This window comes from Musca autumnalis, unplaced genomic scaffold (assembly GCF_047663935.1).
Source record: "Musca autumnalis isolate F117 unplaced genomic scaffold, ASM4766393v1 scaffold_4, whole genome shotgun sequence".
NCBI lineage: Eukaryota > Metazoa > Arthropoda > Insecta > Diptera > Muscidae > Musca > Musca autumnalis.
Window position 1 is genome coordinate 70766584 of NW_027411977.1, and position 437786 is coordinate 71204369.

Consider the following 437786-nt stretch of genomic DNA (forward strand, 5'->3'; position numbering starts at 1 on the left):
ATCGGTCCACTCCTTCTGGTACCTCCCCCACAAAAGTTCGAAAATGTTCGGATTTCGAAATTTGTACGCACGATAACTCTTTAAGGGAGCGACCAATTTGGTCAGTACTTTACACATTGTAAAATTTGTACCAGACTTAGATTAGGCTCCAATATGGACTACATCAGTACACTCCTTCGGGTACCTCCCACACAAAATTTTGGAAAAGTTCAGTTTAGGACCTGCTTTCGAAACGCTTTGATTTTTGTTGTAACAACTTATATTCACTGCCCGCAATATGACGGTAAAAGCTTCATCAGGGGCAAGTCCATACTTCCTGAGAAAATAGCCTGAAAGTTGCAAAAATCCCTATGACACCGTGTGTAGTGGTTGGAGCGCAAGATAACTCTCGAACGGATCTGCCGATTCGGTCCAAACTTTGGCCTTCGTAATATTTTGTCCAAACTTATTTTAAGTTCCAAGAAAAGCTATATCGATCCACTCTTTCAGGTACCTCCCTCACAAAAGTTCAAAAATGTTCGGAAAATTGTGCGCGCGGTAACTCTTGGAGGGAGTGATCGATCTACCAGATATAGATCAGGTTCGAATATTGACTATATTTGTCCACTCCTTCGGGTACCTCACACACAAAATTTTGGATAAGTTCACTTTAAGGCCTGCTCTCGAATTACTTCGATTTTTATTTAAGTGACTTGCATCCGCTGCCTCAATTACGACGGTAAAAGTTTTTTTTAAGGGCAAGTCCATACTTCTTAAGAAAACAGCCCGAAAGGTGCAAAAAACACCTATAACACCATATGTAGTAGCTGGAGAGCACGATAACTTCCGAACTGATCCACCGATTTGGTGAAAAATTTGGCCTTTGTCATATTCTACCCAAACATAGTTTTAGTTCAAAGATGGGTAATACCGGTCTACAACTTCCGGTACTTCCCCCAATATTTAAAAATGTCACTAAAATGGTGTGCACGGACAACCATTTTGATCAACACTTAAGATCTCCTTATAGTTTGTCCAAATTTAGTTTAACATCTAAAATGGTCCATATCGGTCCTCTCCTTAGGGACACATGTTGAACTAATTTGTGTCTAAGTGCAGTTTAGGGTCTGTTCGAAGATTCTGTGGAAATGTATACCGATACTTTTCGTTGTGGTCCTGTTTACAGCGATTTTATGTTTTTCGTGGGCAAGTCCATGCTTCCTGGCATACTGGTCCAAAAGTTATACGAAACTACTAGTGGGCGCGATGTCTACCGAAATGATATGACTCCCAAAATAAGATTCACTTCCATAGCGGACTATGTCGGAACTTTAAGCCTAATACGATTTTTTGTCGGCAAGTTCAAATGTCCAAAAAGGGCCACAAAATTCTGAAAATTCCCTAAATACATTCGATCGGTCTGTAGATGAAAGTTTCAATTCACATAGGCTGAGGGTATATCTCTTTCGGCATAGCCGACTGATACTTTTTAACTTGTTTTCCTCAAATTTACGAATCGAGATTACTGTAATTTGGTAATGCGTGTTGTCAGAGGTTACATAAGCTCAATTCGGAAAATTGTCAATATTGGTCCATGTTTTGGAAAGAACAACAATGTCAATCCATGTGAGCTATTTAACTCGGTATTTCGGACTCTCAATGTAAAGAAAACCTCACGCAGAAATTTGTCAATAAAAATACACTTTCAAGGAATGAACCTTAACGTGGAGGAATAACATATTACTTTCGTAAACGAAATCGTGGTGGAGGGTATCAAAATCCGAACTTAACGTCGTTCTTACTAGATGTAACTATATTTTGTTCGTTCGTCTATATTCGTAATAATTTAGGCATCAATTTCTCAGCCTCTAAATGAAATAGAGATCAGATTCGATATTGTTGTTGTTGTAGCAGCATCTAATGCAGGCCGAAAAACTTTTGGTTTCTGGTCAATCCGGTATGTAGAACCCGCTTCCGTGGGATTGTCGCTGTTGTTGTTGTAACAGTGTTTATTATTATGTTTGTATGTTCGTTCTTCTGTTCAATCTGGCTGGGGGTCTATCTCCAGTTCCAGGGAAGTGGCTGCTTCGATGGGATGCAACCATAGATCCACTGGAGTTAGATGAGTAGGTTTGGCGGGGCAGTTGAAAAGGCATTTTATGTCGTGCGGGTCCTTGCCGCATACTGGCCAGATGTCTTGCACGGCGTTGTCGATTTCCGCCCTATAAGAATTTAGGTAACTGCAATATCCCGAGCGTACTTGAGCCAAAACTACTCTAGTTTGTCGTGGCAGCTGATGCTCCTCAGCTGCGATAGATGAGGGATGTACTTCTAGGACTTTATTCACACTATATTTGCTTATGGCCTTAGCAACTGCTTACGTGTGGATACTTTTTAAACCTGCTTGATATGCCTGTTGATCTACGGGTTCTCTCCTATATTGTTGGACCTCCCTCTCTGATATGCCTGAATGTGTCGGGCCTAGCCACCAGATGGTGATTGGGATGGCTCTCACTGTAACACCCAAGCAAGTACTGCAACGAAAGCATCAAATTGTGTTGCTTTACTGGAAGAATTTTTGCCTCCTCATGTAGATGGTCCACTAAAGACTTGAGGAGGCACCCTATTGCTGTTCTCAGGGCGGCATTCTGGCAGGTTTGAATCATTTTCCAATTCGTATAACAAACTGACGACGCAAAGCTTACCACAGATCGACCTATCGCGTTATATGTAATCAACTAGGTTTCTTTATCTGCACCCCAAGTGCTGCCGGCTAGGGACTTGAGGACCTTGTTCCTACTTTTCAGTTTGTCGCAGATAGACGTGGCTTGCGCGCACGACTTGAAAGTAGTGTCGAATGTGACCCCTGAAAGTTTGGGGCAGTTTGTGGTGGGAATTCTGCTACCGTCGACCACGACATTCAATTCTCTCCCAAACTGCGCTGTCCATGTGGTGAACAGAGTGGCTGTAGACTTTGTGTCGGAAATCTGCATATTCCTCACGTGGAGAAATGTGGTAAGATCGGTTAAATATGAGTTTAGCCTCTCACAGATGTCATCAGAGAAGGTACCTGACGCCAGGATCGTAGGTAGAGGTAGAACAGTTCCGAAGATATCATCATACCTTGGGGAACACCCTGTTTCACTCTACGGGGTTTGAACTTCTTGTTCCTGAATTCCACGTACGACTGGCGTCCAAACATATAGTTGACTATCCAACGTTTCAAGCTTGGCCGGAGGGTTGTCTGCTCAATGTTCTCAAACAGCGAGGAGTGCCTGATAAGTCAGGCGCCACCACCACTGTTCTATCACACGGCTGTCTCTGGTTGAGTCCTTGACAAATATATGTGGAGATGGCGTGCTGTGCTGCTTACGGAATCCATGCTGATGATCAGCAACTTGATAGCTATTCCTGATACTGGGGAGGACTAAGGCCTCAAGGGTCTTTGCTACGGGCGACAAAAGCGAAATCGGCCTGTCCGATTAACTTTTGCTGGCATCCCTGCCTGGCTTCCGTAGCGGGACCACCCTGTCCATTTTCAAGACTTCGGAAACAATGAGAGTGGCTGTTGAGAACTTTAGGATTTAGCGTTCCTGATGACATTCGCAACATCATCCATTGTAAACTGTGGTGGTTCATCCTCGGCAGGTAGAGATCTAATGCAACGTAATACTCTTCCCTTCGCCCTGTCACTCTCGGGGTGCTCGACAAACTGTCGATTGAGATAACTTGCGCAACTCTTTGGGTCAGTCAACGTAACGTCGCCAAACGTGACTGAGGTCCTATCTTCCCTTCTTCCAGGGTTCGAAAGTGACTTTACCGTTGCCCATAATTCACCTATACCGGCTCCAATGTTGCAACTCTTCAGATGATTTAACCACTTGTTCCGCTTATGCTCGCCGACCAGCCTGTTAACTTCCAGTGTCAGCTCCCTGACTCTGGGGTCATTGGCGTTGGCTCGACGAAGCTCATCACGCTCATTTGCTAATCCCGTCACCTCTGCTGGGAAGCTTGGTCTTACTTCGGCCATTCGACCAGCAGGGATATGGCGAGCGTCTGCAGCAGTAATGATGTCTCGGAACCTCCTTTCCGCTACCCGAACATCAGAAGGATTGGACAGTTTTCTGAAGAGGTGATTCGGAGTTCTCTGAAAATCCGGCCAATCAGCTTTCCTATGATTGACGAACTTGCGGCGTTCAGAGGTGATGAAATCGGGTGGTCTGCTAATGGAGACAATTAAGGGGAGATGGTCTGATCCAAGAGAAATGACGGGTTGCCAGGTGACGTCATTTGTCAGAACAGCTTATACAATGGTTATGTCTGGCGAACTGTGACACTCTCCTCTAATTTTGGTAGGGGCGTCCTCTTTGACCGTGCAAAACGTAGAGCTATCAATCTGCTCAGCCAGCGCTGTACCCCTCTGTTCGTTTCCGAGGGCCGAATGCCACTTCTCATGATGCGCATTGAAGTCCCCCAGGACCAGACGATTATGACCTTCCAAGAGTGGGCTAATGATTCTTCGTAGATACGTTCAAGACATAACTAAGGAAAAAAACAATATTGTTTTTTAATAACTAAAATATTTTTATTATTAATCATATTGTATTTGTTTGTTTGTTTGTTTAATAAAAAAGAAATCAATGCAACCTACAAAACTACATTCTTTAATATTAATATTAGTATTATTACCGTGGTAGTATGTGTGTATGCATGAGTGTGCTTTCGTGGATTTGTAAGTATTTTCACACCTATGCATTTTCCTTGTATTTATTTTTCTTTTTTTTGTTATTGTATCTAAGAACTAATATCACAATTTGTAAGAGTGAATCTGTATATATGTATATGTGTGTGTGTGGGTTTTTAGGGAGAAGTGGGAGGTATGGGCGTATGGGGTCACAATGTAACTAATTAAGTAAGAAAATCGTGTTTACATTTGCCATGTAACAGAAATTGTTATTGCTTTTGTGGAAAACTTCGGGTTTTTTGTTAAAAATTCGTATAGAAAAATGTGTGTGTATGTGGGTTTTGAGAACGTTTTAATGTTGTTTAGTTTTTTCTTGTTGCTGTTCCTGTGAAGACTCATTTGCGGAATCCAAAATTTCAAAATCACATATTAGGGAGAAATGATCTGAGGGATATTGGAAGCTGGGTGTACGATTCAAGCCGATTTCATCGCCTTGGGGAAATTCCAAACAGTTTTTAACCTAAATAAAAAATAGGGTTAATAAAAGTCGCTTCCGAAATAACATGTTTGACTTTCTTACCTTCAACTGATCCTTGGTATAGAACACATAATCAATTGTATGACACTCCTCACCATCCTCACGTATCTTCCATGTCGTGTATGGCGGTTCGTTTTGTATGGATTTTTGCACTTTATCGCAACCATTCGTCTGTGTTGGTTGATCCTTCTTTGTACTTTCATTATTGCATTCATCACTCTCGGCCCGCATCTCAGCATAGGCACTGGCCAGCTTCATAAATTCACAATTCAATATTGTCGAATAGACCGGTTCTGTGGGTTCAGCATTAAAATCACCGCATAATATCAGAGCTCTGTCACCGGCAAATTGTTTAACAAATCGTATCAAATCTCTTCCCTGTTCATTGCGCAATTTCGAGAGTAGTGAACCATGGCGAGCCTTAAGGTGGGTCGTACAAACACACAACTCACGACCTGTTTGCTTAACAATTAGATTTACAGCAATTGCAACCTGATTACTTTGTACACGCCAAACTTCCAGGATACGAGTATCGAAGTTACGTAATTCGAATTTATCACGTTTAAAGAAGATCGCACATCCATCTGGACCATTGTTCTCTTCGATATACAAGCATGGTGAATCAGGTTTGGGGAAGAAGATGCCTTCGTAATTTTGTGTACCCAAAATTGTTTGAAGGAATTTGAAATGATCGACTTCCTGAAATATTTAAAAAATGAAATAATGAGTTTTTTGGGGAAATTTTGAAAATGCTGTTGTTGTATTTACCTGTAAACATAAAATATCGGGATTGTGTTGCAAGATTTCTTGTACTATAAGGTATTTGCGATTTTCCCATGTCAAAGCCTCTACCGGACAACGAACAAAACCATCATTATTTTGGCCAAGAGCTGGATTGGGGAAAAAGAGATAATATACAGTTTGAAATTAGAGATGGTTTTGGGAAATAATTTTAGACTTAATATTATATTTTGATAAGATTTGTCTTTAATCCCAGGTCGGTCATACGGGACTTGACGAATTAGGTGGTGTATCTAGCCAACTCATCAAAGATTACTGCCCGAGTCAATGTTCAATATCTAGCTTGTTGTGGGCACACAAAATTCAAATTAGTGGCAGGAGCTTTTGAAGCATTCGGACCAATATCTCAAGAAGTGCGGACTTCCTCACAAATTATATTGTTATGATTAGCACAAGAACTACTTTTAATACATATTTCAAAACAATTCTCAAACAGCCCTTAAACGGGACATAAACGAAATTTTTGACTTTTGTTGTTGTTGTAACATAGATTATTATTATTGTATGTTTGTGTGTTCGTTCTTCTGCTCAATCTGGCTCTGGTTCTATCTCCAGTTCCTGGAATGTGACTGCTTCGATGGAATGTAACCATAGATCCACTGAAGTTAGTTGAGTAGGTTTGGCAGGACAATTGAAAAGATGCAGTGTGCTGCGCGGAACCGTGCCGCATGCTGGGCAGCTGACGCTTCTCAGCTGCGATAGATGGGGGATGTACTCCGATGACTTTATTCACACTATAGTTGCTTATGGCCTTAGCAACTACGTCCGTGTGAATGCTATTCAAACCTGCTTGATGTGTTTGTTGATCTAGGTGTTTTCTCCTGTATCGTTGCACCTCCCTCTCTGAAACGTAAAGATCCTTCTTGATGTGCCTACGTCTGTCGGGCCTATCCAAATGATGGTGATTGAGATGTCAGCCAATCAAGTACGGCAACAAAAGCATCCCTCATTGTGTTGCTGTACTGGAAGAATCTTTGCCTTTTCCTTATGTAGATGGTCCACTGAATACTTGAGGAGGCAACCTGTTACTGTTCTTAGGGCGGCATTCTGACAAGTTTAAATCTTTCCCCATTGCGTATCATATAAACTCGCGGACCAAGCTGGTCAGACTGGTTTCTTTATCTGCATCCCAAGTGCTGCCGGTTAGGGACTTGAGGAACTTGTTCCTACTTTTCAGTTTGTCGCAGATAACTGTGGCATGCGCAGACGTCGTCAACGTGGTGTCATATGTGTCTCCTAGAATTTTGGGGCAGTTTGTGGTCGGAATTTTTCTACCATCGACCACGACATTCATGTTTAGTGGCGCATATCTGCATATTCCTCGAGTGGAAAAATTGGTAAGACCGGTTAAATAGGAGTTCAGTTTTTCAAAGATGTCATTAGGGAAGTTACCTGACGCCAGGATCGTACAATCATCCGCATACTTTATGATCTCGATGCCGTCTGGAGGGCCCGGAATACAGGAGAGGTAGAGAGTAAACAGTTCCGGAGATATCACCCCACATTGGGGAACTCCCTGTTTCCCTCTACGGGATTCGATCTTCTTGTTCCTGAATTCCACGTACGACTGGAATATAATTGATTATCCAACGTTTCAGACTTGGCCGGAGGGTTGTCTGCTCAATGTCCTCAAACAGCGTGGAGTGATTGACGCTATCAACGTCTTTTGACTTTCACTGTTCTATCACATGGCTTATCCTGGTTGAGTCCTCGACAAATATATGTGGAGATGGCGTGCAGTGCTGTTGTCGTGCTGTACTGCTTACGGAATCCATGTTGATGATCGGCAATTGGATAGCTATTTCTGACGCTTGAGAGAACTAGCGCCTCAAGGGTCTTTGCTACAGGCGACAATAGCGAAATCGGCCTGTACGATTCACTTTTGCTGGCATCCTTGCATGGCTTCAGTAGCGAGACCACCCTGCCCATTTTCCAGACTTCGAAACAATGAGGGGGGCTGGAGACAGGTTGAGAACTTTAGTGAGATACCCGACTGCCGGCACATCCAGCTGTTTCAGCACTACCATGGAAATTCCGTCAGGGCCCAACGTTTTGGATGATAAAGTACCTGATAATATTCGGAACGTCAGCCATTATAAATTGTGGTGGCTCATACACTGCAGGAAGAGATCTAATGCCACGTAGTATTCTTCTTTTCGCCATGTCACTCCCGGGGTGCTCGGCACACTGTTGGTTAAAATAACTTGCGCAACTCTTCCGGTCAGTCAACGTAATGTCGCCAAACGTGACTTAGGTCCTATCTTCTTTCTTCGTGTGGCTCGTCGCCTGTGTTAGGAAGTTAGGTCTCAGTTTGGGTAATAGACTAGCAGGTGTAGCAGTGGTGATGTCTAGGAACTTCCTTCTCGCTACCCGAACATCAGAAGGATTGGGGAGATCTCTGAAGCGGCGATTAGTGAACTCTCTGAAACTCGGACGAATGTTCGGCGATCAGAGGTGATTAAATCGGTCTGTCTGCTAATGGAGACAATTATTGGGAGATAGTCTGATCTGAGAGAAATGGCGGGTTGCAAACGTCATTTGTCAGACTAGGTGACACGATGGTTATGTCTGGCCTACAGTGAGACTCTCCTCTAATTCTGGTGGGGCGTCCTCATTGACCGTGGAGCTATCGATCTGCTCGGCCAGCGTTGCACCCCGCTGGTAGTTTTCGAGGACCGAATGGCAAAACTCATGATGTGCAATAAAGTTCCAAAAGACCAGACGATTTGACCTACCAAAACCGGTCTAATGCTGGGGTTGTAACCTGAAATACAGCTATGTATATGTTCAGATAATCTACCTCGGCAATTCCACACCTAACTGCTACCCCTATACATTCCATGTACAGGTCAATAGGGTCGGGCTCAAGCGAGATAGGTCTGTATTGAACAGATTGGTGCAATAGGAAATCTAATCCCCACCTCCAATTCTGGTGCGACCCTTCCTTAGAACGTTGTAACCATCACAACGTTGTAAGCAACAGATGTTGTTGAGCTTTGCTTCTTGCACCGCCGCGACCTTGATATTTTTTTCGACTCATGAAATCTACTATTTCCTTGATCTTACCACGGAGTTCATTGCAATTAAATTGCAAAAAGGATGTACTTTCTTGGATTGGAACAACAACAACGTAGTCTGACGACGTCGACTCGCTGGGAGCTGTGTTCACGCAGCATGCAGCAACGTAGTCCCTGTCGTAGTCACCCACATGGACAAGTCCAGAGCAACACTTTAGATGCATCCACTCCTAACATCTATTGCATCTCACCGAATATTGGACGCGATTGAAGATGCGGATATGACAAATTGAGCACAAATACATTGGTCCTGGGTTTTCCTCCGTCCCAGCACGGACCAAAAGAATCGGGAGCAGGCATTCCGGGATATGCTGCTTCCAATACAGAAAAACGATACAGATACAAACATATGTACACTGAGGTGGCAGCCGCTGGCCGGAACACGGATGTTCTGTGGTTCCGGGTCAATCCAGTACGAGAGAACCTTTTGCCGTGGGATTAAGTTTTTAACTTTTGTGGGGGAGTATCCTAAGGAGATAACCGATTAGGTCTTTTCCCAAACTTGATCTAAGTTGGAAAGAAATATTACGAAGTCTAAGTAGAAAATTGAAATATGGATGTACATATGTATGTTTATATCCCTATTATAAACCGAATATCTCACAGTCCTCTTTGAATTCTACTAAATTTCGCTTATTGTTCCATTAAGTTTTGAAAAATTATTCTTTATGTATTTATTTACATAACCTAACAACAACAATAAATCGAACATTTTTTATGCCCCCTTAGACATTTTGGCAGACAAACAAGCAATTATTCTTCAAATGTAACTCAACTTTTGTTTTTGTTATTCAAATTTTGCAATAGCATCCGTTTGACACAAAAATAACGAAAAAGAGTCAATAATCGCCAGACCTCAAAGGCCATCCCATCCATCGTTTAGAGATGTTGAATGAAAAATGAAACTTACTTTGAGACAAAAGATTCCACTGCAATAAACGTATATGATTTGGATCCGAAATTGGGGCACTGCAGACTGTAAAGAAAACAACAAGAAAAAAAAACTTAAATTAAAATTCAATACGAATGTTAATTTAATTCAAAATAAAACAAAAATTGCAATACAAATTACTTTTATGTAAAAATAATTTGCATGATTTTGAAACAAAAGAAAGTGAAAATTGTACGCATAAATCTGTATAGTTTAAGATAGACATTTATTTATTGCCTCAGTCGTATGGCCACAGAGGGTATATACATACATTTCGAAAGGATCAGATAACTAATTAATTTAGATAAGACATATTTTAAGATCAAATCCGTTTCAGACAATAATTGATTACTTATTATAATTAATATTCCATCGGTCCCCTATTTCGGGTACTCTTCCCACAAAAGTTCAAACATATATGATTATGTTTAGTTTAAGAGCACTTCGAGAATCGTTTTGGAATTTTTTCCTAAGGCAGTCCTTGTGCTTCTCATTACAATAAAATATTTTTCCAGGGACAAAACCATGGTTTCTGAGATAACGGCTCTAAAACCCTGTCGTCATCAACTAACAAGACCAATTTTGTCGAAACTTTTCATGTTCGATGGAGGAATAGATCATATCAAATAACTCCTTCTGGTACCTCCCACATAAACGTTTAACTTTTATCTCAAGTGTAGTTTAATAACTTTTGGAGTAAAGTTTTGTAATTTTTACCTTGTATTCCTGTTTACAACGATATAATGTTTTTCATTGGGAAGTCCATAATTCCTGACATAAATGCTCGAACACTATAAACCAGCCAAGATCATCCATATACGTTAACGTGACTACAAAAACAACACACGTTCTCTTTTTTTCTCATCTGCTGTGGTTTAGCAACGGAAAGACACTCTCAGAGAGACTAATGAACAAAATATTTTGAGCATCAATGCTATAAACAATGTTTACGAGAGAAGTGGTGAAAAGTAACGGTAATGTTTCTCTCAAACTTAAATCAGTCCAAAGATTAACTATATCGGACAACTCATATCAGTATCGTCTTCTCTTGTTCGTTTTTCGAATTTCTAATGAGACTTCAGACAAACTAATTGTAGTGTACCACTCAAAATCAACCGTAATACATTTCTCAAGCCGTAAAGTTACCATAGTCAGTTCTGCCGAAGAAATAGGCGACCAAATGCTTCGAAGTGCTTCCCTCACGAAATTCGTTTTTTGGCGAGTGTCGGTCTCGATTGAAATCATTAAACCAGTTTTTCATAGTGCTATAGGATAGACCTTTATCGACATACAAATATGTAATTTTATCGTTGCACTCTTGCCGTGATTATACACGTCGAAAGTTGTGAAAAATGATCGGAGGAAAATGTTCACAAGTAAATTCCATTTTTTGCAAACTGATTTTTTCAAGTCACTGTAAACAACGCATGGTCGTAAGACGGGTTAGTAACCCTCCCCTAGAAAAACAGCCTACTATGAAAAAACGAAAGAAAAGAAAAACAAACCCCTCTAAAGTTGACGAACCCCCGAATCTGCACCTGGAATGTTCGCACTCTTTATAGAGAAGGTGCAGTCTTCGCATTGGCAGACGTACTTGAAAAGTACAAGGCCGATATTACTGCCATACAGGAAATACGATGGATTGGGAAAGGCGTCAAAACAACACCTAAAATTGACGCACTGTATTATAGCTGCCATGACGTAAAGCATGAGTTTGGTTGCGGATTCGTAGTTAGTCGGAGACTAAAACATCTGGTATCCAACTTCACCCCAGTGAATGAAAGACTTGCTGCAATTCGAATAAAAGCTAAATTCTTCAACATCAGCTTTATTTGCGCTCATGCTTCCACTGAAGAAAACGACGAACATACCAAAGATATATTTTACGAGCGCTTAGAAGAAACATATGACCGTTGCCCTGCCCATAACAATAAAATCATTCTAGGCGATTTTAATGCCAAAATTGGAAAGGAGAATATCTTTGGCCCAACAGTCGGGAAATTTAGTCTCCACAGTGAAACATCTGACAATGGTATGAGTCTGATAGACTTTGCACCTGCAAAAAATATGGTAGTTAGCAGTACCAGATTTAATCATCTCGATATTCATAAGGGCACCTGGCTGCCTCCAGATCAAAGAACAAGTAATCAAATTGATCATGTTGTGATAGATGGAAGACATTCATCCAGCCTGTTGGATGTACGATCGTTCCGAGGCGCAAACATTGATTCGGACCACTACCTTGTTGCAGCAAAGGTACGTACCCGTCTAAACGTTGCACATAAAACACGAACAGACACAACGCGGAAGTTGGACATCGATAGGCTGCAAACACAACAGATATCCACAGCATATTCCACTCAACTAGCCCAATTGCTTAACGCGAGCACTCCCTGCCCCGATAACATAACAACACAATGGCAAAATATTGCCCACTCCATGCAAACAGCCGCAAAATCCATACTTGGATTCCTGAGACCTCCACAAAGGAATTCATGGTATGACCAGGAGTGTCGTGCTGCTACCGAAGAGAAAAATGCGGCATATAGAGCTACTTTACAATCAGTAGCAACGCGTAGCGCACGAGAGAGATATCGGGAGAAAGGGAGAGAAGAGAAACGTCTTTTCCGCAAGAAAAAGAGAGAAATGGAAAAGCGGGAGTGTCAAAAAATCGAGATGTACAGAAGCCAGAATGAAGTCCGAAAATTCTACCAAAGAGTGAAACATCAAGCAGATGGCTTTGGTACAGGCACATCCTCCTGTAGAGACCAGCAATGTAATCTGGTAACAGATACAGATAGCGTGCTCAGGATATGGAAGGAACATTTCTCCAATCTGCTGGTATCCAATAGTAGCGAAGACGATGATACCACATATCCAATCCCAGAAGATGGTATAGAATGTATACCGCCCGGCCAAGATGAGGTAAAAACAGCAATTAACCGGCTGAAGAATAATAAAGCAGCAGGAGCCGATGGCTTACCAGCCGAGCTGTTTAAAACCGGAGGCGACGCGCTGATAAGGTGTATGCATCAGCTAGTTAGCTCCATATGGCAGGAAGAACGCGTACCCGACGATTGGAACCTGAGCATCCTATGTCCCGTCCACAAGAAAGGAGATAAGACTGTATGCTCCAACTGTAGGGGGCAAAAGTCTTCTCCCTATTGCCTATAAGATAGTGTCAGGGATATTGTGCGAACGACTAAAGCCAATGGTCAACGAAATAATTGGACCATACCAATGTGGCTTTAGACCTGGCATGTCCACCATTGACCAGATATTTACCCTGCGGCAAATCCTAGAGAAGACCCAAGAGATGCAGATCGATACGTATCACCTTTTTGTCGATTATAAAGCAGCATTCGACAGTCCCCTCCGATCAAAGGTATTCCATGCAATGTCTGAATTTGGTATTCCCGCAAAGTTGATCCGGCTTTGTTAGATGAGTTTAACTGATACTAGGTCCTCAGTTAAAATTGGAAAGAACCTCTCCGAAGAATTTTGTACCAAAAGAGGTTTCAGACAAGGAGTCAGCCTTTCGTGTGACCTATTCAACATTTTGCAGGAAAAGGTAATACGAGATGCAAATGTCAAAAGAAATGGCACAATTTACACCAATAGCCACATGTTACTTGCTTATGCTGATGACATAGACATCATGGGACGATCAGTAAAGTAACTGATACCTTTAGGAAGGTCGAAGCAGAATCTGCGAAAGTGGGTCTGGCGGTAAACGGCGAATAGACCAAATTGATGGTGTCAACGCGCAAAGCGTCCATAGTGCTCGGATCAACTGTGGAAGTTGGTACCTACAATTTTGACGTAGTTAAAGACTTCGTCTACCTTGGCACTGCCATAAACACAACAAACAACATCAGTTGTGAATTAAGAAGAATTGTATTGGCCAACAGATGCTACTATGGTGTAAATAAGCAATTTAAAAACAAAGCCACATCTCGTCAAACAAAAATAGCACTATATAAAACGACTGCCCGTGCTATGTATGGCTCCGAAGCATGGGTACTTGCGCAAGCAGATAAGGCAGTGCTTGGTGTGTTTGAGAGGAAATTTCTTCGAAAGATCTACGGGCCGATTTGCAATGACGGTGAATATCGACATCGTATGAACCACGAGCTATATCAGCTATACAAAGACATGTATATAGTTAAACGTATCGAGATGCAACGATTGCGTTGGCTAGGCCATATCATGAGAATGAGCGATGATGAACCCGCTAAAAAGGCGTGGATACATGCCAAATGGCGGTGCACGCAGAATCGGCAGGCCTAAGCTTCGATGAAGCATACAAGTGGATGAAGAAATGAAAATGCGCGGTATTCCAAAAAGTCGAGCGAAAAACAGAGACGAATGGAGATTTTTCTTAGTTCGTCTATGGAACAAATGTTCTGTAATGGGCCAACTAAGTAAGTAAGTATACTGTTATACAGATGTATTAAAACTATAAAATCATGTTTCGATACAAATGCTTCTGGGATGTTTTTATAAAAAAAATGCTCCTAATTAATACTGGAACTATATACGATCATTTGCGAAGTAGCGCATTAGAATTCTACATTCATAACTGTTATACAGGACATTTACTTAAAACCCAAATTTTTTCTGAATGAAAAACATAAGTAGAAATGTTGTTTGTTTTTTGGTCAAATTATTTTGTTATTATTTTTATTGGTTTTTTAGTAGAAATGTTCACTGTATATTTAAAATGGCTGTAGGACACTTTTTTAAAACTGTTATACAAAACTGTTATACTGCGCAAATTCTACTTAAATCTCTTTGGAAGGCCTAAATATGTCATTTCACCTAATAATTTCAAAATGATCACTATCACAATTGTAACTCTGTTATAGCCGCTCTTATGTAACTGTTATACTCAAAGAGAATTGTTAGTGTTGGTTAAAAGTACATAAAATTTTCCGAAAATAATTACATTAGGCAATAGGGCAATTAATTGAAACAGTGATACTGTTATACAAAACTGTTATACTGCATAAAATCCAATTATTTGGTTTGGAAGATCTAAACACGTAATTTCAAGTAAATAGTAGGAATTTTCCGCTATAAGCATTTAAAATTGTTCGTGGACATTTTTTTAAGATTCCTCGTATTTTTGATGCACATTCGCACAAGTTACAACGTTTGCGACAATGAACGTCTATCTTGTGTCTGTCAACAGCTTGAAGTAGTGGAATTGGAAATTGTATATGCGAATTACGTAGGAACATCCGATTTCAAAATTCTTTTTACTTTGGGGTTGTGTTTGATTTTGGTTACGTAAAATAGATCTTAGTTTTTGCCATGTTAAAGAACATCAGGACTGCCCAATTATCCCCATTTCGAAATAAAATGATTTTTTGATATTTCATAACCTACAAAATGATCTACATACATACATATGTATGTACTATTGTATGTTTAACTATATTTTCTTTGTACTTACCACGAGATACCGAATTTAATTTCAAACAACGCAGACCATCTGTTATATCCGATGAGATAATCGAAGACAATGGCTTCAAGAAGTAACGGCTCAAGAGAGGCGGTTGATTTATGCCACGCAAATGTTTAACATGTTGCAACAATTCCGATGTGCTGAGACCTTTTGGTACATCTAGGCCATCGTCCTGTGAATCGACATTATTGATTTTGGGCGCCGAATTGAATGAGCCCATTCTGTAAAATGCAAAAAAAAAAAATGATATTTTAGAAAATGGACAAAATATTTTAAATGATAAAAAATAACAACGAAAATAGTGCTGAAATTGGCTTGCAACAACAAAACATTAGCATTCCATTAACCTGATTGGATTGGAGCAACAAACAAATGTGACACAACAGGCATTGCAATAGAACAAAACTAGAAATTAACAAACAAAAGCTTAGAACGAAGCTTAAAATCAAAACAACTCCCAATTGTGGGATACTCACAGTGTTGGATTTTTAAAGAAAATCTTACGAATATATACGGTTATTATAAACAGAGTGTGACTGTGACGACTGGAACCCAAATTAGCTGTAGATGACATTTCACTGAAATTACACAGACACACGCACACAACTTTAAATAAAATACTTTTTTTACAGAGAGCAAAAATGATAAGAAACACCTTTTCAGAGCATCTGTTTGGCTTGGGGTTGTTATGAATGGAAATGTTCCAACTAATGTGGCAGTTGATCAAAGCTATGCAAATGTTTTTATTCGCTGTTATCAAATGTAAATCGGGCGAATATTTGTATGTGTGTATATTGCCGATGCTGTTGTAATTTCCGAAGTGTTTTAGCACAGTTTTGACATGATGTTGATGTTGTAAAGATTATTTTAAACTGGATGATTGTTCGCCAGAGTATAAATATTTTAGTTAGTCTGTCTGTTTTAAAAGTAACAATCATTAAAGAATAAGTACCATAACTCCAAAAATGCCTTCTCATTTTAGAAATATTATTAAATTTAAATTTAGTACATTTAATAAATTATTAAAATTAAATCAAATCATGGCCTTGGGAGTTGTGTAAAAAAACGTATATAAACATTAGACTGTTTTGACCTTTTTTCTCAAAAATGATTTCCTGTAGCAAAAAAGGATGAACTTTAGCCTATTAATGATTAAATAAACCTTTTTTACGTATTACGCTTTGAATTTTTTTCGATAAAATGGTAAGAAATTAAGAAAAAATTCCAAAAAAATATTTCCTATTCACGAATGAATTATCATTTTCCTATTATTGACTATAATAACTTTTATTCCATTTAAATATTGAAAGATGCACCGCAAAAAACACATTTAATTGATATTATGTTTAAAATAAATATTATATGACGATAAATTTAGTGAAAAAAAAAGGTTATGCCACTTTGGTTATATCGTGCGGCTTATATTCAGATATAAAAGTTTAACAAAAACCTCAAAATATGATAGAGGGTTACGAGGTTGTAAAAAATCATAACCCTAATGAACATGTTCTTCATTTTAAAAGTATGTATGTACACAGCATTTTCGTAACTCTGTCTTTGCCGGTCCCTAGCCCGGATGAGAAAGCAGGAGGATTTAAGCTATGTGTTGCTAACCCTCCGGCATACTATCCTAAAAAAAAACAAGTAAAAAGTCGTTAAGTTCGGCCGGGCCGAACTTTTTATACCCTCCACCATAAAATAGTCTTAATTAAAATGAAATAATTAGGGTCCTTTTACAATTTTAGGTGGAACAACTTTTCGACAATGGTTAGACTCCTTCTGCCTCCCACTATTGCTTAAATTACACTGTGAACACAAATGTTGGGGCAGAGATAATTCCTTTTGGAGATGAAAGCCCTTGGTGTGTGTATATTAAAAACCTCGAAGGACAGAAGCGCCGTGTGTCGAACTTCCGCGTTATGGCGTGATGAAGTTTTTGCAAGATCGTGACCACTGAAAATTCCCGAAAATCGGGAGGTACTGTTATATGGCGGGATATACCAAAACATGGACTTATATTGACGATTATTTTTGAATAGACAAAATTGTAGCTAAAATTCTCAAAATACCGATCATTACAGTTAGTTCGGTTAAAAATTGCAGGTAAAATTCTCAAAATACCGAAAATCGGGAGATACCGTTATATGGGGGCTATACCAAAACATGGACCTATGTTGACGATGTTTCGTTGGAGATGATTTATGACCACTGAGAACTTTAAATGTCAAATTACAGCTATTTCGGTTAAAAACTGTAGCTAAAATTCTCAAAATACCAAAAATTGGGAGGTGCCGTTATATGGGGGCTATACCAAAACATGGACCTATGTTCACGATGTTTGGTGGAGATATTTCATGATGACTGAGAACCTCAAATGTAAAATTGCAGATAGTTCGGTTACAAATTGTGGCTAAAATTCTCAAAATACCGAAAATCCGGAGGTACCGTTATATGGGGGCTATACCAAAACATGGACCTATGTTGACGATGCTTAGCGGAGATATTTCATGACGGAGATATTTCATGAGAACCTCAAATAGCAAATTACAGCTAGTTCGGTTAAAAATTGCAGCTAAAATTCTCAAAATACCGAAAATCGGGAGATACCGTTATATGGGGGCTATACCAAAACATGGACCTATGTTGACGATGCTTGGTGGAGATATTTCATGGCGACTGAGAACCTCAAATGTCAAATTGCAGATAGTTCGGTTACAAATTGTGGCTAAAATTCTCAAAATACCTCAAATCCGGAGGTACCGTTATATGGGGGCTATACCAAAACATGGACCTATGCCCATATTCTTTGGGATATAAGTTTTGGAACCCTAAGTGCCAAATTATAGCTAATTCGGTCTGCAAATGTGGCGAAGAACGTCAAAATACCTCAAATCCGGAGGTACCGTTATATGGGGGCTATACCAAAAAGTTGACCGATATAGCCCATCTTCGAACTTGACCTGCCTATGGAAAAAAGACGCTCTGGTGCAAAATTTCAGCACTCTATCTCAATCGGACAGACGGACATGGCTAGATCGTCTTAGAATTTTATCCTGATCAAGAATATATATAATTTATAGGGTCGCAAATGATAAGTTCGATGTGTTACAAACAGAATGACAAACTTAATATACCCTCCATACTATGGTGGAGGGTATAACAAAGAAACATAAAATCAAACTCCCCTAAAGTTGGTGCCCCCCCAAACTTTTTTAAGCACCATGACCTGTGAATCTGCAACTGGAATGTCCGGATTCTTTAAAGAGTAGGCGCAATTTGCGCACTGGAGAGGGGCTTGCTACAATTCGGATAAAATCAAAATTTTTATACATCAGTTTTATTTGCGTCCATGTCCCAACTGAAGACAAGAAAAAAACGTATGACCGGTGACCTGCCCATCATGATATTAAAATTATTCTTGGGAATTTTAATGTCAAAACGGGAAAGGAGAATAAATATCTTTGGCACAATAGTCGGGAAATTCTGTCTCCACAATGAAACATCTCACAATGGAATGAAGCTGATAGATTTCGCAGCGACAAAAGATATGGTATTTAGCCACAACAGATTTATGCATGTGGGCACCTGGCTGCCATCGAGCGTGTTGGATGTACGATTGTTCCGAGAAACAAACATCGGCTTGGATCACTAACTTTTCGCAGCAATGCTGCGTACCACTATGTTGCGATTTCACATAAACTATGGCCAAAAATAAAATAAGTTGGCGTATGTGGATAAATTTTGGTATATGTACTTATTGTTGGCTGACAATGACGAGAGCAAAAAAATTGGCAAGGTCAGTCCACCTTTTGGTATAGCCGCCATATAACGGTATTTTAAAGATTTTACCTAAACTTCTCGACCAAATTGGTTGAATTTTAGCATTGAGGGTTCAAAATTTACAAAAAAACAAGTAAGAAAGAATCAGTCAGCAGTGCCGACAGAGATATACCCTCAGCCACGTACCCGAAGAAAAAAAGTTAACACAATACTTCTGCAGGTTTTTTAGCTGTTGGGAAAATTTTCCAGGATGGAAAGGGCCGCAAAAAACTACATGTTGCAACAAAATTCAGAATGATCCAAGACGAGTGCATTTTTCCAAACTTTGGGTAGGGTGTACCCATAGGAGTCATCCGATGTAGTACATATTCGGACCTAATACAAATCTGTAGGAAATGTTTTTTTTTTTCTTTATTAGTCTATGGATATTTTCCTTACAGACTATATAATTAAATATGTTGTACTTAATTTTCTGAATTTAAATATATTACAATTTTATTTTTCAATTTACAAAGTTTCAGCTAAATCGATTTCTCTCTTAAAGGGTTATTTTACACATTAGCCAGTTTTGGTGGAGCCGGTAGGATTTTCTGGACCTTTTTGGGTCATTATCTCAAGAAGTAAGGACATTCCCACGAAAAAAAAAATTACAACGTCGTAACAGGGGCCGCAAGTGCAACCTGCTGCGTCACAAATTAATAAGATCAGAGAGGAGTTCTTAAACTATACTTTTCCAAATTTTGTGTGGGAGGTACTCAAATGAGTGGACCGATATAGTCCATATTAGAACTCGATCTATGCATGAAAGTAATATTACCAATAGCAAAGTTTGGCTCACTTCGGTTATTCCCTCCTAGAGTTATCATGCCCACAATCTTGGCGAAAAATTCTGAACGTTTGTGGGGGAGGTACCGGAAGGAGTGGACCGATATGGTCTATCTTCGAATTTAAACTAAGTTTGGACAAAATATTGAAAGACCCAAAATTTTAACCAAATATGTTGATCCGTTCGAGAGTTATCGTGCACTCCAACTACGACACAAGGTATTATATGGGTTGTTTGCAGTTATCGTGCTGATCTCTGATGATATATGGACTTGCTCCTGAAAAAATTATATCGTCGTAATGGGGGTAGTGAATACAAGTGGCTGCAACAAAAATCAAAGCGATTCGAGAGCAGGCCTTAAACTGCACTTAAGCAAAATTTTGTGTGGGAGGTACCCGAAAGAGTGAACCAATAGGGTCCATTTTGGAACCTCATCTATGTCTGGTAGAAATGTAACGATGTGCAAAGTATGGACCAATTTTTCCGAACATTTTTGAACTTTTGTGGGGGAGGTACCTGAAGGTACCTCGAACTTAAGTCGAATCTGGACAAAATATTTCGATACCCAAAATTTGAACCGAATCAATTGATCCGTTCGAGAGTTATCGTGCGCACCAGCCAGCCAGACAGACAGACGGACGGACGGACATTGCTAGATCCACTCAAAATTGTCTGAAACGGATATCGTACAAACATACTTGGGGTCTAAAACCATTATTTCGATGAGGCACATTTTTGGCCGTATCAAAGTGTAAATACCCTCTTTAGCCTAAAGGCTGAGGGTATAAAAACTTTTCTGATAAAAATAATGAGCATAGGACACCGTAGGACCGCCCCCATATAACGGCCCCCATATAACTGAGCGTTCCCAGTGGGCAAAATACTTGTCTGATAAAAATTGTGAACATAGGTCCACGCTTTGATATAGTAAAGGGTGTTTTTTTTTTAAGCTAGATAGAACTTTAAATGGTATAAAGTAACACAAAAAACAAGTAAGAAAAGTCTATAGTCGGACGGAGCCGACCATGGGATACCCTATACCACTATCCCTGGACAATCGCTATCCACGGAACATCTTTTCAATGATTGTGAAAATTTAATTATCAAATATCAGAGATGTAATGTATAATACTTATGACAGAAACCAAAAAGTTATCTAGCATGACAAAGACATTTTTGTAGCAGGAAAGGAAAATTTAGTTCACACAAACTAAAATGTAATGAAACCCACTTATGTAGTACTACTACTTCCGTTGTTTAACCGCTACGTTATTGAAATTTTTACCAATTTCACACAAAAGTTTCAGTCTATTTAACCCGCTAAGTATTATCTGATCTTTACGTTGGTTTGTACGTTTCTTCTTCATCATAAACACAAACTTTGTTCAAAATTTTGCGGGTTACTATTTTGACCTACAGAGCCGCTACAAAATTGATTAAAATTTTGTTGTTGGTCCATTTCATCCCCTGAACATTTCACGATCATCACCAAAAACTAATCATTTCTATTCTGGCCCGAACCCAACCTCCTTAAAAAATTCGTTACAATCGGTTCATAATTGCGGCCTTAAGTTTGTTTACAATTTTTAATGGACAGACACACATCGCTAAATCGCTTTATCTCGTCGAGATAAAACGTCTAGGACGAATATTTCGTGATGTTACATAAACTTTTGTATAGACAATATGTAGCATGGGATAAAAATGTGGTTCTCTACACAGAACCCATTATATATTAGGCAGTAGGCCCGTTATCTAGCACACACTTTATTGCAATTTACATCAGAGGAAAGGTCAGCAGTTTTTTTCCATATGTAGGCTACTTTGCGAAATATATATGTCCTCAAGGAATTAAAATATTGACCAAAAATAAAATTTTTATATTTGTCATACAAAAGTAATGGTCCATTTTACCCGCTAAAGAATATCAGATCATCACTCAAAATTATAGGTATCTTTTTCGACCTATACTCTTACCCGGTGCAAAATTTCGTGACTATTGATGTATAATTGCGACTTCTAGCTAGTTTATTATTACACTACAAACAAATAACGGAATATATTAGGCTGTAACTCTGTTATCTGATCATGCACACCAAAATAATTGGCATCAATTGAAAGGTCAAGCGTTCCACTTTCAAGTATATCTCACTTGTCCGGAATGTCACTTCCAGGAATTAAGATATAAGCTGTATATTAAAAATTTTCACAATTTTCACACAAAAGATTTGGTCCCTTTAACCCTCTAAATATTATCCGATCGCCATCTCAAATTGCAAGCTTCTCCTTTGTGATATACTCTTACCTTATTTAAATTTACGGGTTGATCGGACTATTATTGATACCTACAGAGCCGCTAGAAAATTGGATAAATATTATGTTTTTGGTCCATTTCACCCGCTAAATATTTCACGATCATCACCAATAAGAATAGGGATCCGACCTCCATTCAAAATTTCGTGACGATCGGTCCATAATTGCGGCCTGGAGCGTGTTTACAATTTATAATGGACAGACGGACGGACGGACTGACGGACGGACACACATCTCAAAATCGCTTTATCTCGTCGAGATATGAAGATTGGTATACCACATTGGGGGTCTCCGACGAATATTTCGCGGTGTTACATGAATTTTTACCAAAACAAACTTATAATACCCTTTTCCACATTGTGGTATAGGGTATAATTAAATTTTGATGAAACTTTTTTTTTTGTTTCAGTATACTCTGACAAATGATCGTGAATAGACTCACGCTTGAACAACGCTACAAAAATATCCAAATTTACTTTGAAAATCAGTCGTCGATTCGACCCGTTGTTTTATCGCAAAATTGTGTTAAGCGATGAGGTGCATTTTTGGCTTAACGGGTTTGTTAATAAGCAAAATTGCCGCATATGGAGTGAGAACAATCCACAAGAGACCCTCCATTACATCCAGAAAAATGCACCGTATGGTGCGGTTTTCACGCTGGTGGCATCATCGGACCTTATTTCTTCAAAAATGAGGCCGGAGCTCGCGTTACGGTCAATGGAGATCGTTACCGCACCATGATCAATGATTTTTTTGTTTGAAAATGTGGATGACATTGATCCGAAGGAGATGTGGTTTCAACAGGATGGCGCTACGTGCCATACGGCTAACGCAATCATCGACTTATTGAAATCAAAATTTGGCGATAAATTGATTTCGAGAAGTGGGCCTGTCATTGGCCTCCAAGGTCGTGCGATTTGACACCTTTCGATTATTTCCTGTGGGGCTACGTGAAGTCACTGGTTTATGCTGATAAACCAGCAACAATTGATGCCTTGGAGGCCAGCATTGTTCGTGTTATTCGTGACATACGGCCAGCAGTGCTCGAAAAAGTGGCCAAAATTGGACGTCCAGAATGCACTTCGTCAAGAACAGCCGCGGTGCCCATATGCCCGAAATCATTTTCAAATGTTAATGTCACGTATTGATCTTTCGAATAAAAAACCAAATTGATTACAATTTAATTTTTTGTGTTATTTTTTACAATTTCAAATTCTATCGGGCTTAAAAAAAACACCCTTTAGAACCGAAGTAGATGATATTTGTTATTTAATTTTTTGTCCACGTTTTGATACAGTCCCCATGGAACGGTTTCGGATGACTTTCGATGTTTTGAAGGGTTTAGATACATTATCCACCCGAAATAACAGAAATTTTGTGTTCAGTCTTTATATATTTTTTGTGTGCTTACTAAATGCTTCAATCTGTTATCTTTAAAAAAGAGAATTTTCCTTAAAGAAGTTATTCGACCGATTATTTATTGTCAAAAAACGGTTAATTTTTTGTTAAAAATCGAAATTTCGACTTTGACTGTCTACCACTTTTTATACCCTCCACCATATGGAGGGTATAATTAAATTTGTCATTCCGCTAGTAACACATCGAAATATTCGTGGGAGACCCTAAAAAGTATATATATTATTGATCAGCATAAAATTCTATGTCGATTTGACCATGTCCGTCCGTCCGTCTGTCTGTCTGTTGAAATCAAGATACAGCTCGCAATTTTGAAGATAGAGAGTCAAAATTTGGTACAGCAGTTTTTATTACTTGCAGGATGGTAGGTATTGAAAATATATCGGTCCACGTTTTGATATAGCCCCCATAGAACGGTACCTCCCGATTTCCGGTATTGTTAAGGTTTTAGCTTCATTATCCTACCAAAATGACTGAAATTTGGTACATAGTCTTCTTTAGGGGTATAAAACTTTCCCCTTAGAATTTTGTTGGTATCGGTCCACACCTTCATATAGCCCCCATAGAACGGTACCTCCCGATTTTCGGTATTTTGAACGGTGTGGACTGAATATTCCACCGAAATGGCTGAAATTTGGTATTTAAACTTCGTTGGGGGTACTCAAGCTTCCCCTTTAAATTTGTCGGTATTGGTCGACGTTTCGATATAGCTCCCATAGAACGGTACCTCCCGATTTTCGTAATACTGAAGATGTTGACGTCAATATCCAACCGAAATGGCTGAAATTCGTTATTTCGTCTTCCAAGAGTTATAAAATATTCCAGATGAGTATTATCAGTATAGGCCACGTCTTCCTATATCTCCATAGAAGTGTACTTCTTGATTTTCGGTATTTTTTTTTAAGTTTTAGCCACATTCTCTTACCGAAATATAGGAAATTTGGTATTTAGTCTTCTTTGAGCCTAAAAACTTTCCGTCAGAAATTTGTCGGTATAGATCGACGTTTTGAAATAGCCCCCATAGAATGGTGCCTCACATTGTATTACCGAAATTGCTGAAATTTAGTATTAAGTCTTCTTCATACACGAATGGAAACTAATTATTCCATTTTACTTCAATACAACTTGTGGTGGAGGGTATAACAAGTTCGGCCCGCCGTTCTTACTTGTTTTAATTGATAATTTTTAAATTCCCTCGTTTAAAAACAAGATTATTAGGTACCTAACAAGCCCACAAAAATATATGATGATCGGTCCATTCGTTTTCGTGCTTTAGTCGACACCGCCAAACGCTTTGTTAAAAAGAGAGTAACCCTTAATGATGTGGCAACTGAAAAAGGTAAATAACATGTTCGCATGGAAGCCTCTGCAGCTGGCAGCTTTATACATTTGAAGAACTCCCTATCAACAACTCAATCAGAAAATTATATCTATATACACCTTTATACAATTTTTTCCCACTACACTAATTTTAAAATTTGCTTCATAAAATTGATGAACTAAGAACTACAGGCCTAGGTAACTGTAAACACCATATGAACATTATTTGCTTTCAAACAAATGTTAAGCCAATTTGTTATTACCACAGTTATTACGAAGTATTCGATAGCCCTATACATGTGGAGATATTTCAAACCATGCCTGAATGTGACATTAAAGCAAAGCTCATTTCCCTTTGTAGGATGACATTGAAGGTAGAGACACAATGAAATACGCCGCTTTATCACGCTCAGTTTCATGTAAAAGACTAAAGGCAAAGTACTACCTTATTTAAATAAATTATACAGCATTTTAATAAGGCAGTACTTGGCCTTTAATCTTTGACACGAATTTCATTCTGTTCACACCTTAACTGACGGGGAATGCCGGTATGCTATAAATCACTAGTCAACCGACATATGTATATATTAAAACATTTTCAAAATTTGGCCTTTAGAACAATTTCGTAAAAATTCGCCTTTGGCCCCATACAAATTACTATGGAAACTTTGAGGCCCCAGTGGCACGTGTTAACATATTCCGATTGTACTCAAACTTTGGCAATCTTAAAATCGAACAAAAATAAACTCTTAAGGGGAGTGCCGCACAAACAAATCAGACATCGATTTTTTAAAACCACTATACTTTATACATTAGTGGCCCAAAAAACGAAAAAGATTTTTTTTTTGAATTTTTTTCCATTTGACCCAAAACCTTATCAATGAAATTTTATGCCGATTGGTTAACGTTAACCCGTGGGTTCGAATCTTTAACTTTCCTTTTTTACTTACAAAAAACTTCTATCATTCAGCTCAACTCCAACGAGAAAATTAATATCACAGTAATATTTATAAATTTATTAAATAAAGTTTATCGCAATTTACAAGTTCAAGGGCGATCACTGAACTGCAGGAATTATACTTATGTATGTTTTTTTAATTCATGTTATTTTATTTATTTTTTATCTAAATCGGAAGTTATGCCAATCAGAGGTTTTGATTTATAGGATTTTTTTATATATTTTAAATAACATCAAGCCGTTGTACTCACTCGTTCTCTCTTAAGAACATATGCACATATGTAGGTAAGTATATAATTTAAAATTGTAAAATTATAATTATTGTGTAGCACTTATCAGGGAAAAACACGCTAATAACAAAATAATCAGATGTGGTTAGCAAATGCAACTTCTCGTTTGTTTTAATATTTTGCTTTATCTTCAGCACTGCTAGACAGACGACATTGGTTGCTCGCTTAAAACTAAATAATTCTCTGAGATATAATGACATCGACTAGTCTAGCATGATCATTCCCTTTTGTTGTTGTATTTTTTCTTTTCAATGTTCGTTTATATGAATGAATGAATCATTTTGGAATCGAATATCATACAACAAAAAGAGTAACAAATCGTGCCTAAATCAAAAATTTACCATTTATTTCATGGGGAATCTACTCGGCTCATGGCGATGACAAGCGGAATATTAGATTTTTTACTTTAATGTAGGATGTTTAGAATTTCGGTTATTCGAAATTTGTTTGACGACATTTGCAATGTAAACGTGTTTACATGAGAGTTTTGTCTTTACGCCTTGTATTGTTTACGACATGTGATCAAATGTAAAACGTCATTAATGCACCGCCATGCTCCATATAATAATATTCAAGTCATGATATGACGCTGACGAGATAAGTTGCATTGTTTATTTTCGTATTTAAAATTATTTTAAAATCAGAACTGTAGAAGGGAAATTATAAAATATTGAAATAAACCATTTCGGAAGGTGGTACAGAAAAAAAATTTATAATATATACAGTTTATAAAAAAACATTTACCAGACAAATAAAATTATATCGAACCAGGGACGTACGCAGGGGGGACATGGCGGTCAAAATTTCAATTTTTAAAAAAACTGAAGTTTTTTGGTCATAAATCTGGCAATTTTTTTTTTAATAAAATCGATCGATGTGGGAACAGATTTTGATGTCCTTGATAACCCCACAAAATTGTGTAACAATCGGTTCATTAGTTAGTAGATCGAGCTAGAGTTGGCACCGATTTCAAAATGTCATTTCGAGAAAAACACGTTTTTATTTTCTATGTTGAATACAAAACACAATCAATTTTTTACTTCTAAAGCTCATATCTCAGGCAATACTGTACCGATCGACTTGACCACGTATTCTTTGCTACTTCTACTTTAAAATACGCCAATACATTTTTTTCGATATTCTGAAATTTACAAGTGGGGTTCACCCCTTAAGGGCCGACTGTGTCGTCCTTCCACCTTCTTATTTGTCTTATATACCTAATGAAGCTATAGCTATATATATGTTGCCTTCTAATCTAAACACTTGCTTTTCAATAAGACCAAAGCTTCGTTATGCATAACATCTAGTATTTCCATTAACCCGACCATTCCGGGTCTTATGGTAAAAATATGTACCCAGGGTCGGGGAAACGGTCACGATCGTAAGTTTTAAAAAATAGGGCACAGAAAGTCTCCGAAAGTCAAAAAAATATATAGCCTATTTCCACCAAGAGTTTTGGAGATATAATATATTTAAAAAGTGGGCGTGGTCGGATCTTAAGTCCATAAATAAGTGCCTCGGGTCGGAGATACAACCACCATTGTCTATTGAATTAATTTTCAAACCCCGCTCCGTCGAAATTCAACAAAATGTATAGCTTATTTTCACCAGGGTACATCCCTGTACATCATCTGAAAATTACATGAAATCGGCCCAGAAGTTTTGAAGATAAAACATATTTAAAACAGGCATGGTCGGACCTTACAAAAATAGCGTTTTTAAAAAATATGGCCGTCACCTACGAAATTCAACAAAATATATAGCCTATTTTCACCTGAAGCGATGTTCTCGAAAATTTTCGGAAAAATGGATTCAGCAGTTTCAGAGATATAAGTTATTTAAAAAAAGCATGGTCGGGTTTTTATGCTCTAAATAAGTACCTAGGGTCGGAGTTTCAACCACCGTTGGCTCACAAAATTTATTTTCCAAACGATACGTTCGTAAGATTTTCAAAAGTTGACAGTGAAGACAGTTAGTTGTCTTTGCATTTGTTTTTCCCCTCACGTACACTGTGCGTGAACAAAAACAAACAAAAACATCATTTGGTTGTTGCTTTTTTCACTCATACATTCACACATGCGTTTGTTTTGTTTGTATTTCTCTGATCGGCGCTGGATTATACCTTCAGAAAGGGTATATACAGTTCGATACGACCAAAAATGTGCCTCATCGAAATAACGGTTTTAGACCTCAAGTATGTTTGGACGCTATAGTCTCAGACAATTTGGAGTCGATTTAGCCATGTCCGTCCGTCTGGCTGGCTGGTGCGCACGATAACTCTCAAACGGATCAACCGATTCGAACCAAAATTTGGGTATCGTAATATTTTGTCCAAACTTAGATGAAGTTCGAAGATGGGCCATATTGGTCCACTCCTTCGGGTACCTCCCCCACAAAAGTTCAAAATTTTTCTGTAAAATTGTGTAAACGATAACTCTCGAAGGGAGCAATCGATTTGGTCCAAACTTTGTACATCGTATTATTCCTTCCAGATATAGTTTGGGTTCGAATATCGGCCCACTCCTTCGGGTACCTCCCACACCTTCGGATAAAGTGAAGTTCAAGAGCTCCTCTCTGATCTTTTTGATTTTTTTTCAGTATGTTGTCCTTGCGGCTTCCTTTGCGACGGTACAATTTTTTTCTTGCGCAAGTCCATACATCCTGAGATATTGGCCTTAAAATTCCAAGAAACCCAGATGTCACCAACCAAATTGGCAAATCCGCAAGATAATTCTTGCAAGAAATATCTGATTGGTACAGACTTAGCACATCGTATTTTTTCATCCGGTCATGTATCACATTGGAATATGGGCTATATCGGTCCACTCCTTCGGGTACCTCCTACAAAATTCGAAAAAGTGAAGTTTAAGAGCTCATCTCGCATCGTTTTGATTCATTTTTCAGTAGGTTGTTCTAGCGGTCTCATTTACGACGGTACAAAACCCCCTCTACAAGTGGTGTCATAAGACTCGCCGCTCGGACACGATGATAATTGAGCCAATATGAATAGGCTTACACTCATTGATATGAGAGAAGTCTCCCCTGTCCCTTCTGCTATGTTGTGGGAACATATGTATGTAATTCTCACTCCGATAAGATATCAGCACAATGGCAAAGTATTATCCACCCCTTGAAACCATCAATGAGCAAGATTGTCGTGCTGCTACCAAAAAGAAAAATGCGGTATATAGGGCTACTCTATAATCAGTTGCCCCACCGACGTATTCCAAATTTTGTTCATTGGGCCCCATAAAGTGATGTCGGAAGGCATTTCTGGCGACGTTTCTGTCTTATCCGATGTTTTAAATGTGAGCATTCTATGTGCCATCCACAAGAAAGGAGATACGAGCCAGTGCCAGACTTTTACTTTGCGGCAAATCCTGGACCGAGGACATGATTATAGGGCTGCTTTCAACAGCCACATACGTTCCAATGTATTCCAAGCCATTTCTGATATGACATTAACAGACCGCAGTAGTGAAATTTTCTAATTAATTTTTTGCTTATCCATAGGCAATTAGCCAAATTTTGTCGGAATGTTTGCAACCAAAATAATTGTGAGTTTTATGTTAACGATATTTGTCGGTAATCGAAAAATTAGTTAAAGATTTCCCCTACAGGTCCTCAGTTCGAGTTGAGCTGAATGATCGCAAATTTTTTGCATGTGAAAAAGGAAAGCCGATGAGATTCCCACACAGTAACTAAATTATGCGACCGGTTTCGCTGCTCATCAATGATATCGCCTGTGGAAGCGGATCACGGTGAGCCTAAACTAATTTTTAATGAAAGGTGCTTATACCTGGGACGTTTTTTCTGAAACTACAATGTTTATAAATGAGAAAAATCAGAAGACAAAAAGAAACAAGTAAAACGGTATCAGTCGGCTTTGCCGACAGATATATACCCTCAGCCTGTGTATATTGAAACAAGTTTTTCCCAAAAAACTTATGTATGTATTTAGGGGTTTTTAAACATTTTGGGCGTTTGAACCAACACAAATGTTGATTAGGATTAAAGATCAAAAGTTTTGCGGAGGAGATACTAAAAGGAATGGATCTACATTGACCATTATGGTTTTCCACCCTTCGGGCTGTTTGCTCAAGAGGTATGGACTTGCCCCTGAAAAACTTTTACCAAATCAAAGTGATTCGATAGCAGGTCTTAAAGTGAACTTATCCGAAATTTTGTGTGGGAGGTACCGGATGGAGTGGACAATTATAGTCCATATTTGAACCTGATCTATATCTAGTAAATATATTAGGATGTGCAAAGTATGGACCAATTCGACCACTCCATTCAAGAGTTACCGTACGAACAAATTTTCCGAACATTTTTGAACTTTTGTGAGGGAGGTACCTGAAGGAGTGGACCGATATGGCTTATCTTCGAACTTGAACTATGTTTGGACAAAATATTACTAAGGCCAAATTTTGGACCGAATCGGCAGATCCGTTCAAGAGTTATCTAGCGCCCCAACCACCTCACACGGTGTCATAGGGGGTTTTTGCAACTTTCATGCTATTTTCTCAGGAAGTATGGACTTATCCCTGATGAAACTTGTACCGTTGTATGGGGGGCAGTGAATATAAGTTGATCAAACAAAAATCAAAGCAATTCGAGAGATGATCCTAAACTGAACTTTTCCGAAATTTTGTGTGGGAGGGAGGTACCCGATGGAGTGGACCGATTGAGTCCATATTGAAACCTTATTTAAGTCTGGTACACATTTTACGATGGACAAAGTATGGACTAAATCGGTTACTCCCTTCAAGAGTTATTGTGCGCACAAATTTTCCGAACATTTTCGAACTTTTGTTGGGGAGGTACCGGAAGGAGTGGACCAATATAGCCCATCTTCGAACTTAAACTAAGTTTGGGCAAAATATTACGAAAGCCAAAATTTGAACCGAATCGGTTCATCCGTTTGAGAGTTATCGTGCGCTCCAGCCAGCCAGACAGACAGACAGACAGACGGACGGACATTGCTCAATCGACTCCAAATTGTCTGAAACACATTTCGTCCAAACATACTTGGGGTCTAAAACCATTATTTCGATGAGGCACATTTTGCCCGTATGAAAGTGTAGCATAAATGCTGAGGGTATAAACACTAAAAATGTGAATCTTTCTGCGATTTATTTAAAAAGCCCTCCAGCGATTTTTTAGTTTTTGTGCCCTCCACCATATTATGGAGGGCATAATTAAATTTGCCATTCCGTTTGTAACACATCAAAATCTTCATCGGAGACACTATAAAGTATGTATATTCTTGATCAGGGTAACATTATAAGTCGATATAACCATGTCCGTCTGTCCGTCCGTCTGTTGAAATCAAGATACAGCTCGCAATTTTTACGGTAGAGCTTTGTAATTTGGTATAGAGGTTTCTATTACCCCTAGGATGTTTAGTATTGCAAATGGGCTATATCGGTCCACGTTTTGATATAGCCCCCATAGAACGGTACCACCCGATTTTCGGTATTTTGAAGGTTTTAGCTTCATTATCACACCAAAATGGCTAAAATTTGGTACTTAGTCTTCGTTGGGGGTATACACCTTTCCCACAGAATTTTGTCGGTATAGGTTTGTGGAATCAATATTCCACCAAAATTGTAAAAGTTTTGTGTTTAGTCTTCATTTGGGGTATACAACTTTCCATATGACATTTATCGGTATAGGTCCACGTCTTCATATAGCCCCCATAGAACGTTACCTCCCGATTTTTGGTATTTCGAAGTTTGTGGCCTCAATATTCCTCCGAAATGGCTAAAATGTGTTACCTAGTCTTCGTTGGGGGTATAAAACTTTCCCCCAGAATTTTGTCGGTATAGGTTCACGCCTTCATATAGCCACATAGGACGGTAACTCCCGATTTTCGGTATTTTGAAATTTGTGGCATCAATATTTCACCAAAGTTGTTGCAATTTTGTATTTAGTCTTCATTTGGGGTATACAACTTTCCATATGACATTCATCGGTATAGGTCCACATCTTCATATAGCTCCCATAGAACGGTACCTCCCGATTTTCTGTATTTTGAAGGTTCGTGGCAACAAAAAAATCAGCTGAAATTTGGTTTTAGTCTACGTTGGAGGTAAAAATTGTCCCCGTATAACGGAACCTTCCGATTTTTCTTATTCTGAGGGTTGTGAAGCCAATATCACGCCTAATGACTGACATTTGTTATTTAGTCTTCCATGGGGTTATAAAATATCCAGAAGAAAATTATCAGTTTATGTCTACGTCTTCCTATATCCCCCATAGAAGCATACCTCTTGATTTTCGGTATTTTGAAGGTTTAGTCACATTATCTTACCGAAATATCGGAAGTTTGGTTTTTTTTCTTCATTGAGTCTAGTATAGATTTGTCGGCATAGATCGAAGTTTTGATATAGCCCCCATTGAACGGTAACCCCGAATTTCGGTATTTCGAAATTGCTGAAATTTGGTATTTAGTCTTCTTCGTTCTTACTTGTTTTTTTTTATTTTTCTCATCTATGAACATTGTAGTTGCCGAATCCGCAAAAACTTCCCAGGTGTAAGCTCCTTTAATTTAAAGTTGGTTAAGGCGCACCGTGGGCTTCTCTGGCGATTCTTCGGAACTTATACTTATATCAACTGCGCGTAAGAGTTAAAACATTTGGGAGATTGTTTAGATCGCAGTATCAAGGCCCATTTCATATTGGCCGGTCACTCTTCTTCGAGTAGTCTGTATTCAGTCGGTATGATAAATAATTGATAGATAAATAATCGTTCAAAATAAACGACTTCTGCCCTAAAACTCCGAAACATTTGGAAAAACGCATATTACATTCCTTACTACCTTTCCGATAAGTAACAGATTTCAAATCAAATTTACCTGGTCAACATAACTCTTTGTAAATAACCTTTGCGATCATTTTTGCAAGGAGGCTTTGTAGAACGTGGAGGTATTTCGAACGTAGGCTCCATGGTCCTCAATTCAATACGTTTATCCTTTCTTTTTATTGTGTTTCACTTTTACTTTTCACTTCTAAACTCCTCAAATGCACAACTTAATTTTCTTTTCAACAAAATATTGATGTTTTTGTTTTTATTTATTTAACACTTTATTTATTGATTTGGTTTTTATCTGTTTATGACTTGGTGACAGCTGAAGCAGAGCACATAAAAACTGAACCTTTCTTGTAAAAGGTTTGTGTAAAACTGATTTTGTTTGAATGTTCAAAATATTAGAACGGGAATGGATCGATCGATCTTTTAACCGAATATAAACAGACAAGCAGATTGGTGTATTGAAGTTATGTGCGGCATAAGTCGTCTGTCTGTCTTTCTTCCTTCTTTCTTTTCTTTCGTATGATGTTATTATTGTCAGCGTTGATCTACTAACCGGCAATTGTCTTTGACATTGTTGTGTACAACAACACCCTATATAAGGCGAATGCAGCTATGCTGATCGGGTCACAAGTATATGGCGTAGCAGCAAATTTGTTATATGTTTCGTTTAAGTAAAAAAAACAAAATTAATTTAAATTTCAAATTTATTCATTGTTTTTGTGCTACAAAGAATGAAATGCTCTGTATTTTATCATACAATGAGAGAGAATAATGTTTTGAAGTATAGGAATTGGGGTGCTTAATGTTGTTGGTTTTAAGAGATTGGTATAGTTTAAATATTGCACTTCATTTGAAATCTGTATAAACTTTTAAAATATCTGTGTATATTAATATTAATTATTAAAAATATTAATATATAAATTATTATATTTTAATATTAATTATTATAAACATAATACACTTAGTAAGATCCACGTCTTATATACAGAGCTCCGAATACTCGCTCTAATTCGCTCGAATTCCACTCGCGAGTGAAACTCTTCTTGAATTCGTTAAATTTGAGGGGGGCAAATTGCCCCCTTCCCCCACACAAAAAAAAACTTACCCACTCTCAAAAAAATGTGACCCACCTCCACAAAAAAAAAAAATTGCACCCAAATAAAATTACAACCTTCCCCCAAATTTTCACTCGAGAGTAAATCGGAGATCTGCTTATATATCAGCCTAAGGTCACAAAAGAATGGTTTCGTGAAACAAATTGCGTTAATTTAAGCGTTCTTAGATCGGCTTCCATGCAAGTGTAAAATCATGAAATTGTTTTAAAATGCAGTGAAATTACGTCTCCACATTGCCTGCGTGGGTACGAATATTTTTATTTCGTGTCACATGACATTGATAGCTAGTGTAAACTACATCTAAGCTATACGCCTCATCTATAAAATAGTTTTATTATTAAAACTATACACTGTGCTCTTGACAACTTTGAATGGAAGGAGCTTACACCTGGGTAGTTTTTGCGTATTCTGAAACTACAATGTTCATAGATAAGAAAAATCAAAAAAAAAATCGCCGGCGCGCCTTTTAAATAAATCGCGATTCAAGTTGACATTTTCAAGGTTTTTTTAGGTTTTCATGATTTTGCTTGGAAACGGAAAGTCCTATCGTAATGGGACTAAAGAAAATATTGTTATTGAGATATGGAAGTTCAAATAGGGACAATGCACTGATTGTATCGCTTCCTTATAAAACATATTCATACATTGTGCGTCTTAACTAACTTTAAGAGAAAACCAGTTTTAGCGGACTTTGAAACTCCATAGATCAAAAAATCCAAAAAAGAAACAAATCGCTGGAGGGATTTTTAATAAATCGCGGTCAAATTTCACATTTTTAGGTTTATTTTAGGTTTTCGCGATGGAAACCGCAAGTCCTATGGAAATGGAGCTAAAGAAAATGTTGTAGCTGTGAAAATTCTCTACAGGATAGAACGTTTATGATTTGTTCCTAGGTTTTACCATTATTGAGATATAGAAGTTCGGTCACATTTTTAGGTTTTTTTTTTTTTGTTATGTTTTCACGATTTGCTTGAAAACGGTATGTCTTATCGAATTGGGACTACAGAAGATATTGTAGTTATGTATGCTGAGGGCATAAAATCTAAAATTACAAACTAGGCGAAATATGCCGGTACCATATAGTGACTATTCCAAAATCTATCTATATATATAAAAGAGTAGTGAGGTGAGTAACTGATTGACTGACTGATTCATCAGCGCCCAGACGAAACCGCTGAAGATAGAAAGTTGAAATTTTGGGTGTAGGTTGCTGTGGGTGTGTAGGGGTGAGATAAGGCTGGGTTTTTGGAAATTCGACCTAGAAGTGTACGAAAAGTACTAAAAGGTACTAAATATGGTACCCTTTGTATTAGGCAAACGGTAATAGCTAGAATTCTGAAATTTGGAATGAGGGTAACTGATGGAGAGCTAGAAAGATGTACCAAAGGGTTTTTGGAAATTCGAACTATAAGTGTACGAAAAGTACAAAAGGGTACTAAATTTAGTAAAATTGATATTTGGGTGAACAGATAGATGGATGCCACCGTGGTGCAATGGTATGCACGCCCGCCTTGCACGCAGAAGGTCGGGGGTTCGATTCCCCGGCCAGGCAACATCAAACATTTTTCAACGGTGACAAAATACCCCTCAGTAATGTTGGCGACATTTTCTGAGTATTTCAGCCTTGAAAAACTTCTCCATAAGTGGTGTCTTAAGACACGCCGTTCGGACTCGGCGATAAACAGTAGGTCCCATATCATTGAGCTAAATATGAATCGGGGTGCACTCATTGATATGAGAGAAGTCTCCCTTGTCCCGTATGGGATGTTGTGGAACAATGTTTTTTTTTGTTGTGAACAGATAGAGCAGGAATCCTGAAATTTGGAATAAAGGTCACTGATGAAGAGTAACGATGAAAGGTTTTTGGAAATTCCAACTATAAGGGTACGAAAAGTACTAAATGGTACTAAATTTAGTGCAATTTGGATTTGGGTGAACGGATAGTGCTGGAATCCCGAACTTTGAAAAGGGGGTTACTAATGGAGAGTAACAAAGAAAGGTTTTTGGAAACTCTACCTATTAGTGTACGAAAAGTACTAAATGGTACTTAATTTAGTACAATTTGGATTTCGGTGAACGGATTGAGCTGGAATCCTGAAATTTTAAACGAGGGCCACTAATGGAGAGTAACAAAGAAAAGTTTTTGAAAATTCGAACTGTATGTGCACGAAAAGTACTAAATTTAGTACAATTTGGATTTGGGTGAATGGATAGAGGTGGAATCCTGAAATTTGAAATGAGAGTCGCTGATGAAGAATAACGATGAAAGGTTTTTGGAAATTCGAACTATAAGGGTACGAAAAGTACTAAATGGTACTAAATTTAGCACAATTTGGATTTCGGTGAACGGATTGAGCTGGAATCCTGAAATTTTAAATGAGGGCCACTGATGGAGAGTAACAAAGAAAAGTTTTTGAAAATTCCAACTGTATGTGCACGATTTAGTACAATTTGGATGATTTAGTACGATTTAGTACAATTTGGATTTGGGTGAATGGATAGAGGTGGAATCCTGAAATTTGAAATAAGAGTCGCTGATGAAGGTAAGGGTACGAAAAGTAATAAATGGTACTAAATTTAGTACAATTTGGATTTCGGTAAACGAATAGAGATGGAATCCTGAAATTTGAAATGAGAGTCGCTGACGAAGAATAACAATGAAAGGTTTTTGGAAATTCGACCTATTAGTGTACGAAAAGTACTAAATGGTACTAAATTTAGTACAATTTGGATTTGGGTGAACGGATAGAGCTGGAATCCTGAAATTTGGAATGAGGGTCACTGGTGGAGAGTAACAAAAGTACTAAATGGTACTAAATTTAGTACAATTTTGATTCGGGTGAACGGATAGAGCTGGAATCCTGAAATTTGGAATGAGGGGTCACTGATGGAGAGTAACAAAGAAAGGTTTTTGGAAATTTGAACTATAAGCGTACGAAAAGTACTAAGTTTAGTACAATTTGGATTTGGGTGAACGGATTGAGCTGGAATCCTGAAATTTGGAATGAGGGGTCACTGATGGAGATTAACAAATGTACTAAATGGTACTAAATTTAGTACTATTTGGATTCGGGTGAACGTATAGAGCTGGAATCCTGAAATTTGGAATGAGGGGTCACTGATGGAGAGTAACAAAGACAGGTTTTTGGAAATTCGAACTAAAAGAGTACGAAAAGTACTAAATATAGTATAATTTGAATTTGAATTAACGAATAGTGCTGAAATTTGGAATAAGGCTCACTGATAAAGAGTAAGAAAGGTGTACCAAAGGTCGAAAATTCCTAAATGGTAGTGAGTTTAGTATGATTTGGATTTGGGTGAAGATAGGGCTGGAATCGTGAAACTTGAAATTAAGATTACTATTAGAATGTAGAATTGAGATATGGAGGTAAGTTTAGAAAATCATACTAATGTGCACGAAGCAGTACTAAATGGTACTAAATTCGATACAATTTGTATTTGCGTGAACAGATTACTGCTGGAGTGTATGATTGCGGGTACTTTGGAAATTCGTACTTATGAAAAATTGCTAAATGAAAGTACATTGGCTATGATTTGGATTTAGGTGAACGAAAGAACTGAGTTATGCAAGTAGTTTTTGGAAAGTCGTGTACGATAAGTGGTAAATGGTACAAAATTTGGTACCTTTTGGTATTTGCTTTATGGTACAGGATTTTGTACAATTTGTGATTTTGTAAAGGGGTAGAACTGGCATTTTTAAATTTGAAATTCGGTATTAGATTAGCAATTGTTGTTTAGAGTGGAGGTAGGGATGAAGTTTTGAAAATTCACACTTATTTATACAAAAAGTATTAAATAGTAATATAATTGCTTGCAGCGGAACATATAAAGCTGGAAAAGTGAATTGCGGTCGGGATATATGTTGAGTATAAGGAAGTAAGTAAACGTTTAATTATGTATACGAAAAGTTTAGTAACATGTTGGTACCAAAACCATTTTGGTATTGTGTAAACGGTTAAAGTGAGAAATACCTACTATAGGTGAACGAAAAGTACTTAATGGTACTAAATTCGGTGTTGGGTGTAGGAACAAAGCTTGGATTATATAATTTGGACAAAAAATACGAAATGGAAAAATATTTGTTATGAAGATCACTCTGAACTTTGAGATAAAGTTCGGAGTTCGGTTGGAAAATGTGCATAAAATCTTCAAAATACTCTAAGTCTTCAAAATACCTCAATTCAATTTCAATTTCAATTTGCATTTATTTACATTCAATACAAAGGAAGCCATTTAAGGCCAATTATACATGTATTGGAAGATTAACTTATTATAGTGCTAAACTATGATAGAATAGACAGATTTAAAAACTTACAATAATTAGGAAAATATCAATCACATTTTTGGTGTTACCGACAAAAATCGGTAAAAATAAAATGCTTATAATTTTGGTAATTAACGATATTATTCGGGAAGTTAGCAATCAATAAAAAGTAGTCGTACAGTTCTACTGATAGCAACAGTGTTGTCATATTTTATTTGAACTTTTCATTCATAATTTTGCGTTTTAATGTAACCGATTTTTGTTGGTAACTCAAAAAATGAGTTAGAAAATTGCACTACAGGTCGTTAACTAAATTTTTGAACTGATCCCTTTGTGTGGAAGAAATATTACGATGTGCGCACTATTATAGGGATTTTTTTTAACTTTTGTTGTTAAGTTGACTCCAAAATGTCTGAAACAGGTTTCGCCCAAATATACTTGCTGTACACAATACCATTATTTCTGAGGTTTTAAATATTTCTAAGTCTAAATTAACCCTCCCATTCCATTTGTCGAATATATTCGACATTTAGCAATGTTTTTACATGGGCAGAAATTTTTTTTGACACTGAAAGGGTTAAAAGAAAGAAATTTAAATTGCTATATTTGTAATGACATAAAACTATGTCAAAACAGGGTGTATTAACAAAGCTATTCGGATGAGATGACCATATTATTTGTATTGACATAACCTGAAGTATTTTGGAACCCAGTATTCTGTGTTCATATTACTATCATATTACATGTATTATTAGTACTGAAGTTATTTGGAAAATGTCTATGAGAATTATATACAACAAATGTAAAAACTTTACCACTTTTTGTAAACGTTTTTGAGTTGTAAAAGTTTGATGCTTATGGTTAGAGTAAAGATACTATTTTCAGATTCGAGACTGCAATAATTGAACAATACAAATAAAAGTTCTGGAAAAAGATGTTATTCTGCATTTTACGATAGCGTATAGGGTATAAACAATTCGTTGTGAACAAACTTTCCCAAAAGATATGTAAACAAATTGTATTGTTATTTTTTTTCTTGTCGTATCTTTAATCTCACGTGTTTCGTCAATGGCAAAGTTTGTTTTTGTTTGTTATAGCAGGGATATCTATAACATATCTTTAGTAAATACAACAAAAGTCTGATTATAAAAGACAAAGAAAGAAAAAAGGTTACAAATATTATTTTCAATGGTAATAAGCGATTGTCAACATTGATGATCTCTGCTCGTTATAGTAAATACACAATGGGATCTGTTTGTATGTTTTCAATATTTTCTTTATTTATTAATTTTTATTCATTCAATATTAAATATTCATTGGCAAGGCACTTTATGGAGATGCAAAAAAAAAATAGTTTTAAAATGTTTGTAGGATTCGTTTTTTTAGCAGCAACAAACAAAGAATTGGTACAATTTTTTCATCTATTGGCCTGCGAATCCCTGAAAATTACTATCGAAAAAAAGATCGCTCAGGTGGCACGAATTAACATTTGGGATTAAATGGAAAAAATTAGGGGGTAGGCCTCTCATATTTTTCGCGTCACCCTAATGTACATGTACATATATATGCAATTATGCGCTCGTAGAAAAAATTTGAATACAAATGGAGATTGATTATAAAACTGTTAGTGGGATAATTACTCGTAAGTGAAACCATATTTTGGTACTCCTTTTAGTTAAATTTGGCTTATTGATGGGGGCACATAGAGACAGAGTTTTTAATACTGTAGAAATTGTTGTTGTTTCTGAAAATAAGAAACATGATTTAATATAGGATGTTCGTGCATAACAGTTTTTATTCTAAAAAAGAAACGAGTTTTTCATTTTTGCATGACAAAAAATGCAAACATGATTCAAATGACTGACCATCTGAAATACGATCCAAACGACAATATAGTAATAAGAGTTTTGACATATTTACATACATGTATGTACATCAGGGATATAACTTTTTTATAAATATTAAACCGTGGGTGCCACCGTGGTGCAATGGTAAGCACACCCCCCTTGCACGTTAAAGGTCTGCGGTTCGATTCCCAGGCCAGGCAACATCTAATTTTCGACTGTGGCAAAAACCCATCAGTAATGTTGGCGACATTTCCTGAGTATATAAAAGCCATGAAAAACTTCTCTACAAGTGGTGTCTTAAGACACGCCATTCGGACTCGGCAATAAAAAGTAGGTCCCATATCATTGTTCTAATATGAATCGGGGTGCACTCATTGATATGAGAGAAGTTTCCCTCGTCCTTTTAGGGATGTTTGTGGAACAATTATAAATTATATATAAATATTAAACATACAGGTGCATATTAGTAACTCCCGTAAACAGGGTGATCCCTTGGAGTTAAAACTTCGAAACAACTCGAAATTGGCATTTCAACTGTAACTCAGGGAAAGATATTTAAGAAATTTTAAGCCATTTTAGTTGTTGGCAATTTCACTACTTTAGCGACAATTTTTAAAATTAGACTTTGTCGATAATGCCCATCTCGAATTTTGGATAAATATAACATGACAAAACTTCTCTACAAAGTGGTGTCTTAAGACACACCGTTCGGACTCGGCGAGAAACAGAAGGTCCGATATCACTGAGCTTATATGAATCGGGGTGCACTCATTGATATGAGAGAAGTGTCCGTTGTCCCTTCAGAGATGTTTTTGGAACAATTATATAACATGGTTTCATCAATCACAGGACTTCGTGGACTTTTACCGAAGCAGGGGTGTGCGTTATAAAAATTGCTGACATACCTGATGAGACCTATAGGTCAACGGAAGTATTTTCAAATGCAGGGGGAATATGGGAAATATGTTATCTAAAAGTCTCCACATTAGGCCTAAAACTTTGTTTACAAGCATTTGCATTGGATTCTTTAGGTTTCAGATACAAGTCCAGTCGGCTTTGCCTATGTGAATTGAAACTTTCATCTCAGATCGAATGTATTTAAGGTCTTTTCAGAATTTTGAGACCCTTTTTGAACATTTGAACTTATAGACAAAATGTGGATTAGGATTAAAGTTCAAAAGTGTTGCGAAGGAGGTACTTGAAGGAATGGACCGACATAGTCCATTATGGAAGTGGATCTTATTTTGGGAGTCGTATCTTTTTGACAGATATCGCACTCACTAGTCATTTCAGTGGGTCATCGTATAACATTTGGACCAGTATGAACTTGTGCACGGAAAACATAATATCGCTGTAAACAGGACCACAACGATTATCATCGGTATATATTTCCAAAGGATCTTCGAACAGACCTTAAACTGCACTTAAACAAAAATGTTGAACTTTAGCAAGGAAGGTACCTTAAGGAGAGGACCAAAATGGACAATTTTTGGAAGTTAAACTAAATTTAGACAAAATATTAGAAGATCCAAAGTTTGGACCAAATATGTACCATTTTAGTAAAATTTTTTAAATTTTAGGGAGAAGTACTGGAAGTTGTCGAACGGTATTGCCCATCTTCGAACTAAGTCGAAGGCAAAATTTCCGCCCAACTCGGTTGACCAGTTCGAGTGCTATAGTGCGCTCCAGCCACCACACATAGTGCCATAGGGCTTTTTACAACTTTTGGGCTATTTTCTCATGAACTATTTCCTCGCCCCTAAAAAAACATGTACCATCGTAAAGTTGCTTCAACAAAAATAAAAGTAGCTTGAGAGCAGGTCTTAAAGTGAACTCACCCGAAATTTTGTGTGGGTGGTATCCGAAGGAGTGGATAAATGTAGTCCATATTCGAACCTGATCTATACCTGGTAGATATATAAGGATGCGTAAAATATGGACTTTTGTGGAGATGTACCTGAAGGAGTGGACATATATGGCTTATCTTCGAACTTAAACTTAGTTTGGACAAAATATTAGGAAGTCCAAATGTCGCACCGAATCGGCAGATCCGTTTTGTTATATATAGAAAGGCACCTCCCGTTTTTTTATACCTTGAAGGTTGTGGCCTCTATTCCCCACCAAAATATCTGAAATTTGGTATTTAGTCTTCGTTGGAGGTGTAGAAATTTTCACCTGACATTTGCCGGTATAGGTCCATGCCTTCATATAGCCCCCTTGGACCGGTACCTCCCGATTTTAGGAACTTGGAAGGTTGTGGACTTATTACTTTACCGAAATGTCCTTGTTGGAGGTGTAGAAATATTCACCTGAAATTTGTTGGTATAGGACCATGTCTTCATATAGCCCCGATAAAACGGTGCCTCCTGATTTTTGGTATTTTGAAGTTTGTGGCCTCAATATCGCACTGGAACGTATGAAATTTCGTATTTAGTCTTTAGTTTAGTTTCCGCCTGAAAATTGTACGTATAGTTTCACGTTATCATACAGGCCCCATCCTCCCGGTTTCAGGCATTTTGAAGGTTGTTGACTCAATATCCCACCGAAATGGCTGAAATTTTTGATTTAGTCTTCGTTAGAGGTATTAAAATTTCCACCTGAAAATTTGTCGGTATAGGTCCACGTCGTGGCCTCAATATCCCACCGAAATGTCTGAAATTTGGTATTTAGTCTTCGTCGGAGGTATAGATATTTTCACCTGACATTTGTTGGTATAAGTCCATGTCTTCATATATCCCCCATAGAACGGTTAAGCCTGATTTTCGTTATTTTCAAGGTTGTGGCCTCAATATGCAACCGAAATGGCTGAAATGTGGTATGTAGTCTTCGTTAGCGATATATAACTTTCCACCTGAAATTTGTCGTTATAGGTCCATGCCTTAGTATAGCGCCCATAGTACGAAACCTCCTGATTTTCGGAACTTTGAGGGTTGTGTCCTCAATATCCCTTTGGCAGAAATTGTGTATTTTTCTTCGTTTGAGGTATAAAATCTTCCACCTGAAATTTGTGGGTATAGGTCCATTTCTTCGTACCTTCCGATTAAATATTTTGAAAGTTGGTGGCCTCAATACCCTCCGAAATGGCTGAAGCTTTTTATTTAGTATAACCACCAGAAATTTAAGGGTATAGGCGCACGTCTTCATTTAGTCCACGAACGGAACGGTGTCCCCTTATGCTCATTATTTTGATAGTTTTAACCACATTATTCAAAAGTATGAGGAAGATTTTTTGAAGACTTTAGCGAATTTTTTCTACCGAATTGGTTGTTAATTAGAGTTTTGTATTCCCAGAAAATAGAAAACTTTGTCACAAAAAACAAATAAAGGCAGCTCAGTGTTGGTATACATCAAAATACTCGTTTGCCTGCGGTGTGCGTTAAACACACAACTCTCGGTTTTGTAGTCGTGTACCCGACCCACGTTCTGTACCACCGTAGTTGGTAGCCTAGTACTGAGTACAAAAAGATGTAGTTTTGACTTTTGCAGTTAGTAATTGTGAAAGTGACATCCCTAACGTACGTATGTTTGTGTGTAAATAAATTTGCATTGCATAGAAATTATTTGCTTACTGAATTGTTTTAATTTGTTATGGCCACATTTCCATACAAAGATGCATGAGAGGGCAAAAAATTTTGCATGAAACCCCCACCCAGATGTGAGGATGCAGAAGAGATTTTTTTTCAATTTCACTTTTATTTTCAATTCTCATTAAGTCAGTATTTTTGTTACTGATTGGAGTATTTATGAATTATGTATGTTCAAATCGTCTAATACCAGCAAGAAAATCTTAAATAAAAATAAATAAATCTGAATGTATTAACCCATAAACTTCACGGTGTCATATTTCGTTGATGAATGTATCAAATTTCATATCCAAGAACAGAGTTTTCAAGGTGTTATAGGGACTAGTGGATTCGTTCATAGTAACAGACTTACTTCGGAAAAAATGTGTACCGATGTAAATAAGGCCGCCAGAACAACCTACTGAAAAAAGAATCAAAACAATACGAGAGGACCTCTTAAACTTCACTTTTTCAGAATCTTGTGTGGGAGGTATCCGAAAAATAATGGAGAATTATCTACCGAATTGCCATTTTGGTTGCTGCCGTCAGGGATTCTTGGAGCTTTTAGGCCAATATCTCAAGAAGTATGGAAAAAAGTTATACCGTTGAAAGGCAGCCGCAAGGACAACATACTGAAGAAAATTTTAGAACGATCCGAGAGGTGCTCTTAAACTTCACTTTATCCGAATTTTGTGTGGGAGGTACCCGAAGGAGTGCACCGATATAGTACATATTCGAACCCTATATATATCTGGAAGGAATAATACGATGTGCGAAGTTTGAACCAAATCAATTGCTCCCTTCGAGAGTTATCGTTCACACAATTTTACAGGGAGGTACCGGAAGGAAGTACCAGCCAGATAGACAGACGGACGGACATGGCTAAATCGACTCCAAATTGTCTAAAACAAATTTGGTCCAAACATACTTGTGGTCTAAAAACGTTATTTCGATGAGGAACATTTTTGGTCGTATAAAAGTATATATACTAGGGTGGGGCGATTTGTGTGGAAGGAAAAAAACCTTAATGAGCCCTTCGCGTTTCTGATTCCTGGGATTGAACTGAGCAAAAAAGTCCTCTGGACCATATATCTACCGTGAAAATCGAGCCTCCCGATTTTAACTTTAAGTTTTTTATTGACGTTTTTGGAAATATAAGAAACTCAGATTTTCACTACTTTTACTGTTATAAAAAAATAAAACGAAGTTACCCAAACGACGTAAAGGCATTTTCGTTCTCCATGGATCCCAACACGATTGAATTTTGCATCAGAACGCTTGAACAATTTTCTGGTCAAATTTTGTAGCACAATGCCATTTATCGACATTTTCCGAAAAGTTTGCATATTCTTAAGGCTAAAACTGCCTGAAGGAGCGTTCCAATGCTTTTGCGATGTATTAGAGAGTTTTCAACAACTGTCTTGGCTACAATTTTTGTCTTTGTGTTGGATCGAAAATCTCAATGGTTTGGCTGTTATATGCCAAAATATCCAGAAAACGTCAATAAAAAACTTAAAGTTAAAATCGGGAGGCTCGATTTTCACGGTAGATATATGGTCCAGAGGACTTTTTTTGCTCAGTTCAATCCCAGGAATCAGAAACGCGAAGGTCTCATTAAGGTTTTCAAATCGCCCCGGCCTAATATATACCCCTTTCTTGCTTAAAGGGTGAGGGTATAAAAAACAATTAGAGTGAGTATCTTTCATAATGTCCACAGACAGACGGACATGCCAAAATCAAAGTATAACCTATTTATGTTAATAATGTAGTGGGTACCGGCCATACTTTCAATAAAATATGTTGCCTGTTTTCGGGGGCCATCCCTGTACATTCCCTGACAATTTCAGGAAAATCTGTTCAATAGTTTTTTATTGAAAAGATTAAAATTGAAAATTGAAAAATGTGGGCGTAAAAGTGGACGCTGTCAAATGTTCTTTGGGTTATGGCAAGCCGTTCTCAACTGATGCCATTACCAACGAACGTCATTTGATTTTTATTTATATAGATTTTTAAAGAAATATGGTTCATGGGAAGTTCCCCGCCCTTTCCGAAATTCAACAAAATATGTAGCCTATTTTCACCGGGGTTCATGCCAATACATTCATTCCATGACAATTTCAGGAAAATCAGTTCAGTAGTTTTTGTAGAAAAGATTAAATTGAAAATTGCAAAAAGTGGGCGTAAAAAGTGGGCGTGGTCAAATTTTCCTTGCATAAGCACCTAAGTTGGGTTATGACGAACATTTCTATAAAAAAAAAATTATCCAAATCGGTCCAGCTGTTCTTAACTGATGACATTACCAACGAACGACATTTGATTTTGATTTATATAGATTTAATATTGATTTTGGGTTTTTAAGGGGTTAAGAATGCTAAATTCAGTTTGAGAAAAATTAAAACGCAATTGCATTTGTATACATTGGCCGGATGTTCATCTAATTGAAAGTGTGACAAAATACAGTGCAGGGCAGTTTGGCTAAAGTAAAATCTCTAAATCTCTTACAGAGAGATTTCCGAGGTGCTAAAATTCAGCGGTGTGTGGAACTCCCGGTAAGAAAAGTCTAAGTACTTCAGTAATGAAAATGAAATTTTCTTTATTCTTTACTCTTATGTTACACATTGAAACTTTCATAAAAGACTTTCTTGAATTTATGGGTAAGAAGCGAAAAAGCGAGCGGCTTTAACTCCGTTCTCAACCAAAAATTGTGAAAGTTGCATGTGAAAGTTTCAAGGTGTATCTTAAGAGTCAGATCTCATACTAAAGAAATAAAATATAATTTTTCCATCCACATATATTGGAAATTCTTGAACATTCCATTAAAAATATATATTTGATACAATAAAATCTTTACCTTGGTATGGGCACAGCAACACGACGTGTTATCGTTCTCGATTGCACAATCAGACGCGATGATTTCAATAGGAAATCCATGATTTCGAAAATATTTTTTGTCGTTTTGTTGCGTTTGCACGAAGAAATGATTGATTTTTAAAATATTTTTTTTTAATAAATTAATATTAATTTCGTTAATTAGATAAATAAGTTAGTGTGTATTTATTATTTGTTATCAGTTAAACTTGTAATACTATCGGTGCTATTTATGTTTTTTTTTGATTTGTTTAAATTTGATTACAACCAAGAGAAAATAGTTTGCTGTTGTTGTTGCACCATCAATGGTTGCGATATAGACATTGACAAGATCATAATGTCAAACAAGCGAGTCTGTGTTAAATGTTCCTAAAATGAAAGAAAAAAATAAAAGAGAAAAAAGAAAACATTGTTGAAAAAAGAGTCTTTCAGATTGGTATGGACAGACACAATACATTTAACAGTCACACACAATTACCATTGTAATGTCAGCAGCAGCATTGAAAATCGAGGCTTATCAACATTGTAATTATTTTTTATTATTTACGTATTATTATATTGTGGTATTTGCTCTGTAATACGGCCGACCGCCACACAAACTATAAACATTAATTTATATTTTATAGTTGTGATAAGATTTTTTTATTTGTCGAGTATTTAATAAAGATTTGTTCATAAATTTATTATTAAGGAATATTGATTGTAAACTCCCACCAATTAAGCGGAAGAATTATAGTTGTTATAAGCGGATTAATAGTTTATTTAGGGTAACGTAGAGAGCTGAAGTAGCCAGTCGTTATCTACTTTAAGATCGCCAAGTCCAGGACTAATCTTGATTTCTTATCATTATCGAGTGAACACCTACCTCCTTGAGGTGTCACCCATTACAGAAATAAAACAACCCATAGATACATAACTTCTGGATAGCTGGATACCCACCATGCTGCCGAGTAGAGCCATTAATGCCACACGAGAAAAATTATGATGTCAAAGCACGTGAATCAAGACGCTTTCTGAAACAAAAGGGTGCTTCTACAGTGCCTTTCTGAAAGAAAAGGTGCTTCTATAGACCCTTTCTAAAAGAAGGAGTGCTTTTAAAGACCCTTTTTGAAAGAAAGGTTGATTCTATAGACCATTTCTGAAAGAAAGGGTGCTTCTATAGACACTTTCTGAAAGAGAGGGTGCTTTTATAGACCCTTTCTGAAAGAAAAGGTGATTCTATAGATACTTTCTGAAAGAAAGGGTGATTCTATAGACACTTTCTGAATGAAAGGGTGATTCTATAGACCCTTTCTGAAGGAAAGGGTGCTTCTTAGGATCCTTCCTGAAAGAAAGGGTTCTTGTATAGACTCTTTCTTAAAGAAAGGGTGCTTCTATAGAACCTATCTGAAAGAAAGGGTGCTTCTATAGACCCTTTCGGAAAGAAGTGGTACTTCTATAGACCCTTTCGGAAAGAAAGGGTGTTTCTGTAGACCCTTTTTGAAATAAAGGGTGTTTCTGTAGACCCTTTTTGAAAGAAAGGGTTCTTCTATAGACACTTTCTGAAATAAAGGGTTCTTCTATAGACCCTTTCTGAAATAAAGGGTTCTTCTACAGTGCCTTTCTGAAAGAGAGGGTGCTTCTATAGACCCTTTCTAAAGGAAGGAGTGCTTTTAAAGACCCTTTTTGAAAGAATGGTTGATTCTATAGACCATTTCTGAAAGAAAGGGTGCTTCTATAGACACTTTCGGAAAGAAGTGGTACTTCTATAGACCCTTTCGGAAAGAAAGGGTGCTTCTATAGAACCTATCTGAAAGAAAGGGTGCTTCTATAGACCCTTTCGGAAAGAAGTGGTACTTCTATAGACCCTTTCGGAAAGAAAGGGTGTTTCTGTAGACCCTTTTTGAAATAAAGGGTGTTTTTGAAATAAAGGGTGTTTTTGAAAGAAAGGGTTCTTCTATAGACACTTTCTGAAATATGGGGTTCTTCTATAGACCCTTTCTGAAATAAAGGGTTCTTCTATAGACCCTTTCGGAAAGAAGTGGTACTTCTATAGACCCTTTCGGAAAGAAAGGGTACTTCTATAGAACCTATCTAAAGGAAAGGTTCCTAATGGAGACCCTTTCTGAAAGAAAGATAGCTTCTGTAGACCCCTTTCCGGAAGAAAGGGTGCTTCTATAGACCCTTTCCGGAAGAAAGGGCGCTTCTATAGATCCTTTCTGAAATAAAGGGTGCTTCTATAGACCCTTTCTAAAATAAAGGGTGCTTCTATAGACCCTTTCTGAAATAAAGGGTACTTCTATAGACCCTTTCTGAAATAAAGGGTGCTTCTATAGACCCTTTCTGAAATAAAGGTGCTTCTATAGACCCTTTCTGAAATAAAGGGTGCTTCTATAGACCCTTTCTGAAATAAAGGGTGCTTCTATAGACCCTTTCTGAAATAAAGGTGCTTCTATAGACCCTTTCTGAAATAAAAGGTGCTTCTATAGACCTTTCTGAAATAAAGGTGCTTCTATAGACCCTTTCTGAAATAAAAGGTGCTTCTATAGACCCTTTCTGAAATAAAGGTGCTTCTGTAGACCCCTTTCCGGAAGAAAGGGTGCTTCTATACACCCTTTCTGAAATAAAGGTGCTTCTATAGACCCTTTGTGAAATAAAGGTGCTTCCATAGACCCTTTCTGAAATAAAGGGTGCTTCTATAGACCCTTTCTTAAATAAAGGGTGCTTCTATAGACCCTTTCTTAAATAAAGGGTGCTTCTATAGACCCTTTCTTAAATAAAGGGTGCTTCCATAGACCCATTCTGAAATAAAGGGTGCTTCTATAGACCCATTCTGAAATAAAGGGTGCTTCTATAGACCCATTCTGAAATAAAGGGTGCTTCTATAGACCCATTCTGAAATAAAGGGTGCTTCTATAGACCCTTTCTGAAATAAGGGTGCTTCTATAGACCCTTTCTGAAATAAAGGTGCTTCTATAGACCCTTTCTGAAATAAAGGTGCTTCTATAGACCATTTTTGAAATAAAGGTGCTTCTATAGACCCTTTTTGAAATAAAGGGTGCTTCTATAGAACCTTTCTGAAATAAAGGGTGCTTCTACAGACCCTTTCTGAAATAAAGGGTGCTTCTATAGACCCTTTCTGAAATAAAGGGTGCTTCTATAGACCCTTTCTGAAATAAAGGGTGCTTCTATAGACCCTTTCTGAAATAAAGAATGCTTCTATAGACCTTTTCTGAAATAAAGAATGCTTCTATAGACCCTTTCTGAAATAAATAATGCTTCTATAGACCCTTTCTGAAAGAAAGGTTGCTTCTATAGACCCTTTCTTAAAGAAAGGGTGCTTCTATAGACCCTTTCTTAAAGAAAGGGTGCTTCTATAGACCCTTTCGTAAAGAAAGGGTGCTTCTATAGACCCTTTCTTAAAGAAAGGGTGGTTCTATAGACCCTTTCTTAAAGAAAGGGTGCTTCTATAGACCCCTTCCTTAAAGAAAGGGTGCTTCTATAGACCCTTTCTTAAAGAAAGGGTGCGTCTATAGAACCTTTCTTAAAGAAAGGGTGCTTCTATAGACCCTTTCTTAAAGAAAGGGTGCTTCTATAGACCCTTTCTTAAAAAAAGGGTGCTTCTATAGACCCTTTCTTAAAAAAAGGGTGCTTCTATAGACCGTTCCTGAAAGAGAGGGTGCTTCTATAGACCCTTTCTTAAAGAGAGGGTGCTTCTATAGACCCTTTCTTAAAGAAAGGGTGATTCTATAGACCCTTCCTGAAAGAAAGGGTGATTCTATAGACCCTTCCTGAAAGAAAGGGTGCTTCTATAGGCCCTTTCTGAAAGAAACAACTTTCGAGGTGGCAGATATCAGCATGCAATGCCACCCTGATCAGCTTTAACATACAAAGTCCAGGACTTATCTTGATTCCTCACTATTTATTTATGATAGGTACATTGTAAGTGTCCTAATAAAGATAGTCAGTCCATTTATTAGCTATGTATTATAATAGTGACCATTCACAACTTGAATAAATACAACCTTGACTTATTACACTAACAATGACTGATAACAGGGTTTATATTTACACACTTAAGTTCTGTAATTATTTTACATTGAATGAAAAAGATTACATGTACATACATACATATGTCATCAGGCATCTGGTACATTTTATTAGCTAATAAAAAATTAGACAAAATATGCCGTGTTATATTGCAATAGTGCAAAACTGATATCAGACATTAACTGTCTGTGATTACAGATGATTCCCCAGACAGTAGATTGTCTGTCTTATCTCATTGTCACATTTTTTATAACGTGCTGTAAAATTACAACGAACTTTGTAGAGTATTACAAAAGTAATAGACCCTAATAAAATGTAGTGCAATGGGAAAATTTGTATTTACATTCAGCGGAAAGTGTGCAAGTATTATTTGTTAAGTATACAATGGAAAATTATTATGCGGAAGAGAATCTGTTTATATGTATGTACGTATAAGTATTTTTTTAAGTCATCCTATATTTAATGATGAAGTTCTCATTGCTTGTAGAATATGCAGGTATTGATAGCCTTTTCAGTAAGCTTACTTTTAACAATATGACTGAAATCCAAAACCCACCGAGACAGCGGTATATTTTTTTGGTTCTGTAAGTCCCGGTACACACTAGAGTAATTTCATTGAAAAAATTTGAAGAAATTATGCGTTCTTAGATCGAGTTCCATACTAAGGTAATTTTAGGAAATTTCTGTAGGTAGAAACTCGATCTAAGAACACCTAATTTTATGAAATTATTTCATTGAAATCACTCTAGTGTGTACCGGGGCTAAGGTATTTTAAAAGTATGTATGTACATACATTGCAACAATGATTTGCCCTTGCATCATATTTCCATCTACTTCTTGTATAACTGCTTTATCGTATACAACACATAGTTTTTATCAAGTGTCATTTTTGAGAGCCAGAGCCATTATTGAAAATCAGTTGCCTACAAAAAAAGATTTGTGTTTTTTTATTTGCAATAAAGGTAACCTTTAAGTTTGGCAACAAACTTCCTTGAACCACAACCACAATGACCAACAAATCAAACCACAGCAACAAAATAAAAAATAAACAATGAATTAATTCAATTGAAATCAAGTCATTTGAGATACAGTACTTTGTACATACATACATATGTACATATATCAAACAATATATCAAATCAAACAATTATCCATCACTTTTGGCAATCAAATCAAATAAAAACATACAATAATAAAAATATAGTATACACAAACAAGCGTTATAATTTTAGCCAGTAGCCGTCGTCATTATCTCGTTCACTTGATAACGCTGGACCACTAACATACATACATACACGGAAATTGACGTAAAATCGTTGGGCTAAGAAATATGACGCAGATATCGCAAAACAAGAGTCGCATTTGCGGGTATTAATTACTCATATTGAGCAGCATTTGTAACAAATTAATAAAGTTTGGTTACACAGTTTAACAAAGAAATCATTTCGCAGAGCCCAGCAAACAATTTTCAAGAAATTGAATGTAGAATATATTGTCATGACCTAAAGTTGCGCATGTTTCGAACATATTTCAGTAATAACTAAAGTAACATCAGTCGACATTACACAACAGAGATATGTGACAGATTTTCGGCAAAAATTTTAATTTTTTGAGAATTTCGTAAATATGTTGTACAATTATTCAGGGAGTTTTAGAATTTTGTGAACTTTCAGAAAAAATATAGGAATTTTTTGTATAGGACATTTATCCTGACAATTGTGGATGTTCCGAATAAATATAAATTAATCACGTCGCTATAGATGAAAGACATTCACCGAGAGTGTTTGATGTACGATCGATCGGAGGCAAACAGGCGAAAAACCATATTTGGATACCAAAGGCTGACATAAAGGAACCCATGATATGACCAATAGTGTTGTTCAAAATACTTTGAACATATTTTTACATTTTCCATTGATTTGATAATGGAAGTGTTTTAAGATAAGAATTGAAGATCCCACATGCAGTGGTAGCTGGTATCGCTAGTTGTTTGTGTGTGCGCTATGCACTTAAGAGTTTTTGGCACATGCATTGTGGGGAAATTCTTCAATTATAAAATGTTTGTATTTTTTGAACATAGAGTTTAGTGATAAGAATTGTAATGAAAGGATAGTCTAAGAAATATTTTGTATTGATACAGTTAAGCGAAATATTATTGAAATAAATCAGTGACTTATGACCACTCATTGTGTTAAGACGTTCTGCGTTCTTATTTTTTACAGACGAGCTGCGGCTGTCTCTTGGATGCTGCGGCATCAAATTTATATTTATTCATGTTGGTCCTTCGAAAAATTGAGTTTTCCCCACCCGTGGTAAGAGTCTCAATGGAACTAGCGAAGGGATTTTTAAGTAGTTGACTTAGAAATCGAAACTAAAAAAAATACTCTAGCAATTGTGGCAATTGGCTCAGGAATTGCTAGGAGTGATTTTTAATTAACCGATTTATTGTTCGGTAATGCGTTTGTCGTGGCTTGGACAACGACATAAAGTAAAACATATTACAATGGTCTCAAAACTGGAGTTAAGCATTGAAGGTTTTGAGAAGAGGCTCCAGGAGCTGGAGTTAAAAGAACAAAGTTGGCGATTTGCTCGAAATGCCGAGGAGCTCATCGCAACTTGTTCTCATGTATGTGAAAGGGTATCCGTCTACAGGGTAACCCAACTGAAGGAATGGGTTGACATCATAGAAGATAAATTAAATCAACTGGAGCAGTTCGCGACCAGAATTAGTGCTGAAGTTTTCATACCTAGGATGGAAAAGTTAAAAGAAACTTGTGACCCGCTAATAGAGAAGATGTATAAAATCATTGTGCGTTCGATAAAATGGGACTTCCCATATTTCAACACTGTGTCTAAAACGTGGGTATTTGCTGAAACAGTAAAAGAAAAAAGTAGAATCTGAAAAAGTTTTTTCGGAAAGCTGACAATTTGTTAGACCAGTGTGACTATGTGTCAAATAAATTGGAAAATATGGCAACGTATGTACAGTATGCAAAGTTCATATTCGTACACCCCTAAAAATGAATAAAATCGTTATTAATTCCAAATTTTATGTGCAAATATGCAATAATTGATGGGAATTACCATAACGAAGAAAGATTTAAGAATAACAAAACAAATTTTTAATGTATTCCGTCATTTAGGTATAGACGGCGCCTGTGTGGGTGGCAAAGTTCGTATTCGTACACCTATAAGCACTATATATTTGGAGTTTTTAAGGATTTTCAAAGCAAAATACCGCAGATTTTTGTTCTTTTCTTCTTTTGGAATGCCTCTCCTATAGAAATATGTACAAGTAACGGTAATTTTATTAAAAATTTTGCATGAATAAAAAGTCGGACGAATATTTGAAATAATTAAAAAAAATGTGCTAGATATGATTAACTATTGCATTTAATTCCCGAATTTTGTAACAATATTTGAGGTCTAATATGAAAATAAATGTTGTCAGCGTTACATATTTCTATAGCAGAGGCATTCCAAAAGAAGAAAATAACAAAAATGTGCGGTATTTTGCTTTGAAAATCCTTAAAAACTCCAAATATATAGTGTTTATAGGTGTACGAATACTAACTTTGCCACCCAGGCTGGCGCCATCTATACCTAAATGCCGGAATAAATTAAAAATTTATTTTGTTATTCTTAAATCTTTCTTCGTTATGGTAATTCATATCAATTATTTCATATTTGCACATAAAATATGGAATTAATAACGATTTTATTCATTTTTTAGGGGTGTACGAATATGAATTTTGCATACTATAGATTGTCACATTGAAGGAAATATATATGGAGCTAAATCAGTTGTTTCCAAATGTGACCGAGAATAAGTATTTGGGAGATTTGTTTTTCAAGTTAAATCGTGTTGAGATTATCTACAAGAAAACAATGGATGAGATAGATAATATGCTCACATCTCCCAGCAAAATGTTTGTGCCCCCGGCAAGCCCGCACTGCGGAGGGAATTCATTGTGGGACAGTGCACTTGAAAATGATGTAAATGCTGTCGAAGAAGAGATAGTATATAAAGATGAGAAAGAAGTTGCGCTGGAACACCTGCGTACGTCAGGATTTAGAAGAACAACAGCAGGATTTAGAAGAACAAAATATACCGAATTCCGATGAAGAAGCCGTTGTTGATTTATTGTTTTATCCTATGGAGAAAATCAACGTTGAAGAAATAGATGAAACTACTTTGGACGAAGATGAAAAGGCTGGACAACAATTTGTATTAGAGCAGAAGCTGTTACAGGCCGACCAATTTATTGACCTAGTAAAGCAAGATGACTTTAACTTAACCAAGCAATACAGTCCACTAAAAGAGAGAGAATATACAGTATCGGCCAAAACTAAAGCACCCCCTCAGTAAATTTTTTTGAAATGATAATTTTTTTATGAAAACTAAATTATAAATTTATTTTTTATTTTTCTTTTTATTTATTTATATCTTTATAATTGAAAAATACAAAAATAAGGAGATCAGAATTTAATAAACAAAAGTTAAAATTCAAAAAACATTTTAGGTCGCAAATATAAGCGGACAAAACTAAAGCACCCCCCAATTTGAGGTACAACAAAAACTATTGAAATCAATATTTCGTTGCGTATCCTCTATTCTGAATGACACAATCACATCTTTTTGGTATAGAAGATACTAAATTGTTAATTACTGCAGGCGAAATAATTGATTTTCGGAAAATTTAGCTTAAATCCTCAAAATACTGAAAATCGGAAGGTACCGTTATATGGAGGCTATACCCAAACGTGGACCCAGGTCCACGATTTTTGGTGGATATGTTTTGTGACCACTAAGAACCCTAAGTACCAAATTACAGCTAATTTAGTAGGAAAATGTGGCTTAAATATCCGAAATACCGAAGATCGGAAGGTACCGCTATAAGGGGGCTATACCAAAACATTAGCCGATATTGTTCATATTCATCCAAAAATGATGCTACAGCATCCACTAGTCAAATACAATACGCTAACGTTTAAAAATTAGCAAAAGAACGAATTGCAGAAGAACGATAGACGCCGGCTTATTCAGTCGACGACAAGCAAAAAAAAAACATTTCATATCGACTAAAAATGAAGGAGCCAGACTGGCATTCGCCAAGACCCATTTGAACTGTTTTCCGATGAATCTATGTTTAATTTAAAGTATTCAGATGGTAAAAGGCTTGGACCAAATGGGCAACCGTTAAATCCAAAATATTGCAAAGACGCTGTAAAACATGGAGGCGGAATGTTTTTTGCTGATCGTCGACTGAATAAGCCGTCGTCTACCGTTCTTTTGCATTTCGTTCTTTTGCTAATTTTTAAACCTAAGGGATTTAGTATTTGACCAGAGAATGCTGTAGCATCATTTTTGGATGAATATGAACAATATCGGCTAATGTTTTGGTATAGCCCCATTATAGCGGTACCTTCCGATCTTCGGTATTTCGGATATTTAAGCCACATTTTCCTACTAAATTAGCTGTAATTTGGTACTTAGGGTTCCTAGTGGTCACAAAACATATTCACCAAAAATCGTGGACCTGGGTTCACGTTTGGATGTAGCCCCCATATAACGGTAACTTCCGATTTTCAGTATTTTGAGGATTTAAGCTAAATTTTCCGAAAACCGATTATTTCGCCTGCAATAATTAATAATTTATTATCTTTTATGCCTAAAAGATGTGATTGTGTCATCCAGAATAGAGGATAAGCAACGAAATATTGATTTCAATAGTTTTTGCTGTACCTCAAATGGGGGGGTGCTTTAGTTTTGTCCGCTTATATTTGCGACCTAAAATGTTTTTTGAATTTTAACTTTTGTTTATTAAATTCTGATCTCCTTATTTTTGTATTTTTCAATTATAAAGATTTAAATAAATAAAAAGAAAAATAAAAAATAAAATTATAATTTAGTTTTCATAAAAAAATTATCATTTAAAAAAAATTTACTGAGGGGGTGCTTTAGTTTTGGCCGATACTGTATATGCAAGAAAGAGGTACAGCACAAAATACAGTACGAAAGATCCAAGAAAAAGGCAGTAGAGAAAACCAAATATAATAATATGACCAAAAGAAACCCAGGACGAACTCCGGCAAAAGGAAGCAGCAATGGTAAAATTAAGTCTTTTGCATTTTATAAATTCTCTAATTTTAGAAGACATTTGGAGCGTCCTTATACGTGTTCGAATTCGAAGATGAGAACTGATGGTTCAATAAGCAAGGAGTCACCTGGCAATTGGAGCATTTTTGGTGGTGGCATGACTGCCGGTGATGCTGACGCTACAAACGAGTTGAGAACTGATGTATCTGAACAAATTCAAGTGTTTAAAGATCCTGACAAGCAACATTCAATAACCGAAAAGAAAGTGAAACATCGATGGAAGAGAGGCCCGATGGTTGAATGGCACCAAAAGGTGCTGGGTGCCATCACATAGAGTTTGCTGCAAAGATGTCACATTTATTCTTTATTCATATTTTAAATTTTAGACTATGTTGTTTTTGTATGTATTTCACTACTGGTTAATTTTTGTTTAGTATTAACATAATATAGACCTCACATTGCTTAGATTTGTATAATAATGTAAGAGTGTTTAAGAATGCTTCGTAAGGGATAGATCTTTTTTTAAGGTTAAATAAAAATTGTATTTGTCATCCCTTGGCGAGTGGTCTGCATGTTCAAAATACTTTGAACAGAATTTTGTTGTTGCCATCTCTTTGCGAGTGGGCAGCATGTTCAAAATTCTTTGAACATATCTTCGCATTTTCCATTGATTGGAAGTGTTTTAAGATAAGAATTGAAGATCCCACATGCAGTTAGCTGGTATCGCTAGTTGTTTGAGTGTGCGCTATGCACTTAAGATTTTATGGCACATGCATTGTGGGAAAATTCTTCAATTATAAAATGTTTGTATTTTTTGAACATAGAGTTTAGTGATAAGAATTGCAGGTAGCCTAAGAAATATTTTGTATTGATACAGTTAAGCGAAATATTATTGAAATAAATCAGTGACTTACAACCACTCATTGTGCTAAGACGTTCTGCGTCCTTAAGTTTTTACAGACGAGCTGCGGCTGTCTGTTGGATGCTGCGGCATCAAATTTATATTTATTCAAGTGTCGTGCTACTATTTAAGAGAATAATGTGGTATGTGTAGCTGACGAGCAACATCTTTATCCAGGAAAAAGAGAGAAAAGGGAGAAATGTATGGGGTAGCTGTATATCAGATTACGAGCCTGACATTAGCCCGCTTTTGGAAGGCCATAATCGTCTGGCCCTGGGGGACTTTAATGCGCATCATGAGATGTGGCATTCCGCCCTCGGAAACGACCAGAGGGGCACAGCGCTGGCTGAGCAGATTAATACCTCTACGTTTTGCACGGTCATCACTGCTGCAGCCGCTCGCCATATCCCTGGTCGAATACCCGAAGTAAGACCAAACTTCCTAGCAAGGGCGACGGGATTAGAAAATGAACGTAATGAGCTTCGTCGAGCCAACCCCAATGACCCCAGAGTCAGGGCGCTGACACTAGAAGTTAACAGGTTGGTCGGCGAGCATAAGCGGAACATGTGGTTAAATCATCTGAAGAGTTGCAACATTGGAGCCGGTATAAGTGAATTGGGGCAACGCTTAAGTCACTCTCGAACCCTGGAAGGAGGGAAGATAGGACCTCAGTCACGTTTGGCTACGTTACGTTGACTGATCCGAAGAGGTGCGCAAGTTTTTTCAATCAACAGTTTGCCGACATTGACTTCGAGAGTGACAGGGCGAAGAGAAGAGAATTACGTCGCATCAGATCTCTTCCTGCCGAGGATGAAGCACCACAGTTTACAATGGATGGTGTTGCAAATGCCGTCAGGAACGCTAAATAAACCAAAGCGTTGGGCCCTGACGGAATCTCCATGGTAGTGCTGAAGCAGCTGGATGAGCCGGGAGTGGAGTATCTCACTAAAGTTCTCAACTTGTACCTAGCCACCCTCATTGTTCCCGAAGTCTGGGAAGTGGGCGAGGTGGTCCCGATACTGAAGCCATGCAAGGATGCCAGAAAAAGTCAATCGTACAGGCCGGATTCGCCCGTAACAAAGACCCTTGAGGCCTTAGTCCTCCCCAGTATCAGAAATATCTATCAAGTTGCCGATCATCAGTATGGATTCTGTAAGCAGCGTAGCACGACAACAGCGCTGCACGCAATCCCAACATATAATTGTCAAGGACTCAACCAGAGACCGCCGGTTAATAGAACAGTGATGGTAGCGCTTGACTTATCAAAAGCCTTTGATAAGTCAGGCAGTCCACGCTGTTTGATGACATTGAACAGACAACCCTCCGGCCAAGCTTTAAACATTGGATAGTTAATAATATGTGTGGACGCCAGTGGTACGTGGAATTCAGGAACAAGAAGTCCACACCCCGTAGACGGAAACAGGGAGTTCCCCACGGTGCACACTGGTCGAAACCACTGATCTAGCGGCGCAAGAGTCAAAAAATCGAACTATAAAATTGCGAAATATTTTCCATTGTATCGATTACAGACACTTCGCAGACAAAGATTTTGTTTGTTAATTTTTGTTGTTGTAAATATTCACTCAGTTATTCACTATCAAATGCAAGAGTTTTTGTTGCATCAGATTTTAAAAAATGTTTGCAAAAAAATTAACTTTATATTTGTTTAAATGCTAAATAAATTCGAAATGAAACTGGACAAGATTTTTTTTAAGTAATAGCAGAGGGTGAGATTTAAATTATAAAAATTAGTTTGGGGTCTTGAGGTACATAGTTATATAGCAATAAATTTTCAAAAAATTCAATTTTTTTTTGTGTTTTTATGGGTTGTACGCGTTTGTCCATAGAGTGCATCGTGTAAACTTAGCCGAACTTAGGTTCGATTATTTTTTGTGGAATGAAATTGGACTCTCTGGATACGGAATAACCACATTTGGGCTGCAAATATTTGCAAATCTTTTGATGACTGCACTTTTAAAAAAAAGGGATTTTGCATGAAATTCATAGAAATTTAGCTGTGCATTTGTATGCGAGCTAAATCAAAATATGGACCTATCTTGAGAAATGTTTGCAAGGAGGATTTCTACCCCCGGAGACACTATAATACCATATTATAGCTAAATATGTTATTAAATATGGGATAACAAGTACAAATTCAACGAATCGGGGGTACCATAAATGGGGCTACATCGAAACATAAATCTGTGTTGAAAATGTTTTGTAAGAAGATTTTATACGCAGTGAGAACACGGAGTGCAAAATTACAGCCAGTTGGTTTAAAAATGTGGTCATGATATTCAAAATACCTTAAATTGGGAGGTACGGTTACATGGGGGCTATATCAAAACGTGTACCTACGTCCATAATTTTACCACTAGGAACCCTAAGTACCAAATTACAGGTAATTTGCTACGAAATTGTGGCTTAAATCCTCAAAATACCGAAAATCTTAAGGTACCGTTATATGGGGGCTATACCAAAACATCAGCCGATATTGTTCATAATTGGTCCATTATTACCCACAGGTACAAGCTGAGTTTGTGCCAAATTTCAGTGACGTATCTCAATACGTTTGCATGTTATTAATTTCGCGCCGCTAGATCAGTGCTTTCGACCACCGTGCGGTGGTGTGATATCTCCGAAACTGTTTAACCTCTACCTCTCCTGTATTACGCCCCCTCCATATGGCATCGAGATCGTAACGTATGCGGATGATTGCACGATCCTGGCTTCAGGTACCTTATCTTACCACCTTTTTCCACTCGAGGAATATGCAGACTTCCGCCACAAAATCTGCAGCCACAAACTGCCCCAAAAATTTCAGGGGTCACATTCGACACTTTAGGTGCAGATAAAGAAACCTTGTTGACCACATATAACGCGATAGGTCGGTGTGTGGTAAGTTATGCGGCTCCAGTTTTATCCCCGGGATTATGTGATACGAATTAGAAAAAGATTCAAACCTGTCAAAATGCCGCGATAGGAATAGCAACAGGTCGCCTCCTTAAGAGTCGAAGATTCTTCCAGTACAGCAACACAATGATATGCTTTCGTTGCAGTACTTGCTTGGGTGTTACCGTGAAAGCCATTCCAATCACCATCTGGTGGGCAGGCCCGACACATTTAGGCACATCAGGAAGGAAATCCACTCTCTATAAGGGGAGGTCCAACGATACAGGAAAGAACCCCAATATCGACAAGCATATCAAGCAGGTTTAAATAACATTCACACGGATGCAGTTGCTAAGGCCATAAGCAAAAATATAGTGTGAATAAAGTCCTCGGAGTACATCCCCCATTTATCGCAGCTGAGGAGCGTCAGCTGCCACGACAAACCAGAGTAGTTTTGGCTCAAATACGCTCGGGATATCGCAGTCGCCTAAATTCTTATTGCGCGGAAATCGATTGCGGCGTGCAAGCCAAACCTACTCTAACTCCAGTGGATCTGTACTACATCCCATCCAAGTAGCCACTTTCCTGAACTGGAAATAGACCAAGAGCCAGATTGATCAGGAGAACGAACACACAAAAATAATACACACTGTTTCAACAACAACATCCATCTGCTCTAAAAAATTTCAAAAATGTTGTGAGAGCTGGTCTTGAACTCCACTTTGGCTAAAAATTTTGAAATCTGGAATAAATATGACGATTTGTAAATTATGGATCAAATCTGTCGCTATCCAAAGGAGTGGACCAAAATGGCCCCTTTTCGAACTTGATTAAATTGAGCTGATTCCTTCCTACATACAGACGGACAGCACTGAATCGACTCTAAATGGCCTGAAACGGGTTTCGTCCAAACGTACATGGTGTTTAAAACAATTATTTCACATTTTTGATTGTATCAAACTGCACATACCTAGTTAGGCTAAAATCTGACGGTATAAACTTGTAAAAAGTATGAATATTTTATGAGTGAAAGAAAAATTAATCATTTTTATACCCTCAGCATTTATGCTAACTTTCATACGGGCAAAATCGAAATAATGATTTTAGACACCAAGTATGTTTGGACGAATTTGTTGGAATTTGTTTGGAGTTGATTTAGCTATATCCGTCCGTCTGTCTCTCTGGCTGGAGCGCCCGATAATTCTCGAACGGATCAACTGATACGGTCCAAAATTTTGCCTTACGTAATAATTTGTTCAAACTTAGTTTAAGTTCGAAGATGGGTTATATCGGTTCACTTTTCCGGTACCTCCCCCACAAAATGTCGGAAATGTTCGGAAAATTTGTGCGCACGATAACTGTTGATGGGAGTGACCGATTTGATCCATACTTTGCAAATCGTGAAATTTCTACCAGCGTTAGCTGAGGTTCCAATATGAACTCAATCGGTCTACTCCTTCGGGTACCTCCCACACAAAATTTGGGAAAAGTTCAGTTTAGGACCTGCTTTCGAATCGCTTTGATTTTTGTTGTAGCAACTTGTGTTCACTGCCTCCCATACGACGCTATAAGTTTCACAATACTCCTAGAGAAAACAGAACGAAAGTTGTAAAAAACCCCTATGGCACCATATGAGTGGCTGGAGAGCTCGAACTCCACAGTTTAGATATTATAATATTTCTTCGAATATTAGATCCACTCCTTCTGGTACCTCCCCCACAAAAGTTCGAAAATATTCGCTAAAATGGTACAAGCGATTTCTCATAAACGTAGCAACCGATTTGGTCCAAACTTTGGATCTCAAAATATTGCTGAAACTTTGTTTATGTTAAAATTTGGGCCCTATCGCTCCAATCCTTGTGGTACCAACCAAACAATTGTTCAACATTTTTGTGTGGTTAAGGGTCTGTTCGAGGATCCTTAGGACATTTTTACCGAAGGTTTTCCTAGTGGCCCTGCCCTGTTTACAGCGCTATTATATTTTTCGTAGGCTAGTGTGATAAAAAAAGCCCTATCTACCGTTATTGTCGCAAATTTTTGAACTTTAATCCTATCCAGAGTTTTGTCGGTTCATACGCCCAACATTTTGAAAACCCCCTAAATACATAAGTTTTTTTTTGGGAAAAATTTGAAAATACCATTGTGAAAAACCTTACTTTAAATAAGTACCAGACTATTTTTGCAATGTAATAAAACTATGCTAAAAGCAACCACAATGTGAATATTGGCCCACAACTACCATACAACTAATGCCAGATGATCATATTTTTTCAATAGGATAGGTTCTCTACAATATTATATTGTAAAACCTAACCACATAAATATTTATAATGCATATACGTAATTCTTTACAAATATTGTCACAGCAATCATATTTTATGTGCCTACAGTAACCATATGTATATATTTTTTCTTTCTAATTTTCCCGTTTTCCCCCATTTGTATATTTCTTTGTCTCATTCTACTCTTTCCCAGATTTTGTTAAATTATTGTTTTCGTCAAATTTGCCAAAAATCAAAACTTTTTATCTGATTTTGTTGAATCGTGTTATCGAATATTGATATGTATGTATAAAACCAATAAAAGTTTCTTATCAGTCCACGCAATTAATTTATGTACATAAAATATTTAACTAAAACTACGATCGCTTTTTGTTCCTAATTGTTGTTATTGTTTTTTTTTTTCAATGGATTGTTTTTGTGGTGGGCATGTTTGCCTATCAAGTAATTACCTTACAAGATATATCAGCAATTCGCGTGGAGGTTCATAGTCTTCTTGATAGACACCAGCAGAGGTAGACCCAGTGTCTGCGTTTCTCTGAGTCAGGTTGTTATTGACGTTCGAATTGTTGTTGTTGCTGTTTGATTTTTGTGTGTGTAAAGCTGTAACGGCATCATTGACGTCGTCGGGCGCACCTTGCTGTCGGCTGTATTGTTGTTGTTGTTGCCGTTGTGACGATTGTATGCCTCCAACACAAAAACCGGTAGATGCAGGTTTGTTGCGAATTGTATCACCACCACTGTTGGCGTCGTCATGCTGTTCAGCATCGCCAGACATGATGGCATTACCGTTCTCCAATTCAATTTCCCGTTTTCGAGCGGCCAGACGTTGTTTAATTTGTGTTGTAGAGGTCATTGCCGAGGTCTTTGCAAGAGCTTCCGCTATTTCGAATTTCTCACGAAAATCCTTGAGCATAGCCATTTCATGTGGATCAATAAGAGTGTTATTATGGTCTGTGGTAGAAGCAGCAGCGGCAGCATTGCCCTCCTCCTCCGCGGCATGTGTAGATGACGCTAGTGCTGTGGATTCTTGCTTGACTTCTTGTTGTACTTGAGGCAAGGGTGAGACAGATGGAGTTGGTGGTGGTGCCACCATAATATGCGAAACAATGTCCAACAACTCTTTGGGTGGGCGACTCAATGCTGTTAGGCCTTTTGCCATATCAACTTCATGATCACTGTTGCCAAATGAATCATTGTCATCATCATCATCTTGGTTATTGTTCTTCCCCAAAATGTTGCTCAAAAATTGTTTCCTTTGTATGGCAATTGTGCCAGGCATTGGCCTCTTGGGCATAGCTGGTATTGTTTCGTTTTGTTGCTTTTGCTGCCGTTTTGGCCGGGGAGGTAATTTTGGTGGTTTCTCCAGTATTGCATGTTGTACATAATTTTCCAAAGCATCTCGATTCTTTTCCAGCGTTTCTGATGTTGGCACCAAACCGGCTAAACTTAAACGTAAACGACACTCCTCGGTACACAAACGACGACACATTTCATTAATGGCCAAAGGCCGGGCAGCCATGTCACTGGGTGCCGAACCCACACATGTCTGACAGGGTGTATAAAATTTCGAATTACCTATTAATGAAATATATTCATCAGAATTTGATTTCCTCCGATCACCACCCTCATCGTGGTGACTGCTGGCATAGCTACTGCTACATTCGGATATAAGTATTTCATAATCTTGTTCTATGGCATCCAAATCGTCATCTGTATCTGCTGCTGCCGAGGATATGGTGGCGGCCTCTGGCCCGGGTGAAACATCATGTATGGGAAAGAATAGTGGTGGCAATTCACGACGTGTAGGTGAGGAGGAGTCATTCGGTCGAGTTCGGCCACCAGCATCACTGCGTATATTCTCGGAATTTTGTAACGCTGAGGATGATGTATAATTTAGCAGCAATGATGTTATGGGCATAGCTTTGCCCAAGGTTTCGGAACGACGATGACCACGATTTTTCAAGGTATCTGAACCAAAAGAATCTTGATGTGATTGCATTTTGAATGGGGATGGGTTGGGATTTTTCACTATTCCTGAATACTGGTGGTGTTGATGTGTAGGTGGTCTTGGATGTGTTGCGTTGTAGTTATGAGTTGTGTATCGGCAGTGTTTGTTGTTGCATTTGTGGCATAATTGTTTAGGCGATTTTTTAGGGAATTTTTGAATATTTTCGGCTCATGTTTGATTTATTTATTTTTGTTTTATAAAATTGCTTTTTTAATTTTTTATTAAAGTAGGTTTATTATTCATATCGCTGATTGATTTATTTTATATTTCATGTATTTAAAATGTCAATAATGCATTTGACATGAAAGCATACGAATATCGTCTGACTACCGAAATGCATATATTTTATGGAGTATTGCAAATGGAATGACAAAAATGATGATAAGGATTATTATGGATTCTATAAATATGGAACATATCAGGTCTAATATAAATCTAATGTTCTTAGCCGCTAAAACAAAACAAGGCTTTGGAATCACAATGGATTTTTTGTTAACGGAGAAGACTCAGAGTCAGAACCTATGCACAAAACAACCACGAAAACGCGACAAAATCGATTAGTTGTCAATGAGAGCCGTACTTAAAATTTTCTGAGCCACATTTTTGCAGAACATTTCGAAGCTGAAAAACGTCATCTTGCGGTACTTTTGCAGCGGCTCTTAAAATAAAGGACGAAAAGGACATTGAAGGAAGCGAGTTAGAAGGTCGAAGTGCTCTAAGAAAATAATGCTCATTCGATTTGACTAACGACATGTCATCTCAAAATAAGCTAAAACAACAGTGAACAAAGATATAATGCTAATTCCTGATGACTTACAGGGTCTCTAGAAAAAATTTCATCACGCCATAACGCGGAAGTTCGACTTACGGCGGATCTGTCCTTTGGGATTCTTAATATACTCACCAAGGACTTTCATCTCCAAAAGGAATTATCTCTGCCCCAAAATTTGTGTTCACAGTGTAACTAAAGCAAAATTCTCCAATATAGAGTCTTACCTAAGCCTATACCCGATCAAAAATATATTACACAAGATTTAAGATGAACCTTTATAATTCGAAATATAATCTTCTATTACTCCTGGGATGTTTGGTGTTGAAAATGAGCTACATATATCGGTCCACGTTTTGATATAGACCCCATAGAATGGTACCTTCCGATATTCGGCATTTTGAAAGGTATGGCCTGAGTATCCCACCGAAATGGCAGAAATTTGGCATTTAGTGTTCGTTGGGGGGTATACAACTGTCTACCAGAAATTTGTGGGTATAGGTCCACGTCGTCATATAACGCCCATAGAACGGTTCTTCCGCATTTTGGGAATTTTTAAGGTTTCAGCGTTATTGTCAAGCCGAAATGGATGATTTTTGGTAGTTAGTCTTCAATGGGATATAAACTATTCCAGAAGAGAATTACCAGTATTAGACCACTTTTCTATATAGCCCCCAAAGGGTACCGCCCTATTATCGGAATATTGAAGGTTGTGACCTCAATATCCCACCAAAATGTCTATAATTTGGTACTTAGTCATAATTGGGGATATAAAACTGTCCACCTGATAAGGCCCACGTCTTCATGTAGCCCTCATAAAACGGTACCACCTGATTGTCGGTCTTCATTGGAGTTACTAAACGTTCCTCCAGATATTTCTAAGTACAGTTCGACGTATTTATGCAGTCCTCATAGAACGGTAATCCCGATTTTCGGTATTTTGAAATTTTCTCAAGATGTATGGACCTGTCCAGGGAAAAAAGTCGATCATTATAAGTAAGACCAAAAGCACTAGCTTCTGTAAAAAAATTAAAAATCTGGAGTAGCCCTTAAATCCCACTTAATAAAAAATGTTTGAATTTTTGTGGGGAAGTTATCCTAAGGAGTGAATCGATATAGTCCTTCTTCGAACTTGATATGTGTACATTTGCAAAACAAAGTTTGGACTAAATCTGTTATTCCCTTAGAGAGTTATCGTGCTAACCAAACCCAAAAAGCAATAAGGAAAGGATCGAAATATTAAAAAACAAGTAAAAAAGTGTCAGTCGGGTTTGCCGACAGATATATACCCTCAGCCAATGTGAAGTGAAACTTTCACCTACAGACAGATCGAATGTATTTATGGTGTCTTCAGAATTTTGTGGCCCTTTTTGGACATTTGAACTTGCCGACAAAAATGTGGATTGGGAATTGACTGCACTGAGACAAAAATTTTGAACTTTTGTGGGGGAGGTACCCTTAGGGAGGACCGATACAGCCATTTTAGAAGTTGGACCAAATCGGTTGAACCGTTCGCCACATATGGTGACATAGGGTTTTTTTACACCTTTCGGGCTGTTTTCCCAAGAAATATGGACTTGCCCCTGAAAAAACTTTTACCGTCGATTGCAAATCGCTTCAACAAAAATCAAAGTGTTTCGAGAGCAGGTCTTAAAGTGAACTTATCCGAAATTTTGTGTGAGAGGTACTAGAAGGAGTAGACAAAAATAGTCCATATTCGATCCTGATCTATATCTGGTAGAAATATTAGGATGTGCAAAGTATGGATTACATCGGTCACTCCCTTCAAGGGTTATCGTGCGCACAATTTTTCCGAACATTTTTGAACTTTTGGGGGGAGGTACCTGAAGGAGTGGACCGATATGGCTTATCTTCGAATTTAAACTATGTTTGGATAAAATATTATGAAAGCCACATTTTGGACCGAATCGGCAGATCCGTTCGAGAGTTGTCTTGCGCTCCAACCACTACACACGGTGTCATAGGGGCTGTTTGCAACTTTCAGGCTATTTTCTCAGGAAGTATGGACTTGCCCCTGATGAAACTTGCACCGTTGTATGGGGGGCAGAGAATACAAGTTGTTGCAATAAAAATCAAATCGATTCGAGAGCAGGTCCTTATCTGAACTTATCCCAAATTTTGTGTGGGAGGTACCCGAATGAGTAGACCGATTGAGTCCATATTGGAACCTCATCTAAGCTTGGCGGAAATTTCACGATGTGCAAAGTATGGATCAAATCGGTTACTTTCTTCAAGAGTTGTCGTGCGAACAAATTGTCCGAACTTTTTTGGGGGAGGTACCGGAAGGAGTGGACCGATATAGCCCATCTTCGAACTTAAACTAAGTTTGGGCAAAATATTACGAAAGCTAAATTTTGAGAGTTATCGTGTGCTCCAGCCATCCAGACAGACGGACGGACATTGCTAAATCAACTCCAAATTGTCAGAAACGGATTTCGTCCAAACATACATGGGGTCTAAAACCATTATTTCGATGAGGCACATGTTGCCCGTATGAAAGTGTATATACCCTCATTAGCATAAATGCTGAGGGTATAAAAATCACCGGAGCGATTCAAGTCGGCAATTTTGAGGGGTTTTTAGGTTTTCACGACTTAGCTTGGAAACCGCATGGCCTATCGAAGTAGTGCAAGGTAGTGTAGGTATGAAAATCCTCTACAAGACTGACCTTCATGGTATGTTTGTAGGTTTTGCCGTTTTTGAGATATAGAAGTTTAAATTGGGACAATTGTATCGTCTCCTTATAAAACAGTGTCATGACTGCAATTTCCCTACCTAAACTTATATATCTCCATAATGGTACAACTTAGGAAAAAGCTACGAAAGCCAATCTTGCAGAGAATTTCCACAGCTACACTATTTTCTTTAGTCCCATTCCGATAGGGCGTGCATTTTTCAAGCAAAATCTTGAAGACCTGAGAAAAAAATATGAATGAGTGATCTGCACTTCTATATCTCAAAAACGGTAAAACCTACGAAAATATTACGCAAGACAATCTGCTACAGAATTTTCACTGCTACAACATTTTCTTTAGTCCCATTTCGATAGGACTTGCGGTTTCCAAACAACATCGTGAAAACCTAAAACAGAACCTAAAAATGTGAACTTTGACCGCGATTTATTTAAAAATTATTGACCCATTTTGAACTTATATTTCTCGATAACGGTAAAACCTACGATATTATCATAAAGGTCAATCTTGTAGAGAATTATCATAGCCGCAACATTTTCTTTAGTCCCATTTCGAGAGGACATGCGGTTTCCTCAAAAACTTCCCAGGTGTTAGCACCTTCCATTTAAAGTTGCTTCAAGAGCACGTTTATAGGTTCATTCCGAAAAAATGGTATTCATTGAATTTTTATACTCTGTTGGGAATAACTATTTTCAGTAAAGAAATTCCAAACTAATCCGAGCTGTTACCACAAGATTGTTTCATATTGAAGATTTAATAACTTAAATTTGAAATGAGAATTTGTTTCTATGCTGATTGATTGGTCTTGCATGAAATTTCCTTCGCTTTCCACTCGCAATGCAAAATTCTTCGATCAACTCTGGTTGGATTTGTTAAAATTTCAGTCCTTGTGAACATACCTTAAAGGACAAGGGCAGGCTTTCTTTATATCAATGAGTAGCACTCCTAATCTTTATTTAGCCTAACGATATTATATCTCCTTATTTTACGAGGGGTACTAAAAACCTTCTGGCCTAGGCAACACGCAGTGTCGCCAGGCGTCATTTCACATTTTTTGGAAAGTTTGACAGTTTTTAGCCTAAACGTACTCAGGACAGTTTGGCATACGACCATGTGTTGTGTTGTTTACAGTGACTTGAAAAAATCACTTTGCAAAAAAATGGAATATACTTGTAAACATTTTCGTCCTATAATTTTTCATAACTTTCGACATGGATTATCACGGTAAGAGTGCATCGAACAAAATAAATCTTTGTATGTCGATAAAGGGTCATCCTATAGCACTATGAAAAACGGGTTTAATGAATTCAATCGTGGCCGACACTCGCAAAAAAACGAAGGTCATGAGGGTCGCCAAAAATCGGCCGTTGTGCCAGAAAAAAATTTAGCCGTGCGTGAACGGATAATGCTAGATGGCCTTACATACATTGAGATAGAGGCATCCTTGGAAATTTCTTCCACTAACTAACATTTGATATTGCATGAACACCTGACCGCAAAAATGGATTTTTGTCGTTAGATCCAGCAAAATCGCTCAAAAAAGGCTCTTGTGGATTTGTGCAAAGAAATTGTGGACAAAAACATTCGCGATGCTTCAAACGACATTTGTAACATCGTCACAGACGTCGAATCTTGGATCTATGCTTAGGAGCCCGAAACAAAACAGGAACCGACCGTTTGGGTCTTCGAAAGCAAGCCAAATCCAACGAAAGTTGTTCATGGAAGTAGACCTTCGAAGCAAATGGTCGCCTGTTTCTTCGGCAAAACTGACCGTGTGGCGACTATACAGCTTGAGAAATGTAGGAGGTTAATTCTGAGCATTACACTACAATTCGTTTGCCCGAAGTCTCCTGAGAAATACGACAAACGGACAAGAGAAAACGAATCGTTCTGCATCCTGACAATGCGAGCTCTCACACATCGATTCAAACCAGCTCCTGTTTGACCAGACAAAACGTGGAATTGATGGGTCATGTGCCGTACAGCCCCGACTGGGGATCCAATGACTTCATTTGATTTCAGCATATCAAGAAAAAAGGGCATGGTCAACAATTTTCGTTTCCAGAAGATGCTGTAAATGCGATCAAAAACCATGTTTTGTAGCTGCCTCAATCAAGCCACTGAAAACAACCCAACACATGGTCGCATGTCAAACTGTCCTGAGTACGCATTAGGGTTATGACTTTTTGACATTTTTCCTCAAAAATGATTTCCTGTAGCAGGGATGAATGAACTTTTGCCTATTAATCACTATGCTATCGTTTATTCTATTGAAATATAAAAAAAGTTCACGCACAAATCGATTTTAAAAAAATAATTTTTTGAAAAAATATATGAAATGAAAAAAAAAGTTTTTCTTACAGGAATAAACCTACTTATAACTATAATAACGTTTATTTCATTCAAATATTAAAAAAGTGCGAAAAAAGTCACTTTGAAAAAATTTTAAATTTTTTGTTTTTTGTTAAAAAATTATATTTTTGAATAAAAGCGTTTACGACATTTTTACGATTCTCAGAATTGAAGAAAAATAGTGAGAAATAAATTGTATGTCATTTTAATTATCTCATGTGGCTCTAAAGTTTATTTTCAATTATATATTTGCTTTCAGTGACTTCAAAAAAATTGTCCATAATTTTGATAAATTCAAATTTTAAAATCATTTTGTGCGTGAGGTTTTTTCACCGAATCACCTTATAATTAAGATTTTATGTAATCTTATGGCAAAACTCATCATGCTATGATACAGGGATATGAGGTTGTAAAAAAGTCATAACCCTAGTACGCTTAGGCTAAAAACTGTCGCACTTTCCAAAACAAATTTCAAATTACGCCTGGCGACACTGCGTGCTGTCGAGGCCAGAAGGTTTTTTAGTGCCACTCGTATCTTGTGTTGTCTGAACGCGTCCAAGACACCTATTTTATAGAAGCTTTTCTTGACTAAAAATAGTCCGGAAATGTTAGCCAACAACATTACGCTGAGGGGTTTTTTGGCACCGATGATATTTTTGCATGTTGTCCACCAAATGGGCACAGGCATTTCAGCGTACAAGGCGTTCATGTACCGCTATGAAATTCAACTTTGTCAGGCTAAGAAGATTTATATCGGATGTGGTGCCGCTTATATGAAATCTTGAATCCATTGTCATCAGCACGTTAGGCTGGTATTTTAACCTATGCACTTCGATGACATTCCATTGGTTAAATTCGAAATGCCTTTTTTGTGAAGAACACTGCTAAGAATTTAAAATATTAAGCCACACAATTGGTATCCATTAAGTGGCATATCAGGAGGAGTCAGAAAATTCGTACAATTTTAAAAGCATTATTGACACATTTTAAATACTGATATGAAATGTAAATATTTATTTCGTACCACAATGAAATTTCCATATAATATATTTTGCACAGCTTTTACATTTTTACAAACTTTTAATTATTTTTTTAAATGTAAATTGAGGTTCCGCCGTTAGGTGTTTAAAGATTTAAAAACGGTAGACGTTGTTACATTTGTTCCATTAAAACAGTTTTCTTCTTCAACACAATTTCATTTGTTTTTTGTTTTTCTTGATTTTATTTGAATTTATAAATTTAATTTTTTCATTTTAAAATAATCATAATTTTTATTTATTTTTTAATTTTTTTTATTAACTCAATCTATTTCCGTGACTTTATTTTAATTTTTCATTAAAACGTGTGCGTAAAAAGTTTGTGAAACCGTTTTTTTCATAACTAAAGTAATTAAACTACACTAAGATTTGAGACCGTTCAGTACGTACGACTGATGTTTAGAACATGAAACTAGTAAATCCGAGAGACACTAAGTGTTCCTTATTTATATGTGGCTAAAAGCGAGGCTATTCACTCAACGGAACAACACACACATTCATAAACATTGGAGATCTATATTATGACAGACATATAGATGGATAAACAACATCAACAACTGTTTATGTTGTTGTTGTTTTTATCGTTTGTTGCATACTATAGTATAGTAATAAGTTGTTGAGTATTATGTTCGTATGTATGTTTGTAGATTTTTGATACCTTAATGTTTGTCAGCTACTAGAAAAGAACTTGCAAAAACAGCAGCAACAACAACAATAAGCTTAAAAAAAAACAAACAATCGATCGTTTACTCGATCGATTGATAGTTTGACCAATCAAGTTGGCTAAAAGTTGACAGTTGACGTTTTTATGTGTGTTTAACACAGTGGTCCCATAAATAGATATGTTCACATAATCGAATTTTAGAGGGGGCATTAATGTCAGGAAACGTTGTCTACTAGGCAGAACCAAAAGTAGCTTACATGAGACAGATGACCACACTTTTTTGGTCAAAAGTTATTCGCTGCTATCTTGCGACTACCTGATTGGAACAGAATTGAGTTACCACCAGCCAAAGGGGAAAAAACCAAAGTCCTCCATTTTCTTGGACTTCAAAATCCTGGAGACTACTGAATAGGATGATTTCAACAGAGCCACGAATTTTTGCAAACGTTGGCAGAGACAATATTGTCTATGCAACCATGCCCGAAGGCATTAAGAAGACTTGTCTCATATCAATGAGCGCACTTCGATTCATATAAGCTCAATGATATGGGATCTATTTTTTATCGCCAAGTCCGAACGGCTTGCCTTAAGACACCACCTGAGTGAGGAATATTTTCGCCACCGTTGAATATGTAATGTTTGTTGTCTGTTCTAAGAATCGAACCCGTAACTTCAGTGTGCAAAGAACTACTTTTTGGGGCTACAGAGCAGAGTTGAGAGCGTGCCTAAAATTAGGCAAGAAAAGATCCCACATTAGATTTAGACCAGACCAATATTAAGTTCAAATGAGTTCCGGACAGTTTGAAGTCGATATAATCATGTTCGGGCGTATGGTTAACACAATTATTGCCGAAAGGAGTAACAAATTTGACCAAAAATTTGCTCTTCGTGATGTTTTTATACCCTCAACATTTATGCTAACGAGGGCATATACACCTTCATACGGGCAAAATGTGCCTCATCGAAATAATGGTTTTAGACCCCAAGAATGTTGGGACGAAATGTGTTTCAGACAATTTGGAGTTGATTTAGCCATGTCCGTCCGTCTGTCTGGCTGGCTGGTGCGCACGATAACTCTCGAACGGAGCAACCGATTCGGTTCAAAATTTGGCTTTCGTAATATTTTGCCCAAACTTAGTTTAAGTTCGAAGACGGGTTATATAGGTCCACTCCTTCCGGTACCTCCCCGACAAAAGTTCGAAAATGTTCGGAAAATTTGTGCGCACGATAATTCTTGAAGGGAGTAACCGCCTTGGCCCACACTTTGTACATCGTGAAAGTTCTACCAGACTTAGATGAAGTTTAAATATGGACTCAATCGGTCCACTCCTTCGGCTACCTCTCACAAAAAATTTCGGAAAAGTTCAGTTTAGGACCTGCTCTCGAATAGCTTTGATTTTTGTTGTAGCAACTTGTATTCGCTGTCCCCCATAAGACGGTACAAGTTGCATAAGGGGCAAGTCCATACTTCCTGAGAAAATAGCCTGAAAGGTGCAAAAAAAACCTAAACCCCTATGACACAGTGTGTAGTGGTTGGAGCGCAAGATAAATCTCGAACGAATCTCCAATTCGGTCCAAAATTTGGCCTTCGTAATATTTTGTCCAAACACAGTTTAAGTTCGAAGATAAACCATGTCGGTCCACTCCTTCAGGTACCTTCCTCACAAAAATTCAAAATTCTTCGGAAAAAATATGCGTACGACAACTCTTGAGGGGAGCGACTGATGTAATCCATACTCTGCACATCGTAATATATCTACCGGATATAGATCAGTTTCGAATATGGACTATATTTGTGCACTCTTTTGGGTACCTTCCACACAAAATTTCGGATAAGTTCACTTTATGACCTGCTCTCGAATCACTTTGATTTTTGTTGAAGCGATTTGCATTCGCTACCTCCATTACGACGGTAAGAGTTTTTTTCAGGAGCAGGTCCATATTTTTTGGGAAAACATCCCGAACGGTGTGAAAAGCCCTATGTTACCATATGTGGCTCTCGAACTGTTCTACCGATTTGGTGCAACATTTGGTCTTCGTCATATTTCATCCAAACTTAGTTTCATGGGACAATACCGGTCCCCTACTTCCGGTACTTCTCCCCAATATTTAGAAAATGTCACTAAAATGTTAGGACGATATCACTTGAATGGTGCAACCAATTTGGTCCAAACTTTGGATCTCCTAATATTTTGTCAACATTTAGTTTAACTTCTAAAATGGCCTATATTGGTCTTCCCTAAGAGTACCTGCCCTACAAAAGATCAAGTTCAACATTTGTGTTAATTCCTAATCCACATTTTTATCGGCAAGTTCAAATGTTGAAAAAGGGCCACAAAATTCTGAAGACACGCTAAATACATTCTATCTGTCCGTAGATGAAAGTTTCAATTCACATTGGCTGAGGGTATACCTCTGTCGGCAAAACCGACTGACTCTTTTTTACTTGTTTTTCCAAATGTGTATCAAGTTCCTAGGGCCACCTCCATGATACAATGTTTACATCGGACAACTCCTTCGGGTAACTCCCTCACAAAAGTTCTAAATTTTCACTTATGACCAGTTTAAAGGCTGTTCAAGGATCATTGTGAATTTTTTACCGAAGATAGTCCTGGCGATTCTTATTAAAAAGATATGATTTTTCATGGGCCAGTTCAACCTTCGTGAGCTAATAACTCTGATGCTTTAATTACCATTTGGGCATCAAATAAAATGATTGATGGGCACGACAGGTTTCAAATCAGTAATCCGATTTGGCGGAAAATTTGCAAATGTGTAGAGCACACGATAACTCTAGAACGGATCAGAAGAATCGGTACAAAATTTGGCGTTCGTAATATTTTGTGAAAACTTAGTTTAAGTTCGAAGATGGACAATATCGGTTCACTTATTCCATACATCCCCTCAAAAGTGCACAAAATTACACTAAAATGGTACGCACGATTATCTTGAAGGAGCAGACAATTTGGTGTAAACTTTCGATCTTCAAATATTTTTTTCTTCAAAAATGGTTTATATCGGTCTTCTTCTTAGTTTACCTCCTCCAAGTATCTCCCTGAAAACTGCAACTTTCGCTCACTTAAATCTTTCGCTCACTTAATAATCCCGTCAAAACAGACATTGAAATAGCAAAAAGTTAAAAAGTATTTGCAGACAGAGATATATCCTCAGCCTGTGTGGATTAAAATACTTTTTTTTTCAAAAAAATGTAGAGGCGTAAGAACCAACAGAAATATGGATTGGATTAAAGCTCAACAATTTGCGGGTGATATCGATAGATAGGGCTTTTGTAACATACTAGCCTATGAAAAGCTTAATATCAGGCCACTAGGAAAACCTGCGGTAAAAATGTCCAAATGATCCTCGAACAGACCCTTAACTACACAAATATGTTAAACATTTGTATGGGTAGTACAACAAGAATTGGACCGATAAGGCCCAAATTTGAACATAAACTAAGTTTGGACAAAATACTTCGAGATCGAAAATTTGGACCAAATCGAATTTAATCTAAAATTCGAAGAAATATTGCGATATCCCAAGTGTGGGCGAATGCAGTAATCGGTTCGAGCTCCACAGCCACTACATATGGTGCCATAGGGGTTTTTTACTCCTTTCGGGCTGTTTTCTCAAGAAGTATGGACTTGTCCCCGAAAAAAACTTTTACTGTCGTAATTGAGGCAGAGAATGCAAGATGCTTCAACAAAAGTCAAAGTGATTCGAGAGCAGGTCTTAAAGGTAATTTATCCAAAATTTGGTGTGAAGTACCCGAAGGATTGAACATAGTCCATATTCGAACCTGATCTATATCTGGTAAATATATTAGGACGTGTAAAGTATGTACCAAATCGGTATGGTACATATGGCTTATCTTCAAATTTTAATTAAGTTTGCACAAAATATAACGAAGGCCACGTTTTGGACCGACTCGGTAGATCCGTTCGAGAGTTATCTTGCGCTCCAACCACTACACACGGTGTTATAGGGACTTTTTTGCACCTTTGAGGCTATTTTCACAGGAAGTATGGACTTGCCCCTGATGAAACTTGTACCGTCCTATGGGGGGGGCAGTGAATACAAGTTGCTACAATAAAAACCAAAGCGATTCAAGAGCAGGTCCTAAACTGAACTTGTCATTAGAAGCTATCTCCTAAAAGTCCCCATCAATTACATGTGTGTAAAAGCACTTATTCTGGGTCAATGGTCAAAATTTAGGGATTTTTAGGTTTTCGGATTTTTATAATTTTTTCCTAGAAGGAACCATTCTTGAGATATAGCGGTTCTCACAAACATATCATTTATATGCACTTATAAGGGAAATACGCTCGTATTCAGGTGAAACGACTAAAATAACCGCAGTGACCGGGTCTGCCCCCCAAAAATTATATATTTCCTTGAAGACCGAAATGACACCTATCTAGCGTTTTTAACTCACATGAGCAATCGAAAGCCCAACGGGAACGACCCCAACGAAAACTTTCCCATTTTTTTGAAATTTTGTCAAAAGGTAAGGTTTGTTGCGCTGACTACGGAAATGTAAAATTTTCATGGTCGACGGATCCGGTTCGTCGGTTATTTGAACCGGAAGCCAGATTTAAAACCGGGTTAGACCCTGTTCTACTGAACCGATTACTATAAAGTGGGTATCGTTTAAAGCTTATGGAAATACCTAACACATGACGTTGTCATTTTAACCGTCCCTCCTTATGACTTTCTTATGAATAAATTTGTTTGCATACATGGGAGCATGGGATCGTTGGGGACTTTTAGGACGTTACTTCTAATGGCAAACCCTAGTTTTCCACCAAAATTCAGCTATGTGGGAATTATTGCTATTTCCCCCTTATACGCATGTCTATTTTGATTGGACTATAAACTACTGTACATACATAGGTGAAATGTTTATGCGATTGCGCTTGTGCGCGCAGGCTTTTAGTAGTAACAAAGTAGTTGTAGTTCCCCCAAAACAAAAGCCAGACAAACAGACAACAACCTGCCTGGCATGAGGTGCCACATTGAAACAAAACAAACAAAAAAAAATCAACACTCTTCCGCCTTAGGCTGGCTGGTCGGATATCAAGTGGCTGGGATAGTGTTGAGCAGAAAGAAAAAAAGCGATATCACTTTTTGAGTGTGGGAATAGATTGAATAGTTAGTTGCATTTGTAGTGGTGTAATAAATGATTGTTTATTTTTGTTTCAATAATTGTTTGGGTTTTTGTTTTCATTATTATTTAAAAAAAAACTTTTCTACAAAGATGTATGTTGTGCGTCCAGCTTAACTAAAGGTAAACAACAATTACTTTACACTCGCGTTGTTCTAATGCTTTCGGGAGAATCACATAAACCTGCTGGCATGGCTAACTAACAAACGAACGAAATGATCAAGTGTTTTGTGTTGAGAATAAATTTCTAAAAACAATTGTTAATCAATTCAAAAATATTATTTCATGTTCAGAGAAAATATATGTATATTATGTGTGTATGTTTGTAATACGAGTATAAGTTAAATTTGTTCGATTATTTCCACTTTCTATTATGTCTTTATTAACACGATGACCTGTAATATTTTTAAAAATTATAAAAAAATGATTTGTAATTTGCACATACAAGTAAAAAATGGTTTATGACCAAATCCGTTACAGGCAATTTGGTATCGATATTGTTATGGACGTTCGTCCGATAATTCTGGAGCATTTCTTCTGGGAACATAAAACAACAAATGTAGAAGAATGGAAATATGTTTTTATTTCGGGTTATAGGAAAAATGTTCTATAGTGGTAAGTAAGATTTCTTTTAAACATAGATCAAGTTCAGATACTCCGTAAATCCCTTCAAACACACCTCTCACAAAAGTACAAATATTTTATATTAAGTGCAGTTAAATGGCTGTTCGAGAAGAATTTTGGATTTTTGTCCGAAGGCCGATCTTGTGGCCCTAATTACAATGGTATACGTTTTCTTCATGAACAAGCCCATACTTCCTCAAATAATGTCCCAAAGGACAGCCAGCTGTGCTAACGGAGATATACCCACAGCCTCCGACCAAATAGAAGCAAACAATAATTACACTGTGCTACTGTGAAAATTACAGCGGGGGTTCTGATGCATACATTCGGTATCGTGGGAGTCCATGGAGGACGAAAATAGCTTTGGTTTCTTTGATTTTAGAACGGCAACCGTAGTGAAAAACTGGGTTTCTGGGTTTTTCAACTTTAAACGGGTTAGTAACCCTCCACTAGAAAAAACATTCTACTATGAAAAAACGAAAGAAAAGAAAAACAAACCCCTCTAAAGTTGACGAACCCCGCAAACGTTTTAAGGACCATGATCTGCGAATCTGCTCCTGGAATGTTCGCACTCTTTATAGAGAAGGTGCAGTCTTCGCATTGGCAGACGTACTTGAAAAGTACAAGGCCGATATTACTGCCATACAGGAAATACGATGTATTGGGAAAGGTGTCATAACAACACCTAAAGGTGACGCACTGTATTATAGCTGCCATGACGTAAAGCATGAGTTTGGCTGCGGATTCGTAGTTAGTTGGAGGCTAAAACATCTGGTATCAAGTTTCACCCTAGTGAATGAAAGACTTGCTGCAATTCGAATAAAAGCTAAATTCTTCAACATCAGCTTTATTTGCGCTCATGCTCCCAGTGAAGAAAAGGACGAACAGACCAAAGATATATTTTACGAGCGCCTAGAAGAGACATATGACAGTCGCCCTGCCCATGACATTAAAATCATTCTAGGCGATTTTAATGCCAAAATTGGAAAGGAGAATATCTTTGGCCCAACAGTCGGAAAATTCAGTCTCCACAGTGAAACATCTGACAATGGTATGAGGCTGATAGACTTTGAAGCTGCAAAAAACATGATAGTTAGCAGTGCCAGATTTAATCATCTCGATATTCATAAGGGCACCTGGCTGTCTCCAGATCAGAAAACAAGAAATCAAATTGATCATGTTGTGATAGATGGAAAACATTCATCGAGCGTTCCGAGGCGCAAACATTGATTAAACGTAGCAAACAAAGTACAAACAGACACAACACGAAAGTTAGACATCGGTAAGCTGCAATCACAACAGATAGCCACAGCATATTCCACTCAACTAGCCCAATTGCTTAATCAAAGCACTCCTCATCCCGATAACATATCAGCGCAATGGCAAATCATTGTCCACTCCATGCAAACAGCCGCAAAATCCATACTTGGATACCAGAGACCTCCACCAAGGAATCCATGGTATGATCAGGAGTGTCGTGCTGCCACCGAAGAGAAAAATGCGGCATATAGGGCTACTTTACAATCCGTAGCATCGCGTAGCGCACGAGAGAGATACAGGGAGAAAAGGAGAGAGGAGAAACGTCTTTTCCGCAGGAAAAAGAGAGAGATGGAAAAGCGGGAGTGTGAAAAAATCGAGATGTACAGGAGCCAGAATGAAGTCCGAAAATTCTACCAAAGAGTCAAGCATCAAACCGATGGCTTTGGTACAGGCACATCCTCCTGTAGAGACCAGCAAGGTAATTTGGTAACTGATACAGATAGTGTACTCAGGATATGGAAAGAACATTTTTCAAAACTGTTGGTATCCAATATCAGCGAAGACGACGAAGATACCACAATCCCAATCCCAGAAGATGGTATTGAATGTATACCGCCCAGCCAAGATGAGGTAAAGACAGCTATAAACCGACTGAAGAATAATAAGGCAGCAGGAGCTGATGGCCTACCAGCCGAGCTGTTTAAAACCGGAGGCGACAAGCTGATAAGGTGTATGCATCAGCTAGTTAGCTCCATCTGGCAGGAAGAACGCGTACCCGACGATTGGAACCTGAGTATCCTGTGACCCGTCCACAAGAAGGGAGATAAGACTGTATGCTCTAACTATAGGGACATAAGTCTACTCCCTATTGCCTACAAGATCGTGTCAGGGATATTGTGCGAACGACTAAAGCCTATGGTCAACGAGATAATTGGACCATACCAATGCGGCTTTAGACCTGGCAAGTCCACCATTGACCAGATATTTACCCTGCGGCAAATCCTGGAGAAGACCCAAGAGATGTAGATCAACACCTACCACCTTTTTGTCGATTATAAAGCAGCCTTCGACAGCCCGCTGTGTTAAAAGGTGTTTCAAGCCATGTCTGAATTTGGTATCCCCGCAAAGCTCACCCGGCTTTGTAAAATGACATTAAATGACGCGAAGGTCCTCAGTTAAAATAGGAAAGAACCTCTCCGAAGAGTTTGGTACCAAAAGAGGTTTCAGACAATGAGACAGACTTTCGTGTGATCTCTTCAACATCCTGCTGGAAAAGGTTATACGAGAGGCCAACGTCAAAAGAAGTGGCACAATCTACACCAATAGCCACATGTTACGTGCTTATGCTGATGATATAGACATGGGACGAAGTAACTGATACCTTTATGAAGGTCGATTCGCCGCTAAAGTGGATCTGGCGGTAAAGGGTGAGAAGACCAAGTTGATGGTGTCGACGCGCAATGCGTCCATTGAGCTCGGACCAACTGTGGAAGTTTGTTCCTAGTAAAAGACTTCGTCTACCTCGGCACCTCCGTAAACACAACAAACGACATCAGTTGTGAAACAAAAAGAAGAATTGTATTGGCCAACAGATGGTACTTTGGTTTAAGTAAGCAGTTCAAAAACAAAGCCACATCTCGTCAAACAAAAATAACGCTCTACAAAATACTGATACTACCCGTGCTGATGTATGGCTCTGAAGCCTGGGTACTTGCGCAAGTAGACATGGCAGTGCTTGGTGTGTTTGAGAGAAAAATTCTTCGAAAGATCTACGGACCAATCTGCGTTGACGGCGAATATCGACGTCGCATGAACCACGAGCTGTATCTGCTCTACAACGACATCAATATTGTTAAACGTATCGAGATGCAGCGATTGCGTTGGCTAGGCCATATCATAATAATAGGCGATGATGAACCCGCTAAAAAGGCGTATAAATACGGACCGCTTGGCGGTGTACGCAGAATTGGCAGGCCAAGGAATAGATGGCGCAAACAAGTGGATGATGAGATGAAAAGGCGCTGTATTCCACAGAGAGATTTGAAGATCTTTTCTTAGTTCGGTCTATGGAACAAATGTTCTGTAATGGGCCAGCTAAGTAGTAAGTAAGTACATTTTTCACAACGGATTTCTAAAATTTTTTTTCCTTAACACGTTCGCGGACGCAAGCATATTCAGAGAGGTGAAAACAATGACACCCAATTATTTTCGAAATTAGTTTTTTTGTTTTTATTTATTAATTATTGATTATTATTATTATTTTTATTTATTATAGAATGTATCTTGTTGAAATAAATCGTATTATGTATATTAATCACCAAAACTTAAGATTGTATACAAGTAAATGAACAAAAACTAACTGACAATGTGAATGCTATAGCATTCACGTCATTTTGAATCGGAATGCTATAGCATTCACGTCCGCGAACGTGTTAAAAGGGAAGAACAATGTCTTTCGAAAAAGCCATAACTTTTTAAAATCGGTTAACAAATGGCTATTTTATATTGGCGTAAGTGTTAAAAAACGCATTAAAAACAGGAAAATGCTTTTCCTTGTGCTCTAGGCCGCGTAGAAGACTTTTTACCTGAAGACTGGTAACCCTGCCAAGCTGTTGGAAGTCATAGAGAATGCTTCCCTCCAGCCGTTTCTGAAACGCTGGATTATAAACTATATGTGTGGGAGTCGGTCTTTTATGGAATTCTGAAATAAGAAATCGAAGATCCGTAGAGTCTATCTCTTGGCGTAGGGTCCTTTTATCGATGACATATGTGATAGGTTCAATATCTACACAACTGACTCAGTGAAATTCTTCCATCTGAGGAATATAAAAATATCCACACTGTTCACCACATTTGTGGCTGAAATCAGGCTGCCCATGAATATATTGATCGATAGTGTCCTAGTTCTCCAAAGGATACTGGGTGTGACTTTCGATAACATGTTTAAGTCGTCCGCGCAATCCACAGCGACAGGATCAGAAGAAGAAGAATATGCAATGCCGGAATAGAATGCCGCCCTGAGAACTGCAACATGAGGAGACGAAGATGTACATCAGCGAATGTAGTAGCTGTTTGAGTGTTACATTGAGGCTAGGGACGTTTGAAGAGATCTTCATGATCTAGAGATCGAGGTCTAAAGGTACAAACGAGCCTATCAGACATGCCTGGATAGCATTCACAATAATGCAGTAGCACTGGTACTAACGGCCAAGCTAATCCCATCCACCTGGGAATTTTTGAATCTTTACACAGAGAAAGTAGAACCAGATAACTGAAAAAACTGTATTAAGCGTTTTTCTTCACCGATATTTTCTATTCTCTGGCAGCAGAAACTGCTAATATACCAACATTTGAAACCATATGACCTATTCTCAATATCAATTTCACCACACTCCACATTTTTATTTTGTCTTCTTTTTAGTCTCTCTGAGCGAGACTTTCCTTTGCTAAACCACGACAAATGAGAATGAAGAGAACATATGTGGTTGTTGCAGTCACGTTAACGTATATGGATGATCTTGGCTGATATAAACTGTCTATACACTGTGCCACGCTTACATTGAGATTGTTTCTTTAACAAAATGTTTGCCGATTGTTAGCCTCGAGCTCACAACACTTGGTTTTGACTTTGGACACATAAACTCTCATTACTATGTAATGTGTAAAAGAAGTAGTTTTGCTTTGTAATTTTTTTTAAAGAAATAATACATTATTATTCAGCCTACTAGTAATGCAGAAAGTAGCTTGTTTACATTATGGGGTTATAATTTACTCGGAAAAATAATTTTCAAGCCTTGTTGAAGAATTTCCCAAACTTGGTAACTCATTTAGTATGGTGCTATAGTCCCTTACCTTTTTCTTTCCTATAGATTTGCAGTACTTTTATGATCGTTTTTACTAAATATGCCTTATTGGCATGTTCCTACTAAGAAAATCTAAAGTGGCTTAACATCATACATAAATCATATGAATGTACATATACATATGTTACAATAATTGTAAGTATGTACTAACAACAGCCAATCTCACCAATTCTCTACTTGGGCCAATCAATTCTGATTCATTTGAAATCATTTGGCAGGGTAATTAGCATATTTATTATATAAATACTCTAAACATCAATTTCAAGTGCACTTTCATTTTGTGCACTTATTTGTTGTCATTTGTTACAGCTAGATATCGACGCAATACACTTCCGGAATATATAAACATTTCTAAATGTACACACAGATTTATTACATTCTAATGCAAAAACAAAAAAACAACGAATCATTTGTTTTTAAAACATTTACATGGATGGTGTCACTCACAACCACCCATTCACAAACGACAAATGGATTATGTTCGATTGGATAAAACAAAATAACAGTCATTTGTTCAATCCGGACAAATCGCTAAAGCCTCAAAGTATGCAAAATTTTGTGAAAATAAACAATTATCGTTGTGAATGAACTTTAGACATGGAACAAAAACAAATAATTTACGCGATAATACGCACGTACGTATTTATTTTGCAGTACAATATTGTTTTAGACGAGTTTGTACATACATATGTATTTATGTATATACTGGTATTATACACCGATATAGATTTGTTTGTTTATCCCCTATCTATCTTTCTGCAATACCACTCGTACGCCAGACATTCTGAGTACTTGACTGCAAAGAAGTGCAACTGATAAATTTGCTATTGGATTTAAACTACTCAGGAATGGATTTTGTCATATGTGCACAAATTTTCGTAGATGGAGAATATCTGAGATGTATGAACTGTACGACGGTAATGATATAGATAAGAGAGCCAAGTTACAAAGAATACATTGGCTATGTCATGTGGTGAGAATAGATGAAGGTGTTCCAGCTAAAAATTGGTTTGAAAAAGAGCCTTGAATTGTTTCCGAATTTGTGTGCATCATATGGATGAGTCTATGTTAAGATGTGCAAAGAAGAAACATTTTAAAGGACGGGAATAAGTTGCAATACCTTTTTAATGATTTTTCAAATTAATGGATAGGTATGGCCCAATACCAGAACATGGTATTGTTGCAGAAATCTAATCTAATCAATTTGTAAATTTCTATATTTTTCTAGATTTAAATAAATGAAATAATTTTGAGTTCAAATTGTGTAAGCCTATTGTTTGTTTATTTTTTTTTAACATGTATATATTAGGGTTATGACTTTTTGACATTTTTCCTTAAAAATGATCTTCTGTCGTGAGAATGAATGAAATTTTGCCTATTAATGCCTAAAATAACATTCATTCCATTTATTTTCAACAACATTCAACATTTATTATAAAAAAGGTTCCACACAAACAACTTTGAAAAACAATCTTTTTTGAAAAAAAAAAATCTATGAAATGAAAGAAAAACTCAATAAATTATTTCCTGTTACACGAATGGATGGTATTTTACCTATAAATGGCTAATATAACTTTTATTCCAATTAAATAACTCCAATAACTCTAACCAATAACTCTTTTCGTTTGAAATTCCTTAGATACATGCAAAGGCTACGTGAGCAACAATCCATATATTTTTAAAGTCATGTATAATATGTTACTCTTTGAATAATCAGCACATGTTGAGTTGCTACTCTTTGGACTTTTTTTTGTTATTGTTTTTCTTCTTTAACTGTTTTTATGGCTGGGGAGCCGAAGAAAGAAAGAAATATATATGCATTTAAATAATAATTTATTGTTATATATTAATGTATTTAAGTAAATTGAATTGTATTTATTATTTTATAACTCAGGTATTTTTTTGTCTTGAGATACGTTTATTTGGCCATTGAGGCTTTGTATCATGTATGAATTTTAAAATAAAAATAAAATAAAATAAATAAATAAATTTTAAAAAAGGTCCCGCACAAACCACTTTTAATTTTTATGATATATGTATGAAATAAAGTTATATATAATATTAAATAATATATATGGTATAATACGATGATAAAACTAGTGAGAAACAAACGGTTATGCCATTTTAGATATGTCGTGTTTTCATTTAAATAACAGCAGTGACTTCGAAAAATTTTCAAAATTCTGAAAAATAAAAACGTTAAAAACTTTTTGTGCGGAAGCTTTTTTTGTCGAATCACTTTATAATTAAGATTTTATGTAATCTTAGGTAAAAACTCATCAAAATATCATACAGGTATATGAGGTTGTAAAAAAAGCATAACCCTAGTATATATGGATCCAGCAAATATTTTAGAGCCTCATGAGCGGAATAGCTCATTACAAAATAATCTTATAAAGCTACCTTTGCATTACTATTAGTCTAAAAAATATCGGATTATTACTTCAACATTTTACAATACAAAACTACTTGTAAAAATTACGGTGGCACTCCCATTACCAAATAATGGGTTTATATTGTATATTTTCGCAGTCGTAACTACTTACAAATCTACCTAGTAACTCATTACATTTTAACAAGGGCAATAGTAGATTTTATTAGTCGGTGTTGAAGAAAACCTAGCTCAACGACAACTACAGCTTACAGCGACGTTCCGAGACATAATCACTGCTGCATCCTCTACTTATATTCCTGCTAGTCTATTACCAGAAGGGAGACTAAATTTCCCGACAGTGACAGCGGGATTAGCAACTAAGCGAGATGGGCTCATGATCGGCGAGCATAAGTGGGACAAGTGGCTAAATCATCTGAAAAGTTGAAGCATTGAGCCGAAATAAGTGAATTGTGGCCAATGGTTAAGTCACTCTCGAAACATGAGAAGAAGAAACACAGGGCCTCAGTAACGTTTGACGACGTTACGCAGACTAATCCGAAGAGATGCGAGTAGATCTCTCCCTGCGGAGGAAGACCAACACAATTTACAATGGTCGATGTTGCAAATGTCGGGACGATAATTGATTCAAAGTTTTGGGCCTTGATGGAATCTTCATGGTAATGCTGAAATAGCTGGATGAGCCAGCAGTTGGGTACCTTACCAAAGTATTTGAATTTCATAAAATGGGCAGGGTGGTTCCGCTACTGAAGACAGGCAAGGGTGCCAGCAAGGGTGAATCACCAGGGGCAACGACGCTTGAAGCTTTACTCCTCCCCAGCATCAAAAACAGCTATTCTGTTGGTGATCATAAGCACAGCACGACAACAGCGCTGCACGCCATCTGCGCACGTAATAGTCGATGACTTCAACAGAAAAAGCCGTGCGATAGGATAGTGTTGGTGGTGCTAGTCCTATCAAAAGCCTTTGATACTGCCAGGTACTCCACGCTGTTTGAGAATATTACGTAGAATTTAATTATGAATTAGAGTATGTCTTGCGTGGAATTCCGGAACAAGTAGACCAAGCCCAAGGTGGGATGGCATCTCCCACTCCAGATCGCATTGAGATCGTAACGTATTCGGATGATTGTAGGGTCATGGCGTCAGGTGCCTTCTCGTATGTCATTTGTAAAAGGCTGAACTTCTGTTTGATTTGATCCTATTCCACGCAAGAAATATGCAAATATCCGCCACTAAATGTACGACCACTATGTTCAGCACATGGACTTCAGAGGTGAGTGTTGAGTTGAATGTCATGGTTAATGGTAGCACAATTCCGACCACTAACTACCCCGAGATTGTTGGGGCAACATTCGACAGCATGTTTACGTTTCCGCGCATGCCACAGTTATCTGCGAACTGTATGAACAAGGTCCTTAAGTCCCTAACCGGCAGCACTTGGGGTGCAGACAAATATGTAAACCTTTTTGGCCACATATAACCCCAACAAACCAAATTCGGATATCCGACACATCCTAACAATTTCGGAAGCAAAATCGTTTAGACTTCGTTTCGATTTCTATACGATTTTTCGTAGGGGAATTCGTTCGGATTTCGTTTTGATTTTAGAGATAATGTCGGAAGTAAATTTCTCTTCGAATATACCATTGTTTTCTTCCGATTTCATTACGAAATTGGAGCGAAATATCGGAAACAAATTTCCCTCCGCACAACAACCACCTTGTGCATGTATCAAACAGCAAAGGATTGATTTCATTTTAGAGTGTTATCGAAAAACAAAGTGGTTGGTTATAAAATTTGCATATACAAGTTTTAAATATTTTAAATATAAATGCAACCTATAACAAGTAAAAAAGTATCAGTAGGCTTTGCCGACAGAGATATACCCTCAGCATATGTGAATTGAATCTCTCAGATCGAAAGTATTTAGTTTTGTAGCTCTTTTTGAACATTTGGAAATGGATCATATTTTGGGAGTCATATCTTTTCGATAGATATAGCGCCCACTAGTTATTTCAGTGGGTCAACGTATAACTGTTGGACCATTTTAGAAGTTAAACTATCGGTTGTTCGGTTCGATAGTTATCGTGCTCTTCAGCCACTACATATAGTGCCATAGGGGTTTTTTACAATTTTCTGGCTGTTTTCCCTAAAAATATGGACTTGCCCCTGAAAAAACTTTTACCGTCGTAATGGAGGTAAAGAATGCAAATCGCTTCAACAAAAATCAAAGTGATTCGAGAGCAGGTCTTAAAGTTAACTTATCCGAAATTTTGTGTGAGAGGTACCAGAAGGAGTAGAAAAATATAGTCCATATTCGAACCTGATCTATATCTGGTAGATATATTAGGATGTGCAAAGTATAGACTACATCTGTCACTCCCTTCAAGAGTTATCGCGCGCAAAATTTTTCCGAACATTTTTGAAGTTTTGTGGGGGAGATACCTGAAGAAGTGGACCGATATAGCCCATCTTCGAATTTAAACTATGTTTTGATAAAATATTACGAAGGCCAAATTTTGGACAGAATCGACAGATCCGTTCGAGAGTTATCTTGCGCTCCAACCACTACACAAGGTATCATAGGGGCTTTTTGCCCCTTTCCGGCCATTTTCTCAGGAAGTATGGGCTTGCCACTGATTAAACTTGTAACGTCGTATGGGGGGAAGTGAATACAAGTTGTTGCAACAAAAATCAAAGCGATTCGAGAGCAGATCCTAAACTGAACTTATCCCAAATTTTGTGTGGGAGGTACCCGAAGGAGTGGACCGATTGAGTCTACATTGACACCTCATCTAAGTCTGCTAGACATTTCACGATTTGCAAAGAGTTATCGTATGTACAAATTTTCCGAACATTTTCGAACTTTTGTGGTGGGGGTACCGGAAGGAGTGGATCGATATTACCCATATTCGAACTTAAACTAAGTTTGGACAAAATATTACGAAAGCCAAATTTTGGACCGAATCAGTTGATCCGTTCGAGAGTTATCGTGCGCTCCAGCCAGCCAGACAGACAGACTGACGGACATTGCTCAGTCGACTCCAAATTGTCTGAAACACATTTCGTTTAAACATACTTGGGGTCTAAAACCATTATTTCGATGAGGCACATTTTGCCCGTATGAAAGTGTATATACCCTCGTTAGCATAAATGCTGAGGGTATAAAATATACTGATAATACTCTTCTGGAATATTGCTCAGTCGACTCCATGATTTCAGCCATTTCGGTGGGATATTGACGTCACAATCTTCAGTATTACGAAAATAAGGAGGTACCATTCTAAGGGGGCTATATCGAAACGTGGACCTATACCGACGAATTTTAGTCGGAAATGGGGCAATATGAAAGCGTGGACCTGTATAGACAAAGTTCTGGCATTGAAAGACTAAATACCAAATTTCAGCCATTTTGGTGGAATATTGAAGCCACAACCTTCAAAATACGGAAAATCGGGAGGTACCTTTCCATGGGAGCTATATGAAGGCGTGAACCTATACCGACAAATTTAAAGGGGAAGTTTGAGTACCCCCAACGAAGTCTAAATACCAAATTTCAGTCATTTCGGTGGAATATTGAGGCCACAACATTCAAAATACCGAAAATCGGGATGTACCGTTCTATGTGGGCTATATGAAAGCATGGACCGATTCCGACAAAGTTCTGGGGGAAAGTTTTGTACCACCAACGTAGACTAAGTACCAAATTATAGCCATTTTGGTAGGGTAATAAAGCTAAAACCTTAAAAATACCGAAAAACGGGAGGTACCGTTCTATGGGGGCTATATCAAAACGTGGACCGATATATCCCATTTTCAATACCAACCTCCTGCAAGTAATAAAAACTTCTGTACCAAATATTGACTCTCTATCTTTAAAATTGCGAGCTGTATCTTTATTTCAACAGACAGACAGACGGACATGGTTAAATCGACATAGAATTTTATGCTGACCAATAATATATGTATATACTTTATAGGGTCTCCGGCGAATATTTCGATGTGTTACAAACGGAATGACAAACTTAATTATACCCTCCATATGATGGAGGGTATAAAAACTATCGCTGTGCTTCAAACGACGTTTATAAGATCGTCACAGACGACGAATCATGGATCTATGCTTAGGAGACCGAAAGAAAACAGGAATCGACCGTTTAGGTCCAACGAGAGTTGTTCATTTAAGAAGCACTTCGAAGCTAATGGCGTGTGGCGACTATACGGCTTCAGAAATGTAGGACGGTTAATTCTGAGTGGTACGCTACAATTTGTTTGCCAAAAGACTCCTAAGAAGTTCGAAAAACGAACAAGAGAAGACGAATCATTCGGCATCATGACAATTCGAGCTCTCACACATCGATTCAAACCAGCAACTTTTTGGCAGGACAAAACGTGGAATTGATGGGTCATTCGCTGTATAGTCCTGACTGGGGATCTAATGCCTTTATTTGATTCCAGCATATCATATCGTAACCAGAAGATGCTGTAAAAGCGTTAAAAAACCAAGTTTTGGAGGTGTCTAAATCGGAGTGGGAAAAGAGATTCTACAATAGGTTTGAACGCATTATTTACATGCTGGAGACTACTTAAGACAACAATAAAACTATTTTTGATGGTAAATATTCGAGTCATTGTTAGGCCAGATAGTTTTCGTTCAGCCCTCGCATATGGACCCAACAAACATTTGAGAGCCTCATGGGCCGAATAACCCATTACAAAATAATGTAATAAAGTCACCGTTTGCATTATCAGTAGGCCAAAAAATATCGGGTCATTACTTTAAAATTTTGCAATACATAACTACTTGTAATAAGTATGGTGGCACAGGGCACAACAAAAATTCTCATTACATAATAATGATGGGTTTATATTGTTTTCGCAGTGGTAACTACTTATAAATCTACCTAGGATTTTATGAGTCGGTGGTGGAGAAAAGCTAGCTCAGCGACAACTACAACTTACAGCGACGTTCCGAGACATCATCACTGCTGCATTCTCTCGTTATATTCCTGTTGGTCGATTACCAGAAGTGAGACTAAATTTTCCACAGAGACAGCGGGATTAGCAAATGAGCGATGATGATGGGCTTCGTCGAGCCAACCCTAGAGGCAGGGTACTGACACTGGAAGGTAACAGGATGATCAGTGAGCATAAGCGCGACAAGTGGCTAAAGCAATATGAAAAATAAGTGTATTTTGGCCAACTGTTGAGTCACTCTCGAACCATGAGAAGAAGAAAGATATAGCTTGAGTAACGTTTGACGACATTACCCAGACTAATCCGAAGAGATGCGAGTGGATCTATCCCTGCGGAGGAAGAACCGCCACAATTTACATTGGTCAATGTTGCAAATGTTACCCGGAACGGTAATTTATCCAAAGTTTTGGTCTCTAATGGAATCTTCATCTTCAGTTTATTTTTTATCTGATCTGTTGAAAATTATGTTGTTTTGCTAGACTTTCAACAATGAATTATTTTTGTATGTAAAATTTGTACGCATAATTTTTCTATTTTTTTTTTATTCGATGTAGAAAAAAAAAACATAAACATTTTTTTGGCAAGAGCACATGTAAACATAAACAAATAGACTTTTGTCGTCAGCATGGTGGTACAAAAAAAACTATTTTGGCAACAAAGAACGGAACTATCGCCATGTGGCAATGAATATTTTTACTGCGTATTAAACAATGACGACCACATTGATAAAAATGTAACGATTTGAACTAAAAGATATTTGAAAAAGTTGAAAATTATGCCAAATATTTATCTTAATGAGATACGTATATGAATGTGTTCATAAAGTAAATAATATCTTAATATTAATTCCAATACCTCTTAAGCTGTAGGATATTGAACCATACCGACTGTATTCACTTGTTTGTCATCTGCTCTTTTATAAATAAACAAACCAACAAATATCGTCATGAAATTCTATTACCGCATAAAAAGAAGCTAGTGTCGTCGTCAGATTCGACGTCAAAATAATACAGTAAACATGAAAATAGAAAATACATATAAATAAATACACTGAACAAAAATCGTCTACACTAGCCTTAAGAGGAATGTTATCATTATAAGATTCGTTGATAAGATTCTACAGGTGGTCTTAGTTGTTCAAACTGATTTTCTATTTAATTTTTGACTATTTATTTGTTGTTTTCAAGGACTTAATTTAATTATATGTTTGTTGTTTTTGTTTTTGCTTATCACTAAAAATGGGTGTTCTGTCTAAATAACATGAGGTGGTTTGGTCTGGATCGGTAATTGTGTTGCCATAGACCATAAAATATAATTATCAAAAATTCTAATAATAAGTCTTTATTTTTTGTTTTCAATTTATTATAAAAGTTCTGATAAAGATTACTCAGCTACCAGAGGGCGTACATGGCCCTAGTTTTTTTATTTTTTGGTAACTGGTGCTTGCTTCCAAAGAAGACAGCATATGTAGGTCACGAAGTCTGCAAACAAAGAACCTTTCATCGAGCTAAAATAAGACCTTTATATGAAATTTACATGACAGTTTAACCTGCGAGGCCAGAACCCATTTGGGGTTGCTCTATTAATCTAATACTATCACCACCACTGGGAGTATGTAACCCCCTTACTAATTCCTTTGGGAAGGTAAGGTTATACGAGGAATTAATCATAAAATGAAAAATTGGGCTGAGATATAGAAACTTTTTAATCCTGTACTCGGGAGGTACCTTCATATGGGGACTTTATCATAAAATTAAAAATTGGCCTGAGAATTCTGACCAAATACCATCACCCACATTTGTATTTGAACACACTCCATACCAAATCGATACGGAACCTGGACCTGGGTGGCCTGAGAATTCAAAACCCCTTTAGGGTTTGCCCTATTGACGTAAAACCATCACTTCCATTTGAAATTTACCACACCCCATACCAAATCGGTTCGGAACCTGGACTTGGGAGGTAAATTTATATTGGAACTTTATCATTAAATTGAAAATTGGCTTTAGAATTGAAAACATTTTTGGAGTTTTGCTCTTCTGGCCTAATACCATCACCTCCATTTGGAGTTGAACACACCCCATATCAAATCGATTGGGAAACTGGACTCGGAAGGCACCTTTGTGTGGGGACTTTATCATAAAATGAAAAATTGGCCAGAGAACTCAAAACCCTGTTGTCGTTTGCTCTTCTGACGTAACACCATCATCTCCATTTGAAATGTACCACACCCCATACCAAATCGCGGAACCTGGACTTGGGAGGTACCATTATATGAGGACTTTATCATTAAATTGAAAATTGACCTGAGAATTCAAAGCCCTTTTGGGGGTTTATTCTTCTAACCTAATACCATCACCTCCATTTGGAATTTACCACACCCCATACTAAATCGGTTCGGAACCTCGACTTGGGAGGTACCTTTATATGGGGACTTTATCATTAAATTGAAAACTGGCCTTAGAATTCAAAACATTTTTGGAGTTTTGCTTTTCTGACCCTCACAACACCTTTTGGAGTTGAACACACCCCATACCAAATGGATTCGGAACCTGGACTCGGGAGGCACCTTTGTGTGCGGACTTTATCATAAAATGAAAAATTTGCCAGAGAATTCAAAACCCTCTTGGCGGTGTGCTCTTCTGACGTAACACCATCATTTGGAATTTACCACACCCCATACCAAATCGGTTTGGAACCTGGACTTGGGAGGTACCTTTATATGGGGACTTTATCATTAAATTGAAAATTGGCCTTAGAATTTAAAACATTTTTGGAGTTTTGCTCTTCTGATCTAATACCATCACCTCCATTTGGAGTTGAACACACCTCATATCAAACCGATTCGGAACCTGGGCTCGGGAGGTACTTTTGTGTGGGGACTTTATCATAAAATGAAAAATTGGCCTGAGAATTCAAAGCCCTTTTGGGGATTTGTTCTTCTGGCCTAATACAATCACCTCCATTTGGAATTTATCACACCCCATACCAAATCGCGGAACCTGGAATTGGGAGCCACCTTTATATTGGGGCTATACCAAAATCTATACCTATATTAAAAGTCTTTTGCAGGAATTTTTTTAAAACCCAAAGAGACCAAAATACAAATGCTCTGCCAAATCGTTTGGGACATGTTGGCAAGACCATCGAAATAGGTAAAATCACGTGGTATCTTTATATGGGCGCTACTCCGAAACACGGACACGGACACGGACATTGAACATTTTCTTCGAAAAGGTGTGCTATCTTCTGAAAAACGAACATGCCAAATTACAGCTTCATCAATTGGAAAATATGGGCAAGACCCTCGGAATAGCTAAAAACAGGGGGTGTCTATTTATAAGGGCTACCGCAAAACGTGGACCTACATTTATGATTTTTTGCATATATGTTTTATATTTACTAAGAACTTAAAATACCAACATTTTCCAACGCAATTCGTTGTAAAATATGGGTAAAACGTAAGAAGTACTAGAAATCGGGGTATACCCTTATATGGGGGCTGTATCAAAAAGTGGACCGACATGACCCATTTTTCGTACCAATGAATCTATAGATAATCCAAAGAACTCTCTCAATTTTTAAAGCATTATTAAATCTTTCGAAGTACAGCGCATATTTTGACGGATATATGAAACCGCGGACCTATACTGAAGACTAAATAACAAATGTCAGTCTTTCGGTGGGATATTGATGTTGTAACGTGACAAATTGATCACGTACATAAAACCAACAACAGCGACGCCCACTACCAGAACAACAATACAACGGGCCAACAGAGAACAGCAAGGCCCCATTACACAGCAGCGTCACAACCTGTCAATCCATACACACTGTTGGGTTCGCTTGAATTTCTGTGGGATGTGTGTGTTACAGTGCAATTTAAGGCAAGCGCCATCATAACAACTGCAGAGTAATTCTCAATTGCTCTGTGCGACTGTACACATTAATATTCCAGTTTCGTTGGGGAAAGACAGGCTTGCTACTGCAGGGAGCCAGCCATACGGGCTGGAGTACAGTTGTGTGTTCGTGGTCTGCCAACCGACACGGGAGTGTAGAGAGGTTGGGAAGTATTTTTGAGAGCTACCCCTTTGCGCGGTGGCTAATACATTCACTCCACCTCCGGGTGTTGTTCCACTCCACCTTCGTAGAGTTAGGTAATCTAGTTCCTAGTTCCTTGTAAAGGGTGTTTTTTTAAGGTAGATAGAACTTTAAATTGTAAAAAGTAACATAACAAATTAAATTTTGATGAAACTTTTTTTTTTATTTGTTTCAGTATACTCTGACAAATCATCATGAATAGACTCACGCTTGAACAACGCTACGAAATTATCCAAATTTACTTTGAAAATCAGTCGTCGATTCGCGCAACTTATGGCATTTGTATGGCGTTCAGCGTTGAGGCGCATTTTTGGCTTAACGGGTTTGTTAGTAAGCAAAATTGCCGCATATGGAGTGAGACCAATCCACAAGAGACCCTACAGATTCCATTATATCCAGAAAAATGTACCGTATGGTGCGGTTTTCACGCTGGTGGCATCATCGGACCTTATTTCTTCAAAAATGAGGCCGGAGCTCGCGTTACAGTCAATGGAGATCGTTACCGCACCATGATCAATGATTTTTTGTTTGAAAATATGGATGACATTGATCCGGAGGAGATGTGGTTTCAACAGGATGGCGCTACGTGCCATACGGCGAACGCAACCATCGACTTATTGAAATCAAAATTTGGCGATAAGTTGATTTCGAGAAGTGGACCTGTCAATTGGCCTCCAAGGTCGTGCGATTTGACACCTCTCGATTATTTCCTGTGGGGCTACGTGAAGTCACTGGTTTATGCTGATAAACCAGCAACAATTGATGCCTTGGAGGCCAGCATTGTTCGTGTTATTCGTGACATACGGCCAGCAGTGCTCGAAAAAGTGGACAAAAATTGGACGTCCAGAATGCACTTCGTCAAGAACAGCCGCGGTGCCCATATGCCCGAAATCATTTTCAAATGTTAATGTCACGTATTGATCTTTCGAATAAAAAAAAATGTTGATTACAATTTAATTTTTTGTGTTTTTACAATTTCAAGTTCTATCGGGCTTAAAAAAACACCCTATACGAATCCCGAAGCCGGTCGTTCTTTCGTCAATTACTGAACACCGAGTCAGCAGCTCCAGGGCAACTGCGAATCGCCGCATCCGAACCTAATACCAGCCACATACCTCGTACGAAGCTTCCAACCGTAAATACTGAATCGAAGTTGCCGATCCCCAGTCAGTTACCCGATCTTCTTATCGTATTTAAACATCAGCAGATTATAAATAAGTTTTACATCCATAAATATCCGATTTAACCCCCAGGAATGGGAGAATACTCGTCTTATTATTCCGTAAGGTTTAGTGGGCCCTTATGGCGACCCTGGACACGACTAAGTCTACCCCAGCCTACGACAAAACCACGTTACAACGTCATTACGTTCAGAATTACGAAAATCGGGAGGTACCGTTCTATGAGGGCTATATTGAAACGTGGGTCTATACCGACAAATTTCTGGGATAAAGTTTTATACCCCCAATAAAGACTAGTACCAAATTTAAGCCATTCCTGTGCGATAATGAGGCTAAAACCTTAAAAGCTACAACCTTAAAAGCAGAATCGGGTGTGACCGTTCTCTGGAGGCTATATGTAGACGTGGTCCTATACAGATAAATTTAATATGAACAAGTAAAAAAGTATCAGTCGGCTTTGCCGACTGTGTAAATTGAAACACTTTTTTTCACAAAAATCTTATGTTTATAGGGGGTTTCAAAATTTTGGTCGTATGAACCTACAAAAATGTTGAGTAGGATTAAAGTTCAAAAATTTTGCGGAAAAGGTACTTAAAGGAATGGACCGACATAGACCCTGGGGGTGCCATAGGAGGTTATTTCACCCTTCGGGCTGTTTTCTCAAGAAGTATGGACTTGCCCCTGAAACAACTTTTACCATCGTAATTAAGGCGGCGAATGTAAGTTGCTTCAACAAAAATCAAAGTGATTCAATAGCAGGTCTTAAATTGAACTTATCCAAAATTTTATGTGGGAGATACGGGATGGATTGGACAAATATAGTCCATATTCGAACCTGATCTATATCTGGTAGATATTATGAGAATGTGTACAGTATGGACCAAATCGGTCACTCCCATCAAGAGTTATAGTGCGAAAAAATGTTCCGAACATTTTTGAACTTTTGTGGGGGAGGTACCTGAAGGAGTGGACCGGTAGGGCTTATTTTCAAACTTAAACTAAGTTTGCACAAAATATTACGAAGGTCACACGGTGTCATAGGGCTTTTTTGTACCTTTCAGGCTATTTTCTCAGGAAGTATGGACTTGCTCCTGAGGAAACTTGTACCTTCGTATAGGGGACAGTGAATACAAGATGTTACAACAAAAACCAAGGGGATTCGAGAGCAGGTCCAAAACTGAACTTTTCCGAAATTTTGTGTAGGAGGTAGTCGAAGGATTTTACCGATTGGTAGAAATTTCATAATGTGCAAAGTATGAACCAAATCGGTTGCTCCCTTCAAGAGTTATCGTGCGCACAAATTTTCCGAACATTTTCGAACTTTTGTGGGTGAGGTACCGGAAGGAGTGGACCGATATGGCTTATCATCAAACTTAAACTATGTTTGGACAAATATTACTAAGGCCATATTTTGGACCGGATCGGCAGATCCGTTCGAGAGTTATCTTGCGCTCCAACCACTTCACACGGTGTCATAGGGGTTTTTTGCAACTTTCATGCTATTTCCCAGGAAGTATGGACTTGCCCCTGATGAATCTTGTACCGTCGTATGGAGGGCAGTGAATACAAGTTGCTGAAGCAAAAATCAAAGCGATTCGAGAGATGGCCCTAAACTGAACTTTTCCGAAATTTTGTGTGGGAGGTGCCCGAAGGAGTGGACCGATTGAGACCATATTGAAATCTCATATTACTCTGGTAGAAAGTTTACGCTATACAAAGTATGGACCAAATCGGTCACTCCCTTCAAGAGTTATCGTGCGCACAAGCTTTCCGACCATTTTCGAACTTTTGTGGGGGAGGTACCGGAAGGAGTGGACCGATGTAGCTCATCTTCGAACTTAAACTAAGTTTGGGCAAAATATTACAAAAGCCAAAATTTGAACCGAATAGGTTCATCCGTTCAAGAGTTATCGTGCGCTCCAGCCAGCAGGACAGACAGACAGGCGGACGGACATGGCTAGATCGACTCCAAATTGTCTGAAACACATTTCGTCCAAACATACTTGGGGTCTAAAACCATTATTTGGATGAGTCACATTTTCATCGTATCAAAGTGTATATAACCTCCTTAGCCTAAAGGCTGAGGGTATGAAAATGAAGACCAAATACAAAATTTCAGCCATTTCGGTGGAATATTGAGGCCACAACCTTCGAATAGGAACGTTTAATACCCCAAATGAAGACCAAATACCAAATTTCAGCCATTTCGGTGGATTATTGTGGCCACAACCTTCAACATAGAGAAAATAGGGAGGCACCGTTCTATGGGGGCAATATGAAGGCGTGGACCTATACCGACAAATTTGGGAAGGGAAAGGAGTTTTATACCACCAACGAAGAATAAATACCAAATTTCAGTCATTTCGGTTTGCTAAATGTTTCAAAATACCGAACAACGTGTGGTACTCTTCCATGGGACCTATATTAAGGCGTGGACTGATATAGCCCATTTGTAATACCAAACATCCTGGGAGTAATAGAAACTTCTATACCAAATTACAAAGCTCTATCTTGACTTCAACAGACGAACGGACGGACATGTTTATATCGACTTAGAATTTTATCCTGATCAAAAACATATATAATTTATAGAGTCTCCGATGAATATTTCGAAGTGTTACAAATGGAATGACAAATTTAATTATCCCCTTCATATTGTGGTGGATAGTATAAAAACGCCACCAATGTACTATTTAAACTCTGGCACAGTTGTATGTGTGGTTGTTGCTGTAATAAGCAGATCAACAAAGTTTTGTTTAGCTACCTTCGTTATAATTCAACGACACATACCGCTGGAGAGAGTTTGTCTTGCTATGCAAAGACATTGAAGTTTTTTTCTGTGGTCACTCTTATATTTCGAGCCGAAGATTGACGTTTGGATAGAAAAAATTTTTTGTTGAAGAAGTTATTGAAAAATAACTTCGGGTGAGAATATCCACAAACAGGAAAGAAGGGAAACTGATGAGATCCTGTGGCGAGGATCGAAACTAAATATCAATAAATTAGTTGTTTTAAACTATTAAAAAATTAACAATAGTATTAAGCCCGACTATTTTGAAAAAACAAAATTGCAACTGATATCCCATTAAAAACGTCACTAATGTTATGGGCTATGGTCCATTATTATATGTTTTCTTTTACTATTGGATGGATTTTAAAACGCAAAATAGGTATACCAATTTGGAGGAATTAAAAACATAATTTTTAGATCAAAGGTTAATGCCAAGAGGGTCCTTCATGAAATTTTATTATCGCTTTTAACATTATGTTAACCGGAACGCTATAAATCTCTTCGGAAAATCCAAACTATAACAAAAGAAGACTTGTTTCTTCATCATATTCAACATCATAATTTTCACACGTTTATACAACAACATCACTTACAATTACAATTTGAAGTGTTCATTTTCCACTTTTGTTGCACAGTGTTCTATTATCACAATAACTGCAGTAAAGTCCAAAAACGGAACAAAAACAACAATAAAATGAGCATAGCAACAATTCAAGCAAAGATTGGATGATTATTTGGTTCTGTCGTATGACCGCAAAGAAAACCGACCGCCAGCAACAACAATAACAATAAAAAATGTACCAATTCAATGGCAAAATTTTATCTGACATTACAATGATGGGTGACTGACTTTGTTTTGATTTTATTTCAAGAGAGAGGTTCGTTCACTTATTATGAAATTGACGACAACAACAAAAACAATTGACTTACCATTTCTTGGTGTAAAATCCAAAGGCATTTGTTGTATTCCATACACTTGTTGGGGCTACGATTTTTACAGATTATTTTTTTTTTCGAAACTTATTTTATTACTAATATTATTATACAAATTCGAACTAATATTTTCACAAATATTTTGTGTTATATATTTCAATTTTCTTTTAACTTGTCGCCAGCCAGCGGGCTCATTGAATTATAATTTATATTTTAAAACATTATTTTTTCACATTTCAAGGATTAAAGGATCATTTCTACGCCTTTTTCAATTTTTTTTTCTTGGAGCTTTTAACAATGCAATTTTCCACGAGTTTGTTTGTCACTGTTAAACCATTCGAAAATGCACTAGTCGTGTGAAGAAGTTATTCACCGATCTTTATATTAAATCCACTTGTTCACTGGGCTGGCTAAATACGAGTCCACGATCACATTTGTTTACAATGTGATCGCAGCACATTGATTGCCCGCCGTCGTGGTGGGGTGTTTGCTTTTTTTGATACTAAAGTTGGGTGGCGCAGATGGTGATGATGGTCGCCGAGGGTGTCTGCTTGCTGGTGGTTCGTTAGTGAACGCGCTATCGCAATCGTGGTGAATTACTCAGTGGGTCCACTCGCCACTCTCACTTTGCGCGAGCACACTTGTGGAATACACTTCAATTGAAATCAGTTCAAACCAGTATGAGGCGACAACAAATTCAAAACAAAAACGAAAAAGAGCATAAGCGTGAGAGAACGAACATACCATACGAACATGGTGGTGCAACAATAAGTGATAAGGATAAATGCAGAGCAAAACAGGGCCATAATCTAGATTTCGAAAAGTAAAGAAAACTACACGAAACAATCAGACGACAGCGTTCTTAATAATTTCGCTGACCATGGAATGTTGAAATTGTGATGAAATCCTTTGCTGTCATTCCAAACTACGATAACAGGTGTACGCCCACTATTTCGAATTATAGGTCATATTTAATCAATTGTAAGAAAACGAAACGATCACTTCAAGTTTTTAGTAGACAGAGGGGTCCAACATCCAAATCGATTTTAGGACAAATAACTTACTATCCGTCTGCATTTTGTCAAGTTAATAACCAATCGCCTATAGCTGATCGGGCTACACCAATGTGGCTTCAGACCAGCGTCAGGCACCATAGTTTTCTATTGCATACCTTACGGAGTGTGAGTGTGAGCTTGCGTGAGTGCATGCTTTTTCAATGGGTTGAATTGTGTGTGTGGAAAGAGCAACGTTAAATGAGCGCACGTGGGCGCTCTATCGCCTGACGCTGCTTCAGACCAGTGTCGACCAAAAGGTAGTACATATTGTATGTGCATTAGGCTGATCCAAAAAACAAAAAACATTTTTTTGGAATTCCTACCCCCTAAATTTTTGATTCAAAAACCTTATATATGAAATTTGATAGCGATCGGTTAACGTTAACCCCTGCCACCCGAGCCATCTTTGTTTTCATAGTAATTTGTATGGGGCAAAGGTGCATTTTCATGAAAATTCTCTAAAAGCCGCAATTATAGCCAAATCAATGAAAAACTTTATCAGTTCATTGTTGTGGCTAAAAAACGATTTCTACAAAAATTTATGATGATCGGTTAAAGATAACCCGTGCCCCTGACCGATATTCACTTCCATAGTACATTGTATGGGGGCCACAGGCGAATTTTCAGAAAATCGCTCCACAGGCCACAATTATTTTCCAATCGATAAAAGATTTGACCTATGGTAAAAATTTCAAAACTATCCTCGAACAATTGTGAGGAAGGTACCGGATGGGGGCTGCGCGGACAACATAGAACACGTCCCTATTAAATTGCCCTGATTTTATATAGTTTGAAATATTGTGTGAGAGGCACCCACAGAACCTGATCCATGTTTATACCCACAGCATTTATGCTAACGAGGGTATATGCACTTTCATACGGGCAAAATGTGCCTCATCGAAATAATGGTTTTAGACCCCAAGTATGTTTGGACGAAATGTGTTTCAGACAATTTGGAGTCGATTTAGCCATGTCCGTCTGTCTGCCTGGCTGGCCGGGTGGCTGGAGCGCCCGATAACTCTCAAACGGATCAACCGATTCAGTCCAAAATTTGGCTTTCGTAATATTTTGTCCAAACTTAGTTTAAGTTCGTAGATGGGTTATATCGGTCCACTCCTTCCGGTACCTCCGCCACAAAATGTTCGGAAATTTTTACGTACGATAACTTATGAAGGGAGTAACCGATTTGGTCCATACTTTGCACGTCGTGAAATTTCTACCAGACATAAATGAGGCTCCAATATGGACTCAATCGGTCAACTCCTTCGGGTACCTCCCACACAAAATATAGGATAAGTTCAGATTAGGACCTACTCTCGAATCGCTTTCATTTTTATTGCAACATCTTGTTCTCACTGTCCCCATACGACGGTACAAGTGTCATCAGGGGCAAGTCCATACTTCCTGAGAAAATAGCCTGAAAGTTGTAAAAAGCCGCTATGACACCGTGTGTAGTGGTTGAAGCGCAAGATAACTCTCAAACGGATCTGCCGATTCGGCCCAAAATTTGGACTTCGTAATATTTTGTCCAAACATAGTATAAATTCGAAGATAAGCCATATCGGTCTACTCCTTCAGGTACCTCCCCCACAAAAGTTCGAAAATGTTCGGAAAATTTGTGCCAACCATAACTCTTGAAGGGAGTGACCGATGTAATCCATACTTTGCACATCCTAATATATCTCCCAGATATAGACCAGGTTCGAATATGAACTATATTTGTCTACTCCTTCGGGTACCTCCCACACAAAATTTCGGATAAGTTCACTTTAAGACCTGCTCTCGAATCACTTTGATTTTTGTTGAAGCGATTTGCATTCGCTACCTCCATTACGACGGTAAAAGTTTTTTCAGGGGCAAGTCCATATTTTTTGGGAAAACAGCCCGAAAGGTGTAAAAACCGCCTATGTCCGCATATGTGGCGGTCGGATAGCACGATAAATCTCAAACTGTTTAACCGATTTGGCCCAACATTTGGTTTTTGTCATATTATATCCAAACTTAGTTTCATGGGCAATACCGGTCCACAACTTTCGCTACTTCTCCCCAATATTTAAAAAAAATGCTAGGACGATATCACTTGAATTGGGCAACCAATTTGGTCCAAATTTTGGATCTCCTAATATTTTATCAACATTTTGTTTAACTTCTAAAATGGCCTAAAAGTTTTTTCAGGGGCAAGTCCATATTTTTTGGGAAAACAGCCCGAAAGGTGTAAAAACCGCCTATGTCCGCATATGTGGCGGTCGGATAGCACGATAAATCTCAAACTGTTTAACCGATTTGGCCCAACATTTGGTTTTTGTCATATTATATCCAAACTTAGTTTCATGGGCAATACCGGTCCACAACTTTCGCTACTTCTCCCCAATATTTAAAAAAAATGCTAGGACGATATCACTTGAATTGGGCAACCAATTTGGTCCAAATTTTGGATCTCCTAATATTTTATCAACATTTTGTTTAACTTCTAAAATGGCCTATATCGGTCCTCCCTAAGGGTACCTGCCCTACAAAAGTTCAACATTTGAATCTTAGTGCAGTTAATGCCTAATCCACATTTTTGTCGGCAAGTTCAAATGTCCAAAAAGTGCCACAAAATTCTGAAGAGACCTTAAATACCTTCGATCTGTCCGGAGGTGAAAGTTTCGCTTCACATTGGCTGAGGGTATATATCTGTCGGCAAAGCCGACTGACACTTTTTTACTTGTCTTAAATCTCTTTTGCACCAACTTTCTCTCTGCACATAACTCCTCCTTAATTTGCCACTAATAGTTTGCTGTAGATGTACCCAGGAACAAGCATGCGTTATAATAGAAAGTGCTGCATCCCCAAATTCATATTTGTGTTTTTTTATTTTTGTAACTTCAACCCTAGGAATTTATGAAATTGTGTCGTTGTTGTAGTTTCATATGTGCATTAACCAGCAAACACACATTTAAAGGTGGAGTTATGCGCACAGTTCAGATGAGTAGTCGATGCAAAGGATATTTCAAACAGTGGAATGTTAAATAAAGTAGGGAAGTGTATCAAGTGTATGTATCCCGTGTCCCTTTGATCGAAAAAAAACACAATTTTATGGAGACTACGACGATACGAGAAGAAAACCTGGGTGGTTTCTGAAAAAGCAAAGTGTCAAAATATAATTTCTTAGGTTGGAAAATGTGTTCTAATACCCTGCTTTTGTCTATCTAGTACAAACCTATCATGATTGAGCTTGACTTTAGTGACCCATACATATAATAGATCGCTAATTTACTCAAAAACGGGGCTTTAGCAATTTTTTCTACGACTTCTACTTTATCCTGAGTCAAATTTTCACGTTGATATCTCTAAAACTTAACGAGTTACAGTTAATTTACTGGGAGTTTGGCCTAAATCAACAAAAAAAGTTTTTTTGAGTTTATGAAACATGCTTGATCTTGCACAGACGTTTAGCATATCGGTGCTGGCTAGCTCTTTAAAAAATATGGTCCAAGCAGTTATTTTATTTTTTGTGTACTAATTTTTTTAAGTTGAGAAGTCAAAAATTTCAATCAGCAACTTAAAACGTGTTATTCTCGAAATTTGATTGTTTGACACAGCCGTACAGTTTGAGAATTATGAAGATTCTATCACGATTTTCTAATATTTGACTAGGTTTTTAAGGACTTCACGAGTATAACCCACTGTTCTATTGTAAAAACATCTATTGGTCTCTTGTTAGAAGAACTACTGGTCACCTATTGCCTATCGTCAAGAAGACCTTCTAATTTTCTTTAGGGGAAGAACCCATGAGACGAGCTTTTGGTCTTCCATGATAAGTCCATTTGTTCTTCTATTGCAATGACTAGCAGAGCAAATTAAAGCTGTAAATACATCCAATGTTTGGGTAAAATTTTGCGTTTGGCATTGATGTCCGAACATTTCTCTTGTTCTATTTCTCTTTGTGTTGCACACAACAACGCTCAGTTCTGTGCTTCAAAGTTAAAAATTGTTGAAATTGACGTTTAACGCGGCCGCTGTTTTTGACATTTCGATAGTTTGCGGATATTTTGTTCGAGAACGACACACCAGAATGAATTGAAAACGATTCATTCGTCGCTCAGTTTGTGGCAGGAAAACCTTCGATTTCGAATATCGGCAATAATATTATTAGCGAATGAATGACGATAGTTTCTACGATAGTGGTGAAAAACATTTTGTTTGTGGAGTTTCTTGATGTTTCTGTTATGTACCTTTTCCGTTTTTATTTCTTTGTTATGGTGCGACTTAACTAAATTTAAATGAAAGGTGCTTACTCTTGGGAATTTTTTTTGCAGTTTATGAAACTACAATTCTCATATTATTAAATTATTAAAAAACAAGTAAGAAAAGTCTATAGTCGGACGGAGCCGACCATGGGATACCCTATACCACTATCCCTGGACAATCGCTCTCCACGGAACTTCTTTTAAATTATTGTGAAAATTTAATTATCAAATATCAGAGATGTAATGTATAATACTTGTGACCAAAACCAAAAAGTTACCTAGCATGACAAAGACATTTTTGTAGCAGGAAAGGAAAAATTAGGTCACACAAACTAAAATGTAATGAAACCCACTTATGTAGTACTACTACTTCCGTTGTTTAACCGCTACGTTATTGAAAAGCTTCAGTCCACTTAACCCGCTAAGTATTATCTGATCTTCACGTTGGTTTGTATGCTTCTTCATCATAAACTCAAACTTTGTGTAAAATTTTGCGGGTTATTATTTTGACCTACAGAGCCGCTACAAAATTGGTTTAAATTTTGTTTTTGATCCATTTCATCCCCTGAACATTTCACGATCATCACCAAAAACTAATCATTTCTAATCTGGCCCGAACCCAACCTCCTTAAAAAATTCGTTACAATCGGTCCATAATTGCGGCATTAAGCTTGTTTACAATTTTTAATGGACGGACACACATCGCTAAATCGCTTTATATGAATTTTGGCATACCAAATAAGGGGTCTAGGACGAATATTTCGTGGTGTTACATAAACTTTTGGAGAGACAATATGTAGCATGGGATAAAAATGTGATTCTCTACACAGAACCCATTATATATTAGGCAGTAGGCCCGTTATCTAGCAAACACTTTATTGCAATTTACATCAGAGGAAATGTCAGTAGTTGTAGGCTATGTAGGCTACTTTGCGAAATATATATGCCATCAAGGAATTAAAAGATCGACTAAAAATAAAATTTTTATATTTTTCATACAAAAGTAATGGTCCATTTCACCCGCTAAAGAATATCAGATCCTCATTCAAAATTGTAGGCATCTTTTCCGACCTATACTCTTACCCGGTGCAAAATTTCGTGACTATTGATGTATAAATGCGACTTCTAGCGAGTTTATTATTACACTACAAACAAATAACGGAATATATTAGGCTGTAACTCTGTTATCTGATCATGCACACCAACATAATTGGCTTCAATTGAAAGGTCAAGCGTTCCACTTTCAAGTATATCTCACTTGTCCGGAATATCACTTTCAGGAATTAAGATATAAGCTGTATATTGAACATTTTCACAATTTTCACACAAAAGTTTTGGTCCATTTAACCCTCTAAATATTATCCGATTGCCATCTCAAATTGCAAGTTTCTCCTTTGTGATATACTCTTACCTTATTTAAAATTACGCGTTGATCGGACTATTATTGAGACCTACAGAGCCACGACTATGTTTAGAATTCCAAGTTTTTTGGAATTCCAAGTTTTTTTTTTAAATTGATGCAATATACGATGCTGTACGGGGTTTTGTAGTTTTTATGCTTCCTTTGACTAGAAGTAATGTAATACCTCTAAATATTGATCTCTTTCATTGATCGAATCGGATAAAGTCACCAAAAGCTATTTTCTAGTGCCCAGGGGAAGTGGTTAAGTATATAGTATACAGTTAATTTGTTAAGTATATAGTATACAGTTAACTACAAAAATTTACCTAAGATTTCAATAAAAAACTTTCTACAACATATGAATATTCTAGGAACGGTTAATTAAGCTCAAAATTCGATTATTTTAAATCATTATTTCCTGTTCAGGGGCTGGATTCTTGTTCTATAAAAATTTGAAATGAAAAATATTTCCTTTTTAATTTTTATACCCTATACCACAATGTGGAAAAGGGTATTATAAGTTTGTTTTGGTAAAAATTCATGTAACACCGCGAAATATTCGTCGGAGACCCCCAATGTGGTATACCAATCTTCATATCTCGACGAGATAAAGCGATTTTGAGATGTGTGTCTGTCCGTCCGTCTGTCCATTATAAATTGTAAACACGCTCCAGACCGCAATTATGGACCGATCGTCACGAAATTGTGTACGGAGGTCGGTTTCAGATCAGAATAGATCCCTATTCTTATTGGTGATGATCGTGAAATATTTAAATATTTAGGTGAAATGGACCAAAAACATAATATTTATCCAATTTTCTAGCGGCTCTGTAGGTCTCAATAAAAGTCCGATCAACGCGTAATTTTAAATAAGGTAACAGTATATCACAAAGGAGAAACTTGCAATTTGAGATGGCGATCGGATAATATTTAGAGGGTTAAATGGACCAAAACTTTTGTGTGAAAATTGTGAAAATTTTTAATATACAGCTTATATCTTAATTCCTGGAAGTGACATTCCGGACAAGTGAGATATACTTGAAAGTGGGACGCTTGACCTTTCAATTGATGCCAATTATGTTGGTGTGCATGATCAGATAACAGAGTTACAGCCTAATATATTCCGCTATTTGTTTGTAGTGTAATAATAAACTCGCTAGAAGTCGCAATTATACATCAATAGTCACGAAATTTTGCACCGGGTAAGAGTATAGGTCGGAAAAGATGCCTACAATTTTGAATGAGGATCTGATATTCTTTAGCGGGTGAAATGGACCATTACTTTTGTATGAAAAATATAAAAAAATTATTTTTAGTCGATCTTTTAATTCCTTGATGGCATATATATTTCCCAAAGTAGCCTACATAGCCTACAACTACTGACCTTTCCTCTGATGTAAATTGCAATAAAGTGTTTTCTGGATAACGGGCCTACTGCCTAATAAATAATGGGTTCTGTGTAGAGAACCACATTTTTATCCCATGCTACATATTGTCTCTCTAAAAGTGTATGTAACACCACGAAATATTCGTCCTAGACCCCTTATTTGATATGCCAAAATTCATATCTCGACGAGATAAAGCGATTTAGCGATGTGTGTCCGTCCATTAAAAATTGTAAACAAGCTTAAGGCCGCAATTATGAACCGATTGTAACGAATTTTTTAAGGAGGTTGGGTTCCAAACACAAAATTTTAACCAATTTTGTAGCGGCTCTGCAGGTCAAAATAATAACCCGAAAAATTTTAAACAAAGTTTGAGTTTATGATGAAGAAGAAGCGTACAAACCAACGTGAAGATCAGATAATACTTAGCGGGTTAAATGGACTGAAACTTTTGTGTGAAATTGGTAAAAATTTCAATAACGTAGCGGTTAAACAACGGAAGTAGTAGTACTACATAAGTGGGTTTCATTACATTTTAGTTTGTGTGAACTAAATTTTCCTTTCTTGCTACAAAACTGTCTTTGTCATGCTATATAACTTTTTGGTTTTGGTCATAACTATTATACATTACATCTCTCATATTTGATAATTAAATTTTCACAATCATTGAAAAGAAGTTCCGTGGAGAGCGATTGCCCAGGGATAGTGGTATAGGGTATCCCATGGTCGGCTCCGTCCGACTATAGAGTTTTCTTACTTGTTTTCATTTGACATTTATTTCCTTTATAAAAGTTTTCATTTCACATTTTCATAGAAACAGAATTGAGCCCCAGGTCCGTAAATAACAAACATGTCAAGTTTTCTTGAGTTTTGAACAGTTTGAGTAGGTGGAAACAATAAAAATAATTTTATTGTTTGCAAATTTCAGCATAAAGAAACATTCTTAGAATCTTTTTATGTTCTAGAAAGTTGTTTATTGAAATCTTAGCTACATTTTTGTAGTTAACTATATCGTTCATTTTTGGGCGGTTTGGTATCTGTGGACCAGAATCGGAGAAAAAAAGTATAAAGATGTAACATTTCAAAAGATTTTGGATATTTGTACCATTAAGAACCGTACATAGACATTTCGCATGTTCCAGAAAGTTGTTTATTGATGCCTTTGCTACGTTATTGTAGTTGGTTGTTTTCTTGAATATTGAACGGTTTAGTATCTGTGGACCAGAACCAGAGAAAACAGGATACAAGTCGCATTTGCTTTGCTATTTTGACCTTTAAGAACCACCTATACAGAGTTCGTATAATCTAGAAAGATGTTTACTGAGATCTGAGGTACATTTTTGTAGTTGCTTGTTTGCTTCAAATATGATCGGGTTTTGTTCTACAGCTGTCAAGTAGACCAAAACCCGAGAAAAAATTTTTAAAAGAAATTTGACTTTGGCGATTTTGACCTTGAAGATGAAGTTTGATTCATTATATGTGTTCACAATTTTTGTTCTTTTAGACAAGAGGTACAACTTTGCCTCTGAGATAAATTCAAATTTCCTAACGGTTTGGAAGATATAGTCCTGACTAAATGACCCTGTTTACATCAACGCATCAAACCTTTGGAGACCTATAACCGCGAAAGTTGATGAGGTAAGAAAAAACGGCGAGACACGTGTCATCTCTTTTTTGGTCTTCTATCACGCTGCGGTGTCAGAATATGGTTAATAATTTTCGTGTTGCACAGTGTTTTTGTGGTTATTGCAAAAGCTTTTTGTGATGCGAAAACGAATGGGCCGATAAATTTTTGTGGGCGTTTTAAGAACTTAATGATATTGTCCTTAAGCGAAACAAAATTTTAAAATATCCATTTTTTTGAATTGCGATCTGTCAAAGTCAACATTTCGATTTTAACGAAAAAGTGGACTTTATTTAGTCCAAAAATTCTTTTGGATATCTATTCTGAATAAATATCTCCCAAAAACAAAAGTCTCAATTATTATCGGAGCATCGTTCAACGAGTCGATCCCATGTTGCGCTTTATGTTTTAAAAAGAAAGCAATTGTTTGAGTTTGTTGAATTCACTTCTCTTCACCACATCAAATACATGTACAAAAATACCTATATGAGAAGACTTATACATGTATGCGTATAAGAAATCTTGCTGTCTGCGATATCAAGGCTATGACTAAGATTATTGGATAAAGGAGGTCTATTTACAAAATGCCTGACTGATAGTCGATCCAGCAATTAAACTTATGACTGCTACCGCTACTGCTATCGATAGTGAAAACAGTGGAGGATGGGTTAAGTCGAGTACGAAATGCTTTACTCATATACATATGTATGTAGTTACGTACATACTTACATACATATTACATTGGGACCCATGAAATTTTTAGATAATGTTGTGACCTTCATGGGAAAGAATTGTTGTGGATATAATTTCTACTGACACTATGGAGAAGAATCCGAACGAAATGTGGGAAATAATGTTCATAAATTTTAGATATGAATGCAAATATTATATATGCATCTATGTATGTACGTGATACAGGGTCATTTCCAAATGATTTATGATTTCATTTAATGATAAGAATAATCTGGTATTATTGTTTTATGGAGCCAATAAAATTTTTATAGTTTTTAACTTAAGCATAGTTAGGGTAATAAGTAAAAAATTTAACTGATATTATCCAGAAAAGTGTTGTTTTCACTGGACATTTTATATAAATTTCATGTAGTGTTAAAATGGATCTTAATAAAGCTCCTGTGAAACAAAATGTCTTGTGGAACAACAACTCGAAAATACGATGGAACAATAACAATATATATTTGATGCCACACAGTTATTGGTAGCCTTCCACAGGGAATTTCTAACAGCAATAATTCCAAAGAGTAAGTTGGCGTCCTTTGTAAACTAAGCTGTGCAGCAATCTCGCCTTTGTGATTTAGGGGTGAAATACTTATGTCACCAGTGGCTCAATGTGGTTGAGAATTAAATATGTTGATAAACTTAAATCAACTCCTATGACGCCCGATGCAAAATCGAAATTGATAAAGATGTGATAGAAAGAATTTATAAGTGCTAATAAAAGAGGTTTCTACATATTTAAGCACCTGTTATGCTTGCACATGTTATATATTTCACTAATTATAATCTTAAAATAGACTGCAAATTTCCATTTAGATAAGAACTAATGTCAGCGCCTCGTGTTTTAGTACTGCAGATTTCACTATGCAAAAATTATCACATTTTCATAATGACAATGCATTTTTGGCGGGATCACGGCACCACTTTATAATAATAATTTTATTCGCTTCAGTTTTTTTGAGAGTTTTGATTACATTTTTGTTTAGTTTTAGTGGACTTTGGGAAGGCCGCCATGTCTGAGGTATACACATATTTTGTCCACTTACTCAAATATTATTTATTTGAAAATTTGTTGATCTTTATCGTTGACCACACGTCATGAAGGTGAAGAAGAAAAAAACAATTATAAAAAATATATACAATGAGAACGTTATCATAACTGCTTAAATCTGAATCAAACCAACTTCGACTGATGTGATCCAAACGATACTCAATGTCAGACGTCTCTCGTGCATACACACATGCAATGTATACATATTTATGGGTCTTGTAGAAAAATAAACATTTGTTTTGACATAGTTTTCCCCGGAGGCATGAGTTGCTTTTGTTTTTCAACAGAATTTTTCGCTCAGACATATTATTTTGATCCTCGAATAAGTGTGACGGATTATTGTAAAAATAAGTTCATAGACTTTATACGACAATAAATTTTTTCGCAGGTATTTATTTGCTTACGTACATATTTGACAAAAGCAATTTTATTCACCTGCATTTGTTGTTGTTTATAGATTAAATGAAGTGTTTCCAGAAATATCGAGTTTTGTAAGAAAGTTCTAATAAAATATAATCTATACGGATAGAATCATTATATTAATGGAAGTCCATTCTTTTCTCTCTCGAATATTTGAGGATGCACGGAACATAACGAATATAGCATTGAAATGTGAAATCGGCCATACAGTCAGAAGGAGAGAGAAACAACAAAAACTGAATCTATCGCCCAAGTTTACACGAATTTACTGTAATTTAATTATCAACAGAGATAACGGGATTCGGAGAATTCGATAAATTCACCTGGGTTCCAAGAAGTTATATGAGGATATTTGTTGGATAAAAATAAATATTTTTTTTTAATATGGTGGTGTTTTTAACATATCTGCGGCAACAATGAGGTCAATACACGTACCCATCATTGCAATTGCTTGCCATTGTGAGAAGATGTTCCCAGTTGACCAACCACAACATACGCACAAACACGTCATATCGACATACACTGACTGTCGCTGAAAATGATGCAACCTGAAATAAAAATGCAAACGTTGATAACTTGGAAACGAGTTGAGATTTTTTAACAATTCAAAAAATAGTTTTGTAAGCGATATTTCTGGAAAATAAATCTATCCGCATTGGGACTAAGAACCAGAAACTTCTTTTAATCTATAAACAACAAATGCAGGTGAATAAAATTGTTTTTGTCAAATATGTACGTAAGCAAATAAATACCTGCGAAACAATTTATTGTCGTATAAAGTCTATGAACTTATTTTTATAATAATCCGTCACACTTATTCGAGGTTCAAAATAATTGGCCTGTTCCCGTACTTTATAAAGTGGTAAAAGTCGTAAAAAATGTGTAAAAGTGGTAAAAATTGTAAAAACTTTTTAGTTGTGGAACAGAGCTAATATGTCTGAGCGAAAAAATCTGTTGAAAACAAAAGCAACTCATGCCCGGGTGAAAACAAATTTTTCTACAAGACCCATAAATATACATTGCATGTGTGTATGGACGAGAGACGTCTGACATTGAGTATCGTTTGGATCACATCAGTCGATGTTGGTTTGATTCAGATTTAAACAGTTATGATAACGTCCTCATTCTATATATTTTTTTATATTTGTTTTGATCATCAAAATTGCAAATAATAGTTGTGTTCCAGAACCTGCAAAGTAGTACTATTTAGTACTATTTTTACAATTTTCTGAAAAAATGCGTTCCCGTACAACAAAAACTTGCAAAATTAGCTTTTCTCTTTAAATAACAAGTAAAAAAGTATCAGTCGGCTTTGCCGACAGAGATATACCCTCAGCCTGTGTATATTGAAACACTATTTTCCCAAAATACGTATGTATTTAGGGGGTTTTAAAAATTTTGGGCGTTTGAACCGACAAAAATGTCGATTAGGATTAAATATCAAAAGTTTTGCGGAGGAGATACTAAAAGGAATGGATCGACATTGACCGTTATGGAAGTGGATCTCCAGCCACAGCATATGGTGCCATAGGGGGTTTTCACACTCTTCGGACTGTGTGCTCAAGAAGTATGGACTTGCCCCTAAAAAAACTTTTACCATCGTAATTGTTGCTTCAACAAAAATTAAAGTGATTCGATATTAGGTCTTAAAGTGAACTTATCCGAAATTTTGTGTGGGAGGTACCCGAAGGAGTGGACCTATTGAGACCATATTGAAACCTTATATTACTCTGGTAGAAAGTTTACGCTATACAAAGTATGGACCAAATCAGTCACTCCCTTCAAGAGTTATCGTGCGCACAAACTTTCCGAACATATTCGAACTTTTGTGGGGGAGGTACAGGAAGGAGTGGACCGATGTAGCTCATCTTCGAACTTAAACTAAGTTTGGACAAAATATTACGAAAGCCAAAATTTGAACCGAATCAGTACATCCGTTCAAGAGTTATCGTGCGCTTCAGCCAGCAGGACAGACAGACAGACGGACGGACATGGCTAGATCGACTCCAAATTGTCTGAAACACATTTCGTCCAAACATACTTGGGGTCTAAAACCATTATTTCGATGAGGCACATTTTCATCGTAACAAAGTGTATATACCATCCTTAGCCTAAAGGCTGAAGGCCTGCGTACATAAGCTGTCTTGCCTGCTTACCTTGCTTAGTCCCAATTTACATTAGGCGAGTTTACTTGCGGCAATTGTCAGTTTGTAGGTGAGAGAGGGTGCTGAGAGGCAAAGGGTTACCATATGCCTCACCTCTCTCTCCTACAAAATGACAATTGCCGCAAGTAAACTCGCCCAATGTAAATTGGGACTTACTTTTGATAAAAGAATAAAAAAGAAAAGGGCAACCCAGTTCGAAATTTGCTCGGCCTTCTTTATTCTTTTATTTTTATTATGTCAGAAATGAAGCAGGAAAGCAAGGCAACCAGGCAAGGCAGCTTATGTACGCAGGCCTTGAGGGTATAAAAATGGCTCTGAAAGGCTTTCTCTTCTGCTATTTTCTACCACACAAATTTGGTTGTGTAAAAATTTGTAAATTTGTCAAAGGGAATATTTGACATTTTTTGAAAAAACAAAATATAAAAAGGTCAGAAACAAAACATCAATACAAAATAATTTTAAAACGAATTAAATTGAAATGAAGCAATCAACATTAAATTGAGATATTTCGGTAATATTTGTTGAATCCTTCAGTAAAAATACGCGGTAATGAACTACAAAATGTCATCAAAGCTCATAATTACTTAACAATTTCATCCCTGCAGTTCAACTACGGCAATTATGACCAAAGCTTTACACATTTCCATGTAAGAGACCATGATCAAAGTAAGCCAAATATATGTCCTCAAGTACGTGGAATTATCTTCTTTACAAATCCGCTAAAAGAACTTGATTTATGATGTTCAAGTCCTTCAACGTTTTTAGCTTCCGCTACAACAATATGTTCCACCAAGGAACAAATGGTTGACATACAAAAGCCTAAAGCTTTCTTCCCAGATGCCAAATGTTACCTTTCTCCCAACCTCAAAAAATGGAAAGGACGACCGAAGGAGTATTCCAACTTCAATTTTTTATTAAAATGCTATTTCAATAAATCATTAGAGGAATTATTAACATGATTTTTATTTTTTTCATAGTAAAAGTCAACATAATACATATACGGGTCTACGCCAAATTGGTTGGAGGGAATTGGCGTTTTTATTAACATATGATTTCTTAAGTTTGTTGTTCAAAATATGTATTTCTTCTTGGATGAATTTGATATAACTGTTCCTCGGGACTATCACCTGCCTTTTGTGAACAGTTTGATCATCGACTCTCGTTCATTAATTTCTAAATGAACAGCAAAAACTTGCATCAGATGTTGTTCTGGGCACATAACGATATAAAAAAGGAAAAAAACATTTAAAATCGCAAGTCGTTGTATGTATATATTTTTTTATTTTTGTATGACGTCTGCCATTTTTTATTTTTGACATATTAATAAACTTTACTATATTTTCCATTCCTGTACTTTTTGAACAAATATGTGTTCTGAGAATAAATTTTATAGTTTTCTCTTTTGCTATTTTTGCCATTAAAAAAGTACAGGAACGAAGCTAATATTTGAGTAAGTGGACAAAATATGTGTATACCGCAGACATGGCGGCCTTCCCAAAGTCCACTAAAACTAAATCAACAATTTAATCAAAACTCTTAAAAAACTGAAGCGAATAAAAGTATTCTTATAAAGTGGTGCCGTGATCCCGCCAAAAATGCATTGTCATTATGATAATGTGATAATTTTTGCATAGTGACATCTGCAGTACTACAACACGAGGCGCTGACATTAGTTCTTATCTAAAATGGAAATTTCCTATTTGCAGTCTATTTTAAGATTATAATTAGTGAAATATATAACATGTGCAAGCATAACAGGTGCTTAAAATATGTAGACACCTCTTTTATTAGCACTTATAAATTCTTTCTATCACATCTTTATCAATTTCGATTTTGCATCGGCGACAGAGGAGTAGGTTTTAGTTCAGGAGTTGGTTTATAATTCTTAACCACACGCAGAGAAAAAATATGATTAATGCCACCATATTTTGAAAGAAAATATATATTATAGATATATGGTAACATCTATCATATTCTAATGATGCAAATTTTGAAATATTTTAAAATGGTGTGGTAGCCGCCGAAAACATGCTGTAGTTGCCTCTAATATGTAATACGAGGGTCACTAAAAAACCTTCTGGCCTAGGCATCACACAGTGTCGCCAGGCGTCATTTAACATTTTTTGGAAAGTTTGACAGGTTTTAGCCTAAGCGTATTCAGGACAGTTTAACATACGACCACGTGTTGTTTACATTGGCCTCAAAAAATCACTTTGCTTAATTTTTCACAACTTTCGACGTGAATAATCACGGCAAGAGTGAAATCAAATTAAATCGTTGTATGTCGATAAAGGACCATCCTAAAGCACTATGAAAAACTGGTTTAATGAATTCAATCGTGGCCGACACTCGCCAAAAAAACGAAGTTCGTGAGGGTCTTCCAAAAACGGTCGTTGTGCCAGACAAAATTAAGCCGTGCTTGAAAGGATAATGTAAGATCGCCATGTTATGTACCATGAGATAGAGGCATCCTTGGGCATTTATTCCACCAACTAACGTTTGATATTGCATGAACGCTTGGCGCCAAAAATGGGGGTTTTCTCGTCGGATCCCGTGTTGGTCGGTGCAAGAAATTTCGAAAAAATACGCGGTGCTTCAAAGACTGTGCTTCAAAAGACGTTTATAAGGTGGATCCAGGTGACGAATCATAAAACTATGCGTATGAGCCCGCAAAATCACCACTAGATGCTGTAAAAGCGTTCAAAAACCATGTTTTGGAGGTGTCTCAATCAAGCAACTGTAAACAGCCCCACACATGGTCGTATGTCAAACTGTCCTGAGGACACTTAGGCTAAAAACTGTTAAACTTTCCAAAAAACTGACGCCTGGCAACTCTTCGTGTTGCCTAGGTCAGAAGGTTTTTTAATGAACCTAGTATTTTTATTGGAATTATACTCCACCTTTGTGAATAATTCCCCCATTAAAAGATTTATCAATATATTTTAAATAAAAGTTGTATTTATTTAAGATCAATTTGGATAAAAGTCCCAATTTACATTAGGCGAGTTTACTTGGGGCAAGTCCAAGTTTGTAGAAGAGACACGTAAGGGGAATGGAAATGGAAAGAAATTGCTCGTACCGGCAATTCATTTTATATTTTCGTATTTGACATTATTTTCATTGTTTTGAAAACAAAACTTGTCGGAACAGAATTGCCTTTTAAAAACGCAAGAGGCAAGTTTAAAAAGGAACGAGAAAAATTGCGGCAAGTAAACTCGCCTAATGTAAATTGGGACTAATAGAATAAATAAGTATAATATAGAATACATAGACAAATAAAAGAATAGACAAAGAACTTCTCCCACTCAATGAGAATTGAGCAATTTTACGAGATACTCAATTTTTAAAATGGCAAGAACTATAAATTTTTAACTATTTTTAATGATAAAAGACAATATGTGGGTAGTATTTGGCCGGATCTACGCCTTCATATAAAAAATCAAAAAAATCTTGCAATTTACCCATGGTAGAATAAGAAAAGGTAACAGCAATACACAGCTGACTGAACTGGGTTGTAACGTTAGTGTCAAATTTCATATGACATTTTATACATTTATTTCTATTTCGATGTAAATTAGGTGCATATATTTCTTGAGAAAAAAATATATCATTCGAAAAAAACCATTTCCCAGAAAGACTTCTTCATATCAATGATATGTAACCTCCTCCAAGTTCGAACGATAAGCATCGCAGTAAATCCCCGCTTGTAGAGGCGATACAACGTTTGTAAATATGTGAGGTATTTTGTTAAAATTAAAAAAAATAAAGCCCTAATAAACATCAGCTTCTTTGATTTCTAAAACAAAACATTGAAACAGCTTCTCCTTTTTCTATGAATTTCCAGCGACCCCAAACTTTTCTGCAAGAATTCTACCTTCTGCGAGAATTTATGCATTTAGTGGAATGATGTGGAAACATAAAAATTGAAAATGTAAAGAATTTTCATTCATGTTTTCCAAAATATTCAACCAAATGTGAAAAATTATTAGTTTTTTAAATTCCAATAATTTATAGACATTTCCTTGTTTTGTTTACAAATACAACTGGCAGTAACGTTGCAAACAAAAACAAATTCCTTTGTGGTTGTTGTTCGAGTTGTATTTGTTGTAGTATTAACTTTCCCCCCATACCATTGCTATCGCAAACGATTCGTTTTCGAATGTTTTTCGATAGTTTTGCGGATATTTTGTTCGAAAACGACACACGAGAACGAATTGAAAACGATTCATTCGTCGCTCAGTTTGTGGCAGGAAAACCTTCGAATTCGAATATCGTTTATAATATTATTAGCGAATGAAAGATGATAGTTTTTACGATAGTGGCTAAAAACAATTTTTGTGGAGTTTCTTGATGTTTCTGTTATATACCTTTTCCGTTTTTATTTCTTTATGTTTTCCACTCGATATGTAACTGTTGATAAACATTGTTGTCTTGTGTTTGACAACCTACCCATATGTTGTCTTTATCAACACTTATTGTCTATATTATACGTAGCATTTATATCGAAATTATTTGAAAAAAGCAAATGGGAATTTTTTACAAACAATATAAATTTGAAGCATTGTTTTTTTTTTGAAACGAAAAAATTTTCAAAGTAGAAAATGTTTCTCCAAACAATTTTTCTTGTGAAGAAAAAACATTCGCCAAATGTTCGAAAACGATATCGTTTTTAAACTTTTGACGAACAAAATAACAACGTGTTTGTGTACACCCGAAAAACATTTGCCAATTCTTCGAATGTGATATCGGTTTCGAAAGTTGTGCCGAACATTCGAATAATATCCGCAATTGGTATGAGGGGTTACCTTATATTTGTTCTACCATGTATGAAATCTAAAAATGTATGTATTAATTTAAATTGTATAAAAATATTTCTTTGCAGATTTCGACAGAGATTAGGCTGACGAAGGAGGCTTTCAATTATGTCCTTTCGTGTTTGCAATTTCAGGGAACAATTTCATCATCTGTCCCACCAACATTGCAGCTGGCAGCAACGCTGTCTCTTTTTGGGAAGTGGCGGTTTCCAACACACCGTAGGCAATGATTTCCTCTTAGGTTTGAGCAAGAGTACCACGTCAAAAATTGTGAAGCATGTTGTGAATCAAATGGGGCAAAAGCTATGCCCACAACACATCCAATTTTCTCCGGAACAATCGAGTGCTTCCAAGGAGGTTCGTATATTCTCATTTAATATATCATTCGATAACGTAACATTATACTAGTAATTGGATGTGTTGACGGAACCCATTTTGGTCTGCAGAAACCAACAGAAAATGAACATATGTTCTTCAATAGAAAAGGATATAACAGCCTTAACTCAATTATAGTAAGTTTTGTTTTTGTTACACATTTACATAGATCTGCGACCACGAACATAAAATTTTGGCTATATGCTCCAATATGGGGGAGCTGTTCACGATTGTTTGTTTGGAAACATTCAGAACCAAGACGATTGTTTGGAAGAGTTATACACCAACAATAATTCTAGAAATGGTTGTCTGTTAGGTAGGTTTTATTTTATAAAATTTTTAATTCAGATGTTCTTTATCGGATTCTATTTTTTGCAGGAGATTCCGGTTACCCTCTTGAGCCATGGTGCATAAATCCTTATAGGAATGCTGCGGAAGGATCAGATGAGTCAAAATTCAATGAAGTGCACTCATCTGCGAGATGCATCATTGAAAAAACAATAGGAATTCTGAAGGCCTGATGTGAAATTCTATGTCATGAAAAAGGAAGTCGGTATACCCCAGAAAAATGTGGCCCACTTTGGCAATGTATGTACCGCATTGCACAACATATGCATATGCATATTATTCAAGGTACAAGGTTATACCGACTGCAACTTTAATGAAGAAGTTTTTTATTATTCTTAAAAACGACTGCAAACAACTTTTTTCCTTTGGTTGTAATTTTGTTTACAAAATTTTAACGTTTTGCTTTGTATAAAGAAACACATGATTTTTGTTCAAGTTTTATTATTTTTATTTTTAATTCATTTCATTTAATTTTTTCTCTTTCACATTTATTTGCCTACGAGTAAGGTCGATATCGAATGCTATCATATCAAATTCGAGTACTCGGTTCGAAACAACTCGATGTCGAATCTCATAATTAGGCCCAAGACATTTCCCAAGCATCACAAAAACACCGCACATTTTGTCAGTATCAGAGGTTGTTTACACTAGCTTTGTTCCAGAACAATTTTTACCACTTTTACACATTTTACATCGTTCACGTAAAAAATTTCGTTCAAGTTGTAAAAATTTCGCTTTCCTTTAAACAAAAATGGCGCTGAATGGCGCTCTCCAAAAACTTTTTACACCATGAATTTGGCGATTCTTTTCATTTTCCTGTAGTTTTTGAACAAAATTTTATGTGTATCTCATTTTTCACAGTTCGCTCTTTTACTACTTTTACCATTAAAAACACACATACTATCTAACAATGTCATATGTGCTGGAATTTTCCATCGTTATACAGTCGCTAATGTGTGCAATATTGGGGATTTTCCTTACGTCATAATGCAGTGCAATTACGTCTCCACATTGCCTGCGTGGGTAGATATGGAATGTTTTTATTTCGGGTCATATCGTCAGTGTCATGCTTAAGTGTTCCATACGCCATTTTTGAGTTTTTGAGATATAGGTGGTTTCTAGGGTTTTCCGGTATGCTCTTTCTGAATTTCTAGTCGGCTTTCTCCTATCTGCTCTAGTTTCCGTGATATCCACTCATCGACGGGAAAGCATCAACTTTTTTCAGTTATGAAATTCTTCTTCTTCTTCATTATTGCTTATTCGATTTTCGAATGCTAGCGATCATATTACAATTGTCAAAAAAATTACATATTTATGTTTTTATAAATTATTAACATTAATATAGAAAAATATATCTCTATTTCTCGCTATGCTTATTAAATTGTCGGCGTTCTGGAATTCTGTCCATTGTTGGATATTTTGAATCCATGACATCTCTTTTCTTCCTCTGGTACATCTTCCTTCTATGTTTGCTTGCAGTATTTCCTGGAGAAAGATGTATTTACGGTTTCGCATAATGTGCCCTAGATATGCCGTTTTCCGTTTCTTTATGTTGTTTAATAATTCTCTTGTTGTATTCATTCTTCGCAATACTTCAATATTTGATACATGCAGGACCCACGGTATTTTAAGTGCTCGACGGTACACCCACATCTCAAATGCTTCGAGTAGTTTGATATCTGCCACACTTCGACTGAATATAACAAGACTGGCCATATATACGCTTTCATGAAACGAGATTTTGTTGCAACATTTATATCATGGCTTATTAGGACTTTTTTATATTTATGGAATGCATCTCTTGCCATTTCTATGCGACATTTGATTTCTTTTGAGTAGTCCCATTGATCATTTAGCAAAACTCCCAGATATTTGAAACTTTGTACCCTCTCAATATGGAAATTTTGTATTTTTAAAATCAACTCGTTGTGAGCGTTGTTCTTACTTATTATCATAAATTTTGTTTTGAGGGTGTTTATTTTTAGCCCATACAACTCACTACTTGATGTTAGTCTATCAACAAGATTTTGTAGGCCTGATATGATGTCGGATATTAATGTAGCGTCATCATCATATCTGAAATTATTTAGGTAATTGTTCTTTATCAATATACCTTCTTGGATGCCATCTACTGCTTCGTGAAACAATTTTTGGGAGTAAATATTGAAGAGTAGTGGGGATAAAATGCATCCTTGTCGAACTCATTTAGATATTGCTACATCTTCAGTTAAATCTCCATTTATGTTGACTTGGGCAGTCTGGTGCCAGTACAAGCTTTTAATACACCTTATCTCTTTCTCATCGATGCCAATTGCAGTGAGAATTTCCATGAGCTTATCATGCTGCACAGTGTCGAATGCTTTTTCGTAATCTATAAAGCATAAAAATACGCCTTTGTGGACATTTCTAAATTTTTGAACAAGTATTTGTATGCAGAATAAAGCCTCACGGGTTCCCTTTCCCAAATTGAGTTTCTCCCATTTCCTTTTCACATTTCTCATATATTCTCTTCTGGATAATTTTAAGAAAAATTTTAAGAGCGTGACTCATTAAACTAATGAGACGATAGTCATTGCATTTTTTGGCATGACATTTTTGTGGTATTGTTATGAAAGTGGATTTTAGCCAATCCTGTGGGTTTATACCAGTATCGTAGATGTTGTTAAACAGTTTTGTCAGTAGCTCAATGTTTCTGTTATTTAGCATTTTTAATAATTCAACTGGAATTTCATCAGGCCCTGTAGCTTTTCCATCTCGAAGGGATTCTACTTTATTATTTGTGATGTTGTTTCCTGTCATATAATCTGGTGCATTGTTAACGTAGCTTGATCTGTTATCATCCTTAAATAGTGTTTGGATATATTCTTTCCAGATATGTTTCTTTTCTGCAATTTCAAAGACCGGTTCATTGTTGTTATTGAAAAGGATAGATGGATTTGTATTCCTATATTGTCCAGATGCTTCTTTCAATTTCTTATGCAGGTTGAAATCGTCATGTAGGCTCATAAGTCTTTCAATTTCCTAACATTGAGTATTTAGGTGATTATTTTTTGCGTTACGTATCTTCCTTTGAATTTCTCTATTTAGTTCCCAGTACTTTTCGTAATCTTTATTTTTAAATGCTCTTCTTATGAAATTAATATTTTAAAAATTTACAAGTTTAAAAACACATTTCAAAAATCAGAATTTTAATTTTCGATTTAGAAGTATTTAATTTATTGAGGCAAAGATGGAAAATTTTTTTGTCACTTTGTTCCATGTGATTTACAATATTTCAAATTTGTGTCATAAGGCGGATATGGAACAAATCGACAAAAATTCTTTTTTTTAAAAAAATCTCTATAACTTTTATATTCCAATACATATTCCCCTAAATTTTTGCAAATATGTTCTATATACTATTATTAATATTTCAAGTCAAAAATATAAATATTTGCTTTAGCAAATGGCGTATGGAACACTTAGGCATGACACCGACGATATGACATTGATAGCTAGTGTAAACTACCTCTTACGTCGTCAATTGTTTCATACAGGTGTCAAGATGTTTCCCCATTACTAAATCAGCAACGATGGGAGAAGCTGGTGAAGCTATTGCTAGTTCTTCTTTTGTTTGTAAACCTTAGCATTATATTTGAAGTAACGGTCACCCTGATATTGAAAAATTATTTATTTGTCATATTAGTGTAAACATCGATTTCATTCCATTTATCGTCTGTAATTCATATTCCTAAATCAATGTACTCGGAAAGAGAGACACAACGACAATTCAAACGATACCATATTATCGATTTCTTCAATTGACAGATGTTGTATTTTGTTGTTAAATTGAGTTTTTAACATTTGGATTTTGGCCGTTAATAAACAATTTGTCGTTTGTAAAATTAAACATGATAGACTATTTGTCGAATCACTTTGTTTTTTTTTACCAAAAATTGTGAACATCCATCTCTGGCAATGCTATGAATGGAATGTCATATACAAGAGAGGCAAAGGTTGGATGCAAGGCAATAATTCCCAGCAAAATGTTCGATGCCAAAGATGACATTCAATCATGGGTGCAAGTGATCTAGCATGTCATCTTTTTAGCATCTTCATCGATGAATTTTATATGAGCGTGGACCCCAAAAGATGACGTTCTTTTCTGGATCCTAAGCATGTCATTTTAACCAATGCGTTGACATGTCATTTTCACCAATGCTTTGACATGTCATTTCCACCAATGATTTGACATGTCATTTTAACCAATGCTTTGGTATGTCATATTCACCAACACCTTGGCATGAAATTTTCATGTCTTGTTTGGAAAATGGAAATGCTGTATTGAAATATGGTTTTCATGAAAAACAAAACTCTTTATTAATTCAAACGAATTCATGAAATAGCTACAATTAATTTATCAGTTTAGTTTTTCAAAAGTTTACATCCAAAATTGCAATGTAATCACCACCGCTGCAACGCAAAAGATTACTTCCTCCGTTCTCCGCAACTGATAGTCTTTCATCTTACAAAAGGTTTTTTCAATTATCTTCCCATCACCAGTTCAGATTTCAACATGGACTCCAAATGCACTCCTTTAAGTATTTTTATTTCGTAAATTACTTTTATTTTATAATTTTGTTATTTTATAACAACATTTTGGTAATTTATGCTCTTTTGTTTAGTGACGGAAATATGTAGGGATCTACAACCCGGCTTGCTTTAGGGATCTCTAAGAACAAAATGTAACGAACGGGGAGGAGAGACTTTTTATGGAAAATACCATTTATGCTTAATTAATTTATTTTTAATTGGTTCTTTCCAAAAGTAGTTTCTTCTTTATTTTCAGATTCTTGTTCCTTTTCGTTTCGGACTTTTTTCAAATTCCAAGAAGCGAGATTTGATTGATTTCATTCTATGTCAGATTTAGAACAGACAAGGGAACTTTTAAAATAGCAATGTGTGCAGTCCGATTCTATTTTTAGCTCGATGTTTGGGACTTCATATAATACCAATTGTTTAGAAGTTTTAGTTGTTTGATATGGAGGAAATGTAAGACAACATGACGACGACAGTTCTAACAACTTTGGTCTGTTCCAGAAACTGCAAGAATCTACTTATTTTTACTACGATAACAATTTTTCCTTTATGTTATCGGAAAAAATAGTAAAAATTAGTAGATTTTTGCAGTACTGGAACATACCAAAATGAAAATAAACAGGTGTGTAAATAAAAACACAAACATCATCTCTATTGGATCGATGGAATGGGTACAAATGCTGATGAAAAGATCGGATCTTTCACGACTTCCTTTCCATTGGTTCAAATCCTAATGAAAAGATCGGATCTTTCACGACTTCCTTTGAACCAATGCAAAAGATGACATGAAATCACGTCATCGCAAAGAACCCCTTCCGTCAAATTTTGCTGGGTTGTATTAATACAACCAATAAAATTTTACGCTATAAAAATGATACACCCTTACATACCTACATACATATGTTTGTTGTTACAATGCCAACTTATATTTGTGGGAGGTAAGTGTTTTTGTGGTATTCATTGTTAAAGAAAAAGAAATTATAAAATTGCATTACTTACAAGAATTTTTTATATGCCTTATACAAAGCAACGATGTAGTGTATTATAGTTGATATTAAAAACATTTTAATTATGATGTTTGTTCTCTTAAACAATGTTAATTCGAATATTCTATTTTTATAATTGTTGACTTTTGTACTTGACCAAAGAGAAAGACTTTCTTCCTCTTGACGTTGTTGACACGCTTGGAAAAAAACAATGTCACTATACACTTTGGTCACTAGCTATGGAAGTTTTTTTTAAGTTGTTTTCTTTGTTTTTGTTGTAATAAACTATTAAAATACCGCACAGACACCGAACTACTTCTGGATATCACCCCACACCAGCAGGTGACAATATAAACAAAATGTTTTACTAGAAGAAGAAAATAACAAGAACTAAAGAATCATAGACGGCGAAGACATAAGAAAAAAAACTTGTTCGTCCCAATTCACATTGTCTGGAATGAAGCGTTTTGGTGGGTTGATTGCCAACTAGCGTGAAAAAATGTAAACAAACAAGTATGTCATGACAGCAGAAGAGTTCCACAAGAGAGAAGCGGTGTAAGAAATTGAGAAAATAAATACATAAATGACAGCTACAAGGTATGTTGCCATATTGGTTTGAAATTGAATGGTGTGTTCACATTATAGTAGTATTTTCACATAAAATGTTTTAAAATACGTATTTAATGTTTCCAAGTCTATAGCATGAATTTATATTTTTTTAGCCGTTACATGTGGTAATGGTGAGAAAGTTTCAATTACATTAAATAAAACTGTCCACGTATTGTCAACCCAGTGGGAAAATTGGGAACATATTACGTTGCAAATATATTTATTAATGCATTATAAGCAATACGTTACAAAACGTATTAGGAAGAATCGAGAAAAAAAAGTAAAATTATTTAATACATTAGAAAACACACAACACGGCCTGTTAGAACAAAGACTTCAAGACTAAGAATCAACGACACACAATAGGCTAAAAGAAATGATTAAAAGATTGATCTACTTTCAAACTATTTTCAAACTACATATTTGCATCCTACATTTACAGAGAATTACAATGTTAAATCACAATTTATTGAACGAAGTTATGTCCCATAGGTGAAGTTCTCAATGAAATAAACAAAAACATGAAACTTAATATGTCTAGACTTTGATCTGATAACGGAGAAAACGTACATAAAACTGTCTTACAAAAATTACCCAATTATTTAATGTATGTTTCGAACAAAGGTATGTCCCAAATTTTGGAAAACACACGAAGTCTAATGATCCCAAAACCTGATTCGGCCGATAGCTCTTTTACTTTTAAAGTATTTTTAAGCCGACTGTACACCATACTGCAATTCTAGATACAGCAAGCGCTTAAGAATATAAATTCATGGAAAAGATAGTGGCGAATAAAACTAAACCACAACAAATCAGTACATACAAACAAATAGTCAAATTTGGTCCGATCATTTCCCTCTTATTCTGTCTTTATTTATGCCTTGTGCACCTTTGGAAACTTCAAACAAACCCAACCTCTTGCCAAAATTTATGTGGAGAGAAACAAACTTACCTGTATACCAAACCACATTAAATAGAAACTTATATAAGTTATCACATAGCTCCAAGCTTAATGAGTTATCCAGTTTAATATACGAGTCATACCCTAATAATGAAAACAATACAAAGAAAAGATTCAAAAATAAATGGTTTGATATAGATTGCTCAAATGTCAAAAAGAATGCGATGAGAAAGCTTAATAAATTTCGTAGATCAGGTAAAGCAAACGACAGACAGTTATATCTTCAAGAAAAAAAAGAAATATAATAATTTATGTAAGAGCAAAAAGCAGGAATATTATCAAAAAATTTAACAAAAGTTGGAGTCTGTATCAGATAGCAAAGCCTGGTGGAGGTTAGCAAAGGAAATTCGACAAGTGGATGTTGAGACTAATTGTAACATTCCTGCAGAAGAGATAAGGTTATATTTTGAAAGGCTCCTAAGCCCCAAGTGCAACACGGAACCAATTTATTATGTCCCTAATAACACAGAAGATGGTCTTTTGGACCGAGTTTTCACACTTGCAGAAGTCAAGAACCAATTAAAAATTGTCAAGACAAATAAAGCCCCAGGGGAAGATCGAATACCATATGAGTTCTTTCTCAACGCTACCGATGAATTCTTAAGAAAACTTTGCAATTCCAAAGTATTGAATGGCGATGACGATCTTGAATTATTTCGCACCGCTATAATCTTCCCAATTCACAAAAAGGGTGATGTAACAGATGTATCCAACTTTAGAGGATTTTTTTTGAATTGCATTGCATTGGAATGCTGAATACTAGGATCACCTAATAGGCAAACCGATAATACTCAATGAATACCAAGCAGGTTTCAGGAAAGCTTACTCTACAATAGATAATATATTTAATCTGGTTGCAGTAGTCAATATTAAATTAAACGAAAAAAATAAGAAAGTATATGCCTTCTTCGTGGATTTTAAGGCTGCTTTTGATAGAGTGCCATGAGATTTGTAAATCTTTAAGCTAGCGATTGGGCTGTCAACGAATACAGTTCGTTTTATTGAGAACATTTATCAACACACAAAGTCTGCTGTTTGGTCCGGTACCGAGATATCAGAATACTGGAGTAAAGCAAGGATGCTTGTTGTCTCCTATTCTGTTCGCAATATACTTAAATGATTTGAACAACTTGGTGGGGGACTATACATAGAAGAAATAAACATACGACTTTTAATGTATGCGGATGACATTGTGTTAATGGCTGACAACCCTTTAATCCTGTAGTGAATGATCGATAAACTTGAAGCTTACTCTCTGAAATGGGGGATGTAAGTAAACCAGATGAACTTAAGCATATAAGCATAATTAATGGTGGTGAAGATTTGTGCTGGCTCAATTTATATCAATTTTTAAAAGAGTCATTAAAATACAGAACAATGTTAATTGCAGAATTTAATTACTAAACAGATAAATACTTAAACTAAATAACAACTCAACATCCCAGTTGACGGTTCTCTATATAACCATGCTGGAATATTCGTTATAATTTGTATAATCTATTAGAAAATTATTATTTTATAACGTTATATGAAAATAAAGAACAATTGAATTGAATAAAAACAAATACATAGACGGATTGCAAATACCGTATGATAACTTAGGGTCATAATTGGAAAACATACTGTTAATACTAATGAGCATATGTATGTATAATTATATAGTATGGCCTATTATTATATCCTTTCTGTAGTTAAATGTTGGTCGGTATCGGACACATAACCCTTTTTGTGCTTACAAGTGTGCTTTGAAAATAAGTGTCAGATAATCCAAAATTAACTTTGTGTTCCTTTTAAAATTTAGAGTGCGCCCAAGAGTATGCTGCACCAAAAACAAGCAACATCAAAATCAACCCATCAGATTTGAGTAAATTTTATGTATGTATACAGACTTTTTTGCTTAATATTGTCATATGTTTACAAAATATAATATTTATTCTAAATGGAAGATGTAATAACAAATCCCTACTAATGCGAACTTTATTCCTTGAGGTATAACAAAAACGGAGTTTAAAGACAAGATGTAAGAACGGGCCTATAACTATGTAGAATGCGATAAAAATTTCCTCTTACAGATACCAATTATTGAAAAATATTACCTCGTGAATTATCAAACATTTTTCTACAGATATTCGCGAAGTACTGCCCAGCAAAAAGTTTGCATCAGCGGATGCAGTTAAATCACTAGAACAATTGCCGCTGGAGTACATCTTTTCCTATGAATTCACCTATGAATTTTACAAGAGAGGCGCAGCTAGGATGCACTCCATTTTCGATCCAAATCACAGCCTTTGATGTAATGTTTTGGATTGAATTTAAATGCAGTCTAAAGACTCTATAAAATGCAAGTCATTGCAAATAACCCAAAATAAATAAAATACATTGGTTATTCGAGTAAACAAGAATATTAACTTTATTACACTAATACAAATTATAAAAACTCTCCATTAAATTTGATCATAACTGAGTTTACTTCCACTGTTCTTCTTTTTGTGACACCGCAACTGAAATTGCTTCCTCATCCAAATGGTTTTTCACTTTTCCTCCAACTCCAGTTCAGATTTCCAAAAAAACTCTAACTCCACTTCAAAAATAATTTGCGTCTCGTGAATTACAGCAATGTTCGTATCTTTAGTTTGTATTTCTTTATTTTTTAAAACAAATTCTTATAATTTTAGACACTCTTGCTTGTGTTAAGAAAAAAAGACTGCGACTGTAGGGATCAAAAAATTGGTTTGCTTGGCTAGGGCTCTCTAAGAGAGTGCTTCTTAAATGTATCGAGCGGAGTGCATTTTTCATAACTCCGTGTGGACTGCATCGAAAGATGTATTGAAATCATAACTCTGCATTGCACTACTTCCAAACTTTTTTGCTGGGTGGTGTTGCAATAGAATTATGATGGAATAAAAGGAAAGCTTCCATTAGAATTAGAGTCCTTCGAAAATTTAAACAGTGTTATGTTTGGTTGGCGCAAATTATCACAAGTTCATTTATACTATTGAATTATAGAAGTACTAACAGTGTATAAATTATATTACATATTACTAAAGAACTATAAAAGAATATAGCCATAGATTACACGATGCTTTGTCTGTAAACTATGAAGGAATATATTATTTTCGTACGGCATGCACCGTGTTACCAATAATGTATTCGGTAATCAAGAAACATAGTGGCTCTGTATTACCCGTTCGATTTACATCGATTAAATTAGAATAAATTACTAGGATTTTTTGGACTTGACAAAAGCTTGCGCACACAACCCAATAGTGTCAGAAAACGTTGACAGAAGAACAAAAAAAAAAAAAAAAAAAAAAAAACGCCGACAACGCAGCAATACGAGGACACACGAATCTTTTAAAATGCGAATAAAAAAGTAGCGTATTAAATATTAAAGTCAACGACTGCTGATCAGCTACAACGATGGAAAGAATTCAACGAACGGTCTAGCCAAACCGTCCCAAATATTCCCCCTGGATATGGATATCGCCCTACTGGTCAGAGGCTTTAACTGAGACCGTAGTAAAAAAGGAGATCTTAGCGAATGCCAGGACTGGAGGGCATAACACTATTAAACACGATTCAAAAATTTTGCATTTTATTTTTTAGAACGCATTTCACCAGCCAAGTATAGGAAAATAACAGACGAGGGAAATCAGACAAAAACAGCCCCCGTGATGTCCACATAAGTACTCTAAAAAGCATTTTACATTTAACATGTTTTATAAAACATGCATCATTTAAGTTGTCAATTCCATAGAATATCTGCCAAATAAATGACGTAAATTCGCAAAACACCTGTTTTAAATGCAAGTGTAAAATGCGTTTAAGAATGGTCGTAGAACAATCGTTTGAATGAAATAGTCCTCTGTACTTAATTTTCGTCAATTTTGAAATAGGTTTCAAACGTTGGAATGTCCGCCAAAGTCGTGGAAATTTTCCCTATGCTCTATTAAAATGCGTAATGCATAGTGCCATTTACAGGTCTAGAAAGTGAACCTCTATGTATAAAAAAAATTGTGTGTGGAAGGGATGTAACGCCCTAATTGTCCTAGACAGGGTCTATATAAAAACGAATGCGGAAGCGACAGAGGGTGTTTAATTACGAATAATTTCATTCTCTTTTCAAATTATGATGTTTCATTTCTTCCGTTAGAATGTCATGTGCGTTGTAACTGACAATAGAGCGGCATCTAGTAGTTAGTAGCTGAATACGATCAGCTGAGATTTTGCCTTTCGGAGTTGTTTATTTACCTCCTGTCAATGTCAATTGAATACTTCCTTGTAGAGTTGCTGACGTGAATGACAAGAGGAAAACTGAGATGGAATGTGCCCGATGGAAAATCTTTCTTTTCCTTGGTCGATCAGCTTAGCAGCCGGAGGTGAGAAAGAGGAACACACGAAAAAGATTTTTAAGCCGAATCCCCGAAAAGAATTGAACACGCATACAAACCTTTGTATCGTACATTGATACAAAGTAATATCCTAAGATTTTGATTAAAAGCGAACAAAATACAAATTGGATTTTTATTAGTATTTAAAGTTTATTCATTTTAAATGAAAATAATTATTTGGTCCAAAAATAATAAACCTGAATTCTTTTAAAATTATTTTGGATCCATCAGAAAAACAAACCAAACAAAAAACTAAAGAAAAAAAAAGCTAAAAAGTAATATATGCAAAATACGATACCAGCAGCTCACCTCCTCTGCTACAACGTGGGATATCTTACAAGCATCTGCATCGGCGGTGCACAGGTGACTTGCTTCAACACTAATACAAAAAAAATACCTTCCAAAACTTGGACTGACTGACGAAAAGACCAACATTTTAATCTAAAAAAAAGAGGAGGAAAATAGTTAATATTGTGTTACACAAGGGTAGGCATTTGTTTAATACTTTCCGTTTGGATCAAATTTAGAATCCAGTCCCCCACCAGTTAGATTGAGCTCATTCTAGGAGGTAGGGTTTTGTGAGACACGGGGCGTTTGTTCTCTAGTGAAAAGATGCCGTCCCTTTCGGCGAGCCAAATGTCCTAAATATTGAAAAAGAAAATCAAATCCTTAGTTTTTTTAGATTAACAATAAAAACACACATATACTTAACTTTACATAAAACTAACGTAACGGCTAGAAGCAAAAAGTCCTCCAACGAACCTGGTGCCTCATCATCCCCATAAACAGCAAGATACCTGCAACGAAATAAGGAGAGATTATAAATTACTGATTACTTGTTGGGATTGGCTGAAATCCGATCGAAAGTTGCAATATGTCCAATATTAGTAGTTATTATTTGACAAAAAGGCATATTCATATTTATTTACGATGTTTTGCTTAAATATTTACCTTTGTTCTTCATTACTTCCTTTTTTGTCTGTAATTTTTTTATTTAATTTTATCAAATTCACTGAGATGTAACCTGAATACCACAATAAATATTTGAAATGATGCTTATAACGTCGAAATTAATTTGGTTATTTCTTTGTAAGACCATGTAGATCTTACTAAACGAAAGGAGATAGGAAAGAGGGGGTAAGTAAAATGAAGAAGTACGATAGGGGCAACGGAAACAATCGTCTGATGTTGCTACGGTGGAAATCTAGTTCCAGAGGGTGGGCTACTGTCTCGTCATAACAGCAGATGAGACTTTCTCTGTTATCTAAGGTATGTGTGGTGCTAAATTCAATTTGGGTTGTTGTTGTTTTCATACAGAATTGTGGGTTTTCTCTTGGGCCAATTTATTTAGTTGATTTTATCTTTGAACTTAGACTGGCATGATGATTTTCTTGTGTCTGTCTCATTGGGTAGGAGTCGCAAAGAACCCCACCGTCCGACGAGCTTTTGCCGTGCCATACGCGACCATGCCAGCACAGCGACACCTAACCACAAATAGCCTCCAGTGTTTGTAATCTCGACCAGGACAGGACAGAATGGCGCCCAGAACGTGGGGCCCAAGAAGAGAACCTTTTTATTAGTTAGGGTCATTGTCATTTCTAGTTAGTTGGTCACGAGAGGTTATCTCGGTATTCCTTGTTGGATGCCAGTAATTAGTTTTGACAGTGGCTGCAAAAGCGCCTAATTCGTACTAATCTAGGACTCATTCGAAAGTTTGTGTATAGATAGAGAATGATGACCATAGGGTAGAACGGAATTAGGGAAGCTTTATACAGTAGTTACAGATAATAGTAGTTAAAGGATTCAGAAAGGGTTTCTTGGAAATGTTTAAGAGACCTTTGGACCCGGTATGGTTTCATATGAAATTTTGCCGTGTAGCCAGGAATCTCTTTGATATTGAACAAGGAACTGCGAGTTATCAATATTCTTCCAACGGTTAAGCCTACATCTAGTCTTGTTGGTTCGTAACAGGCAGAACCCAATCGCTAGTTTAGGGTTATCTGTAGAGGGACATACCGTACAATAGTTAGTTTAAATAGCCTAATATTAACCCACCTAAGTTCCAAAGAGATATGTTCTAGGATTCATAGCAATTGGTCTCAGGCCTAGCTAAAGATTATCGAATATTCTTGGGAAGACTTTAGGTGAGGTTTTTACCATTAATCAAACAGTGTTAGCAGCACCCACAACCTGTAATTAAAAGAGTCTAGCATTTAATAGAGCGCCTTTAGGTGTCTTTATTAGTTATTTATTATGTACCCTTCATTTTTATTATTCCCTCTTGGAAAACCTATCTCCTACAAGGCCAAATTTTAGTAGTTTTTACACATCTCAGATTGTTTTAAAGTTAATAAAACTTGCTTTTTCAGAATATCGTTGAGATTTTTACATTTACGCTTGGATATACCATATTATCATTTCCTGTGTAGTGCGATTTCATAGAAGTTGAATTTTGGTGTGAGTGTGTGTGAGTTTTTGCTTAGTCGTTAGGGTTTTAAAGCGTTAATCTATTCTAGACAAAGATATGGAAACCAGGTCTAAGAGTAAGGAACGAGCAGAAACGGCAGCCAATACTTTCCAAGCGGCTGCTGGTCCCGTCGTGAGCGGTGTAGTATTAAACCCCAACAATGCAGGTTCGACAGCTGTACCCGCATCATCATTAGCTCCACCGGTTGCCAGCGATGTGTCACTGAGTTCTGAGGCATTCAACGACTCCATACAGTCGCCAGAGTTTGCCAGTCAAACAGCTCGAGATATAAGAATTGACTGCCGGAAAGAGAAGCCTGGATTGACTCTGGGATCTGTGCAAGATCCCGAATTACAGTATGTAATTGCTTCAGTGGAAAGAGCACAGGAACAGTTGTTGAGGAGTGTTGAAGATATACGTCGGTTACATAGTGATTGGCAGCGGAGGCTGAGTGTGACACCCGTACAGGGTACAGTGGCAGCTCAAAACAAGGATTCTGGTCCGATGACAAATAGCCAACCGACTCGCAACAATCGGTACCAGGTAACGGTAGGCCTATACCACCACCGACGGGTCCTCCACCAAGAGTCAATAGCCGTGCTCAGGATCAGCATTCCAACCAAGCGACAGGAACGGGCAATTGGCAACCGTCCCCGAACTTCAGCTACCCGTCAATGTCACCTCCCGGTCCTCGTTTTAATTTGAAGAAGTGGATTTGACGGAAGTAACAGAACGGTAGACGCCGAAGACTTTATTTTCCGCGTCGAGTCTCTAAGGCACGACTATGCATACCCATTCGAGGAGCTGATCAAGGATTTTCCGCAGCTATTGGACGGGCAGGCTCTCGATTGGTATTGGCAACAGAGGAGAATCGCCCCGTTTCAGAGTTGGAGTGACCTTAGAAGTGCCTTTTTGTCGCAGTTCCGGCGATTCGAGTCTGAGTTTCAGATACAGAAAAAGATTATGGACCGCAGGCAGCAACCACAGGAATCTTTTGAAGATTTCTTTAATGCCGTACTGAAGCTCAGGAACCAGCAAAGGGTGCCATATTCTGAGAACGACTTGGTAGAGATCATGAAGGGGAATCCTAGATCTTCGTTGGCAGCGTTAATCTTTCCCATAAGGATACACGGCCTAAACCACTTCCAACAGGAAGTTAAAAGAGCTGAGAATATGCTTTCCAACCAAAGACAAACATTCCAGCAACGTTCCTACCCGATGCAAAGAGTCCACGAGCTCTACTATGAGGAGCCGCACATGGAAGAGAGCAGGGAGGAAGTCAAAATGGAAGTTGATGCGATTAGGGATACAACAAAGTATACCTGTTGGAACTGCAAAAAGCCAGGCCACAGCTACATCGAGTGCTCTATTCCTATAAGCAGAGTTTTCTGCTTTCGGTGCGGACGAGAGGGGGTATTAGCACCGAAATGCCCGAAGTGTCAGGGAAACGGATCACGGAGCGTGCCTCGGACTGCAGAAGCTCGCTCGACACAGACGGAGACCCCGCAGCAGTAAAACCTGATTTTTCGACAGCCGACCTTTCCCCCTTATCGACGACGAAAATTCTAACCAACCCCATTAAACAAGCTATGAATGTAGAACCGAAGCTGAGAGAACTCAAACCCTTACACATACGCAAGAGAGAATATGAAGAAGCTAGGGCAAGGATCTTTGGTCAGGTTTCTTCGAAAGTTAGGAGGGCTCGAGAACGCTATCAGCGAAGAAAGCAGCTTCGGCGAGAGATTGCCTCGGCGGCGCTATACGAAGGTAAAGACACTCGCTTCTACTCCCGAATTGAGATTCAAGGTGTTGAGATTGAGGGACTTTTGGATAGTGGGGCCACTGTAAGTTGCCTAGGTAAGAATTGTCTAGAGTTCGTGGAGAAAGTTGGCATTAAGTTTACAAATTTCTATTCTTTTATAAAGACGGCGGATGGAAGTCCCCATCGCATTGTTGGCCGAATAACAGTTCCCATTACATTCAGCGGCAAAACCAAGGACATAACGTTTTTTTTGGTCCCCACTCTCAATCGAGAGTTGTTTCTGGGGGTGGACTTTTTGAGAGCCTTTGGGTTCTTTACCTCAGTGGATAGTCTCACCACCAACAGTGTAAGCTTGTGTGACGAAGCAACCGCGGGAACCAGTGATGACAAACCCGTCCATATACTGTCTGATTTCCAGCGGCAACGTTTGGAAATGATTGTGGCAAAATTCCCATGCTACACTAAGAAAGGTCTGGGAAGGACGAAGTCTGAGGTCCATACCATTGATACTGGTAATGCAGTTCCGGTGAAGAGCAAGCATTACCCAGTATCTCCGGCTGTGCAGAAACTCATGTACGCGGAGTTGGACCGGATGTTAACCATGGGAGTAATTGAGCCGAGTGAGAGTCCGTGGAGTCACCCAGTGACTCTGGTTCGCAAGGGTGAAAAGAACCGACTTTGTTTGGACGCTCGAAAGCTCAATGCTCTCACGGTTAAGGATGCCTATCCGCTCCCGCACATTGAGGGTTTGCTCAGTCGGCTGGGTGATACTTTCTTCATTTCAAGTGTCGACCTGAAGGATGCGTTCTGGCAGATACCTTTAGATCGGCCAAGTAGAGAAAAGACTGCGTTTACGGTGCCGGGGAGACCACTGTACCATTTTACGGTCATGCCCTTTGGGCTGTGTAATGCAGCTCAAAGGTTGTGTCGTTTAATGGACAAGGTGATCCCCTCAGCCATCCGAGATCGCGTCTTTGTCTACTTGGATGATTTACTGATTGTATCTCCAGACTTCGACACCCACATGGAACTGTTAGAGCGAGTAGCGAAACTCTTAGATGAGGCAGGGTTGACGATCAACGTTGCCAAATCTAAGTTTTGCTTTAAGGAGCTTCGTTACCTGGGTTACATTGTTGGGGGAGGAGAGTTGAAACCTGATCCAGGCAAAGTGGAAACCATAACCAAGTTTTGCTACCCTAAAACCGCGAAACAGGTTCGAAGTTTCACAGGCGCTACCGGCTGGTATAGGAGGTTTATACCGAACTATGCCACTATCGCTGCGCCAATATTCGAAACCTTGAAAAAGGGCAAGCAATTCAGTTTTACGGAAGAGGCAAAAGTGGCATTTGACAGGTTGAAGAATGCCCTTGTAACCAGCCCAGTTTTAACACATCCGAACTTTGAGAAGCACTTTTTCGTTCAATGTGATGCTTCCGACCTCGGCATTGGAGGAGTCCTTTTCCAGAAGGATGACGAGGGCGGAGAGCATCCCATTGCTTATTTTTCACAGAAACTGACGGCAGCACAGAAGAATTACTCCGTAACAGAACGGGAGTGCCTGGCCGTGGTAATGGCAGTAAAGAAGTTCCGTCCGTATATTGAACTGATGCCCTTCACTATAATTACTGATCATAGTAGTCTGAAGTGGCTTATGTCCCACAAAGATCTTAGTGGACGACTTGCTCGATGGAGCCTACACTTACAAGCCTTTTCTTTCGATATTGAGCATAGGCAAGGTACTAAGAACGTCGTGCCCGACACTCTTTCCCGTTATGATATGGAAGAGTTGTCCGCAGATTTAAATGAACTTATAGATCTAAACTCAGAGTCGTTCACGTCTGAATCTTATAGAGAGCTGATCGATACAGTTCGTAAGAGTAGTGAGAGTTTGCCAGATATCCGAGTTATAGATGAATATGTTTATAAGCGCACACAGCACTACGATGGCATACCGACTAATGAAGATTTCTCCTGGAAACTATGGGTTCCCCAAGAATTGACAACAGGTATTATAGAGAAAGCCCACTGTCCTCCTCAAATGGCACACGGGGGTTTCCACAAGACATTGAAGAGAATAAGAGAATATTTTTATTGGCCGAATATGACCATTCAGGTTAGGGCGTTTGTACAAAGCTGCGAAACATGCAAATGTACTAAATCTGCAAACACCACCCTTCGTCCTCCAATGGGTAAGGAGACTATCGTTGAAAGACCGTTTCAACGGATCTATATCGACTTTTTAGGGCCTTATCCCCGCTCAAAGGACGGAAACTCATACATTTTCATTGTACTTGACCATCTAAGCAAGTATGTTTTACTTAAAGCCATGGCTAAAGCCAGTGCCAAACAAGTTATAAAGTTTTTAATAGCAGAGGTTTTCCATAAGTTCGGTACCCCCGAGACAATCGTGTCTGATAATGGGCAGCAGTTTGTAAGCAAGGAATTCCAGGAGCTAGTGAAGACATTCGGAGTCCAACACCTTAGAACAGCAACCCACTCTCCCCAAGCTAACGCTTCGGAGAGAGTAAACCAGTCCATACTGTCCGCTATTCGCTCCTATTTGAATGGAAACCATCAAGAATGGGATAAATACTTATCAGAAATAGAGTGCTCGCTGCGATCATCAGTACACTCTGCGATCGGGGTAACCCCATACTTTGCTTTATTCGGGATGAATATGATCGGACATGGGAGTGTGTATGCACTAGCGAGAAGGTTGAATACGTTAAATGATCCCGAAAGTAATATACTGCCTAAATCTGCCAAGTTAGAAATTGTAAGAAAACAGATACAAGATAGCTTGCATAAGGCCTATTTAAGTAACGAAAAGAAGTACAACACGCGAAGTAGGGTTGTTAAATTTATACCTGGCCAGGAAGTATACAGAAGAAGCTTTCAGCAGAGTGATTTCAAGGCTCAATTTAATGCGAAGTTAGGACATAAATTCATAAAGTGCCGAATAGTGAAACCTGTGGGGAATTGCCTTTACGAGGTCGAGGATCTAAAAGGGAAGTCTTTGGGTGTTTACCACGCCAAGGATCTTAAGCAATAGGTATGAGACTTGGTGGAAAATTTAGGAAGAATTCCTCTCTTACTCAGTTTTCAAGGAGATTGGTATTCGATAGAGGGATATGACAGAACTTACGACCTTAGGACGCAAAGATAGGAAATAGAGTCCACCAATGGTCTAACATAACATACCTTTCTTTATATGATATTAACTCAATAATGTCCCAATCGATTTGCCTCTAATCTCAGTTCATCATCCTTTACGACCCTAGGAGACCAGCGTTCTAAACACTACAAGCTGTAGCCAGAAGTACGAGGTTAGAGTACGATGAGAAGCTTCCCGTTTTGCCGACTCTAACAATATGTCTACGACTTCCAAACAGTCAACTTGTGACTGTCCTTGACCATGAGTGCACTTCCCCTTTCGCTACAGTAGTAGCAGTACCCGTTTGAATCCATGGCACGGGGCAGGGAAATGTTGTACACGAGGTCGCGGAGCTGTTGGTCGTCGATTCATGACGTTAGAGTCTGAAAGTGGGGAGACAAGATCAAATACACCTAGATGTATTTGAAATGCCAACGTATCTAACACTCTGACTAAGGCGTAGGTCTACTCACTGATACCCCCAAAGCCAGGAAAAGGAACAGTTTTTTTAAGCATTGCGTCGTAGGTACGATAAAAGTAAGGTTTGTAGGGTGGGATGTAAAACCCAAAGTTTGATTTGGGGCAGAGAATTTAAACACATTGCTAGCTGACCTAGCGAACTTTCGCGTTCAAAAGAAAAAGTAATTTTCTCGTTTGTCATTTTTTTTTGTCTTTGTGAGTGACTATATTTCCTATTCTCATGAAGCAATACCCGAGCCCCAGGTATCCAAATTGGAAGAAACAAAAAAATGCTATGTATATATAGCGATCTCAGGAGTGTATAGGAGAAATATCAATAAGTATGGCCTCGCAATTGTACGTCATCAAAATGGTCTTACATGCATTCTTAGCAGGGTTCCTTGGATTAGTTTGAAGGATACAAGGGCCCAGAGCAACTAACTCTTTAATATAAGTGTTTGCAAACACCCCTCTAAATTATGCATTGTTGCTCTTTGATTTCGTCTCAGACTCTTACAGCTTTATGGAATAAATATGAAACTTGAGGATTTAATCTACAGTTCTCTAGGAACCTGCTTATCCCAACAAATAAACAAATTTATTTGTTAGTATTCGCTCACCGGCTGGGAAATAATAATCAGGCAAGACCTACCAAGAAGAGGAGATTCCGTGCTTAAATTGAATATATGACCATGTAGTTTCGTATATACCGATATTAGCAAACCCCAAAAATAGGAAAAACTTGAGCAAGATATTAAGAACAAATTTGAATTCGCATTGTGTGGTTGGAACAGTAGGTGCCTGCTACTTCTCTGGCACAAATGGAAACCGGATTTTTATCTACCCCGTTTGTCTTCACCACATTTAGAATTTATTAACTCAAAAATTAAAAACGTTGTTCAAATATAAGAGTTCGGTTCCTAATCTTTGCAATGTTGTGCTAAGATAGTACTTTGCGTACACATAGAACATTTTAGATTTCACGATCCATATTTTATGGTAATCTAGTACACTCGGCCTTCACCCAATGATTCATACTTCTCCATATTATCCACCCTGTAGTACTTCTCTTGCGATCTCAGTTCGAATTTCCAAAAACACGGTCTGGTCTGCCGCATACGAACCAAGAGTGTCCCTCATCCCAAAAGTTACGATTCTAGGTTGAAAGGATCATTCACTTTTCAGCCATCATATACAATAGTGATAGAATGATGTGGTTCATGTGCCATTATAACTTTGTTACAAATGGTCCAATAAACACTTATTTGAAAAATTGAATTAAAACAAATTAAAAATACACTCTGAAGCAAGTTTGCTTACGAATTCAAAATTATTAATAACTAATGTGACAAGTGTTATCTATTTGAAATACTTTCAAAATTTGTTTTATTTACTTTTTAGATATTCCTTGTTTTTTTTTTTAAAAGGACAAAAATTTCCGTCAGCCTTTTAAACATAAGATAGAACTCGCAATATTTAAGATAGAGTCATATAATTTGGTACATGAATTCATATTACCCTCAATACCCCAACGGAATGGGTGAAATCCTTCCCCAAGAATTTGCTGGTGCCAGACCATGCTTTGATATAGCTTTTCGCTATCTTTGGAGGCTTTAGCCACATTATTCAGCCACGATGTGATTTTCATACAATTACTTTTATAATAATATTATATTATGTACCTATATAACATATTTTAATATACTGGTTGTACCACATCCAAAACAAGATATACATTATGGAACCACTTCAAAATGTAATCATTCATTCTGCCTGCTTCCACATTCCTTGGTGATTCCTTATTCAAATATTCTCTAACGCACTTGTGTATAGTTCCAAAATATTCCTTTCCAGCTCAGGGTCGCAATGTCTATGCGCTGTTTATTTTTTTTGATGCAACGGATCCATAGAAACGTATTGGAGCCATGGCAACTTCATGTGCTGCCAAGTGTTTTTTTTTTTGGTCCCTGAAACCCTGGGTTCCATTTCCTTCAAATTCTTATCGGCTGATTTATTGACCTATTCAAGCATTCGCTCTGCATCATCGGGGGCAGGATACAGTTTATCTTTAACATCAATTGAATATGAATGAACTAACATAGGCACTGGAGAGATGAACCAGTGACTTCAGATTCTTAATGGTGAGCCCAGCTAAATAACACGAGGTCTGTCGAACAAATGATTCATATCGCTCCTCTCAGAAATCCAATGATTATTAATTAACAACTTGTGATCAGTATCTGAAAGTTCTAAATTCTCTTGGCTCACACCACCTGGAAATTTTTGGCTGAACGACTTTCCAATTTCATATCTGTAACTTTATGGAAAACTGAACTCTATATCTAGTAATGTGTTTTAAATATATTTGTATTGATTCATTTGTCAATCTTGATAAATGTGTACAAACAACAAAACGTTTTGACACAATAGGAGCACCAAAAGAACAAATTGTAGCCATATGTTTGTTCTGACCTGCCTTGCAGTGATGGCACCATGTTGTTACAGGTCATATTCCGTATAAATTTGTAATGCACTATATACGACGTGGGGGCAAGAGTATAAGCTATATTGCCTTAGGAGTGTACAATTCCTCAATCGTTTCCTCTATTGGATAATCGCATCCATTGGCGCTTTCCCGTCCCAGCATCAGGAAGACTGATGAAATATGTTTTCGCGGTAGTACTTCAGTACATCACACAGTAATATAAATATAATACAGGTCAGGTCCAAGAACCCAATAGCCTTCAGAAGAAAAAACCTATACAATACTCCGAAGAGTAAACGCCGAAGTATCGGAGACCTTTACAGGTGGTAATTGTTCTCACATTGTATACTCCCACCATATACTCCTTGATTTTGGGCCATCAGTGGAAGGAATGAAAGAAAAACTATAGAATCATTCATTTCTATTACGCCCTAGAGTTTCTAAAAATTATTTTGCTCTTAACCGGGAAGTAAATCTTTATGCAAATATATTACCACTAGACAAAAAACACTGTAATTGCTTAATAGAAGTAACATTTGTCTGTACTCACCCGATAATATAGCGTTGATGACGACGAAGAAAAAGTAGACTTTTTGGGTGTCTGGACGTAGAGAGGTTTGCAACAGGGGCATGTATAACAAAAGAGGATTCACTGCCAACATCCTTTAGGGGTATTCCATGCCAAGCAGATGAACCTAAAAGGGAAAGATTGGTTTAATATACGCATGTCTAAAGTGCATATATGGTTTTTACTCAGTTCCAGAATAAAGCACTAGCTTGCTTTCTGGAAATATTTGGGGCGAATGTCTTTGTTAACTGATACCGGTTAAATTCTCATTTTTAGAAACAACATAACATTTTTGATGGAGAAGGTACACTGTCACCACTGAAGGGGCGTAACCTTTTCCACCTTCGTACAACAAAATTAGGCCCAATTATAACTACCTGAAGCGATATTCTCCATGTCCAACTGGTATCGTTCCGAGATTGCAATCATTTAATTATTTGAGTGTGGAAGGGAAATAACGAGCCTCTCAAGCATAGTATATCGGATGGCACCAAACTCAAAGCATAGATAGTAGTGGCCCAAACCTGGCAAAGAAAAATTATTAAAGACGATTATGGAAAAAGTTTTCAACGACTCACCTTCAAAATAAAAACCTTTAGAAAATGTCTTTAGTTCCGTAAGCATTTAGAGGCAGGATCTCTAATAACGTTGACCACTATTTTCTGCTGCAATTTAGTCCAAGAACGGGAAGACAATTCATGTTATTGTTTTAGGCTCTTTCTGAATGACGAGAAAAAAAATACTATTAGTTCCTGTTATTATCATTAACACATGAATGATTTCTGTAGAAACATACACTCGTATTTTTTTCTCACACATATTTTTTTTAGTATTGGTAAATTCCTAACGGATAGTTTTTTTTTGTTATAACAACCCCCCCCCCCCCCCCCCCCCACACACAAACGCTTCTTTAGTGACCTTCAATAGTAATGATTTTTTTTCAATTCTTTCTGTCATCATAATAGTGTATATACATACCGTTTGGAAATTATGCTATTGATCTGAACGACAATCGGCCTACAATAAGCTGCCGAAAGCAAAGACTCACTACGATCAATTTTGGAGTAGTGACTTTTTTGTCTTACTTTCCTAACGATGTTCTTTAATGAACCATTGATTGTAACAACGAAATATGTGCGTACACACACGTACATATAAATTCCGCTTTAGCTTCTTTTAGCTCGCAATCCAAGTCTTTTTCCGGAATTATCTTTTAGTTAATCTTGATATTCACTTTTAAATTTCGTGTTAATTATAGCTGCCTAATATTAATAAATTTTGAGTAAGAAAATAGTTGTTAGATAGCCCAGACGTTTAGGCGTTTTCAATTCCTCTTTTGTTTTATTACGTCCTCCTACTACTAACAATTGATATGAATGATTTTTTTTTTAGTAGGTAGTGATGTTAATTTAGGTAAGATACCGGTTATTGGAGTATACCTTGAATAACCTTCCGCAACAGGGTGATTCGTGAAAGAGTATTTTTAGCCACTGACACCAAATTGAAACGCGCTCGCACAGTGTTCGGAGAAAGAAAATGTTTCCAATAACTTGGACGCACTTTTTCCCTCCCATCCTTTGGCAAGGATGTCCCAAAGGATGGTTGGGTTTGTCATGTGCGTTGTAACTGACAATAGAGCGGCATCTAGTAGTTAGTAGCTGAATACGATCAGCTGAGATTTTGCCTTTCGGAGTTGTTTATTTACCTCCTGTCAATGTCAATTGAATACTTCCTTGTAGAGTTGCTGACGTGAATGACAAGAGGAAAACTGAGATGGAATGTGCCCGATGGAAAATCTTTCTTTTCCTTGGTCGATCAACTTAGCAGCCGGAGGTGAGAAAGAGGAACACACGAAAAAGATTTTTAAGCCGAATCCCCGAAAAGAATTGAACACGCATACAAACCTTTGTATCGTACATTGATACAAAGTAATATCCTAAGATTTTGATTAAAAGCGAACAAAATACAAATTGGATTTTTATTAGTATTTAAAGTTTATTCATTTTAAATGAAAATAATTATTTGGTCCAAAAATAATAAACCTGAATTCTTTTAAAATTATTTTGGATCCATCAGAAAAACAAACCAAACAAAAAACTAAAGAAAAAAAAAGCTAAAAAGTAATATATGCAAAATACGATACCAGCAGCTCACCTCCTCTGCTACAACGTGGGATATCTTACAAGCATCTGCATCGGCGGTGCACAGGTGACTTGCTTCAACACTAATACAAAAAAAATACCTTCCAAAACTTGGACTGACTGACGAAAAGACCAACATTTTAATCTAAAAAAAAGAGGAGGAAAATAGTTAATATTGTGTTACACAAGGGTAGGCATTTGTTTAATACTTTCCGTTTGGATCAAATTTAGAATCCAGTCCCCCACCAGTTAGATTGAGCTCATTCTAGGAGGTAGGGTTTTGTGAGACACGGGGCGTTTGTTCTCTAGTGAAAAGATGCCGTCCCTTTCGGCGAGCCAAATGTCCTAAATATTGAAAAAGAAAATCAAATCCTTAGTTTTTTTAGATTAACAATAAAAACACACATATACTTAACTTTACATAAAACTAACGTAACGGCTAGAAGCAAAAAGTCCTCCAACGAACCTGGTGCCTCATCATCCCCATAAACAGCAAGATACCTGCAACGAAATAAGGAGAGATTATAAATTACTGATTACTTGTTGGGATTGGCTGAAATCCGATCGAAAGTTGCAATATGTCCAATATTAGTAGTTATTATTTGACAAAAAGGCATATTCATATTTATTTACGATGTTTTGCTTAAATATTTACCTTTGTTCTTCATTACTTCCTTTTTTGTCTGTAATTTTTTTATTTAATTTTATCAAATTCACTGAGATGTAACCTGAATACCACAATAAATATTTGAAATGATGCTTATAACGTCGAAATTAATTTGGTTATTTCTTTGTAAGACCATGTAGATCTTACTAAACGAAAGGAGATAGGAAAGAGGGGGTAAGTAAAATGAAGAAGTACGATAGGGGCAACGGAAACAATCGTCTGATGTTGCTACGGTGGAAATCTAGTTCCAGAGGGTGGGCTACTGTCTCGTCATAACAGCAGATGAGACTTTCTCTGTTATCTAAGGTATGTGTGGTGCTAAATTCAATTTGGGTTGTTGTTGTTTTCATACAGAATTGTGGGTTTTCTCTTGGGCCAATTTATTTAGTTGATTTTATCTTTGAACTTAGACTGGCATGATGATTTTCTTGTGTCTGTCTCATTGGGTAGGAGTCGCAAAGAACCCCACCGTCCGATGAGCTTTTGCCGTGCCATACGCGACCATGCCAGCACAGCGACACCTAACCACAAATAGCCTCCAGTGTTTGTAATCTCGACCAGGACAGGACAAGAACTTGACCATTTAGCAGAAGTGCAACGTTGTGTTTTCGCACAAAGTGAAAGATGTCAAATTCTAATGAGAATGTACTAAAAATTGGCGCCACTTTGCAGTGTCCATCGTTTGTTTTTATTCTCTCTTTGGCTAAATAAAAAGTTGTCATTCGATTTTCGTGGATTGTAGTAATATCTTGGATTTTCGTCCACCTACTATTGGATATTCGTCCACAACAACTTTGTAAACAAAAGGTACAGATATTGCTTATAGGAACAATATTTCTTAAATAAAGGATTAATTATTTTTATTAGAACGAAATTGATACTGCTGTTGTTTTCCTTTTTGGTTTTTTCTTTTTATTGCTCCGCAAACAGAGGGTATACAATGGAATCTAAGATATCACCTTGACCAAAAATTATGAAATTAAAAATGTTGTGTAGCGTTACATAAAGCTATTTTAAAGGATTTTTTTGTTGATTTTATATGAAATATTGACAAAAAGTATATAATTTCAATAGAGAGAGTTTACAATATTTTAGATATAACTTTGAAATTTGGAACAGATTATAATAAATTTGTCTTTGGAAGTTTAGAATTGAAATGAACCATATCAGAACACGTTCAGTATAGTCCCCATACAAAAATTCCGCCTGGTATTCTCAAGAGAATTGACGCAATAACAAAAAAAAAAAATCGTTCAAATGAATATTACCCATGTAGGTTTACGTTTTAATGTATCCCAAACTTTTTAACCACAGTAGCTCTTATTTGGCATTTTCGATTCTATTTCAAAGATTTTCAGTATATCTTCTTCTTTAAAGTACATATCCATATATCACACATTAACTTCAGTCCCATTAAACAAGTTTTGTCTTATTTTTGCTTTATTCAATTGATAAATTGAACACATTTTTAACGCGAGGACTGATTCTGATAAGAAGATCTATCTAAAAACCCTATTAATGTTATTTGTATACCAATAACTAATTGAAATAAATAACTCCACAAAAAGAATAACTCGAATCCGCGAGTGCAGATTGGACTTGTACCGAACTATTGTAAGAAAATAATATTCTTTTTTGTTATAAAAACACCAAAACTTTACTATTTTACCAGAAGTGATAGAGTCCATGCAAGACAACTAAAAAATTCAGAAAATTACATTTATGGTCTGTTCCAGTACTGCAAGAATCTACACATTTTTGGTAGTAAAAATGTGTAGATTCTTGCAGGTTCTGGAACAGCCATTTAGGAAAAAACAGGAGTCGGGCGGTACCAACTACGACCCATAGACTCCGAATTCTACTCGCAGCACTGTTTGAGACTACGAAATCCACATTAGGTCTCGGCAAAATTTTAGCTAAGTCCTGACAAAATGGGTTAAGCCGAAAAACTGCATCAACTGATATTCCAATGGTTGTTGTTCCGCCTTTTTTCAATCTTAATTGTACGATTAGATGCTCGATGATGACTATGAATTCTGTCGGAACAGCGGAGGCAAACATATGAACATGCATATCTTTTGTTTTCTCGAAAACGAGTTAAAAAAGTATCAGTCGGGTTTGCCGACGTAAGTATACCCTCAGCCTGTGTGAGTTGAGACTTTAATCTATAGACAGATCGAATACGGGCCTCATAACCAAAATCTTTGTCCTAAAAATTGTGTAGTCAGGGTGTTTCAGAATTTCATGGCCTTTTTTGGACGTATACACTTTCCGACAAAAATATCGAAACATTTGGGTATAAAACTTCACGATTGTGGGCGTTGCGAATAAATGCTTATGTTGAGCTCATAAAATTGACTTCAATAAGAGCGCAAAAGTTTTGCACTTTTGTGGAGAAGTTACCTGAAATAATGTCCCATTTTTTAAGTGGACCTACTTTTGGAAGTAATTCCTTTTGATAATTATGGTGTCAAGCCGTCATTTTAGTTGGTCATGGTAAGATTTAGAGCTTTTGAACCGTTATGTCAGGAAGCATGGACTTACCCACGAAAAATAGAATATCGCTGTAAACAAGACCGCAAGCAGTAGCGTTGGTCAAAATGTCCAATGGATTCTCAAACAGCCCTTATATTGTACTTATGTTGAAATTTTTTTAGGGAGGTATCCGAAGATGTTGTCGCGTCCGGAAGTAATTTTAGGATGTTCTAAGTTTCGGTGAAATCGGATTGACATTTTGAGTGGGAGGTACCTGAAGAAGTGAACCGATATAATCCATATCCGTACCTAATCTATGTCTCGAAGAAATCGATTTGGACCTTTGAGAGTTATTGTGCTCACCATTTTAGCGAAACATTTTGTAGTCTTGTGGGAAAAAGGAGTGGACCGATATGTCTTAAAGTTCGGTTGATCCGTTTTAGAGTTGTTATGCGCTCGAGCCAGACCGACGGCCGAACTGGGCTAAATCGACGCCAATTATTTGATGAGGTACATTTTTATCGTTAGCCTAAAGACCGGAATTACAGCAGATTTTAATAAAATTTAACTAATGTTTGAGCATTAATTTCGCTTCAACTACAACTTTGTTAATGATAGAAAAAAAATTCTGGTGGGTATGCTACTTATAGCAGATATTAGAACTTTATAAAGCACAATAATAAATTTTTCTCCATTAAATAAATAATAAACAAGTAAAAAAGTATCAGTCGGCTTTGCCGACAGAGATATACCCTCAGCCTGTGTATATTGAAACAATTTTTTTCCAAAAAACGCATGTATTTAGGGAGTTTTAAAAATGTTGGGCGTTTGAACTGACAAAAATGTTGATTAGGATTTAATATCAAAAGTTTTGCGGAGAAGATACTAAAAAGAATGGATCTCCAGCCACTACATATGGTACCATTGGGGTTTTTTAGAACTTCAGGGATGTTTGCTCAAGAAGTATGAACTTGCCCCTGAATCGACTTTTACCATCGCAATTGATGCAGCAATGCAAGTTGCTTCAACAAAAATCAAAGTAATTCGAAAGCAGGTCTTAAAGTGAACATGTATCCGAAATTTTGAGTGGGAGGTACCGGATGGAGTGGACAAATATATTCCATATTTGAACCTGATCTATATCTGGTAGATATATTAGGATGTGTAAAGTATGGACCAATTCGGCCACTCTCTTCAAGAGTTATCGTACGCACAATTTTTCCGAACATTTTTGAACTTTTGTGGGGGAGGTACCTGAAGGAGTGGACCGATATGGTTTATCTTCGAACTTAAACTATGTTTGGACAAAATATTATAATTGTTCCACAAACATCCCAGATGGGACAAGGGAGACTTCTCTCATATCAATGAGTGCACGCCGATTCATATTGGCTCAATGATATGGGACCTACTTTTTATTGCCGAGTCCGAACGGCGTGCCTTACGACACCACTTGTAGAGAAGTTTTTCATGGCTTAAATACTCAGGAAATGTCGCCGGCATTACTGAGGGGGAATTTTGCCACCGTTGAAAATTTGATGTTGCTTGGCCTGGGATTCGAACCGCAGACCTTCTGAGTGCAAGGCGGACGTGCTAACCATTGCACCACGGTGGCCCCAATGGACAAAATATTACTAAGGCCAAACTTTGGACCGAATCGGCAGACCTGTTCGAGAGTTATTTTGCCCTCCAACCTCCTCACACGGTGTCATAGGGGTTTTTTTTGCAACTTTCAGGCTATTTTCTCAGGAAGTATGGACTTGCCCCTGATGAAACTTATACCGTCGTATGGAGGGCGGTGAATACAAGTTGCTAAAGCAAAAATCAAAGCGATTCGAGAGATGTTCCTAAACTGAACTTTTCCAAAATTTTGTGTGGGAGGTACCCGACGGAGTGGACCGATTGAGTCCATATTAAAACCTGATCTAAGTCTGGTACACGCTCCACAATGGGCAAAGTATGGACCAAATCGGTTACACCCTTCAAGAGTTATCGTGCGTACAAATTTTCCGAACATTTTCGAACTTTTGTGGGGGAGGTACTGGAAGGAGTGGACCGATATAGCTCATCTTCGAACTTAAACTAAGTTTGGACAAAATATTACGAAAGCCAAAATTTGAACCAAATCGGTTCATCCCTTCGAGAGTTATCGTGCGCTCCAGCCAGCCAGACAGACAGACAGACAGACGGACGGACATTGCTCAATCGACTCCAAATTGTCTGAAACACATTTCGTCCAAACATACTTGGGGTCTAAAACCATTATTTCGATGAGGCACATTTTGCCCGTATGAAAGTGTATATACCCTTCATAGCCTAAAGGCTGAGGGTATAAAAATTAAGGTAGTAGTAAGGCCACCAATGCCCCCCCCCCCCTGCGTACGTCCCTGTACAGAGCCGCTACAAAATTGGTTAACATTTTGTTTTTGGTCCATTTCATTCCCTGAACATTTCACGATCATCAGCAAAAACTAATCATTTCTATTCTGGCCCGAACCCAACCTCCTTAAAAAATTCGTTACAATCGGTCCATAATTGCGGCCTTAAACTTGTTTACATTTTTTAATGGACGGACACACATCGCTAAATCGCTTTATCTCGTCGAGATATGAATTTAGGCATACCAAATAAGGTGTCTAGGGCGAATATTTCGTGGTGTTACATAAACTTTTGGAGAGACAATATGTAGCATGGGATAAAAATGCGGTTCTCTACACAGAACCCATTATATATTAGGCATAGGATATATATGTCCTCAAGGAATTAAAATATCGACGAAAAATAAAATTTTTATATTTTTCATACAAAAGTAATGGCCCATTTCACCCGCTAAAGAATATCAGATCATCATTTAAAATTGTAGGCATCTTTTTCGACCTATACTCTTACCCGGTGCAAAATTTCGTGACTATTGATGTATAACTGCGACTTCTAGCGAGTTTATTATTACACTACAAACAAATAACGGAATATATTAGGTTGTAACTCTGTTATCTGATCATGCACACCAACATAATTGGCATCAATTAAAAGGCCAAGCGTTCCACTTTCAAGTATATCTCACTTGTCCGGAATGTCACTTCCAAGAATTAAGATATAAGCTGTATATTAAAAATTTTCACAATTTTCACACAAAAGTTTTGGTCTATTTAAACCTCTAAATTTTATCCGATCGCCATCTCAAATTGCAAGCTTTTCCTTTGTGATATACTCTTACCTTATTTAAAATTACGCGTTGATCGGACTATTATTGAGACCTACAGAGCAGCTAGAAAATTGGATAAATATTATGTTTTTGGTCCATTTCACCCGCTAAATATTTCACGATCATCACCAATAAGAATAGCGATCTATTCTGATCTGAACCCGACCTCCATACAAAATTTCGTGACGATCGGCCCATAATTGCGGCCTGGAGCGTGTTTACAATTTATAATGGACAGACGGACGGACGGACAGACACACATCTCAAAATCGCTTTATCTCGTCGAGATATGAAGATTGGTATACCACATTGGGGGTCTCCCACGAATATTTCGCGGTGTTACATGAATTTTTACCAAAACAAACTTATAATACCCTTTTCCACATTGTGGTATAGGGTATACAAATGGAAAATTGGGATGTACGCCAACCATCAATAGGCTTCTTTCTCTGTGAGACCCCCAAAAACCCCCAAAATTTCGTGAGGCATTTCTTTTGATATACCCCTTACAGAAGAGAGATATTCGCTTTGAAATAAATCGTTGGCCTTTTCTCGAAATAAGTTTTTTTTTTCAAATTCCGACCACTGAATAATATCCGACCATTACCAAAATCAATAGTTTTTTTCTCTGTGGGTCCCCCTTAAAAATAACCAAAATTGCGACTATTGCGATATCTTCGTTATTTGGCCAACTACGCCATCCTGCTTTACACCATTGTAAAGATGTGATATTCTACTTTCATAGTCAGACATTGTTTTTGGAAGGTCCCCAACTAAAGCTGTGATATTCGTCATTATTTTTAAAATCTCAAAAATGATAAGTCGGGTACTATTAGCGGCTATTGCGATATCTTCGTTGTTTGACCACCTACGATACATCCTTGCAAAGGTGATATTTTCTACTTTCATTCATGAAACTTGTATCGTCGTATAGGGCACAGCGAATACAAGTTGCCACAACAAAAATCAAAGCGATTCGAGAGCAGGTCCTAAACTGAACTTTTCCGAAATTTTGTGTGGGAGGTACCCGAAGTAGTGGACCGAACTTTCACGATGTACAAAGTGTGGGCCAAATCGGTTACTCCTTTCAAGAGTTATCGTGCCCACAAATTTTGCGAACATTTTCGAACTTTTGTGGGATAGGTACCGGAAGGAGTGGACCGATATAACCCATCTTCGAACTTAAACTAAGTTTGTGCAAAATATTACGAAAGCCAAATTTTGAACCGAATCGGTTGCTCCGTTCGAGAGTTATCGCGCGCACCAGCCAGCCAGACAGACGGACGGACATAACTATATCAACTCCAAATTGTCTGAAACACATTTCGTCCAAACATACTTGGGGTCTAAAATCATTATTTCGATGAGGTACATTTTGCCCGTATGAAAGTGTATATACCCTCGTTAGCATAAATGCTGAGGGTATAAAAAGTCTAGACTTCAAAGCATAGTAAATATCCTGTGAATCGTCCTCTAACTACCGTTCGTTTATATTTTTTCTGTACTTTCTTATAGATTTCTTTTCAAATAAACAAGTAAAAAAGTATCAGTCAGCTTTGCTGACAGAGATATACCCTCAGCCTGTGTATATTGAAAAAAATTTTCCCAAAACACGTATGTATTTAGGGAGTTTTAAAAATTTTGGATGTATGAACCGACAAAAATTTTGATTAGGATTAAAGATAAAAAGTTTTGCGAAGGAGATACTTAAAGGAATGGATCGACATTGACCATTATGGAAGTGGATCTCCAGCCACTACATATGGTGCCAAACCCTTCGGACTGTTTGCTCAAGAAGTATGGACTTCCCCTGAAAAAAATTTTACCATCGTAATTGAGGCACCGAATGCAAGTTGCTTCAACAAAAATGATTCGATATCGGGTCTTAAAGTGAACTTATCCGAAATTTTGTGTGGGAGGTACCGGATAGAGTGGAGAAATATATTCCATAATCGAACCTGATCTATATCTGGTAGATATATTAGGATGTGTAAAGTATGGACCAATTCGGCCAGTCCCTTCAAAAGTTACCGTACGAACAATTTTTCCGAACATTTTTGAAATTTTGTGGGGTATGGGGTACCCGAAGGAGTGGACCGATATGGCTTATCTTCGAACTTAAACTATGTTTGGACAAAATATTACTAAGGCCAAATTTTGGACCGAATCGGCAGATCCATTCGGGAGTTATCTTGCGCTCCAACCACCTCACACGGTGTCATAGGGTTTTTTTGCAACTTTGGGCCTATTTTCTCAGGAAGTGTGGACTTGCCCCTGATGAAACTTGTACCGTCGTATAGGGGGCAGTGAATACAAGTTGCTAAAACAAAAATCAAAGCGATTCCAGAGTAGGTCCTAAACTGAACTTATCCCAAATTGTGTGTGGGAGGTACCCGAAGGAGTGGACATATTGAGCCCATATTGGAAACTCATCTAAGTCTTCTAAAGATTTCACGATTTTCAAAGTATGGACCAAATCGGTTACTTCCTTCAAGAGTTATCGTACGTACAAATTTTCCGAACATTTTCGAACTTTTGTGGGGGAGGTACCGGAAGGAGTGGACCGCTATAACCCATTTTCGAACTTAAACTAAGTTTGGAAAAAATATTACGAAAGCCAAATTTTGGATCGAATCGATTGATCCGTTCGAGAGTTATCGTGCGCTCCAGCCAGCCAGACAGACAGACGGACGGACATTGCTCAATCGACTCCAAATTGTCTGAAACATATTTTGTCCAAACATACTTGGGGTCTAAAACCATTATTTTGATGAGGCACATTTTGTCCGTATGAAAGTGTATATACCCTCGTTAGCATAAATGCTGAGGGTATAATAATGTTTTTTGAAAAAATTTGCTGTGCCGGATTTAGCGTTATATTTCTATAATGTAGAAAAAAGATTGCCCGGAGTCGAGTTATTTTTTTCGACTCAGACCCCAACAAAATTGCTCGACTCCGACTTCGAAACCCTGGTTATTACCATTTGTCAAGCCACTGTATATGTAATGACTGGCGTGTACGGTGATCCATCTGAAATAGGTGTTGGTGTTTGCTTGTTGATCATCATCCAATTGCATGCCACCGGTTTGATTGGGTGGCTTTTGGATGATTTGTTGCAAAAGGGGTTGGCTTGGCTTCCCATATTTCTCTTTACATCGCCACCAACATTTGTGAAACTTTTGTGCAGAAGGCGTTCTCACCCACCACCGTTACTTTTGAGCGTGGTACTGAATACGAAGGTGACGTTATCGCCTTGCTCTACTTGATGGCCACCCAAAACTTGCCCGATTTTATGGCCACTTTTCTCGTTTTTTGCCGTTGTCATATACTTCCAAGGTTTCCGTGTTGATTAAAACTGCCATTAAAACTGCCCGTTATTGCGTTCAATACCATCAAATTGTTCTACACCTCAAACAAATGCATGCGCAAATGTTGCCTTAAATTTCAAGGTAAATTCTTCATCAACATTCTTGGTATTTGGGCTGATGTTGGTGGTGGCAGCCCAGCTCGCTCCTATCTCACCATAAGCCCCATAGCCACCTGAATGTGTTGGTGACATCTTCACCGATCCCATACACATACAAGCTTGTAGGTTAGGTTAGGTTAGGTTAGGTTGAGAAGAGGGGTGATTCAAGATCACCACATGTCCATAAAAAGAAAGGGCATACACTTAAGCCAGAAGAGGCCTGTTGTGCGCTCTAATTTTATGTGTCCTGGAAGTTGTTGTTGTTAGTTTAGGAGTTCCGTCCCATTGACGTAGTCCCTCAAGTTTTTGAACCCGATGTCCTTGATATGGTCGAGTCCTGTAATGATGTCGTTTCCCATTAGTTGAGTTCTCAAGTTTGTGAAAGCCTGGCAGTGGCAGAGATAGTGTTCCAACGTTTCGTTGTCCTAGCCACATGCCCTGCATTCACTATTCTCTGCCCAGCCTATCCTGTGCAGATGCGCTTGTAGTCCTAGATGCCCTGTGAGGACACCGATCAGTCTACTGATATCCTTTTTACTCATCACTAGGAGGTCACTTGTTTTGTCCTGGTCTGGGTTTCCCTATAGGTAGTTTTTCCCTTTTCCTGGTTATTCCATAGGGATACATGAGCATTCTTTGCCCAAGCTTTTAGTTCTATACGCGCCGCCTTTAAAGGTTTGGCATTGTCTAGACTTACTGTAGGTAGCTCCCTGGCTTGTTTTGCTAAGGAGTTTGCTACTTCGTTTCCCGTAATCCCTATGTGTCCTGGTACCCATATAATGTTTACCGAGCCATAATGGGAATAGTCGTTAATTGAATTTTTACACTCTAAGACAGTTTTCGATATTGTTGCCTTACTTGTTATAGCTCTAATTGCCGCTTTACTATCCGTAAGGATGTTAACTGTGAGTGGCCTTGTATTTGTTTTAAACCATTTCCGACATTCTGTGATCGCTCGAATTTCGGCCTGGAGGATCGTGTTATGATCCGCCAGTCAAAGGGAGATCCTCGTTTCCGTGTCTACGATATAAAGACCCAGTCCCGTTCTCCCCCCTAACACTGCCCCGTCCGTAAACCCGCAGCTTCCAGCGAGAATCTGTGCAAGGGTTCCATCGATCCACATATCTCTGTCCGGTATTAGAACTTCACAGAGCTACTTCACTTGATTCTGGTATCCGGTCCGATACTATTTGATTTATAGATTCACCCGTTGTGAACCGTAATATGCATTGGTGGTATGTTTGGTGGTCTCTTTCGATCCACTCGCTCATCGCTTTCAGTCTTATAGCCGCGATGGCTGCTTACCTTACCTGTATTTCTATCGGGTGGACAAATAGAATTGTCTCTAAAGCCCTAGTTGGTGTAGTCCTCATCGCCCCGTTAATGCCTAGGCAGCACATTCTTTGGACTCTTTGCAATGTTTCCACATTGTACTTTATGTCCATAGCTGTCCACCATACAACAGATGCGTAAGTAAGAATCGGTCTTATTACGCTACTGTATATCCAGTGTATCATTCTAGGATTCAAACCCCATTTTGAGCTTATAGCCCTTCTACAAGTTGACCAACATCTGTTTGCTTTGGCAGCCCTTTCCTGAATATGCTCTTTCCATTTGAGTTTCCTATCTAGAATTACCCCAGATATTTAACTGTTGGAGATATAGTTAATGTCTTATTCAGGAAAACTGGTTCCTCGACGGAGCCCAATTTCGTTTTCCTAGTGAAAAGACATAACTCGGTTTTTTCCGGGTTAACATTAAGACCTCTTGGTCTAGCCCAGTTGTAAGCTATATTTAGAGCCTCTTCGGCTTTCCTGCAAAGTAGATTTGGATTCTTTTCCCTTAGAAGTATTAAGGACAAAGGTATTAAGGAAAAATTGTATTGACAAATTTTAAAAAATTTAGAAAAAATAGTAATCGTCCGAATCCCATTACCACATAGGGCTTAAAATTTTTGTAATTGAACGTAGTTTAACATAATTTTTTTTTGAAAAAATCGAAGGGTGCAATTATGTTTAAAAATTGATTTTAAATATTAAATCCCGAAAATTGCATTGAAGCCCACTGTGCACTTTTCTTTTAAATATTTCATTCGATAGCTGATGAAAAAACAAACAAATAAAAAAAGATGGTCTCATTTGGATCAATATTAAAGAAGTTATCAGTATTTATTTGAACATGTTCTTTAAAAATGCGATAATTTCAATAGGCGATATCTCTGTACCGTTGGTCAAAAAATAATTTTAAAATATACTAAAATGTTCTGTTGGCTAGGAGCATAAATTGAACCAAAAACATTTGAAATCAAAAATTACTTTTCTCCGAACTGTCCGATTTCACTTGGAATTCCCCATATATATATAACCTTTGTTCATTTTCTCCATCAGCGCATGAGTTGTCGTTCGCTCCGATGGAGGTTGATCTGGATGACCTCAATCATTTGTCGTCCAGTAGACGGTTTTCTTGGGAGGCGCTGATGGGTTCGTCTCCCGCTGTGTCTTCGCTCGGTAGGTTTTTCTCCCGGCTAGGTGGTTGGGCATCTTCCTCCTCTACGACTCTTGCCCTTCCAGTCTTGAAGGTGACTGCGTTGCAGATATAGAACGCCCTGCCCTTCGTCTTTGAGAGACTGGCTAGTGAGAGGCCGTCAATTCCCACCACAAGGAGAGTGCCATCTTCTTTCTTCTCCCTGTGGAAGACTTCCCACCTCTTCACTTCCAAAGTCTCATTTTGTTTTTCAAAGACTTCGAGCATGCGCTCTGTCTCCAACTTGCAGCCATAACCTTTTACGAAGACTGCCGCTTTAGTCAGGTGAGGTACGTTCTCCTCGAGAGCGGTCGGTTTTGCTTTTGGGCACAAGTAGAACCACAGGAAGTCCCCCTTGAGCTCGCTGCTAATTATGTTTATTGGGCCACTTCTCAGGATGTGATCCAATATTTTGTCGCCGATCGTTTTTTCGATGGCCTCCTGGTGTTCTTTTGGCAATCTGCCGGACCCTCTACTGGCGTCGATCACTGCATAGCACTGTTCGTCCCTGTAGTACTTCCTGGCTACCTTTACCTCTCTTTTCTGCGACCATTTTCCTCTTCTGGAAGGTCTTGGACTTCTTAATTGAGTCACCGGGTCTTCCAGAAGATTCTGCAGTCGCACTCACACCCTTCATGTCTGAGCTCACTTCTTCGCCCTCCTTCGAAGGGTTCTTTGGGCAGTCTCCTTCGTGTGGGTTTTGAATTGGTTTGCTCGGGGCATTCGAGTGTGGGAAGCTCTTTTTCTTCTTACTCGGCTTAGCGGTATTCTGTCCCTCGGGAGACCTTATCCTCTTTGCCGCTTCCGAGGAAGTGGAGGGAGTATCATTGGTCTCTTTTGGAGCATCCCGTTGTTTTTTGTTAAACCGCGCCTGGTTCTTCTTATACCTTCGTCTTTGAGCCCCAGTCCACCGCACTTTATTTGTTGTAAGTTTTGCGATGTTATTGCTTATTTCTTCTACCATCTTTTGGACCTCCTCTTTATTTGGGTTTTCCACGACGGTAGTATTGTTTTTGCTGTTGCTGTCGGATTCGGGTCGCTTCCATACTCTGATGGTTGGGTCAAGTTTAATCTATCCCTAGGCTTCCCTGTCTCCTCCTCCATTTTACCTTTAGGCTTGTAAAAAGCTTTATGAAATCTGTTTATTTGCTTACCCAAAAGCTTATGTAATTGATCGCAGTTGTTAAGTCCCGTTCCACACTAGAGTGACTTTATTCTAAAATCTTCATGAAATTAAGTGTCTCCAGATTGACTTCCCTACTAAAGTAATTTTAAGTTGCTGTAATGGGGAACAAGAATTAGGAAAGACTAATTTCATGAATTTTTTTCAATGAAGTGACTCTAGTATGGACCTGGGCTAACAACATGCTTTAAAAATTGCGGTCATTGCTTCTACGGCTTTTCTTTGGTGATATCAACATTTTCGATAATATCGATATAAAAAAACTATTTATCGATATTGGCGTAAAGAAATAAGTATCGATAATATCGATATTGCCATCGCTGGTTTTCCAGCTCTATACTATGTTGGTGTTCAGTAAAAATATAGGCGACATATGGGTCCTATAAATATCATGATGGCTGTAATAGAAATAAAAGCTGTATTTGTACATAAATAACTTTATTTTTGATATATGTATTTCTAGTTTCTTAAACATTTATTTTTTTGGTTTTATATATCACCGTACTTACTTTTGTATTTATTATTTAATGATATAGCTCAGTATATAGAAAATACAAATATACAATATAACTATTTTGATTTTTTTTTGTTTTGTTTTGATCTTATACATTAGACATTACACAGATATTTAACCATAATATTATCTTACTACGTACATCAGTATGTTTAAAATATTTATGCACATATTTATGTGTATTTGGATTATACAAAAAACGTGTTTATTCCTTCGCTGCCATTATAGGTATTTGATATTTCAAAGGTACAAAGTAAGCTCTCGTTTTTTTTTGGATATTTATAAAAATACATTAACAACTATTACAGAAGCACAAGGTTGCTTACAAATAATGTATAGTGGAGTAAAAAATGTTATCAGTGTGGCGTATAAGTGTCATCCAGTTTCATACGCACTAATGTAATCTATTCTAGGTACAAGTGAAAAAGTATCAGTCAGCTTTGTCGACAGAGATATACCCTCAGCCTGTATGTATTTGACAATCATCATCTATTGACAATATCGAGTCGAAAAACGGCTACGCAACCGAAATCGTTTTCCCCAAAAATTATGTAAGTTAGAGGGTTTTCAGATTTTATGGCTCTTTTTGGACGTATGCATCGGCATAGCCAATTATGGAAGTGGATCTTTTTTTAGTTGGTCACCGTATAACTTAGAGGTTTTGGGCCACGATGTCAGGAAGCATGGACTTGCCCACGAAAAACATAAAATCGCTTAAACAGGACCACAAAGAATAGCATCGGTATAATTTTCCACATGTTCTTCGAACAGATCCTTTGTGAGGGAGGTACCTTAAGGAGAAGACCGATTTCTGAAGTAAAACTACATTTGAACAAAATATTAATAGAGGTACCTGAAGGAGTGGACCGTTAGAGTCCATATTGGAACCTCATATATTCCTGGTAGAACTTTCACAATGTGCAAAGTATGGACCAAATCGGTTGCCCCCTTCAAGAGTTATCTTGCGATCAAATGTTTCGAACTTTCGTTGGGGAGGTACTTGAAGGAGTGGACCGATATGGCCCATCTTCGAACTTAAACTAAGTTTGGAGAATTATTACGAAAGCCAAATTTTTTTACCAAATCGGCTTATCCGTTCGAGAGTTATCGTGCGCACCAGCCATACAGACTGACTGACGGACATTGCTAAATCGGCTCCAAATTGCCTGAAACGGATTTCGTCCAAACATACTTGGGGTCTACAGCCGTTATTTCGATGAGGCACATTTTGCCCGTATGAAAGTGTATATACCCTCGTTAGCATAAATTCTGAGGGTATAAACACTTCAAATTAAACGAAAATAATTAGTTTTTTAAATACCGTTAGTTGCCGTTCTTTGGCGCAGTAACAAAGTTGACACTTCTTGGATAACGCTTCTAGGAAAAGCGTTAAGTTCGGTCGGGCCGAACTTTTTATACCCTCCACCACAAATTTCAGCCATTTCGGTGGATTAATGTGGCCACAACCTTCAAAATACCGAAAATCGGAAGGTACCGTTCTATGGGGGCTATATGATGGCGTGGACCTATACCTAAAAATTTATGGGGGGAAGTTTTATACCCCCTACGAAGACTAAATACCAAATTTCAGACATCTCGGTGTGATAATGAGGCTAAAACCTTCAAAATACCGAAAATCGGGAGATATCGTCCTATGGGGGCTATATCAAAACGTGGACCTATATAAACACTTTACGGTGGAAATGCTTTTTAGCCTCTGGAAACTCAAAATACAAAGTTACAACCAATTCTGTGGCCAAATAGGTCTAATACATTCAAAATATATTAAAATGACGCGTACTTTATATGGGGCGTCATATGGGTGCTATACCAAAACGTGGACCTATATAAACCAACTTTGGTAGGAATGTTTTTTGGCCTCTGGAGACACAAAATACGAATTTACAACCAATTCGGTAAAATGGGACAAATATCTTAAAAATTCCTTAAAACGACGACGCGTCACTCGTCATTTTGTATGGGGGCTACACGAAAGCGTGGACCTACATAGCCCGCTTTCAATACCAAAAGTCCTACGTACATATAATAGATTTTCCCAAAATGTCATCCACCTACGTCAATCCGTTCGGACGCTAGAGTGATTTCCACAGACGGACAGACGGACGGACATGGCTATATCGATGTAGAATTGCACGCTGATCAAGAATATATATACTTTGTGGGGTCTACAATGATTGTTTCGAGTAGTTACAAACGTAGTGACAGACTTAATATACCCCCATCCTATGGTGGAGGGTATAAAAAAGCGTTTCGAAGTTTAATAATTCTTAGAATTAAAGAGACAAATGAATGTTATGTGAGTTTGGTTATCTCATGTGGCTCTAAAATTTATTTTCAGTTATATATCTGCTTAGAGCGACCTCAAAAAATAGCCCATAATTCTAATAAATTGAAATTTTAAAATCATTTTGTGCGTGAGGTTTTTCACCGAATCACCTTATAATTAAGATTTTATGTAATCTTATGTAGAAACTAATCACGCTATGATACAGGGATATGAGGTTGTAAAAAAGTCATAACCCTAGTGGACCCATATTGTCCATCCTCGAACCTTAATTAAGTTTGCACAAAAAATTATGCATTTTGGTCCGAATCAGCATATCCGTTGGAGTTTTTTTACATCGTTTCGGTCATTATCTCAGGAAGTATGGACTTGCCACTGTGGCAGGTACCTGAAGGAGTAGATGAATGTAGTCTATATTCGAACCTAATCTATGTCTCACCGAAAAATTACGATGTTCAAAGTATGGGTTACATCAATTACTGCCTTCGAGAGTTATAGCATAGGAATTGGGAACCACCGTGGTGCAGTGGTATGCACGCCCGCCTTGCACTCAGATTGTCTGCGGATCAATCCCTGACCAAAATGTCAACATTTTCATCTGTAACAAATCCCCTCAGTGTACTGTCTTCTTGCATTTCCGCAGTATTTCAACTCCACTAAAGAGTGGTGTCGTAAGACACGCCGTTCTGGCTCGGCGATAGTGGCCCCGGCATATACGGTCCCTTGTGCGTTGCGTCACGCGTTAAAAACAACAACCACATGAAAAATGTGAAAGTGATGACAAGTTTGTTCTTGAATTTTTCATGTGGTTGTTGTAACGCAACGCTCAACGCGCCGTATGTGCAGCGGCCTTAAGAACTATGTCCTACATTATTGAGCCAATATTAATTGGCGGGCACTCATTGATGTTTGTATGTATTCCACTTTTATTCGTTCACTCAATGCCAAATAGTACTTAATTTAGTACCATTTAGTACTTTTCGTATATATTTGTATATATTTCCAAATCACCTCCTTACATAAACAAAATATCTCAACCGATATTAGGATAACAATTTTGAAGGTTTTAACTGTATTCGTTCACAAAATACCAAATTGTACACTTTTAATAAATTTTAGTAATTGTCGTAAACTTATTGTTCTAATTTCCCTTTAATACAACTATTTCGCACTTCGTACCAACCCACATTGGGCCCAATGGCAGGTTTCTGAGGCAAAAAGTCTAGTTTTGAAGTCATATATTTGTATAAATTAGTAACGGGATTAGATTCTTAACACTTTGAGCCACTTAGAAACAAAATCATTTCAACCTGGCAACGCTTCGTGGTCACATACCGAGCTGTCAAAGATATTGCATGTTACTTTGTAAAATTTTATAAAAATTTATCCAACGAAGAACAAATTTGTTTCGCTCGGCAATTAAAAACCGCTGATTTAATAAACAGTTTTTTTAATGGATTAAACGTGTAAAGGTATATAAATTAATATTCTGATTAAGAAATAAAAGAAGTTAGATTTGGTAAGGAATATTTTAAGTAGACTTGTGGTGTATTTTTTGTGTAGTTCGTATTGTAGTTTAAATAGTTTTTGGAATAAAACTCGCGGTATTGCGACGTATTGTCGAAACTATATATATCTGATATAAGGTAATAGTGAGTACTATATGTGTAAATAAATTTCATGTCCGTATGGATCCGAATACTTATAGAAAATTACTTACAGATAGCGTGACACTTAAAAATGTGGATATTTTAATTTATTAGATTGGGTTGGGACTGGACGATGCTCAATATGACACAAGTCGCCAAATTTTATAGTAATCTTATCCGAGTTACACCAAGCATTGAAATCTTCAATATTCTAGATCTTTAAATTTAATAACTGGTACTACAAACACCTACTAAATTTCAAGATCTTAACCTGTAATTATAAAGTTTTCAAATAACGGACGCGATCGCGGTTTTCTACTTCCAAAACATAAATTAATGATAGAGGTCACAATTACTATTGTTTTGTATACCAATGCGTCTAATAATCTCTGAGATTTCGCGTTTGGCTAAAACTTGTTGTGGGGGAGGTCCCCCACCCCCTCCATTTTTCGGTATAAAAAGTACCTTACGATCTATTCTCAGACCTTATGAATCTACAAACAAAATTTTATCAAATTCGGTCCAGCCATTTCAGAAGATTTATATTTCGAACATCATTGTATACCTGAAAAGGTTTCTATATATATGTAGATATATATCTGAACCGATCAGAGCCAAATTTTCAGGACCTGATTCTAACCTGAACAGGATTTACCATATCAAATTTTGAGGCGATCGGATGCAAATTGTGACCTTTGTGGGGCTTAAATATAAAATCGGATTAAATCGGATGAAACATATACATGAAAACTATATCTATATCTGAACCGATTCTTACCAAATTTTGCTGAAGTACTTTTATGCCCATTAAAAACATTGGAACGAAATTTGGTAGCTCTAGCTGCTTCCAGTGACTTGTTGCCTCAAAAACCTGTCATTGGGCCCAATGTGCAACCGTTTGATACAAAAAAGTCAAAATTGCCTTTAGATGGTAAAAATCAAAAATGTTTTACAATCGATGTATCTGAATTTCACTCTTACAGAATTCGCGAACTATTAACATATTTTATATAGTATGACTTAATTCTTTAAAATGAAGTGTTTTAGGAGTGATCCCATAATGTCGACCATTATTCACTCATTTTCGTGGAAGGTGTGTTGGCATCAATGTACAAAAATTGGTGGAAGCCGACAAGTTTTTTATGTTTCTTCCGATTAATAGCTTAACCTTACATTTCATAGACCTACGCCCAAAGAAAGACTAAAGGCCCCCACTCTTTTATCAGTATGTGCCGTCAATCAGATGAACCCTTTCTGTATGTGTGACTGACAAGTGCGTAGCGCCAACCATCAGTCAAGTCTAAAAATCTTGAATTTCTCCTCCACAAATGAATGATTTCTACGTTTTTTGTGTTCCTACACTAACATTAATTTCTGTTTTTCAAAATTGTTTATTGACAATTTGAAAATAAACACAATTGAAAAAGTCACACATACATTCTAATGAGTGGGAGCCTTTAAAGAATACACCATGGGCTGCATGACACTAGTGTATTATTTTTCGATATATCCACTGCATCCACCTAAAATTGATGCTGACATATTGAAGCCGGAATTTCGGGGTTTTTTGAATTTTTTTAATAATCCGGACGCGCAACAAGATAATATTCAAAGCTCATAATAGGATTATAGAACTCGTGATTTTATATCGTTTAATTTATACACAGAAAAAAAATTGTAGCCATTTGATAAAGAAATTCAAAGATTCAATCAAAAATTCAATATGTGACAAAAACGCATTAAAAAGCAGTAAAATGTTTTTCCTTGTGCTCTAGGCTGCGTAAACGACACGTAACAGTACAATTATTCACTGTTAGCAAGTAGGAAATTTAGTTGGCTTTCCAAAATGGGGAAAACCAACGAAATCGGTTGAAAAATGAATACGTTATGGCATTTTTTGTGTTTCAACTTTTTGTTATTTTTCATATTTTCCTTTATAAAAGATGGATATCTTAGCATATATGATTCTAATTGTGATTATCCTGCTTAACAATTACGCACAAGGTATCAATGTTTTATAAAGGAAAATATGAAAAAAGCCAAAAAGTTGAAACACAAAAAATGCCATAACGTATTCATTTTTCAACCGATTTCGTTGGTTTTCCCCATTTTGGAAAGCCAACTAAATTTCCCACTTGTTAACAGTGAATAATTGTACTGTTACGTGTCGTTTACGCAGCCTAGAGCACAAGGAAAAACATTTTACTGCTTTTTAATGCGTTTTTGTCACACTTAAACCACTTACTTAGCCATTTGTTAACCGATTTTAAAAATCTATGGCTTGTTCGAAAGGCATTACTCTCCCCTTTATAATGGAAAATAGTGTGTGCAAATCGGTGGTGGAAAAAGAAGTAATGTCCGTTTAAAGTTGAAAATCCAAGAAAGTCCATTTTTCACTACATTTACCGTTATAAAATGAAAAACCGAAGTGACCCAAAGAAACCAAAGGTATTTTCGTCTTATATGGACTCCCACAAAACCGAATTTGTGCATCAGAAATCCTGCAAAAAAATTTTGTCCACTTTTGTATCACAGTGTTATTAAGTGCCACACTTCAATTTTAATAAAAAAAAAAAACAAAAAATCACTTTTAAATATAAAATGCAGGGAACATCGTTGAACGCTTTTCGTTAGTTGTGAAATAAAACACATTCTTCTGCCACATTGAAAATCGTCAGCGGAAAATGGATATTTCAAATATATAAAATGTATTGATGTTATTACCAATATCACATGCGGTTGCTTTTTTGTCCAATAAAATATTCTTATTCTCCTTCTTCAGATACGTGAATTCAATTATAAAATGTATTGGCATTTAATTTACTTGAAAGGCACCTTTACTTTAAGAAAACACACAAACATTGATTTATTTCTGCACTACCGATCCACACACAACGACTGATTTAAAGAGACTGCCAAAAATACCAAACTGACGGTTAAAATATGTTATCTGCCCTTCTTAACCACAAACAGAACAAAACATGAGAACTCGTACCATTTTTTCCTTCCCTCTTTGTTTGTTAGGTCATAAAAAAACAGTAAGAAACTTATTGTATACATACAAACATTCACCCGAGCACAAGTAGATAAACAACCCAAATGCCAAACAAACGCATCATCGCTCCATGCCAAAAATGCCCATAAACATAGCAACGACACTCACATCTCAAGAAAAAACATAGCACATTGTTGTAGCGCGCTCTCTCTCTCTCTATGCCTTACTTACTTACTTAGTTGCCCCATTACAGAACATTTCTTCCATAGACCGAACTAAGAAAAGATCTCCATTCCTCTCTGTTTTTCGCTTGACTTTTTGGAATACCGCGCCTTTCCATTTCTTCATCCACTTGTTTGCTCCATCGAAGCTTAGGCCTGCCGATTCTGCGTGCACCGCCATGTGGCATGTATTCTTACGCCTTTTTAGCGGGTTCATCATCGCTCATTCTCATGATATGGCCTAGCCAACGCAATCGTTGCATCTCGATACGTTTAACTATATTCATGTCTTTGTATAGCTTATATAGCTCGTGGTTCATACGACGTCGATATTCACCGTCAACGCAAATCGGCCCGTAGATCTTTCGAAGAATTTCCCTCTCAAACACACCAAGCACTGCCTTATCTGCTTGCGCAAGTACCCATGCTTCGGAGCCATACATTAGCATTTGTATAGTGTTATTTTTGTTTGACGAGATGTGGCTTTGTTTTTAAATTGCTTACTTGGACCATAGTAGCATCTGTTGGCCAATACAATTCTTCTTCTTATTTCACAACTGATGTTGTTTGTTGTGTTTATGGCAGTGCCGAGGTAGACGAAGTCTTTAACTACCTCAAAATTGTAGGTACCAACTTCCACAGTTGGTCCGAGCTCTATGGACGCTTTGCGCGTCGACACAATCAATTTGGTCTTTTCGCCGTTTACCGCCAGACCCACTTTCGCAGATTCTGCTTCAAACTTCCTAAAGGTATCAGTTACTTCCTTTACTGATCGTCCCATGATGTCTATGTCATCAGCATAGGTAAGTAACATGTGGCTATTGGTGTAAATTGTGCCATTTCTTTTGACATTTGCATCTCGTATTACCTTTTCCAGCAAAATGTTGAATAGGTCACACGAAAGGCTGTCTCCTTGTCTGAAACCTCTTTTGGTACGAAATTCTTCGGAGAGGTTATTTCCAATTTTAATGATGACCTAGTATCAGTTAAAGTCATCTTACAAAGCCGGATGAGCTTTGCGGGGATACCAAATTCAGACATTGCGTGGAATACCTTTGATCGGAGGGGACTGTCGAATGCTGCTTTATAATCGACAAAAAGGTGAAATATGTCGATCTGCATCTCTTGGGTCTTCTCTAGGATTTGCCGCAGGGTAAATATCTGGTCAATGGTGGACTTGCCAGGTCTAAAGCCACATCATCGTCTTCGCTACTATTGGATACCAGCAGATTGGAGAAATGTTCCTTCCATATCCTGAGCACGCTATCTGTATCTGTTACCAGATTACCTTGCTGGTCTCTACAGGAGGATGTGCCTGTACCAAAGCCATCTGTTTGATGTTTCACTCTTTGGTAGAATTTTCGGACTTCATTCTGGCTCCTGTACATCTCGATTTTTTTACACTCCCGCTTTTCCATTTCTCTCTTTTTCTTGCGGAAAAGACGTTTCTCTTCTCTCCTTTTCTCCCGATATCTCTCTCACGCGCTACGCGTTGCTACTGATTGCAAAGTAGCTCTATATGCCGTTTTTTTCTCTTCGGTAGCAGCACGACACTCCTGGTCATACCATGAATTCCTTTGTGGAGGTCTCTGGAATCCAAGTATGGATTTTGCGGCTGTTTGCATGGAGTGGGCAATATGTTGCCATTGTGTTGTTATGTTATCGGGACAAGGAGTGCTCGCGTTAAGCAATTGGGCTAGTTGAGTGGAATATGCAGTGGCTATCTGTTGTGTTTGCAGCCTATTGATGTCCAACTTCCGCGTTGAGTCTGTTCGTGCTTTATTTGCAACGTTTAGACGGGTACGTACCTTTGCTTCAACAAGGTAGTGGTCCGAATCAATGTTTGCGCCTCGGAACGATCGTACATCCAACACGCTGGATTAATGTCTTCCATCTATCACAACATGATCAATTTGATTACTTGTTCTTTGATTTGGAGACAGACAGGTGCCCTTATGAATATCGAGATGATTAAATGTGGTACTGCTAACTACCATGTTTTTTGCAGCTGCAAAGTCTATCAGCCTCATACCATTGTCAGATGTTTCACTGTGGAGACTGAATTTCCCGACTTTTGGGCCAAAGATATTCTCCTTTCCAATTTTGGCATTAAAATCGCCTAGAATGATTTTAATGTCATGGGCAGGGCAAAAAAGTTTTTTCTCTCGCTCTTGAGAGCGAGAACATGCGACAAACGTTGAAAACCATTTGTTTGAAATCGTTTATCGATCGCTTTCTAGTAACATTTTCATGTTTGATAAATATTTTCCCAAATATTCGTAATATTTTTTCGCCATTCGATAAAAATATGGTGATAAAGCTTTTAATCAAAATTTTCTGGGTGGCTTTTTTTTCTGTGTATCTCATGAGTGTGCTCCATACAGCATCCTAGCAATTGGGGTCTAAAGACCAAAGTTCGGCACCGCCGTAAGCACAGCAAACGACATCAGTTGTGAAATAAAAAGAAGAATTGTATTGGCCAACAGATGCTACTTTGGTTTAAGTAAGCAGTTTCAAAACAAAGCCACATCTCGTCAAACAAAAATAACGCTCTACAAAACACTGATACTACCCGTGCTGATGTATGGCTCCGAAGCCTGGGTGCTTGCGCAAGCAGATAAGGCAATGTTTGGCGTGTTTGAGAGAAAAATTCTTCGAAAGATCTACGTACCGATCTGCGATGACGGTGAATATCGACGTCGTATGAACCATGAGCTGTATCTGCTATACAACGACATCAGTATAGATAAACGTATCGAGATGCAGCGATTGCGTTGGCAAAGCCATATAATAAGAATGAGCGACGATGAACCCGCTAAAAAGGCGTATATATTCGAGTCACATGGCGGTGCACGCAGAATTGGCAGGCCAAAGAATAGATGGCGCAAACAAGTGGATGAAGAGATGACAAGGTGCGGTATTCCAGAAGGCGAAGCACTAAACAGAGAGAATTGGAGATCTTTTCTTAGTTCGGTCTATGGAACAAATGTTCTGTAATGGACCAGCTAAGTAAGTAAGTGTACGAAAAGTACTAACATGTACCAAATTTGGTACCATTAGGTATTGTGTAAACGAATAGAGCTAATAGCTTGAAATTTGACAATCAAGGTTGAGAAGTAGAGTCGATACAAAGAGGTGGTGTACACATGTATACGAAAAGTACTAAATTGTACCAAATATCGTTTGAATTTGGGTGAATAGATAGGGTACACAAAGTGATAAATAGTACCAGATTTGGTACAATTTTGATTTGGTACAATTTTGATTTGGTTGTCGAATAAAGCTAGAATCCCGAAATTTGGAATTAAGATGTCTGTTGGAGTGTAGGATTGAGGTAACTTTAGAAATTCGTATTTATGGGTATCAAAAGTACTAAACAGTACTTAATATGGTACAATTGGAATTTGGGTAGTCGGATATAGCTAAAAGCTTACAATTTGGCATTAAGATTATTTTTGGGGTGTGGGATTGACGTCGTTTTATAAATCCCTACTTATGAGTACGAAAAGTACTTAATAGTACAAAATTTTGTAAAATTTGGAAGCCATATCCAAATAGGATAGAGCAGGGATCTTGAGATTTGGAATTAAGATTACTGTTGGGGTGATGGATTGAAGTAGTGTTGGAAATCCGCACACATGGGTACGAAAAGTACTAAAAAGTACGAAAATTGGTACAGTTTGGATTTTGGTGGTCGGGTTACTTTTGATTGAGGTAATTTTGGAAATTTTTACTTATGCGTTTAAAGAATACTAAATGCTTTAAAATTTGATAAAATTTGGGTTTTTGGAGAGAAGGAAGCTGGAATCTTGAAATTTGAAATTGAGATTACCGTTGGAGTGTTGGATTGATATAAGGAGATAGTTTTGGAAATTTTTGTTGTATGTGTAAGAAAGACTGCACTGTTGGTGTGTAGGGTAGAGATATGGAGGTGTTTTTAGAAAGACGTATACGAAAAGTAGTAAATGGTACTAACTAGGCGTTTACACCAGACAGTTTGTCGTCAAATACAACTCTGATTTACTAACACATACATACATTTGTCGAGTGTCTTCCAGCTGTCCATCAGTTTTTCACAGACAGTAGCATTAACAAATAATTTACATTTTTTGTGAAAAAGAAGTGAGATGATAATTCAAATATGCTGAAAACAAAAGAATATGTACAAAAACAAAATATGTGAACGGAAAACGAAAAGGAATCGATAATTTTCATTCATAATATTACGACTGTTTTTGCAGTTGTCTGGACGCCTACGTCACACAGGCAAGTTTTGGGTTTTTGACAATCAATACATGAACTCAACTGTCCTGTCATTTGTAAACGCAGGGTTAATTGGTGTTGGTGTAGAGGGTTGAGAAATTAATGTTATTTTAGAAATACGTACTATGAAAATTACTAAATGGGATAGAATTTGGTACAAATTGTCAATGAGTAAAGTGGTTACTGGAATTTGGAAAATCGGTGGGGGTATTTAACGAACGGCTAAAGCAATAAATTTGAAACTTAAAATGTGGGTCGCTGTTGATGTGCAGCAGTGAGATACGGCCGATTTTTTGCAAATTCTAACAAATGGGGTATGAACAGAATTTAAATGAAATTAAATATCAATTAAAATAAGTATCAGTATAAAAAAATTTTATGTACTCGCCATTTCCATTTTAAATATTGTTTATTTGTATTTATACCCTTTCCGCATACGAAGTTGTGGACACTTTGCTAGTTTCGTATAAAAACCAGATTGTGGAAAAAACATTTATATATCCCTGAAAGAAATGTTTACGAGTGAAAAACTTATGCACAGGGGTAGTGGTGTAGGTTATCACATCACTCCGTCACGACTATTGCTATTGCTCACATGTTTTGTAACATAAAGTATGTTGATTCAAATTTTTTTGCCACTTTGCATTCTATACATATTTTGAAAATTGGAGATGTAGACCCAGCAAAATAAATTGGAAGTAGTGCAATGTTGACTAGTTCTTTCACGGTATGTTTTTATGCAGTTCAAACGGAGTCGTGAAAAAGGCACTCCATTCCTCACATTTGAACCGCATTTGGATGCAATCAAAAGAATCACATACATTTGTCACATTTTAACAACATCCGGAGGCAGTTCAACGGAGTCGTGAAAAAGGCACTCCAATTCCTCACAATTTAACAGCATCCGGATGCAGTGCAAACGGAGTCGTGAAAAAGGCACTCCAATTCCTCACAATTTACCAGCATCCGGAGGTAGTTCAACGGAGTCGTGAAAAAGACACTCCCTTCACTACATTTTATTAGCAGTTGTTTGAGATCCCTACATGTACATAAATCAGTTTGTACATCTCTACAGGTAGCGAAATACATTTCCATAAAGAGATAATCGTGTTAACATTTCCAAACATTTGTTAATACAAACTAAATAATATTTAATTTGTGAACATTTTTCCGGTAACTCATGAGAAGAAAATTTCCCAATGGAGTGCTGTTGGAGTACATGTCGAAATCTTAACTGGTGAAGGGAAGACAATACCAAACCCATTTAGCAGATGAAGCAAAAGCACTTAAGCTTGGATTAAATGAAGAGCGGTGGAAACACACATGTTTGCGATTGAATTCAATAGAGAATTTTCATAATTTGTGTAATACCCCGTTTATATATAACCGGATTTAACAAAGCGACTGGGTTTTAAATGTCTATTCCATTGCTTATATTTCAAACAAATCCTTATAAAGAAGGTTAACAAAAAGCTCTAATATAAACAGCATATTAATTTAATAAAGTTATTAATATTTTTGTTTTACACAAATAATAAATACATTTTATTTTGTTATTCAAAACACGTGCTCTGGACTGCCTCCTATCCTACCCCAAAGGGTCAGTTAAAATGCAATGCCAAAGTGTCAGTTAAAATGCAGTGCCAAAGGTTCAGTTAAAATGCAATGCCAAAGGGTCAGTTAAAATGCGGTGCAATGGAGTGCCTCTTTCCGGGGTCACTCCCTTGTAAAAATCATGAGTGAAAATGCATAATTTGATGCACTTCCAAATCACTTGTACATATCATTTAACTGCCTCTTTGGAGGCAAACTTTTCGCTGGGGAGTTGTTAAATTTAGTGCACTAGTTCAGTACCATAGTACGTTTGCGTATGAGTTATTTCACAAAAAAAGATAATATAACTCATTCGCAGTTCGTTCATAGAAACGACTGGTGTCCACAGAACTAACTCGTTCAAACGAACTAGATTTTAACAACCCTACGTAGATGGACAAGAAAGGGGGGTTTGCTCAGTAAAATCAGATGTTATTTTACTACGTATACATGCTGTCAACACTTATACGCACTAGAGTACTAAAAAATAAAACTTATTTTCAATACAGTAGCAACAATATTTAATATTTATTCCTAAAATTTTCTACTTAACAGAATTTGGATTTTAAATTTTTTGTTTGTCACAATTCTAAGATTTACGATTAATTTATATAATCTTCGTTTTGCTTGTATATGAATCTTATGGTTTCGGTTGTAAAATAGACAAATTGATACATAAATACAATACATATGTATGTATGTGTACAGCATTTACTTATAAAATACGTGTATAATACAGACAAATAAATGTTTTATCTTCTTTGGTTCCTAGTAAATTCATATGTATTTGAACATTCTTTTCCAAAAAAAAAAAAAAACTACAAGTCCATCAAAGCCTTTTGTTTTCTTCGTAATCGATTTGTATTTGTTTCTTTTTTATTTTGTACGTATTTTCCGTAATCTCCTTTTTATCATAATATTGACAAATTGTCATTTTTTTATAAATAAGGACCAAACCTATAACTCTGCGTGTTGCGTGTGCGTCCAAATTTCAAATACATGTATTTTGTTTTTGTATTTTCGAAAGCACGCGCAACACGCAGAGTTATAGGTTTGGCCTTAATACACATACAGTGCAAACAAATTGTCTCATAAAAAATGATTCTCTTTTGATTCCTAATAAATTCACAATTTATCGTTTTATTTCTATGCCTTAAAAACTAGTCTCCAAAGCTTTCGGTGGCGGTGAGTTAACTATTCGTTGAGATAAATTTACATTCCCAGTATCGGTTCCAATTACAAAAACTTGTGTGGCAAGAGATTCCTGCACTGAGGAACGACCACCACTTACTATAAATATGACATCTTCTTCGGAACCTCCACCTCCTCCTACGGAGGGATTTTTGTCGACAACAAATACTCCACTGCCCTCGTGGCCGGTCACAATGGAATTTGCCAATGTTATACTGGAATCGCTGTAATGTGAAATGCTTCTTTCGGCCACCATGGAACAACGATCTATTGGCCTGCCGAATTTGCCATTATTTACTCTATTCTGCCTTAACAGATCATCACCCATGGCTGAGGCTGATCTAATATTCCGTTTAAAGGTAGTATGCCTTTGCTGATATAAACTTCCGCCTCCTATGTCACGGCAACGAAGACTGGCACCTGCTGTTGTTACCAAGTGATGGTTTCTTTTCGATGATTTTGTCATATACGAAGAGCGGGTCAGCGAGTACCGCAAGCTAGGTTTACGTTTGCAGAACAATTTCAGCAGCTCTTGGCGAAAACGTTTATGTGATATGGTGTACAAAAACGGATTCAGACATGATGCAGTTTTACAAAATATTGCCGGTATCCCAGCTCTGGTTGGTGTCAGATATTCTTCTTGTTCGAATATGCCGCAAATCGCCACAATTGAATATGGCGTCCAAGCTACAAACCACAGCAATATTACCAGCAGCACCACAATAGCTAAACGCATTTCAATTTTTTGTTTATTTTTATTAGTTGGTAATGTATCGCGAGCTGTAAAAACGACTTTGAGAATATGGAAATAGCAATAACAGATCACAGACAGTGGTATCAGCCAGGCACATACGAAAAATACAAACATGAATACTCGTGCTCGCATCGATGTATCCAAGTAATCAAAGGAACAGGTGGTGAAATATCCCTCGGGGACATAACGCGACATACCAATATCGAACATGGGCATGGAAGAGAATATCAGCGCATAAATCCACACAAAGGTTACAGAGAATGCGTAGTATTGGGTTTGATAATTGATCCGATTGGCATTGAGGGGATTTACCACAACGCTGTATCGATCCAGGGCAATAAATGTCAACATGCCAATCGATGCTGTTCCGCTTAGACCACCAATGAATCCATACATTCGACAACCTGTAAAGAGATGTAAAACATCATTTAAGTCGTTTGGTATTTTCGACAAGTTTGGAAAACTAACAAAAGTGAGATTAAGTAAAGAAAACCGGAAAACGTCAACAAAGAAACGGAGATATTATTAAAGTCATTCAAAGATAGGTGTCGCCATCGGCAGAAAAAATCTGTCTGCGAAATATTTGAAACGAAAATAATTAAAAATACATCAATTACAATTAGGCGTTCATTAATTTCAATTTATTTATAGTATTTTTCATGAATGTGTCGCTAAGTGGACCCACACCGTTTGCAGCACATCAAAATATTCGTCGATGTGTTGCATCGATCAGTATAAAATTCTTAGTCGATATAACGATGTAAGTCTGTCCATCTATCTGTTGAAATCAAGATAGAGCTCAGAATATTTAAGATAGAGTTTTATAATTTAGTGTTGAAGATTATATTACTCGTATGATTTTTGTTATTGACAAGTAAAAAAGTAACAGTCGACATTGCCAACAGAGATAAACCCTCAGCCTGTGTGGATTGAAATACTTTTTGTTTTCAAAAAACTTACGTATTTAAGGGGGGTTTCAAAACAATATGGATAGGATTAAAGGGCAAAAAATTGCGGGGATATCGATAGATAGGGCGTTTTTTAAACTGAGTTTCGACAATATTTAGAGTACAATTTTAGCAAATATTTTTGAACTTTTGTGGGGGAGGTATCGGAAGATCCACTCCTTCCACCTTCGAATTTTATCTAATATTCGAAGAAATATTACGATATCCAAAGAGCTCTCCAGTCACTACATGGTACCATAGGAGGTTTTTACAACTTTCGGGCTTTTTTTCTCAAGAAGTATGGACTTGCCGTTGAAAAAACTTTTACTGTCGTAATTGAGGCAGCGAATGCAAGTTGCTTCAACTAAAATCAAAGTGATACGAGAGCAGGTCTTAAAGTGAATTTATTCAAAAATGTGTGTGGGAGGTAGCCGACGGAGTGGACAAATATAGTCCATATTCGAACCTGACCTATACCTGCTAGATATATTAGGATGTGTAAAATATGGACCAAATCTGTCACTCCAATCAAGAGTTATCGTACGCACAATTTTCCCGAACATTTTGAACTTTTGTGGGGGAGGTACCTGAAGGAGTGGACCGATATGGCTTATCTTCGAACTTAAATTAAGTTTGCACAAAATATTACGAAAGCCACATTTTGGACCGAAACGGCACACGGTGTCATAGAGGTTTTTTGCGCCTTTCAGGCTATTTCCTCGGGAAGTATGGACTTGCCCCTGATGAAACTTGTACCGTCGTATGGGGGCAGTGAATATAAGTTGCTACAACAAAAATCAAAGCGATTCGGGAGCAGGCCCTAAACTGAACTTTTCCGAAATTTTGTGTGGGAGGTACCCGAAGGAGTGGACCGGTTGAGTCCATATTGAAACCTTATCTAAGTCTGGTACACATTTCACGATGTGCAAAGTATGGACCAAATCGGTTACTCCCTTCAACAGTTATCGTGTGCACAAATTTTCCGAATATTTTCGAACTTTTGTGGGGGAGGTACCTGAAGGAGTAGACCGACTCCAAATTTTCTGAAACACATTTCGTCCAAACATACTTGGTGTCTAAAACCATTATTTCGATGAGGCACATTTTGCCCATATGAAAGTGTATATACCCTTTCTAGCCTAAAGGCTGAGGGTATAAAAATGGGTTATATCGGTCCACGTTTCATACAGCCCCAATAGAAAGGTGACTTCTGATTTACGGTATTTTGTTGTAGTTGTAGAAACGCAAATATGTTCGATTATGTATTATTTCAATTCTCAGGTTCTGGTTCCTCCGTATTCAGACTCAAAAATTCTGCAACTTGGTCTGGTTGCTTCCATAAAGAATCAGGAGACAGGTGAATGGGGTTAGCAGGGCAACTAAACAAATGCAACGTGCCATGTGGCCACAGACCATATGACAGGCATGTGTTGCATCAATTCGAGCCCGATACAATTTGGGGCGGTCATATCGTTCGGATCTGAATTGGGCTAAAACCACTTGTGTTTCCCTTGACATTATATAATTGTTCCACAAACATCCCATAAGGGACAAGGGAGACTTCTCTCATATCAATGAGAGCACCCCGATTCGTATTAGCTCAATGCATTTTAAAATACTTGTAAATCGCGTAATTATCAAAATCATTTTGTCCGCATGTGATTTTCGTGTACAGTAAGACCATATCTTTTAATTTGTATATATATACAATCAAGTACTAGGAATTCGAATGACAATTGTAAAAATTAGACCCGAAAAATATGATTTTTAGAAAAATGTTCGCACAAAATTTCCGTTTTTGGATGCAGATTTCTATGAAGCTGTGTAGACTACTTTCACGACACGTATATGAAATAACTCAGAATCGCGAGTTCTACAATTCTATATACAATTTTTTGAAAAACCTGTTTGCGGAAAGATATTAGAAGAAAATGTCAAAAAACACTGTAAATCTGGCTTCAAAATGTCAGCATCATTTAATGGTAGAAGCAGATCAAATTTTGAAGAGTAATACATTAGTGAGATGATCCTTATTTAGTTTGCTTCTACTTTCACTTTGACAGGGAAATCGGGAAAAGTTTGGTTTATTCACAAATCAATAGAAAACAAAAAAAAAAGACACGTTGGCTTCAACCCATTTCTACCTATTTTTTAACATAAATATAGCCACAGCTTCCACGCAAATTAACTTTTGATGTCAATATTTTTTGCCACGTCCAAAAACATCTCATTTTAGCCAAAAACATTTAATTTCTATAATATACAATCACAAGTCGCGTGTTCTAAAAGGATAAACCTTGGCTTCAGCTATGTTAAATTTTCAAAAATATTGGTAATATATATAATGGTTTTAGACCCTAAGTATGTTTGGACGAAATGTGTTTTAGACAATTTGGAGTCGATTGAGCAATGTCCGTCCGTCTGTCTGTCTGTCTGGCTGGCTGGAGCGCACGATAACTCTCGAACGAAAATCGATTCGATCCAAAATTTGGATTTCGTAATATTTTGTCCAAACTTAGTTTAAGTTCGAAGATGGGTTACATCGGTCCACTCCTTCCGGTACCTCCCCCACAATAGTTCGAAAATGTTCGGAATATTTGTACGTACGATAACTCTTGAAGGGAATAACCGATTTGGTCCATACTTTGCAAATCGTGAAATGTCTACCGCACCTAGATGAATTTCCAATATTGACTCAATCGGTCTACTCCTTCGGGTACCTCCCACACAAAATTGGGGATAAGTTCAGTTTAGGACCTGTGACACCGTGTGAGGTGGTTGGAGCGCAAGATAACTCTCGAACGGATCTGCCGATTCGGTCCAAAATTTGTTCTTAGTAATATTTTGTCCAAACATAGTTTTAGTTCGCAGATAAGCCATATCGGTCCACTCCTTCAGGTACCTCCCCCACAAAAGTTCAAAAATGTTCGGTAAAATTGTTCGTACGGTAACTCTTGAAGGGAGTGGCCGAATTGGTCCATACTTTACACATCCTAATATATCAACCAGATATATATCTGGTTCAAATATGGACTATATTTGTCCACTCCATCCGGTACCTCCACCACAAAATTTCGGATAAGTTCACTTTAAGACCTCCAATCGAATCACTTTGATTATTGTTGAAGCTACTTGCATTCGCTGCTTCAATTACGATGGTAAAATTTTTTTCAGGGGAAAGTCCATACTTCTTGAGCAAACAGCCCGAAGGGTGTAAAAACCCCCTATGGCACCATATGTAGCGGCTGGAGATCCACTTCCATAATGGTCAATGTCGATCCATTCCTTTAAGTATCTCCTCCGCAACACTTTTGATCTTTAATCCTAATCAACATTTTTGTCGGTTCATACATCCAAAATTTTAAAAACCCCCTAAACACATACGGAACAATTTTTCTCAATATACACAGGCTGAGGGTATATCTCTGTCAGCAAAGCTGACTGATACTTTTTCACTTGTTGATTCGACATATTCCACAGAGCATTGTTGGTTATGGTGTTGGGCCAGTAAATACCATATATGCGACGCAGGACCTATTCGTAAATGCTTGCATGGAGTGCATTAGGTTTTTTGGAATCATTCAGGTTTCACAGCCATATAACATAACAGATTTTACATTGCTGTTAAATACTTCTAGTTTGGTTCCCGAGAATATAGTCCTATCTCTCCATAATTTATTAAGCATTCCAAATGCAGTTTTAGATTTGTTGAGTCTACATTGTATGTCTTTTTCGCTACCGCCATTTCTAGTTATAATGCTGCCGAGATAATTGAATGAGGATACATCTTTAATTGGCTGATTCATTACTTGGAAGTGATTGGTGTTTCCGCTATGTATTCTCATTGATTTGGTTTTTGCTAACAGCTCTGTCCGTAAGATTTTTAAGTTTTGAAGACATGTCGGAGACAGGAGGCAAATGTCATCTGCGTAGTCAAGATCATTTAAATTTCCATGTAGGCCTATTGTTACTCCACATTGTTCTGCCATAACTCTTCTTATAATAACATCAAGAACAATGCTAAATAGAAGCGGCAATAGGACGCAAACTTGTCTTACTCCAACATTAACCTTTATTTCTTCACTTACAAGGCCTTCGTGAGATATACGGCAATGTGCATCTTTATATAGCTCTTTGACCAGGTTAATTATTTTACGGGGTAAACCTTTTCATTCCAATGCATTCCAAATAACGTTGTGGTGGATTGTGTCGAACGCTCGTTTAAAGTCCACAAATATTAAATACAGTGGAGAACGCCATTCAGCAGACTGTTCCACGATCACTCGGATGCTGTTAATGTGGTCTACACATGACTTGTTTGGTCTGAAACCTGCTTGCTCTCGTCTTAGTTGGGGTTCAATAATGGTTGATATGCGCTTATGAAGAATAAGTGAAATAATTTTATTTAACATATTTGAAGCATTGTGGCGTTTTTTTATTGGGATAGCGTTTGCAATTTTTAGCGTGGAAGAGGTTTGAATTGTTTTCGCAGACACTTTCGTCGGAGTTGTATGAGGTTGCCAAGGAAAAACTTCTCATTGAACTTTTTTCTTTGCTTACCTTTATACTTCGAGCTGACGATTGATGTTTGGGTATAAAAAGTTTCTTGTTGAAGAAGTTATTGAAAAATAACTTCGGTGGAGAATATCCACAAACAAGAAACAAGGGAACTGATGAGATCCAGTGGCGTGGATCGAAACTATAGTATTCCCTGCCTTACCCCTTGGCGAACAATGCCAAATCTTTTCCACTAATAAAATAGTTGTTTTAAAATATTAAAACAACAACAATGGGATTAAGCCAGACTATTTTGAAAAAACAAAATTTATTTAACATATTTATGCCCGTAATTTCAACGTCTGGGTAATCGGGTAGGTAGCTAGCTACCTATTAGTTATTTTTACCTACGCGTTTGGTAATTTCTACATGCCATTTACCGAGGCGTGTAAATTTTGAAATCATGTGGTAATATTGGTGATTTTCATTCATGATTTCTCAAAATCATTGCCACTTAGAAGTGATTTACAACTTTTAACACATTGGCAAAGATTAAGCAGGTAAAATCCTTGGTGTAAGTAACACGGCCGTTTTTGGCTCGTTAACGTTACCTATGCGTTGAAATTATAAAATGTTGCTTACACGGGAGATATCTGTGAACTCATAGATAGCTACGTGTTGAAATTACGGGCATTAGCAACTTTATTCCTCTCCAGCTAACGTTTTGAAGATCGCCTTTTTTGGGTAACTTTATGACTAATCCCTCTTTTAGTTGTTTCGGAAAGTGGTCGTTTGTCAAAAATTGATTAATAAGTGGATTTATTAATCTTGTCGTTAGCTGAATATCATTTTTTAAGATTACAGGAGGTATGCCGTCAAGCCCTGCCGCTTTGCCACTTTTAAGTTGCTGGACTGCTTCCGATATTTCGTCCGGTGTTGGAGTTAAAACATTAATATCTTCTGTGATGTTGTTTGCGTGCTGCATTTGATCACATTCACATATATTTATATTTTCATTGTTGCCCGTTGTCAATAGTCTTTTTAGTACTTTTCCCAGATTTTCAACTGCATGTCCTTATCGCATGTAAGGATTCCATCTTCATTTTTGAGGGGTTTTGCGCTGCATTTGTTGTTTCCTGTAATTTGATTTGTTATTTTGTATATGTTTCAATCTTCCTGTCTCGCTATCTTTTTCTGCTTCTTCTGCAAGACTTTGTATCCAGTTTCTCTTATCTTTCCTGGCACTTCTTTTTACTTTCTTATCTTCAAGCTGTATTGCCTTAACTTTTCTCCTTTTTGGTTGGGAGAATTGGCCTTGTTGATTTCGGCTTTCAACTGCTTCCTCCTTTCAATGTGTTCCCATGTTGTGTCTGAAATCCATGGTTTATTATCTTTTTTGGTGTAGCCAATTTCATTTATTGCTGTTTCAGTGAACGCAGATATTATCTTTTTGCAATATTCTTCAATTACTTCATTCTCTGAGAGGTTGTTGACTTTTTCCTTCAGTCTGTTCGTGAAGTTGTATCAGGTGTCATGGTTTTTGAGTTTTGTGATGTCCAATGATCTTCTAATCCAATGTCCAATCATCTTCGTATATCAGCTACAATCAGGTGATGGTCGCTCGCTCCTCTCTTGTTTCTCACATCAAGCGGGGATCTTCTCCACATCTTGCTGATGGCAATATGAACTATCTGATTCTCAGTTAGCCTATCAGGGGAAACCCATGATACTTTGTGAATTTGTTTGTGCGGGAAAAGTGTTCCGCCTAATACAAGGTTGAAGTTGTCACATACTTCTAGTAGCAGCTCTCCATTTTCAGACAGGTGACGAAGTCCATGTTAGCCCATAACATTTTCACGGTTGCGGTTGTCACTCCCAACCTGTGCATTGAAATCACCCGTTAGAATTTTGATGTCGCCATGATTAATGTTGTTAAGCACATTCGAGAGTTCGCTATAAAAACGTGATTTGCATTCCATGTCGGCGAGTTCGGTGGGTGCATAACATTGAATGCATGATATGGGCCTTGCTTTTGTTTTAAGTCGGACCACAATTATTCTATATGTGTGTGGTTTCCACTCAATTAGAGCTTTTTGGGCTTCTAAAGAAAGGAGGACTCCAACTCCGCTAGCTCGGGGTTGGTCGGGAGGTTTTCCCGAGTACACAACTTTTGATCCACCGATAGTGTTGATTTCCCCACTATCCGGCCATCTCACTTCGCTTAAACCAAGTATCAGCATTTTGTAGTTGATGAATTCTTTTTCTACCTGAGCAAGCTTCGATGGTTCCAACATAGTACGTACATTCCATGAGCCTATTCGTATCCTTTGTTTCATTCCAATGGTCGTCATCGAGAGGGTTGGTGTTTGATTTTCATTTGTAACGGTTTCAGTAATCAATGTGTATTCGGATGGGTAGATGATTGGTCTAAGGCATTCTAGACTGGTGCTGGGGTTGCCAGCTTTGCCACCAGCCTGGCAAAACGCCGCTCGTATTAGCTTCCACTACATAACTATGAAGTGGTCCCCAGGGAGTACCACACGGAGGCCATTGCTTCTGCAATGAGACCAAGATATTGATCTACGAGCCGACTTGACTTGTCTTATTAAGGATTGTGGGAACACTTTATCTTCTGCTTATTTGGATTGTAAGTCTTATGCAGCCCTTACTCCCCATGCGGTATGGAGGGTGTGTAATTTTCGAAAGGTAGTGGTTATAGTGTTCTGGATATATCACACCGCATTGTAGTGTAGAACTCTCTATTTCACTCTACGGGTTTTGGACTTCTTGTTTGTGAATTCCACAAACGACTGGCATCCGCACATATAGTTGATTATTCAACGTTTCAAACACGGTTGGAGAGTGGTCTTCTCTGTAACCTCGAACAGCTTGGCATGGTCGACGGTATCGAGGGCCTTGGTCCTGTACAGATATGGCGTGTAATGTTGTTGTAGTACTATGAATTTTCCGGAAACCATGTTGATGTTGGGCAACTGAAAAACTGCTTCTCATCGTGGGTCCACTCCTTCAGTTACATCCCCAACAAAAGTTCGGAAATTTTCGGAAAAATTGTGGGCACGACCAATCTGGAAGGGAGTAACCGATTTGGTTCGTACTTTGCACATGAAGTAATTTCTTCTAGGAATAGGCGAGGTTTCAATGTTGACTCCATCGGTCGACACCCTCGGCTACCTCCCACACAAAATCTTTGAAAAATGCAGTTTAAGGTCTGTTCTCGAATCGCTCTGATATTCGTAGTAGGAACTTGAGTTCGCCGCCCCTATTACGACAGTAATAAGTTTTTCAGGGGCGGTACAAGTTTGCTGAGAAAATAGTCGGAAGCTGTAAAAACACCGATTCGTTCCAAAATTTGGCTTGCGTAATATTTTGTCCAAACTTAGTTTAAGTTCGAAAATTGGAAATACCGGTGCGCACCTGCAATTCACACAGGCTGAGGGTATATCTCTGTCGGCAAAGCCCACTGATATTTTCTAATTGTTTGAAGCTTGTGGCCTCAACATCCCTCCGAAATAGCCCAAGCTTGGTATTTGTTTACTTGTCGTCTTTAGCATACAAGGACATACATATTATATTTTTTAAAATTCTTATTTATCTTTTCTGAAGAGATTTGTAGTCCACCTACCTTTTTCAAGGTAATGAAATACCCCAATTACAGCTTTTGTCAATAGCAAACATATGAGACCTCCTAACTACAAAGCAAAGTAAACATGGACCATACAAGTTCCTTCCTACCCACCATCCTACATTGCAAATTGATTATAAAATACCTAATTTTCTTATTAAAAAAAAAAAAAAAATGAAAACTTACCCCAATCACCAAGTACCGGACCATTCATGTAATTATTCAGAGCTGCCAGCGGACATTTAAAAACAATTATAAAATCACTAATGGCCAAATTCAGGACAAGCATGTATGGTGATGTCCTTAGAGATTTACATCTGTAACGGGAAAATACACACACACACAAAGGAAAGTTATCACATCAATCAATTATCAAATCGAAAAAAAGATGTTAACAGGCCATACCGGACAATACTTACTTGAAAAACATGAAAATGACCAAACCATTACCAAATGTTCCCACAAAAAAGATAACCATGTAAAGAATTGCCATTGTCCGATAATAGGTTTCAGAGGGTGGATCGAATTTAAGCCAAAATGGATTAATGCGGGCAATTAGACGATAATCGTAATTGTGATGGAAGCCCTTTAGGGCGGGATATAAACTGAAAAAGAAAACGAATTCATTAATGTAGTAAAATTCAATTGATGTGATTTAAGGATTTAAACGACTGCAATTTGTGCCTTTATTACATCGATATAAAGACATTTACCTTGCCAGCAACTTGGCTGGACAAACATACATATTTGATGTCTATATACAGATGATAATTGATTATTCGAAAGATAAAATACAAAAACATTTGTTGTTAGAATTTTATGTTATTCTTCGTAGTATTCTTGGTAATGTTAGAATCAGTCAACAAGTCAGTGGCCGACCAAACATGCAATCAATGAAAACGATGAATGACGACTGACAGACCATCAAGCCCTTACACAACGGTAGATACTAGAATAATGATGTTTTGTATAAAATCCATTAGTGGTGGAGGGAGATATGATGAGCATTAAAGTATTAAATATCATAACAAAATAAAAAAATGTGACTAAATAAAAATTTGTTTTTTTGAGAAAAGTTCATCTCATCTGTAGCTAAATGTTGTAAAACTGCTACAAACTGCCACTGAAATTTACATTATGTATTTGTTTAAACCATCAGACTCTTGCCTTAGCTGTCTTCGAAACAATTAAACTGTTTTATATGTCGTTACATGCAGAAAAATATATGTTAGAAATATGTTTGGATCCAACCAAATATTTGTTTGGGACTGATTGCAAACAAATATATGTTTGCAAAATTTTGTAACATATCTTAATTTTATATGTTTGGGTACCAACATATTTTTTATGTTAGAACTTATTTTTTATGGGTGGAGATGATTTTTGTCAGAGAGTAACAACAGGGCTCTCGCAGCTGCGGAATGCTGGTTTATAATAAAGAGCTGTGTACATGGTGTAATAGGAGACGCAGACGTTTTGTGATGTGTATGCGTAAAACACGTGTGTTTTGTTGTTGTTAACCAACGTAGCAAGCGAAGAGGAAAAAAAATTGTATTAATTATGTTGGACTTTTTTCATCAGTTTTCTAAGGGACATCGTTGAGTAAAGACGGTAAAGTGTGTAAATAAATCAGTTTTTTGTCTTTTCTTAAAGAAATTGCGCTTTTTAGTAAATTAAATATACAATACATTTTATAATTTAATCAAAAAGGTGAATGGAAATATTTTATTATTAGGATGACAATTAGGATGACAATACATGAATATGAAGCCAAAACCAATATGGGTCCATTTTTTCATATAGCCCCCATATAGCGGTACTACCCGATTTAGTTCAAATCTAGTAACTCATTTTTAACACAGTTACAGTGGACCAATCGAACTGAAACTATGAACACGTTTCAGATTTGGATGACAATACATGCATAAGAAACCAACACCAATGTGGGTCCATTTTTTCCTATAGCCCCCATATAGCGGTAGCACCCGATTTAGTTCAAATCTAGTAACTCATTTTAACGCAGTTGCAGTTGACCAACCGAACTGAAACTTTGCACACATTTCAGATTTGGATGACAATATATGAATATGAAACCAAAACCAATGTGGGCCTATTTTTTCATATAGCCCCCATATTGAGGTGTTTTAAAGATTTTATCTTCTTTTTTGGGCGAATTGGCTGTAACTTGGCATTTGAAGTTCCAAATGGTACAGAAACATCTCCACCAAAAATTGTGGACATAGGTCCAGGTTTTGGTATAGCCCCCATATAGCGGTACGACCCGATTTCAAGTGTTTTAAGGATTCTGCCTTAATTTTTAGGCCGAATTGGCTGTAACTTGGCATTTGGGGGTCCCAATGCTACAGAAACTTCCCAACTAAAAATTGTGGACCTAGGTCCAGGTTTTCGGGCATTTTAAAGTGTGTATCTACATTTTCGGCTTAAATTGACTGTAATTTGGTTAAGTTACAAATAAAAAATAATGTAGAAAATGAAGTTAAAGTGTTTTATTTATAAATTCACTGAAAACTAGAAAATAATTTTTCGCTTAGCTTCAATATGTATATTCTTCTTCATGATGGAATCTCTCAATAAAACGCTTGCGTTTAAATTAAAAATGGTGACAAAATTAAACGGCAAGCGTTTTATTTGGGAGATTCCATCATGAAGAAGAATATACATATTGAAGCTAAGCGAAAAATTATTTTCTAGTTTTCAGTGCATTTATAAATAAAACACTGTAACTTAATTGTTTTTAAATTATTTTTCCCCTTTTAAAAGTGTGATTTTTTTGGAGATTTTATGTACCTATGTGTATGTTGTGTTGCTTTTGTGTTTTGTATTTCTATGCCTTTCAATAAACCACCACCGTTTATAAATGTGTGTATATGTTAATGATAGCCAGTGAACGCTTACTGAGAGCAAGTGAGGAAATATTTGAATGTGTTTTACATTCAGCCAAGATCACCCACATACGTTAACGTGACTGGAACAACAACATATGTTCTCTTTGTTCTCATCTGTCGTCGTTTAACAAAGGAAAGACTCGCTCAGAGAGACTAATGCACAAAATATTTTGAGCACCACCATTTTACATTGTAGTTTACGCTCCCTCGCTCTCAGTAAGCACCAACTGGTGCATGTGTTTGTTTTTTTTTCTGTGGCTTTTGGGTTTGTAATTATGTTATATCTAAACGAGAGTAAGGCAGAGAACATTTTTGGGTATCCCTTGTGCTCTCTCAATGAGCGTAAATTTGTTGATGCTAACAACGTGTTAGCATCTACACAGGCTGTGAGCGATAACCAATTTACGCTCACTTAGAGCACATGGGCTCTCTTGTGAGTCACAATGCCTTCCGTTGAACTAAACAAAAATTTTTTTTTCACTAGGGAACATAGGGCTTCTACAAGAGTTTTATACAGAGATTTATTGTTGCACAATGATTTTAAGTAATGGAATGATTTATTTTGTTTTTCAAGTTCCTTCATCGTTGTTCTTCGCCATGTATTGCTTGGACGGCCTGGACGTCGGCTGCCCCGTGGGTTCCATTCTAGGGCTGTCATTGGGATGCTGTGTTGAGGCTTCCGCAGAGTGTGGCCTATCCAACTCCATTTCTTTCTTAATAATTGCCGCAATGTAGGCTCTTCATTTGTCAAGGACCATAGCTCTGTATTTCTGATTGTGTTGGGCCAAAATATACGGCATATTATTCGTAGGCATTTGTTGATGAAGGATTGTAATAATTGAGCCTTTTGTTTCGTCGTCATCCAGGTTTTACTGCCATACAATGCATTAAATATTCTTAATTTAGTTGTCAGTGATAGTTGGGTTGACCGCCAGGTACTATATAGCCTTCCAAATGCTGAACGGGCTTTGCTAAGTCTGTTTAATATATCCTTTCCAATATCGCCATCATTTGATATGATCGATCCAAGGTAACAGAAAGATTGCACATATGTTATTTCCTGGCCTTTTATTTTTATTTTGTTCGATGAAGTGTTGTTTATGCACATCGCATTTGTTTTTTTTTATATTTATTTCTAGGTCCATTGACTCTGCTATATCCACCAAGTCATTTATTTTTGTTTGCATGTCGCTGAATTTGTGTGATATTAGGCAGATATTGCCCGCGAAGTCAAGGTCCTCTAAATGATCATGTAGCTTCCATACTATTCCTCTTTTCTTTTGGCATAGAGAGGCCTCTTTTCCTCCGTGTAGAGTGCAAGATAACTCTCAAACCTTTTTCCAAAATTTCTTCCAAATTTGGTTTAAAGTAAATTAATATTTTGTATTCTTTATAAATCAGAAGATTGCTTACTAAAATCTTTTGCACTATATATCTATGAGTACGGTACCTATATGTAGATTTCAACTATTTTTAACCGAACTCGTGGTCAGAGGCTGAGGGTATATCTCTGTCAGCACAGCTGACTGATACTTTCTTAGAGCAGTTTAAGGGCAGTCCGAGGATCGTTTTGAAATGTTTACCTAAGGCAGTCCGTGTGATCCTGTTTACAATGTTATAATGTTCTTCGTGGGCAAGTCCATACTTCGTGACCGCATTTTTTTGTAGTTTTAGACAAAGCCGACTTTTTATACCCTACACAACCCTGTGGTAAGGGTATTATGTGTTAGTGCATTTGTATTTAACATACCAATGAAAGAGATAGACGCATAGTTCCTTCTATGGATATGCATAGAATCAGTTTCTGAGTCGATTTATGCATGTCCGTCCGTTCGCAACGTACAGGTCGCATTTGTTCGATTTGGCTGAAAATTGGGGAAGATCTTTTTTTTGCCTAATAAAGAACGCTATTGCTTTTGGTGAAAATCGGTTCAGATTTGGATATAGCTCCCATATATATTTTTGGCCGATTTTTGGTATTTGGTGCACGAAAAACGTTATATATGTCCGATCTCAATGAAATATGGAATGTGTGACGGAATTTGGTCTAGAAATAAGTGTGCCAAACTTTATCGAAATCGGTTCGGTTTTGGATATAGCTCCCATATATATTTTCGTCCGATTTAAGGTATTTGATCCAAAAAAGACGCTATGTATGTCTAATTTTGATAAATTTGGTATGTGTGACGGTGATTGGCCTAGAAATATATGTGCCAAATTATATCGTAATCTGTTCACATTTGGATTTAGCTCCCATAGATATTTTATCAATTCACAGTGGTGTAGGGTATCATATAGTCGGCCCCACCCGACTTTGACCCTTTCCTTACTGGTTATTATTGACTTATATTATTTAAACATTTTACTTACCTATCATTCAATTCGATAAGGCCATTCGTTGTTGAATTTACATATTTAATGCAATCTGTTGAGTTGTGCGGCAGGCATACAATTAAATCTGAACTTTCAAACTGTTCAGAATTCTCCATGTCATTCGTCGCATTAGGTGTAGGACTAATGGTCGTGTAAACGCTAACCACCATGGTAATGGTTTGGAAAATTCCCATAGCAACCGTGTAAAATTTCCATTCCTGTAGATAACATATCACTGATGTCAAATGACGTATAAATATGGAAGTTATGCGTATAATTATGCCGCTTCCCTTTGTCCGTCGCGCACACTGCAAATGAGCAGTGGTGGTGGTGCTACTGCTGCAGATATTAAGGGGACGCGACAGGTGACGACGACGACATTGAAAAGTTTCTTTCTTATTTTTCTTCCGGCTTCGATGATGTCCATTATTTGAAAACTTTGTTTTGTTACCAACAGATCTAAGGCCAAAGCGTTTGTTCATGATGCTCCCGTCTCTTTCTGCCGGTACGGCAGGGACAAACACGGAAATTCCTAATTTGTATCCATAGCAATTGAAGCTGCAGATAACTTGGCATTGGTTTAGTTATTGAAACTTTTTGATTCGCCTTTTTTCTCTGTTTAAAGTTGTTTTGAGAAGCTCGCCAAAAAAGGTTGACTGGGGGTAAACGAAGTGGAAGCAACTCAATTTGAATTGTATTCAATGTTCAATGAGGCTATTGTCAGTAGAGCAGTTCACTGTTTGATTTCCAAGAAGTTGAACTTTATGAGTTTTCAAAGTTCTGAAAAGATACATTTAACAAGAAGAGAGAAAGAATTTAATGTGAGATTTTAAATAAAAAAGAATTTTTAGGAAGAAATAAATTATGAAAATTTAAAACACCAATACATACATTCTAGCAACGTGTGTGTGTATGTCAAAATCCTTTGTGTAAACATGTATAGAATATTGGTAGAACTTTGTGATTCTACAGTTTGTTTTTAGACTTATTATAATCTATGTGTGGGTGTATAAGGGGGATTGTTAAAAGTATCCCCGCTTTATGGAGCGACCAAAGTGCCATGTTTGTGTGTTTGAAACCTGAAACCTTTAAAATAAAACTAATAACTCTGTTCAGTGAAAATTGTTGGTATGCCATGAAAAAGGCAACAAGTTTATCGATAGAATTACAATATAAATATCCGTATTTATGCATACAAAATTGATAGCGTTTGCATCTACTGAAGCTTTCTCAACCCATACATTTAATTTGATGAATAGCAACTTTGTTTGGACTTCTCAACCTACATACGAATTATTTTTAATGGGGTTTAGTTTATGAAATTGTTTTGCACCTCAATTCTCAATTATGATTTTGACATTCCAATTAAGTTGTCAGCTATGTATTTAAGTCAGATACTCCGACACAATTTCCCTTCTTTAATGGCATTTTTTGATCGCATTAAAAAAATCTGTTTGCAACATTCGACCACAAATAGTTTTGCTCTTTGATAAAATATCTTGGAATATTTTCATTGGTTTGTAGTTTGTGGTTTTGGAATTGAAAATTAATTTAATAAAGTAACTAGCTGATTTGCATAGGGAAATTACACAAGTTCTTAGTTAATTACTCTGCTGGTCAGAACCATTAGACGAACTATTAATAAATTTGCAATGCCTTCAATCAAAAGGCTGTTTGAGGCCCTCGTTGCTAGTTCACATAACATGGCTTATGTATAACTATGTACATACCCTGTCGGACTTTTATTAACCAGTTGATAAAATGATTGATAATAGATCGATAATTTTTAAACTGACTAACAAGTAAAAAAGTATCAGTCGGCTTTGCCGACAGAGATATACCCTCAGCCTGTGTACATTGAAACAATTTTTTCACAAAAAAACGCATGTATTTAGGGAGTTTTAAAAATTTTGGGCGTTTGAACTTACAAAAATTTTGATTAGGATTAAAGATCAAAAGCTTTGCGGAGGAGATACTAAAAAGAATGGATCTTCAGCCACTACATATGGTACGATAGGGGTTTTTTACAACTTCAGGGATGTTTGCTCAAGAAGTATTGACTTGCCCCTGAAACAACTTTTACCATCGCAATTGAGGCAGCGAATGCAAGATGCTTCAACAAAAATCCAAGTGATTCGAAAGCAGGTCTTAAAGTGAACATGTATCCGAAATTTTGTGTGGGAGGTACCGGATGGAGTGGACAAATATAGTCCATATTTGAACCTGATCTATATCTGGTACAGGATGGTAGGGATGTGTAAAATATGGACCAATTCGGCCACTCCCTTCAAGAGTTACCGTACGAACAATTTTTCCGAACATTTTCGAACTTTTGTGGGGGAGGTACCGGAAGAAGTGGACCGATGTAGCTCATCTTCGAACTTGAACTAAGTTTGGGCAAAATATTACGAAGACCGAAATTTGAACCGTAATGGTTCATCCGTTCAAGAGTTATCGTGCGCTCCAGCCAGCAGGGCAGACACACAGAAGGACGGACATGGCTAGATCGACTCCAAATTGTCTGAAACACATTTCGTCCAAACATACTTGGGGTCTAAAACCATTATTTCGATGAGGCAAATTTTCATCGTATCAAAGTGTATATACCCTCCTTAGCCTAAAGGCTGAAGGTATAAAAACTGGCTGAAAAGTTATCTAGAGATGAACCACTTTGAACAGAAAAAAATTTCGGCAATTGTCCATGTCTAGATAACTTTTCGACCAATATAAAGTTAGTCGAAAAGTTATCTAGAGATTAATCACTCTGAAAACAGAAACATGTACCGTCTGCAAAGTATTTGTGTTTGTCGAAGAAATAAGGCACAAATGTATAAATAATTCGCACTTGCTTTTTCTTAATATTCTTCGTATAAATGCAGCATCCAGTTATAGAATACAGTGTTGATGGACTGAACATATTCGTACATATTACTCATATTATTCTGGAATTAAAAAGGAACACAAAGGAAATATACAAATTTGCCCCTCCTTCTCTCTAACAAAAAAGAGAGAGAGAGAAAGAGAGGGGGAGAGAATATGAAAAGTCAAAAATAAAAAACAAACAGAAACAAAAATTGTTTTTTTTCACATTATGTTTTAAACTGACTAAAAATAGGCAAAAAAAAGTTAGTTTATTATCAGTCGAAAAGTTATCTGGCGTTGGACAATACTGACTACTCAGGCGCTCATCGCCTTGTAAAATTAGTCAGTTGGCATAAGGCAAAATTATCGATAAAATGCCACTTATGTTTAAAAAAAAGCTAGCTTTATGTGAGCTTTAAATCGGCCACAGTCCCTACAGGGTATGTCGATGTTGCTATGTCGATGAAGCCTGTCCTCAATAGAGATGGGCGCGTGCCTTAAAAATTAGGCACGAACATGCACAAACACGGACCATATATTTATCCACTTCACGCACAAACACTGCGTTTTTCTAGAAGGCACAAACACGCACACTCACGCACGAAAACTTATTTTATTAAAAAAGAAATATTGGTATAATTTTATATTTATGTATTCAACAATGTACATACATACAGTCATAGGCATAATCAGGGTTTCAGAGTCGAGGTATTTTTGGCTCGACTCCGACTCCAGACGAGTTTTTTCACGACTCCGACTCCGACTCCGGGTCGACTCCGAGAGTGAATTCCGAGAGTGAATTCCTATGTGTTAGTTTTTCCTTACATATTCATTAGAAAGGGCATTCATTCGAATACATTCGAAAATATCAATATTATTTCTGCCGCATCTTACATTGAAAAATAGCAAAGTTAGAAAGTTTTCCTTTTTTGCACGAGTATATTGTGGACGGAATTCTTCCGCGTGAAAAAATCTTTAATCTTTCAAAATATGTGAAAATGAAGGGGCAATACAAATCATAAGGTCTACAGGCAATAAAAATTATAAGCAATTCATGACCAAGTTTCAAACTGGATGTTAGCCAACATTTTAGTGTGCTTAGCCTTAATTGTTACTCAATTTTTTCGCAGATTTTTTTTCTTCATCTGAAAGAGAACAAGTAAAGAAGTATCAGTCGGCTTTGCCGACAGAGATATACCCTCAGCCTGTGCAAATTGAAACACTTTTTTCACAAAAAAACTTACGTATTTAGGGGCTTTCAAAATTTTGGTTGTATGAACCGACAAAAATTTTGATTAGGATAAAAGTTCAAAAATTTTGCGGAAAAGTTACTTAAAGGAATGGACCGACATAGACCAATGGGTTTTTAAACCCTTCAGGCTGCCCCTGAAACAACTTTTACCATCGTAATTGAGGCAGCTAATCCAAGTTGCTTCAACAAAAATCAAAGTGATTCAATAGCAGGTCTTAAAGTGAACTTATCCAAAATTTTGTGTGGGAGGTACGGGATGGAGTGGACAAATATAGTCCATATTCGAACCTGATCTATATCTGGTAGATATTATGAGAATGTGTAAAGTATGGACCAAACCGGTCACTCCCATCAAGAGTTATCGTGCGCACAATTTTTCCGAATATTTTTGAACTTTTGTGGGGTAGGTACCTGAAGGAGTGCACCGATATGGCTTATCTACGAACTTAAAGTAAGTTTGGAAACAATATTACGAAGGCCAAATTTTGGCCGGAATCAGCATTTCCGTTCGAGAATTATCTTGCGCTTCCACCCATAAACATGGTGTCATAGGGGTTGTTTTTCAACTTTCAGGCATTTTTTCTGTACTTGTACCTTCGTACAGGAGACAGCGGATACAAGATGTTACAACAAAAGCCAAGGCGATTCGAGAGCAGGTCCCAAACTGAACTTTTCCGAAATTTTGTGTGGGAGGTACTCGAAGGAGTTTACCGATTGAGTCCATATTGGAACCTCATCTAAGTCTGGTAGAAATTTCATAATGTGTAAAGTATGGACCAAATCGGTCACTCCCTTCAAGAGTTATCGTACGCACAAATTTTCCGAAAATTTTCGAACTTTTGTGGGGGAGGTACCGGAAGGTGTGGACCGATATAATCCATCTTTGAACTTGAACTAAGTTTGGAGAAAATATTACGAAAGCCAAATTTTGGACCGAATCGGCAGATCCATTCGAGAGTTATCTTGCGCTCCAACCACTAAACACGGTGTCATAGGGTTTTATGTAACTTTCAGGCTATTTTCTCAGGAAGTATGGACTTGCCCCTAATGAAACTTACAGCGTCGTATAGAGGACAGCGAATACAACTTGCGTAAACAAAAATCAAAGCGATTCGAGACCAGGTCCTAAACTGAACATTTCCGAAATTTTGTGTGGGAGGTACCCGAAGGAGTGGACCGATTGAGTCCATATTGGAACCTCATCTAAGTTTGGTAGAAATTACACGATGTGCAAAGTATGGACCAAATCGGTTGTTCCCTACAAGAGTTATCGTGCGCACAAGTTTTGCGACAATTTTTGAACATTTGTGGGGGAGGTACCTGAAGGAGTGGACCAATATGGCCCATCTTCGAACTTAAATCGAATATGGACAAAATATTTCGATACCCAAAATTTAAACCGAATCGATTTATCCGTTCGAGAGTTATCGTGCGCACCAGCCAGCCAGACAGACAGACAGACAGACGGACAGACAGACAGACAGACAGACAGACAGACGGACGGACATTGCTAGATCTACTCAAAATTGTCTGAAACGGATATCGTACAAACATACTTGGGGTCTGAAACCATTATTTCGATGAGGCACATTTTTGGTCGTATCAAAGTGTAAATACCCTCTTTAGCCTAAAGGCTGAGGGTATAAAAATGTTACGAAGCTTTGAGGCCGTCTGCGAAACCCTGTTTTTATTAAAGCATTTTGCGGTGCCAACTCTAGCTCGACAACTAATAAACCAATTGTCATATATTTTTGTAGCCGATTTCGAGAAAAACGCAGTTTATATGCTGCATAAATTGTTCCCATCCAACGCTCATACTAAGGCAATAATGTTCCGATCAACTTAAAAATTTCTAAATTTTTCTGAAATTTATAAGTAGGGATCACCCTTTACAATAAAATTCTGCGCTCACATTTTGAACTTTGCACGAAATCTCATCGTCCGCTAATTTTTCAGTTCCAGAAAACATTCATCTGCCTACGTGCTGAGTGGTGTACACAATACATCTCAAATATTTCACTAAAATTAATTGAATAATTTTAGTGAAATATTTGAGATATATTGTGTACACCACTCAGCACGTAGGCAGATGAATGTTTTCTGGAACTGAAAAATTAGCGGACGATGAGATTTCGTGCATGAAAATATTCTGCAAAAAATTTGCTAGGAACTTTTTATGTAGGATCGGTCTTCTAGGACAAGAAATCGATATTGTCATGTCCTTTATCACTTTTACCCTATCCTTCCTCATGAAAACTTTATGATTATTTATTTCATTGAATTTCGTACATATATGCTCTTGATTGTGTAGAAAACTCGGATACACATGAACTATATCTGTTACTGGCGGACACATTCGGTTATTTGAATGTCTACATCTAAAGCCCTCATTGAGTTAATAATGAATCCTAGAAGAAAGTTTCGCCGTTTGTCAGACTTCTGAGTTATGACGAGATGAATCTGTCGTTGACCAACAAGGAATTTATGATGCCCTAATTCAGAAGCGTAACCATCCGATTTTTACCGAAATACATAAACATACGGTTTTTTGAGAAAGTAACGAGTAAAACTGATAAAGGACAATGAAAACTTGACAATATCGATTTCCTGGATATAGGAAACCTACATATAATTTTCGGTGGAACATTTTTGTAGAAAATTTCTTTTTGTTTCACTTTTTGAGTTCAAGAACAAAGAGGACATGTAAGGAACTGAGCTAGAAGGACAGCATATTCGACAGAAAGGTTCCTCATTCTATTTAACTGAAAACATGTCATCTAAAAATGTTGAAACAATATCTCCAAACAGAGATATAAAGCTATTTTCTTAATGATTGATGGGGGTCAATCAAAAAATTCATTATGTCATAACTCAGAAATTTCAGCCATGGGATCCTTTGGGGTTCTCAATTGGGGCTTTCATTCCGAAAAGGAATTTTTCCTACCACAGATAAGATTTCCCATAGAGACCACAATGTCTTTAATAGAAAACAAGAATGACTTCTCATAAAAACAAGATAAGAATACCAATAGTCCTTTGTGAGAGGACCAGTAAGACTTCTGACGGAAGAGGTTAAAGGTCCAATCTTAATTCGATTGTCATATAACTTTACTTTTGTTTGCAATAATGTAAAGAATCAATTGGATCAACAAAATAAGGATGAACATACTACACTTCAGAGGATAGTAAATATCCTGTGAATTATCCTTTAACATAGTATAATATACCGTTTGCATATATCGTCGCCTGAAATGCCCAAAGACGTAACCCTCAACGTAACCCTTTGAGGGTTACGTCTTTCGGCATTTCAGGTGACGATATGTTTTCATATACCTTTCTTTTAAAATAAATAATGATTTTTAAAAAATGTTCTTGTTCCAAATTTAATGTTGTATTCACAGTTTATACAGTTGGACACTAAGCCCACCTGGTTGTTATGTTTGTTGTCAAAAACATTATTGTGATTTAAACTACAAAGAAACTCAAATCACAATAATAAAAAATCTATTATGTTTGTTGTCAAAAGTTGTTAACAGAACTCTGAATGGCCGACCTTCTATAGGCCTTGGTTGTATTTCTACAACGTGGAAAAAATTTCGCCCGGAGTCGGAGTCGAGTTATTTTTTTCGACTCAGACTCCGACTCCAGCAAAATTGATCGACTCCGACTCCGAAACCCTGGGCATAATTACACTGTGTGTAATTTTTGAGCCATGTTTTATTAACCATATTCTGACTCCACAGTGTGATAGAACACACGCATCAACATTCGCGGTTATAGGCCTCCAAAAGTTTGAGGCTTTGATGTAAAAAAGGGTAATTTAGTCAAGACTATATCTTCCAAACCGTTAGGAAATTTGAATTTATCTCAGAGGCAAAGACACATATAATCCATCAAACTTCATTTACAAGGACAAAATCGCCAAGTTAAAATTTCTTTTAAAATTTTTTCTCGGGTTTTGGTCTACAGCTATTAAAGCGGTCAAATTTGAAGCAAACAACCAACTACAAAAATGTACCTCAGGCCATGCTCATAGCCTTAGTAACCCTCCCCTAGAAGAAAGCAGCTTACTATGAAACAAGTAAAAAGTATCAGTCGGCTTTGCCGACAGAGATATATCCTCAGCCTGTGCAAATTGAATATATATTGGGGGAAGTACCGGAAGTTGGGAACCGGTATTGTGCATCTTCGAACTGAAACTAAGTTTCAACAAAATATGTCGAAGGCCGAATTTTGGACCAAATCGGTTGATCAGTTCGTGCTCTCCTGCCACTACATATGGTGACATAGGGGGTTTCTACACCTTTCGGTCTGTTTTCTCAAGAAGTATGGACTTATCCCTGAAAAAAAACTTTTACCGTCGTATTTGGAACAGCGAATGCAAGTTGCTTCAACAAAAATCAAAATGATCCCAGAGCAGGTCTTATTGTGAACATATCCAAAACTTTGTGTGGGAGTTATGCGAAGGAGTGGGCAAATATAGTCCATATTCGAACCTGATCTATATCTAGTAGAAATATTAGGATGTGTGAAGTATGGACCAAATCGGTAACTCCCTTCAAGAGTTATCATGCGCAGAATTTTTCCGAACATTTTTGAACTTTTGTGTGGGAGGTACTTGAAGGAGTGGACCGATATGGTCCATCTTCGAACTTAAAATAAGTTTGCACAAAATATTACGAAGGCCAAATTGTGGACCGAATCGGCAGATCCGTTCGAGAGTTATCTTGCGCTCCAACCACTACACACGGTGTCATAGGGGTTTTTTGTACCTTTCAGGCTATTCGCCCAGGAAGTATGGACTTGTCCCTGATAAAACTTATACAGTCGTATGGGGGGCAGTGAATAAAATTTGCTACAACAAAAATCAAAGCGAACTTTTCCGAAATTTTGTGTAAGAGGTACCCGAAGGAGTGGACCGTTTGATTCCATATTAGAATATCATCTAAGTCTGGTGGAAATTTCACGATGTGCAAAGCGTGGACCAAATCGGTTAATTCCTTCAATAGTTGTCGTGCGCAACAATTTTCCGAACATTTCCAAACTTTTGTGGGGGAGGTACCGGAAGTAGTGGGTCGATGTAACCCATCTTCGAACTTAAACTAAGTTTGGACAAAATATTACGAAAGCCAACTTTTGAACCGTTCGAGAGTTATCGTGCGCACCAGCCGGACAGACAGACGGACGGACATGGCTAAGTCAACTCCAAATTGTCTGAAACACATTTCGTCCAAACATACTTGGGGTCTAAAACCATTATTTCGATGAGGCACATTTTGCCCGTATGAAAGTGTATATACCCTCTTTAGCCTAAAGGCTGAGGGTATAATTATAAAGCTCTATCATAAATATTACGAGCTGTATCTTGATTTCAACAGACGGACGGACAGACATGGTTATGTCGACCTAGAATTTTATGCTGATCAAGAATATATGTATACTTTATAGGGTCTCCGACGATATCACGGTATCACTTAGATGAAAATATAAACGGACTGCACACACAGGTAGTTCGATTGAAATAAGTTTTTATTTAATACTTAAATTATAACCCTTCATAACCTTTTTTTTCGTGTATTAGTTGATTGAACAGCTCCTACATCTACACCACCACAGTATGGACATACATATAATTCAACAACCCTCAAAATGTTTTTTTATATTGATAAATCTTTTGTCAAAATGTCATGGAATTTGAAAAGAATCGGTTCACCTGTCTGCACCACCAATGTGCATAGTAATTTAACCAACAGACCACAGGATTTATATAACTTTTCATAAAGTTTGCCTGTCGCACGCTTTGTGGTCAGGTGTTTTGTGTAATCTGTCGCAAAAATCCTGTAACAAAGAATACAAAAACATACACGGCATCTTGTACTAAACTGACAGACAACCTCCTTAATTGACTGATAACATCAGATGCCAGGATAGAGGACGGATATTAGATAGATTGACTGGATTTCATATTTGCTACTTACTTACGCACATAAGCTCATGCATAATTGGACGGAATAGAGGTAATTTTGCATTAAAATTGAGTTGAGGTGTAAAATTGAATTTAATACCTTGAATACACCCACACAAATGCACACTTACTCATTTAAATTTTGAGTTGGCAAAATTGACTTGTTAACAAATTCAATTTTAGGCAATAATGCTTAGACAACCTGAAATGAGACAGACACGCGTACTTATGTATGTATGTATGTGTACTTAATATTAAATGTTTAATAACACTCTATGTGCACCACATGGTGCATTCAATTCATCCAAATAATCGACGTACCAACACCATGAAATTTTATTGAATATTTCGTCAAGCGAAAATCAAATCTGACGATTTAAGAATGCTATGGAATCGACTAAATTTCGATTTGAATTCAATTTTGGGCAATTACAATGGCGAATTTCATATATTTTGATCTAATATGATCACACTTTAGGGAAGTTTTTGAACGACCATAAGGGAGTTTTTGAACGACAACCAAAAAGTCCCCTTTGATGACCGGTCTGAGAGTTAATATTTTTACCAACAAGTAAAAAAGTATCAGTCGGCTTTTATAAAAATGTAGATTATGATTAAAGCTCAAAAGTGTTGCGAAGGAGGTACGTAATGGAATGTATCGACATAGTCCATTTTGGAAGTGGATCTCATTTTGCGAATTATTTTTTTTTTCGATAGATATCGCGCCCACCAGTCATTTCAGTTGGACACCGTATAACTTAGAGCTTTTGGACCACTAATCAGGAAGCGTGGACTTGCCCACGAAAAGCATAATATCAGGACCTCAAGGAGTAGCACCGGTATACACTTCCAAAGAATTTTCGAACAGAAACTAAACTGTACTTAAACAAAAATATTGAACTTTTGTGGAGAACAAGGAGAAGACCGATATGGACCAGAAGTTAAACTAAATTTCAACAAAATATTGGAAAAATTTTGGACAAAATCGATTTCTCCGTTCAACAGATATAGCTTGGTATGCACTCATTTTTTTTTAGCGAAGAGTATCGATCTTTTGTGGGGGAGGTAAACGAAGCAGTGGACGGATAAAGCTCATCTTCGAACTTATACTAAGCTTAACCAAAATATTACGAAGGCCAAATTTTTGACAGAATCGGCTGATACATTAGAGAGTTAACATAAGCTCCAGCCACTACACATGGTGCCATAGAGGTTTTTTACACTTTTCGGGTCATTTTCTCAGGAAGTATGTACTTGCCCCTGTAGTAGTGGGGATAACGAACACAAGGGGCTAAAAACAAATAAAAGCGATTTGAGAGCAGCTCTTAAACTACACTTTTCCGACATTTTGCGTTTAATGTACCCGAAGGAATGGACGGATATAGTTTATCGGGTATGTTCTGAGACACACTTCACGCCTCAAGCATTTTGTTTACCCCATATACACTTATTTTTCGAGCATTTATAGATGGACTAGGCTGTACTCTTCTTTTTAAATACCCTAATGTATCTTAGCCTCAAGAAAGTCGCAAAAAATGTGAGTAAATGGGGTGAACAAAATGCTTGAGATGTGAAGTGAGAGGTGAAGTGTGTCTCAGAACATACCCGTATATTTGAACTCTATCTAAGATTCGAAAAAATATGACGATGAGCAAACTACGGATCAACTCGGTTACGGCCTTCGAGAGTTGTTGTGCGCAAAATTTTAGCGAACTTTTGTGGGGGAGGTATCGGAAGGTGCACTTTTATTTTCTCTATACTTTTTATACCCTCAACATTTATGCTAACCATACACTTTAATACGGGCACAATGTGCTCATCGAAATAATGGTATGTTTGAACGAAATCCATTTCAGACAAATTAGAGAGCACGATAACTCTCGCACGGATGAAGCGATTTGGTCCAAAATTTGGCTTTCCTAATATTTTGTCCAAACTTAGTTTGAGTTCTATAATGAGCCATATCGGTTCACTCCTTCAGGAACTTTCCCCAAAAAAGTTTAAAAATGTTCGGAACAATTATACGCACGATAAAAAGAGTAACCGAAATGGTGCATACATTGCACATCGTGAAATTTTTACCAAGCATAGGTGAAGTTCCAATATGGGCTCTATCGGTCCACTCCTCAAGCTTAGTAGTGAATTTATTCTATTGGTTGATAGAGTTAGCCAAATGGTGTTTCACCGATGTCCAAAATTCGTTGGCTCTTTCATCAAAGAAAGTTTCAAGGTTGCACCAGGTGACACCCTTTGGTTTGATAGATTCAGTGGTTGCTAGTGGATCACTATCAACAAGATCCACGCCTAGCTAGTTCATCTGCATTCTCGTTACCCCTAATGTCGCAGTGTCCTAGTACCCAGCATAATCGGAAACTATTTGTTACGTTTTCTTATGCTCTTGCGTACTCAAGGGCGGCTTCAGATCTGATGCTAAAGGATTTGATGGCCTTAAGATCCGCTTAGCTAACTAAAAAGATAGTGACCGGTTCAAAGATCTTAGCATCTAGACGTTTTATAAATTCTGCAGCTTTTCTGATGGCGAAGATTTCAGCTTAGAATACACTACCGTCGTACAGTCTCACTTGTATGAGTACTCAAGACCTAGCCTTTCATAGTAGCACCGGTATCTTCTTCCATCTTGTAACCGTCTGTATAGAAGGACACACCATCCAGACGAGGTTTACTTATGTTCCAGTCATCTACACTAAAGATAACGACATCTACATCTTAAAATCTTAAGACTGGTGATACTTAGTCTCTTAGTTTTCCTCGATGGTCAACTTTGAACATTTCATGCCGATCCGAAAAGAGATCCTAAACTGTACTTGTGCGACGCACAATGGTTCAGGAATCGATTTTCCTGGCCAAAAATCAAAATTTTGTTTTGTCAAAGATATTTAATTTGTATATGGGATTCGATAGTAAACATATTGAAACTAAGGAAACCAAAAAATTAGGCCCAAATATTGGAAGGTGTGGGCGTGGCGTGCCCCTAAAGACGAGTATTTTCCCCATTTTTGGGAAATACGTAATTTTTGCAAATTTCTGGAGAAAGACGAAGCTATTTCTCTGAAACTATAACAGTTATTGTGTTCATTGTTTTTTTGTAAGGTAAGAAGGATTGTAGCCTTTAAAAATCGTTTTAGTAAATTACCGTAACGTTTACACAACATGATCTATTTTATTTTTCCTCAGGCACTAAATTTTATGAAATTCCAAATTTAGTGGACTAGAACTTTTGTGGAACAACATGGAACAAAGTTCTGTTTTCACAGAAAGATGCCCGAAAGTCTCCTCTTCCAGTCTATATATACTTTTGTACCCGTCCCGTTCCGTCCGTTTAACACTTTTTTCAATTTATTGAAATTACATGGGTAAAAATGTGTGTTTTTCTATACTGTTTCCATATGAATTACAGTTTTTTGACACAAATTACAACTTTTTTGACTATATGAGTTTTTATACGAGTTATATAAGTTTTATTAAAACCCAAGGAGAATTTTTTTAATTTTTGAAAAAATTTAAATTTTTTTTTGTAAATGTTTTTTTACAAATTTTTGAAAAAAAAATTTTCGACATTTTGTCGAATTTTTCTTTTTAGTTTTTTTGGTAATTATTTTGTTTATTTGTTGGTGTTTGACCATCTTTAATACATAGGAAGATATAAAAACCACAAAAACACTCATATTTTGATGAAAAATAGTTAAAAAACTCAAAAGTTTAACTTTGACCTTGAATTTCTCTGTAACTACCGGAACGAACTTTACCGCTTATAATTCGTCTGAAAGCTGATTGTGTTATCTGTCTAACAAAAAAAGAATTATGATTATATCTCTATCCGTTCAAAAGTTACAGAATTTTGACCAGGAAAAAACGATTCTGAACCACTGTGCGACGTGGAGGATGGATGTATTACGACGTGAAAAGTTTGGCTACTACTTTCGAGAGTTACCGTGCGCACCATTTTAGCGAAAAAATTTGTGGGGGAGGCACTCGTAAGGATTGGACCGATATGGATAATTTTCGAACTTGATCTATGTTTGGATTATAAACCTAATTGATGGAACCGTTCGAGACTTATCCTGCGCTCCAGCTAGCCGGACGGACAAAAAGACGGACGGACATGGTTAAATCGACCCCTTAACCCTGAGCACAGTGCGCCTGAACCAACTTCAAATGGAAGGGGCTTACACCTGGGATGTTTTTGCGGATTCTGGAACTACAATGTTCATAAATGAGAAAAATGAAGAAAAAATAGCCGGAGGGCTTTTTAAATATATCACGGTCAAACTTCACATTTTTAGGTTTTCAGGATTTTGCTTGGAAACCGCAATTCCTATCGAAATGGGATTAGAAAAAATGTTGTACTGTGAAAATTCTCTACAAGATTGACCTTAATTGAAAAGATCATGTATCTTTTCCTAGGTTTTACCATTGCTATACCCTCAACATTAATGCTAACGACGGTATATACACTTTCAAACGGGCAAAATGGGCCTCATCGAAATAATGGTTTTAGACCCCAAGTATGTTTGGACGAAATCCGTTTCAGATAATTTGGAGTTTTTTTTTTATTTTTTTTTTTTATTTATTTGATTTGAGTTGATTTAGCCATGTCCGTTCGTCTGTCTGGCTGGCTGGAGCGCAGGATAACTCTCGAACGGATCAACCGATTCGGTCCAAAATTTGGCTTTCTTCATATTTTGTCTAAAGTGTTCGGAAAATTTGTGCGCACGATAACTCTTGAAGAGAGTAACCGATTTGGTCTATACTCTGCACATCTTGAAATTTCTACCATACTTAGATGAGGTTCTAATATGAACTAACTCGGTCCACTCCTTTGGGTACCTCCCACACAAAATTTCGGAAAAGTTCAGTTGAAGATCTGCTGTCGATTTGCTTTGACAACTTGTATTCACTGCCCCCCATACGACGGTACATGTTTCATCATGAGCAAGTCCATACTTCCTGAGAAAATAGCCTGAAAGGTACCGAAAACCCATATGACTCCGTGTGCAGTGGTTGGAGCGCATGATAACTCTCGAGCGGATAAACCGATTTAGTAATCGCAGTCGGTGCCGAAACTTTTTTCACCGAATCGAACTAAAACAAGCGTTTTCATTGTTAGGACAATATTCCGCACATGGTACTGGCGTGGTATTTTTTTGGTGACAGCTCTAGTGTTCAATATTTCACATTTGTGTCACAAGTGTGGATATGGAACAAATCGACAAAAATTCTATTTTTAAAAATTTTCCATAACTTTTTTATTACAATAAATATTCCCCTATATTTTTGCCCTATTATTAATAATTCAAGTCAAAAGATAAATATTTTCTTAAGTCAGCTCCACGTAGTTGTGACGCAAAACGTTAATGGAACATGGAACGCTTAAGCAGGACACCGACGATATGTAGTGGCTGGAGAACACGATAACTCACGAACTAATCAACAAATTTGGTCCAAAATTTGATCTTCGTCATATTTTGTCCAAACTTAGTTTCAGTTCGAAGATGGGCAATACCTTCCGGGCAGTACTTCCGGTACAACCCCCCAATATTTAAACAAATGTCACTAAAATGGTATGCACGATATCTCTTGAACGGGCAATCAATTTGCTCCAAACTTTGGTTCTCCTAATACTTTGTTCAAATTTAGTTTAACTTCTAAAATTGCCCATATCGGTCCTCTCCTTAGGGTACCTCTCCCACAAAAGTTCAAAAATGTTCGGAAAAGTTGTGCACACGATAACTCTTGATGCGAATGATCTATTTGGTCCATACTTTACACTTCCTAGTATATCTACCAGATATACCAGGTTGGAATATGGACTATATTTGTCAACTCCTTCGGGTACCTCCCACACAAAATTTCGGATAAGTTTTCTTTATGACCTGCTCTCGAATCACTTTGATTTTTATTGAAGCAACTTGCTTTCGCTAACTCCATTACGATGGTAAAAGATTTTTTCAAGGACAAGTCCATACATCTTGAAAAGTCCAAAAGGTGTAAAAATCCCTATGGTTCCACATGTAGTGGCTCGAGAGCACGATAACTCTCGATCTGATCAACCGATTTGGTCCCAAATTTGATCATCGTCATATTTTGACCAAAGTAAGTTTCAGTTCGAAGATGGACAATACCGGCCCACTACTACCCCCAATATTTAAAAAATGCAGAGCACCGATTTACTCGCGAGTGAAATTGGGGTGAGTTGGTAATTTTTTTTTGGGTGCATTTTTTTTTTTTGGTGGTGGGGAGGGGGCAAGTAACCCCCTCAATTGGCTCGCGAGTGGAATTCGAGCGAGTATTCGGAGCTATAAAAAAATGTCACAAAAAATGTTTTCACGATATCTCTTGAACGGGGCAACCTATTTGGTCCAAACATTGGATCTCCTAATATGTTGTCCAAATTTAGTTTAACTTCTAAAATGGCCCTTTCCGAAGATCCTTTGGAAATGCATACCTATGCTGTTCGTTGTGATCCTGTTTAAAGCGATATTATGTTTTCCGTGGTCGAGTCTATGCTTGCTGGCATACTGGTCCAAAAGTTATACCATGAACCACTGAAGTTACTAGTGGGCGCGATATCTATCGCAAAGATATGATTCCCAAAATAAGATCCACTTCCATATGGACTATGTCGGTTCATTCCCTTAAGTACCTCCTCCGCAACACTTTTGAACTTTAATCCTAATCCACATTTTTGTCCGTTCATACGCCCACAATTTTGAAACCCCCTAAATTCATAAGTTTTTATGGGGAAAAGTGTTTCAATATACACATGCTGAGTAGGGATATAACTTTTTGCACTTTTTTGCAAATATCAAAAATACCACCACATAGCCGTGTAGAGCATGAAAAACTATTATGAAATGTGGTGTCAATTTTTCTCTACCGCGAAAAAAGTTTCCGCACCAAATGCATTGAAGTTCTGTAATGCATTTTTTAATTTTATCTGTGATAACAACATATTTGCTTTTCATTAAAATTTTTATTTTTTTGTAGTCTAATTTAAAATCATTATCAAAGCGTTCTGGACCAATTTGTTCTAAAATCGCGCCATTTCGGCCCATATTAAAATTTTTTGACACTATTGCAATTTTTGGTTTTTCTTTATAAACTCGTGAATTTTATGTTTATATTTTTTTAACCTATCGGACAAGAGAATATGGAGTCATTTGCAACTAATTCGCGAAAGTTACAGGCTGTTTTTGTTGACTTTGCCTGTGAGAATTGTATTTTTTTTTCTATAAATATTTATTCAAACAAAGCAAATTTAAAATTATAAGTAGAAAAAGCATCAAAAGGGTTTTAGTAATCAAAGTTGGTGCGGAGACTTTTTTCACCGAATCGATCTTAGAAACGCGTTTTCATTATTAGGACAAAATTCCCCACATGGTACTGGTGTTGTATTTTTGTAGAAAACAAATACGATTCTCACAAGCAAAGTCAACAAAAACAGCCTGTAACTTTCGCGAATTCGTTGCAAATGACCCCATATTCCCTGGTCCGATAGGTGAAAAAATAGCAACATAAAATTCACGAGTTTATAAAGAAAAACCAAAAATTGCAATAGTGTCAAAAAATTTTAATATGGTCCGAAATGGCGCGATTTTAGAACAAATTGGTCCAGAACGCTTTGATAATGATTTTAAATTAGACTACAAAAAAATAAAAATTTTAATGAAAAGCAAATATGTTGTTATGACAGATAAAATTAAAAAATGCATTACAGAACTTCAATGCATTTGGTGCGGAAACTTTTTTCGCGGTAGAGAAAAATTGACACCACATTTCATAATAGTTTTTCATGCTCTACACGGCTATGTGGTGGTATTTTTTTGGTTATAGCCCTAATGCTGAGGATATATCACCGTCGGCAAAGCCGACTGATACTTTTTTACTTGTTTATTATATAACGGCTATTATCTTTATAACAATTTTTTCAAGGGTTATGTTACAAAATCCTGGTCCTGCATAATTTTTTATGTTCTCTCCACATAGTGGTGTAGGCTACAAAGGTCAAAAAAAAAAAAATACACATATAATTTACTAATAAAACACATTGAAAGCAATTTTAAAAATTTGCTTCTTTGTAATAAATTTGTCATAAACATGATGTCGTCAATAAAGATTTACTGACATGTAATTGAATGTTTTTTTTTTCGTTTATCTCTATTGATTTTGAATAAAAACGGCACATTTTATGCTGACATTATAGACTTGCCTGTGTCAGTAGATCAATGAAATAAGGATAAAATCCTGTCGTTTCCTTTTTGTTTTACCACTTGTAGCTGTCTTCGCATTGAGTTTTCTTTAGACGGTTACGATGTAATCGTTTGCCAAACACAATCCATAAAGCATTATGGAGCGAAGAGAACACACACAAAGCGATACATAAAAACAAGCACGTTTTTCTTATTTTCATTTTCACATAATACTGACACAGTCAGCAGAATATTCGTTTCCTTTTTATACTGATAATGGTTGTGTTTCCTATGTTCAATGTTTGTGTTTTTTTGGTTATTAGTGTCAATCCGGCCCAACAGCACCAAGAACAAAAACAAATTGTCATTGAAGCCCCAAAAAAATCCCCTCTTGTGGGGGCGGGGATGAGCAAAGAAGCGAAAACTTCCTCCTTTCAAATTATCTGGAAACCATAAGCACGTGATAAAACCATAAAAGGGCTTAACTTTTCTGGTGTTAATAAACAAGTACGAACGAGTATTTATTGAATCCGCATGCTAAAACAAGAACGGGATTTCCCAAAAGTAAGAAACTTATGGTAGATATGGGATAGATGAACATGCAATTTCCTAATAAGCTAAATAAGATAACATGCGCGTCAATTTCTGTAATGAATTTTTGTTATAATTCCAGTATAAAGGATTCAACAGGCGAAGAAGGATTATCGGTAAGAAGAGGAAGTAAATAATGTTAATTAATTAAATGGGTCTTGCCAAGCAGATGGTGTTATTTTGTGTAATTACTAAACATACACATTTTGTGTGGTGTTGTTAATCTGGCTCTGGTTTATTACAAAGGTGTAAAAATGTGGCTGCTTCCATTGTTGTTGTCACAAAACTTCTGAAGTTAGTTGTGTAGGCCTGGCTGGGCAGTTAAAAAGGTCCGTATTGTATCTGTCGAGACAGCTGTTCGTATCTGTCGAGACAGCTGACACTACAGCAGCGATAGATGTGAGATGGAAAAATCTGGGCTGAACTCAAGTAAAAGCAAGTAAGTAAACAAGTAAAAAGTATCAGTCGGCTTTGCCTATGTGAACTAAAACTTTCATCTACGGACAGATCGAATGCATTTAGGGCAGACTTGTCCACGGAAAACATAATTTCGCTTTAAACAGGACGACAATGAACAGCATCGGTATACATTTTCAAAGGATCTTCGAACAGACCATAAACTACATTTAGACACAAATGTTGAACTTTTATGGGGGAGACTCCCGAAGGAGAGGACCGATATGGGCATACCATTTTAGTGAATTTTTTTTATATATTGGGAGGAACAAACCATGGGTTTTTTACACTCTTCGCGCTGTTTTCTGAAAGAAATATGGACTTGCCCCGGAAAAAAAATTACCATCGTAATTGAGGCAGCGAATGCAAGTTGCTTCAACAACAAGTAAAAAAGTATTAGTCGGCTTAGCCGACATAGATATACCCTAAGCCTATGTGAATTGAAACTTTCGTTTACGGCTAGATCGAATGAATTTAGGGTCTTTTCAGAATTTTGTGGCCATTTTTGGACATTTGAACTTACCGACAAAAATGTGGATTATTAGTCCATTTTGGAAGTGGATCTTGTTTTGGGAGTCATATTTTTTCTAATATATATATCGCGCCCATTAGTCGTTTCAGTGGGTCATCGTATTACTTTTGGACCGGTATGCCAGGAAGCATGGACTTGTCCACGGAAAACATAATATCGATGTAAACAGGACCGCAACGAACACCATCGGTAAACATTTCCAAAGGATCTTCGAACAAACCCTAAACTGCACTAAGACACAAATGTTGAACTTTTATTAGGGACGTTCCCTAAGGAGAGGACCGATATGGGCTATTTGGAAGTTAAACTAATTTGGACAAAATTTTAGGAGATCCAAAGTTTGGACCAAATTGGTTGCTCCATTCAAGAGATATCATGCATACCACTTTAGTGACACTTTTTAAATAATGGGGGGAAAGTACCGAAATTTATGAATCGGTATTGCCCATTTTCGAACTGAAACTATGTTTGGATCGGTTGATCAGTTCGAGAGTTCTCGTGCTCTCCAGTCATAGGGGTTTTTTAGACCTTTCGGGGTGTTTTTTATTTATTTTATTTATTTACTTCCATTTATGTAATAAAAGGCCTATAAGACCATATAAAATATTACACAGCTTACAAATCCAATCCTGAGCGTATACAATTTTCTATTACAAATAAAATTTAATTCATTAAAAAAAATATTACATACGAATGTAATTGAACATTCAAAATTAGTTATCCTGGCCCCTCAACCATAAAACTATTTTAAAAATACATAAGTAGATGTCCTAGCAAACAATAACTTAAATACAATGTTCAAAATAGTTTGAAGGAATCAATTCTTAACGTGCTGCAACGTATTGAATGAGTTTTTTCTTAAATACATTATTAGTATAGGAAAATATTCTGAGTTCGTGGGGCAACACATTCCAACTCCGTGCAACCCGTACTAAGAAAGATCTTGCATAAACATCCTTCTTGGTATAATAGCCTGTGGGTTTCTGGAAGAATGGAAAAACGAAAAAATTCTAGCTAAAGACGTAGGCTTGTTAGTCTTTATTACATTATAAAATACAAAAAAAATGGTAAGAAACGAAGTTATTAAATGAACAACCCAAAAAACGCTTAAAATGTTCAGAAATGTGAGATCTCATTGGGACGTTATATACGAAACGTACAACAACTGCATTAATAATTTTCCGTAACCTAGAAAAGTGAATACCGATACAACCAGATACAACTTCAATACCATATAGAATATTAGACATCAACAAGGCATGAGCGAATTGTTTTTTTTTGTATAAAGCGGCATATACAAGTTTAATGCATAGATTTTTCTTAATGAAGCCCAAATTTTCCAGATAAAGTATCAATATGATGTATAAATAAGAGTTCATTGTCAAGAACAACACCCAAGACTTTATGGTGCGTAACAAACTCAATATTACTATCAAGTAATACAATTTTTAAATAAGGAAAAATATTTTTGACCATGCCAAACAACATTGCTTTAGTCTTTGTCGAGTTCACTGTGAGACAGTTAATTGAAGCCCAACATAAAAATTGACGAAGACGTGTATTAATGGTACTTTCAAGAAAGGATAAATTGTCATTGTAACCAGTAAATATTAAAAATATATCGTCAGCAAACTGGAACGTAGTGCAACATTCAGATTCGGTGTAATCCACTAAATCATTTCCGTAGAGAATAAATAAAGGTGGCCCTAATACTGACCCTTGCGGAATGCCACTGTAAAGACGTATAATATCGGACTGATAGCCATTTGCAACAACATACTGAAATCTATCATTCAGATATGAAAGTATCAATCTGCATGCAGTCAATGAAAAATTAAATTTATCCCTTAGTTTTGTAACCATAAGGGCAAAATTGACAGAATTAAACGCTTTTGAAATGTCAAGAGATACTAAAACATTTATTTTATTATCATTCAGATTATGGCGGATAAAATCTGTTGCTTTCAGAAGTAAATGAGTGGTGTTGTGGCCTTGCCTAAAGGCATATTGGGTATGAGATAACAAAGTAGATGTATGCTCTAAAATTTGGTTTTTTAAGATCACTTACACAATCTTGGAGATGGTTCATGAACATTCTTGGACTTCGGAATAGGCACAACCCGAGCCGTTTTCCATGTTTGTGGATATGTAGAACTAGTCAAAATAAAGTTAACGAGCTGTAGAATAAGGTCTGAAATATACGGATACACCAATTTAATGAAGTGTATGGGTATTTCATCAATACCAACCGATCTGGATTTTATCTTGTTCAAAGCCTCAGAAATCTCAGCATCCCTAACACACCGAAAAGAAAAAGAATTGTTTTCAGTGAATTGAGTAAAATCAATATCAATATCGGAAGAGAAATTACTATGTGCAAAGAAATTATTAATGTCATTGACATCAATATTAAATTCTGAATTATCCTGACCTGTACACCCGGAATTTTTTAGTATTTTCCACATTCCGGCTAAATTGGTGTTAGCAAATATGCGGGAGTAGTATTTTCTTTTAGGTCTGCGCGTTACCGTCCTGGCCTTATTCCTGTACTTGCAGTACGTAGACCAATTTTCTTGACATCGGCTTGACTCGAAGGCTGAAAAAGCCAAATCTCTAACCGACCTGGCAAATACAACATCCCTAACCTCAATCCAACGATTTGATGTAGTATGAATTTTCTTACGAGTAACTGGCACACACGAAAAAAGGTCGACTAAGAGATTGGAAAATAAGGAACACTTTATGTTTACATCAACCGCACCAGAAAAATAATTCAAATCAAAGTCTCTTAGGAAAGAAAATAAAAGCTCCCAATCAATACGATTATAATCAAGATACTCTATAAATTCAGACGGGCAGCGTACATCAAAATTTAGAGACGAAAATTTAAGAGCGTGGTCAGAAACAGACGGACATTGAACTTGATTAGAGTACTTTATAAACGAAGCATCACTAACAAGTATGACATCAATAAGCGATGCAGACCTTCTACTTAAATCAAAGTGCGTTGGTCTGGAGTTATGAATTATTGACATATTGTGTCTGGTACAAAAAGATCGAAAAATACTTGATTAAGAAACATCGAAAAGATTCAAGTTAAAGTCACCTAAGACTACAATATTTGAATATTTAGAAAATAGGTCAAGATGATTATGTTCAAATTGGGATAAATTGCCAGTAGGCAAGTAGACCACACCAACTAAGACTTTCACATGGTCAAACATCAACTCTATAAATAGTGATTCACATCCTGCCTTGGAAATTTGAAAAACAATTTTATACGAAAGTCCATTCTGCACAAATATTCCAACACCTCACCCTCTGCCTAGAATTTGTCGATGATTACGACACAATCTGTATCCAGGGATTGAAACAGCATTGCTAGAAACTTCAGGTGATAGCCAAGTTTCCGTTACAGCAAAAATATGAAATATATTATCTTTAATTATATGCCTTATTTCATGAAGCTTAAGTTGGGGTTTAATGCTACGGCAATTTAAATGTGCCACATCGAAATCATGTCTATAAGAGTCAAGAACAGACTTGATATAAAAGTTATTGTTTACCACAGGACCGAGGTTATCATTAAAAGACATCATAAGAAGAAAAATACGTTGGTGAGGGGAACCAAGAAAACATGTATACTAAAATTTTTATCAAATATAAATGCATAAAATAAATTCAATCATAATCATATTCACACAGCTGATCATGAAATAGCATATAAGAGCAATTATACATTAAAATTGCAAAAGAAAGATAACACTGGTCAACACGACTTTGGTTTCAACCGAAGTTGTTGTTGTTTCTAAATGAAATCGGCGAGCTATTTTCAAATCTGGTCACGGTTTTTCTCCATCAGCTCTTGTTCTTGAGATATAGCTCAAAATCGGGTTTTACTAGTTTTACCCAGAATTTCGTTATTTTCGGATACAAACAAATATTTTTTTGTCGGTTTTTCGACACTAATATTTTAAGAAGATGTTATACGCTCGATACAAAACGTTTCTTGAAATAATTATGGCGAATATATATCAAAAAATATAGAAAATATACCATGAATTTTGTAAAAATTGCATATTTTGAGTACTTTAAGCTGTAATTACGTCATCGGGGGAAGTCATAGGAACTTCATATGGCATTCCTGGTATGCTCAGGGTGTCTATTATATAGTCCTGTATTCAAATATATAATATAAAGTTCATAGCGCCCACGATTCGCCCATAACCTAAAAATCGTCATGAAGACTGCCATTGAAAAGTAAATGGCATATTTGGTAATGATATCACAGGTAAATGATTTCCCTTTAGCAGTCTTCATGACGATTTGTAGGTTATGGGCGAATCGTGGGCGCTATGAACTTTATATTATATATTTGAATACAGGACTATATAGTAGACACCCTGAGCATATCCGGAATGCCATATGAAGTTCCTATGACTTCCCCCGATGACGTAATTACAGCTTAAAGTACTCAAAATATGCAATTTTTACAAAATTTATCGTATGTTTTCTATATTTTTTGATATATATTCGCCATAATTATTTCAAAAAACGTTTTGTATCGAGCGTATAACATCTTCTTAATATATTAGTGTCGAAAACCCCGCAAAAAAATATTTGTTTGTATCCGAAAATAACGAAATTCTGGGTAAAACTAGTATAAACCGATTTTGAGCTATATCTCAAGAACAAGAGCTGATGGAGAAAAACCGTGACCGTGAAAATAGCTCGCCGATTTCATTTAGAAACAACAACAACTTCGGTTGAAACATTCAACTTTTTCAATTTTGTTGAGCAGTGTAATTAGATACAATTATGAAATGTAGTGGTAAGAATCCGTTAAGATGACGACTGCTCAGCACCAGTTAATAGCGATGTGCATTTGTTGGAATCTGCATAGATATCGGTTCCATTAGGAAATATTAGTTTTGCCATCAGTTTATTCGAGTTTAGAATTCGAAATTTTGAAATGATATTCTGCCTTCGCAGCTTTCTACATATTGAATTGAGGTGCGCTGCACCAGGAGAGAAATGCTCATTTAAATACACACGGCTAGCCAAGTCACCACCATCACCAGTCATCAAATCACTCACTTTGAGAGCCCTCATTTTGAAATACTCCCTCATAATAGAGTCTCGAACGGATACATTGTTGAATTTAACAAGTATTTGTTTTTGTTTGTTTATGTATGAAACGTGATTTATATCTGGACTTGATAAGGACACATTAAAAAGCGTACCTAAAGCCAGAACAGGTGCAATCAAATCAGGCAATCCAGCAGGTAGCCCGCAAATTAAGATGTCGGCGCGATTTAGCCTACGGTGCAACACATTAATCTCAGTCTCAAGCTCAGATATTTTTGATGACGTATTAGTTTCAATATGTTTGATTTGTTCTCTCAGTTCTAAGTTCTGAAAGACATGAACACATCTCATTTTTAATATCTGTCAAAGATGTTTTAATGGTGTTGAGTGCTGTTTCTTGGGTCAAAATGAGGCCATCAAATTTCGCACTAAGGTTTCTTATATTCCTAGCCACTCCACTACTGCTAGTATCTTTACCATTAGTCTCACATTTGGCACATATGAAATGGTTAAATTTCATTGCTTGCAATGTTGCCAAATCCTTCTCACTCAATTTTGCACAAGGACCATGCAGCCAGTTTGAGCAAAGTCGACACTTAATGCATCCTTTTGTTTTGGTAATCGCGCCACTACAATCACCACACTTCAGTGGTTTCGGCATTTTTAGTTGAATCAACAAGAATTAGCAACAAAAGAAAAAACAGCGAACAGCAACAACAACAGCAGTATCCAAATCGGGAATTAGTAAACAACAATAAGCAGCTACAACAATAATAGTACCCAGAACAGGAATAAGTGAACAGCAAAAATTATGCAATAACTCAGGTTTCTTAAATAATTGCGTGCAGTAAAAAGTTTGGTAATAAATTATATTCCATGCAATACTTCACAATTGCCAAGTAAACATTTAAAATCACAAGTTGTGGAAAGATGCAAGGAAATTTTAAATAGAAAATATCACTTTAAGTAAATGATCAGCTGCTGATGATGACTTCCAACCTTCGAACAACCCCCTCCGAACCACCCCACAAATCACTTATTTTTATTTTTAATTTTACTTTTATTTTTTATGTTATTTTATTTTTTTTTAATTTTTATTTTTATTTTTTTTTAATTTTATTTTTACTTTATTATTATTTTATTTTTATTTATTTTTATACCCTCAGCCTTTAGGCTAAAGAGGGTATTTACACTTTGATACGACCAAAAATGTGCCTCATCGAAATAATGGTTTTAGACCCCAAGTATGTTTGTACGATATCCGTTTCAGACAATTTTGAGTAGATCTACCAATGTCCGTCCGTCTGTCTGTCTGTCTGTCCGTCTGTCTGGCTGGTGCGCACGATAACTCTCGAACGGATCAATAGATTCGGTTCAAATTTTGGGTATCGAAATATTTTGTCCAGATTCGATTTAAGTTCGAAGATGGGCCATATAGGTCCACTCCTTCAGGTACCTCCCCCACAAATGTTCAAAAATTGTCGTAAAACTTGTGCTCACGATAACTCTTGTAGGGAATAACCGATTTGGTCCATACTTTGCACATCGTGTAATTTCTACCAAACTTAGATGAGGTTCCAATATGGACTCAATCGGTCCACTCCTTCGGGTACCTCCCACACAAAATTTCGGAAAAGTTCAGTTTAGGACCTGGTCTCGAATCGCTTTGATTTTTGTTTACTCAAGTTGTATTCGCTGTCCTCTATACGACGCTGTAAGTTTCATTAGGGGCAAGTCCATACTTCCTCAGAAAATAGCCTGAAAGTTACAAAAAACCCTATGACACCGTGTGTAGTGGTTGGAGCGCATGATAACTCTCGAACGGACCTGCCGATTCGGTCCAAAATTTGGCTTTCGTAATATTTTGTCCAAAATTAGTTCACGTTCAAAGATGGATTATATCGGTCCACTCCTTCCGGTACCTCCCCCACAAAAGTTCGAAAATGTTCGGAAAATTTGTGTGTGCTATAACTCTTGAAGGAAGTAACCGATTTGGTCCATACATTGCACATTATGAAATTTCTACCAGGCTTAGATGAGGTTCCAATATGGACTCAATCGGTAAACTCCTTCGAGTACCTCCCACACAAAATTTCGGAAAAGTTCAGTTTAGGACCTGCTCTCGAATCGCCTTGGTTTTTGTTGTAACATTTTGTATTCACTGTCCCCTATACCAAGGTACACGTTTCCTCAGGGGCAAGTCCATACTTCCTGAAAAAATAGCCTGAAAGTTGAAAAACAAACCCTATGACACCATGTTTATGGGTGGAAGCGCAAGATAATTCTCGAACGGAAATGCCGATTCCGGCCAAAATTTGGCATTCGTAATATTGTTTCCAAACTTAGTTTAAGTTCGTAGATAAGCCATATCGGTCCACTCCTTCAGGTACCTACCCCACAAAAGTTCAAAAATATTCGGAAAAATTGTGCGCACGATAACTCTTGATGGGAGTGACCGATTTGGTCCATACTTTACACATTCTCATAATATCTACCAGATATAGATCAGGTTCGAATATGGAATATGGAGTGGACAAATATCCACTCCATCCCGTACCTCCCACACAAAATTTTGGATAAGTTCACTTTAAGACCTGCTATTAAATAATTTGATTTTTGCTGAAGCAACTTACATTCGCTGCCTCAATTACGATGGTAAAAGTTGTTTCAGGGGCAAGTCCATACTTCTTGAGAAAACTGCCCGAAGGGTATAAAAACCTTTTATGGCACCCCCATGGTCTATGTCGGTCCATTCCTTTAAGTACCTTTTCAGCAAATTTTTTGAACTTTAATCCTAATCAACATTTTTGTCGGTTCATACGAGACCAAAAATTTTAAACCCCCTAAATACATAAGTTTTTTGTGAAAAAAGTGTTTCAATTTGCACAGGCTGAGGGTATATCTCTGTCGGCAAAGCCGACTGATAATTTTTTAACTTGTTTTATATTTATTTTATTTTTATTTTATTTATTTGTTCATTACTCACTTTTTCTCTTCATTTTTGTTCTCGCGTCCCATTTGTACATGTATTATTTATCATTGCCAAGTAGCAAATAATGCAAGGATAATAAAATGTTCTGTGGAATAGCATCCACATTTTGCAAGAGAACGGATGAACTTAGCAAGATGGCGGAAAAATTAAGCAAGAAAGCACAACCACTGTGATAGTCAAATTTGCTAAGTACAAAGAGAAACTGAAAAGTAATTTTGTGGAACAAAAAAAAAATATAACTTTTCAAAAGGGCTACTTTTTGATAAGTGCAAAGTGAAAAGCGATAAATTGTTTCGTGCAATAGGGCCCTGTTCTTAAAATGAACTTATCTGACATTTTGTGTGGGAGGTACCCGAAGGAGTGGACAAATATAGTCCATATACGAACTTGATCTATACCTGGTAGATATATTAGGATGGGTAAAGTATGGACCAAATCGGTCACTCCCATCAAGAGCTGTCGAGAGATATTTTGCGATCCAACCAATACACACGGTGTCATAAGGGTCTTTTGTAACTTTAAAGCTATTTACTCAGGAAGTATTGACTTGCCCCTATTAAAAATTGTACCGTCGTATATGGGACAGTATATAAAAGTTGTTGTAAAAAAAATCTAAGCGATTTGAGAGCATGTCCTAAACTGAACTTTTTCGAAATTTTGTGTGGAAGGTACCCGAAGGAGTGGAACAATTGAGTCCATATTGGAACTTCATCTAAGCCTGGTAGAAATTTCACGATGTGTAAAGTATGGACCAAATCGGTTACTCCCTTCAAGAGTTATCGTGCGCATAAATTTTCCGAACAATTTCGATCTTTTCTGGAAGAGGTACCGGAAATAGTGGACCGACATAACCCATCTTCAAACTTAAACTGAGTTTGGACAAAATATTACGAAAGCCAAATTTTGGACTGAATCGGTTAATCCGTTCGAGAGTTATCGTGTGCTCCAGCCAGACAGACGGACGGACATGGCTAAATCAACTCCAAATTGTCTGAAACGGATTTTGTCCAAACATACCACGGTGCTCTTGAAGCAACTTTAAATGGAAGGTGCTTGCACCTGGGAAGTTTTTGCGGATTCTGAAACTACAAGGTTCATTGATGAGAAAAATCAAAAACCAAAAAAAAAAAAAATCGCCTCAGAGCTTTTTAAATAAATCGCGATTCAAGTTGAAATTTTTAGGGGTTTTTTAGGTTTTCACGATTTTGCTTGGAAACCGCAAGTCCTATCAAAATGGGTATAAAGAAAATGTTGTAGCCATGAAAATTTTCTACAAGATTGACCTTTATGGTAATTTCACAGGTTTTACCGTTATTAAGATATAGAAGTTCAAATTGGAACAATGAATTGACTGTATCGCTACCTTATAAAGCAAGTTCATACATAGGGCGCCTTAACTAACATTTAGTGAAAACCGCTTACACCTGGAAAGTTATTGCGGATTTTTAAACAGCAATGTTCATAGGTGAGAAAAATCCAAAAACAAGAAAAAATCACTGAAGGGATTACGAAGGGATCGCGGTAAAAATACACATTTTTATGTTTATTTTAGGTTTTCGCGATTTTGCTTGGAAACCGCAAGTCCTATCGAAATGGGGCTTAAGAAAATGTTGTAGCTGTGAAAATTCTCTAGAGGATTGGCCGTTATGATTTGTTCATAGGTTTTACCATTTTTGAGATATATACATATATGTTAAAGTTAGGTGTTCACGATTTGCTTGAAACCGATAAGTCTTATCGAAATGGGACTAGAGAGAATCTTTTAGCTGTAAAAATTCTCTACAGTGTGGCTTTTGTAATTTTTTCCTAGGTTGTACCATTTTCGAGATGTATAATTTTAAGTTGGGAAATTGCAGTCATGACATTTTTATACCCTCAGCCTTTAGGCTAAAGAGGGTATTTACACTTTGATACGACCAAAAATGTGCCTCATCGAAATAATGGTTTTAGACCCCAATTATGTTTGTACGATATCCGTTTCAGACAATTTTGAGTAGATCTAGCAATGTCCGTCCGTCTGTCTGTCCGTCTGTCTGGCTGGCTGGTGCGCACGATAACTCTCGAACGGATGAATGGATTCGGTTCAAATTTTGGGTATCGAAATATTTGTCCAGATTCGATTTAAGTTCGAAGATGGGCCATATAGGTCTACTCCTTCAGGTACCTCCCCCACAAATGTTCAAAAATGTTCGGAAAAATTGTCCGCACGATAACTCTTGTAGGGAATAACCGATGTGGTCCATGCTTTGCACATCGTGTAATTTCTAGCAAACTTAGATGAGGTTCCAATATGGACTCAATCGGCCCACTCCTTCGGGTACCTCCCACACAAAATTTCCGAAAAGTTCAGTTTAGGACCTGGTCTCGAATCTCTTTGATTTTTGCTTACGCAAGTTGCATTCGCTGTCCTCTATACGACGCTGTAAGTTTCATTAGGGGCAAGTCAATACTTCCTGAGAAAATAGCCTGAAAGTTACAAAAAACCCTATGACACCGTGTGTAGTGGTTGGAGCGCAATATAACTCTCGAACGGATCTGCCGATTCGGTCCAAAATTTGGCTTTCGTAACATTTGTCCAAACTTAGTTCAAGTTCGAAGATGGATTATATCGGTGCACTCCTTCCGGTACCTCCCCCACAAATGTTCAAAAATTGTCGCAAAACTTTTGCGCACGATAACTCTTGTAGGGAATAACCGATTTGGTCCATACTTTGCACATCGTGTAATTTCTAGCAAACTTAGATGAGGTTGCAATATGGACTCAATCGGTCCACTCCTTCGGGTACTTCCCACACAAAATTTCGGAAAAGTTCAGTTTAGGACCTGCTCTCGAATCGCATTGGTTATTGTTGTAACATCTTGTATTCACTGTCCCCTATACGAAGGTACAAGTTGCTCACCCTATGACACCATGTTTATGGGTAGAAACGCAAGATAATTCTCGAACGGAAATTCCGATTCCGGCCAAAATTTGGCCTTCGTAATATTGTTTCTAAACTTAGTTTAAGTTCGTAGATAAGCCATATCGGTCCACTCCTTCAGGTACCTACCCCACAAAAGTTCAAAAATATTCGGAAAAATTGTGCGCACGATCACTCTTGATGGGAGTGACCGATTTGGTCCATACTTTACACATTCTCGTAATATCTACCAGATATAGATAAGGTTCGAATATGGACTATATTTGTCCACTCCATCCCGTTCCTCCCACACAAAATTTTGGATATGTTCACTTTAAGACCTGCTATTGAATCACTTTGATTTTTGTTGAAGCAACTTACATTCGCTGCCTCAATTACGATAGTAAAAGTTGTTTCAGAGGCAAGTCCATAGTTCTTGAGAAAACAGCACGAATGGTGTAAAAACGCCCTATGGCACCCCCATGGTCTATGACGGTCCATTCCTTTAAGTACCTTTTCCGCAAAATTTTTGAACTTTAATCCTAATCAACATTTTTGTCGGTTCATACCAGAGGTCCGCAAAATGCCACTCGCTTTTAATGCGTATTCGCGATTTCGTGCTTTTTTCATTGCTTGCTATTGCCATCTCTGTTTAATGCTATTGCTTGTTTTGCCTTTACTTTCATGAGTGTGTGCCAATTGCACACACACAACACACTACAAGAGCTCGTTGCCTTTTTTGCATTACAAAAAGCAGTAGATATTTCTGGTCAAATTTACATGTTAATAAACATAAAAAAATTAATGTTGAAACAATAAAAACAATTACTAGTTTAGTTTATCCTCTTATTAAAGAAACTCAAAGAAAAGGCGAAATTTGGCAAATGTATTCATTTATTCAAACAGAAGATGGTACGATACTGTGTGGTGGTATGCAGTATTGTGCATACTGCATTTGCGAATCGTGTGAATACAAATGTAAAAGCAAGCAAGCATGCACTAAAGCAGTGAATCATTTTTTGGGGTGAATCTGCTTTTTGCATATTCATATTTTTTATATGCAAGGCACTGCACTATTCGCTTTTGGGAAAAGGCAATAGAGTGTGCCTTTTATATGCATTTTGCGGACCTCTGGTTCATACGACCAAAATTTTGAAACTCCCTAAATACATAAGTTTTTTGTGAAAAAGTGTTTCAATTTGCACAGGTTGAGGGTATATCTCTGTCGGCAAAGCCGACTGATACTTTTTTACTTGTTTATAAGGAGGCGATGCAGTCAATGCATTGTCCCAATTTGAACTTCTATATCTCAATAACGGTAGAACCTACGAAATTACCATTCAAGAGCACCGTAATACTTGAGGTCTAAAGCCATTATTTTGATGAGGCACGTTTTGCCCGTATGATAGTGTATATGCCCTCGTTAGCATAAATATTTGTTGTGTCGCCCTAATGTACATATATTGCGATTTATCTTATCGTATTTGCACTTACAAAATTATCCACAGGAAACGCTGAACCACAAATGATTAAATGTATATAATTAATTGTATGCGAACTGCTTAAAAAGTCTATTTTCTAAATACGTACGTACATACATACATATATACATAGTTACTAGATTTGAACAGCAACTTAAATAAAACACTGTTAAAAGTTAAAAATACTGTTTTTGATGTCATTCGACCGATTCTACCTGATTTCATTATTTTACATATTTAAATTTATAAATATGTATATTTGTTGACAAAACACGAGTTTTTAAAATTTAAAATTTTTGCCACGAGTTAGCCGCACGTAATCTTTAACTTAGTGCTTAAACTTCTTTTTTCTTTTCACTTTTGCGCCATTAGAGCGATACCAAATTCCAAGTAAACTTTGCGATTTGAGTTTTTGTTCAATACTAAAAATACATTTCCATCTTGGAAACTTCAAAAAAGAAAAAAATGTGCCCAATAATTCTTCATCACAACAAGGTCACGCCATACCCTCCACATGGCTCCACATGGCTATTTTCGGCCATTAAAAAACTCTAAATAATGAATCAAGCAACAGGATGGAAAAAATTAGCTTACACACACATATATTAATTTTTATGTATTTATGTTCGCTGTGGGATTTTTTGTTATAATATCTCTCACAACAAAAACATTTTTTTCATTTATTTCTGCAGCTACCGTGACCACGAAACTAATTTGAATACTAACCAGCCGATCGGATATGTTTATTAGAAAGAACTTTCTATCATAACAAACTCGGCATATTATAAAACAGAACAATTATATAATTAACCACCATATTTTACCGAGGCATAAATGCGTACATGTGTATGCGAATTAATTATTCATTTGACGTTTTGCATAAATTTTGTTAGTTAGCGTTCTCTGCTTGTCATCCATATAAAACAGTAAAATGACCTATCCTTTCCCAAAAATAGTGACCAATTGAATTATTTAATTCAAATAATACATATCTACCACCACAAATAAGGTTACGGTTGAATTATGTAGATTTTTCCGTGACACGTACGTGTAAATCAATAAGTTAATGCTAATGAAATTTAAATGATGTATGTATGTATTCTCTTTGTTAACACATAGATTTTGTCGAGTCAATCATGTGCTGAGTATTTTACAAATCATTGCTATTGTTTAAAATTCGATGGTAGCATGGCGGACATGGTGCTCTCCACAAAGGCAGGGGGTCATCAATAACAAGGGACAAAGAACTCTGGGCTACAAAAATTGACCAAACAAGTAAAAATGTATCAGGCGGTTGTTTTTCCAAAACATTGCTATTGTAATTAGTACTGCGAGAACTATTCGAATAATTTTTCTAAGCCTAATAGTTCTTGAGGCTAATAGTTTGAACTTTTTGTGGGGGAGGTACCGGAAAAAGAGGACCGAGAACGATTACGATGTGTCAAGACTGGACCAAATAAGTACTCCATTTAAGAACCAATCTGTATGGACTTACCGACGATTAAAATTGTACTGTCGTAATATGAGCCCTTAGGACCACCTGCTGTAAATATTTCAAAACAATCCTAGACATGTCTTTAAATTGCACATTAGCGAGAAATGTTTAAATATTGAAATGGAGTGTACGGATTAGGGTTATGAGTTTTTGAAATTTTTTCTCAAAACTGATTTACTGTAGTGAGAATGAATGAACTTTTACTATTAATGACTAAAATAACATTCATTTCATTTTATTATAAAAGAAGGTTCGGCACAAACCACCTTGAACATTTTTATGCCCTCCACCATAGCACAGTGGATGCGCCCAACGACAAAAATCAAAAAAATCATGTCACCGTTTTAAAAATTTAAAGATGCAAATCGCTTCAAAACATTCCAAATTTTTCGAAACTCAACTCATTTTTCCATTTTTCGCGGTTCTTAAGAAGAAAAAGCTTCACAAACATGACTAATTTTGAAGAAAAAATGGATTTAAAAATGAGAAAAAATAGTTATATTCTAAGCGAATTTATGAAACAAAGGACTATCATTAACTGTATAGACTTTTTGCGGAAATTTGCGGTTTTGGTAGTTATGACCAAAAGTTTAACTCCCTTTTTTAGTTGCTGAATTTATATTCTTTGCATTTTTTAAATTATTTTTATTATCCTTTCTTATATTTATGTTCAATATAATGTTTTTGTACTATTAGAGATTTCTATTGTCGTGGTAACTTAGAGCCGCATTGAAAACTCGTGAAAGAAAAAGACAAAGTTTTGGGCGTGTTCGCTTCAACAAATGATGGTAACTTAGAGCCGCATTGAAAACTTGTGAAAGAAAAAGACAAAGTTTTGGGCGTGTTCGCTTCAACAAATGATTTGTCTTTTTTGGGGCACCTTAATGTTGGGCCACGCCAAAACATGGAGATTTTCCCTGCGCTGGGGACTAAAAATACATTATTACAAGTAATTCTGCAGAAAAAGGTGATTAAAGCTTATAAAGTGCCGAAAAAGTATGGCAACCCTATATGGAGGCTGTAGTCAAAAGTGGACCGATATAAAATTTTTTTATAAGTTGGTGTTCAGAACTCTGAGTTCATTATTAAAACCTATTCGGTTAGAATATTTGGATGGCATATGCCTAAATAAATCGATATATAAATCATATGGGGAGTAAACTAAATCATGGACCAATACTGAAAATTTTTCTTGGGGATCCTTACTATGCAATAATAACTCCTGGTACCGGATTACAGCAAATTTGGTTGAACAATGTCTTGGTAGCAGTAAAATACTTAAATTTAAGATGATTCGTTACACGGGGACCACGCGAAATCTTGGACGTAGGACTGTAATATTTTTTTAGAGTGTTTTTTGACCACGAGGACCCATTGATAAAAATTTCAGTTCGATATGTTATCTAGAAATATTTTTGTTACACCTTCCCATGTAAGTGCCACCACTGTGCATAGGGAGGGTATAATTAAATTTGTCATTCCGTTTGTAACACATCGAAATATTCGTCGGAGACCCTATAAAGTATATATTATTGATCAGCATAAAATTCTATGTCGATTTGACCATTTCCGTCTGTCCGGACGTCCGTCTGTCTGTTGAAATCAAGATACAGCTCGCAATTTTAAAGATAGAGAGTCAAAATTTGGTACAGAAGTTTTTATTACTTGCAGGATGGTTGGTATTGAAAATGGGATATATCGGTCCACGTTTTGATATAGCACCCATAGAACGGTACCTCCCGATTTTCGGTATTTTTAAGGTTTTAGCTTCATTATCCTACCAAAATGGCTGAAATTTTGTACGTAGTCTTTTTAGGGGTATAAAACTTTCCCAGAATTTTGTCGGTATCCGTCCATGCCTTCATATAGCCCCCATACAACGGTACCTCCCGATTTTCGGTATTTTTAAGGTTTTAGCTTCATTATCCTACCAAAATGGCTGAAATTTGGTACGTAGTCTTCTTTAGGGGTATAAAACTTTCCCCAGAATTTTGTCGGTATCGGTCCATGCCTTCATATAGCCCCCATACAACGGTACCTCCCGATTTTCGGTATTTTGAACGTTGTGGCCTCAATATTCCACCGAAATGGCTGAAATTTGGTATTTAGACTTCGTTGGGGGTACTCAAACTTCCAACTTAAATTTGTCGGTATAGGTCCACGCCTTCATATAGCCCCCATGGAAAGGTACACCCCGATTTTTCGTATTTTGAAGGTTGTGTCTTCAATATTCCACCAAAATTTGGTATTCAGTCTTCAATGTGATATAAAACTGTTCGCCAGAAATATGTCTGTACAGGTCCACACTTTCATATTGCCCCATTTCTGACTAAAATTCGTCGTTATAGGTCCACGTTTCGATATAGCCCCCATAGAACGGTACCTCCCGATTTTCGTAATACTGAAGATTGTGACGTCAATATCCAACCGAAATGGCTGAAATTCGTTATTTCGTCATCCAAGAGTTATAAAATATTCCAGAAGAGTATTATCAGTATAGGTCCACGTCTTCCTATATCCCCATAAAAGCGTACTTCTTAATTTTCGGCATTTTTTAAGTTTTAGCCACATTCTTTTACCGAAATATAGAAAATTTGGTATTTAGTCTTCTTTGGGCCTAAAAACTTTCCGTCAGAAATTTGTCGCTATAGATCGACGTTTTGAAATAGCCCCCATAGAATGGTGCCTGACATTGTTTTACCGAAATTGCTGAAATTTAGTATTAAGTCTTCTTCATACACGAAAGGAAACTAATTATTCCATTTTACTTCAATACAACTTGCGGTGGAGGGTATAACAAGTTCGGCCCGGCCGAACTTAACGCCGTTCTTACTTGTTTTTTTTTTTCAAAAAATTCTACGAAATGAAAAAAAAAATCTCAGAAAATTATTTCCTCTTACACAAATGAATGGCCTTTTGCCTATTATTGACTAAAATAACTTTATTATTGGGTACCACTGTGGTGCAATGGTATGCACATCCGCCTTGCACACATAAGGTCGTGGGTTCGATTCCCCGGCCAGGCAACATCAAAACACTTTTCAATGGTGGCAAAATACCCCACAGTAATGTTGACGACATTTCCTGAGTATTTCAGCCATGTAAAACTTCTCTACAAAAGTGGTGTCTTAGACACGCCGTTCGGACTCGGCGATAAACTGTAGGTCCCATATCATTGAGCTAATATGAATCGGGGTGCGCTCATTGATATGAAATAAGTCTCTATTGTCCTTTATGGGATGTTTGTGGAACAATTATTATTATAACTTTTAACAAACGGTTATGTCATTTTGGTTATGTCGTGTGCACCTATATTTTGTTTTCAGTTAAATAACTGCTTACAGTTACTTCAAAAAATGTTCAAAAGTTTTGAAAAATAAATACTTTAAAAATACTTTATAATTAAGATTTTATGTAATCTTAGGTAAAAACTCATCAAAATATCATAAAGGGATACGAGGATGTAAAAATAGTCATAACCCTAGTACCGATATAGTCCATATTCGAAACTTATTTAGGTCTAAAAGAAATATTACGATGTGCAATGTTTGGACCAAATCGAGTTCTCATATGGCCCTTCCTTGAACTTAAACTAAGTCTGGACAAAATATTACGAGAACCAATTTGTACGCTCTAGTCAGACAGACAGGCATGGCTAAATAAAGATGCTAAAAGGGGCGTACCATCCGAGATTTTGGCGAGGGTCTTGACAATTTCATTATAAATTCTAGACATGGGTTGACAAATTTTACATAATTTGTCCTAGAAACCCACGTATATGGCAAAATGCTCTCTTTTTTTGTTGTGATCATTTACGAAATAGTCCGTAACTTCGATTTCTTGTGTAAATTGTGTAAAACTTTTCAACGCTTACATCGATCGCTCGTCATCTTCTTAACAAAATAATGTTTAAACAAGTAAGACTGGCATTAAGTTCGGCCAGGCCGAACTTGTTATACCCTCCACCACAAGTTGTATTGAAATAATATGGAACAATTAATTTCCTTTCGTTTATGAATGGCTAACCTTCAAACTACCGAAATTACGGAGGTACCGTTCCATGGGGGCTATATCAAAATTTCGATCTATTCCTACAAATTTTTGGCGGAAAGTTTTTAGACTCAAAGAAGACCACATACCAAATTTCCGATATTTTGGTAAAACCTTCAAAATACCGAAAATCAAGAGGTACGATTCAATGGGGATACTGATAATTATAATGTTTTATAACCACATGGAAGACTAAATAACAAATTTCAGCCCTTCGGTGGGAACCTTCAGAATTACGAAAATCGGGAGGTATCGTTCTATGGGGGCTATATCGAAACGTGTACCTATACCGAAGAATTTCAGTCAGAAAGGGTTTTACCTCCAACAAAGACTAAATACCAAATTTCAGCCATTTCGCTTAAAAATACCGAAAATCGGGAGGTACCGTTCTATGGGGGCTATATACAGATGCGTGGACCTAGACCAAAAAATTTTTGGGCGAAAGTTTTATACCCCCAACGAAAACTAAGTACCAAATTTCAGCTATTTCGGTGTGATAATTAGGCTAAAACCTTTGGGGTATTAAACGTTTCATATGAAATTTGTCGGTATAGGTCCAAGCCTTCATATATACCCCATAGAACGTACCTCCCGATTTTTGGTGTATTGAAGATTGTGTCATCAATATTCCTCAGAAATGGCTGAAATTTTGTAATTGGTCTTCGTTGGGCGTATAACACTTTCCCCCAGAAATATGCCGGTACAGTTCCACGCCTTAGTATAGCCCCCATATTTCTGGTATTTTGAAGGTTGTGGCCTCAATATTCAACCGAAATGGCTGAAATTTGGTATTTGGTATTCATTTGGGGTATTAAACGTTCCATATGAAATTTGTCGGAATAAGTTCACGCTTTCATATAGCCCCCATAGAACGGTACCACCCGATTTTCGCTATTGTGAAGGTTTTAGCCTCATTATTACACCGAAATGGCTAAAAGTTGATACTTAGTCTTTGTTGTGGTATAAAACTTTCTCCCAGAAATTTGTCGGTATAGGTCCACGCCTTAATATAGCTTACATAGAATGGTAGCTCCCGATTTTCGGTATTTTGAAGGCCACAGCAACCCACTAAAATTACTGAAATTTGACGGTACCAACCGATTTTCGTAATTCTAAGGTTGGGATACTGACCCAACGAAAGACTTAAAATTTGTTATTTAGTCTTCAATGAGGTTATAAAGTATTCCAGAAGAGAATTATCAGTATAGCTCCGCGCGTACCTTTTGATTTTCTGTATTTTGAAGGTTTACCGTAATATCGGAAATTTGGTATTTAGTTTTCTTTGAGTCTACAAACTTTTCGCCAGAAATTTGTAAGTATAGATCGACGTTTTGATATAGCCCCCATGGAACGATACCTCTCGAATTTCGGTATTTTGAAGCTTAGCCACATTGTTTTACCGAACTTACTGAAATTTGGTATTTAGTCTTCTTTATAAACGAAAGGAAACAAGTTGTTCCATTTTACTTCAATACAACTCATGGTGGAGGGTATAACAAGTTCGGCTTTGCCGAACTTAACGCCGGTCTTACTTGTTTCTGTTATATTGGTACACATGCCTGTTATATATGTTTGTAATATCAGCCATTTTGAATTGACATTTTGTTTTTGACAGATAAAAAGGTTAGTCGTGTTTTGGTGTACTCTTCGATTTTTTAATATGCATGTTTTGCTAAATTTTGGGCAAAAACAATGTCGCATGGACATCTCTCAGGGGCATGGGCATCGCTCAGGTCATAGCTGGTGACGAATCATCACAGTCTGAAAGCGCAGAACACTGAAAAAAGCACGCGAAGTTCTGTCAAATGTGAAGATTTGTTCACCGTTTTCTTCTTCTACAATGGCGTGGTGCATCATGAATTCTTGCCACTAGGATGTACGGTCAATGAGGAATACTACCTCGAAGTTATGCGCCGTTTGCGAAGCAATTCGTCATAAACGAAAAAATCGAAACAGGAGCTGTTGGCTATATCAAAAAGCGCATTTCAGAAGTGTTTCGAGGATTGGGAAAAACGCTGGCATAGGTGTATTATATCTGAGAAAAATAAAATAACGGTTGTTTTAAGGCTGCTTAAAGCGTTATTCTGTGTTTCGTGGGCAAGTCCATGCTTCCTAAAATAGTGGCCCAAAAGCTCTATGGCCTATGGATACCGACTAAAATGGCTGGTAGACTATCGAAAGAACTGGCTCCCAAAATAAGGTCAAATTCCAAAATGTACTATGTGTACTAAGTTTAGCACTTTTGCTCATTAATCTAAAATAAGTTTATTTGCAAATCGGAATATATATATATATATATAGTTTCAGATCTCGCCACAGATTTTCATCAGTTCCCTTATTTCTTGTTTTTCAACAAGAAACTTTTTATACCCAAGTTCGTCGACGAACGCATAGCAGTGCGAAGGATTTGGTTTTGTTTGCAAGTGAAGTTGCTAGAGTTTAGGTAGTGCCAAAGAAATTCTCGATCAGAGTGTTTCTTTGCGCACGTATCTATTTGAGCTAGCAATTGACACTTGGGTATAAAAAGTTTCTTGTTGAAAAACAAGAAATAAGGGAACTGATGAAGATCTGTGGCGAGATCTGAAACTATAGTATTCCCTGCCTTACCCCTTGGTAAACATCGCCAATTTTTTCCCACTAATAAATTAAAGTTGTTTTAATAAAATATTAAAACAACGACTATGGGATTAAGCCTGACTATTTTGAAAAACAAAATAGAAGTCATCATCCCAAACATAAAACGCCAACCCTCCTTATTATATTTATACTAGCAAAGTGCCCGCTACTTCGTATGCGTTAAATATACAAAACAAATAAACAATACATAATATATAGACTGCGGAATCCTATGCAAATGCATATATGGTTAGGATGGTCGTAGAGAAAATCTGATTAGACAGAAACTCGTTTTATTACAAAATAAAACGAATTATGCCCAGAAATTTTTACATATTTTGCATATTCTGCATATCGTGCATATTTTGACATATTTGCACATATCTGCATAAAATGAGCATATGCAAAACCATATGCAAAAATATATTCAAGGATTTATGGTCTAAATATCCCACCGAAATATCTGAAATTTGGTATTAAGTCTTCGTTAGGGGTATGCAACTCTACAACTGAAATCTGTCCGCATAGGTCCACGTCTTCACATAGCCCCCATAGAACGGTACCTACCGATATTCGGTATTTTTAAAGTTGTAGCTTCAATATCCCACTGAAATGACTGAAAATTGGTATTTAGTATTCGTTGGGGGTATAAAACACTTCACCTGAAATTTGTCGGGATAGGTCCACGTCTTCATATAGCCCCCATAGAACGGTACCTCCCAAATTCCGAAATTTTGAAGGTTGTGACCTCAATATTCCACCGAAATGACTGAAATTTGGTATTTAGTTTTCGTTGGGGGTAAAAAACTTCCCACCTGAAATTTCTCGGCACAGGTTCACGCCTTCATATAGCCCCCATAGAACGGTACCTCCGGATTTCTGGTATTTTGAAGGTTGTGGCCTCAATATTCTTCCGAAATGGCTGAAATTTGGTATTAAGTCTTCCTTGGAGGTATAAACCATTCCACCTGAAATTTCTCGATATAGGTCCACGTCTTCATATAGCCCCTATAGAATGGTACCTCCCGATTTTCCGTATTTTGAAGGTTGTGGCCTCAATATCCCACCGAAATGACTGAAATTTGGCATTTTGTCTTCACTATGGGTATAAAGCTTTCCACCTGAAATTTGTCGGTATAGGTTCACGTCTTCATATAGCCCCCATAGAACGGTACCTACCGATATTCGGTATTTTGAAGGTTGTGCCCTCAATATCCCTCCGAAATGGCTGAAACTTGGTATTAAGTCTTCGATGTGGGTACACGCAGAGAAAAAAATATGTTTGATCCAACAATATTCCAAGAGCAAAATATGTATTGTTAACATATTGTTGGATTCGTCATGTAGTATTGTAAATCCAAAAATAGTTTGTGTCAACTGAACAATATTTCTCTCTTTTCTTCGAAAATTTGTTTCTCTTCTCTCGCTATTCGATGCCGTGTTGAAAAAACAATTTTGGTGAGTTGTGGTGTGTTTGTATGACATGCTGCCTTTACCTTTGTTTTTGTGTGTATGTACTTGTGAGACTCTTGTTTTTATTTGTTTCTGTTTTGTTTCATTCTTCTTTCCTTTTCATGTTTGTTATGGTGTTTAATTATTCCTTATGTTGTGGTGGGTTCTTGTGGCTTTTTGTTTGTCTTTGTTGTCAGCCAATGCAGCAAACCATGTATTGTGTTCATCAATGATTGCAATATTATACGCGACATTTATATCCAAGTTATGCGAAAAGTGTATATGAGAAGTATATGCACTCAAATCAAAAATTTCTGGGCTGGTTTTCTGTATTGACAATACTTTTTGTAAACAAAATTAGATTATGATAGTTCCTAAAATCGGTATTGTTAACGATTTTAACAATATTGCGGAAATTCGAAAGTTGTTTTTGTTTTCTATGTTTGGAACAAAAGATGGTATTTTTGGATTTGGATTACAATGTTTGAACAAAACAAATACATTTTTGGAACCAAAACATATATTTTTGTTCCAACAAAAGCGAAAAATATTTTTTCTCTGCGTGTATAAAACTTTCCACCTGAAATTTGTCGGTATAGGTCCACGTCTTCATATAGCCCACATAGAACGGTACCTCCCGATTTTCGGTATTTTGAAGGTTGTGGCCTCAATATCCCTCCGAAATGGCTGAAATTTGGTATTAAGTCTTCCCTGGGGGTAAAAAACTTTCCACCTAAAATTTGTCAGTTTGGGTGCAGGCCTTCATATAGCCCCCATAGACCGATACCTCCCGATTTTCGGTATTTTGAAGGTTGTTGCTGTGGTTATACATTTCTCTATTTTATTGACTTGTCTGAAGAGAATTTTAAACAGAAAAGTTGTACACACAAACATTTTTGTACCTATTATTGAAATATTTGTTGCATAAGAAAATATGTAAAATGCATAAATTTTGCATATGCAAAAATTTATGCATTTTGCATAATTTTGCATATGTCATATGTTTCGATTGCAATGTAATCAGAAGCCAAAAATATGCCCAGTCTCAAAATTTGACATGAATCGGACCAAATATAGGAGTTGCATAAAATTCCGCTGTCTAATAATATAGAATGGTGGAAACATTTTGTGTACTAATACGTACCACTTTAGTCCGATTTTCGTCACGCCTACACATCAAGAGCAGTCCACATTTTTTGAGATATTTTAATTGAGGTTCTCAGCGCAAATACGGCCTAACCCAACAACCGCCATCCTCATTTCCAGCTCTATCTGTTCCCCCAAAACCAATTATAGAACTATTTAGTACTTTACATGTAAATGCATAAATACGAACCTCCTCCTAAATTCGCTTCACACAATAACAAATTGTACCAAATCCTGTGTAAATCGGACGTTATAAGCAAATGATAACAGTAATCTTAATTCCAAATCTCACGAATCCAGATCTATCCGTTCAACCAATACAAAATTGTACCACACATGGAACCATTTCGTACCCCTAAGTGTACCTAATTCCACATTTTAGGATTCGAGCGCTATAATTTCACCCAAATCCTAATTGTACAAAATGTGGTTCTTTTCGTACTCATAAGTACGAATTTAAAAAACTACTTCCATATCTCAATCCTACACTCCAACAGTAATCTTAATTCCAAATTTCTTGATTCCAACTCTATCCGTTCGCTCAAATCCAAATTGTACCAAATTTAGTACTATTTAGTACTTTTCCTACCCACAACTAAAAATTTTCAAAATTTTATCAATACTACAATTCAACAGGTATTTTAATTCCAAACTTGAGTATGGCAGCTACATCAGATCACCGAAATCCAAATTGTACCAAATTTAGTACCATTTAGTACTTTTCGCACCCATAAGTACAAATTTTCAAAACTACCTCAGTGCTATGTTCAAACAATAAGCTTAATTCCGAATTTCAGGATTCTAGATATATCCGATAACTCAAATCCAAATTTGGTACCATTTAGTACTATTCGTATCCATAGCACGAATTTCTAAACCTACATCTATCAACACTCCAACATCACATAAAGTAAAATAAAATATCTGTTCACCCAAATGCAATCTGTATCAAATTTGGTACCATTTAGTACTTTTGTACCCATGAGTACGAATTTCTACAACTACCTCAATCCTACACGCCAACAGTAATCTTAATTCAAAATTTCAGGATTACAGCTGCATCCGATCACCGTAATCCAAATTGTATCAAATTTGATACCATTTAGTACTTTTCGTATCCAAAGTACGAATTTTCAAACCTTCCTCTTTCAACACTCCAACAATAATTCCGAATTTCAGGATTCCAAATGTGTCCGATCACATAAATTAAAATTTGGTACCATTTAGTACTTTTCGTACCCATAACTAAAAATTTCAAAAACTTCATAAATCCTACTTACCAACAGTAATCCTTATTCCGAATCTCGGGATTCCAGCTATATCCGTTCACCCAAATCCAAATTGTACCAGATTTGGTACCATTTAGTACTTTTCGTACACATAAGTACCAATTTTCAAAACTACCTCAGTGCTATGTTCAAACAATAACCTTAATTCCGAATTTCAGAATTCCAGATACATCCGATAACTCAAATCCAAATTTGGTACCATTTAGTACTATTCGTATCCAAAGTACGAATTTCCAAACCTACCTCTATCAACACTCCAACAGCAATTTTAATTCCGAATTTCACGATTCCAAATGTATCCCAACATTGAAATCTAAATTGTACCAAATTTAGTACTATTTAGTACTTTTCCTACCCATAACTAAAAATTTCCAAAACTTTATCAATCCTACAATCCAATAGTACTCCTTATTCCAAATCTCGGAATTTCAGCTATATCCGTTCACCTAAACCCAAATTGTACCAAATTTGGTACTATTTAGTACTATTCGTACCCAAGAGTACGAATATCCACAACTACCTCAAGCCTACACGCCAACAGTAATCTTAATTCCAAATTTCAGAATTACAGCTGCATCAGATCACCATAATCCAGATTGTACCAAGTTTAGTACCATTTAGTGCTTTTTGTTCCCATAGGTCCGAATTTCCAAACCTACCTCTATCCAACACTCCAAAAGTAATCTTAATTTCGAATTTCAGGATTCCAAATGTATCTGATCACCCAAATCCAAATTGTACCAAATTTGGTACCATTTAGTACTTTTCGTTGCCATAAGTACGAATTTCCAAAAGTATACCAATCCCACACTCCAATAGTAATCTTAATTCCAAATTTCACTATTCCAGCTCTATCCGATCACTTAAATTCATATTGTACCAAATTTGGTACCATTTAGTACTTTTCGTACCCAAAAGTACGAATTTCCAAAATACCTCTATCCTACACTCCGACAGTAATCCTAATTCTAAATTTCAGGATTCCAGGTCCATCCGTTCCCCCAAATCCAAATTGTACCTTATTTGGTACTATTTAGTACCTTCCGTACCCATATGTACGAATTTCGAAAACTACCTCCATATCTCAAACCTACACTCCAACAGTAATAGTAATTCCAAACAATTCCAAGAATTCCAACTTTATCGGTTCGCCCAAATTCACATTTTACCAAATTTAGTACTATTTAGTACTATTCGTACAAATGAGTACACATTTTCAAAACCACCTCCTAATATCAACTTATCTTCTAAACCTTGATTTTCATTCCAAATTTCAAGATTTTAGCTCTGACCGTTCACGTTATACCAAATGGTACTAAATTTAGTAACTTTTATTTGTTTTCGTACACTTATAGTTCGAATTTCCAAAAACCCTTTGGTACACCTTTCTAACTCTCCATCAGTGAACCTCATTCCAAATTTCAGAATTCTAGCTCTTCGCGTTTGCCTAATACTAAGGGTACCATATTTAGTACCTTTTAGTACTTTTCGTACTGTTCTAGTTCGAATTTCCAAAAACCGAGCCTTATCTGACCTATTCGGACCATGAGTGACCCTCACCCAAAATTTCAAGATTCTAGCTCCATCCGTTTAGTCTGGGCGTTGATTATCAGTCAGTCAGTGAGTCAGTGAATCAGTGAGTCAGTGAGTCATCATTACTGAACTCTTTTATAAGTATAGATATTAATTTATTTCCACCGTGGTGCAATGGTGTGCACACCCGCCTTGCACGCTGTAGGTCGTGGGTTCGATTCCCCGGCCAGGCAACATCAAAACACTTTTCAACGGTGGCAAAATAGCCCTCAGTAATGTTGGCGACATTTTCTGAGTATTTCAGCCTTGTTCAACTTCTCTACAAGTGGTGTCTTAGACACGCCGTTCGGACTCGGCGATAAAAAGTAGGTTCCATATCATTGAGCTAATATGAATCGGGGTGCACTCATTGATATGAGAGAAGTCTCCCTTGTCCCGCCTGGGATGTTTGTGGAACAATTATTATTATTTCCAAATCTCTTATCATATCCTGGGGCTGAATTCTTGTTCTATGAAAATTTGAAATGAAAAATATTTCCTTTATATTTTTTTTCATTTGACAGTTTTTTTCCTTTATAAAAGTTTTCATAGAAGCAGAATTGAGCCCCTGATTATGTAAAATCTAATCGAATTCTGATTACACTATGCAAGCATATTTTGAAAGTACATATTGAGACTACAAAAACGATTGTAGGGTTTTTTCCTGTCAGATCCAGTTCGGATTTTATGGCCTCATCTAAACCAGGCTATAACTACAGTTTTTGCATTTATCGGACCTTTATCTCAGAAACGATTAGGAATTTGGCCATGCTGCCTTTGGCAATATTGTAGCCCTAAACTAGTAGAACTTATCATTTGAACAGACCATATAAGAAAACTCCATCTATGGCATCAACATCTATAAAATATAGAAAATTTTTCATAATTGCTGAAATTCTGGTCAGTATCAGCTAAACTATTGGGAGTTGAACCAAGTAACCTTTTGCAAAAATCTTCCAAATAAAGTTCTCAGCAATTCTTCATAACATACTGAAACTCTAAAATGCTTACTTCATGTTGTTTCCGCGGTATTTTATCATATATGTACGAGTATTTCACAACACGTATTTCAAACACAGTTCACACCAAGAGTTTATTCTCTCATTTTGGATTTTACCACATTATTCACATTTTTATTAAATCGTCGTTGAAAAATATACTGAAAACGGCGTAATGGAGGCATTTTACAACAATGGCATGTTCTGAAGAGTAGTGTATTACATTCCATTCTTACAAAAGAAAAAATTAACGATTTTGGAGATATGGTGAAAAATGTATACAAATTATGGAAATTTTCGACATTTTATAAAAATATCTAAATTCTGTATGTATTTTTAATTTACTGTTTAGAGGTTTATACGGACTCTGAGATAGTATAACATAGATTGCTCCCAGATGTTTTTAATTTGAACAGATATGAAACCCGAATTTTTTCCTTAAGCTCTATACCAAAAATCGTAGATGTGCTCGCAAAAAATTGTTTTTAATTTTTTTCAAATGGTATTGTAAAAGAAATTTGAAATCTACCATATAGCATAAATGCTGAGGGTATAAAAACTCGTTTCCAGAAACGTACTTTTCCTATTTTTTACATTAATACGACCACAGCTTCCGCTCAAATTATTATTTTAAAAAAAATCCTCGGTGAATCGTGCAAACCAGTTGATTTTACAGAAATGCGTTCAAAAATTATGGTATACATAGTACAATTGTTCTCGAGTTCCAATACCACATACCTCTGTTTCAACATATGTTCATTTTCTACATTAAGGCCCATACATCTAAGTCCCAGTCCACACTAGAGTGATTTCTATGAAATATTTTCATGAAATTAGGCGTTCTTAGATCGAGTTTCCTTCCCACTACAGCAAATTCATAAAATTGCTAGATCTAAGAAGCCATATTTTCATGAATTTTTTTAAATGAAATCACTCTAGTGTGGACAGGGACTAACTGAGTGATACTATTTTATTTTCATAGAAATTATACTTACTAATGATAATTATACCCTACACCACTATGTGGGGAGGGTATTATAAGTTGGTTTTGGCCAAAAAGTTTGTAACGCATCGAAATAATGGTCGTAGACCCATACTTATATATACCAAAATGAATGTCTCGACGAGTTGAGTCGATCTGGCTATGTGTGTCCGTCCGTCAGTCCGTCCGTCCGTCTGTCCGTCTGTCCATCTAAACCTTGTAATCACGCTACAGGTCGCAATTTTGATCGGATCGTCACGAAATTTTGGATGTTGATGGGGGTCCCGGAGGGGAAGAAGCCTATTGATTTTGGTGATGGTCGGATAATATTTAGGGGTCGGAAAGGGCAAAAAACTTAGGTGGATAAAAAGACAAGGTTTTTTTCCAAAGCGAATATCTCAGCTTCTATACGGGGTATACCAAAAGCAAAACCTGACAATGAAAGTAGAAAATATCACCTTTCTAATGATGTAAAGTTAGTGCTCGTAGGTAATCAAACAACGAAGATATCACAATACTAGCAAATAAACCCCCAATTTTCAGTTTTGCGATTTTAGTTATAATGACGAATATCACAGCTTTGGTTGAAAACTTTCCAAAAACAAAGCCTGACTATGAAAGTATAAGATCCCGTCTTTACAATGATGCAAACTAGGTCGGCGTAAGTAACCAAATAACGGAGATATCGCAATAGTCGGTAATACATCCCATTTATCCATTTTTTTGAAAATCACGCTACAGGTCCCAATTTTGATCGAATCGTCACGAAATTTTGAGGGTTAATGGGGGTCTCACAGAGGAAAAAGCCTATTGATTTTTATGATGGTCGGATAATATTTAGGGGTCGGAATGGGCAAAAAACTTATTTGGAGAAAAGTCAACATTTTATTTCAAATCCAATATCTCTCTTTCTTTAAGAGGTATATTAAAAGCAAAACCTGGCAAGCAAAGTAAAAAATATCACCTTAACAACGATGTAAAGTAGGTTGTAGTAGGTGGTAAAATAGCAAAGATATGGCAATAGTCGATAATGCATCCCATTTTCCGATTTTTTTGTAATCACGGTACAGATCGCAATTTTGATCGGATCGTCACGAAATTTTGGGGGTTAATGGAGGTCCCACAGAGGAAGAACCCTACTGACTTTAATGATGGTCGGATAATATTCAGGGGTCGGAATTGGCAAAAACTTATTTGGAGAGTGGTCAACGTTTTATTTCAAAGCCAATGTATCTGTTTCTTTAAGAGGTGTATCAAAAGCAAAACCTGGCAAGGAAAGTAGAAAATATCACCTTTACAATGATGTAAAGTAGGTTGTCGTAGGTGATCAAACAACAGAGATATCGCAATAGTCGGTAATGCATCCAATTTTCCGATTTTTTTGTAATCACGCTACAGGTCGCATGTTTGATCGGATCGTCACGAAATTTTGGGGGTTAATGGGGGTCCCATAGAGAAAGAAGCCTATTGATTTTGATGATGGTCGGATAATGTTCAGGGGTCGGAATGGGCAAAAACTTATTTGGAGAGTGGTCAACGTTTTATTTCAAAGCCAATATATCTGCTTCTTTAAGAGGTGTTTTAAAAGCAAAACCTGGCAAGGAAAGTAGAAAATATCACCTTTACAATGATGTAAAGTAGGTTGTCGTAGCTGCTCAAACAACAGAGATATCGCAATAGTCGGTAATGCATCCCATTTTCCGAAATTTTTGTAATCACGCTACAGGTCGCAATTTTGATCGAATCGTCACGAATTTTTTGGGAGTTGATGCGGGTCCCACAGATGCGGGTCCCACAGAAGCCTATTTAGTTTGGTGATGGTCGGATAATATTCAGGAGTCGGAATAAGCGAAAAGCTTATGTGGAGAAAAGTCAACGTTTTTTTCTTATGCGAATATCTCCGCTTCTAGTAGGAATATTCCAAAAGGAAAGCCCGCCAACGGAAGAAGAAAAGGTGTCCTTTATATTGACGCAAAGTATGTTGGCATAAATGGGCAAACAACCGAGATATCGCAAAATATTATAAAATATAATATATCCAATTTTTCCATTTTTTTGTAATCACGCTACAGGTTGGAATTTTGATCGGATAGTCACGAATTTTTGGGGGTTGATGGGGGCTTCACAGAGGAAGATGCCTATTGATTTTGGTGATATTTAAGGGTCGGAATGGTACATTTGTGAATGTATCGATTTCTACTAGGGTTATTCAACGGCAAAGCCTGTCAATGGAAGAAAAAATATTAACTGTACATTGGTGTAAAGTAGGTTGGCGAAGGTGGTCAAACAAGGGATATACCACAATAGTCGGTAATGCATCCAATTCTTCCATTCTACAGGTCAAAATTTTGATCGGATGGTCACGAAATTTTGGTTACTTATGGGGTTTTTAATTAAAAACCAAAATATGTTTGTTGGTAGTCGGATTATGTTCCCTAAAATAAATGTTTACCAGTGAAAAGCTTATGCACAGGGGTAGTGGTGTAGGGTATCACATGGTCGGCCCCGTCCCGACTATAGCCTTTGCTCACTTGTTTTAATTAAAATGTATTTTTCTTTTTCTTTTGTTCTCCTTATTAAGAAATTAGCTGAAAATAATCATCGAAACTATTTCTTTTTGTCAATTAATTAATGACCCTTCAAAGCAAAACCGTGCAGCATGACGTTTGTGGACATTGATAGATGAATCAATCGTTATAATTGAATTAGAAGGAAAGAACCAAACCATTATTGATAATAATTTGCCATTTTGACTTAATTTTTCTTCCTTTGTGCTATTAATTGGTAATATTTGTTTGATTTCTTCATCTTCTTTGCACAGATGAAAAATTCAATCAGAATGTCCGGCAAACACATTGACAGAAAATTAAGCCACAGTTACTAAGTATGGCAAATATTGATTTAATACCCCAACAAGCCACCAGCATCAGTGTCAATTAATAACAGATTCATGCAATAATATTTTCGTTTTCATGCAGGAACGTAGTTCCTCTGGGGCCTCTGGGACAAAATGAAAACTTATTTAAGACATCTTTGCCTCACTCACACTACAACTGTGCCTTATTTATTTCATTCCTTTGACCACATAACAACTACAAAACGAGCCAATATTCATTAAATTATTAAATCATTATCAACGTCGTCGTCATCATCATAATTATGATGATTATCATTCCCATAATTGTTGACAGGTACATCAACATTTTATGAATGGCAAAATTACAAGTATTCTTCATTCATTTGCTGCGAAATCACCTAAGTCTGGCCGGGCTCTCCTTCTCTCAGCATGTTCAGTGTTCCACAAAAATAAAAATGGAAAACAAAAGCACGGAAAAAGTGAAAAGGAAGAAAATTAACGTGCACAAAAAAGAAATAAACTGCGAGGAAAACCATTAGAAATGAAAATCAATAGAATTGCAAGTGACTGTAAAAAAACCTACACAATAGTCTGTTTACAAAAACACACAAATATGCATAGCTGGAATAGGCGGCCACTGCACTGCAATGACATTCAAACTCATAGAAATTTCCACTTAAATATCCTTGAAATAAGAACAAAAAATGCGGAATAAAACTGCATCAAATTGATGTGAAATAAAGTGAAAATATTCTTTACGGTATCTGAGTAGCATAAATCGGTGATACTGAGGCCGTGGGCTAACACTTTCAACAATTATTTGCCCATATCTTCTAAGTTCTAAGCTCTAACATCCTTTTAAATTTCGTGCTGAATGGAATGTAATAGTGTTCTGTAGATCGAGGTTAAACATTGTCCAAAAATATTCTACGATTATCATATATTCTGGTTGAAAGCCGACCTCCATGCACAAACTTAAAATAGCCTCTGCACTTTGTGGTGTAGGGTATAAAAATAACTTTAGTTTTTATACCCTCAGCCTTTAGGCTAGAAAGGGTGTATACACTTTCATAGGTGCAAAATGTGCCTCATCGAAGTAATGGTTTTAGACCCCAAGTATGTTTGGACGAAATGTGTTTCAGACAATTTAGAGTCGATTTAGCAATGTCCGTCTGCCTGTTTGTCTGTCTGTCCGTCTGTCTGTCTGGCTGGTGCGCCCCATAACTCTCAAGCGGATGAGCCGATTTGGTCCAAAATTTGGCTATCGTAATATTTTGTCCAAACTTAGTTTAAGTTCGAAGATGGGCCATATCGGTCCACTCCTTCAGGTACCTCCCCCACAAAAGTTCGAAAATGCTCGGAAAATGTATGTGCACGATAACTCTTGATGGGAGTAACCGATTTGGTCCATTTCAATATGCACTCAATCCGTACCCTCCTTCGGGTACCTCCCACACAAAATTTCGGAAAAATTCAGTTTAGGGCCTGCTCTCGAATCGCTTTGATTTTTGTTGTAGAAACTTATATTCACAACAACCCTTATGGCACCATATGTAGTGGCTGGAGGCCTCGAACCGAATACTGCGTTCGTCCACACTTTGGATATTGTAATATTTCTTCGAATATTACTCCTCCACTCCTTCCGGTAGTGCATGCGATTTCCCATAGACGTAGCAACCGATTTAGTCCAAACTTTGGATCTCTAAATATTTTCGAAACTTAGTTTATGTTCAACTTTGGGTCATATCTGTGCAATCCTTGTGGTACCACCCACACAAATGTTCAACATTTTTGTGTGGTTCGAGGATCCTTCGGACATTTTTACCGAAGGTTTTTCTAGTGGCCCTGTTCACAGCATACGCCCAAAATTTTGAAAACACCCCTAAATATATACGTTTTCTTTTGGGACAAAAAATTATTTCAATCCACACAGGCTGAGGGTTTATCTCCGTCGGAAATGCCAACTGATACTGTTTTACTTGTTTTCCTTAAAGTGAATTTTATCAACGTAAAACAAGTAAAGAAAGGATCAAAGTCGGGCGGGGCCGACTACTAGAATATGTAAAATATATAATTTGGCACATTTATTTTTAGACCGAATTCAGTCACACATTCCAAATTTCATCGAAATCGGACGAATATAGCGTGTTTGGTGCATCAAATACGTGAAGTCGGGCGAAAATATATATGGGAGCTATATCCAAATCTGAACCGATTTCGATATAACTTGGCACATTTACTTCTAGATCGAATTCAGTCACACGTACCAAATTTCATCGAAATCGGACACATATAGTGTGTGTTGTGTAGAAAATACGTGAAATCGGTCGAAAATATATATGGGAGCTATATCTAAATCTGAACCGATTTCGATATAATTTGGCACACTTATTTGTAGGCCGAATTCAGTAACTCATTTAAAATTGCATCAAAATTGGACGTATATAGCGTGTTTGGTGCAGCAAATCCGTGAAATCGGGCGAAAATATATATGGGAGCTATATCCAAATCTGAACCGATTTTCACCAAAAGCAATAGCTTTCTTCCTATGGCTAAACAAATTGTAGTCCCCAATTTTCAGCTGAATCGGACAAAAAATGCGACCGGTACCTTGCGAACAAAAATACATGGACAGACGGACGGACATGCATAAATAGACTCAGAAAGCGATTATATGTATATCCCCAAAATCGACTATGGGTCTATTTCGTTGATAAATAAATAAAAAAGTATCAGTCGGCTTTGCCGACAGAGATATACCCAACTTGGTTTCCCCGTTCAAGAGATATCGTGCATACCATTTTAGTGACAAATTTTTAATATTGGGGGGAAGTAACGGAAGTTTTGGACCGGTATTGCCCATCTTCGAAATGAAACTAAATTTGGACAAAATATGATGAAGGCAAAATTTTGGACCAAATCCGTCGAACAGTTCGAGAGTTATTGTGCTTTGCGGCCGCTACAATGGTGACATAGGGATTTTTTACAGATTTCTGGCGTTTTCTGAATAAGTATGGACTTGCCCCTGAAAAAACTTTTACCGTCGTAATTGCGACAGCGAATGCGAGTTGCTTCAACAAAAATCAAAGTGATTCGAAAGCAGGTCTTAACGTGAATTTATCCGAAATTTTGTGTGAGAGGTACCCGAAGGAGTGGACAAATATAGTCCATATTGGAACCTGATCTATATCTGGTAGATATATTAGGATGTGCAAAATATGAACCACAACCACATCCCTTCAAGAGTTATCGTGCGCACAATTTTTCCGACCATTTTTGAACTTTTGTGAGGGAGGTACCTGAAGAAGTGGACCGATTGAGTCCATATTAGAACCTCATCTAAAACTGGTAGAAAATTCACGATGTGCAAAGTAATGGACGAAATCGGTTACTACCTTCAAGAGTTGTCGTGCGCACAAATTTCCCGAACATTTTCGAACTTTTGTGGGGGAGGTACCGAATGAAGTGGTGAACCCATCTTCGAACTTAAACTAAGTTTGGAAAAAATATTACGAATGCCAAATTTTGGACCGAATCGGTTGATCCGTTCGAGGGTTATCGTGCGCTCCAGCCAGACTGACATGGCTAAATCAATTACAAATTGTCTGAAACACATTTCGTCCAAACATACTTGGGGTCTAAAACCATTATTTCGATGAGGCACACTTTGCCCGTATGAATGTGTATATGACGAAAAGTCAAAAAAAAAATTAACATTGATGAAGCCAAGGTTTGCACTGTTATATTTCGGGAAATATTGCGGTGTACCACGAAATATGACCATAGTTGGATCAAACGAGATGTTTTGAATCAAAGCTAAAAAATGTGGCTAAAAAAGTTAATTTGCGCGGAAGTTATGACCGCGTAAATGAATAAAAATAGGTAAAAACACGTTGAAGCAAACGAGTTTTTTACGTTGTTATTCGATTGGCGGTTAAACCATTTAAATTACGGATATATGTCCAAAGTAAAAATAGATGAATACAAAATGAGCATCACACTTCTAATGTATCACATTTCAAAATATCCTCTTGATTGTGCTGGGACCCCAAGATATTTTATTTTTTTTTTTTACGGTCCGGATCATATAAATCATAGATCGTGAAAATCCATCCACTGAAACGGCGAAAACAGCAACTGCGAAAACCGAAAAATGTGCGTAAAATGTTTTTGAAATTATCGCGTATTAAATCGCGTGTTCCGTGGATCGTTTCCTTTTCAATGAAGAAACTTACACATCACTTGCGTTTTTGAGAAAACGGCGGTTTAAAAAATTTAGTGGCATGGGAGCTTTATCCGATTAATTCCAAAAATAGTGTGTGATGCTACATCCACTGTCCTTGATGGATTTTATCGAAATAGGTTTAGATCGATGTATTTTTTCATGGATGATAGAGAAATTGGATGCGCATAAAAAGTGTATGCACTTTGTGCAAATTATAAGCGTTATACAGTTTGTTGCACACTAAACTCAAGACGATGCTACATCTTAGCCGCCAAAGTAAATCCTGGCAAATGTGTACAAATTAAAAGAGAAGAATTCGCTGTATTGGTAAACCGCATGAGCATCAAGTTATTTTTGAAGATTTCGCGATTTACACGCATTTCAAAATTAACATTACCCAATACAGTTTTATTGCAAGAGTATACCCCATTTAAAGGAACCCAGCATTCATTTCAACAATACCCATATCTACCGCTAAATGTTAGCGTGTATTCGAGAAGTGATTAGAATAAAAAATGTGATTTTTTGCGTGAAATTTAACTAAAATAGAAAAATAATTCCGAACAATTTTTATAAATTTTTTTCAACTAACTCACAAAATAAATTTTAATAAATATTTTCGCTTACAAAAATTTTATAAATTTCCTCAACATATTTTTTTTTTGTTTTTGCTATAATATGCAATAATATTAAAACAAGTTGCGAACTACCAATTTGTTGAATTCTTTCCTAATTTCCGCGAAAATGTACAACCTTTCCACTAAAGTTGTGGGACCTCAGTAAACATATAGTATGTAGGAAGCCATAAATTAACAATGTTTCTCGATATAATGAATAGCGTTTTTATAAGATTTTTTTCTAATAATCAGAATTGAAACCGCCATAACCATAACAGATTTGAGAATGGGAATTTTTTCTCTATCCATGTACCAAAAATCGTTCATGTAGCGTCAAAATAAAATTTTTATTTTTTTCAAATGGAATATTAAAAAATTCTGACTTTTCCTCATATACCCTCGTTAGCATTAATGCTGAGGACATAAAAATGTGCCACATTGAAATACCGTTTCCGACCACTTGATGTCGATCTAGCCCTATCCATCCGTCTGCATAATGTGCATGATAGCTCTTGAAAAGAATCAGCCGATTTGATCCAAACTTGACGGAAAGTATAAGTCCACTTCTTCGGGTATAAATTCCACTCTCAAATACCCCTCCACATAATTTGTAAACTTTTCGCAAAATTGCATCTTAAGTACAATTTGAAATACACTCCGGTGAATAATTATTATTTTGATGCCGCAGCATCCAACAGACAGCCGCAGCTCGTCTGTAGAAAATAAGGAAAGACGCAGACGTCTTAACACAAAGAGTGGTTGTAAGTCACTGATATATTTCAATAATATTTTGCTTAACTCTATCAATACAAAATATTTCTTAGGCTACTCTTACAATACAATTCTTATCACTAAACTCTATGTTCTAAAAATACAAACATTTCATAGTTGAAGAATTTTCCCACAATGCATGTGCCAACAACAACAACAACAACAACATTGTTCCACAACATCCCATACGGGACAAGGGAGACTTCTCTCATATCAATGAGTGCACCCCGATTCATATTATCTCAATGATATGGGACCTACTGTTTATCGCCGAGTCCGAACGGCGTGTCTAAAGACACCACTTGTAGAGAAGTTTTACAAGGCTGAAATACTCAGGAAATGTCGCCACCATTACTGAGGGGTATTTTGCCACCGTTGAAAAATGTTTGATGTTGCCTGGCCGGGGAATCGAACCACCGACCTTCTGTGTGCAAGGCGGGCGTGCATACCATTGCACCACGGTGGCACCCACAATGCATGTGCCATTAAATCTTAATAGTCCGGTCAAAATAGACATTGAAATAACAAAAATTCCCACAAAGTTGAATTTTGGTGGAGAGCTAGAGTTTGCCATTAGAAGCAACGTTCTAAAAGCCCCATCGATCCCATGTGTGCAAAAAAAAATTATTCGGGGTCAAAGGTCAAAATTTAAGGGTTTTTAGGGTTTCGGATTTATTTTTGGAAAACGGTTGATCTAATCAAAAAGTGACTAAAGTAAATATTGTAGGTAGAAAAATTACCTACAAGTTTGACCCTTATAATTTTTTTCTTAGGAGGAACCATTCTTGAGATATAGTTGTTCTAAAAAACACATGATTTTTATGCACTTATAAGGGAAATATGCACATATTCAGACGAACCGGCTAAAATAAGCGAAGTAATCGTGTCTGTCCCCCCAAAAAATATATATTTTCTTAAAGAGCGAAATTAAAGCTATCTTTTAAAAAAAATTCCAACAAAATCGGAGTGTGTTTAGTAGAGTTATTCAATGATAGAGGCATTTTATGCAAAAATAGCCCATTTAACCCACATGTATAATCGAAAGCCCAACGGGAACGTCCCCAACGAAAACTCTCCGATTTTTTTCATGTTTTGTCCGAAGGTAGGGTTTGTTGCGCTGATTACGGAAATGTATAATTTTCAACGGTTGCGGATCCGGTTCGCCGGTTATTAGACCCGAAAGGCCAAATTTAAAAACCGGGTTAGACCCGGTTCTACTGAACCGATTACTGCAAAGTGGATATCGTTTGAAAGCTTACGGAAGTATCTAACACATAGTGTCGTTACTTTAACCGGTTCGCCTCATAATGTACTTACGCGGCTAATTTTTTTATTTGACCTTTAGATCGAGATATCTCGAAAATAGTAAGTCTATTTTAAGAATCATTAAGACCAATCTTGTAGACAATTATTGAATGTACATCTTTTACTTTAGCGAGTTTTTGCTTACTATTACCGTTTTTGTGAAAAATTAAAAAAAAAACTGAATAATGCCTCCAAAAATGACCTTTGACCCCGTATAACTTGTTTTGCACACATGGGATCGATGGGGACTTTTAGGACGTTGCTTCTAATGGCCAACCCTAGCTCTCCACCATAATTCAGCTTTGTGGGAATTTTTGCTATTTCCCCCTTATACGCATGTCTATTTTGACCGGACTATAAGTGCATAGCTCACACTCATACCACAATCGATACCAGCTACCACTGCATGGGGGATCTTCAACTCTTATCTTAAAACACTTCCATTATCAAATCAATGGAAAATTTGAAAATCTGTTCAAAGTATTTTGAACATGCTGCCCACTCGCAAAGAGATGGCAACAACAAAATTCTGTTCAAAGTATTTTGAACACCCGCTCATTTGAATAGGTTTGAAAATTTTCCTTTGTATATGTTAAGGTGTCTTCAGCTGTGTTTGGTTTGCAGGTTTGCCAACATTCTAAAGAAAAATCATAACGATGTTGCCATATTATCGGAAAATGACATTACAGCATTATAAAAGCTGTGGATATCCCTTTATGTTAAATCTGAATTACAGTTTTCTTCGTTATTTATCGTCGAAGAGGCATTCTTCAGGCCGATTATCGAGCATTTGCGATACATGTGGTCAACTGTGGTGGAGTTATGAGCATGCTAGTACTCAAATTTATAGTGCAAGGTTAGTCAAATAATGAAACATAAGCCAAAATACCAAATATTTTCAATGACCTTTGTACCTTATTGACCCTGATATTATGGCTAACACTTGGTATTTGCTCTCAGATAATTTTAGAAGCTCAGAAAGTGTCTTACGAAATCAAATAAGTCATTTAAAGCGGGGTTTTAAAACCTTTTTTTGAAATATTTCTTGATGTTTTATGAAAGTTCTTGGTAACTTTTCCAGGTTAAGATTTGGACCCACGCACCTAATAAAGTGGTTAAAAACTTTTGGTAGGATTTAAGGGAATATTACATTTACTAAATAAAAACAAAATTTTATTTGATTAAACACCTACATGTTATTATAACAGGGATATTTTCCGAAAATATGGCAACATCGTTATGATTTTTCTTTCGAATGTATAAGGCCATGTTTATATTATGGCCTTTTGCAGGGTTAACCTTCTTAACGAGGATTTATTTGACGTCTACGCAAAGGAATTGGCATTTCAAACCCAGTGGGTTTTGTTAAATCCGGTTATATATAAACGTACTATAAGACTCCCAAAAACTATATAGTATGGACCTGTAATCCAAACACAGCTGAAGAGAACTTAACATATATGTACAAAGAAAAAAATTCAAACCTATTCAGATGAGCGGGAGTATAGTTTTTTTTTTTTGAGATAAGTACAACAAATTACGAATTGAGTATTGGGATTTTTTACCGCAGGTGATCAACGGTCAACGCCGGTCGGGTGCTTTTTGTTAAACACAACAAAGAACAGTTGGTGGTGCACATGAAAGCGTTAAAACAACTCTAAATGTTCGTACGCGTGTCCTAGTGTGTTTGGCTACTAAAAACTAAAAAGTTCTCAAGATCAAATCCAGCAGACAGCGGAATAAAATATAATAAAAATATGAAGTGTCTTGAAATTGAAAACAAATTACACCTTAAATATTCTAAAAATAGAACATATGTTTTTAGCTCATTTTTCAACTTCTAGTGGCCATAGAATAACTAGTTATTCTAGTGGTGGTAGAATAACTAGTTATTCAGTGCGACATGCCCTTGTTAAAATAATGTGTTAGTAGGGGGTTTTGTAAGTATGTAGTTCCGACTACCAAAAAGTACTATAAAAACCCTTTATTTTGGGAGAATTTTTTTTTTGCTTGGATGTGTGTATCTTCAAATAATAATTGGCCCAATATAACATTCTGTCATTGCCCTAAATTCATATTTACACCCCATAGTTATGGATTCCAATTCATATCCATGTGTATGTATGTAACATATGACTTCGATACACTTGTGTTGATTTTGTGATAATGAATGTTCGTTTTGCAAGTCTACATATCGCACCTGTTCAACAAAAGGGTAGTAACTCAAAACATTGAAATGTTCACTTCTTGTTAAAAAACGATAAATAATGATCATCTCCACTAACTGTAAAAATATCCCATTATTTTGTTTAATCTTTCGGCAAAAAATGCCGCTATGTCACTCTTCATGTCTTCAGAATCATCACTTGTGTATCAATAGTGTTTTGTCTCTACTGAACAATACACAATTTTGAGTTACTACCCTTTTGTTGAACAAGTGCGATAAAATAAATCTTAAGTAGGCATATTTACTTTTCCTTTCTTCCACCATGTGAGAAAAGAGAAATCATCGTGAACCTTTAACTGCTCAGATGCGGCGAAGGCACTAAGTGGATTTAAGAGATTATTTTTCCATGATTTGAATTTTTTATTTCCATCCATTAACGGTTACTCAATAGGCAAACATCAAGATATCGACAGTCGCTGTGGGTGTTTTTTTATTGTTTGTCTTCGTGCATCCTCTACAATGGAGGTCAATGGCAGAGATTTCATTGGTGTCATCAAGAGGTATGGGAACACTTATTGCTGACTAATCGATAGCATATATAAGTAGGTATATAATATGTGTGTACAGACATGTAGAAGTAGACATACATAGTTACATTGTTTTGTATAGAAATCGAAAAAATATGATGTTGTACATTTGAAAATAAGACCATTAATCCATTTTGTAGGGAGAACAAATTACGCGTGCTTTACTAAAAAATATTGCGAACTAAGATAATAATTCGTATTCTCAATTCGACAACTGGCATATGTTTAATAAGGGACTAACATCAGTTATATGAATAAAGGTGCTTCGACGGGTTGTAACCACAAAGCTACTGGAGTTTCGCCATGTTTATGTTATAGTCTTTTGCAGGGTTAACCTTCTTTATGAGGATTTGTTTGACGTATATGTAATGGAATTGATAGTTAAATCCGGTTAGATATAAACGAACTATGTTTTGACTTGAAAAGGTGTAGTGCGTCTTACGGGCCTGTACCGCATGCGGGCAGATGTTTTGCAGAGGGTCATCAATCCTTTCCCTATAGGAATTTTGAAGGCTGCACCATCTTCAGCGTAGTTGAGCCAGAACTACTCTGGTTTGTTGTGCCAGCTGAAGATCATTAGCTGCAATAGATGGGCGAAATTCTCCGAGGGCAGCGTTCACATGATATTTGTTTATGGCATCTGCCAGTGCATCTGTGTGAATGCCATTCAAAATAGAAGTGACAAACTATAGATATTTGCAACATTTGATAGTTTCGATATTTTCATTCTAACTATCGATACTATCGCCAGTATATGTATAACAGTTTTTAATTATAATGTCACTTGCAGAACTTTCTGAGAACATTTCTCATATTGTGTTGCTGATCTATGGGTTCACTCTTGCAATATTGGACTTCTCTTTCTAGGTAGATCTCACGGCAAAACCGGACAAGTATTGTAACGAGTGTATGCCATTGTGTTCCTGTTGTGGAAAAACAGTACCTAGTTGTAGTTTCTACGCCGGTATTCTGTGGTAATTTGTGGTCGAAATTCTGCTACCATCGACCATGGCATTTAACGCAGTGCTGACCTCTGCGGTCCATGTGATGAACAGATTCGTAGATTTTGTGGGGTGTATATTTGCATATTCCTCACGTGGAAAAAGGAGGTAAAATCAGTTAAATAGAACTGTAGCTATTCACAACTGACATCAGGCAAAGTACCTGACGCCAAGATCGTAAAATCATCCGCATACGTTACAATCCTAAAGTCGTGGGGGAGAAAAAATACAGGGGAGGTAGAGTTGAAACATCAAGAAATTCAAAGCAGAGTTTAGACCAATCAAAAATCCCTGCGAGAGCTATCTTTCGGCATTACCATTTTAATTGGTACCGCTAGGGTTTGTTCGAGCTATTAGGCCATTAGGACGTAAAAACAATCTGCGGAAAAGTTCAAAACAATCCGTGAGGAGCTCTTAAACTTCACTTTTCCCGAGTTTTTTTTGGGATGTACCCGAACGAGTTTACCAATATAGTCCATATCCCAGCTAAAAAAAATCCACCCAAAATAATGGGTTTTTATACTACTTTTTGGTAGTCGTAACTACTTACAAGACCCCCTACTAACTCATTATTTTAACGGGGGCATGTCGCACTGAATAACTAGTTATTCTACGACAACTAGAATAGCTAGTTATTCTATGGTCACTCGAAGTTGAACAAGTAAAGAAGAATCAGTCGACATTGCCGACAGAGAAATACCCTCAGCCTGTGTGGATTGAAATAGTTTTTTTTTCAAAAACACTTACGTATTTAGGGGGTTTTCAAAACAATATGGATAGGATAAAAGCGCAAAAATTTACGAGGATATCGATAGATAGGGCTTTTTTAAACTGAGTTTCGACAATGTTTAGAGTACCATTGTAGCGAATATTTTCGAACTTTTGTGGGGGCGGTATCGAAAGGTCCACTTTTTCCACCTTCGAATTTTATATAATATTCGAAGAAATATTACGATATCCAAAGTGTGGACGAACGCAGTATTCGGTTCGAGCTCTCCAATCACTACATATGGTGTCATAGGGGGTTTTTACAAGGTTTTTTTTTCAAGAAGTATGGACTTGCCCTTGAAAAAACTTTCACTGTCGTATATGAGACAGCGAATGCAAGTTGCTTCAACAAAAATCAAAGTGATCCGAGAGCATGTCTTAAAGTGAATTTACCCAAATTTTTGTGTGAGAGGTACCCGAAGGAGTGCGCAAATATAGTCCATATTCCAACCCGATCTAGTTATAGATATATTAGGATGTTTAAAATATCGACCAAATCTGTCACTTCCATCAATAGTTATCGTAAGCACAACTTTTCCGAACATTTTTGAACTTTTGTGGGGGAGGTACCTGAGGGAGTGGACCGATATGGCTTATCTTCGAACTTAAACTAAGTTTGCAAAAAATACTACGAAGGCCACATTTTGGACCGAAACGGCAAATCCGTTCGAGAGTTGTCTTACGCTCCAACCACTACACACGGTGTCATAGGGGTTTTTTGCTACTTTCAGCCTATTTTATCAGGAATTATGGACTTGCTCCTGATGAAGCTTCTACCGTCGTATGGGGGGCAGTAAATATAAGTTGCTACAACAAAAATCAAAGCGATTCTAGAACAGTCCCTAAACTGGACTTTTCCGAAATTTTGTGTGGGAGGTACCCGAAGTAGTGGACCGATTGAGTCCACATGGAAACCTTATCTAAGTCCGGTACACAATACACGATGTGCAAAGTATGGACCAAATTGGTTACTCCCTTCAAATTTACCGAACATTTTCGAACTTTTGTGGGGGAGGTACCTGAAGAAGTGGGCCAATATAACCCATCTTTGAACTTAAACTTAATTTTGACAATTTTTTTTTTAATTCCGAAAGATAAATTTTGGACCAAATTGTTTCATCCGTTCGAGAGTTATCGTGCGCACCAGCCAGACAGACAGACGGATGGACATTGCTAAATCGACTCCAAATTGTCTGAAACACATTTCGTCCAAACATACTTGGGGTCTAAAACCATAATTTCGATGATACACATTTTGCTCGTATGAAAGTGTATATACCCTCGTTAGCATAAATGCTGAAGGTATAAAAATAAGCTAAAAACATATGTTCTACTTATAGAATATTTGAGGTGGAAATTGTTTTCAATTTCAATACACTTCATATTAATACCCTCCACAATAATATGGAGCGTATACTCGTAATTAAATTTGTCATTCCGTTTGTAGTACTTGGAAATATTTATCGGTCGATATAACTAACCGATTTCCGGCACGTTGAAGGTTTTAGCCTTATTATGACACCGAAATGGCTGAAAGTTGGTACTTAGTCTTTATTGGGGCATAAAACTTTCCCCCAGAAATTTGTCGGTATAGGTCCACGCCTTCATATAGCCCCCATAGAACGATTTTCATAATTTTAAAAGTTGTGGTCTCAATAATTCACCGAAATGGCTGAAATGTGGTAGTTGGGCTTCTTTTGGGGTATTAAACGTTCCATATGAAATTTGTCGGTATAGGTCCACGGCTTCATATAGCCCCCATAGGACGTACCTGCCGATTTTCGGTGTTATGAATGTTGTGGCCGCAATATTACTCACAAATGTCTAAAATTTGGTATTTAGTCTTCGTTGTGGGTATAAAACTTTCCCCCAGAAACTTGTCAGTACAGGTCCACGCCTTAGTATAGCACCCATAAAACGGTACCTCCTTATTTCCGGTATTTTCCACCGAAATAGCTGAAATTTGGTATTTGGTCTTGATTTGGGGTACAAAACGTTTCATATGAAATTTGTGGGTATAGGTTCACGCCTTAGTATAGCCCCCGTAGAACGCTACCTCCTTTCCCCCAGAAATTGGTCGGTATAGGTCCACGCCTTCATATAATCCCATAGAATGGTACCTCCCGATTTTCGGTATTTTGAGGGTTGGCCACAACCAAACCACCGAAATGTCTGAAATTTGGTATTTAGTCTTTGTTGGAGGTAAAAAACTTTTTGACTGAAATTCGTCGGCATAGTTCCACGTTTAGATATAGCTCCCATAGAACGGTACCTCCCGATTTTCGTAATTCTGTAGGTTGCGATGTCAATATCCGAAGGACTGAAATTTGTTAGTTAGTCTCCCATGGGGTTATAACATATTCCATAATAAAATTATCAGTATAGGTCCGTGTTTTTCGTATTTTTTATGGTTTTACCGAAATAACGGAAATTTGGTATTTAGTCTTCCACCAGAAATTTGTAGGTATAGATCGACGTTTAGATATAGCCGCCATGGAACGATACCTCCCGAATTTCGGTATTTTTACTTTTACTGACCTTGCTGAAATTTGGTATTTAGTCTTCTTCATAAACGGAAGGAAACTAATGATTCCATTTTTCTTCAATCCAATACGTAGTGGAGGATATAAAAAGATCGACCTGGCCGAACTTAACGCCTTTCTAACTTGTTTTATTATATTTTATTCCGCTGTCTGACGGATTTGATCTTGCGAACTTCTGATTTGTAGCCGGACACACTACAAACTAGGCCACACGTGCGAACATTATCGGTTGTTTAAATGCTTACATGTGCTTGCATACGCACCTCCAACTGTTCTTTGTTTTGTTTAGCGTTGAACACACAACCCTCCGATTTGCCAAATGCAAATACATAAACACTTTTTTTTGAAAAAAAAAACGGCTATTTTTTATCATACCTCGTACATATCGCTCATTTACTGAAAGAATGACACATCTCAAAAAATCATGTTTCGAGAAAAAAACGCGTTCTAAGTTGGCGGTTGAAATTTGACTTCCCAACTTAAAAATAATAATACAAAAAAAAAAACAAGAGAGCAAAGGCTATAGTCGGGACGGGGCCGACTATGTGAAACCCTACACTACTGAAAAATGGAGAAATGGGATGTATTACCGGCTATTGCGATATCTCCATTATTTGGCCACCTGCACCAACGTACTTTGCATCATTGTAAAGATGAGATCTTCTGCTTTCATAGCAAGACTTTGCTTTTGGAAGGTTACCAACCAAAGGTGTGATATTCATCATTATAATTAAAATGAAAAGTTGGATTTAATTATCGACTATTGCGACATTTTCGTTGTTTAACCACCTACGACAACCTACTTTACATCGTTAGAAAGGTAATATTTTCTTCTTTCATTTTCAGATTTTGCTTTTGGTATACCCCTTATAGACGCTGAGATTTTTTGCTTTGGAATATAACGTCAACTTTTTCTCCAAATAAGTTTTTTACTCATTCCGACCCCTGAATTTTATCCGGCAATCACCAAAATCAGTAGTCTTCTTCCCCTCCGGGACCCCCAACAACTCCCAACATTTGATGACGATCCGATCAAAATTGCGACCTGTAGCGTTATTTAAAAAAAATGGACAAATGGGATGTATTACCGACTATGGCAATATCTTCATTTTTTGACCACTTACGCCAAACTGCTTTACATAGTTAGAAAGGTGATATTTTCTACTTTTATTGTAAGGTTTTGCTTTTGATATACCCCCTATAGAAGCTGAGATATTTGCTTTGGGAAAAAACCTTGACTTTTTCTCCAAATAAGTTTTTTGCCCATTCCTACCCCTAAATATTATCTATTATCCGACCATCACCAAAATCAATAGGCTTCTTCCCCTCCGGGACCCCCAACAACACCCAACATTTGGTGACGATCCGATCAAATTGCGACCTGTAGCGTACTACACGGTTTAGACGAACAGACGGACGGACGGTCACACATAGCCAGATCGACCATTATTTGGATGCGTTACAAACTTTTTGGCCAAAACCAACAACACTCCCCACATAGTGGTGTAGGGTATAATAAAATAACTACTGGGACCATATTTGGTAAGCAGTTCTAATTTTTTTGCGCAAGATTAAGCATGATTTGAAGTGTTTAGTGCTTCCTAAACTCAAAAAAACTATCTTTTTGCATTAAACCAAACCCGTAGTAAATGAGCTGTAACTCGTTGAGTTTAAGAGATATGCGCAAGAAAATTGGATGCAAGATAAAGTTGAAGCCGTAGAAAAATTCACATTACTAACTTAGAAAAAGCCTTTTTTGAGCTATGTCTTGGAGTAAATGAGCCATATGTTCTGTTTTTAGAAGAGCTGAGGAAAATACATATATGTTGATTACCTAGTAATGAGTAAAACAGTGTTTTTTATACCCTCAGCCTTTAGGCTAAAGAGGGTATTTACACTTTGATACGACCAAAAATGTGCCTCATCGAAATAATGAAACGGATATCTTACAAACATACTTGGGGTCTAGTATGTTTGTACTATATCCGTTTCAGACAATTTTAAGTAGATCTAGCAATGTCCGTCCGTCTGTCTGTCTGTCCGTCTATCTGGCTGGCTGGTGCGCACGATAACTCTCGAATGGATCAATCGATTCGGTTCAAATTTTGGGTATCGAAATATTTTGTGGAGATTTGATTTAAGATCGAAGATGGGCCATATAGGTCCACTCCTTCAGGTACCTCCCCCACAAATGTTCAAATATTGTCGCAAAACTTGTGCGCAAGATAACTCTCGAAGGGAGTAACCGAATTGAACTAAACTTTGCATATAGTAATACTACCTCTAGGCATACATCAGGTTCGAATATGGATTATATTGGTCCACTCCTTCAGATACCTCCCACACAAAATTTGAAATAAGTGCAGTTTAGTGACACCTCACGAATCGTTATGAAATTTTTTGTAGAAGGATTTTCGTGCGGCCCCCGTTACGCTATTGTAATTTTTTTTCGAGGGCAAGTCCATAGTTCCCGAGATAATGGCGCATAACCAAAAAAAAAAAACGCTGCAATATGTCGCGAGTTCAAATAAACGGTGGCCAAATAAAAAAGGCGTTGGCGTTGGCAGATGAATTTTTAGTATAAATACTTATAGTTCACGGACAATGTCGAGAGCAAAAAATTGGGAAGGTCGGTCCACGTTTTGGGATAGTCCCTATGCAACGGTACTTCTTAATGTTTCGGTATTTTGAATATTTTAGCTAATCAACCAACCAAGCTTATCAACCAAATTGGTTGAATTTTGTGATGTGGCGTTTTCACTTTACAAAAAACTTTTCGGATAATAATTATGGACATAGGTCCACGTTTTGATATAGACCCCATATAACGATACCTCCCGATTTTTCGGAATTTTGAAGATTTTACATATGTTTCACGCCCAAATACGCCGAAATTTTGCATTGAGGGTTCCTAATGGACCAAAAAACTTTTCTGATAAAAATTATGTACATAGGTCCACGTTTTGATATAGCTCCAATAGAACGGTATCGCCCGATTTTCTGTATTTTCAAGGTTTTAGCCACATTAAACAACGAACGGATGAACCGATTTGGTCCAAAATTGGGCTTTCGCAATATTTTGCCAAACTTAGTTTATGTTCGAAGATGGGTTATATCGGTACACTCCTTCCGGTACCTCTCCCACAAAAGTTCGAAAATGTTCGGACAATTTGTGCGCTCGATAACTAGGGAGTAACCGATTTGGTCCATACCTTTCTTATTCTTTATTTACTCATCCGTTATCCGGATATAAGTGATCGTACAATTCATTTTGTTTTTTAATATTTATCGCATTAGATTTATGTTATAGTATAGTGGTTGTCAGCTCTCTGTGTCTTGCAGCATTCAGTAGATCAGTTTCGTCGGTATAACCTGTCCAGTCCATGATGTTTTTGAGCCAAGATGTTTCTTTTCTTCCTCTAGCACGCCTTCCATCAATTTTTCCTTTTAAAATTGCTTGTAAAATGTTGTATTTGTTGTTCCTTAATACGTGTCCAAGATATGCTATTTTGCGACTTTTTATTGTTGTTATTAACTGCGGGCTTACATTCATCCTTCTTAGTACTTCGTCATTAGAAATTTTCGCAGTCCATAGTATTTTCAGTACTCGCCGGTAAATCCACACTTCGACGGCTTCCAATTTTCTTTCATCAGAGGATTTAAGCGTCCATACCTTGCACATCGTGAATTTTCTACCAAACTTAGATGAAGTTCTAGTATGGACTAGTCCACTTCTTCGGGTACCTCCCACATAAAATTTCGGAAAAGTTCAGTTCAGGACCTACTCTGGAATCGCTTTGATTTTTGTTGTAACAACTTGTATTTACTATCCCCTATACGACTGTATATGTGTCATCAGGGGCGAGTCCATACTTCCTGAGAAAATGCGTCCACTCTTTCTGGTACCTTCCCTCATAAAAGTTCTAAGCTTTTCGCTAAAATGGTGTGCACGGTAACTCTCGATGTTAGTAACCGAGTTGGTCTATACTGTGCACATCGTAATATTTCTACGAGACATAGATTAGGTTCGAATACGGACTATATATGTCAACTCCTTCGTGTACCTCCCACACAAAAAATTCCGAAAAGTGCAGTTTAAGAGCTGCTCTCGAATCCCTTTGATATCTGTTGCAGCAATTTGTATTCGTTGTGCCCATTGCGCCGATTCGGTTCAAAGTTTTGCCTTCGTAATATTTTGTCCAAACTTGGTTTATGTTCGAAGGTGAGCCATATCGGTCCACTCCTTAGGGTACCTCCCCCACAAAAGTTTAAAAAAATGTCACTAAAATGGTACGCACTATATCTCTAAAACGGGCATGCCGATTTGGTCCAAGGGGATCCAAAGATCTCCTTATATTGTATCCAAATGTAGCTTAACTTCGAAAATGGTCCATATCGGTCTTCTCTTTAGGGTACCTTCACACTGCTGAGGGTATATCTCGGTCGGCAAAGCCGTCTGACACTTTTTTACTTGTTCAGTCATAACTTAGCATTGGGGTTTTCAGATCATGTGGCTTCCAAACTTTATTCGGTCAGATTAAGTTCCACGTCTCTACAGGAGGATATATCTGCCTCAATGTCATTAGATTAATGTTTCATTATTTGGGTTTCCGGAATTCATGTCGTTCTCTCAATATTTTTACACTTATTATTTTATTATTTGACTTAAAGCAATATTTTCCTTTTTTTATAAAACTTCCTATCATTCCTATTAGCCTCTTTATATATTAGTTCAATTACCTTTGTACTTAAATACTTGTACACAATATGTACGATATGTAAGCATGTCAATTTCAATCACAATTCTGTCTGTTCCTTATTGTTAAGGTCATAAAAGATGTTGTCCTGTTAACCTCAACGATAACAAGGACACTTTTATGTCGTAGAATTTCGAATACTTGAAATATATTTCGTACACAAATACCTACATACTTACATATGTATGTATGCATTAAGCATTATGATTATATTATAGCTAAAAATCTATATCACGATTATACATGACATTGTCAGTAGCAATTGCTTTGATCATATTGTGTTGTTATTATTTTTGTTTTTCTCTTTTTCTTTCATTGTGGCGCCCAATAAGACATGTCCAAATCTGAGTTGAAATAAAAGTCAATTGAATATCATAATAAATCTCTTGAAATACGACAAACGACATTGTCTGCACCCTGTTATCACCATTAACGTAAAATTATGACGAAGAACAGCGTTGTTGAATGAAAACCGCTTAGGCATGGAGAGTTGTCAACAATAATCAGCATTATTTATGCTTCCAGACTCATCTCATCTCGATTGGCGGCAACTGTGTATTAGGCAGGACGAAGTTCAGTAACAATTGTAATATTGTTTTGTTGTTCCACATTTCTTGGAATCTCGACAACATTGTTTTTATGATCGAAAGACATAAATACATATATAAAAAATAAATAATAGGTACTTGTCATTGGAATTAGATAAACTATTGGATATCTTTAAATTTTATTATTTGTGGTTAATATAATTATTCATACCTCACACCGCTACCTTATACACGCGGAGGCAATACATTTTTGAAATGTTTGAAAATAGGAAAAATCAAACGAAATAGACCACAGCAAAATAAAATAATAAGGAAATGTGTTGTCACTTTAACTCCAGCGTAAATAAGTTCCAGCAATAAATCCATTAGAATGTCATAAAAATGTTACCAAACATATACAAAAATATTTGAGGGTATGGGTATGGTGTGAGAAAGATATGTATTTTATATTACTTGAAAAAAATATAACCTGTTTCTCCAATACATACTCACTTATTTACTTAGTTACTTAGCTGGCCCATTACACAACATTTGTTGCATAAGCCCAACTACGAAATGAACTCGATTTCTCTTTTTTTGTTGCTTCGGTTTTTGGAATACCGCGTCTTTGCATCTCTTTTTCCACTGTTTGCTCCATCGAAGCCTTGGCCTGCCAGTTCTGCGTGTACCGCCATGTGGCCCGTATTTAGCGGGTTCATCATCGCTCATTCTTATTATATGGCCGAGCCATCGCAGTCGTTGCACCTAGATACGTTTATCCATACTGATGTCCTTGTATAGCCTTTACAACTCGTGGTTCATACGACGTCGATATTAACCATCAAAGCAGTATTTTTTCTCTCAACATACACTGCCTTATCTGCTTGCGCAAGTACCCAGGCTTCGGAACCATACATTAGCAGGGTAGTATCAGCTTTTATACCCTACACCACTATGTGGGGAGGGTATTATAAGTTGGTTTTGGCCAAAAAGTTTGTAACGCATCGAAATAATGGTCGTAGACCCATACTTATATATACCAAAATGAATGTCTCGACGTGCTGAGTCGATCTGGCTATGTGCGTCCGTCCGTCCGTCTGTCCATCTAAACCTTGTAATCACGCTACAGGTCGCAATTTTGATCGGATCGTCACGAAATTTTGGATGTTGATGGGGGTCCCGGAGGGGAAGAAGCCTATTGATTTTGGTGATGGTCGGATAATATTTAGGGGTCGGAATGGGCAAAAAACGTATATGGATAAAAAGACAACGTTTTTTTCCAAAGCGAATATCTCAGCTTCTATACGGGGTATACCAAAAGCAAAACCTGACAATAAAATAAGAAATTATCACCTTTCTAATGATGTAAAGTAGGTTCTCGTAGGTGATCAAACAACGAAGATATCACAATAGTCGCAAATAAAACCCAACATTTCATTTTTGCGATTTTAATTATAATGACGATTATCACAGCTTTGGTTGGAGACTTTCCAAAAGCAAAGCCTAGCTATGAAAGTAGAAGATCCCATCTTTACAACGATGTAAACTAGGTCGGCGTAGGTGATCAAATAACGGAGATTTCGCAATAGTCGGTAATACATCCCATTTTTTCACTTTTTTTGGAAATCACGCTACAGGTCGCAATTTTGATCGGATCGTCACGAAATTTTGAGGGTTATTGGGGGTCACACAGATGAAGAAGCCTATTGATTTTGGTGATGGTCGGATAATATTTGGGGGTAGTAATGGGCAAAAAACTTATTTGGAGAAAAATACAACGTTTATTTCCTAAGCGAATATCTCAGCTTCAATATGGGGTATACCAAAAGCAGAACCAGGCCATGAAAGTAGAAAATATTTTTCTATATCTTTCTAATGATGTAAAGTAGGTTCTCGTAGGTGATCAAACAACGAATATATCGCAATAGCCGTTAATAGAACCCAACTTTTTATTTTTGCGATTTTAATAACAACGACGAATATCACAGCTTCGGTTGTGATCTTCCAAAAACAAAGTCCGACTATGAAAGTAAAAAATCCCATCATTACAATTATGTAAAGCAGGTTGGCGTAGGTATCCAAATAACGGAGATATCGCAATAGTCGGTAATACATCCATTTTTCCACTTTTTTGGAAATCACGCTACAGGTCGCAATTTTAATTGAATCGTCACGAAATTTTGGGTGTTATTGGGGGTCCCACAGAGGAAAAAACCCTTTGATTTTTGATAATGGGCGGATATTATTCAGGGGTCGGAATGTGAAAAAAAATATTTGGAAAAAAGATCAACGTTTTATTTCAAAGTTAATATCTCCCTTCTGTAGGAGGTATAATAATTGTTCCACAAACATCCCATGCGGGACAGGGGAGACTTCTCTCATATCAATGAGTGCACCCCGATTCATATTAGCTCAATGATATGGGACCTACTGTTTATCGCCGAGTCCGAACGGCGTGTCTAAGACACCACTTGTAGAGAAGTTGTACAAGGCTGAAATACTCAGAAAATGTCGCCAACATTACCGAGGGGTATTTTGCCACCGTTGAAAAGTATTTGATGTTGACTGGCCGGGGAATCGAACCCACGACCTTCAGCGTGCAAGGCGGGTGTGCATACCATTGCACCACGGTGGCACCCGTAGGAGGTATATCGAAAGCAAAACCTGGCAAGGAAAGTAGAAAATAAAAAAAAAATTGACCTGTGTTAATGAAGACATTCAGAGCAAAGGCGCTAAGCTATCCCAATTTTAATATTTTGAATTTTATTAATAAAAAGCTTATGAACGGGGGTAGTGGTGTAGGGTATCACATGGTCGGCCCTGTCCCGACTATAGCCTTGGCTCACTTATTTGTAATGCGTTGTTTTTGTTTGACGAGCCACATCTCGTTTTTAAACTGCTTACTTAAACCAAAGTAGCATCTGTTGGCCAATACAATTCTTCTTTTTATTTCACAACTGATGTTGCCTGTTGTGTTTATGGCGGTGCCAAGGCAGACGAAGTCTTTTACTACCTCAAAATTATAGGAACCAACTTCAACAGTTGGTCCGATCTCAATGGACGCATTGCGCGTCGACACCATCAGCTTGGTCTTCTCGCCGTTTACCGCCAGACCCACTTTAGCAGATTCTCCTTCGACCTTCATAAAGGTATCAGTTACTTCTTTTACTGATCGTCCCATGATGTCTATATCATCAGCATAAGCAAGTAACATGTGCCTATTTGTGTAGATTGTGCCACTTCTTTTGACGTTTGCCTCTCGTATAACCTTTTCTAGCAGGATGTTGAAAAGGTCACACGAAAGGATGTCTCCTTGCCTGAAGCCTCTTTTGGTACAAAACTCTTCGGAGAGGTTCTTTCCTATTTTAACTGAAGATCTTGTGTCAGTTAGAGTCATTTTACAAAGCCGAATAAGCTATGCGGGGATACCAAATTCAGACATGGCTTGGAATATCTTTGGGCGTAGGGCGTCCTCAAAGGCTGCCTTATAATCAACAAAAAGGTGGTAAGTGCCGATCTGCATATCTTGGGTCTTCTTCAGGATTTGCCGCAGGGTAAATATCTGTTCAATAGTGGACTTGCCAGGTCTAAAGCCGCATTGGTATGGCCCAATTATCTCGTTGACCATAGGCTTTAGTCGCTCGCACAATATCCCTGACACGATCTTGTAGGCAGTAGCATCTGTTGGTCAAAACAAATCTTCTTTTTATTTAACAACTGGTGTTGTTTGTTGTGTTTATGGCGGTGCCGAGGTAGACGAAGTCTTTTACTACCTCAAAATTATAGGAACCAATTTCCACTGTAGGTCCAAGCTCTATGGACGCATTGCGCGTCGACACCATCAACTTTGTCTTTTCGTCGTTTACCGCCAGACCGACTTTAGCAGATTCTCCTTCGGCCTTCATAATGGTGTCAGTTACATCTTTGACTGATCGTCCACTGATGTCAATGTCATCAGCACAAGAAAGTAACATGTGGCTGTTGCTGTCTCCTTGTCTGAAACCTCTTTTGGTACTGAATTGTTCGGAGAGGGTCTTTCCTATTTTAACTGAGGACCTAGTATCAGTTAAAGTCATCTTACAAAGCCGAATGAGCTTTGTGGCGATAACAAATTCAGACATGGCTTGGAATACCTTTGGGCGTAGGGCGTCCTCAAAGGCTGCCTTATAATCAACAAAAAGGTGGTAAGTGCCGATCTGCATATCTTGGGTCTTCTTCAGGATTTGCCGCAGGGAAAATATCTGTTCAATGGTGGACTTGCCAGGTCGAAAGCCGCATTGGTATGGTCCAATTATTCCATTGACCATAGGCTTTAGTCGTTCGCACGATATCCCTGACACTATATTGTAGGCAATAGCGAGAAGACTTATGCCCCTATAGTTAGAGCATACAGTCTTATCTCTTTTCTGGTGGACGGGACGCAGGATACTCAGGTTCCAATCGTCGGGTACGCGTTCTTCCTGCCACTTGGAGCTAACTAGCTGATGCATACACCTTATCAGCGTGTCGCCTCCGGTTTTAAACAGCTCGGCTGGTAGGCCATCAGTTCCTGCTGCCTTATTATTCTTTAGCCGGTCTATTGCTGTCTTTACCTCATCTTGGCCGGGTGGTATACATTCAATACCATCTTCTTGGATTGGATCTGTGGTATCTTCGTCGACTTCGCTACTATAGGATACCAACAGTTTGGAAAAATGCTCTTTCCATATCCTTAGCACCCTATCTGTATCAGTTACCAGATTACCTTGCTGGTCTCTACAGGAGGATGTGCCAGTTCCAAAGCCATCAGTTTGATGTTTCACTCTTTGGTAGAATTTTCGGACTTTATTCTGTCTCCTGTACATCTCGATTTGTTCACACTCCCGCTTTTCCATCTCTCTCTTTTTCCTGCGGAAAAGACTTTTCTCCTCTCTCCTTTTCCCCCGATACCTCTCTCGTGGGCTACGCGTTGCTACTGATTGTAAAGTAGCCCTATATGCCGCATTTTTCTCTTCGGTAGCAGCACGACACTCCTGGTCATACCATGGATTCCTTGGTGGAGATCTCTGGTATCCAAGTACTGATTTTGCGGCTGTTTGCATGGAGTGTGCAATGTTTTGCCATTGTCCTGATATGTTATCGGGAAGGAGAGTGCTTTGATTAAGCAGTTGGGCCAGTTGAGTGAAATATGCTGTGGCTATCTGTTGTGTTTGCAGCTTACCGATGTCCAACTTCCGTGTGGTGTCTGTTCGCACTTTGTTTGCTACGTTTAATCTGGTACGTACCTTTGCCGCAGCAAGGTAGTGGTCCGAGTCTATGTTTGCACCTCGGAACGATCGTACATCCAACATGCTTGATGAGTGTCTTCCATCTATCACAACGTGATCAATTTGATTTCTTGTTCTTTGATCTGACGACAGCCGGGTGCCCTTATGAATATCGAGATGCTTAAATCTGGTACTGCTAACTACCATATTTCTTGCAGCTGCAAAGTCTATCAGCCTCATACCATTGACAGATGTTTCACTGTGGAGACTGAATTTCCCGACTGTTATGCCAAAGATATTCTCCTTTCCAATTTTGGCATTAAAATCGCCTAGTATAATTTTAATGTCATGGGCAGGGCAACGGTCATAAGTTTCTTCTAAGCGCTCGTAAGAAATGTCTTTGGTCTGTTCGTCCTTGTCTTCAGCGGGAGCATGAGCGCAAATAAAGCTGATGTTGAAGAATTTTGCTTTTAATTGAATTGCAGCGAGTTTTTCATTCACTGGGGTGAAGCTGGAGACCAGATGTTTTAACCTCCGACCAACTACAAATCCGCAACCAAACTCATGCTTTGTGTCATGGCAGCTATACTACAGTGCGACACCATTAGGTGTTGTTGTGACGCCTTTCCCGTTCCATCGTATTTCCTGTATGGTAGTAATGTCGTACATCTGCCAATGCGTAAACTGCACCTTCTCTATAGAGAGTGCGAACATTCAAGGTGCAGATTCGCAGATCATGGTCCTTAAACGTTTGCGGGGGTCGTCAACTTTTGAGGGATTTGTTTTTCTTTTCTTTCCTTTTTTCATAGTAGGCTGTTTTTCTAGGGGAGGTTACTAACCCGACCCACAAACCCAAGTTTTTAACGTTCTTATGGATGAACGCGCGGCACATGTTAGCTCACTACCTTTAACGGGTGTTAAAGGCAGTTCCCCAGGTGATACCACGGGGTAATTATAAGTACGAAAAGTACTAGTGTGTACTAAATGGTACTAAATTTATTAAAATGTGGATTTGAGCGAATGGATAGAACTGGAATTCTGAAATTTGGAATGAGGGCCACTGAAGAGGAATAACAAAGATCTACCATAGCGTTTTTGGAAATTCGAACTATAAGTGTACAAAATGTAGTAAATGGTACTGAATTTAGTACAATTTGGATTTGAGTGAACGGATAGAGCTGGAATCCTGAAATTTGGAATAAGGGTCACTGACGCATTGTAACAAAGATGGACCAATTGTCGAAAAGTACTAAATGGTACTAAATTTAGTACAATTTGGATTTGAGTGAACGGATAGAGCTGGAATTCTGAAATTTGGAATGAGGGTCACTGACGAAGACTAACAAAGATGGACAAAAGGTCGAACAGTACTAAATTTAGTACAATTAGAATTTGGATGAATGGATAGAACTGGAATCCTGAAATGATGAAGAATAACAAAGATGTATCATAGAGTTTTTGTAAATTCGAACTGTAAGTGTACAAAAAGTACTAAATGGTACTAAATTCCGTACAATTTGGATTTGTGTAAACGGATAGAGCTGGAATCCTGAAAGTTGGAATGAGGGCAACAGACGCAGAGTAACAAAGATGGACCAATGATCGAAAAGTACTAAATGGTACTAAATTTAGTACAATTTGGATTGGGGTGAAAGGACAGAGCTGGAATCCTGAAATTTGGAATGAGGGTAACTGATGAAAACAAACAAAGATGCACGAAAGTGTTTTTGTAAATTCGAACTATTAGTGTACGAAAAGTACTAAATTGTACCAAATTTCGTACAATTTGGATTTGGGTGAACGGATCCTGCAATTTGAAATGAGTGGCACTGATGAAGAGTAACAAAGATGAACCAAAGGTCGAAAAGTACTAAATTTAGTACATTTTAGGTTTGGGTGAACGAAAATTTGGAATGAGATAAAGTCCGGAGTTTGAGAAATATATATTGATTCATTCAGTTTATGTTTACCGAAGGCGGTTTCTAAATAATGTACTGAAATCAAGTAGTCTAATGTGAAGTACCTTTTCAGCAAAAAGTTTTTTAACGTTTTTGTAAGGGAACTAGAAAACGTGGGCCTATGCGACAATTTTTTGTTCCAAAAGTGGGGACCAAAGAAGCCTGATTTAAAATGTCTACAAAAATTTACCTTTATTTAGGGTTCTAAGAATTCAAGGTCCAAATTTAAACAAATGGACAATATAGGTTTGTTATATTTTTAAAATACCCAAAGTCGATATGGAGATATTGAAAACAATTTTACGGACCTACTCGGGTTCTCTGCGAAACCGCTGAATCTAGAACCTTGCATTTTGAATATGTGCTATTGTAGTGAAAGGGTAGGATGGACATTCATCTTTCCATATTAAATATTTTTCATTTATATTTAATTCCCTTTCCGAATACGTAGTAGCGGGTATTTGCTAGTTGTTCTATAACGACCACCGGTATAGCTACGTCCTTCTGACTGTTGACATCAAGGAACAACTCTCAGCATTTAAGATATATCTTTAGAATTTGGTACAGAAGTTTCTATTACTTTGGTGTTTTGTCTTCGTTGAGGGCACAAAACTTTCCACGTGAAATTTGTCAGTATAGGTCCACGTCTTCATATAGCCCCCATAGAACGATACCTTCCGATTTTCGGTATTTTGAAGGTCGTGGCCTCAATATCCCACCGAAATGGCCGAAATTTGGTACATAGCCTTCGTTGGGGTATAAAACTTTCCACATCAAATTAGCCAGTATAAGTCCACATTTTCATATAGCCCGCATAGAACGCATTATCCAACCGAATTAACTACAATTTGGTATCTAGTTTTCGTTGTGGGTAAAAAACATTTCTGCAGATAATTGTAGGTACACTGAAAGAAAAATGCTTCGTTGTATTAATGAGCGGGTTTCATTGATTATTTTTCATTGATGGTATGGAATGTTCCATAATTATAATGAAATGTTTCATTCATGCAATGAAACTTTACGTTATTTAAAATTCAACGATTTTTGGTTTCATTGTATAAACGAAACGGATTTCTTTAAGAAAAATATGTATGTGTGGAATTCAAACTAAATAGAATGGGCTAAAAACACTAGTACGCAAACATCTTTTAAAAAAAAATGGCGAAAAATTCATATATTCGATGTGTTTGGTTTGCTTTGAATGAAACAATTTCATTAAATAAATGAAACAGTTTCATTAAATAAATGAAACAGTTTCATTAAATAAATGAAAGAGTTTCATTACATAAATGAAACATTTTTGTATTCTTTGTAAATCTGTTAAGTTATAAAATTTGTCTTCTAATTATTTTGTCTTTATTAAACAAATTAAATTTTTGGCAATCATAAAAGGAACACATTTATATATTGGCTACATGCATATGTATAGAATCACATACATAAATATGTATGCATGAATATTTGCCAAAACTAGCAGAAACGTCATCAACTGTACAAAAATTCGCTACTGTCGCCGATTGGCGTTGGTATACATAAATATTCATCCACATTAAAAATAATGCTATTCTCAGTTCTTTGTTATTGCTTCTATTGTTGTTCATTGAATTCCAGCTGTTGTTGTGTGTGTGTATTTAACAAGCAGAAAAAAGCACGTGTTGGCAGAACAACCACCGCTTTCTTAGCTACATCAAACGATGTTCAACAACATTGTTTTAGTTTGCGCTAAACCAGAGTCAAGTGTGTATGAAAAACAAGTTATTTTACGTCTGGTGTTTTCAACTTTAAAAACTGTGATGTGTTTAACATGAAAAGAAAATGTAAATATTATTTTTTAGGTGTTCAGTTGTTCTTTTAAGTGAATTTTCATTTATATTTTTTCTTGTAATGGAAGCATTCAATAGAAAATCTAAAGATGAGTGGAATGGCGGAGAAACTGTTACCATTGGCCAACGAAGCATCTCTCACTTACAAAAAGGAAATGTATTGTTGTATAGTTTTCTGTCCAACGGCGAAAGTTAAAGGTAAGTTAAGTTAAAAGCAGATTAATTGCTAAAAATTGTTTTATGGTTTTCACTTTTGCTTACAGATGACAACGCTCAAAAGGAAATGTGAAATGAAAATTCAAATATTGATTAAACTATTTTTTGTAGTTTTTATGTGTTCGTTTTTTTGACAATTTTCATTTATATTTGCAATGGAGATAAAAATAGAAAATCCAATGATCAGTGGAATTACGGAGACTGTCCGTGGCCAATGAAGCACTACTCCCTTAAGAAACAAAATGCTGTATCCCAACATCATGGACATTCACAGGGGACGACACAGCGACAAAAATTGGAGGCAAGTTATTGTTTAGAAAACCAGTTAATTTGTTAGCAATTTGTTTATTGTTTCAATTTTGCTTACAGTTGACAACGCCCAATACTACTCGTATCATTAAGATGCTTAATACCTGAGGTATTAAATATGACTTGTTGTATTAATGGTCAAAACTAATTGCAATAAAATGAAATAAACATATTTAGCATTGACTTCATTTTTGTTCATTACGTGAGTATGAAATGAAAGGAAAACTATAAACCCTTTAGAAGGCAACGGGAAACCACTAAAGTAACATCCCTAGAAAAATCATACAAATGCAATGAATACAGTAGATAATATACGGCCCTCAGTCTCCGGCAAAACGAGGGTGCTAAGAATCCCCGGAGGTAAAAATAAAACAAAAATAAATATCGGAACATGGAATGTAAGAAGTCTGTACGAACCTGGAAAACTAAACAACACCATAGATGAAATGAAAAGACTGAATATGGATATACTAGGAATCAGTGAAACATGGTGGACCGAAAGTAGCGAATTTAGGTCACAGAATACTAAAATATATCACTCGGGAAACTACGATGACGTTCACAGGAGAGGTGTTGCAATCATTGTGGAAAATAAGATAGCAGACTGCATAAATGGATTTGTCCCACTATCCGATAGAGTAATGATGATAAAAATATGTGCAAAACCACTTAATATGAATATTATCCAAGTCTATGCACCAACGTGTGACTCAAATAACGAGGAAATAGAAAAATTTTACAGCGATGTTGAACAACTCATGAAAATGACAAAACCACATGAAATCACGATTGTTCAAGGAGATTTCAACGCTAAGGTAGGAAATATAGAAACAGCGGATATGACGGGAAAATTTGGACTAGGCACCAGAAATGAAAGAGGGGACTCATACAATTTTGCCAAGAACACAACATGAAAATAGTAAATACTCTATTTTGCCATCACCCAAGACGTCTGTATACATGGCGATCGCCACAAGATAGTACAGAAAATCCAGTTAGAAATCAAATTGACTATATACTAATAAATCGACGCTACTGTTCTTGTGTTGTAACATGCTCCACATATCCCGGAGCGGACGTCCCTTCCGACCATAATCTTTTATTATGCAAAATGCGAATAAGACTTGGAATGCCAAGAAAAAAGGCTGCAAAAACTAAACTTAATCTAGAAAAACTAGAAGACCCATCAACAAAAGAAAGAGTAAAAGAATTTATAAACACCAATCTTAATAACGTCAACAGACAAGGCACTGAGGAGATGTGGAATGAAATGAAAACTGTCTTTAAAACAACCTCAACTATATTAGGGACAAAAACCACCCGAAAAGAATAACCTTGGATAACAACAGAAATCCTCGAACTTCGCGAAAAGCGAAAAATACACAAAAATACCAACTATGAAATTTATTGGGAAATAAACCAAGAGATTAGAAATGCCACACGAGCTGCAAAGAACGCTCAACTTAACAAACAATGTGAAGAAATCGAAAGGCTACACCGACTACACGACGATTTCAACCTACACAAGAAATTAAAAGAAGCATCCGGAATATACCGCAAAACTCATCCGGCTCTACTTGTCGACGAAAACAGTAAAGCTGTCTTCGAGACCAAAGAAAGAAAAAGTGTTTGTGATGATGAAAGGCCAGAAAATAACACTAATACTGAATCAGACATAACAGGAAACCCGATCACGGAAGATGAAGTCAAATCGGCAATTCAGTCAATGAAAGATAAGAAGACCGTCGGCCCTGATGAAATACCCGCAGAGATTTTGAAATTAATAGAGGGAAACAATATACAACTACTGCTGAAACTCTTCAATCACGTTTACGATACAGGACAGTCGACTACGAAAAAGCTTTCGATACGGTCAGGCATGAAAAAATGATGGATGTCTTGATGGATACCGGAATAACAGAAAAGGAAATAAGATGCATAAAAAACCTTTATTGGCAACAAACTGCAAACATTCAAGTTGATGGAGAACTCACTGACAATATCCCAATATCCAAAGGCGTTAGACAAGGGTGTATCCTATCACCTCTATTATTTAATTTATACTCCAACAAAATATTTCAAGAAGCAGTTGAAAACGAGCAAATTGGCGTAAGGGTGAATTACTCTGAATTAATAAACAATATACGATACGCCGACGACACAACATTAATTGCCACTAGCCTATATGGTCTACAGAAACTGGTTAACTCGCTTACTCAAAAAAGCGAATTGTACGGTCTTAAGATTAACATTAAGAAAACGAAATATATGGTAATAAGTAGAAAAACTTACCAAAACAACACATCATTGAAAATAAAAAATTACGAAATAGAACGGGTAAGGAATTTTAAATATCTTGGGGTCCTTATAAATGACCAATGGGATGCCTCGAGAGAGATAAAATGCCGAATAGAAGTAGCTAGGCAATCCTTTTTTAACCATCGCAAAATATTAACAAGTCATGAAGTCAACATCACAACAAAAATGCGCTTCATAAAATGTTATGTATGGTCCACTCTACTATATGCTGCCGAGACATGGACAATAAAGTCAATAGACGAACAAAAATTGAACGCATTTGAAATGTGGATTTATCGCAGAACACTGAAAATTCCTTGGACTGACCGAGTACCAAATGAAGAAGTCCTGAGAAGAATGAACACTAAACGACAACTTCTTGATATCATAAAAAGTAGGAAGATATCCTATATGGGACACATAATGAGAAACGAAAAGTATTCTGTCATCCAGAGCATAATTAAATGTCAAATTGAGGGAAAAAGGCCAAGAGGAAGAAGAGAAATATCCTGGATAAAAAACATTTTGGAGTGGACAAATCAACCAAATGAAAGAAGCCTTATCAACGCTGCGAGGAATAGAGAGATCACCATTGCTGAATAGTTTACCACAACATATTCATAAACATATATCTATATATACAGCTAAAAATACTTAATTTGTTATTGTATGATCGCCAAAATCCGAATGCGGATCGGCAAATAAAGAAGAAGAAATGACTTCATAACATGAATGAAATCCTACGTTGTATCAATGAAATTTGTCATTGATTTTGAACCAACGTAAGGCTTCATTGCATAAATGAATATGTGTCATTACAACAATGAAAGTATTTCATTGCATTAATGAAAAGTTTCATTGCATTATTGAAAAGTTTCATTGCATTAATGAAAAAGTTTCATTGCATTAATGAAAAAGTTTCATTGCATTAACGAAAAAGTTTCAGTGCATAAATGAAGGAGTTTCATTGCATTAATGAACAATTTTGCTAATTTTACTTCAATGAAACTCAATGACACTTTTTTCATTTATTCAATGAAGCTCTACGTTGGCTTAAAATCAATGACAAATTTCATTGATACAACGTAGGATTTCATTCATATTACGTAGCCTTTTCTTTCAGTGTACAGGTACCATTATCAGTACCTCTCGATTTAAGGATTTTTGAGGATTTTAGTTACATTTTCTGACCGAACTAGCTAAAATTTGACATTTGAGGGTCCCAATGGCCAATAAATTTCTCCACTAAAAATTCCCAAGATAGATCCACATTTTGGCATAGCCCCCATATAACGGTAACTCCGGATTTAAGGTATTTTGGGGATTTTATTTCCCGCTCAAATTGTCTCCAATTTACCCCCAATGGCTAAGACATTTCTCCACTAAAAATTGTCAAAATAGGCCCACATTTTGTTATAATATGATGGTACCTTCCGATTTAAACTATTTTGAGGCTACATTTTCTGACCGAATTACCTGAAATTTGACGTTTGAGGCTCCCAATGACCAAACAACTTCTCCACTAAAACTTACCAAGATAGATAATCGTTTTGGTATAGCCCTCATATAACAATACCTTCCGGTTTAAGGTATTTTGGGAATTTTAACTAATTTCATATACCAAACCAGCTGTAATTTGACATTTGAGGTTTTCAGTGGTCCTGAAACTTTTCCATCAAAAATCGTCAATATAGATCTATATTTTGAAATAGCCACCATATATCAGTACCTCCGATTTTAGGTATTTTAAATTTTTTAATTTAAAATTTTTTAAATTTTAGCTAAAATTTGTAACCGAACTAGCTGTAATTTGACATTTGAGGTTTTCAGTGGTGACGAAACGTCTCCACCAAAGTATATGTCCATGTTTTGGAATAGCCTCCATATAACGGTACCCCCGATTTTCAGTATTTTGAGGACTTTGGGTACAACTTCAGAAGTCCCGAAACTCCTCCACCAAAAATCGCCCACATAGGTCAATATAAAGCTCCTAACAGATTTAAGAAATTTTTAGATAATTTAGGCATTTTGGGCATTTTGGGTATCCGTGGTCGAACAATTTTTTGCGAAGAATATGTTATCACACATATGTACGTACTTCAGTGCATTGTTTTAGAATTTCTGTAAACGATTTATTAGGCCATTCTTGGTGGAATCACTGTCAACAAAAGCAAAACAGAAACAAAACAAAAACAACTAGACGAATTATATGTATGTACGTTAAGGCGGGGCGATTTGTATGGAAGGAAAAAACCTTAATGGGCTCTTCGCGTTTCTGTTTCCTGGGATTGAACTGAGCAAAAAAGTCCACTAGACCATAGGTCTACCGCGAAAATCGAGCCTCCCGTTTTTGACTTTAAGTTTTTTATCCACTTTTTTTGGACATGTTAGCATATAACGGCCAAACCATTGAGATTTTCGATCCAGTACAAAGATAAAAATTGTAGCCAAGACAGTGATTAAGAACACTCTAATACATCGCAAAAGCATTGGAACACTTCTTCAGGCAGTTTTGGCCTTGAGAAGGTGCAAACTTTTCGGAAAATGTCGATAAATGGCATTGTGCTACAAAAGTTGACCAGAAAAATAGCGTTCTGATGCAAAATTCTATCGTGTTGCGTTCTGATGCAAAATTCTATCGTGTTGCGATCCATGGACAACGAAAATGACTTTAGTTCGTTTGGGTCACTTCGTTTTATTTGTTTATAACGGTAAAAGTAGTGAAAATCTGGGTTTCTTACATTTTCAAATTTAAACGGGCATATCTTATTTTTTCACAACGGATTTCTATTGATCCTTCTTCCTTTTAAAGGGTTGAATAATATATTTCGAACAAGTTATTATTTTTTTATCGGTTCATAAATGGCTAATTTAAAGTGGTTTCTGTCTGAAAACCCCCACAAAAAACTATAACTGAATATTGGATCGAAAATCTCAATGGTTTGGCCGTTATATGCTAACATGTCCAAAAAACGTGGATAAAAAACTTAAAGTGAAAATCAGGAGGCTCGATTTTCGCGGTAGACCTATAGTCTGGTGGACTTTTTTGCAGTTCAATCCCAGGAATCAGAAACGCGAAGGGCTCATTAAGGTTTTCAAATCGCCCCGGCCTAATGTACTTATTTCTATTTTTCTTCTTATCAAATCAAATCTTTATTTTGTTCAAAACAAAAAAGTAATAAACCAGTCTAAAAGTTTAAAAAGTAAAATTGTGTTCTTTTTTTCTAGCTCCCTTCTGGGAAGTTGCCAAAGTTTTGTTGTGGTTTCATTGAACTTTCAACATCTAAGACGACACATTTGTATATTTCAGCCAGAAATTCATAAGGCATGAAATGTTTTTTTGGGCCTGTGGAAGTTTGAAAATGTATTGCTTTCTCACCCCCCCTGTGATTTGTATCTAATCTGTCTCTCAGGATTCAGGTACAACATATCACCATCAAATTATCAAATGATGGAATCTTGTTGTAAGCATTGTTGTAGCTTACAAATTGTTATTCTCAGATTGTAAATAAAAGTGTCGACAAAGTTTTTTGTTCTTACCTTTGGTATTAGCTAGACAGGTAGGCTTCTCTTCTAAATCTAAAAAGAAACAAAACATGGAAATCATAGCAACATTTTAATTAGTTCCAACAGCAGCATGTCGTATACAAAAACAATGCACAATGAAAGTTCTTGGGAAGATAAAGAAAAACACAAATTATAGGAAAGATGAACGGAGATAAGTTGATCTGATTTTTTTAATTTCTTACCTAGGTGGCTATAATGGAATATTTTTTCATGAAATGAATGGATATTTGTTCTTGGTTGTGAGCCATATAATAGCTGATTACAATTTGTTTCATATTACTGCGTGATCAGCCTATGTGCCTGTTCTCCTGAAGGACAGATCGAATACCGGCTACACAACCAGGGACGTAGTCAGAAATACATCTCGACACCAAATGTCTAAAAAATTTCCGTTTCTCGGTCGGTGTACACAACTGAAACCCTTTTCCCCCAAATTTTCTCTTTAGCGGATTTTCATAATTTTGTGGCCTTTTTAGGGATGAAAGGGTGAAGATGCCGACTAATATATAAAGCTTTTTCGAACTTTTGTTGTTTGGAGTTATCTTAACGATTGTAAACGCTTTAAGGGGTTATGGCCACTTATTGAGTACGAAAAAAAAATCCATTTTTCATGAATTTTTTACAAGAAATGTACCAAACTTTTTTTTTAGAACATTTTGTTTTTATCTGAAAGGTCAAACACTTTTGGAAATTTTTTTATTGAAAAATATTGCACAGTTTTCTGACAAATGGACCCCTACAAAACAATGTTTTTACTAAAGCAGTTTGCTGCGCCCGCTGTAGCTCGAAAATTAATAAACCGATCAACATAAGTTTTTATACCCTCAGCCTTTAGGCTAGAAAGGGTATATATACACTTTGATACGACCAAAAATGTGTCTCATCGAAATAACGGTTTTAGACCCCAAGTATGTTTGGACGAAATTCGTTTCAGACAATTTGAAGGCGATTTAGCCATGTCCGTCTGTCTGTCTGACTGGTGCGCACGATAACTCTCGAACGGATCAGCCGATTCGAACCAAACTTTGGGTATCGTAATATTTTGTTCAAACTTACTCGGCAAAATAAATTGGAAGTAGTGCAATGTAGACTAGTTCTTACACGGCATGTTTTTATGCAGTTCAAACGGAGTCGTGAGAAAGGCACCCCATTCCCTACATTTTAACCTCATTCGGATGCAATCCAACGAATTACATCCTTTTCTCACATTTTAACAGCATCTGGATGCAGTTCAATCGGAGTCGTAATAAAGGCACTCCAATTCTTTACATTTTAACAACATTTGGATGCGATCCAACGATTGACATCCATTTTTCACATTTAAATTGCATCCGGATGCAGTTCAAGGGAGTCGTGAAAAAGGCGCTCTGTTCGATACATTTTACAAGCATGTGCATCAAAAAACGTGCTTTGGATGAAAATTGGATTGCATCCTATTTTACCCTAAAGGGTTAGTTAAAAAGCGATTCCAAAGTGATAGTTAAAATGCAGTGCCAAAGGATTAGTTAAAATGCAGTGCTAATGGAGTGCATCATTCAGTAGTCACGCTCTTGTAAAAATCATGAGTGAAAATGCATAATTTGATGCACTTCCAAATCACTAGTACATATGATTTAACTGCATGTTTGGAGGCAAACTTTTTGCTTGGTAGTTTAAGTTCGAAGATGGACCATATCGTTCCACTCCTTCGGGCACCTCCCCCACAAAAGTTCAAAATTTTTCTGTAAAATGGTGTGAACGATAACTCTCGAGGTAACAAGATTTTCTTGCGGGCCCAGATACGACGGCGCAATTCCATTGTACAAACAAATGTTGTACACACTTTTGGGTGAGATTTGACCTCTGGAAAATCCACTTTTTATACCCTCCACCATAATATGGAGGTTATTATTAAATTTGTCATTCTGTTTGTAACACTTCGAAATATTCATCGGAGACCCTATAAAGTAAATATATTCATGATCAGGGTAAAATTCTAAGTAGATATAACCATGTCCGTCTGTTGAAACAAAAAAATACAGCCCGCAATTTTTTTTAATAGAGCTTTGTAATTTGGTATAGAAGTTTATATTACCCCTAGGATGTTGGGTATTGCAAATGGGCTATATCGGTCCACGTTTTGATATGGCCCCCATAGAACGGTATCACCCGATTTTCGGTATTTTGAAGGTTTTAGCTTCATTATCACACCGAAATGGCTGAAATTTGGTTCTTAACTTTTCCCCTGAATGTGGTCCATATATGCCCAGGCTTTCATATAGCCCCCATAGAACGGTACCTCCCAATTTTCGATATTTTGAAGGTTGTGGCCTAAATATTCCTCCGAAATGGCTGAAATTTGGAATTTGGTCTTCATTTGGGGTATAAAACTTTCCATAAGAAATTTGTCGGTATAGGTCTACGATTTCATATAGCCCCCATAGAACGGTACCTCCCGATTTTCGGTATTTTGAAGGTTGCGGCCTCAATATTCCTCCGAAATGGATGAAATTTGGTATTTAGTCTTTATTTGGGGTATAAAACATTCCATATGAATTTTTTCGGGGTAGACCCACGCCTTCATATAGACCCCATAAAACGGTACCTCCCGATCTGCGGTATTTTCAAGGTTGTGACCTGGATATTCCACCGAAATAGCTGAAACTTGGTATTTGGTCCCCATTTGGGGTATAAAACTTTCCATAAGAATTTTGGCGGGGTAGGCCCATGCCTTCATATAGTCCCCGGTATTTTCAAGGTTGTGACCCAAATATTCCTCCGAAATGGCTGAAATTTGGTATTTTGTCTTTATTTGGGGTACACAACTTTCCATATGAAATTTGTCGGTATAGATCCACGCCTTCATATAGCCCCCATAGAACGGTACCTCTTGATTTTCGGTATTTGGAAGCTTGTGACCTCAATATTCCTTCGAAATTTGTCCGTACAGGTCCACGGCTTCATAAAGCGCCCGTAGAACGGTACCTCCGGATTTTCGGTGTTATGAAGGTTGCGGCCGCAATATTACTCAAAAATGTCTAAAATTTGGTATTTAGTCTTCGTTGTGGGTATAAAACTTTCATCCAGAAACTTGTCAGTACAGGTCCACGCCTTAGTATAAACACCATAAAACAGTATCTCTCGATTTTCGGTATTTTCAAAGTTATGGCCATAATAATCCATTGAAATGGCTGACATTTGTTATTTAGTCGGTATTCAACTTTCTCCTCTAAATTTGTCGGTATAGTCCACGCCTTCATATTGCCCGATAGAAGTGTACCTCTCAATTTTCGGTATTTTAAAAGATGTGGCTTCAATATTCCAGCTACATGGCTGAAATTTGGTATTTATAAAACTTGGTTATATAAAACTTTCCTTCCGAAATTTGTCCGTACAGGTCTACGGCTTCATATAGCGCCCATAGAAAGGTACCTTCCGAATTTCGGTATTTTGAATGTTAGCCACATTGTTTTACCGAAATTGCTGGAATTGGTATTTACCCCCTGTTTTTGTAAATGTTTTTATTCTTCTCACACGAATTGTCAAATTTTGCAGATCGATTTACTTACTCGTCTCAGCGCAAATTTAGAGGTCTGATTTTTAAGAGATGAATTATTAACGCGTCTACGAAAAATTAGGTCCGTATGTCATCTGGGGGCTGAGCTATGGATGCCTGAACTATTACGAATATAGACGAACGAACAAAAAATAGTTACAGTCGGCTTTGTCGACAGAGATATACCCTCAGACTGTGTGGATTAAAATACTTTTTTCCAAAAAACTTTCAGGGGCGTTTTCAAAATTTTGGGCGTATGAAACGAAAAAAGTATAGATAGGATTAAAGCTCAAAAATTTCCGGGGATAACGAAAGATAGGGCTTTTTTTATCACACTAGCCTACGAAAAACATAATATAGCTGTAAACAGGGCCACTAGGAAAACCTTGGTTAAAAATGTCCAAAGGATCCTCGAACACACCTTTAACCACACAAAAATTTTGAACATTTGTGTAGGTGGTACCAAAAGGATTGGACAGATAGGGCCCAAATTTGAACATAAACTAAGTTTCGACAATATTTAGAGATCCAAAGTTTGGACTTAATCGGTTGCTACGTCTATGAAAAATCGAGGTACCGGAAGTGGACCTATAAGCACCACATTCGAATTTCATCTAATATTCGAAGAAATATTACAATATCCTAAATGTGGACGAACGCAATAGCTCTCCAGCCACTACATATGCTGTCATAGTGGATTTTACAACTTTCGGGCTGTTTTTTAAGAAGTAAAAAAACTTTTATTGCCATAATTGAGGCAGCGAATGCAAGTTGCTTCAACAAAATTCAAAGTGATTCGAGAGCAGGTCTTAAAGTGAATTTATCCAAAATTTTGTGTGGGAGGTACCCGAAGGAGTGTACAAATATAGTCCATATTCGAACCTGATCTTTATCAGGTAGATATATTGGGACGTGTAAAGTATGGACCAAATCGGTCACTCCCTTCAAGAGTTATCGTGCGAACAATTTTTCCGAACTTTTGTGGGGGAGGTACCCGAAGGAGTGGACCGATATGGCTTATCTTCGAACTTAAACTAAGTTTGGTCAAAATATTACGAAGGCCAAGTTTTGGACCGAATCGGCAGATCCGTTCGGGAGTTATCTTGCGCTCCAACCACTACACACGGTGCCATACCGTTTTTTTTTTTTGTATCTTTCAGACTGTTTTCTCAGGATGTGTGGACTTGCCCCTGATAAAACTTATACCGTCGTATGGAAGGCCATGAATACAAGTTGCTACAACAAAAATCAAAGCGATTCGAGAGCAGGTCCTAAACTTAACTTTTCCAAAATTTTGTGTGGGAGGTACCCGAGGAGTTGGATCGATTGAGTCCATATTGGAACCTCATCTATGTCTGGTAGAAATTTCACGATATGCAAAGTGTGAACGAAATCGGTTACTTCCTTTAAGAGTTATCGTGCGCACAATTTTCCGAACATTTCCGAACTTTTGTGGGGGAGGTACCGGAAGGAGTGGGCCGATATAACCCATGCTCGAACTTAAACTAAGTTTGGACAAAACATTACGAAAGCCAAATTTTGGACCGAATGGGTTGATCCGTTCAAGAGTTATCGTGCGCTCCAGCCAGACAGACAGACAGACGGACGGACATGGATAAATTAACTCCAAATTGTCTGAAACACATTTCGTCCAAACATACTTGGGGTCTAAAACCATTATTTCGATGAGGCACATTTTGCCCGTATGAAAGTGTATATACCCTCGTTAGGGTATAAATACAGGGTTAGTCTTCTTCATAAACGAAAGGAGGATGGTATAACAAGTTAGGCCGGGCCGAACATAACGCCGTTCTTACTTGTTAAAAACACATTTTGTAAATTATAAGCTCTCCAGCAGGCACAGAATGTATTGATCTTGTATTCTTGCGCATACGACTGTGTATCACAATAAAGGTCATGACCACACACACAAAGGCAACTTGAATGATAGGACAAATAGCATTTCAATGTTCTCTATTTATTATTAGAATAGATAATAATTATTGTTGTGTTGCATTAGGTTAAGTTACATTTTCACTTTTACATCCATACTTCCTGAGTAATTGTCCCAAAAACTCAAAGAACCCCTATCGACGTCAGAAATACTATGTTTAATTCTTTTCTTTAGGTCCAAGGCTGAGGGTATGTCTCTCTGTCGGCACAGCTGATTGATACTTCCTTACTTGTTCAGCATATGCTTAATCTGTTTAACGGAAAAAACGACTTGCATATTACAAAAGTTAACTTTCCACGTTAAAATACATAAATTAAAATTTTTAGACCGCATTGAACTTATTCTTAGTCTTTAAAAGTATGGAAAAAATTATCAATTTGCCTAGCTAAGAGTTGGTATTGTTTTTGTTCATTCCAAATGAGAAAATTTTTTTTGCAGAATGTCTTCGCCGTCTTTGATTGTACAAAGATACTGATGAGGAGAACATATTTTTCTTTAATAACTGCGTCATGTTGGTAAATTGCTTTCACCCTTAAGTCGAAGTATTTTGCACCTGAATAAGTTTGCATAATAATTTTTGGATAATTCCTTTCAACTCCTCGCCACACAGTTGGCTTGAGGGCTAACTGTTCATGCTTGGCTTAGAGTAAGGTTGCTATGTCCGCTTCTTATCCGCCATTTATATGCGTCTATTTTTAAATGAAAATTACCACTTTGGTTTGATTTGATGTGGGTCATGAACAGCAAACGGTTCTTTTGTTTTTATTCTTTGAAATGTATCCATCAGTGATATCATTCTGACATCTTTATGTTTGAATCTCTTCGTTTGGTGGGTGACATCTTCATGTTTAAATTTGTCGGCAGAGTTATGAAAAAATGTTGTGAAACTTTAAAATTGCCGTTGTTAAACTTTTCATTCTGTCGTGGGCAAATGGTTGGTATTCACTTTATTATCCTTATTAGGATATTTAGAGCCAAGTGTTGTCAGATTTGTCTTGAAGGCATTATTTCGCCAAACCTAGATGCCATTATAATTATTTAGAAAGATATTATTAAATTAATTATGGAAACTTGTTCGGCATTTGTGGCGAGAATTCAAGGAAAAAAATTACAAACGACTTTGACAAAGGAAAAAATCCGTTTACCCTTTTGGTTTGTCTTAAAAAACGTCACTAAGTTTTGTTGTTGTGATCATTTTGGGTAACCATTAGGGAAATGACTGTACAAGCAATGTGGCATATTGACCGAACATGGCGAAAAGTAAAAGTGAGTATTAGCCATAATGTTGGGGAAAAATTGTAGATTGTACAAAGAAATGTTTTGTCAACGGATTCAGTAACTTACTTAGCTGGCCGATTACAGAACATTTGTTCCATAAGCTGAACTAAGGAAAGATCTCCAATTCTCTCTTTCCACTTGTTTGCTTCATCGAAGTCTTGGCCTGGCAGTTCTGCGTGTACCGCCATGTGGCCCGTATTTATACGCCTTTTTAGCGGGTTCGTCATCACTCATTCTTGTAACATGGCCTAGCCTGCGCAATCGCTGCATCTCGATACGTTTATCTATACTGATGTCGTTGTATAGCAGATACAGCTCGTGGTTCATACGACGTCGATATTCACCGTCAACGCAGATTGGCCCATAGATTTTCCGAAGAAATTTTTTCTCGAACACACCAAGCACTGCCTAATCTGCTTGCGTAAGTACCTAGGCTTCGGAACCATACATTAGCACGGGTAGTATCAGTGTTTTGTAAAGCGTTATTTTTGTTTGGCGAGATGTGGCTTTGATTTTAAACTGCTAACTTACACAACTGATGTTGTTTTTTGTGTTTATGGCGGTGCCAAGGTAGACGAAATCTTTGACTACCTCAAAATTGTAGGAACCAACTTCCACTGTTGGTCCGAGCTTTATGGACGCATTGCGCGTCGACAGCATCAACTTTGCCTTTTCGCGGTTTACCGCCAGACCCACTTTCTTAAAGGTATCAGTTACTTCCTTTACTGATCTTCCCATGATGCCAATGTCATCAGCATAAGCAAGTAACATGTGGCTGTTGCTGTAGATTGTGTCATTTCTTTGACATTTGCATCTCATATAACCGTTTCCAGCAGGATGTTAAACAGGTCACACGAAAGGCTGTCTCCTTGTCTGAAACCTCTTTTTGCACTGAATTGCTCGGAGAGGTTATTTCCTTTTTTAACTGAGAACCTAGTATCAGTTAAAGTCATCTTACAAAACCGAATAAGCTTTGCGGGGATACCAAATTCAGACATTGCTTGGAATACGATTGAATGTAGGGGGCTGTCGAAGGCTGCCTTTTAATCGACAAAAATGTGGTAGGTGTCAATCTGCATCTTTAGGGCAGTGATGGCCACCAACAACAACTTCCCTATGCCCGCGGGCATACGGCACACACGTACACTGTAAACACATTCGTTCGGTTAACGCATTGTTTTCGTTTCCACTCACACTAGCGCAAGTTATAATCTGCAAATGTGTGATTTTGGCCATCACTGATTTAGGGTCTTCTCCAGGATTTGCCGCAGGGTAAATACCTGATCAATGGTGGACTTGCCAGGTCTAAAGCCACATTGGAATGGTCCAATTATTTCATTGACCATAGGCTTTAGTCGTTCGCTTAATATCCCTTGTAGTCAATTGGGAGAAGAAGTCTTATCTCCTTTCTTGTAGACGGGACACAGGATACTCAGGTTCCAATCGTTCTTCCTGCCATATGGAGATAACTAGCTAATGCATACACCTTATCAGCATGTCCTCTCCGGTTTTGAACAGCTCGTCTGGTAAACATTCGGCCCCTGATGCCTTATATGTAATTCTTAAGCCGGTTTATTGACTTGGCTGGGCGGTATGCATTCAATACCATCTTCTGGAATTAGATCTGTGGTATCTTCGTTGTATTCGCTACTACTGGATACCAACAGTTTGGAAAAATGCCCTTTCCATATCCTGAGCACACTATCTGTATAAGTTACCAAATTACCTTGGATGGAGGATGTACCTGTACCAAAGCCATCAGTTTGAATTTTACTCTTTGGTAGAACTTTCGGAATTTATTGTGTCTTCTGTACATCTAGATTTTTTCACACTCCCGATCTTCCATTTCTCTCTTTTTCCTGCGGAAAAGAAGCTTCTCCTCCCTTCTTTTCACCCGATACCTCTCTCGTGTGCTACGCGTTGCTACTGATTGTAGAGTAGCCCTATATGCCGCATTTTTCCCTTCGGTAGCAGCACGACACTCCTGGTCATACCATGGGTTTCTTGGTGGAGGTCTCTGGTATCCAAGTATGGAATTTGCGGCTGTTTGCATGTAGTGGGCAGTATTTTGCCATTGTGCATTGTGCGAGATGCTTAAATCTGGTACTGCTGACTATCATGTTTTTTGCCGCTGCATTCTATCAGCCTCCTTCCATTGACAGATGTTTCAGTATGGAGACTGAATTTCCCGACTGTTGGGCCAAAGATATTCTCCATTCCACTTTTGGCATTAAAATCGCGTAGAATAATTTTAATGTCATGGGCAGGACAACCGTCGCATGTTTCTTCAAAGCACTCGTAGAATATATCTTTGTTCTGTTCGTCCTTGCCTTCGGTTAGAGCATGAACGCAGATAAAGCCAATGTTGAAGAAAATTTCTTTTATCCGTATTGTAGCAAGTCTTTAATTCACTGGAGTGAAGCTGGAGTCCAGATGTTTTAACTTCCGACTAACTACAAATCCGCAGCCAAACTCATGCTTTGTGTCATGGCAGGTATAATACAGTTCGTCACCTTTAGGTGTTGTTGTGACATTTTTCCCAATCCACAATATTTCCTGTACGGCAGTAATATCGGCCTTATATTTTTCAAGTGCGTCTGCCAATGCGTAAACTGCACCTTCCCTATAAAGAGTGTGATAATTCCTGGTGTAGACTTCAGGGGATTGTTTTTCTTTTCTTTTTTCATAGTAGGATGCTTTTTTTAAGGGAGGGTACTAACCCGACCCCCAATCCCATGTTTTTAACGTTCTTATGGGTGAATGCGCGCACATGTTAGCTCACTACCTTTAACGGTTTAAGCCGTCCAGGACCGTTCCTTGGTATCTTTCATCCCTTACGTCACCAGGATTCAGTAACTACCCTTTTAATATCTAATATTTCGACCCAATACGACCACAGTCGTACGTGCTTTCAAAGCAGATATGGCTCATAAATAATATTTTTGCGGACAATTCTCTTGTAAAGCCCTGAGGGAAGTCCACAAATGTGAAAAACATTGTCTATGACCTAATTATCGAATTTAGACTCAACTACATTTACATTTGAAGAATTTTAAAAACCAAAACAGGATCAAAGAAATCGACTTAAAAATGTTTTAAGAAAAAAAAAAAACAAGTAAGAAAGTATTAGTTAGCTGTGCCGACAGAGATAAACCCTCAGCCTCGAACCTAAAGAAATGAAGCAAACACAATACTTCTGACGTCAACAGAGATTTTTTTGAGTTTTTGGGCCAGTTTCTAGGTAGTATGGATTTACCTCGAAAAAATTGTAATTGTATCCTTTTAACTAGGGCCGCATACAAAACATGTTGCGAAAAATTTAAAAACAATCCCAGACGAGTCTTTAAACTGCACGCTTTCTAAAATTTGTATGGGACATAGTTCGAGGCTGTAAGGATCATAACGATGTACTACGTTTGGACCAAATCGGTTTCTCCCTTCGAGGGTTATCTTAAGTACTACCCATTTTAGTTGGCAACGGCAGGCTTTTTTGGATCATTTGGGCCATTATCTCAAGAAGTATGGATAAACCCCGGAAAAAATGGACCGTCACAAGAAGAACTTTTTGGAAACAATTTCAAAAAGATCCGAGATGGGTTGTTAAACTGCACTTTTCCCAAAATTTGTATAGGAGATATCCAAAAGACGGGACTGATATAGTCCATATTCCAACCTAATACCTGACTAGATGAAATAATACGAAGTTCAAAGTTTGGACCAATCAGAAACTCCCTGCCAAAATTATTCTGTTTGATTTGCCATTTTAGTTGGTGCCGTCAATGTTTCTTTGAGCTTTTAGGTCATTATCTCAGGAAGTATGTAATTGCCCCCGAAAAAAATGTGCCATCGTAAAGGGGGCTGCAAAGACAATATGCTGAAAAGAAATCCAAAACGATCCGGGAGGAGATCTCAAACTTCGCTTTTTCCGATTTTTTTGTGGAAGGTACCCAAAGAAGTGGATCGTATTTTCTATATCCCTTGTATTGACCACGTTTGATAACGCAATTGGGACCAATTTAGAGCTCAGAAGGTTCAATATTGGTCACCAGGGTTAGGAGAATGAATGAATGAATGAACTTTTGCCTATTAATGCCTAAAATAAGATTCATTCCATTTTGTTATAAAAAAGGTTACACACAAACATATTGGAACTTTTTTTAATGCTATAAAATGAAATTTTTTTCTCAAAAAATTATTTCCTATTGCATGAAAGAATGACTTTTTGCCTATTAATGGCTTAAATAACTTTTATTCCATTTAAATTTTGATAAAGGTCCCGCACAAACCATTTTTATGATATATGAAATAACCCCAGCAAAATTTGAAAGAAGGGGTTCCATGCGATGACGTGATTTCATGACATCTTTTGCATTGTTTCAAACGATGTCGTGAAAGATCCGACCTTTTCATTAGCATTTGAACCAATGCAAAGGAAGTCGTGAAAGATCCGATCTTTTCATCAGCATTTCAACCCATGCAAAGGAAGTCGTGAAAGTTCCGATCTTTTCATCAGAATTTGAAACCATTCCATCGATCCAATAGAGATGAATTTTGTGTTTTTATTTATACACAATTTCTAAATATACGATTAATTATTTACAATAGACTTGATGTTGTCGGAGACTGAAACCAGATCACTTTCACCCATGATTGAATGGCATCTTTGGCATCAAACATTTTGCTGGGAAGTTATATAATATAAAATGATACATATGTAATAATACGATGATAAAATTAGTGAGAAACAAACGGTTATGTAATTTTGGTTATGTCGTATGCCCATATACCTTCCCAGCAAAATGTTCGATGCCAAAGATGCTAATCAAGAATGGGTGCACGTGAAACGGAATGTAATTTTTTAGCATCTTCACTCATTCTTTTTACAAGATCGTGAACCTCAAATTATGCAATTCATTTTTAGATCCTAAGCATGTCATCTTCACTAACTCGGAGGAATGGCATCTTCAACAATTCTTTGGCATGTCATCTTAAACGATTCCCTAGAATAGCATTTTCACTAATCTTTGGCATGTCATTTTCACCAACCTTTAGACATGAAATTTTCACGTCTTGTTCGGACAATGGAAAATGCTGTATTGAAATATGATTATCATGAATTATTTAAGAAATTTATGAAATAACTCTAATTTAATTATCATCAAAAAGTTTAAATGTCAAAATATGGTCCCGTAAAAACCATTCTCTGCCGGAATAGTTTATACCACCAACGAAACATAAATACCAAATATTAACCATTTCAATATGACAATGAGACGAAATACAAAAAACCGGGTTATACTCTTCTACGGTGACTATGTCAAACAGGGACCGGAATGGCCCATTTTATACCCTACACCATAATATGGAGGGTATAATTAAATTTGTCATTCCGTTTGTAACACATCGAAATATTCATCAGAGACCCTATAAATGATATATATAACCATGTCCGTCTGTACTGTACAGCTTGCAATTTTTAAGATAGAGCTTTGAAATTTGGTATAAAAGTAATACTCCTAGGATGTTTGGTATTGAAAATGGGCTATATCGGTCCATGTTTTGATATAGCCCCCATAGAAGGTTATGACCTCAATAATCCATCGAAATGGCTGGCATTTGATATTAAGTCTTCGTTGGTGGCGGAGAATTTTTTTGAAAATTTGTACTTTGTCTTCGTCGGAGGTATACAATTTTTCCTCAGAATTTTGTCGGTATAGACCCACGTCTTTGTATAGCCCCCATAGAACGATACCTCCAGATTTTCGGTATTTTGAAGGTTGTGGCCTCAATATCCCTCAGAAATGGCTGAAAATTGGTATTTACTCTTCATTTCCATATGAAATTTGTCGGTATAGGTCCACGACTTCATATAGCTCCCATAGAACGGTACCTCCCGATTTGCGGTATTTTGAAGGTTGTGACCTCAATATTCCTCCGAAATGACTGAAATAGAAGTGTATTTGGTATTTAGTCTTCATTGGGGGTATTTAACTTTCCCCTCTAAATTTGTTGGTATAGTCCACGCATATAGCCCCCATAAGACAGTACCTCTCGATTTTCGGTATTTTGAAGGTTTTAGCAATATTATCCTACCTAAATAACTGAAATTTGGTATTTTGTCTTCTTTGGGACAGCAAAACTTTCCCCCAGAAATTTTTCAGTGTAGCTCCACGTTTTGGTATAACCCCTGTGCTTCCCGATTTTCTGTATTTTGAAGCGTTTGGCTTCACCGAAACGGCTGAAATTTGGTATTTAGTCTTTTTTGGAATTACAAAATTATCCCCTAGAAATTTGTAGCTATCGGTTCACATTTTGATAGAACGGTATCTCCGAATGTTCGTTATTTTAAAGGTTCCCCCGGAAATCTTTCATTATAGGTCCACGTTGTGAATGACTGAAATTTGGTATTTATCCTTCTTTGGGACTACAAAACTTTTCCACAGAGATTTTTCAGTACATGTCCATGTTTTGGTATAGCCCCCATAGAACTGTGACTGCCGATTTTCAGTATTTTGGAGGTTTAAATTTGGTATTTGGTATGGTTTGGGTAGAACGGTATCTCCGGATGTTCGGTATTTTAAAGATTTTATCCACATTACCTTTCCGAAATGGTTGAAATTTGGTGTTTATTCTTATAAAACATGCCTACAGAGAATTGGGAGTATAGATGCGCGTTTTGATATAGCCCCCAAAAAAAAGTAGAGCGGGGTCTTAAATTGGAGGGCACTACAATGCCGTTAGCTGCGAGGTCTTTTAAAGGATTAGTCTATTATAGTGACTTTAACTTAGTAATTCGGATTCTCAATGCGTAGAAATAGTCCAAATAGAAGGACTGTAACGTGATATTTTGGATTCTGAAGAGTGCAACGTGCAACCGCAAAACCGCCCCTCTGATATTACATCCAGTATCAATACAAAACTATCTTATCAGTGCATGCATAATCCCAACTTCATGCATAATTACAACTCCATTCATACATTATTTAAACTTTAGTGTATTTCCTGGTTGTCTCGCCTTACAAATAATTCTCATTCACTCCGTAAACCCAGATGGATAAGATGTTTAGTTTTCGTCGCTGAATTTGTCGAGTGCTGGCGTTAACCGACGTTAAAGAGAAGACGTGTGGCATTGTCCGCAGTCCTATTCGATTCAACCGAAGACTACATCAGCCATCGACCTTGCGATACGTTCGCTCCTGCCGATTCGTTCGCTTCTGTCGATTCGTTCGCTCCTGTCGATTCGTTCGCTCCTGTCGATTCGTTCGCTCCTGTCGATTCGTTCGCTCCTGTCGATTCGTTCGCTCCTGTTGATTCGTTCGCTCCTGTCGATTCGTTCGCTCCTGTCGATTTGTTCGTTCCTGTCGATTCGTTCGCTCCTGCCGATTCGTTCGCTCCTTGCGACTCGTTCGCTCTCTGCGATTCGTTCGCTCCGTTGTCTAACTATATCCGACACTTTTCTTTACAGAACAGCAATCCGAATAGGAACGAACCGAACCCAACACCCGAAGACTACCGAGACGAACTCAACACCCGAAGACTACAGAGCCAAGCCCAACACCCGAAGACTACCGAGCCGAACTCAACACCCGAAGACTATTGAGCCGATCTCAACACCCGAAGACTGTCGAACCGAACTCAACAACCAAAGACTACCGAGCCGAACTCAACACCCGAAGACTATTGAGCCGAACTCAACACCCGAAGACTGTCGAACCGAACTCAACAACCAAAGACTACCGAGCCGACAGCAATCCGGATAACGCCGAGCCGTACGATACCCCAACAACGGGAGCTACCGACCCATTGCCAATCCGAGTATTGCCGAGCGAGGGCTGATGATCAGAAGATTGCCGATTTTACTATTGGCGAGCTGAGTGTTATCGACCGACTGTCAACGACCAACCCCATCTTGTATCCGCCGATTACCACCTACTTTATACCGACCAATTCGAAGCGATTCCACCCGAGGCTGTTCCCCAACTTTACCAACATATACTACAACATCAACTAATCTCCATACTATCTGAAACTTATGTTTACGAAATTATATAAATAAAACTCAGAAGCACAGTTCCATCGTGTCTCATCTTACTTAAGGTTTGTGGGTCCTTGAGTCGACCCTGGCTGAGCGGCTGAGCTAACCTCAGCCTTTGGTAAAACCATTCGTTATAAGAGGTAAAAATATCAATATCTCATTGTTAATAAATATTGGTTAAAAGAAAGTGATATCCTTCAGTTAGTGTGGCCGAAGAGTTTAGTACTTTTATAAACGAAAGGAAACTAATTGTTCCATTTTACTTCATTACGAGAGCTGAACGATAACTATCTGGCCTAACAATGAAAACGCGAATATTTACCATCAAAAATAGTTTTATTGTTTTCTTAAGTAGTCTCTACGCTCTCTCATGCGCTCAAACCAATTGTTGAATCCCTTTTCCCACTCCGATTTAGACACCTCAAAAACATGCTTTTTGAACGCTTTTAAAGCATCTTCTGGCTAAGAAAATTGTTTACCACGTATTTTTTTCTTGATATGCTGGAATCAAATAAAGTCATTGGATCCCCAGTCAGGGATGTAAGGCGGATGACCCATCAGATCCACGTTTTGTCCGCTCAAACAGATGCTGGTTTGAATCGATGTGTGAGAGCTCGAATTGTCATGATGCAGAATGATTCTCCGTCTCTTGTTCGTTTTTTAGAAATTCTCAGAAGACTTCTGGCAAACAAATTGTAGTGTACCACTCAGAATTAACCGTCCTACATTTCTGAAGCCGTATAGTCGCCACACGGTCAGTTTTGCCGTAGAAACGACTATTGTTTCAAAGGTCTTCTTCCATGAACAACTTTTGTTGGATTTGGCTCGCCTTCGAAGACCCAAACGGTCGATTCCTGTTTTGTTTCTGGCTCCTAAGCACAGATCCAAGATTCATCGTCTGTGATGAAATTATAAATGTCATTTGAAGCACCGCGATCGTTTTTATACACAATTTCTTTGCACCAATCCACAAGAGCCAGCGAGAAAAATCCATTTTTGCGGCCAGGTGTTTATGCAATATCAAATGTTAGTTAGTGGAAGAAATGCCCAAGGGTCCCTCTATCTTACGGTATATAATATGACGATTTTGCATTATCCGTTCATGTACGGCTTTAGTTTTTTCTGGCACGATCGATTTTGGGCGACCCTCACGACATTCATTTTTTGGCGAGTGTCGGCCACGATTGAATTCATTAAACCAGTTTTTCATAGTGTTATAGGGTGGTCCTTTATCGAAATACATAGATTTAATTTGATCGATGCACTCTTGCCATGATTATCCACGGCGAAAGTTGTGAAAAATTATCGGACGAAAGTGTTTACAAGTAAATTCCAATTTTTTGCAAAGTAATTTTTTCAAATCACTGTAAACAACCTCATACATGGTAGTATGTCAAACTATCCTGAGTGCGCTTAGGCAAAAACTGTCAAAATTTCCAAAAAAAAATGGTCAAATGACGCCTGGCGACACTGCGTGTTGTCTAGGCCAGATGGTTTACTAATTTCCCTAGTAGAACGGTACCTCCGGGTTTTCGGTTTTTTGAAAGTTGTGGCCTCAATATCCCACCGAAAAGGCTGATATTTAGTACTTTGTCTCCGCTGAGGGTATAAAACTTTCCAATTGAAATTTTTTGGAATAGGTCCACGTCTTTAGAAAGGTACCTCTCGATTTTCGGTATATTGAAGGTTGTAGCCTCAAATTTCCACTGAAATGGCTGAAATTTGGTACTTAGTCTTCCTTGGTTTGGAGTACACAACTTTCAACCTTAAATTTGTCGGAAGAGGTCCACGTGTTCATATAGCCCCCCTAGAACAGTACCTCCCGATTTCAGGTATTTAGAAGATTGCGGCCTCCAAGTCCCACCAAAATGGCTGAAATTTGGTATCTAGCTTTTATTGGGGTTTGACACTTTCCAACTGAAATTTGTCCGTATAAGTTCACGTTTTCATATAGCCACCATAGAACGGTACATCCCGATTTTCGGTATTTTCAAGGTTTTGGCAACAATATCCCACCGAAGTAGCGGAAATTTGGTATTTAGTCTTCGTTAAGGGAATAAACCTTTCCTCCTGAAATGTTTCGGTATAAGTCCAAGTCTGCCGATAGCCCTCACAGAACGGTACCTCCTGATTTTCGATATTTTGAGGTTGTGGCCTCAATATCCTAACGAAATGTCTGAAATTTGTTATTTAATCTTTATTGAGGGTACACAACTTTCCATCTGAAATTTATCGGTATAAGTCCAAGTCTTCAGATAGCCCACATGGAACGATACCTTCCGATTTTCAATATTTTTAGGTTGTGGTCTCAATATTTTGTATATAGTCTTCGTTGATGGTACACACTTTTCCACCAGAAATTTATGGGTATAGGTCTTCATACTCGTATAGCCCCCATAGAACCGCACTCATGGTGGGTAGAAAACTCCACACAGAAAATTTTCAGTATAAAGGGATTATCATCAGTTAAAATATTATTCTCCTACAAGGAATTAGACCTAACCTAGATAAAGAGCTTAGTAGCCAGCAAAAATAGTCATTACAAATTCCCCTACTAACCCATTATTTTAACAAGGCCATGTCGCGAGATGTAAGTAGTTTTTTTGGCCACTTATATAAGTAGTTAAATAACTAGTTACTAGAAGTCATCGCTACTTTCCTAACTACATATTTAAGTGGTCAAAAAATTACTACTTTTTTCTGGCGACACACAGTGTTGCCGCTTCCATACAAAAGTGTACAAAAAATAGAAGGAATTGACCTAGGTTGATGAATTTTTGCACAAGTACTTATAAGGGCATAGGAATGAAAAATTTCAACTTTGGTCCATATCGGTTCAGATTTGGATATAGCCCCCATATATATTTCCCCGATTTTGCTATAACTCAGTCAATTTTAATCGAATAGGCTTCAATTTTTATATGTGATATTTTCTTATGCCCCCGAGTAGTTTCACCGATTTGGGCAGAAGTTTTTACACATTTCGCTTCGGAAGAGATGTCCAATTAACGGAAATCAAGGGCCAAGGTGGCAATAGGTGGCACTCAAAAGATATACTCTACCAGTGTGCAGTTGATGTCAACTTTTTGTACTAAAATTTTATATATAGCCCACCCATCAAATCCCCATCCAAAACTTTTAATATTATCAACAAACTTTTCAGAAAATGTTATTTTAAATGTCGTCTAATTTTCATATAATTATCGCTTTAGATTACCTGGGAAATATTTCTCATATTTAAAGAACTATAACTTCATTATGGGCGCACATATCGACAAAATTCTGTCAGATTCGTTGTATCGGATGTGTTTACTGTAAGGAAAAAACATAAACATATGTAAAAGTTAACATCACATTTTTTTGATTTTTGTCCACGCGGCAACACTGTGCGACTTGCCCTTGTTAAAATAATGGGTTGGTAGGGGGTTTTGTAATGAGTGTTTTTGCTGGGTAATTACTAACTGTTCATATTTACTTCAATGTTCGTGGTGGAGGGTATAAAAAGTTCGGACCGGTATAAAAGACGTACACCAATATCGACAAGTTTCAGGTGGTAAATTTACCTCCAATGAAGACAATATACGAAATTTCAGTCATTTCGTAGAAATATTGAGACCACAACCTTGAAAATACCGAAAATCCGGAGGAACCCTTCTATGGGGGCTATATGAAAACGTGGACTTATACCGAAAAATTTTCGTTGGGAAGTTTTATACCCCCAGCGAAGACTAAATACCTAATTTCAGTCATTTTGGTGGGATATTGAGACCACAAACCTTGAAAATACCGAAAATTCGCAGGTGCTTCTTCCTAAGAACCTTTCAAAAGAAAAAGGCGCTTCCTCCTAAGAACCTTTTCAAAGAAAAAGGGTGCTTCTTCCTAAGAAGAAAAAGTTAACATCACATTTTTTGATTTGTGTAAACGCGGCAACACTGTGCGACATGCCCTTGTTAAAAATAATGGGTTGGTAGGGGGTTTTGTAATGAGTGTTTTTGCTGGGTAATTACTAACTGTTCATATTACTTCAATGTAGTGCGTTGTGGAGGGTATAAAAAGTTCAAACCTGCCAAACTTAACGCCTTTGTTACTTGTTTTGTATAGTCTTCGTATTTATTTTTCTTGAATTTCTCTTTTAATTTGTACTAATAGAAAAAAATGAAGATAGTTTCAAATTTGTCATTTCCGTTTTCCGTTTATGAAAATACCACAATTATCACTACTTTATGTAACCACTTACATTGTATGTATATCGGAATGAATTAATATCCTTTTGAAAAAACGCTTTCAAGCCATTACACATTCTGTTGTTGTACCTTTCCCATTCATTGTAATTCGAAGTGTTAGGTAACTCTTTTAGAAATAATCCCAAATGCCAACAAGTGAATTGAGTTGCAATCTCCTTAGTGTTGTGTTTGAAATTTGCACTTATGTACGATGTTGATTTGATTTTCTGCACGGGTGCTCCTTTCAATTCTTCCTTTATATAGCAATCCAGATTATTGGGAAATGGTGATTGGGCAATACCATCACCAAATGCATTGAAAAACTTTCTTTTGTTTGTAGTGTGTTGTTGATTTCTTTGTTTACTTTGTTTTCCTTGTATTCATTCATTTACCAACAAAAATCTAAAGGATGCATTGTATGCATTGCACTGCCAAGTTTTAAGACGGGATTCGATTCTAGTGCACTTTTAGATTTTTTTTAATTATTTTAGATTTTTTTTCTTACGATGTAACACACTTTTTTTGTTTTTGGCCAAAAACACATCACACGAATTTAAGAACATTTCAACGCACACTTTTCCGTTAAAAAACTTAATTTATTGTTTCAAATTTGAACTTTAGTCGAAATGCCGCCACTTTGTCTCCGCAATGTGTTGCACACATTCCAATTGCCGACACTTACATTCCACGCTTGCGAACCGACTAAAAAGCACGTGCATTATTATTATTTTACAAGTTTTACTTCGGTCGACGGTCGATTGTACGAAACAGCCGCTACAACGGCATTTTGTAATTCATTCATTCAATGTCAAGTTCGAAATGAGATTTTCAGTGACAAGGTCAGCCTTTTTATGCCGGCCACAAAAATATTTCCTTTCTAATGTTACTCTCACGAAAGGATGCTGCGCACATCACACTAAGCCTCTTTTTACGTATACGTCCTATGTTCATGCCATGTTTCTTCCAAACAAAGCAACAGCTATAAATCAAATTCAAATACAAGTCATTTGTACGTTCAACAGTTTATGCTACATATTTTGCTGCAAGTAAACATTAGGATGCTATATGTAGACAGTGTGGGTTCGAGTCCTAGGTTTTCCTTTTTCACTTGCAAAAATTTTCGATCATCAGGCTTAACTCTAAACGAGAAAAATTGACAATTTATGTAGATAATAAAATAAATCAAAACAAATAAGAACGGCGGGGCCGAACTTTTTATACCCTCCACTACGTGTTGTATTGAACTAAAACGGAACAAATAGTTTCCTTTCGTTTATGGAGAAGACTAAATACCACATTTCGGCAATTCGGTAAAACAGTGTGGCTAACCAGCCAAATACCGAAAATCGGGAGGTACCGTTCTATTGGGTTATATCAAAAGGTGGATCTGCACTGACAAATTTCTTGGGAAAAGTTCTGTAGCCCCACAGCAGAGAAAATCCAAAATTTCAGTGATTTCATTAATATAGTGCAGCTAAAACTTTCAAAATAAAATCCGGCCTATACTGACAAATTTCTGGGGAAATTAAAATACCGAAAATAGGGAGGCACACTTCTATGGGGGCTATATGAAGACGTGGACCTTAACAGACAAATTTTTAGTGGAAAGTTGTATACCGCCAACGAAGACTAAATACCAAATTTTAGGCACTGCGGTGGAATATTGAGGCCACAACCGAAAATAGAGATTTACCGTTCAATGGCTGCTATATGAAGGCGTGGACCTCTACAGACAAATTCCAGGTGGAAAGTTTTATATATCCAACGAAGGCTAAATGCCAAATTTCAGTCATTTCGGTGGGATATTGATGTCTTACTTACTTAGCTGGCCCATTACAGAACATTTGTTCCATAGACCATAGTGATGTCGTTGTATAGCAGATACAGCTCGTGGTTCATACGACGTCGATATTCACCGTCAACGCAGATCGGTCCGTAGATCTTTCGAAGAATTTTTTTCTCAAACACGCCAACCACTGTCTTATCTGCTTGCGCAAGTACCCAGGCTTCGGAACCATACATCAGCACGGGTAGTATCAGTGTTTTGTAAAGCGTTATTTTTGTTTGACGAGTTGTGGCTTTGTTTTTAAAGTGCTTACTTAAGCCAAAGTAGCATCTGTTGGCCAATACAATTCTTCTTTTTATTTCACAACTGATGTTGTTTGTTGTGTCTATGGTGGTGCCGAGGTATACGAAGTCTTTTACTACCTCAAAATTAAAGGAACCAACTTCAACAGTTGGTCCGATCTCAATGGACGCATTGCGCGTCGACACTATCAGCCAGACCCACTTTAGCAGATTCTCCTTCGACCTTCATAAAGGTATCGGTTACTTCTTTTACTGATCGTCCCATGATGTCTATATCATCAGCATAAGCAAGTAATATGTGGCTATTGGTGTAGATTGTGCCACTTCTTTTGACGTTTGCCTCTCGCATAACCTCTTCTAGCAGGATTTTGAAAAGTCACACGAAAGGCTGTCTCCTTTTGGTACAAAACTCTTCGGAGAGGTTCTTTCCTATTTTAACTGAAGATCCTGTGTCAGTTAGAGTCATTTTACAAAGCCGAATGAGCTTTGCGGGGATATGAAATTCAGACATTGCTTGGAATACCTTTGAACGTAGCGGGCTGTCGAAGGCTGCTTTATAATCGACAAAAAGGTGGTAGGTGGCGATCTGCATCTCTTGGGATTTGCCGCAGTGTAAATATCTGGTCAATGGTGGACTTGCCAGGTCTAAAGCCGCATTGGTATGGTCCAATTATTTCGTTGACCATGGGCTTTAGTCGTTCGCACAATATCCCTGACACTATCTTGTAGGGGATAGGGAGAAGACTTATGCCACTATAGTTGGAGCATAAAGTCTTATCTCCTTTCTTATGGACGGGACACAGGATGCTCAGGTTCCAATCGTCGGGTACGCGTTCTTCCTGCCAGATGGAGCTAACTACCTGATGCATACACCTTATCAGCGTGTCGCCTCCGATTTTAAACAGCTCGGTTGATAGGCCATTAGCTCCTGCTGCCTTATTATTCTTCAGCCGGTTTATTGCTGTCTTTACCTCATCTTGGCTGGGTCACACACATTCAATACCATCTTCTGGTATTGGATCTGTGGTATCTTCGTCGACTTCGCTACTATTGGATACCAGCAGTTTGGAAAAATGCTCTTTCCATATCCTTATCATGGTCCTTAAAACGTTTGCGGGGTTGGTCAACTTTAGAGGGGTTTGTTTTTCTTTTCTTTCGTTTTTTCATAGTAGGCTGTTTTTTTCTTGGGGAGGGTTACTAACCCGATGCCCAAACCCAAGTTTTTAACGTTTTTATGGGCCAATGCGTTAACGGGTGTTAAAGGCAGTTCCCCAGGTGACACCACGGGGAGGTCAGTGTCCACTTGAGATGATGCCATGTTAAAGCCGGTCAGGACCGTTCCTTGGTATCTTCCATCCCCTACGTCACCCAAAATACGTAGACCTATACCGACAAATTTCGAATTCTTATATGCCAAATGACAACCATTTCGATAGGATATTGAAGCAACAACCTTCAAAATACCAAAAATCTGAGGGTACTGTACTATGGGAGCTAAATAAAGACGTGGACCTATATCGACAAGTTTCAGGTGGAAAATTGTTAACCTCCAATGAAGACAAAATACCAAATTTCAGTCATTTCGGTGGGATATTGAGGCCATAACCTTGAAAATACCTAAAATCCGGAGGTACCTTTATATGGGGCTATATTAAATCGTGGACCTATACCGGTAATTTTCTGGTGGAAAGTTTTATACCCCAAAGCAAGAATAAATACGAAATTTCAGCTATTTCGGTAGAATATCGGAAGGTGCTGTTCAATGGGGGTTGTATTCAGAGATGGACCTATATTGATAAATTTCAGGTGGAAAGTTTCAACGAAGACTAAATGCCAAATTTCAGCCATTTCGTTGGGATATTGAGACCACAACCTGTACCTTCTATGGGGGCTATATGAAAACGTGGAACTATACCTACAAACTTTCGGTGGGAAGTTTTATACCCCCAGCGAAGACTAAGTACCAAATTTCAGTGATTTCGGGGGGATATTGAGACCACAACCTTGAAAATGCCGAAAATCCGTAGGTGCTTCTACCTAAGAACCTTTCCAAAGGAAAGGACTATTCTTCTTAAGAAGCTTTCCAAAGGAAAGGACGCTTCTTCCTAAGACCCTTTCCAAAGTAAAAGGGTTCTTCTTCCTAAGAACCTTTCCAACGTAAAAGGGTGTTTCTTCCTAAGAACCTTTGCAAAGGAAAGGGTGCTTCTTCCTAAGAATAAAAGGGTGCATCTTCCTAAGAACCTTTCCAAGAACCTTTACTAAGATCCTTTGCAAAGGAAAGGGTGCTTCTTCCTAAGAACCTTTCTAATGTAAAATGGTTCTTCTTCCCAAAAAAACGTGAAGCTATAGCGACAATTTTCTGGTGGAATTTTGTATACCACAAACGAAGCCTAAATACCAAAGAAAAAGGGTTCTTCTTCCTAAGAACCTTTCCAAAGGAAATGGTGATTCTTCCTAAGATCCTTTGCAAAGGAAAGGGTGCTTCTTCCTAAGAACCTTTCCAATATAAAAGGGTGCATCTTCCTAAGAACCTTTCCAATGTTAAAGGGTACATCTTACTAAGAACTTTTGCAAAGGAAAGGGTGCTTCTTCCTAAGAACCTTTCCAATGTTAAAAGGGTACATCTTACTAAGAACCTTTGCAAAGGAAAGGGTGCTTCTTCCTAAGAACGTTTCCAATGTTAAAGGGTACATCTTACTAAGAACCTTTCCAATGTTAAAGGGTACATCTTACTAAGAACCTTTGCAAAGGAAAGGGTGCTTCTTCCTAAGAACCTTTCCAATGTTAAAGAGTACATCTTACTAAGAACCTTTGCAAAGGAAAGGGTGCTTCTTCCTAAGAATCTTTCCAATGTAAAAGGGTGCTTCTTCCTAAAAAAAGTGGACCTATACCGACAATTTTCTGGTGGAATTTCGTATACCCCCAACGAAGCCTAAATACCAAATTTCAGCCATTTCGGTAGGATATCGAGAGGTATCGTTCAATGGGGGCTATATAGAGACGTGGTTTTACATCGACAAGTTTCAGGTGAAATATACACCCGACGAAGACTAAGTGCCAAATTTCAGCCATTTCGGTTACATATTGAGGCCACAACATTCAAAATACTCCAAATCGGGTACTATTCAATTGGGGCTATAGCAAAACTTGGCCAGTTGTAGCCCATCTTCCATACCAAACATCCCAGGAGTAATAGAAACTTATTTACCAAATTATAAAGCTCTATCTTAAATATTGGGGTCACGTAGGGGATGGAAGATACCAAGGAACGGTCCTGACCGGCTTTAAAATGGCAAAGCCCAGAATTTATCTTGGTCCCTCTTTCATCTCAAGTGGACACTGACCACCCCGTGGTGTCACCTGGTAGACTGCCTTTAACACCCGCTAAAGGTAGTGAGCTAACATGTGCCGCGCGTTCGCACATAAGAACGTTAAAAGCTTGGGTTTGGGCGTCGGGTTAGTAACCCTCACCTAGAAAAAACAGCCTACTATGAAAAAAAACAAAAGAAGAGAAAAAGAAACCCCTCTAAAGTTGACGAACCCGGCAAACCTTTTAAAGCCCATGATCTTCGAATCTGCCTGGAATGTTCGCACTCTTTATAGAGAAGGTGCAGTTTACGCATTGGCAGATGTACTTGAAAAGTACAAGGCCGACATTAATGCCATACAGGAAATACGATGGGAAAGGCGTCACAACAACAACTGAAGGTGACGCACTGTATTATACCTGCCATGAGACAAAGCATGAGTTTGGTTCCCGATTTGTAGTTGGTCGAAGGTTAAAACATCTGTCCTCCAGATTCACCCCAGTGAATGAAAGACTCGCTGCAATTGGAATAAAAGCAAAATTCTTCAACATCAGCTTTATTTGCGCTCATGCTCCCACTGACGACAAGGACGAACAGATCAAAGATATATTTTACGAGCGCTTAGAAGAACCTTATACCAGGCGATTTTAATGCCAAAATTGTAAAGGAGAATATCTTTGTCCCAACACTCGGGAAATTCAGTCTCCACAGTGAAACATCTGACAATGGTATGAGGCTGATAGACTTTGCAACTGCAAAAAACACGGTAGTTAGCAGTACCAGATTTAACCATCCCGATATTCATAAGGGCAGCTGGCTGTCTCCAGATCAGAAAACAAGAAATCAATTTGATCATGTTGTGATAGATGGAAGACATTCATCGAGCGTGTTGGATGTACGATCGTTCCGAGGCGCAAACATTGATTCGGACCACTACATTGTTGCAGCAAAGGTACATACCAGATTTAACGTAGCAAACAAAGTGCGAACAGACACAACACGGAAGTTGGACATCGGTAAGCTGCAATCACAACAGATAGCCACAGCATATTCCACTCAACTAGCTCAACGCGAGCACTCCTTGTCCCGATAACATAACAACACAATGGCAAAATATTGCCCACTCCATGCAAACAGCCGCAAAATCCAAATCGAAATGTGCAGGAGACAGAATGAAGTCCGAAAATTCTACCAAACAGTGAAACATCAAACTGATAGCTTTGGAACTGGCACATCTTCCTGTAGAGACCAGCAAGGTAATCTGGTAACTGATACAGATAGTGTGCTAAGGATATGGAAAGAGCATTTTTCCAAACTGTTGGTATCCATTAGTAGCGAAGTCGACGAAAATACCACAGATCCAATCCCAGAAGATGGTATTGAATGTATACCACCCGGTCAAGATGAAGTAAAGACAGCAATAAACCGGCTGAAGAATAATAAGGCAGCAGGAGCGGATGGCTTACCAGCCGAGCTGTTTAAAACCGGAGGCGACACGCTGATAAGTTGAATGCATCAGCTAGTTAGCTCCATCTGGCAGGAAGAACGCGTACCCGACGATTGGAACCTGAGCATCCTGTGTCCCGTCCATAAGAAAGGAGATAAGACTTTGTGCTCTAACTATAGGGGCATAAGTCTTCTCCCTATTGCCTACAAGATAGTGTCAGGGATATTTTGCGAACGACTAAAGCCCATGGTCAACGAAATAATTGGACCATACTAATGCGGCCTAAGACCTGGCAAGTCCACCATTGACCAGATATTTACCCTGCGGCAAATCCTGGAGAAGACCCAAGAGATGCAGATCGACACCTACCACCTTTTTGTCGATTATAAAGCAGCCTTCGACAGCCCGCTACGTTCAAAGTTATTCCAAGCAATGTTTGAATTTGGTATCCCGCAAAGCTCATTCGGCTTTGTAAAATTACTCTAACTGACACAAGATCTCCGAAGAGTTTTGTACCAAAAGAGGTTTCAGGCAAGGAGACAGCCTTTCGTGTGATCTTTTCAACATCCTGCGAGAGGCAAACGTGAAAAGAAGTGGCACAATCTACACCAAAAGCCACATGTTACTTGCTTATGCTGATGCAGTAAAAGAAGTAACCGATACCTTTATGAAGGTCCAAGGAGAATCTGCTAAGAAGAGCAAGTTGATGGTGTCGACGCGCAATGCGTACATTGAGATCGGACCAACTGTTGAAGTCGTATACCTCGGCACCGCCGTAAACACAACAAACGACATCAAAAGAAAAATTGTATTGGCCAACAGATGCTACTTTGGCATATGTAAGCACTTCAAAAACAAAGCCACAACTCGCCAAACAAAAATAACGCTTTACAAAACACTGATACTACCCGTGCTGATGTATGGTTCCGAAGACTGGGTACTTGCGCAAGCAGATAAGTCAGTGCTTGGCGTGTTTGAGAGAAAAATTCTTCGACAGATCTACGGACCAATCTGCGTTGACGGTGAATATCGACGTGGCATGAACCACGAGCTGTATCTGCTATACAACGACATGGCGGTGCACGCAGAACTGACAGGCCAAACAAAAGATGGCGCAAACAAGTGGATAAAGAGATGACAAGGCGCGATATTACAGAAAGCGAAGCACTAAACAGAGAGAATTGGAGATCTTTTCTTAATTCGGCCTATGGAACAAATGTTCTGTAATGGGTCAGCTAAGTAAGTAAGTATCATAAATTTTGCGAGCGGTATCTTGATTTCAACAGACGGACACGGTTATATCGGCTTAGAATTTTACCCTGATGAAGAATATATATACTTCATAGGATCTCCGACGAATATTTCGATGTGTTACAAACGGAATGAGATATTATGGTAGAGAGCTAGGCGAATTTAACAAGGTAATCCAAAAGGCGAATTCAAACCGTAGTCTTCATTTGCTGTCAAAATTTTTTGCGCGAAATATCCTCAAAAGTTAGAAGAAAACGGTAAAATATTCTTCGCGAAGCTTAAATAAAGATGTTGTACACAGATATTATTTATGGAAGCGAAATATTTGTTATTTATTAACCCTACACCACATAGTGGGGAGGGTATTATAAGTTGGTTTTGGCCAAAAAGTTTGTAACGCATCGAAATAATGGTCGTAGACGCATACTTATATATATCAAAATGAATGTCTCGACGAGCTGAGTCGACCTGGCTATGTGTGTCCGTCCGTCAGTCCGTCCGTCCGTCTGTCCGTCCGTCTGTCCGTCCGTCTGTCATCGAAACCTTGTAATCACGCTACAGGTCGCAATTTTGATCGGGTGTTGATAGGGGTCCCGGAGGGGAAGAAGCCTATTGATTTTGGTGATGGTCGGATAATATTTAGGGGTCGGAATGGGCAAAAAACTTATGTGGATAAAAATACAACGTTTTTTTTCTAAAGCGAATATCTCAGTTTCTGTATGGGGTATACCAAAAGCAAAACCTGACAATGAAAGTAGAAAATATCACCTTTCTAACGATGTGTAGGTTCTCGTGGGTGATCAAACAGCGAAGATATCACAATAGTCGCAAATTAAACGAAAATTTTCATTTTTGCGATTTTAGTTATAATGACGAATATCACAGCTTTGGCTGGGGACTTTCCAAAAGCAAAGCCTGACTATGAAAGTAGAAGATTCCACCTTTACAATTATGCAAAATAGGTCGGCGTAGGTGACCAAATAGCGGAGATATCACAATAGTCGGAAATTCATCCCATTTTTTTGGAAATCACGCTACAGGCCGCAATTTTGATCGGATCGTCACGAAATTTTGCGAGTTAATGGGGATCTCAAAGAGGAAGAAGCCTATTGATTTGGGTGAGGGTCGAATAATATTTAGCGGTCGGAATGGGCAAAAAACTTATTTGGATAAAAAGACAAAGTTTTTTTCCAAAGCTAATATCTCAGCTTCTATAAGGGGTATACCAAAAGCAAAACCTGACAATGAAAGCAGAAAATATCACCTTTCTAGTGATGTGAAGTAGGTTCTCGTGGGTGATCAAACAGCGAAGATATCACAATAGTCGCAAATTAAACGAAAATTTTCATTTTTGCGATTTTAGTTATAATGACGAATATCACAGCTTTGGCTGGGGACTTTCCAAAAGCAAAGCCTGACTATGAAAGTAGAAGATCCCATTTTTACAATGATGCAAACTAGGTCGGCGTAGGTGACCAAATAACGGAGATATCGCAAAATTCGATAATACATCCCATTTTTCCATTTTTTTTTGGAAATCACGCTACTGTGCGCAATTTTGATCGGATCGTCACGAAGAGGGTCTCACAGAGGAAGAAGCCTATTGATTTTGATGACGGTCGGATAATATTTAGGGGTCGCAATGAGCAAAAACTTTATTTGGAGAAAAAGTAAAAATTTTATTCCAAAGCAAATATCTCAGCGTATATAAGGGGTCTACAAAAAGCAAAACCTGGCAATGAAAGTATAAAGTATCACCTTTACAACAATGTAATGTAGGTTGTCGTAGGTGGTCTAACAACGAAGATATCGCAATAGTCGCTAATAAAACCCAACTTCTCATTTTTGCGATTTTAATAATAATGACGGATATCACACCTTTGGTTGGGGACCTTCTAAAAGCAAAGCCTGACTAAGAAAGTAGAAAATCCCATATTTGAAATTATGCAAAGTAGGTAGTCAATCACACTACAGGTCGGAATTTTGATCGGATCATCACGAAATTTTCTCAAAGAGTGTTAAATATAAAATTAAATATTAGTTATTTTGGTTCAGTTCGCCTTAAGTCATTTGGTATAAACGCCAGATAGGAGAAAACTTTCGTATCTCCATAAAAGAAATGTTTTCGAGTGAAAAGACTATTCACAGAGGTAGTGGTGTAGGGTATCACATAGTCGGCCCCGTACCGACTATAGCCTTTTCTCACTTGTTTTTAATTAAAATTTTGTTTTGACAGCAAATGAAAACATCAGTTGGTATTATTGTATCGCCTTCTTTCTTGCACCATGGGTAGAGAGTATCAAAAAGCTTAACACGTGTAAAAGTCACAGGATTATTTTTTAATGAAACTTATACTACACATTTTTCAGATGTAATTCGAATTATTTAAATAGTAATTCGAGAATTCTATTTGTAATTCGTAACATTTCATTTGTAATTCGAGAATTTCATTTGTAATTCGAATTATTCCATTTGTAATTCGAATTATTCTATTTGTAATTCGAATGATTTCATGTGTAATTTCAAATAAAATACTTCGAATTACAAATGGAATAATTCAAATGGCAAATGGAATAATTCGAATTACAAATGGAATAATTCGAATTACAAATGGAATAATTCGAATTACAAATGAAATGTTACGAATTGCAAGTATAATTCTCGAAATACAAATAAAATGTTACGAATTACAACTAAAATGTTTCGAATTACATCTGAAAAAGGTGTTGTAATAGTTAACGAGAAATTATTTCTTCCAGTATTTTGGCCTAATGTTCGCCGGCTACCTTAGTTCCAATATGTTTGTCATTGAATTCCATATACCTACAGATTAGAATTAAATCGAATTCTGAATCACTTAGCGTCATATAAGTCGCCCGATATATATGCGATGAAAATTATATAATTAAACATATCAATTTACAAACGTTGTTGTGCTGGCATTTTGCGTTATTTTTACTTCAATTCAGTTCAACTAGGAAATAATTTCTCGTAATTAATATTGAACTTGAATTTAAAACAATTACCTTCTTTTGAGATTCAATTACTTTAATTGATGCTGCAATTGCAATTTCACATAAAACGAAAGTTTAACATTTTCTCCGCTGTTGTTTGCTACTAAACTATTTTACCACTAGAACCAATTTTCCAACTTCATATACTAAATGTCAAATTACACTCTCCAATATTGGCACTACAAGAACGTGACATAGTCATTAATCATCATTACTACATACCTTTAACTCTGTCCTGCTAACTCTCCCATTTCATTTTAATGTGCGTACACAATGGCATGGATTGATTAGAAGGATACGGGCTAGAATTATGCACCAATTCAAAATTCCCCGTTGTTGATTTCACTGCACTTGTAATCTAAACGATTTTATTGTTATTTTCTTTTATCGCACAGTAAAAACGTTGCGTATTACGCGAATCAAACGGACAAACTGTGCAATGACAAAAAGGGTCAACGTACAAACACCGTCGTAGAATATTGCATAGCGAGTGTATGGTGGCCGGACACCATCTAGCGTAATGAAAACAATTGAAATGCACTTTTTGTAGTAATTTAAATGTTTACTATTTTCCTAATTAAAGCTAAAAAGCTACTTTTTCGAATCACCAGTGCGGCATCGATAATGAATATCAAGTGGAGATATTGGTGGTTTCACAAAAAAAAATCATCCTTTTATACCCTCCACCATAATATGGAGGGAGGGTATAATAAAATTTGTCATTCCGTTTGTAACACATCGAAATATTCATCGGAGACCCTATAATGTATATATATTCTTGATCAGGGTGAAATTCTAAGTCGATATAACCGTCCGTCCATCTTTTGAAATCAAGATACAGATCGCAATTTTTTAAGATAGTGTTTTGTAATTTGGTACAGAAGTTTCTATTACTATTAGGATGTTTGGTATTACAAATGGGCTATATCGGTCCACGTGTTGATATAGCCCCGATGGGTGACGTAGGGGATGGAAGATACCAAGCAACAGTCCTGACCGGTTTTAACATGGCAAAGCCCAGGATTTATCTTAGTCCCTCTTTCATCCCAAGTGGACACTGACCTCCCCGTGGTGTCACCTGGGGAATTGCCCTTAACCCGTTGAAGGTAGTGAGCTAACATTTGCTGCGCGTTCACCCATAAGAACGTTAAAAAACTTGGGTTTGGGCGTCGGGTTAGTAACCCTCCCCTAGAAAAAACAGCCTACTATGAAAAAACGAAAGAAAAGAAAAACAAACCCCTCTAAAGTTGACGAACCCCGCAAACGTTTTAAGAACCATGATCTGCGAATCTGTACCTGGAATGTTTGCACTCTTTATAGAGAAGGTGCAGTCTTCGCATTGGCAGACGTACTTAAAAAGTACAAGGCCAATATTACTGCCATACAGGAAATACGATGGATTGGGAATGACGTCACAACAAAACCTAAAGGTGACTCACTGTATTATAGCTGTCATGACGTAAAGCATGAGTTTGGTTGCGGATTCGTAGTTAGTCGGAGGCTAAAACATCTGGTATCAAGTTTCACCCCAGTGAATGAAAGACTAGCTGCAATTCGAATAAAGCTAAATTCTTCAACATCAGCTTTATTTGCGCTTATGCTCCCACTGAAGAAAAGGACGAACAGACCAAAGACATATTTTACGAGCGCTTAGAAGAAAATTATGACCGTTGCCCTGCCCATGACATTAAAATCATTCTAGGCGATTTTAATGCCAAAATTGGAAAGGAGAATATCTTTGGTCCAACAGTCGGGAAATTCAGTCTCCACAGTGAAACATCTGACAATGGTGTGAGGTTGATAGACTTTGTAGCTGCAAAAAACATGGTAGTTAGCAGTACCAGTAATCATCTCGGTATTCATAAGGGCACCTGGCTGTCTCCAGATCAGAAACACGACACGACACGAAAGTTAGACATCGGTAAGCTGCAATCACAACAGATAGCCACAGCATATTCCACTCAACTAGCCCAATTGCTTAATCAAAGCACTCCTCATCCCGATAACATATCAGCGCAATGGCAAATCATTTCCCACTCCATGCAAACAGCCGCAAAATCCATACTTGGATACCAGAGACCTCCATCAATGAATCCATGGTAAGACCAGAAGTGTCGTGCTGCTACCGAAGAGAAAAATGCTGCATATAAGGCTACTTTACAATCAGTAGCAACACGTAGCGCATGAGAGAGATACAGGGAGAAAAGGAGAGAGGAGAAACGTCTTTTCCGCAGAAAAAAGAGAGAGATGGAAAAGCGGGAGTGTGAAAAAATCGAGATGTGCAGGAGCCAGAATTAAGTCCGAAAATTCTACCAAGCATCAAACTGATGGCTTTGGTACAGGCATATCCTCCTGTAGAGACCAGCAAGGTAATTTGGTAACTGATACAGATGGTGTGCTAAGGATATGGAAAGAGCAGTTTTCCAAACTGTTGGTATCCAATAGTAGCGAAGTCGACGAAGATACCACAGATCCAATCCCAGAAGATGGTATTGAATGTATGCCGCCCAGCCAAGATGAGGTAAAGACAGCAATAAACAGGCTGAAAATTATTAAGGCAGCAGGAGCCGATGGCTTACCAGCCGAGCTGTTTAAAACTGGAGGCGACGCGCTGATAAGGTGTATGCATCAGCTAGTTAGCACCATCTGGCAGGAAGAACGCGTACCCGACAATTGGAACCTGAGCATCCTATGTCCCGTCCACAAGAAAGGAGATAAGACTGTATGCTCCAACTATAGGGGCATAAGTCTTCTCCCTATTGCCTATAAGATAGTGTCAGGGATATTGTGCGAACGACTAAAGCCAATGGTTAACGAAATAATTGGACCATACCAATGCGGCTTTAGACCTGGCAAGTCCACCATTGACCAGATATTTACCCTGCGGCAAATCCTAGAGAAGACCCAAGAGATGCAGATCGACACATATCACCTTTTTGTCGATTATAAAGCAGCATTCGACAGTCCCCTCCGATCAAAGGTATTCCATGCAATGTCTGAATTTGGTATCCCCGCAAAGCTCATCCGGCTTTGTAAGATGACTTTAACTGATAATAGGTCCTCAGTTAAAATTGGAAAGAACCTCTCCGAAGAATTTTGTACCAAAAGAGGTTTCAGACAAGGAGACAGCCTTTCGTGTGACCTATTCAACATTTTCATGGAAAAGGTAATACGAGATGCAAATGTCAAAAGAAATGGCACAATTTACACCAATAGCCACATGTTACTTGCTTATGCTGATGACATAGACATCATGGGACGATCAGTAAAGGAAGTAACTGATACCTTTAGGAAGGTCGAAGCAGAATCTGCGAAAGTGGGTCTGGCGGTAAACGGCGAAAAGACCAAATTGATGGTGCCGACGCGCAAAGCGTCCATAGAGCTCGGACCAACTGTGGAAGTTGGTACCTACAAGTCAAGCGAAAAACAGAGAGGAATGGAGATCTTTTCTTAGTTCGGTCTATGGAACAAATATTCGGTAATGGGCCAGTAAGTAATGAGTAGAGAAATAGCCCAATATTTTTTCAGCAGAAGAAAGCTTGTTTACATTACTTCGACGCATGTGGCTCCTAAGTTTTGACTAAACTATTTCCAATACAAGTTCATATCATTTATAAGGAATGTTTAAAAATTATTGTGCTTCCATCAATTACAAATTTTGCAGAAGAAATGTCATGGAATTTTGAACACAACACTATAAACTTCGAAAAAAGAATCTTCAAATTTGTTTCCACTTTTTTATGAAATTCGTAGTAAATTGACATTTCCGCTATTGTATCTGACAGTTGTAACGACAAAGAAGTAATTGTGGATGACATAATTATACCCATGTTATTATGAACGACGGATGATAAAAATCCATGTATTATTATTATTATTATTATTCCTTTCCTTCGTTCCTTTTTTCAAATCAATGAACCATAAAACTTCGAACTTTAAGCGAACTCAACTTGAAGTTGTTTTGTTTTAAACATAACAAAGTAGAATATTTACTTTTACTTCAAGGTAAACTTATTTCCTTCCGATGGGATTCATGCATGTCTTTCATTTCATGACAATAAGAGCTTTCCTCCGTTCGATTTGGTCCATCATAAAAAATGAATAAAACGTTTGAATTGTTCGTTCAATAACTCTCTCTCAAACATACATATTACAAAACTTTCATTTTCAAATGCCAATAACGATGATGAATCTGACATGAACAGTTTTATTACAAAGCAAACAGACAGTATAGGTGAGGGGGGCATTGGATGGAGGGACATTGTTGACAGGAAAACGTTGATGAGAACCCTCAAAAGGAGTTGTCCAACCAATAATGATGGTCATACGCCAAGTTCTGAAGTTAAATAAAATTGTGGATCAATAACGATGACAATACATCCTTAGGGTAACTTGAACATCTTAAATAAAAGACGTACGTAAGTACGAACTTGGGTAGGGGATGATAGTTGCATGTTTGTTGGAAGATGAAAACAAACAAAAAATACATCCATAATAATCGAATTATGTCGTTACCTCATAACAAACAACCATCAAATCACAACAATGTAACTATATTTTGATAAATATCTATGAGTATAGTAAGCCGCAGCAGCATAAATACATTTATTAAAGTAACGTAAAACACGAAAGACGGAACTAAAATGTATAGCTAGCATAGTATGTAGTAGTATAGTAAATGATGAATGAAAATTGTATGAAGAATATCCCAATATAGTAACTTCAATATGAATTCTAATCATACGAGTAGATGGGCTTTCTCGCACGCCAGCGTTAATGTGGTTTGTTTCTCTTTTTCGTTGTAACAACATAAATAAACATTGACGGTTTTTTTTTTGTTATTGTATTTTTAATAAATTTGTTTTTATTATTATTTTTATTATAAGATGCCGCCCGTTTCTTAAAAATATGTAAAAATTAAAAAAAAAAAAATCTAACAAAAACGCTGTTTTAATTTTTCCCTTAAAACGTATTTAAGAGTAATTTTGACCATCTATGATTCTAATGCAGGGCTGCTCACAGAGAACAAGATACCATTTAAGAGAAATTAGGAAAACACAATTTTTGTAAGTTTCTTTCGATGTTTCATTAATTTTTTAACTTAATTGTCCTCAAAAACGATTCCCTAGATGAAACAATTAAGGAAATAGAAAAAAAAATTAAAAAAATATTCACTTAATTGTGCTTCAAGAAAAACCGAAAGAGAATTGGTGGGGAAAATTTTCACCGTTTTGAGCAGCATTGTTCTAATGCCAAAAAATTTCTTATGTCGGGCATACATTCTACTGCCAAACAGCTGCTGCCGATTAGCAATTATGTACATTAGGGTTATGACTTCTCTCATTTCTCACAAATGATTTCCTGTAGTGAGAAGGAATGAACTTTTGCCTAATAATGCTTAAAACAATGTTCATTCAACTTTATTATAAAAAAGGATCCGCACAAACCTTTTTGAATGAAATTATAAAACATACTATGAAATGAAAAAAAAAAATCTCACAAAAATATTTCCTGTTGCACGAATGAATGACCTTATGCCTATTAATGACTAAAATAACTTTTATTCCATTAAAATATTGCAAAAGGTCACGCACAAACCACTTTTAATTCATACACCCAGAGAAAAAATGACAACATCCGTGTATGAAATGACCACATCCGTGTATGATAGTGTATCAACCACGTTTGGTGTCAAAATGAGCACGCCGTTGTCATTTTGACACCGAGATTTTGGCAACGGTTTCAACAACAGAGGTGCATGAAATAAGCACATACGTGGTCATTTCGAGCACGCCCCGTTGTCAGATTGTGCTCACAGCTGTCCGCATTGTACTTCTAAAAATTTAGTTGACATTAAATGGTCTATTTTCAAATGAACTATTAAAAGATTTGCCTTATCAAAATGCTTACAGCAACGAAAGCAAATATACATTTTGAATTGAACTTTAATTATTGTTGCAGAAATTAATAAGTGAAGTCAAATTAACTGATTTTATATCATATACAGTATTAATTTCATAAAAATATTTTTGGATGAAAATCCATGGAATTTGGCAGACATTTGGAAATTTTAAAGAAAGTGCATGAAAAATTTTAAAACTTGTACCTAAACATTCGAGGAACGATTGAAATTTTAACAAATTGTGGTTAAAAAAATCATAAAAACCGTTTATATTAAAATCGGACAAACCCTCCACAATTATAAATGGTTGTATAGTTAATCCAGCATTGTAATACTTTTCAGTGACTGCATCAATTTGCCGTTTATAATCGTTAATTGTCGGTAGACGCAGTACGAAACTTTCCTGCGAATCGGCTATTGTTACTTTTTTTCGTAATTTACCGTTTCCGCACTTAAACCTAGCAGGTGATGGTAAAACTGAATTCAACAGTATTGCGTACATATAATCTTGAGCATCTGCAACCGAAATATAAAATAAATATTACTTTTAATGTTTTTGATAAATCAGGAATTAAAATTTACCTATGCTGCTTGCCGTCAAAACATTTGCGAAGAGTTGTTTGCAATGTTCGTTATGAACATTTTTCCGATAATAATTGTAAACTTTTTTCTTAAATTGGTCCCATTTAGAAAGTAGAAGATTGGTTTCTGCGGATACATAATATCGAAATCAATGTTGACCTAAAACGAAACATTAGTATCCATATACAAATAAATAGCTTATGGCTACTTACCAACTTCGGCCATTCTAGAAGAAATGTATGGCTACTTAAATTTTTATATCTCTTTGCCGTATGTTAAAAGATCTTTTCCATTTTTCGCAGATCGATCCCCAATCATTACATTCTCTTAGTAAGGAAGCTTTCAATGAATTTTCAACTGATTCATCAACTTCGGGAACATCTTTGTTGCAAAAATTAGGAGACGTGTGAGTTGCTGCTTTGCTTGTGCTTGGCTCTGAATTCAAAAGCTTTATTTTTTTGGACTTCTTGTTTTTATACTTGGCATAAAGTTTTCCGCTTGCGTTGTTCTTTTCTTGAAATATAATAATAATCCTAAAAATAAAGACATTTTATAAGTTAAGAAACTACATAATCAGATACGTTATTTATATTGTTAATCTTACCCTCATTTCGTTTTCAAGAGGAAAAACGGAACAAATTTCGTCCAATATGCGCATATAGTCTGGAGCGTAAAGAGTAACATTGTTGGTTAAAATATCTTCAATAATTATATTAATTATATCATCTCTTTGCTCGTCACTTAATTTCTTATTAGCACTACTACATTCAAGCGCTAGTTTCCCCTTCGAGGTATGTGTTAACAATTCCTTTAGATCCTATATTAAATAAAAAACTACATTAACTATGCTTACACAAATATTACTCTTACTTTACCTCTGACAGAATTCCTTTGGCTATTGAGCAGTTCGAACCTGTAGTGTCGGGAGTACCGGGAGTACCAGGAGTACTTGCAGGTGTCTCGTTGCGTTTCCACCATTCACCTATTTTAGATGGAACTGACATAGTTTCGTCATCAATCACGAGCTATTGTTATGACAATATTAATACTGAGTTCAACACTGTAATACAAATAATACGTACCTCTCGTTTTTTCCAAGCAAAGAGCTTTTCTCTGAATTCAACACGCAGTCCCAGTGGTGACACTGCTTCCTTTAATCTTCTTTTTTCAAGTACTGCAAAATTTTACATGTGATGCTAAAAGAACAAAAAAAATTCTTTGTTAATTACACTGATTAACTGAAAACTTCATTTTTATTTACTTACCTTTTAAGTGTTCAAAAAGCGATCCATATTTATTCCTTTTAAGAACTCCAGGGTTGAATGAACTTTTGCCTAATAATCACTACGCTATCGTTTATTCCATTGAAATATAAAAAAAAAGTTCACGCAGAAATAGATTTTAAAAATATAATTTTTTGAAAAAATTTATGAAATAAAATTTTTTTTTTCAAATATTATTTTTTGTTGCACGAATGAATAAATATAAGCCTACTAATAACTATAATAATGCTTATTTCATTCAAATATTGAAAAAGTCATGCACAAACCACTTTGAAAAAATTTTATTTTTGTGTTTTTTGGTAAAAAATTATATCTTTAAATAAAAGCGCTTACGACATTTTTACGATTCTCAGAATTGAAGAAAATTAGTGAGAAATAAATGTTATGTCAGTTTAATTACCTCATGTGACTCTAAAGTTTATTTTCAATTGTATATCTGCTTACAGTGACTTAAAAAAATTGTCCATAATTTTGATAAATTCAAATTTTAAAATCATTTTGTGCGTGAGGTTTTTTCACCGAATCACCTTATAATTATGATTTTATGTAATCCTATGGCAAAACTCATCACGCTATGATACAGGGATATGAGGTTGTAAAAAAGTCATAACCCTAGTGTACATACGTGTGTAATTGACATTGACTAATGCGTGGAATCCATTCAATCCATTTTTATACTCTCCACCATGGTACAATAATACAGGTAGCATTATAAAGCCAGCTGATGGTAACATAATGTGTCAATTGCATTGAATTGATGTCAAATTTTGGCATCTTATGTTACCAACAATTGCCGATGCGGCTACCTGTATATTTGTACCATGCTCTCCATCATAATATAGAGGGTATACTTAAATTTATTATTCCGTTAATAACACAAAACGTCCGCCTGTGCGGCTCTCTGTTAAAATCAAACTTCAGCTCGCAATTTTAAAAATAGAGCTTTATAATTTCTTATAGAAGTTTCTATTACTCGTAGGATATTTGATATTGATAATGGGCTATACACACAGAAAAATTTATGTTAGAAATATGTTTGGATCCAAACAAATATTTGTTTGCAACATTTCGTAACATATCTCAATTTTATTTGTTTGGATACCAACATATTTTTTATGTTAGAACATATTTTTTTATGGGTGGAGAGAAGATGTTTGTCAAAGAGAGTAACAACAGTGCTCTCGCGGCGCCGGAATGCTGTTTTATAATAAAGAGGTGTGTGTATGTTATAATAGAAGGTTGTACAAAAGTAGACGTAGAAGCGAAGAATTGGGCTTTGGTGGTGTGTATGCGTCAAACACGTGTGTTTCTTGTTTTGTTGTTGTTAAGCAACGTAGCAAGCGAAGAGGAAAAGAAAAAAATGGTATGAATTATCTTGTTCTTTTTTCTTCAGTTTTTTTAATACCATCCACAGTGGATCCACTTGTATGGAGAAAGTGGACAAAAATATTTAGAGTGTAAAAATCAAGCCAATGCGCCGGTTACAGCTTTGCGCTGCTGCGAGGAGTGTTTTAAGAAACCACGAGCGTAACATTCTCCCCCCTTTCCCCTCTGATGGGGGTATACGGTAAGAATGTTAATACAAAATTACATGAACAAAGGTCCCGATTATCTTTGTCTGAAAATTGGTCAAATGTTTAATATATATCTTATAGCGTTCTTCCTGGAAGGCACTTACCACTAACGTAAGATATATTTGGAAGAAGATTTCTTCATCTTGCCACTGATGCCAATTATGTTTATGTACGTGGTCAGATAACAGAGTTATACGCTAATATATCCATAGAAACCCTTTTCTAGGGCAGCTTTAGTCATCGACTCACCATTTATAGTCTAGCACTAGATGGCAGCTGATTTTAATACTGAATAATCTTTAACCCATGACCTACTTTGGAAACTTATTCCCGAGGTGGGCATCATGACTAAAACCTTATGTCAAATTTAAGTATATAATCGAATAGGCATTACAAAATTCACTAATAATGTATGCAGCTAACTAGAATTCCAAAGCACGCTAAAACACTATTTTTTAATGAAAATTAAGCTATTACCTCCTCCTTCAAAATCCACTATATTATTTTGCTATACGTATTAGTTTCGCGATATCTTGAATATATTTACTTGCACTTAAAATATAGGTTGTACTCACAACAAAAAATATTAGTCAAATGTTCCGACTTTTGAAGCTATTCTTAAGAAGATCGCGTTCGAATGAAACAAAAACTAATATATTTTTAAAAAGGTCTATGTCATAGCTGTCAGAGTTGCCAATGTTGTACCAAAATTTTGACATTATTTTTTTATTTTTGGCCAATGGGTGGATCCGCTGTGCCATCGTTGATTAAAGACGTTAAAGTGAGTGAATAAATCAGTGGTTTGTGTTTTCTTAAAGAAATGACACTTTTTAGTAAATTAAATGCCCAATACATTTTATAATTGAATCGAAAAGGTGAATGGAATTATTTTATTGGACAAAGAAGAAATCGCATTTAATATTGGTAATTGCATACATATATATCAGAGGCCTGCTTTGAATCACCGCAACAAGGTAGTGTATAAAATCATTTCATAAACAAATCATTCATTTTAAAGAGTAACAAATTCCGTTAGCATAATCGAATATGCAAAAATCAACATACGCCAATGATACCTTTGTTTTGCTCAAACAATCGTTTTGTTACCAATATCAACGCACAAAATATGTTGAGCACCTTAGCATTTGATGTGTTTAGTTTTTTTCCTGTTTCTTGTGATGATGCTGTTCTCACCAATTTTATATTTTTGCATACTCGAAACGAAGTCGACACGAACAATTGAATGAAGAAGCGATTGTTTTTACGAAGCAGTAAATTGATTACCTTACACTCCGTTAAATATTGAATCAATATCAGTGTTTGAATTTGCTACCAGCATAGCACTGAACTCACTAAAAATATGCTATTGCTATGCTGTGCTGTTTTCAAAAACAAAATCGAAAACTGTTGCTGTGCTATGCTGCGAACATAAAAATAGCACAGCACATGGTCTTTGCTGTGCTTCTGAAATCTTCACAGCATAGTCATCCAAAATACAAACGAAAACTGTTGCTGTGCTATGCTGCGAATATAAAAGTAGCATAGCAAATGGTCTATGCTGTGCTTCTGAAATCTGCGAAGCACATAGCATAGCATAGTCATCAAAATCAATAACGAATGCTATGCTGTGCTGCAGACATTTTAACAGCATAGTAAACAGCCGCAGTCAAGAAAACAAAAACGAAAGCAATTGCTGTACTGTGCTATGAAAAAAATCAACAGCATAGCATCAAACATAACCCAGAAAAATGTTTGATGGCAAATAAGTATGTATTTGAAATATAACAGAATTTTCTATTGAGCTGTGAAACCATGACTAATTGCACATTTCGATATTTTTAACACACTACTATTATTTTGACCGCAACTATTGCTCTGTTCCAGAACCTGCAACAGTCTACTATTTTTGAAATGTTGACACTTTTTCTTTATAAATTTGTCAAAAAAATCAAAAATAGTAGATACTTTACGTTCTGGAACAGAGTATATCTTTCTACCCTATGGATCTTTTATAGACTACTTACCAAATAGCCAGTTATATAACAAACAGCAAATTGGTGGAATTATTCAACTGCTGCTCAACTATAAGAATGTATTTGTCTGAGTGATTAGATACACAAATAAATATATTTTTACTGTAAGGAACATTTAGAATGTTTAACGGAAATTAGAAAAATGCATAACGATGGATAATTATAAAAAAATTTGCACTAATCTTCTTGATTCTGGTCTTCAAAAAGGGACAATTTGTTTATAGCTTCGTTTATAAATGCTCAATTTAGCTTTACTAATACTCGTAATATGTCTTCTAGAGTTTCGGATTCATTCGGGTTCGCCTGTTTTGTTAAAAATTAAGATTGTCAGAGTTTGAGCTCAATCGGAGTATGTTAACACGTGCCACTGGGACCTCAAAGTTTCCATGGGCTCTTTATATAGCCAAAATTAAAATCTGACCCGATTTTCAAAAATGTTTGTGGGATTACTTGTTTAGCAACTTGTAAACTGTTTTCATCGATTGGACAATAAATGTGATCTGTAAAGTGACTTTGTGAAAATTCGCCAATACAAATTAAAATTCGTGCCCATTTTATAGGGCCAAAGGCGAATTTTCACAAAATCACTCTATAGACCACATTTATTATTCAATCGATGAAAAAAATACGATGTATGTACATTGTAAGCAATAAACAACACTGAAAAACTCATAGGGTCATTACTATAAGTTTTCTTTTACTATTGGATGTATTTGAAAACGCAAAATAAACGAATTTGAAGACATTAAAAATATAATTTTCACATTATAAGTTAATGCCAAGAAAGTTCTCCTTGAAATTGAATGATCCCTTTTAATATTATTTTAACCGGAACGCTAAAAAAAATCTGATCGAAAAATCCAAACTATAACCAAAGAAGGCTTATTTATAATAATGAGGGATAGTGAGTTTGCTGGGTTAACATTATTTATGCTATGCTATGTAGAAATGTTTACAGCATAGCAGAGCACAGCAATCGTTTTTCGATTTCATGACTATGCTATGCTACTTTTATGTTCGTAGCATAGCACAGCAACAGTTTTCGTTTTTGTTTTTGAAAACAGCACAGCATAGCAATAGCATTCGTTTTTGATTTTGATGACTATGCTATGCTATGTGCTGTGAAGATTTCAGAAGCACAGCATAGACCTTGTGCTGTGCTACGTTTATGTTCGCAGCATAGCACAGCAACAGTTTTCGATTTTGTTTTTGAAAACAGCACAGCATAGCAATAGCATTCGTTTTTATTTTTGATGCTGTGGCTATGTGCTATGCTTCGTCACTTTCACAGCACCAGCATAGACCTTGTGCTGTGAAAAACTAGTAGCAAATTCAAACACTGATCAATATTGACTCTCAACAGAGTGTTGATTTCATTCTAACGCAAAACAAGAGAGTGGCGGTGTGTATTAGTATCCCTTTCATTTGTGCATAACGGAAATCAAAAAAATGGCACCGGTTGCAGGACACTGATACATAAAGGGTTACTTTGAGGGTTACGTCTTTGGGCATTTCAGGTGACGATATGTATATTTGAAATATGGTACATCCATATTTATTTATTACATTACATAATCATTTTATTCCGGATGCCGATTCCTAGCTGATGATTTCAACCTTGAGGAAAATGTGTTTTATTTCACAACTAAGGAGATGCGTTCAACGATGTTTCTTTATATTTTTTTCTTTTTAAAAGTGTGACTATTTACAAATTATTTTATACAGTTTTTCTTTTATGAAAGTGTGTTATGTATTTCTTTGGAATTTTGTATGTACCTAGTATGTGTCTGTTGTTGCTTTGCCTTTCAATCAACAACCACCATTTATAAATGTGTGTATATAATGGAAATAGTCAGTGAGCGCTTACTGAGAGCAAGTGAGCATATATTTCAATCTGTTTTACATTGAAATTTACACTCCCTTGCTCTCAGTAAGCGGCCACTGGTGCATGTGTTGGTTTTTTTGTGGATTTTGGGTTTGTATTTGTTTGCATTCACACATATAATTTGTTTGCACCCAAACATATATTTGTTTGCAGGACCCAAACATATGTTATGTTTGGAACTGCTTGCAAACAAATATATAGAGAGACCTTTTTTCTGTGTGTATCAGTCTACGTTTTGATATAGCCCTCACAGATCGGAACCTCCCGATTTTCTGTATTTTGTAGGTTTCAGCCTCATTATCACACCGAAATGGCTGACATTTAGTCTTCGTATAAAATAAAATCGTCGGTATAGGTCAAAGCCTTCACATAGCCCCCATAGAACAGTACCATTCTATTTTCGGTATTTTGAAGGCTTTGGCCTCAACATTTTGTATTTAGTCTTCGTTGGGGGTAAAAACTTTCCACATGAAATTTTTCGGTATAGGTCCTAGAGCTGGCAAACTATCGATAGTCGCACCATTCGCTAGTTTCGATATTTCCTACAAAAATATCGATAGTATCGATACTATCGTCAGTTTTTAATCGCTTGTATTTGAAATCAAAATAGTAGATTTTAAATGTCAATTACATAGCGTATACGTCAAATCAAATCCAATGGATTTATTGGCTAATACTATGTTTACATTTACGAAATCCACTCGATTTCAACTGTCAATTCCATTGCTCAAACGTCAAATGAAATCGAATCGATTTCAGATGAGTTTTCATTTTACGTATACGCAAAGGAATTGACAGTTGAAATCGAGTGGATTTCGTAAATGTAAACATAGTATAAGACTCATTTGAAGTATACGCAATGAAAGTGAAAATTAAAATCCAGTGGATTTCCTAAATCTAAAACGCCATACACATTAAAGTTTCTGTCGGGTTATACTACGTTTACTTTTACGAAAGCGAAAGGATTTCAACTGTCAATTCAAAAATCGATATCAGCAAATCTCTGCGACAATTCAGCAAATTGTCTCTAAACATATCATATTTTAATATTCCAGCACTGTTTTTGTAATTTATAACGGTATTTAACGAAACAAAACAGAAGAAGTTGACATTTACGTATGATCTCTTAAGAACTTTAAAAACATCCGTAAGGTTGTGACTTCTTACAAGGCAAGTAACTTAAAATTGAAAGGATAAAATAATTTTTTGCGGAATGGAAGTTTTAGTACAAGGTTTTCTAATTACTTTTACATAAAAATTTGTACACATTATTCCCATTAAATGTGCTAGAAATCACATTTTTTATAATACTTTTTGTGGATTTGTTTTTCCAAGTTTAAAAAATTGAAGTTGAGTTTTACTAACTTCGCCATCATTCGCCACTCCCCAAATTTTTTTGAGGAATGTTCGAAATAGTGTCAGGTTTACAAAAAAATTAGTTCCAGCTGCATATATTTGCATTTCCGTGTGTGGCATTAAAAATACTGACGATGCGTCTGGTCGTTTCAGTGAATATGCCGTATTACTGTATTCTCAGTTTCTTCTTTGTTTTGTGTTTTAATTGTTAGTTTTTGTTTTTTCTTTAAAGATTTAGACATTTTTGTTTTGGGATCTACTTATGAGTGTATTTTTTTACATTATATATTTTTGATATATGTATGATGCTACATATAATATGAAAAAAATAAAAATGTAAAGTTCGGTCGCACCGAACTTTATTATATCCCCTACCATGAAATATTCTGACCTCAAATGGAATAATTAGTTTCCTTTCCTGTCCACGATACCGGTAGGAGACGTTTTTTGACCGCTAACAACTCCAAATAGCAAATTATAACCAATTCGGGCCGAAAATGTTGATAAAAACCTCAAAATACCTGAAATCGGGAGGTACCGTAATATGAGAGCTATACAGAAACCTGGACCTAAGACCACAATTTTTGGCGCAGAAGGTTTTTGATCATTGAGAACTCCAAATAGCAAATTATAACCAATTCGGGCCGAAAATGTTGATAAAAACCTCAAAATACCTGAAATCGGGAGGTACCGTAATATGAGGGCTATACCGAAACCTGGACCTAAGACCACAATTTTTGGCGCAGAAGGTTTTTGATCATTGAGAACTCCAAATAGCAAATTATAACCAATTGGGACCGAAAATGTTGATAAAAAAACCTCAAAATACCTGAAATCGGGAGGTACCGTAATATGAGGGCTATACCGAAACCTGGACCTAAGACCACAATTTTCTGCGCAGAAGGTGTTTGACCATTGGGAACCCCAAATACCAAAGTACAGCCAATTAGGGCCGAAAATGTAGATAAGACCTTCAAAATGCCTGAAATCGGGTGGTACCGCTACATGGGGGCTATAGGAAAAACTAGACCCATATTGATGATATTTTGGCTAAAGTATTTTTTACTTATTTTTAGCATATACTGAAAAAATCAGATCGATCCGACGAGTATAAATATTTTTGTCGCTCCTTCCCATACAAGTGGGACCATTGTGGTATGTGTTCCCATAAACAATAACATGTAAATGTTTTTAAATTTAAAGTGAAAAGCGCCAAAATTTGATCCTTGAGAGCATAAGCAAGCTATTATTTTACAAATTAAATGTACAATTAATTGAATTGTGCAGCTTATACGGTATGCAAAATATAAAAATAAAAATGACTGAAGACTTTTCAACTCTAATTGATCCAAGCAATTTTCATTTGTGTTGGTTTTGGCGTTGTTCTTTTACTTAATTTAATTAATTAATTATACTGATGGTGGAATTCTGTCGATAATATCGATAGAAAAAATACCTATCGATATTAGCCCAAATAATAAAATATCGATAGTATCGATAGTGCTATCGATACTTTGCCAGCTCTAATAGGTCCACGCTTTCATATAGCCTCCATAGAACGGTACCTCCCGATTTTCGATATTTTGAAAGCTGTGGCCTCAATATCCGCTGAAATTGCTGAAATTTTATATTTGGTCTTCGTTGGGAGTATAAAGCTTTCCCCCTGAAATTTGTCGTTATAGGTCCACGTCTTCATATACATAGCTTCCATAGAACGGCCACTCCTAATTGCCGGTATTTTGAGAGTTTCGGCTCCACTCAAAATACAGTTCCTGGTGTAGGGTATAAAAATTCGGCCAGGCCGAACTTAACGCCGTTCTTACTTGTTCAGAAAATATATATTTTTCTCTGAGTGACGGCTTTAAAATGACAAAGCCCAGGACTTTTATTGGTCCATCTCCCACCTCAAGTGTACACTGACCTCCCCGTGGTGTCACCTGGGAATGACTTGCCAAATAACAACCAACGTTGTTAAAACTCTCGTCGTAATGTTGATGTCATTGCAAAGGGTTGGTGAAAATGACATGCCAAAGCATTCGTGGAAATGACGTGCCAAAGCATTGGTGAAAATGACATGTCAAAGCATTGGTGTAAATGACATGCTTTGAATCCGAAAATGAATAGCATCTTTCGGGGCCCATGCTCATATAAAATTTATCGATGAAGATGCTAAAAAGATGACATGCCAGATCACTCGCACCCATGATTGAATGACATCGAACATTCTGCTGGGATGTTTTCCGTGGAAAAGTTCATACTGGTCCAAATGTTATACGATGGCCCACTGAAATGACTAGTGGGTGCGATACCAATCGAAAGATATGACTCCCAAAATAAGATCCACTTTCATAATGGACTATGTAGGTCCATTCCTTCAAGTACAAATTTCATCCTAATCCACATTTTTTTGTGTAAGTTCAAATGTTCAAAAAGGGCCACAAACTTCTGAAAAGACCCTCAATACATTCGAACTGTCTGTAAAAAGCCGACTGATACTTTTTTACTTGTTTTAAAATGAAATTCTCAATTTACATATTTTTGCCCATATCTGCTTATAGTGATTTCAAAAGTTCATCCAAAAAGCTCATATACAAACATTTTCAAATTACTTTGAATCCCAGCAAAAAATCCTTACTAAATAATGGGTTTATAGTACTTTTTGGTAGTCGTAACTATGTACTTACAAAACAACTACTACTAACCCATTTTTTAACAAGTGCATGTCGCACTGAATTACTGGTAATTCTATGACCACTAGAATAACTAGTTAGTCTATGGCCACTGGAAGTTGAAAAATAAGCTATACGATACAAATTTGTTTTTCTATTTTTAGAACAGTTTAAGGGGAATTTGTTTTCAATTTCAACACACTTCATATATTTTTATTTTATTTCGCTCTTTGCTGGATTTGAACACACGCATTTTACCGATCTCTGACACATATATCAATTTTAGCATAGTGGGGACTTTATTAAAAAATGCTAATTACACTTATTAAATGCACCATAATCATTAATTTTAGAAGAGTTTGATTTTCCTCAATTGAAACTGCTGCGTCCATCGCATCCACTAGCGGTATACTGCTATAAGTATCGACGTCACTTTCGTACGGTTTTCCTTTTATGACCACGCCTTTTCTAGGTTCTGTTGCTTTGAAATTCTTCATTATCGGTATCTTCTTGGAATTTTGCATATTTTTCACATTCTCAGCCTGCAAGATAACATATTGTGACAAATATTAAAAAAACACCTTTACAAATTACACTTACAAAATCTTGTTGAACCGTAACGGCCGATACAAAATCAAACCAAATAATATCCTTGATGCATTTACCCATCAGTTCTGTGCCATGATAAGTAAAGAAGCGTCGAACTTCTTTTGCCATTAAGTATTCCAGGTTAACACGGCTTGGATCCGAAACGTAGACAACATCTCCCGGCATTTTTACCATTGGCAAATGTTTGGTGATGTCATCCAAAAGGGGTGGGGCAAAGGGGAGAGTCTTAGAATTGAAATTCAATAAAGAGGTAATATTTTTATTTTTTGTAAACATAATGCGTAATACCTGAATAGGGAAGGCTAATATAACAACACCATTTTCCATCGTCGATGCATTCGCTAGTGTGGAGTATTTGGAGTTATAGAAAACACAATGAATTTCAGCCGGTAATGATAGATTTCCAAGTGTAAATTTTGGATGAGATTTTTCAAGCCAATGCAAATAAATGTATGCCATATTGAATTCACCAATTTTCTCTACTGGACCCATGGTAATTGTCGGTCTTATACCATTTGTATAATTGAACCCGATAATTAGGGTATCGCCATCGTTTTGCAAGGAAATCGCTTCAGGAACATTGTTAGCATACTTGATATGAAATGATTTAAAAACACTTTCCTGCATTTCTACACTTTTTTCATCTAAAGGAATTCCATGTTTCCCAAAACATTCTTCTGACTTATCAAGACCCAGACTGAGATCTGCAATTAAAATTAAATGTCTCTGTTACTTTTATTCCTTTCTGTATGTGGTTACCCACCCGTTAATGCCACGATATAAAACAGACCTGAAATGCCGAATTAACAATATTATATATTTATTATTAACACATGCGAAAAGTACAGTTGTCGGAGCTACTACTTACAATACGTCAATATATTGTTAAACATTTTATATGATTTCAATGATTTTATCCGATCCAAAATAAATGACACCACTCCAACCTACAGACTCAAATGACTCATAGAGTTTCTTAGTTTTGCCAGTGGAGTAGTTTGTCGAATCTGCCAACAAAAATGCCAAGGGATTCAGTAAATAGCATTTAAAGTATGTTATTATGCCGCCAATGGTTAAGATAATTGTTAAATAAATGAAAAAAGTGTTAATGTTAGTTGAAAGGACTCATATTTAGCACACCACTGTCATTACGAGGGTTTCGGAGTCGAGGTATTTTTGGCTCGATTCCGAGGAAAGACCAGTTTTTTTACGACTCCGACTCCAAATCCGAGAGTCATTTATACCACTAAAATTAATAAAATTTGCACAAACGTTTAACTTGTTCCTATATTTGGCCCATTCTCGGGGGAGGCTGTAACCCCTAGAGAACGCGTCGCAGGTGGCGGATAGCGAATGCTTCCCAGATATGGGTGGTAGGAGGGAAATCAAATATCTCCCGCGGACCAAACAGCTCGGAGAGAATACTTCGCAACAAACCACTTCATTGGGCTTATCACAACATAATCTGTGAAATAGAGGTTAATGTAAGTGCTACGTACGTGGGCAGCCAGGCGTACGTTGAGTTGAAACGGCGGAGGAACCAATAACGGTCAACGGCGGGCAACATGGCTTACGGTAGTAAGTCACTGCATACACAGCATGTCTGTATGCTCTAGCCAGCAGCCCTGGCAACAGAATCGGATGCGGTAGCCTAATCTGCTGCTCATCTTAAACTACTATGATTAATGAAACCACAACAAGAAATAACTGGCCCTATGCTCCTTATAGGAGTTTAAAGGAATAAATATATATTTGGCCCATATAGGCTAATTTGTTTGCTTTTCCTAACATATTCTTTAGAAAGGGCATTAGTACTCAACTACGAAACATAAATATGAATTTTACATTCAACAACTAAAAAAGTATCAGTCGGCTTTACCAACAGAGATATACCCTCAGCTCAGATCGAATGTATTAGGGTCTGACTTTTTTGGACATTTCAACTTATCGACGGAAATGTAGATTAGGATTAAAGTTCAAAAGTTTTGCAGAGGATGTACTTAAAGGAATGGAACGACATAGTCCGTTTTGGAAGTGGTTCTTATTTTTGGAGTCATATCTGCGCTATATCGCCCACTATTCATTTCAGTGGGTCATCGTATATCTTTTGGACTAGTATGTTACGGTTAGTAAGGGTGACGTAGGGGATGAAAGATACCAAGGAACGGTCCTGACCGGCTTTAACATGGTAAAGTCCAGGATTTATCTTGTTTCCTCTCTCATCTCAAGTGGACACTGACCTCCCCGTGGTGTCACCTGGGGAGCTGCCTTTAACACCCGTTAAAAGTAGTGAGCTAACATTTGCCGCGCGTTCACCCATAAGAACGTTAAAAACTTGGGTTTGGGCGTCGGGCTAGTCTAGCTAGTCACAACAACACCTAAAGGTGACGCACTGTATTATAGCTGCCATGACACAAACCATGAGTTTGGTTACGGTTTTGTAGTTGGTCAGAGGTTTAAAACATCAACATCAGCTTCAGTAGTGAGCTAACATGTGCCGCGCGTTAACCCATAAGAACGTTAAAAACTTGGGTTTGGGCGTCGGGCTATTCTAGCTAGTCACAACAACACCTAAAGGTGACACACTGTATTATAGCTGCCATGACACAAACCATGAGTTTGGTTACGGTTTTGTAGTTGGTCAGAGGTTTAAAACATCAACATCAGCTTTATCAGCGTTCATGCTCCAACCGAAGACAAGGACGAACAGACCAAAGATATATTCTACGAGCGCTTAGAAGAATCATATGACCGTAGTCCTGCCCATGACATTAAAATTATTCTAGGCGATGTGAATGCCAAAATTGGAAAGGAGGATATCTTTGGACCAACAATCGCGAAATTCAGTATACACAGTGAAACACCTGACAATGGTATGAGGCTGATAGACTTTGCAGCTGCAAAAAACATGGTAGTTAACAGTGCCAGATTTAAGAATCTCGATATGCATAATGGCACCTGGCTGTCTCTAGATCAAAGAACAAGTAATCAAATTGATCATGTTGTGATAGATGGAAGACATTCATCGAGCGTGTTGGATGTACGATCGTTCCGAAGCGCAAACATTGATTCGGACCACTATCTTGTTGCAGCAAAGGTACGTACCTGTCTAAACGTTGCAAATAAAGCACGAACAAACACAACGCGGAAGTTGGACATCGCTAAGCTGCAAACACAAGAGATAGACACAGCATATTCCACTCAACTAGCCCAATTGCTTAATCAAAGCACTCCTCATCCCGATAACATATCAGCGCAATGGCAAAGCATTGCCCACTCCATGCAAACAGCCGCAAAATCCATACTTGGATACCAGAGGCCTCCACCAAGGAATCCATGGTATGATCAGGAGTGTCGTGCTGCCACCGAAGAGAAAAATGCGGCATATAGGGCTACTTTACAATCCGTAGCAACGCGTAGCGCACGGGAGAGATACAGGGAGAAAAGGAGAGAGGAGAAACGTCTTTTCCGCAGGAAAAAGAGAGAGATGGAAAAGCGGGAGTGTAAAAACTCGAGATGTACAGGAGCCAGAATGAAGTCCGAAAATTCTACCAAAGAGTGAAACATCAAACTGATGGCTTTGGTACAGGCACATCCTCCTGTAGAGACCAGCAAGGTAATTTGGTAACTGATACAGATAGTGTACTCAGGATATGGAAAGAACATTTTTCAAAACTGTTGGTATCCAATAGCAGCGATGACGACGAAGATACCACAGTCCCAATCCCAGAAGATGGTATTGAATGTATACCGCCCAGCCAAGATGAGGTAAAGACAGCAATAATCGGCTGAAGAATAATAAGACAGCAGGAGCCGATGGCTTACCAGCCGAGCTGTTCAAAACCGGAGGCGACACACTGATAAGGTGTATTCATCAGCTAGTTAGCACCATCTGGCAGGAAGAACGAGTACCCGACGATTAGAACCTGAGTATCCTGTGCCCCGTCCACAAGAAGGGAGATAATACTGTATGCTCTAACTATAGGGGCATAAGTCTACTCCCTATTGCCTACAAGATCGTGTCAGGGATATTGTGCGAGCGACTAAAGCCAATGGACAACGAGATAATTGGACCATACCAATGCGGCTTTAGACCTGGCAAGTCCACTATTGACCAGATATTTACCCTGCGGCAAATCCTGGAGAAGACCCAAGAGATGCAGATCGACACCTACCACCTTTTTGTCGATTATAACGCAGCCTTCGACAGCCCTCTGCGTTCAAAGGTATTCCAAGCCATGTCTGAATTTGGTATCCCCGCAAAGCTCATCCGGCTTTGCAAAATGACTTTAACTGACACGAGGTCCTCAGTTAAAATTGGAAAGAACCTCTCCGAAGAGTTTGGTACCAAAAGAGGTTTCAGACAAGGAGACAGCCTTTCGTGTGATCTCTTTAACATCCTGCTGGAAAAGGTTATACGAGAGGCAAACGTCAAAAGAAGTGGCACAATCTACACCCATAGTCACATGTTACTTGCTTATGCTGATGATATAGACATCATAGGCCGATCAGTAAAAGAAGTAACTGATACCTTTATGAAGGTCGAAGGAGAATCTGCTAAAGTGGGTCTGGCGGTAAACGGTGAAAAGACCAAGTTGATGGTGTCGACGCGCAATGCGTCCATTGAGCTCGGACCTACTGTGGAAGTTGGTTCCTATAATTTTGAGGTAGTTAAAGACTTCGTCTACCTCGACACTGCCATAAACACAACAAACAGCATCAGTTGTGAAATAAAAAGAAGAATTGTATTGGCCAACACATGCTACTATGGTTTAAGTAAGCAGTTTAAAAACAAAGCCACATCTCGTCAAACAAAAATAACGCTCTACAAAACACTGATACGACCCGTGCTGATGTATGGCTCCGAAGCCTGGGTACTTGCGCAAGCAGACATGGCAGTGCTTGGTGTGTTTGAGAGAAAAATTCTTCGAAAGATCTACGGACCAATCTGCGTTGACGGTGAATATCGACGTCGCATGAACCACGAGCTGTACCTGCTGTACAACGACATCAATATTGTTAAACGTATCGAGATGCAGCGATTGCGTTGGCTAGGCCATATCATAAGAATGAGCGATGATGACCCCGCTAAAAAGGTGTATAAACACGGACCGCTTGGCGGTGCACGCAGAATTGGCAGGCCAAGGAATAGATGGCGCAAACAAGTGGATGATGAGATGAAAAGGCGCGGTATTCCAGAAAGCGAAGCAACAAATAGAGAGAATTGGAGATCTTTTCTTAGTTCGGCCTATAGAACAAGTGTTGTGTAATGGGCCAGCTAAGTAAGTAAGTATGTACATTGTAGTTTCAGAAACCGCAAACCGTGAAATATGAATCTTACAAAATACAATTTAGAAAAAACCGACAAAGTTTTGGCGTTTTTTTTTTGCGCATGAGTAAATTTTGAAAGGAACTCTTCCCCGTGAGAAAATCAATTTTTGAATTTTTGTGGGGGAAGTACCATAAGGAGAAGATCGATATCGGCCATTTTAGAAGTTAAACTAAATTTGGACAAAATATTAGGAGATTTAATGTTTGGACCAATTTGGTTGCCCGTTCAAGGGATATCGTGCATTCCATTTTAGTGCCATTTTTTAAATATTGGTGGGAAGTACAGGAAGTAGTTGCCAATCTTAAAGTGAACTTATCCGAACTTAAAGTGAATTTATCCGAAATTTTGTGTGGGAGGTACCCGGTACATATGGTAGATATATTAGCATGTGTAAAGTATGGACAAAATCGGTACTTCCCTTCAAGAGTTATTGTGTGCACAATTTTTCCGAATATTTTTCAACTTTTGTCGGGGAGGTACCTGAAGGAGTGAACCGATATGGTTTATCTTCGAACTTAAACTAAGTTTGGACAAAATATTATCAAGGCCAAATTTTGGATCGAATCGGCAGATCCGTTCGAGAGTTATCTTGCGCTCCAACCACTACACACGGTGTCATATGGGGTTTTTGAACCTTTCAGGCTATTTTCTCAGGAAGTATGGTTTTGCCCCTGATGGAACTTGTACCGCCGTATGGTGGGCCATGAATACAAGATGATGCAGCAAAAATCAAAGCGATTCGAGAGCAGGCCCTAAACTGTACTTTTCAGAAATTTTGTGTGGGAGGTACCCGAAGGAGTGGACCTATCGAGTCCATATCACGATGTGAAGAGTTATCGTGCGCACAAATTTTTCGAACAATTTTGAACTTTTGTGGGGGAGGTACCGGCAGGAATGGACCGATATAATCTATATTCGAACTTAAACTAAGTATGGATAAAATATAACGAAAGCCAAATTTTAGACCGAATCGGTTAATCCGTTCGAGAGTTATCGTGCACTCCAGCCAGCCAGACAGACAGACAGACGGACCGACACACAGAAGGGAAATTTGTGTTAAAATTTGATCAAAAGCCCTAGAAAGCTCATTTATAGTCGGATTGATATAAAATTTTGCACAAAGCTTATCTTCTGTACATATCTTCTGTATAGAAAATAATGAAAATCGGTCCAGATTTGGATGCAGCTTCCATATATATTCGCATCTGATGTGAGATAAAAATGCACCAAAATCACTGAAATTTGACACATGCAACCTGAACTAGCCTAAAAAAACATTGAGCCAATTTTCAAACAAATCGGTACAGATGTATATATAGTCCCATATACATATATTTCATTCCAAATTTTATTTTTTGAAACTTACTTAAATTAAAGTTTTCTCAATTCACATGAGAAAAGCCGTGAATGTTTCTGAATAATGCAAACATATTTGATAGGTGTTGGTTTAGTCTAATAAATAAGAGTCCCGGTTATACGGCGGAACAAAATTTAGTGTGAGTAAACCTTGCAAATCCATATAAAAATATTTCATATGGAATGGCGCAAATATGCGCAATTTTTATGATTGAGTCTGATATTTGAGACTCCAGCGCATAAAACATTAGAAGAAACTATGGTCGGGCAACGACGGGGAAATAAACTTTTTCAATATTGAAATTGTAGTAATCTTAAATATTATCATAATAAATTTTCATAAAGTGGATATGTATCACCATTATTAAAGAGCAAATATGTAAAATCAATCTGAAAATTTTACATGCTAATCTTGTTCGGAGACTGTACAAAAACAATAAATCTTGAAAAATAAAAATTTTCGCGAAAATAATGTCATTTTAATGTTCACCTAATTTCTTAGTTTTCGAAAATTTACTTTTTGTTTTCAGTATGGCTGAGTTCAATCGACTGCTACATTGGATTGGTTAATCTTACAAAGTCGTGGATGGTTATAGCAAATGTAGAAAAGAGTCTGGTTGCCGTTTTTTTCATAAAAAACGATTTTCATATTTTAAGTTTTCAGCAACTTTAGGCCTATGTTTCCCCTCTGTGCTGCATGGCTTAATAAACTCTGAAACGGTTTTCGTCCAAACATACTTGGGTTCTAAAACCATTATTTTGATGGGGCACATTTTGCGCGTATCAAAGTGTATATACCCTCATTAGCATAAATGCCGAGGGTATAAACACTGCATGTATATTTTAGAATGCTTAGAGAGCCTTAAAAAGCCATTTTTCATGAATTTTATTCAAGGAAACTACGAAACTTTGTTTTAGATTTTCTTCAACAGAAAGAAAATAACAAAATCTGCTTTCTGAATTTTAATATACAAATACCACGAAGTTTTGTGGCAAATGGCCGTATACGAAAATCATATTTTTAAAAAAGCGTTTGGCGGTGCCATCTCGAAAACTAAACCGATTGCCATATACATATGTTTGTGGGCTTATCAAGAACATCAGTCATCGATTTTTTAAAAAATATTAGATTTTACGGAAATGGTGGACAGAAAAAAGTCAAAATATTAATGTTTGGCTTAAAAAAACTGACGTTTTTGCCATAAAACGGGCCAATAAAATATGACAAATAAAATCGACCGATGAATTTCTAGATCCTGATGTCCTTTCTAGATTTGTATAGAATCATCTTATATCTTAGATTTTATCTAATTTTATGTAAAAGCTCTTTAAAATAGACCTTTATGAGAAGACGATTAGGTCTACTGACAGAAGACTTGTAGAGCCGACGTTAAATGCCCAATTATAATTCAAATACAACTTTACTTTTGCTTGCAAAAAATTAAAGCATCAATTGGACCATACAATATTCTCAACATGTATTGTGTAATCAAAATGGAGGTGAAAATATTTGTCTTCAAAGGATATAGATATCCCTTGAATCGCTCTCTAAATTAGTATTTATATAATAATTGTTCTTTTGAAATAAATAATGATTTTTTAAAAAAATGTTGGTGTCCCGAATTTAATTTTATATTTCTATAATGTAGAAAAAATTTGCACGGAGTCGAGTTATTGTTTTCAACTCCGACTCCAGCAAAATTGCTCGACTTCGACTCCGAAACCCTGGTCATTACACCCGTTAAGGGGTAGCCTCAATATAGACCGAGTATTCATTACATTTATTTCAAATTGTATACCTAATATATTTATACCCAATACCACAATGTGGAAATGGGTATTATAAGTTTGTTTTGGTAAAAATTCATGTAACAGCGCGAAATATTCGCCGGAGACCCCCAATGTGGTATACCAATCTTCATATCTCGACGAGATAAAGCGATTTTGAGATGTGTGTCTGTCCGTCCGTCCGTCTGTCCATTATAAATTGTAAACACGCTCCAGGCCGCAATTATGAACCGATCGTCACGAAATTTTGTATGGAGGTCGGGTTCAGATCAGAATAGATCGCTATTCTTATTGGTGATGATCGTGAAATATTTAGCGGGTGAAATGGACCAAAAACATAATATTTATCCAATTTTCTAGCGGTTCTGTAGGTCTCAATAATAGTCCGATCAACGCGTAATTTTAAATAAGGTAAGAGAAGCTTGCAATTTGAGATGGCGATCGGATAATATTTAGAGGGTTAAATGGACCAAAACTTTTGTGTGAAAATTGTGAAAATTTTTAATATACAGCTTATATCTTAATTCCTGGAAGTGACATTCCGGACAAGTGAGATATACTTGAAAGTGGAACGCTTGACCTATCAATTGATGCCAATTATGTTGGTGTGCATGATCAGATAACAGAGTTACAGCCTAATAAATTCCGTTATTTGTTTGTAGTGTAATAATAAACTCGCTAGAAGTCGCAATTATACATCAATAGTCACGAAATTGTGCACCGGGTAAGAGTATAGGTCGAAAAAGATGCCTACAATTTTGAATGACGATCTGATATTCTTTAGCGGGTGAAATGGGCCATTACTTTTGTATGAAAAATATAAAAAATTTATTTTTGGTCGATATTTTAATTCCTTGAGGACATATATATTTCGCAAAGTAGCCTACATATGGGAAAAAACTACTGACCTTTCCTCTGATGTAAATTGCAATAAAGTGTTTGCTAGATAACGGGCCTACTGCCTAATATATAATGGGTTCTGTGTAGAGAACCACATTTTTATCCCATGCTACATATTGTCTCTCCAAAAGTTTATGTAACACCACGAAATATTCGTCCTACACCCCTTATTTGGTATGCCAAAATTGATATCTCGACGAGATAAAGCGATTTAGCGATGTGTGTCCGTCCATTAAAAATTGTTAACAAGCTTAAGGCCGCAATTATGGACCGATTGTAACGAATTTTTTAAGGAGGTTGGGTTCGGGCCAGAATAGAAATGATTAGTTTTTGCTGATGATCGTGAAAAATTTTAACCAATTTTGTGGCGGCTCTGTAGGTCAAAATAATAACCCGCAAAATTTTAACCAAAGTTTGAGTTTATGATAAAGAAGAAGCGTACAAACCAACGTAAAGATCAGATAATACTTGGCGGGTTAATGGACTGAAACTTTTGTGTGAAATTGGTAGAAATTTCAATAACGTAGCGGTTAAACAACGGAAGTAGTAGTACTACATAAGTGGGTTTCATTACATTTTAGTTTGTGTGAAGTAAATTTTCCTTTCCTGCTACAAAAATGTCTTTGTCATGCTAGATAACTTTTTGGTTTTGGTCATAAGTATTATACATTACATCTCTGGTATTTGATAATTAAATTTTCACAATCATTGAAAAGAAGTTCCGTGGAGAGCGATTGTGCAGGGATAGTGGTATTGGGTATCCCATGGTCGGCTCCGTCCGACTATAGACTTTTCTTACTTGTTTTCAATTACACTGTGTGTATTTTTTTTGAGTCATGGAAAATTAACCATATTCTGATACTGCAGCGTGATAGAAGACGAAATAAGAAAACACGTGTCCCGGCGTTTTCCTGTTACTTTGACTGAGGCCTTGATATCAAAAGGGATCATTTTGTCAGCCTCATATTTTTAAACCGCTAAGAATTTTGGTTTACTCTTTGAAGCAAATTTGTAACTCTCGTCTTAAAGAATAATAATTGTGAACACATAAAATCCATTCAATCTCATCTTCAAGGTCAAAATCGTTAAGGTCAAATTTACGTTATAATATTTTCTCGTATTTTGGTCTACAGATATCATACCCATCAAACTTGAATCAAACAACCAACTACAAAAATATACCTTCGATCTCTATAAACAACTTTCTGTAGAAATGGTACTTTAAGGTCAAAATAGCAAACCAAACCCGATTTTTATCCTCTTTTTCGGTTTCTGCTCCGTAGAAACTAAACCATTAAAAATTCAAGAAAACCAATTCTTTGGCATGTCATTTCCACCAATGCTTTGGTATGTCATTCTTACCAACCTATGCAATGACATTATCATTACGATGGGAGTTTTAACAACGTTGGTTGTGATTTCGAGTCTCCGACAACATCAAGCCTATTGTAAATAATTAAGCATATATGTTTAGAAAAATGTGTATAAATACAAAAATTCATCTCTATTGGATCGATGGAATGGGTTCAAATGCTGATGAAAAGATGGGATCTTTCACGACTTCCTTTGCATTGGTTCAAATGCCAATGAAAAGATCGGATCCTTAACGAATTCATTTGAACCAATTCAAAAGATGCCATGAAATCACGTCATCGCATGGAACCCCTTCCTTCAAATTTTGCTGGGTCCCTATTGCCTACAAGATCGTGTCAGGGATATTGTGCGAACGCCTAAAACCCATGGTCAACGAAATAATTGAACAATACCAATGCGGCTTTAGACCTGGCAAGTCCACCATGGACCAGATATTTACCCTGCGGCAAATCCTGGAAAAGACCCAAGAGATGCAGATCGACACCTACCACCTTTTTGTCGATTATAAAGCAGCCTTCGACAACCCGCTACGTTCGAAGGTATTCCAAGCCATGTCTAAATTTGGTATCCCCGCAAAACTCATTTGGCTTTTGTAAATTGACTTTAACTGGGAAAGAACTAGGAAAGAACCTCTCCGAAGAATTTTGTACCAAAAGAGTAGAAAGGAATGGCACAATCTACACCAATAGCCACATGTTACTTGCTTATGATGATAATATAGACATCATGAGTTGATCAGTAAAAGAAGTAACCGATACCTTTATGAAGGTCGAAGGAGAATCTGCTAAAGTCGGTCTGGCGGTAAACGGCGAGAAGACCAAGTTGATGGTGTCGACGCGGGCCAACAGTTGAGGTTGGTCCCCATAATTTTGAGGTAGTAAAGGACTTCGTCTACCTCGGCACCACCGTAAACACAACCAACAACATCAGTTGTGAAATACGAAGAAGAATAGTGTTGGCCAACAGATGCTACTGAGTAAGCAGTTTATGAATAAAGCCACATCTCGTCAAACAAAAACAACGCTTTACTAAAACACTGATACTACCAGTGCTGATGTATGGGTCCGATGACTGGGTACTTGCGCAAGCAGACAAGGCAGTGCTTGGTGTATTTGGGAGAAAAATTCTTCGAAAGATCTATAGACCAATCTGCTTTGACGGTGAATATCGACGTCGTATGAACCACGAGCTGTATCTGCTATGCAACGACATCAGAATAGGTAAACGTATCGAGATACAACGTTTGCGTTGGCTAGGCCATATCATAAGAATGAGTAATGATGAACCCGCTAAAAAGGTGTATAAATATGTGCCACATGGCGGTGCACGCAGAATTGGCAGGCCTAAGCTTAGATGGTGCAAACAATTGGATGAAGAGATGAAAAGGCAAACAGTTGGCAACCCCATGCCTGCGTAGACGTGTGTTTGTTTGCAGCTGATCGCAAATTAACTTTTTTGTACACAAATATCAACATATGTCTTTTATTGACATTTAACTTCATTCGCGAATAAATTGCTTTTAATAATAAATTAAAATTAATCGAAGTTTCCTGTTAATTGTTGTGTTTTCTGATTTAAAACCAACACTTATTACGCAATTGACATTGTTTGTTATTCTTGCTGTTTCTCCTTTGACTGGAAGTACATTACTCGCTGATTTTGTTGCTGTTTTTGCCGCATATTGTTCCTGCATTTTGTTAGTTGCTGTTGTTGGTAAACAAATTAATTATGCCTTCCACAAAGAAACAGGATCTATGCCCCTCCTGTAACAAATCTGTTACTAAATCCAAAGGATCGATTAATGCAGGGTTTGTTCAAATTGGTTCCATGGATCGTGCGTCAATTTATCTGAAAAGGATCTGGCTGCTCTGAAGGCTATTCCAATCAGTGCATTTATTTGTGTCAATTGTGAAACCAATCTTAATAACAGCAACAGCGGTACAGCTGATAATTTTAAAGATCTCACAAAGAAACTGGATTCTTTTGTTACCACCCATCATGAAGAGCTGAGTTCAATTAAAAAGTCTATTGACAACATGAATGCACAAATGACATCTTGTCTTGCTGAATTAAAGGCTGATATGTTAAGAAGCAACGAACGAGTTACTAATATTGAAAAGTCTGTGGCTGTTTTGGAAGAGGAGAATAAAGGGCTTAGAGCTGAAAACAATGCCTTGCATCGGCGATTAAATCGTGCGGACTTTTTAATTACTGGTCTACCTGATGGCTTGAATGATTTGGTTGCCGTTGTTATTTCTGTTGCTTCCTTTTTCAATGTGGTACTTGAACGCCGTGATGTGGGCTTAGCCTGTTACATTAACAACAAAAAACATGTTTTGGTAAAGTTAAATTGTGCTGAACTACGCGACGAAATAATGCGACAATACTTTAAAAGTCGATCACTTACAATTGCTGATATTTTGTCCGGTGCAGGTGGAGATATCACGAGAAGGGTTTACTTAAACGACCATTTTTCCCCTGATGCTAGCAGTTTGAATGCCATTTGCAACAAGCTTCGTCGACAGAACATTATTATAAAATATCGGATCATTAATGGGGATAAAGCCAAAGCGAAAATAGTGTTGCCTGATGGAAAACAGATCTAACGAGATGTTAGTGGCTGTTCTTCTTTACTGACAGCACAGAATGGAGTAACTATCTAATTGATATTGTTTCTTTTATATTACTTTTTTTATACATTTGCTTATATATTTTCTTGCAATATGTCTAACCTGGATACAACTGTCACATTTTTGGAATTTATAATATATGTATAACCTCTATGAGGTGCCTAATAATCTTTTTCTGTTGTATCTCGGCTAAGTCATATCTTTTTTTTTTTTTTTTTATTTTGATCTCTTTATATGTAGGTTGATATTTTATTTGATCTCACTGCCTATAATTCGCATTTGCGATTAGCTGTAATTTAAATGAATTGTTTTTATCTCTCGCGATTATTCTTCTTGATCTGGCTCCCCATCTATACTATTGTCAATTTTGATGTCTTCTAATGATAATCTGGGTCCAATAGTGAGTGGTAACTCGTATCTTAAAAGACTTTTACTTCCATATAATAATAATTTGAAAATTGCCCATTTAAATTGTAGAAGCATTAAACCTCCTACTAAACTGGATGAAATAAAATCCATTCTAGAAGGCAATACATTTGATATTTTTGCTGTTTCAGAGACTTGGCTCACTAGTGACATACTTGATTCTGCGGTTTCCATTCCGGGCTTCTGTCTTTGTCGAAATGATCGTCAGATACCTGGTAGAGGTGGTGGTGTCATGATTTACGTTTCTAGAGGAATTCGATACAAATGCATTCATAAAACATCGATAGCTCATTGTGAATCCATGTATTTAGAGCTACAATTTGGTGGAAATATAATGCTTTTTGGATGCGTATATCTGCCTTCGGGAAATATTCATTTGTTTGAAAGTCTTCATCATGAACTTTTTGTTCAATATGAGAACATAATGGTTACCGGTGATTTTAATTGCAATTTGTTCAATTCCTCCAAAGCGTACTTTTTTCGATCACTCTGTACTAGGTTGAACCTTAACATTGTGCATAATTTTATGCCTACTCATTTTGGTATAGCTAATCATTCTACGTCTCTGATAGATTTCATGTTGATTAGTAACAACTCTCTTTTGATTCATTCTGATCAGGTTCAGTGTCCCGCAATTTCAGATCATGCACTTATTTTTGCATCTCTATCTCTTAGCCACAGTGTCTCTCCCCATTTTGTTGAATATCGAGATTACGATCAAATTGACTGGAATTCATTATTTTCTTTTCTCAACACTTTTGACCCCAGTTTGGTGTTTGAGAGTATGGATGTTGACACTAAATGCTCTTATATCTCTTATATTCTTGATTCTCTATTTACTTTTGTTCCTATAGTTAGAAAGGAAATAAAGTACTCTGCTAATTCTTGGATGAATTCTAATGAGGTAAGGTTTGCTGTATCGATAAGAGACTTAGCGTACTTGGAATTCTTAAGGGATAAATCTCAAGAAAAATGGAAATTATACTGCAAATATAGGAATAAAGCTAAGTCGGTTATTCGTAGGACAAGAAGACGTCATTATATTAGGACCTTCAGTGGAATGGATTCTGCAAGGCTTTGGAAGTTCCTGAAAAATTCTGGTTGCTCGGGGAATGATCAGGAGGTGATTGACATTGATGTCAACTGCATTAATGATTACTTTGTCAATTCTTCTTTCGGAAATAATGCTTCTCGGATTAATGTTGATAACTTCACTGATTTGGATTCATCTTTCTCTTTTCATTGTGTTGATGAAGTAGAACTTTTTGAAGCAATGTGTAAAGTGCATTCTAAATCTGTAGGTGTTGATGGCATACCAATAACCTTTATCAAACTCGTTTTTCCATACATTTCTCCTCTTATAATGGACCTTGTTAATAGCATTTTAACTACGTCGACGTTCCCTGCTATGTGGAAGACTGCTCGAGTGGTGCCTATTCCCAAGTGTCGCTCAGTTCGTGATTCTGATGATCTCAGGCCTATATCTATATTACCGGTTTTATCTAAGATATTAGAATATATAATTAAAGCTCAAATGCTTCAGACTTGTGAGCGCATGATCGATGAGTCGCAATATGCCTTTCGGAAAGGATTTAATACTACACATTTGCTTTTAAAACTTACAGACTCCATTCGTGAAAACATTAATAAGAGTAGGCTGAGTGTGCTAATTTCCTTGGATTTGTCTAAAGCTTTCAACAGTATTGATCATTCGTTACTGATTTTAAAGCTGAGGAACGATTTTCACTTCTCAAAATCTGCCTGTAAATTGATTTTTTCCTATTTATGTGACAGAAATCAATTTGTCGAGTTAAATGGTTGTAGGTCTAATTTTCAGAATTTATTGTCTGGGGTACCACAAGGGTCTGTCCTTGGGCCTCTCTTATTCATTCTATATTTGAATGATCTTCCGTGTCTCTTAAATTCTACGACTTGCTCCACTTATATATTCGCAGATGACATATTTTTGCTTTTCAATGGCAATCGTCATTTTTCAAACTTACTTGAAATTAACATTAATTCTCATTTAAATACATTTGTTCAATTTGCAACACAAAACTCATTAAAAGTCAATTCGTCGAAAACTAAAGCGTTGAACTTTGGCATTACTAACCGTGTTTTACCTTCATTTGATCTCTTCATAGGTAATGATAGTATAGAATTTGTGCAACAACATAGATGCTTAGGCATAATAATCGATTCTAAACTATCTTTTAAGAGTCATATAGATACTTTAACCGGCAAGGTATGGGGTTCATTACGTAGAATTTATGGTGCCAATTTATATTTACCCTATCGAATCAAGATAACACTGGCAAATTCTCTTTTGTTTTCACAAATATTGTATGGTCTCGAAGTTTACTCGGGGTCTACTGCCATGAATATTATTAGATTGAAGCGTATCGTAAATACTATCACGCGCTTCATATACAATTTAAGTCGTGATAGTCATGTTTCTTCCTACGTTATAAACTTCCTTGGCTGTTCTTTTGATATGTTCATAAAATTCCGTTACCTTTTTTCGTTTTACAAAATGATAAAAAGTGAAAAACCTCCAGCATTAAGAAGAACCTTCGTCTTTACGCGTTCTTCTAGAAATCCTCAAATATTCATTCCTATGATTTGGAAGAATATTTTTGCTAAATCATTTATCGTCAGAGTAGCACGTTGCTGGAATTTTTTACCGCTAGAACTGCGAATTTTCTCTCACAGCAATAATGCATTCCGCTTAAAAATTTTGAGGCATTTCCATTCCCTATCTCAAAACTAATTTTGTTTTTATTATTATATTACATAAATCGAGTTATAGCTCATTGGACAAAATTTATCTTGTTCTAAGATTTTTTTTTTTTTGGCTGGGGAGCCAAGATTACGAGTGTATTTCGTGTAAATTGAAAGAATTGTTAGAAAATTTATAGCTTGATATAAGTTTTGAATTATATAATATATAAACTCAGGTATTCTTTGTCATGTATACAAATTATTTGGCCTTTAAGGCTTTGTGTTATACAAATATGGATAAATAAATAAATAAAAAAAAGGCGCGGTATTGCAGAAAGCGAAGCAGTAAACAGAGGGAGTTGGAGATCTTTTGTTGTTCGGCTTATGGAACAAATGTTCTGTAATGGGCCACCTAAGTAAGTAAGTATATGTTGTACACATTGACGACTTGCCCATAGGTCCCGCTGACCAGTGCCCTGGCGCCAGAGGCTATAGCTTGTTAGCTATCCCTTCTTCATTCTCAACCGGGCATAGTTGAGATCTGTTATGAGGATATTTGTTATTGTTTTTCTACAATCCTTGGCTGAGGTTATTTTCTGTCGCCAAAGCTGACTGATTCTACTATTATGCCAGGTTATTAAACCCCCGCAGTCATCCCAAAACATTTGTGGTAATTTGAAAGCGTTGATGGACAAGGTTTGTCAAACCAATGTTAAAAATAACACTCGAGATTAAATACCCAACGTATCATAGTCCAGTCAATTGAAAACGTCCACATTATATTTATATTAATTTATTAAATACTCAATATATGTATTTTTAGACAATTTTAACATATTTTTGGTTATTTTTAGAATGAAAATGTTTTAAAATAAAATGTCATCGAATTGGATTATTGAATCACGAGTTTACTTTTCAATAGTGCCAGACACGAATTTATTGATATTTTTAATTAGCACAATAACGTTAGACCATTATCTATATATATGCAGACATATTCGGATAAATAACTTAAACAAGACATCAGTTTGCGATTCACTTTTTTCAATTAATGGCCTTAGAAGAAACATCTTCATGCGTCATAATAAAATAATTGAATTAACAACTGATTTTGTTTTATTAGGAAAGTGGTATTGAGCTGTGTTGTATAACTTTAACACCTTATGCCAAATCTATTAAATATTAAAGGGAAGTTAAAGCGTTAAAGCACACTATGTTTAGAAGATACCATTTCGTAATTACCGACAAACAAGAAATTTGAAAGTGTCACAACAACGTCAGAAGAAGACTGTGATAACATCTCCTAAATATGACAAACTGACTTGACAGACATTAATTTAGCTTTAATCCTGAGGAAATAAAAGTTCTAGTCGAAGATGTTAGCTCAAAACTTGGTGTCAGTTGGAGAGAATCGGAAACCCGAGAACCTTTATACCCTAGTCAGACGGCAGCGTTAATTTGCAATAACTGTCTTAATTCAAATAAATTCGTGCATTATGCACACACGGTGCTCTTGAATAAAATTTAAATGGAAGGTGCTTACACCTGGGAAGGTTTTGCTGATTCTGAAACTACAATGTTCATAGATGAGAAAAATCTAAAAACTAAAAAATTGCTGGAGCGCTTTTTAAATACATTGCGATTGAAGTTGACATTTTTGAGAGTTTTTTAGGTTTTCACGATTTTGCTTGGATACCGCAAGCCTATTGAAATGTGACTAAGGAAAATGTTGTAGCTATGAAAATTCTCTACAAGATTGATTCTTATGATATCTTCGAAGTTTTTACCGTTATTGAGATATAGAAGTTCAAATTAGGACAATGAATTGACTGTATCGCCTCTTTATAAAACAATGGCATGACTGCAATTTCCCAACTTAAATCTATATATCTCAAAAACGGTACAACCTAGGAAAAAAATTGTAAAAACCAATCTTGTAGAGAATTTTTACATCAACAACATATTCTTTATTCCTAGTTTGAAAGAATTTGCAGTTTTCAATTTAAATCCTGAAGACCTGTAAAAAAATCTGAATGTTTGATCAGAACATTTATATCTCAAAAATCGTAAAACCAAGGAAAATATCAATCAACCAATCTTGTACAAAATTTTCTATAGTCTTATTTCAATAGGACTTGCGGTTTCCACACAAAATCGTATATATAGTCGTTTTAATTCCGACTGGAACATAGGGCCGCCACAAATGTTTTCCATCTATCTCTATCCATGGCAAGGTTTTTCATTTCACTCCATGTTATTCGGCACTCTTTTAATTCAGATTCTACTTGGCGCCTCCAGGTGCTTTTCGGTCAACCAATACGTCTCGAACCATGGGGATTGTACTCGATTAGTTGTTTGGTTACGTCAGTCGAAGCTTTTCTCGTGGTATGACCAAGCCATCTGTATTTCTTTCGTTTAATTTCTTCTTCCAGTGGTTGTTGATTCGACATATTCCACAGAGCATTGTTGGTTATGGTGTTGGGCCAGTAAATACCATATATGCGACGCACGCACCTATTCGTAAATGCTTGCATGGAGCGCATTAGGTTCTTTGGAATCATCCAGGTTTCACAGCCATATAACATAACAGATTTTACATTGCTGTTAAATACTTTTAGTTTGGTTCCCGAGGATATAGTCCTATCTCTCCATAGTTTATTAAGCATTCCAAATGCAGTTTTAGCTTTGTTGTATGTCTTTGTCGCTACCGCCATTTGTAGTTATAATGCTGCCGAGATAATTGAATGAGGATACATCTTCAATTGGCTGATTCATTACTTGGAAGTGGTTGGTGTTTCCGCTATGTATTCTCATTGATTTGGTTTTCGCTATATTGATGTGAAGTCCAGCTCTAACAGCTCTGTCCGTAAGATTTGTAAGTTTTGAAGACATGTCGGAGAAACGGTGTGACAGGAGGCAAATGTCATCTGCGTAGTCAAGATCATCTAAATTTCCATGTAGGTCTATTGTCACTCCACATTGTTCTGCCATAACTCATCTTATAATAACATCAAGAACAATGTTAAATAGAAGCGGCAATAGGACGCAAACTTGTCTTACTCCAACATTAACCTTTATTTCTTCACTTGCAAGGCCTTCGTTAGATATACGGCAATGTGCATCTTTATATAGCTCTTTGATCAGGTTAATTATTTTACGGGGTACACCTTTACATTCCAATGCATTCCAAATAGCGTTGTGGTGGATTGTGTCGAACGCTCGTTTAAAGTCCACAAATATTAGATACAGTGGAGAACACCATTCAGCAGACTGCTCTACGATCACTCGGATGCTGTTAATGTGGTCTACACATGACTTGTTTGGTCTGAAACCTGTTTGCTCTGGTCTTAGTTGGGGTTCAATAATTGTTGATATGCGCTTATGAAGAATAAGTGCAATGATTTAATTTAACATATTTAGCAACGTTATTTCTCTCCAGTTGCTAACGTTTTGAAGATCGCCTTTTTTGGGTAACTTTATGACTAATCCCTCTTATAGGTGTTTCGGCAGGTACTCGTTTGTCCAAAAGTGATTAATAATTGGATATATTAATCTTGTCGTTAGCTGAATATCAATTTTTAAGATTTCAGGAGGTATGCCGTCTGGCCCTACTGCTTTGCCACTTTTAAGTTGCTGGACTGCTTCCGATATTTCGGCCGGTGTTGGAGTTAAAACATTAATATCTTCTCTGATGTTGTTTGTGTGCTGCATTGGATCACAGTCACGTATATTTATATTTTCATTGTTGCTCGTTGTCAATGGTCCTTTATAGTACTTTTCCCAGATTTTCAACAGCTTGTCCTTATCGCATGTAAGGATTCCATTTTCATTTTTGAGGGGTTTTGCGCTGCATTTGTTGTTTCCTGCAATTTGTTTTATTATTTTGTATAGGTCTTTCAATCTTCCCGTCTCGCTGGCTTTTTCTGCAAGACTTTGTATCCTGTTCCTCCTATCTTTCCTGGCACTTCTTTTTACTTTCTTATCTTCAGAGCTGTATTGTCTTAACTTCTCTCCTTTTTGATTGGGAGAATTATCAAGTTACCGATGGTTCCAACATAGTACGTACATTCCAAGAGCCTATTCGTATCCTTTGTTTCATTCCAATGGTCGTCATCGAGGGGGTTGGTGTTTGATTCTCATTTGTAACGGTTTCATTAATCAATGTGTATTCGGATGGGTAGATGATTGGTCTAAGGCATCCTAGACTGGTGCTAGGGTTGCCAGCTTCGCCACCAGCCTGGCAAAACGAGGCTTGTATTAGCTTCCACTACATAACTATGAAGTGGTCCCCAGGGAGTACCACGCGGAGGCCATTGCTTCTGCAATGGGACCAAGATATTGATCTACGAGCCGACTTGACTTGTCTTATTAAGGATTGTGGGAACACTTTACCTTCTGCTTATTTGGATTGTAAGTCTTAGAAACGGTCGCTTTAGCCACTTTACCTTATGCAGCCCTTACTCTCCAAACAAAATCGTAAAAACCTTTTTTTTTTAAAAATCCATCTAGCGATTTTTTCTTGTTTTTAGATTTTTCTCATCTATGAACATGGCTGTTTCAAAATCCGCAAAAAATTTCCTTGGTGTGAGCGATTTTCACATAAAGTTGTTAAGATGCACTGTGTATAATATTGTTTTATAAGAAGGCGATACAGTCAATCCATTGTCCTAATTTGAACTTATATATCTCAATAACGGTAAAAACTACGAAGATATCAGGAAAGCCAATCTTGTAGAGAATTTTCATAGCTAAACATTTTCTTAATCCCATTTCAATAGGACTTGGGGTTTCCAAGCAAAATCGTAAAAACACGAAAACCCCTTAAAAATACCAACGTGATTCGCGATTTATTTAAAAAGCGCTCCTGGTCTAGGGTATTAAGGTGTTTCTTAAGATTGATTTCCAATATATTTGTCCACCAAACAAGTAAGCAAAATTTCATGGCAATTTAAATAACGCCTACCTATTTAAATTGCATTATCTAAACGCAAGTACCAACACCCGATTGGTTTCTAATTAAATTGTCACTTTGACTTCATGATAAACAAACATAAACATATAAATTTTCACATATAATCCCCCACTTCATAATATATTTGACTCTGTCCGCACTTTCCCCCAACCCACACATCACTGACATAGCACAAATTGAATTATTAATAGTGCGAACATTTCCAACTGAACAATTTTAGAGGCTCAGTAATTATCGTGTTCTATTAGCGAAACTTTATACCTCGAAGCAATTGAGAGATAATATCAACAGCGTTCAACACTTTAGAATATTAAATTTACAAGGTCATCAGTAACGCATTGCATGGCCACGAAAAATTGTTGAATCTAGTGGAAATTGGAATATTGCCTCACCGAATCGTCCGTCGTATCCGTTGTTGGATTACACATGTTCGTTGATATCATTTATTGTCATAATTATATTTGCGTTTTAGTGAGAGATCTATTTAACCACAAATTGATGATAACATTTAGATGTGCATGTTACTTCATGTATATTAGGTCATATCGGAATTCTGTAATAAAATAGACAAAATAGTAGAACTTTTCAAAAAGGCTTTCTCATCGAAGACCAAGAGGTATTCTCATAAAAGACGAATAGATCTTCTAATATGTACATGGGAGACCAAAAGGATTTCTCATAGAAGAACAACAGGTCTTCTCCAAGAAGGCCAAAAACTCGTATAATAGAAACTCTTCTAATAGGCCTACTCATTAAAGACTAGGGATAGGTAATGGAAAGCATTAATCGATTTTTCGACTAAAAATGTGAGTTTTCGGTCTGGCGATTATTTCAGTTGTCTTAAAACTCTACTTTCGACTTTTACATGACCCCAGAAAATCGATTATCATCGACTATTCATCGATTTTCGAGTTTTCTTTTGAAACTGTAAAACCGCTAAAAGTGTAAAACCGCCAAGTCAACAATCTAAGGGCAAACTCGAAAATCGATCACAAGCTAATCGATTATGCATTTTTTCCTCCCAACAAAAGTCGATCACGATTTTTAGACTTTTTACTGCAAAAAGTCGATCCATATTAGAAACTATTAGGTCTTCTTGTAGTAGACCAGTAGGCCTTCTAATAGAATACCAACAGGTTTTCTAATAGAAGATCTAAAAGTGTTCTCACCGAAGACCTGTAGGTCTTCTCACAAAAGACCAACTGGAATTTTCATAGACGACTAGTAGGCCTTCTTACAGAGGATCAATAGGTCTTCTCATAGAAGACCAATAAGGCTTTTCGTAGAAAACTAAAAAGTCTTACCATAAAAAAAAAACTTGGTCATCTAATAGAAGGACACTAGGTCTTCTCCAAGACGATCAATAGGTTTTCTCATAAGGAACATTTGGTCTTTTCATAGAAGGATACTAGGTCTTATCATACAATACCAATAGGTCTTTTTATAGAAAACCAGTAGGAACACTAGGTCTTCTAATAGAAGAACTTTAAGTCTTCTTATAGAAGAACAGTAGGTCTTCTGGAAGACCAACATTTTTTTTGCCGAACACCAGAAGTCTTTTCACAGATGACCAATAGGAGTAGGTAGGTCTTTTATAGAAGAACATTAGGTCTTTTCATAGAAGAACATAAGGTCCTCTCGTAGGAAAACATTAAACTTCTTAAAGCAGAACACTTGATCTTCATATAGAAGAACCCTAGGTCTTCTCATAGAAGAACAGTTGGTCTTCTCGTAGAAGACCAGTTGGTCTTCTCATAGAAGACCAGTTGGTCTTCTCATAGAAGACCAGTTGGTCTTCTCATAGAAGACCAGTTGGTCTTCTCATAGAAGACCAGTTGGTCTTCTCATAGAAGACCAGTTGGTCTTCTCATAAAAGACCAGTTGGTCTTCTCATGACGTGTTTTCATGGCATATTTTGCATTGGTTCAAAGCAAGTCGTGTAAGATCCAATCTTTTCATCAACATTTGAATCATTTGTACAGATCACTATAAACAAACAAGTCGATTTGTACATCCCTACATGTAGCGACATCAAAACAAAAGAGTATACATTTCCATAATTGTTGTTATAAAATTACAAAATTACAAATTAAATGTAGGTTCACGAACTAGAAATTCTTAAAGGAGTGCTGTTTGAGTCCATGTCGAAATCTGAACTGGTGATGAGAAGATAATAGAAAATAGATGAAACAAAATCAGTGGCTGAGAGTGGACGAAGTAAACTCTGTTGCGGTGCAGCAGGATCCTACAATGAATGTCATCTTAAGATCCGAAAATGAATGTCATCTTATGGTGGTCACGTTCATATAAAATTCATGAGTGAAAATGCTAAAAAGATGACATGCCAGATCACTTGCACCCATGATTCAATGGCATCGAACATTTTGCTGGGAATCTTTCATTTTGTTGTTTTACGATAGGCAATTTAGCTACGAGTAATTTATCGCAAATTTATGCTCAATAACTCGATAATTTTACTCGATAAGGAATATTGTCATCCCAAATTTCAGTACTCGCTTCGAAACATCCCGATATCGAATCACATAATTAGGCCCTGGATTAAAAAAAAAATAATACGATGATTTTTTTAAAAATATTTTTCAATACGGGGATTTTTTTAAAAATATTTTTTTTTTATTTTTCAAAAAGTATTTTTTCAATACTTGAATTTTTTAAAAATAAAATATTTTTCAATACCTATATTATTCTAAAAATATTTTGTCAATACTTGGTTAAAAATGGATTTTTTAAAAAATACTTTTCACTAATCGCATTTATTTCAACAATTATTTTTTAATACATGGATTTTTTAAAAAATATTTTCAATGCTTGGATTTTTAAAAAAATATTTTTCAATGCGTGGATTTTTTAAAAAATATTTTTCAATGTGGGGGGTTGGCGTTTATTATTTGGGATGACGACTTCTATTTTGTTTTTCAAAATAGTCAGGCTTAATCCCATAGTCGTTGTTTTAATATTTTATTAAAATAACTATAATTTATTAGTGGGAAAAAATTGGCGATGTTTACCAAGGGATAAGGCATGGAAGACTATAGTTTCAGATCTCGCCACAGATCTTCATCAGTTCCCTTGTTTCTTGTTTTTCAACAAGAAACTTTTTATACCCAAGTGTCAATTGCCCGCTCAAATAGATACGTGTGCAAAGAAACACTCTGATCGAGCAACTTCACTGAATACAAACAAATTAGTTATGTGTTTTCGCTGAGAATCAACGAACGCATAGCAGAGGGAAAGATTTGGTTTTGTTTGCAAGTGAAGTTGCTCGAGTTTAGGTAGTGCCAAAGAAATTCTCGATCAGAGTGTTTCTTTGCACACGTATCTATTTGAGCGGACAATTGACACTTGGGTATAAAAAGTTTCTTGTTGAAAAACAAGAAACAAGGGAACTGATGAAGATCTGTGGCAAGATCTGAAACAATAGTCTTCCCTGCCTTACCCCTTTAAAAAATATATTTTTTAGTGAGTGGATTTTTTAAAAAATATTTTTCAATGCGTGGATTTTTTAGAAAATATTTTTCAATGCGTGGATTTTTTAGAAAATATTTTTCAAAGCTTGGATTTTTTAAAAAATATTTTTCAACGCGTGGATTTAAAAAAAAATATTTCTCAATGCGTGGATTTTTTTTAAATATTTTTCAATGCGTCGATTTTTTTAATATTTTTCAATGCGTGGATTTTTTTTTTTAAATATTTTTCAATGCGTCGATTTTTTTAATATTTTTCAATGCTTGGATTCTTTAAAAAAATATTTTTCAACGCGTAGAATTTTTAAAAAATATTTTTCAATGCGTGGATTTAAAACAAAATATTTTTCAATGCGTGGACTTAAAAAAAAATATTTTTCAATGCGTGGATTTTTTAAAAAAAATATTTTTCAATGCGTGGATTTTTAAAAAAAAATGTTTTTCAATGCGTGGATTTAAAAAAAAAATATTTTTCAATCCGTGGATTTTTAAAATAAAAATATTTTTCAATGCGTGGATTTTAAAAATAAAAATATTTTTCAATGAGTGGATTTTTTAAAAAATATTGTTCAATGCGTGGATTTTTTAAAAAATATTTTTCAATGCGAGGATTTTTTATAAAATTTTTTTCAATGCGAGGATTTTTTATAAAAAATTCTTCGATCCTTGGATTCTTTAAAAAAAAATATTGCAACGCGTTGATTTTTTAAAAAATATTTTTCAACGAGTGGATTTTTTAAAAAATATTTTCCAAAGGTTTTTAAAAAAATATTATTTCACGCGTGGATTTTTTAAAAAATATTTTTCAGTGCGTGGATTTTTAAATAAAATATATTTTAAAAATCTACGGAATGTATCTTTATTTTCTTAAAGTGCGGATTTTTAAATAAAATATATTTTAAAAATCCACGAATTGGATCTTTTAGAAAATATTTTTCAATTCGTGGATTTTTAAAACATATTTTTCAATGCGTGGATTTTTTTAAAAATTTCATTTTTATATTTCAAAAAGTATTTTTTCAATACTTGAATTTTACAAATATTTTTCAATACCTATAATTTTCTAAAAATATTTTGTAAATACTTGGATTTTTGTGAAAAAATATTTGTCCACGCATGGATTTTTTAAAAAATACTTTTAACTACTCGTATTTGTTTCAACAATTATTTTTAATACATGGATTTTTTTAAAAAATATCTTTCAATGCGTAGATTTTTTAAAACATATTTTTCAATGTGTGGATTTTCTAAAAAATATTTTCAATGTGTGGATTTTAAAAAAAAAAAAAAACATTTTTTAATGCGTGGCTTTTTTAAAAACTATTTGTCAGTGCGTGGATTTTTAAAAAAATATTTTTCAATGCGTGGATTTTTTTAAAAAATATTTTTCAATGCGTGGATTTTTTAAAAAACATTTTTTAATGCGAAGATTTTTTTAAAAATTTTTTTCAATGCGAGGATTTTTTATAAAATATTTTTCAATGCTTGGATTCTTTAAAAAATATTTTTCAACGCGTGGATTTTTTTATAAAATATTTTTTCAATGCGAGGATTTTTTTTATAAAATATTTTTTTATGCTTGGATTCTTTAAAAAAATATTTTTCAACGCGTGGATTTTTCAAAAAAAATATTTTTCAATGCGTGGATTTTTTAAAAACTATTTTTCAGCGCGTGGATTTTTTAAAAAATATTTTTCAATGCGTGGATTTTTTAAATACTATTTGTCAGCGCGTGGATTTTTTAAAAATTATTTTCAGCGCGTGGATTTTTTAAAAATTATTTTTCAGCGCGTGGATTTTTTAAAAAATATTTTTCAATGCGTGGATTTTTTATAAACTATTTTTCAATGCGTGGGTTTTTTAAAAAATATTTTTCAATGCGTGGATTTTTTATAAACTATTTTTCAATGCGTGGGTTTTTTAAAAAAAAATTTTCAACGCGTGGATTTTTTAAAATATATTTTTCAATGCGTGGATTTTTTTAAAATATATTTTTCAATTCGTGGATTTTTTTAAAATATATTTTTCAATGCGCCGACGTGCGCTCATTTAACGTTGCTCTCTCCACACACACAATTCAACCCATAGAAAAAGCATGCACTCACACAATGACGCCCCGTAAAGTATGCAATAGAAAAGTATGGTGCCTAACGCTGGTTTAGACCTTTTGGAAAATATTTTTTAATACTTGGATTTTTAAGAAAATATTTTTTATTACTTGGATCTTTTAGGAAATATTTTTCAATTAACTTTTTTTCTCTGCCTGTGGTCCAGACGTTAGTAAGCCGGATGAAAAATAATTATACACAGAAAAAAAATCCCACACAAAAGTTCAAAATTGTCGCTTACGTGTCCAACTTGTAGAAAATATTTTTCAATGCGTGGTTTTTTAAAAATAATATATTTTAAAAATCCACGGATTAGATCTTTTAGAAAATATTTTTCAAATAATTTTTTTTCTCTGTGTGTGGTCCAGACGTTGGGAGAATAAAACTTCTCACTTGAAATTTGTCGGTATAGGTCGACGTCTTCATATAGCCCCCATAGAACTGTACATCCCGGTTTTCGGTATTTTGCAGGTTGGGGTCTCAATGTCCCGCCGAAATGACTGAAATTTGCTATTTAGTCCTTGTTGAAGGTATATAATTTTCCACCTGAAATTTGTCGTTATAGATCCACGCCTTCTTATATCCCGGATTGTTCGCATTTTAAAGGTTGTAGCATCAATATTACACCAAACTGGCTGAAATTTAGTATTTAGTCTTCGCTGGGGGTATACAACTTTCCATCTAAAATTTGCGGTATAGGTACACGACTTCACATAACTCCCATAGAACGATACCTCCCGATTTTCCGTATTTTGAAGGTTTTGGTCTCAATATCCCACCAAAATGGCTGAAATTTGGTATTCAGCCTTCGCTAAGGGTACAAAACTTTCCACCTGAAATATAGCCCCTATAGAAAGGTGCCTCCCAATTTCCAGTACTTTGCAGGTTGTGGCCTCAATATCACACCAACTTGGCTGAAATTTAGTACTTAGTCTTAGTCGTGGGTATACAACTTTCCACTTGAAATTAGTCGGTAATAGTCCACGTCTTCATATCGCCCCCATCGAAAGGTACCTCCCGATTTTTGGAATTTTAAAGGTTTTGGCCTCAATATCCCACCAAATTGGCTGAAATTTGGTATTCAGTCTTCGTTAAGGGTACAAAAATTTCCACCTGAAATTTGTCGTTATAGGTCCACATCTTCATATAGCCCTTATAGAACGGTACCTCGCGATTTTTGGAATTTTAAAGGTTGGGGTCTCAATGTTCCATCAAAATGACTGAAATTTGTTATTTAGTCTTTGTTGGGGGTATAAATTTTTCAACCTGAAATTTGTTATTATAGGTCCACGCCTTCTTATACCCCCCTTAGAAAGGTGCCTCCCGATTTCCGGTATTTTGAAGGTTGTGGCCTCAATATCACTCCAAATTGGTTGAAATTTGGTATTTAGTCTTCGTTGAGGGTATAAAACTTTCTACATGAAATTTGTTGGTGTATGTCCACGTCTTAATCTAACTCCCATAGAACAGTACCTCCAGATTTTCGGTATATTGAAGGTTGAGGTCTCAATGTCCCACCGAAATGACTGAAATTTGGTACTTAGTTTTTGTGGGGGGTAAAAAACCACCTAAAATGTGTCGAAATAGGGCCACGTCTTAATATAGGCTCATATAGAACGGAACCCTTCACATATTAGCCACCTTGTTCAACCGATATAACCGAAATTTGATATTTAGCAAAAGTTTCCTCCTGAAATTACTTGGTACATGACAAGATTTTACACAGCCTCAAACGATACACAACATTATTACAGGTACAAAACATTCCTATATATATGCAGGATTAAGTCTAGACTATGTTGCCCAATTTCAGGTATTTCGAGGGCTTTTTGTCAAATTTTCGAACAGCGATTGCTCTCATTTAATATTTTGTGTTGCCAAAAGGATACAAAAGCTAAATTATTAATATTGGTCCATGTTTTGGAAAGAACAGGATGACGCTGATATTACTCGCTTTAAAAGAGCTCATATGGGACTCTTTTAAAGGTAGTAATATCAGTAAAGATATTTTGCTCCTGCAAGTAATAGGAGGAAGAGCTCAGTACATACTTTCATAAACGAAAGGATACTAATTGTTTATTTTCACTTCAATGCACTTCGTGGTGGAAGGTATAAAAAGTTCGGCCCGGCCGAACTTAACGCTTGTTTATGTTGTTCTGGCTAGCTGATTTCTCGGTTGTTTTTACCAGACCTTCTGGAAAATGCAGTTCCCTCATGTACACCGCGGGTAATTCAATGTTCACTTGAGATAAAAGAGAAACCAAGATGAATCCTGTAACTTCACATGTTAAGGTGGACCAGGGCCCAAACAAATTTTAATTCACAAAAATGACTTTCTGAATTTACACCATATAAAAAGTTTTAAATAGTTTAATAACAGATATGCGAATACACTTTATCTATTAGATAGGTTAATGACTACTAATAAACCGAAATAATTGGAAAATTATTTGTTAAATGCTAGTCTACCATAAAAAATGTACAATTAATTAACACAATCAAATTGTACCCATTTTCTTGTTAATTTTGACAATATTGACAATAATACATATTAACTTAATTAATTGTTGTTATTAATAATAAACAAATGGAAATATGTCAATCATATTAGTGATTATTCATGAATAGTTAATTGAGTGCAAGTAATTAGTTTTTAACATTTTCATTTTCAATACGTCGGATTTGTAATATTCAATAATAAATTACTTATGTACATTAGGGTTATGACTTTTTACAACCTCGTATCCCTGTATGAAAATTTGATGTGTTTTTACCTAAGATTGCATAAAACCTTAATTATAAAGTGATTCGATAAAAAAAAGCTTCCGCAAAAAAAGCTTTTAAAGTTTTTATTTTTCCAAAAATTTTTAAATTTTTTTTGAAGTCACTGTAAACAGATATTTAACTGAAAACAAAACATAGGAGCACACGACATAACCAAAATGACATAATCGTTTGTTTCTCACTAATTTTATCATCGTACTATAACATATATGTATATGTATATCATTTTATAGTATATAAACATTATTTCATATATCATAACAATTATAAGTGGTTTGTGTGGGACCTTTTTTAAAATGTAAATGGAATAAAAGTTATTTTAGTCATTATTAGACAAAAGGCCATTCCTTCGTGTAACAGGAAATAATTTTTTGAGAAACAATTTTTTTCATTTCATAGAATTTTTTCACAAAATTCACCAATTAATCAAAAATGCTTTAAAGCGGATTAAAAAAAGGAGAAAAATACGATACATACAAAAACCCTCGGTTGCAGTTTGGCAGCTCTTCCGAGGGAGACCAATTAAATGCTGTCAGCACTGGAAACAATTCTGAGACGCACTTCTATGATTACATGGATAGAACCATTGAACTGCAAGCCAATATCACTGTAAATAACAACTAAAAACGGACAATCCCACGGCAGCGGGTTCTCTGTACCGGATTGACCCGGGACCACACAACATCAGCGTTCCGGCCAGCGGCTGCCTCCTCAGTGTACATGCGTTTGTATTTGTTTCGTTTTTCTGTGCTGGGAGCGGCATATCCCGGAATGTCTGCTCCGGATTCTCTTGGTCCATACCGGGACGGAGGAAAACCCAGGACCAATATATTTGTGCTCGGTTTGTCACATCCGCGTCTTCACCCATATCCAATCTTCGATGAGATACAATAGATGTCAGGAGTGGGTGCATTTAAGGGGTTGCTCTGGACTTGCCCACGCGAGGGACTACGATAGGGACTATGCTGCTGCATGCTGAGCGAACACAGCCCCCAGTGAGTCGTCGTCGTAAGATTACGAAACTCCTTCGTCGTCGGATTACGAAACTCCCCCGCCGTCCCCCCAACAGCAGCCACACGCGCAGCATTTAACACCAGCCGTTGTTGTTCCAATCTCAGAAAATGCATCCTTTTTGCAATTTAATTGCAATGGGCTCCGAGGTAAGATCGATGAAATAGTGGACTTTATGAATCGGAAGAAGATCAAGGTCGCGGTGGTGCAGTGGTCGTTCAGCATGGTTTCGCTGAACGACCACAGCTCAGTACGTTGTGATGGTTACAACGTAATAAGGAAGGATCGCACCAGATGTGGAGATGAGGGGTTAGCTTTCCTTTTGCACCAGTCTGTTCAATACAGACCTATCTCGCTTGAGCCTGCCTCTAACGACCCGTACATGGAATGTATGGGGGTAGCAGTCAGGTGTGGAACTGCCGAGATAGAATTGCTGAACGTATACATCCCGCCGAGAAATAGCTGTATCTCAGATTATAAGACAGACATTAGCCCGCTTTTGGAAGGTCATAATCGTCTGGTCCTGGGGGATTTTAATACGCATCATGAGATGTGGTATTCGGCCCTCTGAAACGACCAGAGAGGTATAGCGCTGGCTGAGCAGATCGATAGCTCTACGTTTTGCTCGGTCAATAAGGACGCCCCTAAGAGAATTAGAGGAGCGTGTCACAGTTCGCCAGACATAACCATCGTGTCACCGGGTCTGAGAAATGACGTCAACTGGCAACCCGTCATTTCCCTTGGATCAGACCATCTCCCCATAATTGTCTCCAGCAGCAGACCACCCAATTTCATCACCTCTGAACGCCGCACATTCGTCAATCATGGGAAAGTTTCAGAGAGTTCACCAATCACCGCCTCAGAGAATTGCGCAGTCCTTCTGATGTTCGGGTAGCGGTAAGGACGTTCCGAGACATCATCAATGCTGCAGCCGCTCGCCATATACCTGCTGGTCGAATACCCGAAGTAAGACAAACCTCCCAGCAGAGGCGACGGGATTAGCAAATGAGCGTGATGAGCTTCGTCGAACCAACCCCGACGACCCCAGAGTCAGTAAACTGACACTGGAAGTTAACAGGCTGGTCGGCGAACATAAGCGGAACAAGTGGTTAAATCATCTGAAGAGTTGCAACATTGGATCCGGTATAAGTAAATTGTGGACAACGCTTAAGTCACTCTCGAATCCCGGAAGGCGGGATGACAGGACCTCAATCACGTTTGGCGACGTTACGTTGACTGACCCGAAGAGGTGTGCAAGTTACTTCAATCGACAGTTTGTCGAGCACCCCGAGAGTGGCAGGGCGAAGAGAAGAGTGTTACGTCGCATTAGATCTCTTCCAATGTTACAACAACAACAACTAAAAACGGTGTTAAGTTCGTCCGGGCCGAACTTTTTATACCCTCCAACAAAAATTAATTGAAACCAGATTACAGCAATTTCGGTTGAGTGATGTGACTGTAACTTTAAAAATCTCAAAATCGAGAGTTTTCGTTCTAGGGGACTAAAAGAAAACATGTACCTTTACCGACAATTCTTTGCAGGAGTAAATGAAAAGGAGACTAAATACGAAATTGTTGCCATTTCGGTTGGATAATATGGCTAAAATAGTCAAAATACCTAAAATCGTTAAGTAACGTTCTATGGGTGCTATATGAAGACGTCGACCTATACCGACAAATTTTAGGTAGAAAGTTTTATATCCGCAACGAGACTAAGCAACAAATATCAGCCATTTTCGGTGGGATATTGAGGACACGTCCTTGAAAATACCGATGAAGGCTATATGAAAATGTGGACCTATACCGACAAATTTCTGGCGTAACATTTCATACCACCAACGAATACTATATACCAAATTTCAGCCATTTCGGTGAGATATGGCCTCAATATGACCCTCAAAATCGAAAGGTATCGTTCTACGGGCCTATACCTATACCGACAAATTTCTGGTGGAAAAAATTAAAACCACCAACGAAGACTGTATACCAAATTTCAGTCATTTTGAAGGGATATTGAGGCCACAACCTTCAAAATACCGAACATTGGAAGGTAACCTTCTATGGGGGCTATATGAAACGTGGACCCATACCAACAAATTTCTGGTGGGTAGTTGTATACCCCCAATGAAGGCTAAATACCAAACTTTAGCCATTTCGGTGAGATAATAAGGTCACAACCTTCGAAATACCCAAAATCGGAAAGTGGCGTTCTGTGGGAGCTATAGGGTGTTTTTTTAAGCTGGATAGAACTTTAAATTGTAAAAAGTAACACAAAAAATTAAATTTTGATGAAACTTTTTTTTTATTTGTTTCAGTATACTCTGACAAATCATCATGAATAGACTCACGCTTGAACAACGCTACGAAATTATCCAAATTTACTTTGAAAATCATTCGCGCAACTTATACACGACTTCGTCATTTGTATGGCGTACATAATCGCATTTTTGGCTTGACGGGTTTGTTAATAAGCAAAGTTGCCGCATATGGAGTGAGACCAATCCACAAGAGACCCTACAGACTCCATTACATCCAGAAAAATGCACCGTATGGTGCGGTTTTCACGCTGGTGGCATCATCGGACCTTATTTCTTCAAAAATGAGGCCGGAGCTCGCGTTACGGTCAATGGAGATCGTTACCGCACCATGATCAATGATTTTTTGTTTGAAAATATGGATGACATTGATCCGGAGGAGATGTGGTTTCAACAGGATGGCGCTACGTGCCATACGGCGAACGCAACCATCGACTTATTGAAATCAAAATTTGGCGATAAGTTGATTTCGAGAAGTGGACCTGTAAATTGGCCCCAAGGTCGTGCGATTTGACACCTCTCGATTATTTCCTGTGGGACTACGTGAAGTCACTGGTTTATGCTGATAAACCAGCAACAACCTTGGAGGCCAGCATTGTTCGTGTTATTCGTGACATACGGCCAGCAGTGCTCGAAAAAGTGGCCAAAAATTGGACGTCCAGAATGCACTTCGTCAAGAACAGCCGCGGTGCCCATATGCCCGAAATCATTTTCAAATGTTAATGTCACGTATTGATCTTTCGAATAAAAAAATTTTGATTACAATTTAATTTTTTGTGTTATTTTTTACAATTTCAAGTTCTATCGGGCTTAAAAAACACCCTGTATATGAAGACATGGTCGTATACTGACAGATTTCAGCTGGAAAGTTTTACTGCCACAAATAAGAATAAATGCCAAATTTCAGCCATTTCGGTGGGATATTAAGGCCACAACCTTCAAAAGACCGAACATCGGAAGGTACCATTATATGGGGGCTATATAAAGACGTGGACTTGTACCGACAAATTTTTGGTGAAAAGTTTTATACCCGCCGCGAAGAGTCAATATCAAATTTCAGCTGTTCCGGTGGGATATTGAGTCCATAACCTTCCAATGAACGAAAATCGGAAGGCACCATTCTATGGCGGCTATATAAAGACGTGGACTTGTACCGACAAAATTCAGCTGGATAGATTTACACCCACAAGTAAGACTAAATACCAACCTTCAAAAGACCAAAAATCGGGTACCGTTCTATGGGGGATACATGAAGACGTGGATCTATACAGCCACAAATAAAAATAAATCCCAAATTTCAGCCATTTCGGTAGGATATTAAGGCAACAACCTTCCAATGACCGAAAATCGGAAGGCACCATTCTATGGGGGCTATATAAAGACGTGGACCTGTACCGACAAAATTCAGCTGGAAAATTTTACACCCACATGTAAGACTAAATGCCAAATTTCAGCCTTTTTGATGGGTTATTGAGACCACAGCCTTCAAAATACCGATAATCTGGAGGTACACTTCTATGAGGGCCATGTGAAATCGTTGACCTATACCGACAAATTTCCGGTGGAACGTTTTATACCCCCAATGAAGACTAATTGCCAAATTTCAGTCATTTCGGTGGGATATTGAGGACACAACCTTCAAATACCGTAAATGGGGAGATGCCGTCCTATGGGGCTATATGAAAACGTGGATGTATAACGACAAATTTTTGGCCGAAAATTTTATACAACCAAAGAAGACTATATACCAAATTTCAGCTATTTCGGGTGGAATATTGAGGCCGCAACCTTAAAAATACCGAAAATCGGAAGGCACCCTTCTGTGAGAGATATATGAAAACGTCGACCTATACTGACAAATTTCTGGTGAATAGTTGTATACCCCTAACGAAGACTGTATACCAAATTTCAGCTATTTCGCTAGGAGATTGAGGCCACAACCTTCAAAAAATACCGAAAATCTGGAGGTACCGTTCTGTGGGTGGTATATAAAGAACTAGACCTTTACCAAAACATTTTAGGAGGAAAGTTTTTAACCTTCAAGGAGGACTAACAGCCAGTTTCTGTATGTCGAAAGAAGAATGTGTGCGAATGAAACACGCCCGAACTTTAGTTTTCGAAATAATTGTACCTTTGCTTTTGCTTCAAAACAAAAAACAATTTTGAAAAACACACAAGAGTTTGAACTTGTTCCTTACGCACACATCCTTCTATCGACATACACAAACAGCCTGTTAATCCCAAATTTATTTTTTTTAATTTGGACGCAATGTTCAAAATACCGAAAATCGGAACTACTGTTGTATGGTGGCAATGTGAAGACGTGGCCGTACACAAAAACATTTCTGGTGGTTAGTTGTATACCCTGAACGAAGACTTAATACCAAATTGCAGCTTTTTTAGTGGGATATTGAGGACACAGCCTTCAAAATACCGAAAATCGGAAGTCACCCGTCTATGGAGCTATGTCAAAACGGGAACCTATCTAAGCCATTGTCAATAACAAACATCCTAGGAGTAATAGAAACTTATATACCAAGTTATAAAGTTCTACCTTAAATATCGCGAGTTGTATCTTGATATATATGTTAACCCGTTAACGGAACGTGGTCGCATAGCGTAGGACTTCGCTAGATATAATTTTTTTTCAGTAGAATCTCAATCTCCTTAGGTTATATAGGTCGAAATTAATTAAATTAATTAAAATCTCACAAATGAAGAAAGTATTTTCTTTAATATTTTGATTTAGAGCAATTTTTTCCATATATTTTCACTATGTTTGGCAGTAAGCAAATTAAGCGTAAGTCTGTTGACATTTCGCATCAAATCAGTCAATAACAAATCTAATTGTTCAAAATAAAAACTAATTAAAAACGTAATAATTTGAATTTTTTCGGTTCAACGAAACGTTCATCTCATTTTTGGCGATTGTAAATAGCTCATCATTTTTCGATTTATTTCCTCGTCTTTTCAACACTTCGAATGTGTTGTGGGTCCGAATTGTGTAAATGAACTGAACGAACAGTCAAGCGTTTAGTGACAAACAATTGTTTTCTTTCTCACTTCATATGAATGGTCAAAAATAAATATCGAGCAACGAGGTGAGTGTGTTAATGTAACGCTCAAAGAGAACAATGGCACAGCAAATTTATATTCTATACCCTCCACCATAATATGGAGGGTATAATTAAATTTGTCATTCCGTTTGTAGCACATCGAAATATTCATCAGAGACCCTATAAAGTATATATATTCTTGATCAGGGTAAAATTCTAAGTCGATGTAACCATGTCCGTCTGTCCGTCTGTTGAAATCAAGATAGAGCTCGCAATTTTTAAGATAGAGCTTTGTAATTTGGTATAGAAGTTTCTATTACTCCTAGGATATTTGGTATTGCAAATGGGCTATATCGGTCCACGTTTTGATATAGCCCCTATATCGGTCCACGTTTTGATATAGCCCCCATAGAACGGTACCACCCGATTTTCGGTATTTTTATGGTTTTAGCCTCATTATCACTCCGAATGGCTGAAATTTGGTACTGAGTCTTCGTTGGGGGTATAAAACTTTCCCCCAGAAATTTGTCGATATAGGTCCACGCCTTCATATAGCCCCCATAGAACGGTACCTCCGGATTTTTGGTATTTTGAAAATTGTGGCCACAATAGCCCACCGAAATAGCAGAAATTTGTTATTTAGTCTTCGTTGGGGGTATAAAACTTTTCTCCAGAAATTTGTCGGTACAGGGCCATGTCTTAATATAGCCCCATAGAGCGGTACCTCCCGATTTTCGGTATTTTGAAGGTTTTAACATCATTATCACACCGAAATGGCTAAAATTTGGTATTTAGTCTTCATTGGGGGTATACAACTTTCCATATGAAATTTGTCGGTATAGGTCCACGCCTTCATATAGCCCCCATAGAACGGTACCTCCGGATTTTTGGTATTTTGAAAATTGTGGCCACAATAGCCCACCGAAATAGCAGAAATTTGTTATTTAGTCTTCGTTGGGGGTATAAAACTTTTCTCCAGAAATTTGTCGGTACAGGGCCATGTCTTAATATAGCCCCATAGAGCGGTACCTCCCGATTTTCGGTATTTTGAAGGTTTTAACATCATTATCACACCGAAATGGCTAAAATTTGGTATTTAGTCTTCATTGGGGGTATACAACTTTCCATATGAAATTTGTCGGTATATGTCCACGCCTTCATATAGCCCCCATAGAAAGGTACCTCCTGATTTTCGGTATTCTGAAGGTTGTGGCCACAATAATCCATCGAAATGGCTGAAATTTGGTATTTAGTCTTCTTTGGGGTACAAAACTTTCCATACGAAATTTGTCGGCATATATACACGCTTTAGTATAGCCCCCATAGAACGTTACCTCACGATTTTCGGCATTTTGAAGGTTGTGACCTCAATATTCCCCCGAAATAGCTGAAATTTGGTACTTAGTCTTCGTTGGTGATATAAAACTTTCCCGCATAAATTTGTCGGTACAGGTCTACGTCTGCATATAGCCCATATAGAACGGTACCTCGCGATTTTCGGTATTTTGAAGACTGTGGCCACAATAGCCCACCGAAATGGCAGACATTTGTTATTTAGTCTTCGTTGGTGGTATACAATTTTCCCCCAGAAATTTGTCGGTACAGGTCCAAGCCTGCGTTTTGCCCCCATAGAACGGTACATCCCGATTTTCGGTATTTTGAAGGTTGTGGCCACAACAACCCACCGAAATGGCTGAAATTCGTCGGTATAGGCCCACGCTTATATATTGGCTCTATAGAACGGTTCCTGCCGATTTTCGTATTTTTGAATGTTGTGACGTCAATATCCCACCGAAAGACTGACATTTGTTATTTAATCTTCCATGGGGTTATAAAATATTCCAGAAGAGAATTATCAGTATAGGTCTACTCTTCCTATATCCCTATAGAAGCGTACATCTTAATTTTCTGTATCTTGAAGGTATTAGCCACATTATCTTACCAAAATATAGGAAACTTGGTATTTAGTCTTCTTTAGATCGATGTTTTGATACAGCTCCCAGAGAACGGTACCTCCCGAATTTCGGTATTTTGAAGTTTAGCCACATTGTTTTACCGAAATTGATGAAATTTGGTATTTAGTCTTCTTCGTAAACGAAAGGAAACTAATTGTTTCATTTCACTTCCATACATTCGTGGTGGAGGGTATAACAAGTTCGGCCCGTTCGAACTTAACGCCGTTCTTACTTGTTATCATATGTGCAATAGGGCTATAACCAAAATAATACCACGCCAGTACCATGTGCAGAACATTGTCCTGATAACGAAAACGCGTGTTTTAGTTCGATTCGGTGAAAATTAATGGAATTATGGATCGTTTCAAGTATCGTAACGTGTGAAAAGGCGTGAAGATGCCACTTAGATGGATATTTCAGAAAGATAACGAGCCAACAGAAACAATTCGACAGAAGTTCTCTATTCTCCTGATATTAGCTCTCCTTTGGAACTTGTGGGAGATCGTTAACTCAAAAATCAACAAAAAAATGCAAAATCAAAGAAAATTTATTTGAACCCGCAAAAGTAGACTGGATAACAATATCGCCTGGAATAATTAATAATTTAATATCCTCTATGCCTACAAAAAGTGCGTGTGTCATCCAGAATAAATTGGGGGGTTCTTTAGTTTTATCCTCTTATATTTGCGACTTAATTATACCCTACACCACACTGTGGTAGGGGGTATTATGTCTTTGTGCATTAGTTAGTAAGATGCAAAAGGAAACAAGATAGACCCATAGTTCCTTTTAGGGATATACATAGAATAACTTTCTAAGTCAATTTACGCATATCCGTCTGTCCCTATATTTTTTGTAAACAAAGTACAGGTCTCATTTATTGTCCGATTCGCATGAAAATTTGGGAAGATAGTTTTTTTTTGGCCAAAGAACGAACGCTATTTATTTTGGTAAAAATCGGTTCAGATTTTGATATAGCCCCCATATATCTTCGCCCGATTTAAGACATTTGGTGCACGAAACACACTATATATGTCCGATTTCAATGAAATTTGGAATGTGCGACGGAATTTAGTCTAGAAATAAGTGTGCCAAATTATATAGAAATCGGTTCAAATTTGGATATAGTTCCCATATATATTCTCGGCCGATTTTAGGTATTTGATGCACGAAACGCGCTATATATGTACGATTTCAGTAAAATTTGGAATGTTTACTGGGATTTGGCCTAGAAATAAGTGTGCTAAATTATATAGAAATCGGTTCAGATTTGGATATAGCTCTCATATATATTTTATGCAGATTTGAGGCATTTGATGCACTAAACACACTATATTTGTCCGATTTCAATGAAATTTGGAATATGTAACGGTGGTTAGCCTAGAAATAACTGTGACAAATCATATCGAAATCGGTTTAGATTTGATATTTTGGTATTTTATGCACGAAACACGCTATATATGTACAATTTTGATGAAATTTGGACAATGTGACGGAATTTGGTCCACAAATAAATGTAAAAAATTATATCGAAATCTGTTCTAATTTGGATTTAGCTCCCATATATATTTTACATATTCACAGTGGTGTGGGTATTATATAGTCGGCCCTGCCCGACTTTGATCCTTTCCTTACTGGTTTGTAACATGCAAAAGGAAACAAGATAGACCCATAGTTCCTTTTAGGGATATAAATACAATAACTTACTGAGTGGATTTGTGCATATCCGTCTGTCTGTCCGTCTGTCCAAGTATCCACAGTGGAGCCACTTGTAAAGATATAAACAAAAAGAAAAATACAAAAAAATATAATTTAAAAAGAAGTAAAAAGTATTTGCCGACAGAGATATAACCTCAGCCTATGTGAATTGAAACTTTTATCTACGGATAGATCGAATGCCTTTTCAGAATTTGGTTTCTTTTTTTGGATATTTCAACTTGCCGACAAAAATGTGGATTAGGATTAAAATTCTAAAGTGTTGCGGAGGAGGAACTTGAAGGAATAGACTGACATATGTACTCTATTATGGAAGTGGATCTTATTTTGGGAGTCATATCTTTTCGATATGTATCGCGCCCACACTTGTGGACCAGTATGCCAGGAAACTTGGACTTGTCCACGGAAAATATAGTATCGCTGTAACAGGACCTCAACGAACAACATCGGTATACATTTCCAAAGGATCTTCGAACAGGCCTCTAAACTACACTTAGGCACAAATGCTGACCTTTTTTGGGAGGTACCTTAAGGAAAATACCGATATGGGCCATTTTAGAAGTTAAACTAAATTTGGACAAAATGTTAGGAGAACCAAAGTTTGGAACAAATTGGTTATCCCGTTCAAGAGATATCGTGCATATCATTTTAGTGTCATTTTCTTAATATTGGGGGGAAGTACCGGAAGCTGTGGACCGGTATTGCCCATCTTCGAACTGAAACTAAGTTTGGAAAAAATAACGAAGTAGCGAATTCAATTTGCTTCAAAAAAATTACACAGTTCTTTTAAATGTATTCTATATGTATAACCTCCGTTTTGTACTTCCTGCTGAAAAGTTCAAAACTTTTCGCATAGCTGGGGCTTAAAGGCTGCTCTCATGGCTTTAAAATTTGAACTTATTATTTCTCTATTCATAAAACTCGAATTTTCCAAGAAAATTCGCAAAAAAAGTCTGCAGGCACCAACTGAAATTTGAGGCTTGTTCTTTACTTTTTTAACGGTAAAAGAGAAAACTGTCAAAATTTCTCAAAATTGCTCTCTTATGGACAGTTTTACCAGAAACATAAAGGAACCAAAAAAATTGTAGATCTGGTAGCAATGTCAAAAAGAAACATAAAAAATCAATTTTCTTCTTTTATTTCACAGTTTTTAATTTTGTTTTTTCAGAGTTCGTCTTTTTCTCCAGTTTTGTTCATTTTCTCTTCACTATCAAAAAATCGTCAAACAAATGTCGAAAAATCAGTTCTAAAATTTTTTACCCGAAGAAATTTGTCTGGTAGCCTGTGGTAGAAGAGAAAGGCATTGCTGCTCTCTCTTCTCTCTCACTCTCTTAAAAATTGCTTTCACTTTTACCAACTACTTATTTTAGTGTTTACAAAATAACCACTTATTGGGCCCGACATCAACTTGTTAAAATAAAGGGTTAGTATGTGGTTTTGTAAGGGGTATTTTTAATATAATATATAATAACAATTGTTCCACAAACATTCCAGGCGGGACAAGGAAGCCTTCTCTCATATCAATGAGTGCATCCCGATTTATATTAAGCTCAATTATATGAAACCTAGAGTAGGGTTATGACTTGTTGGCATTTTTTCTCAAAAATGATTTCCTGTAGTGAGAATGAATGAACTTTTGCCTGTTAATGCCTAAAATGACATTCATTCCATTTTATTATACAAAAAGATTCCGCACAAACCATTTAAAAAAATTGAATAAATTCTATGAAGTGAAAAAAATTTGTTCTGCAAAAATGTTGTCCCGTTGCACGAATGAATGACCTTTTGTATATTAATAACTGAAATAATTTTTATACCTTTTAAATATTTTATACCATTAAATATTTAATTATTGTATGATATATGAAATAAAGTTATCTTATTATATAAAAGAGCCTAGTGATAAGTGAGTGACAGATCATCGCCCAGACGAAACGGCTGAAGCTAGAAGCTTGAAATTTTGAGTGTGGGTTGCTGTTGGTGTGTAGGAGTGAAATAAGGCTGTATTTATGGAAATTCGAACTGAAAGAGTACTAAAAGGTACTAAATATCGTACCCTTTGTATTAGGCAAACGGGAAGACCTAGAATTCTGAAATATGTAATGAGCGTCACTAATGGAGAGTTAGAAAGATGTACCAAAGGGTTTTTGGAATTTCGAACCACAAGTGTACGAAAAGTACTAAAAATTACTAAAATTTGTATCGATTGTGTATTTTTACGGATATCTATATTATAGATAAAATCTTGATATTTGGTATGGGAATCAAGGTTGGGAAGTGGAACTGGTATGAGGAAATGGTTTTGAATATTCGTACTTATCTGTACGAAAAGTACTAAATGGTACTAAATTTAGTACAAATTGGATTTGGGTGAAAGGATAGAGCCGAAAACTTGAAATTTGGAATCAAGATTACTGTTGGATGGTGGGATTCAGATATTGAGGTAGTTTTGGAAAGTCATACTTATTTGTGCGAAAAGTACTAAATGGTACTAAATTTACTACAACTTTGATTTGGGTAAACTGATAAAACTAGAATCCTGAAATATGAAACTAAGATTAATGTTGGAATATAAGATTGAGGTAGATTTCGAAATTCGTACTTATGTATACGGAAGGTACTAAATGGTATTAAATTTAGTACAATTGGATATGGCGAACGGATAGAGCTGGAATCCTGAAATTTGGAATTATGATTGATTGATTGTAGGATTTAGGTAGGTTTGGAAATTTGTACTTATGGGTATGGAAAGTACTAAATTGTACTAAATATGGATATGGGTGAACGGATAGCTTGAATCCTGAAATTTGGAATTAACATTACTGTGGGAGTGTAGGATTGAGGTTATTTTGGAACTTCGTACTTATGGGTACGAAGCGTATTAATTGTTACTAAATTTGTTACAATTTGGATTTGGGTGAACAGATATATCTGGAATCCTGAAATTTGGAATTAAGGTTGTATTGAGGTAATTTTGAAAGTTCGTACTTATGGGTACGAAAAATACTAAATGGTACGGATAGAATTAAGATTACTGTGGGACTGTAGGATTGAGGATGTTTTGGAAATTCGTACTAATGGGTACAAAGCGTACTAAACGGTACTAAATTTTGTACAATTTGGATTTGGGTGAATGGAGAGAACTAGAATTCTGAAATTTGGAATTAAACTGTAGGATTTAGAAAATTTTGAAAATTTGTACTTATGGTACGAAAAGTACTAAATTTGGTACAATTCGGATTTGGGTGAACGGATAGAGATGCAATCCTGGAACTAGGAAATAAGATTACTGTTGGAGTGTGGGATTGAGGAAGTTTTGAAAATTCGTACATATGGGTACGAAAGGTACTAAATTTGGCACAGTTAAATTTCGGTAAACGGATAGAGCTGGAATCTTGAAATTTGGAATTAAGATTGCTTTTGGAGTATAGGATTGAGGAAGTTTTGCCCATTTTGAGATAATGACATTTTAATGTTTTGCATCGCAACTGCGTGCGTGACTAAACAAAATATTTCTATTTTTGACTTGAATTATTAATAATAGCATATAGAACATATTTGCAAAAATATATAGGAATATAAAAGTTATAAAGATTTTTTTTAAATAGAATTTTTGTCGATTTGTTCCTTATCCGCACTTATGACACAAATGTGAAATATTGTACACCAAATGGAACAAAGTGACAACATTTTTTTCCATCTTTGCTTCAATAAATTAAAAACTTCTTAGTCGAACATTAAAGTTCTGATTTATGAAAAGTTTTTTTTTTTTTTTTTTTTTAAATATGTAAGTTTTTAAAATATTAATTTCATAACTGAAAAAAGAATAAGCTTTCTAGCCGAAGTATGGATATCTCGGAAACTAGAGCAGATAGCAACAAGTAAGAAAAGTCTATAGTCGGACGGAGCCGACCATGGGATACCCTATACCACTATCCCTGGACAAACGCTCTCCACGGAACTTCTTTTCAATGATTGTGAAAATTTAATTATCAAATACCAGAGATGTAATGTATAATACTTATGACCAAAACCAAAAAGTTATCTAGCATGACAAAGACATTTTTGTAGCAGGAAAGGAAAATTTAGTTCACACAAACTAAAATGTAATGAAACCCACTTATGTAGTACTACTACTTCCGTTGTTTAACCGCTACGTTATTGAAATTTCTACCAATTTCACACAAAAGTTTCAGTCCATTAACCCGCTAAGTATTATCTGATCTTTACGTTGGTTTGTACGCTTCTTCTTTATCATAAACTCAAACTTTGGTTAAATTTTGCAGGTTATTATTTTGACCTACAGAGCCGCTACAAAATTGGTTAAAATTTTGTTTTTGGTCCATTTCATCCCGTGAACATTTCACGATCATCACCAAAAACTAATCATTTCAATTCTGGCCCGAACCCAATCTCCTTAAAAAATTTGTTACAATCGGTCCATTATTGCGGCCTTAAAAGCTTGTTTACAATTTTTAATGGAAGGACACACATCACTAAATCGCTTTATCTCGTCGAGATATGAATTTTGGCATACCAAATAAGGGGTCTAGGACGAATATTTCGTGGTGTTACATAAACTTTTGGAGAGACAATATGTAGCATGGTATAAAAATGTGGTTCTCTACACAGAACCCATTATATATTAGGCAGTAGGCCCGTTATCTAGCAAACACTTTATTGCAATTTACATCAGAGGAACGGTCAGTAGTTTTTGTCCATATGTAGGCTACTTTGCGAAATATATATCAGGAAAAATGTCTAAAATTGTCTTTTCCATTTCAAAAAAATCAAAACAAAAATTTTGATACTACATCAATGATTTTTGGTACATAGATTAAGAAAAAAATCTGCATTCCAAATCTGTTTTCGTTACCAACTTTGATCGTTGCGCGCAAAAGATATGACCGTTTTAATTATGATAATTAGAAAAAATTCTAAAAAAATCGCGGCTTAATATAGTTAGCTGTTATATCCTATTATCGTTAACTGAATTCGTAACCTTTGCGATGATGCAAAAAATAATCGCAAAGTCTCAATGGATTCGCGAAAAATCAAATTTGTTAAATAATTTCACGTATTTACAAACATATTTTTAAAACAATAGCGCTCATACTTACGAAAAATATATAAAAAAATTATCACAGCATCCAGACATTCTGAGCAATAAAATGAAACCTAAGTTGTGAAGGTTGGAGCTATAGTATTCATGACATTTGCAAAAATACGAAGAAAATATTACGAAAAAATTAAAATCATATTATTCTAATTTTATTTTTTTACGGTTTTATGGGAAAAGTTGGAGAAAAAATGTTCGAGTTCTTCGGCATTTTCGTCAAAATTTGATGATATTCCGTTCTAACAAATTTTTCGCTTATAGTTTTCCTATTGGATAATATTATTAGAACCTTATATTAAATCACAAGCAATTCCAATTGTGGCATAACGTTAAAATATTGTTATATTGAATATTACAACATTTGAGACGCATATAAACCGCGTAATTATGAAAATGACATGATGCGCATCCGACTTTCCAATACAGCGAATCAATCCCTTTTATTTGATGTACAGTTTGTCAAATTCTATTTGGCGGCCACGATGTAGCATCTGCTGCATTTAAGGGTGCAAAATACAGTAAAATGGTCATAATTTCCGCGAAGTTCACTTACATTTTATGCGCATCCGATTTCAATAATCACCATTAAAAAATACGTCATTCTATGCCGTTTCAATGCGATCCATCAAGAACCGTGGATGTAGCATCGCACTCAATTGTTAGAAAAAATCTTTTATATCTAGATTAGCGATCGTTTTGAAATATCTGTTTTCGCGCAGTTTAAACACGCGTATCGATCTATTTATTTAAGTAGAACTGACACATCCAAAACGCGTTTTAATATGCGATATTTTCAAAATAATTTTTTGCAAATTTTCGTAATTTGAGGGGTATCATATCCGCCGATCTAGTAGGTGAATTTTTACGCGTCGTGGCTTGTTAGATTCAGAACGTAAAAAAACTAAATTTACGCGGGTTTCCACGGAAATCGAATGACGTTTGTAAATTTTAAACCAAAAAAATGGGTTTTTGAGAAAATTTTACGCACAAAAATTTCGTGATTGGGCGCAGTTTACTGTGACCCTGTGAGGGCTACACCCTCATGCTATACACTAAAAAATGCGAAAGCGCGCGTACTACAATCAAATAATAAGCTTTTAGGGAAATCCAGCTGCGCGTCCCCATTAGAGCAAAAATTCAAAAAACCCCATTTTTCAGGTTTCAAAATGTCAGCATCCGTTTGAGGTAGATACAGTGGATAAATTAAAAAATCATACATTAGAAACTTCAACTCTGAAGTGTACTCTTTAACTTCTCCTTTGAGCATTAAGCTCTACATTGTGTTGTAAAACCACTAATTGGAAAATAACATAATGAAACTCGTTTAATTCAACGATTTTTTCCGATTTTTTTACATTAGTACGACCACAGCTTCCGCTCAAATTATTATTTTAAGAAACCCCTCGGTGAATCGGGCTAAAACAGTTTATTTTACCGAAATGCGGTCAAAAGTTATGGTATAGTAAAACTGATCGCGAGTTACATTACCCCATACCTCGGTTTCAACATAAGTTAATTTTCTACAAAAAGCTTGATATGTCCTCAAGGAATTCAAATATCGACCAAAAATAAAATTTTTATATTTTTCATACAAAAGTAATGGTCCATTTCACCCGCTAAAGAATATCAGATCATCATTCAAAATTGTAGGCATCTTTTTCGACCTATACTCTTACCCGGTGCAAAATTTCGTGACTATTGATGTATAATTGGGACTTCTAGCGAGTTTATTATTACATTACAAACAAATAACGGAGTATATTAGGCTGTAACTCTGTTATCTAATCATGCACACCAACATAATTGGCATCAATTGAAAGGTCAAGCGTTCCACTTTCAAGTATATCTCACTTGTCCGGAATGTCACTTCCAGGAATTAAGATATAAGCTGTATATTAAAATTTTTCACAATTTTCACACAAAAGTTTTGGTCCATTTAACCCTCTAAATATTATCCGATCGCCATCTCAAATTGCAAGCTTCTCCTTTGCGATATACTCTTACCTTATTTAAAATTACGCGTTGATCGGACTATTATTGACACCTACAGAGCCGCTACAAAATTAGATAAATATTATGTTTTTGGTCCATTTCACCCGGTAAATATTTCACGATCATCACCAATAAGAATAGGGATCTATTCTGATATGAACCCGACCTCCATACAAAATTTCGTGACGATCGGTCCATAATTGCGGCCTGGAGCGTGTTTACAATTTATAATGGACAGACGGACGGACGGACGGACGGACACACATCTCAAAATCGCTTTATCTCGTCGAGATATGAAGAATGGTATACCACATTGGGGGTCTCCGATGAATATTTCGCGGTGTTACATGAATTTTTACCAAAACAAACTTATAATACCCTTTTCCACATTGTGGTATAGGGTATAAAAATTCAGAAAGTGCATAGCGGAAAACCCTTGATATCGACTGTATCTCAAAAAGACAAAAATGGCATATGGAACACTTAAGCATAACACCGACGTTTTGTAGAGAAGTTTTATAATAATTGTTCCACAAACATCCCATACGAGACAAGGGAGTCTTCTCTCATATAAATGAGTGCACCCCGATTCATATTAGCTCAATGATATGGGACCTACTGTTTATCGCCGAGTCCGAAAGGCGTGTCTTAAGACATCACTTGTAGAGAAGTTTTTCATGGTTAAAATACTCAGGAAATGTCGCCAACATTACTGAGGGGTATTTTGCCACCGTTGAAAATTTTGATGTTGACTGGCCGGGGAATCGAACCCACGATCTTTAGCGTGCAAGGCGGGTGTGCATACCACTGCACCACGGTGGCACCCTGTAGAAAAGTTTTACATGGCTGAAATACAAAGGAAATATCGCCAACATTACTGAGGGTACTTTGCCAACGTTGAAAATTTGATATTGCCTAGCCGGGGAATCGAACCACAGCACCACGGTGGCACCCAAGGGGTATTTTTGCTGGGTACAAATTATGGAATTTGGATTTTTTAGTGCAGCCGGAGTTTGATTTGTAAGTAAAATGTGTAGGTCAAGTTCTTCCGGTAGCTCACCACAAACGTGAAAATGGGCTTAGATGCAGTTTAAGACCTTCCTTAGGGTTTCAATATATGGGTGAATATTGCGAAAAGACTTCTTTCTGTGTCTTATATTTTCCTTGGATGATCACAATGGACCGGAAGGTCTCCGAGTGACGCAGTCACAATTTAGTGACTGCACATCCCCAAACCTAACCTAACCTTCTGTGTCTCTATGCATTTATGGTTAAAAATATTCGGAAAAAAAATAAATTCTTAGAAACGGAATAAGTAAAAGAAAACGTCCTCTATCGAGGCTCGAAAATCAAAATAAAATATTCTACATATTTATCGGTTTTTGGTTAGATGTAATCTGTCACTGTAACGACAATCTCCGTGTTTTTTGTTCATGTTCCTGAAATATAGTCATTCCCGTGGTGAGTATTTTTTCCGTTATTTATATTATAATTTTCAAAATGATGGAAAAGGTTTGTTCATTTCTTAAGTCTTCATAAAATTATATTTTATTTCATAAAAAAAAATTTGAAGATTTCCACTTTTAAATCCAAATCACTTTTCCGTCTTTATACCCCGGTTACACTTAACCGGATTAACCCAATGCGTTTGGGTTTCAAATGTCAATTGAATAGCGCAAACGTCAAATAAATCCTCATGAAGTGGGTTAACCCGGCAAAAAACTCTAATGTAACCGTACTATTACGGCGGCGGTCATTACCATGGGTATATAATGACAAAAGGAGCACGGGAATGACCTTTTTAATATAAATTTGAGATTATAATCTATGATAAGTATTTAATAAATTTATTATTTATTATACAATCTAATACAACATTGCACCCTTAAAAAATTGTTGGAAATGCAGAGGAAAAAAAATAATTGCAGTGGGACTACCGCCATTCTCGTAGTTTCAAAAAATCCACAAAATATATATTGCCCACCGCTCACCGCTCACCACAGTATCTGCAGAAAAATATTTATTTAAACCCATTTTCACACTGGGCCGTTTTCGATCCCCGAAACAAGTCTTTTCGCAATATTCACCCATATATATTTTTCTATAAAAGGCTGATGGTACTTTGCTGTCGGCAAAACAAATAGATATTTTTTAATTGTTTCTTTCGATGTTCTTTATATGCCCAGCAAAATGTTCGATGCCAAAGATGCTATTCAATCATGGGTGAAAGTGATCTGGCATGTCATCTTTTTAGCATCTTCATCGATGAATTTTATATGAGCGTGGACCCCAAAAGATACTATTCATTATTGGATCCAAAGCATGTCATTTACACCAATCCTTTGACATGTCATTTACACCAATCCTTTGACATGTCATTTCCACCAATGCTTTGGCATGCCATTTTCACCAATGTATTGTAATGACGTTATGATTACGACGAGAGTTTTAACAACGTTGCTTGTGATTTCGAGTCTCCGACAACTTCAAGGCTGTTGTAAATAATTAATCTTATATATATTAGAAAAATTTGTATGAATAAAAACACAAAATTCATATAAAATTCATTCAAATGTTGATGAAAAGATCGGATCTTTCACGACTTTCTTTGCATGGGTTCAAATGCTGATGAAAAGATCGGATTTTTCACGACTTCCTTTGAACCAATGCAAAAGATGCCTGAAATCACGTCATCGCATAGAACCCCTTCCTTCAAATTTTGCTGGGATGTTCAACAATAACCTTCGCCATCAAAAATTATTTTCCACCCCACTGACCCAAAATCTTGTTGTACAGTGTTATCAACAAACAAATTTGTTCATGAATAATGTAAGCATCACATTTGATATTCAGCTGATCAATAGACGTCACTCACATTTTCATTTGCTGCCAATTTTGTACACATGTTCGTTCGTTCGTTTTGCATCCACAGATATAGTATGGGATATATTTTTTATGCAATGCATTCGTAGCTAATTTTAGCACAATTTTCGTCTGGTTGGTAATAGACAACAGATTTTAAGTGTATAAAAGAAGAGTACAATATAAAGAACAATTAAATAAGATACATATGGGAAATAGTTTTCACCGTACCACAGGTATATTTTACAAGAATTACAAATCAACGAATTAGATATTATCATATTATTTTGTTATTTCATGATACACCATTAGATCTACTCGAAGTTGTTTGGGAGTGATATAAAGAAAGATATATATACACTAGGGTGGTTTTAAAAAATCGATGTCGGATTTTTTTATTTGGCACCCGCCTAAAGTGTTTAGTTTTGTTAGATTTTAAGATTGCCAAAGTTTGAGCACAATCGCAATATGTTAACACGTGCCGCTGGGGCCTCAAAGTCTCCACAGTAATTTGTATGGGCCAATGGCGAATTTGCACGAAATTACCCTAAAGGCAATATCTTTTGCACAATCGATGAGAAAATTTTACCAATTGATGTGGTTAGAAGAAAAAATCCTACAAAAACTTATGTTAATCGGGTAAGATTTTGATATTGCTTCAATAGTATATTTGGCCAATTGGAGCCCTGTAATATAGGCTTATATTAAAATTCAGCAGATTTTCTTGAAAATTCAACTTTGGTCCCAAACAAATTACTAAGGAAACTTTGAGGCCCCAGTGGCACGTGTCAATATATTTCCAATTGTGCTCAAACTTTGGCAATCTTAAAATATAACAAAACTAAACACTTTAAGGTTAAAACCAATCTAATATACACTGATTTATCCAATATCCAGCAAACGGTTTGGGGTGAAAAAATACATTTGTTGTGTTTCATTTATTTTTAAAAATTAATCATGATAATACAAATCGATAATAGTTCACTTCTGGAACATAGGACGTTAACTATTTCCTCTCATGTGCTATGTGTTCAAATTCATTCCAAGATTTTTAATTTGCTGACACTCTCCCTCTCTCTCTCTCTTGATATTTCTCTGCCAAGTGGTTTTTTGACGTGCAGGTGTGCCCTTGAGGATTCGAATCCAAAGCAATTTTGGCAATATCTTCTGGTGACCTTGTACGCAGTATTTGTTTCTTAATAGTATTGACATTGGCTATCATTAGAAGTTGTTCATTTGTTACACAGTTTGCCAGAAAATGTGTAGCACCTGTTTCAGGCAGCTGTTGACAAATGTTTGCAGATTATTCAGCAATTGTGATTGGGTGATTCCCCAGGTGGTGCATTCCTACACAAGGCTGATTGGCTCAGGAAAAGTGTTGGCGGGAGCACACAAGCTTTTTTGACTCCCGCACTAGTATCAACTAGTACAAAATCGTTATGTTGACAATTTTTGGTGGAGAACCTAAAATGCCAATTACCACTAAAATCTAGCTAAAATCTTTAAAATACCTAAAATCGGGAAGTATTGTTGTATAGGAGCTATACCAAGCGATGGACCTATGTTGACAAATTCTGGTGGAGAAGTTTCGTGACTGCAGGGAACCTTAAATGTTAAATAACAGGTAGTTCGGTCAAAACATTTAGCAAAAACCCCAAAACAATATTCAAAATCGGATTGTACCGTTATATGACTACAGGGAACCTGAAATGCCAAAGCACATGAAGTTCAGTAAAAAAAAAATAGCTGAAACTTTCAAAACACTGGAAGTGAACGGAGGACCTATGTCGACAATTTTCGATGGAGAAGTTTTGTGACCACTAAGAACCTCAAACTACAAATAACAGGTAGTTCACTTAAAAAATTAGCTCGAAATATCTTAAGTCGAGAGGCACTGTTATTTGGCGGCTATACCAAACGATAGACCTATGTTGACAATTTTTGTTGAAGAAGTCGTGTGACCACTAAAAATCTCAAATGTCAAAGTACGGATAGTTCAGTCGAAAAATTTAGGTACAGCCCTACAAAAACACCTAAAATTGGAAAGTACCGTTATATGAGGGATGTACCAAACGATGGACCTACATATGTATGTAGACAATTATTGGTGGAGAGACTGCTGGGGACCTCAATTGTCAAAACACGGGTAGTTCAGTTGAAAAATGTAGCTACCTAAAACCTTCAAAGGATTGACAGTCAGGAGGTACCGTTATATGGATGATGTAGAGTGAAACAGGGAGTTCCCCAAGGAGGGGTGATATCTCCGGAACTGTTTAATCTCTACCTTTCTGAAATTCCACACCCTCCAGGCGGTATAGGGATCGTGATATATGCGGATGATTGTCCGATCTTGGCGTCGGGTCCTATCATCGATGACATATGTGATAGGTTAAATGTCTACATAGCTGACCTAGTGCATTTCTTCCATTTGAGGAATATGAAAATATCCGCCGCTAAATCCACTGCCACACTGTTCACCACATGGACGGCTGAAATGAGGTTCCCAATGAACATATTGGTCGATGGTGCACTGATTCCGACCACTAACTACCCCAAATTATTGGGTGTAACGTTCGATAGCATGTTTAAATCGTCCGCGCATGCCACAGCTACTTGCGATAAGATCAAAGGTAGGAACAATGTGCTCAAGTCGCTGGCCGGCAGCACTTGGGGTGCTGACAAAGAAACCTTGTTGACCACCTACAATGCAATAGGCCGGTCTGTGGTAAGCTATGCGGCGCCAGCGTGGTCTGCAAAGGTTAGCAATACGCAGTGGAAGAAGATTCAAACCTGCCAGAATGCTGCCCTGAGGACTCATCTTCATGAGGAGACGAAGATTTTACCGGTGCGTCAACACAATAAGATGTTGTCGATGCAGTACCTGCTTGGGTGTTATCGCAGTGAGCATCCCAGTCACGATTTAATGGACAGGTTTCCTCCACCCAGGCACGTCAGGAGAGATCTTCATGTTCTAGGGAGAGAGGTCCAAAGGCATAAAAGAGAACCTCTAGACCTTAAACTTGTGCTGCTGGAACACGTGCCCACCAGCCATTTTAATTGGTCAATAGAGGATTTTTTAGAATTTAGATTTTTTCAGAATCTACCTTCGGTAAACAAATTAAAAACGAAAAGAAAAGCTTCTTAAACTGCGCTTAAGCGAAAATTTCGAACTTTTTGGGGGGAGTTCTAAACATAGTCCACCATCAAACTAGATTTAAATTCTCAAAAAAAAAAAACAAAATATTTTTGGGAACATGAAAGTTAGAAAAAAGTTAGATAGTTCAACTCCACCAAGTTCCAGCAAAATCACATAACATTCTCTGCATTCGACACGAGTTAAAGAATCAATTTTAATTTTCACTTCCATAACCTCAAAATTTTTTATCTTTCTGCGATAATTCAAAGTCAACGACCATTTAATGATTACTTACATGCAAAAATGAATATACTGTAGGCAAATTTATGATAAATTGATATCGCATACTTCCTTATCAATTTGTTACTTATATAAATATTTTGATTTTGTTACACTCTGACGTAAATAAAACATATTTCGTTAACACATTTTTAAAGTCACTTGAATAATAAAAATATGTGAAAATTCAAAGTGCGAAATCTGACTGCACTGTAGCGCCTATGTGTCACTTTGTATATGGAGATGTTGGATTTCGATGTTGTTGGTTATTGTAGGGTGACAAACTGTTCATGTATAGAAATCTGCCATAGGCAAATAATATTACCCACACTACACGCTTCTATACACCAACTCCATAACACATCCCAACCTAGTACATACCAGTATTTATATGGATTTAGTTGACTTTGTTGCAACGTCGGAGCTAACGGCTTAAACCAGTGTTAATCACGAGCCGTGTCTGTGTGAACACACACAATCTAAATTGTGGTGAGTGCACGTTGCTCTCACCACCGATCATCTTCTTTGTTTTAGCAATGAATTAATGCACACGATGTTTGTCTAGAGAGGGATAGATAACCTCGTGTGTGTGCCCAACACAAACGCAGCGGTTCAATTTGTTGTTGCTGGTGAACACTGGCTTAAACGCAAATAATTCTCACTCGCCCTGTGTAGAGTAAAAGTTGGCAACATGTTAGCTGGCTTCTGATTGGCTAATAGGTTGATTTGGCTACCATGGACACGACCGAAATTTCACCAGCCGAAGACAAAAAAACAACGTTACAAATGGCGCCCGAGCAGGGACTCGATTCAAAATCGCACTGCGAAAAACCTGACACAACGTGGACAGATCGAATCACATTCGATAAGCTGGTGATTTTAAGACCGTGAAATAAGAATCTCCCATAATTTCTGGAAAAGCTGGAAGAGTTCGTCGCCATTTGCACATGATGATCGATTAGTTTCTATATTAGCGAACATTTTGGAGGACAATACCCACATAACTAAGAAATATGACATAGATTCGTGGCACTCACATTGCAAGGAAACCGAAAATATTCTTGCTGCAGCTGAATCACTTATTCTACATTCGAAGACAGTCAATTATTAACATGGATGGCTTATTAGCATGGATCATAAGCCTCATATTTCACTGTGAGGACTAAATATTCTCCGAGCACCGCATTCACACAATACATACTTGTTTATGGCGAATGCATCCGTGTGAATGCTATTTAAATCTGCTTGATAGGCTTGCCGATCTAGGCGTTCTATTTTGTAACGTTGGACCTCTCTTTTTAGATCATGTAGATCCCTCCTGGGTTCTAATTACGACATTCGATTCAACTGAATGAAAAAAATCGAACTATGAAAACCTATGTGTTCTTAAAAGAAGATTGAGAAGGTAGATGGTAAAAAATGTGCTTATTTTGAAACAAAAACTAAATATTCGTTGAAATCGCTAAATAATAATTTCGGAATGAAGTTGTGCTAGAAAACTGTAAGAAATGATTTATTTTTGTAAAACTTGTCGACATTGTTTTAACAAAATGCTAATGTGTCTACCTTAGTAAATGTACGGTTGGTGGTGCGAATAGGTTTTCATAGCTTGATTTTTTCATTCTCGAGCAAATAATCGATCGAATCGAATGTCGAAATTAGGCCCCTGATAACATTGCGTGATGGTGTCCTCGAGCAAGTACTGCAACGGAAGCATGCCATTGTATTTGTCTTCTCATGTAGATGGTCCACTGAAGTTATGAGGGGCCAACCAGTTGCAGTTCTCAGTGTGGCATTCTGACAGGTTTGAATATTTTCCATAGCTTACAACAGGCCACGTGTGACTGACGTCCACACATTTGTGTGGAGTGCTTGACAGTATCTATCACAGCGGCTTGCTCAGGGTGAGTCCTCGACTAAGATTTGCGAAGATGGTTGGTGTGCAGCGCTGTTGTCGTGCTGTGCTGGTTACGGAACCCATGCTGATGATCGGCAATTGTATAGCTATTTCTGACAGTGGGAATATGTAAAGACTTAAGGATCTTTGCCAAGGACGGCAAATGCGAAATCAGTCTGTACGGTTCGTTTTTGCTGGCATCCTTGCCTAGCTTCAGTAGCAGGACCACCCTGTAAATTTTCCAAACTTCGTCCTTTCTGCTCCCCGAACATCAGTAGGTTTGGTCAGATCTCTGAAGTGTTGATTAGTGAAATCTCTGAAACTAGATCCATGATTAATGAAAGTGCGACATTCAGAGGTGATGAAATCGGGTGGTCTGCTGATGGAGACAATTATGGGGAGATGGTCTAATCCAAAAGAAAAGACGGGTTGCTAGGTGACGTCATTTGTCAGGTAAGGTGATACGATGGTTATGTCTGGCGACATATTGACCGTGCAAAACGTAGAGCTATCACATTTCCGAAGACCGAATGCCACATTTCATGATGACCCAGTAAAAATAATCCTCCCAAAATAATGGATTTTATAAGGGATTTTTGACAGCCGTAACTACTTACAAATACCCCTACTAACTCATTATTTTAACAAGGGCATTTCGCACTGAATTACTAGTTATTCTATGGCCACTGGAAGTTGAAAAATAAGCTATAAGCTAAAAATATTTTTTTTTCTATTTTTAGAACAGTTGAGGTGGAATTTGTTTTCAATTTCATTTTTATTTTATGTTTTTATTTCGCCCCGTGCTGGATTTGATCTTGCGAACTTCTAATTTTGTAGCCGCACACACTACACACTAGGCCACGCACACGAACATTAAGGGTTGCTTAAGCGCTTGTATGTGCACCACCAACAGTTCTTTGTTTCTTGAACAAAAAGTACACGGCCGGCGGTGAGCGTTGAACACACAATCCTCTGATTTGTAGTCGGACACACACGCGCTGTGCCACAGTTCTCATAACTTAGTAAGGGGTAATATAAGTTGTTATTTTTGTTTACATCACTTTGTAATGGGTTACATAATGACTAACGGATCCGAATTTTTGCTGGGAGCATTAAAGTCTCTCAAGACCATGACCTTCCAAAAGCGGACTACTGTTAGGTCTATAACCTGGAGTACAGCTATTTATCAGCTTGATGTATACGTTCAGCAACTACACTCTACGTGTCATTAGAGCCAGATTCAAGCAAGATAGATCTATATTAAACAGACTGATACATTAGCCCAGCTAAACACCCACCTCCACTTCCGTTGCAATCTTCCTCAGTACGTTGTAACCATCGTAACGATGTAAGCTACAGTTTTTGTTGAGCTTGATTTCCCGCACCGCCGCGAACTTGTTCTTCTTCCGACTCATGAAATCCACTATTTCCTCGGTCTTATCTCGGAGTCTATTGCAGCTAAATTACAAAAAAGGATGTATTTTCAGGGATTGGAACAAAAACGGCTGGTGTTAAGTGATGCGTGAACCCGACGGCGAGGCATTGTGGAATAATTAAAGCCAACTTCCGATTATAAATATTCATCTTAGGTAATTATTGTAAAGTATAAAAAGTAAAAAAGTATCAGTCAGCTTTGCCGACAGAGATATACCCTCAGCCTGTGTGGATTGAAATACTTTTTTCCGCAAAAAAAAAACTTACAAACAAAAGTATGGATAGGATTATAGTTCAAAAATTTGCGGGGATATCGATAGACAGGGCTTTTAATCACACTAGCCTACGAAAAACGTAATGCCCCTATAAACAGGGCCACTAGAAAAACCTTCGGTAAAAATGTCCAAAGGATCCTCTAAACACACAAAAATGTTGAATATTTGTGTGGGTGGTACCACAAGGAATTGGACAAATATGGCCCAAATTTGAACATAAACTAAGATTCAAAAATATTTAGAGATCCAAAGTTTGGACCAAATCGGTTGCTACATCTATGAGAAATCGCGCGTATTATTTTAGCGAATATTTATTAACTTTTGTGGGGGAGGTACCGGAAAGAGTGGACCACCTTCGAATTTCATCTAATATTTGAAGAAATATTACAATATCCCATGTGTGGACGAACGCAGTATTCGGTTCGAGCCCTCCAGCCACTAGATATGGTGCCATAGGGGATTTTTACAACATTCGGGCTGTTTTCTCAAGAAGTATGGACTTGCCCCTGAAAAAACTTTTACTGCCGTAATTGAGGCAGCGAATGCAAGTTGCTTCAACAAAAATCAAAATGATTCGAGAGCAGGACTTAAAGTGAATTTATGCAAAATTTCGTGTGGAAGGTACCCGAAGGAGTGGACAAATATAGTCCATATTCGAACCTGATCTACATCTGGTAGATATTTTAGGATGTGTAAAGTATGAAAGATATCGGTCACTCCTATCAAGAGTTATCGTGCGCCCAGTTTTTCCGAACATTTGTGAACTTTGGTGGGGGAGGTACCTGAAGGAGTGGACCGATATGGCTTATCTTCGATCTTAAACTAAGTTTGGACAAAATATTACGAAAGCCAAATTTTGGACCGCATCGGCAGATCTGTTCGAGAGTTATCTTGCGCTCCAACCACTAAACACGGTGTCATAGGGCTTTGTTGTAACTTTCAGGCTATTTTCTCAGGAAGGATGGACTTGCCCCTGATGAAACTTATACCGTTATATGGGGGGCAGTGAATAAAAGTTGCTACAACAAAAATCAAAACGATTCGTGAACAGGTCCTAAACTGAACTTTTCCGAAATTTTGTGTGGGAGGTACTCGAAGGAGTAGACAGACTGTATTGGAACCTCATGTAAGTCTGGTAGAAATTTCACGATGTGCAAAGTATGGACCAAATCGGTTATTTCCTTCATGAGTTATCGTGCGCACAAATTTTTCGAACATTTCTGAACTTTTTTGGGGGAGATATCGGAAGGAGTGCACCGATATAACCCATCTTCGAACTTAAACTAAGTTTGGACAAAATATTACGAAAGCCAAATTTTGGACCGTTCGAGAGTTATCATGCGCTCCAGCCAGCCAGACAGACGGACGGACATTGCTAAATCATCTCAACCACAACATCCCATACGGGACAAGGAAGACTTCTCTCATATCAATGAGTGCACCGTATAGGTCCAGATCTTCATATAGCCTTCATAGAACAGTACCTCCCGATTTTAATTATTTTCAAGGTTTTAACCTCAATATCCCACCGAAATGGCTGAAATTTTGTATTTAGTCCTCTTGGGGGTATAAAACTTCCCACCTACAATTTGTATGTATAGGTCCACGACTTCATATAGCCCCCATAGAACGGTACCTCCTGTTTGGTATTAGTCTTCGTTGGGGATATAAAACTTTCCACCTGAAATTTGTCGGTATAGGTTCACATCCTTATATAGCCCCCATAAAACTGTACCTCCCGATTTTAGTTATTTGCAAGGTTTTAGCCTCACCAAAATGGCTGAAATTTGGTATTCCGTGTTCGTTGGGGGTTGGAATGTTCACCTGAAGTTTATCGGTATAGGTCCACGTCTTCATATAGCCCCCATAGAACGGAACTCTCCGGTTTTCGGTGTTTTCAAGGCTTTAGCCCCAATGTCCCACCGAAATGGCTGACATTTGGTATTTAGTCTTCGTTGGGGGAATAAACCTTTCCACCTGAAATTTGTCATATAGCTCCCATAGAACGGTACCTCCCGATTTTCGACAATTTGAGATTGTGGCCTTAATATCCTACCGAAATAGCTGAAATTTGGTATTTAGTCTTCATTGGGGGTATAAAACTTTTCACCTGTAATTTGTCGGTATAGGTCCACGTCTTTATATTATAGATCGGTGTAACGCGGTTTTCTCGTCGGCTGGGATAACTTCAGTCGCGTCTAGGTTTTCCATAAGGACCCACTTAACCTTACGAAATGAAAAGACTAGTATTGTCCCTTTCCTGGGGGAAAAATCGGGGATTTATTGATTAAATACTAATTACAATCTACTTGTGTTTAAATGCGATAAGAATGAATTCAATGGGTATATATTTGGATTAATAGTTTGCGTAAGTATTATGCAGACTCGCTGGGGTTAGGCAGCTGAGGAGCTCGTGTTGAATTAGCGGGTTATTCTTCGGGGAAAACGGTGTTGTTCTGCTGTGAATGATGTATTCGGTGTTCGGCTGCAGATGGTTGGGAAGACGATGAATTCGATGTTAGGCTGAAGATGATCGGGAAGACTATGAATTCGGTGTTAGACTGCAGATGATCGGGAAGACGATGAATTCGGTGTTCGGCTGCAGATGATCGGGAAGACGATGAATGCGGTGTTGGGCTGCAGATGACCGGGAAGATGATGTATTCGGTATTCGGCTGCAGATGATCGGGAGACGATGAATTCGGTGTTCGGCTGCAGATGATCGGGAAGACGATGTATTCGGTTGCAGATGATCGGGAAGACGATATGTTCCGCTGCAGATGATCGGGAAGAAGATATGTTCGGCGTTCGGCTGTTGATGTTCGGGAACACGGCTTCGGGTGTTGATGCTCGGGTATCGGTGTTCGGGAAGACGATATGTACGGCGTTCGGATATTGACGTGATAAATTCGTCGCTCGGGTGTTAGTCTAGGACTACGGTCTAGTTTCTACAGTGTACTACTATTATTCAAACAGTGGAACAGATGACCCGAAGGCCCTGTAAAACTGAAAAACCCGAAGTTCCAGTGCCGAATGGAACAGATGACCCGAAGGCCCTGTAGAAGTGAAAACACCGAAGTACCAGTGCCGAATGGAACAGATGACCCGAAGGCCCTGTAGAACTGAAAAACCCGAAGGTCCAGTGCCGAAAGGAACAGATGACCCGAATGCCCTGTAGAGCTGAAAAACCCGAAGGTCAAGTGCCGAATGGAACAGATGACCCGAAGGCCCTGTAGAACTGAAAAACCCGAAGTTCCAGTGCAATTTATTAGCTACCACAATTTAATGGGTAGCTTCCAAAAAGTATTCCTAACTCGGTAACACCAAGGTGTACGTTGGCGGATTTAGAATAGTCTTCAGTTCCAACCCGTGTAGCTAACACCCTGCAGTAGCCAGCTCGCCATCAGCAACCAACTCTTAAATATATGAGTGACTCGAGGCATGAAGTGAATGCGAATTATTCGCCCTAAGCACTGACTACGATGGTTGCAAAAATACACTGGAGTTAAATTTACCAGTGTGTGGCCTGTTATACCACTAGTGTCAGGTAGAGACAATGTATGGTGGAGTGTTGTCAAAGCGCTGTTTACCCATGACAGTAAGGGGTTTCTTGGTAGTAGTTGTTGTGTTATGTACGTGATCATATTGTCACGTTACATCGGTACCTCCCGATTTTCGATATTTTGAAGGTTGTGGCCTCAATATCAAACCGAAACGGCTGAATTTTGGTATTTAGTCTTCGTTGGCGATATAAAATTTATCAACCTGAAAATTGTCGGTATAGGTCCAGATCTTAATATAGCCTTAATAGAACGGTACCTCGCGATTTCCGGTGTTTTGTAGGTTGTCGCTTCAGTATCCCAACGAAATGGGTGACACTTTGTGGTTAGTCTTCGTTGGTGGTATAAAACTTTCCACCAGAAATTTGTGGGTATAGGTCTTCATATAGCACCCGTAGAACCGCACTCACGGTGGCTAGAAAATCACCACATAGAAAATTTTCAATATAAAGTGATTATCATCAGTTAAAATATTATTCTCCTCCATGGAATTAGACTTAACCTAGATAAATAGCTTAGTCGGTACTAATTGTACATATTTACTTCAATACAGTTCATGGTGGAAGGTATAACAAGTTCGACCCGGCAGATTTTAACGCCGTTTTTACTTGTTATTACTACACATTGTATTTAGAGCCGTATTATAAATCTTCCAGGTGCCCTTATATGTAATCCTATACATGATTCTGGCTCCGGAGATTAAACGGATTGTGTCTAATATTTAGACAAATTATCTATCTTCATGCTTTATGTATTCATTTGTTCGCTTATTGTTCCTTTCCTGAGGTAAATCCCCAAATCTCAACACTAAATCTTAAGCTAGCAATTAAAAAATAATTCATACTTAAGCAGGTAGGTAACAATTATTTTATTACACTTGGAAAACTATACGAGTCATTACCTCGGCTATCGTAAATCTCTGCCATAATTCTATGTTGCCTACTATCGGGATATGAAGATAGGAAAATGTATGTTTTATAATTGTGGAATTTCCCCCCTGTACCCAAAATTAAATCTACCAAAAAATAAAAAAAAACACTTAAACGGTTAATCACCTCAAGTACACCACGAACAAATAAGATTCTTAAACAATTTTTCCCAACACATTGCTTACCGCACTCGTTGCGGCAACCACACGAATGAACATCACCAATAAACGGTCGGTCACATTACCTACCTTGTACGCGACGCGTTGCTTGCGATGGATGAACAATAGAGTGTTGATGTCTGTGTCTGGGTATTGGTATTGGTTTGCCTATCTGTCTGTCCTCTGTATGATGAAAAGGGCAGCAGTGGGTAGGTATTGCCTTGTTTCTAGTGGTTTTTCACAGACCAACGTTAGCCACTGTTTGAAATACTAACACCATCCATTCGGTATTAAGCAGAGCTTAAGACGGGACGTGTATTGGCTAGTGTGTCAAAAAAATAAAAACTAAACAAAAAAACACCGAAACTATTAAAGCGCGCATTATTATTTTGTTGTACGAACAACGGATGGATAATTTTAAACGGAAATAAAATTGTTTGGTGGAAGAGAGTGTTCTACAAAAAACAAAACAAAAAAAAATCAAAATAAACAACAAACAATTTAAACAAAATTTTAAAACCGCCCAAAAAAAAGAATTGCTATTCAAATGGGAATTAACAAATTCATACACAGCTATTGAAGTTTCAGTGGAAATATTAAATTTTTCTTGTGGTTTTTCATCACAAGGCAAGCAGAGGATTCCCAAAAAAAAAACCAATTGAAACGCCTTTCGCCATTCAAGCGGATTAGCGAAAATAACTAACAATATGAAAGTGTTCAATTTGTTGCTGCTGCTTATAGCAACCATAATTAGTTGTGGTAAGAGAAATGTAAATTGGTAAAACTTTGGCATTTTATAATTTATTGCTTTTTGAATAATTTTGGTAATTAGCCATTATTGCGGAGTACGTTTATAAAATTGAGTTAAGCAATTGCCCAAAAACAAATGTATTTGCCTATTTAGGGAATCAAATATTTTTGTTGTTAATACAAATTTCTGCTTGATTGGCTTATTGTTTTTCTCTCTCTAATGTTAAGTCATAACTTTCATAGCTTCGGATTTTGAAATTTGGTGACAATTTTCTATTGTCATTATTATGATGTTATTGTTATGGCCTTATTAGGTGGTATATTTTTGTTTCAATTGACGTTTTCGCTAAAATTGTGTAATTAACAGTAAAAAGTGAAGTGACATGTGTGTAAATCAAATTGTATCGTTCCGTTTGTAAAATCTCCATGTGTTTATCTAAGAACCCTGAGAATGTAAATAAAAAACTATTAACGTAGCAACAGAGTTAATATAAAATCAAAGATACCTTTAAGAATTATATTATCACACTTTTTCCTGCAGAATCCCGATAACACTGTACAATACAAAAAATAATTACAAGATAATTCGGCCAGATTATGAAAGTGGACCGAAAAAAAGAAGACACGTATATCGGCGTTTTGAAAGTTTACGTTGGGAAGTAACCTAAATAGGGGTGGCAATTTCCGCCCATTTCTACAGGTTTTGAAATATTCGACATCAGATTCCTTGGAATCCTTGCATTTTAGGTATAAAGTGTCTTTGGCAATATTACTGACAACAATGCGGGGTATCTTTTTTTGAAAAAATTAACCCTCATGCGAGTCACTAAAGGGGTCTTTTTAGTCCATTTTTTCAAAAACGTTTAAAACCCCCCTTAAAATGTGATCGTATCAAATCAAAATATTCTACAAAATTATTTGTCATAAAATTTTACTATAGGTCCCCGAATACACCAAAACTCTAAATCGTACCTAAACGCCTGGAATCTGCCAAAAGTAAAATCACGTTTTAGGGTTAATTTTGTACTTTATCTGAGTTTTTTATGTTTTGTCCCACAAAACTTCATTATAGATAGAAGACGTCAAAGACAAAAATATTCTCCATCAAATTTCAATATAAGTCGCCGAATAAATGAAATATGTATTTACAATGTATATCAAGAAAATATATACATCAATTTTACCAACAAAACACCCAAATATTTTTTGAATAAATTTGTTTTGTTCGTTTTTCGAGTTGATACATGAAAGTGACATGAAATTTAGTTTTAGACGAAAGGTGTTAAAAGAAGAAATGTTCTACATAAAATTTCACTGTAAGTCCCAGAACAAACCATATATCTACGTAAAACATTTGTTAAGAAAATGACGTTACAAAATTAGATATTATAGGTAGAAATTATTTGTTAAACTTTTAGACTCTTAATTAAAATTGATTCCATACTGAGTCAAAATTTCCTAAAATACTTTATATTTTGGAGATTGTGTCAAAAGAAGAAATGTTCCAAATCAAATTTCATTATGAGTCTCTGAACAAAAGAAATTTGTAGCTTTAACATTTAACATCCCCAGCAGCTTTCGCCTTTTATATATGATTTAGGACCCTATTCTACACTTTTTATTCACATTTTCGTTATCTGCGGTCACAAAATATATTTTATTGATGTTTTTTCATAATAAATTCTTTCAGAAGATTATGTGTGCTCGAGCCAAACTTTTTTGAATATCTTTGGTGAATAGGGAAAATATTGATAACCCAGATAGGACTTTGAAAAATTACGTATTTTAGTACCAACGAGTAAAAAAGTATCAGTCGGCTTTGCCGACAGAGATATACCCTCAGCCTGTGGATATTGAAACAATTTTTCCCAGAACAAAATGTATTTACGGGGTTTTAGGATTAAAGATCAAAAGTTTTGCGAAGGAGATACTAAAAGGAATGGATCGACATTGACCATTATGGAAGTGGATCTCCACCCACTACATATGGTGCCTATGGGGTTTTTACACCCTTCGGGCTGTTTGCTCAAGAAGTATGGACTTGCCCCTGAAAAAAACTTTTACCATCGTAGTTGAGGCGGCGAATGCAAGTTGCTTCAACAGAAATCAAAGTGATCCGATATCAGGTCTTAAAGTGAACTTAACCGAAATTTTGTGTGGGAGGTACCGGATAGAATGGACAAATATAGTCCATATTTGAACCTGATCTATATCTGGTAGATATATTTGGATGTGTAAAGTATGGACCAATTCGGCCACTCCATTCAAGAGTTACCGTACTAACAATTTTTACGAACATTTTTGAACTTTTGTGGGGAAGGTACCTGAAGGAGTGGACCGATATGGCTTATCTTCGAACCTAAACTATGTTTGGACAAAATATTACTGAGGCCAAATGTAGGACCAAATCGGTTCATCCGTTCGAGAGTTATCGTGCCCTCCAGCCAGCAGGACAGACAGACGGACGGACATGCCTAGATCGACTCCAAATTGTCTGAAACACATTTCGTCCAAACATACTTGGGGTCTAAAACCATTATTTCAATGAGGCACATTTTCATCGTATCAAAGTGTATATACCCTCTTTAGCCTAAATGCTGAGGGTATAAAAACTAAAATAACGTCAACAGGATAAGTCTTAGGTTCATGATATTGTATGTGAATATGCGGGGATAGTCTAGTCTTTTTATACCCTCAGCCTTTAGGCTAAAGAGGGTATATACACTTTGATACGATGAAAATGTGCCTCATTGAAATAATGGTTTTAGACCCCAAGTATGTTTGGACGAAATGTGTTTCAGACAATTTGGAGTCGATCTAGCCATGTCCGTCCGTCTGTCTGTCCTGCTGGCTGGAGGGCACGATAACTCTCGAACGGTTGAACCGATTTGGTTCAAATTTTGGCTTTCGTAATATTTTGCCAAAACTTAGTTTGAGTTCGAAGATGAGTTATATCGGTCCACTCTTTCCGGTACCTCCCCCACAAAAGTTCGAAAATGTTCGGAAAATTTGTGCGCACGATAACTCTTGAAGGGAGTAAGCAATTTGGCCAATGCTTTGTACATCGTGAAATTTCTACCAGACTTAGATGAGGTTCCAATATGGACTCAATCGGTCCACTCCTTCGGGTACACCCACACAAAATTTCGGAAAAGTTCAGTTTAGGACCTGCTCTCGAATCGCTGTGATTTTTATTGTAACAACTTGTATTGACTGTCCGCCATACGATGGTACAAGCTTCATCAGGGGCAAGTCCATACTTCCTGAGCAAATAGCCTGAAAGGTGCAAAAGACCCCTATGACGCCGTGTGTAGTGGTTGGAGCGAAAGATAATTCTCGAACGGGTCTGCCAATTCGGTCCAAAATTTGGCCTTCGTAATATTTTGTCCAAACATTGTTTAAGTTCGAAGACAAACCATATCGGTCCACTCCTTCAGGTACCTCCCCCAAAAAAGTTCAAAAATGTTCGGAAAAATTGTGCTCACGATAACTCTGAATGGGAGTGAGCGATTTGGTCCATACTTTACATATCCTAATATATTTACCAGATACAGATCAGGTTCGAATATGGACTATATTTGTTTTGTTCAGTCTTTCGGGTACCTCACACACAAAATTTTGGATAAATTCACTTTAAGACCTGTTCTCGAATCACTTTGATTTTTGTTGACGCATCCTGCATTCTCTGTCTCAATTACGACAGTAAACTTTTTTCATGGACAGGTCCCTACTTCTTGAGAAAACAGCCCGAAAGTTGTAAAAAACCCCTATGGCACCATATGTATTGGGTGTAGAGCTCGAACCGAATACTGCGTTCGTCCATACTTTGGATATCGTAATATTTCTTCGAATATTAGATGAAATTCGATGGTAGTACTTATAGGTCCACTGCTTCCGGTACCTCTCCCACAAATGTTTGAAAATATTTGCTAAAATGATAAGCGCAATATCTCACAAACGATGCAACCGATTTGGTCCAAATTTTCGATCTCGAAATTTTTTGTCCAAGCTTAGTTTATGTTTACTCATACAAATGTTCAACACATTATTGTAGTTGAGGGTCTGTTCGAGGATCCTTTGGACATTATTACTGAAGGTTTCCCTAGTGGCCCGATGTTATGCTTTTCGTAGGCTAGTATGGTACAAAAGCCATATCTATCGATATCCCCCGCAAATTTTTTAGCTTTAATCCAATCCATATTTCTGTCGGTTGATACGCCCATGCATTTATTTTTTTGGAAAAAAAGTATTTTAATCCACACAGCATTACACCAATTTTGGTAACGCAGTTGGGACCATTTTAAAGCTCAGGATGTCTTCATGGTTGAAACGCATCCAACAAAAGCTGAGATACTCGTCAGTAGAATTCAAATATATATATATATATATATATATATATATATATATATATATATATATATATATATATAACATCCCAGACGGGACAGGGGGACTTCTCTCATATCAGTGAGTGCACCCGATACATATTAGCTCAAAGATATGGGACCTACTGTTTATCGCCGAGTCCGAAAGCCGTGTCTTACGACACCACTTTATAGAGAAGTTATACAAAGCTGAAATACTCAGGAAATGTCGCCAACATTACTGAGGGGTACTTTGCCACCGTTGAAAACTTTGATGTTGCCTGGCAGGGAAATCGAACCCACGACCTTCTGCGTACAAGGCGGGTGTGCATACCATTGCACCAAGGTGACACCGGTACAATTCAAATAATTAGTTGTAATTTGGTTCTTAGGGTTTCTAGTGATCACTAAACCTTTCCACCAAAAATTGTGGACATAGGTCCACGTTTGGGTATAGGCCCCTTTTATGGTACCTCCCGATTTTCAGTATTTTGGGGGTTTACAGCTACATTTTCCGGCCAAATTAGGTGTAATTTGGTATTTGGGGTTCCCAGTGGACACACAAACATTCTACACCAAAAATTGTGGATATTGTCCCCATAGAACGATACCTCTCAATATTCGGTATTGTTAGGATTTTGTCTACATTTTCAGACCAAATAAGCTGAATTTTGGCATAGGAGGTTATCGTTGGTTATACATCTTCTCCATCAAAAATTGTGGACATAGGTCTACGTTTTGATATTGTCCCCATATATGTAACTGTACCCACAGATTTTGGGTATTTTGAGGATTTAAGCTATTTTTCAAGACCAAAGGTCTCTTCAGAATTTTGTGGCCCTTTTTGGACATTTGAACTTGCCGACAAAAATGAGGATTAGGAATTAACTGCACTAAGACACAAATGTTGAACTTTTGTAGGGCGGGTACCCTTAGGGAGGACCGATATGGGCCATTTTAGTAGTTAAACTAAACTTTGATAAAATATTAGGAGATCCAGGAGATCCAAAGCCCTAGCATTTTAGTGACATTTTTTAAACATTGGGGAGAAGTACCGGTATTTGAGGACCGGTATTGTCCCATGAAACTAAGTTTGGATATAATATGACGAATACAAAATGTTGGACCAAATCGGTTGAACAGTTCGAGAGTTATCGTGCTCTCCGAATGCCACATATGGTGACATAGGGGTTTTTTACACCTTTCGGGCTGTTTTCCCAAGAAATATGGACTTGCCCCCGAAAAAACTTTTACCGTCGTTATGGAAGTAGCGAATGCAAAAAAAATCTAAGTGATTCGAGAGCAGGTCTTAAAGTGAACTTATCCGAAATTTTGTGTGAGATGTACCAGAAGGAGTAGACAAATATAGTCCATATTCGAACCTAATTTATCTGGTAGATATATTGGGATGTGCAAAGTATGGATTACATCGGTCACTCCCTTCTAGAGTTATCGTGCGCACCATTTTTCCGATCATTTATGAACTTTTGTGGGGGAGGTACCTGGAGGAGAGGACCGATATGGCTTATCTTCGAATTTAAACTATGTTTGGTCAAAATATTACGAAGGCCAAATTTTGGACCGAATCGGCAGATCCGTTCGAGAGTTATCTTGCGCTCAAACCACTACACACGGTGTCATAGGGGCTTTTTGCATCTTTCAGGCTATTTTCTCGGGAAGTATAGACTTGTCCCTGATGAAACTTGTACCGTCGTATGGGGGACAGTGAATACAAGTTGTTGCAACAAAACTCAAAGCGATTTAAAATGAGCTAATAAAATGTTTCGATTTTGTAAGATCTGCAAGTGGTCATAGCCCCTTAAGTTCGGCCGGGCGGAACTTTTTTACCCTCCACCACGAACTGAATTGTAGCATGCAGGAATAATTAGTTTCCTTTCATTTAAGAAAGTACTAAACTCTTCCTCTTCTATTTTAACTGATAATATTCCATTTAAAATAGTTCATATGGGGCGTAACATAGTTATTTCCAAAAAATGGAAAATATTTGCAATTTTCCCGGGGGGGGGGGCTACCCCATATACCCCCAATGAAGAATAAATATCAAGTTTCACCTTCAAAATATCGAAAATCAGGAGGTACCGTTTTATGCGGGCTATCTGAAGACGTGGACCTATACCGACAAAGTTCAGATGCAAAGTTTAATACCTGCAACGAAGATAAAATGCCAAATTTCAGTCATTTCAGTGAAATATTGAGGTCACAACCTTCAAAATACCGAAATCGGGAAATTGAAAGACTAAATACTAAATTTCAGGCATTTCGGTGGGCAATTCAAACTCCGAAAATCGGGAGGTACCCTTCTATGTGGGCTATACGAAGAGGTCCACATGACAAATTTCTGGTGGAAAATTAAATACCAAATATCAGCCATTTGTGTGATAATAAGGCTAAAAACTTCAAAATACGGAAAATCGGGTGTACCGTTTGGGGGGGTCCTATATCATAATGTGGACCTATTTAGCTCACTTTCAATAACAAAAATCCTAGGAGAAATAGAAAAATAGAATAGAAACTTCTATACCAAATTACAAACTGCGAGATGAATTTGATTTCAACAGACGGACGGACAGACAGACATGGTTATATAGACGTAAAATTGTATGCCGATCAAGAATATATATACTTATAGGGTCTCCGGCGAATATTTCTATGTGTTACAAACGGAATGACAAATTAAATTATACCCCCAATATTGTAGTGTAGAGATCTGATAACACTGTGAACACAAATTTTGTGGCAGAGATAATTCCTTTTGGAGATGAAAGCCCTTGATGAGTATATTAAGAATCCCAAAGGACAGATCCGCACGTGAGTCGAAATTCCGCGTTATGGCGTGATGAAGTTTTTGCTAGAGACTCTGCAAGGCATCAGGAATTAGCTTTGTATCTTTTTTCACTGGTGTTTTAGATTATTTTTGAGATGACATGTCTTCAGTCAAGTCGAATGAGGATTATTTTCGTAGATCATTTCGATCTTCTAACTCGCTTCCTTCAATGTCCTTTTCGTCCTTTATTTTATGAGCCGCTATAAAAGTACCACAATATGACGTTTTTCAGCTTCGAAATGTTCTGCAAACATGTCGCTCAGAAAATTTTAGGTATGGCTCTCATTGACGACTAATCGATTTTGTCGCGTTTTCGTGGTCGTTTTGTGCATTTACCCTGTTTTTGTTCAGTCAAATGTCAGCATCCCTTAAAAAATCATACATTAGGAACTTAATCTTTAGAGAGTGTATTCTTCAACTTCTTCTTTAAACATTAAGCTCTACATTGTGTTAAAAAGCCACTAATTGGAAAATAATATAAAAAACTCATTTCCTTCAATGCATTTTTCCTACTTTTATACCCTCCACCATAGGATGGGGGGTATATTAAGTTTGTCATTCCGTTTGTAACTACTCGAAATAATCATTGTAGACCCCACAAACTATATTCTTGATCAGCGTGCAATTCTGCATCGATATAGCCATGCCCGTCCGTATGTCTGTCTGTGGAAATCACTCTAGCGTTCGTACGGATTGAAGTAGGTGGATAAAATTTGGGTAGAATCTATTATACTCGTATGTACGTAGGACTTTTGGTATTGAAAGCGTGCTATGTAGGTCCACGTTTTCGTTTTCACATACAAAATGACGCGTGACGCTTCGTCGCTGTAATTTGGTATTTTGTGTCTCCAGAGGCTAAAAAACATTTCTACCAAAGTGTGTTTATATAGGCCAACGGTTTGGTATAGCCCCCACATAACGCCCCATATATACTACGCGTAATTTTAAGATATTTTGAATGTATTAGTCCCATTTGACCAGAGAATCGGTTGTAACTTTGTAGTTTGTGTTTCCAGAGGCTAAGAAACATTTCTGTCATAAAATGTTTACATGATATAGCCCCCATAGGACCATATCTCCCGATTTTCGGTATTTTGAAGGTTATAGTTATTACCACACCGAAAAAGCTAAAATTTGGTATTTAGTCTTCGTATGGGGTATAAAGTTTTCCTCATGAAATTTGTAGGAATATGTCCACGTCTACATATTTTTATTTTCGGTATTTTGAAGGTTATACAAGGTTATCCATTAATCCACCGAAATGGCTGAAATTTGGTATTTGGTCTTCATTTGTGGCACTAAACTTTCCATATGAAATTTGATGGTATAGGTCCACGCTTTTTTATAGCCCCCAAAGAACTTACCTCCGGATTTTCGGTGTTTTGAAGGTTGTGGCCTCAACATGCCTCAGATATGATATTTGGTATTTAGTCTCCGTTGGGAGTATACAACTTTCCCCCAGAAACTTTGCGGTACAGGTCCATGCGTTAGTATAACCCCCATAGAACGGTAATTCCCTATTTTCGGTACATTCAAATTTTCGGTATTTTGAAGGTTTTAGCCTCATTATTTCACCGAAGTGGCTGAAATTTGGTATTTAGTCTTCGTTGGCCCTCATAAAACGGTATACCTCCAGATTTTCGGTATTTTGAAGGTTGTGACCACAATAATCCAACGAAATGGTTATTTGGTATTTAGTCTGCATTGCGGGTATTCAACTTTCCCCTCTAAATTTGTCGGTATAAGTCCACGCCTTCATATTGCGCCCATAGAACGGTACATCCAAATTTTCGGTATTTTGAAGGTTGAAGCCTCATTATTCCACCGAAGTAGCTGAAATTTGGTATTTAGTCTTTTTCCTCAGAAATTTGTCGGTATACGTCAACGTTTTGATGTAACCCCTGTAGAACGGTATATCCGAACTTTCGGTATATTGAAGGTTTTAGCCTCATTATAACACCGAAATGGCTGCATGTTGGTATGCAGTCTTCGTTGAGGGTATAAAATTTTCCACCTGAAATTGGTCGGTATAGGTCAACGCCTTCATATTGCGTTCATAGAACGGTATCTCCCGATTTTCGGTATTTTGAAGGTTGTTGCTCAATATCCCATCGAAATGACTGACATTTGGTACTTAGTCTTCTTTTTTTTTTTAGGGTGAGAAACATTCCACCCGAAATGTGCCGGTATAGGTCGACGTCTTCAAATAGCCCCAATAGGACAGTACCTCCCGATTTAAGGTATTTTGAAAATTGTGGCCTCAATATACCACCGATATGACTGACATTTAGTATTTAAACTACCATGAGTATATAAAATATTGCAGAAGAGAATTATCAGTATAAGCCCTTTTCTTCAAATAACCCCCATAGAAGCGTACTTCTTTATTTTCGGTATTTTGAAGGTTGTGTCATCAATATCTCATCGAAACGGATGATATTTAATAGTACGTTGGTCGTATAAAACTTTCCACCTGAAAATTTTTTCTAGCCCCCAATTTTGTCAGAGCAGCCGTAGCTGTCATCATTATAGTATTTAAGGCCATGCCGAAAGCATGGATGTTAGGACTCGTATGTCGGATATATTCACTGCACAATAGCCGTACAAAAAAAAAAAAAAAAAAAAAAAAAAACATTGTTCCACAACATCCCATACGGGACAAGGGAGACTTCTCTCATATCAATGGGTGCACCCCGATTCATATTTAGCTCAATGATATGGGACCTACTGTTTATCGCCGAGTCCGAACGGCGTGTCTTAAGACACCACTTGTGGAGAAGTTTTTCAAGGCTGAAATACTCAGGAAATGTCGCCAACATTACTGAGGGGTATTTTGCCACCGTTGAAAAATGTTTGATGTTGCTTGGCCGAGTAATCAAACCCCCGACCTTCTGTGTGTAAGGCGGGCGTGCATATCATTGCACCACGGTGGCACCCAATAGCCGTACACTATCCCCGAATTTTCACATACAATATCAGGAACCTACGACTTATCCTGATGACTTTATTTTAGTTTATAGTACTAAAATACGTAATTTTTCAAAGTCCTATCTGGGTTATCTATATTTTCCCTATATATATTCACCATAGATATTTCAAAAACAGTTTGGATCGAGCACACATAATTTTCTGAAAGAATTTATTATGAAAAAACATCAATAAAATATATTTTGTGACTGCAGATAACGAACATGTGAATAAAAACTGTAGAATATGGTCCTAAATAGTATTTAAAAGGGAAAGCTTCGGGAGATGTTAAATATTATAGCTACAAATTTCTTTTGTTCAGAGACTCATAATGAAATTTGATTTGGAACATTTCTTCTTTTGACACAATCCCCAAAATATAAAGTATTTTAGGAGATTTTGACTCAGTATGGAATCAATTTTAATTAAGAGTCCAAAAGTTTAACAAATAATTTCTACCTTTAATATCTAATTTTGTAACGTCATTTTCTTAACAAAGAATTTTACTTACATATCTAGTTTGTTCAGGAACTTACAGAGAAATTTTGTGTAGAACATTTCTCCTTTTAACACCTTTCGTCTAGAACTAAATTTCATGTTACTTTCAGAACAAAACAAATTAATTAAAAAAATATTTGGGTGTTTTGTTGGCAAAATTAATGTATATATTTTCTTGATATATATTGTAAATACATATTTCATTTATTCGGCGACTTATATTGAAATTTTATGGAGAATAGTTTTGTCTTTGACGTCTTTTATCTAGAATGAAGTTTTGTTGGACAAAACCTAATAAACTCAGATAAAGTACAACATTAACCCTAAAACGTGATTTCACTTTTGGCAAAATCCTGGCGTTTAGGTACGATTTAGAGTTTTGGTGTATTCCGGGACCTATAGTAAAATTTAATGACAAATAATTTTGTGGAATATTTTGATCTGATACGATCACATTTTAAAGGAGTTTTTAAACATTTTTGAAAAAAAGGACCAAAAAGACCAGTTTAGTGACTCGCATTACGATTAATTTTTTTCATAAAAAGATACCCCGCATTGTTGTCAGTAATATTGCCAAAGACACTTTATACATAAAATGCAAGGATTCCAAGGAATCTGATGTCGAATATTTCAAAACCTGTAGAAATGGGCGGAAATTGCCACGCCTATTTAGGTTACTTCCCGACGTAAACTTTCAAAACGCCTATACACGTGTCTTCTTTTTTTCGGTCCTCTTTCATAATCTGTACGGGGTTTCTTGTTATTTTATAAAAAAGTTCAATTTTGTTGTACAGTGTAATTAGCGGTTTTATAATATTTTTTTTAATCAGAAATAAAACCTCGATAACTTTTGTCCGCAACATTCAAAAATAGGCTCGCGAGCATATTCGTGCTGGGGATTTTTTCTTAACCTACATACATTGTATGTACCAAAAATCGCTGCACTACATACAGCATATGGCCCGCAGAAAAATGTTATTAAATAAGAGTAGCAATTTTGTCTTTTAATTGGTACAAACATTTTTCAGGGTTTGACATGTATGTATGTACGTATCTAAGCATAATAAAATTCTCCCAAGTTCTAACATTCTATCAAATAACAATCTATAGCGTGGGGTTGGATATATGATGGTCAGCTATTACTACATTGTTTCAGCCGATCTTATCAATTGACATGTTTGGACTCGATTCAGTTACAGATCGTTGATTATGTATCTTCTAATTATTAAATTACAACACCACCACTGTGGCAAAGGTTAAAACAATTTAAGCAGTTGAATAAATTGGAAAAAATGTTTATTATTAGTTGTTCCTTAATTAAATTTACGAAATGTAATACCATCATTATTGGTGGTTAAAGATGAGTCAATCCGTCGTTGTGGTTATAGATGACTTTATAAAAAAAATGGAAAATGTTAATGTTGTAATCAATAATACAATAAATGTACATATGTATGTATATACAAATAAATGTATCGTTGATAAATTTATTACAAACACATAAAATTCAATATGATGAGTTACATTATCATCAGCAGACATCATTTAAATAGTAAACATGTGTAAACGATTCAAAGTCGTACACACAGAAAAAATGGCCTCTCTAACATATGTACCAAACATATTTTGCAGCAAACATATATTTGTTTGCAAGCAGTCCCAAACATAACATAAGTTTGGGTCCTGCAAACAAATATATGTTTGGGTGCAGACAAATTATATGTTTGGGTGCAAACAAATACAAACTCAAAGGCCACAAAAAAAACAAACACATGCAACAGTGGGCTCTTTCTGAGAGCAAGGGAGCGTAATGTCAATGTGAAACACATTAAAATGTATGCTCACTTGCTCTCAGCAAGCGCTCACTGGCTATTTCTAACATCTAAACCAGTGTTCACCAGCGAGCCAGTACTGAGAGCAACTGAGCATACATTACCGTGTGTTTTGGATTGAAAGTTACGATAATTTGCTCTCAGTAGCAGCTCGCTGGTGAACACTGATCTAAACACATTTATAAATGGTGGTGTTTTTTATTGAAGGGCATAGAAAAAAGGCAAAGCAACAAAGACACATAGGTACATACAAAATTCCAAGAAAATACATAACACACTTTAATAAAAGAAAAACTGAATGAAATAGATTATAAAAAGTCGAACTTTTAAAAAGAAAAAAATTATATAGAAACATCGTTGAACGCTTCTTCTTAGTTGTGAAATAAAACACATTTTCTTCAAAGTTGAAATCATCAGCAGGAAATCGGCATCTGGAATCAAATGATTATATAATGTAATAAATAGGTACATCCATATTTCGAATATAAATATGTATGTATATGAAAAATGTATTGATGTAATTACCAATATTAAATGCGATTTCTTCCTTGTCCAATAAAATATTTCCATTCACCTTTTTGATGCAATTATAAAATGTATTGGACATTTAATTTACTAAAAAGAACAATTTCTTTAAGAAAAGACAAAACACTGATTTATTCACTCCCTTTACCGTCTTTACTGCAAATATTATTAATACCATTTTTTTCTTTTCATCTTCGCTTGCTACGTTGGTTAAAAACAACAAAGCGCAAAACACACGTGTTTTACGCATTACACCATTAACACAGCTCTTTATTATAAACCAGCATTCAGCAGCTGCGAGAGCCCTGTTCTTACTCTCTTTGACGAAAATCCTCTCCACCCATAAAAAATATGTTCTAACATATAAAATATGTTGGTACCCTTACTTACTTAGCTGGCCCATTACGGAACATTTGTTCCATAGGCCGAACTATTTGTTGCTTGGCACTCTGGAATACTGCGCCTTTTCATCTCATCATCCACTTGTTTGCGCCATCTATTCCTTGGCCTGCCAATTCTGCGTGCACCGCCAAGCGGTCCGTATTTATACGCCTTTTTAGCGGGTTCATCATCGCTCATTCCTATGATATGGCCTAGCCAACGTAATCGCTGCATCTCGATACCTTTAACAATATTGATGTCGTTGTATAGCAGATACAGCTCGTGGTTCATGCGACGTCAATATTCACCGTCAACGCAGATTGGTCCGTAGATCTTTCGAAGAATTTTTCTCTCAAACACACCAAGCACTGCCATGTCTGCTTGCGCAAGTACCCAGGCTTCGGAGCCATACATCAGCACGGGTAGTATCAGTGTTTTGTATAGTGTTATTTTTGTTTGACGAGATGTGGCTTTATTTTTAAATTGCTTACTTAAACCATAGTAGCATCTGTTGGCCAATACAATTCTTCTTCTTATTTCACAACTGATGTTGTTTGTTGTGTTTATGGCAGTGCCGAGGTAGACGAAGTCTTTAACTACCTCAAAATTATAGGTACCAACTTCCACAGTTGGTCTGAGCTCTATGGACGCTTTGCTCGTCGACACTATCAATTTGGTCTTTTCGCCGTTTACCACCAGACCCACTTTCGCAGATTCTGCTTCGACCTTCCTAAAGCTATCAGTTACGTCCTTTACTGATCATCCCATGATGTCTATGTCATCAGCATAAGCAAGCAACATGTGGCTATTGGTGTAAATTGTGCCATTTCTTTTGACATTTGCAGCTCGTATTACCTTTTCCAGCAGGATGTTGAAGAGATCGCACAAAAGGCTGTCTCCTTGTCTGAAACCTCTTTTAGTACAAAACCTTCGGAGAGGTTCTTTCCAATTTTAACTGAGGACCTAGTATCAGTTAAAGTCATCTTACAAAGCCGGATGAGCTTTGCGGGGATACCAAATTCAGACATTGCATGGAATACCTTTGATCGGTGGGACCTGTCGAATGCTGCTTTATAATTGGCAAAAGGTGATATGTGTCGACCTGATCTCTTGGGTCTTCTCCAGGATTGGCCGCAGGGTAAATATCTGGTCAATGGTGGACTTGCAAGGTCTAAAGCCACATTGGTATGGTCCAATTATTTCGTTGACCATTGGCTTTAGCCGTTCGCACAGTATCCCTGACACTATCTTATAGGCAATAGGGAGAAGACTTATGCCCCTATAGTTGGAGCATACAGTCTTATATCCTTTCTTGTGGACGAGACACAGGATGCTCAGGTTCCAATCGTCGGGTACGCGTTCTTCCTGCCAGATGGTGCTAACTAGCTGATGCATACACCTTATCAGCGTGTCGCATCCGGTTTTGAACAGCTCGGCAGGTAAGCCATCGGCTCCTGCTGCTTTATTATTCTTCAGCCTGTTGATTGCTGTTTTTACCTCATCTTTGCCGGGGGGTATACATTCTATACCATCTTCTGGGATTGGATCTGTGGTATCATCGTCTTCGCTACTACTGGATACCAACAGATTGGAAAAATGTTCCTTCCATATCCCGCGACGCTATCTGTATCTGTTACCAGATTACCTTGCTGGTCTCTGCAGGAGGATGTGCCTGTACCAAAGCCATCTGTTTGATGTTTCACTCTTTGGTAGAAATTTCGGACTTCATTCTGGCTTCTGTACATCTCAATTTTTTCACACTCCCGCTCTTCCATTTTTCTCTTTTTCTTGCGGAAAAGACGTTTCTCTTCTCTCCTTTTCTCACGATATCTCTCTCGTGCGGTACGCGTTGCTACTGATTGTAAAGTAGCTCTATATGCCGCATTTTTCTCTTCGGTAGCAGCACGACACTCGTGGTCATACCTCTGGAGGTCTCTGGAATCCAAGTATGGATTTTGCGGCTGTTTGCATGGAGTGGGCAATATTTTGCCATTGTGTTGTTATGTTTTCGGGACAAGGAGTGATCGCATTAAGCAATTGGGCTAGTTGAGTGGAATATGCTGTGGCTATCTGTTGTGTTTGCAGTCTATCGATGTCCAACTTCCGCGCTGTGTCTGTTCGTGCTTTATTTGCAACGTTTAGATGGGTACGTAGTACGTACCTTTGCTGCAACAAGGTAGTGGTCCGAATCAATGTTTGCGCCTCGGAACGATCGTACATCCAACACGCTCGATGAATGTCTTCCATATATCACAACGTGATCAATTTGATTTCTTGTTTTCTGATCTGGAGACAGCCAGGTGCCCTTATGAATATCGAGATGTTTAAATCTGATACAGCTAACTACCATGTTTTTTTGCCGCTGCGAAGTCTATCAGCCTCATGCCATTATTTCATTGTGGAGACTGAATTTCCCGACTGTTGGGCCAACGATATTCTCCTTTCCAATTTTGGCATTAAAATCGCCTAGAATGATTTTAATGTCATGGGCAGGGCAACGGTCATATGTTTCTTCTAAGCGCTCGTAAAATATATCTTTGGTCTGTTCGTCCTTTTCTTCAGTGGGAGCATGAGCGCAAATAAAGATGATGTTGAAGAATTTAGCTTTTATTCGAATTGCAGCAAGTCTTTCATTCACTGGGGTGAAGCTTGATACCAGATGTTTTAGCCTCCGACTAACTACGAATCCGCAGCCAAACTCATGCTTTACGTCATGGCAGCTATAATACAGTGCGTCACCTTTAGGTATTGTTGTGACGCCTTTCCCAATCCATCGTATTTCCAGTATGGCAGTAATATCGGCCTTGTACTTTTCAAGTACGTCTGCCAATGTGAAGACTGCACCTTCTCTATAAAGAGTGCGAACATTCCAGGTGCAGATTCGAAGATCATGGTCCTTAAATCGTTTGCGGGGTTCGTCAACTTTAGAGGGTTTGTTTTTCTTTTCTTTCGTTTTTTCATAGTAGGCTGTTTTTTCTAGGGGAGGGTTACTAACCCGACGCCCAAACCCAAGTTTTTAACGTTCTTGTGGTTGAACGCGCGGCACATGTTAGCTCACTACCTTTAACGGGTGTTAAAGGCAGTTCCCTAGGTGACACCACTGGGAGGTCAGTGTCCACTTGAGATGAAAGAGGGACCAAGATAAATCCTGGGCTTTGCCATGTTAAAACCGGTCAGGACCGTTCCTTGGTAACTTCCATCCCCTACGTCACCTACGTCCAATGTTTGGCCTTCGTAATATTTTGTCCAAACTTAGTTTAAGTTCGAAGATAAGACATATCGGTCCACTCCTTCAGGTAGGTACCACCACCACAAGAGTTCAAAACTTTTCGATTAAACTATCAAAGGCAGTAACCGATTTGGTCCCTACTATTCAGATCGTAATATCTCTACGGGACATAGATAAGGTTCGAATATAGACTATATAGGTTCACTTCTTCGAGTACCTCCCACACAAAATTTCGGAAAATTTCAGTTTAGGACCTGCTCTCGAATCGCTTTTTTTCGTTTTTTTTTTTTTTTTTTTTTTTTGTAGCAACTTGTATTCGCTGCCCCACATACGACGGTAAAAATTTCACCATGGGACAAGTACATACTTCCTGAAAAAATAGCCTGAAAGTTGCAAAAACCCCTATGGAACCATGTCTAGCGGCTGGAGCGCACGATAACTCTCGAGCGGTTCAGTTCTTGAGATAATGGTCCAAAAGCTCCAAAAAGCCTGGCGGCACCAACTACGATTTTATATCGTATTAAATAGACGGTAGAAGTATTGCGAGTTACTTATTTTCTTTAGATCTGAAGCTGAGGGTATATCTCTGTCGGCCAAGCCAACTGATACTTTTTTAATTGTTTTTGAACGACTTTAAAGACAAATCTTTAAGCGACTTTTAAGAATAGCCTTTAGACGACCATAAAGTAGCCTCTTTAGAAGACCTTAAAATCCTCTCAATAGACGACAAATAGAAGTATGTACGTAAAATATAAAATAAATATTTACGCTTTTATAATTGCATATCAGTACTTTTACAAAGCTTCCTAAGAAATTTTATTTTGTGATCGGTTGGCGGTTTTAGCACCTTTCCTCTTATAGCTAATTTTAAGCGATGCATAAAAATCAATTAAAAAATAAATTCATTTCAAGTGAAATATTTTGTTTACATTGCTATTGTACATTTTAAATGATTCCCATAGCAAAGGTATCGCTCTCACCCACCCACTCACTCCCCCACCCAATGACGTCCATTTGTATAACATATAGAATGTGTCTACATACGATCTGTGATAAAAGATAATATATTTGTTTGTACCCGCACTTAGCGGCAATTATCTGAATTCTTCGATAATTAGATGCAATTACTTCAGAACAATAATGCATTCGAAATAGGCTTAATACAATGTGCAGCACCGGTCTGTATTTTTCCATAATGAAGTTGTTTTTCAAAAAAACCCGTTGCCCTTATCGATTTGACAGTCCATGGGATAATAGTGTACGTTGGTTGATACGATATGATAATATCACCTGTATTATGCCTACATTGTTCTCTGCTACTTGAAATTTCTAATGAAATTTTTATTATCTTAAATAAATTGATTTCACTAATGGCCAATTTCCATTTAATAACTTTGCTGTTTTATTGTTGCTTTCATGGGAGCTGATGGAAGATAAAATACTTATTTATTTCAGTTGTTCGATGGAGAACGCTTGTCCCATAATCCGAAATAATAGTCGATTTTTCAACGATATTTTACTTTTTCAGATTTTAAATGCCATGCCGTCCCTCGTTGCAGAACATCATAACGTAAAAAATTAATATGGTTGCAGCAACCATATTTTTATATTAAAATAGGGTATTGTAAATAAGTGAAAAGATATTTATGAAGACGTGGATCTATACTGATAAATTGCAGGTGGAAAGTTGTACACGGAGAAAAATATATGTTAGAAATATGTTTGGATCCAGACAAATATTTGTTTTGTGATGTATACGCGTAAAACACACGTGTTTCGTGCTTTGTTGTCGTTAACCAACGTAGCAAGCGAAAAGAAAAAGAAAAAAAATGGTATTCAATTAATTAAAAAATTGTATTAAATGAAATGCCCAATACATTTTATAATTGAATCAAAAAGGTGAATGGAAATATTTTATTGGATAAGGAAGAAAACGCATTTAATATTGGTAATTAAATCAATACATTTTTCATATACATACATACATATGTATATTTGAAATATGGATGCACCTATTTATCTATACTTATAAAAGAGTTCAGTAATGATGACTCACTGATTCAGTGACTGACTAACTGACTGAGCTAGAATCTTGAAATTTTGAGGGAGTGAAATTTTTTGGAAATTCGAACTAGAACGGTACGAAAAGTACTAAAAGGTACTAAATATGGTACCCTCAGTATTAGGCAAACGCGAAGAGCTAGAATTCTGAGATTTGGAATGATGTTCACTGATGGAGAGTTAGAAAGGTGTACCAAAGGGGTTTTGGAAATTTGAACTAAAAGTGTACGAAAAGTACTAAAAGTTACTAAATTTAGTACCTTAGGTATTACGTGAACGGATAGAGCTAAAAAAGTTTTAGAAGATGAGTTGATATAAGGAGGTGGTTTTGAAAATGTGTACTCATGTGTACGAATAGTACTAAATGGTACTAAATTTTGTACAATTTGAATTTGGTCGAACCGATAAAGTTGGAATTCTGAAATTTGGAATTACTATTACTGTTCAAGTGTAGGTTTGAGATATGGAGGTAGTTTTCGAAATTCGTACATATGGGTACGAAAGGTACTAAATAGTACCAAATAAGGTACAATTTGGATTTGGGGGAACGGATGAAGCTGGAATCCTGAAATTTAGGATTAGGATTACTGTCGGAGTGCAGGCTAGAGGTATTTTGGAAATTGGTACTTTTGGGTACGAAAAGTACTAAATAGTACCAAATTTGGTACAATTTGCATTTGGAAGAACGGATTGAGCTGGAATCCTGAAATTTGGAATTAAGATTACTTTTGAAGTGTAGGATTGAGGTAGTGTGGGAAATTCGTAATTATTGATACGGAAAGCACTAAATGGTACTGAGTTTAGTACAATTTAGATTTGGGTGAACGGATAAAGCTTGATTCCTCAAATTTGGACTGAGGGTGAGAAAAGGGTTTTTGTAAACTATGAGTGTACGAAAAGTACTAAATAGTACTAAATTTAGTACAATTTGGATTGGGTAAACGGATAGAGCTGGAATTCTTAAATTTGGAATTGATATTACTATGACTAAAGTAGTTTTGGAAATTCGTACAAAAAAAGTACAAAAAGTACGAAATGGTACAATAGAGATTTAGGTCAACGGATAGAGCTGGAATCCTGAGATTTCTGTTGGAGTGTAGGATTGATGTAGTTTTGGAAATTCGTACTTATGGGAACGAAAAGTTCTAAATGTTACTAAATTTGGTACAATGGGGATTTTGGTGAATGGAAAGTGCTAGAATCCCGAAATTTGGAACTGAGATTACTGTTGGAGTGTAAGATTGAAGTAGTTTCGGAAATTCATACTTATGTGTACGAAAAGTACTAAATTTGGTACAACGGGGAATTGGAAGCCTGAAGTTTGGAATTGAGATTATTGTGGAAGTGTACGATTGAGGTAGTTTTGGAAATTTGTATTTATGGGTACTAAATTTGGTACAATTTGCATTTGGGCTAACGGCTTGAGTTGGAATCCTGAAATTTGGAATTAGGATCACTGTACGAACAGTAATCATGGTACGAAATTTAGTACAATTTGGATTTGGGTGAACGTATAGAGCTTATTTCCTCAAATGTTGACTGAGGGTCATATATTTGTTTGCAGGACCCAAACATATGTTATGTTTGGGACTACTTGCAAACAAATATAAGTTTGGATACAATATTTCTAGATCCAAATTTTGGACCAGTCACTACACTTGCTGGCCGTAGGGGGTTTTTACAGCCTTCGGGTCATTTTCTCAAGAAGTGTCGACATGCCACTCAAAAAATTTGCGCCATCGTTATAGGGACCTTGAATGCACCCTGTTGCAAGAAAAATCAGTAGGATTCTAGAGGAGATCCTAAACTACTTTTTCCGAAATTTTGTGTGGGAGGTACCCAAACGTGTTGACATATATAGCCCATATTACAATCTGATTTATCTCTCATAGAAATATTACGATGTGCAATAAATGGACCAAATCGGTTACTGCCTTAGAGAGTTATCGCGCACACCACTTTAGCGAAAAACTTGAACTGTTGTAGGGGAGGTAACCAAAGGAGTGGACCGATAAGGCCCATTATAGAACATGCACAAAATATTACGACTGCCAAATTTTGGACAGAATTGGTTTATTCGTTGGAGAATTATCGTGCGCTGCATCCACTACATATGGTGCCCTTGCGGGTTTTTACAGCTTTCGGGCCATTTTTTCAGGAAGTATGGACTTGCCCCTGAAAAAACTTATACAGCCGTGATGGGGGTAACAAATACAAGTTGTTACAAAAAAATCAAAGCTATTAGAGAGCAGGTCCTAAGCTGAACTTTTCCGAAATTTTGTGTGGGAGGTACTCGAAGGAGTGGACCGATTAAGTCCATATTAGAACCTCATCTAAGTCTCGTAGAAATTTCACGATGTGCAAAGTATGTACCAAATCGGTTACTTCCTTTAAGAGTTACCGTGCGCACAAATTTTCCGAACATTTCCGAACTTTTGTGGGGGAGGTACCTGAAGCAGTGGACCGATATAACCCATCTTCGAACTTAAACTAAGTTTGGACAAAATATGAAGAAAGCCAAATTTTGGACCGAATCGGTTGATTCGTTCGAGAGTTATCGTGCGCTCCAGCCAACCAGACAGACGGACGGACATGGCTAAATCAACTCCAAATTGTCTGAAACACGTTTCGTCCAAACATACTTGGGGTCTAAAACCATTATTTCGATGAGGCACATTTTGCCCGTATGAAAGTGTATATACCCTCGTTAGCATAAATGCTGAGGGTATAAAAACCTAAAAATGTGACCTGAACTCCTATATCTCAAAAATGGTAAAACCTACGAAAATATCATAAAAATCAATGTTGTAGAAAATTTTCACAGCTACAACATTTTCTTATGCACCACTTCGATAGGACTTGCGGTTTCCAAGAAAAACCGTGAAAGCCTAAAATTGTGAACTTTGACAGCTATTTATTTAAAAATCCCTCCAGCGATTTTTTAATGTTTTTGGATTTTTCTCATCTATGAACATTGCTGTTTTAGAATCCGTAAAAAGTTAGTTAAGGCGCACCGTACATGACATTGTTTTATAAGGAGTCGATACAGTCAGTGCATTGTCACAATTTGATCTTCTATATCTGAAAATTGGTAAAACCTACGAAAATATCATAAAGGTCAATTTTATAGAGAATTTTCACGGCTACAATATTATATCTAATCCCATTTCGATTTGCGGTTTCCCAAGCAAAATCATGCAAAACTAAAAAACCCTAAAAATGTGAACTTTAATCACGATTTATTTGAAAAGCGCTCCGGCGATTTTTTTTTTTTTTTTTTTTTTTTGATTTTTCTCATCTATGAACCTTGCAGTTTCAGAATCCACAAAAACTTCTAAAAATGTCAACTTGAATCGCGATTTATTTAAAAAGCACTCCGGTGATTTTTTTTGTTTTTTTTTTTATTTTTTTTTTATCTATGAACACTGTAGTTTCAGAATCCGCAAAAAATTCCCAGGTGTAAGCACTTTTTAAAGTTGTTTCAAGAGCACCGTGGAGTATGTTTCATTCTTTTTATAGCAGAATTTTTTCCATAGGTAGGTTGCAAAGGTAACACCTAGTGTTTTATCTTTTATATGGAAAAAGTGCTTCGCGGCAAATGTTAGCTCGCTACCTTTAACGTGTGTTAAAGTTTATTCCTCAGGTGGCACCACGAGGAGGTCAGTATCCATTTGATAGAGGAACGAAGAAAAGTTCTGGACCTTGGTGTGTTAAAGCCAATCAAGATTTCTGTAATCTTTATCATACAGTCGAATTTAAATTTTTTATTTCATAATATTTTATGGATTTATTATATATATATATATATATATATATATATATATATATATATATATACATATATATATATATATATATATATATTGTATATTTTTATTATAATTCCAAATTTTCCAATTACTTTTGGATCCCATATTAATTTCCCCTTTTCATTTCAGGCCATGGCGAATCAGAATTTACTTATTACGGTAGCATGGGACCCGATCACTGGAGTGAACATTACAATCAATGTGCTGGAAAACATCAGAGTCCAATTAATATCAATGATGTTGATGTTATCGGGCGAGGTTATGAAGAAATAAAATATGAAAACTTCGACAAGGAACCCATAAATGCAACAATGACAAACAACGGACACACGGTATTGGTTCGATTGATATATGATGATCAGGCACCATTGATATCAGGCGGTCCCTTAAGCGGTAAGGGTAATTACGAATTCCAACAACTGCACTTTCATTGGGGTGAAGACAACACCGTGGGCAGTGAAGATCGCATTAACAACGTGTCATTTCCAATGGAGCTACACATCGTGTTTCGTAATATTCGATATAAGGATTTTGCTGAAGCATCACAGAGAGATGACGGCATTGCTGTTATGGCATTCTTCTATGAGGTAAAGAAAAAAAAATGGTTTTATTTTTTTACAAGGTGTGGGTGTACTTTTGTTTTTTGGGTGTGTGTAAATAGTGTGTGTGTGTCATATATGTGAAAATATAGCATTGAAGTTCCGAATTTAACCCATAAAAATATATAACATATGTATGTATATAGAAATGCATGTTCATTACGTAAAATATTTGTTTCTGCCCAAAACCCCAACTAATTCTCTTCCATAATCCCCTTAGATAAGTGAGGAGCAAAATGCCGATCATGACTACGACACTTTTACGAGTAATTTAGAAAAAATAGAACTACCCAATTCGATGGCCAAAGTGGATTCTGTTACTCTGTTCGGTTTGATGCCCGAAAATCGCCAAAGCTATTATACCTACATTGGATCTCTGACAACACCACCCTGCAGTGAAGATGTTATATGGTTGGATTTTATTTCTCCCATTTCCATTGCTGGCAATTTGGTAAGATTTTTAAATGCAAATGTTACCAGTTATGAAAAGAATTTTTATTAATTATGAATTTATTTCACTTTCAGTTGGAACGATTTCGTTCACTCAAGACCTATGATGGTACACCATTAACGCATAATTTTCGACCCGTTCAACCTCTAAACAATCGTAAAGTTTATAAGGCAATGCCACATGAGCGTGTACACCAGGAAGGTGGAGCCAGTAGTATACCCATAGTAGATGCTTGGGATAACGCCGCTTCCACTTCGTCGCAATCTTTTGTATTGTGCGGCATTCTGATGACGGTGGTGTCTATTTTAACATTTAATTGGTTTAAGTAGTTTAATTAACAACAACAATGGAACAAAAAATACTCTTGTATAATTTTAGAATTTAGTTTTATTTTTAATTATTATTTTAAGTATTACACACATACATAAATACAGATAGATATAGGTGTGTATGTGATTGCATGTCTGATTACATATGTAGGTATATTTTTATTTTTATAGAATTTTTTGAATGTATTCTTCAGCCATACTATTGAATAAATTATAAAATTATTTTAAGCAATATCAAACGATGCATTTTACTGTTACATTAGGTCTGTTCGATAACCCAAAAGTTTGTACAAACATTTAAAGAATGCTGTTCGATAACAAAATTGTCCAGCAAAAGAGAGCGAGTTGAGAGAGATTTTTTGACAGTTCTATGGCTGAGAACTTGCAAATTTTTGCTGGAAAAATTTGTCCTGTAAAAATTTGTAAGTTGGGCCAGCTGACTTTTAATCAGCTGAAGAAAATTTTACAATTTCAATTTTTAAGATTTTAAAGCGTTGTGGAAAGGATTACTTACTTATTTAGCTGGCCCATTACAGAACATTTGTTCCATAGACCGAACTAAGAAAAGATATTTGTTGCTTCGCACTCTGGAATACCGCGCCTTTTCATCTCCTCATCTACTTGTTTGCGCCATCTATTCCTTGGCCTGCCAATTCTGCGTGCACCGCCAAGCGGTCCGTGTTTATACGCCTTTTTAGCGGGTTCATCATCGCTCATTCTAGCCAACGCAATCGCTGCATCTCGATACGTTTAACTATATTGATGTCGTTGTATAGCAGATACAGCTCGTGGTTCATGCGACGTCGATATTCACAGTCAACGTAGATTGATCCGTAGATCTTTCGGAGAATTTTTCTCTCAAACACACCAAGCACTGCCATGTCTGCTTGCGAAAGTACCCAGGCTTCGGAGCCATACATCAGCACGAGTTGTGGCTTTGTTTTTAAAGTGCTTACTTAAGCCAAAGTAGCATCTGTTGGCCAATACAATTCTTCTTTTTATTTCACAACTGATGTCGTTTGTTGTGTTTACGGCGGTGCCGATGTATACGAAGTCTTTTACTACCTCAAAATTATAGGAACCAACTTCAAAACTTGGTCCGATCTCAATGGACGCATTGCGCGCCGACATTATCAGCTTGGTCTTCTCGCCGTTTACCGCCAGACCCACTTTAGCAGATTCTCATTCGACCTTGATAAAGGTATCGGTTACTTCTTTTACTGATCGTCCCACGATGTCTATATCATCAGCATAAGCAAGTAACATGTGGCTATTGGTGTAGATTGTACCACTTCTTTTGACGTTTGCCTCTCGTATAACCTTTTCTAGCAGGATGTTGAAAAGATCACACGAAAGGCTGTCTCCTTGCCTGAAACATCTTTTGGTACAAAACTCTTCGGAGAGGTTCTTTCCTATTTTAACTGAGGACCTCGTGTCAGTTAATGTCATTTTACAAAGCCGGATAAGCTTTGCGGGGATACCAAATTCAGACATGGCTTGGAATACCTGTGAGCACAGCGGGCTGTCGAAGGCTGCTTCATAATCGACAAAAAGGTGGCAGGTGTCGATCTGCATCACTTGGGTCTTCTCCAGGATTTGCCGCAGGGTAAATATCTGGTCAATGGTGGACTTGCCAGGTCTAAAGCCGCATTGGTATGGTCTAATTATCTCGTTGACCATTGGCTTTAGTCGTTCGCACAATATCCCTGACACGATCTTGTAGGCAATAGGGAGTAGACTTATGTCCCTATAGTTAGAGCATACAGTCTTATCTCCATTCTTGTCGACGGGGCACAGTATACTCAGGTTCCAATCGTCGGGCACTCGTTCTTCCTGCCAGATGGTGCTAACTAGCTGACGAATACACCTTATCAGCGTGTCGCCTCCGGTTTTGAACAGCTCGGCTGGTAAGCCATCGGCTCCTGCTGCCTTATTATTCATCAGCCGATTTATTGCTGTCTTTACCTCATCTTGGCTGGGCGATATACAGTCTGTCGCAAAAATTAGTATACACCGTTGAAACCAAAATGTATTAGAGATAAATACCACTATAACTTATTGAAAACAACAAACAATTAATTTTATTTGATAGACAAGAAGGTTGTCTTCCGTAATAACAATTAAAAGTGCGCAATATTTGCATACATTAGGAAATGTACGGTTCGAATCCCAAAAAGACCAAAATTTATGTCGCAAAAGTTAGTATACAACGGAGAATCCTCGTGGAACTGTGTGAAAAATTCTTGATATTTTTGAACAAAATGAAGCTAAATCAGTACTTATGATCATAAAGACTATATTAATTGGTTTTAATGGCAGTTATAGTACCAGAACTTGAGGTTCTCCTACTATTTATTTTTGGTGGGAATATGAAAAGGGGCAACATTCGTGAGAAAATTGACTCAAAAGGAAAGTCCTTATGTGTAAGGATTAAGGATTATTACATGTTTCAAAAGGACAATGGCCTCAAAAGTATGGATTTCCTTCAAGAACTTTCCATTTTTTCAAACAGGACAAGTCGAAACTCGATCAAGATCACCCCAAATTGAAACTTTAGAGCTTTTTTGAGCATTTCATGGCTTTAGAATTCATAAACAGGACATAACACTCGCAATTTTGCCGCTACAGTTGTTGTATTTGTAGATGACCAATTTTTGTGGATTTTACGATCCAGTGTACGTTGGACTTGTCACTATAAGTACTATAACTGCCATTAAAACCAATTAATATACTCTTTATGATCTTAAGTACTGATTTAGCTTCATTTTGTTCAAAAATATCAAGAATTTTTTACACAGTTCCACGAGGATTCTCCGTTGTATACTAACTTTTGCGACATACATTTTGGTCTTTTTGAGATTCGAACCGTACATTTCCTAATGTATGCAAATATTGCGCACTTTTAATTGTTATTACGGAAGACAACCTTCTTGTCTATCAAATAAAACTAATTGTTTGTTGTTTTCAATAACTTATAGTGATATTTATCTCTAATACATTTTGGTTTCAACGGTGTATACTAACTTTTGCGACAGACTGTACATTCAATACCATCTTCTGGGATTGGGACTGTGGTATCTTCGTCGTCTTCGCGTTTTGAAAAATGTTCTTTCCATATCCTGAGTACACTAATTGTATCAGTTACCAAATTACCTTGCTGGTCTCTACATGAGGATGTGCCTGTACCAAAGCCATCAGTTTGATGTTTCACTCTTTGGTAAAATTTCCGGACTTCATTCTGTCACCTGTAGATCTCGACTTGTTCACACTCCCGCTTTTCCATCTCTCTCTTTTTCCTGCGGAAAAGACGTTTCTCTTCTCTCCTTTTCTCCCGATATCTCTCTCGTGCGCTACGCGTTTCTACTGATTGTAAAGTAGCTCTATATGCCGCATTTTTCTCTTCGGTAGCAGCACGACACTCCTGGTCATACCATGAATTCCTTTGTAGAGGTCTCTGGAATCCAAGTATGGATTTTGCGGCTGTTTGCATGGAGTGGGCAATATTTTGCCATTGTGTTGTTATGTTATCGGGACAAGGAGTGCTCGCGTTAAGCAATTGGGCTAGTTGAGTGGAATATGCTGTGGCTATCTGTTGTGTTTGCAGCCTATCGATGTCCAACTTCCGCGTTGTGTCTGTTCGTGCTTTATTTGCAACGTTTAGACGGGTACGTACCTTTGCTGCAACAAAGTAGTGGTCCGAATCAATGTTTGCGCCTCGGAACGATCGTACATCCAACACGCTGGATGAATGTCTTCCAATTCTTCCAATTTGATTTCTTGTTCTTTGATCTGGAGACAGCCAGGTGCCCTTATGAATATCGAGATGATTAAATCTGGTACTGCTAACTACCCTGTTTTTTGCAGCTGCAAAGTCTATCAGCCTCATACCATTGTCAGATGTTTCACTGTGGAGACTGAATTTCCCGACTGTTGGGCCAAAGATATTCTCCTTTCCAATTTTGGCAAAATCGCCTAGTATAATTTTAATGCCATGGGCAGGGCAACAGTCATAAGATTCTTCTAAGCGCTCATAAAATATATCTTTGATCAGTTCGTCCTTGTCTTCAGTGGGAGCATGAGCGCAAATAAAGCTGATGTTGAAGAATTTAGCTTTTAATCGAATTGCAGCAAGTCTTTCATTCACTGGGATGAAGCTGGATACCAGATGTTTTAGTCTCCGACTAACTACGAATCCGCAACCAAACTCATGCTTTGTGTCATGGCAGCTATAATACCGTGCGTAACCTTTAGGTGTTATTGAGATGTCAGTAATGTCGGCCTTGTACTTTTCAAGTACATCTACCAATCCGTAAACTGCACCTTCTCTATAAACAGTGCGAACATTCCAGATTCGCAGATCATGGTCCTTGAAACGTTTGCGGGGGTCGTCAACTTTTGAGGGATTTGTTTTTCTTCTCTTTCAGTTTTTTCATAGTAGGCTGTTTTTTCTAGGGGAGGGTTACTTTTTCTAGGGGAGGCAGTTCCCCAGGGGACACCACGGGGAGGTCAGTGTCCACTTGAGATGAAAGAGGGACCAAGATAAATCCTGAGCTTTGCCATGTTAAGTTCCTTGGTATCTTCCATCCCCTACGTCACCCAACATCTATCTTTCGAAATTTCACAACCTCCAGACGGAGAAGAGATCATATCAAGTCGATCTTGGCGTCGGGTCTTTTCATCGATAACATATGTGCTAGGTTAAATATCTACATAACTGGCTTAGTATGTACATTTCTTCCATCTGAGGAATATGATAATATCCGCCGCTAAATCCTCTGCTACAGTGTTCACCACCTGGACAACGGCTGAAATGAGGCTCCCACATAACATATTGGTTGATGGTTTCCTTATTCCGATCACAAACCACCTAGCAAAAAGGCGACGGGGCTAGCAAATGAGCGTGATTAGATGCGCCTGAAGAGTTGTAACATTGAAGCCCGAATAAGTGAATTGCGGTTAACGGTACACCTTTAACCCTTTGAAGAAGTTTGCTGGCTGGGAGTCTCGGGAGTGACATGGTGAAGAGAAGAGTACTACATCGCATTAGAGCTCTTCCTGTGGAGGAGGAATTCTATGCATATTTTGACCACGTATAATAACGAATGCAGAACTGCTACGAGAAACTAATCAGATGGATGTGAGCTCTGAAATTCGGAAGCGCTAATGGCAGTCGATTGGTAATATTCTTCGACGCGATGACAACAATATTGCAAAGTAAGATTTGTCTTTGGAATCCGTCCAGTCAAGAGGGAACCTGGTTTGGACTACCTGTATTGCGATTCTCTAAAACATTTTTGAGTAATCGGTCAAATTAAAACGCAAAATTATGAATGAAAAGTTCAAATAATAATTGTTATCGGATAACTTTACGTCTACTTTATATTGGTCGCTAACTTAAAGAAAAATACCACTAGTAACCGAAATTATAAGAATATTAATTTTACCAATTTTTGTCGGTAACTCAAAGTAATGAGTTAGAGAATCGCACTGCTGGATTCGTTCCACCGAAGCCGAAATAAGATCTATCGCATTAACCTGGGCCAGCTTAGATACATAGCTCTAAACCGAGTTAGATGAAAAACAGCTATTGTTAGCTCCATCCAATGGAAGTTAAAATAATGTAAATAAGCTGAGGTTATTGTGCTGATTCTAAGAGGGGTTCGAAGAGTTTACCCATTTCAAGGAAATTACGCGAAACAATATTAACTTCTCGTCGTTCTCAACTAGATCAATCTGAAATATCGCATCTATCAGAGAATAGATCCAATATAATTAACTTATACTTACCTTACAAGATAAACAGAAAAGAAGCTCTCCAAGCCTTCCAATACCAAACGAAGTTGTGCATCATGGCCCCTTAACATCATGCTGGAAAATGTAAAATGTGAATAGAAATTACTGACTTTATGCAAAACAACAAATGCTACCATGCCGGATATTATTTAAAAAATCCTTATGTTTAATTTGGATTTCGATATCTGACAAAAGTTCAACATTTGTCGCTAAAATGGCGAGTACGATAACTCTCGAAGGGAGAAACTGACTTGGACCATACTTTGCACATCGTAATATTTCTTACTTACTTAGCTGGCCCATTACAGAACATTTGTTCCATAGACCGAACTAAGAAAATATCTCCAATTCTCTCTGTTTAGTGCTTCGCTTTCTGGAATACTGCGCCTTGTCATCTCTTCATCCACTTGTTTGCGCCATCTATTCTTTGGACTGCGAATTCTGCGTGCACCGCCATGTGGCCCGAATTTAGCGGGTTCATCATCGCTCATTCTTATTATATGGCCTAGCCAACGCAATCGCTGCATCTCGATACGTTTAACTATATTGATGTCGTTGTATAGCAGATACAGCTCGTGGTTCATACGACGTCGATATTCACCGTCAACGCAGATTGGTCCGTAGATCTTTCGAAGAATTTTTCTGTCAAACACGCCAAGCACTGCCTTATCTGCTAGCGCAAGTACCCAGGCTTCGGAACCATACGTCAGCACGGGTAGTATCACTGTTTTGTAAAGCGTTATTTTTGTTTGACGAGTTGTGGCTTTGTTTTTGAAGTGCTTACTTAAGGCAAAGTAGCATCTGTTGGCCAATACAATTCTTCTTTTTATTTCACAACTGATGTCGTTTGCTGTGTTTACGGCAGGGCCGAGGTATACGAAGTCTTTTACTACCTCAAAATTATAGGAACCAATTTCAACAGTTGGTTCGATCTCAATGGACGCATTGCGTCGACACCATTAACTTGGTCTTCTCGCCGTTTACCGCCAGACCCTTTTTAGCAGATTCTCCTTCGACCTTCATAAAGGTATCGGTTACTTCTTTTACTGATGGTCCCATGATGTCTATATCATCAGCATAAGCAAGTAACATATGGCTATTGGTGTAGATTGTGCCACTTCTTTTGACGTTTGCCTCTCGTATAACCTTTTCTAGCAGGATGTTGAAAAGATCACACGAAAGGCCGTCTTCTTGTCTGAAACCTCTTTTGGTACAAAACTCTTCGGAGAGGTTCTTTCCTATTTTAACTGAGCATCTCGTGTCAGTTAAAGTCATTTTACAAAGCCGAATGAGCTTTGCATGGATATCAAATTCAGACATGGCTTGGAATACCTTTGAACTCAGCGGGCTGTCGAAGGCTGGTTTATAGTCGATCTTCTCTAGGATTTGCCGCAGGGTAAATATCTGGTCAACGGTGGACTTGCCAGGTCTAAAACCGCATTGGTATGGTCCAATTATGTCGTTGACCATAGGCTTTATTCGTTCGCACAATATCCCTGACACGATTTGTAGGCAATCGGGAGTAGACTTATGCCCCTATAGTTAGAGCATACAGTCTTATCTCCTTTCTTATGGACGGGGCACAGGATACTCAGGTTCCAATCGTCGGGTAATCGTTCTTCCTGCCAGATGGTGCTAACTAGCTGATGAATACACCTTATCAGCGTGTCGCCTACGGTTTTGAACAGCTCGGCTGGTAAGCCATCGGCTCCTGCTGCCTTATTATTCTTCAGCCGGTTTATTGCTCTCTTTACCTCATCTTGGCCAGGTGGTATACATTCAATACCATCTTCTGGTATTGGATCTGTGGTATCTTCGTCGACTTCGCTACTATTGGATACCAACAGTTTGGAAAAATGCTCTTTCCATATCCTTAGCGCACTATCTGTATCAGTTACCAGATTACATTGCTGGTCTCTACAGGAGGATATGCCAGTTCCAAAGCCATCAGTTTGATGTTTCACTCTTTGGTAATAATATTTCTACCAGGCATAAATCAGGCTCGATACCTCCAATACAACATTTTCCTTTAAGACTTCCACTTCAATCGCTTTGTTTTTATACCCTCAGCATTTATGCTAACGAGGTTATATACACTTTCATACGGTCAAAATGTGCCTCATCGAAATAATGGTTTTAGACCCCAAGTATGTTTGGATGAAATGTGTTTCAGACAATTTGGAGTGGATTTAGCCATGTCCGTCCGTCTGTCTGTCTGGCTGGCTGGTGCGCACGATAACTCTCGAACGGAGCAACCGATTCAGTTCACAATTTGGCTTTCGTAATATGTTGCCCAAACTTAGTTTGAGTATGAAGATGGGTTATATCGGTCCACTCCTTCCGGTACCTCCCCCACAAAAGTTCCAAAACGTTCGGAGAATTTGTGCGCACGATAACTCTTAAAGGGAGTAACTGATTTGGCCCACACTTTGTACATCGTGAACAGACTTAGGTGACGTTTAAATATGGACTCAATCGGTCCACTCCTTCGGGTACCTCCCACACAAAATTTCGGAAAAGTTCAGTTTAGGACCTGCTCTCGAATCGCTTTGATTTTTGTTGTAACAACTTGTATTCGCTGTCCCCCATACGACGGTACAAGTTTCATAAGGGGCAAGTCCATACTTCCTGAGCAAATAGCCTGAAAGGTGCAAAAACCCATATGACACCGTGTGTAGTGGTTGGAGCACAAGATAAATCTCGAACGGATCTGCCAATTCGGTCCAAAATTTGGCCTTCATAATATTTTGTCCAAACATAGTTTAAGTTCGAAGATAAACCATGTCGGTCCACTCTTTCAGGTACCTCCCTCACAAAAATTCAAAAATCTTCGGAAAAAATATGCACACGATAACTCTTGCAGCAGCAGCAGGTTGGTAGCTGGTGCGCACGACAACTCTCGAATCTGTGTTGGTAATATTTCTTCAAATCCTAGGTAAAGTTCGAAAATTGATTTATTGGTACACTCCTTCGGTTACACCCCAGAAAAAAAATTCAAAATTATTCGCAAAAATGGTACGCTCGATAACTCTCGAACTGATTGAGTGCAATGAATTCCCTTTTAATATTTTGGCCAAACATAGTTTAAATTAGAAAATGGCATTCGGTTACCTACCCCATAAAAGTTCAACAATTATGTTTAAGTGCAGTTTAAGGTCTATCCAAGGTTCCTTTGGAAATTTTTACCGAACCTACTCTTTGTGGTCCTATCTACAGCGATATTATGTTTTTCGTTAGTTTAGGCAAATCCATCTCCTCCTTCAAGTACCTCCTCCGCAACCCCTTTGTCAGAAATGTCATAAGTAAAAAAGGGCTACAAAATTCAGAAACCCCACTGAATACATATTTTTTGGGGAAAAGGTTTTCGTTGTGTAGCCGGTATTCTATCTCTCCATATACACGCAGAAAATATATGTTAGAAATATATTTGGATCCAAACAAAGATACATATATATATTTGCGACTGGTTGCAAACCAAAGGGTGACGTAGAGAATGGAAGATACCAAGGAACGGTCCTGACCGGCTTTAACATGGCAAAGCCCAGGATTTATCGTGGTCCCTCTTTCATCTCAAGTGGACACTGACCTCCCCGTGGAGTCACCTGGGGAACTGCGTTTAACACCCGTTAAAGGTAGTGAGCTAACATATGCCGCGCGTTCACCCATAATAACGTTAAAATTTTGGATTTTGGCGTCGGGTTAGTAACCCTCCCCAAGAAAAAACAGTCTATTATGAAAAAACGAAAGAAAAGAAAAACAAACCCCTCTAAAGTTGACGAGCCCCGCAAACGTTTTAAGGACCATAATATGCGAATCTGCACCTGGAATGTTCGCACTCTTTATAGAGAAGATGCAGTTTACGCATTGACAGATGTACTTGAAAAGTACAAGGCCGATATTACTAAAGGTGACGCACTGTATTATAGCTGCCATGACGTAAAGCATGAGTTTGGTTGCGGATTCGTAGTTAGTCGGAGACTAAAACATCTGGTATCCAGCTTCACCCCAGTGAATGAAAGACTCGCTGCAATTCGATTAAAAGCAAAATTCTTCAACATCAGCTTTATTTGCGCGCATGCTCCCACTGAAGACAAGACCGAACAGACCAAAGATATATTTTACGAGCGCTTAGAAGAAACTTATGACCGTTGCCCTGCCCATGACATTAAAATTATACTAGGCGATTTTAATGCCAAAATTGAAAAGGAGAATATCTTTGGCCCAACAGTCGGGAAATGCAGTCTCCACAGTGAAACATCTGACAATGGTATGAGTCTGATAGACTTTGCAGCTGCAAGAAACATGGTAGTTAGCAGTACCAGATTTAAGCATCTCGATATTCATAAGCGCACCTGGCTGTCGCTAGATCAAAGAACAAGAAATCAAATTGATCACGTTGTGATAGATGGAAGACATGCATCAAGCGTGTTGGATGTACGATCGTTCCGAGGTGCAAACATAGCAGCAAAGGTACGCACCAGATTAAACGTAGCAAACAAAGTGCAAACAGACACAACACTGAAGGTGGACATCGGTAAGCTGCAATCACAACAGATAGCCACAGCATATTCCACTTAACTGGTCCAAATGCTTAATCAGAACGCGTACTCGACGATTGGAACCTAAGCATCCTGTGTCCCGTCCATAAGAAAGGAGATAAGACTTTATGCTCCAACTATAGGGGCATAAGTCTACTCCCTACTGCCTACAAGATCGTGTCAGGGATATTATGCGAACGACTAAAGCCCATGGTCAATGAAATAATTTGACATTACCAATGCCGCTTTAGACCTGGCAAGTCCACCATCGAGCAGATATTTACCCTGCGGCAAATCCTGGAGAAGACCCAAGAGATGCAGATCGACACCTATCACCTTTTTGTCGATTATAAAGCTGCCTTTGACAGCCCGCTAAGTTCAAAGGTATTCCAAGCCATGTCTGAATTTGGTATCCCCGCAAAGCTCATTCGGCTTTGTAAAACGACTCTAACTGACACAAGATCTTCAGTTAAGATAGGAAAGAACCTATCCGAAAAGTTTTGTACCAAAAGAGGTTTCAGGCAAGAAGACAGTCTTTCGTGTGATCTTTTCAACATCCTGCTGGAAAAGGTTATACGAGAGGCAAACATCAAAAGAAGTGGCACAATCTACACCAATAGCCACATGTTACTTGCATATGCTGATGATATAGACATCATGGGATGATCAGTAAAAGAAGTAACAGATACCTTTATGAAGGTCGAAGGAGAATCTGCTAAAGTGGGTCTGGCGGTAAACGGTGAGACCACCAAGTTGATGGTGTCGACGCGCAATGCGTCCATTGAGATCGGACCAACTATTGAAGTTGGTTCCTATTATTTTGAGGTAGTAAAAGACTTCGTATACCTCGGCACCGCCGTAAACACAACAAACGACATCAGTTGTGAAATAAAAAGAAGAATTGTGTTGGCCAACAGATGCTACTTTGGCTTAAGTAAGCACTTTAAAAACAAAGCCACAACTCGCCAAACAAAAATAACGCTTTACAAAACACTGGTACTACCCGTGCTGATGTATGGTTCCGAAGCCTGGATGCGTGCGCAAGCAGATAAGGCAGTGCTTGGCGTGTTTGAGAGAAAAATTCTTCGAAAGATCTACGGACCGATCTGCGTTGACGGTGAATATCGTATGAACCACGAGCTGTATCTGCTATACAACGACATCAATATAGTTAAACGTATCGAGATACAGCGATTGCGTTGGCTAGGCCATATCATAAGAATGGGCGAAGATGAACCCGCTAATAAGGCGTATAAATTCGAGCCACATGGCGGTGCACGCAGAATTGGCAGGCCAAAGAATAGATGGCGCAAAAAAGTGGAAGGAGAGATGACAAGGCGCGGTATTCCAAAAAGCGAAGCACTAAACAGAGAGAATTGGAGATCTTTTCTTAGTTCGGTCTATGGAACAAATGTTCTGTAATGGGCCAGTAAGTAAGTAAGGAAGGTTGCAAACCAATATACATATGTTTGCAACATTTTGTAACACATCTCAATTTTATTTGTTTGGGTACTTTTTCAACAGCCTTTTTTAGGCAGATCACACGTGAGTCGTGAACCAAGTGTAATGCCTAACAAAGCTTGTTTATTTTTTCTTTCAACAAGTTTATTTTTGGAAGCGTACTGTCTCATAGAGTCGTATATTTTACGCATAAGTCATTCCCATACATTTTAGAGAATATTTACCACTGTATAATATGGCTGCCCCTACAGGATATCCGCATTTCTTCTGAAAAAAAATAAGTTTTGATGACTCAAAGTGTACAAAAGTTTATAAAATCGTGATGAAATTACCACTCCGGATATCCGAAAATGCTTTTCACTACTGGAAATATCTGTTTCAGAACTCCTTTGCAAGTTGTCGTGCGCATTTAAGGCCATGCTAAAGTAATTCTATGAAATTGCTGTAGTGGGGAACTCGATCTAAGAAAGCCTAATTTAATGAAATTATTTCATTGAAATCTCAATGAAATCACTGCTATGTTCCTTTACATACCTGAGGTTACCATTTTTAACCTGCAAAGCGTTCCTTTACTTTAAAAAGCATACAATTTATATTAGAGCAGTCTACCACTTTAAACAATTTTTGCCACGTTACCATTTTTAAAATTAAAGGAACAGACCACACTTTAGTGTGGACCGGGACTTACGGTTTTGGTTTTTTAACAGGGGAATCGTTTTTGAGGATACTGAAGTACAAAAATGAATGAAACGTCGATGAAACTTCCAAAAATCGTTATTTCCTAATTTCTCTTATGTTTTTTTCTCTTTCATGTGAAAAAATGTATGTTTATAAATGTATGTTTATAAATGTATGTAATCATGTTTGTTTCTTTATTACTCATGTATGTATATAGGTCAAAATAACTATTTTGCCTTGGTTTCTCTATAACGTAGTAATTCTTCGGTCCCCAAATGCTACGTTATAGAGAAGTTCGTCTGTATTTGTTGTTTGCTCCAAAATATGTTTGGGACATACAGTGTCCCACAAATGTCTTCGCATTCCTGGTAATAAAATGTTTAATAGTTAAATAAATAGTTACTTACTTAGCTGGCCCATTACAGAACGTTTGTTCCATAGACCGAACTAAGAAAAGATCTCCAATTCTCTCTGCTTTTCGCGTCGCTTTCTGGAATACTGCGCCTTGTCATCTCTTCATCCACTTGTTTGCGCCATCTATTCTTTGGACTGCGAATTCTGCGTGCACCGCCATGTGGCATGTATTAATACGCCTTTTTAGCGGGTTCATCACCGCTCATTCTTATGATATGGCCTAGCCAACGCAATCTTTGCATCTCGATACGTTTAACTATATTCATGTCTTTGTATAGCTGATATAGCTCGTAATTCATACAAAGTCGATATTCACCGTTAACGCAAATAGGCCCGTAGATCTTTCGAAGAATTTTCCTCTCAAACACACCAAGCACTGCCTTATCTGCTTGCGCAAGTACCCATGCTTCGGAGCCATACATTAGCACGGGTAGTATCAGCGTTTTGCATAGTGTTATTTTTGCTTGACGAGATGTGGCTTTGTTTTTAAATTGCTTACTTAAACCATAGTAGCATCTGTTGGCTAATGCAATTCTTCTTCTTATTTCACAACTGATGTTGTTTGTTGTGTTTATGGCAGTGCCGAGGTAGACGAAGTCTTTGGTCCGAGCTAAATGGAAGCTTTGCGCGTCGACACCATCAATTTGGTGTTTTCGCCGTTTACCGCCAGACCCACTTTCGCAGATTCTGCTTCGACCTTCCTAAAGGTATCAATTACTTTCTTTACTGATCGTCCCATGATGTCTATGTCATCAGCATAAGCAAGCAACATGTGGCTATTGGTGTAAATTGTGCCATTTCTTTTGACATTTGCATCTCGTATTACCTTTTCCAGCAAAATGTTGAATAGGTCACACGAAATTCTGTCTCCTTGTCTGAAACCTCTTTTGGTACTGAACTGTTCGGAGAAGTTCTTTCCAATTTTAACTGAGGACCTAGTATCAGTTAAAGTCATCTTACAAAGCCTAATGAGCTTTGCGGGGATACCAAATTCAGACAATGCGTGGAATACCTTTGATCGGATGGGACTGTCGAATGCTGCTTTATAATCGACAAAAAGGTGATATGTGTCGATCTGCATCTCTTGGGTTTTCTCCAGGATTTGCAAAAGGGTAAATATCTGGTCAATGGTGGACTTGCCAGGTCTAAGGCCACATTGGTATGGTTCAATTAGTTCGTTGACCATTGGCTTTAGTCGTTCGCACAATATACCTGACACTATCTTATAGGCAGTAGGGAGAAGACTTATGCCCCTATAGTTGTAGCATACAGTCTTATCTCCTTTCTTGTGGACGGGACACAGGATGCTCAGGTTACAATTGTCGGGTACGCGTTCTTCCTGCCAGATGGTGCTAACTAGCTGATGCATACACCTTATAAGCGCGTCGCTCCGGTTTTAAACAGCTCGGCTGGTAAGCCATCAACTCCTGCTGCCTTATTATTCTTTAGCCGGTTGATTGCTGTTTTTACCTCATTTTGGCCGGGCGCTATACATTCTATACCATCTTCTGGGATTGGATCTGTGGTATCATCGTCTTCGCTACTATTGGATACCAGCAGATTGGAGAAATGTTCCTCCCATATCCTGGGCACGCTATCTTTATCTGTTACCAGATTACCTTGCTAGTCTCTACAGGAGGATGTGCCTGTACCAAAGCCATCTGTTTGATGTTTCACTCTTTGGTAAAATTTTCTGACTTCATTCTGGCTCCTGTACATCACCTTGTTTTTTTACACTCCCGCTTTTCCATTTCTCTCTTTTTCTTGCCGAAAAGACGTTTCTCTTCTCTCCCGAAATCTCTCTCGTGCGCTACGCGTTGCTGCTGATTGTAAAGTAGTTCTATATGCCGCATTTTTCTCTTCGGTAGCAGCACGACACACCTGATCATACCATGAATTCCTTTGTGGAGGTCTCTGGTATCAAAGCATGGATTTTGCGGCTGTTTGCATTGAGTGAGCAATATTTTGAGATTGTGTTGTTATGTTATATGGACAAGGAGTGCTCTCATTAAGCAATTGGGCTAGTTGAGTGGAATATGCTGTGGCTATATGTTGTGTTTGCAGCCTATCGATGTCCAACTTCTGTCTGTTCGTGCTTTATTTGCAACGTTTAATCTGGTACGTACCTTTGCTGCAATCAATGTTTGCGCCTCGGAACGAACCGGTCAGGACCGTTCCTTGGTATCTTCCATCCCCTACGTCACCGCTATATTCAGAAATATTAAAATTATTAAACATACATATATACAACAACACTATTGTTTATTTTATATTATTTTTCCTTCTCATCTTCTTTTCCATTTTACCAACAGATAAGAGAAGTATTACCTGTGGACTATTCAACATTGGCAAATTACTTACAAAAGATTAAATATCCAAATACAATAACATCAGTAAAACCATTGGCGTTGTTTGAATTTATGCCACCAAACTACAGTGAATTTTACTATTATACCGGAACTCTGTTGGCAGCACCCTGTACTAGACGTGTCCTATGGATGGATTTTTTAATGCCAATATATTTAACCTCCTCCATGGTAAATTGATTTCTTTGACAAATAAACACGTACTTGGATTTCAAATAAACCCATTTAATTCAATCTTTCGCATAGAGTCAACATTTCAAAGCCCTAAAGGCATTTAATGGCTCCAGGAAAACTTATAACCATGAAAGACGACGACAAGTGCACCCTAGCAACCAAATTTATTACGTAAGTGAAATGGTTTCAATCAATAGTATTGCACTTGTTGATGCTTGGGATGGTGACGTTAAACTGATTTACTGTTCTGTTCGACTGCTATTATTTTGTATTTTCATTCAAAACATTTCCAACTGAAAAACAATGTTAAACATTATTTTGTAATTAATTGTATACTTATTGCAATTTTATAGTCTCCTTTATAGTTTATTTAAATGTTTTTCTATGTAAGTGATGCATAAATAAATTGTTTTAAAGCCTATTCCCGCTTGTTCAATAAATGATAATTGCCTGCTTTTATTCTATGGCTTCCGTTAATGGCAGCAAGTTGGTAACCTGGTAACCTACACTTGGCAATATGTATAGAGGGTCCAAAATTTTAATATTTACCCAGCAGAAATAATCATTACAAAACTCCCTACTAACCCACTGTTTTAACAAAGGCATGTCGCGATGGATGAAAGATACCAAGGAACGGTCCTGACTGGCTTTAACATAGCGAAGTCCAGGATTTATCTTTGTCCTTCTTTCTATGAAAAAACAAAAGAAAAGAAAAACAAATCCCTTAAAAGTTGACGACCCCCTCAAACGTTTTAAGGACCATGATCTGCGAATCTGCTCCCGGAATGTTCGCACTCTTAATAGAGAAGGTTCAAAAGGCCAACATTATTGCCATACAGGAAATACGATGGAATGGGAAAGGCGTCACAACAATACCTAAAGGTGACGCACTGTATTATAGTTGCCATGACATAAAGCATGAGTTTGGTTGCGGATTTGTAGTTGGTCGGAGGTTAAAACACCTGGTCTCTAGCTTCACACCAGTGAATGAAAGACTTGCTACAATTCGAATAAAAGCAAAATTCTGCAACATCAGCTTTATTTGCGCTCATGCTACCGCTGAATACCAGGACGAACAGACCAAAGATATATTTTACAAGCGCTTAGGAGAAACATATGACCGTTTTCCTGCACATGACATTAAAATTATTCTAGCCGATTTTAATGCCAAAATTGGAAAGGAAAATATCTTTGTCCCAACAGTCGGAAAATTCAGTCCCCACAGTGAAACATCTGACAGTGGTATGAGGCTGATAGACTTCGCAGCGGCAAAAAACATGGTAGTAAGCAGCACCAGATTTCAACATCTCGACATCCATAAGAGCACCTGGCTGTCTCCAGATCAGAAAACAAGAAATCAAATTGATCACGTTGTGATAGATGGAAGACATTCATCGAGCGTGTTGGATGTGCGTTCGTTCCGAGGAGCAAACATAGACTAGGACCACTACCTTGTTGCAGCAAAGGTACGCACCCGGTTAAACGTAGCAAACAAAGTACGAATAGACACAACACGAAAGTTAGACATCGGTAAGCTGCAATCACAACAGATTGCCACAGCATATTCCACTCAACTAGCCAATTGCTTAATCAAAGCACTCCTCATCCCGATAACATATCAGAGCAATGACAAAGTATTGCCCACTCCATGGAAACAGCTGCAAAATCCATAATTGGATACCAGAGACCTCCACAGAGGAATTCATGGTATGACCCGGAGTGTCGTGCTGCTACCGAAGAGAAAAATGCGGCATATAGAGCATGGATAGGCAATGTGCGCTTACTGAGAGCAAGTGAGCGAAAACTTCAATGTAAAATGCATTGAAATTTATGCTCACTCGCTCTTAGTAAGCGCACATTGCCTATCCATGATATAGAGCTACTTTACAATCCGTAGCAACGCGTAGCACGCGAGAGAGATATCGGGCGAAAGGAGAGAGGAGAAACGTCTTTTCCGCAGGAAAAAGGGAGAGATGGAAAAGCGGGAGTTTAAAAAAATCGAGATGTACAGGAACCAGAATGAAGTCCGAAAATTCTACCAAAGTGTGAAGCATCAAACTGATAGCTTTGGTACAGGCACATCCTCCTGTAGAGACCAGCAAGGTAATTTGGTAACTGATACATATAATGTACTCAGGATATGGAAAGAACATTTTTCAAAATTGTTGGTATCCAATAGCAGCGAAGACGACGAAGATACCACAGTCCCAATCCCAGAAGATGGTATTGGATGTATACCGCCCAGCCAAGATGAGGTAAAGACAGCAATAAATCGGCTGAAGAATAATAAGGCAGCAGGAGCCGATGGCTTACCAGCGGAGCTGTTTAAAACCGGAGGCGACACGCTGATAAGGTGTATGCATCAGCTAGTTAGCACCATCTGACAGGAAGAACGAGTACCTTACGATTGGAACCTGAGTATCCTGTGTCCCGTCCACAAGAAAGGAGATACGACTGTATGCTCTAACTATAGGGGCATAAGTCTTCTCCCTATTGCCTACAAGATAGTGTCAGGTATATTATGCGAACGACTAAAGCCCATGGTCAATGAAATAATTTGGCATTACCAATGCCGCTTTAGACCTGGCAAGTCCACCATTGACCAGATATTTACCCTGCGGCAAATCCTGGAGAAGACCCAAGAGATGCAGATCGACACCCACCACCTTTTAGTCGATTATAAAGCTGCCTTTGACAGCCCGCTACGTTCAAAGGTATTCCAAGCCATGTCTGAATTTGGTATCCCCGCAAAGCTCATTCGGCTTTGTAAAATAACTTTAACTGACACGAGGTCCTCAGTTAAAATAGAAAAGAACCTTTCCGAAGAGTTTTGTACCAAAAGAGGTTTCAGGCAAGGAGACAGCCTTTCGTGTGATCTTTTCAACATCCTGCTAGAAAAGGTTATACGAGAGGCAAACGTCAAAAGAAGTGGCACAATCTAAACCAATAGCCACATGTTACTTGATTATGCTGATGATATAGACATCATGGGACGATCAGTAAAAGAAGTAACTGATACCTTTATGAAGGTCGAAGGAGAATCTGCTAAAGTAGGTCTGGCGGTAAACGGTGAAAAGACCAAGTTGATGGTGTCGACGCGCAATGCGTCCATTGAGATCGGACCAACTGTGGAAGTTGGTTCCTATAATTTTGAGGTAGTAAAAGACTTCGTCTACCTCGCCACCTCCGTAAACACAACAAACGACATCAGTTTTGAAATAAAAAGAAGAGAAGTATTGGCCAACAGTTGCTACTTTGGTTTAAGTAAGCAGTTTAAAAACAAAGCCACATCTCGTCAAACAAAAATAACGCTGTACAAAACACTGATACTACCCGTGCTGATGTATGGCTCCAAAGTCTGGGTACTTGCGCAAGCAGACATGGCAGTGCTTGCTGTGTTTGAGAGAAAAATTCTACGAAAGATCTACGGACCAATCTGCGTTGACGGTGAATATCGACGTCACATGAACCACGTGCTGTATCTGCTATACAACGACATGAATATAGTTAAACGTATCGAGATACAGCGATTGCGTTGGCTAGGCCATACCATAAGAATGGGCGAAGATGAACCCGCTAAAAAGGCGTATAAATACGATCCGCTTGGCGGTGCACGCTGAATTGGCAGGCCGAGGAATAGATGGCGGAAACAAGTTGATGAGGAGATGAAAAGGCGCGGTATTCTAGAGTGCGAAGCAACAAATAGAGAGAATTGGAGATCTTTTTTCGGTTCGGCCTATGGAACAAATATTCTGTAATGGGCCAGCTATGTAAGTAAGTATGTCGGAACCAGGCAAGTCTTGTTGCAGTGTTAACCGGTCACTGGTCTATTGGTAACCATGCAAAGTACCTACATCCACCCAACAGCAGTACCAGCCGCAGCCTTTAACACCGCGTATTGCTGTTCCAGTTCCTGAGAATGTAACATTCCAGCAGTTTAACTGCGATGACCTTCTTGGCAAGAAGGACGAGAATGTGAATTTTATGAGTCGTGGAAGTGTAATGGTCGCACTGATTCAGGAAACACATGCAGTCTTCGGAGTTGTGAGGATACAACGTTCTTCGCTTGGGTCGTCTCGTACGAGTGTGTGATGGACTTACATTCTTATTGCACCAGTCTGTCCAGTACAGACCTATCTCGCTTGATCTCGACTCTAGTGACCCTTATTTGGATTATATGGGGGTAGCCATGAAGTGTAGAACCGCCGAGATAGAACTGCAGAATATGTATATAAAGCCGATTAATAGTTGTGACCCGCGTTATTCACCTGACATCAGTCCTCTTTTGGAAGGTGATAACCGGCTGGTCCGAGGGGATTTCAATGCGCATCATAAACTATGGCATTCAACCGTGGGGAATGACCAGAGTGGCATAGAACTGGCTGAGCAAATAGATGGCTCCACATGCTGCACCGTGAATGAGGACACGTTCAACAGTTTTAGAGGAGAATGCAATAGTGTCTGGTCTGACAAATGACGTGGGTTGACAACCCGTCATATCCCTTATGTAGAGATGGACAGTGGGTAAATACCCAATGGGTAAATACCCGGTAAATTTGGTAAATACCCATTTGTGGGTATTTATTTGGGTATTTATTATATTGAATCGCTAATACAACATCTTAGACCCTATTTCTGGGTTTAGGTTATGAAATCGATTCAAAATGGATAGTTTTACAATACTTTAAACAAGTGGGTATATACTTGGGTAAATACCCGAGTATTTACCCAAGTGTTGGGTAAAAACTCATTAACGGCCGAACCACTTGACGTAGGCTGACAAAATTTGGCTCAAATCTTACTTATATCAAGAGAATATCTAGCATTGAAAATTTGGTCTCTGCGTCCATGTTTTGATATAGCCCCCATATAACCGTACCTCCCGATTTAAGGTATTTTTTGTCTATTTGCCCCATTGTACAATCATAGTGACTGAAATGTCTCAATACGTAGAAAATATCCTTGCAAAATTTTGTCAAATAGGTCCACGTTTTCTAATAGCCCCCATATAAGGGTACCCGATTTTGAGTATTTACCCAAATGTTGGCTGACAAAACTAGGTATAAATCTTTCTTATGTCAAAAGAACTTCTGTTACTGAACATGGGTCTCTGGGTCCATGTTTTGATATAGCCCCCGTATATCCGTACCTCCCGATTTAAGGTACTTTTTACTTATTAGCCTCATTGTACAATCATATTGGCTGAAATTTGGCACAGCGAGTTCTCAAAATGTAGAAAATATCCTTGCAAAAATCTGTCAACATAGGTCCACGATTTCTTGTAGCCCCCCTATAAAGGTACCCTGATTTTGAGTATTTACCCAAATGTTGGGGAAAAACTCTTTAACTGCCGAACCATTTGACGTAGGCTGACAAAATTTGGCTCAAATCTTTCCTATGTCAACAGAACTTCTGGTACTGAACATGGTGTCCCTGGGTCCATGTTTTGATATAGCCCCCATATATCCGTACCACCCGATTTAAGGTATTTTTTACCTATTAGCCTCATTGTACAATCATATTGGCTGAAATTTGGCATAGTGAGTTCTCAATATGTAGAAAATATCCCTGCAAAAATTTTTCAACATGGGTCCACGTTTTCTAATAGCCCCAATATAGGGGTACCCCGATTTCGAGTATTTGCCCAAATGGTGGGTAAAAACTCTTTAACTGCCGAACCACTTGACGTAGGCTGACAAAACTAAGCATAAATCTTTCTTATGTCAAAAGAACTTCTGGTACTGAACATGGTGTCTCTGGGTCCATGTTTTGATATAGCCCCCATATATCCGTACCACCCGATTTAAGGTATTTTTTACCTATTAGCCTCATTGTACAATCATATTGGTTTAAATTTGGCACAGTGAGTTCTCAATATGTAGAAAATATCCTTGCAAAAATCTGTCAACATAGCTCCAAATCAGGGTACCTTTATATGGGGGCTACAAGAAAACTTGGAGCTATGTTGACAGATTTTTGCAAGGATATTTTCTACATATTGAGAACTCACTGTGCCAAATTTAAACCAATATGATTGTACAATGAGGCTAATAGGTAAAAATACCTTAAATCGGGAGGTACGGATATATGGGGGCTATATCAAAACATGGACCCAGAGACCCCATGTTCAGTAGCAGAAGTTCTTTTGACATAAGAAAGATTTGTGCCTAGTTTTGTCAGCCTACGTCAAGTGGTTCGGCAGATAAAGAGTTTTTACCCAACATTTGTGTAAATACTCGAAATCGGGGTACCCCTATATGGGGGCTATTAGAAAACGTGGACCTATGTTGACAAGTTTCTGCAAGGATATTTTCTACATATTGAGAACTCACTATGCCAAATTTTAGCCAATATGATTGTACAATGAGGCTTATAGGTAAAATATACCTTACATCGGGAGGTACGGATATATGGGGGCTATATCAAAACATGGACCCAGAGACCCTATGTTCAGTACCAGAAGTTCTTCTGACATCAGAAAGATTTATGCCAAGTTTTGTCAGCCTACGTCAAATGGTTCGGCAGTTAAAGAGTTTTTACCCAACATTTGAGTAAATACTCGAAATCAGGGTATCTTTATATGGGGGCTACAAGAAAACGTGGAGCTACGTTGACAGATTTTTACAAGGATATTTTCTACATATTGAGAACTCACTGTGCCAAACTTAAGTCAATATGATTGTTCAATGAGGCTAATAGGTAAAAAATACCTTAAATCGGGAGGTACGGATATATGGGGGCTATATCAAAACATGGACCCAGGGACCCCATGTTCAGTACCAGAAGTTGTTTGACATAAGAAGGATTTATGCCAAGTTTTGTCAGTCAACGTCAAGTGGTTCGGCAGTTAAAGAGTTTTTACCCAACATTTGGGTAAATACTCGAAATTGGGGTACCCCTATATGGGGGCTATTAGAAAACGTGGACCCATGTTGAAAAATTTTTGCAAAGGATATTTTCTACATATTGAGAATCCACTGTGCCAAATTTCAGCCAATATGATTGTACAATGAGGCTAATAAGTAAAAAATACCTTAAATCGGGAGGTACGGATATATGGGGGCTATATCAAAACATGGACCCAGAGACCCCATGTTCAGTAGCAGAAGTTCTTTTGACATAAGAAAGATTTATGCCTAGTTTTGTCAGCCTACGTCTAGTGGTTCGGCAGTTAAAGAGTTTTTACCCAACACTTGGGTAAATACTCGGGTATTTACCCACTTGTTTAAAGTATTGTAAAACTATCCATTTGGAATCGATTTCATAACCTAAACCCAGAAATAGGGTCTAAGATGTTGTTTTAGCGATTTTATATAGTAAATACCCAAATAAATACCCAGAAATGAGTATTTACCCGGTATTTATCAACCGTGTGGGTATTTACCGGGTATTTACCCTCTATTCATGGCAGCTATAATACAGGGCGTCACCTTTAGGTGTTGTTGTGACGCCTTTCCCAATTCATCATATTTCCTGTATGGCAGTAATATCGGCCTTGTACTTTTCAAGTACATCTGCCAATGCGTAAACTGCACCTTCTCTATAAAGTGTGCGAACATTCCAGGTGCAGATTCGCAGATCATGGTCCTTAAAACGTTTGCGGGGGTCGTCGACTTTTGAGGTATTTGTTTTTCTTTTGTTTTTTCATAGTAGGCTGCTTTTTCTAGGGGTGGGTTACTAACTCGGCGCCGTATTAGCCGACCGAAATATTGAGCCCACAACAGCCAAAACCACGCCTCACAAGAGTGCGGATTGGGAAAGTCTTTGCAAAAACCGCTACACTGCAAGGTAAAAGAGGTCCGGAATAAGTATTTGATTGAAATCAAAACGTGTCTACCCAATAAATCTTGAGGAAATATATAATCCAAAGTTCTGTTAGAAGAATGCTCACTAGGGCGACCAAAAAAAAACAATTTTTTTTATTTCCTGCACAAACCATCCCCCATCATTATTGTGGCTAAAAACGATTTCTACAAAAAATTTTGAAAATCGGATCGGATTTTGATATAGCTATACCCAAAATCGGCCAAATTGGCATATTGGAGCTATGCCAAAATCTGATCCGATTTTCAAAATTGTTTGTAGAAATCGTTTTTTAGCCACCTATGGTATAACAAAATTCCTCAGTTATTTGCCGCAGATGTTATAGCCTTTATCAAGGATTCTGCTTAGGTTACCGTAAAACCGTGAGTGGGATTTTCTTTATTAAAAAAATAAAAACACTTTTATTCTTTTTAAATAATTTGAGTTGTTTTATTGCTATGAATATTCCTTTTTCTTAATCATCTTATGTTATATAATGTCAGAAAATCAATTATTTTTTGTATATATTTGTATTTTTATTTTGATCTTTTTTCTTAATGTTTTTTTTTTTTTGTTTTTGTGTTATTATCAATTATATAATATTTTTTTTTAATTTCCTTCATCAAACATACTTATGTTGTACTGAATATGTAAGTATGTATAGAATAATATTTTATTAATAATGTGGGATTTTAAATATTATTGTATTTTTTGTATGAATATGCCTTAATTTTATATCTACAAAATATAGATATATAAAAAGAAGAACAACATATTTAATTTTTTTGAAAATAAAATTTTATATTTATTTGTTTTGTAAAATATTTATGTTTTTTTCTGGTGTGGGTATGTGTGTGTTTTATTCTTAGGTGTTTATGTTTTAGTACCATTCTACAATTGTTATATTTATATTATATAAGTATATATGTATTAAGGTAATTATAATAGTTGAATACATATCAATTGTTACAGTTCTGTATATAATAAATACACTTCTATATAAATGTAATACTAATTTAAATATTGTTGTTGTTGTTTTCGTTTAGTGTGTACAAGTTTAGTTAAATGTTTCTTTCTAATCATTTTGTTTTGTTTGTTTTTGAGTTTCCTTCTTTGTGGACATTTAAATGTGTGTGTTCACAGAGTTGAGTATGAGTTTTTTTTCTTTTATTTTTGGGGATTTTATTTTTTTGCACGATTTTTCATTTCATTTATTTATAACATACATATTAGTTAAATTTTATTAATAACATCTACAGGTCTCCACTTATTTTTAAAATCATCTTGTTTCTTATTTTGCATAAAAAAATATTTCAGTATATATCTTAAATCTAAAAATATCTATGTGTAAGGTGATTCTTTTTATTTTACATTGAAAAACACTATACAATTTGTAAAAAAAAAACTTTTTTTATTATTCTTTGTAATAATATTTATGTACATAAATCAGAAAATTAAGAAATTTTATTTAAAAGTTTAAATATATTACTTTTCTCATTAAACACTGTGCTACAATAAAAATAGTTTTCTTCTTATAGAATGTATATTGAAGTGCCTAATATTCCAATTTTTAATTAAATCATAATGCGTCGAGAGAGAAAAGTCTCTCTCGCCAATTTATGATTAGCACAAAACATTAGAGTTGGGCAATCTTGTTCAATTGAACGATCCGGATCACTATCTCGTTCAATGAACACCGGTAATTTCTTTGACAAAACTGCGTATACTTAATTTCACACGTTGCTTTTTATGATGTTACTCATTCGTTGTTGATATAGATCGTGCAATTGAACGAGATTGCCCAACTCTACAAAACACAAATTATTATACGTACGATTCCTTTGATATGAGAGAAACCATTAACCATCCGTCCCAAATCAATATTTTCAATGGACTAAATCTATAAACCCGACTCATTCCGAAATGCTAAGATGAAATATTCGAAGCTTATAAATTTTCTCCCTTTGATCGCTAAGTCTGATATATAGATAAGTTCTACAGGGCTGAAAATACTCAAAAAATGTAAGCCAACATCACGCTGGCATATCCCCTGCCACCGTTGAAAATGTGAGTGAATATTAATTTAAAATTAGTGAGTATTAATTGCATAACCGAAATTTTCAGAAAATCTGGCTAGCATTTACTGACTTGTTTCATATAGACTAACATATGCTAATGATGTGGTTTTAAGACTTTTGCCGCTAAATATAGAACGCATAACATGGATAATGTATTTGTGTTCTCCACATAACGTGGATAAGGTATTTACGTTATCCACACAACGTGGATAAGGTATTTACTTTGTACACATAACGTGGATAATGTATTTACGTTGTACACATAACGTGGATAATTTACTTACGTTATACACATAATACCCCGGTTACACTATACCGGATTAACCCAGTGGGTTTGGGTTTCAAATGTCAATTCCATAGTGCAAACGTAAAATAAATCCTCATGAAGGGGGTTAACCCGGCAAAAACTTTAGTGTAACCTACTATAACGTGGATAAAGTATTTACGTTCTCCACATAACGTGGATAAGGTATTTACGTTCTCCACATAACGTGGATAAGGTATTTCCTTCCACATAACTTGGATAAGGTATTTACGTTATCCACGTAACGCGGATAAGGTATTTACATTATCCACGAAACGAAGATAAGGCATTTACATTATCCACGAAACGAGGATAAGGCATTTACGTTATCCACATAACGTGGATAAGGTATTTACGCTATCCACATAAAGTGGATAAGGTATTTACGTTATCCACATATCGTGGATAAGGTATTTACCTTATCCACGTAACGTGGATAAGCATTTACGTTATCCACATTACGTGAATAAGGTCTTTACGTTATCCATGTAACGTGGATAAGTTATTTACGTTATCCACTTAACGTGGATAAGGTATTTACATTATCCATATAACATGGAAAACGTATTTACGTTATTCGCATAACGTGGATAAGGCATTTACGTTACCCACATAACGTGGATAATGTATTTACGTTATCCACATAACGTGGATAAGGTATATAGGTACTCCACATAACGTGGATAAGGTATTTAAGTTCTCCACATAACGTGGATAAGGTATTACGTGCATAATGCATTTACGTTATCCACATAACGTGGATAAGGCATTTACGTTATCCACATAACGTGAATAAGGTATTTACGTTATTCACGTAACGTGGATAAGGCATTTACGTTATCCACATAACTTGAATAAGGTATTTACGTTATTCACGTAACGTGGATAAGGCATTTACGTTATCCACATAACTTGAATAAGGTCTTTACGTTATCCACGTAACGTGGATAAGGTATTTACATTATCCACATAACGTGGATAAGGTATTTACGTTATCCTCATAACGTGGATAAGGTATTAACGTTATCCTCATAACGTGGATAAGGCATTTACTTTATCCAAATAACGTGGATAAGGTATTACGTACATAAGTTATTTAGGTTCTCCACATAACGTGGATAAGGTATTTAGGTTATCCACATAACGTGGATAAGGTATTTACGTTCTCCACATAACGTGGATAAGGTATTGCGTGCATAAGGTATTTACGTTATCCACATAACGTGGATAAGGTATTTACGATATTAACGTAACGTGGATAATGCATTTACGTTATCCACATAACGTGGATAAGGTATTTACGTTATCCATATAACGTGGATAAGAAATTTACGTTATCCACCATAACGCGGATAAGGTATTTACGTTATCCACACAGCGTGGATAAGGTATTTACGTTATCCACATAACATGGCTAAGGTATTTACGTTATGCACATAACGTAGATAAAGTATTTACCTTATCCGCATAACGTGGATAAAGTATTTACGTTATCTACATTACGTGGATAAGATATTTACACTATCGACCATAACGCGGATAAGGTATTTGCGTTATCCACATAACATTGATAAGGTATTTACGTTATCCACATAACGTGGATAAGGTATTTATGTTATCCACACAAAAAATCCACCACAGACAACAACGTGCACGGAAATTATTACTATTGGGACTCAGACCAATTATGAATTTTTGGAAGAAAAGAAAATTTCCACTTCGAGGAGGGCCCCGGGCCGCGGAGCCGCTTCCTCCTACTTCCCTGACCACAGGTCAACGTAGAAGCGATGAAGTACATAAATGAACTTTAGGTGCTGCACCAGTATCATATCTCAATGAGTCCTTGTCGTCGCCGTTCTCTTTCGTTAGAGTACGAGATACCTCAGATTGTCTTACAGCTTCTAATGTACCATTTCCGACTATCTTCCAACGCTAACTTGTAGCTCGGAGAGTTGTGACGAATTCAATGCATTTCGAATACATCGCACGTAAAGTTTAGGTGGTTTGCTGGCATTGCCGTTGCGCTAATGTATTCAATGCAGATTTAAAACGCCAGAACTTGGCGAGGATGATAGACGTGTACGTACAATAGTGCCCCGTTGTTTTGGTTCTCAAAAAGCGCTATGTAAATCACGATTTTGTAACGATGATATTCCCGTCCTACGAAATATGTCTGGCCACCTCTCATAATCATATTAATATCTAATCTTCTGTGCCTATGATCACAGATCCTACCGATTGGTACATCACCCTAATATATACGAACATCGAAACCTTAACCTCAAGGTATACCTTTTACAGTTACACTTTTTACCTCAAGGACAACGAAGATGGGCATAACGAAATGTTCTAGTCATCGCATTACGGACGGACATGCTTTGCCTACACAAACTAGAGTAGTTTTGGCTCGGCTACGTTCTGGTTGATGGAGTCGGTTTTATTCATATTAGACAAGCGTAGCAAAACCTCCGCCCCACAGTGGTTCAGAAATCGATTTTCCTTTGTTGCCACCGATTGTAAATTTCTATATGGGATTCGATAGTAAACATATTGAAACTAAGGAAAACAAAAAATAGGTCAAAATATTGGAAGGTGTGGGCGTGGCGTGCTCCTAAAGACGAAAAATGTTTCCCAATTTTGGAAAATACGTAATTTTTGCAAATTTCCAGAGAAAAATATATGTAGCTATGTACATATTTCTCAGAAACTACAACAAATATTGTTTTCATTGTTTTTTTTTTTTTTTCTTTTTTGTTAAGTAGGTAGGATTGTTGCCTTTAAGAGTCGTTTTAATAAATTACCGTAGCGTTTTTACAAGAAGTGAGCTATTCTATTTTTCCTCAGGTACTAGAACGGCTTGAAACAAACTTCCGTTTTCCAGAATGATGCGCGAGAGTGTCCTCTTTCAGCCCATATATACTTTTGTACCCGTCCCGTTCCGTAACTTTAACACTTTTTTAAATACATGGGTAAAAATGTGTGTTTTCCATACCGTTTTCCATATAAATTATAGCTTTTTCACACAAGTGGGCATTTTTTAACCTATAAGTTTTTATAAGAGTTTTATGAAAAGTCAAGGATTTCTTTTTCAATTTTGAAAAAAAAAATTAAATTTTTGTTGAAAAAAAAATTTGGAGAAATTTTAATTTCTGAAAAAAAATTATTTTTTTGTATTTTTATGGTTTATTTATTGGGGTTTGACCTTTTAGTTACAACATATGAAAAAATCAAAAAAAAATATAAAAAACACCCGAAATGGCTGAAATTTGGTACTAAATCTTCGCTGGGAGTATAATGGCGAGGCGAGTCATGTCGCATCGTCTATCGTCTCTGTGACAAAATTTAAAAAATGCACTACGTACAGCGATAGAAAATAATCGTCGATAACAAGTTATTTTTATTTTTTTTTTATTTTTTTTTTATTCGTTAGTAAAAATGTACGGCGACAGCTAATTTGTTGTCGCCGGAAAATGAACATTTCGGCAACAAAATTTGACGACGTCAGGCGATATTGCCATACGGAATCGAAAAATTGCATTTCGCAACGCGACACGACTCGCCTCGCTGTACGGAATCGGCCCATAAAACATTCCCCCAGAATTTTGTCGGTATGGTCCACGCCTTCATATAGCAGCCATAGAACGGTACCACCCGATTTTCGGTATTTTGAAGGTTTTAGCTTCATTATCACACCGAAATGGCTGAAATTTGGTACTTAGTCTTCGTCGGAGATATTAAACGTTCTTCCAGAATTTTGTCGGTATGGTCCACGACTTCATATAGTAGCCATAGAACGGTACCACCAGATTTTCTGTATTTTGAAGGTTTTAGCTTCATTATCACACCGAAAAGGCTGAAATTTGGTACTTAGTCTTCGTCGAGGGTATAAAAGTTTCTTCCAGAATTTTCTCGGTATAGGTGCTTGTCTTCATATTGCCCTTAAAGAACGACACATCCTGATTTTCCGAAAATCCGCCACTGAATTGGCTGAACATTTTATTTAGTCTACGTTGGAGGTAAAACTCTTTCCGACTGAAATTCGTCGGTATAGGTCCACGTTTCGATATAGTCCCCATAGAACGGTACCTTCCGATTTTCGTAATTCTGAGGGTTGTGACGTCAATATTCCACTGAGTGTACCCCGATTCATATTAGCCCAATAATATGGGACCTACAGTTTATCGCCGAGTCCGAACGGCGTGTCTTACGACACCACTTTTATAGAGAAGTTTTACATGGCTGAAATACTCAGGAAATGTCGCCAACATTACTGAGGGGTATTTTGCCACCGTTGAAAATTTTGATGTTGCATCGCCGGGGAATCGAACACACGACCTTCTGTGTGCAAGGCGGGTGTGCATACCATTGCACCACGGTGGCACCCGGACATAATATACATATTATACATAATATACATATTTTATAATTTAATAAAAATAAAAAATTGACACACGACAACAAAATGAAATTGTCTTTAGTATGGTCGTTAATGACAAATAGCAAGACAATGCCTGTAAAGCATTTGTCAACGAAATAACAGTTATTTTGTCTTCCAAGTAGTCATCGACGACAGCTTCGCTTACCATGTCGCCCATGTTGTCGTGCATGAATACTGGGACACTTGTGTGAAAAAGTCGTCAACGATTCCAAAGGGCTGTCTGCAAAGAGTCGTTAACAAAATGGAAATGTCGTGCACGAGTCATCAATGTTGTCTTGAAGACACTTTCTATTGGGGATGGTTTTAGACCACAAGTATGTTTGAACGAAATGTGTTTCAGACTATTTGGAGTTGATTTAGCAATGTCCGTCCGTCTGTCTGGCTGGTGCGCACGATAACTCTCGAATGGACCAACCGATTAGGTCCAAAATTTGGCTATCGTAATATTTTGCCCAAACTTAGTTTAAGTTCGGAAATGGGTTATATCGGTCCACTCCTTCCGGTACCTCTCCCACAAAAGTTCGAAAATTTTCGGAAAATTTGTGCGCACGATAACTCTTGAAGGGAGTAACCAATTTGGC

General features: G+C 37.1%; 6 protein-coding genes and 1 long non-coding RNA gene across 34 annotated transcripts; 3 read left to right on the forward strand and 4 right to left on the reverse strand.

Annotated features, from left to right (window-relative positions):
- Positions 1-4542: 4542 nt before the first annotated feature.
- Positions 4543-125600, reverse strand: cu (NADP/NADPH phosphatase nocturnin). 9 transcript variants are annotated; one of them, XM_073982634.1, is made up of 9 exons: positions 125097-125536; positions 112253-112365; positions 99911-100553; positions 46861-47246; positions 15469-15701; positions 9990-10055; positions 5970-6091; positions 5244-5900; positions 4543-5183 (listed from the first exon to the last, which is right to left on the reverse strand). In XM_073982634.1, exons 4-9 carry the CDS (start codon positions 46938-46940, stop codon positions 5016-5018), a joined length of 1326 nt encoding a protein of 441 aa, XP_073838735.1. In that variant the 5' UTR covers positions 46941-47246; positions 99911-100553; positions 112253-112365; positions 125097-125536; the 3' UTR covers positions 4543-5015. The 9 variants fall into 9 exon arrangements, with proteins under 9 accessions (XP_073838735.1, XP_073838731.1, XP_073838730.1 ...); XM_073982630.1 differs by lacking the exons at positions 46861-47246; positions 99911-100553; positions 112253-112365 and adding an exon at positions 15957-16058 and having other exon boundaries at positions 125097-125585; XM_073982629.1 differs by lacking the exons at positions 46861-47246; positions 99911-100553; positions 112253-112365; positions 125097-125536 and adding exons at positions 63531-65294; positions 71949-73529.
- LOC141402024 (uncharacterized) lies at positions 46461-95643 on the forward strand. 3 transcript variants are annotated; one of them, XR_012412499.1, is made up of 2 exons: positions 46461-46558; positions 95184-95643. It is a non-coding gene; the product is annotated as an uncharacterized lncRNA (long non-coding RNA). The 3 variants fall into 3 exon arrangements; XR_012412500.1 differs by lacking the exon at positions 46461-46558 and adding an exon at positions 51204-51331; XR_012412498.1 differs by lacking the exon at positions 46461-46558 and adding an exon at positions 55305-55548.
- Positions 125601-125613: 13 nt separating the features above from the next.
- Positions 125614-287649, forward strand: LOC141402023 (uncharacterized). The gene is made up of 2 exons (XM_073982644.1): positions 125614-125680; positions 287155-287649. The coding sequence occupies exons 1-2, from the start codon at positions 125667-125669 to the stop codon at positions 287447-287449; spliced, it is 309 nt and encodes a 102-aa protein (XP_073838745.1). The 5' UTR covers positions 125614-125666; the 3' UTR covers positions 287450-287649.
- LOC141401380 (uncharacterized) lies at positions 131175-145068 on the reverse strand. Of its 5 annotated transcripts, none has more exons than XR_012412324.1 (7): positions 142918-145035; positions 142518-142659; positions 142317-142463; positions 141922-142066; positions 131756-131841; positions 131550-131685; positions 131175-131485 (listed from the first exon to the last, which is right to left on the reverse strand). XR_012412324.1 is itself a non-coding variant. In XM_073981555.1 (7 exons), the coding sequence occupies exons 3-6, from the start codon at positions 142366-142368 to the stop codon at positions 131590-131592; spliced, it is 378 nt and encodes a 125-aa protein (XP_073837656.1). In that variant the 5' UTR covers positions 142369-142463; positions 142518-142604; positions 142918-145068; the 3' UTR covers positions 131175-131485; positions 131550-131589. The 5 variants fall into 5 exon arrangements, 4 of the variants coding, with proteins under 4 accessions (XP_073837656.1, XP_073837655.1, XP_073837654.1 ...); XM_073981555.1 differs by having other exon boundaries at positions 131757-131841; positions 142518-142604; positions 142918-145068; XM_073981554.1 differs by having other exon boundaries at positions 131175-131685; positions 131757-131841; positions 142518-142604; positions 142918-145068.
- Positions 172248-303574, reverse strand: Rh7 (G protein-coupled receptor family protein rhodopsin 7). 5 transcript variants are annotated; one of them, XM_073982638.1, is made up of 6 exons: positions 303278-303574; positions 272896-272934; positions 187449-188231; positions 182592-182777; positions 182359-182489; positions 172248-173489 (listed from the first exon to the last, which is right to left on the reverse strand). In XM_073982638.1, exons 3-6 carry the CDS (start codon positions 187931-187933, stop codon positions 172294-172296), a joined length of 1998 nt encoding a protein of 665 aa, XP_073838739.1. In that variant the 5' UTR covers positions 187934-188231; positions 272896-272934; positions 303278-303574; the 3' UTR covers positions 172248-172293. The 5 variants fall into 5 exon arrangements, with proteins under 5 accessions (XP_073838739.1, XP_073838740.1, XP_073838741.1 ...); XM_073982639.1 differs by lacking the exon at positions 303278-303574 and adding an exon at positions 291962-292768; XM_073982640.1 differs by lacking the exons at positions 272896-272934; positions 303278-303574 and adding an exon at positions 258019-258275.
- A 17045-nt stretch (positions 303575-320619) lies between these two features.
- On the reverse strand, positions 320620-350476 carry LOC141404284 (carbonic anhydrase 7-like). 10 transcript variants are annotated; one of them, XM_073987721.1, is made up of 6 exons: positions 350232-350475; positions 321817-321955; positions 321712-321738; positions 321237-321652; positions 320940-321173; positions 320620-320881 (listed from the first exon to the last, which is right to left on the reverse strand). In XM_073987721.1, the coding sequence occupies exons 2-6, from the start codon at positions 321839-321841 to the stop codon at positions 320642-320644; spliced, it is 942 nt and encodes a 313-aa protein (XP_073843822.1). In that variant the 5' UTR covers positions 321842-321955; positions 350232-350475; the 3' UTR covers positions 320620-320641. The 10 variants fall into 10 exon arrangements, with proteins under 10 accessions (XP_073843822.1, XP_073843823.1, XP_073843825.1 ...); XM_073987722.1 differs by having other exon boundaries at positions 350227-350472; XM_073987724.1 differs by having other exon boundaries at positions 350387-350463.
- A 32088-nt stretch (positions 350477-382564) lies between these two features.
- CAH2 (Carbonic anhydrase 2) lies at positions 382565-407401 on the forward strand. The gene is made up of 4 exons (XM_073987732.1): positions 382565-383277; positions 405909-406366; positions 406599-406829; positions 406904-407401. The coding sequence occupies exons 1-4, from the start codon at positions 383226-383228 to the stop codon at positions 407156-407158; spliced, it is 996 nt and encodes a 331-aa protein (XP_073843833.1). The 5' UTR covers positions 382565-383225; the 3' UTR covers positions 407159-407401.
- Positions 407402-437786: the final 30385 nt, after the last annotated feature.

Bases quoted from the DNA above. Each gene is read 5' to 3' on its own strand.
- LOC141404284 (XM_073987725.1), bottom strand. From the start codon at position 350,256: ATGAGGGAACTGCATTTTCCAGAAG. The intron at 321,739-350,231 runs GTCTGGTAAAAA...TCGGCATTTCAG, and splicing joins GGAACTGCATTTTCCAGAAG to GTCTGTTTTATATCGTGGCA. The intron at 321,174-321,236 runs GTATTACGCATT...TTCAATTCTAAG, and splicing joins TATTAGCCTTCCCTATTCAG to ACTCTCCCCTTTGCCCCACC.
- Rh7 (XM_073982638.1), bottom strand. From the start codon at position 187,933: ATGAACAAACGCTTTGGCCTTAGATCTGTTGGTAACAAAACAAAGTTT. The intron at 182,778-187,448 runs GTAAGTAAAATG...TTTCTTTTTCAG, and splicing joins CTTATCGAATTGAATGATAG to TTTATATCCCGCCCTAAAGG. The intron at 182,490-182,591 runs GTAAGTATTGTC...TTCCCGTTACAG, and splicing joins GTCATTTTCATGTTTTTCAA to ATGTAAATCTCTAAGGACAT.
- CAH2 (XM_073987732.1), top strand. From the start codon at position 383,226: ATGAAAGTGTTCAATTTGTTGCTGCTGCTTATAGCAACCATAATTAGT. The intron at 406,367-406,598 runs GTAAAGAAAAAA...TAATCCCCTTAG, and splicing joins TTATGGCATTCTTCTATGAG to ATAAGTGAGGAGCAAAATGC. The intron at 406,830-406,903 runs GTAAGATTTTTA...TTTCACTTTCAG, and splicing joins TTTCCATTGCTGGCAATTTG to TTGGAACGATTTCGTTCACT.
- LOC141401380 (XM_073981555.1), bottom strand. From the start codon at position 142,368: ATGATTGCAATCTCGGAACGATACCAGTTGGACATGGAGAATATCGCT. The intron at 142,067-142,316 runs GTAGTTATAATT...TTTCCCTTTTAG, and splicing joins CATGGAGAATATCGCTTCAG to GTTCATCTGCTTGGCATGGA. The intron at 131,686-131,756 runs GTTAAGTATATG...TTCAATATTTAG, and splicing joins TTACGTTAGTTTTATGTAAA to GACATTTGGCTCGCCGAAAG.
- cu (XM_073982629.1), bottom strand. From the start codon at position 65,080: ATGCAATCACATCAAGATTCTTTTGGTTCAGATACCTTGAAAAATCGT. The intron at 6,092-9,989 runs GTAAGTTTCATT...TCCCCAATCCAG, and splicing joins GTGGAATCTTTTGTCTCAAA to CTCTTGGCCAAAATAATGAT. The intron at 5,184-5,243 runs GTAAGAAAGTCA...TTTTTTATTTAG, and splicing joins ATACCAAGGATCAGTTGAAG to GTTAAAAACTGTTTGGAATT.